This window comes from Callospermophilus lateralis, chromosome 8, assembly GCF_048772815.1.
Source record: "Callospermophilus lateralis isolate mCalLat2 chromosome 8, mCalLat2.hap1, whole genome shotgun sequence".
In the NCBI taxonomy this organism is placed as follows: Eukaryota; Metazoa; Chordata; class Mammalia; order Rodentia; family Sciuridae; genus Callospermophilus; species Callospermophilus lateralis.
In genome coordinates, this window is record NC_135312.1 from 136,749,905 (window position 1) to 137,326,620 (window position 576,716).

Sequence of the window (576,716 nt, forward strand, 5' to 3'; positions counted from 1 at the left end):
GTGGGCAGCAGAGGCAGGAGAACAGCGCAGGGTGTGGGTGGGAAAGGGGCTCTGGACAAGCAGCGGGCATTCCTCCTGCTGCACCTTCTGATCATTCAGGAGGGAGAGAAAGAGACGGGAAAATTAGTAAAATGCTCAGTAACGAGGAAATACTAAGATGACACCAGTCCTATCAAAGAGACGGCTGACAGGGTTTTAGTGGGGTCTTTGTATTTTCCTCTAAGGAGAATGTTGAAAAATACTCTCACAATTTTTAAAAACCAGACATGAGGACATGGGTTTAAATTAAATTGAGACTATTTCAACCAAACTTGAGGAAAAACAAAAACATTCTTGACCATCAGAGTTACAAAACACTAAGACAGTTGTAGTATTTCCATCCCTGGAGATTCTCAAACAGATTATTTGTTCTGGATGTTTGGAAACATTTCTTGCTAAACAAACAAATACTTTTTAAATTCTGAGATTGAGAATGTATCTACAAATTTGCTTTTCACATGCTTGTGCATATTCATGGTATATGATCTTCTAAAATGTTACTTTTAATTGTTACTAAAGCTCTAATTCCCAAAGTATGGTTTGGGGTCCTACTGTTATAACTCAAAGCATTTCTGTGTTATTTGACATTCTCTGGAAACAATGTCCCCCTCCATGGTTGCTTCAGTCTTTTCTTCACAATGAATAACTGCAGGTGTTGCCTGGAACACGGGTGCCTCACCACGCTCCGGCCTGGGCCCCCGCGTCCCCCACCCGCAGCAACCCTAAGCATGCCAGTGCTCAGCAGGGACTGGAGCATGTCCGTGATGACCCCCAGCGGAGAGCACCTCTGACCAAGTCCACCACCACACCTGGTTTGCTCTGAGGACACTCTTAGGTAACAGTCCCCATTCCACCCAGTTCTAGGAATCGAAGACTGGCAGTACTTGATATATTAAGATTCAAAGTGTCTCATAATAGCTCTCTATCAATGACACCAGGCTTTTGGGTTCTCTTTAGGAAAATTAGAGGGTTGCCGTGGGGACTGGTTTGCTAAGGGACCTAATTTCACAGTGAGTCTGCATATGTTCCCCAAACAATGGGAAAATAATTTGATTAGAGTTTCTCAGAGTCCTTGGACATGGAACCCCTGGGTCTTACCCAACACAGGCATTATGAAATGGCATGTGTGCAGTTACAGCACTTCCAGCCCCCCGGAGAATGAGCTGTCAAACAGCCTCAGACTTCAGAGTCACCGACAGCCTCCCACAGAAAGACACCCGCCAACCTCGACACACTGTTTTGTCCTCTAACAGTATTCTGTGAGATTTCCTTAGTATTGGTACATTGACATGAGCATTATTTAATCAAAGATATTTAATTACTGTTCTTTTTCAAATTGCACTTCTCAGAAAATTAATGAAGATAGCAGTAAAAATAACCCAAGAGATCATTATTTTTATTGAAATAACATGCTAACAGAATAATCATTTTGAAAAGTGCAAATCTTAAATGAAGAACAAACGATTAACAATAGAAAATTATCATTATTAATATTATCAAACTCTAGACATTAGACAAGAGCTTTAAGGAACAAATTCCTGCCACTTTATGGTCACTTGTCTTGAAATAAGAATCAAGGTGGGGAGTCTCTCTCCCACCCCCACAATGTGAAAACCAGGGGGCTTGTAGCCACGATGGAGTGGTACCCTCCTTCCCACCAAAACAGATGTAAAGTTGAACAAAATGAAAAAAAGGAAAGTATAGTCTTAATGAGTGAGTAAATAGGGAAGTTCAAAAGAGAAATAAAATAATAAAAATGTTTTAGAGATTAAAAAGTATAATAATTGATTTTTTTAAGGCACTGGATCAGCCTAATGGGAGATTCAGAACTGTACAGAACAAAAAGAGTCAGTAAACTTGGGACAGAGTAAAAGAAATTATATGATCAGAAAAAGAGAGAAAACATGAAGTGAGGAGAGGCCCTGCAATCTGTAGAACAACTTGAAGGTGTATGACTATGTACGGAACCTGGGACCCTGCAGCTAGGGCAAGGAACGGGGCAGAGAATAATTTGAAGAAATGGTGATTGAAATTCCCACGGTTCAGAGGACAACATCAGCCTATAGAGTCTAGGAATCCAACAAACCTAAGCAATGTAAACACACACATGCACACGTGCACACTCGAACACACACACACACACATCATGATCATCATCATCATCATCATCAAACTGCTCCAAATGCAAGATTAAGGGAAAACCTCAAGAGCAGCCAGAGGAGAAGGCACAGAGCCACACAGAGACAGGGCAGAATTGTCCTTAGGTCTCATCGCAGACAATGGCAGCCAGAGACAATGGACAGTGCTGAAGGGAAAAACAGAACACTCTACCCAGCAAAAATGTCTATTAAAATGAGATGAAGTGCATATGTAGAAGCTAAAAAGGAAAAGAAAGGTGTGGGGGGAAGGGGTCTCATGAAAAGCAAAGGAAGGTCAATAAAACAGAAGAAAGGCCCCAGGCAGTGGGAGGAGGGGACGTGGGGGGAATGCTGGGAGGGATGATGGCCAAGTCACAGTGTCAAACCATGTGGGTGTACTAATGGGTGACAAGCCCACCATTATGTGCCACCATAATGCACCAACTAAAACATGTGGAAGGATAGGAAACCAAGCAGAGACCATTGGAGAACAAACGGGAGGGTCCCCCTCCCCCCGTTGGGTTGTCACTGCGTGAGGGGCAAAGGGCCGGCACCTCAGGGCGAAGTGACCGTGTGGGACCAAAGAAACCAGGAAGGTCCAACAGCGTGCTCCCGAGGAGAAGCACGCGTCAGCGTCAGGCCCCTGGGCGCGCCTGGTGGAGGGTGAGACGTGGAGAGGCCCCCGCCAGGCAGACGTCCATCGAGTGGGGTCCAGCCGTGAAGCAGGCTGCTACCCAGTGAGGAAGAGGGCTGCCCCAGAGACAGCCCCCCAAATGCTCAGACCCCGGACAGACCATGAAGGGTCAGGACCGACAGACGGAAAACCACGGACCCATCCGCGGGGTCGCTGGGCACTGCAGGGAAGTGGCATTAGAAAAACAGCGTGGAGATGGCCGGCTGTCACAGCACAGACCTGAAACTGTCACTGTCACGCCCAGCCACCGCTGAACACAAGGCCCGCACACAGGACCACCCGAGGGACCCGGGGGAGCCGCGGAGGTGGTGAGTTTCAGAGAATCCAAATCTCCCGGCATGAGTTCCCCTGCTACGGCCGAAAATGAGGACAGCGGCCTTGGGTGGTCACGGGGCAGGCGAGGAAAAGAATCCAGGAGAATTCTGTCTAGGAAAAGTACAGCCCTGAGAATGTGCAACAGAGACGAGGAGAAGGAAAGAACAGGCTTCCTGGGAAAGAGGGCTGCGCGGCAGGAGGGCACCAGAGCCCCCCCAGCAGACCCTGGAGGGCGGCCTGGCCGGAGCTGAGGTGGGCAGCACCCCACCCCTGCACCCACCCCTGCACCCCCACCCCTGCCACCTCCACCCCAAACCCCACCCCAAACCCCCACCCCTACCTACACCCCCACCCCTGCTCCCGACCCCTGCCACCTCCACCCCTCCACTCCCACCCCCGCACCCCCACCCTTGCACCCACCCTTGCACCCCCACCCCTACACCCCACCCCTGCACCCCACCCCTGCCACCTCCACCCCCACCCCTGCACCCCCACCCTTGCACCCACCCTTGCACCCCCACCCCTACACCCCACCCCTGCACCCCACCCCTGCCACCTCCACCCCTCCACTCCCACCCCCGCACCCCCACCCTTGCACCCACCCTTGCACCCCCACCCCTACACCCCACCCCTGCACCCCCACCCCTGCCACCTCCACCCCTCCACTCCCACCCCTGCACCCCCACCCTTGCACCCACCCTTGCACCCCCACCCCTACACCCCACCCCTGCACCCCACCCCTGCCACCTCCACCCCTCCACTCCCACCCCCGCACCCCCACCCTTGCACCCACCCTTGCACCCCCACCCCTACACCCCACCCCTGCACCCCCACCCCTGCCACCTCCACCCCTCCACTCCCACCCCTGCACCCACCCCAAACCCCACCCCAAACCCCACCCCTCCACTCCCACCCCTGCACCCCCACCCCTACACCCCACCCCTGCACCCCCACCCCTGCCACCTCCACCCCAAACCCCACCCCAAACCCCCACCCCTACACCCCCACCCCTGCTCCCGACCCCTGCCACCTCCACCCCTCCACTCCCACCCCCGCACCCCCACCCTTGCACCCACCCTTGCACCCCCACCCCTACACCCCACCCCTGCACCCCACCCCTGCCACCTCCACCCCTCCACTCCCACCCCTGCACCCCCACCCTTGCACCCACCCTTGCACCCCACCCCTGCACCCCACCCCTGCACCCCACCTCGGCACACACCCTCTGTTGAGCATCTCGAGGCTCCTCAGCCTGTATGTGGGAGAAGACCCGGTGCTCCTCCTCTGAGGTCCTGCTGGCAGCCTGTAGGCGACTCTCACCGGGACACTGCAGAAGAGCCAGGGCCTGCTGTCCGCTGGTCCAGGTGCGAAAACCAGGACTGCGGCCGTTCCTCCTCAGGGGCTTTCCTCGTTGATTACGAGCTGGTTTTGTAGAATGGACAAGACGCACCTTTAAACATCCTTGAAACTAGGTATTTTACCACAAATGAGAAAAAGGAAAAGAGAAGGAGCAACGAGAATGGCCGAGTGCAGCTTGTGAGAGGGAGAGCCCGGGAGCTGGACTGGGGGCCTTTGTCATCTCACCAGGGGCAGCCCATCCCTGACAGGTCCAGGGGAGACAGAGAGAGAGAGAGGTGGGAAGGAGGAAAGATTCCAGTGCAACTTAAAGTGCTTGGAATCTGCTCTTGGAATCTTGGAATGTGTTGCAGGCAAACACTTTGTTAAAATGGTAAAGAAAGCAGGAAGCTGGCGCACATCTATAATCAGAGCCTCCCAGGGGGCTGAGGCAGGAGGATCCCAAGTTCAAAGTCAGCCTCTGCAAATTAACAAGGCCCTCAGCAACTTAGGGAGACTCTGTCTCTAAATAAAAAGGGCTGGGGAGGTGGCTCAGTGGCTAAGCACCTCTGGGTTCAAGGCCCAATTTTTTTTTCCAAAAAAAAGAAGATATGACATATCTCCTAAAGAGAAATTTAGGACTACTGGGCTCCTTCAAGACTGATGGCCAGCCAATTGAAAAAAATCCTTTGAAACAAACAGAACAGAATGAGGTGCACCATCACTAAAAACCTAAGTCAATGGCCGCTTATTGTTTCATATCCATTACCCCAAAGTTTGCAGAATCTAAAAACCTTCAACCTGCCACTGTCCTGGATTCATTCAACCAACGCTCACGGAGGCCCAGAGGCTGCAGGTGAGGTGTTCCTACACACCACCTACCCTGGAGGAGTTCCTGGTTCCCGGAAATCACTTTTTCCATAAAATGATTTTCTAAATAAATTAATTTGGAAATAATTTCAGATCTACAGAAGAGTCACAGCCTTAGAACAAGGGACATCCCCATGCCGTGACCCAGATCCTCCCCTTGTGAATGTTTCCTCCCGTCTTCTTTATCTCTGGGAACCACTGGGAAGCTGAGTGTCAGCCCCCCGCCCTGGGTGCTTCATGGGGTCCTCTCTCACGGCCAAGGTTACCAAGGGAAATGAACTGAACCCTGACACAGACCTTCCAACCTGCTGTGCCCCAGACATGCCTCCTGGACTGATCTTCTACCACATTTTTCCTCCAGAATTGAACTTGGCGTTGCATTTAGTTGCTGTGCGTCTTTAATGCTCTTTGATTTTTGTGGGTCTCCAGATAGGACCTCACTAAGTTGCTGAGGCTGGCCTCCAACTTGCCATCCTCCTGCCTCAGTTTCCCAAGCCACTGGGATTACAGGCCTGCACCCACCACAACCAGTTTAGGTCATTTAATGTTGAAAATTTCTTTAGCTTCTTTTGTCTTTTATGATGTTGACATTTTTGCAGAATTTATTCTCTTTTTCAAAATGGAATGACCTTCATTTGAATGCTTCTTCATAACTAAACCCAGATGGTGTGCTCCTGTGAGAATTCTATTCAGGTGTTCTCACATCCTTCCTTCTCGCATATTGAACTCAGAAGGATGACGTCTTCTAAGTTTAAAAAAAAAAAATCTGCATCTTAGACTAAATGCTCAATTTTAAACTCCTATTCACTTAATACGTCTTTTCTAAATTAAGAGAAATGTTTTTATTAAATAAAAGAGATATTCTTTTCAGGAGCTGGGGTTGTGTGAGGCCATGGGTTCGATCCTCAGCACCACATAAAAAAATAAATAAATAAATAGAAAAAAGATAATGTGTCCAACTGCCACTAAAAGGATATCTTGAGAGAGAGAGAGAGAGAGAGAGATGTTCTCTTCAGAACAGGTAAGCCGTGTGGCATCTTATGCATGTGTTTTCTGAACTTTTCTGGGGTTACTGTTTCTGTGATCTTGCATCAGATCAAGCATTTGCTCCAGGCTTGAGTAGCTGCAGGGAAATGTCCAGACCACCTGCGTCATTCATCAAAACACTTGAAATGACTTTTCAAAAAGTATTTGGATTATATATTCGCAATTAAAATCCCCAAAATGAAATACGTGGTTTTGCCCGCTATCACTTGTTTTTCTTGTGACCTTAGCAGATAAACACAGCACTATGTCTTGTTCTGGAAGACACGGATGCTCATTTTTCTGAATTGATGCTAAGACGACCATTAAAAGAAGCGGGGTTTCACAGGCTTGAGCTCTGCTTGCTGTCCTTCTGTGTTACAGATGAGAAGTGCATCCGGACAGCTGTTCTCGGTTCATTGTACTTTTTTCAAAAGAACATTTGTTTCCAATTTGTCTATAAATAATGGAAGAAAACCCAGCTGAGGGGCCCAGTGTGATTTTTACAGAAGGTTCATTTCTGGAAATCTGATAAGCTTATAACCACATACGTTTAAAATCACTCCAGTATAAAATTTGGAGGCTTGTGGTGGGGATTCTACTTGTCAGGAAATTCAATGTTTATTTTATCCGTCTATTATTTAGCACTATTTGTCAAACATTTTGTGTTTTTAGGAATTTTAGAACAAAAATGTTTAAGTGCATGTTAAATTTGACGGAGCTTCTTTGGTAACTTCAGCATGTAGCTGTTGTCTGCTGATAACACCTGAGATTGTAAGAAGTGATAACGTGTGTGCGGATGTGTGGACACAGGGAATGATGTGTGCCCTTGGTGGGCCTCCTGGAAGCACAGCGGCGTGTGTGCATGGGTGAGCGTGTCGGGCTCGTGTGCGTGTACCAGAGAGGACCTGACTTATCACTCCTCTCAGAGAGTGCAAACAGCAGCCCGAGCACACACAGGAAATTTGACAAGACCTTGAAGATCAAAGACGCCTTTCTGTCGGACAACGGATCCAACCGCCGGAATCTAGCTTGTGTGTAGGCAGCGGAACAAATCCTCATGGATGCCAGCATCATCTCTGCACATTCCAACTGGGAAAGGAGGTCATATTGTTAACCATTCTATCAGGTAGCATGAGCAATGGCAGTGAGCTCCTTTCATTAGAGTGAACTGAAAACTGGCCGTGGCATCTAAGAACATGTGACAAGGAGGTAAGCTCCGGCCTTAATCAGTCCTAGAGAATCATTCTGAGCGTAATTTTTAATACTGTAATGCCTCTTGCAGGCTAATCCACAGGGCGGACGTTCACAGACCACGATGACAAGATGCAGGTTCGTGTTAATCGGCAAAACTGACTCAAAGTCTCTCTTCATCCTCTGAATGGCCCCTTTAGGACAGGAAGAACCGCCACACCTGCTGTTCCTTGGTCTCTGCCTGTTGAAGTGAGAAGGACGCACAAGACAGGACGGCTGCTCCCAGGACTCCAGCATGTCCTCTGTCCTCTGTCCACGGGGCTTTCCTCCAGTCTGGTCAACACGCCACGCTTCTCAAGGAGCTGTTTTACAATGGGCCTCAGCTTCATTCCTTCATAAAAGATCTCACCAGCACCACGTCTAAAGCCAAGGCAGTGGAAGCTGGTCAGCTCAGGAGAACAAGGGGCTCGGCCGCTGGCCTGGCTCCGGTCTGTGGGACGAGGGGGAAGGCAGCCCCTGCCACAGTCGCCCTGTCGGCTGGAACCGTGAGGAGGAGGAGGACCTCCCCTGCTCACAGCTGCCAGGGCAGGTGCCCAATCGAAGGCACCCACAGACAAGGCCACCTAAGTGAAGTGGGCCTCCCGGGTGACTCAGGAGGACTCTGCTGCAGCCCTTGGCACAGGCTCTGGTCCACACTGTGGGCACCTGTGGACACCTGCCTCCCTAAGCGTGGACACGCGTTCCCCTGCCAGCGACATCCCTCGTGCTCCACCCTCCCGCCTCGCGCACCCGGGGCCTTCTCCTGGCTTTTGTCCTTGGCGGGACGGGGGACCCTGCCCACCTCCACCTTTCTCCTTCTGCTCAGCCCAGAGGTCGGTGAGATCTCAGGATGCAGCCTCTGCCCTCACGCGCTCTGCGCCTGCTCTTCCCGGCCACTCACCCGGCAGCTCCAGGCCCCCCGTCTGCAGGGTCAGCCATGTCCCCTGTGGGCAGCCTCAGGCTGGCCTCAGGCTTCGCCTTGTGGCCATGAGCCTCTGCAGGTGCTCCCATCTGCCTTTGCCGCCCCCCTCAGTCGCCGTCCCCTCCACTGCCACACCCCAGCGCCCACCGGCCCCCCTGCTGCTCTTCCTTGATTTCTCCCTTCTTTCCTGCCTCATGGGGTCCAGTACTAGCCAGAGGTCATGCTCGTGACCTTCAACGAGCACTCAGCTGCTACAGTTGCCACAGGAACACTTCAAGCCAGGCTTCTCTCTGAAACTCCAAAACTGCATCCCGAGCTGCGCGTGTGACATTTTCTGTGACTGAACTGCAGCCTTCAACTCCACGTCCACAACCCCACTAAGCACACACAGCCAGGTTCTCTTCCTGATGTGCGGCTCCTCCTCAGAAAACCTCAAGTCCTGGGGTCAGTTTTAATCCTCTCCCCCTTACTCATTAATCTCCAAATCCTGTGAGTCCTTCCATCCCCAGAGTCCCCTGTCCTTCTCTCCTTCTCCCCAGTGGGGGGCTCTGCCCAGGCCTGGATGACAGCCACCATCTTCCAGCCAGTCTCTCTGCCAAACCTGGGGAATGCCCACCCAAGCAGCCCTGCCCCAGCTGTCCTGGGCATTTCACTTCCCTGCCCAGACCGCTCTGCTGGCGTCCCCAACCCAAAGGACAAGACTCTGTTGCTGATCATCACAACCAGGCTCTCGCAATCCTAGCCCACTTTCCGGATTCATTTCCCAGGGTCTTGCTGCCAGGCCGGCTGCTCTGCTACCCTCTCCACCCGCTGGGAGGTCTTCAGCCTGCTCCCTGAAGAGCACATGCCAGGTCTTCAAGGCCTGGACAAGCCCCACCTGATCCCAGGGCAGTGCTGCTGGGAGCGTCCTGCTGTCTCTCAGGAAGCTGGTCCGGGTGGCAGGCAGAATGGACTGGGCAGAGGGGGAGCAGCCGGAAGGAGCCTGGTGAGGAAGCTGTGGCAGGGTCCAGAGACAAGGTGCCGGGGAGAGAGGGGAGAGCGGGACATGGACAGAAGATCTGCCCCCTAAACTGTGCACACCTGGAGTAGGCCTGACTGAGAGGTTTCATGAGAAAAAGCGGAAATTAGTGTGACTTTGGGAAAACAGTGGGAACATCAATACAGCTGGATTGGAGAGGGTCCTCAGCGATTCTGTGGTGAGGGATCCTTGTCAAATGCGGATGTGGAACTTCACAGTGTCAGCAGGCGTCACTGTGAATTCCAACTTTTTACCTTCCTTTAAGGCAAATAGAGGGACGAGTTACGTAATTCTATTTGGCCATGTTCCTACATGAAATTCTCTAATTCTCTAATAATTCCTGTGATGGGAAATTATGATCCAGCCAAAGCATGAGCACAGGGCTGATTTCATAGAACATTATTTTACGTGGAAGTGAACGTGAAGATGTGATCCTTTTACTACTCAGATGGACTGCCCTCACTGCTCACTGCAGCTCTGATGGTGCAGGATTTCCCTCCGGAAACAGGGAACCGACTCCACTCAGTGCAGTACTTTGGATTTCCCGAGTGACATTTCCTCGTGGTAATGATCTGTCTCCCTTGGGTGCAGTGTCGGTGGCACTGGCGGGAGCCCCTGTATTGGCCAGAGCTGGTCTTTCTTCAGAGCCCGCGTCTATCTCATCAGTTGAAAAGTTCAAGGGCATGTCAGCCTGACATTTGTGGCCATGAAATGTCATATTTCTGCCTGTTTTTTTCCTTTCCTCTTTTCAGGTTTGCATATTTTTGTGTTTATTTTTATTTTCTCATGGTTTCTAAACTTACGCCGCCAAATTCCCAAGTCTAGAATAATTTTCCGTCACTGCAGCCACTGAAGCATGGTATTGTTTTGTTTGCCACCCGGAACATCCTCCAGTTGTCCTGGGGGTGGGGGAGAGGAGGAGGAAGGGGAGCAGGTGCAGACACTCTGTTCAGGGGGCACTGACCCTCAGCAGGGGCGTGACAGGGCTTTAAAATAGGATTAGACACCCAGACAAGGAAAAGGTCACACTTGACATTTCCACTGGAAATACCAATGCAAATAGCGCTGATGCTAGGGACATTCTTCACACACACACACACACACACACACACACACACACACTTCTTATAGGTTTAAGAGAAAACATTCAATGAATTGTTTCCTAAAAGCTCAAAAAAGCAACTGGAAACAGGGTCCCACAGTAAACATGACTCAAAGTTCACTTGAGACATTTTTTCTGTGTGACTTGCTATTTGCAAGATTTAGTTTTTTTGTCATAGGAAGGAAAATAAGGACGGGGCGGTGGGGGAAATGCCATAGAGCCTTGGAAACTCTGATCGTGCTGTATTGAAACTCCCACTTGATTTATTTTTAAAACTCACTCGCCGGTCACCAGGATCCTACTTCCACCTGCCAATCGCCCCGTCTGTCTCCCGCATGGCTGATGATAAGCGAATGATAACATTTCCCATTTCCTACCAACAGTCTCCGACATCAAAGTGAAACCTGGAAGCACCTGTCGGAGGAAATCTGTCCACCTGCCTCAGGAGCCACCCTCCCTGTGGAAGCTTCCTGGTTGTTCACCAGAAACCAGGAGGTCATCTACGCAACGCACCCAAGGACAGACCTCCCAGGAGGCTTCTGGCTCCAGGCACCCGTGGCTTCACTGCGACCAAGACGCAAGGCACCATACACAGCATCCAGAGCAAACCAGACCAGCACAGCGTGGCTCCCACTACCAGGAACTCCAGGATGCTGGGTGCAGTGGCACACACCCGTGACCCCAGGGACCCGGAGGCTGAGGCAGGAGGATTGCAACAATAAAAAATAAAAAGGGCTGGAGATGCAGCTCAGTGGTAGAGAACCCTTGGGTTCAATCCCCAGTACGGCCAATAATATAAACAAACAAAAACAAAGAAGTAAACAATACCTAAATTAGTACACAGTCAACCCGATAGCATTTTCACGAAGAGAAGGGGCACCCACAAAGTTTGGCTCCGTTTAGCCTGGAGCGAGCTTTCCACATCCCCTGCTCCCGAGTGAAGGGTGATCATCAAAACTGCCCTCCGTCCTCAGTGAACTGCTGGACTCTGGCACAGAGAAAGACGTCTTTTATCAGAGATGGGTTTAGGGTCACAGTTGCCCTCAGTTTTTTTAACCACTTGACATTCAGAACCCATGGATACTAACTGTAAAAGAGACCATGAAAGAGTGAGAAATCGACTTTCAATAAACTGAATTTTGGGAAATGTCTTCTTTGCTGAAATTATTGAAATCTACCAGTCTGAAGAAAGAATGTGCATAAGTGATCTTTTAAAGTATTCTCATAGCAATGTCTAATTTTACCTTTGTGTGTTTGCCAAAAATAATCTACATAAGTATTTATGGAGCCGTTTTCACTGGGATCTGTTCAGTGTTTAGCTAGAGATATTATGCTAAAATGAAATGTAAAATTGGGATTTTTTTTTTTTTTTTTTTGGTGCTGGGGATTGAACCCAGGGTTTGTGCATGTGAGGCAAGCGCTCTACCAATTGAGCCCTGAATTGGGAATTCTTTGATGACCATATTATATAAAGCTGTTAAAGCAAAAATTTATAATTACAGGAATGTCATCTTTTTCTTTACTGAGGAGCTATAGACCTTATGATTAAATACAAAATGTGTCTCGAGAATAAAGTGAGAGACCAAAATGAGAGAAATCAGATCTGTACTCACAGCTCCTAGGGAGCAGAAAAGGGAAGGGTATATATTCAACTTTTTAACTATAAGGTTCAATTCACAATGATAAATACACAATCAACATGCATTCTTTGATCATTAGTGAGATTAGATTTTTTTTTGTTGGTGAAATTGTCATGATTTTTTTAATGACTTTATTTTGTTTGTTTATGTGGTGCTGAGGATCAAACCCTATTCCTCTAGCAAGCGCGTTACCACTGAGTCACAACCCCAGCCTCAGTCATGAGTACAGTATCCTTCTGTATTCGGTTTGTAACTAATGCTGTGCCAGTGATGTTTCTGCAAATGTTTGTTTCCATTTTATCATTTTATGCTCGGAAAGTTCATCTTCACCGAGGCCCTGGATTTGATCGCCAGCACTACAAAAAAAAAAGTTCATCTTCATCTCAGAATTGGTTAAATACATGATTTTCTGAGAATTCTTATAGTTTTAATTCTTCTAATACTTATCATTATGGTAAAAGAATGAAACTAGTTTTGTTTTTCTCCACCTCCTTGTCACTAGGATCCTATCCAGTCTCCCTGACCAACTTGTCCTTTATCTAGGACTCTTCTAAATGACGAGTGGTCACAGTAGACATGAGGACCGTCTTCCGGCTATCTTACTTGGCTAGTCTGTCCTGTGTCAGTCTCACATTCCTTAATTTCTGTCACTTCTCACACAAGAATTAATAACCACTCTTTTCAAAAGGGTAAGCACATATTTTCACATTTAGTCTTCTAAATGAATTTATAATAATTGGCTCATGTAAGAAAACTTTTCATTAAAGAAAACTATATTGGTTATATTGATTAGAAAAACAGGAGATCTGTATCAATTTAGAAATGACTGTCAAGTTTTTCTTGTTCAACTTTTCCATCCAGAAGCAAAGTACATCTTTCTGTTTTCATAACATGCTAGTAAAAGGTTTTTTATTACTTATTATTGATTAAACCTTTTCCCACATTTTATCTCCTTAGCAGTTATTGCTGCCAAATGGAAAGCTATTGATTTTTAGATTGATCTGTTACATGGCCACCTAATCAAACCTCTATATCAAATGTTTCAAAGTTGATTTCCTTACACTTTATTTGTCATCATAAATAACAAAAATTTGGTCTCCCTCCTTTCCTATATGTCATATTTCCCATTTCTACTTCTGAAAGAATGATATTGAATAATGAATTATAGAAGCAATCTTTCTCTAATTCCTGATTTTCCCTCTAATACTTTATTGTTAAACTTTATCTTGACTTTTGCTTTAAAATGGATAATCTTTATCATTCAGGGCTGCAGACAGAGTCAGAACTGAAACTAAGATAAGTCACCGTGTAATGTTATGTGGTATTCCTTCCATGATGCTATATAACTCACCAACTGAGTTAATCAGGCCTAGGAACCACGTTTTTAAAAATCTAAATCTCACATAATTGAGGCTAACCACATGCAATCATGCCTGAAGGACTGGATTGGTAGGAGGGAAAGTTAAGCAACATAAATTCAAATTCAAGGAGAGATGATGGGCCCCCTGAGAGTAAAGAGACTCACAAAGGGGAAGAATGGTGTCAAGTGTTACTGACAGTCTCTGAGGAAAGGGAATGGTGGTTGTCCTACCAAATTAAACCATTCTTGAATAGAATACCCAGTTCATTTCTTCTTTATAATGAAGATAAATTAAGATTATGAACACGCCTCATTATGTAGCTTTGGTCTAATGCCATAGTCCTAAAAATGTTTTTGTTTCTTTTTCTAATATTTGGTAATTTTTTCATTTTTTTTGACTCAGAAGTTAAAACATTTCATATTCTGTCAAAAAACACATTTCGCAGCTGTAAAGTTAAGATGTGTCTGACAAAGATGTCTTCGGTTCACAAAACTAAAGTATTAAATTGTCAGAAAATTAATCATTTTGTTTAATTTTTTGTATTTAGTTTTTAGTTTTATGACATTGAGGTCAGTTGATATGGCTATTCAGTTTCTCCTCGGCAAGAACTTATTGAGATTTTCTATTCTCAGTTTAATCAATTTCTGAAAATATTTCACAAACATTTGAAAAGTGTGTTCTTTGAAATTTTCAATGACTATAAGTTCCACTCAAGTGAATTCAAATTTCACATGTCTATATATTATTACTTGATCTCTCAAAAGTTCAAAAAAGTTCTGTTATCTTCTATGGTTTTGTTATGTGTCCACTGTTGTGTGTATATTTTAGATTATATAGATTTTGATTCCTATCGTGGTATGTATATTATTCAGTTTAGGTGGGTGGGTTTTTCCATAGTTTGGAGGTTGTGCTTTTTATCAATTCAAAATGACTCAAAACACCAATTTGATTCCTTATTCTGCTCCATAGGTTATAAGGTATTTATAAATTCCTCCCACAATCTGGCATTATTATTAGTCTTGTTTTTCAGATTTTATCTTTTTTTGAGCCTCTGGGTACATGTTTTTCATGGGAATTTAGAAGAAGCTAAGTCGGGTTTAATTTAAAACAGAAATCATCACAGAATGAAAGCAGCTGGGTGCCTGCAACCCGACCATCTCTGTGCTGAGCACTTCGAATTCATTAGCTTAGTTAAAGATCACGGTAATGGTTTTTTGTTGTTGTTGTTGTTTGGATGGACAGGCTGGCTTCTGATACCTGCAAGTGGGGCCACAGGTGGGAGCTGTCTTGTAGACACACCCAGCCCTGACCCAGCCACAGGCCTCCACACGTGTGAACCCGGGGCCTCCCCATCCTGGCTGCGTCTAGTCTCCAGCCCCTGTGCCGAGCTGAACTTTCTCTCATGGCGGTTACAACTCTGCCAGCTGTCCTGTGAGGGCAGCCGAGGCGGGTCCTGCGCCTGCCCTGAAAGCAGGCCTGTCGCTCCAGCCCAACCTCTAGGCCCCAGGGTCCCCGGAACATGGGGAGGCACAGGCTCCAGGAGGGTCCCCCACACTCTCAGTGCCGTAGGAGAGACCAGGACAGAGAAGGAGCACAACAGGGTCCTCTGAGGCGGGAGGGCAGAGCCCAGGGAGGGGAATGGTTGCCTGTGTCTAAAGCCATGTTGGAAGTAGCCACTGTCCCTGTTGGAGGTGGAGACTGGCCTCTGACCTACCTTGGGGGACCCTAAGCCATCCTCAGTCTTTATCACCTGCCTGGAGTAGGTGCGCATCGTAGAGGTACAGTGATTCCAAACACTGGGCAAAGGTCTTGGGGCTTCTTGAAGGTTACAAAGGGAAAAGAGAGGTGAAGGTACAGGAAACTCCTCTTCATTCTGTTGCACTATTTTGCCAAGGAAGAAAACCACACAACTGCATCCACATGTGGTAGACGTGGACTTTCCTCCGCGTGGATCTCCCCCTGCACACACAGCTGAGCGAGGGTGCCTGTCCCACACCTCTGCAGCCGGCTTCAGGGCCAAGGCCCCACAGTGGAAATATGATCTAACTGTGCCCAACACCTCCCACCAGGGCGCCTGGCACAGAGCTGGGGGGCCCCAGCAGGACCCCCAGAGCTGGAAGTTCTCCACAGCCTCCCACTGTGTGGGCATCCCCTCCTGCACTTCCCAGGGTCAGAGGATGGCTGGTCAGCATCCCTCACCCCCAGAGCTGGGGACAATGGACTCCTCCTTCTGTATGTGTTCCTCAACTTTCCCCTATTTTCTCCCATTCTCATTTGGATGGCTTTTTAAAAAGTCATGCTGTGCGTCCACCTAAAGGTGCTGCAATTTCTCTGCTCCCGTTGTTCGAGGAGCCATCGATTTGTTCCTAACAGCGATCCCCTTTCTTGCTAACCTGCGCTGAGTGATGTTGTCACTACCCCTGACCTGACCTTCTCGTTGTGCTCTGGGGTCATTTTTTCCTGCTCCAACTACCTATGACTGAGAACACTTTATAGTTCCAGTTGGAGTACACAGTTGGAGGCAACTGAAGACCAATATATAGACCAGAGTAGGTTTTCCTTACTGAGGCCCAGTGGCCATGCATGGGGAATGGGCTCTCCGTGCGGTCGTCAGTCACCCACCAGAACTGCAAGGCTCCGGCCAGCCCCAGCAGCCCAGCACCTGCCAGCAGAGGTTAAGGGACCGGAGGGGACAGAGCAGGATGCCAGTGACCTCCTGGATGTAGAAAGCCACATGCCAATGTCCCTGACTTCCTGGACCAGCCTCCAAGACCGCAGCCCCACTGCGCGCTCCCGGGAAGGGCTTGTCTGAATGGTTTCCTGTGCTCCTGGACGGTGGAATGAATCAGAGCAGCCGAGGACATCAAACCTGACCTTGGAAAAGGCTGAGAACTGCTGGCTCTAAAGCCCTTCAAACCCATCTCAGCAACTCTGAGTACACCCACTTCAGCCTCAGAACAAAGGAAGAGCAAATAGGTGAAGGGAGGTGCACAGAAACTGTCTTGAAAACCAGCCTGCTCCTGCGAGCACTTTCATCTAAATTCTGTCACCCTCTGTACATGAATTTCTTAATTCTTTTATTTTAATTTAGGAAAATTTAGTAACTATAAACCTGATGCTGCTTTTTTTTTTCTTAAAAAAGAAAGCACATTCTATAAGTAACCTCGAGAAAGGTGTATTGAAATATATGTATTAAAATATATCCTAAGAGGTCATTGCTGCTCCTCCAACACATTTAACAACTGATGACATACACACTTCAAATTCATTTATTTTAACTGTGGGTTTTAAACCTTTTAAATTTTAAAATTATTATTAAATGTTATTATTAAATTTCATATTATCATTATAGTCATTAAATAAGTATGATTCCTTTTTAAATTCCTCTTGGCCCACAGTGACCTTGTAACTACTCTCGTTTCTTCCCCAAGCCTCCTACCCTGCAGACTCCATGGGCTCAGAAAGGGTTTCTCCATTGGGGATGTCAGAACCACTTGCTCCCTGAGAGGGGGCTTGTCTTCCTCATCTTCAGTCCCCAGTGCCACCTGGCTTCATAGTGGGTGGACCCAGGGAGGGCGTGCTCTCCAGGTGGTCAACCACCCCACATGATGACTGAGGCACAATCACCCCTCTTCATATGGCTCAGTACCTCCTAGGGTTTCCGTGTATTTTACTTCATGTTTATTGCAAAAGTTGGTGAGTAAAATATTCCACAAAGAGGAAACAAAGGTTCAGAGACCTCTAAAGAGCCAGATGTCCAACCAGGTCTTGAACACCCGAAGCCCGACCCCCCGACACCCCGGGTGTTCTTTCCGGGAGTGAAGGACCAGGTGGGAGCGGCTCCTTCCCGGGGGCGTGGGGTTCTATCACCTGTTGAGTGCTGGGCCCTCCGGGGCTGCCTCATGCCTCCTTCCACCCACCTGTGGGGGCTCCTGCCTGCCTCCACCCACCAGGTTCTTGAGCCCCTTTGCAAAGTCACCAGTACATAAGGATGGTGGCAAGAACAGATTCTTGCAGGAGACACTGGGTTTCATTTTAGGGATGTTCGGTCTGGGTCATGGGTGAGACGTCGGAGCAGTGCTCTCATGCCAAGCTGGACAGGAGTGAGGAGGGGCAGGCAGAGGGCAACCCTGTCACTGGGACTCAGACGGGGCGCTGGGATGCCGCAGAGGACAGGAGCAGAGCAACAGGACAGGGAGCACGGAAGTCCAGCTCTGAAGAAAGACCTCCCGAAGGTGTGCGCCGAGTCTCAGAGACCTGGTGTCCCAGACCGGCCAGCGACTGAAGAGCCCTGGGACCCTGTAAGCCAAAGAGCTTTTAGGGACTTCAGAAGCCCTGTGTCCATGAAAGGAACGAAACTCGGATTTTTGGGTGGTATTCATTAAATACAGGCAAGCATGATCATTCAACAAAGTGCTTGTTTATTTCATGACAAAACCAGTATCTGGTTGATTGAGTAAAGATAGTTCTTCCCATGTGACATTTTGCCATGGCTTTATTTCCAATTCACTCTTTTTAAATCATTTTTTAAGGACATACTTTAATTTTTTCCCCCCAGTCAAAAGGATGTGCTAGCTGGGCCCGGTGGGTCCAGCCTGTAATCCCAGCAGCTCAGGTTTCTGAGGCAAGAGGATTGCAAGTTCAAAGCCAGCCTTAGCATTTGGCGAGGGCCTAATCAACTTAGCAAGTTGTCTGTAAATAAGATGTATTTTAAAAGGGCTGGGGATGTGGCCCAGTGTTCAAGTGCCCCTGAGTTCAATCCCTGGTACTAAAAAAAAAAAAAAGAAAAAGAAAAACATTTAATTAAAAGAAAATAATCTGCTCGGGCTGCCCTTACGCCCCTGTGTGATCCTTGGCATGATCGCCGGCCCACTGCCATGTGGGTCTCCCTACTCCGCCTCATGCCCTGCCTCAGACCAACATCGTCAACAGTTTGCTAGTACAGTACTTTTTTCACTGACATGCATTTGTCATTCCTGTGAGAACTGAAGAGCAGACATTGAACGTTAAGTGGGCAGAACATCAGTTTCTGGGCGTGGCCACAAAAGAACGTGGCCTCCATTGTCCTCATGGATTTAAACTTTTTATGGCGTTGCTAGACTCACGGATCCTAGTTAAGATGATAAATGCCGGTCAGCTTTAACGGGCAACATCACACCCGTCTCCCCCAGGCCTTGCAGCCCTAGTTGGGGCCCTGGCTAGAAAAGGCCTGCCCAGGAGTGACCCCGAGTCCCAGCCTTCCTCCTCTTTCCCAAGTTCACACAGGAGCTGAGTGCCCCTAACTGGGAGTCTGCTGTTCTTACTGCCCGTGAGAGAAACAGAGAAGACCTTCATTTCAGAGCAGGCCAGCTCGAGACAGGAGGCTTTAAAGGAAACGGAATCAGCGCTGCTTGGGCTGCTGTTGCCTGTAAGCCGCGGCGGGGATGCCCGTCAAGCAGAGCCCTGCTTCACCTGGGCCCAAAAGGGACCTCCTGTCTTCTGCCTTGGCCCTCACGGTTGGACCAGCCTCGGGACGGTGCCACGGCTGGGGACTCACTTCTTGGGGGAAGAAAGGATTCAAGACCAGAACCATTTCCCAGCCCTCCCTAAGCACTCAGAGGCCAATGCTGCTCCTCACCTCCCTCCGCACAGGGACAGACAGGACTCACCTCCCCATCTCTGCTGCCAGAAGACGGGCTGGAGCCAAAAGAAAGCAACCGGCCCCTGCAGCGTGCTCGACGCCTGAGCATTGATCCCTGGTCATTGCCAATTTCCTGGGCTCCACCAGGGAAGGCGGCCCACGGCAGCTTCGGTGCAAGCTGTGGGTCTGGTGCCCTGATAACGTCCACAGTGAGCCCACTGCTCCTTAAGACCACGGAGATATTGCCACGTTCACACACCCAGGATCACTGCATTCTCAAAACTATTTGAAACGTTTTGGTTTCAGCTGATTTTTTGTGAGAGACATATTTAACCAATAAGGTGCAAACCGCAACAAGGAGGAGGGCCAGCCACTTTGCGGCATCCACACCTGATGTTCATGGACGCCGCCCTCCTGGATGTGGAAGCCAGCAGCCAGCACCATGGTGTTGGCCCAGGTGCCTCCTGAACCCTGCCTTGCGTGACTGTGAGTCTGTCCTTGGTCCATGGCACCGACTGCTAATGCTCCCTCACCGGCTCTCGACAGGTCAGCTTCCTGCGTGGTGAAGGCGGACGTGCGGTTTCCATGGGGTGCGGCACATGTGGCCCTCCATGGGACACTGGAAAGCAGAGGGGCTGCCTGTCGGGTGTCCCCCAACACTACAAGCCCAGGCACCAGAAATGGGCCAGTCACAAAGCTGACAGGCAGCTCTGCTCGGAGCCACAGGGGCAGGTCCAGGTTGATGGCCTGGCCTCTGTCACCAAGAATCACAGCAAACATGTAGATTTGCCCTGGGCAAGACACTGAGAAGGTGGCAGGGAAATCTTCAAAGTTTAGATGCTAACGATGTTGATCGACTTTTAAGAAATCAAATCTTTGAATTCTTTTATCCTGGATAGCAAAATGCTCACCTTTACAGCGAAACTGAGTTTCAAAACAAAAATTTCAGACTCATCCACTGTACTACTACCAGCGGATATTCCTGTGAATCCGAAATCAGAAGAGCCTGAGAACTGTTAGGAAGGATACTATGTCACGGACTCTTTAGTTTTATCCAGGAAGCAAGAAAAGTTGTGGCTTTTTTCCCTCGGTCTTAAAATTTAAAAAATAAAAAAAGAGTTAGCTTTCAGTGATTAAGCACATTCCCTATTATATGGTTTATTACACGTTACTTAGAATAATTGGGACTTTCTGGAAAATTATTCTCAGAGAAATTCAATAGTTCTTTTGACTAATATTTTAATGTAAAACTATACACTCAAGTCAGTTTAATAATATAATTGTGTACTTAAATACATGCACTGAAATCCTACAGTAATCTCCTACTCCTCCAAAATGCATGGTTATTGAACAGAAGTAAGTTAAAAATAGGTACAAATGAATTCTCAAATATGCCATTTGTTTTTCAGTTTGCTAAAGAAAAGATGTTTTTCCAACAGGGATCCACCGGCTGCTATTTTTGCAAGCAGGCTCCTCTGGGCTGCTTTATATAACCCCAGCCCTGCCGCCCACCCCACACTGGCCGGGCTACCCCACAGCCCTGCACAGCCCGGCATTGTTCTCCCTGACACCGGATCAGCCAACACAAAGAAGCACTGCCAGCTCCAAAGCACCCCGGGACTGAGCCTGTGCTATCTAATCAAGGGCAAAAGGTCACTTCCGAACAACTGGGCAATAAAAGATTATTTCTAGCGACCAAACAGAGAGGTCGGGGTGGGGGTGGGAAGCGGAGGAGCTGGGGAGGAAGGAGGGCAGCAGGCCGAGGGGGAGGAAGTGCATTGACTCAAGGCAGCAGACGGGAACCAGCTGGCCCCTCCGCTCTGTGCCAAAGACAGGAGAGAAAGCCCTTCAGAGGGGCAGCCACTCTGGCTGTGCGAGTCGACTTCTGAATAATATGAAACCAGCTTTCCCAGGCCCAGAGGAAGCAGAGAGAGGGAAGGAGGGGAGAGATCCTTCCCCAAATAGCAGGATGCTGACCGGAGGACACACCGCTTCCCGACTCAGCAGATAGCAAACAAGCTCTTTCAATAAGTATCAAGCAGATGACCCGGGCACCGGTGTTTGATTATCATTCACCATTAACCTCGAGTGGAAAACATGCACACCCGGCTCACAAAATTCCTAAAGACCCTTTTTGAGTGACACTGCTATCTAACATCCCCTGTCCCCTCCCTCATGGCCCACCCTCCACAAGTCCCCTCCCTTGTTCCTATTACCCTGGAATGGTGCAAGGGGATTAAAGGGCCAGGCAGCCTTTGGCACCACTGCTTTGGTCTGAGGGAATCCAGAATCTCCCATAAGAGTCAGCACCAAATAAGCCACGTCCTCAATTCTCCACCTGTGACTTCGACACCCTGAGTAATCACCTACTGGGACAGGAAGTGCCCAGGCTGAGACTACTGCTGGCTGTATCTGGAGACCCCACTATGGTCACTCAAAGTCCCAGGACAGAACGCCTGGTCATCTTCCTCTCTGTATTCAGAGGGCACAGCACGGCTAACAGACGGGCTCACCTGAGACTGCTTGCAGTGGGTCCCCATACGATATTCATGTTTTAAAATCTGAACATCTTTTGAAAAATAGCCGGGTCCAAAAGTCAAGATTGGAATCAATGTGTGCCGGCTTATCGGCGGCACTGCTGAGAAGGAAACGGGTGTTCCAGTGTCCGCTTCTCTGAGGACAACTACATCTTTGTCCCAGCAGAACACAGGAAGAAACTGCTCCGCAGAAGCAATCGCATGTAAGTGGGAAACGGAAACAGAAAAGGAAACCAGGACGCACTTTTGACATTCACATAAGCAGTAGAAAAATGTTACAAGGAAAAATACAATAAAACAACTTTATAAATGTCATCGAGAACTTCTAGTAAAGTGTCCTGTGCAGATCCATCACAGAAAAATCGGTTCAAGGGGATTGATACAAGGAGCTACTCACAATCCTTTCCCTCAAGAGTTCCTAACCCCAAAGCAGCCGGGATTGACCCACTTGCAAAATATGCGAGAGAAGATACAGGTAAACCCAGTACTGACCCATCCTCTAGGGACATGGGTGTAAAGTGTCCTCGGGACTAGGTCGGGTGGCTTCAGGAAGCGTTCAGTGGCAAGATGAATCTGAAACAATTCTTAAGAAGCTAGACACCTTGGTGGAGAGCAGAGGAGACACCAGTCTCTCCTGGCCAAGGCACTGGAAGGAGGATCCACCAGTTCTGGGTCTTGTCAGCTGAATTTGGTGCTCGGGACCGAAGCAACTGTCAGATGAGGTTCAGGGAACAAGGGCCACCAGGGAGGGGGACACAAAAGCGTACTTCCAAGATAGCTTTGAATGCAACTCCAAACTATAAGGAAATACCCCTGCATACCCACGAGGATGCCTATTATTTAAAAAATAAAAAAGAAAAAGAAAATCAGAAAGTAACTAGTGTTGGTGAGGATGTAGAGAATCGGAGGGTGAAGCCACCACAGAAAACAGCAGGAAGTGACCTCAAAAAGTGAAACACAGACTGACCACACGACCCAACCTTCTGCCTGTAGGTGTGCTCCCAAACCAACAGAAAGCAGGGACTCGGTGGACGACTCTTCAACTAGGTGGCCAGTAGCAGTTCAGAACGGCCAAAAGCAGAAATGACCCAGTGCCACTGAACAACAAGCTTGTGTTCAGCACAGCGCAGTATTATTCAGCCTTTTAAATAAAAGGAGATTCGGGGTCAGAGTGTAGCTCCGGGTAGAGCACTTGCCCGGCATGCACGGCATGCACGAGGCCTGGGGTTCAGTCCCTCGTAAGGGGCGGGGAACAAATCCTGACACAGACTACTGCGGGCATGAACTGAGACTGCACTGGCCTAAATGAAGCAAGCCAGACACAGAAGGGCAAATACTGGAGGAATGTCAGATTCAGAGACAGGAAGTAGAACCCAGTCACCAGGAGGCGGGGAGCTATTGTTCAGCGGGCACAGAGTTTTGGTTTCAGATAATCAGAAAGTTCTGGAAGTAAATAGTGCCAGCAAAATAATATGAATGCACTTTTGAGGCCACAGGACCGTACTCTTCAACACAGTTAAAATGACTAAGTTTAGTTTATGTATATTCTGCCCCACAAAAAATAAGAATGCATGAAGAATTCTAAAAATGAAGAAGAAAAAGAAAGGTGAGTTTCCAGGTCGTTAGGCTGCGTGACCGTCTCCGCCACTCAAGCTCTCCGGAGGCTGCTCTCCCCGTCTGTGGAAGGGATGGTGACACCCACAGCGAGGGGACAAACAGGAGTCACGTACAGCCTGAAACCTGGGAAATGGGCTCACTAGGGCTTCTGGTGGCAATAGAAGGAGCCCCGTGACGGGGCGGTGGCTCGGTGGTGGGGCACTGCCTGGGGTGCAGGAGGCCTGGGTGGGACCTCAGCCTGCCAGACCTGGGCTCACCCCGTGGGGCGTGGAGAACCTGGGGACGCACTGAAGCAAACTCCGACTAGTTCCCTCTAACCCGCCTGTCACTGCTGCTGCAGCTTCTCTGACCGCCAGGGACGACGGCCTGGGAGTCCACACGGCATCTTTACAACCAGAGGGAAGGAGTCTTCCTCTGTCCTGTGGGGAAAACCCCTGAGCAAAATTCTGGTGGGACCATCCTTGGCCACCCCCTGGGCCAACCCGTGCGGCTAGGCCAGGAAAGTGGGCATGTAGAGGGAGGACAGAGTGGCAGGCAGCCACCCTGTAGGGTGACCGTCACCGCAAGCTCAGGAAACAGTGAGCCAGGTGTACCTACAGGATAAAGGGTCACCTGAGGTACCTGAGCAAGAAGTGATCATTGTTGCCTAAGAAATACGCATTTATATTATTCCACACTGATCAGTTAATTCCTTAGTTCACTTAGGAAATCTGCCATGAATCACTATGCACAGCAAATAACTCGAATTTACTCCATAAAGAATTAAAATTTTACCTTAAATTCTCTCTGGAACCTTTTTAATGACAGAATATAAAAACAAATCTCTTCGGTAAATTCAAGATTGTTATGATGAAAATAAAATACCACACTATGTCATCATACAGCGACATTCTTGGGCACAATTTTGTGCTTAAAGTGAAGGGATCCTTCACGCCACAGTGCAGAGGACATCTTTTGGATTGATACTAGTTATTTCTCAGTATTCTCATTTTGTCTGCTCAAAAAAAAAAAAAAAATCCCCTCTTTCCCATCATCCTTCCTCCTGCTTCTAATTGCTAAGCAAAGAAAATTTACATAATTAATGACTCTGGGTAACATAAGACTCTTAAGGTATATTCTATAGAAAAAAAAAAAAAAAAAGAAACATGGGTTGGCCTTAGTCCTCAGAAGGTACCATAGATGTTCAAGGGCTTGTCCTCCTTCGGGTCTGGGAACGTGGTCAAGAAGGCTGGGAGTCAATCTCTGCCCCACACCAGGCCGTGCAGAATATGGCGTCCAGACGTGTGAGACCCTGTGGTAGCATCAAAGATGGATAAGGCATTTGAAGGTTTTAATGTAGCTGTTGAAATAGTTTATGAAAATGAATCATAAAGAATATTATTAAGCTTTAACCTGTGAGGTTTGGGAACCAGGCTATAGGAATTCAGAAGAGATCTGTTAGGGTATTTGCAAGGTGAACTTGCTTGGCCTGAGAGCTATTGGTCACTGAGTTTCTCAAGGAGAGAGTCTCAGGAAGTATCAACCAGAGGAAGAACCGCTCAGGGCTGGGGAGGTAACCGGTGGCGGCAGAGTGCCCACCAGCATGCCCGGGACCTGGCTTCAACCCCCAGGACCAGAGAAAGCCGTACTGACTTCTTAATCACAGTGGCTGACCGCGTAGCTAGGGAACAGAGGGGTCTCTTGCAGTCAGCAGGTGACTCTCCCTGGACTCAGGGACTTCCTCAGTCTCTCCCCAAGGTGACTCCGATTCTGCCCTTTTCCAGGATGTTCAGGGCGACACAGAAGAAGCTGGGAGGAGTGCCGTCTAGTTATTTCACAGTCTCAAATACCAAAAAATGTCACCGGAGCTGGGTGGCACAGGAGCAGAGAGGAGGCCGGGCCTGGAGACTGTGAGAAAGGCCAGAGACCGGGAACTCGTCTTCCTCAGGTCATGAAAGAAGAAACCAGCGAGAACACCTCGCCATTAACACTCCACCCCGGGCCAAGGCTGGCGCGATGCGGGGGGTTTGATCCGCCTAAATCCACCTAGCGAGGCTCCACAGACTCGCCCGCGGAGCTGCGCCATCCAGGGGGCAGCCAAGAACTCACCGAGGCCTGATGGCTTCAGGGTGCGGCCAAGCCCCGTCCCTTCCTCCCTGGCTCCACCTCAGGAAAATGGTCTTCTGTACAGCAGCTGCACGAGGTGGGAAGAAGAAGTGGTGTCTAAAGTGTCAAGACACATCCATTTCATGAATTTTTCCCTCTGGAATTTTTGAGTTCATCTAAATTTTGCCAAATGGAACACAATTTTAGTTTCAAGTTTGTATATATTTCGCTTCAGACTATTTTTGCTGTTGTTTTGATACTGGAGGTTTCACCCAGGGGTGCTCTACCACGGAGCACATCCCCAGCCCTTTTTATTTTACTTTCTAAATCCTATTTATTCACTGTGTTTGGGTGCTGGGATGGACCCAGGGCCGTGCCCACCAGGCAAGCCCTCTTATGGAGCTGAATCCCCAGCCTGTTAGGCAAACTTGGGCACATTCCCCACTGCCAATATTTGTAAGGTAAAATAGTAAAAGCCACAACAAATTATAAGATTAAAAGAAACTTAGCGTAAGGGATTTATTGTACCCTTCTTATCCTTATTTCTTTGGATCTATTATTCAAAAGATTAAAGAATTAGCAACACTGAAGCCCTGCCCTCCTGACTGCGGGCTCGTCCTGCCTTCATCTCCGAGTCTATAATAACTGATGAAAATGTGGAAGGAATATAAGGTCCGCGCATCTCAGTCCCCGCCATGCAACAGCACGCAGCGTGGTGACCCGTGGCTAACTGGTGAGTCACGTGCGGCTGAGCGTCCACGGGAAGGAGGTTCTCGGCTGGCTGGAGGGTCGGCACTACCCAGCTCTGCAAGGCCAGAAGGCACACCCGCTCCGCCTGGGCTGGGCGTGGAGAGCAGAAGACCAAGACCTGCACCTGGCCTCCAGGGCAGCCATGCTGCGGACTAGTGTCGCAAAGCCTGGAGGGTCCTCTCACGGGCTCCTTCCAGGGCCACGCTGTGTTCCTCTGCTAAAGATGCCGCAAAAAACCGCACACCCGGAGGCTCAGCCGCAGACACCCTGTTCTCAAGTCCTGGAGGCTGAGGTCCAGGAACAGGGAGCCAGCTGTCAGGAGCCCTTCCTGGCCTGTCCCCAGGGCTCCTGCAGAGAGACAGGAGGGGCAGAGAGACAGCGAGAGACAGGACAGATGCGGGGACACCTGCTGCACTCAGGAGGATTCCAGTCCTACTGGGTTGTGGCCCCGCCCTCAGGACTCCTTGGCCTCTGTTCCCCCTGTGACACCCATTTTCGAACACAGTCACATTGAGCATTGGGACGGCAGCCATGAACACATTCAGTCCCCAACACACCCTGAGCTGGGAGCGTGGAAGGCACGACACCCAGAGGACGGGGCACCTGGCCACCCAGTGGGGCCTTTGTGCATTTCCCTGGGGACGCGTCAGCCCCACGGGCTTTGGTCCACACCTCTGGTCTCCAGAGGCTGACTCTGCGCTCCTTGAAGGCACCGCCCACTCCCGAGCTTCCACACCCTGCACCTGGGCTTCACCAGCCACCGGGATCCTCAGGACAGCGAGTTCCTTAGCCACGAACAGGGACAAGGAAACTTTTTTTAAAGCAGCCGATGGATGTATTTTTATGGAACTGTCATTCAGCCAACAAGGTTCCCTGCGACATCAAATTTTTACCTGACCACCGTCACAGAGAGGCTTGTGAAGGAAACGGCAGGTTGTCAGAGTCTTTTCATCACTGTTGGTCTGTTTGCAATTCTGGATCCAAGCTGTATGGCTTTTTTTTTCTTTTGCCAGGTTGTGGGGAGGCTGTAAGATGTTAAGTTAGTTAGAAAATCAAACTTTAAAAGTAGCAAAGCCCGTTTAAAGATAGAAGACAAATTTGTCCAGCACAGTTTTAGCCACTATGGACAAACCAGCTTTCCGACTGGCTGGTGGTGGTCAAGGTGAAGCAGCCACTGTTGCTAGGGAACGGAGCCTCACAGGGTGGGCCGTGACTAAGTGGGCAGTGCAGGCCAGGGCTGGACAGGAGAACAGGGCGGCTGGAAGCAGGGAGCCCTTCCCTCTGCACTGCTGCTGCATGTCCCTGCAAGGCCCCTCCTCAGTAAGATTCCCGCGTCGGGAAGAGCCGGGCTTCGTCAGTGCTAGGAGGGAACTGCCACTTGTGGGAGGGAGAGTCCAAGAAATCAGAAACAAATCTATTTAGGTATTTTCTTGTGGTTGAAAACATAGCGGAAGAACATGTTGCAATATGTAAAATCCCAAAGGTGCGGCCACCACGCACGGGCAGGAGGTGGTAGGATGATACCCTGGACACGGCAGTCACAAGGGACTGACCAAAAGTGGTATGCCGTCAGTCCACGGGCAGAAAGTGCCATCAACAGCCGAGTACGGCCTTCCAGAAAGTATTCACGAACACAGCAGACCTCACGTATGTGGCCCCCGTTAACCATAAAAATACATCAGTAACTTCCACCGTGACAGCGGAGGACTGGGGGTCCCTGGAGAAAGAGGGTTCACAAAGTCGGGGAGGGCGGGGCTGACCCAGGGCAGGGAGGGAAGCAGCCCACCTAGGGGAAGCCCCTTCCGAAGAACACAGAGGTGGCAAGGGACCACGTTCACATGTCAGGACATGGGGAAATTAGCAGGGCTTGCTGCCCCCTAGGATTATGCCAGTGGAAAAGGAAGGGTGGGGCCCGATGACTTCCATGAGGACACAGAGACACACTTTCCCCGTGTCCCAACGTCAAGACAGGAGGGAGATAGCACTGCCCTTCTAAGGAGGTACCTGCCTGCCCAACTTGCCTCTGCAGCACACAGAGCTGCCTAGTGCCTGCCATCATCACCTGAGGTGACATCCGTGTCCCTGGAGAACATCAGCTCTGTGTGGGAATGGACAGGACATTCGTGACTCTGCCCTTCACCACGGGGTGTCCCCTGGCTTGCTGTCCTGCAGAGCATGTCAGTGGTCCCCAGTGGCCTAGAGGGATCCAGCAGGAGGAGAACCAGGCTGTGCGGGGTTAAGGTGCATCTGTGTCTTCCCTGCAGTGCAAGCCCGGGCACCGCCCAGAGCCAGAGCTAGGTTGCAAGCCCCGGCCAGCGCCTACTGACCACCTGTGCAGGGTGGAGTCACAGAAAGCCCTCGGGTGGCCTGGGCTCCTGTCCCTGTCTCCCGTGGAGATGGATGCCCCAGGGCTGGAGTCTCCTCGGCTACCAAAAAGGACTGTGGACTCACCTCCTAGGCTGTGGCATTACTGACCCAGGCCCAGCGTCCAGGCCCCAGGCGAGGGAAGCTCGGCAGGTGGTGAGCTGCGGGGTCCGTGAAGGATGAGGAGAGGGCATGCTGTCCTCTGGAGAAAGGAGAACTGTGAGGAAAATGAGTTACCTGGGAGTGTGCAGGCGCAGCAGAGGCTGGCCGGCCTCCAGACAGAGTCAGGGATGAGAGTGCAGGAGCAACTGCAGCCATGCTCCCCGAAGACACCCCCCACAGAGCAGCAGAGGGCCAGAATACAGGGTGTGGGCAGCAAGAACTGAAATGGAGGGGCCCCAGCTGAAGGCCGTGGGACCCGGGTTCCTGTACGAAAGGGTGACCAGCCCCGAGTCTCTTAGGAAGTAAGGCCTTTGGAAGGGACAGCGACCGGGAGACAGAGGAAACCGGTGCAGAAAATATGAAGGTCAAAAAAAGAAAGGACGTTCTTTTGCCCACGCAAGGAAGGGAAGAAAAGAGGCCGATGAAGTCTGAAGTCCCCACAGCCTGGCCACTACCTGGCCTCAGAGGCCTCTGCCTGCCACGCCTGCCTCACAAGTGTGGCCATGGTGCCGAGGCTCAGCCTCCTGCCTCCTCGGTGGGCCTCGTGGAGGTTGGGCCCACGCAGCACTTTTGTTGAGCTGCTCGATTATTTAAAATTGCTACTTTCCCGTCTTTAAAAGCTATTGTAAGTCACCGTCGTAATCTACGAGGTGTCCTCTCAGAAAGCCGGTGTGACTCTTGACCCTGGTGTAGGGGACTTCCAGAAGGGCCTCCGTGGGGAATGTCCTGTTTGAGTGACGAGTCTGTGCGGGCCACGTGCGCTGGCGGGTTCTGCCTTAGTTCCTCAGGTGAAGAGGTCGAACTCAAGCCCTGGGGAAAGGAGGCTGAGGACCGGCTCTCGCGGTTTCCCTTACCTGCCAACGCCCCCTGACCACTGAAGGTAGCCTCCATCTGGCCAGCTCTGCCCACGGCCCGTCCCTGCTGAACCCTAGAAAACTCTGTAGCCAGTCGCCATTTTCCTCTTGAAAAGGTGGCCCTCCCCGCTCAATAGAGCATCGCTGGCCGCCTGTCCGTCTGTTCCTTTTCTCTTTCGTTTGCTTCCACCAGGGACTGAAGGAGGGAGTCGGGATTTTTTCTGTTTGCCACGTGGTGAACGCCCTGGTCCCTGGGCCACAGCTCTGGGCTCTGACCGCAGGTGGTCTGCAGAGCCTTGCAGCTCCACGCCGCCTTCCGTTTCCCTTTCTCAACTGAGAATACGAGACACAGTTTTGCCAGATGCCAACACCAGGCTGGTTGTGATTGGGAAGGCAAGTCCGTAAACCCTGGTGGCCCTGCTGAGGGACAGAGGAAATGGTGGTCTCCATCTTTCATCACTTGGGGGTGGTGAGCGGGGGCTCTGTGTGCTCATCAGTATTGGGTCTGACCCTTTCACAGCTCGGGCCACCAAGCTCCTGAAGCTCCGGTCAGGGGCTTCCTGTCCCTAGAGTCTCGGCCACAGGCGGACAGTCTGCCCAGGTGCTGCGTTCAAGTATGGAACAGGAAGCCATGATGTCGCGTCTGCCAGACGGTCAAAAGCACTCTGTTCAGAACAGAGGCATCTAGTGAGCTCATTGCTGCTTTAAAATACCTTAATTTGGGGCAGAACACCTACCTATCTAGGAGTAAAAGGTTAACTGAATAAAATTGAAATGGGCTCGTCACTTCTTCCTAGGCCCATCGGCTGGGCGGCGGGGGGCTCTCTGATTGGAAAAGATGAGCAACGTCATGGCTCCCACCTGAGCAGGATGACCCTGAGATGGGGCTCTGCCTACAACCACAAGGCTCCTCTCCTCTGCGGACCAAAGGCTGATGGAATCCGCACACTCCACCAGCAGCAGCGCAGCCACCAGCTTCACTTCATCTTGATGCCCACGTGGACACGGTGTAGCTGGTCCTAGCCCAGCGCAGCCCGTGGGCCACTTGGAACACAGAAGGTTCATTTCTCTGAGCCTTTACTTTTCAAGCACACAAGTTCCCCATCTAAACATGAGTCCTGTTTTAAACAGATGCTTGAGTCAGTCGTTTCCTGTACCACCGGAAATACATGCTGATGACAAAGTTGGTTACGTAATCCCACGCCAGCCGCCGTGGGTGAGATGATGGCACCGGTCTCCAAAGAACAAGTTCTCAGGGGAGTGTGAGCATGGGACTTGAAGGAGGGACGGCCACCTGCTTTCACAGCAAAACCAAGGGTCCCTTTTTTTTTTTTTTTTTTTAGTCTTTTCTCTGTGGATTTATCTTGCTGTAATCTCTTTTTAGTAGAAGGCACGATTCCTTGCCACAGAGCTTTACACTGTCCCTGAGTTGGGACCTTCTAAGTTCTCTTTACTCCCGAGTTTCCCTCCGATACCGCCCCCCGGAGAACCAGGACACTGGGAGGAAGAGCTGAGGCTCCCGGCCCGCCACCTGTGCCCAGAGCTCCTGAGGGCGGAAAGGAGGGAGGGCCCACCCTGGTCTTCGCAGAGGGCTGTCTTCTGAATGGTCACCTGGTCTGATCCACTTTGGAATGGATGGCTCTGAGTAGAGCTTCAGGGAGTCACAAAAGAGAACAAAGAGAGAAGAAAGCAGAGGTGTGCTCTACTCCTCGATTGTATTTTAGAAGGTAAAGAATCTAGGAGACAGATAAAGAATATACTCAATTAACTGTTAAAAGTCCCAAGAAATGGATAAGCAGGATACGTGTGGTTTTTATTTTCATCCTTATACTTTTCTAACATTATCCAAACCTGTTGGGGCCGGGGCACAGCAGCTCAGTGGCAGAGTGCGCACCCGGCACCGCAAGGCGCTGGGCCCCATCCCCAGGACCACACAAGGAAACAACAGAAGGAAACAGGACTGGGCTACAGTACACACGCGTGGCTTTTGTGGGCAGAAGAGGGTTGGAGGTTTTGTCCCTCCTGAGAGCCCTTAGTGGACATCAGCAGCTGCTGCTCCGGAGTCCATCTGGACAGGGCTCCTTCCCCTCCACAGGGCTCTGCACTTGAAGCCCTGTGAGCTGGACGCCCTTGGAAGGAGATGTTCTGGTTTTAAACCGTCAACTCCCCAGAAGGCAGCTGCTCTCCGTCCATCCCTCAAGAGTGGACGAGGAAGGTGACATCTCATGCTGCTGATTAGAAGTGGCCTAGAACAAAAAACCACTACCTTCTGGTTTAGACTTAGATTCGCTCTAAAAATACGTTAGTTGGGGACCTCAAACATGACCTAGCCGCTACACCATGATCAAGAGCTCTGCTTCCTAGATGCAATGGCGCAGCCTGCAGTCCCCCAGTGGCTCAGGAGGCCGGGGCAGGAGGATGGCAAGGTCGAGGCCAGCCTGGACAACTTAGGGACACTGTCTCAAAAGACAAGAAGGAGGGATGTAGCTCAATGGTGAAGCACCCCTGGTTCAGTTCTCAGGAAGTGGGTGAGAGAGAGAGAGAGAGAGAGAGAGAGAGAGAGCTGCTTACACATGTCAAGCTGCATTAAAACTGAGATGCTGTTTCCCAAAGAGAAGCCATAATCTCCCGAAGGACAAGGCCTCTGTCACTTTGGCCTCTCTGTGGGGCCGAGCAGCTAGGTAAGCTATGTAGCTATGTAATAACTGCATCCCTTAGTCCTTCTGCAGGGCCACACACCCACTTTGTCACAAAGTGGCAAAGGAAGCAAATGTGAAAGCAAATCACTTCTCAAGGTGACACTGTTGCAACAAACAGGTGACTTTCAGCACTGAATTTATAAAACAACAAAAAAAAATACCTTGTGTGAAGGTCAACAGACTGTGAAAATTGCTCCCCTCCTAAAACAGACATGACCCAGCCCCCACCCACCCCACCCCACCCCACCCCCACCCCAGTCAAGGGTGTACAGAGCTGCGTCCTCAGCCCCCTACTGGCTGCCCCTCCCGTTGCTCTTCTGTTCTTTAGGTCCCACGCAGCCTTATCTGTGAGCCTGACCCCCATGCTACCCTGCTAACCCAAAGACAGTTATTGTATCCATAAAACCACTGCACAGGGTCTAAATTGGGTGCTGAATATGTTCTTCTGCCTTTTATCAGCTGCAAAAAATGCAGAGCAAACATTATCTATTGTTAATTACCTGTAAAGTAGGGCTTTAGCCACTTCCCCCGTTTCTGAGAGCCCTGGAGTGAGACCTGAAAGAAGCCACCCATTGTCTCCAATTGTGCAAGGGCCCGGAGCAAACAGGGCTCAAATTGCAGGTCTGAAAGGCCACAGGAAATTGGCAGACCACTAATCTGCACTCAGCTATTCAAAGAAACAGGCCTGCATTCCTGCAGAGAGCAGTGCCGAGACCCAGGGCCCAGCACGCAGGGAGGGCTGCAGGAGGAATCTGCAGGAAGAGAAGTTTTTAATTAGCGTGCTGGGCCCTGGCTCCAGTTCCCGGCCCTGAGAGTGACATGCCTCCTCGAGATTTCCCTCGTCTTCCCAGGTCCCCTCTAGAATGAGACCATATAATTAGAACCTTCCTGCTTAATACTCTGAGCAGGGGTAGGGCTGAAGGGGACAATTTAATAAGAGGTCAGCTGCTCGCTACAGAGAGCTTCACTGAGTGACAAGAAACCAGAGTCATAAAATAATGAAAATCCAAGGCCACTTGATGTTTGTGTGCTGGGGTGATGCACATTCCCTGTGAACAGCGCTGCTCCTAAACCCCAGGGACGGAACACAGAAGAAATGGGCCAGTCAGTGTTCCACACACACAGCACAGTGCAAAGTGGAGCTCCTCAAGTTCAAGTAGGAAAACAAGAGCTGATTTCTCAACTGGATGCTTGTCGCTGGGTGTTTTCACCAGGGCCCAGGAGCCGAGCAGAAGGACACCCCTAGACCCCACACCAGGAGCATCGGGCAGGTAGCAGGAGGAGAGCAGAGCCAGGGTGAGACTTGGCTCCGAGTTTGCAGTCAGTGTGGAAATCCTGATTTCCTTATCTATGAAACTATGCTAATAATTTGGCCCCTCCTTAATTTACAAGAATGTTGAAATCCCCAAATCATATAAACTTAGGTACTTGGAGAAAATGTTATATTCAGTACAACCATCCATCCTGACTGTGTGTTGGGGGGGGGGGCGGGGATAGAGTCCAAGACCCCCACTGGTTGCCTAACACCAGAATAAGGAGGGACAACTGTATACTATTTGGGAGATCTCCACATTTACTAACAATAGTGCTTTGATTTGTATAACTTGAATTATATAGCATGTATCTGTTATATAATTTATAAATAAATATTATTTAATAATATTTCTGAGGCAAAGCACATTTGAAAGAAGGGATATTTGAGGGGTTTCATGCCTATGCTAAGCTCAGCAAGAAGAATACACCAAGATTTAGAATGCAGCGGAGAAGGAGGAGCATCAGCATCTGAAAGGCTGAGGCCCTCACGGGAACGGGAATGCATGTGGTCTGTGCTACAAACCACTAAGACCAGTGACATGAAGGGCAGATACTCCAGGGTCTCCCCATCCAGTCAAGATGTCGTGGAGAGTTGTGTGACCAGCAGGTAAGACCTGCGAGGTCCTCCCAGTCTGCTTCCTGCAGGGCCAGAGGCCTTCTGCTGATTCCTAAAATCATCCTCCCCTGGAAACCTTAACATGGTCAATGGTATGCCCAGAACTCTCGGCATCAGACAGTTACCCAATGTTCAAAATGACTCTATTTCATATTTGCAAGACTAAAATGCCTTTAAGCTGGATATACATCCTGTCCGAATACAAACCTAGTTGATACAGCCAATGGCACTCAGGCCAGGAAACAGGAGCCACATGCCATAAAGTTCAGGAAAGAATATTGATGGATGTCTACGAGGGCCTACTAGGAGCAGAGCACCGAGAGGCAGGTAATTCAGAAACATGATCCGTCTCAAGGCATGACAGCCTAGGAAGGGAGACAGGCAAGAGCATTAAGAAGGAAACAGGAAAAACCGCAGATTACACAAGGCTCGAAAGAATTTCTGGGAGGAATTATTTGGGCATGACCCAATCAGGGAAGTGGGCTTCAACCCAGCCACAGGTGAACAGGGTTAAAGACACAGGCCAGCTCTGGTCTGAATCTGAAGGTGTGTTCAGGGACAGGAGGGGACCAAACCCATTGGTTGGAAGGCAGGAGGTAGAAAGGGCGGGTTGGGGTCAGCCAGGGCCTGACCCTGAACTGGTTATAAAGAGCAGAGCGGCTGCAGGAAAGGAGGGCAGGCAGGGGGAGAGACCTGGGCCCTCCCAGAGACATGCAGGCTGATGCACTGGAAAAGATTAATTTTCGGTATGGGTATTTGCTCTGCAGGCCCGCTGCAGGCCCATGACATGGTGATGATAAATGACACAGTGTTTCCGCGTGTAAATCACCTCTTCCAGCTGGGCAGCCTCTGCAGACACACAGTTTCCACTGGGTCAAAAGGACCGGGTGTTTGCACACAAAAATACAGTTGTGCGTTTTTTCCCCTTGAGAATCTGCCCCCCAGGTAACATCTGAGCAGCCCCCCCCAGGAGGCCGGGGCCAGGCCTGCGGTGGGGTTAGTCATCTGCGGTGCCAGGGGAGGAGGCGGTCCCTGCTTGGGTACGTTAGTAGGGCATAACCTCAAAGGAACTCCCTCACACTCTGTGGGGAAAGGAATAAATGTTTGTTTTGAAAGATAAGCACGGCTAAGTAGGAAAGAATGCTCAAGGGCAAATACTTTTGAAAAAAAAAATGCTTTATGAAAGAATGTTGGGTCTTGTTTCTTTCAAGAAAGGCCAGTTCAAGCAGACTTTTCTTTTTCCCAAGAGTACAGCCTGCTCTCTTCTTTCCAGAATCTGCCAGATTTCAGTCCATGCCAGGCACGCTCTCCCCTGGACGCAGAGCCACTCCCAGTCAGGACAGGGACCTGGCCTCGCTGGGACGAGGCAGTGAGAGAGGTGGACTTCCACACCAGCCACTCTGTGACTGAGCTCCTGAGACCAGCAGCTTCCCGACACCTGTCACTACTCTAAGGATCACCTCCTGAAAGGAGCTTCCGCAAGTCTCCCCGCGGGCCTCAGCCACCCATAAAACCTAGAAAAGCCTGATCCCCGTAGCACCCTCTGCCGCATTTCAAACTAGATGGGGAAAGAGGACCAATTCCAAACCCAATCTTATTTTGACCTCGGTTTGTATGGTTTCTGTAAAAATCTGGATTGGGCTGCATCAGCCTGTTGCCATGGTGGACCCTGCTCAGGAAAGGTAACTGGACTGGCAGCTCTGAGGACAGCCGAGGTCCAGGTCATGGAGCACCCAGGTCATGGAGCACCCAGGTCAGGGAGCACCCAGGTCATGGAGCACTCAGGTCAGGGAGCACCCAGGTCATGGAGCACTCAGGTCAGGGAGCACCCAGGTCATGGAGCACCCAGGTCAGGGAGCACCCAGGTCATAGAGCACTCAGGTCATGGAGCACTCAGGTCATGGAGCACTCAGGTCAGGGAGCACTCAGGTCATGGAGCACCCAGGTCATGGAGCACTCAGGTCAGGGAGCACTCAGGTCATGGAGCACCCAGGTCATGGAGCAGCCCAGGTCAGGGAGCACCCAGGTCGTGGAGCACCCAGGTCATGGAGCACCAAGGTCATGGAGCACCCAGGTCATGGAGCACCAAGGTCATGGAGCACCGAGGTCATGGAGTAGCCCAGGTCATGGAGCACTCAGGTCATGGAGCACCCAGGTCATGGAGCACCCAGGTCATGGAGCACCAAGGTCATGGAGCACCCAGGTCATGGAGCACCCAGGTCATGGAGCACCAAGGTCATGGAGCACCCAGGTCATGGAGCACTCAGGTCATGGAGCACTCAGGTCATGGAGCAGCCCAGGTCAGGGAGCACTCAGGTCAGGGAGCACCCAGGTCATGGAGCACTCAGGTCAGGGAGCACTCAGGTCATGGAGCACCCAGGTCATGGAGCACTCAGGTCAGGGAGCACTCAGGTCATGGAGCACCCAGGTCATGGAGCAGCCCAGGTCATGGAGCACCCAGGTTATGGAGCACCAAGGTCATGGAGCACCCAGGTCATGGAGTAGCCCAGGTCATGGAGCACCCAGGTCATGGAGCAGCCCAGGTCATAGAGCACTCAGGTCATGGAGTAGCCCAGGTTGTGGAGTAGCCCAGGTCATGGAGCAGCCCAGGTCATGGAGCAGCCCAGGTCGTGGAGTAGCCCAGTTCATGGAGCACCCAGGTCATGGAGCAGCCCAGGTCATGGAGCACCCAGGTCATGGAGCAGCCCAGGTCATGGAGCACCCAGGTCATGGAGCAGCCCAGGTCATGGAGCACTCAGGTCATGGAGCACCCAGGTCATGGAGCAGCCCAGGTCATGGAGCACTCAGGTCATGGAGCAGCCCAGGTCATGGAGTAGCCCAGGTCGTGGAGCAGCCCAGGTCATGGAGTAGCCCAGGTCATGGAGCAGCCCAGGTCGTGGAGCAGCCCAGGTCATGGAGTAGCCCAGGTCATGGAGCAGCCCAGGTCATGGAGTAGCCCAGTTCATGGAGCACTCAGGTCATGGAGCAGCCCAGGTCATGGAGTAGCCCAGGTTGTGGAGTAGCCCAGGTCATGGAGCAGCCCAGGTCATGGAGCAGCCCAGGTCGTGGAGCAGCCCAGGTCATGGAGCAGCCCAGGTCATGGAGCAGCCCAGGTCGTGGAGCAGCCCAGGTCATGGAGTAGCCCAGGTCATGGAGCAGCCCAGGTCGTGGAGCAGCCCAGGTCATGGAGTAGCCCAGGTCATGGAGTAGCCCAGGTCGTGGAGCAGCCCAGGTCATGGAGTAGCCCAGGTCATGGAGTAGCCCAGGTCGTGGAGCAGCCCAGGTCGTGGAGCAGCCCAGGTCGTGGAGTAGCCCAGGTCGTGGAGTAGCCCAGGTCGTGGAGCAGCCCAGGTCATGGAGTAGCCCAGGTCATGGAGCACTCAGGTCATGGAGCAGCCCAGGTCATGGAGCGCCCAGATCATGGAGGACCCAGGTCATGGAGCACTCAGATCATGGAGCACTCATGTCATGGAACAGCCCAGGTCGTGGAGTAGCCCAGGTCGTGGAGCACCCAGGTCGTGGAGCACCCAGGTCGTGGAGCAGCCCAGGTCGTGGAGCAGCCCAGGTTGTGGAGTAACCCAGGTCGTGGAGTAGCCCAGCACTTTTGACATCTTCATGGTTTCTCGTTGCCTTGGTTCTGCTTTCTGCTGCTGTTTGTCCTTCAGCAAGACTTCGCCTCTCCGAGCCTCCACGTCTGTCCTAAGTGGGGGAACGGAGTCACTGAAGGCTCCCCCAGGTTTGCCTCTGAGCAGCAGCTGTTTCTTCAGGGGCCTGTTCCCTATCACCAAGCACACGTGTTCCCATCCGCCTTCCTGTCCCGCGGTCACCACCATCATTCCTGACTTTCACGAACAGGCAGAGGAAAGCACTGTGGCCAGCGCGGTTCCCACGAAGCCCCAGGGAAGCCAAATGCCGAGACCGTGCGGTTCAGAGGGCCGGGGCCGGGCCGGGGTGGGGTGTGGGGTTGCAAGGAATGTCTATAATTTAGTTTCTGTTTGATTGTCAGAGCCTCTGATTTCCTCTTGCCTCTGGGCACCCATAGCCCATTCCCTGTTCCAGGGGCCGCGGGGGTCAGGCGGCAGGAGAAAGGACAGTTCGGCACACCTCGGAGAGGCCCGTGTGAGGACGCTCTGCTCCTAGGCTTCGCTCAGTTTGTCTGAGGCTGCTCTGCTGAGGGCAGAGCCGGCGGCAGGCCATCCACATTCCTCCTTCCCCAGCCTCCTCCAGCCTCCACTGTCCACCCCCTGCCCAGCGGCTCCGCGCAGTGCTGCCTGAGGAGTCCTCCTGAAGCCCATCTGTCCTGCCGCCCTCCTGATGGTGCTGCCAGGGACTCCCTGTGGCTGGGGGACAGCTGGGCTTTCCCAGGGCAGGCTCACTCTCCATGGCGCACTCCTGTCCTCCCACAGTGACTCAGGCTCCAGCAGTTGAAATCACTAGCGATTTTCCCAGCATACCACAGTCGTCCCCACTCCTTCCCGGCGCTTCCAGAGACGCTGTGCGCTCCTGGGATGCCCGAAGCACCTTTCTGGTCTTCTCCGCAAAGCCTTCCCTGACTGGTGGCTGCCTGCTCCCAGAGTGTCTCCTGGGCCCCACTCCATGTTGCCCAAAAGTATGAACTGCCCCTCAGAGACTGGATCCTGACCACGGGACACGTGGTTGTTGGATCCATGAACCAACGGTTGACAAGTTGAGCTGTTCTAACTTTCAAAACTGCCAATATTTTTGACGTTAGAAACGATATCAAACCACTGCAAACACGGGAATTTCTTCTTTCCTTACTGTGAGGCTTTTAAGAATCAGTCGGGCAGGTCGACCCTCTCTGAGCTCTTCCCTCATGTCATACACAGTTACTGGTCCAGTTACTGGTCCAAGCTCAGGTGTCACATTTGTTTCACTTATATATATTTTTTCTTCTGTAATGGGTACTAGAGGACAATAACAAAACTGGCCGCGGGCAGGTGGGGAATTGCATGAACTCCAAGCCCAGGCTCAGTAGCCAGGTACAGCCCCCAGCGCTGTGCAGAGGTCGGACCCCAGCTGCTGTCCTTCCTTTGGAGTAGAAGGCAGATTCTGGGTGGCCCAGAAGAATAAAACAGGCTTCTGTTAGGGAATTAAAGTCATCAGAGCTCCCACGGCAGGTCTGCCATCTCCAGGCTCTGACATGGCGGGACTGGATTTTGGAGCCCTCCCTTGGCTTGCTGGAGTGCACAGAGCTTAGAGGGGACTGGAGGTCAGAGGCCCCTGGCCCTGCACAGTATTCTGAGTGAATGGACCGGTCAACCCATTTTCTTGATTCCACAGCAGATTTTGGTAACAGACCCTTTGTGCTGTAAAAGAGCACATTCCATCCGCCAGAACCTCTCCTGCCCCAGCTCGTTCCTTAGGACAGGACCCCCCTGACACATCCCCTCAGCCCTTAGGGACTTGATTTACAGGCCCCGAGCTGAACGCCCGGGAAGGCCTTTCCCGCATCAGCGCCAGCTCCCACTCTGTTCAGCCTCCTGCGTCCCCTCCCTCCCTGGCTGTCCTTCCTCCCCTTCCCCAGGCCTCTCACCTCGGCTTCCCTCAGCTCACAGAGGCCTGGTCTCCCGCTCCTGCTTCCTTTCTCTGGTGGACAAATCTCACCCTCAGGGAATACCACCCAGTTCTCATTTTGGCAAATACTCGGACCACCCCGCAAAGCTCCTGACCCCCTTGAAACTTGGCATTTCTTACTGTGCCCAGATAACACTTACCCGGCCTCACCTGGCCCTCCCAGCTTCAGGGGAAGCCAGCCACAACCTGACAAGTGTCCCGTCCCCAGCCAGCTGCCCCTCAAGGGCCTTCACTCCTCCGCCCTCCGCTCCCAGGCCCTCCCACAGCTCCAGGCCTCTGTTCTCAAACCAGCAGCGGGCACTTTAACCGCCTTCTGGATCACGCTCTACTTACCCCAGTGGGGCGCATGTCCACTAGGGGCCGCGGGTCCTCGTGGTCTTTCCTGCTGTGGTGAAGGACCTCTGCACATCAGTGCCGCCCAGGGTCTTCTCCCCGCTCCAGACGGATTCCTGCAGCGACCCTCTCTGCTGGCCCTGCCCTTGCCTCTCGAGGGCTCTGTGGCTTCCTACCTGAAACACCTGCCTCTGACCCCTTCCGTCACCTCAGGATTCTAGGGGAATAGCCACCTGCCTGTCCCCACTCCTGGCCTGGGGGTAGCTACATCTCACCCCAACTCCACCCCCCAGTTCGGCTGGGCGTCCCAGCAGCTTTTGACGGTGATGGCTGATTTCCGCCTTGAACTCCAGCCGGAGATCCCAGACACCTGCCTCTCCATGTGGACGGCCGTGGGTCCTCCTGCTGCCCTGCTCTGAGTTCCACTCCTTCCCTATGGGGCCCACTCTGCAGACCCCTGCACCTCAGCCTGGCCACAGGTCATCACTAGCCTCCCTTGAACTCCAGGATGTCCGCACACGGTGCCATGCTTCAAGGGTTCACCCCCAGAAGCCAGCCGTTTGCTGCACAAGTCACCAGAGGCCCTGGCTGAGCTGCCTGAGCTCCTGGGGGCATCCTTACCCTCAGCTGATCTTAATGTGCGTACAGCTTAGGCTGAGAACCATGGGGCCAGCTAGAACTCGGTTTTCTCAAAGTCCTCCTGCTTAGCTCTCTTTCTTTCCTTTTTCATTTTTATTTTTGGTGTGCTAGGGATTGGACTCAGGGCTCAGGAATTCCAGGCAAATGCATACCAAGTTTTTCTTTCTCTTGTGGACTGCCATCAACTCACCCTTAACAGATTTGTTCCACTGTCACACTTGTAAATTAACCTGAAAATTGTTCAACCCCGCTGGGCACGGTGGTGCACACCTGTAACCCCAGTGACTCGGGAGGCTGAGGCAGGAGGGTGGCAAGTCGGAGGCCAGCCTGAGTAACTTCGCAAGGCCCTGTTTCTGATGTTTAAAAAAGGGGAGGGGGTCTCCGTTGGTGGTGTGCTTGCTGCACATGATAAAGCCCTGGGTTCAATCCTCAGCACCACACACACAAAAAAGGGCAGGGGGTGTAGCTCAGTGGCAAAGTGCCCCTGGGTTCAAACCCCAGTACCCCCATCCCTCTGCCCCTCAAAACCCCACCAAAACCCTTCATTCACCCAAGCCAACCCCTCTTTCCTTCTGGCCATTTACCGTGTGTGTGGAGCAAGTTGTTTGTGGGTTTGTTTAATAAAGTTCACTTTATTTTGGCAACTAGATCATGACTTTAGGCAAGTAACCTCTTTGAATTTGGATTTCTCATCCCTGAAAAGGAAAGACTAGATTAGAAGACTCTAAGTTTCTTCGTATGCAAAATCATGATTCTATTACTATTTCATCACAATAAGCTCTCCGACTACTGGAGAATGGCATTTCCAGAATGGTTTGCTGAAGTGCCCAGTTCACAACAGTTCTAGGCTCCCCTTGGATGTATCCAGGGTGATATTATCTGACAGATCACATCAGTCTTTTCAATAATGAAGACTCAATAGTGATCTCTAATCACGTCCCCCTAAAGCAGTCCGAAAGATGGCGAGAACCAGTCACAAGAGGTCTTAAGTCAGAGGCCAGGCCACGGCCCCTGTCACAGAAGCTCAGATCAGTGGGCTCCCTCCCTCCCCTCCAAGCCTGCACAGAGGAAGCCTGTGGGCTCAGCCCTCAAACCAAGTGTCACTCTTCACCAGTAAAGATGATCAGCAATGAAGTCATTCAGGCTTGTTTGGGATACCTCGGTGTGAACCATGTACAGCAACACCCCATCGTCTGGATTTCGGCCAAAACATTTCCAACTATCAGAGATTCCTGCCGGAGAACAGCGTGCTGAGGCCCTGAGCAGAGGCCTGCTGGCTGCGGGGAGGAAGAAAGGCTTGAAGGGCTTGGAGGAGCCTGGCCCTGTCTTCTCGGGCAGTGCCTTTGTTTCACATTCTCCAAAGGAAGGTTTCGGACTGAATGAATCTATTCCAAAATTGCCTGATAAAATCACCCAAAAAACTTTTTGAAAGTATTGAACAGATACCAGCCCCCTCCCCTGTGATTCTCCCCCAGGCTTGTGAGTTGATGACCTATCTGCCTTCATACACAGCTGAGGAACACGAAGGCACCCTCCGAGGTGTCTCTAGCTCCAGATGGAACAACACAGAGAACAGCAGCCTAGAAGGCCCTGGGTAAGTGCAGCAAGGTGGCTCCGCAGCATTCTCAGTGACAGGGAGCAGAGCCAGCACCTGTCGGGCGAGCTCGCGGCCGTGGGATCATCTGACCAGTGGAAGAGTGAGGAAAACAGGCTTCTATCAAGTGGGCAAGAGAATTTTGAGTTTTGTTTTCAAACACCTAACTCTTCCAATTAGAAAAAACAGACAAAACCCCCCGGGATTGGGTCACATTTGTTTTCAGAGCTGGGCCTGGAGCCCGCTGGGCCAGGCACCGCCACTGACCACACCCAGCTCTCGGGAGGACGAAAGAGGACTGGCTGCCCACTCTTTTCTGTTGGATTCAACATTTCAATACTCTTCAAAAGGGGATTGTATTTGTGTATAAAGAGCTATGCATAAAATCGGCCATGAAATGTAGGCCTCTATTAAGAAAAGGAAAGATTAGGAAGAGGAAGTCATTTCAGTTCTATCAATCCTCTGGAAATCAACCCTCTTAGTTTGGTTCATTATCAATTTGAGGGTAATGTTTTCACTTTAAAGACCACCGTTTTGGGGTTTTGTCTTTAGGTAGTAACTGGAATGTTGTATGATTTGGGTTTTGAAAACCATGAGATAATCATGACAGATTCTATTTAAAGATCCATCTCAGCACGTCACAGAACAGGCACGTCCACTGTGTCACACTCCAATCTCCTGCTAGGTCACATTTCATACACTCTGTTATCTGGCAACCGCCCAACGAGAGAAACACTGTTCCGGTCTTATTCACAATTAGACTATCTACACAAGTAAGGCTTCTTCAAAATGAAAAGTCACCAGTAGTAAGGAAACGCACTGGAACAGCACCACTTCTCCAAAACACCACTGTCCTGCCAGGAGTCCACTGAGCCCTGGGGCAGCGCCCACCTCTGAACCCCATGAGCTCGCCCAGCCAGAAGCTGCAGCCTGCAGCACAGCTCCCTCTCCGAGGTCACACCACGTGCCGCTCTTAGCCTGGTTATGACGGAGACAGACAGCTCTTACACCAGCTCCTAACTACACCAATGCCTGAATAATAACCCCAAAACCACATCGCATTTTGAGGGAGGCTGTTTATACACTTCATTAGGAGCCAAATCTGAAGGAAATACTATGAGCACTGAGACCACGATGACATCACAAGATGTGCACGGAAAGCCCACATTGTGAGACAGCAGAGATGGCAAAGCAGCTCTGCCACACGAGTATTCATTTTGAAATGTTCTGCTTGCAGCACAGAGAAAATATTTGATAGATGTCACATTACCAACTCATAGGGTTGGTGGCTCGATGGAGAAGCTTGAAGGCAAGTTTCTACCAATTACACTGTCTGTACCCGCAAAGCCAAGGCCTGTCGGTGGAGCACACCTTCCTAAGCAGCAGCACATCCGTCAGCGACCGCCAGACACCACCTGGACAAGGGCTTTGGTCACGTGGGTTCAGATTGTGTCAGCATCTAATTCTCAAATGCAGACAATCATGGACGATATTGTTCAGCCACAGGGAGAGGGTGGGACTGAGAGTGGGAACTCACGTGATCAAGAATTTCATCAGACCCAGGAGGCCAGCTCTGCAGTGGTTTAATCAGACTAAAAACCAGAAGGCATCAGAATATTTACTTATCTATGTGGAGTTTTAGGCCCAGATTTCTTACTCCATGACACATAAAGTGCAATCTGAACAGGTCACATTAAAGACCTATTAAAGGAAAAAGAAAAGTTTTCAAGACATCTGACCGTGTGGATTATTCCTTTGGTGCTCTCCAACTTCTAAGTGCTTTGTAAAGTGACAGTGCCAGGATCCTAGGGTGTCCACCGAACTAGAATAACCCAAGACAGCTAAGATAAACTTTAAAAACTCACAGAAGTGCCCCGTCTCAAGAAACTATGACAACACAAAACCTCACACTTACAAAATTGCCAAAGTAGGGAGGTACTATTAATATTACAAAAAAAATTTTACTTTATAAAGTGATCCACTTGTGCACTTGCTGAAACAGAACTTGCATTACAAGATTTTGACTGATGTACTTTGCAGGAAACATCAAGCTTATAATTTAAGGTCACCTGCATCCAGATTCAATAGCTCAAGGGAAAGAAGTAAAATGAATATATGTGAAAAAGAATCAAAGCAAATAATAAAATCACCATAACAGTATAGGCTAATAAATGAAGGCATCGAGAGACAGTTATTAATTAATATATTTTCTGCTTTGTAGTTAACGTATGTACTTTCTTCATGTCACTTTATTTTTTCCATTAAGTATTGATATTTTGTTATATTCAGACAAGAGTACATTTCAACAGTCTTTTGTAATAAATATCATAAAATAATAGAGATTCGCATAATAAATATTCTTTACAATAAAAAAGTTTAACAAACTTTTGTCTTAAAAATAGTCAGAATTCAACTTTGTGATTTATACATAAAATATACAAAAAGCACCACAGTTTGTGGTTAAGGCAATGAAAACACAGAAAAGATTAGAATCACCCAGCTGCTAACTACCTGAGGGGCCAAAAGAAGCAACCACAAAGGAGTCAAGACCACTCCAGGCAACTCAGCTCTCTAACACCCAGAGATGGGCCAGCAATCAGCCCGTCACCAAAAGCCCCTGTCAGTAACAGAGATCTGGTGAAGAGCATGGGCGTGAGGGAGGCGCTGAGCCCTCCAGACAGGAGGCTGGAGCAGGAATGAGGCAGGTACAGGACGGATCTCCATGCTGTGGAGCAAACCCAAAACCACAGAAAGGAGGAAACACCTGCCACAAGACACCTCCATGAGGCAGCGCCCGACCGAGGGAGGGAACCAGGGAGCAGAGGGGCAGTGGTTAAAGGGAACTTTCACGTCATGGCAAAACTGGCTCCTCCCTTCTACTCGCGGTCCCATGCTAGGACCCAACTATGCCCCTAACTGCAGACAGACTGGAGACCCGGCCTCTTCAAGCAGCCGGACAGCTGCCTCCTCTAAAACCAATTTCCTTGCTCCCACCGGAGCCAGTCAAGACAGCCGTGGGCCACTGCAGTCTGGGGGTGTGGGGGAGCACCACTTTGGAGGGCCACTTGCAGAAGAAAAAGGCTACTCAGAAGCCCTGGGCCCTCGGCTCTTGCCATCGGTGGGAGTCCGCGCAGTCTCTGTCTCCTCTCACTGAAGACCACCCACAACAGAAACGTAAACTCCATGAGTCAGACCTTGGGACGGGGAGCAGAAGGCAGGAAGCAGGGAAACCTCAAAGAAAAGAAGCTCGGCATCCGACAGGATCTTCCTCTACAGCCACAGCTGGAGAGCCAAGGTCCAGGAGGTGCAAGCCCCTCCACAGATCAGGAGGGCTTGCCCTGGGCCCGGGAGGGGCAGCTGTCCAGCTTACAGTAGACAGTGTTGGAGTGCTTGCACCTGCACCCCGGGCGGTGCACCCAGTCGTAACAGCCCCGGCAGAGCTTCAGGCACCCCTTGGCCGGAGGGTAACAGAGCAGGCAGGGCAGGAACAGCGACATGGCTCCCATGCACAGGTACCTGGAGCAGCAGTGTGACTGTGAGCAGGAGCACGGGTGGTCTGAGCAAGAATCCCCCTCGTCGTCGTTGGAGCAGTGGTAGAAGAGGCCCTTGACCAGGCACATGCAGGTGCCGTACTCCACCATGCTCTCCGCGGAGCACAGGCACTGCCGGTTGCAGGCCAGGCAGGAGGGCAGGGTCCGGGGCGCCGTGCAGTCCCCGCACTTGCACTTCCGGCACCGCTCGCAGATGAACTTGTGCTGGGCCGGGTCCTCTTTTGAGGAACCCTTCAGGTCATCCACAGTCAGTTGTTTGGGCTGGGTCCGGACCGCCCTCTCGGACCTCTGAGCAGGGCCGGGCCTGGCTGGCGGGGAGCGTCCCAACAGCCCCTGCTCCGAGGAGGCGCTGCTGCTGCTGCTGCTGCCAGAGCTGGCTGCACTGCCAGTGCTGGTGGACCTGCTCAGAACGGGGCCCCGGGCACTGCTCGGGGGCCCCACGGGGCCCAGGTGGCTGGAGGGTCTCTGGTCGCAGCCATTATTCACGTTGACTGGTATGATTTCGTGCGTCCTCCCCTGCTTTTCTGGTCTGGGTGCTGTCCGAGGAGCGGGCCTCTTCACCACTGAAGGCCCCTCTGTGTACTCGTTGCTGCCTCTGATGGCCTTGATCTGGTCAAGGGACAAAACAGCAGCAGGCGGAATCTCTCTCTCATTGTCTGTCCTCTGACGGCCATCCCAAGAAGGCTGCTGGGTCACCACTAACGAAATTCCACTGCCATGCTGATTTGGGGGCTCCATGTGTGGGGACCGTGGATTGTAGCAGTCAGCGGAAACCTGGCATGCATCTGAAGTCCTGGAAAAGAAACGGAAAATTAAGGAAAAAGAGAAAATAAACCACAGGAAGCATTTGTTGGGGGAGGGAGGTCCTGTCAAGTCACCAAGTGCCTAAACCACCTAGTAATGGTCTCCCTATACAATAATGCTGGGGTCCTGACGGGCATCCAATTCCGAGAGGCTATGGACACAGCATAGGGGAATATAAGCAAGAGACCCCATGCCATAAAAATCAGACGTTTTCCCAGCTTTAAAAAAGCAGAATTGAGAGGAAGTAATGTCTTCCTGTTTGTGCATCCAACAAAAATTAAAATGAAATTTGCCTTGGTGAAGAAATCTGGGCACAAGCTCTGGGAGAGCTCTCGTCTAGAGAAAGCTGAGTGTCACTTCACTGGTGGTTTGCATAAAGGAAATGTCTACTACATCTTAAAAATCAAGAATGACATGGGTGCCCAGGCCTTTTGTTGGCTGAATGCTATTATATGCTTTAGATTAAAGGAAATAAAGGAAAGCATTTTCCAAAAAGCTCAAGCTATTCCAAACCAAAATGGAATATCGGAATAAGCGGTCATGTTTAGTAGAAATCAGAAGTCAAAGGCTACCTCATTACTGATCTGTGAGACGCACAATAAAGAAGCACAAGAGTTCTTGGTGTGTTAACAGTCACTAACACACACACACACCATTCTGTCACTATTGTAATAGAGTATTCACATCCGACTTCTTTAAAAGCTTGAACAAGAGCTCAGTCACATAACAAGATAACTTTTATGCAGAAGCGTCAGGCTTTCAAGCTGGGTGGGTAAATCCTGAGTAATTAAAATATTACCCGAATTTCCTTTAATTTAAAAATGTGTGTTTATATGACAGACCTTGGTCTTGAAAAGCACTGCCAACTCTGAGTCACTGCGCTTCTTGTAACAAGTGTACTGATAGCCTGATCAAACGGGCATTCGGGTTTCCAGGCTCAGAGTGCACGTTTCTAAGTTGTAATGTAATCTTCATAAAACAAACTACCAGATATAAAAACGTTCCCATTTCCAGTCAATGGCAAACTATATTTCACACATATTCTCCGCAAAGTCTACAGATGCAATCCAAATCAAGACTTAAAGGGGAAAATGCCCGTTGTCACTACTGCCCTATGCCCCAAACCCCATCTTCAGGAATGAAGCGGAACCAAGCGCCCGCACTGAGCGTCCCTGGACTCTCCTCCAGCGCCAACCACTTTTACCTTCCTGCACGCGGCGAGGAACAGTCACCACGCGGGGTTTGGTCGAGTCCTTAAGGGCTGGTAAGACCGGCTCTTACTCCGGCCCACCAGACGCGCCCAGGCCCGGCCCTCCCAAGGCCAGGGGCGCTTTAAGAACCGACTGCCCGCAAGGCCCCGCGGGCGGCCCCGCGCGGCGCGACCCGCACCCCAGCGCAGGTCCCCGGGGCTGGGGCTGGGGCCGGGGCCGGGGCCGGGGACCGCTTACCTCCTCGCACTGCCCACGGCGCTGGCTTCCCACGGCTCCGCAGCGCCGGCCGCGTCCCCCGGCCCCAGACCCGCTTCCCGGGCGCGCGCCCTCTGCGCTCCTCCGCAGGCAGCGCGAATAAATAGTCGCCGCGGAGGACGGAGAGGAAAAAGTTATGAATGAAAACAAGCTCTCCAGGGGGGCGAGGCCCCCGCCTCGCGAGGCGGCCGCGGCTTTTAAAGTGGCAGCGCCCTCTCCCGCCGCGCGCAGCACCCGGGCCGCCCAGGGCCGCGGCGCGCTCCGGGCCGCCCCGACACGCGCGGTGCCCGCTGCAGACACGGCCCTCCGCCCGCCCGGGTCCCGTCCCGCCCCACACCTGCCGCACACTCACCCAGGCCGAAGCGGCGGCGGGGGCCCTCGCCGTGCGGCCCGGCCCGGGTCCCGGTGCGGGCGGCGGGCGGCGCGGCATCAACCGCGGCGGGGAGGACGCGGGGGCATCGCCCGAGCCGCGGCGCGTCGGCCCGCCCCCGCCGCCCAGCCGAGCGCCCCGCGGCCCCCTTCCGGCCGCCGCGCGCGGCTCTCCCGCGACCTCTCCCGGCTCGCGTGCGCCCCGCGGCTCAGCAGCATCCACCTGGGGCTCCTCTCCGGCAGCCCCGTCCGGGAACCAGCTGAGGAAGTCCCTCCGCTCGCGCTCTCCGAGCCTCGGGAACGCGAGCTGGCGCGCGGCGGGGAGGCGTGCGCGCCGGGCACCGCGCGGCTCCCTCCGCTCCCCGCGGGGCAGGCAGGCAGGGGCGGCTCCGGACGGGTGGATCCACGTCGCGGGCTCGGCGGGCCGAGGCCGGTGGGGGAGGGGCTCCCACCCGCCTCCGGGGGACGAAGGGAGCGAAGTTCGGGGTCCTTCTCAGGGCGAGGTGGGCGGACGTCGTCCGGGTCCCCGCGCAGGCCGAGGCGCTCCGCCGATCCCGCACGCTGGGCAGTGGGCGCCGCGTCCCGGGAGCCGCGGTCCCGGCAGGTCAGCCTCTCCTGGGCAGCGCTCACTTCCAGTCCTCCGCCCCTCCGGTTCCACGGCGAAACGCCTGCCACAGATGATCACAGAGAAACACGTCAGTCTCCCTTCTCTCCGGGCCCTGGGACGCGCCGCGCGCCCGCCGCCGGCCAGCTCGCCCGCGCCCGCAGCCCAGCCATGTGCCCGCGCCCGGTGATTGACAGGCCGGCGCAGTCGCGTGTCAGCAGCGAGCCTGGGCAACATGCAGCCGGGCACGTTTTGCTGAAGTGCTTTTGCCCCTTGGGATGCCCAGGAGTTCCACCAACGTCCAGCAGCGCCCGTGCGCGCAGGGACTCGGCACGCAGAAAGGAACGCGGTTTGAACCCGGCTTCGCTCGGACTCGTCGCCAACAATGCCTACACAGACCCACGTTGGGTCCAGCCCCTCTTCGGCACAAACGGCCTGTTTCACACATCGACAGTCCCAGAGGTTAAACTTGTTGCTGTTCGGTTACGGGGGAAGTGAAAGGGACCCTGCTTTTTCTTTTAGCGGCAGAGTTTTAAGAGCGTTCAGTAGTGGGAACGCTGCCGGCGTTTTGAAACGCAGCCAGTAATCTCAGCTCTAGAGCAAGTTCAAAGAAATGTTCACTTCCTTGCAAAAACCGACATTTCTCACCTTATCTTTCCTAAAATGTCTACGAAGGAAAGGAAGGAAACAGTTCTTACCTAATGCAAAGATTGGAAATTGCTTTTCACGCACATTTACAACGACTGCAGCTGTTCCTTATCCGGGGCAGGGAGCTGGGTCCGCTGCTATCGTTCTGCAAACCACTATGTGCCTTACAGAGCGATCCCACTCCTGCTCCGCAGAATTTCAGCTCCTCGCGGCCACCTCCACCTCCACTCCAAGACACGCCCCCAGTGATATCATGTGTCAATCACACCAGCTGCCCGAAAACCTGGAACAGGATTTCCTCCCGTTTCCGTTGGCTCTGGGTTTGTGTGTACCAACTTGGAAACTTATAGACTCGTCTAATAAACATCCTCTAAAAATTGGGGATTGCCTCTAAAAAATCCTGCAAATAAATTTGTCGTGAAGGAACACATTCAAATTTAGCTATCAATCTCTAGTTACCCATCGCTAATTTAAAAGGATGGGTGAATTCCACCCTTGAAGTTGAATTAGTAAATAACTGTAAAATAAGAATTTTTTTAAAAAATGAAAAACGCTGTATGTCAAGCCATCCCTTTGGAACAACTAGAGGGAAAATGTGTATTGATATTTCAAAAATAATAATTTAACATCACAATTCCTGTCTAAATCAAAGTTGAGAGTAAGTGAAATCTGAAGTTTCAGAAAGTAGTGCTCCTTTTGGCAAATATACCATAACCATATGTTCACCGGGGGGAAATCTGTTGTGAGTTTTAAAATAACTGCTCTATCTTGGATTGTGATAATATTTCCCAAAAGTCAATCAAATGAAAACAAAAATCCCAAATTCTTTCTGTTTTGTAATATATTTGTATAATTTTGAGGAAAAAAAATCCTATTTTTAACTGATTTTAAAAATCAGTTAAAAGCAATTAATTAAAATAGAAACAATTCACAGATTTAATAATTCTTAACATATGATGTGTCACTAAAAAAAAATATGTAAGTAGGAAACTTGCTTTTTGCTTTTTTACAAGCTGGGATTTTGGATATTATCAAAACCATGAAATTCATGCTGCAGTAAAGATAACTGTAGATGAAATTTAAGATTTTAAATTCAAGGTTTTAAAAACTTTTAAAGATAAAAGCTTTTAAAACCCTAAAACAAAGTAAAAAAGAAATATTTTCCCAGGTAGCATGTATCAGGAATAACAAAGTCTACTTGGAAAGCAAACAAAAACAAAATTCAAGAATCTAAATCATATGTAGATTTCAGTATATTTCCAGTTCAAAGTAATTTTTTAAAATATCCTTTATAATAGCAAGTGATTCTGTTGAAACTCCACCCCCACCTAATACTGAACTTTCAAATGCTTGAACACTTTCAAAAATTAAAGTCATGTTTAGAATTGCTTCCAAGGAACCCAGGGCATTGCTGAGGATACCAGCAAAAATCACTAGAAAATAACAGAACAAGAATGAGCCCATGAGCTACATAGGCACCCTTAATGCTCTGAATGGTACTGAAATAGTCTAAAAGATAAAATTGATTTTATTGTATATATTTTGCCTTTCTCATAGATTTCATCTGATTTGGGGAATTCTTGTGAATGGATTTGAAGAGTCAAATCAGAAATAGAACATCCCATGAGTATCTTATTTGGTTCTTTGAAATTATCTTCTCACCTCTCACCATAGTGAGCAACAAGTTTAAACTCTGGGACTGTCGGATGTGTGAACAGGAGGAGAGGGTGAGTTCACCAATACGATAAAATCAGCAGAGGGAGCACCAAACGTTCTAATTCCACCAATCCTTCAAAAATATAGTTGAAAGATTTCTATTACAGTACACTTCAAACTATATCAACCCAGAGATGCATTAAAACAATTTTTGAAAAACATTTTTTAGTTGTAAATGGATCTTTTATTTATTTATTTATTTATGTATATGCGGTGCTGAAGATTGAACCCAGGCCCTCACACATGCCAGGCAAGTGCTCTACCACTGAGCCACAACCCAGCCCCAGCCCCAGCATTAAAACAATTTTCATGTGATTAAGTATTTTCAAATTATAATAATGAATAAAATCCATGAGATTTTATCTACAGAAACAGTGTTTCTGTGGGTCATGTTCTATTTAGAAATCCAATATGCTGTATTAAATTGATCAATGACCCTTTGCGTCACTTGGCTCCAAATACATCAATGTTTTTCTCTAAATATTAAATAAATATTAAATTAATAAAAAATATAAGAATAGCCTTGCCTCTTTGGATCAAGAAGACATTTAATGAAACCTGCTTCTCCTTTTGATTGCCTATGATTACATGCCTTCGTAGAAATCAACATTTTTAGTTTAAAATAGATGTTGTTCTTTATTTTTTGAGTTTAATTACAGCATACCTTGATAAAAGTGGATATCTAATATATGAGATTTTTCTGGAAAAGAAAAGCAATGTAAATACCAATAGGGAAATCTTGTCATAATTTTTAGTTCACTATGTCCAAATATGTCTAAATGGAGTGGAATGGCATCTGTAAATTGTTCTTCCTGGTCACGTGGAAACAAAGTTAGCTATCTCTTCTCACTCGACTTTTGAGTAAAAGGTGGGGGGGGGGGAAAGGCCTGGTATCTCCTTGCAACTGCTAGAAATTAAAAATAAATAAATAAATAAACAGTAGGATTCTAAAAGGCTTTCCTTATTCATTTATTCATTTTATTTTCCAAACTAGAAACAGCAGCAACTCTAATGTATCCCACACTTTTGAAAACTCATCCCTTACTAATCCAATGCTTCTGTGAAGTCATTGTCAATTGTATTATTAGTAATATAACTTACATTACTGCTGGTAAGATTCGTTGTGTTATTATTCAGCTATAACATTTTTTGTTACTGAGAAACACAAACAGTAGTCACAGAAGTTGAGGCATTAGCACCCAACAACCCAGTGAATCAATGAAGAATGAGAAATGGGGACTGAATTTCCTTTACTTTCCTTTTAGGGCAATAGTCACTATATTATTCTACTTCCCAGGAAAAGCTGGCAAGGCTGGGCCCTGTTATTTTCAGTTTCCTTTTGTAAACAATCCTTGCAGTTGACAGAAATAGAGTAACCTACTCTGTAAATTTTCCATAAACATTCCCCTGGTCTTCAGGAGCATGTCCTCGGGGCTCTCTGGGTGCTGCTCCCGAGGGCTGGTTTCAGTCTGGAAGTGGCAACTCAGCCGACTCCCTGGCTGGGTCCCACTGAAGGGTTGTGCCTTCTGTCAGCTCTGTCATTCCACAGCAAGCGGGGATTGTGTTTCCCTGCGAGCTGTCAGTCAAGCAAGCAGAGCACGCGGAGGGGCTCTGAAGGGTGCCCTTCCTCCTGATAGGCATTGTCCGTTCCAGGAGATCGAGGGCACGACAGCCTGAGCCCCACTGTGTGTCAGGCTTCCACTAAGGAGCCCCCGTGGGAAGGCAGCGTCCGGAGACCACCTCAGCAGGAACCTCTTTCCCTCCAGTGATGTTCAGATTCCCTTCTGGGCCTGGACTCGGTCTTCATGTTTGTAAGAAAAGGAGATTAGGCATCTGTCCTGCTGATCTGGCATCTGAGGTGAGGGTGGAATGGCCTTTACAAGGATCACCGCGGATCTTTGATTCTGGTCAGTTACTAATCTCTCACTTCCGAAACTGGGTCCCATCCTTAGAGAACGGCACACAAGAACCCGGGTTAATGGAAACCTGTAACTGCCCCCCAAGATAGAACAGCAAAAAAATACAGTCATGTTTTCATTAAAACATCTCCTGGGGCTTGTATTTTCATCTGTATTTCCTATTGAAATAACCTATGCCAAAAACTACAGTTTATCCTTTGTTTGTGAAAAAAGAAAAAGGATATTGATGAGACAATCTCAGCAGGCCCTTCTTTAAGAATACCTAATAGTGAAAAAAGAAAACAAGCAAATCTCACCCAAAGAGACTTTTTACACTTAAGAGTTTTCGATAATTCATGATTTTCTTGGGGCATTTAAAATAATACCATTTATAAAAGCATTCTACGGTCTATAATAATTGAGGGTACCGGTATTAAAGATCGGAGGGTTGGCAAGACCCACTGGGTATCGTGGATTGTAAGGTCAGCTCATGGGCAGTACATAGGTGGCAACAAGAGTGCCAGAACAGGGCTAGTCAATGGCACTTCCTAGCTAGGGGGCCCCCACTCGGGGTCTCTGAGCTGTTTTCTCATCAATTATCTGAAGTTGGTAATCCTAACTACTTCCCCAGTCCAGTGCTACTGAGGGACCAAACCTGCACAAGTGCCTCGTGGGCTTTAAGGATCTTCTTAATGATTAGTGACCATTGTCCTGAAGCACACTGTCCGTGAGGACAACTCTCAGTTCCCCCCCACCCACCCGGCAGCTTCCTTCCTGAATAAAGAGCCTCCTTGCCTTATCATGTTTTCAAGTTAAATTGGTTTCATTTTTGTTTTTCTAAGCCTGAGACCTCTTGGGCTTAAATGTGTGTGTGTGTGTGTGTGTGTGTGTGTGTGTGTGTGCGCGCATGCAGGCGCACATGGCACAGGAGTTGGGAGCAGCTGTCTACTGATAATTTCAGATGAAGCCACCTGATGGGTCTTGACCACCTTAACATTTACCTGCAACTTTTCACTGTGAACATTTTGATTCCAGTTAAGATAAGTCATTGTAAATATATTAAAAAAAAAAAAAAACTTTTACAAAATTTGTAAACTGTGATCATTAAAAGTAAAAAAAGCAAATATGTATTTTAAAAGTGACTGCATAACATTTAAAATGTTGAAAATAAATTTTAAAGTAGTATACAGATGTGATGCTCCTGCACATTTTCAAAAAGCATATTTATTGCTCTTTTTTTATAATCTCCAAGAATCTCAGTTTTGATCCTCTGTAAAGATGACAGTTTTGAGGTAAAACAACCAAAGTATCACATGAATCTTAAGTTTTTGTATTAATTTTTTAATTGATGGCAGAAAGATGTTATTTCCTATAGCCAATACAATTAACAAGGAAAACCCTGTGAAGCGCCACCTATTGTTGAGAATGAGTCACTTCAAATTTCAATCCAAATGGGGAGAATGAGCCTTCTAGGAATCAATGTTCACGTCCATCCTTTTCTGCACTCTTTCTTCTGATTTACAACACCGCCACTTGAGGGGTGTGGATTTTCACTAAAATGGGGGAAACGCAGTATGTACCTTGATTGCCTTTTGAAGAATCTAAGTTACATTTTTGATGGAGATGACTTTTGACTGACACACGAGAACTGGTACATCTGTAGAGGTGCTTTCCCACCCAATGTAGTTCTCAGAAAAGGTAAGACGCGTTGCACTTGAATGAATCTTTCTTTAAAGTCCTTATGTTGTAAATATTATCTAGGCTTACATCATATTCTTTTGGGAAAAAACTTAATAACTTTAATATTGTATATTCCTATGTGGGACATTGTGTGTATTGTAAATAATGCCAGTACTGGAAAGATATCTCCTTTTAGAAGATGGTCTTGGGTTTTATTGACCTGCAAGTCAATAGAAGCCGGGTGTACTGAGTGCTACGAGTGCTTAGGCTGAGTAGCAATGTGGGAACCTGTTGACATATAAATAACAAAACCGATATTTTTTATATTGGTTACTACTAATCTGACTGAAAGTCTTTGCAAACCAAGAGGTTTAAAATAATCAGCAATGGCAGAATCACTGGAGTGAACGTACAACTTCTTGAAGCCATGCTTTAAAGGACGTGGTTTAAATTGGTGTCCATTTGTTTAAGAACCTGTTTTGCATTTTCTAAGTTGCGTGTTTACTGCATGAAGTGAAGTGGCCAGCCATACAGAGGAGGACACGGAGGAGGGCAGCGAAGGACAGGGCAAAGCTTAGGTGCCCAGAACAGCAGGAGGCCGTCCACTTTGGGTTTTCCCCTTCGCTGCTCTTGCAAATCTCTTGCCCTCCTTGAATTTGAAAACGGACACACTGCAACTCACCCCTAACTCAGAGTCTTAAATTCATCTGCCAATGAGCCACTCACCTATTCCTGGTTGCTTGGGTTTTGCTCTCCAGTGCTGGACTGAGCCCAGGCCTTGTGGATGCTGAGTGTGGCCCTGGCGGCCCCCTCATGTCCACAGCCCCTGGTGAACAAACGCTTACCAAGTCTCGGTGTCCCTCCTTCGTGGAGCTGGAGAGCAGGAGGGAGACACAGACCGCACGCCCTCTGCAGCAGTCGCAGGTGTCACCAAGTACTATTGGGGAGGAGCCAATGCTTGCTGGTGGCCAGGGGCCTCCCTGAGGAGGTGAGGTTTGGACAGAGCGGCCACCTACACGTCAAGTGTACGAGAACAAGTCAGCAGAAGTGGCAAGCCAAGGCCCTGGGGAGCAGCGAGGAGCCAGCCGTGGGAAAGGGCAGAGGTCGAGGGGAGGCTGGGGCTGTTCCATTCAGACCCTGGAGCCCACGGAAGCCAGAGCGTGTTCTGAAGTCCCAGCAGATGCTGTAGCTGGCGGGTTCCTGTGTGAAACATTAAAAGATCCGCCAGGCCAAATGTTAAAAAGTACTTGTAGGGAGAATTAGCAGAGAGGGGGAATCATTGTTTGTTAGCGCAGAGTATAAATTGTATATTGCTACAAAATGTCAGGTATATTGTGGTAGGAAGAAGAATTTGGGCCCTATTCTAGAATATCTTGGCTTCACAGACTAGGAAGAGACCAAGGCAGCCCCGCTCCAGCAGACGGCAGGAGGGCCGAGGATCAGGTGGCCTCCGCCAACCAGGGTCACACTCTGCTTGAGCACCGGTGTGATGGAAAGGAAGGTCTGTCTGTGAAATCACAGTTGTCACAGCTGGATAAGTAAGCTAAGGACAGATTGCAGACAGTGTCAATGCCCATGGAGGATCTGGGCTCCATCCAAGGACAGTGAAGTTCTAGTGCAGAGGAGCTGGCCCAAGAAGGCCCTTCCCTGCAGACTCGCCTGGTCCTGCCATTGCTGCAAGAGCAGGCTGGAGCCGAGGCGCTGGCTTGGGGGTCAGAGCAGTGTCCAAGGGCGGGCAGGAGGCTCTGGTGCAGGCGGGGCAGCAGTGGAAAAGAAGGAGATGGCCAGCTACGGAACTGTGGACGGTGGTTGCCTGTCCCTTCAGCAAATGGCACAATGACAGAGGACTGAAGTGGTGCCCGCAGGCTGGCACCGAACCTTGAAGACTGGGAAAGCCCAGCTCATTTGGTGAGTTGCACCAAGGACACTGGCCTTGGGAAGAGACCAGTCACATAAGACTTCAACACAGAAGTCAGAGGATCTACTCGGTGACATGGATCTGCCGGAAAGGGGGAATCTGCTCACCAGAACAGCTAGAGACGTCCCCCTGTTCCCTTCAGTTCAGCGGTGGAGGAAACAGGAGGAAGAAGACACTTTCAGGGAGATGATGATCCTAAGAGGTCACTAATATTTACAAGGAACAGAACGTTTAATCTATTATGCTGCTATATTATATATATTTATGCTCCATTAGAGTGCCAATCAATTAGGGCATCAAAATGATTACTGAAGAATTCTCCAAGTCAGGAGAATGTGTAGACACTAGAAAATCTGAATCTATGAAAGAACTCAAATACAACATTTTTAGACAATTGAGACCAAATACTTATACGGCAAGTAAGTGGGAGATGCCATTGATTTAAAAAAAACTTAAACTTCACAATTCATTGTCAAGTTGTAGGTGGTAAATGAACCATGGACTTTATTCTCTTACGAGATCATTCTGGTCCCCATACCCATGTAACAAACAGGCATGTGCTGTGTAAGGCCCTGTGGGTGGTATTGTGCATAGGACTGCATGTGGTCGTCTGGTACTGTGCATGGTCCCGGTGGGTGATACTGTGCATGGTCCTGTGTCTGGTGCTCTGGTACTGTGCATGGTCCTGTGGGTGGTACTGTGCATGGTCCTCTGGTACTGTGCATGGTCCTATGGGTGGTACTGTGTGTGGGACTGTGTGTGGTCCTCTGGCACTGTATATGGTTCTGTGGATGGTACTGTGCATGGTCCTATGAGTGGTACTGTGCACGGTCCTGTGGGTGGTACTGTGCGTGGTCCCGTGTGTACCAGGGACACAAAGACATAAACAAACTCCCTAGCAAGCCGCGGGCAGTCATGTCTGTGTCACAGAACTCTACTCTGCACTTGGGTGGATGAAGTTGGTGGACTGGACAGAGAGAGGAACACGCTGGTCCCAGCTGGGGATTGTGGAGAGAATAAGGCTGTCATCTGTGTAATGGAAGCTGCAGAGCCATGCAGAGAAGATGGCAGACCTTTGGCTGCCCACTGGCCCTGCTCAGCTCCGCTGGTGACATGCTGCCACACCCACACTGGCCACCAGCTGGAAGAAGTCACCCTGTGGACAGCAGAGGCTTTGCTGAGGACCTAAGGAAGTGCCAGTGGGGTCAATGGCAAAGTGGTGGCAGCAGTCAAACTCGGTGTGTGGTCACCTGGATGGCCACGACCTCCCTAGAGGGAAATTCACCTTGAAGGTGGGCCACCCAGAGCGCCAGGCGCAGTGCTGAGAGTGGGGCAGGATGCTCTTGGCCACCTCAGGACCAAGCTGTGTAGAGAAGCCGAGTTCGGGCCACAGAGTCAAAGAGAAACTCAGAACCATCAGACTCTGGACGGGGAGAAGTTTCAGGAACCCTAATGACTTCATTTTCCTTTTCAGGTGTACACAAAAGTGGAAAATGATAAAAGCCACATGTAAGTCAGCATTAAAAAGCCATTTCAAGAAGTGGAACGCTGTGACGGGGAAGCACCGTTGTGAATGAGCAGAACTTTGAGCTCATCAAAAGCGTCAGTGGGTCTCCCAACAACAGCTGCAGCTCATATCCTGCCTCAAGTCGTCCTTACGTCCCACGGGGAAGCCGCAGTCGCCCATCAACAGCCAGGAAGAACCGGCACGTTTGCACCGGGTGACAGTAAGAGCCCACCACCCTGCCCGCTGGATAGCGCCTCTGCGGAAGGCCAGGCAGGCCCAGACTTCAAGACGTGCACGAGAGCGTGCATTTTGGAATCTGTGGATGACGGCAGCTAACCCTTCCTCCTTCACCTTCCCTCTCACCTTTTGTACCAAATATGCACCAAAAGGTCACATCATATGCCCAAGACTACTCAGCTGGCAGGTGACAGACTCAGGATTGAGCCCCCGGTGTGTGAGGTCGAGGAAGCTGCTTGACAGAAAGAGGTGAACAGAGAAGGGCAACTGGGTTGCAGTTTCCGAACACCCACCAGCGGACAGCTGGCGACTCTGAGGTTGCACCACTCAGCGTGGCACAGTCACAGCACCGTTTCTTTGTTGGATTCATGAGATTCCCTCCTCTTTTTACCATCTTTGTTTGAGGTGACCTGACTCAGTCTCCACTCCTTACAACCAACAGATGCTGATGAATATAAGCATCAAAGAATACACCACAATCTTAAATACCCCAGACCCAACTTCAAGAAGAAAAAGGACAGATTTCCAGGGCTCTGGCTCTCATTCTGACATCAAGATTTAGGGGCTGATCTGCACTGTCTTTCCAGGAACACCTCCCCCCATCCTGCTGGCTATACCACCTATGCTGGAAGCCGTGGTGACGTTGGGAAGGGCACGTTTCTCGTGCCAAAGGCCATGGCCTGGGCTTCGCTGCCCTGGTTCTTCATCTACCCCTCCTTCTACCTCGCCCATCTCGGGCATTTTCATGGAATTCCGCTTGTGAGGCAGAGCACAGGTACAGCCCACACCTTTGTGTGTGTCCTTCTTGGCCAGGGCTCCTGGTGCCCTGTGTGTATGTGTCTTAGTCAGCTTTTTTGCTGCTGTGACTAAAGGATCTGATCAGAACAATTTTAAAGGAGGAAAAGTTTATTTGAGGCTTACGGTTTCCGAGGTCTTAGTTAACAGAAGGCCGGCTCCACTCCCTGGGCTCCAGGTGAGGCAGACATCAGGGTGCGAGAGTGTGGCAGAGGGAAGCAGCTCACATGGCCATCAGGAATCAGAGAGCCCCCACTCACCAGATACAAATATACACCTGCAGCCACGCCCCCAGTGAGTCACCTCCTCCAGCCACACCCCGCCTGCCTCGGGTTACCACTCAGTTAATCCCACCAGGCATCTGTTCACTGATCAGGTTAAGGCATGGCCCAATCCTTTCTCTTCCAAACCATCTGGCATTGTCTCACACCTGAGCTTTTGGGGGACACCTCACATCCAAATCATAACAGTTGTTAGCAGCTGAGTCAGGTCACCTCAAGCTGGGAAACTCTGTCCCCAGCCCTTAAAACACATACACACACACACAGCCCAGTATGAGAACCAGATACAGGCAGTACAGTCCCTAGGAGACACAAAATCAGAAATCAGGAGAGCATCTGTGTGTAAGAGTCCCTCAGCTAACTAACCTGCCACCTTGCACCGTGTGACCCAGGAGCCAGAGAGCCTGATGACAACAAACCAGCAGGCTGGTATCAGGAGCTGCCTCACGTTTTTCCTATGTGGCACAAGGAGATGCGTGAGAAGCCTGCTTTTCCTGAGTAAGCTGCGCGCTACATAAGGCCCTTCCTGTGCCACACCACTGGGGGCGGAGTCTTTGAGGAGATGTGACCAAGGAACCAAAGCATTCAGCATCCCGGAATCAGAGCTCTCCTCTCCCAACTTAAACTGCCTGTGTGCTTGGCAGGCACAACTGTGTCAGGCCTTCGGAGCCACAGCGGTGGCCTGGGAACGCTGTGCACTGTAGTGAACATGTGCTTCCAGCCCCCATGGACGCTGAGGGGTCAAATACTGGCCAAGGAAAATCCTAGGAAGAACCAGGAGAAAGCAAGCACCAGGGACGTGTTCAAGTGGCTGCAGGGTCTACTTTTCAACATGCCTTTGCATCTGATTCAAACGTTAATTTTATACAGAAAACCTCACTGACGCCTTGCAGGTGAGGCCAGAGTGTCCGTGCCCAGGAACGATGGGGTTCCTGCTCTGCTGAAGGAAGTGGGGAAGGGAACAGAAAGGCAGGAAGAGGCCGGGAAGGGCACCCTGACTGGTGGGAAGCCCCTCAGTGATGTGCTGCAGAGCCAGGCACGTGCCCCCACTGTGACTCCAGCAGGAGGATTGTAAGTTCAAGGCCACGCTCAAAACAAAAGATCTGGGGGTGTACCTCAATGGTAAAGCACCCCTGGGTTCAATCCCTAGTACCAGAAAAAAAATGCAGTCTTATGCCTTGTACGCTACATTTTAAAACTAAAGACCCATAAAGAGTAAAATTGAATTCATGGCCATGAATTTTCCCCTACTTTTTAAACAGCCATTCTGGGCGATGCCTTGTGTTTTAAACTGTGAACTTAGAACTGAGTAAGAACCACACACACCAGATTGGAATTATTACAAGTTCCAAGATGGGTTCTGAATTGGGATTAATGAGATGTCAGAAGCCACACAGGGAACTCAGTGCTGGGGTAGGGCTTTTATTAATGAGTGGTGGCCTGCACCCAACAGCAGTGCCTCGGAGCCCAGTGACAGTGAGGATCGCGAACATGCCCACCCACAACCTGGCTCCTCAGAGGGAATCCACGGGACTGCCCCCTGGCAGCAGGGCCAGATGGCTGGCGCTGGTCTGGGTTCAGAGGTACTTGTCTCTCCAACATCTTGCAGATCTGCTACACTGTCTCTGGTCACTGAGCCGTTACTACAGAACACTGGGTACCAACAAAATCATTTTTCCATAAAAACAAAGTTATGCGTTTCATCTTTGCTAAGTTCTAAGAGAGATGAGGCACAATCCCCCTTTTCCATTTAGGACAGTCTAGCCTGCGATCTGTCATTTAGTTCACCATTACCTACCGTCACTGTTACGTGATGCAGCTTGATGGTGTCATTTTACATTTCAGGAAGACTAATAGGCTCACTCCAATCCTATTAAGTAAGATGTTGAAGCATCACATTTTACTATCAAAACAGGCATAAAAATCTAGTGACTCTTCATTGATATAAAAGTTTAGAAAAAACCCACAGTGACTGAGGTCTGGTCTGTTGCTGTCTGTCCAGGTAGGTGGGCGTTCTTTCTTTCAAGGTGGATAGACTATATTTTACCGCTAGAAGGGCCACACAGTGTTCATACATGACAGTCTCTTGTACAAGAGAATGGCTTACCTTTCCCCCTACGGTCATCTTCTTTCCTTAATAAGTGAGGCTCCAGTGCACTTTCTAAAAGCATATCTGACTTTGATTTTCTCAAGAGGGACTGGAGACCTCACCATAAAAGCCAAGCCTATAAAGCTTCTAGAGTAACACCCGGAACATCCACATGATCTGTGTGAAGCAACGTCTTATGGCGCTATGCTCGCGGATGACACGGGAGAAGCTGTAAGGCACGGGTGGATTTCGCTTCCTCACAGCCGCCTGGTAACGCTGTGGGGGAGTAAAGGCCAGGCACGGGTGGGGGAGTGTCGGAAATGCCCACATGTGACATGGGGCTCGGGTCCAGTACATCAACAACGCTAAGTCCACTAACGCTAAGTGAGGCTTCAGGTGGACAAGAGACTTCACACATCACGAACGAGGTCAGAGTAGCCATACGCTCATCAATGGCTGCTTGGCATCATCTGTCCATGGGAGCAAAGGAACACCACAGAGAGGCCATTCTGCAATGACCAGAATGGCTGAAACTGTAGAAGACAGAGGACCAGATGGTGCCAAGGGAGCAGAGCCACCAGAAGTTCTCGTAAAGCACCCCTCACTCTGTGGAGACCAGAGCCAGGGCCACGGAGATGCCCAAATCTGCAATGCCCAGGTCCCTGGTGAAGGGGCTCAGCATGTGCCTGTCCCCAGGCACATCCTCGCACAGACTCTGAACCATCTCTAGGTGACTTGTGAAGCCTGTGAATGAAATGTGACCTAAACAGACGGGCCGGCGACATTGTTTAGGAAATAACGACAGGAGAAAGGTCTACACGTGTGCAGTACAGACATGATTTTCTTTTAAGCCTTATCTTCTATCCATAATCGGTTGAGTTCCCAGACACAGAACCCATGGACACACAAGCCCACAGCACCTGGCTAGGAAACGGGAGGATGGGAGGCCCCACCCTCACCCAGGGGTCTTCCTGGTGGACCAAGAAGGTAAAGACACGTCCACAAAAGGATTCCACACGATCGTTTAGGATAACGTTACCCATGACAGCCCCGAACTGGGAATGTCGAACGTCCATCCACAGAGACCATAAATGAATCCTGGGGTGTCTCACCAATGCCAGAGAATGGACCCCTGATACACTTCAGGATGGAGCAAACTCACCAACAATGCTAAACAAAACAGACACAAAGGCTCTCGTACTGGGAGACTCCACTGTTCATGAAGTTCAAGATCAGGCAAAACTAGTTTCTCAGAATAAAAATCGAAATAGTGATACCCAAGATAGGGACTGGCCAGAAAGGGCACAGAGACGGCCTGGGATTAAGGAAACCCTCCACCTGCTGATTAGGTGGCAGTCAACGTGACTTTACTTTTCAAAACTCAGTGAGCTGCACATTTAAGATCCTGTATGTCCCTGTGTATAAGTCTTCCCTCAAGAAAAAGAGCAGGAGCCTAACCTCTCCTACACTTCAACTCAACATTTACCGAGTTTCTACTATGTGCAAAACCCTATGTGGTGACCTAGGACACAAAGACAAATAGTAATAAGACAATTTCCCTAACTTTAAGGAGTTTAAAGTGCAGGAAGGAGAATTTACAATCTGGTGAAGAGAGACAAGCCTTTCCCGTGAGCGGCAGGTGGTGTAGGAGAGGGGGAGAGTTCCAGCTCAGAGGAGAGCCTTGCTCCAGGAGGCTCCGGGAGAAGTGGCTCAGGACCTGGTCTTGAGAGAGGAGGAGGAAGGCAAAGTCACAGGGACGCACAATGTGTTTCACTGGGTCATAAAGAAGAGTGACATTATGGTGTTGGCTGGCCCCTGGACGGAACTGGAGCACATCGCACTAAGTGAATTAGGCCAGACCCAGAAGGTCAAGGGCTGAATGTTTTCTCTCACACTCAGAAGGTAGAGAGAGAGAGAGAGAGAGAGAGAGAGAGAGAGAGAGAGAAAGAGTGGGGTGGGGTCAGAATCTTATGAGCACAGAAGGGAGAGCAGTGGAGAGAGGAAGGGGAGAGGAGGAGGGGCTGGGCGGGAAGAGGGGCAGACCCCGCTCGCCATGTGCACACTCATTCACACAAGCCTGTGGTCTCACCTTCCACCCTTCCCAGCAGCTTCACCTTCGTGTATGGTCATTTTTTATGTATATTCATGATGCACTATTTTAAAAAATGGCTGGAGATACAGAAAATCGTGTCTGTACAGCAGAGGGAGGAGGGGAGGGAAAGGGGAGCGGAGCGCATTCCACTCCAGGTGGCAGACCACGTCACCGTGGACCCCAGCAGTGTGCACAACTACCACGCCCTGGTTGAGAGAGCCGGCAGGGCTGGAGGGAGCCGGTGCCTTTGAGAACAAGGGGTCGCGGTGGGAACCATCTGGGCGGCAGGTGCTGCCTGGACCCGGGATCCACGCTCACTCCTGGGTGGCATCTCCGCCCACGCCGCCCCTCCCCAGGGACCGCTCCGGGTCCTCCCTGTCATCTTCCTCCTGCTCATGGCCCTCCAGCTGCAGCCTGGACTTCACTTCTGGGCTCAAGACCCCGTTAAGCAGGTGCCAGGAACCCCAGGGGGTCCTCCTCTCTCTCCGGCAGTTCTTCCCTCTGCTGCTCAAGCCAAAGGCCTCTCCCTGCTCCCTCCCAGCCGTGGACTCCGCCTCTCCCACCGCCCTGGAGGCTCCGGCACCAGGCCCAGCGCTCAGCACGCGCTGCAGGAGCCCCTTCCGCTCCTCTGCTCCTTTCTGCAGCTGTGATGGCAGCCCCGACCCCTCGCTCTCCTTCCACACAGGACTCTCCGACGGCCTCCCCTGTGCACACACCCAGCCCTGACTCGGCAGCAGGCCCGTGGTCCCTCTTCCGGATCTGGTCCTCTCCAGCCACCCCAACCGCTGCACTCCACCAAGGTGGGTCCCTGGGGTCCATTCCCAGGCGGTGCCACGGTTTTCCTGACCCCAGACACTGTGCTCTCTTGCCCTGAGTCACCGACTCAGCCAGCCAGAAACAAGAACTCTTGTCCTGTGCAAACTCCCCTCTCTCCGATTTCCAAGGTGGGTTTGGATCTTCCCAAGAGAGGTGACTTCCCATCACCGCATCCTTCCACAGTAGACACAAACCACCCCAGCGAATGCCAAGGGATTTCCCAGCCCAGCGGGGCCACACCCCGCATTCGGGGCCCAGGGGAAAGCCAACACTGGGGTTCTGCGTGTTTAACAATGAGGTGGGCACGATCTCCAAGGCTGGGAATCCAGTGTCGCTGGCTTACCAAGCAGCCTTTGGGACATGAAGCAACTGAGCATCTGTTTTCCACCTGGGGTCAACATTTCTTTTAATCCAGGTGTAATGAAGCCCTACTCTGTACAGACATATCACCTGCACATGTATAATTCCCTGGTTGTAAAGCGGTGGCCATCATTTGCCCAATCTGCTCACTTACGTCATTTTGACCCCAGGTCTCCCTGTCTGGGGCTCGGGGTGGCAGTGGGGTCCATCCCACCTCACCACTTCTCCTGGCATTAAGATGGGAAGTGGTGATTTTGGTTAAATCTAGGCATACCGTGCATGTGTCTCCAGGTCTTGCCACGGCCTTGGCGGCCTGGTACCCAGAGGGCCCCCCCAGCCCCTGCCTTAGGCGGTTAGGGTCCTTCCCAGTCTAGCTCTTAGGCAACACCTGGGGAATGGAGTGTCCCCGAGGGCACCTACAGGACACAGTCCTGGGCGTGGGCTGCCGGGCTGGGCAGCTTCAGATGGGTCCCAGCCCATCTACAGTGTCGCTCATCAGCACTGTTAGAGTTGATGTCCCCAAGTCCTCAGCTGCACAGTGCCTCACGTGCCAACCTGTGCCAACCTGTGCCAACCTGTAAGTGAAAGCAGAACTTCTACGGGGTTTAATTCACACCCCCCTGTGAAGAAGTGGGCTGAGCACCTTGAGTGCAGGCTATACCTCCTTCCTCTCCTGTGACTGTTCGGCCACCTCCTTCATCTCTCAGCTGGTACATCCTGCTGCTGTTTGTGGTGCTGGGGATTTGAACTCAGAGACTCACACTCACTAGGCCATCGCTCTACAACTGAGCTACTTCCTGTGCTTTTTATCTTGAGATAGTCTGGCTAAACTGTCCTCTTACTTGTGATCCTCCTGCCTCAGCCTCCCTAGTAGCTGGGATCATAGGTGTGGCCACTGCACCTGGCATTTGGGTTTTGAATTGCTTAATTTGTATTCGTGCTTTTTTGCTGACCCATGTGAGCATTTAAAGCCATGACGGTCCCCTCCAAAAGCTGCTTAGAAACAACCACAGCCCCCTTTTGCACTCGGGCGGCCGGCATTGAACAGAGGCAGAGCCAGGGTGCCCTGTGCCGAGCAGCAGGATAGCTGGCAGGTCCCCTAGCTCTGCAGGATGGTGACTTCTTCCCACTCATGGCTCATCTCTGCTGCTGTGCATGAACCTGGCCCACGGAGCCTTAGCTGCAAGCCCAGCTCATCCATAACATTCGCTGCCCCCTGCCCCACACCTGTGTCGGTCTGCTGAGCCACTAGGCTACCCCCAGGTCTCAGTGGCTAACACCAAAGCTGGCCTCTGGATGCTTCTCTGCCCCCCTGGAGGCCCGGGGCTGGGTTGCTCTGCAGCGCAGCCTCTGTAGCAGTGCCTCTCTGGGGCACCACTGATCCCAGCAGAACAAGAGAGGCCCCAGAGTGAGGCCAAAGCCAGTGTCCACGGCCAAGCCTGAGCCAGCGGTGGGAACCACGGGCCTGGAGCTGGATGGTTCTGCTGAGGAAGGGGCAGCAGGGCCAGGGCAGGAAGGATGCAGGGAGGAAGGGCCAGAGGGTTTGGACAAGTGCAGTGCCTCTCCCACCGCGGGACAGCTTTTCACCCTCTAGACGCACGCTCTGTGCCACCAACAGGTCTTCCCCTGGACACAGCAGCCACAGTGGGATACAGGCAGCCACAGACAGTGGACACTGGGCCACTCGCCAACGGGGCCAGATGTGGGAGAAGGTCTGGAGCCTTGTATTGTGGGCTCGCCAGGCCCTCCTGTCAGTGAGCAGGCCACCAACCGTCTTGTCTTTCTTCTTTGTGCAGCAGGTGACTGGCCAGTGTGCCACGACCTGTAGAGAGAGACACTGCAGGACGCCAGGCAGGCGACCACAGCAGCAGTCCCCCTCTCCTCGTACCTTTCTGGCTGTGTCCTCCCCGCCAGCTTCTGAGGGCAACTGAGCTTCCCCGTGAGCGGAGTCCCTGGACTGTCCCATCTCCTGGGTGCACAGTCCCGGGACTGACCCACAAAATCTGTCTTCCCTGCCACCACATTCTCAGCCTCCCAACCAAAGTCCCTGGCCGCCAGCCGCCCCTGGCGGTCACCTCACCGTGTCTCCTGCCTTCAGTGAGCGAGTGCTCACCCTGAGCCCCACATCCCCGCAGCTACCTTGCCCAGCGCAACCTCGGAGAGGTCTTCAAGGAAAACAAGCTGAGTGGTGACCAGAAAGAGAAGTGACACGTTTTTATTTCCAGCTCATCCACAGAAAAACTTTGGCACCTGGTACAACGTGAATTGATCCAGCTCTGTCCTCAGATGACTGCTCGGCCACGCTGTCCTCAAGCACAGGGACCCTCAGCACATGGAACTTCTAAAACCGTGACCAGCAACCTCAGATGCAGGTCTGGTGCCCCGGGCTGGGGCAGCAAGGTGGCCTGTGTTGGCCCTCCTTCCTGCCCCTCCTCCCTCCTCCACCCCTCCTTCCCTCAAGGAACCTGGCCTCTGCGGCACCCTGCTCCCCGGCCAGGTGGCAGGTGCCAGGCTGTTAGATAACTCGGTCTGCTTCCTGCCCTGGACCTCATATTTACCAGCTGGAGGAAGAAGACGCCCCACTGGGCCTTAGATCTGTAGGACTCACGGAGCGGGGGTCTGCAGGCAGATCCATCCTGCAGTATTGCCACTCGCTGGAGCCCAGGAAGCAGGTTGAGGGCCCAGAGACAGGGGTGGGCGTCCTGAGAGAGGCAGGACGCAGTGCGGGGTGGACAGGAGCCCAGGGGGCAGGAGCTCGGTGAGTCCGAGACCTCCGCCCGCACCAGGGCCTCTGCTCCCCGGCCGCGGGTCTGCCCGAGGCTCGCGGCCTGGTGTGGCCTGCACACATTGCTAGCGCACGCAGCACATTTTCTTTAGACTGAATGAGGCCCAGGGCCACAGACTGTTAGACACTCATGGTGTGGCCACCTCCACAGAGACCCTCAAAGAACGAGAGCTGGCTGTGCCCTGCTCCACGGAGGATGGAGAGAGGGAGCCCCAGGGCGCCCCACGCACTCCCTCCTTCCGTTTCCAGTTTCCCCAGAAGGATGGGCCCCGAGGCACTGGCGCCTGACCCCCTCCTCCTCCCTTTGAGAGGGTCCTGCTGGTTGCTGGCTTTGCCTCACGTCACCCTGGTGCCTCTCCCGATGCACCCCGAGATCCCTGGGGTCCCTTCTGGGGCGCAAGTCTTCCCCTTCTGGGGGACTTCCTCAGACCCCTTTCTGGTGACAGTGCTAATAATAACACCAAGTGCCTCTGGGGTAGTGTCACAGGACACCTGGGACTGTGGGGTCCTGGCAGGCGGTGTGCGGGGGCCGCGGTGTGAGCAGAGTGCAGGGCTGTCCTCCGCGTGGCCCCCTCTCCTGAGGTGGTGTGCAGGGCCACTCTGCTCTGAGAGAAGCAGCACAAACATCCTGAGGAATGACAGCTCAAGGCCCCAGGCCGGCTCCCCGGTCAGGAGTGGGGCCTACGATGAACTGGAACGTGTGTCCCCTGTCTAGGGGGCAGCTGCCATCGACTCTGGCTGAGTGCCCCGTGAGGGAGTGCGAGCACGGCATGGGCACTGTCCCCAGTATTTTGCAGGAAAACAAATTTATAAATCAAAGTTCTGAATGTGCAGTCGCCTGGTTTTGAAATGTTGAATCACTTGATTTTTCAAAATACTGAACATGTCAAGCCCACAGCTGGACCCCTGGGCCACCCGTGTGTGCCCTCGACTTGCAGAGCAGGGTTTCGCCACTGAAGCCGCTCAGTTCAGAGACACTGGTCCCCCCGAGGCTGCTGCACACAAGTGCTCCTGGGACCTGCCCTTCGCCCAGGCAGGACATGTGCTGGCTCGGCCTCGGTGGGTGGGCGGCCTGTGAAATGACCTCCCTGGAGGTCGCGCAGCACGCACCTGGCCTCAGTGCCTGACCTGGGAGGCTGGTGTTCACAATGGCGCAATGAGAAGGAACCCTGGCGGCAATCCAAGCTGGCCTGCGCTCCCGTCCCTGGGCTCAGTCCCCAGCGGGCACCTGGGCTCAGTCCTGCTGGAGGAGCTGCTCCACTCAGAGCGGGCTGGACAGTCCCCGGGGCGGGGTGTCCAGCAGTTCTGTCCTGCCTTCTGCTGGCGGCTCTGAGGACTTCTGTTCTGGCTGCTTCCAGGTGCTTCCTTGGCTGGGCACTGGGCAGGAGCCTGGGCGTGGCCCCTGAGCTCTGCCCCTGTGTGGGCGTACACCTGTCCCGAGGCTCGAGGCTCGAGCTGGTCCTTTCCACAGAGCTCACCAGAGACCGCTTCCTCTCCATGCGCTGATGATCTGGGGCCTTCTTTCCCATCTGAGCTGCCTGCTCACTGCCATCTCCACTCGTCTTCCCTTCCCCCACCCTGGAAATCACAGCTCCCAGGAATTCTGTGCCAAAAAGCTGTACTGGTCAGGTGCCTGCCTGTTGCCAACTCCACGTTCATGCATACAATTCATCCCAGCCCTGTGTCTGTCCACCAGAGCCTTGAGTGGCCTCCATGGGAAGTACAAGCTTACTTTTCCAGAAGTAGAGCTCTCCCGCGTGTTGATTTCATGGTGTCTACAGGTTGGGCAATACTGGGTCACCTGAGGCCTGGGGCCCGCAGCCCCAGGAAGGCGGTGTTGCGAACACCCCTCGGAGCACACAGGTCTTGGAGGACTGTGCCCCACTCCACCAGGTGCGAGCAAGAGGCCAGGCTTCTCAAGGCACCCAGGCTGCGCTGACCTGGTTAAGAAGCTCACACTTTGCAGCCACCTAAGATTGACACCGGAATCTCTGCTGATGAGGAATGTGAATGCATGCATTCCTTGTGTGTATCTTGTGTCTTGTGAAGTCTTGGTTAATCTTCTATCTTTTTTTGGTGGTATTGGGAATTGAATCTGGGATGCTTTACCACTGAGCCCCATCCCCAGCCCTTTTTTGTATTTTATTTAGAGACATGGTCTCGCTGAGTTGCTTAGGGCCTCACTAAGTAGCTGAGGCTGGTTTTGAACTCGGGAACCTCCTGCCTCAGCCTCCTAACCGCTGGGATTATAGACGTGGCTACCGTGCCTGGCTGCGACCTTCTTTTTTATGAGTAGGAGTGCTCCCCAGAGTAACAAGCAGAAGTACAAGACAACAAGCGCATAGCTCAGCGACATGGCCATTCTCTGTCACCATCAGGTACGATCGAGTGCACGACTTAGGTGCCACACTTACAGGACTGGCCGCACAGGAGGTGGCTACCACCAGCATCAGCACCGTGTGGGAGCAACCGTGACACTTGAAGGCTACGTCACCACGGGAAGCCTTGGCTCGCCTCTGATCTTGAAGGGTGGCCATGAGGTGGTGGGCCCTCACAGGGAACGTCAGGCTAGGCTAGATGGAGAAGTGGTGTGACACACACTGGGTCTCTGGGTCAGTCAGTAGCATGCTCCACCCACCTACACACGTTGCTTATTATGGGAGCCGTGGGTTATGATTCTGCTTATTCAAAACACTGTTGCAGGACTGGAGACTTTCCAAAGCAGACTAAAACCAAGGTCGATCTGAAGATGCCTCAAGATTCTTAGGCCCGTATTCTGATTCTGACTCATGCGGCTGTTTGAAGTCACACAAATCTCTTTGAGAAACAAGACCTTCGCGCGTGTCTTCTGGATGCCCTCACTTGTCCTTTCTGGAGAAGGGGTGATTCTGTTCTTAGATTCACACAGCTTCCTGACTTTGCCCAGCGTGAGCAAGGTGACGGGCGTGTGTGTGGTGTTTGTTTGCCATGAGTCATGAGCTGTGACGTTCTTGTCCAATTCATTCTGTTTTTTAAAGTAGAAAATATTCAGACAGGTGAAACTTTTATGTCCTATTTTTTTCTGAGTCCAAGGAAACACAAGCTGAGGCAGTTTGGGGTGTTGTTTATATCTATTTTTTTTTTTTAACTGGGGATTGAACCCGGGGCACTTTACCACAGGGCTGTAACCCAGCCCTTGTTATGTATTTGAAGACAGGGTCTTGCAGAGCTGCCCAGGCTGGTCTTGAAGGTTTGATCCTCCTGGCGGGCACCTCCATACTGAGCTTGAGGAGTATTTAAAAACTAGCAGACATGAGCTCACGTGAAGGAAAAGCCGGTACTTCACACTCCTTGGCCAATGGCTTGGGGAACCTCGAGTGGAATTGTTCAGAAAATCTTCTAGATGAGAAATTGCACCTTTGTGGTCACAGCGTCTCGGGGGTCACCCGGTTTGCAGAAGTTGTTGCGGCCCGTCGGTCCCTTTATCCAGTCGTGAAGAGGCCCTTAAGCGCGAGACCTGTGAGTGGTCAGGGTCTGACTGGCAGCTCACTCCTGCACTCTCCCAAGTCCATTCCTGCAAAGTGGCCGGCTCTGGGGAAGGCGGGAGGTGAGCAGCTCTCAGCTCAACAGGAAGCACAGGTCAGGAAGCCCCCAGGCCACACCACATCAGAAAGGCCTCCAGCAGGGCTGGGGATGGGGCTCAAGCGGTAGCGCACTCCCCTGGCAGGCGTGGGGCACTGGGTTCGATCCTCAGCACCACATAAAATAAAATAAAGATGTTGTGTCCGCCGAAAACTAAAAAGTAAATATAAAAAAAAAAAAAAAGAAAGAAAGAAAGGGCTCCAGCACTAGGACCCACTCCAAAGGGCCGGATGTCCGAGAAACTGAGTATAGGTACAAAACCGAAGGACCGCTGGCCGCGGTCAGGAAAGGGAGATCTGGCAGGCGTGTGGTGGACCAGCTGCCTGCCCTCTGGCTCTGGGTGGAGGGCAAGGTTAGAGGACTGCGTTACAGGCAGGGTGCTGATCAGCGCGCTCAGGTGTGTCCCCTGGTCTTCTCAACTCTACCCTGGTATCCACTGGTCCTCCTGGGCCACCTTGCAGTGTCTGCTCTTCATGACACCTTATCTCAGTCACATCCGAGCTGCAGACGTTCCAGCACCATCTTAGCCAGGACCAGGCCTCAGACGCACGTGCACAACATGGGGGGGGGGGCGTCGAGCTGCTGGAATGTGGAATATGAAGAAGTCTATATTCAACCGGATCCATGGCTGCTCGCCATCTGAGGATGTAAGAAAAGAACGAGACAAAGAGCTGTTGGTGTGGCACCTTAGAAACCCGACAGACAGAGCCAGAGAGGTTTGTTTTGGAAGGGAAGCTCGTGGGATTGAAGGAGAAGCCAGAGAGCCCAGAGCGGCCAAGTGTTGGAGGCCTCCCCCTTTCCAGTGCCTGTTACTCCTTGGCCATTGTCTGTGGCCAGGGTAGGGCTTTCTAATCCCCAGCCTGCACCTGTGTCCAGCCCTGTGGGCAACAGTTGGGGAGAAGACGGTGGCCCGGTGTCTCTAGAGAAGGCAGGAACTGTGCCGGGTGTACACAGGTGTGACAGTCCCAGAGCCCAGAGACAGGATGGAGCCTAGGTGTAATCTAGGCTCAGCTGGGTGCTCAACAGACCAAATATGAAGATGTTTTCAGAAAAAAGAAAGGAAGGAAGGAAGGGAGGAAGGGAAGAAGGAAGGGAGGGAGGGGGGAAGGAAGGGAGGGAGGGAGGGAGGGAGGAGGAAAGGAAGGGAGGGAGGGAGGGAGGGAGGAAGGAAGGGAGGGAGGGAGGGAGGGAGGAAGGAAGGGAGGGAGGGAGGGAGGGAGGGAAGGAAGGGAGGAAGGAAGGGAGGGAGGGAGGGAAGGAAGGGAGGGAGGGAGGGAAGGAAGGGAGGAAGGGAGGGAGAAAGGGAGGAAGGGAGGGAGGAAGGAAGGGAGGGAGGGAGGGAAGGGAGGGAGGGAGGGAGGGAGGAAGGAAGGGAGGAAGGGAGGGAGGGAAGGGAGGGAGGGAGGGAGGGAGGAAGGGAGGGAGGGAAGGAAGGGAGGAAGGGAGGGAGAAAGGGAGGAAGGGAGGGAGGGAGGGAGGAAGGGAGGAAGGGAGGAAGGAAGGGAGGAAGGGAGGGAGGGAAGGGAGGGAGGGAGGGAGGGAGGAAGGAAGGGAGGGAGGGAAGGGAGGGAGGGAGGGAGGAAGGGAGGGAGAAAGAAGGGAAGGAAGGAAGGGAGGGAGGGAGGGAGGGAGGGAGGGAAGGAAGGAAGGGAGGGAGGGAGGGAGGAAGAAGGGAAGGAAGGAAGGGAAGGAAGGAAGGAAGGAAGGAAACATGAGGGACACTCACAGGGTGGCAATTTCGCGGAAGTCAAGTATTTGTTGAACATTGTGCCAGGTGCCACTTGAGGCCCTGGGGCGACAGCAGGCTGCCATGAGCTGAGGACCGTGGCTCTGTGGGGACTAGGAGTGTGGGAAAAGGCTGTGCTGACCGTCAGGAGTGCTGAGGGGTGTCTCAAGGACTGAGAAAGGCAGATGGGGAGCTCCGAGGAGGAGCCTGACCAGGTCTTTCCAAAAGGGCAGGTGTGGAGGCCTGGCCCCCTGGGGCCTGGGGCTGAGCACTTGTGTGCGGGCCAGGGAAGAGGGGGGCGGCTCACTGGGTGGGGGTTAAGGACAGGCAGAGCCGCGTGGGCAGGCCTTAGGGACGCGTGGAGGCAGGGCAGGGGATGGTGAGGTTGTCACGGACAGTGGGGACAGACCGTGGAAAGGATGCAGGGGCCGCCTGGGAGTCCCCGCAGCACAGAGGTGGGGAAAAGGCAGCTGAATTAGAGACAGGGCCCCAGCCCCAGCCCAGAAGGACTGCCATCCTGTGGTGGTTAAGGCGGAGCGGGTGCAGGGGCTGCTCTGTGTCACTGGGCATGACAATAGTGAGGTTGCAGGGACTTCCATCCAATATCAGCTGTGAAATGCGCAGGTGGGTGGTCTCCAAGAGGAATCTGAAGAAGTGTGTTCTCTGGCAGAAACAGGAGGGGTGAGCCGGGAAGTCAGTGTGCAGGAGGGCCGTGGGCTTGTGCTGGTGTTGACCAAGAAATCCGCCATTGGGGCTTGCGCAACGCTTCTCCAGGGCTTCTGGGTAATCTCTTCAGTGTATTGTACGGCACTCACCGGAACCGAACTGAGTTTTAAAGCTAATGGAGAGGAGTCTTCATTACAGAGGATGACGCCTTCTCACAGGGGGTTTCTCCAAAGTTTGCGTTTACTGGTTCTGACAACTCTTTGACCTTCTGTGTTGGCCACTGCTGCGAGATGAAGTTCCATCAAGCCAGCCCCTGGGAACAGCAGCATTGACCTCCTGGGTCTGACTGACTGAGAGAGCATCGATGCTCCAGGGTCCCCCGCCACAGGAAAGGAGCCACACAGGCACAGCTGGCGGTCAGCGTGGCTTCCTGCGGGCTGCACCCATGGACCCGCCCTGCTCGAGGGCCTCCAGCATGGCTGCTTGCTTTGTCAAAGCCACAAAGGCGTCCACAGGGAGACTGTCTTCATTGTTTACTGGGGACATGACCTCCCACCCCTTTTCTGTATCCCATTCATCAAAGCCAACAGGCAGCCCGCGCTCCCGGGGAGGGACTGGACCCAGTGGGCACCAGGGCTGGACACCCGGGTCACCCTTCCTGCGCTGACCTGTGTGCACAGGTGAGTCAGGACTGCCCCAGGCTGTGCCCGGCCCACTCTCACTTAGTTACCCAGCTGCCCCAGGAGGCGTGGTTATCAACAGTGAGATTTTCAAAAGCATTCTGGCTTTAAAAACAGGAATACCGTGTTTGTGTTACTTCAAGGCAGATATAGAACCGAGCACAGAGGTTAGAGCTGGGGGGTGAGCAGCAGCAACTCCAAGTCAAGGGTCTGTCCAAGAGGGAGGGCGAGGGAGGGAAGGGCCGCGGCACCCCTGAGGGGACCCAGGGCACAGGTTCAGGTCTCATAATCAGGCTACCTCTCCGTATGCCTCAGAAAGAGTCAGCTGAAGAACTCCGCCAGAATTAGTTCCTGCCAACATTTAAACACAAGTCCACATTTCAAGAGCACAGACCCATGTGTTCTTCCTGGAGTCGGGCAGGTCTTTCAGGAAGTAGGAATGGTGCAGGCGAAGAGGCTGGTCCAGACACTGAGGCGGGAGGCCTTCCTCAGCCACCTCCACGCCATGGCCCTTGGACTGCGGGTCCAGTCACCTGTGTAAGCTCCCGTCAGGAGGATGTTGGAAACACCAAGGCAGGAAACTCGAGAAAAGGTCCCTGTGCCACCCAGGGCAGTGGGTGCTGCTGGCCTCCCCTCCTCCTGGGGGTTCTGCAGAGCGGGGCTCGGCCGGTGGCTCTCCCTCTGCGTGGCAAGTCCGCAGCCTCGTTAGCTCCACGAGCACCACCGTCCAGGGGAACCCCTGTCAGATCTCCTGCTCACACGCTTCCCAACAGGAGAGAGGGCCGACCAGCAAGGGTGACCACGAGTAGTTGTGACCGGTCCCTCCTTCCCACAGGTGCCGTCACTATGGTTACACATCCACCTGGGGACAGTTTACTTAAAGGGAGCGTTTCTGAGCCCCAGGCCTCTAGGGCTGCCGGCTAACAGCGCAGCTGAGCTCCATCTGTTTCCCCAGCAGACGGCCTGGGGTCGGCTGTCCTTACTCTACAGTACTTTAACTGATTTTTCCCCAATCTCACCGCCTAGATTTGGTGGAAAAGGTCTCTTCTCATGTCCGGGCATGATCTACCTCTGTACAGTGGGCGTGAAGGGTGACAGTCCATCTGATCCCCAGGTATCATCTATTATCACACGACTTTGTAAAGGCCTCAGTATCGTAGAGGCCACGTGCGTCTCCCGAGGGCCTGATTAAATACTTCTGTCAGGTTGCTGTGACTTCCTTGGGCCCAGAGGTGGCCCAGGGGCTCCAGGGAAGCAGTTCCCCAAACCTGTTTGGGACCAGTGTCGCGATGCGTGAGGTCACCTGGGGACTCAGGGTGAGGCCAGTGGCACCGCGCAGACCTGCTGCTGTGGTGGGTGCTTCCTGAGCCAGGACCTTGCTCCCCGGTTAGTCGCCTGAATGGGCCCTCTTAGAAGGCTGACCCAGAATGATCTGACCTTTGGGGAAGAAGAACCTCCTAGACCCTGAGTCCTGGTGGACACGCTGCAGAGCGTCCCTCTCCTGCCTGTCCACAGTTGCCCTGACGTTCCAGCCTCTTCCCAGGAGAGCCGCTGACCTGGGGCTTCTCGGCAGGAGGGAAAGGGAGCTTGTGGGCTTCGTGGGTCATGAGGGAGCAGGGTCAGAAACAGCAGAAGCCTCCCGGGGGCGGGGGGGGAGGCAGAGGCTCACCCACCCAGCTCCACGTGGTGCACCCTGGAGACACCCAGCAGATACCAGAAGTGCCAGCGGTGACCCACTGTGGCCTGTGAAACAAGTGAGGAGAGGAGCAACTCCCAGTTTCTAGAAACAGAGAAGAGTCTCTTTATGGTCCATTAATCACCAAACCAATACTCCTAACAGGAGAGGGCGTAGGCTGCTCCCTGTGGGGCCCTTGGGCCTCTGGGCCTCACCTGCTGAATGAAGTAAGCAGGGCCTTCTCTTACCAGCTGCTCCACAGCCTCCTGCTCCTTCCACCAGAAGAGCAGAGCTCCTGGTGAGGCAGGTTTCCATTTCTAGAAACACACAAAGAACAGCAGGTCGCGGATCCCCGTAAACAAGGCCAGCAGTGGCCATGCCAATCCCAGAGAGACCCGAGAGGGAAATTCAGAGGAAAACTCCAAGCCGCCTCCGGGAGGGACGTTCCTTGTGTACAGTGGGAGCCGAGCGACTCCTGACCTTCTGGTACAGCTGGGGGGGACCATGCAGAACGTGGACAGAGGACCACATAGGCCAGGGCGGTTTGTTCCCATGGGTGTTGGAGGAGGCGCAACATGACGGCCAGTCTTTTCTAATTTTGAAACCGTTCAACTGCAAGTGAAAATGTCTCCAGAGCTGAGCACAACACCACTCCACTTCCTCATAGGCCAGTAATTTAGCCTCTTAATATCAGAAAAGAAATGCTTTGTTTGCTTTCTAGCGCTAGAGTTGTGAAAGTCCTGGGAAGGCAGGCCACGCAATCCGGGTGCAGCCGACAGGCACCCTCCCTCAAAGACCCCTGCCTGAGCCCGGCCTGTCCTGGTCCGAGCAGGGCTCCCTCAGCACCAGGGCTCCCTCAGCACGGCCTGCTTCCTGAGCACCTGGCTGTCTTGTGACGTCCGCTGCCGCATTCACATCTGCATGTCCTAATGGCTGTGAAAGCCACACTCTCTCTCACACACACACACACACACACACACACACGCACACCAAGACCAAGTCCAGTCCAGCCTCTCCCTTCTTCCTGGGGACTCCTCAGAGACCAGGTTCAGCAGAGTGGCCCAGACGAATGGAAGGGTCCTTTCCCTCTGGCCTCAGCATGTCCTCTGCTTTAAGTCACCCAGCCAAGCTGCAGCGGGGAGGTGGGGGGTGGGTGAGTTCCGCAGAAACAGGGGCAGTTTCTGGCTGGTGCTGCCTCCACTCACTCCAAGAACTGCTCAGGGCCCACTCTGCAGGGAGGAAAAGACCCTTTGAGAAAGCGTCCCCTGCCTGCCCGGCCCAGCCCATGCCCTGCATTTTTACTGGACACAACAGGAGAGATCTGAATTTGCTTGTGACACACAGTTGTGCACTCTCCAACCATTTCCTGAGTGATTAGGGTGCGGGAGACCCAGTCTTGGGTGTTCAGAGAACTCAGGGAAATTCAAGCCTGGCTCCTACCCTTGAGTTACCAAGAAACTCCCCACAAATAAAGCACACAGGGAGAGGGACATTATGTTCCCTCAAGGACAGGTGCCACTTAGAGAAAGACCTGCCACCAACTAACAGCTTCCGGAGGAAAAGCTCAGCTTCATTAAGAGGGCACCAATGGGGAGATGGACTCCGGCTTCCATGGGCAGTGGGGACGGGGCAGCTGGAGGGCGCAGGAGGTATGGCCCCAGTGGAGGCCTGGCTCTCCTACTTGTAACCAGGTGGCTTTAGGCAGATCATCGCTTCCAGCTTCAGGTTCCCTGAATGAGCAGATGGGCACTAGCAGTTCTTCCTGCCTGGTGTCCCCCCTTCTGTTTAATTAAACAACAGCATGTGGCTTAGGGACTGTGCCTGTCTTAGGTTATCCAATACTACATATGGTCCTTACCCGTCATCGGATGATCTGACCTCTAGGCGTCAGCCTCCTGTCTTAGGTTGGTACCACTGCAATTGGATCTTACCCGTCACTGACTACCGGTCCAGCATACAGCCATACTAGTGGATAGGCCTTTGCACCAGTGGGGGGGTGAGGTTCTTTGCCTCACCTCTGTTGGCCCCCAAATTTGGCCTTGGTGCCGGGGAGGCGGGGCGGTGAGGTTCTTTGCCTCTGTGGCTCTCAACACTGGTGGGCTGCGCTGTGGTGTGGGAAGGAATCTGGGCCCAGAGCCTGCTAGGCCAGCTTAAATCAGAAGTATCTGGAGTGCTTATCTGGGCACCTGGCGCACCCACTGAAAATTCAAGTGAACGAGAGCCGGCATGGAGGCACTGTCCACCAACGTCAGGTCTGAACAGTGCCTGGCCCCCCCAGAGGTCCAGGTTGCGCTGGGAACCCCATCCTGCCAAGGGAACATGCGGGGGGACTTGGCTGTCTTGGTGACCCTCGTCACACTGCCCAAAAGGAAACCAGGGAGCAGAAGTGGATGACACTGCGTGACTTCCAGGAACCCAGGGTGTTAGAGTCTGTAAACAAGTCAGGATGGCACCTGGCAAAATGCCAGAGGGAGTGGTTTGTGAAGTAACGCCAGCGAGCCATTAAGTGTGGAGATTCCTTATTGGTTGACTGCTGTATCTAGTTTATGCTAATTAAGATAAGCTGTGTGGAATGTATAAATACCGCTCCTGTCCTACAATAAACGGCTCCCACTCCTGCTGTATCAAGGTACACAAGTTGTTCGTCACCCACCCCCCCCGCCCCGGTTATTTTGCCCAGCCAGCCAGGCTGAGGCACCAGGGGAGAAGCAGGTGGAGGAAGGTGCTCAGGTGGGGCTGGCCTGCGCCAGGACTCTGGGGAGCAGGCTTTGGAAAGCTTCGTGCCCGCTCAGCCAGGAGCGCGACTCCAGGAAGGGACGCGTGGAACAGAGCAAAACAAAGCAGAGAAACGGTGTGGGACTGAGCTCATAAATACTCCTGTGAGGAAGAACAGGAAATGGTGGGGTCAGAAAAACCTCTCTGAACTGTTCCCATGCTGAAGAACGTATGCAGAGGGCACAGCTGTCCCTGGGCCGTGCTGGCCCAGGGAACAGGAAGGCTGGGCCAGCGCCCCCCGTGAAAGGCCAGGCACCCTGGACCTTCCTTACTGTCCCAACCTTGAGCAGAGGCCATGGGTGCCTTGTTTCTGTGGGTGGCTCCCGGGGCTCACACGCAGTGACCGGGCCAGTTTCCTCGGAGCTGTCATCTTCCTCCTGGGCACATCCTGAATGTCGGGTGGGGACCGCAGTGCTTCTGCGCCAGGAGCAGTCCGTCTCTACCTGGACAGGCTCTCTTAGGTCCCGTCCGCTCGCTGGGGCAGGGGCCAGGCCAAGAAGGGCAGCAGCCAGGGTCCTGGTGCTGCTATCCCCGGCCACAGGTGGAGGCGAGGGCCACCATGGCTCCCTTCTCTGTTCCTGTCCACATGGCCCTGGTCCCCCACGCTGGCGTCTTCACTCAGTGATTTCAGGCTCATCAGCCTCTTAAAAAAAAAAACCCCAAACAAAAGCCTACCTAATCCCAAGCCTGTACCAGGGGATTTTGAACTGCGACTGAGGGACCTGCGGCACTCGTAAACAGGTCGATGCACGAGAAGTCACTGCAGTCCCACATCCTCATCCTAGGCCTGGTTCCTCCCTCTGGCTGCTGGTCAAGCCCAGGGACTCCACCCAGGGGACTCGCCCACTGTGAGCGCCTGGATGGCAGAGAGGGTCTCTCTCCTCTGCCCGCCTTCAGGGGTCTCCTGCAGTCTCCTCCGAGGCTCAAGAGCTTGCCTGCCCCATTTGCTCGAGGGCCGACTGAGCAGGGCTCCAGTTTTCAGCTGTGCTGGCCCAGAGGCCATCAGGGGCTTCGAGAGCCAAGCTGCAGACGTGGGGCTGGTTTCTGGGCAGAGTGTCCGAGAAGAACGAGGTTCAAACTCTGGAGATGGGAGTAAGGACAGAAATGTGTTACTTGACATTTGAATAATTCTCTGCCATGGATCCCAAATTAGGAATGAACCAGGAGACGCATCCATATAAGGAAAGGGTTCATCAGGGCATAGACACCGTTAACTGAGGGCTCAAAGTGAGCCCCAAATCCAAGCCGAGGTCAAGGTGGCTCCCGTGGAAGTCCAGTTAGGCAGGAGGTGGCCTAGGGTACCTGGCAACAGGTGTAGCCCCTCTTGGCCTCAGAGAGGGGTCAGCTCAGAGGTGGGAAGGCCAGTGGTTGGGGCACTGGGTAAGAAGCAAAAAACCTGTTCCTTGGACAAAAGGAGACTCCATTGCAGAATGTCAAGGTGATGGTTGTAGGCTGTCAAGGTGACAAGCTAAAAGTGATCTGCACTACTACCCACGTCCCCTCTGTTCCCTTTTCATAAAAACTGGAGTAGGGCTGGACTTGGAGGAGGGGACCTCAGATAGGGGAGTCAGGAGCTTATGGGGCAGCAAGAAGAGAAGGCCATTATACCACATGCCCACCTCAGCCTAGCAGGATTTGCTACCTCCCTCTCTCTCTCTCTCACACACACACACACACACACACTCACAAGTAGCACCTATTTCGATTTTTGAAAGTGCGAAACACTGAGCATGATGCTGGTCTGACGTGTGAGAGGCACGTGGGTGACAACTCAACGAGTCTTTACGTGAGTGTACTTTTTGTTTCTGGGGATGGGGCCCAGGGACCCTCTACAGCAGCTGTATCCTCAGCCGTTGTTCTGGTTTATTTTGAGACAGGGCCTCACTCAGTTGCTGAGGCTGTCCTGGATCCTGCCACCCTCCTGCCTCAGCCACCAGTCACTGGTATCAGGTGTGTGCATAACTTATGTCCTGGGGACAGTGGCGTGCTTTCTACTCTACCTAGGCAAGCCGTCTCTGTGTGTGGACAGAGGGCCTCTGGACGCAGTCCACTCACTGATTAAATATGTGCTTCTCAGCACCAGGCCAGCATCGTGCTGAGTGGCTCACAGTTTCAAAAATAAGAAAGGACACACCTACAGAGAGTGGGACGCGTGACTGATGACGGGTCACAGAGGAGCTGTCCTGAGGGCTGGCCAATGAGGACGGTGTCCTGGAGGGGTCGCAGTGCGCTGAGCTGGAGCTGTCAGCACCACCGCGAAGCAACAGCCGAGGTGCAGCCTGTGAGGAGAGGGATGTGGGTGCTGGGCACGAACCAGGTGAGCTTCTGCACACAGCTGGGCACGCCAAGCCATGGGGACAATGGATCACTGGGTGACAGGCACTGGAGCCTGGGAGCTGGCCTTCTTTGGAAGGCAGGATCCTCTGGAGGCAAAGGACAGGTTCAGGGTTGTGCAGGGTGTGCAGAGGGAAAGGGGCGCCGGGAGCCGGGTGTGTACCAAGCCCAGGAGGAGCCTGGCTCCTGGGCTCCTGGGCTGGAGGGAGCAGAAAGGAGGGCAGGGACGAGCTGGAGTCGCAAGGTGGGCCTCATAACACCCAAAGGAAGCCTCTTCCCAAGCCCCTGCCGCAGCCTCACGGGCTCACACCTGGTGTTCGGAAGCTCTCTTGCTCCCGCCCTGCCTGGGGCGAGTCCAGCCCTGCTGGCTTTGCTAGGTGTGTCATCCTGAGCAGGGCACTTCACCTCTGAGTCCCTTCAGGCCTGCTGTCCTCAGCCACATGTGGGTGGATATCCCACCGCTCAGTCTGCGCAGGTGTTCCTGCACCAGGTGTGCACCAGCAGAGCCGGGACACCTGGCTGCCTGCACAGCGTACCTCTTCCGCAGCGCTGCCAGGCATGAGCTCCCGGGGCGGAGTCTCCTTCCCTCCTGCAGCACACCACTGCAGTGTGGCATGAGCAGCCTGAACCTTGACTTCAAAGACTCCTGTTACCAGGTAGATTGCAGGAAGAGAGAGGGTTGGGACATCAATCTGACACATCTTAACGTTCATAAGAAAGGACAACTAGGACTTAGTAGCTGCTTTAAGAAGAATCAAACTGGTCTCAAAGTTTATAAGCAATACTTAAAATCAATTAAAAAGTCAGAGGATGAGATCCTCCCCATCTCCTCCTCTTCCTCCTGCTCCTTTTCTTTCTTCTTCTCTCTCCCTGTCTTTCTCTCTCTAATCCTGTGAGCGTTTTTTGGCTGTCTCTCTGCGCTTTCTTCCATTCACACACTTAAGGCAGCAACGCCAGAATGAAAGACCTCTGGAAACTCTTTGTAAAGTGACAAAGGAAATAACTGCGGCCTCCGCTCCCCATGCCTGGCTCCTACTGCCAGCACCACAGGTCACTGTGGGTGAACGGTGTCTCTTAAACAGCATGCCCTGGAGCCCTTCCCCGAGGACTACAGAGTGGAGCTTTGTTTGGAGGAAAGGCCTTTGCAGAGGTGGTCAAGTGAACATGAAGGCAGGAGGTGGCCTGGTCCCATGGGGTGGTGGCTCCTGAGGGGAACGGGCCCAGGGAACTGCCGGGAAACGATGGCTGTCCTCAAGCCCAGGAGGGGGCCTGCAGCAGGCCTTCCCTCCCAGCCTCCGAAAGAACCAGCCTGTGGACAGCTTGGTTTTGGACTTCTGGCCTCCAGAACTGAGGGATGGGTTTCTGATGTCCAAGCCACTCGGCTGGAGGTGTTTGGTTCCAGCAGCCTGGAAGCCAGCAAGTCGTCCTCGTCTTTTTTAACTTGGTGTGTTAATGGGACCACTCGTGAGGGGCGGGTCATGGCGTGCTGTTGTCCCTCAGGTGTGAATGTTCAGCTTTATGTAGTGACTTGTTTTGAATAACGCACTAAGTATCTGTGAGCCCAGCTCCCCACAAAGGAAGTGGGCCCGTGAAGGCACCGCCCCGTGGCTGCCCCGTGGCACCACCGCCTGCGCTGCCCCTGGTGCTCCCAGAGCCCTGGGGGTGTGGAGTGCACCTCCTGGGACTTCCATTGCTGATTCCTGCCCCATGGCCCCGAGTCCTGTTTCTTTGCAGGTTGCTGTGGTTCATGTCGGGCCTCTTAGCCATTTTGAAATAAGATGGCCAGGACTGCTCTCTAGAAGGCTCTTCCATTCTCTTTGTCCCTCACCCCTGTTCCTACTCCCCTGGCGTCAAGGCCTGGCAGAGCCCTGTGCCCCAGGAAGGAGGTGTCTCTGCAGCCCACATGCATGAGCACTCTGGGGCTCACAGCTGCAGGGCTGCCCAGCCGCAGGGGACTCAGAACCTGTCCTAGCAACTGAGCTCTTAAAATGAAGCATTTCCCATTGGTCACCAAGCAAGAGGTGAGGACAGTTGGGTGACTCATGTTCCTTTGATTGCAATGGGTGATTGAAGGGAAATGTTCATGTGAGTCAGCATCTATCAGGGCTTTTAGGTAAATAACCCCAAAATAGTCTTCCTTTCGGGTTCCTCAACAAGAGCAGCACCATGCTTTCCGCAGGGAAGTGGCGTGGTTTGGGGGGAACAGCATGACTCTGGCAAGCAGAGGACCTGGTGGCCACAGGCCGCCCGTCTCTTACCGTGTGACCGAGGTGCAACGTCCTGGAGGTGCCCTAGTTCTACCGCTCAGCCAGGACCACATTGCCTGCCTCTCCTGCTCACACCCAGCCCTCTCTGGTTCTTCCAACCACAGGCTGAGTCTACAAGTACCAGCCAAGAGCTGGGCGAGCGAGTGCGGAGGCTAGGTAAGACATGTGTTTGGCGTGGGGTTGGGGCCTCAGCCCCAGCACTGGGCAGCAGGGCCAGACCATCGGGGCTCCCTCCACCGCGGTTTTGGGCTGTTTTGGGGCCCATGGAATGCGCTCGATCTACATTCTGCCACTCTTCCGCTTCTCTGTGAGCCTCTGATTGTCACTGGTCCCCTGATGCTTTTCTAAAGCTGTGTAAAGGATGCTCTCGAAGGCAGACAATGGAGAGAGGTGGAGGTGGGACGGGGAGTAAGAATGGAGAAAGTACAACCAGTGCAAATATCAAAATGAAATTACTTTGTGCCACGTGTAGGGGCTGGAGAAACACGGCTTGTTATCAGCCGAGTGTCTGACATGCAGAATTCGCAGGGTTGGCAGAATAATCCCACTTATGCTGGGAAAGTATGCAGGACATTGAAGGACTGACTTGCCTGCTGATCTGTTTGAGACTCCAGATACAAGATAAGGGGATGGAGGAGAGGGAACGTGATGGACCAAGGGTGGGGAAAGGCCGGGGAAGCCTTCCGAGAGCGCAGCAGACACTCCTGGCCGCAGGGTGCACCTCAGAGCTCGCTGGCTGGTCTGCTTTTGTTTCTACAAAGTCACTGCTCTTCCTCAGCCAGCACACAAGCAGCACCTATTCCTTCTGCTACTTGAGGAAGCTCGCTCCATAGCCCTGAGGTTACCGGTGCAGCCTGGGAGTTCCTTTATTGGGGGCAGTCCCCTCTCCCCATTTCAAAGCCCCTTCTCCACAAATGCAAACAAACATTTGCTCTACTCTTGCCTTTTCCCCAGTGGGGGGACTGCACGGCCCAGCCCCGAGTCCTCCTGTGCTCTTTCAAAGGCCAGCCTCTGGTGGCCAAGTGGGCATTTGGTTGGGTTCCACAGCACCTTGACAATGCCCAGAAAGCACAATCCCCCTTACAATGGAATCTCAGAGCTGCTGTTCCATCGCCCGCAGCCTGAGCGTCTGTGTGAAAAGACGCTAAGCTTCTCTCAGTGAGCATTTCCTTCCTCACCTTCCTCACAGAAAGTCCTGCTTTATTTTTAGTGATATCCTGGCTCCTGGTATTGTATTTGTGCACATAATCCCTTCACAATAATGCACAGCACTCTGGTGGCACCGTCCCCAAAGGAACTCAAAGGCTTTTACAAACGTTAATTAATTCTCCAAGCACCCCGGGAGATGGGCGAGGACTCCATTCCAATTGGTATATTATTATCCCCATTTTGTGATTTTGCCAAAATTCCCTTGCCTCCTTCCCCAGTGTGCCTCCTAGAGGAGCTCCGAGGAGTCCACAGGGGCTGGTTAAGTCTCTGGTAAAGGAACAAACCAGCCACCGAAGGAGACAAAACAGGAGGCTGAGCCCTGCTGTCCAGAAGGCTGGGCAGTCCAGGGTGGGGAGCCCGCCACTCTCTGCCCCAGGACATCAGGGAAGGGAAGGAGGGGGCCGTCCATTCACTGAACCAGAGGAGAGACCCAGTACTGTGACAATGACAGACCAGGGCCCAGAGCCTTGGGCGAGGTCCTGTGACTGGATGAGGTGCTTCCAGGGCGGAGGCTCTGGGATCAGGAACTGTGGCCCAACCCAAGAGGCCACTGGGAAAATCCTCCCGTCTGGGTTAGTACCACCCGGCTCTGCTAAAACGTCACTGTGATATTTTTTTCAGGGGCAACAGTTTTTTGTGAGAAGACCTACCAAAAAAACTCAACATTTTACAAAACTTTGGATCCTTGAGACTTAGAAAATATCTAAAAATCTGTGCTTGGGTTTCTGTGTCTATTTGAGCCATTTGCCTCGTTCCTAGCTGTCATTAGCTATTTTGTTGTGAACATGGGGGCTACATGCAAGACAATCTGGTGAGCGCCTCTCCCGACCAGTCCAGAGCTTGGCTCTGAAGTGGCCAACCACCATGCCTGGCCTCAGTCGGGCCCTTTCCAATATCTCTTTCACTTTTCCAAAGAATTCCTACCAAGAAGTTAAATAGAGGCAAAGCACAGAAAGCCACACTTTTTTAAAAAAAGAAATATACTTTTAAAATTGCTAATTATGCTAAGTTGGCACAGACTACAAACTATTGTCTTTCACTTACAATGGAAGTTGGAGATGAAACTGAGCCTGGTTTTAGGCTTTTATATATTCATTTAAAGTAAATTCAGGAAAACTACAAAAGTGATATGAATTTGAGATAAAATGTAAGAATTTGATCAACAAGAAATTCTCTGTGCTCCGATACTCTCTCTCCTACCATCATGAAAACCTGCAAAGAGATGTGACCACACATTTTAAAGGCAATATTTGAACAACTGATGAATGCAGGAAATAAAGTCCTTGCCCACAATCCGGGGGCATCCGTATTATTAACAACGCAGGTCTTCGCCAGGAACACTTACTGGAGACACACAGTGACCATGCACTTACACACAAGCCCTTTCAAATGTCCACAAAACACCAAGTAAAAAACTGTTCTCCCTGATTTTACTTGTAGCAATGGTGTTCATTTATTCCCTTAACAAATACTTATTGAGGATGAACTCAGTGGCTGGGAATTCAGCAGCAAACAAAACAGATAAAAAACCCTGGCCATGAGGAGCTGTGGGAGCACAGGAAACAAGGAATAAACAAGTAAAAGAAGAACAGAAGGAGCATCAGAAGCTGTCTGTGGCTACACCAGCCAAGACATTTCAGCTGCACCTCTGGTAAGCCCCCCACGCGGACAGATCCAGCCCACGCCTGGCTGCACTTCTCGCTAGAATTCCCACTCACCGTCTTCTGGTGCTGGTCTCTCTGGGGAAGGAGAGGCACAGCCAGGCTGTGTTTGCAAAGTCCAGACCCAACTGCTGTGATAGGTAAAAGCAGAAAACAACGCTCATGAGATGCTCGGGAAACAGGCCAGGAGAATCAGGGACCTCAGGTAACCCCGGAAGGATCAAGGCTGCTTCCTACCCTCCTGCAGCGGCCCTCCAGCACCTCCTATCGCGGGGCCTGTTAACACATCAGCTGGTCTGTCCAGGCCTGCCTTCCGCACACAAAGCAAAGTTAGGAGGTCTGGTTTGGAGGTGGGAGAAAAGAAGGTCATAACTGCAAAATGCGAGTCAGGTAATCATGTAACTTACACCGCAACTGCCCTTAACCCTACTCCCTCTCCTAGCCATGCCCAAGCCTGCTAGGACTAAATCCAATGACCGTGGCTTGCTTGTTCCTTTCACGAACCCTCCGCCATTGCTTCTTGAAAATGCCCTCCTTCTCCACTCACAAGCACCCTTTGATCTGTCCACATTCTCTCCTTTTCTGGTTCCCTTTATGGCACTGAACACTAGGGCTCACAAAGGTGATAGGTCCCTTTAAGATAGAAATACAGTATTTCTAGAAACTTGTTACTTTCAAACAGTTTAAAACTTACTGATATTGTTAGCCATTGTTCTCATCAGAGGAAAAACCTCAGCTTTAGGGCAAAGTATGGTGAAAAAAAATAATGTAAATTTTAGCTATTAAAAATAAAAACAAAAATCTCTCTTTCTCTTTAGTACTTGGGATTGAACCCAGGGGTGCTTTACCACTGGCTGAGATATGCTCCCAGCCCTTTTATTTTGATTTTGAGACAGGATCTTGCTAAATTGCTGAAGCTGGCCTTGAACTTGTGACCCTCCTGCTTCAGCCTCCTGAGTTGTTTGGGATTACAGGCATAAGACACTGTGCCTGGCTAAATAAAAAACTCTTTCTACAGTGAACATGCTTGGGACAATTGAATGAAGTAATTCTGCACCACAACATTAAAGAAAGCCTTAACAGTAAGAGGCAGAAACTACACTGTGCACTTGGTTGAGGGGACACAGCTGGCTTCCGATCCTCTTGCCACATCCCTTGTAAGGATCCTTGTGATTATATTATTAGGTCTGCCTAGAAACCCCAGGAAAATCTTAAGATCCTTAGTCACATCTCCAAGTCCCTTGTACCGCGTGACAGTAATAATCATGAACACAATCAAGACTGGGGTAATTAGGACACTGACGTATTTGGAGGGGGAGATTCACTATATCCAACACAGTAATTTGTTTTGTAATTTGCTAATTTTAGCTTTTACATTTATTCATTTCCTGAGGTCATTTTGGTGTTCCTTTCCATAATTTCTTGGTGGAATGCTTAAGTCAGTGAATCTTATTAAAGGGAGCCTGTGAACTATCCTCTGAGCGGAGGATAGTTTAATTGTATCCAGTAGACTTCCGATATGTAGTATTTTCTGGTCTTCTGTAATTTTGACTTCTTCTTTCACCAGCGAGCCTTCTAGGAAGTTCGACTCGAGTCTAGTCAGTTTCCAGTTTGACTGCAGTGGTAGTATAAAGCTTGCTGCACCCTTTCTACTCTTACAGGTATGCTGTGGTAATGTGCATGTGTGGGGGTGCCCTATTGTAAGTTCTAGATTTCTGCAATGGGAGAATGCAATCAGGCACATCCTGTGTCACAGAGTTTAAGCATTTTTTTTTTAATAAATTATAATTCCTATGTATCTTGGAGATAATTCTTTATTTTGGATACATGAACATAAAAATTGCACATTGGAGCTGGAGTGTGGGTTGGTGGTACAGCACATTTAAATCAGTCATTCAACTGATTCAAATATTTTGCTATTACAACAAATGTGGTGGAAAACTTCATATATGCCATTTTGAACCTTTGTAAATATATATGTACAATAAATGAAGTGGAATTTCTGAGTCAAAGGGTACATGAATTATTTTTCTTAACTCCTTTCCTGTCTTTTTGAATCTTAATTGATTTACCTCCTGAACCATGTTGCCCATGTTTTAACTTTTTTAAGTAGTTGTATTCTAAGCTTTTCTCTTGTCCTGTTTCTTTCCTACTCACTCCTGACACCCTCCACCAACAGATCTTTGGCATAGACCCCCTGCTGCTGCTTCCATCTGGGATTTTTCAATGTTCTCTCATGGGCCTTAAACAATGTGCTCCATATCCTTGACTGTCTCATTTACTTCTCATGATTCTCATTACAGTTTATGATTATGTTGGCACAAGTGCTAAGAGCCACAGCCATATGAGGAGTGCTCATGAATAAATGGATCCGAATTTTTTTTTATTCACGTGATTTTTATGGTTTAATTTAAATTGGGTAAACAGCTGTTGAGGATTGTTTTAATATGTGTACAAATAAGCAGGTTAACAGATCTGTTTGTTTATTATTTCACCTTTCCTTTTCATTATATTTAATAATTCTGTTCAGGATAATGTAAATTGTTCAAAAAATTGTTTTCTTAGTACCTGTTGAAATGTTACATAATTTTTTTTTAGCATCATTGTCAGAATTCCTATCTTCATCCCAGTGCCGGTGAAGACAAAGATGAAACCAAACTACAGCTTCTTCGATAGTTATCACAACAAACTGTATAAACTGATACATCAATGAATAATAACTGAACAAGCAATGCTCATTCAAGGACTCGATTTATTTTGGGAGGATATGGACATAATGATAGATTCCTCCACTTTGAACTGCTTACAGAATTTGCCTGGACTATGTATCACTTGTATGCATTATGATCTATCTGTTGATGCAGCGAATTATGGTAATGCTGGCGTATCTTTGCTGATGTGTCACCAGTGTTGCAATTTTTCCTAAAGAGCCGTCAATTGACTTGGTGTCGTGGCATTTCTGTATCCTCCTCCCTTCTAACTAGTGATGGTCTAATTTTGGGGGCCAACAGAGGTGAGGCAAAGAACCTCACCCCCCCACTGGTGCATAGGCCTATCCACAAGTATGGCTATATGCTGGACCGGTAGTCAGTGACGGGTATAATCCAATTGCAGTGGTATCAACCTAAGACAGGAGGCTAACGCCTAGAGGTCAGTTTTCCGATGACGGGTAAGAACCATATGTTGAATTGGACAAACCTAACAGGCATGGTCCCTAGCCACATTGCTTGTTGCTTAATTAAACAGAAGGGGGAAAATACTAAGAGCCACAGCCAAGTAATATGATGCATGGCATTTTTGGTTGTAAGGTGACGCCAGCTAACCATTGAGATGATATGATTATGTTAAGATTTGCATTCATATGGATATTGGACTCCTGCTGTCCACCTCGGCCTGCTGCAGGACTCCTGGAGAGTTCCCATTGGTTGGGAATTTCGGAGGAGGAACTTCCTCTTGGGGATCCGAGAGAACGCTGCGTGCATCAATCGGCAACCTTCCCGGGTGTGTACGGGGCATTGGCAGCAGTTTCAAAAAATAAAGTTTGTTCCTGCTTGAGTGGCTCGTGATTTTGTGCCCGGCCAGACTGTGGCACAGAAGTAGTATTTTAATTAGGGGTTTACGATTTTTTTTCCTTTTGTGGTCCTGGGGATTGACAAATGCTAGGTGTCTTAGTCATCTCTTTTGCTGTTGTGACCCAAAGACATGAGAGAAAAAAACTTTAAAGGAAGGCAAGTTCATGTGGCGCTCCTGGTTTCAGAGGTCTCAGCCCATAGATGGTAGACTCCATTCTGCAGGTCCCTGCGTGAAGCAGGACATCATGGTGGAGGGGTGTTGTGAAGGAAAGTTGCTCAGGACATGGCATCAGGAAGTTGCGGGATGGGGGGGGAGAGAGAGAGAGAGAGAGAGAGAGAGAGAGAGAGAGAGAGAGAGAGCGCGAGAGCGCAGAAAGTGTGCAGGCGCGCATGAGAGCACTTCCCTCACCACTGACAAAATACACCAAAAACATGCCCCCAAGGACCCACCTCCTCCAGCCACACCACTTGGCTAGAGTAACCACCCAGCTAATCCCTTATCAGGGAACTAACAGACTGATTAGGGTAAGACTCTCATAACCCCATCAGTTCCCACTGTCTCACAAGTGCTCCACCATGCTACTGAGCTACAGCCCAGCCCATATAAATGTGGGAATGGATTACATGCCATCTTCCTTCTCACTGGACTCTTTTCCTGTTTTAATATGTATGCTTTTCACATTTTAATGCTTCTGGAACCAGAATATAATATTAATATCAACATTATATTTTTTCCAAAAGAAGTTTCTAAATAGTGAGTTTTATGATTGATGGGGTGTTGAGGAGGCCAAGATAATAAGGTATTTCCTATCTTTATTTGTGCTCTAAGAGTATATTTTGAACTTTGTGGATCCTTTTTAAGTTGGTCCAAGATGTGTTGTCCCTAGCAAACAGCCTTCAAGGTTTTTCATGTGTGTTGATTTGTTCCCTAGTTTCAGGATAGATGAATGCTGCTTTCCTCCCTCCCTTCCCGTTTTCCTGGATTTTTCTGTGTGGCTGTGTAGCGTGTGACAATCTTTCCAGAAATGTGTATCACTAAGTCTGAAAGAGGAGTCCACACATTTCCTAGTGATTTTGTAAGTCATTAAAAAACCTGTAACATACCTCTTTCTGCTAAAATTAGCTAGAATAAGTTCTGTTCTTAAAAGCGAGTCTCCAGAAGCTGCAGGTTACTGGGGCATCCTTGCAGAGACACTGGGAAAGAGCCTACCTGGGCACACAGATACCCAAGTGAAAGCCTGGGAAGGGGGGCAAAAAATCTGCAGACCACATTTGGAAACTGGTGTTGATTTAATCCATACATGATTTTAAAGGGTGCTCTGGGTTGTGCTCATATCTACAGGAAGGACTCAGGGAAACATGGCAAATAACTAAGACTCTGACAAATGCACTTTCAGGAATTTAAGTAACAACAGACCAGAGAAATTCTTTCTTTTTTTTTTGGGGGGGGGGGCGGTACTGGGATTGAACTTGAGACACTCAACCACTGAGCCACATCCCCAACCCTATTTTGCATTTAGAGTCAGGGTCTCAGTGAGTTGCTAAGGCCTTAGTAAATACTGTGGCTGGCTTTGAACTCTAGGATCCTCCTGCCTCATCCTCCCCAGCCACTGGGATTACAGGCATGTGCCACTGCGCCTGGTGAGAAATAACTTAATTCTATCTTCACAGCAATTTTTCTTTACCTTCTTTTAAGATATATTAAACAGGTACTTCAGTTTTATTCTTTTATAAATTTAATCTTTTATGAAAGTACAAAACCTACGTATTATATAAAAAATCTGTTTTACACATTAGAAATAAGACAGAACTAAATTTCAAGCCAAGTTAGATTAAATTCTTGGCCACGAAGAAATAAAAGTTTTCTAAGTTCACTGTTAAAAGAAGAAGAAAAAACCCCTCAAACCTTTTCAAACTAAAATCTCTTGGAACACTGAAAAGGCATGTCAATGTAGATATAGCTGGAACAGCCAAAGAATCTGGACCAAAGGCAAAACTTCTGAGCAAATACATTGTCTTTAAGAGAGGAAGCTAGTCATTTTCTTTCCTGGAGAAACTTAAATTTTCCATGGCATTTACCATGTATCCCATCAGAAACAGCCCAAGTAAGAGGATAATGCACTCTTGGAAATCCCTAACAGGAAGCAAAGTTCTCACGGAGACGAAGCTGTCACCAGCGACTCTGCCACTGCTCTTGGGTGTGAGTCAGATTTTGCCACTGCTGCTGTAAAAAGAGTACAGACTTCAAATGAAGGAGTGGAATGCTACCTGGAGATGTAAAAAACAACTGGTTTATAATTGTAAGATGTAGTGCTCAGTCCTCTACGATCCAACGAAGCTAACAACTCCTACTCCTGTGTGTGGCCACAGTGTGACACGGACCTCGCTCCAGGTCTGAAGTCTCCCACTCTGAGGGCAGCCACCCACATACGCTAGCTTACCAACTGACTCCTGGCTCTGAAGCCTGATCTCATTCGCCTTCTTACATTTTATACCTTTGGGCCCAGTACTCCTGAGTTTCCAGACACAAGGAGTGGACAACGTGGAAGCACTGAGTCCATGGAGCTGATTGAAGGACAGGATCATGATGTTGGTATAAAAACCATCATGGAATGCTCAGGCATTCAAAAAGAGAAGACCGCCATCATCAGTGCCTCTATTCCAAGCACCCTGGTAAGATGTGAAACACTGGGAAGACAGCAGAAATACTGCAGCAGCCTTCCTTCCCAAAGGGAGTTCCTCCCCAGGATCTGGAGAGGGTCTTTTCCATTCAGACAGTACGCGCTGCAACTCCCCTGGCCCCCTCCTTGATCTTTTTTTTTTTTGAGACAGGGCCTGCTAAATTGCTGAGGCTGGCCTCCAGCCTGTGGTCCTTCTGCCTCAGCTTTCCAGAGTCGCTGGGATTACAGGTGTGCTCACTGACAAGTGTGTGATTTGGAGGCTAGTGAATTGCTTTCCAGGTTTCAAAGGGTCTTTAGGAAGCATTAAAGTGTCCAGAAATCCCGAGGACATATAAATAGACAAATAAATATAAAACATAGTTAGACTATACCATAATACAATATGAAGAGTACACTTTAAAAAAATTTATTTTTGAACAGAAAAGTTCACTTGTAACCTGAAAATACATATGAATTAAAACATTAATACTTTATATATGATGTATTTATAGCATTTTAGGAAAAAAAAATCAAGCCTACTGCTGTTCTGGGCTCAGAATGGCCTTACAATTATAAATTTTAACCCTTAAGATGGCACTGATTTACATGAAACAAGTTCTTTGGTGGTGCTAGGGGCTGAACCAATGGCTTAGGCAGGCTGGCAAGTGCTTCGCTACGGCCCAGCCTTGACCTAACAACTCTTCTCTGCCACAGATGCAGGTGTGAGTTACAATGAGGACAACCATGCATTTGCAAACAAGGCCACAGACACCTGGTGGCATCTGGATATTTCATTGGCTGGTCTTCCAAAAACAAAGCTCGGTATTTTCCATGATGCCTTCATCCACATGCATTCCCTATCTTGTTGTTTGAGAGAGATGCCCAAGGTGGACACTTAGGAGGGCACCAGAGTGAATTCCAGAGCAAGGAAATCATCTCAAGGGATGAATGGACCAGTCAAAAATGAAAAGGCTACGCATTTTAAACCTGGCATACATTTCCAGAGAAAACTAACGTAAACGCATATCCACAGATTTTTCAATGCATCCATACAATTCAAAACGTGTGTAAAGACTAAAGTCCCTCAGTTCAAGTGAAATTACTTCGAACAATTTATCTAGTAGGGATTTTTAAAAAACACTTTTATGGCAAAATTAAAAAACAAAAAATAAGACAAAACCAATGTTTCTCTAGAAAGGAGTCTGGTGTAACGGATGTGGGGATTTTCTCAGAGTGCATGCAGCCCGCTCTTCTCTTGATACTCTTCATAAAAGCGTCTCAGTGACTCAGGGATTCGCGGGGCCACGGTGCTCAAGGCTTGAGTAAAATGCCTTTTCATAATGCAGTTGGCTTTGATGTTTTCTTCCAGAGCCAGGAGAGCTGCCTCTCTGCAGACGGCTATGATCTGAAAATAAAAATACACACAAGGAGAGGAAAACAATCAACACTCTTTTTTCAGAAATGTGATATTCCAAATATTCATTCGTGGTAACTTGTACACCATAAGCACGTTGCTAAAAATTTCTGCCAGTTATTCCACTCAAATTTTTAAAAGGATACAAAGTAACCATATCCAGTTTCCTGATCCTTCCTTCATTCCAAAATAATGTAACAAGCACTTGGAATCAGGAGCACAAAGCTGTGTAAGATAAGGCACATGCGCTCTTGCATTTGCTCCTAACTGCAAAGGAAGGACTTGCGGCCCAGGCTTTTAGGGCAGGGTGGGGGTGGGGAGGAGGTGCTGCAGAGGAGGCTTGTTCACCAGCACACCTGTCACAGCCCAGACCTCCAGATCCTTTCAACTGGATGCATTCCAGCATGGAGAGGGGTTTCTTTCTGTGCATCTTTTAAAGGAGTTCCTAAATCTTGGGATATCAGAGAGGGGTGTCCACATTTACTCTGGAAAGCCACATTAGAACAGGAAGCGAATTCTATTAATTCAGGGAGGAAAGCTGGAAGAACTGGATGCAGGGGGAGGACAAAGTTGGTGGAGGAAGGCGGAAGGGAAGGTTTCCAGCTCCCTGGACCTGAGAAGGGAAGCAGGCTGACGCCAGCGTCACTCTGAAGGCTCACTGCTGTGGTGAAAGAGGCTGTGGCATGAAAGGCCATCTTGTGATTTTCAGGGCAGCAGGGAAAACAGTGATTGATATGGACTTCGCCCTCATATAGGTAAATGAAAGGCAGCTGAAACACATTTGTCCAGCCATTCAGCATCTTTCCTCTGTTTGTTCACTTACTGAAAAGAGCGCGTCTGCTTATGCTGGGCTAATGGCTGCCAAAGCAGTTTAGTGGCTTTTTAGGGGATTTAACAGCATGTTTTGGGAGCTTAAAAAAAAAAAAAAAATCACGCATAGATTTAGGTGGCTTTGTCAAATGACGACAATGTAACTATTAGTTTGGGGCTCCATTAATGAGCACTGAAGTTAACCATGGTGGCTATGCATGTCAATGCTGTTCCCAAAAGAGTGGCTCCCGACTTGTAGGAGGGAAAAACAAAACCTCCAGGGATTAGTGAAACCACTTCACCACATGTTCTGGTGCGAAAGAGTTCTTTTCAAAACAAGACTGTGAGAATTAATAAGCACAGCAAAAGCAGGGAAGTGCCCGCACGGTGAGCTGGCTGCGCAGTGTTCTGACAAGACCCTGGGAACCTCTGAAAATGGAGGTGAAGGGGCCAAGTTGGGAGAGTCCCCCCCCAACTAAGCAGCACTTCTTCACCTGGGCAATAACTTGGAGCCACGGTTGCAGGGCTGAGGTCTGAATAATTGCATCCGGCTGGCGGCAGGCCCCCAGGACAGGAGGGTGTTCACTAGGCAGCTCTCTCCAGGCTGCAGGGGTAGGGAAGCCACGGTCCTCAGGCCAATGCCACTTCCTGCATGCTCACTAGCTGAGATGTACCTCAGAGAATACAGAGCCCAGCACCTAACAATTCCCGAGTACTTTCTATATATGCTAGATGGGAACTAACTACTGCACTAACTTGCTGTGTGGTGATGCCCAGGTTTTTGCACAATGCTCAAAGGTGGTGTGAAGTGTTGAAAGTTGTCAAATGGAGCAGCCAGGCAAGCCCATGTGAAGTGCTGGTGGAGGGGTGTTGAGCAAGGAAGGAGAGAGACCCAAAGCCTGGTGAGTTCTGGGATTGGGCTTTCATGGCCAGATGGCAGGCAGCAGGCATTAAAGTGGGAGAGTGAGAGATGACTGTGAAGGCACAAGGAGGTCAGTAAATGGAGGGAGCACAAGTGGCATGTCAATGAGGGAAGCCTAAAAGCCCATGCTTCCGTCTTCTCCCTAAGTAATTCCTTTTGGAAAATCACTTTCTTTGTTTGCACCTGTATCTGCAGATTTTTCTATAAGCTCTGCATTGAGTTTCATGGTAGCTTCCTTGGTAGTAACACAGGGGGCTCTGGTGGTGAGACACACAGAGGAGTGTGGCCCCTTGAAAGGTACCTGTTTGTTATATTGGAGCCTCTAGTGCATGCAAACATTCGAGAGCAATCCCTTACTATTCCCAGTGGTGGCCTGACCTTCACCGACCATTCCATCCAAGCTGGGAGACTGAGTTTTGACTGGGAAATGCCTGGGCTACACAGGGATGAACTTTCCAGAGACAATGGAAGCCTCACTTGTGGGCTGAAGGTAAAGGCGCCTTCCTTGGCAGGGAAGGAATACAGCTGCTGGCACTCCCTAGGGTGGCAGAGGGCCACCTGAGCTCAACACTTGCTTCAAGATACGCCACACCGGTTTGCTTATTGGAAATGCCCAAAAGAACAAGTCAATTTGGCAATAATCTCTGCTATTTTTCCATCATATTTACCTAGTAGTTTACAATCAGTAACTGCCAACTGCAAATAGGACCCTGTGGACCAGTCAGCACTATGGTTGAGCTACTCTCTGCAGTGACTACACAGGCCAAGCGCAGATCCAGAGCTGTCTCGATGCACTCCTCCTGCCCTCAGGACCCAGCAGGGAAGGACATGGGTTACTTCCACATGTGCCCAGGATCAGAAGTACTGCCAGGAAGGCATAAGGGAAGTGCTTTGGTGTGGACAGAAGGAAGAAATTCCTGTTTTGTAAATGAAGTGTGAAGAACGGAATTTAGATACACACGGGTCTGCTAAGGACATCCTGACTAAAAAGAATAAAGTCAAGAAATTGCAAGGTGGGAAAAAAGAGACTAAGGATTATGCTCAACCAGCCTCAGAGCCAAAATGGAGTATTTTTTTAAAGGAGCAATGTTACAATCAAATATAACAAAAAATAACAATGACTCAAAGTCACATGAACCTCAATGGCAGTGAAAGCTAGTCAAGGACAGTCAACTCCCAGTTCTGGAGCCTGCGAAGGCAGAGCAGGTACAGCTGCAAACCAAATCCACAAGCGGCTGATGCACAAGACCTGACAGAGCGCAATGCTCAAAGGTTCCTTTTGCTTTTATTCCTTCCTCATAACAGGGCTTCTTAGTAGAAATTCCAAAAGGAAAAAAATTAAGTGTTTCCAAACGTGCATCTTTCCCACGTCTGGCCAGTACCCTGCAAGTACTTCTACTATGTTTCATACAATCGAGACTTTGTCAGCTGTACTTAAAGTTTGCTGACTGAAGATGAAGTAAGTTATAAAAACTGTTCAATACTGTGATTTACGTTTATCTCCAGCAATGTTCTTAATCTAGGCACTACTCTAGGTTCAGTTCTTTTTGCAAAAGTAATATAAATTAGAAATTCTAAGAATACAACCATGCCTGTGCTAGTTTTGAAGGAGACTTCTTTTTTTTTTTTATTGGTTATTCAAAACATTACAGAGATTGCAGAATCACATCGGTTACACATGCACATTTTTACATAATGCCATAATAGTAACTGTTGTATTCTGCAACCTTTCCTACGACTTCTTTAGGGGTCAAAAGTGTCACACAGGGACAGGATCTTCTTTGCTTCATTGTCATGGAAAACAACCGCACTGGGAGTGAGAAAGACTGTTTCTACAGAGCACACAGGGACCCCAGCTCAGCTCACCACCCTGTTAGGATCACATCCCAGACCAAGCAGGCCGGGGCCGGGCCGTTTTAGCCATGGGGGATTCAGCTGATTTTCCCAAAAGGGCACAGAAGAACGTCACTAAGATGTGGAGGTGAACACACAAATCTGAATCAGACTCCCTGGAGTATCCTCCCTGTTTCTTTCTTAGCCCTCTGAGCTCTTTGACTTCTCTGGCAGAGAGGGTTTTAGAAGCCTTCCTAGAAGCCCTTTGCCATCCTGCACGTTCCTCCACCAGCTGCAGCAGAGGTCATTTCCATGTGCTCCTCGCTAACCGTCAGCAAGGTTGCTTTTGCCATTAAGCTGCAGAAGCAGACATGGCTTGGCTGAGTGTATATCCTTTCTCAGTTTTTACTAAAAATGGGTGGTCAAGCTTTTAGAACACATACATGCCTGTGGTGAAGGTGAAAACATGACCTGTTTATGGAAAGGAGAAAATAAGACAAAAGATGGCAGCGTGGGCCTGAGAGCTTGCTGCCAGAGCTGGACTCTGACAAGCTTTTGTTCAGTGGCCATGACACCATTTCTTTGGTGCCAGCTTACCACAATCTCTCTTTCCATTCATTCCTCAGTCCAAACAGATCTGACCATCAGACATCTGACAGTAATAAAAAACAAACAGGAACTCCATATGAAAGAGTCAGACATATTTGAGATGATTCCTAAGAGGCAGGAAAAGATTTCTATGAAATGTTTAGAAATCCTCAAAACAGAGTCCCTGAAAAAAATAGCAAATAATTACTTTCAAATGCAGAAAAAAGTAACTCTGCGATGGAGACAAAGGGACATGTGAGGATGGGTTTCCAGGCTACGCCTGCCCCCTGGAAAAGGGGGGCCTCTGCAACAATACAGCAGTAACTGGATTACGCCAGACAGTCCCGCTGCGACCGTGCGGGAGGCGACCCTGGGATGGGAGGCTCTTGACCACTGAACCTTGGGAAATCTAATTACTTCATGTTTAAATGCAAGAGGGCAAGAAAGGAAATTGTACAGAATTCGGAACACCATGAAGAGTCAGAACAATGTCATACTTCAGTGTGGAAAAAAAGGAAACCTCTTCTCCATAGCTGCCGGCTCTTCCCCAGCCCACCAGATGAGAAGAGTTTGAACAGGTGGCCCAGCTTAGTGGAGGGAGAGCAGGCCCGCAGAGGAGGCTGAGACCAGCACGGCTTGGTCTAAGCAGACAGCAGTGGTTTCTAAGGTGCAGTCAAGGCGAAGGCTGCCCGCCACAATGCCATCAGCAGAAGACCCTGCGATGCGGACTCTGTCCAAGTGTCCTCTCTCCTGCACAGGACCTTCTTCTCAGTTCCACAGTAGTGCCAGCTTCTTTTTTGGTGCCTTGAGAGATTAGGAACCATTATAAAGTTTTATCACAGAACTTCCTCCTCTAGACAGGTCCTGGGGAACCTGCAGGTCCCTGCTCTTGGCTGGCTGCAAGCAGACGGTAGTAGTAACAACAGGAGAGTGTAGGCACAGTGGCACTAAGCATGGAGAGAGGGGAGGCTGCTGCCAGTGCACCTGTGTAGAGGGGGTCTAGGGGTTGCCCTCCTAACAGAGATGCTGAAGTTCTAACTTGACCTTTGCCAATAAACTACCTTGGTGATCATCATTATCCTCAAGATGGAGGGGTAACAGAGATTCTAATGCGGCTCTGTCTGTTTGGTTCTGTCACCCTCCTGCCCTCCTACCAGCACCTCCTGCCCCCCTACCAGCAGGAACAGGGAGCTCTTGGATCTGTGAAGAAAATGAGGGCACCAATTTTAAACGTGCCAGAAGTGAAGTTTCTTGAATGGATGACATTAAGCAAGAAAAAGTAGCTCGTGATTGCTGGATACATGCACCTACTTTTAACATGGCAGGCAATTTGAAAGTTATAGGAAACCACGGCTGCATACTGGAGGCTGGGATTAAGAACACAAGGATGCGACCGACCCTGGGTGCTTTCTGGCACAGCTGGGGCAAGGGTTCAGGAGGGGCGGAGCTGGAGGGGAGGGAGGCCCCGTGTCCTCTCAACTGCAGCTGCACAATGAATTCACAGACTGGCAGAGATGCTGTCTCGGTGCTGCTCCTGCTGTTTGGCATGAAGAAAGCCCGCCTTCCAGCAAGGCTAATCTCAGTTTCTTTGTATTTCAAGTGTAGTAAATAGCTTTGAAGAATCCACCAAAAGAAATAGGCTGCAGTGCTTTAAAAAGTCTGAGGTATTTTCAAGAAAGCGGTTTTGTTAACAGCGTCTTCTGTCTGAAACACCTGTGACCTGTTGAGCTTAATTGGGCTGCAGCTGGTGCTGGCTGGGATGCTGGGCCGAGGGCCTGGGGCTGGCATTGTGTTTGCCTGGCTCCCGCCCCTTGCTTTTCTTTTCACTCTCAGAGTCCTACGACCTCCCTCTCTGTGTGTCTGAGGGATTAGGAACCCAGTAGAGAGCCTATCCTGCTGCGCATGAGCAGCCAGTGCTGAAGAGGCTGTGGGGGAAGCCAGCAGAGGCCCCTCCCTTGGGGCGCGCACTGAGCCCTGCTCAAGATGGCCGAATGGCCCGGGGCATGGAGATGTGACTTGAGAGCATACAGTAGGCACCTGGCAAATGAGAGCCAGATGGTCACAGGCACAGACAGTGAGAGCTGCCCCACACTGCCAAGAAGGCCAGAAGGGGATTCAGAGGGAGGCCAGCAGTGCTTACCTAAATTGGTCCTTTAAAATGCCACTCATGGAAAACTGAGGGGTGAGGTCAGAAGTGAGAACTTTGGAGAACAGATTTCAGATCTGAGGAACGACCCAACTAGTGCTCTTGGTCTGAATCCCCTTGCAAAACAAGCTTCAGGATCATTGATACATCTGGGCTTATGTTACAGTCACATGATCTCAAATGCCACACAGTATGAGTCCCAAGAAAATAAAAAGTTCTCTGAAGACACATTCAAATCCAGTGACAGAGAAGAAAAAAAAAATGGGTTGCTTAATTTTGCTCAATAAAAGTCATTCTGAGGCCTTCAAAATACGTAGCTGCAGTGTTTAGTCTTCACTCCTGCTCATGTGCAGAAGCCTGGAATAGTTAATGCTTTTAAAAAATTTGTACACACGTAGTGATTGTTCCAGAGAGCTTTTGGGATGAAAGGATCTTGAGTTCTGACATCTTATTTAATTGTTCCAGCATGCGGTTTCTACAACCATTTGCACCTGTGGGAAATTTAGGTGTTTTTAACTTCCCTTGAACCAAAACAAGGTAAAAAAGAAGTACTTAAGCTTTGCAAAGAACACATCAACTGATGTGGAAACAGGGAGAACAGGACCCTGGTGGGGAAAGAGCCCCTTTTCATTCACTTACTCAAGAAATCTCTGTGACCAGCCTGTAGGTGTCAGACACTGGGTGGGGGCTGGGGCACAGCAGAGAGGAAGCAGAGTCGGCTTTCCGTGAACAAGTGCGAAGCTCCGGCTCTTCCACGCAGCCCTCCGAATGGGTGTGCATGCATCCGCGGAGGGCATCCTGCAAGCTACCTCGCCACCGGCCATGCCTCTGGTTCTAGGGTTGTTTGTCGTATGGCATTTTCACTGCCCACACTCTGTCACACTGCAGCTGTGGAGACCTGAGTCCTTTGTGTTCAGTGTCTGCCTCCCTCTCCAGACTAAGTTCCAAGAAGGCTCTGCAGCCTTAGTCTTGCTCTCTTTGTCAGGCACACTGTTAGCATGTTAGATAGAATGTAAACTAGTTTTTGCCTTTTAAACACACACCCCTTCTGCCAGAACAAGTTCAACCAAGATAACTGCCTACTAAAGACTAAAAGAGCTCAGATTGTAGGCCTTTGTTGGGCTGGCGACCAGCTATGGCCAGAAAGCGGGCAGACCCCTGAAGAGGCTCTGAACTCTGAGCAAAGGCACTCAGCATGGCAGAGAGGACAGGAAGACAGAAGGATGTCCTGGGGAGAGGAAAGCAAGCCAAGCTCAGCTATCGGAGAGCTCCAGGATTCCTCCCCAACTCTGAAGGGCCTGACCCTCAATGCCAGGACTTTGGGAACTCCAGAGACACAGGCTGAGGAGGGGCAGGGCTGGGTAAGGGTGTTAGAGTATTAACATACCCTACTCCCTCACCTGTCAGTCATCTTCACTGTCAGGCCCCTCACCTCGCCCCACTGACAGATGTACATAGCAGCCTGCTTTGACACCCTGGCTCAGGATGCCCTGTGCAGTCCACTTCAGGATCCTGGTTTCTGAACACTTGCTGAGTGGTGTATTCTGTGGGATTAGAGGCTTCTGAACTTTTACCTCCAGTCTTAGTCTATAATGAGCCTTTACTTCCTTCCCATTTTCCAATCAGCTGCAGGTTGACCTGGGCTGACCAGCAAGCTTCCTTGGCACCCCTAAAAACTTTTAAAAGAGTATTTAGTGTCAATGGCTATTTGTGATAAACAGAAAAAAGTGACTGGCCCATCAGTAGCTAAAGATATGTGAAGACAGGTCCTGGTGAGCACATACCAGGGAGGTTATTTATCCTACACTTATTTTATGGACGTCATTCTCAATAACAGTTGTATTATTTCTCAGAGAAAGGAAGGCTCTTTCCCTGCCTCTAGCGTATATATATATATATATATATATATATATATATATATATATATATATGATGTAAATTAAATGGCAGCACACCATCATCATCAAATAAGATACTCTGAAAAAGCCCAGAATATTCTCACATGTCTTCTTTATTTTTGCATTTCTGAGGTGTTTTCCACTGGTTGGTAATGCTTATGTTGTTTATAAGCCATTGATTGAGAAGCTGACATTACATTATTTTGTTTTAAATTCAAATAATTATAAAGTGGCATTGTCTCATCTGTTAGATGAACTGGCTGCTACTCATGTTTCACCTATTCTGTTTATTTGATTGTCCACATGGAAACAGGCTGGCACACAACTTGCCTGTAATTGCCACACTGGGGAGTCCAGGAAACACAAGGAACTGACTGCATCATGCTAGAGGTGGGAAGTTTTTACTTTCTAAAGCCCTCTTACATCCCAGAGAATTGAAAGTTGCCCCTGAGTGTAACTAAATACTTATTTACATCTTTACTGAAATGTAGAGGAACCTAAAGACTTACATCTTTGTTTTATCAAAACAAACAAAAAATGAGCTTGGCAATAAGGCACTCTGAGTGCAAATTTAGGCACACCAGTAAAGAAATGCAAAACCTGAGTTCTCAAGCTCAGATCAGAGTTCACAAGTGGCACATATTATTGTGTGTGATTTGAGTGAACCCATGAGTGGATTTTTGATGTTTGATAATAGCACTACATGCTGGGTATTTACAAACTGCAGGAGTAGATTCCTTATATGCAAAATTATATGGACTGTTGACTTTTAAGGAGTGAGACAAAAGGAGAAAAGGATACGGAAAATCTGATTTTACTGATTTGAAAGATAACAGTGAGATCCAGCTCTTGTTTTTAACAAGAAGATTATATATGCGACACAACTTAAAAGGTGGCAAATACTTGCAAAAGCTCTATAGGGTATTTCTGTGCCCAGGCTAGGGTGAGAATAAAGATGATGCAGGTTTTAAAGGCCTGAGCCCAAATATTTCTATTTTCTCTTCTGACAATTAACTCCATTATCAAACCTCAACACCTCTTTTTTAACTACTGTTATTCTCCTTTGCGAGAAGGCTAATAAGCAAATGAGTTCTGTGTCAAGTTCAGCAAAAAGAAAAGCCAGAAAATCTTCTAAAGACAGACATGAAAATATCTGCTAGCCTAAACTAAAAATTAAGATAAAGGACATATGGACAGTTCACAGATGTGGAAAGGGCTGCAGAAAAAGAATGGTGACAGAGAGTGGGGCTACCAGCTGACAATGGATGACGCATGCTCCAAAAAAATTAAAAAGTATGTGATATGTTTAGATATGTAAACATATTAAAATATATTAAATATATGCTTAAAAGATATATTTAAATTATCACTTGGTGAGGCTGTTTGGTATTGGAAATGCAGTAATTGGTATCTTTGACAAGCTAATGGTGATTTTTTTTTTTGGGGGGGGGGGGCAGAATACCAGGAATTGAACTCAGGGGCACTTGACTACTGAGCCACATCCCCAGCCCTATTTTGAATTTTCTTTAGAGTCAGGGTCTCACTGAGTTGCTTACTGCCTCACCATTGCTCAGGCTGGCTTTGAACTTGGGATTCTCCTGCCTCAGCCTCCAGAGCCATTAGGATTATAGGTGTGTGCCACAGTGCTGGTGTAATGGTAAATTTTTTTAAAGGATAGATTATCCAGTTTTAAAAATCTTGGGGCTGGAGTTGTGACTCAGCAGTAGAGCACTCACCTAGGATGTTCGAGGCCCTGGGTTCAATTCTCAGCACCACATAAAAATAAATAAAACAGAGGTACTGTATTCAACTACAACTAAAAAATACATATTAAAAAAACCCTAGAGTCATAAAACCAAGTAAATCTGAGTATATATGTATATATGCATATATGTATGCTCACCTATACATGTTTAATAAATTTTAGGACTATATCCATACATTTTACATTATTTTAAAGTAGGCAAGCTTTTCTCACATTTCTAACCATTAAAAAAATGCATAGTTGGGAAGAAACTAATAGATATTTTTATTGAGCAAAATTTTTTTACATAGAGTTGTGAGTCAGCTGGGCACGAGGGGTCACCATAGAACGGAAACAGTTCCGAGATCTCTCAGTCAATGTGTTCCTTCTTATGAAGGGTAAAGGACTCACATGAAAGTGCCCTCTGATACTGACAAGAGGAGGAGATGCAAGCAGGGTGCCCAGGTTTCCTCTCATAGAGGAACCTTCTCATCTGGAGATCAAATGGCTAACCTCGAGATAGCGAGGCTTTTGCAACACACATCTCTATTTTAGTATGCTGGCATCTAACAGGAGGCAAACCCAGGCTACCTTCAATTGGATATGCTGAAGATCTCTTCTGCACGTTTCCTAACTACAATGAATAAGGTGAGAGCCAGCAGAAGCCTGAAGCACGGATCCTGCCCCACCCCCAATTCCAGCCTCTTTGAAATAACATGTCTACATCCACACATGTACACACACACACACAAATCCATTCATAAGACACGTAACCTGAACTACTGTACTGGAGTATGACATACACATTACCACCCTCAGCTTCAAGACCCAGCACTTGTGAATTTTTACAAATCAAGTGGCCTGCTAAGATCCCATCAGTCTGGCAACAATCCAGCCTAGCTATACCTTTAACAAAACAGTTCTGTAATAAAACAGGATTTTACATGCTGAAACAAAATATTTTAAAGTATCTTTCTGATGACTGCTCATTTTAGCAGTATAGAACCTGAAACCCACAGACATACACAAATGTTACCATGAAAGATTATGTTAAGTTTTGGGTTAACCTCAGAATCATTAAATTTTTATATCAATCTTTTAATGAATACTTTTGATTTGTTTTCCTTCACGAGAAATCCAAGTCCTGAAAAGCCTTTAAGGCTCCATATCCTTTAACTGCCATGGCAAACACCAGGCTAACTCAGCAAGAGGGACTCAGGAGAGTTTTCACAGTACGTTTGTGAACGCCTCTGAGCCAGGTCGACCAGTTTCTGCCTTAGCTTTTCTTATTTCTCCAAATACATGCAGTCAGTTGGGACATCTGCTAAACAGGAGGGCTCAATTGCTAGGGATAAAAATCCAATTTGAATAAAAAAGGGGAATTTATTCTAATGATATAATTGGGTCTAACAGAACCTAAGGACAGGAGTGAGGTTGAGCATCCTCTGTGGACCAAGCAGCAGCAGAAACCAGAATGCTATGTTGCCAGCGGGGGTTTGAACTCCTGGGTTCAAACCACCTTCCTGCCTCCGCTTCCAAGCAGCTGGGATTGCTGGAGCATGTCACTGTGTTTGGGTCTTTCCATAATTCTGTTTCTCTATTTTGGTTTTACTCCTCTTTCACTATAGAGTGAGTAACTTTTTTTTTTTTTTTTTGAGGGGGGGTTACCAGGGATTGAACTCAGGGGTGCTTTACCACTGAGCCATATCCCCAGCCCTTTTTTCATATTTTATTTAGAGATAGGGTTTTACTGAGTTGCTTAGGGCCTTGCTGAATTGCTGAGGCAGGCTTTGAACTCGAGATCAACCTGCCTCAGCTTCCTGAGCCACTGGGATTTCAGGAGTGCTCCAACACACTGGGCTAGAGCGAGCACATTTCCCATGTGGTAAAAAACATGACCGTGCACGATTCCGGTGTTTTAAAGCTCACAGCTTTAGACATCAGAAAGTCCTCATTTAATCAGTCACAGTGACTAAAATCCTTTGGAGTCTGACTGTCTTGGTTCAGTCACTGGATGAGGAAAGGGTACAGGTGACAGGGTCAAACTGAATTAGGTCATTTCCTCTGTGTGTGTGTGTGATATCTCACACAGGTGCTACAACAACCATCGTTTTTGGGTGGAGAAGGCATGGCCTCAGCAGAGCTGGACAGGTGATGTGAGACAGGCCCATGTTGGTTGGAGGGGGGAGAGGATGGAACCACTGCTTTCTCTTCTTTTCCGTGTACACCTCAATGTGTGTTGCTTATAAACTACTTTGTCTCAAATATGGTTTTGGTTACACCTGCCTCAAAATGTGTGTATTACACACTGATGACAGCCTGCTGCAAAGGTGCCACTTGGGGTCCATGCCCAGCAGTGCATACTTCCAAAGACCAGGGCTGGGTCTGTTGCCAGTCGTGCACCATGCAGCTCACCTGAGGCCAAGATAACATTTCAGGCTGTCCACCTGGTTTCCAGGCCACAGGTATTACCCAAAGCCTCAAGGGCCACCAAACAACTTTGAAAATTATGGAATCTTTAGAAGAAAAAAAAATCAGATCACTCTTTTTGAATAAATAACAATAATAGGTCATGGGCAAAGTTAGAAGCATTTTGTGTTCAATTCATTCGTTTTCTTGGCACCCAGAGAAGTCTCAATGAAAGAGAGAAAAAGCAAACAAAAAACTTTTTTTTTTTTTTTTAGGGGAGAGGAGATCATGAATAGCAAATGGATTAAAAAGGTCAGATCTGGAGCTGCTCAGTTTGGAAGTTTATGGAAATTTTATTTGGAGACAGTCCCTAAATTCAATTAAAATTGTGCATGTAACTGGAAACGCATGTTGACAGGGCTTAAGAAGAGAAATGGAGTGGCCACACTGCATGCTGGGAAGACTGACTTCCTTCTGTAATTCAGAGTGGCTGAAAGGCAATTTGAAGCGTCTTTCACAACAGTTCCATCCCACTTAGAAATTGGTCCAATTCTTTCGCAAAAAGAGAAGACAGGGAAGGTGGAGAAGATGGACACTTGGGTGAACAGTAGGGGAATCCGGATGAAACGTTACTTTAACCATACAACACATATAACGTGAGGGAGCAGGAGAGGGCGAACTCGCTCACCTTCCTTCCAGCTTGAACAGTGCTGGACTCAGGACTGATCCTGCTCACCTACACTCACGCCTCAGCTCCAGCCCTGCACAGAAATTTTTTGAAGCAAATCCCATAATCATAATATTTAGTCACCCTATATTTGAGTAGATTATCTCTAAAAGAATGCTTTTTTTAAACAAAAAGGGCAGAACCATACATCTTTACTCCATATTAAAAACAGCAATAATTCTTTAATATTATCAATACTTAGCCAGGGCCAACACTTTTCAGCAGTCCTAAGTGAATGGCAGCTGGTTTGTTTGACTTAGGATTAAAACAGAAGCAACACCTTGCACTGAGCTCCTATATCTCGTATCTAGAGGATTTGTCTTCCTCTCTAATCATTTGTGTTGAAAACAGTAGATCATATCCTAAATATGGTTTCCCACATCCTTTTATTTTGCTGACTGCACCCTGAGAACCTTCTGTTCCCCTGCCTCCCCTATTTCCTAGAGGCTTGCACAGGTTCAAGTCTGACTTTCTGAATAAACCCTCACAGGTGATGCCGAGATGCAAATGCCTGGCTGACCTTGGTCTGGGTCAGTGGTCCTACATGATTGCCCAGGTCTTCTCTTTCATTATGGTCTGCAGAGTGGTGCCACCTGCTTCTGCTACCTCCTCTCTTCACTTGCAGTCACGGTATGTGAACAAAGGGGAGCCCTAGACCTTCTTAGATGAATGCTAGCACCCTGTTCACATCTCTTCTCCTTGCCTAGTCACACTTTTCTCCACCTTACTTTTTTCACCTACAATTCATCCTTGACATCACACTGCACACCGAGCTACTTCTCCCTGATTTTACAGCTTACCGTTTGTTCCACCCAGTCCCAGTAATGGGCACTACAGTTGTTCCTAGTCTTTTGTTCCCTTTTCATTTTAAGATTTATCTATTTGTCAAAGTCTCAAGTAGAACAAGGTCAAGTTCCAGTAAGGTGAAAAGAACCTGGCCTTTCCAGCCATGCTCGTTCAGAACTTTAGAAAGGTAGGTTTGAGATCATATTTCTTGATTCCGTTGACCTGATCTTTCTAGTTTTTCATCTTTTGATCCTAGCAGCTTTCCAAGGCGTCCAGTCTCTGCTGGCTCTTGGTAAACTCCACCTCTCCACAGCTTCCAGTGGTTTCCACTAGGGAACTGCCTGGTTCTGCCTAAGCCTGGCTGCTAGAGTTTACTCACACAGGGTCACTGCCTTTGGTGATCACCAGGGCTGCTACACCTGTTGCAATGGGAAAGGCCGTATCCATGCTAATAGGGCTGGTGGTGGGACTCCAGTCAGCTCAGACTCAGCTCAGAAATTTAAGAAGCAGTAATCATGTGCTTAGGAGAGTGATAATGGGAAAATCGAGTTGATCCTGATCAGCTTGGTGACCCAAACCAATGTGGTTCTGTTATAGTAACATTTCATGTGCTAGGACTTGTTTCTAATTTTCGTAAGAGCACATGCTTATATGCCACAGATACAAACAATACAGTTATATGAGGCTCTTGGTCCCTGGTTTTAAGAGTATACCTACTGTGATGGTTAATCGGGTGTTAACTTGACTGGATTAAGGAAGACTTCCAGAACTGGCATTTTTGATTTGTCTGCAAGGGTGATTCCAGAAGAGATGGGCCTGTGTGTGAGTGGAGTAAGAGGAGGACAATCTGCCCTTGATGTGCATGGGCTCCACCCATTGGCTGGGGCTGCACAGAACACAGACAGGAAAGGTGGAACCGTTATCTCCCCTGGAGCCAAAGTATGCTTCTCTTCCACCTTGGACACCAGAATGCCAGGCTTTCCGGGCTCACGGCAGCCGTCCTGGCACGCAAACCTTGGCCTTGCACTGCACCACCTCATCATCTTTCCTGGTTTTGAGGCCTCTGGATTCAGAGTGAGTCATGTCCCTGGCATCGCAGGAGCTCCAGTTTGCAGAGGGACGTCTTGGGAATTCTCAGTCTCCATAATCGTGTGTCAATGCTCCTAATAAATTGACTCTTACATATTTGTATATAACAAATATCTTTTTTTTTTAATTGGTTGTTCAAAACATTACAAAGCTCATGATATATCATCTTTCATACATTTGACTCAATTGGGTTATGAACTCCCATTTTTACCCCAAATACATATTGCAGAATCACATCAGTTACACACTCACATTTTTACATAATGGCATATTAGTGACTGTTGTATTCTGCTACCTTTCCTATCCCCTACTATCCCCCTCCCCTCCCCTCCCATCTTCCCTCTCTACCTCATCTGCTGTTGTTCAGTTCTCTCCCTTGTTTCCCCCCCCTTTCCCCTCACAACCTCTTCTATGTATTTTTGTGTAACATTGAGGGTCTCCTACCACTTCCATATGCTTTCCCTTCTCTCTCCCTTTTTCTCCCCCCACTCGTCTTTGTTTAATGTTAATCTTTTCCTCATGCTCTTCCTCCCTGTTCTGTTCTTAGTTGCTCTCTTTATATCAAAGAAGACATTTGGCATTTGTTTTTTAAGGACTGACTAGCTTCGCTTAGCATAATCTGCTCTAATGCCATCCATTTCCCTGCAAATTCCATGATTTTGACATTTTTTAGTGCTGCGTAGTACTCCATTGTGTATAGATGCCACATTTTTTTTATCCATTCATCTATTGAAGGGCATCTAGGTTGGTTCCACAGTCTAGCTATTGTGAATTGTGCCACTATGATCATTGATGTGGCAGTATCCCTATAGTATGCTCTTTTAAGATCCTCAGGGAATAGTCCGAGGAGGGCGATAGCTGGGTCAAATGGTGGATCCATTCCCAGCTTTCCCAGGTATCTCCATACTGCTTTCCAAATTGGCCTTACCAATTTGCAGTCCCACCAGCAGTGTACAAGTGTACCCTTTTCCCCACATCCTCGCCAACACTTATTGTTGTTTGTATAACAAATATCTTATTGGTTGTGTTTTTCAGGACAACCCTGACTGATATGCAGAAATATTTCAAAGAATGAATCTAACCATGTCTTCAAACAGCATCTCTATGCAAATGTCTGTGACATTCTTTAGCTTAGGTATTCCTCTGGGTGCCCCCATCCAACACGAGGTATGTCATCTTGATCTGAAAACCACTTGCTTCACCAACTCACTTCAGTGATGTACCATTTTCCCAGTCATCCAGGCTTGACTTGATGGTAATAGATGTTGATTTTCCTGGCACCATTTAAAAACTTACAAATGACAATCCTACTCAGATGGCACTGACTAGTGAGCCAACAGTAAGTTTGGAGGGGACTCTTTAATGGTTATACTTTCATTTTGGCCTCATCCTAGTGATTAAAAACTTAGATTAAAAACTTACTGGCATATGGTCAAATGTAACCATTTGCTAGAAACACTGAATAGGAAAAAACAAACATGAGAACGCAGAGGAGAAAAACGGACCCGAAGGCCAGGACACTTGGGCTCCCGTGAACAGATGAACCTGCCTGCACAGCCCAGCTCTCTTGAGAGAGAGAATAGCAATGCAGAAGGGTCGAAACCAGGCCCAGCAGCAGCTCTGCCACCTGGGTGTGAGGGCCAGGAGGAAGTGAGAAGTCTGTCAGCCCCCCAGCACCCGCAGGTACTCGTGCACAGGGTTAGAGCTGTCTGGGGAGGCAGAACTGGGCTCATGCTGAAGGAGACAGGTTTCAATCAACAAAAGGAAGAACTATATGAATAATTAATGAGCTGGCCAAATAGGAGCTATCTCTAGAAATAATGAATGAATCCTACAGATAGATGTTCTTCAAGCATGATACAGAAAATTTGTTTCTGTGGCAGCAGAGAACTTCACTCACAGCCAGCTGCCAACAACTGCTTGGCCTGCTTCTCTTCACTTGCACTTGCAAAATCGACTCTTCCCTGTTTGCACAGCTAACTGAGCTGTGCTCCTGTGAACGGTCTCTTCTTCATGCACTGCATTCTGTTACCCCTTCCCCGACTCCAACCTTGCTGCTGTAATGATTCCCTCACATATGATGTTTCCTATCAGCATAAAAACATGATGTAATATTTCATCTTAAAAACGTGATTCCTCATCTCAATATCTATTTTCATTCTCATTAACAAGACTCATTGCAATGCCTGGCACAGTGGTGCATGCCTATAATCCCGGCGACTCAGGAGGCTGAGGCAGGAGAATCACAATTCAAGGCCAGCCTCAGCAACTTATCATGCCCCTAAGCGACTCAGTGAGAAAATAAAAAGGGCTGGGGATGTAGCTCAGTGGTAAAGTGCTCCTGGGTTCAGTCTCTGCAACAATAAACCAACAAACAAAAACCTCCTCGGAAGAATCTGTATTTGCCATTCTCCATTTCCCATTCTGCCATTTCGCTCAGACCTAATCAAATGGGACTTCACATCCATTCCTCCACTGAATCCGTCTGTCAAGGTCACTGATCCACACTTCCCTTCTCAGCCGCGTTCTGCTAAATGTACTTGCAGCATGTTCTGCTGCTGTCTCCCACTCCCTTCAGGTGGGCACTGCACCCCACAGGCCCCTCCCTCCAGCATTCCGACTGTTCTTGAGCACACAGCACAAGCGCTCATTCCCTCTCCCTGGAACACATTTCCCTTGGATAAACACATGGTGCCACTTGCCTCAGGTCTTTATTATTGAGGTGTGCCCCACACCCTATCTGAATGTGCAGCCCTCTCTCCTCCCCATTTCTTTCCCTATTTTACTTTGTTCCTCCTCATTTACTGACTTTTAGTAGGTCATACTTTAACTTATTTTGTTGATGCTCTGTTGCCTCTCAGAAGAAGCTAAACTCTTATTTGTTTGCTAATGTATCCAAAAGAGCCTAGAAACTTACCTGGCACATTGTGGTGGTCAAGAAATACACCTTGCTTGTTTGAACAGTGCTGGGATCAGAACCAGGACCTTACCCATGCTAGGCAGGCCTCCACCACTGAGCTGTATCCCCAGTCCAAGCAAGGTATGTTGAATTAACAGGGACAATATGAAGGGAAGGAGACACACATGAAGAGAATCAACTCTGATACTAATTAACCTGAAGTAATGTTAACTAACCATTTGGTTTTGACCAAATGTGGAATTTATGTCTTAAAGCAGTTGCTGTATTTAATTTACATTACACATACTACTTTGGCAGATTAAGGCTTAGCACAAACTAAAATACACAACTACCCACAAACTTCAGCACCACTGGACTTGCATGCTCGTGTTCAGTCTAGGTTCAAAAGAGCTAGCTCTGAGCACTACTAATGTGGAGCTTATTCTTGGCCAGCCTTCCACAAAAACAGAGCTGCACTAAATACCTAGTAACCAAATAAAAATGACAGAAATTAAGTAGAGATTAGAGCTAAATGGAATATTGAATAAAGCTTTCATCTGGGCTACTATTTCATATTCCTGAGTGGTTGTAAATAATTCCTGAAAGTATTCAAAGTGCGGATTCAGTCTGTCCTTAGGCCACCCCCTCCCTTTCTTGACCTGTCACTACCTGGAAAACACTTTTTAGGGGCTCATCTGCAGACATGTCCTTAATTCAGATTAAGCGTTGCTGATTCAAAGGCCTAAGGACACCAAGTACTAAGTTCTGCAAAACCAGAGATCCATAAAGTCCCTCACCCCTTTTTTCTTTGGCAGTGCCAAGGATGCAGCCAGGGCCTTTAGCAAGTCAGGTCAGCACTTGACTACTGTGCTATGTCCCAGTCCTCCTTGGAGCCTGACCAGAGAGTAAGTACAGTGACTTTGGGTTGCTGGTACTTTTGACAATGAACTTCATGTGAATTTATGCTGTTGCTAAGGTCTGTCAACTCTTGCCTCATCTGTCAAGTCAAACCCAACAGGTGGGTTCTCTCCTATGACAGCAGCTCAAGCAGGCAACAGAGGCCACTCCTCCTCTATGCTAGCCCTCACCCACCACCGGCAGAACCCATCTACACTCCTGGCTTGAAGGACACCAAAGCAGTTACAGGTTGTCACACTAGGTCAGTGTGGATGGTGAAGAAGTGATGCTCCTAGGGGAAAAAAAAAAGGCAGAAAAATCTACCTTCTAGAAATATGTTCAGAGATAAAGAACAAAGGTTTTGTAAGAAAAAAAATATTTAAAAAAAAACTGCTGGCTATTTCTTTTTTCTTTCTTTCTTTTCTTTTAAAGAGAGAGAGAGAGAGAGAGAATTTTAATATTTATTTTTTAGTTTTCGGCGGACACAACATCTTTGTTTGTATGTGGTGTGAGGATTGAACCTGGACCGCACGCATGCCAGGCGAGCACGCTACTGCTTGAGCCACATCCCCAGCCCACTGCTGGCTATTTCAGTGAAAAAATTTTGCATTTGGTTTTGACTCTGCAAAGTCAAAGAACATAAAACTCCCCAAAATCAAATGCAAAATCAAAAAGTACAAAATCCAAATACTTTAATGTTTAAACACATGCTATCTTCTTTAAATATTTTACTGCTCATAGCATCTATACATAAAATAAAAGCAGTTCTTTTAAAAATAAGAATTACTTCAGACTAGCAAACCTAAATATATAGGGCATTAAGTCTTAGGAATTAAAATGCAATAACTTTAAAAAACTAGTTGGTTTCAATCTTCAGTGTCATAAAATGTCATGAAAAAATTGTTTTTAGTGTGCTGGTATTTGAATGAAGTGTGAACACCCAGGTGCAAACTTAGCAGCTCTGCATTGTCAGAACACCACAGAGCCCGCACTGCCTTTAGGGGGAGAGGAATCACTCTATGTAACTCCACTCACTTATGAAGACCAGCACATAAGTCATTGTTCTGTGCTCCCAGGAAATAGGAACACAAAGACAACCTCAAGTGTCTGAAATTCAGAAGAATAAGACAGTGGCATAAATGCCCATTTAGAAAGTGCAACGCAGTGCCAGTATGGTGGCACACACCTGTAATTACAGTGAAGGGCGGCTGAGGCAGGAGAAGCACAAGTTCGAGGTCAGTCTGGAAAACTCAGACCCTGTCCCCCAAAATAAAAAGGGCTGGGAATGTAGCTCAGTGGTAGAGCACCCCAGGTTCAACTCCCAGTTCTAGAAAACAGAAAAAGAAAAAAAAATTGTGCAACAAGTAATTGACACACGATGAATACAATGTTCGAGCAGGAAGGAGAGAATGGATGACGGATGGCACAGCAGTTAACTACTACGGCACCACCACAGCACCACAGTGGCTCACTGCGCGCTCCAGACCTTTAGTAAGTTATCCCATCTATGAGCAGTACAAGAGATAGATAGACAGCACCCCCACTTATAAATGAAAGAACTCATTTTAATGTGTAAATTCAACCAAACAAACAGGTATTTAGACCCAGATCTATCTAAATCCACATCTGTCTGACTCCACTACCTTTTCTCTATGCAGCAATACCGGATATCCCGTAGCTCAGATGAGGCAGAAAAAAACGCCTACTGGGAGCTTGGGAACTAGAGGAGCAGATTCTCTGGGAGCAAGTTTTTTTTTAAAAATATATTTTTGGGTATCGGGGATTAAACGCAGAGTCTCACTGAGTTACTTAGTGTCTTATTTTTGCTGAGAATGGTTTTGAACTTGCAATTCTCCTGCCTCCAGTTCCCAAGCTGCTGGGATTACAGGTGTGTGCCATGCTGGAGCAAGTTTTGAAAGACTTGGGATAGCAGCTGTTGGTGCTGCAGGAAGGTGCTGCTATTGCAGCATGGGAAGGGGACACAGAGGGAGCGCATGGGCTGCCTTCAAGGAACTGAGCAGTAGTCCCACAGGGCTGGAGACTGGGGTGGTTTCCAAGCTGCTCTTTACAGCCTCTCAATTCTCCTGAGGTGTCTAGGTACTGGGAAAGGACAAGGAGGAAAGAGGGCCAAGAGACAGAATCTGTGGACATTAGCCTGGCTCTATGCTCGGGAGAGGGTTTTAGGAAGGGATATGATCTGGCAGATAGGGAAGGAAAGAAAGGGAAGCTGAGAACTTAGAACTGACCCATTGGGAGAAAAGAAACAGTTGGCAAGATCAGCCTGGCAGGGTGCAGAGAAGGAGGACGCTGCACACGCACCAGGGTCTGAGGAGTGAGGAAGTGGAGGTAGCGGGTGTGCCAGGCTTTTAAAAACTCAGTGGTAAAACCAAACAGGTTACATAACCTTAGAGTAACAACTGATACAAGGAAGATTTAAAAAGGAATACACTACCCAAAAGTGATTGTAAAATACAAGATGTTATTTCCAGAGTTAATCTTTAATTTCCTGAGTTCACTGCCATAATAATCTCAAAATCACTTTTGGCATTCACATCTTGGCATGAGTTTAAACACAAATGTGGAGATAAATGCAGTAGCAACTCAGACAGAAACCAAAAATCCTCTCTAAAATGACTGAGACTTCTAAGCTCCAGCAATTACAACTCTAACACAACGGCTAGAGGTCCTTCGCACTGGGCAGGTGCCCCATCAGCAGCACACAGGCAACCTCCTAACACACAGCGGCTGCTCACACGCTTCAGATCTGCTTCACTGTCAATGATTTTCCTTTATCTTTACATTCTATTTGCTTTACCTTAAGTCACCCCCGAACCATGCTGACATCTACTACTGATGACTATGATAGACCTAAAGTGTTCTTAAACACATGAAAAATACTGACTCCCATTCCTGAAGGTCCTGCTTCCAATTTTCAGGAGGAAATTAAATAATGTATAAATCAAATACTGGGCCCAAGTCCAGACAGCTGAACATCATTTTGTCCTTTCAAGGCAAAGAGGAAGTGTCTGCCATGGCAGGAACATGCCAAGAGAAATAAAGCCTAACCTCAGCCCCATGTGAAAGTGATTTTAGATAATCGGGGGTGTCTATAAATAGGTTAAAAATGAGACCACATACTAACACGGAACTTTCCATGGAAGTAAAATAATAATAATAATAATAATGTATCAAAATCTAACCCCCATCCTTAAAACAAAATATGCTGGGAAAAGGGCATGGCCTTCAAAAATCTCCAGAAAGGCAGCAGAGGAAAGGGAGAGCAGGCCAGGAGGGAGAGCCAACAAGGCCCAGGAAGGGAAACTGCTTCCTCCGTACCACTTACTGGAGGCTCACAAGTCATTTCTTTGAAATTGTAATTGCCAAATTCAAAATGAGGTGCGTGTGTGTGACGTGAAGGGGAGGAAGGGAGAAGGGTGGAGGGAAATAGGTCTGTGGGTAGAGTGGAGAATGGTGAGAGATTATTTACATCAGGAGGACAAAGTTATTCTCTAATGTGCCACAGAGCAAATATTTTGGCCCCGTGAAGAACACAGTTCCTCCTGTACCCATGTCAACCTGCCCTAGCAGTGGGAGAGCGGCCAAGGACACATGCAGATGCACAACTGTGGCTGGGTTCCCATACAACTTGAGGGACACTGAAATTACAACCTCATGCATTTTTCACATGGCATGAAATATTATTTTCTTTAATTGATTAAAAATATACAACTCTTAAAAGAAGGGCTTTGCAAAACAGGTGGTGGGCCACATTTGATCCTGAGACTGTAGTGTGCCAATCCCTGATGTAGACATTAACTTCCTATTATATAGCAGAATGTTCCTATGAAACTGGGCTTGACCTATATTTGGGATTTGGGGTAAGAAAAACTTTTTTTTTTTTTTTTTTAAATTAGCTGATTGAAAAGACGGTAATACTAGTAGAAAATATTTATTTGGAAGATATAGCAGATTTTCTCTAGACTTTTAAAAAAGGCAAGCACATATGTACATATGCACACATGTGTATTTTTTCCATGTTTATGGCACTGGGGATTGAACACAGGGATGCTCTACCACTGAGCTATATACCCAGTTCTTTTATCATTATTTTTTTAAAATTTTGAGATAAGGTCTCGCTAAGTTGCCCAGGCTGGCCTCAAACTTGTGATCCTCCTGCACTAGCCTCTGAAGTTGCTATGATTGTAGGTGTGCACCATAGCACCCAGCATTTATATACCTTTCCCTCCAAGGACGCTTCCACTAAAGTCCAAGTTTACGCACAGACTGTGAGGTGAAATGCTCATCACCACTAGCACATGGCATTAGGCAGGCATCAGGAATGATGCAGGGGTACCACTCCCTATGGTAGAGCCGAGCACTCCGTGCTCAGCCGTAGCAGCTGCTGCCAGCCTGGGCCCATTCCTGAGTTTCCTCTGTGGAAACCAGAGGGCTGGTGACTGGCAGGACTTCCTGGTGGCGCATCTGCTCTATAACTCACAGGGCAACAGAAACTTTAGGCAGCATCTGAAGCAGACTTCCAGGAACAGGTAACCCCACAGTGCAACGTGGACGTTCACAGCCTTTGTGAAGCACAGTGATTTTATAGGTGACGTGGCCCCGTGCAGAACACTGCCCTTCCCTCTCTCTCCAAGTGGGAAACCTTGCAGGCCTTCAGAAGGAAATGGCCTCACTCCCCTTTCTTTTCCAGTCCTTCCTTCATGGTCTTTCATCCTTTTGGCCCTTTCTTTTCTTCTTCTCCTCCCTTTATTTACTTACTCAAGATAATGCCTTACTGCTTAGTTCTTTGGACAGAGGAGGCTTCTTCACTAGGACGCTGCCCCTCAGCTGCGCCAGCCCTTTGACTGGCCAGCCACAGAGCTCTGTTCTTTTTGCCACAGGGGTGGGTGCTAGATGGGGGCTTTGTTGTTGTTGAGGCCACTGTGAGTGAAACTCTTTTCCTGATTTCTTTTTAGCATATTCATTATTGGCGTATAGAGAGCTATTAATTTTTGTCTGTAGTTTTATATCCTGTTACTTTGCTAATTTGTTAGTTAGTAATATTTAATTTTCATGGGCATTGGGAGGATTGGGAATAAATGCCTCCTACTGTTACTCCACTGACCAGCTGGACCATGTTGACTTATCCATTAACCTAATAAAGGACGTCTTGGTGGTTTCCATTCTGTTTTTAGTCTTTTTTAAAATTTCTTTCTTCTGCTTTAAACTCAGAGGACATCAAGGGTAGACAGAGTCTTAATTAGCAACCCACATAATCCTCAAAATAGGAATCAGGAAACTGAGGCACAGAACTTGAATGACTGGCCCATGGTGCTGTCCCCTTCCCAGTTCTTTTGTTGGAGCCTGGCCTCCAGCATCTGAGCATAACTAAACACACTGTTCCTCTCACTGGCAGCCCACAGGTCCAAAGACTTGCTGCCTCTGATTTAGGATGTTTAGCTCAGATTTAACACCCCCCAAGTGTCATGTTTGGTCTTCTATAGCATCCAGTGTTTTCAGAGAGTATGCCTGGGGGACAGGGTGTGGCTCCACGATGAGCATTAGTGGGCATGCCCAAGGCCCTGGATTCATGCCCAGCATTGAAAGAAAAGATGAAGTAGAAGGACAAGAAGAAACTCTTTTTAAAAATTTGTAAGCTATTTACTTGCTAACAAAATTTGCTTGCTAAGACAAAATATTCCAGTACCTTCTATCTTAGAAAAAAGTCATATTTTCCCATTAGCAATTATTGCAAAAAACTATGAGAAATACTCAGTTCCCTAATCATTTTGCTTTTATCTATAGTTCAAAATTTTGCCCTCATATAATTGTATCTATAGATTTCTAAAGATAACTTGAACCAAATAAAAGTAGAATAGTAATTACTGTGGCTAAGAAAGTAAATTTCCAAAAAGACAAAACCAGAACAAAGGTGAAAAATAAAAACACCAAGACTTGAAACTAGATGGCACCAGTTTATAGTTGCTGGTTTCTCAAGATCATCAAGGCAAGCAGGGTACTATGAACAGCTACCCCTTTTGATGATTATGGTAGGAAGAATAATGCCACCCCTTCCTCAAAGACCTCCACCTCCGAATCCCCAGGCCTGCAACACGTGCCATTACATGGCAAGGAGAATCAGGTCATAGGTGGAAGGGGGTTGCTAACGGCTCCACCTTACGACAGAGATTATCCAGTGTCATCAGAAGGTTCCCTGAACTGTGCCAGAGGAAGGAATAGCCTGAAAACTGGCTTTGAAGACAGAGCGGATAATGCTGAGCCAAGGACCACAGGGTTCTTTGACAAGCTGGAAAAAAACTAAAAAATGGAATGTTTCCTAGGAGTTCCAGAGAGGAGGACAGCCTCGCCAGCATCTTCATTTTATCACAGAGGTGACCTAAATATTGGACATCCAATATCTAGAACTATAATAAGATAATAAAAATTTGAGCTGCCTGATCAACTAAAGTCTGTGGTAATTTCTTACAGCAGGAATAGCAAAAAAATATTTATTTATGAAAGAACATTATACATTAAAAATACCAGTTGTACTACTAATTAAAAAACAATAATAGTAGGACTCACAATAGGAACCATTTATTAAGCACCCTAAACATTATTTTCAATCCTTCAACGCCTATGAAAATTAAAAACTGCTACTGAATAAATTCAGCAAAGTAGCAGGATACAAAATTAACAGGCAAAAATTAATAGTTTTTTGTTACATCAGTAATGAATTTGCTGAAAAAGAAATCAGGAAAATAATTCCATTCATAATGGCCTCAAACAACAATAAAACAACAAAAACAGCCCCAAACCTAGCAATAAATCTGATGAAATGAATGAAAATTATAGAACACTGAATAAAGACATGAAGAAAATACTAGAAGATGGAAAGGCTCCCATGTTTATGGGCAGGCAGAGTTAATATTGTTAAAATGGTCATATCAACAAAAGCAATGCACAGATTCAATGCAATCCCCAGCCAAATACCAATGACTCTCCACAGAACTAGAAAAAACGGCTCCAAAATTCACATGGAAGAATAAGACTCAGAATACCCAAAACAATTGTAAGCAAAAACAGCAATGCTGGAGGTTTCAAAATATCCTATTTAAAACTGTACTACAGAGCCAAAGGCACCAAAGCTTCAGGGTCCCAGCATGAAAACAGACACATGGATTAAGGAAATAGGCTACAAGACACAGAACCAAACCAACAGAAAGACAGACATCTGATGCTTGACAATGGCTCCAAAAACATACACTGGAGAAAAGACAATCCTTTAAACAAATGGTGCTGGGAAAACTGGATAATCATACATTAGAGATTGAAACTAGATCCCTGTCTCTCATCCTGTACAGAGTCAACTCAAAATGGATCAAAGATCTAGGAATCAGACTAGAAACTTTGTAACATCTAGAAAAACACATAAGGTCAATACTCAAAACATACAGGAAGCACAGGCAACAACTTCCTCATTAGGACCTCTAAAGCTCAGAAAATAATGCCAAGAATTGGTAAATAGGATGGCACCAAACTAAAGAACCTCTGCACAGCACAGGAAGCAAGAGTGTGAAGGAGAGGCTTCAGAATGAGAGAAACTCTCTGCCAGCTACTCTTCTCACAGAAGATCAATGTTCAGAATACGTAAAGAACAACAACAACAACAACTTAACCCCCCTCATGTCAAATAGTCCAGTCAATAAATGGGCAAATAAATCCAAGTAGACAATTCACAAAAGAAGAAATACAAATGGACAAATATGAAAAAGTGTTTGACATCTTTAGAAATCAGATTTGCAAATCAAAACTCACTGAGATTTCACCTCACTCCAGTTAGCATGGCAGTCATCAAGAATAGAAATGATAATAAATGCTGTTGAGGATATGGAGAAAAAGGAACATTATACGGTGCTGGTGGACTGTGGATCAGTACAACCACTCTGGTAAGCAGTCTGGAGGTTCCTTAAAAGATCTTGGAATGGAACCACCATATGACCCAGCTATCCCACTCCATGGTTATTTATCCCAAAGAACTAAAGGCAGCATACTATGGTGATACATGCATACACATGTTTATATAGAAGCTCAATACATAAGAGCTAAATTATGAAATCAGCCTACGTTTTGTCCAGAGATGAATGAATAAAGAAAATGTGGCACATACATTGGAGTTTTACTTAGTCATAAAGAATGAAATTCTATCATTTTCAGGGAAATGGGTGAACCACAGAGCATCATGTTGAATGAAGTAAGTCAGACTCAGAAAGTCAAAGGCCTTATGTTTTCTCTCATATGTGGGAGCATGAGAAAAAAAGCGGGTGGGAGTAACCTCATGACAACGGAAGGGAGACCAAAAGGGTAGAAGAAGAGGATGGGGGCGGGAGGGAGTGGTGCTGGGGAATGAAACTGCCCACATTAGGTTACATGCATGCACAAATAAGTCACAATGAATCCCACTATTGTGTATAATTATCGTGCACCAACAAAAGAACAAAGGGGAAAATTAAAAAGAAGTTAAGTATTACTACTGCCATTTCACAGAGAGGTTAACTAACTCACTCAATGAAGTGTGGCTGGTGGACGCAGAACCAGGTCTAGAGTCCAGGTCTTCTAAACACCACTGCCTGTGCTCCCTCCACTGGACACACGTGCCTCCTAAAAACCCCGGCACACTACAGAACCCTCGCAAGATGACACGGCATGGCACTTTGTGTGGTGGTGTCCTCTGCAGCACGTATGCCACAGAACTTCACTTCCCATTCCTTTTCCTGGCCCCAGGAGATCAAAGTAATAAAAGACTTTGGTAAAGATATTTAAAAGAACAAACCAACTAGAGGAGGTCCAGAGCTTTATGGAAATGCTGCCTGAAGCTTGTCTGTGTTACCTCTATATGTCTCATTGCTTGGTTTCTGCAGGCCACCAGAAGAGTGAATGCGTGGACTCAGAGACGAAATAGACTCTTTCCAAAGTGTACCTGCTTGTGCTTGCTTCCGTTAAACTGGAACACACAGGAGGCAGAATGGTAGAAACTAAAAGGGGTTTAAAAAATAAAACAAAACAAAAAAAAAAACAATCCACAGCCACCCAAAAGTCTGGGGAAGAAAGTACTAGAGAGAAATCTATGGAGAACACAATTCAATCAACAGACAAGCTTTCCAGCACACCTGGAAAGGAAGCTCAACACATCAGTACAGATCAAAAAAACAACAGCAAACCTGCTTAGGCATGCGATGCACGATCATTGTTTTTATTCCACTATATCAGGTAACTTCCTTTGAGATTCTTTTCATTCTGAAAATTATGACCATCACTGAACCTGACTTGGACCAAAATATTTCAAATCACAGTACTGTCAGAACTCTGGTACCCAGACTGTGGCTCTTCTGGATTCTTGCCTTGTGTTTCTTCCTACAAGAACGATATCCTCACCACCACAGGCCTCTCAAAACACACGGCTCTTCTAACAGGAAGTCCAATTATCATGTCCAGATTAAATCAGTGCCTGAAGCACTTCTATCACAGAATTGGGTAACAGGATACGATAGGGTTCAAAAAATTATGCACTTATATAATTAATCTGAACCTTGCCCAAAGGAGTAACAAGCCAAACCTGCTATCATTAGACACCAAAACTCATAGCCAAGGTAAAGGAAGTGACTAGGTCTCTCTATCTCAGTCTTGGTGAGCGCTTGGGATGGTAAAAGTACATGTTCTATAGTTAAGAGTCAGCGGCGCTCAAGTCTGGCTCGTAAATGTTCCCAAAGGCCCCTGTGCTGGAGGCCTGGTCCTCAGGAAGGCACTACCTGGAGGCAGCAGAACCTTCAAGAGGTCTTTAGGACACTGGGGATGTGTCCTTCAGGGGAACAACAGGGCCCAGGACCCTTCGTCTTCCTACCACTAAGGGGACAGCTCTGCTCCGCCATATACATCCCACCACAAAATGCCACCTGACCACAGGTCCCAAAGCAACAGGACACAGATCTCCAAAACTGGGAATCAAAGGAAGCCTTTTCTCATTACAAGTCAATTATCTCAGGTATTTGTTAGAGTGTCAGAAAGAATATTAACACAAATGTTTCCAGGTGTTTTGAAGAGAACACATATTGCTGTGCAAAGGAAATCAGTGAGGGTTTAAGACTGGTAGCTTTCACAAAGCTGAGACTGTGTGCATTCAGTCTTTCACTCGTCAAATAATTATTAAGTGCAAGCCGTGGGCCAGGCTGTCAGCCTTTTTTGGTCAGTCAGTTCACTCTGAAGATTTGGAGTCATTAACACTGAGTTAAAGGGCATTATTTCTGGAAACTGGAAAAGGTTCTCAGGTCACTGCAGAAGGGCAGACATTAAAATAGTTGGGAAGACCCTTTAAGACCACACTGAGTACAAATAGCATATCAATCAGACTTATTCTTTGGGAGAGTGAACAGAAGACTAGGTTGCCAAGCAGGACTAGGCCAGAAAGCAAGAAGAACCTAGAGCAGAAGTTTAACTTCAGTAAAGACTTCCAGCTCAGTCATCCTGAGCTAACCAGGGATCACAGACAGCCCCAACTCCAGGGCTGCCTCCCCCTCGGGACAGCCCGTCCTCCTTTACAGGAGAAGAAATAGGATGGATTTATGGTAAAAAAGTCCCCTATTAGTGTTAACCATTTACACACAGAGCTTCCCCATTCTCTCTACTCAATAGGTATATACTAATTGTATATTTTTATTTTTAATTAGAAATTTATATTTTCAACAGAATGGGAAGAAATTAAGATAAAATGTCTGGATCATCATCTCCATTAAGATAATTCATAACCACCTCAAACTCTGTTTACATCTTCAGATTGGATTTCTGCATATTATTTAAAAAGAGAGATTAGACTTTCTATGTATTATACCATGTGCAACAGCAGTATGGAGTGGAACCCTATCTTATGGCAGCTCATTAACACAGATCCAGATTACTATGGGTCAAATAAAAGACGTGGGGGATAGTTTCATGTTGAGGCATGCTAAAAACCTATAAAATTATCCAGTCCACGATTATCCGTGCTTCCTTCTTGCTGTTAGGAGACGGGGCTCCCTCCTTCAGCTGCAGGCAGGCTCCTCCTCCTTGCCCAGGACCTCCTCCTCTGTGGTTTTATCAGCATTCTCTTTTCTCTCTTGGATATCTGCATTTACTTTGTGTGGACTCCCCCTCGTCCTGTAACCATGCACAGGTGTCTCCCCTCTTATCCCTGGCCCCCACCTCCTATTTATCACTCTAGAATGCTCCCCTTTTTTTCATTCAAGTCTGGAGAGATCCACAACGATATCTCACCTTTCGTCTTCACCTGGGCCCCCTCAACCCAGTTCTACCCCCACTACTCTACTAGAACACTCGATGAGGTCACTGATGGCCTGCATGTTCCTAAACCCCAAACACCTGAACCTCTCAGCTGGACTCGCTAAGTCTTTTTTTACAGACCTGCTCTTTCCATTTCTGCTTTACATCCTGGTGTTCCCAGGGTTCCTTCTTAGAATCATTAGTCTTTTTATTTTATATAGTGTAATTCCCTGAGAAAACTCATCTAATGTCGTATCTGCCCTGTTGTCACAGAGTCAAGCTGTTTTCACAGGGTAGAGAGATCGATTCTCTGTCTCTTGATGAGAAGAGCTAAAGTACTATGGCCATTAAAAAATCCACTACACATAGTAATTATTCAGCATATTGTGAATAATAATAATAATTATTATTGAGAATATTTTAGGGAAAACTGCAGTAGCACCTGGCACTTGTTACAGGCTATGCCACTGCAGGCATTTCGGTATTCTATAACACAGCAAGTAGTTAAAGACTTCCAGCTCAGTCATCCTGAGCTAACCAGGGATCACAGACAGCCCCAACTCCAGGGCTGCCTCCCCCTCGGGACAGCCCGTAAAGCAATAACATAGCCATTACATGGTATTTATGGGTAAAATTTTACAGATTTCTTTTGTCATTAATTTGTTATTCTGCTTTATTGTAGTTATTTAGAAATTACATGAAGTGGGAATTTGAGCCTAGGGAAATGTTTTGTTTTTCTCATTTAAGAAGATGAGTATTTGTAAAAATCTATACAAAATATTATTATAAATTAAGTATGGTAATTAGTTAGATACTGAGTTGTATATCTGTTTTAGAAAGTTAGCAAATGAGGGCAAAACGACATAAATCTTCTCAAAAGAAATAAAATTACTGAATAACTTTATTTGGTTAATAATCATGTTGAACATGTGCAATACGCAAGACACTGGAGACTGGGAGAGAGAATTCTGACTCTAGTGGTGCTGATATTTTCAAGCTGGGATTTCGAACAGGGATGGGGACAAGAAAGGAGGATCTCTAGACTGACCTGGGTTCCACCATAGTGAAGTGATCAGTTATTGGCATTAGAGTCTTCAATATTAGCCCTTCAGATAAACAACCAATGGCAGAGGATAATCACTCACACTGATCTCTTCCATTATGAAGAGCACAGAGCTTTTTACTGATTAGAAACATGCTTATTTTGGATATGGATTTACATTACCTCAGTAACAGCTAAGAAGTAACAGCTCTTTCAAAGCACTCTAAAATGACTCTTGAGTGTGTTTTGATAGCTGATGTACCTCAAGAGTAATGCTCATGCTAAGTAACATCAATGTTAAACTACAATAAAGCAATAGGCTAATACCAACTGTATTCACTCCTGTAACCAGAACATTAGATTTGGAGATAGATTTGAAGACCCAGTCTCAGAATTTTTGCTTCCACTCTTAATGAAAAGTTTTTTCTTATGAGTTTTAGTTTAAAAAAGGAAATGCTTCTGTCTGCTGACATAAGACTTAACTGATATGGGAGCTGAGCCAACAATAGAGCACTGACCTTCTTTTTTCATTCAGGGAATAGGCAATCAGTTAACCAACCAACCAATTGCAGTATTTGCAAGAGGGGGACAGAACTGACCATACACAGTGGAGTTTGGGGAGGGATATGAGCAGAACCACATTAACATCTGGGCTGCTCAGTACAGACCGTCTTCTACTACCTCGACCTGGGCTTAGGTCTAATGGATGACTATCACAATTCTAGACAAGCCCTTCCACCCACAGCTCAGATTCCTTAGAGGAGTAGGTTTGGGTTGTGACAACAGTGTGCACTTTACTTTGTCTTGGTGAAATACTAACCAGCAGCAAAGAGGAACATGAATTGCCAGGGGAGAAAGCAGGTCATAAATACCATGGGCTCACTGCCAGATGCAGGAACTGTCTGCAGCCTCTACCACTGTCCTTGCTCAGCGCTAGAGTATCTAAAAATTTAAAAATCCCACCCCTTTCCTTTCTTCTTGCCTCTTCTTAAATAATATTTCTTTTTTTCATTTGCTTTTCTACTCTCTTCCTTTTCCTAACCATTGTATATCGACTATTGATCATAGTTAAATTTGCAACGTAATCAAGGTTAAAGCATTTTGCAGGGCCACAGGCAACATGGGACCACAATGAGACCAGAGAAAGGAGCCACACTAGGAGATGATGGACTTGGTCTAAGAGTGGTCATGAGAAATCACTTCTGGATGTTATTCTTTAGTTGGAAAAACTCTGCTGTGGTGGTCATGTTATTATAATACTAATTCTCAAGTATACAAGGAAATTAGCATTTAAGGATGCAGGTTTTGGAATCAGACCTGGGTTTAAATTCTGGTTCCATAGTTGTTGGGACCTTGTCAGGAGACCCCACTGTTATGGGACCTTGATGGTTATTTTAAGTTGTAGTTTCTTTTTCTATAAAACGTACCAACTCAGATTGCTGTATTATGTTAGGTAAGCTATGTAAAGCATTATGTCTAGCACATGGTAAATGCTCAACAAAGTTGTAGTAAACATTAATAATAATATTATTAATATACCTGATTACTGTATGTGAAAGGCCAGTAGAGAATCCAGTGGCTATGGAGTTATGTACATTTTTTCCCAACAAAAACGGTATGTAATTAACTCAAGTGGATGTCACTGTCACTTGTCTAGGATGCTTGTATCTCATGTGTTCTTATAAGGTCTGGTGTGTGTCCCCCACACGCCATTGTTAAACTCGTCTCTGATGTCTGAGGTTCAGTGTTGCAGAAGCATTTTTCCAGAGAATGCTAAGTGGGGCTCTGAGGTGAGATCACTGAGCAAAGCAACCCCAAAATAATTTTTACAACCATATAACATCCAGTGCTGGCTGGGCACTGAAAGGGAATGATAATGGCGGATGTTGAATGAGCAGGAAGGAATGAGGAGGGGAGGTTCAGAGGCTCAAGACAGTTTGGTGTACCAAATTTTGCAAATGGAAAAAAAAACCCTAAAAGATGGACTTTTTGTGTATTTAATAAAGAGAGATTTGCTGAGCTCAGGGTGGTATTCTCATTACATCCATATACAATGGATAAGAATTGGGTTATCTGTCAACCCTCCTGCGTGCATCCGGGTTGACAGATAACCCAGTTTTTACACTTGTACATTGCTGGTGGGACTGCAAATTGGTGCAGCCAATTTGGAAAGCAGTATGGAAATTCCTTGGAAAGCTGGGAATGGAACCACCATTTGACCCAGCTATTCCCCTTCTCAGACTATACCCAAAAGACCTAAGAAGAGCATACCACAGGGACACAGCCACATCAATGTTCATAGCAGCACAATTCACAATAGCTAGACTGTGGAGCCAACCCAGATGCCCTTCAACAGATGAATGGATAAAAAAATGTGGCATTTATATACAATGGAGTATTACTAAAAAAATAACAAAATCATGGCATTTGCAGGGAAATGGATGGCATTAGAGCAGATTATGCTAAGGGAAGTTAGTCAATCCCTAAAAAACAAATGCTGAATGTCTTCTTTGATATAAGAGGGGCGACTCAAGACAGTAGGGAGGAAGAACATGAGAAGAAGATTACCATTAAACAGGGACGAGAGGTGAGAGGGAATGGGAGAGAGAAGGGGAATTGCACGGAAGATGGAAGGAGACCCTCATTGTAATACAAAATTACATATAAGATGGTGTGAGGGGGAAGAAAAAAATAGAGAGAGAAATGTGTTACAGTAGATGGGGTAGAGAGAGGTGATGGAGGGGAGGGGAGGGGAGGGGGGGATAGGAAGGGTAGCAGAATACAACAGACACCAGTATGGCTGTTTGTATAAACGTGGCTGTATAACCAATGTGATCCTGCAATCTGTACACATGGAAAAACAAGAATTCATACCCCATTTGAATCAAATGTATGATATATCAAGATCATTGTAATGTTTTGAGCAACTAATTAAAAAAATTTTAAAATAAAAAAAAAAGAATTGGGTTATCTGGCAGCATTTACCTTTGAAAAACAGAAAACAAAACATCTTACAGCAGACAGAAGCTCAAGAGTGTCACCTTGACTCCTGGTATTATCTGAGCATCAAGACTGAGTGGTGAAGTTCCACACTGCTTTTGCAGCCTGGTGGAAGCATTTCTAAGTCAATGGGAAAGAGCATTCTTCCAAGCTCCTCAAAGAAATTCACTCTGTACAACACTATGTTAATATGAGTCTTAGCATGTGAGATACTGACTATTTTACACCTTTCAAAACCAGGATCAGTAAATCTTATTCATGAAAAAACTACAATTATCAGCATTGTTTGGGGGCATGGAGAAAACCAGAGACATACTGGGAATAATGCTTGAGCACAATTTTAACTGCAGGACCAGGATAATGTTGTCGTATAAGTTGTAGACAGCAAAAACAAAAACAAAATAAAACAAAAAAACCACCTTAAGTTTATTCAAATGTATGTGTATCAACTAAAACAAGGGCCCCAAGTACCCAGTAAATTCTGCTCATATAATGAGGAAGCCAGGTAGAAACCAAGAGGCAATAAAGGGAAAGCTTAACCAGAGGGACCAGTATCCTAGAAGTATGAGCCATATGTGAAGTTATATAAAAGGAGGATGGCAGGGAGGCCACCAAAGAAGGCCATGATGACCGGACCCTCCTAAGATCTACCCTGCTGTGTCCCTGCTGGCAGGAATTATAGGAACATCAACACTTACTAAACAAAAGGCTCTTCCTTACTTAAAATGAAGAAAAATACAAAAGTGGAAGAGTTTTAACTGTTTTCACAGTTAAAACTAATTATAATATTAATTATGATTAATTATATAATTAATATTATCACAGATGATGATGATAAAAGAGACTGGGAGAACATACTCAAGACACTCTTATTATTTCTTGCCAAGCTAGGAAGTCCATTTGTCCTTGATGGTATGCATAAGGTAGGCTGAGAACTTGCAGGCAGCTCCCAAGTCTGCGAGGGCCTCTGCTGCAGTACCACAGCCCTCTCAGCTCTGTGCTGCAGGGGCCACAAAGGAAACTGCATGCAGTCTAGGCACATCCCATTAGCTCTGGGAGGTAACTCCATGGCTTTGCTTCTTCACAGCTGTCACAGAAAACATCCCTAGGGGATGAATCAAAGACAAAACTGTGGGCTACTGCAGACTTTCAGAGGTCCAACTCTCCAAAGTCTTCGAGATGAAGATGTCTTGCCCTGAAAGGCTAATCTGGCATCTGCCTCTTAGGTTGAGCATGAGAAGACAAAACATCCCTAGCTCTGATCAGTGTTCTTCTAATTGCACTCTAATCAAGCTGCAGTTCAGAGTAGTGAACCTGCCAAGATATGCACTTGCTCAAAGTTTAATTCTCAAAATTACAGGGAATATAAAAGGTGGAGTTTTAAAAATGTTATTTTACTCTTTAATTTCACCAACTACATTATCTGCATTATTTACTTCAAGAACTTAAGGAGGACGGGCAAATGGGAAAGCAATGTAAGCTTAAATTCGTTGACGCCTTACAAATGAATATTAAACATTAACCAGCTCACAAAGTGCTTGGTTAGGGACTACCCCTCCCCACAGAGGGCACACAGGCAACGAAAATGGTGTTTTTAATGCTCATTAGTGATCAATCATTTCTCAGACTGAATAGTTCTGGCCATGTTCTACTGTTGTACCTTTACTTTTTCATGGTGTGGAGGCACCTTTCAATTCTGAGGTGACAGACACCCCATAATGACAAAAACTCAACTTCTCAAGGCATTAATTTATTGCATTTAATCTCTTAACCCCATCTTTTAGTTTTATTTATTAGAAAAGATTGTATCTGGAAAGCTATTTAAAACTATAAATCTTTCAACAGTTTCTTTTATACAGGTGGCATGGAAAAAAGAAAGGATAACATTAAAAGGGACAAAGGACATATTACAAGGAGCACTTAAGGCACATTTCCCCCCAGTTCAAATACAGTGCTATCTAAATGCTCTTTGTTTCAGCTCACATTTAGAAGGAAAAGAAATGTAAGTCACTAATTTCAAACACAATACTGTCAGGAACATAAAAATTGAGAGTTCCAGTTTTTATTTAAAATGCAAGCAAAGACATTTTATTTAAAAAGAGATTATTATATTGAGATGGGTGAAATGTGTCAAGTGGATTTTTGGTGTGCATTTCACACACACATATAAGCAAAGCCACAGTAACATCTGGTGCCTGTGGGTGCAGGAAGCCAACAGCACACTCACGCTGTTGGCTGAGAGAAGTAAGAGTGGAGACCCGTGGGCTTGGCCGTGGCCTTGCTGCAGCGGTCCTCCTCAGCGCGCCGCACCTCTGTGTCCTTGCCCACTTGGCAGGGACAGCACGCAGCTGCAACATGGGCACCCACATAAAGTTGAACTGGAGGCTTGGAAAAACAATTCTGCTGCTAATGTTTTTTGGAAGCTACTTACCTGTTGTTTCAAAAATGATAAAAAAAAGATACCATGAATTCTAAAATAGAGCTTTCATGGAGAAACAGCTCTGGATTGCAATGAAGAGGGGAAGAGAGTACAAGATTATTTCCTGACACAATATTTTGCTTTCATGATTCCCAAGTGTAGCTGATTCACCTACTAGTCTTTCTTACTATTATTTGCAAATGAAAGGGAAAGTTGTCTATTAAATAGTGACAATCTGATAATAATGAGTTTCCTTGCCAGCTTTTGCAGAAAAGCTTAAAAATGTCTTTTCTAGGCTTCTTCTTGAACATCACCTTTACTGTCCTAGTGTGCTGAACTGCTTGTTTTCTGGATGCCATATTTTTAGCTCATTTCTAGAGGAATACATTGAACAGCAGCTTCCTAAAAAGGGGTGCATGTACATTTGCTTGTTTTAGATTCCACATGTGATAAATGTGTTTGTCTCATCCTCTCACGTAATTTCCTCTTTGGCTAGATATAGAACTTCAGGTTGGAAATGATTTCCAGGCTGGAGTGGTCAGGGACAGCTTTCCAGAAGGGGTGCTGGCTTGCTGAAAATAGACTCAAACAGTCCCCTGAAGCTGCAGCTGTACAACAGAATGTTTATAAGCATCCCCCAGTTTCTCATCAGGAAGATAATTTATCCCTATGTAGGTAGGGTTGGTGCTGACACATATCACTTAAAACCTCACCAAGCAGACAAGATAGGCAGTGGGGAATGAACACAATGCTTTAAAGACAAGGTCTTACACAGGAAGTGAAGCCAGTAGCAAGCCACTCTTGAGCCTTTAATAAGAGCCTTTAATAAGCTTAGGTAAATGAAGACCATCTTACTAAGGCAGCAAATGAAGTCTGTGGGTTTCCTCAGAAGTAAGGAAAACATCGCCTATAATCCCAATGACTTAGGAGGCTGAGGCATAAAGGCCTCAAGTTTGAGGCCAGCCCAGGCAACCGAGTGAGACCCTGCCATAGGGCTCAGTAGCAAAGCATACAAAAAAACAAAAACAAACAAACAAAAAACAAAACAACAAACAACAAACAAACGAACAAAAAACAGGTAAGGAAAACTCCAACGATTCTAAAATCCAGAGAAGTCAGTCTCCTGGATTAGAGGAGGTGGCTCAAAGCAAGCTCTTATTAGTCAGTGGAGAATACTTGGGAAAGTCAGGAATAAGAAGATTGTCAGTTTGTCATCATCTGTCACAGGTTCAGAGATAGCAACTTAGGGTTCCACAGGAGGTGACCATTACTTTTTTCTTCATGAATGTTATCAATCAGTAAATAATCCACTGCATACACTTGCTAAGTGAACTTCAATTCTAATTACCAAACTATTAAAAATATATCTCTATGTAGAATCAAATAAAGAACAATGATGGGGGCAGGAAAACATGAGGGAAACAGAATCCCAGTAGCTTGCTGCAGTATTTCTATGCAGCTTGGCTTCTCAGTTCTGAAGTCTGCTTTCTCCCTGTTTTCTTCATGGAGGCAAGCACAATCAGGCTCTACGACACTACAAGGTCTTCTTACGTGGGTGAAACTGCCAAAGACCTGTTGTTTTGCTGCTTTATATCTACCAGGATAGATTTCAGCAGATATGTATGCAAGAACAATGCTGTCACTAAAAAAAATCCTCAGTTCTTTTCTATAGCTCAAGAAATGGAAGAGATATGTGAAAAGGACAACTTGCTCTAAGTTTTGCCCTTATTATTTTACAATGTGGACACTTTTCTGTAAATAATCTCCTTTAATATTAACTCTAATACTGTTTAAAAATAATAAGTAGCAGAGAAAGATTGAGTCATTTATTAGATATAAAACCTCAGAATTTTAAAGATGGAAAGGCTCTTGGGTATACTTTCATCCCATATAAAGGGAATGAAATACAAGAGGTTAGTTAAGACTTCTCCAAGGTCACAAAGCTACTTACCACCAGAGACAGGGATAAGGCCTCATTCTGTTACCAGGAGGTGACATGATAAGATTCCCTTTAAAAATGTCAAAAAGTTCTTTCTGGTGCACTTCTTCATTAAAAAGTCCCTTCTGTCATCTGTCACCCACTAGTACCATTATGCAGCCTTTTAAAACATGGCTATAAGTACTGCCATTGTGTGGAGCATGATCTACACACAGAATACAGAAAGTGCACAAGTTAAAATTGCTCTTGTTGGGGAGGGAGTCCCCATTTCTGAGAATATTTTTCTTGATTCATGTAGAGAGAAGCATCTGATTCAAATATACTAGCATTTAAAAAAGGTGGGAAGGAAGGTAGGTAGATGAAGGGGGCATCACTTCATGGGTAACAGTTCTTTAAGGGATGATTCTCCCTTAGCATTAAGTTCTAAACCATCACAATTACAAATGAGGACAGAAACTATAGTGCAAATATGGTTATTTTTATCTTTAAATGCTTTTTAAAAAGTTGACTCTAATAAGATCCTTTTCTATAGAAAATAATTCACTAAATATAATTCATTAAAATTAAAAATTTCTACTTTGCAAAAGACAAGTGGACGATAAAAAAACAAACTACAGAGTGGGATAGAATCTTTACAAAACATGTTTCTGATAAAGGACTGGAATCTGAAACAAACAACTGTTAAAACTCATCAATAAGAAAACAAAAATTCCATTAAAAACAGACAAAATATCTCCAGAGACACCTCACTAAGGAAGATACCCAGATAGCAAGGAGTCAAGTGAGAAGACACTCCTGTCTCATGACATCAGGGCACTACCAATTATCAGCCACACGTCACCACACGGGACAACCAGGATCTGACACTAACAGCAGCAAATGCTGGAAAGGACTCTCACTCCTTGCTGATGGGAATGCAAAATGGTGCGTGCAGTCACTTTTGAAGACAATTTGCAAGTATCCCTCTAGCCCCCTGTACTGAGGATTGAACCCAAGGGGTGCTTCACCACTGAGCTACATCCCCAGTACTCTTCTGAGAAAGGATCTTGCTAAGTTGCTAAGACTGGCCTCAAACTTACAATCTTCTTCCTCAGCCTCTCTAGTTGCTAGGATTACAGGTGTGTGACATTGTGCCCGGCTGGAAGGTTTTTTTTTTTCTTTCTTTTTTTAAAGTGGATTTAAAGATACCTTAAACTGTGATCATAATCCTTAGTATTTAGCTAATGAGTTGGAAACATAAGTCCATATAAACACCTGCACACGAATGTTTACAGAAGCTTTACTCATTATGCCAAAACCTGGAGGCAACGAAGATGTCCTCTAACAGGCGAATAGATAAAACAGATGATGGTACCTACAGACAGTGAAACATTATCCACTAGAAAAAAAAAAAGAGCTATTCACTCATAGAAGACATGGAAGATCCTAAAGTGTATACTGTTAAGTGAAAGAAGATTCTAATGATATGACATTCTGAAAAAAGCAAAACTATGGAGACAGTAAAAAAGATTACTGGTTGCTAGGGACATGATGGAGGGATGGGATTTTTAGAGTAGTGAAGCTGTTCTGTATGATATGGCTATGACACATTTGTTAAAACCCAATGCACAACATAAAGAATAAACCCTATAGTAAACTATGGACTTGAGTCAATGCCAGTATTACAGAGTTATTATTAATGTGGGCGCAACAACTGTAACCATGCAACATACTAATACAAAAAATTTAAAAAAAGGGCAATTAGGGGATGAAGTTAGAAATATATGGGAACTTTCTGTTTCGTCAACTTATTTTTCTATAAGCTTTAAACTGCTAAAAGTCTCTATATAGGTAAAATTTAAACTTACATAAAATACAGTAATCCTAGCTGCTAAAGGTCTGCTGTGTAATAAGGTAGAATGAATACTCCTAATTTTTCTAGTGAGATAAATGTTTTGAAGAATTCCATACCTAACTTTCAAATTATAAAAATGCATCACTGAGAAAAACAATTCTGGTTCTTTGATAATAGAAAATAGTGTTTGTCAGATTTTGCAAACAAATTACTAGGAAAATATGATCTTAAGCTTGTATGTTCTAAGTTGTTATTTATTTATTTTTTAAAGAGGGAAACAATATCTTTATTTATTTATTTATTTAATTTCTAAAATCTATCTATTTATTTTTATGCAGTGTTGACGATCAAACCCAGTGCCTCACACTACATCTCAAAACCCTAGAAAAGGAAGAGCAAAACAATAGCAAAGGTAGTAGAAGGCAAGAAATAATTAAAATCAGAGTGGAAATCAATGAAATTGAAACAAACAAACAAAAAAAAACAATGAAAAGATTGAGAAAACTGAAAGTTGGTTCTTTGAAAAAATAAATAAGATTGACAGACCCTTAGCCATGCTAACGAAGAGAAGAAGAGAAAGAACTCAGTTTACTAACATACGGGATAAAAAAGGCAATATCACAACAGACACTACAGAAATACAGAAGATAATTAGGAATTAGTTTGAAACACTATATTCCAATAAAATAGAAGATAGTGAAGATATCGATAAATTTCTTAAGTCATATGATCTGCCCAGATTGAGTCAGGAGGACACACACAATTTAAACAGACCAATAACAAAGGAAGAAATAGAAGAAGCCATCAAAAAACTACCAACCAAGAAAAGCCCTGGACCGGATGGACATACAGCGGAGTTTTACAAAACCTTCAAAGAAGAATTAATACCAATACTTTTCAAGCTATTTCAAGAAATAGAAAAAGAAGGAGCTCTTCCAAATTCATTCTATGAGGCCAACATCACCCTGATCCCGAAACCAGACAAAGACACTTCAAAGAAAGAAAACTACAGACCAATATCTCTAATGATCTTAGATGCAAAAATTCTCAATAAAATCCTGGCGAATCGAATGCAAAAGCATATCAAAAAAATTGTGCACCATGATCAAGTAGGATTCATCCCTGGGATGCAAGGCTGGTTCAATATACGGAAATCAATAAATGTTATTCACTACATCAATAGACTTAAAGATAAGAACCATATGATCGTCTCGATTGATGCAGAAAAAGCATTCGACAAAGTACAGCATCCCTTTATGTTCAAAACACTAGAAAAACTAGGGATAACAGGAATTTACCTCAACATTGTAAAAGCTATATATGCTAAGCCTCAGGCTAGCATCATTCTAAATGGAGAAAAACTGAAGGCATTCCCTCTAAAAACTGGAACAAGACAGGGATGCCTTCTCTCACCACTTCTATTCAATTTAGTTCTTGAAATACTAGCCAGAGCAATTAGACAAAAGAAATTAAAGGCATAAAAATAGGAAAAAGAAGAACTTAAATTATCACTATTTGCGGCAGACATGATTCTATACCTAGAAGATCCAAAAGGGTCTACAGAAAAACTACTAGAACTAATAAATGAATTCAGCAAAGTGGCAGGATATAAAATCAACACACACAAATCAAAGGCATTCCTGTATATCAGCAACAAAACTTCTGAAATGGAAATGAGGAAAACCACCCCATTCACAATATCCTCAAAAAAAAAAAAAAAAAAAAAAACTTGGTAATCAACCTAACAAAAGAGGTGAAAGATTTATACAATGAAAACTATAGACTCCTAAAGAGAGAAATAGAAGACGATCTTAGAAGATGGAAAAATATACCCTGTTCATGGATAGGCAGAACTAACATCATCAAAATGGCGATATTACCCAAAGTTCTCTACAGGTTTAATGCAATGCCAATCAAAATCCCAACAGCATTTCTTATAAAAATAGATAAAGCAATCATGAAATTCACATGGAAAAACAAAAGACCCAGAATAGCAAAAGCAATTCTAAGCAGGAAGTGTGAATCTGGAGGTATAGCGATACCAGATTTCAAACTGTACTACAGAGCAATAGTAACAAAAACAGCATGGTACTGGTACCAAAACAGGCAGGTGGACCAATGGTACAGAATAGAGGACACAGAGACCAATCCACAAAATTACAACTTTCTTATATTTGATAAAGGGGCTAAAAACATGCAATGGAGGAAGGATAGCATCTACAACAAATGGGGCTGGGAAAACTGGAAATCCATATGCAACAAAATGAAGCTGAACCCCTTTCTCTCACCATGCACAAAAGTTATCTCAAAGTGGATCAAAGAGCTTGATATCAAATTAGAGACTCTGCGCCTGATAGAAGAAAAAGTTGGCTCCGATCTACATATTGTGGGGTCGGGCTCCAAATTCCTTAATAGGACGCCCATAGCCCAAAAGTTAATAACAAGAATCAACAAATGGGACTTACTTAAACTAAAAAGTTTTCTCTCAGCAAGAGAAACAATAAGAGAGGTAAATAGGGAACCTACATCCTGGAAACAAATTTTTACTCCTCACACTTCAGATAGAGCCCTAATATCCAGAATATACAAAGAACTCAAAAAATTAAACAATAAGATAACAAATAACCCAATCAATAAATGGGCCAAGGACCTGAACAGACACTTCTCAGAGGAGGACATACAATCAATCAATCAATAAGTACATGAAAAAATGCTCACCATCTCTAGCAGTCAGAGAAATGCAAATCAAAACCACCCTAAGATACCATCTCACTCCAGTAAGATTGGCAGCCATTAGGAAGTCAAACAACAACAAGTGCTGGCGAGGATGTGGGGAAAAGGGTACACTTGTTCATTGCTGGTGGGACTGCAAATTGGTGCGGCCAATATGGAAAGCAGTATGGAGATTCCTGGGAAAGCTGGGAATGGAACCACCATTTGACTCAGCTATCGCCCTCCTCGGACTATTCCCTGAGGACCTTAAAAGAGAGTACTATAGGGATACTGCCACATCAATGATCATATCAGCACAATTCACAATAGCTAGACTGTGGAACCAACCTAGATGCCCTTCAGTAGATGAATGGATAAAAAAAATGTGACATTTATACACAATGGAGTATTACGCAGCACTAAAAAATGTCAAAATCATGGAATTTCAGGGAAATGGATGGCATTAGAGCAGATTATGCTAAGTGAAGCTAGCCAATCCTTAAAAAACAAATGCCAAATGTCTTCTTTGATATAAGGAGAGCAACTAAGAACAGAGCAGGGAGGAAGAGCATGAGGAAAAGATTAACATTAAACAGAGACGAGTGGTGGGAGGGAAAGGGAGAGAGAAGGGAAATTGTATGGAAATGGAAGGAGATCCTCAATGTTACACAAAATTATATATAAGAGGTTGTGAGGGGAAAGGGGGGAAAAAAACAAGGGAGAGAATTGAACAACAGCAGATGAGGTAGAGAGGGAAGATGGGAGGGGAGGGGGATAGTAGGGGATAAGAAAGGTAGCAGAATACAACAGTCACTAATATGGCATTATGTAAAAATGTGAATGTGTAACCAATGTGATTCTGCAATTTGTATTTGGGGTAAAAATGGGAGTTCACAACCCACTTGAATCAAATGTATGAAAGATGATATGTCATGAGCTTTGTAATGTTTTGAACAACCAATATAAAAAAAAATAAAGAATATATATTAAAAAAAGAAAGAAATTATCTCTACCAATTACTAAACAGAAAAGCAAAATTTAACAATGACCTGAGCTACAATGACATGTGCTGTAATGGACTCTTTTGCGTGTGAATCACCATAACAAAATATAGTCACCCTTTGATATCCACAGGGGACTGGTTTCTGAGACACTGAGAGAGATGAAAATCTGCAGATCTTCAAGACCCTTATATAGAAGGGTCTACACCTTTTATAAAACGGTGTATTATTTGCACATAAACTACAACCATCCTCCTGTATGATTTAAATAGTGTCTAGATTACTTACAGCACCTAACACAACGTAAGTTACTTTTATAGTGTATTGTTTAGGGGAAAATTCCAAGACAAAGAAGTATGCCACGTTCAGCACAGCGGGGTCTAACAACACGGTCAGCACAGGCCTCAGGGCAACCGATGCCCTAAGCAGAGCGGAGAGAGCAAGGTGTGTGAAGGGGAGGAGGCTAGAGCAGGTGTGCCCACGTACACATCATTTTATCTGTGTGGACTCAGTATAATACTTGGTGGGTGGCAAATTCAAGTTTTGCTTTTAGGAAGTTTTGGAAATTTTTTGGGGGGAGTGGGGGTGGGCAGGTATTTCCCAACCTACAGATACAGAGGTGTGACTATACTGACAGAAATTTAGTTTTGCACAGTTCTGAGGCTGTAATTCTGAGGTCAAGATGCCAGCATGGTTAGTTGCTGGTGAGGATGTCCTGGCTTCCTTGATGGCTCCCTTGGCACTGTGTCCTCCTGTGGCCTTTCTTGGGTGTGGGAGCACCTGTAGAGACACTGCTCTCCCTCACTCCTGCTCCTGACAAGGCTGCCGACCCTGTGGACCGGAATGCTCTTCTCCACTCAGGCAGCCTCCTGGCCCTTTACAGATCCTATGTCCCAACAGAGTCAGAAATGACCACAGGAGCACTGCTTCTAGAGAGAAAGGGAGCTTGATTAGGAAGTCACCATATGAACTGAGGGGGACAATTCCCCCCCCAGGAGACACTTCAGGTCGAGTACCACCGGGGGAAACAGAAAGCAGTTTTCAGTTATTGCGCACTGATCTCTTTGTCTCTCTCTACTCAGCCTGTGGCTTTCTCTGTCAGGTACATAAATGGGAGCAATATTCTTTGTAACTTTATTCTGAATTTTGTTTCTAAACATGAATAATATATTGATTGTCTGGAGTACTAGCTGTCACAGAAGAAAAACACGACCTTCTGGGGTTGCTAGTTTACAAGGCAGGACTAGTTTATATACAGAATTACATTTAAGGGTAGTTTTGCTTTACAGTCATAAGCCAAGTTAAAAGACTAAGTCAACTGATTCTTTAAATATTCACAAAGTTATGTTTAGGCCTTAAGATATATTTTGGAGATCTTCAAGATTTGTCATTACTGTAGTAACAAAATAAAAGTCCAAAATAAAACAGATCATGATATATATTTGATGCCCTTGGATATATAAAAATTATTATAATAAGATCTTTTGACCATTACATTTTAAAGGATTCTAGCAATAATACAATTCTAGAGAATAATACAATTCTTGTGGCTCCTTGAGGATCCTTTCAAACAGAATTAAAATATGCAAAGTGGCTATTTTTACTACAATTGAAGAATGTCTAGTCTTAACACCAAAAGTGTGATATTCTGCAATTTGAAAAGAGAAAGAACAATTCATTGCATTGGAGCCTCACAATGTAAAGCAGCATGCAACACACCTGATGTTTCTCACAATGTAAAGCAGCATGCAACACACCTGATGTTTCTCACAATGTAAAGCAGCATGCAACACACCTGATGCTTCCCACACACAGAAATGCTACTAGTATAATATAATGTCATATTGTATTATATTACATTATTTACTAAAAATAGTCTTGCTTTTCCAGAATAAATAAAAAGAGTTAGTACAGGTTGAGCATTCCTAATTTGAAAACCCCAACTCTGAAATGCTCTGAAATCTGAGACTCAAGCTCAAAATTTTGGATTTTTGGATTAGGGAACGCTCAACCAGTAAAGTAATGCAAATATTCTAAATCTAAAAATATCTGGAATTTGAAATGCTGGTCCCAAGCATTTCAGATAAGGGACCTCCAACCTGTATTAAAGACCACCAGAAATACTACTGGAAGATAAAAACAAAGAAGACAGAAAAGAAAGTACTGTGTATCAAATAACCCTTGTCACTTCTGTTTTTCAGTTTCCTTTCTGAAAGGGCACATTTAAGAACAATTTAGCCACTGCATTTGACAGAATTTTAGTAATATTTAGGAAGTGACACCTTTCAGAACTCAGAATGACTGTCATTTGAGGATGAAAAATGGGAGCATGCCCACTGTGGCCACCATAAACCAGCAATGAGACTTGATGTCTTTGTCCTTAGCAAAGGAATTCTCTTCCTTACCTAAATGCTGGGTCCATACTGCCCTTTCTTTTAATCTAAAAGAAAGGGCACTGCAACTCAGTATGCTTATTCCCTAAACAATTATTTTAGAAGAATTAGAAACTTTCAATTTTTTAAAAATATTTATTTCTCAGTTGTGTTTGGACACAATACCTTTATTTTATTTGTTTTTATGAGTTGTTGAGGATCTAACCCAGGGCCTCACAAGTGCTAGGCAAGTGCTCTACCACTGAGCCACAACCCCAGCCTGAAACTTTCAATTTTTAAAAGTTGCTAGATTCAATAATTTTTTAAATAAATGAGATTTATGTAAAAAGAAAATAAGCTATAAAAGAAAAAGTAGGAATTACTTAAAATGCTGAAGTAGGGATAATATACAGATGGTTTGCAAATAAACACTGCCTTTACGTTAAAAGTAAAAAACTAGCATGTCCTTAACAAGGAAAAATTAAAAATAGGGACTAGATTTGCTAATCATAAAAATATAACAAAGGTGTTTACTGAGCATTTATTATGTGCATGCTGAGATAAGTACCTTACTTAACTGTTTCACCTAACTGGACAATAGCTCTATGAAGGAAAGACCTTTTCTACCACAATTATAGATGAAGAAACAGCTCACATGGCTAGGAAATGGGCAAGGTGGCTGGATTTAGATCTTTCTCATTCCATAACCATAATGCAGTTTCACAAAGTAAAAAAAATTCTTAGAAAAACAGGAAGTTTTCACATATATTGGTGCATACTCTTCATATATATAGATAGATTAAAATTCTTATTGGAAATTAGCTTTCCAGCACCTCAGATGATCAACAGAGATATCTATCTCCATCGGAATCTATACTACATTAACAGCACACTTCACAAAATCTTTTTTAAAAATCATATGTTCCTCTCAAGTTAATATTATATCATTATATCATTCTTCTTTAAGATGGAGAAACACACATTAGTTTATATAAGAATTTTGGAGGTGGGCTGGGGTTGTGGCTCAGTGGTACAGCACTTGCCTAGTATATGTGAGGCACTGGGTTTGATCCTCAGCACCACATTAAATAAATAAGTAAATATAATAAAGTTAAAAAAAAGAATTTTGGAGAACTAGTGGGAAGTAACAGACTCACAGAGATTCAGAAGAGAATAAATAAGGTGGACTATTAAATGTTGAAATCAGCATTACCACAAGCTTAAGTAATTTTCCATAGACATATTCACCTTGGCTGCCAGCCTTGGGAACTAGATTATCAGGTAGGTCCTGACTAACTTGTTGCCTAGACATAACTGCTTCTCTATAAAGGGGTTTCCATATACTTATTTGGTTATAAAATGATCTATTAAGTCTGCTGCTAGCAAATTTCATTCAGCAGCCACTTCCTTTCTGACTAATGCTTTTGTAAGCAGACAGCAGTCTTAACCCCTGCCAAGGAGTTGGCAGTACAGGTGTGGCAGCTCGGGGTGTTCTGGAGGATGGTCTGCTGTGGTGTGGACATCTATCTCACATAGTCTTAGGTAGGCTGAATTCATGTGCAGGTAGGCTGAATTCATGTGCTTTTATTGCCAATTTAAGTAGAAGCTGAAGTTTAGAATCTCTGCAGTGAAAGAATGTTTTAAAAACTCTAAGTTATAACTAAAATCACTGTAACTGTAATGATCAGTTACTTTGCCAACAAAGAGAATTCAAGAAAAACTTTGGCTTCTGTACATTTCTTTTTTTCTGAGTGCCTCTAAAACCATAAATATTGAATATGATGAGCATCCGTTCTTAAAGAAGCTGAAAAGCAGAACTGCCAAATGACTTAGGACCAAAAATGTGTGTGTGTGTGTGTAAGTGTGTGTGATATCACTAGACTTTGGAATCTCTGAGCAGGTAAAACATTTATTTCTGTGCAGTGAAAAACTGTTAAGTTTGCTAAGAAGAATTTCATTAAAAACCAAGTTGTATGCACTGCTGGTTGTCCTAAGTTCCCATTCCTTTGATGCCATGATTAGGATCTGTAGGCAACAGAAGCCAAGTTTTAGAGGCACTGAAGAAGATGCCAAGGCCCCAGGTTTCTAGAAGTACCATAAGATACGCATGACCATGTTAAATACCTTGGAGTTCCAACTTCTACGGGGTTTCCTATACAATGAATCTAATCTATGACAGGTATGTCATCACACAGATTTTTAACACTTGAAAGGACCATAGAGACCTTTTTTTCTACTGTTATTAAAAGATGAGAATGTGATCTGTAGAAATGATAAATGGTTTGGCCAAATTTGTGTTGTAGTAAATGGCCAAGATGGGTCTTGGCTTTTACTAAGTTTCTTCATTTAGCAAGTAGATGACAAGGTACTAGAGAGGAGGGAAGGGAAGGGGTGGTGGCTGATGAGTTAAGTCTTAAAAATCTACTTTTAGTAAATGTTGATCTCTGCTGTGAAGTCTTTTGTCACAGTTCATTTGCAACAGGACAGACATACTTTATCCACTGAACAAAGCTGCTGGGAAAAGATATTTGTCCTACTAGTTTCTATCCAAAATTATGTTATATAATGTGGCTCAGAAGACATGATCCACTTGACTTTTAATAATCTGGCAATTCATATAGGTGCTATGCCTCATTGGAGGTTCAAAGTGCTAATATTGCACAAACGACATCTTCAATATTCAAGGGCTCAGAAGACAAGTTATTAAACTCAAAGTGTAGTTTATCTACTTGAGATGTAAAATATACATCTGTGTATTCCATGGACATGTATCAGCTCTATGTGAGGCAGTGTGCTATTTAATGTGATATAAAGATGGATAAGACCAAAATCCAAGGGTCCTTTACAGAGGTGAAGGCTGTGCCTGCACCTTTAACCCTGGCTCTTGTGACTCCCTTCTTTATCTGGCAATACCACACATGCCTAGATCATGCCACATGAACAGAATGTGGTTGTTGATGTGTCTTTCCCTCTAAATCACAAGTCTTGTACACAATACCTGGGGAATGAAATAAATAATAATAGTAAAACCAAAACCAGAACCAAAACCAAATTTACTAAATTCAAATCGCTTATGCATTTTGGGGAAGATGGAAAGAAGGTAGGTAGAGGCAAGCATTGTAAAGAGAAGTTTTATACAAAGGAGTAAAGACTTCTGCATCTGCTGTTCAGTTTGCTAAGCCACTCCCTACAAGAACAGGCAGACCTTCACAAGAGGGTTGCAGAGGTCACAGGGAATGACACAGTGGTTTCAGAGACTCACTGTCAACTAAGACCATGCACAGGTCACCAAGAATCTTCAGGAGGAACAGAAAGATCTGGATCTTGGTGGGACTGCAGACAAATCAAGTGCTCTTGCTTACAGCCATTTCTTTTGCCTGGTCACTGTCCCCACAGAGTTAGGGCGCTCAACATAGATGGTGTGTAAGAAATGGCAATTTACACTAAAAGGTGCCATTTTAGTGAACGTTAAGGCCAAGATTTTTGGTTGGTAAAGTACATCAGAACCAACACATGTAGGAACTACCCTGTGCAGGAATATCCACTGGTATGAGACCTTGTTTCTGCAGAGAGGAGGTCTGGGAAGACAAGGCAGTTGTTCACACCACAATTACCATGAGGGGAAATGCATCAAGAACCAAAGAAGCCAAACAGAGACAAGCATAAAGTGTCAGGAAGGAAATGACACTCCTGCGTGGAGTGTTGTGATTTTACAAAGTTGTGATTTCAGAAGGTTGCTTACTTAAGTATTTTGCAATTCTGAGGTCAAATTCAGAATTTTAGGATAAAAGCTCAAGAAAGAGGAAGAAGATAACAAAGAAATCGCAAACATGAATAGAAGACCAGTTGGCTAGAGCAGGCTTCCACAGGACAGCTTGTCCTTAGATGCAAAAGGTGGTTGCAGGCAGGTTACCACACAGGGTGGAGGCTCTGCCTCACATGGGAAGGGACACTGCAACCTGCTACTCTGTACTATAGCTGGTAAGAGCCTGAGACGACACCAAAGGGTGCCGTGTCCTGCTGCTGAGTCCCAATTCCCATCTCAGCTGTGCTGTCAGACTGGTCAAATGAACAGCAGATCTGTTCCAGACCCTAACACGTGGGTTCTGATTTCTCGGCTGGGGAACATGTACGAACACAAGAGAAGCTGCGAAGGAAGAGCACAGATATTCTAAGTGGCTCTAATTGCTCCTGTTTTTATTGTGTGGGAGGAAAAAAGATGTCAGAAGGAACGTTAATCAGCAAGATAGAAAAGCAATTCAAGGCTCTCCTTGTAATAGCTCCAAGAGCTCAGGCATGGTGAAGACAGTCTTTCCTTAGTTCATGAGGCACCAGGAGGTGAGTTTTTGATGTCAAGCTGGCATGAAGATCTTAGGCTATCATGAAACCTAGGAAGGCAGAGACTACTGAGCAGAACTCAAGACAAGACAGTCATTCTAATATTAAAATAAGGATTAAAAAAACTAAGTTTAAAAAAAACAAGAATTTTTTAACATTTGGTGTGAAACGTGTTTAATAAATCTCTTTTAAAAAACTTTCTACAGCTAGATTTATAATACTAATCTAAGAACACTATATTAAGCAAATTTTTATATTTTAAAGAAAAGAATAAGAAAAACAATTATCATTTAGCTTTCAGATAAATGATTTATCTTGTTATTGTGGTAATGCAAAACATATTGCCACCCTGTAGCAACATTATCTAACATCTTGGTGAGAAATAGAAATATAAAACAGGTGAGAAGAAAAAGGGCTAAGGGGAAAAACACTAGGAGGTACTCTTCACACAGGCATTGTTGCTTGGTGATTTTACATTTGTTATCTCACTACAAGACCTTGAAACAATTTCACATAAAGACTTTACAAATTAGAAAACCAAGGTTCAAAGAAATTAAATAAAGAAAGAAAAGAGCTCAGATGCTCTGATCCCTGCCAGCTTCTCCAGCATTTGTTAAACTTGTGCTGAAGGACATGGCCTTGGCCTGGGAAGGACAGAAATTAGTCACAACAGAGTTGCAATGCATTGAGTCTACAGAGTCAGGTGCCTGAGACTCTGGCTCTAAATTCATTTCACTGTTAAAAAAAAAAAAAAAAAGAAAAGAAAACAAAGAGACACACACACACACACACACACACACACACACACACACACACACCTCAAATCTAATTAATTTTGGCTTTAAAACTTTATAGTTCTACTTTTGTTCCAATTAAAAGACAGAGGAAAAAAAGTGAGACATTTTGTCCTGAATTTCCTATTGACCAATTTTAAATCCTTTAAAAAAATAAAAGTTCTCCTCAAATACTTATGTGAACCTCCTAAATATTTAGAGTAACATCAACAACAAAAGTAAATTGAAAACCCAGGTGAAACAAACCTGTCTTTTCCAGACTAAGAACCACAGAACTACTAAGATGCAGTTCTGAGATAACATTTCTATGAAGTTGTAAATTATGAACAGGACCACAGCGCAATCTCCTCCCTTGCCTGAGCACTGTGGGATGCAGACATTTAAATCAAGGAAGGACACAATTTGTTCTGCTTCTCCTGTGACTATTTTTAGAAGATTTGATATAAAAATTAATCATAAATGCCCTTATATTTTAGACTGAATAAGACATGCACCACATAAGAACCAGCAAGCTGCTACAACAACTGCTGGCACTGAGTGAGTGTTTTCTTTTAAGCCAGACAGAATCTCATTGGCTTTACTTTCTGTTTTGTTTCAGTGTTGCTACTTGAATTACTCCAAAGTGAGAAGGTGCATCTGCAGCGTGCTAACGGCTGTCCCACGTCACTCAAGCAAAAAATGTATGGCTTCTTCTTGTTGTTTGTTTCCTATAAACTGTCATATTATATATATGAAGCCTGCCCTTAAGATTCACATCCAAACTGAATTTTATAATTGCTAAAGTAGTCAATTTTATGTTCATCTTAACTTTATAAATGGTCATGCAAAGAGATGATCATGAAGATACTGTTTCAGACAGAACTTAAATGTAGGTGCACGCCAACTGCTTTTCAAGCTACTTTCCACATGGCTCCCAAACCCAGTGTTGTTGAAAAACTTAATAAGAAGGAGAATAAAATTCCATAATTCATAACATAAAAACATGAGTAGATGCGAGACTGATTTTGGATGTTTCTATTAGCTACACTGCATGATACATGAAAGTCAACTCTACATAGAAATTTACCTATGGTACCACTTATGATCTGTGACATGTAAATCTCTTTGGTTTTTACAGAAAATGGGTAAAAACAGCAAACAAAATAGGATGTATAGTCCCAGCCTACTGGATTATTCAGAATAGAAAAAAGAATCTATAATATCTTCCTTAAAAAATACTAACTTTGCAGTATGACTCCACCAGTGGTATTCACATGCTATTTCTGTGTGAGGTATATAGTATGTCTTTTTTTTTTTTTTTTTTTTAAGAGAGAAGAGAGAGGAGAGAGGAGAGAGGGAGAGAGGGGGAGAGGGGGAGAGGGGGAGAAGGGGAGAGGGGGAGAGAGGGAGAGAGGGAGAGAGGGAGAGAGGGAGAGAGGGAGAGAGGGAGAGAGGGAGAGAGGGAGAGAGAGGGAGAGAGAGAGAGAGAGAGAGAGAATTTTTTTAATATTTATTTTTCAGTTTTCGGTGGACACGACATCTTTATTTTATTTTTATGTGGTCCTGAGGATCGAACCCAGCGCCCCGTGCATGCCAGGTGAGTGTGTTACTGCTTGCGCCACATCCCCAGCCCAACAGTATGTCCTTTTGTTAAGAATTCAGTAGAAGCTGAACATGGTGACGTATGCCTGTAATCCCAGCTACCTGAGAGGCTGAGGCAGGAGGATCACAAGTTTGAGGATGGCCTTAGTAACTCAGTAAGACACTGTCTCAAAATAAAATAAAAATGGATGGGGAAGTAGCTCAGTGGTAGAGCATTTGCCTATCACGTGCAAAACTCTGGCTTCAATCCCCAGTGTGTTGTACTATCATTCCCATTTGACAGGTTAAAATAAATAAATAATAAAAGTTCAATGAAACATGACTGGTTGGAAGTACCTGTTACTGAGAAGTTGACAGGAGAGTCGGCTTCCACTCAGGGTTCTTCCCACTATCTCACATTACTTATCTCAGGACTACACTTTGAGAAATCACAGGAGTCAGATTAAAAAAAACTTAATAGCCAAATGCGGGGGCACATGCCTGTAATCCCAGTGGCCCTGGAAGCTGAGGCAGGAGGGAGGATCATGAGTTCAAAGCCAGCCTCAGCAAAAAAGCAAGACGCTAAGCAACTCAGTGAGACCCTGTCTCTAAATAAAATACAAAAAAAGGGCAGGGGATGTGGCTCAGTGGTTAAGTGCCTCTGGGTTCAATCCCAGGTACCAAAAAAACCCCCAAAACAAAACCATAATAACTGTGCTACAATACAGGCCAGGTGAAGCACAATGTAACTTAGTTTTCCTGTTCAAAGATTCCTTAGCATAACGTCATCTAAAGCAGTCTTTAGCAAGCAACTTCATTTGCTTCATGGTCCCAAGACACTGCTTCCCTCTCGTCATTTCTTCCCCAGTGCTGGGGGACAAACTTGGCCTCTTCCATTAGAAGCACATGGTTTGTCACTGGGCTATGGTCCCAACCACAAAGGTACTTTGAAAGAAGTTATCTTACCTCTGCTCCTGAGTATGTATGGGTTTGCAGAATGAGTTCATCCAAGTCAACCTCATTACTGATTGGCATAGCGTGAAACTGCAGGTTGAATATTTCCCTTCTTGTTGCTGCATCTGGTAAAGGCACATAGATGATTCTATCAATTCGTCCAGGCCGCATTAAAGCCTAGAGAGAAGGGAGAGCAGTAAAGATTAACTAGCTCAGAACCGACATTCCACATCAAGGCATTTGGGAAAGGGTATGCCCGGCATCTCATGAATAACACATTGTTATCCAGAACCAGCAAATAACACAAGCACTAGGGATACTAATAATCTATTTCAAATTTACAAATAATGTCTGGAGCATTCCTGAAAATAGAAAAATTAGTATTTCTGGGAGGCTTTCTGTTTCTCACCAATTGTTAGTGAGTAAAAAGTCACTCTCTTAGAAAAGTAGCCTATGTTTTGCATTCATTATATCAAAAGGAATTTTTCATAACTTCCTTTAGTAACTCCCTCTTCAGTACCAGAAATTAAACACAGAGGTGCTCTACCATTGAGTTATATCCCTTTTTCATTTTTTAAAAATCTGAGACAAGAGTCTAACTAAATCACCCAAGCTGGTCTCAAAATAGCAATCCTCCTGCTTCAGCTGCCTGAGTAGTTGGGATTATAAATGTGTGGGACAATAACTGGCTCTTTCAATAACTATTTTTTTTTTGGAGGGGTGGCAGTGCTAGATATTAAACTCAGGGGTGCTTTACCACTGAGCTACATTCTCAGTCCTTTGTATTTTTTATTTTAAAGCCACTATACCAGCTGGTTCAATAACTCTTAAATATGCACAAGCTGTTAGCTAATTCAGTAATACAAACAGCACAGCTCTGATAGAAGAATGCCTAGAGTTGAATCTGCCAATTGAACTTTCCTGACATTTCACTGGAGACTAATGCCTCAATAACCTTATGAATAATGAACTGACTTATTCGGAAGAATTTTCTGAGCATGTGTTACTCACCAAACAGTTCTGATAGTAGAAAAAAGTATGAATAAGATAGATAAGATAAATTGTGGGAATGGTTACACATATCTATCAATATATTAAAAACTAATGAGGGACATATTTTAAATGAATTGATTTTGTGATATTTATTTATTTACTGGGGATTATTTTTATTTTGAGACAGGGCCTTGCTAAAGTGCTGAAGCTGGCCTTGAACTTGTGATCCTCCTGCCTCAGCCTCCTGAGCTGATGGGATTACATAGATGTGCGCTATTCTCACCAAGCTATAGTTTGTGATTTATATTTCAGTGAAGCTGGTAAAAAAGAGAAATGGGTTGGAAAGGGGTGTATGTGTGTAGTATGTGCATCCATCCCTGGAGGGAGTGGGTGGCTTTAGATGGAGAAGAGAGTCTTTCTGAGGAAGAAAGGAGTTAACCATACAAGGATCTACTGGAAAGTATTCAAGGTAGAAGGAACATCAAGTGCTAAGGCAAGAATAACATGGCATAATGAATACAAAGAAGAGAGGCAGGAATTGAGGTCAGAAAGTGTTATGAGTAGCTCTTAAGGCCCAATAGTTAGTATAAAAAGGAAGTCATGGGGCTGGGGCTGGGGCTGGGGCTGAGCGGTAGCCTGGCATGTGTGAGGCACTGGGTTCAATTCATAGCACCATGTATAAGTAAAATAAAGGTGAAGCAACAAATATCTATATTTGTAGGTGTGTATGTATGTATTTATAGTTTTATATAAAAAAGAAAGTTACCAGAAAGCTTTAGGTAGAAAAGTGAAAGGATACAACTTATGTTCAAAGGTTGTTCTGGGGAAAGAATATCAAAATTAATCTATATGTATAATTCTAGAACAGCACACCCAACAACCTCAGGACATACGTTCCTTTCAAGGGCACTTGGTAAACTCACCAAGATAACCCATATTATGACCCTTGGCACTCGATGTTCCTTCTACCTTGGACGCTTTCCAGCAGATCCTTGGGTGGTTAACTCCTTGGGGTACCTGCCTAAGTTTCTCCGCAGAAAGACTCTCTTCTCCAACTGAAGCTGTCTATTCCTCAAACGTTTTGAAAAATTGAACTGAATTCATTAAGCCACTGAACTGGCTATGCCAACTTTCCCATCAAGAACCTCTAAGTCCAGGTACTTTCACTTCTGAATTTAACATTGAAATCCTATAATCACTTCAGAACACTGAGAAGAGAATACTTCTCAGTTGTTTTATAAGGTTAGTATATTAACTCCAAAACCTGGCAAAGATATTGCAAAAGCTGAAAATTACAGATGAATGATTCTTGGGATAATATAGATTACAAAACCTTTTTAAAAAACTGGCAAAATAATCTAACAATATTTTAAAAATCCTCTTTAAAAGATTCACTCACAATGAAAAGTTCTCAGCAAATTACGGGTAGAAGGGGACTTCTTTAATACAGTAAGTGGTATCTATTAAAAAACCTATAGCTAGCACATATTTAATGTTGAAATATTCAACTTTATTTTTTTAATATCAGATCAAGAAATTCTTATAGATGTACCAGATCTGGCAATCAAAAAAAAAGAGGGAGGGATATAAAACATGGAGTGTGAAAAAGTAATATTCTTCATTTGTAGGAAAACACTGTTCATATAGAAATCCTAAGGAATCAATAAACGACTACTAGCAAGACCACATGATACAAGCATAATATTTTAAAAAAACTCAACTGTTTGTTTGTAATAAGCAAGAAAGATCAATTTTATGGAAATACATTAATAAGAGTAAAACAAACAACTTGGGAATAAAATTAACCAAAGAATTCTCTTCTAAAAAATATGAAACACTCTTCAGAGAAAGTAAAGACAACCTAAATGGAGAAATACACCATGTTCATGGAGTGGGATGCTCAACAGCAAGAGATGAAGTCTCCTCAAATCTATCTATAGATTTAAAAGAAACGTGGCAAGCTTACTACTATGACTGTCAATAGTGAGAGTAACTTGTGAAAGGACAAAGTTGAAGGACTCACACTATTTGACTTCAAAATTTCTAATGTTAGAGACAAGACTGTGTGAACAGTATCGTGAGAATAAAATCACAGGTAATTAAAAAATACAGAAATCCATACTGATTTTGATTTTTTAAGCACGCAATAACTGTTTTAGAAAACGATACTGCTACTACCAGATATCCAGAAAGAAAAAAAGTTAGCTGTGACATTACACTCATACTACATTAAAAATTAACCCAAATGGTTCATAAATCTCAATGTATTAAGCACTAAAACTATAGTTTTTATAAAGAAAAAAATCATCTTATTATTATTAAATAATTAAAATAACCTAACAGAAAGTAGGCAAAAAATCTGAATGAATACCTCAAAAAGGAAGCTATTATTGGTTGGCAAGTAAACACATGAAAAGATATTCAACATATTTAACCACTGGATCAATGCAAATTTGAATCATAGTGAAATATCACTATTACCATAAGAATAACTTAAATTAATGAGACTGGTAATACCAAAGATTAATCTAGAATATGGACCAACTAGAACTTTTATACGTGGCTAATGGGAATATAAAACAGTATAACCACTTTGAAAAACTATTTACAGTTTCTTAAAAAGGGAAGCATACCAGACCATAATGACTGAAGTATTCCATTCCTGGATATTTATCTGAGAGGGTCAAATACCTATATCCATACAAACTTGTACATGGGTGTTCATAACAGCCTTATAACAGTAGCTGAAAACTGTCAACAATTCAATGTCCAATTTATAGGTGTACACACAAAATATATAATGGAATATTATTAAAACAAGAAAAAGGAACAAAATATTGAAACAATAATATGTAAATCTTAAAAATCACTGTCTGGAATAAAAAAAACCTGACATAAACGAGCACAAACTATATAATAATTACACTTACATAAAATATTAAGAAAAACTAACACCCTCTGTACTAACAAAAAAAAACAGTAGTCACTGACTGAAGCTGGGAGAAGCACAGAGATAGCCTGCACTAGGGCAAAAGCGATCTTTTGGGGGTGATAGAAAGGGTCGTACTTTGATTGCAGAGGTAGTTTCACAGGTTTACATGTGTTTAAATTAGATGAACTGTGTTGGCACACACCTGTAACCCAGCATCTCCAGAAGCCGAGACAGGAGGATCACAAGTTCAAGGGCAACCTAAGGAAACCCTGTCCCAGAAAACAAAGTGTGGTGCGGGGGGTGGGGGGCATGGTGGAACATACCTGTAATCCCAGTGGCTTGGGAGGCTGAGACAGGAGGATCATGAATTTAAAGCCAGCCTTAGCAAAAGCGAGGCACTAAGCAACTCAGTGAGACCCTATCTCCAAATAAAATACAAAATAGGGCCAGGGATATGGCTCAGAGATCAAGTGCCCCTGAGTTCAATCCCCGACATGCACCCACCAAAAAAAAAAAAAAAAAAGTGAGGGAAATTCTGGGGGTATAGTTCAGTGGTAGAGCACCCAGGGATCAATCCTCAGTACCGAAAAAAAACCCAAACAAATTGAATCCTGCACATCAATTGATGTAATTTATTATATGCACATTATAACTAAACAACATTGATTTAAAAAAGTAAAAAGTCTTACATTTGTTAGATTCTCAATATTTACAAATCAATAAATTTAATGGCAGATTACTTATTCAACAAATTGTAACATCAATTTCTATGATTTTTCCATGAATATAGGACAGTCATTTCAATCCAATAACCAAACCTGTTTTTGTTTCACATGATAATGCCTAGAGTTCTAAACAGATTGCTAGGACTCAGGGTTTAACTACCTTCCTATATCATGTCAGTGTTTCACAAACTATTCCAATGAGTGTTAACAGGTGCAATGAGAAAAGGGTTTTCTAGTTGAACAAGTTTGGGAAACATTGCGTAGAAATAAAATTAAAGGTTTATGTAAATTTCTGTATGCAGGACTTTTTCTAGCCTATTGCATACTAAAAATCTCCAAAAAAGGCTATAGTGGCATGTAGGAATTTGACCTCAAATTCTTAATTTTTAATCATAAAACATCTCAAAAGCTGATATTTCATTTCCACTTTGGAAAATGCTATTTTCAAAACATCTGGAATACAGAATCTATAAAATACTTTCTTTTCACATGGTATCTCATTTAATATTTCTCCAAATTCTGGGATTTAGGTATTGTTATACTTCTATTATATACAAAGAAATGAAGCCCAATATCATATAAAAATTGCAGAAATTAGGCTAAAATCTGGGGTTTCTGAATGTTGAATCAGTCCTTTTTCTTTTACCATCATACTCATTATCAACGGCCAAATAAACAAACATTCTCATTCTGAAATGAGATACAGGTTAAAAAAAAAAAAGAAGAAGAAGAAGAAGAAGAAGAAAAAGAAAAAAAAGTGCCAAGTCCTGTTTTAGTTGCTGGGGATGCAAGTGTAAGTAGTGTGGCTCTTTTTCTTGAAGTTACTCTTTTGCCCTTCTGGAAAAAACTGAAATTCAATGCATTTTAGAATGTCTTTTCTAATAGCTAAAAGAACGCACAGTAAAGGACACACATCGGACATGTCTGCTAGTCAATGGGCCACTTGACACACGTCTCTGCTCTGCTCCCAGCTGGAACTGTCCCTGGGCTGTGGAGGCTGAGCACACCTAAATGACTGTCTGGGCCAACAGCCAGCTAGGCTTTTCCTGGCCTGATCTGAAAGTGAAAATTATGATTAAAACATAGTAGAAAAGAGCCTTGTTTCCGGTTGAACCCAGAATAAGTGAATACACTTCCTAGGATTTCTTAAAATTACTGTTCTGGGGCATCAGGATGAAAGAATGCATTCAGAATGATGGAGTGTTGCGTTACTTTAAAATAATTATATGAAAATGCAGTGAAAAAGCAAGTCAAGGCTTTCTAATACTCTGAACCCTCCTGGCTCTAAGGTCATACTGGATACTGCATCTTCTTCATTAAAACAATATCAAAACAAACAAACAAACAAACAAAAAACCAAAAACACCTCAGGGCAAGCTTCTTTTTAAAGACCTTGGGCAAGTCTCTGCACCTCTAATGGCTTCAGTTTCTTAAAGGCAGCACTTTATCCAGAGGCCTCTGTGCATCTGACAAAGATTCTCGCAGACATTACATACACATAAACTTTCTACATGATTCTGCAAGCAGTTCCAGGGATTTTACCTGGAATCTGCTTGTATGGTTCCAGCTGAGTAATTACTACACTGGATGACCTTTTATTTGAATCATTATTTATTCACTTTCTTTTAAAATATTTTTTAGTTGTCAATGGACCTTTATTTTTATTCATTTATATGTGGTGCTGAGAACTGAACCTAGTACCTCACTCATGCTAGGCAAGTTCTCTACCACTGAGCCACAACTCACCCCTATTTATTTGTTTTTTGTGGCAGTGGAGAAAAAGTCAGGGCCTGACCCACACTGGGCAAGTGTTCTACTATGGAGCTACAGTCAACTCTAGATCATCTTTTAAATGGGCCTTCCAGCCCCCAATTCTAGATGTCCACAGAGCATCCCCTGCTTTTCTTGCCCAATGAAATGCCCCACAGCTTACATTATGTGATCGTTACCAAAAACACATCAGTTACAAGGCCAACCTTCTTTTCTTCTTCTGACCTTGTAAGGACTTGAAACATCACTTCTTATGAAAGACACTTCCCCCTCCAGCCCTACACCATGGTCACAGGGCTGCCTTTTCGTTTTCATAAATTCTAAAATTCAATATGAACTTACAGGTTCATATTCTGTCAGATGATCAAATCTAATTTAATCAGAACAGAATGCTTACTCTGATCAAAGCATTAGGAGAGGTGCTTTTTGGGGGCCCCAGACTCCCACCGAGTGAACATCAGACATGATCCAGGGAGTGCTTCCTGCAGCAGAGAGCAGAGCAGGGAACCTCTGCCTGTCAGTGAACTCTCCAAGTGGACCATGACTCATGGGGAAAACCTTTCCAGAAACCAGGCAGAGCTGGGTCCTTGGTGACAGCTCTGATTTATTTCCAAGAAGCTCTGGGTTTACTCTAGGCACCTTTCTCTTCCTCTAAATCCAACTGATTCACAGGCGTGGTTAATGCTACCTCTTAAGTCTCTCTTGAAACCATCATTTCTCTCAATCTTCTTTATTGTCCATTGGTGTGTTTGTTAATAGTCTGTCTTTCCCAATAGACTGAAGGCTGAATGTGATGGGGCAAGAATCCCATTCATTTTGCTCAATGCTGGAAGCTCCCACAGCATCTAAGAGGTGTTCAATAAAAGTTTATTGTGGGAAGTCATGCCACTATAACCACTTGTCCAGAATGTCGTGAATCCTGCAGTAATCTCTTCATCCATACCCCTGCTAAACTTATGGCTCCAATTGCAAATGCCAAAGCTTCCTGTCTTCTAGCCATCTAATCATACTTCAAGCCTGGCATTACCCACCTCCACAGTTCAGTTCCACCTCTCCTACCTCGTCTGCAGCACCCTTTCCTTTCTCCATCTGGGGCTCCAGTCAGCCAAACACACTGCCTTCTGCCTGTCTGCCCACCCTCACACCCACGCTCCTCCCTTAGAAAGACGCTTTACCTTTGTGTCTGTCAGGCAGGCTCCACCTCTTGTTCAAGTCTCATCTAAGAAGTCTTCTCCTTTCTAGAAAATTCTGACTCTTCTGAGTATATGACTGGATTTTAACCTTCTAATTTGGCATACAAGGTTAAAAGCAAGGGCAGAAGAATCAGCCTAATTGGATTAAAATTCTAGCCCAATCACTTATTAGCTGTGTGTGTGGTCAAATCATTTAAACCTCTTTGGAAGCCTTGGTAAACCTTTCACAAGAAGTAGTCTGCCATCTTTAAATGCAGAGTATAACTGAGTGGGCAGTAATGATACATATTTGTACTATACACACATCCTTTGCCTAAGAAACTCTTTTGAGAAGTGTATACTTAAAACCCATGCACAATATAATCTATGAGGAAAGAAACGTTTTGTTTCTTGTTTTCAAAGACCAAAGGATTGATAATTTTATTTTCTTTGTATTTTTTTTAAACATAAAACCATTATTTGTGCAGTAGGTAATGGCCAAATCTTAAAATGATTACAAATGGTTCAGAAAGTGGAAATTGAGAATTTGTAAGTGTTGAGATGAATTGACTTGAGATAAGACTGATTGAAAGCAAAGAATTTTCCTGGGAGACTGAAAGGTTATATTGCAGTCACAGTATAAGGCAGACCTACACTGAGAGTGGATTTGAGTTTTTTCTCATGATTCAGCTGAGCGGGTAAGGGTGGGGAACAGAACAAGCAGCTCAGAGAAGCCAGAGGCTTCAGGCAGTCAGCAGCTTCATCTTGACATTACTGCATGTGTCAGGAAAAAGTCAGGGAAACACTGGGCAACCTCACAAACACGGAGACAGGAAGGTAGATGAAAGACCCCACAGGTATGATTATGTCATGTGTAGTGGATAATGTCACAGGGATTGTAGTGGATAATGTCACAGGGATTGGTTTTTATCTCATGGCCACAGGAAATTTGGAGAGGCTTTAAATCAGGAAAGAGACAAGCTCAGTTTTCTGTTCAGGAGAGCAAACAATTCTGGCAACAGGGTGAAGGAAGCAAAGCGCTGAAGGCCAGCATCCAGGGGGAAAGTCACCCAGCTCAGGCCCCCAGCCAGGATGTGAGCACCAACAGCAGGCAGGAGAGCCACAGGGGCAACCCAAGAGTGGCCCCAGAACCCAACTGCCCAGCCACGGCCACCGACTAACACACCTTCTCTTCTGGCAGGCCTCTCCTCGGTACAAAGGAAGACAAAGGTAAAACAGGATTTCCTTTAAATGAATTTATAATTACTTGCAAAGAAAGCACATTAAAAATCTTAATTTCACAATATGCCATGACTTCACTTTTTAACTGCTGGCAATGCTTTTTAAACACTCTTTCAGCTCACATTGTAGCTATTAAGATAATCAGTTCTACCCACAATGGAGGGAGTCAGCAGTCCTGGGTCGAGATTTCAGAACAGCTCGATTCCACACACATTTGCCGAGTATCTACTAAGGGCTAGGCACAGGATTAGGAGCTAGGGTTACAATGTTCTTTGTACTTGGAAAAATAAATTTTTTTAAAAAGAATTTCTGTATGCCAGCATCTGAACATGTATTTGTGTTAAAACAAATAAATCAATCACTCTGTAGGCTATCTGTCTAATGTTGGGCTTGCTTGGTTTTGTAAAAACCCGTAGCACTGTGCAAGAAAAGACTTGATGCATTTGACAGCAGGTGTTCAGGAAGAATGTACCCTGCTCAATGGCAGCACTTGACAGCACAAAGGAGTGAGAGCGGAACAAAGACAACTTGGTGTACACACACACACACACAGCTTGAGCTCCCTTTACAGCATTAGATATTCCCACCCACTTCTATTTAAAGGGCCTGTTTACAAAGCAAAACAGTGTTTATCTACAACTAATCCTAATTCTTCCTCTTATAAACAGTGAATCTGCTATTTGAAAATTACAGAAGAAAACTGAAAACAATCAAAATTAATCTTTCAAGTATCTTTTTAAGAAGGGGTTTCTATAGGGCAAAAGAGAAGGGGAGAATTTCCTTACATATTTGCATATTTTATGATTTTAAAAAATAAATCTATAGGTTCTGAATAGGGATAGTGGGGAAGTGGTGGGGGTAGTATCAGGCCTCTCCTTACTTCTCCACCATCTCCCATTAGGGAATCCCTCCATGCCCTTTACTTCTATCCATACTAAACTCCTTGCAGTTCCCTGAAAACAGTATGTCCCTCATGCCTCTGCGTCTTTACATAGGCTGGTCTGCCTGGACAGTCCTGCCTACCCCTAAGCTACATACTCCAGGCAAATTTTGGTTATTTCTTCAAATCACTTCTGCACACAAAAGAAATAGCTGTTTTCTGTATTTCTTCTGTTCACATATGTGTGGCACATGTTACAAAAGAATACATGTTTATGTGTTCTAATGCTCACAATGGGCTGCAGGTATCCAAGGGACCTACATCTGTCCCAATTTCAAAATGTGCATCAAACACAAGGCAATCCACCTGCAGACGATTAACACCTAGAGCAGGGAACCTACCAACAGAAAATGAGTGAAATTCCAACTACTTCCAAAAACAAGTCACTCAGAATATGAATTTCTGGATAGCTAAGGTTTTTAACTTATTACCTGCAAACCACTTGAAAAAACTTAAAATAAAAAACTTGTAACATACACTACACAGAATGGATATGCTCAACTTAAAATTCTGTTCTCCCTTCCATCACAACTACACATCATTCTGTGCTAGATGTTAAGGTGCAGGGCAAACTGACACAAGCAGTGTGATAGAAACCACAGGCTGTTGGGTGCAGGGGGTGCTATGGTGCTGGCGCCAGGCATGCCTGCTGCACTTGGCAGTTATGAGTGTCTCCAGCCACTCACTGCACAAGGGCATGTCACTGGCTGTCACCCCCAGAACGACTGCTTTTCTTTTCCATTCCTGCCACCTTCCGACTTCTTTAAGGATCAAGGTACCAAGGCACAGATAGCTATTCCTCATCAATCCCACCATCTGAGAGTACAGGATTGCATTTATTTGCTTTAAAAAACAAAACAAAAAGAACCTCACGCTGTCCCACTCACTTCTGAGCTCTGCTGCTGTGGGTCTTGCCTGCGTTTGGGCGTTCAGTGCCTTTCCTCCTCCTGTCTCTGCTGCCTTGTCCTGACTAACACACATTATAACATGTTTTTTTCTTTTTAACTACTTCATAATTCAAAGTTCTGATCCTGTTATTTTCTAATTTAATTTTAATATAGCAGTTTTCAACACTCATGTCCAACAGCCAGAAGCAAATGAAGTTTGCAACACACTCTACCTAGTGGCTCAGTGAGGCACAGGGGAAATGAGTTCCTAGGCAGGGCTAGCAAACGACAGCCCCAGGCCAAAGGGACCCTTTGAATTTCTGGGTAGCTAAGGCACCTGATTTCTAAGCTATACCAGCACATGGCCAGGCTCAGTGACTCCACTATTACCCAGCTTGCTCTTGCCCTCTGGTGGAGTGAGGAGCTGCGGTGGAAAACGGATGTGGCCTACAGAGGGTAAAGTACTCACCACCCTGCCCTTTCCAGAAAGTTTCCAAGCCCTGTAGAGTGGTGGTCCTTTACTCCACTGAGCACTGCCATTACCTGGTGAATTTAAAAAACACTAGACTGCCTCAGTCTCCTCCCTCTAGAATGTTTCTTTGATCAGTACAGGTTCAGGCAAACTGCTTTCTTCAGGTGTTGGTAAGCTGCAGTCAAAGTGAAGCCATTTCTCAGGATTTCTCATACCTCGATGTGCAACCGGAACCACCTGGCTTATCTTTTACTCTAAGATATCATGCATTAGCCCTCCCTTGTATTTATGAGGTCTGCAGGGGGAGACACTGCATGTTTAATGAGTTTGCCAGCTACAGTTCAGCCCTTGAGAGGTATGGCTTATAGAAATCGGTGTGAAAAGGCCTCACAGGAAAACTTGAATTCCTTGTCTTGCACCTCAGCAATGAATCAAAGCACTAAAATTACTCTTAGGCCTCAGTTTTCTCATCTGTAAAATGAGATTCTTTCTTTTTCTTGCTTACTTTATAAGTTTGCTATGAAAAGTGCTTCACTGTCAACTCTCGGTGGTCAAACTGAAGATCAATTCTTTTGAAGATTAGGGTTAGATTATAATTTATACAGCCTTCTAAAAATTCAGAGAATATATAATAAGTAGATATCACATAATAATTGGATAATGCATATACCATAATTTTAACATGATTGCAAAAAAAAAAAAAATCAAGTCACAACTAAGAACTGTGACAATGATTTTCTCAAGTCAAACCTGGAAAACGAAGGGTTCGTAGAAAGCTTATCTTTAAGGAAATGCTGCTCTTTTCAGCGCCTGTGCATTGCAGGGGTTACACAGCAGTCCATGTGCTGGAGCACATACACAGCTACAGCCCTTTCACTGTCCAGGGGACCTCAGTTACTTGAAGATTCTTGGGTAGGTTTAGGGAAAGTGAATATCAAGGAACCCCTGAAATCACAGGCCAAATTCTGTATGTAAAATTCTGTATTAACATTCTCTTCACAGGAGAATCTCTCAGATTCCGCAAAAGAATAGAATATATTTCCAAAAGCGGTGGAGGCCCCTGTGTTTAAGCATGTATATCCTAAGGGGCACACTATACCAACCTATATGGAAACTTTGAGGAAAAAAGCCCATTGAGAGTTATTTTCTAATGTGTCAAACATTATTTGACAGCTTTAAAATGAATTCATTTAAGATGTCTACTGATTTTTTTTAATTTCTAGTGTTTTGTAAGCATAGTAGGTAAAAAAATTAATAATACTTTTCTCATTTTATAGAGATAACAATATTTATAGCCCCAAATTTAAAGCACGGACAAGAACCAATTCACCCAGCATCTCCAGGCACCTCACTGCACAGTCACATCTAAGCGGCTGGCCTGTCCAGAGAAACCTGGACTCCTTGCTGTGGTTACGGGCAATGGAGAGGCTGCTCTGGGACAATGATGCCAATCTGCATGCGAATTCACCATGGACTGACAGGGTTTTAGGTTTCTGACACAATATAACTCATTTAACCCACCACAGCCCTAAGCAGGGTGCTGCTGTCAGTCCCACAGCACAAGTATCAAAATCAAGGTAGAGAGAGGTTGAGTAACTTGCCCAAAGTCACACAGCTGATAAATGGGGGAGCCAGGACTGGAATCCTGGCTCTCTGGCTCTACAGTCCATATTTAACCAGTGCACCAAAGGACATGTCACACTGCAAACAGAAGCTAGGGTCCCTATTTTGTAAGTCATGAAGGTTAAGAGTTTGTATCTAAATTCAAAGTAGGTGCATACCTGTAATTCTAGCAACTTGGGAGGCTGAGGCAGGAGGATCACAAGCAACTTAGCAAGACTCTGTTTCATAATAAAAAATAAAAAGGGCCGGGGATGTGGCTCATGTTTAAGCACCCCTGGGTTCAATCCCTGGTACCGAAACAGCAACAAAGTAACAACCAAAACAAAGTAAAAGTGTTTTTTCTTCATTTGACATCAAGATCATTACAGAATCACAAGGCATTAGTATCATAAAGAAGTCTTCCATTTCCGAACTCCTACAGTGACTGTGAGGAATGTGGCCCAGAGGGGTAAAATGAACATAAAATCATTCCTGATTGAGTGGCACAGCGTAAAATAAGCATCCTAAAATTTAACATCATAATGTGACTGAGCTACCACATACACTGAGCTTCATGTGATAATTATGCATTCCTTACAATAACACCAGAAGGAGACACACCAGTTTACAGAAAAGAAACTGAAGATTCAAGAGGCCAAGTTACTGCCAAAGGTCAGGTGGACATTAAACACTAAAGCAGGAATTTGAACTAAACTCTGACTCTACATTCTCAGGTCTGGATAACTAAACTATATATTCCATGATTCCATACTGCTACCCCAAGACCAAGTTCTAGGTAAGTTAAAATATTACTAAGGTTTTTATAAAAATTGAGGGGGAGAGGGTTGCTATAAACCAAGAAAAATAAGCCATTTTTAGTGTTACATTAATGTTTTCCTCTTGCTTTTCTTTTTCTTAATAATTGCTAAAGACCAGGAAAGTAAGTTATATGTACTTTCCTCATTTTAAGGTAGGAACTGAATAAAATAACATTTTAAGAAAAGACAACAATTATACATAATGGAACACAGAACCTGATTCTCCTGGCAATCAATCCCCTAGCGCAAACCTATAGGCTGTTTCTGTTGGATAGATGTGCTAGGGGTGAGGGGGTTATGAAAAGAGATTCTATGTTTAAAGCCTTTGAAAGTATTTTTAACATACATTTATACATACTGATATGTGCATGTATGCATAAACATGGAAAATGGATTTCTGCAGCATACACACAAACACAGCCCATAGATGAACAAGCAGAACTTGTTTAGTTGCTCAAAATGTTGCAAGAAATAAGACTTTCGTTTCCAGCAGCAGGGAGCTATGTATCACTGAACAGAGAGGCTTCCTGTTTTTAAGCATTGGCAAGGCATGATTTCCAAACTAAATACTTAGCTTGGCATGTTAATGCTGTGTTGATAGATGCTTTTATAACCACTTTTCTTCCACCTTAAATTTCAATATGAAAAGAGAGATGATTTGTTCTCTGTCTTCTGTTATAGGTTAGGAAGAATGGGAGAGTGGGAAGGAGGAAAAATATCATAATCAGATCAGAGAGATGCCAGAGGATAGTCTGGTTCTGACAGAAACAGCTGTATGATTTCAGACTTTTTCTGGGGGTGGGGATGGGAGTGACTGTGAAGGAAGGAAGGAAAAAGGAAAGGAAGAAAGACAATGGAACACCTGCCCCAAATTAAAAAAGCTTAAAAGAAGAGCCTGTAGGTCATGACCACGTCTGCCACATAATCTAACAAAGCAGTTTTAAAACTGTGCCCAGGGCCACAGGATAGACACTGCTTCAGCACTAACATCATCAGGGCTGTGCAGGTAAACCTTCTCACAACAGGCAGTCATGCTGTAGTGATGGGACTCTGACTCTAATTACTCAGAGCTGTTGTGGGGTCAGTGTAGTGCCATCTGCAGGATTTCCTTCAGGAACAGTGAAATGCTTGCCAGTTTTTCACAATGCCAGTGTGATGCTAATAACTGACATTTAGATTTGACAGCATTATTTTTTTTTCCTTTTCCCTTCTTTGCAGTACTGGGGAAGGAACCTGGGGTGCTCTACCATGGAGCTACACTCCCAGCCCTTTCTGAAAAGTTGCCCAGGCCTGGCCTCCAACTTGCAATACTCCTGCCTCAGCCTCCTGAGAAGCTGGGGTTACAGGGGTGAGCAACTGGGCCCAACTTTGATGGTATGTTCTCATGTATTTGATCTAAATTTCACATCAGACCAGCAATTCTTTCAGGGCTTCGATCCTGCCTCATGTGAGCGGAACTTGACTCTGCCATTGTCCATTCCCGTTCTATCTTCAAGTTCTCCATTTGTTCTTTTCCATCAGGTACCTTCTGCTCACTAAAAACCTCTTTCTTTTTGGCTCAAGGCTAAAGAACTGCTTAAGCTCTAGCAGTCTCTGGTATCTTTCCTTAGCAGTCTCCAATCTGTCTGTCACTTCACCAAAATGACAAACCCAAGGATGTCAAAATGCTAAAAGCACTGTTTTCTGTCTGTGTCTTGCCCAAGCTTTCAGCAGGACTTGATGAGCTGACTTCCGTTCCTTTGTTCTCGTGGCTTCTGGCACTCTAGTCTCGATTCCTGTCCTCCAGGTGCTCCTGGCAGGTTCCCTTGCTTGCTGCCTCCTCCTTCTCCACCTAAATGCAAGTCTGACGTGTATTAGAGCTTATACTTCACTCTATCTTTTTCTTCTTCACTTTTCCACCCATTTCTTTGACTTTATTTAGCATCTACAATTAAATGATCCCCAAATCTAGATATGAGGTCCAAGGCCATGTGTCAACTGCCCACTGGACACTAAACAGAGGTGGATTAAAAGGAGAAGCCTGGCTCACAGTGTGGAGCCTGGTCCTGGTGCTTTGGGCATGCTGCAGCCCGTGGCAGAGTGAAGCTGCCTGTCCACCTTGTGGTGGCCAGGGAGAAGGAAAGGAGGCCAAGCGGCAGAGTCTCATACAGCTTCCCTTCAAGGGCATGCCCCCAGTGACCAAAACACCTTCTACCGGGTTCACCTCTCAAAGTTCCCAACACTCCAAAATAGGGCTATCCTGGGGGATGGAGCCCTTGGGACCCTGGGGGATATGCAGGACCCAACCCCAGCACTATCCTACACAATTTCAAAGCAGTTGGTACTTACCACAGAACTGTGAATACCTATCATTATTTTCTTAAATGTGTAAATTTATTTAATATAAATATACCAGAAATGTGCGTATTCTTTTAATGAAATATTATCTTATTTCATCCTTAGAACAACCTGGAGGGGCATCTACAATTATGAGATTTCTCTTTTTTGCTAGGCTCCAGATAAGCACGTGAGGATGGGGAGAACATTCTTGTGCATCCTTTCTGATTCTGGCTGGGATTCACACTGGAATACCTTACCTGCTTACTAAACAAACACCCCCCAACAACAAGGTATCTCTTACAAAGTCAACTATTGAGTCAAAGTTGTAGGCTCTTCCACGTACGATTCTAGTCAAAGAAACCGTGGCCTGACATCACTGCCAGCACTTTCTTCCTTTTTTCCTTTCTGTTTTTTCTTTCCTTTTTTTGATAGCAAATGGAAAATTAAGGATTTGAAACCAGCTAAGTTTGTAACATTCATAAGTCATGACCTTTGGCTTCTGTAAACCTCATTTTCTTAACCTCTAAAATATGATAATTTGAACCTCCTGAGTTGTTAGAAGGATTAAGTAAGTTAATGAATTTTAAAAGAATCAGCATAATTTCTGGCACATAATATGTATTAAATACATGGAAGAGGTCATTATTCAGAACCTGGCTTTGTGCACTCTTTCACTCAGCACTTGAAATAAGACAATGTGTTCTGCTTTGTGTGGTTTCTGTGAATAACCAGAATCATTCTGAATAAGTAGAATGATTGCTTTGCTAAATCTGTACCTTGTTTCATTTTTTCCAGTTGCTTTAGTTTTTTTTCTCTTTATGTTTAATAAGTGGTGCTGGGAAAACTGTATATTCCAATGCAAAAGAATGAAATTAGACCCATCTTACACCCTACACAAAAGTCAACTCAAAGATTTAAATGTAAGACATAGAACTGTACAATTCCTTTCAGAAAATCCAGAAGAAAGGCTTTATGACACTGGTCTTGGTAATAGTTTCATGGGTAAGAAACCAAAAGCACGTGTAACAAAAGCAGAAGTGAGTGAATGGGAACATATGAACTAGGAATTCTCTGTGCAGCAAAGAAAACCATCCAGAGAGTGAAAAGGCAACACCTGGAATGAAGAAAACACTAGGCAAATCATTTTTCTGATACGGGGTAAATCTCCAAAATAGATAAGGGACCCATAGAACTCAGTAACCACAAATACATAATAAGCCCTCAAACTAGGCGAAGGACTTGAATACACGTTTCTTCAAAGACGACATACAAACAGCTACCAGGTATGTGAAAAAAATGTTCAATGTCACTATTCAGAAGGGAAATGTAAATCAAAACCACGGTGAGATACCACCTCACACCTATCAGGATGTCCGTCAGCAAAAAAACAAAAGACTAGTGTTGGTGAGGATGTAGAGAAATTGAATCCTCACATGCTGGTGGTGATCCAAAATGGCACAGAAGCAAGGAAAGCAACACCAAGGCACCTCAAAGAATGAAAAGTACAATTATCATATCACCTAAGAATCTCCCTTTTGGGCATTTATCCAAAAGATTTAAAATCAGGACCTCACAAATACCAGCGTCCCCCTGTTTGATGTAGCATTATTCATGGCAGCTAAGATGTGAAAGCAGCCTAAAGGTCCACTGAAAGGTGAGCAGATAAAAGCAGCATGTGGTGCAGGCACTGGGGATGCGGCTCAGCAGCATAGCACACACACAGCACGCAGCGCGGGTTCAGTCCCCAGAACCACCCGACACGGGAGATACTGCAATGCAATTTATTTAGTCTTAGATGGAAATTCTGCCCTAAGTGACAACATGAACAAACCCCGAGAACATTATGCTACATGAAATAAGCCAGTCACACAAATACTGAATGACCCTCACTTATTGGAGATACGTCTAACTGTCAAATTCACAGAATCAAAAAGTGAATGGTGGTTACCAGGAGCTAATAAGAAGTTCACTTGTGCAAGATCAGTCAGTCACAGAGACTTGCTGTACCCAAAGTCAACAATACAGTATATTACACTTAAAAGCTTGTTAAGAGCATAGAACCTGTGTGTTCTTCTTACGATGACATAAATTTTAAAAAGATTTTTCCATTTATTATTGGTTTTGAACCCTTTGTCATGATGCACTTTGTGCAATTCTCTTTATGTATATCCAGCTTAGATTTTGTTGAGATGCACATTTTTCATATTTGCAGACCCTGTGACCATTATTTTATCAAAAATTATCTGGTCCAGTCTTTCTCATGTCTTTTTAAGTATTCCAATCACATGATCATCACAGGTCACTGAGCTCTGCTTCCTTTTTGGACAGTTATATTGCTACTCAATGTTTAACCTGATAAATCCAACTAGTAATTTTTACTTCAGATAATATATATTCCAGTTTTAGAATTTCCATTTGATTCATTTCACAGCTTTCATCTCTCCCATTAATGATGTTCTCCTTTAAGTCCTAACACATTCATAATAGTTGTTTTAACATCTAATTAAACATTTCTATTAATTATGTTTTTTTTCTATTGACTTTTTTTTTAATCCTAATTTGTGGTCACATTTCCCTATTTCTTCACATCTAATATTTTAATTGTTTTTAGAATGAGTCACCATGAACACTACATTGTTCAGTGTTTGTATTTTGTCATCTTCTTTTAAAGAATGCTGAGTTAGCTGGGCATGGTGGAGCATGCCTATCATTCTAGAGTTCAGGAGGCTGAGGCAGGAGGTTGGAAAGTTCAAAGCCAGCCTCAGCAACTTAGCAAGGCCCTGTCTCTAGCGAAAATATAAAATAAAAAAGGCTGGTGATGTGGTTCAGTGGCTAGGCGCCCCTCTGTTCAAGCCCTGGTGAAGAAGAAGGAAGGAGGAAGGAGGAGGAGGGAAGAGGGAGGGGGAGGAGGAGGAGGGAGGGAGGAGGAGGGAGGGAAGAAGAGGAGGAGGGAGGGAGGGAGGGAGGAGGAGGAGGGAGGGAGGGAGGAGGAGGAGGAGGGAGGGAGGAGGGGAGAGGGGGGAGGAGGAGGGAGCAGGGAGGGAGGGAGGGAGGAGGAGGAGAAGAAGAATGCAGAGTTTAGCTGTGGGTCCACGTGATTCCCCTCAAAGCTCACTTTTGTGATCTTGGACAGATCTACACTGGCCTTTACTTTTGGTACAATTAGTCCTATTCCTAAGGTATGGCCCTACCAAAATCACCTAAAATGCCCATCAATGATATTTCGGTATTCTGGGTTGCTGGGCCCTGAAGCACTCCTTGGCTCTGTGTGAAGTTATTCAATGTACAGTCTCTTGGTAGTTCTTCTTTTCACATAAAAAGCAAAAAGTCTTATCTTCTGTGTGGAGTCTAAGCCTGTGTGTGAACCACCTAGCACTTGACAGACTTAAGAGGACTCTACTATGAACTATTTTCAGCATTTATTCAACATTTTCCAAATATCCATTATGTGCCAGATAAACTATTATATGTCCTTGAATTTTAGTAGGGAGACAGAAAATAAGTTTGGATATGTTAAATGATTAAGCTCCCAGTAGAAAAAATAAAAATTGGGCATGGGGTAAAGAGAGTCCAAATTTAAATAGAGTTGGATAAGGCTTTGAGAGAAAACCTGAGTAACAGCCGCAGGAGGCACCGTATTGGGATCGGGGAAGCAATCTGAACAGAGGAACGAAGGCACTACAGCACAAAGAACCTGTGGTGGGAACGGGCCTGAGGTGTCTGAAGAGCAACAGGAAGTGAGTGAAAAGCAGGGTGCTAAGAGAGGGTGTCCAAGTGCTGATGGAGGAAGAGCTTTCTGCAGCACTGTGAGGCATCACAGGGATCAACAGATGTATTCTGAATGAGGTGGCCAATCGCTGCAGTCTAGATCTGTGACATGATCTAACATACTTCACTCTTGCGCACAGAGTGTGAGCAGTAAGGGTGCAAATGGGGAAGCCAGGAATGAGTTGAAAGCAGTGTTTCAGGCAACAGGTAATTACAGCTCGGACAGGGTGGTATAATAGAGGTAGTGATGACTGTACAGTTTGAGACAAAGAGGAATAACTTGAAGGTTTGGGTCTGAGCAACCAGAAAAGGAGAGAACTATCTTTACTGATGTGGAATACTGCAGGAAAACTGTCTGAGGTTGAGGGAGCAGGAAGGGGAGACTGGGAGCTCCTTTGGCCACACTATATTTGAGATATCAATAAGATGTGAAAATGGAGATGTCAAGAAGCCAGTGGTTATTATGAGTCTGAAGTTTGGGAGAGAGGTCCATCCTGGGCGGACAGATGGACAGATACACAATATTGAATGAGATTAAGGTAATGAGTATCAATAGAAAAGAGGCTAAAGACTAGTCTTAGGTAGTCAATGCTAAAAGGTCAGGCAGAGATATTGAGAAACCAGCAAAGGAAACAGAGAAGAGAACACTGAAATGTATCCTGGAGCCAAATTAAAACAGTTTCAAGGTTGATGACCTGTGTTCTACTACTGCTAAGTTGAATGCCATTAAGAACTTAGAGCTGATCATTAGAATTAGCAACTTGGGGGTCACAGAGCAATAACAGAGGGGTACTAAAATTCAGAAGGTGGGAGAACTCTAGCCTTTTTGTGAATGCTGATCTGAATGACTCTAAAGAGAGGAAAATCGGTGATGCAGCCAAGAGTGGAGAGACCTGGTAGGGCAATGCAGTTAAGTTATCTAAGAATGGAAATGGTTAGCAGGAAGTGTGAGGACATGGCCTTAGATGAGATTAAATCTTCATAGCAGGAGATAATGATAAAACACGTAGGTACAGGTGCAGAAATGGGGTAAGACAGGGCTTACAGAACTTCTCTTCTGACTCTTTAGCTTTCTTGTTGAATGAGGATGGAAGGGGGCTGGTGGTACAGCTCAGCGTTGTGAAGCCCTGAGCTCTATCAAAGTACTACAAGACAGTAAGGGAAATCTGGTACTCTAGGATTGAGGAGAGAGGACACAGGAAATAGTTGCCTAAGAGAGTGTGGAGTAAACACTAGTAAGTAAGATATTGCTACAAGCCGGGGCAATCATAGTTTAAAAAGGTTCTAAGAGCTTCAGTGAAGTCTTGGAATACTTTTTAAGTGAGAGACAGTTTATTATTTTAAGTAATTTCATTATTATTTTAAGTAATTTCAAGAACTTGAAAAAAGCTTTGAGAGTAAAAGATTAAAAGAAATATTGTGGTCACCCAACACGAGGGGACTGCCCTTAGCTCTCTAGTATCCATCCCAGCAGACTACGGGGGCTGTCTTTTCACATTGCTTGTGATTAGATTTAGTTTGTTGGTGAATGTTGGCCCAGATGCTCAGATTAAGGACTCCAGTTTCACAAAACAGTTTAAGCCTTTTCCTGACTATTAGACCAAGATGGGAAACTTCTGTCAGACCTATGCTAACAGGACAGCGCCTCTAATCCTCTAGGCAACAAGTCATTCAAGTCATCCTGCGTGCTGGATTGGAGCTCAGGCTCAGCTGGAGTTTTCAGCAGCTTCAGAAGGATCATCTGAAGGAGTACAGCAGAAACAGTAACGACACTGTGGCCCCCTGCAACCTTATCTTGAAATAGAGTATCTCCCAGCTCAGAGTTCCTCGGTTCACATACCCATCTATTATGGTCCCAATTGCTCTTCTCCCCATGGTTCTATGGCAAAGGAATAACTGGGGAGACTTACTGAAAATTATTCTTGTTCACAAATCCTTCTCAACAATCTGCCACTGAGATGCAACAACAGATCATCTGTGAGCATACATAAGAAAGCTGTAAGGAGTAGTTTAAACACCTCTAAACTCTTTGGGCTCTAAAAAGAGATTAGCTCACTACAGATGGCCAACCTTAGTCACGGCAACAACATTCATTTGTGATCTGGGGGAATGTCTCCTGACAAACTATAAAAATAATAGTCTCTCGAAGATTAAAACCATGCATGGTGGTTGTACCAATAACTAAACACCATAAAACACACAGCAACTACATGCCAGAATATTAGTGCTTAAGAGCTTTTGATTCCTGAAAATGACACTTTTCAGCATGAAGAGAAACGTGTGCTAAATCTACTCTAATGCTTTAAAGGAGAATTTTTAAACTTAAAATAACAGACATATAAGAAAGTGCTATGTGTTAGAAAGAGCCATTCCTAACATAATGTTTTAACTTATTTTACTAGAGCTACAGGATTAAAGGAAAATCCTGCTATCCTGTTAGCCCAGGACAAAGTGTATTTCTTACAAAAAGCAGGCACAATGAAGGGTGGGGGTGGAGTGGGGAATGTAAAGGCTAGAATCCTTTTCCACCCAGAGCCCTTTAGTTCTAAAACACAAGAACTCCAGTCGAATTACGCATGCAGCATCAAAACCATCACCACCCATTTAAACCCACAATGAGAGCCCTAGATCAGAACTGGACAAAAGAAAGGGACTGGAAATCACAGATATAATTTTGAGGCTTTAAGAGCTATAATTTAAAAGATTTTTAAAAGGTAAAATATAATCTTTATATTTTATTTAACCCAATATACCCAAAATGTTTATCATTTATCCTTAAATACTTGAAAAACAAAATTATATTGCATTGTTTTTTTATACAAAGTCTAAAATGTGATATACCCTTTTACACTTGAAACATATCTCCATTTGTATAAACCACATTTCAAGTGCTCAATGGCCACATGAAGCCAAGGGCTGCCAAATTGGAGAGGCGGTTCTAGGCATGTGTTTTTTAGTGAGTTACCCTCCTGAAGGCATTCTTTACCTGAGAAAGCAGCCTTCTACTTGTCACTTCATGCTGCCCAGAGATCAGCATCCAGACCTCACCTTGAAGAGCCACATTTGGAACACAAAGCTATGTATATCAGAATAGGTAAGATGATGGATTTTGTTAAAAATTTACAAATTAGAGGCTGGGGTTATGGCTCAGTGGTAGAGTACTCGCCTACGTGCAAGGCCTTGGGTTCAAGCCTCAGCACCACATAAAAATAAATGAGTAAAATAAAGGTATTGTGTCCAACTTCAACAAAGAAATAAGTATTTTTTAAAATTTGCAAATTAAAAAATTACTAAACCATTATCAGCTGAAGAAGTATTCTGCTCATGGGTGGGAACAAGAAGCTATGCTCATTGTTAAAGTAAAGAAATCCTATAAATTATGTAGACAAAATGTCACTCGTTAAGGGAAACATGTAACAGAACTGTATTGTTTCTGTGAAATGTGGTAATAAATTTTTATTATAGAAGACAGTGTAAAAATCAAGATTTTCAAGTTGTTGGTTTTTACAGTTCAGACATATGAACAAATGTGTATTAATTACATTAACTGTGATTCATTGTATTCCTTTTAAGAAATGAGGCTAATTGTATTCATTTTAAGAAACAAGGCTAGTGTTTTCTTTGTTAGTTTCCTTTCTAGAAATACTTCACACACACACACACACACACACACACACACACACACACATATTTATACAAAACACATATAAGTAAAATTATATTTTAATTGCCAGAAATAGATTAAAAGTTCCTTAAACTCAATAACAGAAATAACACAAATGCTTATTTTTCTATGTTTACATTCATATATACTTAAATTATGGGTACAGATATTATCTATAGGACTAAATATGAAAAGAAACTACATAAAATTTATTGTTCTACATTTTGCATTGACTGGGCACATTAAGTGCTAAGATGGGGAACGGTGGTTAATTTGTCTGTCACAGATATGGACATGCTTTAGAGCGACTCTGCCACAGGTGACCATTTCCTCTTCTTTACTACAAACACACTAAAATACAGAAAGAGCCCAATATCACTTACTGCTCCTTCTGATTTCTACTCAATTCAAGGTGACATTATCCTTCAATGCTAAAACCTTGTAAACTGCTTTAGTTAAAAAAAAAAAAAAAAAAATCCTATTTCCAAGCTCTTAAAAGGTGGAAAAACAGAAGGCAGGACCAGAGTATGTGCACGTGAGTACATGTGTACATACCTATATGCTGTGTGAATGATAAAATATTTTTAAGCAAAACAATTGTATGCATTAAAAAGCAAAATCCACTAACCAACCAACTATTTGAGTCTGGCACTAGATTTATTGAAGACAAATCAAAGTACCCACACCTTTCTTGAAGGACTACATAGTCTAAGAGAGATGATAGGCAAAGAAACCAGTAACCATTCAAGATGAGACTTCTTACAGATGTTTGAAAAATTTGTTCTTAAAGATAAACCCTGTGTAACTGATCAAATCATAATAAAAAATGTTAACACTCTGAATGATACAGAGGTATGTCTTGCTTCAGCTCTGCAGATCCAAGCCGTTTCCTGGCATTGGTGCCACTTTGATTATGTCTGCTCAAAAGTCAGTACAAAGAGCAAATGGATTTCTTCACTCTTCAGCTTCATATTTTCTAGAAGATTCACTACTGTACCTGATGACCAAAATGCTAAAGATAGCTAACATTCTCCAGAGAAAGAAATCATAAAGGAAATCTTAAATGCAAATTCCCAGCCTGGAACAGTGGCACATGCTTATAATCCCAAACTACCTGACAGACTAAGGCTGGAGGATCAAACTAGCCTGGGCAATTCAGAAGACCATGTCTCAAAAAAAGAACTGGGGTTACAGCTCAGAGATAGAGTGCTTGCCCAGCCTGAGTGGAGACCTGGGTTCAATCCCCAGCACCTCAATAAATAAATACATACACACAAATACATACATGAACAAATAATTTCTAAAAGAAAGTTAACGGGAGTCACGCATAGTGGAATGCACCTGTAATTGCAGTTACCTGTGAGGCTGAAGCTGAGGCAGGAGATCACAAGTTTGAGGCCAATCTTGGAAACTTAGTGAGACCCTGTCTCAAAATAAAAATGGAAAGGGGCGGGGATATAGTTCAGAGGTAGAATACCCCTGGGTTCAATCACTGGGGTCACAGAAACAAACAACCCCTATACATCAGGAGGTCCTGGTCCTGCTTTTTTTTTTTTTTTTTTTAAATATTTTTCAGTTGTAGTTGAACATAATATCTTTATTCCATTTACTTATATGTGGTGCTGAGGATTGAACTCAGGGCCTTGCACGTGCTAGGCAAGTGCTCTATCACTGAGCCACAACCTCAGCCCTCCTGTCCTGCTTTTAGAGAAGAAAATTCTTCAAATAAATTTCCTCAAGTACTTGCACACAGTTCAGGCTTCCTGGTCCAGGGTTTCAAGGCAGCAGTCTGATCCTGAACCTCAGGGAATTGTTGAGGACCTCTGCCTCTACAGCTCCGAACATTATGCCATTTCCACCTCAGTGAACAATTCAGAAATGGGTTTGCTGACTAACATTAACTGAAATGTGAATGGAAGAAGAGAAAAACATGGTGAAAGCTGGAGTCCTATGCCGCACACCAGGACACCACAGCTCATTTAAACTCCTCAAAGTTCATTACACAGTTCTCCTTATAAAATGTGACTATATCTGAGAACAGCCAGAAAAAACACTCAATGTCTGCAGGTCCAGGTCCTGGTGCGGTGCTAGGTGCACTCTCACACTCACTGCGTCTTCCGCGGCCTCAGGGCCACTCCGCTCTGTGAGCTGGACCTCACCTTCAACCAGGACAACTCCTTCTCTGTACATATCCAAAAATAAAACTGGGGAGAAGGAAATGGAAAGACCTTCCCTCTATTCTGAAACTCAGAAAGACCATGCTTAAAATATGACCGAGTTCTAAAGGTTGAATAAAACTAAATATGGTCTTAAAATAGCCACATTAACTGTGGACTTGGCCAAGAGTCCCAAGGATCATCATGCTGCTTCCTGTAGCCCCTGTCAACATGTGGGTTTCCCTCTAACTTTTCCATGGCTCCCACAGCACTGCTGTTGCTAAGGAAGTTCCGGATGAGAAACCTGACCCCCATGCCCACTCTCCAAGAAAGCACTTGCTCCAGCTGCCAGGCAGTCAAGGACAGCTCAGTTGATCAGGACCGCCTTTTACACCTCAGGATTGCAAGCACTCCCCATGTCAGCAGCAAGGCTGTGCATGTTTGGCTTTTTTATAAAATAAAACTGACTTTATTCCTTTCTCTGACTATAAAACTGATTCATATTATAAACAATATTGACATAATGTAGGTTAACATTTACTATAAAAGTAGAAGTCACAAAAATGATGGCACCATTAACATTTTGGGAAATGGTTTTCTAGACTTTTATAACGTAAGAAGTTTTATATAAAAGAAGAATCAATGACTATTCCATGATCTACTTTAATCTCCCAGTTAATACGATGCATGGTTTCCTTGTACTGTTAGCAATAGCTATATGTATCACCATTTTAATAGTTGTTTATTCTGCTTATTCCTTCTCTAACATAAGTACCATTATTACTTTATAGATTTAATCTCAGGCGACTTGTCCTATGTCCTAGAACGAATTTCTAGAAGCAGCATTAGTAGGATGAAAAGTGACTACTTGAAGATATTATTTTTTTATTGGTTGATAGCTTTAACTGCCTTATAGAAAGACTGTGCTCATTTATCTCACCTTATCTACATTTATTTTAAAAGTATTATATGCTGATTCTGATGTTGGAGAAAACAACATGGAATGTCTTTTAGAAATATCCAGGAAAAATCAGTTGTAGGTCAAATCTCACAAGCCTATATATTCACCATATATTCTTGTGCTGTCTTGAGATATAAAATCCTGGATCCCAAATGTCTCATTATGTAAGAGCCACCGTGCCTGGCTCTTACACAAGCATTTGCATCAGACTTTATATTCTACAAAGTTTAGAAATCTTTAAAGTATCCACAATTCATCCAACAATTTCTAATCTTAAAAAATAAAAATACTGATCCATATTATGCCACATCAGATCATTAACATTTGTAACTGAGGGCCTGATTAAGGCATAAAAGTACTTCACAGATGCTGGGCGTGGCACACCTGTAATTCCAGTGCCTTGGGAGGCTGAGGCAAGAGGATTGTGAGTTCAAAGCTAGACTTAGCAACACAGTGTCTTTGTCTCTAAATAAAATACAAAATAGGGCTGGAGATGTGGCTCAGAGGTTATGTGCCCCTGAGTTCAATCCCCGGTACAAAAAAAAAAAAATTTTTTTTCACAGAAAAGTAGGCAAACCTTTTTCAACCTTGTTTAATTGGTTCAGCTCCTGACTGGATTTAACATATGACATCATTACATATATTCAACATTCAAAGTAAACATGAGAGAATGAGTATTATTTATCAATATTAGTTACAAAAGTTAACTAAAATAAAACAATGTTTGATCTACATTCCTATATCTACAAGTTATTTTAAGTCCTTAAAATATATCTTAAAAGATAAACAGTTAACATTTACCCAAAACAAAGTATTGCAGATCTTGCTCTATTGCTAGATTTTCTCTGTATGTTCTGAGATCTGTCATTCCTGTATTCTCTTTCTGTTTACTTACTAAATGTTCCATTAATAATAAAGTAATTGTGCACATTTAGATGAATATGTGTTTTACCAACGTCGATGCTTTTCCCTAAGTGCCTAATCTGCATCTTTATTCCCTGGTGACTTCTATAGATATTACTAATAAATATATTTGATCACTTCAATCACTGATCTGGCATTAAATATCCAAGGTAGTTAAATACCTGAGATAATAAGTAGGAGTAAACCCAGTGGGATTATTAATAATTCCAATTATTAAAAAAATTCATTATATGTAGGCTGTTCATACAAATCACTACCAAACTCCATCAGAAGTTAAAACAATTCACTTATTCTATGTAGCTTCTGTAAGTTGCTGACATAATTGATACAGTTATAAGATGCACAATAATGCTTTGGTCAATGACAGAATGTATTCCATAAGATTAGAATGGAGCTGAAAAACTCCTGTCACTCAATGCTTAAGTCCTCATAACATATTAACACATCATTCATGTGTTGGAGGGGATATAAATGAAACTACTGTGCTGGGAGTTATGTAAAAGTACTGCACATGTGATTTTACACAGCATATAATGCTTCATAATAAAAATAAGTGCCTGCTACTAGTGTATGTAACTTAGTATACTATACTTGTAGACTGTACTCTTCTGACTCAGAAACAAAGGGTTACCATAGAACATTACGCCCACTGCACTCATCCCTCTCATTTTTCCTGCATCTCTTCCCTGCACATTGTCAGGGAAAGTGACTGGCCTACACCATTTAGGTTTGCATAGGAACCCTCCATGGTGTCATGGCAATGAAATTACCTAACAGTGTGTTTCTCAAAAGATATACCTATCATTACAGGCTGCATGACTGAATTATTCTCCCAGACTAAAATTGGATGGAACTGGGTTAAGCTGGAACACTGATGATTTTTATCTGCTAGGAAGGCTACTTTTAAGAGAAAGTTCATGTCAATTATGTAGAATGTATTTCTGCACAAATAATCTACATATAAAAACTACTGTGTTATTATGTAGACTTGCAAAGGAGTCTCATTCCCCACCTGGAAGGTTGGCTGTCAGTAGATACAATAGCACCAAGCCTCATCAATGGAGCAGAAGCCTCCACAGCAGAGATACTCTGGCTACAACTACTGCTGCCTCCTGGCCAGCTCTTATAAAAAGCAAGAGCATGAAACTTCCTTCGTCATTTCCATGAAGCATTACAAATCCCATGTATATATGGGACTAAACAACTGATTTTAATCCAAATAAGCCTGAAATCAAGTGAGACTTTTCTTCCTGTTAGGGTACAAAGGAGGTGTGCTTGTATTTGCTTGAGTATGCATGCAAGAAGTTCTAGAAAAGGAAAGTGAAACCCAGGAAAGAATTTGTTGTATATGGGATAAGTATCCATGGAAACTCCTAACATGGTGGGTCAGTGAGTTAAAGGCTGCTGGTAGTACAGTATCAAATTATGCAAACTGGGGCTGGAAGAGCACCTCTTGACCTTTATAATATGATCATGTTGTTATCTAGTAGCTCAAAGCAACATTTAAAGGCACCATGCTAAGCTTTTTATATGTACAATTTCATTTAATCACATAACAAACCAATGAGGTATTTTAAACATCCTGAATTTACACATGATAAAATTAAGGTTCAAAGAGGCTTAAGTAGTTTGACCAAAGTCAAGCACACTGAAAGTGAAGTGGTGTGGACTTGAAGCAGGCAGCCAGGTACAGGCATCTTTCTTTTTTTTTGGGGGGGGGTGGTGGTGGGGAATAAGTGGGGTTTAAACCTGGGGCACTTTACCACCGAGCTCCATTCCCAGGTTCCCATCCTCCTCACCACCACCATTTTTCTAACATTCTGAGGCAGAGTCTCATCAAGCTGCTGAGGCAGACCTGGAACTTGCAATCCTCCTGCCTGCCTTACAGGCCCTCCAGCCTTACTGGAATCACATGAGCCACTGTACTCAGTACCAGGGGTGTTTCTCTGCAATGGCTTTCAGGTGGAAGTAACTCTGTTGTCTTCTATAAGGCAGATGATTTCTTGGAAATACACACACACACACACACACACACACACACACACACATACTTTATTTGGGACTAAAACTGTCATCTATGGTTCTGGCTCCTTCCTGATGACTCACAATTTATGCTAAAAAATATCAACCAATAATCAACTTTGATCATTTGCCAGCTAAGGTTGGAAGCCAACACTCCCCAGTTATATAACTGTAAAACTCCTTTTGATGGAATTTTGGTATGCTCATAAGCTGTTTGCCTATTATCTTCTGAGGGTATCTAAAAATAAATAAACTAAGAAAGTTTCAGTTCCTTGTAAACAATAAATCCTAAAAGGTACAAAACAATAATAATGGAACAAATGGATCAGTTAAGACAAGAATCAGATGGGTAGTATGGTGTGGAGGTTGAATAGGTAGGCTTCATGTATGATCAGAGGGTCTGGGTTGTGGGCAGGTGAACAAATAAACTGAGAGACTCTTAATAACAAGTCACCGGGAAATACAGCTAAGGTACCAAGAGATAGACCCAGAGACCAGGCAAGAATAATCCACACAGCACAGCCATGTGTGCTTGTGAACTCACGTGTTCTTGCTATGCTATTAAGTCACAGGCACTCAAGATAAAACAACAGCAACCAACAAACACTACAGAAGCAAGTTTGTGAAAAAAAATCCCATCCTTCAATGCATTAATATCTCTTTGCAGAAACCATATTCTTCCAGACATCCTCTGTGATTAGATAGGTACTTCCAACCTTAAAAACACAGCAGATTTATTTATAATCTGCTGTTCACAAACATGTCAGTCTCGGACCACAATATGTTAATGGTACTACCTAACCTGACAACACAAACTACTCTACTGGGCCTGGGGACCAGGTGGGCACAGGGCTTTCAGTGAAGCAAGGTGTTAGGATTTGCAAGATTAATCCCTATTCTATTGTTCATTAAGACTCTAGAAGCAAAATTATAAAATAAAAATATATATGAGTTTTGCTGGAAAAAAAAAAAAACAACTATCACGTGGCTAAACATTTACAGACATCTGTCCCCAATTGCAAACACTATAAAAGTGTAAAATATCTCCCCATCATTTACTCTTACCTACAGCCAATTCACATGTAATAGGGTGCTTTCCCAGCACGTGTAGTGTGACACCTCCATAAAACGCCTTCCTAATCTGTCGCACCAGGTGGTGTATATCCAAGGCAGGGAGGATCTCTGTGTTCTCAGATACTATATTTTCCTACAACTGTCCTACAAATACTTTCTGTGGATTTTCCTACCTTGCTAATAACACTAACACTTGGCACAGAACATACTTCTTCCCTGACCAAACACGCCACAGGATTTTAAAACAGTTAGATAGATATTCTTACCCTGGGGTTCCTGGATGATTGTCAAGGGTTTGGTGAACAGACTGAAAATGCAAACAGACTTTTAAATATATATGTACTTTGTGGAAAGATGGTCCTTAGCATTAGTGACAAATGTTAAAAATCACTAGTATGCTGAAGACATGGAAATGAAGATGATAATAAACTATAAAAATTAAGCTCATTTGCTAGTAAAACAATTTATCTTGAATACAATTCTGAATACTGTATACAACATTTCAAATTTGTTGGACAAACGTTGAGTCTGAGAACCAAAGGCACTTATGCCAACAGGAGAAGCTCTCTGAATCTGCCTCTACTTAACTGCAGATTTAATCTCTGTTCTACATTTCTTGGCTTCTAGTGTAGTAATATTAATCACACAATGTCTGCCATAATTTGACAGGCCAAATTTGTATTTAACAATAAGAAAACTAAGTTGGAATATTGGAAAATTTGATTCACTGTTTGGTGGGAATGTAAATTAGGACAACTATTATGGAAAATAGTATAGAGGGTCCTCAAAAAAAAAAAAAAAATTGGACTATTATAGGATCCAGCAATCCCACTCTGGGTATAGAGCCAAAGGAAATGAAATCAGTGTGTGAAAAGATCTGTATTCCATGTTTACTGCACCATTATTCACAATAGCCAAACTATGGAACCAACCTAAGTATCTATCAATAAGTGGAATAAATAAAACATGATACTTATAAAATGAAAAACCTACACAGCCTTTAAAAAATAACAAGAAAATCTTTTCTTTGGGACAACATGAAAAGGTACTGTGTTAAATGAAGAAAGCAAGGCAAAAACAAAAACAGTATATGATCTCATTTACATGTGACATCTAGAAGAGGTGAACTCAGAAAAAGTAAATTAGTGGCCATCCAAAAGCTAGAGGGTATAAAGGTGAGGGAGATGTTGCCCAAGAAAACAGTATTTCAGCAAGGAAAACTGTGTTGACTGATCTCCTGCATAGCACAGTGACTATGGCTAACAATATATTATGTATTTGAAAACTGCTAAGATCATTACTTAAGTGCTTCCTCTCAAAAGGTAAGTGAGGTAATGTATGTGTTAAAGAGCTTGATTTAGCCATTCCATGGTGTACAAATACACCAAAACATTACAAACATATATAATTTTTACTTTTCAAAAAGGTAGGGGGAAGGAGGGCTGGGTTTGTGGCTCAGTGGTATAGTGCTTACCTAGCATGTGCAAGGCCTGGGTTGGATCCTCAGCACCACATAAAAATAAATAAATAAAATAAAGGTATTGTGTCCAACCACAACTAAAAAATAAATATTTAAAAACAACAACAACAAAAAGAAAGATGGGGGAAAGAAAGAAGGAAGAAAACAAATCATTCAGGGTCTTGGCAGGGATTCTGAAGAAAAATCCATTTGGAAAATATTTCCAGGTGAGTCAAAAGGTGAGGGTGGTGAGAGGCCCATAGACTAGCAGCTGCAGGAAGCTATTAGTGCTTAGGAATCTGAGGAGAGAGTGGGAGAAGGCAGCCCTAAGAAAGCTGAAGTTGTTAGGGAGGTGGGGTAGAGGGACAAGGGACAAAGGTAATGTGAGAACCCGGAGCTCCAGGCAGGAGCCAGTGGGAAGACACATCATGACTATTTTCTCACTTTCTAATCTCCTGAGACTTCCTGGCAGGCAAATCCAACAGAGGGAAACAGCTGTGCAGACCATGGGTCATCTCTACCACCCTTCCTGTCCTTTAACAAACACTCAGAGGCAACACTGATAAAGGCAAAAGGAGATCTGGGAAGCAAGGAGAACAAATAGCATCATGAGCTTCATCCAGAACAAGGGCATGCTGCTTGGCAGGAACCGCCTAGCACCTTGGGGAGAACACTCTGACCCGCTTCACTGTCTAAATATGTCATCTCAAAGATGCTGGGACTTTTCATTCACAGCATCACTGACGTAACCCATGGAAAGTCCGACAGAATGTCCAGATGCAGTTTACTGGGTAGTTATATTAAAGCTGGTAACTGTCAGCAAATTAAAATTTGATCTCAGATTATTATCTGAATTACAGGTCAGTTATATAATCTGTTTATGTGAATTTATATAATTTATTTTTTATAATAGTTTGACGTTGTGGTCTGGGTTCATGGTTTATGAGGCAAGAACACTTAATCTGTTCCTTCCTTGTGCTTTTAGTGTCAGACCTAAGAATCCACAGCCAAATTCAAAGTCACTAAGATTCATCCTCATGTTTTCTTCTAAGAGTTTTATGATTTTAGCTGTTTCTGTTTAATCCACAGATTCACTTTGAGTTCATTCTGTGTATGGTATGAAATCAGTTTGCATGTGGAAATCCAGTTATCCTAGCACCAGTGGTCTAAGGATCTACTATTTATTTCCCCACTGAATGGTCTTCACACCCTTGTCAAAACTCAACTGACCATGTATTTGTGGGTTTACTTCTGGACTCAATTCTATTCTGTTAGTCCATAAACAGTCTATCCTTATGCCAGGATCATACTATTTTTACTAAAAACAGATTACTAAAGCTTTGTAGTAATGTAGTAATTTTGAAAATTAGGAAGTGTAAGTTCTTCCCTAGTAATGCCCTCATTCAATGGCATTCCATAGCATTTGGCACTGTACCTCATTTAATGGCATTTGAAGATAGGGATTAAAACCTTTAGGGGCAGCGGGAAGAGAGAGGGCACTAATGTAAAACAACATGACACTAAATCTGATTGAGACACCTCAGTGTATTTTCCTTTCTGCTTTTCTTATTTTCTAATAATTACTCATGAATATCACCTGTTGAAATAAATCTGAATTTCAATCCTGAAATGGAGGAACTGTAGGGCTTTGGAAAATTAAGGTCTTTGAACTTCTATTTTCTCATTGAAGATTAATATGAGAAATAATAGTGCATTTAAACCATGCAACATTAACCAGATATTCTCTTAAATTATATTCCACTTCATCAAATGAGTAAATGAGCACATAAGAAACAGACACACCTGTAGCTCTCCATGGCCCATACCTTCCTTTTTTAAAAATTTTTTTCTAATAACTTTATTCATTCATTCATTCATTCAATGTGGTGCTGAGGATCAAACCCAGGGCCTTGCACGTGCGAGGCGAGTGCTCTACTGCTGAGCCATAACCCCAGCCCCCAAGGCCTATATCTTCTTGCCTCTTGGCTCCAATAACTCAGGAATACACATTTCTTAATTCAACTTTTTCCAGCTCAGGTATATAAAGGAAGCAATTTATACTTACATTCACCAAACTTAATGTAACATTTTAAGCAAAACAAACAAACAAACAAAAAACATGAGGGAGGAAAGTCTCAAATTCCACTCCAAACACAATTGGTGGTAACATCAGATCATGTGCAGACATTTTGGGAAGCCCTCTGTTTCTTAACAGCTAAGTGGTTATTTGATGGCTGGGAAGCAGGATTTAAGTTCTTTATATTCTAAGTTCATAATCTATTACATTTGTTTGGTATTTGTTACAATTTGGATATGAAGTGTCCCCCAAAAGCTCCTGTGTTAGTACAGGAATGTTCAGAAGTGAAATGATTGGACTGTGAGGACGTTAACCCAATTAGTCCACCCTAGTTTGAATGGACTGACTGGGTGGTAACTGTGGGCAGATGGGATAAGGCTTGAGGAGGTGGATCATTGAGGGTCTGACCTGGAAGGGTACATCTTTCCTGTAGCCTCTTTTCCTCTCTCCTGATCTCTTTCTTTCTCTGCCTGCTGGCCACCATGAATGGGCAACACTCCTCCAACACAACCTTCCACAATGATGTGCTCCCTTACCTTGGGCCCAGAGCAATGGGATTGTCTGCTCACAGACTGAACCTCTGAAACCATAAACCGAGCTTCCCTCCCCAATCTCTCTTCAGCAGGTACTTTGGTCACAGTGATAAAAAGCTGACTAAACACAATATTTCATAAACCTATTTAGTTAGGTTTTAGAAAATTGGTTGGAGATTTAAGAACACAGGCTTGTGGTCCATGTTTCCAAGTTGGACATCTGATTATCTAGGATGGTGAGTGGAAGGCAAGGGATAGCTAAAGACTAAAAAGCTATTTTAATTTGCATTGACTATGAAAGATCTGCACTGTGGGGGAAAAAAAAGATTTGCACTGTGGAGATTACAGAGATGATGATTATAATGATATCACAGTTAACACTGAGTCATTATCTGTTAAATGCTTTATAAACATCGTCTTATACAAGTTTCATAATCTATGAAATATGATCACTACAACAATTTTACATATGAGATAATATTGCCAGGGTCAAGGAGCTACTAAGCTGGGGGCTGGGGTTGTAGCTCAGTTGGTAGAGTGCTTGCCTTATATTCACAAGGCCCTGGGTTCAATCCCCAGCACCACCAAAAAAAATAAAATTAAAAAAAAAAAAAAAAAAAGGAGCTACTAAGCTGAGATGGAATCTGAACCAAGCCGCTCTGATTCTAAAGCTCATGGTCTATATGCACCAGTAAACTAAATCACTTGTATACGATTGCACTGTCTGACACTCTGGGAAACTATAAGACCAAACTGAAGAAAGACAAAAATCAGAAAAATATACAAAGCGAGTATTGTAATTTGGTAAACAGAATGACTTGGCATATTTATTATGACATGTATCTCAATGGATACTGATTTAATTAAAAGAAAAATCTGAATTTCTTGACAATCCTCTATGTAGTGCCACTAGGAGAGTGTTGACAAATATTTACCTACTTTTCATGGGGTGGGGGAGGAGGGAGTAGCACTCATTTGGAGTGACTGTCAATTTCCATGGCATATGTATATATGCCAACTATGGCTACTTAGTGTTTAAAAGCTGACTTACAACATTCCTGAAAGTTTAAAAAGTGGCTCCTGCAAACTGGGAATCCAAATCATACAAAGTCTTACTTGAAAAACAGCTGTAAGTAATGATTATTGTCTCATGTTAATGTTTTCTTTAAATCTGATGAGAGGCTGGGCACCATCGCACATTCTTGGAATCCCAGTCATTTGGGAGGCTGAGGCAGGTGGATCACAGGTTTGAGGCCAGCCTCAGCAACTTAGGGAGAACCTGTCTCAAAATAAAATAAAAAGGCCTGTGGATGTAGCTCAGTAGTTAAGTGCCCCTGGTAAAGTCCCCAGTACTGCAAAAAATTCTTGAGATATTCATGATTGGAGCACATGCCATAACTCACATAAAGCAAAAAACGGGATCTTATAAAGTTTTCATAAGCAAAAGATCCTGTTAAGAGGATAAAAACACATGCTACAGATCCAGTAAAGAATGTGTATTTAGAATACATGAAGAACTCTCAAAACACAACAATAAAACAACACAATCCAAGTAGCAAATGGACAAGAGACACGGAACAGGCCTTTTACCAAAAAGGAAACAAAAAACAAAGAGGCGCCTGAAGAAAGGCCAGCATCACCAACCACTGGGGCACTGTAACCAGAAGGTCAGGAGAGACCACCATTCACCAGGGAGCACACCAGACCCTGGCAAGACGTAGAGATGCAGCTCTCACATGTTCCTGGCAAGAACATAAAATGATACAGGTGCTCTGGAAAGCAGTTCGGCAGGTTTTTGTTTTGTTTTTTATTATGGAATAAGCATGAATTGATCATGTGTGACATGCAGAATAACATCTCCTAACCCCACCGAGATGCCCACCCACATCCTAATCCACAGAAACTGGGAACATGCTACCTAACACACAAAGGGGAACTGAGCTGCTTGTCAATTGACCTGAAATAGAGAAATTATCCTGAATTATCTAAATGGGCTCAGTGTAGTCACAGGACTTACACTGCGTAATATTACTTAAGAATTAAAAGGGGAAGAGGAGACAGAGAAAGAAAAATATGTGGCTATGGAAATATCATGGTTTGAACATGAGGGTTCCCCAAAAGCTCACGTGTGAGCCAATGCAGGAATAACAGAGGTGGACTGATGAGATTGAGAGCTGTAACTTAATCAGTGAACTTACCTGTCTGATAGAGTAATAATTTGACTGGTCTAACTAGATGGTGACTCTAGGCAGGGTGGGTGTGACTGGAGCAGGTGGCTCATGAGAGATGCCTGCAGGATTCTATATTTTGTCCCTGGCATCATGCCCACTGCTTCCTGGACACACTTAAACAGTAAAAAAACAAAAACCAAAAAACCTAATAAGTATTCTAATATAATATTATCTCCAGAATATTAGCCCCAGTATTAAAGAACAGAAACAAGATACAACAAAAATAAATTTTAGAAGTGCTAAGCAGAAATGGAGTAAGACACCACCAACTCGGGCAAGGTCCACATCACATCTTCTCAGAAGAGGTGTCATCAATCATATCACACTTCTCACTTTTTAATCAGCTGAAAAAAGACCTTGTACTTTCATCAACTTTGTGCATATTGTCACTCTTATTAATGTACTATTCTGTACATTCTTATTCTTTTTTGATAATCTGAGGCTCAAATGAACTCTGCCAACAGTTTTGGAGGTCATAAGAACACATGGAAGTAAAAAATGAAACATCCAATTTTTGCTCAGCAAGGCATGTTTGCTCTGTAAAACACAGCTGAAGAGATCTGAACATAAATTGAAAAAGATCAACAAATTCAAGCTTAACACATTTGCAGATGGTTTTGTTCGTAACAAAACAGAATCAATACAATTAAGGTAGAAGACTCTGATATCCAGATTTCCCAGTTTGTGAGTTACTGTTCTACAGAATAAATTTAGTATACTTCAGGGAAATTTATAAGTGTTTAACTGAACTACAAAGTATTTGAAACATTTAAAGTCATTTTCTCAAATAGAAGAATATTCCCATTATGGCTATCATTATAGCTATACTGGTATTTCCTGGTTTGGTAAAGAAATAGAAGGTAAAATTTTAAATGTATCTTCCATTTTCTTGTTTTCCAGCTCATTTTGTTAAAGTTAACTCAATGTTCTTTCATTGTAGGGAAATAATCTTCCTCTGAGGGTACTTGGCTCTCTAAACTATACTTTTAAATGTTTTACTTTGAAGGTACAGCATTTACCACAAAAAAATATGATTCAAAATTGTGGAATGAGAAACTCAGGTGAGGATACTGGATCTTTATTATTATACTGAAACTCAAAGCCTGTGATTTATTCACTTTTTGAAAGTAACTGACACCTCGTCACAGCTACCTTGCCTTGGAAAGGTTAAAAAGTTGCTCAAGTTCCAGGCAGCGAAGGAGCAGCCTGTAACTGCCAATATACAACATGCTTGGACAAGAACTCTCCTCTTACATGAAGCAACAGGCTCAGTGCAACCAAAGTCAAACAATGAAAGGAGCCACTCCAAACCAGAGCACTGGCAAACTGAGGGCCGAGCTTGCGGCAAGCACAGGAACACTCCCAGCTGGTAACCAGGGCAAACACAAGCTTCTTCTTCAAAGAAACGCTTTAACCAATCACGCAGGCATTAGCCCCTCAGGTGCTCTCAGCTAGGCCAGCGCATTATCTGTAAAGGTGGCTTTAAAATACACACTGATAAGCAGCACAAATTGCTGTTCTGAACACAAAATTCCTTTAGGCTCTTCAAGATGATGTACTGGAAGAAAGGAGAATATAAACACAGCTTCCCTCATGATTCTGTGTACCAATGAAATGGTTAGGAGAGAATGTGGCCTTACCTTTTGGGATAGAGAAATCTGCATTTGTGTTTCATTAATTCAATCAATCTCCATACCCAGCTGAACCTCAGATAGCAAATACGAAGTCCTGTTACAGCAGGTGATGTGAAATTCTTTAAAGCTTAGAAATAATGGTCTTGTGTGGAAAACAATCAGGTGTTTTCTCTTTTTGTGTGAAAGGTTCAGGAAAACTTTGTTAACTCACTTTCTATTCAAAAAAGGCAATTACCCTGCATATGAAAGAGGCCTGCAAAGTGGTGCAGGCAGCCTGTGGCGGACAGGCCTCAGCAGCACTCCAGGCTGGGCAGGAGGTCTGCTTCTGTTCAGGGCAGACTGGCTGTCGCCACCTGTACTGTCAGAAGAGGTACCACAGCGATGCGCCACCCCATGCAGGACGGCTGCAGCAGAACAGAAGGGAAAGCTACCCCCACGCCACGGAGGTCCCCTCCACACTAACCTGCTCTCAGGGTATGTTTTGTTGTTTTTCTTCTCATCAAGGATTAAGATGTTCATCTAAGAAGATATGTTGTTAAACTTGAATTTTTTTTAGCAATTTGTAATCTAGATTTGAAATACTGACTGTATATCTGCACATAATAAACTCATAATCCCTCTCTTTACATATGCTATTTTTTTAAATATCTGCCACTGACATTCCTTTATCTAACAAGTATTAACTATGAACTGAATCTGATATTTTAATGGGAATTTTAAGTAAATTATTTTCTATAGAAAAACAAAAATTTGAAATTCAAAGTATTGACCTCATGGAACTTTATGATATATTTGGAGGTATCTCTTATCAGTAAATTAGCTTCAATAAAATTTAGATTGCTTTCTGAGAACAGCAAATAACAGAGAAAAGGAAACATTTTGGATCAAGCCTTCTCTATATAGTACAAAATGGTTTGAAACATCTATTTCTTTGTTTATATTACAACTGCTAATAAGCACTGGTCTTGCCTAAGAGAAAAAAAAAACTTTTCAGTTTTGCAATGACAAACTGAAATTTCAGGTTAAAGATCATGTGCTGATCATCCATTTAAAATCGAGTATTCAAGATAAGAAAAAATAAAAAAAACTAACAATTGGAACTATAATTAAAATGCAACCACAACTCATATATTCCTTTATTCTTTATATAGAAAATGCTTTTTAAAATAGCTCAAACTTAATGCAATACTAATTATCCCAAAGAAAAAGTACTATGAAAAACATGATTGAGGTTTTAATGACATTTTTCGACAGCTCTGCCATCCAAACTTGTTTTCTCCTTGCTACCACTGCTGCTTCCTGCAGCAGGCCAGCTGATGCCTGAAGTCAGTTTAAGTTCCTGTTGAAGCCTTGGGACTTAACAGGTTTGAGCATTACTTTCTTGCCCCAGGAAACAGTGAAAACTAACTGAGAAACTGAGGGAGAACACTAGCCTTTTTACACTGTACCTTCTTTCAGGACATAGGGGACATGGGCTCTAGTGCCCTTAGGTCTATTTTCCTCCTTTTGTGTTTTAAAGACCTTTAAGCTTCAAAATGTTGATTTGTGTGTAATCTATCTTCAGAAATGACTGAGATGGACTATGTAAGATTTTCCTTACTTTCTAAGTAATGACATTTCTATACTTCTAATTTTTGAAGTAAATTTTAAGGACGTCAAATTATCGTTCTTATGAAAATACAACTCTATTTATGTTCTATTTCACATTTTCATTAAGAAACAAAAAGTACAGTGCATATTAGATGGCAAGATCGACCTCAGTTTTTATTTTGACCTAGTAAACTTCTCTGGTATACCAGAGAACAGCTTTGCTCTTTTTTCAGTCTTATTAAAGCTTTAAAATGTGCAATCATCTGCTCATTGGCTGAACACTGTACTTTTCTCTTGTCTATAATGTGTTAATAGGTAAGTTAATAGGTAAGCTTAGAGTTATCATTTTCAGTACCTGAGAGTGTTTTAGGAATAATCTGTAATACTGATTTATCTGCAACTTAATTCCGTATATTATGTTGTAAGTAAACATTTTATGTGGATAAACACATAAAATCTTGTATATTAGAGATGTTTAAAAACAGAAACTAAGAATTTGTTTCAATTTTTTTCAGATGTTTTCTGAGTGCACTAATATCTAGAGAATTTATTTTAAAGTTGATAGCACTACAGTAATGTGTATTTTCACTGACAGCAGCTTATTGAAAAACTATACAACAGTTTAATACTTCAAGTTGGGTTGTTCTCACTCTGTTAATCTAAAGCTTTTAAATTTTCCCCACCAAATCATGTTTCAGCAGTTTTACTAGAAGGGTCAGGTTCAGGCCCTCCTATATTCACATAGAGTTTATTGGCATTCTGGCAAGAATTAAAGGCATCCACTGACTGAGCAAGAAAAACACAAAATAAACCAACACTGCATTGTTCAGAAAAAAATATGGACTTATTATTTTTTCATGAGTACCTCAGACATATAAAGCAAAGATTTTTATAATTTATATTTAAAGTTAAGGCCGAATATGAAATATTTTAAAATGTATTCACTGCATAGAGAGGCCTAATCAAAGGTAGACTATAAAATACTAGATTCGGATTTAAAAAAAAATATACTGCTTTAAAAAAAATCAAACATTCAATTCAAATTAGAGTGAATTCAAAATTAATGTTTAAGAAGAACTGAATTTTCATAGAAGTGAACTATAGTTAAAATAATGTAAGTCTGAATGCTGGATCATTATGTTTTTGATAAAGGGGTGGGGGGGTTCTAGACAGTGAGGAAACACTCCTGTGCAGGATAACTACAAAATTTAGGGGGTGGGGGGGCGGGGAGTCTAACTGAAGGAAGAGAATAAGTACTAATGGGCCTGGATCCAGCAGAAGTAGGAAGAACAGAAGTAAGTTCCTGAATCTAAGGGAGCTTTCTGCTGGGAGCAGTTCTGATCTTACAAGAAGGTCCCAAGGAGTGAGAAGTGAGCTTCCCCTTCAGCAGAGGAGCATCCTGGTAAAGACCTTTGGGAACCACAAATGGCTACTTATTGCAGGGACAGAAATGTTCTACATCTACACTGTGCTACAGAGGAGACATCAACCACAAAGGCTAGTATGGGACAGAATTTAAATTTTATTTGATTTTAATTAACTTAAATTTACATAGTGAGCTGGGGTTGTGGCTTGTCTAGCATGTGTGAGGCACTGGGTTCAATCCCCAGCACCACATAAATATTAAAAAATAAAAAAATAAACAAAATAAAGGTATATAAAAAATTATATAATTACAAATTTGTAAATCTGGAAGCCTCTGCATTGGATTGATTAAGAACCCAAATATAAAAGCTAATACTTTAAAGCAGTTACTAGAAAATAAGATTTTGGATGCACAGGATTTCTTTGAAAGACATAAAAACTACAAACCATGAAGGAAAAGGCTGCTAAATTTAATTACATCATAGTGAAGAATGCTCCTCTATTGAAAGGCCACAGGAGACCAAGCAGAGAGAGGCAACAGAACTGGGAAAAGACATTCACAGAACATGTAACTGACAAGGGATTGGTAGCCAGAAAACATGAAGAATCCCAGAATAACAGGAGAGAGACAACTCAGAGTAAACAAAAGAACTGGCAACATCAAGGGGCAAAGGTATTACAGTTGGGGGGCAGGGGCAGGAAATGACCCTCCCTATCTTCCCTACTTGAATACAACAGGGAAGGAGCAGAGGTTGAGGGAGAGGAGGCTGTGGCAACAGTGGCAGCCAGCCGGCTATGGGGAGAGGGACACGGACTGGTGAAATGATGAGAACATACAGGAAGAGGAGACATGGGAGAATGTAGAAACACAAACTTCTGACTGGAGAACACAGCTTACATATGTGGTTACAAGGTTTTCCTAATATCCTGTCTCAGAATTGGTAGTCACATGAGCTCACTGCAGGCTCCTTCCTCTTTTTAGGCCAAGGCCTTCCCTGCAACCTTGTATCACAACAGAGTAGACACATGGAAGCCCTTTGCCTCTGAGCAGTTCCTGAAAGGACAACAAGCCCAGCACAGGGGAGGCTGGCACGGCGGGTCAGGCGGGTAAGGCGGGTCAGTCAGTTCCCACACTCCTTCCAGTGAGAAGCTGCTGGCGTCTTGAGTACTAACTAAACTAGAGACAGGCTTGTATTTCTTCTGCATGGCATCACTAGTATGAATCAAAGAGCAATTTCACTTGCAGAATGACCAATGAACACAAACTACGGACACAACCTTACCTACCTGAGTCAGTGTCTGTACTACTGTCAGTGGTAAACTAAAACAGAAATCCTGAGTGGATTGCTTCAAAATAATTCTTATATTAGTACTCCTAGGCAAACGTATGAAGTACTAAAAAACTATGAAGTTTTAGCACTGCAGTCTTATCATAAATGTGACTTTAAATGTTTTACTAGATGAGCTATAAGATTCAAAGCTCAGCACAATTTATTTTTTTTGTTTTTCTTTTTAGTTATAGATGGACACAATAGCTTTATTTTATTTATTTACTTGTATAGGGTGCTGAGGATTGAACCCAGTGCCTCACATGTGTTAGGCAAGTGCTCTACCACTGAGCTACAACCTCAGCCCTTATTTTTTCTTTTTGTGGGGCTAGGGATTGAATTCAGGGCCTCGTGGGTGCTAAGTGCATGTTGTATTATTACTAACATTATTAGAACATTATCCTATTATTACCAACATTACTCTAATTCTTCAGATTTCTAGACTCAGTTCTTTTTAGAAATTCATCAACCAATCATGTTTTTTGGAAGGGGTGAACCCCAAATTAGCCTAGCCTAGACTTCATCTATTAAATACAAGGATAGACTCTGAGGGGAATTAGCATACTTGAATTTAAGCTTTACTCTGTGACAAGATAGGGCTATGTGACATGTCATTGACACAAGGGTATAACATCTTCTCAATGACTGCATTTTCTATCCCAAATTACTGGCTATGATCCTATGGCTTTTCACTGCTTATTTTCACTTAAAAAATGGTCATCCCAGACATTATTGAAAAGGATGCTCTCTGTAATAAATAACTGTGGTAGAAGTTCTGTGTCTTATAGAACACATCCAGATCACTGGGCAAATAATTGTTTTAAAAGTCAAACAGTACTCATTTTTCACAATCAGATTTAGTTTCTCAAATACTTACAAACATAAAAAAGATAATATTTTTAAAAGATCTCAGAAAATTTAGAATGTTAAAAATCATGGACTGTAGAGATAATTTAACATATAAAAAAGACTGATAGCTTTTTCTGGCATCTTGTTTGAAATCAAATTTTTAAAGAAAATTACATATTTGGTAAAATCAGTATATATAGCTCATATTCTTTTTTTGAGGGGTGGAAGGTACTGGTGATTTTAACCCAGGAGCGCTTTACCACTGAGCTACATTCCCAGCCCGTCTTCTTTATTATTAAAAAAAAATTATATAAAATTTTAGTTCTAGATGGACACAATACCTTTATTTTATTTGTTATTTTTTATGTGGTGCCAGGGATCAAACCCAGTGCCTCAACACATACTACACAAATGCTCTACCACTGAGCCAAATCCCTGGACCCCCATCCCTTTTTATTTTTTATTTGGGGACATGGTCTTACTAAGTTGCTTATGACCTCACTAAGTTGCTGAGGCTGGGTTTGCATCTGAGAGCCTCCTGTTCACTCCCAAGTGGGATTACAGGCGTGCATCAGCACACCTGCATTTCCCAAAGACCACAAACAAAATATAGAGGAGAAAGAGAACAGGGGAGAGAAGAGAACACAGGTGGCCTGCATAGCCTAAAATATCTACTATCTGGCCCTTTACAGAAGAGTGTGCTGAACCTTCTTTTAAAATAAAGCAGACACACAGACATGTAAGACAAAAAAGAAAACCACTCACCTACTACCGGTATGTCAGGTAATAAAATACAACTTTAAGGTTTAGCTAAAGCTACTTTATAAAGATCAAAGTAAATATAATATCTAATCTATTTCTCCTTCAAAACACATAAGATAAACTAATTTCAGGTTTTGAGCACCTATATTCTCAGGAAATTCTTTGATTGTAGAAACAGGATTTATTCAGGTCCTTAGCCCATTTGTTGTTTGGGTTATTTGGTTTTTTTTCTTTTTTTTTTTTTTGATGCTTATCTTTTTCAGTTCTTTATATACCCTAGAGATTAGTGCTTCAACTGATGTGCGAGGGGTAAAAATTTGCTCCGAGGATGTAAGCTCTCTGTTCACCTCACAGATTTTTTTCTTTTGCTGAGAAGAAACTTTTTAGTTTGAATATATCCCATTTGTTGATTCTTGGTTTTAGTTCTTGTGCTATAGGAGTCTGATTAAGGAAGTTGGGGCCTAGCCCCACGTGATCAAGAAATATATGAAAAAATGTTCATCATCTCTAGCAATTACAGAAATGCAATTCAAAACTACTCTAAGATATCATCTCACTCCAGTCAGAATGGCAGCTATTATAAAGACAAACAACAAATAAGTGTTGGTGAGAATGTGGGGAAAAGGCATACTCATATATTGCTGGTGGGACTGCAAATTTGTGCAAATATGGAAAGCAGTATGGAGATTCTTTGGAAATCTGAGAATGGAACCACCATTTGACCCAACTATCCCTCTCCTTGGTCTATACCCAAAGGACTTAAAAATGCATACTACAGGGACACAGCCACATCAATGTTTATAGCAGCACAATTCACAATAGCTAAACAGTGGAACCAACCTAGATGCCCTTCAGTAGATGAATGGATTAAAAAATGTGGCATATATACACAACAGAATTTTACTCAGCAATAAAAGAGAATAAAATCATGGCATTTGCAGGTAAATGGATGGCGTTGGAGAAGATAATGCTAAGTAAAATTAGCCAATCCCCAAAAAACAAATGCTGAATGTTTCCTCTGATATAAGGAGGCTGACTCACAGTGGGGTAGGGAGGGGAAGCATGGGAGGAATAGATGAATTCTAAATAGGGCAGAGGGGTGGGAGGGAAAGGGAGGGGGCAGGGGATTAACAAGGGTGGTGGAATGTGATGGACATCATTATCCAAAGCACACTGTATGAAGACACAAATTGATGTCAACATTCTTTATATACAAACAGATATGAAAAATTGTGCTGTATATATGTAATAAGAAGTGTAATGCATTCTACTGTCACTTAGTTTTTTAAAAGTCAATAAAAAAAGGAAAAAATTATTTATTAAAAGCTGCGGGAGGGAAGAAACGAGATTTATTATTTGTCTATAAATGTGCAAGACATAAGAATCAGAATACAGTATTCTAGTATAAATGCCCCAAATAGGGCTGGGGATGTGGCTTAAGCGGTAGTGTGCTCGCCTGGCATGCGTGCGGCCCGGGTTCGATCCTCAGCACCACATACAAAGATGTTGTGTCCACCAAAAAAACCTAAGAAATAAATATTAAAAAATTCTAAAAAAATAAAAAATAAAAAAATAAATAAATGCCCCAAATAAAAATTTATGTTACTTAACAGATGCATAATTAACTCCTCAAAAAACAAATCACACTCTGGTCCATGTTTTCTGGAAACATTAAGAATTACATATCGGTAGTGACGCTCGTCTTATAGGCCAATCACAATTACTTTTTAAGACAAAGGTACCACATATGTACCCATATGAATACAAAACCACCTACCACCTAGGTGGTGTCACCTACTACTATGCAGGTTAAAATGGGGAGAATCACTGTGGTTCCAGAGTGGACCTATAAGATAGCTAAATAAGAAATTATACTACCAATTCTTTGCCTTCCCATCCCTAAAACACTTCACATTCTTTTTTGACAAAATTCCTCTGCAAAGAAAACATTTAATGTTAATGATTTTAGCAGACTGTCCAATGCTGTAAGTACGAATCCTTAGAGCAGTGAAAAGAGGGTGACATTTACTATGTGTGCATGCATATTTGGAAAACTGTGTTAAGTTCTATTCCCAATGTGGAGAAGTAACAGACTCCCCTCCTCCTTCCCTTCCAGGTCCCAGCATCTGAAGGGAAAGCTACCTGTCCTTGTCTACCTTAAAAATAGTTCCTCAAAAGGTATGCATTCTTACACTAAAGAGAGAATGAATACCTGAGAAGATGAAAGACCGCCCTTGTCCTTGGATAGGCAAAATTAATATTGACAAATGGCCATACTACCAAAAGTGTTATATAGATTCAATGTATCCCCCTCAAAATACCAATGACATTCTTCACAGAACTGAAAAAAAAAAAAAAAAAAAAAAAGTCCTAAAATTTGTTTGAAAGAATGAAAGACCTGGAATAGTCAAAGCAATCCCAAGCAAGAGGAGTGATGCTAAGTCATCACAATGCCTGATCTCAAATTATACTACAGAGCTACAGCAACAAAAACAGCATGGTATTGGCATCAATATAGACATGAAGACCAATGGAATAGAATAGAAGACACAGAGACAAACCCCACATACTTACAGTCATCTGATACTTGAGAAAAGTATTAAAAACACATGTTGGAGAAAAGAGAGCCTTTTTTTAATATGCAGGAGTTTAATATATTTTTATATGTAAGAATTTAATATAGCTTAAAAAGGTCTAAAAATTAATGGTGGAGAAAAAAGGATCTTTACCCAAATGGTCTTAGTACTCTTCTTGGAGAAGAAAAAAATTAGCTTTAATCCCAAATCCATATCAATTAGCAAAATAAAATCCAAACAGTTAAAAGTTTAAATAGCGAGAATGGAAGAAACTATTCTAAAACACAAAACACTAATGACATCACATCTAAAAAGATAGCGTTTTTTAACAAATGGTGCTGGGAAAACTGGACATCCATATATAGAAGAAGGAGACTAGATGCCTATTTCTCACCCTGCACAAAAGTCAAATCAAAGTGGATCAAAAATGTAGTAATTAGACCAGAAACTCTGTGACTGCTAGAAGAAAACATGAGTAAACACTCCCTCCATTTAGGTACAGGCAATAAGACACCTAAAGCTCAAGAAATAAAACCAAGAATCAATAAATGGGATGGCATCAAATGAAAAAGCTTTACACAGCAAAGGAAACAAAGAGAGCCTACAGAATGGGAGAAAACCTTTGTCAGCTACTCTTCCAACAGAGGATTAATATCCCATATATCTCAAAAAATTTAGCACTAAAACAACCCAATCAATAAGTGGGCAAAATAACTAAACAGACATTTTTCAAAAACAGAAAAACAAATAGCCAAAAAAATTTTTTACTTGAAAAAAAAAAAAGAAAAAAAAGTTCAACATCTCGAGCAAACCGGGAAATGCAAATCCAAGCTACATTGAGATTTCATCTCACTCCAGTCAGAATGACAATCATCAAGAATACAAATAATAATAAATACTAATGAAAATGTGAGGAAAAGATACACTCATACATTGTTGGTGGAACTGCAGATTAGTACAACCACTCTGGAAAGCAGTATGGAGATTCCTCAAATGACTAGGAATGGAACCACTATACAAATCAGCTATGTCACTCCTTAGTATTTATCCAAAAGAACTAAAATCATGGGGGCTAGGGTTGTGGCTGAGTGGTAGAGCACTTGTTGCCTCATATGTGTGAGGCACTGGGTTCGATTGTTAGTACCACATATAAATAAATGAATAAAATAATAATCTGCCAACAACTAAAAAAATTTTCTTAAAAAAAACAAGAACTAAAATCATCACACTATAATGATACAGCCACATCAATGTTTACAGCAGGACAACTCACAAATAGCCAAGATATGGAATCAGTCCAGGTACCTGTCAACAGATGAATTAAGAAAATGTGGGATATGTATATACAATGGAGTTTTATTCAGTCTTAAAGAAGAATAAAACTGAAGACCTTAGAAGCTCAATGACGGATCAAGTACCTTTCACTCATCTTTCAGTATAAAGGAGTTTTGCAATCTGGAGAGAAATACGTGGAGCTGTGAGAAGCCCATGTATAACTACTAACGGGAACACAGGGGTACATGGAATTCCACACACCTGTGGAAGGATTATTTTTCTAATATTCTTTATCATAAACAACCTGTTAGACACGTTATGAATTTAAAAAGGGTTGTGAGCTATCATTCTATACTATGATTTATGGGAAAATCTGAATTTGGATAATTTACACACAACCCAATTTTGAAAACAGTTTCTTCTTAATCCTAACTACATAAGCAAAATTTGCAACCTAAATTTAAAGATGGAATATAGAAATTTTCAACAGTTTAAAACCAGGAGTCAGGATGAATAAGTTCTACAGGAAACAACATAATTTCTCTCAAGAAAGCAAAGATCTTTTATAATACAGAGATTTTATAACATGTTTTGATAAGCAAAATTCCACAGTAAGTCACCAATTAAAGATATAGTTCAAGAATGTGAATGGAGAAATATTCATTTCTTAAATAAAATTTGTGATAGTTACTAATTGAAATGGATGAAATCTGGAACTCTGCACGGATCCTTAGAGAAGGTGTAACAAGGAATAATCATCTTTTAAAAATGAACATCAGGGGTTTCAATAATTATAAGTTCTATATTTGCCCGTATAATATTAATAAAAATTCAAGTAGTTTAATAAATAATTAAATAAGATTTGATGTTATGGCTGGATATGAGGTGTCAACAAAGGCTTCTGTTAATGCAGAAATGATTGGATTGTGAGAGGTGTGACCTAATCAGTCCATCCTAGCATGGTGGGCTGAGTGGATTGTAGTTGTAGGCATTTGGGGCATAGCTGGAGGTGGGCTACAGGGGACATGCCCTGGGAGGGTGGGTCTGACCTGTGGCCCCTTACCATTTGCCCTGCTTCCTGGACACCTTAAGCAGAGCAGCTTTCCTTCACCACACCCTTCTGCCATGATGTTTTGCCTCTCTTGGGTCCAGAGCAATGCTGTCAGCCCATCATGGACTAAACATGTGAAACTGTGAGGCCCAGATTAATTTTTCCTCCTCTAAGTTGTTCTTGTCGGGAATTTTGGTCACAGCAATGCAAAGCTGATTAACACAACATAAAATTAACACAGTATACTTTCTCTTCTACCTAATAAAATGATGGAAATTGAAAGGAAGAATGTTTTAAATATAACATCAAGACATCCAATTACACTAAAACACTAGAGAGGGCAGACCTTCCTAAACACCTTAGCTTATCTTTTTTTTTCCTCTTATTTTTTGTTAATACTGGGAATTGAACCTAGGGCTTTACACGTTGCTAGGAAAGTGCTCTACCACAGAACTACCTCTCCAGCACTTTTTATTTTTGAGACAGGGTCTTCTAAGTTGCCCAGGCTGGCCTTAAACTTGTGACTCTCCTACTTCAGTATTCTGAGCTAGGATGACAGGCCTGCAGCCTGGCAGCTGATCTTGATACTTCCTCCCTGTGACCAAGGAGCCCATGTTGATATACGAGGACACTAGGAGGGGGAGAACTACATGTGCTCCAGATGAGATGAGCATAAAAATATAAAAATCAAAAGGCAGCTTGTTTTTTTTATGAAAAAAATCACGCTTCTGAATCTTTATTAAGGAAACTCAGGGAAATTCACTGCAGACACTAGGACACTAGCTTTAAAGAATCAGTGGTGAGCTCAGGGTGGAGGTAGGGCTGTCTCTCTACTCCTAAAACATCAAGTCTTTCCTAATTAAGAAGCTAAATGATGATATAATAATGTGCTCACTGCCACTAATTTCAAGGTCTATGAGGAAATCTTTTTACCTAGTCACAATAAACTAGGTTTCCTCTGAAGCTAATGCGAGGGTTTTGGGTTAGTTTTCATTTTATCTTTTTGTAGGTTTTTTTTTTTTTTTTTTTTTTTTTTAACACTTCCAAAGCTTTTGGGTCCGTTTAAAGCTAAATCAAGTTCCCACATGAAATATTAATGCTCTCATTTTACACTAGTGGGCATGTTTTATTTCAGCAAGCATCAACATGCTTACAAGCTACAGTGGCTCATTCTTGCTGGGAGAAATGAAAGATTAAGGAAGAGTTTAAAAAAGGCATTCTTCTCTACAGCCTCCCACCAGGCAGGGCGAGGAAGTGCAGACAGGTGCTGAGCCCATACTCTGGTGCTCCCTTTACCACTTTCTGAGTGTAGACCAGCTCTGGACTCAAGGTGCAGACCACTGAACCACCCTTCCCCATCTGCAGCACACGTTCCCATGTGCTCCTCTCACTTGGTACTTCCTGTCAGCCCCAACATCTGCCTCTAGACCCTTCCCTTCAACCCCACTAAAGATGGAAACCTCTGGTTTTGGTCCAGGAACCTGGTTATAAATTGAAATAGAACATACAATGTCTTACTTACATATTTAATTTACGTAAGTGATATTTTGTTATCGGTCTTGTTGTCAGATGTTTCTATAATTATGACTCTCCGTGCTGCTGTTCCTGAGGAGACCAGCAGGTCTGGGAGCTGGCCTGGTGTTGCTAGAGTAAGACCCCCATGCTGTCCGAGCTGGACTAAGATGCATAAGCTGTTTTGTTAATGTGAACAATTTAGGCAAAATATACATACTGTCTAAGCCACAAAAATAAACATATTCTCTATGCAAGCTGGTAAGAGTGACTGTTATGGCCCACCAGTCACCTCTTCAGTGTTTCCCTCCTAGGATTCAATTAAGATAACCAATTACTTAATTATTCTGGCTCCCTAAATATCCCTCCTAGAACAAAGTCCCACTTTCCTAAAATGTCCCCCAAGTCATCTCACACAAACTCAGCTCTTTCAAGCTCCTCCTGACATCCTCTTTGCTGAGATGTCCCCCAACTCCCTGAAAGGTGCACTCCCTCTTCCCACAAGGTATCATTAATAAACCCAGCTTGTTCCACCAACAGGTGTGTGCTCCCAAGAGCTTGTGGCTGGAGGGCACTGGCAGCACACTCAGGTACTGCTCTGAACCACATGAGTGTTCCATAGGAGGCATTCTTCCACCCCCAGTTACTCAACTGTCCTCTAGTGATGGCCACTTCAGCTGTCCTCAACTCTACATTCCAGAAACAACTCTGCAGTTAACATCCTGGAACACACACTATATACAACAATATAACTCACTGTGTTTCTTTGGAATATGCACACAGAAATGAGTCTCCTGGGTGTCAAGTCATCCACCTACTTACTTTTGCAAATGTTGTGAGATCACTTGCTCTACAGACCATCTACATCAGTCTGCATTTCCACAGGCAGTGCATGAACATCCTGGATGTCCCAAATCCTCACTTATGTTCTGATTTTCCAATTGACTTTCTGAAAGCTTCCTCCCAGAGAGATGGGTGAGAAGGAATAAGTTACTGTTGTTGACATTAGTTTCCTCTAATACTCAAGGTCAAACAACCCTCTCCACACACTTGAATACTCAGGAGTCCATGAATTGTCAAGTAATAAACTGCTTTTTTTATATTGGTTCCTTCTTATTCTTTTTGTTTGGCAAGCAGTTCCTGTATTATATTACATATTTAACAATTTTCAGCTTTCAATGTTGCAGAAATCTTCTTTCAATCTATCTCTATGTTAATCCACTTATCCTATAATTCACTAAACCACTGAAAAGCTAACTATTTATCCCTCAAGAGTCTGTCCTTTTGTGGTACAGTTTAAGAGGTTCTTCCTTATACCAGGAAGGGGCAGATATTCTCTTATACTTTCTTCTATTAGCTCTATGGTGTACCTGTCACTTTAAGTCTTTCTTCTCTCTGGAGTTCACATGGTATATGATTTAAGGTGATTAAAAAAGATTTGTAAACCAGTCTTTCCAAGAACATACTAAGCATGACAAATAAACCTGCTAATCCTGATGTCTTTTTTACAGATCTATCTAATCCTCCTCTTTCCCACCGTGGGTCTTCTTTTAACCAGTTTTCTGTCTCTTTAGTCTGATCCTGTTCTGTGCCAGTTCCATAATGCTTTTATTAATATAAAGTAAAATCTGGTGTGACAGGAGGATCACGAGTTCAAAGCCAGCTTCACCAAAAGTGAGGCACTAAGCAACTCAGTGTGACCCTGTCTCTAAAATACAAAACAGGGCTGGGGATGTGGCTCACAGTGGCCGAGTGTCCCTGAGTTGAATCTCCAGTACCCGCCCCCACTCCCACCAAAAAAACTTAAAATCTGGATGAAAAATTCTTCTTTCTGATTCATTTTGAAACAGACTTAGCTATCTGTGGAACTTTCTTCTTTATCAAAATCAATTTACTGGGGCTAGTGTTGTGGCTCAGTAGTAGAGTGCTTGCCTAGAATGTGTGAGGCATTGGGTTTGATTCTTAGCAGTGCATATAAATAAAATAAAGGTCCATTGACAACTAAAATTTTTTTTTAAAAAGTCAATTTACTGAGTTCTTTAAAAAAATCTTATTATAATTTTAATTAGAATAGCATTTGGTAAGAAATGACGTTGTGGGGCTGGGGTTGTGGCTCAGTGATAGAGCACTTACTTGCCTCTCACATGTGAGACCCTGTGTTCCATCACCACCACCAATACACATTATAGCTTTTCATTTATGCAAATACTCCCTTACCACCTTTAGTAAAATTTTACTAAATTTTGTTCCGTAAAGTTATGATTTTTGTTAGACTAATGTCTAAATGCATTTTAGATTTCGTAAATATCAGACATTTTGAAATGTAGTTATTGGTAAGTGTGCAGGGGGAGGATTACTGACTTTTTAAATTATATTGCTTCTCTTTGCCAACTTTGGCTATGTACACAAAATATAATCTCCAAATAAGACTATCTTGTTTGTGTATTTTGTCTTTTCCCCTTCCACCATTTCCCTCTGTTCGTTTTTATTTCATTTTTGTTTTTTCCTACTGGATTAGTCAGATCTGTATCAAAGACATCAGTATTAGCAAGTCTGTTGTGCTTTGTCTAAAAATCTTCTTAAAGTTTTAGTATTGACATTGTATATATAATTTTTTATCAAGTTTGCAAAGTTTTCTTCTATTTCGTTGAGCAAAGTGGCACACGTCTATCTTCCAGCAACTCAAGAGGCTGAGGCAGGAGAATCTCAAGTTCAAAGCTGCCTCAGCAACTTAGCAAGGCCCTAAGGAATGTAGTAAGTCCTGTCTCAAAATAAAAAATAAATAGGGCTGGGGGGGTGGCTTAGTGCTTAAGAGCTCCTTGGTTTAAGCTCCCCCTCCCCACTTCCCCCTGAAAGAAAGAAAGAAATTGGTTAAGATACAGATTAAAGAGGCAACATTTCACTAAAGATGTAAAATGTTATTAGGGATACATTTTGATGGCAAGTTTAGGATTTCTGGATAATTAAGACTAATGAAAGCCTTCAAAGCTAGACAGCTAATTTATCATGCAAAGACCATTTAAAATGACATGATGAAACTCTTTTCTCAAGGTTTCAAACTACTGCATGATTTAATATATCTGTGAATGCTGCCCCAAAGGGCCATAACAGGATATTTACAAGCTGTCAGGATGAATGCTGACGTGCATCTTAACTTTGTTTATCACTGTACCCAGGCCAAAGGCACTAATTAGAGTTGTTCTGCTACACGATGTTTATATACTAATTACCCTACTTCCTAAACCAAATATTCCAAGAAGTACTAAGAATGCATGGCAAAAAGCCACTAGTTGAAACATCAAGTATGTTGCTTTACAAATAAAAAGGACAATACACTCTGAAAAGAAGAAATAGAGAAGAAACAAGATATAAAGTGGGTGAACAACTGTCTTTTCCTAAAGATGTGGCAAGAATTATTAAATTACATACAACCTTAATTTTAATAATTACTGAGATTCTAAACACTGAGAAATTAAAAAGTTAGAAACAAATATGTTACACTCAATAAAGGCAAATTGGTTATACACAGTTAAGGGAGTTTTTCAAGGATTATTTGTGAGAAAATATTAGAAAAGTTGCATTTTCAAATCGACTTAAAGATTTGCATACTCTCCACATGCCAGATACCAGGGTTCCACAGACGAGCAAGACATCCGTGTGCTTCTTGCCCTGAAAGAGTTTGCAGTCTAGAAGGGAAGACAGATGACCAACTACGCAAACACAGCAGGGTGTGATAAATGCCATGGAGCAGGAAACAGTAGCCACAGAGCCTTCACTCCACTAGAGGATTGTAATTCTTGTGTTTCTGTGTGTAAACAAATAAATGAATTTTAGAAGCAGGGAAAGTTTTCTGGAACTTTCCTCACTTCTTCCCTATTCTCTCTCCCTGAGGGGTGCTTCCTTAGTACTTACTTTCCTACCTATTCCTCTCAGTGATCTCGCTTCTCATTTCTTGTGCTTACACATGATTTAATTTTCCTGCTTGACCACAGTATAGAACCCACATACATGTACAAAATACTCTCATGCCGCCTGATAAAGCTGATTTTGAGAACACTTACAAAAGGCTCACTATCTGTCATCTTTCTGAGCACTTCTACATGCCCTGACTTCTCTAGGTGTCACACAAGCTGGAGACGGGTATTGACATTACTTCTGCCATACAGATATAGAAACTAAGGCACTAAAAGGTTGAGTAACTTTCCTAAGGCCACACATGGCAAAAGGCAGAGCTGAAATCTTCTCTCTACTGGTGTGGCTGAAACCATACTGACTCAATTTAAAACAGTAGCTAATAATCACTGATAATTACTAAACACTATTCTAATCATTCCACAGATGTGACCTTTTTTAATCCTCACAATGAGCTTGATAAATGGTAGGTCAGTAACCCCAATGTAAAGAGAAAGATATTGAGTCAGAGTGAGTGGCCCAAGTCATAAAACAGTTTAAAAAGCAAGGAAAAAACTAGCAAAGAATCTTTACTGAATTCTGGAAAAAGAAAAAAAACTATAAGCTAAATTTTCTTTGTTTATATGGAATTGCATTCTCTTTGTCAAGGGCCCAGAGAAAGCATAAAAGTCTTCCTTCTTCCAGCTAATCAACAGTATCCATGCAAGGACACCAGCTGAAAGAGTCTGGTTGTTTAGTAAAATAAAAAAGCAATAGTCCCTGTCTTGTTCTTTTCTCTTTTTTTGCTTGTTTTTGTGGTGCTGGGGATGCAACCCAGAGCTCGTGCATGCTGGGGAAGTGCTTTGCCACCAAGCTATACCTAGGCCCTCTGCCTTGTCATTTTTTGAGATGCATTTAAGTAATTCAGTCAATCACTTTTCTTTCGGCTGATATAAACTCAAAGCTCTTTTTTTATTCCCTCTACCTACTTAGTAAAAAATGCCAGTAAAAGTATGGTAAAAAGAGATACAGAACTATATTACTGGTTAGATACAGATGGACTCTGACAATCTGGAGACAGATAAGTGCTCTTCGTCATCTCCATATTTTCTTCAAAACCCACACACACCTCACAAGTACTATAAAGCACACTTTTACACTTACCTACTTAATGCAGGCAATACTAATTGGGCAGTAAAAATAAATAAATAAAGACACACTGGTTGCTGTTATAGGCTTACAATATCAAAAACTCCTGCAAAAAAACCTTCTATTTAAAAATCTAGTTTCCTGAATTCCGAAGGAAATGTCTCCAAAGATGGGGCATTTTAGAATGCCAGAAGACTGCTAGTTCAAAAGCACATCAAAACCCAGATTAGGAAAAGGAGGTAATTAGCGCCTACAGCTTTGTTTAGGGTTATTAGTGCCAAGGCCTGTAGTCAAAGAGCACATGCAATCAGCCCTTGCACGTTATAATTAGATGACAGGAAGGCCAGAGTTCTATGCTAGAACTACAAGTATTAAAATCGCAGAACTGCCAAAATGAACCCAGTAGCTTTCCCTATCAAACGGTTTTGTTCAACTTTGTTTCTTGAGCTGGGTGACCTAAATGCTTTTCTAAATATTGACAGACATTATTTAGGGTGAATGTTTAAAATTTGTGCCTAACCACTGTTGGAACCCTGAGCATGTGCCTAGGGCCACATATGCAGACAGGGCTTATGCCCTTAAAAAGTATGGAACTGCTATGAATGTTAATTCAGATTTGAAATGTAAGTATTAAGACATAATTATTTACTCTTCACTGTACCTCATATTTCCAAGAAGAAAACAGAAAAAAAAAAAAAAAAACCCCTGTGGAATAACAAATTCCAAACTCAGTTCTCAAATTTCAGCATGGTCTGGCTGCCTGCCATAATCCACTTACCCTGGTGTCAGTGGCTGATACAAACCCTCTTCACTGCCCTCAGAGCTTCCCAGATAACCCTACCCTCAAGGTTGGCAGCAAGCACCATGTGTGAACTCCATGGACTTCTCTCGTGACCTCAACCCTCCAAATAAGAGGACAGCTACCCTGCACCCTCTCTTCCCGCCTTACCCACCTTACATTCCCCTCCCAGGACTCCTGTTCGATCCCATACTCTCATTTCTGCTGTGTCCCACTGGGAAGAAACCTAGAGTACAAACTACTTGTTGTGTCTTTGGTGATACCCAATTTTTCTTTTCCATGGAGAACAATCAGGCATAAATTAATATTTATATCATTTAGTATATAAAAAAAAGAAATCTTTGGTTTTACCTTCAGCAAACTTGGGAGAAAAGGATATACAAAATTATATAATGCCTAATGTATCTTAAGTGAATTCTGTCCTAATAAATCTGAAATAATCCATGTATAACTATGCCCCGTTTGAAGTATTACATCAATAATTCTCTATGATCATTACATTTTTATAAAGAAGACTTATAAAAAGGGGAAATGAGGACTAATTTGTCTAGAAGGTATGCTTTTATTTTACAAACATAAAAAACTATGCAAAAACAGATATACTTATATTTCTCCTTATTAAACTTGAAAGTGTTAGAAAGTCCACTTTCAGAGATAATAGTGTCAGAGGTCTTTCAGGTTCTCAGCTGTGTTTATTAAAACAAACATTCTGAAAAAGGCAACTGGTTATACATCTTAGTGAGGAGCGTCTGGAGTGCTGGGGAAGGGCACAGACAGAGGAAGGTTAAGAGAATGCAGTGGGAGTTGAGGAGAAGCAGAAGAGCTCCCAGCCAATCTACCATACCACCTCAAGCTGGCCCCAACCGGCACTATCCTGTCTCATTCACCATCTGACCCAAATCAGCTTCAGCTGCTGCCACCCACCATCAGCAGGCAGGCCTGGTGTTACTGCAGATTTCAACAGATCAAAACAAGTAAGGATACTAGAGCTTCAGATACATAGAAAATCACCAATCTGATTGAATAAGAGGTTATTCTCACTTCAGAAGCAACATTTCTTATACTAAGGTCTGCTGAATTAGTCTAAAGATGTTTTATGAATTTAAATTTTATTTTATTTTACTTCAAAGACTTAAAATGTTAAATCCACTGAATGAACAGCTTATAATAGCTAACCATATTTCAATGTGACTTGCACTTGTTTCTGATTGCATCAGAATCAAGATGTCATCAAAAGATGACAAAATTTGATAAATGCAGTTCCTTAACTGAAATTTGTAAGAATATTCTTAGAAATTTGATTACTTTCTTTATAATGTGTCCCTGTATTACTTAAGTTTTTAAGAAACACAGCTCTAGAGTTGAACTTAGGAAGAAAGGAGAAAAGGGCAGAGTAAAAGCCACTGATATGTAGCTTCCTTTTTACCCATCCCAACCAATTTATTTGGCTTATTTTAAATGCTAACTGCATTATGAATATATTATATGAAATAATGCGAACATGAGTACATGAAATAATGAGTACAACATAGTTGTAATAGTATATCAGATGTACTATATATCCAATGTACTATTACAAGTATTTCCCACGTATTCACTCATTTAATCCTTACAAGCTTATGAATCCTTTTATTCTCCCTGTAGTGAGAGGGGAACAACCTGGCCAAGGTCATGGTGTAAATGAGTGACACAGCCAACATCGAAATCCAGTAAGTCTGAATTCAAAGTATGTGCTTTTACCACTATGATATATTCCTTACAAAAAAATGCATGGATGAAGATAGATGGTCCCTATACATTGAATTTGAAATTACTTTTAGTTGGATTATGAGCAAATGGAGCTAAGCAAAGCTGATTAAGAAGATTAACATCCACAGCATCACAAATGCCATTTATAGTTGATGGATTGATGGAATTTCAGAATTCCAGGAAACAAAAACCAATCTATTGATAATCTAAGAGAGCATTAATTTCTCTCATGCTAAATTAGAAAATTTTGCTAGTTTTTGGTGGCCATTATCAAATTAAGAGAACTATAATAACCAAATAATTTTACTTATCTAAACAAGTTTCTTAATCATGCAGAGTTTCATATCAAATATATACTTTAGTAAGTGAACTGGATGATTCTAAGTTCTCTTGTAGCTTCAAATATTCCTGTTCAGATAGTATGTAGGTATGTATGTATGAAAAATCAGAACTAATGCCTCAATGGACATAACACAAATCTAGAATTAGATGCAAAAAGTATAGAACAAAAGATGGTTTAGATGGAATAGTGAATGGAGAAAGTATCACATACTCAATTTTCCACTGCTGAGTGTTTGCAAGCTACTCAATTTGATTTTTCCCTCAGTGAAAACCTCTCAAATTTAATTTTAGAACTAGACAAAAAAAAATAATAATATGATTTCCTTTGAGACTATTCACTTTATAGTTAACTCTGGTACAATATCTTATTTAAAAAGGCAACCGAGGGCTAGGGGCATGGCTCAGTGGTAGAGCACTTGCAAAATAAGGAAATAAATGCATCTGATATTTATATTATTTGCAGAGTAGAAAATAATATATACCAATGAGAAGTCATCCAAATGTATGTGGATATAATGAAGGCAGAAAAAAATAAGAACATTCTGGAACTCTTCACATACAAGTAGCATATTTTTATAAATTTTACTGAATAGTATAACATACACATTAATAGAAGTAATATACAAATAATACATGCACGCAACTATAGAGGACCAACAGTTTTTCTAATGAAAGCATTTAAATTAGTATATCTGCTTTCATAATGGAAACTATGGACAATTTATTATAAAATAAAATAACCATATAATCTCATAAATTGCTTTTAACCAAGTATTCACTGAGGAATAATTTACAAATAAAATTAATCAACTGTAAGTAGATAGTTCAAGATTTTTAGTAAATTTGCCATCTTGTGAACTTTCCCACGATCCAGCTTTAGAGCACTTTTGTGACACTTTAGAGCACTTTTTTAGACACTGCCTTATGCCTATTTATGGTTAATCCTCTAGGCAACTTCTAATCCAGCCAAAGCAACTATTCATCAAGTTCTTGGGTCTACAGATTTTCCTTATTTGGACACTTCATGTGTTATCATAAACATTCTCAGTTATTTTTATACTTAAAAATTCTCTAAAACGAATGTGTTTTTTTCTACAGAACACTCTGAATAAAATTAATTTAAAAATCAAGTGAAAATGAAACTCCCAGAGTGTTTTGGGAATTAAAACCATCTATATTTCAAAACAAAAGGGTAATTTTAAGTTTCTTTTTCAGACAGTAAAAAATTTCAAATTATTTCAAACTAAAAATTTCAAATTATTTTTTTCATTAAAAATCTATAAAATGTTCTCAGTGCTGGGAATGGTGGTGCATGGCTCTAATCCCAGTTACTCAGGAGGCAGAGGCAGGAGGATGCAAGTTCCAGGCCAGCCTGGAGCCTGCCTATTCAAAATGAAACGTAAGAAGAGATGAGTTGTAGTTCAGTGGTAGAGTGCTTGCCTTGCATATGTGAGGCGCTGGGTCAATATCCAGTATTGCCAAGAAGAGTAGGTCAATCTGTCTGTCTGTCTGTCTATCTATCTATCTATTTAGAACCAAAATCACTAATAAGTGTCATTAGTTGTATTTCAGTATTCATGTATAAAAGAATGAAAACTGAACTAAGAATGAGAATTCCTATTTTTATGGCATATGACACCTCAATGTTTTACTAATTATTAAAGTAGAAGTGTGCAGGAAATTCTCAAAGACAAATCAACCAAATAAAGTAATGAAGTGATGGCACACAGCAAAGACCCAAAACTTAATGCATTTTAATAAATATTAATCGCATATTTTTTTAATTAAGAAATACATTTTTTTGCTAAGCACAGTGGGGGGACACAGAAATCCAACAATACCGTTTCCTATCTTTCAAGTGTTTAAATTTCTATTGAGAAAATAAGTTACGCGCATGAAATAAGTACAGAAAAGTTCAAAATACAAAGTGAGGGTCAAAGTTAGAGAAGCGGGCTTCTGAGAAAACCTGGGGGAAAATCACTTTGGCTAAAAAGATCGTTAAGGTTAGAGAGGAGGCAGATTCTGAGGCGACTCTTACAGAGTGACTCACAATTATACAGCTCCCTAAATAAGAACACCATGGTAAATCTGCAGAGAGGAGTAAAGTAGTCCAGTGATCGGGAAGGAAGTCTGACCAAGGACATCAATCCACAAGACTGAGGTACTCTGATTCAAGAGAAACAACGAGGTTTAAGTGACACATTTCAAACCTTGCCTCTGACCACTGCACCCTCCTAAAACATGTAGAGCTTTATAATTATTAGATGAAGTTCAGTCAGGAGTAATTCTAATACGTGTGCCTAGACATTAGTGACTTACACTTTTTACTTTTTGTATTAAAGAAATTTGAGCCTCGGTCCTATCTTCATTTACTAAAACTTACAAGTTTTCTTTTTGAAGGCTGCATAATAGAGGGAGTCTGTGAGGCTCATGAGTCTCAAGGGGTCTGCACTGGGAAAGGGCAGCTCTTCCTTTAAAATAGCATACGAAGTAGTTTTTTTTTTTTTTTTTCTATGTAATGTACAGACATTATTATTAATCTGGACAGAGCAATTTATACCCCTGTTTTATACATGATTAAGCTGTGACCCAGAAAAGCCAAATAATACGCCAAAGGTTGAAACAGATAGAAAGTGGCAGAACTGCTTCAATTCAGTCATGCCTCATTGTCAACTAAATGTTCTTTATGCCAGGCCAGGGTAACTCCTTATATATAAAAATCTCTCATTATTTGGTACTCATTTTTAGAAAGAAACTTTATTTATACATGAGTACTTACACGTTCTGATATGTCTATATTTTCTGAGAACCACAAATTCTAAAATATTTATAAAAATATTTATAAAATAAATATTTTTACTATTACTGGGCCCATTAATTCTTTTTTTTAAATTAATTTTTATTGTTGGTTGTTCAAAACATTACATAGTTCTTGATCCATTAATTCTTTTTATTTTTTTGATGTTGCTTGGAATTAACCCAGAGCCTTCCTAAGTTCTATCACCAAGCTATACCTCAGCCAATTCTTTATTTACCATGGGGATAATAATAAATACACAGACACTAATAATCTGGGTTTTTGAAAACATTTATCACTGTCAACATTCCCTTCCAACATATACTTTCTACAATACTTCTGACATGCCCTGCTGAAATTTATACTAAATGCTTCATGTTAAAGGGAAACGTTGCCTCTCTAAGTGAAAAATGGTTCTGATGCATGGAGTGAACTGAACCTACTTCAAGTCTCCCTTCTATGTGGCAGACCCTGCATGTATCTGAAGACAAGATATCTCCTTTATCATCAATCAAATTCTCCAAATCATGGATTCTTCTTGTGTGGCCCTGTTTCCTAACCCTTCCTGACCTGCTCACACTGTTCTGGACAGCCTCTATGAAGCAGCAGCAGAACGCTCCTGTCTCTTCTAGGTGACAGCCTTCCCAATAACTGTCGCTGCTGAGCCACCCTCCTTCCGAGTCTTTTACTCCTTCCTAACAGTCAGGAATCTACAGCTGGCAGACCCTTATCTCTCCCTCCTACTTAAATCCTGACCACTTTACTCTCTGTTTACCATGCTTGCTAGAGTTTCTCTTAAAATACTGTGATGGCATGTAAATCGACCAGCATCCAGGTATGAGAGACTTCATACATCACACTGTCACTCATGTATGTCCTTTGTTTACTCTACTTAGCTTCTTACTTAAAATCCCCTCCTAAAGAATTACATATAACCTTCATCCCTAGTCAACAGTTTCTGCCTCAACTCATTCAGTTTGAGCCCTGACTGATTTTCATAAAATCTCATGATAGTATTTTGTCAATTGGGAAATTCTCTCTCTCTGCTACCTACCTAATTCTGCACTTACTTGCCAGTTTTATCAGCCACTGATGTCATAAAATCTGAGCCGGGAACTTGGACTGCACACCACTCTACCAGTGCAGGTCTTGCTCTCATGTCTGTATCCCTAGCCTAGGGCGTCACTGCCATATGGAATGTCCAGTTTCCTAAAATACCCCTTCCCCAAGACTGAGTAGTATGATTATCTCTTAATCAACCCTACTGGAATCAGTCTGTCCTTCTAGATAAATGGAATAAATCTCCATCATCTCATTAGTCAATCAGAAGTATTTAATAGTTATCTGTTGCATGCCAAGCTCTGTACTAAGCGGTTGGGATATGAATCTGAAGAGTTATGATCCAAACCCTCAGGGATGTGCAATGAGAGAATTGAAGTATTTAAAAGAAAAAGAAAAAAGAGGTAACTGCTTTATTCAGAGAAGCCCAAATGTCTGTTGGAGACATTCAGAAGACCTGATTTTTAAAAAATGAACATGAATTTAGCAAGCAGAAAAACAGGAAGGCAGTTTCTTGTTCACAGAGATTTTTTTTTTGTAGTGTGTGTATGGATTTTTATTTTTTTAAATAATTTTTATTTATTTTTTTTTACACAAATGGAGCACAACTTTCCATTTCTCTGGCAGAGTACATGGTATAGAGTTATACCATTCGTGCTTCATACACATACATGGGGGTAATCATGTCCATATCATTCCAGCTCTGCTCTCCCTTCTTTCCTCCCCTCTGCTCATTCCAAAGTTCCTCCTGACTTCCCTTGGCCCCTGCCCATTATGGATCAGCATCCACTTAACAGAGAAAACATTTGGCCTTTGGTTTGGGGGATTGGCTTACTTCGCTTAGCATGATATTCTCCACTTCTATCCATTTACCTGTAAATGCCATAATTTCATTCTTAAGGCAGAGTAGTATTCCCTTGTGTATATATACCACAGTTTCTTTACCTATTTTTCTATTGAAAGGCATCTAGGCTGTTCCCACAGTTTAGCTATTGTCAATAGAGCTGCTATAAACATAGAGGTAGCTACATCACTGTAATGTGCTGATTTTAATCCTTTGGGTATAGACCGAGGAGTGGGATAGTTGGGTCAAATGGTGGTTCCATTCCGAGTTTTCTGAAAAATCTCCACACTGCTTTCCAAAGTGGTTGCACCAATTTGCAATCCCACCAGCAATGAATCAGTGTACCTTTATTCTCACATCCTCCCCAGCACTTATTGTTGCTTGATTTTTTGATAATTGTCATTTTGACTGGAGTGAGATGAAATCTTAAGAGTAGTTTTGATTTGCATTTCCCTAATTGTTAGAGATGTTGAAAAATTTTTTTATAAATTTGTTGATCTATTGTATATCTTCTTCTGTGAAGTATTTGCTCATTTCCTTAGCCCATTTATTGACTGGGTTATTTATTTTTCATGGTGTTAAGTTTTCTGAGCTCTTTATGTTTCCTGGAGATTAGTGCTCTATCTGATACACGTATGGTAAAATTTGCTCCCATTTTGTAGGCTCTCTCTTCACCTCATTGTTTCTTTTGCTAAGAAGAAGCTTTTTTAGTTTGAATCTATCCCATTTATTGATTCTTTATTGTATTTCTTGCCCTTTAGGAGTCTTGTTAAGGAAGTCAGGTCTGAAGCTGACATGATGTAGATTTAGGCCTGTTTTTCCTATGGTCTGGCCTAATTCCTAAGTCCTTGATCCACTTTGAGTTGAGTTTTGTGCAGGGTGAGAGACACAACAATAACAACAACAACAACAAAAAAGTCAGGAATCAACCTAACAAAAGAGGTGAAAAACCTCTACAATGAAAACTACAAAACACTAAAGGAAGAAATTGAAGAGGACCTTAGAAGATGAAAAGATCTCCTATGCTCTTGGATAAGCAGAACTAATATTGTCAAAATGACCATATTTCCAAAAGCATTATTCAGATTTAATGCAATTCCAATCAAAATCACAATGACATTCCTCATAGAAATAGAAAAAGAAATCATGAAATTCATTTGGAAGAATAAGAGACCCAGATTAGCCAAAGCAATTCTGAGCAAGAAGAGTGAAGCAGGAGAAATCACAATAGGAGACCTTAAAGTAAATGCTACAGAGCTACAGTAAAAAAATATAGCATGGTACTGGTACCAAAACAGACATGTAGACCAACAGTAAAGAACAGAGGACAAAGAGACAAACGCAAGTAAACACAGTTATCTCATACTAGACAAAGGTGCCAAAAGCATGTATTGGAGAAAAGATAGCCTCTTCAAAAAATGGTGCTAGGAAAACTGGAAATCCATATGCCAAAAAAAAGAAAGTAAGTCATTCAGGGAGATTTGATGGAAGTGGAAGGAGAAACACTGCAGGGAGGCCATCCAAGACCAGCCTGGAGCTCAGAGAGGGCGCTAGGCTTTAGTAGCAGCAGGTGATTAGCAGTAGGAATGAGCAGATGCAGATGATAATGCCAGAAGCTGGCCCAGGGCTTCAGGAAGAGGTGTGTCTCTATTTTGCCTTCAGTAAAACTGATGATGGTTCTGGGCAGGTTTGCACTCCACCCAGGTGAATCACCTTTTTTTTTTTTTTTTTAAAAGGATGTAACCTAATTTAGAATGTGGTGTTTTAGCACTGAGTCTTCTGGTTAGGGTGGGTAAAAATCTCATGTAAATAACTACTGTTTTCTTTACTATCAGGTGTAAAACTTAAATTTTCTCAAAGTAGAGAAAGAAATGAAGGATTGAAAGGGAGAGAATGGAAAGGAAAAGAGATGGGAGAAGAAAAGGAAGGAAGGGCAGGGAGAGAAAATCATACACCACTACTGTCCCTGCAAACAGAATACTTGATGAGGGGGGAAAAAGAAGATATTTAGCACAATATAATTACTTAAAAATTCGTTAGCTTCATCTTCTAAAAACATTGCATACTTTGGTAATCTAATTCCGGAAGCTCACAGTTGCCTAAAAACAATAAGGTTCAGATGCTTTAGACTGGCATTCAATCATTTCATGTCTCTGCTGAACTCTAGGAGAGTCTCGAGGTACTGAAACTTGCTCTTCCACTTCAATTGCTAACTTAATTTCTGATTCATCACCCTGTTCACTATTAAACAGAACCAGGAGACAGAAGTGGAGAGCGCTGGTTTTGTCCTGGCTCTGTCCTCTCTTTTGGCACCTCCCAGCCCTTCATTTACCTCTCCTGTCCACCTGGAGGAACCTGCTTCGTCTCTTGCCTACTCTGCCTCTCCTCTGCTTCTTCTCCTTCAGAAAGGCCTTCATCCTTCTAACCAAGTAACTGCCACATTCCAGGGATCCTAAGGAGCCCATTCCCTGTCTTCTGACACAGAAGACAAAGTCCTGAGATCAGTGTATATGGTAGTTAATCAGCTGCATTTTTATTCTTGGCATCCATGAAGTGATGGCATACTTCACAATTAGCGATCTCGACCATGATATACATGATGTCCATTTGACCTGGTTCCTAGGTGTCCAAAACACCACCGCCCCCCACAGTTGCTTCTTTAACAAAACTCAATTAGAGACAGAACTTTGATCTTAAGAGTAACATACCTGGCAGCTTCCAATAACATCAGAATGTCAGATTAAAAATCTGTCAAAATTTACAAAAGAAAACTTAATAAGTCATCTGTATATCCTTCAGAACTAGTTTCTCAGAACCACTTTGCAGCTTCCATCAAATAACAGAGATCCAATACTTCCAATGGGGCATGATTTACCTGCACTTTGAAAGTATTTGGCTCACATTTTTTTCTTCCTAACAGAGAGTACTGGACAGAACACTGGACTAGGAATCAGAGTGTTAAGAATCCATGTTAACCTCATCTGAAAATAAACGGGGTGGACATGACTTCTAAGGTCTCTTTTAGCATTTGTCCTTGTGATTTTCATTATTAATATTTAGTTTAAGCTCATCTTTTTGATAGGTAAGTGGACTCTAAGGACACCCTTGTATTCTAGCAGCTGAATCTGAAGCTTGTTTTGAGTTACAGAAGCTGGCTTCCTCTTGAGCTAAGGTGATGAGACATTCTGGCACCTGCTGTCTGGCATGCTGTCCTATTCTTGCTAACTTCCTTCCTCTGACTTCTGCAGACAGGTTGCAGCAAGTAAAGCTCTCTTCAGGAGAGACTTATGTGCTCAAATGTTCCTTTTATATTTTCTTTCACTGACATGAAGCAACAATAAGCATGGTTTCATACCACCTGTGGACTCTGCCTCTTGACACAAACTTCTTTGGGAAGCCACTACATAATAGGTATTACAACACTGTGAACTTGCAGAAGAGAGATGAAAAATGGAAAAAAAGACATTGCATTTATCTCTATCATTGTTATGCCTGTAAGTAAATTAATAGATCCTTCAGGAAACTAAGATTTTTATACTAAGTTTATAGACAACTGCATCAGGATCCAAACTACGTGTCCTTTCCCTACCACATGTACCTAACCACACAGCTTTCCTCTGAAATTTCTCAGATCAACCTTTCATTGTAAATACATGGTCAAATTAATTCAAAGCGGAGCCCCAAACTTTAAAATGTCCCAAAGAAATAGAGAATAACTTGATCTGAGATGCAGGTTTATTATTTTCCCTTTCCAAAATGGTTTTGGACAAGTCAATTTATCTTCTTAGAGCTGGGACGGCCACAAGTAAAACGAGGAGTCAGATGTCAGTGACTTTGATGTGTTCTACGCTTTGGCACACCACAGTTGCCCACTACCCTGGTGACACCACAGTGAGGGGAAGGCATGAGAAGATGTGGTGGTGTGTGTGTGTGTGTGTGAAGCTTCCAGATCTACTTGTTAAGCCTATGGTGGGGCTGTGTATGTCGGGGACACAGGAGGCTGTCATGATAATCCCCCTTCACCCAACCATTCCCACTGCTATGAACTGATACCAAGGCCCTTTTCAGTATCCAGTTTCTGTGACTATACAATGGCAAGGAATCTTCCAACAACAACAAATTTCATTATTTAAGATGAATGGGCTTTGATCTTTCATAAAGGAAATCATAAATAAATACTTTTCATAAAGGATGAAATACTCACTTTCCCTTAATGATACAGAAAGTTGTGTTTTTAGGAAAGACCACATATTTTGTGATGTTTAAAGCCAAATTGTGGCCAAAGAATTGTTTTATGTTAACTAATTAAGAAGTCATTAAGTGATACTTTGCTACATAAATCAGGAATCAGAATTCTTCCTTTGAGGAAAACCTATTCTGAAAAGCAGCCTATAGGAAACAGATTTACTGATCTAAGTTACGCATCAGAAAGAGCTTTCTATTAGAAAGAAGGCCCATACTAATTTCTCTATTCTTTCTTTTAACAATTTACCTGTCCTTCATCTTTAAAAACAAAACCACCCTCTCATGACAGGTGAGGTAGCACTTGCCAGTAATCCCAGTGACTCAGGAAACTAAGGAGAATTGGAAGTTCAAGACCAGCCTCAAAAACTTAGGGAGGTCCTAAGCAATTTAGTGAGACCCTTCTCAAAATAAAACGGGCTGAAGATGCAGCTCAGTGGTAGAGCACCACTGGGTTCAACCTTCAGTACAAAACAAACAAACAAACAAAACAACCCCTCTTATAATAGTTCTTCACCTTTTGACAGGAACATATCCACTTAAAATTCAGATGGTGCTTCGTTTCATTTTATCAATACTAAAAAATACAAACAAACACTAAAATACTGTATAATTGAGGGTTTAAAGTCAAAATCCTCTGTTCTTCCTGGGGGTCTAGAAGCCAACCAACAACCTCTGCTCTATGAGCTTTGACTCTTTCATTAGTCAGGAGGCCACCAATCAGAGGACACATGCTTTATGGATTATGCAACTAGTAGGATCCCAGAATCACCTTCTAACATTGCGGCTGCCGTGGTCTACCTTTGTTCAAACTATTCTTGTATCTTTAAGATTCTGTTCCATTTTCCTGTTCAAAACAGAAATGAGGGGCTGGGGTTGGGGCTCAGTGGTAGAGTGCTTGCCTAGGATGTGTGAGGCACTGGGTTCAATTCTCAGCACTGCATATAAATAAATAAATAAATAAATAAAGGTCAATAAACAACTCAGAGGTCTAATATAAAAACTACCCACATCCTGGGTGTTAGTTCTTTGAAACTACATGAATGAGTTTAACTTACACATATGCCAAGGTTGGGACACCAGTAATACAATGGTAAATTTCTGGGTATTAAAGTATTTTTTTCTTCCTTTAAGAAGAATTATACATGAAGATAGTTTCTTTTTGGTACCCCAAATAACTTTTGCTTACAACAAAATCTCACTATAGTTTATAAGCAGCTGGGTGTAGTGGCATACTACTTATATTCCCAGCTACCTGTAGGGCTGAGGCAGAAGAGTGTAAAGTTCAAGGTTGGCCTCTGCAACTCAGCAAGACCTGACTCAAAACAAAATAGAAAGGGTGGGGTGTGGCTGTGGTAGAGTGCTTGCCTAGCATGAGAGTTCCTAGGTTCCATCCTCAATATCACCAAAGTGGCAGGAGGGGAAAGGTTATTAATGGGAAGGACAGGCAGGGACACAGGCAGGGTGAAATGGGAGAGAAAAATGTCGGCAAGGGATTCGATTTCCCTGTTAGCCAAAAGCACCTGTTGCACTTCTTGGTCACCTTTACTAAGGTCTCTGAAGTAATTTGCTTTGAACTCTTAAATTCTTTAACAATAGCAAATATAGGGTTGAGGATGTGGCTCAAGTGGTAGCATGCTCATCTGGCATGCGTGAGGCACTGGGTTCAATCCTCAGCACCACATAAAAATAAAGATATTGTGTCCACCTAAGAAAACTAAATAAGTAAATAAATAAATATTTTTAAAAATTTTTTAAAAAGCAAATATATATTTCAAGCACATGCCCTATGGGGTTTTTGTTGTTGTTTCTTTGGTTTTTTTTGCTTTATACATTTTTCTCTGGTCTGTCTTATAACCTTATGCTGTTGCTATGATTGGAATTTAAGGTCCAAAGAAACCAAGTTCTTATTTTTAATTTTTAACACTTTAATTGAGAGAGTTTTACTTGCAAAATCTTAGCATGAACAACCACCATCTGGTTTTGGCGGCCTGTGAAAGGCAGCGCCAGCTCTAGAGTAAGGGCACCTGTTCTGGGAGCCACAGGCACTGGCTGCCCGCTGCGAGGTGCTGGCTTGCCAGTGTGTTTTGCAGTGTGTTTCACAAGGGCCTCAAAGGAGAACCTCTCCATTCTCCTCTCTCTCCCACTGTGGTATATTTCATTTCACTTTGATAAATATTATAGAGCTTTAGAATTTACTATTTTCAGTTTTGCCATTAAACTATAAATCATCCTTTACCGAAATGAGAAAAAAGCTTTTTATATTTAGATAATATCTAACACTGTCCATTCCTTGCAAGCTTCCATCTAGTATCATCAACCCTCAAAAATTTCTTGTTCTGTAATCTAAATGTGCCAGTAACAAATTCTCTCTGCTTTAGTTTGCCTAAAAATGTCTCCACTGTACTTTCACATTTGAAGGATATTTTTGCTGGGGAGAGAATTCTGTATTGATAGTTTTCTCTTTCATTACTTCAAAGACAGCAGCATTTGATTGTCTGTCTTATGCTGTTTCTGCCAAGAAGTTAATGAAAAGTTCACCTTTGTTCCCCTGAATCTAACATTTTTTCCCCCTTTTCTTTCTAGTTTAGAGTGTGTCCTGGTATGGCTTTAAAATGTTTCTCTTGTTGATTTTCTTTTTTGTTTATTCTTGCAGCTACTGTTATCTATTGATACTTTCTTTCTTTTTTTTTTTTTTTAATCAAATCTGAGCAAACCTGGGTCATTATATTGTTAAATGTATTCTCTGATCTTCTTCCCACCTCACATCAGAAATCCAATTTCATCACTGTTAAGTCACCTCTATTACTGTCCCAAGGTCACTGAGGCTCTGGATTCTCTGTTTATTTATACTTTTGTGTACATGGCTTCCCATTTCTATTGGTTTTCTTTTTCCTGTTTTTCTGTGCTTCAGTGTGAAGAGGTTCATTTGCTAATAGGTCTATATGTCTACTGACCCCTCTCTGGCAGTGTCTAACCTGCTATTAAGGCTATTCGATGAATATTTCATTTCAGTTTTTGTGTTCTAGAAATCTAGATATTTATTTGGTTCTTTTTTCAAAAAGATAAGTCTATGAACACAGTATTTTAGAGATATAAAGGTCAGAAAGAAAACCCTAAAAGAGTTAAAAGTGGTTTATCTTGGAGAGTATGAACTGAGAATGAGAGGAAAGTAAAAGACTCCTATTTTCTTTCAGTCTATTGTTCCATCTGACTTAAAAAAGGGGGAAGATGACAGTTATTTCCATAATAAAACTTAACAGAAACAGATGTAAATAGAAAATAAACATGTTAAATGACTTTATAAGTAATATGACCTTGTCTCTGTCTCTAAACATAAACTTTTGCCTTCTTGGAACTATTAGGAAAAAATTCCTCAAACTTTTCTCTACCTCACCCCCTGCCCCCTGCATTTGACTTCAATGCGGAGACTGAGGAAACAGTCAGACCCGATCAGACTATGAACAAGCACATTCAATCTGCCCTCTCCTCTCCTCTTTCTATCTTCCCAGGGCCAAAACCGCACACCACTATCAGTCAACCTTTAAAAAGCTGTCACAGACAAGGTATAACGGAAACAGGCTCATGTGATCACAAGTGTGATAGAGGGATAGAACTTACAGGAAGCTGTCACACTACCTGTGGTGGGTTAAAAGGGGTAAAAAATTTGGACTTGAGTTGGTTTCTCCTTTGACACAATCTAGTCTGGCCTCATGAAATACTCTGTCTAAAACACTGAACAAAAAAATGAGGAAGGTGAAATGGTGTAACTTCAAAAGAGGGTATTCAGAGATCTGAGCTTTTGTTCTTCAGGGCTTGAACACCATCTTAGGACCTGTGAGGTCAACGCTGTAGACAGGCCGCATATGAGAGCTCCACACAAATGTTCCAGATGAGCCAGACATACGGGTGGGCCATAGTGGACATTTTAGGCCACTCAAGTTTCTACTGAATTGAGGAAGCTCAGATATGGCTCAACTGCTCAGGAATCTGAATGACAGAGCTAACAGGAATCTGAATGATAGAAGTAATAAGCAGGAGGATCAGGGCGCGGTGACACACACCTGTAATCCCAGTGGCTCAGGAGGCTGAGGCAGGAGGATCTAAAGATAAGACCAGCCTCAGCAACTGAGTGAGGCCTAGACAACTTAGAAAGACCCTGCCTCAAAATAAAAAATAAAAAGGGTTGAGGTGTGGCTCAGTGGTAAAGCACCCTGGGTTCAATCCCCAGTACCCGCCTCCAAAAAAGTATTCAAGGAGGAAGAAAATGTGGAACATTACTTTGATAGTAAGACACATGTGGTCACCATGGTGAAGATTAAACAATCAAATGTAAAAGATTTAGGAGAGTATGTGGCATAATATTCAATAACATAGTATTCAATAAACGTTAGCAATGCACATTCTGAGATCTTGTATACCAGAAAATATCCCTACTTCTCCCTTATACTTGAATTTATCTTTGTTGAATAAACTAACTTAGATTCAAAGTTATTTCCATCACCATTCTGAAGATTCCTCGTGCAACCCATGTGTTTATCCATTGGTCTGTTCACGTTCCTCTATAAGTTATCTGTTTTTCCCATCTGAAAGTTTTCATATTTTTCTCTTTGGTTTTGATGTTCCAATATATGAATATAGTAAGTATAAATGTAGACTTATTCCTATCTATACTCTTTTTCTTCCTATCTATACTCTACTTACACTTCATCTTTTCTTTTTGGGTCCTGGGGATTGAACCCAGGGGCACTTCACCACTGAGCTATAGTCAGAGTATTTCATGAGGCCAGCACTTTTTAAGATCATTCTTTATTTTGAGACAGGGTCTCACTGACTTGCTTAGGGCCTGTTCAGTTGCTGAGGCTGGCCTTGAACCTGCAACCTCCTGCCTCAGCCTTCTGGTTGCTGGGAGTACAGCCCTTTTGTTTTCCGTTTTAACAACAGGATTTTTTCAAGCTCAGTAAATCCAACTGGTCCTGTTTTTACACTTTCTTTATGAACCCCATAACTCTCCCTCTGCTCTCTTATTTTCACCTTTATTTTAAAATCACATTACACAGTACCACTGGTTCTGCTTTCTCTATGCTGCTGCAACTCTGAGGGATCTCAGCCTGGGTGGATGGGCTCAGCTGGTGCATTTAAAAGTCCATCACTGCCAGAGCTTGGATGCTACAAGAAGTCCTTCAGTGGTGAGCAGACTCGTGAACTGCAATGTATCTGGATGACAGAGTGCTGTTCAGCACTAGCAGCAACAACAACAACAACAACAACAACAATAACAAAAACGAAGTATCAAGCCTGGAGAACACATGGACCCTGCCTTTAATGCATATTCCCAAGTCTAAGAAGTAACCTGGAAAGGCCCTCTACTGTATGATTTCAACCTCGTGGCATTGTGAACACAGCAAAAAGTACTAAAAACAAAATAAGGACCAGGGGCTACCCAGAAGGAGGATGAATGGGCATAACACTGAGGATTTTAGGGCAAATCAAGGCATTTTCCATGATACTGTCATCGTGGATACACGTCATTATTCACTTGAACAAACCTATAGAAGTATAACAGCAAGAGCAAACCCTTATATAAATTATCACCATCTTAAGACTTAACATAAGATAATCACGGCCAGGTGGCAATGACCGATCAAGTAGGTTCACCAGTTCTGAGAGATGGATTTCTCTGGTGGAGGACGTTTATAGCTGGGGAGGCTGTGTTTTTGTGGGGCTAGGGGAAAGGTCTGCATCTTCTTCTCAGTTTATCTATGAACCTAAAACTGCTTTAAAATATAAGTCATTTTTTTAAAAGATATTTACTAGAATAATTTTCAAACTAATTTAACTGAGTTTCAAGTAAATTATAAATAAAGAAATATAGCAGCCATGTAGAACATATAAGCCCCATAATTTTTAAAGGGTTGGTAGCTAGACAGTGATGGGTGTGTTGCAGGTATGCTGGAAAGAAGCCAGACTTGGCCAGGTTGTCTACTAAATAGACAGCTGATGCCTGATAGAAAAATAATGAATGTAAAAGAAACTTGGGAGATTTCATTAATAGTCATTTATAATAGCTAACACAAACACTATCCCTGCAAGAACTCTCTGAGCAAGTCCCTGAGCAAGAAGAGAAGGGTATCCAGAAGGAGCTAGTGAGATACAGGAAATAACAGAAATTAAAGAATTCAAGAAATATATAGTTTAAAACTGGATAATGGAGGGCAGGGCATTGAAGGAAAGAAAAAGAGAAAAAAAGAAATAATAACTAAATATTTCATCAGTCAAAATCAAAACTCCAAGAACTTTTATATCAAAGATAACAGCAGCTGGGGGAACAAAAAGGACAAGAGGTTGCTAGAGCTCAGAGGATTCCGATTCTTGTTTTTCAGGGAACTGTATAGATATTAATGAATTTCAGATCATAACAATGCCAAGTAAGCAGAGTTACAGAATCAAACTCAAGCTCTCTATTTGATACTGTGGAAAGCTATTCAGAATTGGGGAGAGAGCTGTTACTGGCAAAGAGCAATGATTTGCAGACTCCTTGTCACCTGACTGTACTTGATGACCATGGCCTCACTTAAACCATGGTCCAGATGCTCCCACTGCCTGAGATCCCAGGGCTGGATGCCAAGGCTGATTCTTACCTCATTATTCCCTCAAGGTGAGTGCACAGGGTTGAAAGTGGATGCAGTGAGTGTGGATGTGTGCCGGATGGCTGGTGGCACAGCCTTGTGCCTCTTCCCCACGCTGAACCATTCTCTTCCTTCCTTTCAGTTGGAAATTACAAGATGTGTAACACCTTATGACGAACTTGATCCTCTTCCTTTAAAGTTGCATTTTCTGTGTTATAATTTCATTCCTCTTTTTTCTTTACAGTTAAATGTCATATGATCAATCTTGCAGAAGTCATTTAATTTCTTTAATTTCTTACCAAGCAACTTCACATGTGGGGTGTGCAACTTCACACATAGGAATTATAGTTTAAGGAAATACATTCTAGAACTTTAGTGGACAGAACTGTTTAGGCCAGATAACCCTTTGAGATGAGTGGGATGTCTCTTTGCTGAACTCTCTTTAAAGACTTCTGAGGCACCACACACAGGCACTGGGGAAGAAAGTGCAGAAGCTGGGAGCAGGCAGCCCTGGAGGGCCAGCACCACAGCTGCTACAACCCTCTTCTCAGTACTTACAACGGACAAGGGCTTGAAGCTATCATCTTCTCTGATATACAACCAAGATTTCAGAGGATTGAGGGATGTTACTGTAACTACAGTTTTCTAATCTCATTTATGTAAACACGGACATTCTGAAGTTCATTCCACATATTTAAAATATTTTTGAAATAGAATTTAAAACTAATTGAATAATAACATTGAGTTATAAGTCTCCCATGTTTACAAGAACTCATTGGGTTTTCCTCTACACAAGAAGGCTATTTCCAGATCCTGGTGGAGAGGCAGGCTAAGACAGGCCATCTCCAACGGCTCTTTCAATACTTCCTGGTTCTAAAATTGAGTAAATATTCTCCCTTTTCATTTCTCTTTTTTGGCAAAACACTGATTTGCTCTGGAATAATTTCCCGTTATGCTCTTTAGAGCTTAGACAATCAGCAATGGTATTCTTAAAGTTCATACACCAGCAGGAGGCAACCACAATTTAAGCAAGCTCACATTCCACTGTATGTCGAACTTTAAATTTCTATTTTTTGACTTTGAAAACGTAAAGCCTGTCTGTTCCAGGACCTGGGCTATGAGGGACCATGTGAATCCCCACCAAAAGTCATACTCACAAACATTGGGGTTTCTTAAAGCTGCTGGAACAATTAAGTTTATTATAAAATACATAATGCTACAACTTTTAGTAATTATGATTTTTTTTTGAAACAAAAAATCCTGGCTTTTTTCTAACTTAATATGAACACTTTTTAAAGAAACAAAATGAAAATTAAAAAGGCATCAAATTGGGCTGGGGATGTGGCTCAAGCGGCAGCGCGCTCGCCTGGCGTGAGCAGGGCGCTGGGTTTGATCCTCGGCACCACATAAAAAATAAAATAAATATGTTGTGTCCACCGAAATTTAGAAAATAAATATTAAAAAATTCTCTCTCTCTCTAAAAATAAAAGGCATCAAATCTTTTTTTGTTGACATTTATCACATGTTAATAGGATTCTAGATTAAAACTGCATTGCAAATATAATTAAGATGGGTATTTCTAGACTATGACCTTTCTATACTTCTCTAAAGTATTACTATAAATCATTAATAATCTATGGAAGGGGATAGTAATAGGAGGGACAGTGGCATGAATCTGACTTAACTTTCTTCTGTTCATATATGAATACTTCACAGTGAATCCACATCATGTACAACCACAAGACTGGGATCCTAATTAGAAAAAATATACTCCATGTTTGTATAAAAATGTCAAAATATACTCTACTTTCATGTATAACTAAAAAGAAAAACAAAGATAACGAAGAGTAATCCATAAGCAACCTCCAAAAAGAAAACTCAAAGGTTAAAAAAAATATCAAATAAAATGTTAAATTTAAAAAATCCAATAGTCCAATTATCAGTCATTAGAATTCACTTCTCAATATATTTATTTTTCTTAAACCAGTATTCCAAAGGGACCCATCTCATTGGAAATCAATTTCCTCACTTTTATAATGAGAAAACACTTGCCAGAACACTATTGGGAAGTCACGCATCAGCACACGGTGAACTCAAGAAATGAAATGTTACGACTTTTTCACCTTATTAATATTGTCTGGAAATTGTTACAAAGTCATTGGCTTAAGACTCAAACAACTGACTAATCCAGCTACTACTAAATATTAACTTGGTGGAGCTTTTTAAACATTAGATTTCTTTCTATAACAAGGAAGATTTTGTTATATAAACAGGGAGTTTTACTGGAAGTGTTCCTATGTCATTTGCAAGATTAAATGAAGAGACTGTAGTCCATCTTTTTCTTCACTCAGTATGGTCTGCTTTCCTGACTTATCCCCACTTCCGTTTTTTTTTTTTGTTGTTGTTGTTGTTTTTTTACAGAGAATTGGGCAGCTGAGAAAAAGTACTGGCACTTACACTTGAGCTCTGTCAGCATGGCTAGGTTAAGATCACTCCCCAATTATACAAAAGGCAAGAAAGGCAGTCAGAATAATAATGAATGATTTGCTAAAAATTAACTGCATGTGTGACATAGGCACAGAACAACACAAGCTCCAATTTAGGGAAAAACAAAAAGATAAACTGCAGTATAAAGCCATACTCATTCCATATTAAGTGGATCCTCTACAGAGTATACTCTACCAGAGCATGAAAGAAGGAGAAAATATTCAGAGTTAGAAAAATATCTGCTTTCATTGGTGGTCTCAAAAAGGAAACAAAACAAAACAAAGCAGGGAGGCACATTTGATGGTATTAAAAAAATAAACCTGCTTTCAGTGCAATGTCTAAGCTAGCTTAAATTTTCCATATGTCCCTCTACTGATGCAAGCAACCCAAACTGACAGATTTTTAAAAATTATATATAAAGAAGAATACAAGGACTTAAGAACTATTAATAAACGAATATGATCAATTTCATGAAATAATCAACAAATAGTGTATAGGTCCCCAGGAATTGGAAAATCCCACGTGAAAGGTACCCTGTGGACTTATTTTCATCCCAGTGGAATCTTCCTTTACTTCAAAATCATGTTTTTCCTCCTCATTAAAGGAAATGTTTCTCCTTTTAATCTGAGAAGAGGCCAGTTACAGAGAGAATAGAAAATGCACCTGTATAATTATGGAGCTCGTAATTACTGTGTGGTTAAAAGAGTACCGCTGTAAGGCATCTTCCCTTCTAGAGTAAAGGTGGGGTCTCTCCGGAGAGCAAGCTATTTACTGGCTTCTCTTCTTGCATCTGGCACCCAGTGCAGGACACACTATATAAAACTATCATCTGGGCTCAGATCCTAACAGAACAAAAGCGAAACAAGCACAGTTACCATTGCTAAATTACTCGGAGTGTGTAAACTGATAGGTCATTTATAGGTCATTTATCAGTTTATCCTAACATTAATTGAACTTTAATAGGCAAGACAAAAGCATGTATTAGAAAGAATACGAAAAGGCAAAGGAAAACTGAAGCTATAGAGAGCTGAACAATTATGAGGATGTGCTTTTCCAAAATTTCCTTCATGTCTATACTCAGCATAATAAAAACAAAATGACGACAGCAATTCCTAAAGCAACTGGAGAAACTGTCAATTTCACCAGGCTAGACTGTCCTTCAATTTACTATCTGCCTCCTAGAACAGTACCTAGCACATGCTATCCCTTAGTCTTCTCATTATTAGAAAGGATAACTACCAATTACCAAATTCATAGTATAACATGGCAAATTAATTAGAAAACTGAGCTGACCTCCCTGCTAAGAGAGGAGTTACTCAGTCATTTCCAAGGAGCGCAAACAGGACTTGGTTCAGTTCCTGAGAAGAGACTTATAAGATGCATTTGCTTGACTTGAATAAAGTACAATAAAGAAATAATAAAATTTTTTTAAAAACACTTTGATTCAACATATTAATTATTAAAATCAATACTAGCCATTATGTGTGGTTTGGTTTAGGTGTCAAAAAGAAGACACCAGATTGAATAATAAAACACTCTCAAAACCTAAATATTCATATAATGTAATTACTGTGACAAAGACTAATATCTTTGGACTAGCTCTTTCAGTTCAACATATACAAGAACTGTAGAATTAATTATAATTCTAAAAAAAATCAAACTAAAATAAACTTTGGTTTACTTACTATCACAAAATAAATGTGCTGCACATCTTCTACTGGGTGGGTGACAGATGCTTCTACGTACACAGGTGCTTATACCTTTCCCATAAGAACGACCAAAGATTCTCATAACTGGTAGGCACAGTTATAAGCTGGAGCCAGCCAAGTGCACTCTGAAAAATGATACACTTACATAAAACAGGTTATCTACTGACATTTAGATGAGATCTACACTATCCAGTGCAGGCTGAGTTTGTCTTGATTCCTTATGGAATTGAGACACAGTGCACATGTCCAGTTATGACTCTAGGGACTGGTAGAAAATTTATCTCAGGAGACTTACTTTATAACATTATCAAAATTTTAGGGAAGAAAGATTTGTATATGAACAGATATATTTGGGTATATACAGAAAACTATTTATAAACTAGTATAATCAATTATTTAAAAAGTAATTATGTCGTACATACCCCTTTAACAATAATTTCAAAAAAAGCATGCACACTGCAAAAAAAAATTGCAGAAAAAAAATATATGCTTATTTCTGCAGATCTTCAACATTTTAAAATAGTCACATCTTTTGGGGTTTTTTGGTTTTTGTTTTGGTACCAGGGATTGAGCTCAGGGACACTCAGCCACTGAGTCACATCCCCAGCCCTGTGTTTTGTATTTTATTTAGAGACAGGGTCTCACTGAGTTGCTTAGTCCTTGCTTTTGCTGAGGCTGGCTTTGAACTCGCAATTCTCCAGTCTCAGCCTGCTAGGCCGCTGGGATTACAGGTGTGCACAACCGTGCCCGGCTTTTTTTTTTTTTTTCCTATAAGCAAATTTTTATGTACAGACATATATGCATATGACAGGTTTATTTTTTAGAATTTATATTGGAAATATTTAGGGAAAATGAAGGGCTGAATAACAAATGAAAAACAGTATCCTCCTGTCTCAGTCTTCCAAGCTGCTGGGATTACAGGCATGTGCCACCATACCTGGCTGAGAGGGTTTTAAATCTGGAAATTCTAGTTTTACATTTTAAATTAGTATAAACTATTTAATTTTACCAACTGATAGTGTTATAAAGGCTAAATAAGATCAGAATTACAAGTTCCATACAAGTTAGTCATGATTTTTATAACATTTTACTGTCAGAATTGTACTCATTAATTTGCAATTGGTGTAATATCTGCATGTGGAATTTATAACGTTTATAACGTTTGTAATAAACACACATTAAATTATCTGGGATACCAATTATCTGGGAATCTTGTTAAAATACAAAATACTCTGATCATCAGTCATTTTCAGATATTTACTAGAATCACAAAAATCTAACTCTATATCAGACCCATAGTTGAGTTATATTAAGCATATTAAGGTTTGAGAAAGGGAGAAAATATTTGTAAAGCACAATATCAATAAGGGGTTAATATCCGAAATATATAAGGAACTCACACCCTAACAGCAATATAAAACAAACAAATAAATAACAAAATGGACAAAGGACCCAATAGATGTTTTTCTAAGGGAGACATATGAATGGGCAACAGATAGGTAAAGAAGTGTTCAACATCATTCGTCATCAGGAAAATGCAAATCAGAACTACCAGGAGATGCCAACTCACACCTATTAGGATGGCTAATATCAAAAAGTCATTAGTGCACAGCTGTTATGCCAGATACTTGAGAGGCTGAGGCAGGAGGATGACAAGTTTGAACTCAGCCTTTTCAACTAAGACTGACCCTATATAACAAAAAAGAAAGACTGGAGATGTAACTCAGTGGTACATCTGGGTTCCATTCCCAGTACAATAAAACAAAAAGAGACAAATTTAAATGACCGGGGGTGGGGGGGGAGGCTGTAGCTGTAGCTCAGTGGTAGAGCAATTGAGTGGGTTTGATCCTCAGTACTACATAAAAATAAATAAAGATACTGTGTCCAACTACAACTAAAAAAATGTTTTTAAAAATGATTAAAAAAAAAAAAGGAAATGTTGGCAAGATTATACTGCTGATGGGACTGTAAATTGGTATACCCAATATGAAAAACAGAATAAAAGCTCCTCAAAAAAAAAAAAAAAAAAAAAAAAAAAAAAAAAAAATATATATATATATATATATATATATATGTAATATATGATTCAGCAATTCCACTTCTGGGTACACAACCAAAGTAAAAGAAATCAGTAAGTTAAAGAGAACTCTCATTCCCTGGTTCACTAAAGAATTATTCACAATAACTTAGATATGGAACAATCTAAGTGTCCCCTGACAACTGAATGGATAAAGAAGATGAAATACACATACACATACAGGAATACTATTCAACCTTAAAAAAAAAAGAGAATTCTGCCTTTTCTGGCAACATGGATGAACCTTGAAGACATTATGCAAAGTGAAATAAGATACAGAAAGCTAAAAAAAACTATTTGATCTTACCTCACCCACTTAGCAAGGTACTGAGCAACTAAGTGAGGTCCTTCTCAAAATAAGAAACAAAAAGGGATAGGGATGTAGTTCAGTGGTAAAATGCCCCTGGGTTCAATAAGGGGTACCCAAAAAAAAAAAAAAGATTGAGATGAGAAAGTAATAATTACTACTAAATTTATTCTGACACTTACCCTGTGTCATTACTATCAAAGATTTACAGCAAAATATCAGGAAGGTGATTTTTTTCCCCCAGACATAACGGATATTTTCCCCTACCCCCCAACTAAATGCATTTCTAAACTCAATGCTTGCAAAATTTAAAAGGGGAAAAAAAGGAAGGAAGGAAAAGCAAATGTAGACCTGTCACTTTTTAAAAAATTATATTCTTAAAAGGTTTAAGGTGTCATTTGTGGAAGAGGAAAAGATTCCCTTCAACAGCATTCCAGCACATTTCCTTTGCTGCCTGCTAGCAGACAAGATTCTACCTGTCCTAACATGAAGGGAGAAGTATCCCAAGGCGGTTTTCCAGAAACTTCTCACTGTGAACAGGAAACGCAGTTGTACTATTAGAATATGTTAAACCCTGCTTAGTGTGAACTGTGTTTCTTCTTCATAAATGCTGGGTGAGCCTTCAGGAAGATGAAGTGCTGATGAGACTATCTAGATGTTTGCAGCTTGCCAGAGGAAAGTTCTAGAAGAAATGCTAGATAAAACTGTAAGCATTTGCCAAACTACATTTTAGATAGTGTTATGTTACAGAAGCCTCTAAATAAAAAACTATTTTTTCCCAAATTCACAGAATAAGAATATTCTATGAAAGTTAATTTAGAAGAAATACTGTTTAAAGTTAGAAAAAAAAAAAAAAACAAATTTCTATGTAAATTGGCCAAATACTTCTTTTAAAAAAGCATCTTATGATACTGATGGCCATTTTTTTAGCATAAAAAGGAAAAAAAAACCTATTTACCTTACACAACTAAACATATTTAACACAACTGCTTAAATCTACCAACAAGAGGAGTTTTGAAATTTGTTTACAAATGGATTTTAAAGTACAACCAGTGTCCTCAGTAGAGGAATTAACAGAAATAAAATTTCAAATATTCATAAAGATAGCATAATGAACTTTGGTTTGACTGCCCCCTGCTGATGTGAAATTTTTACAAATATAATTGCTGACTTCATAAATGTGGGGATATTATAATTTAAAAAAAAAAACGGCTTCTACTCAGATATTGGCTTTATTATTGACTCCCCAAGAAGATTAAATATCTAAATCTATGCTTTATTTTCAGTCAATGGACAGAAGTTCATGGAATATTATTCAAGAATTATCCAACATAATTTGATCTCTCTGCTCTCAAGATACTTACAAATTCCCAGATGGAGAAGAAAAGTCTACAGAGATGAACTCTTAGAGAGGCTCAGGAACCGAGCTAAGTGGTACAGAAAAGCAGTGGCCAGAGAAGAGAGAGAGCCAAATTAGTAAAAGGTGAGAAATAAGAACAAAAACTCCCAAAGGACTTCACGGGAAAGGGTCTTAAGACTGATGGCTGAGGATAGATAACTGAATGGTCTTAGATGAAGGCAGCAGAGATAAAGGAAGCCAAAGCTGGAGGAAAGAAAAAAGGGAGCACCAAGAGAGTGTGTCACTTCCAGAGGACACAGAATACCCTGCTAAGGGGATGTGGGAGGCAACTTCAGCAAATCAAAAAGCTTGAACCAAGAGTTGGACTTGTGAGGAAGTAACAGGGAGCTCTTGAGGACCTTATCAGAACAATCACAATAGACAGACACTCTTCTGGAAAGAGTGCTATGAAATGAACAGCAATAGGACTGAGGCAGAAAGAAAAAACACTTTTTTAATTGAAAAAAAAAAGACTTATCGACTGAGTGGATTCAGATTTTTTTCCACTTGTATCATATGAAGTAACTGTTAAATTCAACTAAAATTACAGAGTCAGACACTGTTAGCAGAATAAAAAGTTGTTAAGTCATTAGAGCTAAAAGATACGAAGCTTCAAGGCGTAGGGAGTCAACAATTCTGAAATTGTGGAATTCAAGACAGTAAGAAACCATTTAATTTTGTTTGACAATCCTTGATACCTTCACAATTTCACTTTTAATATTGATGAAGAGCTGAAAATGTTAAAAACTGACATGAGCTGCAGACGCTAACTAGAATGGTTCACTTAGGGAGGAAAGAGTAGAGGAGAGAAGAGGAAAAGAAGAACTAACGGGGCTGAGTTGTACTCAGTAAGATGGGGACACAGGAGGAACTTCATGGGAAATGGTCTCAATTATCTCTGTAAATAAGTGTTCAAGCTCATTTCTCAAAGAATGATAAATCAGAATTGGGGAGAAGGGCTTGGAAAATATTTGATACCACTTTTTCTACTGGGGAGTCAGGTTTCTTCTGGAGATGGACAGTCCCCAGGGATGGCTGGCTTCCTGCAGCCAAGACTTCTCATTTTATTATACCTGACTGGCAAAATCTATGTGCTATTTCACAGAAGACGCCCAAGGTGACCAGGCTGCTGCAAACACTGCCTCTGACACTGATGAGTGTCTAGTCTTCCCAACCCTGCTCACCTGCAACAACTGTTCAGACCACACCCATGTACCTCCCAGAGGTGGCAAGGAAGACTCCAGGAATGTGACAGACCTCCTGGTGATGGTTTCAAAGTCACCACACAAAACCACAGACATTTGTCACTTTTGACTTCATGGTATATTTTCTTTGCAAAAGGATTTCTGTTCAGGGGCTGGGGTTGTGGCTCAGCGGTAGAGCGCTTACCTAGCAGGGGCAAGGCCCTGGGTTTGATCCTGAGCACTACATAAGAATAAATAAGTAAAATAAAGGTATTATATCCAACTACAACTAAAAATAAATAAATGTTAAAAAAAGAATTTCTTTTCAATGAAAAACTTGAAGATGGAATTCAATTAATTCAATTACTTTACTTATAAAGTAAGTCATGTGGAATGCTTCTGGCCCAACTTGTATCATATGATATCAATTTTAAAAACTGAATCTTCTAGTAAATAAGTTTTGTCTTAAAATTCACATTCATGAAGTGAAATTAAATATTAGGATATACACAGGTCCAGTAAGGACTTACTATGCTTAACAGAGAACATACTAGCTGTTTGGGGCTAGGGCCTCATCTTCATACTAAATATTCCAAACATTACAAGGAGATCATGTGAGACATTAACAGTGATTCTTCCTGGAAAAGATGAAAGGCAGCCCGGAACCCACAGCATCTGCAGAAGAAGCAGAGGTGCTAAAGGGCTGCACTGACGGCCTGTCTGACCCGACTGACCACGCTCTCCCAGGCACACAGGCAGCAGCAGAAACATCCTTCTCCTTTTACAATGAAAAGGATTGTGTAATGTTATTGAATAAAATTTCATAAAAACGGAATTAACCACTGTATTCTTCTTTGAATCTGGTCTTCTAGTCTTACATGAATACCTTTTTATAACAATAGTTATATTTTAGATATTTTAAACATTTTTTTCAGTTAAAAAAGGCCCATTTTTCACTTTCACACTATAATAAAATAGATTTTTGAGACATTTTTTCCCCTCTAGGGAAAAAAAACCTCAAAAAAACTTCTCCTGAAAAAATAAAAGGTCAATTTTCAGAAAGCAAAATATACATAATAAAATAATATGGGTAATTTTACACTGAGGAATGAATGCAAAGCAGAATTTAATCTACACATATGTAGGACACATCTGGATAAAGAGTAAGAGCAGACTTGAAACACTATTGGCAGCCAGGCTCATGGGCTCATGCCAGGAATCCCAGAGACTATGGAGGCTAAGGCAGGAGGATTGCAAGTTTGAGGCCAGCCTTACCAACTTAGCAATGTCTTAAGCAACTTAAGATACTTCTCAAAATAAAAAACATAAAAAGAGGTTGGGATGTAGCTCAGTGGTACATCTAGGGTTGTAAGCAAACCGGGGTTCAATTCCCTGTACCAAAAGGAACAAAAAAAGGGAAGAAATAAGAGGAAAAAAGAAAAGAAAGAAAAGAAAAACACTATTCACAACCTAAAAGATATGGCCAAATTAATAGCTCTAAATGCTACCTTTAATATTAAAGAAGACTGATACAAATGGAGACAGAGAGACCTATGTATAAGAAGTACAGTTATCATTACAACATCAAAAATCTTTCTTCCTGTTATTGTCCTTCATTAGTTATGAACTGCATTAGACATCAGAAATGGCCGAGGGGCAAAGTTAAAAGGAATGAGCTATCTAGAGCCACTGTATGCTCACATCAAAACATCCTGAGGAAACGTTTTATATCTGCACTTGAGAAGCACAAGGGTGATGTGCAATCATCAATGCAGCAGCAGAAGGACAAGAAACAAAGGATAAATGGGCATCTGGGACAGTGCCATGGCCCTGGATCAGGGATGATGAAAGTCAAAACTGCCTGTAAAGTTTGGTAAACATCACCTTGAATATCACTCATCCTTTAGTAACTTAAAAGGAAAGGTTCATTGTACAAAAAAGTCTTGGGAATTTGACTCAACCAAACAACCTATTTGAATATGAAGATGACAGAACAAAATTTCTTGACCCTGATAGCAAAACAGTTCCCACGCACCAAGCCTCAGTCGTGATGCAGGCTACGTACCTAGAGGCACCACACACAAGCAAAGTAAGGTATGCTGAAAGAACAGTTCATTCGTGTCAGTTTAATTTCTACTGGTTAATAGTAAAGAATAGGGCTGGGGTTGTGGCTCAGTGGTAGAGCACTTGCCTCGCATGTGTGAGGCACTGGGTTCAATCCTCAACACCGCATATAAATAAATAAATAAATAAATAAATAAATGTCCATTGACAACTAAAAAAATTTTTAAAAAATAGTAATGAACAAAATGATGACATCAGTACACTAAAGCTTTTTTGTTAGTACATGAGTAATGCTTTTGTTAGAATTCCTCAGTATTTTTCAATAAAGGCAAGACAAAAGAGGTCAAAAAAGATAAAGGCAGATAAAAACTATAGAATTTTTTTTTTCTTTTGGTACTGGGGATTGAATTCAGGGGCACTCAACCACTGAGCCACATCCCCAGCCTTACTTTGTATTTTATTTACAGACAGGGTTTCTGTGAGTTGCTAAGCACCTTGCCATTGTTGAGGCTGGCTTTGAACTCCTTCTGCCTCAGCCTCCAGAGCCCCTGCGATTACAGGCATGCGCTACCAGTGGTTCCTGGCCAGAAAGTACGGGAACTATGCTAACAACTCACTGCAGAAATTCAAATTTTATGAATGACAACGATGATTAATTTTGCAGGGCTTCACCCACTTCCCCTTGACCAGTCCTTGCAACAGTTAAGACAAAACTGAAATGGTGGTCAAGGTTGATGACAAGTTCTATGAGTTCGGAAAAGATGAAAATTACTGGTCACTCAAAGGAACAGCCTATAATTAGAGTCTCAAAACATAATATTATATAAATTGAGCCTTCATCATTATAATTTGGTCTAAAGCTCTGTAAGCCTCAGTACATCTACCCTATCAATTCTGATAGGAAATGCTACAATTTTCAAGAATAAGCAAGGTGGAAAATGAAAGCCAAATGAGTAAAAATGGACCCACATGCATACTATTACATTTTATTTTAATTTTTGATATTTGAGTAGAGGAAGCTAGGCAGGAAGAGAGCAAAGCCATTACTTCCTAAACCCTTCAGCCATGGCATGCTAAATACCCTGGCTATCATCATCCCAGTCACGGCCTTCCCCCTTACTTCTTCTTTGCTTCCTCCTTCTGAGTGTATGCCAAGAGTCAGTTGAGTCTGTTTCTATACTACATCTTTTCTTTCTTCTCTTTCATTCAATTAGCATTTACTAAGCATTTAGTATAACAGGGTGACTCATCAGTTACAAAATATTGACAAAAATCCTCAAATCAAAAATTCTAGGTTAAAAAATACTCAATAATACTGGGCACACTTTTAATCCCAAGCAACTTGGGAGCCTAAAGCAGGAGGATCACAAGTTCAAGGCCAGCCTCAGCATCTTAGTGAGTCCTAAAGAATTTGGTGAGAACCTTCTCAAAATAGTAATGCTGAGGATGTAGTCCACTGGCAAAGGATCTCTGGGTTCAACCCTCAGTACTAAAAAACAAAGCAAAAAAAATTTGAATGTTATTTAAGTAAATAATGTATAAATCAATAAAATGACTATTAAAAGAACATTATTATTTCTAAGAAAACAAAGATAAATACTTAGGAAAGACTTAATATAGATGGATAACTAAAATAACACATGTTTGGTATGAGCCAAACAGTTTCAAAAGAATGAGAACATTCAGAGTATAAAGTATTTTAATTTCTGACTCTATAGAAGCAAAACACTGAAATCAATACAATGTGGTTTAGATAAGAGATAATATCTAACTCCAATGAACAGACTATTCTCAAAGAAAATGTATGTTTATATTTTAATTCAAAAGTAAAATATTTTAGTAATTCTTTATTTGACTATTAGAATTAACTACCAATTACTGGTTCCAACCTGGAGACCTTGACACATTCCAACTACTGATCAAAGTACAGAATGTGGGGAGGAAGTATGACCCCATCCAACAAAATGACAAGTGCATGTTCTCAACACAGAAATCTCACTACCGAAGCAACCACAGAGGACATGGGGACAAGGTTCCTCTCTGCAGCACTATCAGGGGCATTGGGAAAAGACTGACAGCAGTCCAGATGGCCATGTCACAGAGTCTAGGAATAAATGGTTTTGAGCATGTGAAGCTTATGAGAGTGTGAGGAAGATCAGAGACTGAGAAGAGGAGTCTCCAAGGCACAGAGCTAAACAGAAGAGCAAAGTGCTGAACACAGTTTCCCACATTTTGTACATTTGGGGAGGGGAGTATGTGTGTGCACACATGCATGCCACCCTTGTATTATAATAAAGCAACACTGAAAGGAGAAATAAGAGACTAATAATGAGGTGAAGGAAAGAAGGTTGATTACATAGGTGAAAGCAAGATATCACCATGCATCTTTCCATATGTAACATCGTATATATTACCTACTCAAAATATCATTTTAGCAAAATATCCCTTAAAATGAAAAAAGAAGTATGCAGAATACAGAGTTACATACTACTTTTTTCAGTGAAACTATTTTCTACACTTACAATGTCTAAGATCCTCAAATTTTGCAGGTCTCACCTCTATCTGAGATCCAATTTCTTTGATTTTTTTTCTCTGCACTAACTCTATAGCTCTGGTCGATCTCTTAATGGGAAGGGAGGGAAGACAGGGGGAGGAGGAAAAGGTGGGGCAGGATAGAGGGAGGGAAGCTAAAAAAGGTTTTGGTGAAGACAGAATGCAGACCTCCTGTCTGTCCCTCTTCACCATAGAGAAAACAAAGGTCAAGTGACTTGCTCTGATTTGACTCTCAAGTTCCATTTTTGTCACCTCTCCTCCTTTACAGAAAGCAGAACTCCTTTCCACCATGCATTCAGTTAATTAATGGAGTGTGAACAATATGACATGAAACATGGTTGTTAAAAAATAGCATCGGCTACAATTTTTCTTATACAATAAGAATAAAAAGATCACTTACATTTCCTCTCCCATCTGATTTTGTGTCAGTACAGTGGACAGAATGTTATTAAACCTGTATAGAGGCCATGCACTCTACCAGGTATACTGAATACATAAACCATAATGGGTGCTATTGGTATGTCAGGAACCTCACATCTCAGCCTAAATCTCTGGAAGGCAATAAGCATCTTTTTTCAGTCCCTAACTCTCTTACCACTAAGTTACTAGGTGTGATTTCATTTATACCTATTGGTTATATGGACACACTTCTCCTGAAAATTACGGTGACTAAGCTGAACATGCTGCAGGTGGAGGCTCAGTAAGCCTCACTGGGGAATGAGCAGGAAAATGTGGATGTCTTACACTGGGGCTCAACAGTTATGGAGCTAAAGGGTAGACAAATTAGCAAAAATACCCCTCCAACAAGTTTAAAAACAACACCTTACTTTCCAGATGTGTACATGAGGTTTAGACATTAAATAAGTAACCCACAGTCATATGTAAAAAAATGAATCCAGAGCTTCTGGCTCTTGAATACTCTGTCAAAATAATTACTTCTAGATATCGTGATTAGTTTTTAAAAATCAAATTACTTAATTCACCAATACAGAAATGATAATTCTATACAAACCCATCTCCTAAAAGTAGACACTTTCCTTTCATATCTGTGAAGTAAAACTGGTGTAAAATTCCCAAGTCCTTCTATGATAAAAGGAGGTTATTCTCCAACTCTCTGCATCATGAGATCACCAATCTGAATGGAATTTTCATGAATGTTTGTATCTATTACACCCTTAAATCCCCAAATGAGAGTCTATCCCCAATCAGTACACTCTTCTTAAAGGTTGGACTGGTGAGGATCTGGCAAGCTATTAAGAGCACCACTTTTTTTTTCAGAGTGGAGAGGAGACTACAGCGCAGTCTGCAGTCCATAGTCCCAGGTCATCCCAGTGCAGGGGGCCTCAATCCCTGTGGAGATGATCTGAGTAGGAAGCAAAGGCTCCTGTGGACAGCAGAGAACGCAGCTTGGTGCCAGGCCACAGCAATGTGTTTGTTTGGCTTTTTCTCCTATCCTATCAGCAGCCTGCCTCCATAGATTTGTCTGGGAAAATGATGAATAGTGAAGAAGGCAACTCTCTCCATCATCTAGATCTCCTTTCTAATAAAGACCCCAAGCAAAGCTTTCAGAAAGATCATCTTTCTGAATGCCTATTTATGTATAGAGCAAATCAAACACAAAACCAAATGCACACACAGAAAGATAAAGAAATTAAGGCTTTAAATACTCAAGTTAAGACACCTGAAAGAAAGTCAATGGCAGTCATCAGATATTGACAAACATGTGAAACAGTAACTGTAATACAGGAGTAGCTCAATACCCCTTATGACACTAAATGACAGTAAACTGGTTGCAAACCATCTGCATACAAACAAACGGCTATGCATGTACAAGTCTTTTAAGTCTAATGTTCAAATTATCCTTCAAATCAAAGAAATAAGCACCTATCCACTTGATACAGCTATTAATTTAATCAAAATAAAATAGCAAATTCATTCTGATAAAATGAAAATAAACAAACAAAAATAGAGCACATGCAAAAAAATTAAACAGAGCATTATGTCCTGAAGATATGTTTGGAAGGAATTTTTAAACTCTGGAAACAAGAAAAAAATTTAACGCTTGATAATCAGATAATGAGTAAGGGGAAAAAACCCACACTGTTCTGTGTCTACCCTCCCCGTTTTGTTCTTTTAGCCAACCATCCAGACAAAATATTCCACAATCTCTATTGTCTTTAAAAGGGAAATTGATATTTGAAAGATCAAAGTAATCAAGTTTTCTAAAACTTAAATGTGACACATCGACAAATGTGAAGTACAGAACAATCACTTCCCTAGGTCAAGAATCATCTTGGCAGTATTACTGTCTGACATAAAAAGCACCAATGGATAGAATGGAAGTCACAGAGGAATGCATTCTTGCCTGGACTGTAATCTCAGTCCATGGTTCACATAAAACAGAGCTTAATTTAGCTTGTTATTTATTTATTTATTTTTATTTCCTTACACATCTTTAGAGAAAGTTATAATTTCTTTTTGGCAACTATAGAAAATAATTTAACACCAATATTGAGTTTTTAATTTGGGGGGGGCACTGAGGATTGAACCCAGGGGTGTTTTACCACTGAGCTACATCACCAACCATTTTTAATTCTGAGACACAGTCTCACTAAATTGCTAAGGCTGGCCTTGAACTTGTAGTCATTCTGCCTCAGCCTCCAGAATTGCTGTGCCTCATTTATCTTACAATTTAGTGTTCCCAAAACAAAGAACTGTCCAAATGGAGGTACTAAAGGATTTGCAGGGACCACAGCTAAAGTTATTTATTCAGTCAGTCATATATCCATTCAGCAAATAATAATTTAGAGTAAGCTCTGGTATTAACAAACAGTATTTATAAAGGTCTTCTGTCTATAATTATAATGATAATAAAAACCTTCTACAATATTTTAAGTATGAACTAAACATCTTTATTTCATCACCATAGCTGATCTTTTATTCTTTCCTGGCTGTATAATCTACTATAAAAGGGGGAAGTTAAATTTGTGATAAATAAAATGCAGAAATTGAAGGTATCTGATATTGTTAAAAAATTTAAGTGTAATACTAAAATTTGAATCTCCCAACTTCTCCACCCTAGCTTTTCCATATACTACCATAAGACTTTAACTCTTTAAAGCTTAAACTTTAAATGACAAGGAAGGAGGTATGTGTCACTCTCTGGACTCAGCAAATCATTTCTTCTGAATTACATTCTTTCAGGTCATTCAGAAGCATGCCACACTGTGAAAACTTAAACTTTAAAAAATATTTAGAGGGCTGGAGTTGTAGCTCAGCGGTAGGGTGCTCGCCTAGCACGTGCAAGGCCCTGGGTTTGAACCTCAGCACCACATAAATATAAATAAATAAAATAAAGGTATTGTGTCCAACTACAACTAAAAAAAATGTATAAATATTTAAAAAATATTTAGAGTAAATTTCATAAGATATAATACGTTTAAATGAAGCGCGAACACAGTATACTCTTCTTGATATTGTATCACAGCAATGCATGAAAAATGGTTATGCTGGAAGAGAAAAAAAAAAAAAAAAAAACTGTTAGAGACAAGGAAACCTGGCCTGACAGCGCTCCTTTTGTTATTTACTAGCTCTGGATTCAGGGCAAGCAATTAAATCTCTCTGAGAAGTAATTTTCTCATATTAAAAATGTAAAAAGAAACTTTATGTGGTTGTTAGGAAAATTACAGATGATGCATATAACCTCAGTGTACAGTAGCTGGTGCACTGTAGATGCTCAAAAAAAGTTAAAAACTGTTATTATCTTAGAGAAATATTTATAGATTTTTCAGAATCTCTTCACATACTTGTTTAGTATTTTATTTTTTGTTTAAAATATAAATGCCTAAGAAAAAATGTACTGAGATACATAAAAGCATATAATTTTCATCCTCTGTAAATCTACCTACAGTACACACATTTCCCTTTTGTTTGGACTATCCATCTGCTTGTTTTCCTGAGAGAATCATTTCTGCTTAGGTGAATATTTGGCTGCTCTGTAGTCTGAAGGAATACAGGTTCAAGCTGCCAATGGAAATGTGAAATATTAACTTATAGAAATGTGGCTAGAGAACACAGTTGTTCTTACCAACTTTGCAACTACACAGGAGAGCAGTCGACTATCACCAAAGCAGTTACAAATACAACTGAAAAAGAAGTTTAATGGATCAACTATTCTTACTTAACAGTTATTTAATTCTCATCCACTTTGCTTCCTCAAGGCCATCAGAACAGTGAACATAAGCTAATCTTAATGTGCATTTCTCAGTTCAGTACACATATTTATGAATTACTCAGCACATCCTGCACTAAACATAACCTCCAAGAAAACAGTACATGCTCTACATATAACTTGTAATAAAGTAAGGAACTAAAAACAGAAAAAATACTAATTTTATCAGTGAAGAACAGATAAAACAGAAGATACACATTGTAGCTCTACAAATTTGCATTTCGATTCACCCAAATAATAGATGACATGTGAAGAAGCTGGTGCTTTCCAAAGGCAATGCTACAGCTAATAAGAAGAATGTATGTGGCAGGTCTCTTTCACTAAACACTTGGATTATCTGGGAACACATAAAAATCTTTGCCCTATGTAGCTTATACTGGGGAGTGGGGGCAGACAGTGATAAAAGTTGTAAAGAAGTACATGAGTGGAAATAAATGCAAAAATATAAATAACTGAGGGGATGGGGCTGTGGCTTAGCAGCAGAGTGCTCACCTATCACGTGCAAGGCCCCGGGTTCGATCCTCAGCACCACATAAAAATAAATAAAATATAAGTATTGTGTCCAACTACAACTAAAAAAATTTTTAAAAATATTTAAATAAATAAATGGCTGGGTAACTTAAGTGGGAGTGGGAATCAGGAGAATCAGAGAAAGACAACAAACTTGTGAGATAACTGATAAGGCCTTTTTCAAGGAGACTCAGTATTATTATTGCTTCAGACAAGTGAGATCTGACTTATGATTATTTCCTATTATAATAACTGGCTTTTCCAAGCTGCATTATAGTTGGTAGTAAAAAAGAAGTCAAACATTTTTGTAGGGTATGTTAATTTTTGTCTATTACCTAACACACTGCAAGGCACATAATAGATAAAAAACAGGTATTTAGTGAATGACTCAATGCAAGCTAATAAATACACAGTTCATCTGCACACTTAGCACCCAAACCCTTAACTTTCCTCAGTTCAGGAATAGGCAAACTTTTTCTCAAAGGGCCAGACAGTATACATTTTTAGCCTGTTAGCTATATATCTATATATTAAATATTCAAGTTTGTCATTGTACAACACAAACAGCCACAACAGCAAATGAGTGGATTTAGCTACGTTCTAACAAAACATTATTTATGAAAAGAAGCAGACTAGTTTTCTAATCTCAAATTAGTTTATTCTCTTTTCAGCCTAATGCTTTAAATCTTATGTTATATTTCCCTAGGCATATAAATAAAATTAATTATCTATCTGCTAATGCATATTTTATAAATTCTAATTATCTAATGAACAAAAAACATAAAAAACCCCACACATACTGCTTTTACCAGCCTCTATCTTCTCCCTTTTCCCCTTTTCTTTTGCCTCTCTCTTCACCTAAGCCATCTAGCAAAACAATGCAAAAATCAGATTGAATTCTGATTGACAAATGAAATACCAAAAGAAAATATTAAATACATAAATTTAAAACCTTTTTACAGAATTTAAGAATAATCCTAAGTTATTACACTCAATAAAATGTCAGTCTTCTATTAATTTCTGAAAAAGCACATATATTTCATCAACATAGGAAACAAATGGGTCATTAAGTCCCAAACCATGAGATTAACAAGAGAGAATATTTTATAAATAAAAAATATCCTAACTGTGTTTGAGGATACAATTTTGGGCTGAGCATGGTGGCAGCATGCCTATCAGCCCAGCAACTAGTGAGGCTGAGACAGGAGGCTCCCACATTCCAGGCAAGTCTCTACAAAGCAGCAAGAGCCTCTCCCAAAATAAAAAATGAAAATGACTGGGGATGTAGCATAGTGGTCAAGCACCCTGGGCTCAATCTCCAGATGCATATCCCTCGGCCCTCAAAGGAAAGAGAATATAATTCTGTTCATCTTCCTCAAACATCAGCACTTTATTTTATTCACCTTTCTACAGAGATTACATACACTACACCTTTTGTTTCAACCCTATTATATCAAATTCTCTTTTTTTGCACTTTAACACACATGCACACAATCAAAACCTCCAGAAACAAGATTTCCAAAAACATCAGTCTTATAAGTGGCTTCCTGTTGTCTTTTCCATAAAAAGCATAACTCTGAAAAAGTCTGTGTTCAAGTATCTCAGTGAATACAGAAACAACTTGCAACTTTTAGGCACAAATTTTACAGGCATAACAGATTGAAAAGCTGTGTAAAGAAAACCATTATTAAATGATACGAAACATAATGACTAATTCAAGGATCTGGTTCACCTGTACTATCCATTCCAACCTAGCATTAAAAAAGAAAGCAGTGGCTGGGGTTGTGGCTCAGTGGTAGAGAGCTTACCTAGCACATGTGAGGCACTGCTAAAAATAAATAAAAGCAAAGTACATTTCCATAATTTTAGCCATACTTTATTACAATGAAAACATATTACAAACTGTCCTTATCATATACATGCAACAACAAAAAGAAACTCATGTTGCTGAATAACTTTTCTAAAAGATTTATTCATATAGTCTCTATCTGCCTCTTTTTTTTTTTTTTTTTTTTTTTAATTAAGACACAAATTCTCTAAGAATTATTCCAGCACTAAAATTCTTCCTGCTCTACCCTGAACAAACGCCAGGGAGGGAAGTCTGAAAGCATAATGCCCTCTCTGCTGAGGTGGCCCTGAGCCCCAGGTAGCAGGGATAAGGCCCATGTTGGTGGGCTCCTAGAGCCTGGGAAGGGAGCAGTGCAGCAGAAGCCCTGTCTCCCAATGAGGAGAAGTATTTGCCCAAAAGAAGCATGCAATTTCCTTTGCCTTTTCTATGAAAAGTTTTTTTTTTTTTTTTCAATTGTCTTTTTGTAATGGCCATGTTTATTAAGGTATACTTCACATAAGGTAAAATCATTCTTTTTAATTTTTTAAGTTTCTGATTGGATACATATATACAGCCCTATAATCCCCACCACAACCAACATATAAATTCCATTACCACAAAAAGCTTCTTTATATCACTTTATGAAAAATTCTGAGGCCCACATCTCATTTCTGACCCTATAGCCCTGCTGTTCCAAAGTGTTCTATAAATGGAATCAATAAGTATACTGTCTACTAAGCCTTTTGTATCAGGCTTTTAAAATTTATCATAACATTTTTGAGATGCATTTGTATTTTGTATATATTAGTAATTTACTACTTTTATGGCTTAATAATATTTCACTGTATGCACATGACATAATTTGTTTATCCACTCATCAGGTAGTGAATATTTGGGTTGTTTAGGTGATTAAAAATAAAGCTACTATAAATACTTCTCCATAGGTCTTTGCATGGACAAATGTTTTTATTTCTCTTGGGTAAATACCTAGAAGTAGGTAATAGCCCCTTTCCAATGATGTGCACTTAAAAAAAAATCATCTAAAAACACTAATGCTTGGGAAGGGTTGTGCCTAGCACAATAAGTAAAAGGCTCAAAAAAAAAAAAAACCCCCCACAGAAATCTACAAATAATACAAGACCTCTTTTACTACTGGATATATGATAAGCATATATTTAATTATAAGAATTAATTTAAATTTTTTAAAAAAATTTGTATCTTTACTTAAAAAGTAAATAAAACTACTACATTGGCTGATGGTAAACATTACTTTCCTAAGAGAGGATACACGTACATGCAGCATTAATCCTGCACAATTCCCTGAAATCAATTTTAAAATAAACTATACACTGAGCATGAGTGTTTATTCACTATTACTTTTTAAAGCAAAGTTAGTTCCTCATCCCCTTAAGCTGCTCCTCTGAACAGAGGGGATGAGCTTTGAGGAGCGGCAGGGGCTGCACTCAGAGAATGTTTCAGGTGAGCACCACCATCTTGTGTTGAGACACAGCAACTGCAATGCTAAGGCCGTCGTCCTCAAGTAGCATGTCAAACAGCAGGAGCAACACAGGCCAAACTTCCCACGTCTGCTGGGGTGCACATCACCACAGCACCACAGACTTAGTTGAGATTGTCCACATTTTATGATTATAATGTATTAAAATTTACATGTATATTTCGAATCAGATTATATGTATTGCAAAGAAAGGAACTGAACATTCTTTCATTACATGACCCTGATACTTTCCACACCCTTTCAATAGACAGACAGACAGACACACACACACACACAAATATGCCAGACGTGAAAATGGCACTTCATTATTATTGATAATATTCTCTATGCACTTTAAAAATAGTTCCCCAAATTAGCTCTTTTACTAATGGTGTGAAAATATTGAATTCATGACTTTGGATTTGGTTTGGTCACACTGAACATTAGTTTCCATATGGGATTTTAAAAGCATTGATAACATAAAGCAAGAAGTTCTCTTCAAACTTAGAAGTGATTCAACTTTAAATAATGTATTATATACTTCTGTTCTAACTCAAAAATTATTTTCACTTTTTTGGCAGTTTTTTGAAATAGTTAAAAGCATATTAAATAGACCAAAATATTATAGGCTGATCAGACATCTGTGAACGAAGAAATATGCAGCTTAACAAGTTTTCCTTTTTCAAAGAGTAATAAATATTAAGTGAAAAACTCAAAAGTATTCTTTAACTGTCAACTAAAGTTTTTTTTACACAACACCAGCCTTAAGGCTGATTTATGGCTTGTTCCCTGTTTTTCTGAAAATTACATGGCTACAAAGAAAAGTGACTTTTTGCACACCTGGATATTTGTTTGTTTTATGATCTGTCTGAAGAAAGGAACTTTACAAGTATGTATGTATGGGAAGGTAGTTGCTGAAATAAAAACCAGAAAGCAAAAACCTGCTTGGTAAACAGCATCCTTTTATGTAGCATTTGAAATCTCTTATTGTCTGTCTGTAGAATTTGAATGATGTATCAGAGATTATTTAGAACATTTCTGATAGACACAGAAAACTAAGAGGCTAAATAATTCTAAAAACACAATTTGTTAGTAACAGAGCTAGAATCAGAAACTGTGATCTCTGCTTCTGCCTGCCTGCCTTGCTCTTCCAAGGTCTGTATCTATCTCACTGTCTCTCTTTCAGGCCTTTCTACCACTTGCTGCATCTGCCATTCCTGTCCCTATTATCTCTGTCCTCTGTTACACATGTCAATCTCATTTCCTCCAGATTCAATACCTTGATCTTGCTGTTTGTGTTATATAAAAGCCCCCTTCTAATGCTGTGCACTTTCAAAAAAAAAAAATCATCTAGAAATACTAATGTTTGGGAAGGGCTATGCCTAGAACAATGTAAGTAAAACACTCAAAGAAAACTAGACAATTCTTCAAATAATACAAATAAAAGACCTCTTTTCTCACAAATTCATGAAACTGCAGTGGTAAAATAGAGCCAAGTATCAGGAAATTACATATTTTGGCTTTTTCTTTTCTTTCTTTCTTTCTTTTTTTTTTTTTTTGGTACTGGGGATTAAACCCAGGAGTGCTTAATTGATGAACCACATCCCCTAACCCCTTTTTATCTTTTGAGGCAGGGCCTTGCTAAGTTGCTGAGGCTGGCTTTGAACTTGTGATCCTCCTTTTTGGCATCATTTTAAAGCTGAAACAAACTAAAATAGTAGGTTTTAAATATTTAGCGCATGAGCACAAGCACAGTATTCAACTTTTCACATTACTACCTTCCATGAGCCAAACACAAAAATAATTCTGAATCCTGAATTATTCAAGACTTCTACATAACTTCCAAAGTTTTCCTCATTTGGGAATCTTTTCCATAGATGCTTTAGATCAAATTTTAAAAGTTCTACAAATTACAAGAAAATCACTATTGTAAATATAATTTGTATAATAGCTATTCTTAAGAGTCTTTTAAAAACTGTCAGGCTGGGATTGTGACTCAGTGGTAGAGCGCTTGCCTAACATGCAGGAAGCACTGGGTTCAATTCTCAGCACCACATACAAAAATAATTTAAATTATTATGTTCATCTACAACTAAAAATATTTTTTTAAAAAACAGTCTATTATACTGTAGGCATAAGTTCTAAAGTACCTGAAGAGACTAAATATAAAATTATTCAACAAATTGAAACTAGTTTGAGGCCTGTTTAACACCCAACAGAGAAGACAGAATCCTTTTTTTTCCTTAAGATTCAACATCAAGGGCCAGGCGTGGTGGCGCACGCTTGTAATCCCAGTCACTTGGAAAGCTGAGGCAGAAAGATCATGAGTTCAAAGGCAGCCTCATGAGGATGTGGGGAAAAGGCAGACTCAAAAAGTGCTGGTGGGACTGCAAATTGGTGCAGCCACTATGAAAAGCAGTATGGAGATTCCTCAGAAAACTGACAATAGAACCACCATTTCACACAGCTTTCCTACATCTTCATTTTATACCCAAAGGACTTAAAACGGCACACTATAGTGATACAGCCACAACAATGTTTATAGCAGTACAATTCACAATAGCTAAACTGTGGAACCAATCTAGGTGCTCTTCAACAGATGAATGGATAAAGAAAATGTGGTGCCTAAACACAATGGAATATTAGCTTTAAATAAGAATGAAATTATGGTATTTGAGGGTAAATGGATGAAATTGGAGAATATCATGCTAAGTGAAGTAAGCCAATCCCAAAAAAAACAAAAGCTGAATGTTTTCTCTGATAAGCAGATGCTAAGCCATAGTTGGTGAGTGGATAGGAAAGAATGAAGAAACTCTGGTTTGTGTAGAGGGGAGTGAGGGGAGAGGTGGGGCGTGGGGATGGGAAGGACGGTAGAATAAGACAGACCTTATTACCCTACATACATGTTTGATTACACTACTAGAGTGACTCTGTACCATGTACAGCCACAGGAATGAGAAGCTGTACTCTATTTGAGTAAATATCTCAAAATGCACTCTACTGTAAAATAAATTAATAATAATAATTTAAAAAGCTAGCCTCAGTGAGGTGCTAAGTAACTCAATAAGACTCTGTCTCTAAATAAAATGCAAAAAGGCGGGGGGGGGGTTGGAGATATAGCTCAGTGGTTAAATGCTCCTGAGTTCAATTCTTAATATGAATTAATTAATTAATTAATTACATAAAGAAATAAAAAAATTCAACACCAATGCACAAAATGTCAAGGATTGAACCCTTATAAACTGCAATAGCCTGGATATTTAACTATGATTGAGCATTAATAATAAATTAGTTCCTTGATGTTCTAAAGTCTCCTGATGCTTAGAAAATCCATACTAATATCAATCTAATGAGTCTACATAATCTCATTAAAGTTCAACTCTCCAGTCACGTCCTGTCACTCTTATGCAAAATGGACATGCGAGGATGCATCTTCTCTGCATTCATCTATAAGCTGGAGGAAGGGCTAAAAGGCCTATGGAGACTACAACCACCAGAGACAACAAGTAATTACTTCACTCAGCCCAGTGTGCTACATCACAATTAATGAGTTTAACATGTAAACATGACATACCAGAACTAGAATAATATGATTTCTGAGCTATATGTCTTACTTCCTTAGTTATAGCACCAGAATCCCCAGGAAATTTCAGCTTCAGTTTCCCCAGGTTATATGAAACAAATATTATCCCCCAAACCACACCAAATATGTAAAACACATGGACAACATAAGGATATCAATCTTATTCTGACAGTTCAAGAATTTTCCCCATTCTAATCTACCACCCCAAGACCATCTGCATAGAGGGATATGGGTTAACAGGCAACAGGAATGTAAAATATGTTAGTTAATTAAAAGACCAAACATCTGGATGAAATGTAGCAAAAATTATTATGATATATATCTCTTTGACATTAGAATAGCCTAAAAATAAATCTCTACAACTTAACATCAGCCCTATAATTCTTTTGTCAACTATTTTATTCCCATCATAGCTACTTCTAGACTATAAAAGTGATAAAAATGATTCATTTCACTACAGGAAGATGTCATAAATGTTTATTTAAAGACTGATTTTATTCTATCAGCACTCATTGGTAGTGATTACTTGAATCTAACTAGTATGACCTAACTAGAAATTTACATTAAAGTAGATGGAAATGCTGAAAACATCTTTAAAAAATAAATAAAGTAGATGGAAAAAACAAAAAACCAGAATCTTAAAACTTCGATTCTCTATAGAGAAATACAAAGAAAATTCTATGCAAGAATGAAGGAGAAGGCACTGCAGGGTTACAAAGGAGTTTCATTAACATGGAACCATGAGCAGTTAAAAAAAGAAACTTACACACACACACACACACACACACACACACACACACACGACTTTTCTTTTTTCCTTTCCTTTAATTTAAGATCCTTTACAGGACAGCAGCCTTGGACCAGCCCAGCTGCCCCCATTTCCCATTTATGGTTACCAAGAATAAAGGAAGGCTGTGCTGGGAATGCAACACCCTGGGACAAGGACAGGCTGCAACAGCCCAGGCTTGTTTCTAGTCCTCTTATTTGGTGTCTTCTACCAGCTTCCCCAGGAACCGAACCTACAACAAGTGGCTTCTCAGGGAACAGAGACTCCATCTGCCCAGGCAGCTTCCCTGTACCCTAGGGGACTGCCTCACAATGAATCCTAGGCTTCTATTGTCCCCTGCTGCCAGTCTATAAGAAACAACAAACAAACAAAAAACTCTGCTGCATGTAGGTGAGCAGGGAACCTGTTTCACCTCCTCCAATATCCTGTAATGAAAAACTAATTACAAAGTTATCTGACCCCCTCCGCACGCTCCCCAAATCACACAAATAAAATCAATGATCTCATTCTTAACTTCAAGACATCCACAATACCTTCTTTCTTACCTTGTCTATCCTGTCAGGGCGATTAGTAGCTGCCAAAATTGTCACATCCTTTAGCTGTTCGATCCCATCCATTTCTGTTAAGAGTTGAGCTAAAACCCGGTCGGCAACATTCCCAGCACCTAAGGAACTGATTTTTTAATAATACAGTTAAAAAAAAAATCTGTTTACCTAACCCCTAACACTTGTTTTTATTTTATTTTTTTAAAGAGAGAATTTTAATGTATGTTTAGTTTTTAGTTTTCGGTGGATACAACATCTTTGTTTGTATGTGGTGCTGAGGATCGAACCCTGGTCACACGCATGCCAGGCGAGCGCGCTACCACTTGAGCCACATCCCCAACCCATAACACTTGTTTTTAAAAAGATGCTTTAATCTACAAGAAAAATTATGTCCAGGGGCTGAGGCTGTGGCTCACTGGTAGAGCGCTTGCCTAGCATGTGTGAGGCCTGGGTTCGATTCTCAGCACCACATATAAGTAAATGAATACAATAAAGGTCTATACATCTAAAAAAATTTAAAAAAAAATTATGCATACTTTAAAAAACAAAAGGCATGTTTAACAACTCATTACCTATCAAAAACAATATTCAAATAATTTCCTTTACTCCATCACTGAATGTAATTTTCTTTCCAATACTGAAATAACAGACAATAAGTGAGTATCAGCACCAGGAAGCAAGACATAAGATTATTTCAAATGATTCAGCAAATACATAGATAACTATTTAAACAAAATTTACATTCTGCATAGCAAGCATACTGATAGAAATTGAGAATTTAAAAAAGATACAACTCATTCATTCCCCAAAGCATGTGAAAACAAAAATATTACACACCCATAACGAATGTGTCATTTCTGATATTTCTTGATCTATTTAAACTTTAGGGACATGTTCAAAGCACATCAGCAGGCAGGCAGCTATCTCAATCCCCATTTCAGGCAAAACAGGCAAAGAAAGCATGTTATTTTTTTCTCTTGGTTTACATATCAGGTCAATGCATTATCCTCGCTTTAATTAAATCAAATTTCTTCTGATCATCAAAAAGTTCTGAACATTATCTTTAAAGAAAGAAACTCCTACTAATGAACAAAGCCCTGATATCAAACAATCAAGATTACCAGAATAACAATTCTCATTAGCAACAGCATGGATTTCCTAAAATCTATTCAGAGTAGTGAAATTCTGAGAGGAAGATTACAGTGGAACAGCACTGTGGTGAATTATACATGCAGGTTTGTTCAGATGCACTTGGGAGGGGATGAGAGGACACAGAAAGAGACACACCCCATGCCTGGGCCTTAGTGCCTGTGACAGACAGTAAGAGGAACTCAATATGACCACTGTGCTATATATTTAATAACAAAGTAATCAGGGTCTCTAAATGACAGTAGACTTTAAGTATAAGTCTAAAAATCTGATTTAGCAAATCCATAGGATAGTATTCTCTAACTCACAATAATCAAACAGACATGAGGTTTCTATACAAAATGTCAATTTATGAACTTACATGTTCCTTTTCAATGTTTCAATAATGTAGGACTGAAAACCAATGAACAACCTGCAAGAGGCTAATCTGCAGACAAACTGTTAATTAAACTCTACCTAAAAGCAAATCTGAACATTTTAAATAAATGGATTCTACAGAGCTTCAAACAAATCCTCCATAATAAAACTTTTCAACATGAATGTTTACCTATCAATCAGGAACAGAGAGCAAAATTCTAATAACTCCTTCATAATTACTATACACACAAATTAAAGGCAAGGAAGGCAATAGAATATTTTTGTAGCTAAAAGGAAATAAGTTATCCAGGAACAAGAGAAACTTTAAATGTTTACTACTATGTGAAAAAAGCCAACCTAAAAAGGCTGGGGCTGTGGCTCACTGGTAGCGCACTTGCCTAGCATGTGTGAGGCACTGGTTTGATCCTCAGAACCACATAAAAAATAAACAAATAAAAATATTGTGTCCATTTAAAAAACATTTTTTTAGAAAAATGATTTTTTTTAGACCAGGCACTACGGTACGCACCATAATCCCAGCAACTTGGGAGGCTGAGGCATGAGTATTGCAAGTTCAAGACCAGCCTGGACAATTTAGCAAGGCCCAAAGCAAATTAGTAAGACCCCGCTGCAAAATTTAAAAAATAAAAATAAAAGAGCTGGGAATAGGGCTTGGTGATAAAGCATTCCTGAGTTAAATCCCCAGTACCAATCAATCAGTCAAAAAATAAAAAATAAAAATCCTTCTAAAACAGAAAAAATATTTTCAGTAACACACCTTCAGAGAGTGTGTACTTGGAGGCAGAAATATTTAGTTCAGAGCCAGGGATGGTGGCCCACGCCTGTAATCCCAGGGGTTCAGGAGGCTGAGACAGGAGTATTGCAAGTTTAAAACCAGCCTTATAAAAGTGAGGTACTAAGCAAGTCAGTGAGATCCTGTCTCTAAAAAAATACAAAAATAGGGCTGGGATGTGGCTCACTGGTAGAGTGCCCCTGAGTTCAATCCCTGATACCAAAAAAATAACAATAAAAAAAGAAATGCTTAGCCCAGGGAAAAGACTAATAAGAAGAAAATCCCTGGTCTTTTGCTTTTTTGGATTTATACCAAAAGTTTTCTTCACTTGTTTTATTCTACACTTTTGTATCTGTGTGCCTTCTAAACAAACTTAGCTTTTGGGTGTGGGTGGGAGGAGAATTTCATACAGCATTTGTCTTTGATGACTCAGGATCACCATTTATATGTTCTAAGTTACTTACAGACATATAGAACTTGCAACCTAGTGACTTCAGTGCTTACTTACTTGAAAAAAGACTCGCAAATTCTCTGGATGGCCTTCTGGGCAGACAGTAAAATGAAGAAACTTCCACAAAAATTGGCAGTATCTTTTTCAAAATGTTTTCATAGGTCAAAAAGTATGATCTTCATTTTTGTTGTTATCTGTTGTTACCCTTCACTTTTAGTAACAGCTACACTATAAAATATACCTATCATTTCTGTATTGTTAGCATAACTGACAAATTTTGAGTCCAGACCTACTTTTCAATTTGTTGTATACAAATACACCTGAATTTTTTTTTAAGCACCATTTAGTACTCCATTCTCTTTAAAGCTGTCTGAAAAATGAACTGCAAAGCTTATATATGATTCTTTGCCAGAAGACAATGGTGTAGGTGATAAAATTTCATTAGACAGCCTCAGAGTTTAATTGCAAAAGAAAATCTCTTGGCCAATGACACGAAAATGTGGTGAAGTTAAATTCTGTCCAGAGTGATCAAAATCTCTACTTCCTCTGAGCCTCCATTTCCTCTTCAGACTACTGAGGTATTCATGCTATTTGAATATCTGTGTGCCCTGGTGCTAGGCACTGTACTGGACATCTGAAAGAAGAGAATAAGAACACTGTTCCCTTCATGATATCTACCAACTAGGCATATAATTTCAATCATAAACTCAAAGGTCCTTCTGGCTCTAACTATCTGTGATTCTGTGTTGTTATGTAGCACCGAAGCAAATTTGCTTAAGTCCTTATTTTTAACTAAAATCTTCACATTCAGAAACTTATTATTGATATCTCTATTCGCTTCTAAACAAAAAGAGGTAAGATTCAGACTTACTTAATTTGTCATTTGTTATAGGAGGAAACTGTGGTAATTACTGCGTACTGCCTGTGCCCTTTATTTCCACAGATCAGTGAGAGCTGGCTGGAGAATACCACAGTGACAGTGTTTGATGGATGGCAAAATAATGTTGGCCAACTGCCAAAGATTTAGTACAAAAGCAAAAACCATAAAACTAACATCCTAGGAAATAAAAATCAACTCTAAGAAAAAATTTAAATACAAATGTTTAATTACAAACATAACGAAATGAAAACCATTATTATCTGCTACAGACAGGCAATACAATAATTGGGGAGAAAAAAGGTTAGCTATGTAACGCTGAAGCTAGGCGTCACTAAATAATAATTTTTTTTCCTTTCAGAAGGCAAGACCCTTTTCTAAATTATCCCTATCCAAAAGATACATAGTGCAATGGACCAAAGGGACAGTGCTATATGTTAAAAGAAGGGCTGACAAACCACAGCCAAAACCCAAATCTGGCCTGCAAGTTGCTTTTCCTTGTAATCACATATTTTCTATGGATACTTTTATACTATGCCAGCAGAGACGAACAGTTGAAAGAAAATGTGTGGCCTCCAATGCTGACAATGTTTACTAACTAATCTGCACAGAAAAGATGTGCTGATGCCCATGTTAAACCTCACTGCCATGAAACTAATTATTATACTGATTTTATTTACCAAAACTAAATATTTCACAGAAGACATGTATTTCTCCTTTAAAATTCCTCAAATGAAATAAAATTTTATTTCACCCTTTTATAAGATTCTTATATCACAGAACAACATCGCATGTATCCATTTTTTAAATATTGTTTTTAGTTATTTGGACTGAATATCTTTATTTTTATTCATTTTTGTGTGTTGCTGAGGATCAAATCCAGGGCCTCGCATGGGAGGCAAGCATTCTACCACTGAGCTACAATCCCAGCTCCTTATGTATCCATTTTTAATTTTAAAACACTTTAGAATACATTTCTAACAGTTTCAAAAGGTAAACTCCTAAATTTGTTTCCTCTTACTTCCACAGACAATACTCAGTTTGGAAGAAAGAAACAAATAACAGTAACAACAAAATAAAAACCTAAAGAGGGCTAGCTAAACACAAACTGCTCTAAACCAAAAGCAGTACCTATTATACTTTTCACAGTCCATGTAAAGGTAGGAAAGGCAGCTACAATGGAAAACTTACACATCCTACAAGAACAGCAAACAGTAACTTGTAGTTCCTAGTGAAGTGCTGTAACTGGCCACCGCTCTAAGAAAACTCATCTTTTAGCCTATGTTAGAATTACTTAACCACGACTTACAGACAAACCCAACAAACAGAATTCAATAATAATAAATCTGTTACATGTTTTCCATTTTGCTTTGCTCTGTTTTCCTTAGTTATTCACTGTTAAAACTTTACCAATGTACAAACTTTACCATGAAGGCATAGGCCTATAATCTCAGCAGTTCAGGAGACTAAGGCAGGAGGATCATGATTTTAAAACCAGCCTCAGCAACTTAGTAAGGCCCTGAGCAACTCAATGAGAGACTGTCTCAAAATAAAATATAAAAAAGGGCTGGGGATGTGGCTTAATGGTTAAGTACCCTGGGTTCAATCTCAGGTCCCCTCCCCCACCCCAAAAGTTTATCAATGAGAAAATTCCACATGTACAGCAAGTAAGTACAAGTTGAAAAAAAAACTGCATACCAGGAAATAGCACATTTTAACATAGGCAGCCTAAGCAACACAATAAGACCCTGTCCCAAAATGAAAAATTAAAAAGGCTGGGGATGTAGTCAATGGTCAATAACAGGGGTTAAAAGTATCTAGTAAGGAGTTATTATTGGAGTTTCTTAAAAGATAAAAAGTATTCTTATTTGAAATTTTATTTATTTTGGTTCAGGGGACTAAGTCCAGGGAAACTTAACAACTGAACCACATCCTCAACACTTTTTATTTTGAGACAGTCTCCCCAAGTTGCTTAGGACCTAAGTTGCTCATGCTTGACCTTGAACTTGCTATCCTCCTGCCTCAGTTTCCCCAATTCTGGAATTACAGGCATGTGCCAATACACCCAGCATAAAAAGTATTCTTTAAATATTTACAGATTCATGCATCCTCAACCTTGAAGGCCCAAGAGGCAGTGGTAGCCATAGTCTAACACAAAAAGCAATACCTGAAGACATGGGTCAGGTTGGTCTAGCCACAAAGGAGTCAATATGCGTCTTCTCTTAAAATCTAAGGGCTCTTATTTCTTCTAAAGAATAAAATGTTATACCAGATGACTTCTAAGAACTTTCCCAGCTACAACATTTAATGATTGTATGAAATTTTAAAAACCATAATAAAAATCACATTTAAAAAATTTATATCCCAGCTCAAAAGTGTTATTTAGAGAAGTTGTGCCTTAAAGTTCCCTCTATAGTGTGCAGTGTGACATCACTGAATGATCGAGGGCCACGAGTGCTGGGAAAGGACCAGGAGTGCTGATCACTATTGTACAACCTCAGACCTCTCTGTGACTGCTGCTAAGCCTGGCATCTCCATTTTCAATGAAAGCAGGTCAGAATCTCTTACTCTTAATTCTGAACTATTAAGTGCAGAAAAAGCCACAGAAGAAAGCAGTTATTAGCATTCACAGATTATTTTGTGCTTCAAAAGAATAGCAGTTGGTCTGTCAGCTTTTAGCTGAGCACCTAACCTTTTTCATGTTTTTATACATCTAATCTTTTTTACATTCTACACATAAAACAATATCTCAACTTTTACACTTTCATATAAAGCACTGGTTAATCTACTGTAATCTCAGTGACTCAGAAGGTGAGACAGGAGGATCAAAAGTTTAAGACAGCCTAGGCAACACAGAGATACCCTGTCCCAAAATGAAAAATTAAAAAGGCTGGGGATGTAGTCAGTGGTCAAGCGCCTCCTCCTAGTGCTGGATGAGCAGGGACCAGCAAGGTGAAAGAGCAGACTGACTTCTTTTCGTCTCAAGTAACAAGTGTTTCTGTTTTCTATTACTGAGATTAAAAACTTTTCTTCACATTTTAAATTTGTAAACTCCATGTCTCTTATAGCTGGAGTTTTCTCAGGAATATCTCCTTTCCTTACTTCTTAAAGAGACAGGGTCTCCCTATGTTGCCCATGCTGGCCTGGAACTAACAATCTTCCTATTTCAGGGTACCAAGTAGCTGGGATTAGAGGCATGAGCCAGTGAACCCACCTTCATCATATAGTCTAAGGCAGCATTTTTCTTCAGTAAGGCTACATAAAATAATGACATCTGAGAACTGATGGCATTTCATACTTATGAAATACCATAAAGCCTGGAATCTGCAGAATACTTATTTCTAAGTCCCAAATTTCCTCAACTAGAATGTAAGATCTGCTGGTGTTGGTGTAGGATTCAATTCTATCTTAATTATCATATTCCTATCTATTGTAAGTTATTAAAATTTTAAAAATATTTTGTAGAAATTACTGGAAGCAGCTTTAAAGTTTCCTAAGCAGTTCCTGAATGCTAGGAATTTTGTGAATCACTCCTGATGCATATAGTTCCACTACCTATAGTTTGCATTATTATTAGAAACGAAGGCCCTGCATTCTGTTCACCATTTTGGCCCCCATACAAAGCCTGCAACAAAAACAACACCTAGTATGGATTTACTGAGCAAGTAAATGAATGAACACTCTCAAAGAGACTTACAACTGTCCAGTGAGGCACACGGTGTCATCACTTACAGAAGTCACAGAAAAAGCACAACAGATATAAGCTTGAAAGTTAATTACTTAGATATGACTATGTGGTATAACACTTGAGATAAAAAGTGCCTCAAAGTATCCATTCTGGAGTCAAAACATCTGAATTCAAATCTCAGTTCTGCTATAAGTGATGCATGTCCATAAGTGCCCAGGCCATCCCGACTTGGCTGTGGATCTCAACACATAAGTAAGGCATTTATCTATCTGCATGCCCAAGTTTCCTCACCTGAAAATGGAGATGAGAATAGAATCTACAATTCCTGGGGTTAAGACAGCACAAGATCATAATGTGGTGAACAGGAGCCAAACACAGCAAGTCACATTATTTGGAAGTTAATTAAATAAACAAGATGGGCCTCTCCAAATATCAATCCTACAGATTTATCCCTAGTTCCAAACCTTTTCTAGTCTTCCTTGAATTCTAACCACCACCAGGCAATCACTGTCAGGCTGATGAGGATGACTGGGAGTCATGTGACTGGCTAGAAGGACCTGGACAAAGGAAGCTGTTTTAGGAATCTCCAAATTCATTAGTCTCATTTCCTCAATCAGTAGGGACTGGGCCAGCTTCAACAACTCCCTAAAACCAGGTCAGCAGCCTATTTACTGCTTAGTTTGTTGTCCTCCCCACTATAACCTTGAAAAAGGTAAACAATGAAGCAAATTGCCAAATGTATAATGTCCTACACTTTGGATTAATGCAGGAACCTTATTTTTACCGTAAAATTTTACAGTACATAGTAAGCACTAAATAAATGTTACCTAGTACATTATTGGCCCAATATGATTCAGTCTTTCTCACCCCAGTGCCCATTCCCCGGCATATTACCTATTTTCAAAGAGTAAGCTACTTTAGCAGCATTTTCAATTTTCCCAAATGTGGCAGAAGTCATTTAACACTTTGCAAAGAAAATACCATGTTTCTTCCAGCTCATAATATAAAAAAGGACCAAAAAAAAAACAAAAGAACAAAAAACCAGACTTCAAAACAACATGATTTAATTGAGTATATAGAAGGAGCGAAGTAAATATCAGGCTTATTTATTCCTCAAGTCCCAAAGAAACTATTAAATATGGCAGGGAAGAGGAGAAAATAGTGGATTTAATTAGACATGTTTATAAACATGAAATATACATCTTTATGAAAATCAAAGATTTCTAATGCTTGAGCAAGAAGAATGCCTATGCATACTGTAATCCTATGCAGGCTGTAATCCACAACTTCATGATTATCTTGCCCTCTCTTCAGAAAATTCAATGATCAAAATAATTTAACTTAATATGCACAAGATTATAAAGACTAGCATACATCATAATTCTTTGCTCAATTTGTTAAATATCTTGAGTTTGAAAATTAAAAGCTTGATAAGAAGGAATGGTCTTATTTGCAATGTCACTTTGGGAACAGTCACTTGGGTTTAATATGAATGTTATCACAGAAAACAAAATAGCTATGAACGAATGAAATCAACAAGCGTTCTGTGGCCAAATATAATGTAGAAATGTCTTGTTCATGAAATTTTTCCTTTTACTACATCAAGAGTGTTCAAAAGTACATAATATTGGTACAGTAATTTGAGAATTTTTTATTTCTGTTGTGTTTTCAATATCTAGAAATTGTGCTTAATTCAAATAGCCAAAAGCAAAAAGTACATGCAGATCAAGCTTTTGTTTTAGTTTTCAAGTAATAACAGTCTAATTAGATAAAACATTTACTTCTAGCAATCATGGTGTATCACACAATTAGGAGAAACAATTGAAAATAGGAGGTCAGTTCTGAGATTCTTACAGTCATTAAAAAAAACACAACCTAATACTCAATACACATAAAGCCCAACCAGAACTCTACTTTGGACTCCCCAGCATTATATTGATTCATCAGCGCTATCTTTTTTTTTTTTTTTAAATATCAAATATTATGTGGAGGTTTTATTTGTTTTTTCTTGAGACAGCTGGCCTTTCACTCATGATCCTCCTGCCCTGTCTATTTCAGAAACGTTTTGTGAGTACACTCTGCTCCATAGTCTATCCCCTATCTGGCTTATATTTAACAACCTATCACACCCTGTTCCTTTTTAGGCTCCCAAACCAGATGGTTCTGATGTCACATAAGCGGCAGGACATACCATTTCAACAAACTTCCCTGGCTTCATTTTCCTCTCTTGTTGTTAAGATGAACTTGGGCTACTTGTGCCCTTTGTGTCATCTCAAACTTGCAAGTAATAAGAAGGTGCAAGTACTTCAACTCTCAAAGCAAAAAGACATAAACATTTATGGACATCAAACAGGAGGGGATAGGGAACAAAGGCCAGTCTACTCCCTAATGATAGTTTCCTAGTGACAATGTATACACTAATCTGATAAGGCATCATTTTAGGAAGAAAGTAGCCAAGCTTCTTATAATCAATATATATATATATATATATATATATATTAAGAAGTACAAAATACAGGAATTAATATTATCCAACATGGTATACTTGTAGTACATATTTCTTAAAGGACCTCTAAATAATTGTAAAGGAAAAAAGACAGGTACACAGTTCTGATATATACACACACACACACACACACACACACATAAATACACATCTGTTTGAAATGACATAATAATCAATACTTTTTGTTGCTGAGGCCCAGCAACAAAACTATTACAGGTGGAGCACCCCTAATGCAAAAAATGTAAAATTTATAACTTTTGCTCCAAATTGAAAGCTTTTTGAGCATCTTTTGGGGAAAGTTTAAGGAAACATACCATAATCTGAAAAATCGAAATCTCTTTAACACTTTCTGGTTCCAAGCATTTTGGATAACAATTCAAGTTGTACTCATTTATATTTTATTCTATCTAATTATGTTTTAGAAACCAGTTTCATCTAGAGAACTCAAAAAAATATATAAATAACATTGTTTATTACAACTAAGTTCTATTATATCAAACAATTATGTTTAACCCAGTTTGGTTTATAACAAACCTAATTTTGCAAGGCAGTATTAATGGGCCTCTATAGATAATAAACTGTACAATTTAACTCAAATACCCTAAATGTTTAGGGGAGGGGGGCCATGGTATAAGATTACATGAAATAATTTAGTGGATATAAAAGAAAAAATACAGGGACTGAAAATGTTTTTTTCTGGAAAAATTTACTGATAAAATTTAAGAAATGCTATTTGCTCCATATTGTAAATACTAATATTTAATAGCAATTTTTAAAAGTATTTCTTACCTGCCCCTTTCAACTGCCAAGGCATCAAGTTCATCAAAGAAAATAATGGAAGGAGCCAATGCTCTTGCTTTTCGGAAAATCTGGTGGAAAGAGTACCACATTAGCCAGTATCATAAAATTCTGTAGTTGTTTACTATTTGAAAACTACATTGAGAACAAAATCTATTATGTACTATTCATGCAGCCCAATCACTTCATATACAGTCTAAAATAAATGTCCAGGACTTTATAGTGGATGTAAAAGTGACTTCCTTAATGGTGCTTATAGACGACCAACTTTTCACACAGGTACACAGGACACAGTGCAGGTAAACAAGAAGCAACCTGCTAAAATCTCAGCTCAACCACTGAGAGAACCTGTGCAATCTTCAGCAGTTAATTACTTCTCTAAATCTCAATTTCCACATCTATAAAATGGAGATAATCTAAATGCTTACTTAGTACCTCAGAAGATGATTTTAAGAACTGGGAGGGAAAAAGACAAAAAGCATTTGGCACAATGCCTGGAATACAGTAAGAGCTCAATAACTGAAAGCTCTTGTTAACTACCACAAACACGTTCATTTAAACACACACACACACACACACACACACACACACACACACACACACAATAATATGAGAAATCACCACAGATTTGCACATAAAATACTCACATACCTAAAAGCCTTAAACCTTACTCATTTCTTTGAAGACTAGATGGGAAATGATTGATGTAAAGCCAAGACAAGAAAAATGGCCAAGTTTTAGAGGAGCACAGACTGGATGGAGGAGAAGCCAATCAAACAAACCAATCAGAGCCTAGCCAGAGAGCCACAGCAGTGCTGTGTGGAAAGACACCAGAAAGAAGGCAGTACAGGTACAAGGAAACCAAATATATGCTGCCTATAACCCGGGCCCCAATTTTTGGATCACATGTAGTATTATCATAGAAATACATATGAATAAATATCACCTTTTTCATCCTGTCATTATCAATTAAGTTTTGCCCAATTAACATCATCTCCATTTTAAAGGGAAAAAAGTGACTTTTTTTCCCCTCATGATCAAGTATTCCAATTCCTGATCTCCTGGTACCCAGGTATTTCACCAATGAGGGCCTATTCTATTGCTTTTTGTGTGTTCCTATCCTCATGTGGCTGCTGTGAGCACACAGTGTCCTGTGTGAGGCAGATCAAACACTGATTATTAGCAAAGTCAAGACTTGTGGTCAAACTGCTGATTCCAAATGCCCTGACTGTGCACAAATTTACTAAGTTGTACAGCTTCCCCAACATGAAGGAGTAGCACCTCAGTCAGGACTGGCAACAAAGGCCTGCCTTCAACACACAGGAGTGAAGAAAGAGGTGCTGTCTAAATCACCAGGAAGAGGCAAAATAAGCAGACAGTACACTGATATTTTCATATACTAAGTTTATCCAATTTAAAGGTCCACCTTGTTTAGAAGATTTAAATCTCATGAGATCTTGTGTTCTCCTTTACACAGACATGTCTTTTTTAAAAAATACAGAAATGCAGTTAGTTCTTAAAAATTATCTTTACGTGGTTAAAAATAAAGGTAATACCATGATATTAAATACATATGTATAATACTACAGCTGAAACCAAAAATTACATTTTCAAATAAGATATATTTGCCTGAAGAAAAAGATATATCACTAGAATGTGGATTTGGAAATTTCAGAGTCTGTTACCCAAAACAAAATGGAAACCATATATAACAGAAGTTGTAGACCTCCCGTGAAAAATGCCACTTATGGCCTATCTTCTTACCTCTCTAACTGCTCTTTCAGATTCACCAACATACTTATTCATTAATTCAGGCCCCTGCATGAAAAGGAAACACAACTGTTCATTATCTTCATAAATGCAACCAGATACATTCCTTTTGATGATGGAGAAATAATATACACAAGAGGAAAAAGTAAATGAAAATCTGCTTTTAATTAAATTAGCTCTATTAGCATGATTATTTTCTCTGGGTATTATTTCTAACTCAAAAATTAAAGTGGGGCTGGGGTTGTAGCTCAGTGGAGGAGCACATGCCTTCCATGCGTGAAGCCCTGGGTTCAATCCTCAGCACCATATAAAAATAAATAAATAAAGATATTGTGTCCATCTACAACTAAAAATAAATTATAAAAAAATTAAAGCCTTCGTATGTTTCTAAAGCCATGTATCAATACAAAGGAAAAACTGTGTGACTAAACATTTTTTAACGCCTCGTTCATTATCTGTCTATCCATACATACATGTTTTTACAATTCAGCTGGCAAGAAGACAGAACAGACTAGTCTGGAAGACCAACAAAAAGATAACATCCATGGATTCCCAGGCTAAACACTGGCTAATACTGAGTAGGTATTAAAATATTAGTTTATTTCTAAACCCACTACATCAATAACCCTATCTGACAAGAAGCAAAACCTCAGGTGTATACTTCTTATGGTTCTATGCTGAGCCTTGAAAAAGTAAGGAGATGGAATAGGAATCATGTAACCATGACACTACCTTATAGTCTCTGGATGTTCTCAATATAAAAGTTGCACTCACATAACCAGACCACAGGGAAAAACTTATAGGGTTCTGTAGAACCAAACATGCCCTTCTTAACACCAGTGTCCCAGCCAAAGAAGGTCTCTGGGATAGAACCAACTCTTAGGACCACCCACACTGTTAATCCTCAGAGTATCACCCTGTCCCTGTGAAAAGTCTCCAGTATCTAGTCTTTATTCACGGCCTCTGTCTGAATCGTCCTTCAAGTATGTACAACTCAGCACTCCATCCGTTTGATGGGATTTCTAGCTCCTTCTTGTGTCCAGGCATTTTAGGAGGGTATTATGGCTAAAAGGCATAGGCCTCTAATAATAAAATTCTATCCATTTTTAATAATCAGTCTTCCAACAGGAGCGTCCCATGAAGGTAGCTGGTCTCCTAGTAATACAACACATACCACTGATTCAGAGTTCACTGACTTTTACATTATGCACAGACTGACACAAGTGAATAAAACTTACGCAGGTAAGGCTCTAGTACAGGTGGAGCAAAGAGGCAGGGAGCCAGTAAAGCTACTTAAAGTTTGAGGTAGGCAATGTCAAACATGAGTGCAGATTTTACCCTGTAAGCAATCAGAAGGGTTCCAGAGGAGTGAAAGGGTTATAGGTCTACTGCCTGAAAGGTGACTCTGGCCACAATGTGAAGGAGACTCTGGACAGACACACAGGCCAGAAACTAAAACCAGTAATGAAGTGCTTAAAATATAAAGGTGTGAAACAATGAGGGGCAGGATTAAGGCAAAATGGTGAAATGGAAATGAGAAGATACCGACAAAGCCACTAAAAAGCAATTGCAGAGAGCAGAATTCAAAGATGAGAGAGAATAATGAAAAGAATAATTCAAATTCAACTTAAGAGCATTACTTTTGGTGTCCATGACAATGACTTAATCATGGAAAAGGGATCTTCAATATTTTCAGAGTAGCTAATCTCAAAAACATGTAGCTCTTTAAAAATACTTCATTTCAAAATAATTAAAACACATTATAATCACTTCATAAGTACTAATATTTACTATAAATTTACTATGTTCCATGAACTGTTCGAAGCACTCCATGTGTATTAACTAAGCTATGTAAAATGTCAAAGAAGCACTGATTTACAATGAGGACTTCAAAGTTGTAATTTAAAGATTCACACAAAACCAAATTTAGGGAAGATCACAATCAAGCACCCAGTATCTCAATCCCTTTGCTAAAAGTAACTGAAGTGACTGACATATAAAGGCACTAAATCATTCAACCAACACTCATTAAGTTCCTACAATGAGTTTATGGCTTAACTGAGGAGCTAAAGCAAGAAAAAAATCATAACAATAAAGAGAAGGGCATAAATGAAACAAAGATTCCTTTCTAGTAAAGGAATTAACCCTGAACAACAATGAGGTAATAACTGTGTTCAATCATTTAGAATAGCTGAATCAATATGCTTCTACTATTGTCTCAGGCATTAATCAACAGTAACTTTGATACTTGTGTTCAAAGATGCAGGAGTGGGAGGGGGTAGCAAACAAAAGGAAGAATAATTCCAGAGTCTGAAAGAAAGCCTGGGGTATCTTAGCACCCAGTTAGACAAGGAGAAAGCTGATACACTAGAAGAGAAAAAAATCTTGAGTATAAGGGGCTGCTTTAAAAAAAAAAACAGGCGAGTACAACAGCATGCAGGAAGGGAAATTTTGGAATCATATGAGAAGTGAAATGAGAAAAGGAATTTCAGGTTCCAAGATTTCACAGAAAAAATTCCAAAGTCCAAACTGCCAATCAAAAGACTAATCAGAATTTTGACAAGTAGAGAAGTCATAATTCTTATTTGTCCAAGACAATTCATCCTTCACAAACACATTAAGATTCTAAATACTTAATATCAAATCCCTATGCTCAGATGAAATGGAATCCTCCAGTGTTCACAACTTTTAACAAGCTGTCATTCTGCCTGTGGAAATACACCATTTTTCCTTATAGAATCTTTTATGATTTCAACCAAGCTCAAAAGAACAAATCTGTTAAATCTTTTGAATGGCAATTTTACCAATTTTTTTCAATTAGAAATATAAAGTACTATGGACTAATTTGTTTTAAACCAAACTTATGACCCAGCACTGTTATAAAAGGTCGTGGAGAAAGGCACCAAGGCTCTGGGAAGGTCCCAAGGTAACTAGGACGGAAAGGACAAGAGGGCACCAAAGAAGTGAGCAAGAGAAGCCCAACACATGGCACCACTTTCCCACCCAGGTGTTTCAAAATACACCTTTTGAAAGAAAATACAGAGAACCTGGCACTTACAGAGTAGAGGAGCACCACAGTCTAGAGTTCAGGGGCATCCAGGAGGAGGACTCTCAGTAAACATACTTTACTTTTCCAACTAGAATAGAGGAGAAACACGTCATCCCTCAACCCTGGTTTGACTAAGGTGATGGGTCCCTACCCTAACTGCCTGTATAAACAAAAAAATTGTATCAGGAAGATTACAACATAATAGTTAATTAGTTCAGGAACAAAAGGAAATTATGAAGAAGCTTAACATCATACAAATACTCAGCCAACAACTTTTTATATACAATTATATTTTATACAAACTCCATCCAAATAATCAGTTATGCAATCCAAAAGTTATTTGGTGAAGCTAAAGAAACAGGAGACAGAGGTGGGTGTGAAAGGGCACTGTGGTTGGCAAAAGAAGGGAGTAAGAATCTGCTATGGTCTAAATGTTTGTGTTCTCTCAAAACCCAGGCTAGAATTTAATCCCCGATGAGAAATTATGTGGAAGGGTGGGTTCTGGGAAATGATCCAGTCATGAGGGCACAGCCCTTATGAATGAGATCCGTACCTTTGTAAGAGAGGCCCCAGAGAGGGCTCTCCTTTCTTCCACCACATAAAGATACAGTGAAAAAGATGACCATCTATGAATTAGGAAGAACCCTTATCAATGAATAAACCAGCACCTTTACCTTGGACTTCCTGAACTGCAGGAATCTCGGTAAACATACTTTTACAGAATTGTAAGAAATAAACTTGTTGCTCATAAGTCATCCCCAGCCTATGGTATTCCCCCCTAGCAGCCTAAAGAGACTGCAACAGACTCCAAGCCAGATGGCTAAGGAGTCCATGAACATTGCAGCACACTGCAGCTCCACCTGATAAAACATCAGGGAGTGGCGGTGGCCAGGGGTAGGGTGAGAAGGATGTCAAGGAAGGGCCACAAGGATGAGTAGAACAGGATGAACACGCTTGTGAAAGGATGGCCTCCTGATGGGCCAAGAATCACATCCTGGGGAGAAGCAGCCCAGCACAGGCTGCAAAGTCAGTGGGGTGAAGAGCAGTAAGAAAGGTGTCGGTGACAGCACCCTGACACCAGCAGAACCTACAGGGGAAGGAGCACGTCCACAGAGAGAGAACAGGGACAGGCAGCAAATGTGATCTTATCCAGAAGGACTCACAGATAACAGCTGCCAAGTTTTCACTACTAAAGAGGTGAGCTGTAAATAGAAAAAGGAAATCAGAAAGAATTTCATTGTAATGAAATGAAGTTGGAGACGGTACAAATTCAAGTTTATAAAATTCAAATAAATGAAAGGAAAAAATCTTGACCCACAGGCATAGAAATACTGGAGATGGGAAAAAAGGTTCAAATACAAACATACCCAGAAATAACAGAGTGACAAAACAGCATACATGTCTTAAAACCACATATTATAAATTTTTCAAAAATAAAATATTAAAATCATTAAGAATTAAAAGTCATAATACATGAAATGAAAAATGCACCAAATGAGCTCACAGCAAACATTACTGAAGAAGAGAAATACCAACAAATCTTAAGGCAGAACAACCACTCAAGCCAAAGCGCACACACACAAAATGAAAGCACATGGCCTCCGGGGTCTGTAACAGCACCACAACATCTAAGATACCATAATTCGACATCCAGACAACAGTGAAAGGAGATAGGTTAAAAATATTCATTTGGTTTATACATACACACACACACACACATAAAAAATATTATATTTGGATTTTTAAAAACTGGACACAGTGGCACACACCTGTAATCCCAGTGGATTGGGAGGCTGAGGCAGGAAGATCATGAGTTCAAAGCCAGCTTCTGCAATGTAAGCAAGGCCCTAAGCAACTCAATGAGACCCTGTTTCTAAATAAAGCATTAAAAAGGGCTGGGAATGTGGCTCAGTGGTTAAGCACCCTTGGGTTCAAACCCTGGTACCAAAAAACAAAACAAACACAGATCCAAAACACCTCAATGAACCCCACTAAGTAAACCACAGCAAGTATGTAATGATTGCTAAAATCCAGTAATAAAGAGAACATCATAAATCAAAGGACATACATTATATGCAAATAAAGACTCTACTAACAAGGGAAGCCAATGACAATGGAATGAAAATGCAAAAGTGCTGTAAGAACAAAGAAAGCTGTCAAGCTAAAATGGTATATCCTGAAAAACTGAAGGTAAAGGAAAGACACCATCGGATAACCCAGGTTGGGAACCTGGGGCCAGAGCACCTCCACTACAAGGGGCTTCAGAGAAAGTTCCAAAGCCCAATGCGCATTTGTGACAAATGGAAATCCAAATCTATATAAAGAAATAAAGTGTCTTGGAAATAATCAACATGTGGGGAAATAAAGAGAAACCACCTTTTTTATTAATTTCTTTAAAAAATAATTGACTAAAATGAAAGTAATAACAACACATTGTAGACTAGAAGTTATGTGCAGAGGTAAAACAGATGCATATAGCAAAGGAAAGAAACATATATTGATGTGTGAGAAACAGAAAGTCTGGTGGTCCATTTTCAGAATATACTATTTAGCACTAAATGCAAAATTGGGATATGAGTCAATCATAGCCATTTTAACTATAGCCCTTCCCTCTGCCTGCCCCAATGTTAAAATTAGCTAATCACGTAAATTTTAACCCCAAACTACTCCTATCAGAGCACAGGGCAGTGCTATATTAGGGACAAACCCCTCATTCTTTAACTGTCTGGACTGACTCCAGCATGATCCACAGTGCCTCTGGCCTGACGCAGATGTTCCATGTTCTCGTTTACTAGAGCAATGACATCTATGTCGCCGTTTTCAGAGCTCTGTCTTGTTTGAGCTCATGGTTTTTGTGATGAATTCACATTGGATCCTGTGTACCTAAATTAATATTTTGTTCCAATCAGTTTTTCTCTAACTAGTTTTTAGCCCTCTATTCTGCTCTGCCTGCTGTCTTTATTCAGAGCTCAAGTATTCAAGGAAAAGCTAAAAATCTTTTATCCTGTTGGTTTTTATATGTAATCGTACACACCAGTGTACTGTATGTTGTGTCTACATATGTGTTTTTGTCTATATATTGTTTACATGTTATCAAATTTGGCATATAGATAAATAAGAGCTCATAAAAAGGATCCAAAAGCTTTTTTGTTCACATGACTTAAACCTTTCAGAAAGAGTTCAATTTAAATTGGTTCAATAGATAAAAAGATGTCTTTTAAATTACTAACCCACACGTTTTTCTAGGTGGCCAATCAAGAAAACATTGGTTTTACAAAATATTTGAAGTGCAATGTCTACTGCTTTTAAGGATTTTTCTTGGGCAGGAAAACTGACTTAAACTGTTAATTACACTTGTCTGATACCCTGGTTTCCATGGATAACCTAAGTTTAAAAATGTGTAAATAAGTTTTAATATAAATAGAATTAATCTTCATAAATGTGTTAGAAAATACATCTAATTAATTTGCAAAGTTAAAATACTAAAACAGCCACTGCTAGATATGAATGCAAGTATTCTTGGTTTCTTGAATGCTGTAAGACAATACACTCGGGTCTATTAAATGTGTTTAAGTTTTTGGTAAATGAGAAAACAGACTCCTGTTTCTGGGTCTTCACTGAAAGCAAGGTTATTAAGACTTAAAAATCTAACAGGTATAATTCCATATACAAACAGTACAAAAGTTTCAGCTATTTTAAAGTTCTCTGAAAAAGAAAAACAACTCTACCTTATTAAAAAGGATTTGCTTAAATTCAGAAATTTAATTAGGATTGTTTCAGAATATAAATTTAAGAAAGGGTCTAAAACTAGAATAGAGATATTAAAAAGTTATAAATATAAAAATATATTTTAATATGAAGATTTAGAAGGAATGGCAAAGTATATTCTTATGTTAAAGATGAAAGGCGACAAAACCAAGGATGTAAACAATTTGTAGAATGTTTAGGTAAGCTGCAAAAGGATTGTAGAAGGTAAATTAAAAATAATTCATGTATATGATTAAGTTGGATATAATCAGCACGAAGTTATTCACAAGATTTTTTTTCTAAGGAAAACCTTTAATATGCTAATTCTCTAGGTTTAAAAACAAGAGGGGCTCCTTAAAACATTGATCTGCTCTTATCCATCAAAATATGTCTATTTCTGATCATCATCAACACTATTTTCTAAACTTATATAAGAGATTTAAAGTTACACTTTTGACTTTTGTCAGTGTTGCTAACATATGCAGACCTGGGATTATAGTTACCCTACACTATGGATTTAAATTTTTCTTTTAAAAGTTAAACTTAGTTAATATAAAGACATCAGTGTAATTTTAATACTAATAATTATGGTCTTTTTTCTTTTTTTTTTTTTGCTATATTAGATGTATTCATGTTCTCCAAGTATACAAGTCTTTTAAAATGTAAAGCTTAGGAGAACACTTTACCAAGCTGGTGTTCTCCAAACTAAACTTATCTGCAGAGTTAGTCTCTTTCAGACTTATATAAAAATAACAAATTTAGCTGGGTATTTATTTATGTCATCTAATGTTTTATAATTGGACAAAAACAACCTGTCATCAATAAGTGATATATAAAAATTTTGTGTTACTCATACATTGGGATGGTAATTTAAATATATGTTTGAAAGGTAATCAGGAGAGCCTGATTTACTTAAAGGCTGACAATATGACATGGAAACATTGTGCTCCCTTTTCCACAGAAAGAAACTTAAAAGCTCTGTTAGCTTTTGTTTGATTTGTGGTTTCAGATGTAATACTGTATTATGTTAACTGATAGTCATACAGACTTGGGAACCAATATATGAAAATTTTGTAAAATGATATTTAAGAGAAAAAGATCAACTTCAGAAATAAAACACTTTACTAAAATTAGTCAAGAGTCCCACTTCACCTGAGAACTTCATTTTGTATTTTCCTTGTAAAATGTTATAACTGGTACCTGGTAGTGTTTGCAGCAGCACTTCCTCTAACAGAACAAAGTGAGTTAACTTGAGATAATAAGCCATGGATATAATGCTTGGAACAGTGAGTGGTCTACTTTTCTTTGAAAATAGCCCTTACTGCTTTGCCATTGCAACTTATTTCTTTCTCTTCCTCTCTCCCTTCTCCCTAATCTTGAGGGAAATAAAATTACTTTTTGTTCCCCATCCTAGGCAGAATGATCTATCCTTGAGCACACACGCACCACAGCAAGAAAGTAATTCAGCCTTGTAAATGGCACCAGAAGATCTCAGAAATGACCATCTCCCTAAATTAACAAGTGAATTACAACTTCAGACAGAGAACATGCTGAATGTAGCCTTTGATTCTCCCCATTGACAGAATCAGCCTCTGGGACAGGTGTTCCCTGCGTTTCTCCTTTGCTAGCAAAGCAAAATGAAACTTCTTTTCTCAAAACCATATCCTTGATAGTGGATTGGCATGAGGGGCAAGAATCAAGCTTTCAGTAACAAGCTAACTTCCAGTAGTGATACTCCAATTAAATGGAAGGAGTAACACACTTAATAGACACTGAAGTTAAATTATAGACATTGAATTATAGACACTGAAGTTAAAACCCAGGCAAGAGAGTAAAAGGGTTACGGAAAAAGCAGTCAATATTTTGGCCTTGTGCTCTAAGTGTGATAGTAGGAGCAAATGTGACTCCATTTTGTTTTATGACTTCATCCTGTAAAACAACCATGCCAAGTAGAAGGGTCAGGACTGGGGCAGGATGTTCTTTTCCTTTTGCTATAAAAACCTTTAAGAACACGGAACTACCTAATGGGGTATTGTTTCTGTAACTAGGGTAATGGGGCTGTTTCTGTAACTGGGGTGACTGGGCTGTGATTGGTTAGGCTTCCCTCCACTTGACTGCACTCTCCGGCTTCTGTAACCTGGCTTGCTTGCATTGGCTGGACCCCTGAACATCCCTTTTATGGTTTTCAGGCTTATAAGAAGCGCCCTTGAAATTGTTCAAGGCTGATCAGGGGAACAGCTTTATGTTCTGATCAGCCGCCACCTGAGTGCTTAAATAAAGGCTTGATTCGATTATACGTGAGTGGTCTGGAAGTCAGTTTATGAAACCCCGGACAAAGCTTTAACTATAACATAAGGTCAGCCAGGATTCATCAAAGGATGGGACCTCTCAAAGGGCCCTGCAACTCTAGTGAGTCACCTGACCTCCCAATCAGGAGAACAAGAAGACCCCAGGGAACAGGAAGCCAACAGTGCACATTCTGCAAACAGGAGGGTCACTGGACAGGGAAATGTCCCTGATGCTTCTAAAGGAAGCCACATGTAGTCAGCAAGACCCTCACCCATCCTGGCAGATGGCACAATTGGTAGAGGAAAAGCTAAAGGAGCCAAGAAGCTTCTCAAAATTTCCTGACAAATCTCAGCTGACTTTTAACAACAGAGAGGAAAAGGGTCAATTTTGACCAACTTGTTCTTAAATACCTGGCAGGAGAGTATAACCAAAAGTATTTTTGGCTATATATGTTGTATATGTGACTATATATTTAAAAGATAAGACAATAATTCTTTTAATATAACTTAAGATGTACATTTGTGTCAGTCCTCCTAAAAGTAAGTAAAACTAGGAAGTTATAAAAGAAGGGTTTTTGTACAGAAGTGCCTTATAAAAACCTCAAAGAGCTCTCTCAGAGTGACAAGTTTGTGCTGAGCCAAGTTGAGGCCTATTTGTGTGTGTGCATGCATGTGGGTGGGTTCCTGATATGGTTATTATGAGCTGCTGCTCAGACTCCTCTGGAGTTTGCAATTCATGGATTCCAGCCTGGCGACTTGATTTAATCGAGACCTGGGAAGAAGACAAGCTTCGGCAGAGCTGATCAGCGCTCCTGATCAGCGGGACGGCTATCCAAACTCCTTAAAAGGGGGGAACTCATTACTGTGAGTGGTTTCCACCTCAGAAAGTTAACAGGTGCAGGAAGACGGATGGCAATACCAAGGGCACAAGGACAAAACGAAAATGAGACCAAAAGATATAAGGAGAAAAAGTGCGCACTTGTGAGAAATGGAAAGCCTGGTGGTCCATTATCAGAGAATAGTATTTAACCTTAAATGCAAAATTGGGATGTAAGATCCAATCGCAGCCATTTTTACTACAGCCCTTCCCTTTGTCCTCCCCAATTTTAAAGTCGTCCAATTGTGCAGACTATGACCCCGGGCGTCTCCTCTTAGAGCAGGATTGGTGTTATATTAGAGATAAAAACAGGTGGAGTGTGTCCCAAGTGGGCTTGCCTTCCAGACTTTGTTCAGTAGCACACCCTTCTGCAAAAATAAAGTTTGCCTTCCCAAGTAATTTTTGAACACATGCCTGATTTCTTACGGCATCCGAATATTTCTAACAGATGTGAGAATCTTACACTATAAAGTGATAAGAGTATTGTTTGAAAATGCCTATGTATAAGTCCTTGAGCAGGAAATTTTTTAAAAAGTAAAACTAAGAGGGTTAGTTACTAAAATAACAAGGAAAATAAAACAAGAGTACCAAAATTAACCCAAAAGAAGAGAAGGAAAAAAAAAAAAAAACCAGAAGCCAGACCAAAATGACAGGCATAAGAAAGCCTTTTAAAAATTGTAAACATGCCCAGTGAAGCAAAATGGTCTTCTTTTTAAGTATGCAAAGATGATTTATTATGAGGTTTACAATCACAAAAAATTGGGAACAACTTGAAAGTTCCTCATGGAAGGTAAACTAAATTCAGTTCATCCTTACAATGGAATACTATGCAGCCATCAAGATTAACGAGGTAAGAGAGACGGAATGGTGTTACAGAAATATTAGCTTTAAAAAGTAGGTAATAAAGTAGGATATATGGTCTCATTTTCATTTAAAAAATATATAAATCTATATAAAGGCATAGAAAAAGATAAGAAATACAGTTACCAAGGCATTAAAAGTGATAATTTTGAAATATTAGAGTCTTAGTGATTTAAATTTCTTTTGTGCTAATTTTCTATTTTAACATGACATAAAGAATGTCAGTGTGTGCAATATCTGTTCCTCAAAAGAGAGCAGTATAGTTGCAGAGAGTAACCAGGGCTAGGTAGACAAGATGTCTCCTTCAACACTGGAAGACCTGGAACGTATTGGTAAGGAGGTGACAAGACTATTCCAGCATGTTCCTGCTGTGACAGGTAGAGACTCTCTACTTCCAGGGTTCCTTGAATGCACTCAGAATCTTCTTCCTAGAGTGTATGACCACATTCTTAGCTTGGGCTAAGAATGGCAGATGTCCAGCAGCAGCAGGAGCCCCAAGCAGATGATGGCTGGGATGGAGATCTCAGTGACTCTTTCAGAGATGCCAAAGTGAAGACAGCCACCATCGTGGGGAGGGTCAAGAGCCAGTCACTGACATCTTGTAGAACTGGTGGGCCCACGACCAACAGCCACCCAGCCAGCAGCTCCAGCCAGCCCACAGCTGTTTGGTAGCTCACAGGATCTGACTGGTAGCTGAACAACTTCCACGCGAACACCTTAGCAAACTGCAGCAACAGAGCTTTCCTCTGCTGCGACACAAGAGCCGAGATCTGCGAGAGACTGGCCAACCCATGAGCGCAAAGAAGCCCACCCAGCAGGACGCACAGGGCTCAGAGCTCTGGACCCTCGCAGAATGATCTTTAAAATGGCTTCTGCACACTGTTTTTATTTTATTTTTTATTTTTTTTTTAAATTAATTTTTATTGTAGGTAGTTCAAAACATTACATAGTTCTTGATATATCATATTTCACACTTTGATTCAAGTGGGATATGCGCTCCCATTTTTACCCCATATACAGATTGCAGAATCACATCATTTGCACAACAATTGATTTACATATTGCCATTCTGGTGTCTGTTGTATTCTGCTGCCTTTCCTATCCTCTACTATCCCCCCTCCCCCCTCCCCTCCCCTCTTCTCTCTCTACCCCCTCTACTGTAATTCATTTCTCCCCCTTATATTTTTCCTCCTTTCCCCTCACTTCCTCTTGTATGTAATTTTGTATACCCCTGAGGGTCTCCTTCCATTTACATGCAATTTCCCTTCTCTCTCCCTTTCCCTCCCACCTCTCATCCCTGTTTAATGTTAATCTTCTTCTCATGCTCTTTGTCCCTACTCTGTTCTTAGCTACTCTCCTTATATCAAAGAAGACATTTGGCATTTGTTTTTAAGGGATTGGCTGGCTTCACTTAGCATAATCTGCTCTAATGCCATCCATTTCCCTCCAAATTCTATGATTTTGTCATTTCTTAATGCAGAGTAATACTCCATTGTGTATAAATGCCACATTTTTTTTATCCATTCGTCTATTGAAGGGCATCTAGGTTGGTTCCACAGTCTTGCTATTGTGAATTGTGCTGCTATGAACATGGATGTAGCAGTGTCCCTATAGTGTGCTCTTTTTAGGTCTTTAGGGAATAGACCGAGTAGGGGAATAGCTGGATCAAATGGTGTTTCCATTCCGAGCTTTCCAAGAAATCTCCATACTGCTTTCCAAATTGGCCGCACCAATTTGCAGTCCCACCAGCAATGTACAAGAGTACCCTTTTCCCCACATCCTCGCCAGCACTTGTTGCTGTTTGACTTCCTAATGGCTGCCAATCTTACTGGAGTGAGATGGTATCTTAGGGTGGTTTTGATTTGCATTTCTCTGACTGCTAGAGATGGTGAGCATTTTTTCATATACTTGTTGATTGATTGTATGTCCTCCTCTGAGAAATTTCTGTTCAGGTCCTTGGCCCATTTGTTGATTGGGTTATTCGTTATCTCATTGTCTAATTTTTTTAGTTCTTTGTATATTCTGGATATTAGGGCTCTGTCTGAAGTGTGAGGAGTAAAGATTTGTTCCCAGGACGTAGGCTCCCTATTTACCTCTCTTATTGTTTCTTTTGCTGAGAAAAAACTTTTTAGTTTGAGTAAGTCCCATTTGTTGATTCTAGTTATTAACTGTTGTGCTATGGGTGTCCTATTGAGGAATTTGGAGCCCGACCCCACAGTATGTAGATCATAGCCAACTTTTTCTTCTATCAGACGCCATGTCTCTGATTTGATATCAAGTTCCTTGATCCACTTTGAGTTGACTTTTGTGCATGGCGAGAGAAAGGGATTCAGTTTCATTTTGTTGCAAATGGATTTCCAGTTTTCCCAACACCATTTGTTGAAGATGCTATCCTTCTTCCATTGCATGCTTTTAGCCCCTTTATCGAATATAAGATAGTTGTAGTTTTGTGGATTGGTTTCTGTGTCCTCTATTCTGTACCATTGGTCCACCCGCCTGTTTTGGTACCAGTACCATGCTGTTTTTGTTACTATTGCTCTGTAGTATAGTTTGAAGTCTGGTATAGCTATACTGCCTGATTCACACTTCCTGCTTAGCATTGTTTTTGCTATTCTGGGTCTTTTATTTTTCCATATGAATTTCATGATTGCTTTCTCTATTTCTACAAGAAATGCCGTTGGGATTTTGATTGGCATTGCATTAAACCTATAGAGAACTTTTGGTAATATCGCCATTTTGATGATGTTACTTCTACCTATCCATGAACAGGGTATATTTTTCCATCTTCTAAGATCTTCTTCTATTTCTCTCTTTAGGGTTCTGTAGTTTTCATTGTATAAGTCTTTCACCTCTTTTGTTAGGTTGATTCCCAAGTATTTTATTTTTTTTTTGAGGATATTGTGAATGGGGTGGTTGTCCTCATTTCCATTTCAGAGGATTTGTCGCTGATATACAGGAATGCCTTTGATTTATGCGTGTTGATTTTATAGCCTGCCACTTTGCTGAATTCATTTATTAGCTCTAATAGTTTCTTTGTAGACCCTTTTGGGTCTGCTAGGTATAGAATCATGTCATCTGCAAATAGTGATAATTTGAGTTCTTCTTTTCCTATTTTTATGCCTTTAATTTCTTTCGTCTGTCTAATTCCTCTGGCCAGGGATTCGAGAACTATGTTGAACAGAAGTGGTGAGAGAGGGCATCCCTGTCTTGTTCCAGATTTTAGAGGGAATGCCTTCAGTTTTTCTCCATTCAGAATGATGCTAGCCTGAGGCTTGGCATAGATTGCTTTTACAATATTGAGGTATGTTCCTGTTATCCCTATTTTTTCTAGAGTTTTGAACATAAAGGGATGCTGTACTTTGTCGAATGCTTTTTCCGCATCTATCGAGATGATCATATGGTTCTTATTTTTAAGCCTATTGATGTGGTGCATAACATTTATTGATTTCCGTATATTGAACCAGCCTTGCATCCCAGGGATAAATCCTACCTGATCATGGTGCACAATTTTTTTGATATGTTTTTGTATCCGGTTCGCCAGAAGTTTATTGAGGATTTTTGCATCTAGGTTCATTAGAGATATTGGTCTGTAGTTTTCTTTCTTTGTAGTGTCTTTGTCTGGTTTAGGAATCAGGGTGATGTTGGCCTCATAGAATGAATTTGGTAGTTCTCCCTCTTTTTCTATTTCCTGAAATAGCTTGAAAAGTATTGGTATTAGTTCCTCTTTAAAGGTTTTGTAAAACTCTGCTGTATACCCATCCGGTCCTGGGCTTTTCTTAGTTGGTAGTCTTTTGATGGTATCTTCTATTTCCTCAATTGATATTGGTCTGTTTAGGTTGTCAATATCCTCCTGACTCAATCTGGGCAAATCATATGACTTAAGAAATTTATCGATGCCTTCACTATCTTCTATTTTATTGGAGTATAAGGATTCAAAATAGTTTCTGATAATCTTCTGTATTTCTGAAGTGTCTGTTGTGATATTGCCTTTTTCATCCCGTATGCTGGTAATTTGAGTTCTCTCTCTTCTTCTCTTCGTTAGCGTGGCTAAGGGTCTGTCGATTTTATTTATTTTTTCAAAGAACCAACTTTTAGTTTTGTCAATTTTTTCAATTGTTTCTTTCGTTTCGATTTCATTAATTTCAGCTCTGATTTTAATTATTTCTTGTCTTCTACTTCTTTTGCTGTTGTTTTGCTCTTCTTTTTCTAGGATTCTGAGTTGATGTATTAGATCATTTATTTGTTGGTTTTTTCTTTTTCTAAGGAATGAACTCCAAGCAATAAATTTTCCCCTTAGAACTGCTTTCAATGTGTCCCATAGATTCCGATATGTTGTGTCTGTGTTTTCATTTATCTCTAAGAATTTTTTAATTAACTCCTTGATGTCTTCTATAACCCATTGATCATTCAGTAACCTATTGTTCATTCTCCAGGTGATGCATGATTTTTCCTTACTTCTTTTATCGTTAATTTTCAATTTCATTCCATTATGGTCAGATAAGATGCATGGTATTATCTCTACTCCTTTATATTGTCTAAGAGTTGCCCTGTGACATAATATATGATCTATTTTTGAGAAGGATCCATGTGCTGCTGAGAAAAAAGTGTAACTGCTTGATGTTGGGTGGTATATTCTATATATGTCAATTAAGTCTAGGTTATTAATTGTGTTATTGAGCTCTACAGTTTCCTTATTCAACTTTTGTTTGGAAGATCTGTCCAGTGGTGACAGAGGTGTGTTGAAGTCTCCCATGATTATTGTATGGTGGTCTATTAGACTCTTGAACTTGAGAAGAGTTTGTTTGATGAACATAGCTGCACCATTGTTTGGGGCATATATATTTATGATTGTTATGTCTTGTTGGTGTATGGTTCCCTTAAGAAGTATGTAGTGTCCCTCTTCATCCCTTTTGATTAACTTTGGCTTGAAATCTATTTTATTTGATATGAGTATGGACACTCCTGCTTGTTTCCGTAGTCCATATGAGTGATATGATTTTTCCCAACCTTTCACCTTCAGTCTATGTATGTCTTTTCCTATCAAATGCGTCTCCTGAAGGCAGCATATTGTTGGGTCTTGTTTTGTGATCCATTCTACTAGCCTGTGTCTCTTAATTGGTGAGTTTAAGCCATTAACATTTAGGGTTATTATTGAGATATGGGTTGTTCTTCCAGCCATATTTGTTTATTTATGTTACTAAACATGGTTTGTTTTCCTCTTTGATTATTCCCCCCCCTTTACTGTACTACCTCCCGCTGTTGGTTTTCATTGATATTTTCAATTTCCTCTTCCTGTAATATTTTGCCAAGGATGTTTTGAAGAGATGGTTTTCTGCAAATTCTTTTAACTTTTGTTTATCATGGAAGGTTTTAATTTCATCTTCCATCCTGAAGCTTAATTTCGCGGGATACACAATTCTTGGTTGGAACCCCTTTTCTTTCAGTGTTTGAAATATGTTATTCCAGGATCTTCTAGCTTTGAGAGTCTGTGTTGAAAGATCAGCTGTTATCCTGATTGGTTTACCCCTAAATGTAATCTGCTTCCTTTCTCTTGTAGCTTTTAAAATTCTCTCCTTATTCTGTATGTTGGGCATCTTCATTATAATGTGTCTAGGTGTGGATCTCTTATGATTTTGCACATTCGGCGTCCTGTAGGCTTCTAGGATTTGGGATTCTGTCTCATTCTTCAAGTCTGGGAAGTTTTCTCATATTATTTCGTTGAATAGATTGCTCATTCCTTTGGTATGGACCTCAGTACCTTCCTGTATCCCAATGACTCTTAAGTTTGGTCTCTTTATGTTATCCCATATTTCTTGAATGTTCTGCTCATGGTTTCTTAACAGCTTTGCTGAGCTGTCTATGTTCTTCTCCAGTTGAAATACTTTGTCTTCATTGTCTGATGTTCTATCTTCTAAGTGTTCTACTCTGCTGGTAGTATTCTCAATTGAGTTTTTAAGTTGGTTTATTGTTTCCTGCATTTGCAGGATTTCTGTTTGTTTGTTTTTTATAACCTCTATCTCCCTGTATAATTGATCTTTTACTTCTTGGATTTGTTTATGTAATTGATTGTCAAAGTGGTCGAAGTGGTCTTTCATTGACTGATTTTGCTGTCTAATGTCTTCCTTGAGACTCCAGATCATCTGAAGCATGTATATCCTGAATTCTTTATCTGACATTCCATCTGCTGCAGAAATTACCTCTTCTAAAGTTGAGTTGACCTGCATTGCTTGTGGTCCTTTCTTTCCTTGTCTTTTCATATTGATCGCGTTTCTTTCTGCTTGGTGAAACTGTTGTGTTATTGATTTTTCCCCCTATATATTTATATTGCTCTTGTATAGCTGCAAAGTCTCCCTCGCAGGCTTTGGCGGTGGTTCTTCCCCTCCTCCAATTGAGGCAATGTGCCTACCACGCCGGGAGGCCGCTGTGCCTGTACTTTCGATGGGCCTGTTCTTTCGGTGGTCACAGGTCCGTCTACCTTGCAGGCGTGAGCAGTGGCTTTTCCCCTCCGTTGGCCACTAGGCCTGTTCTGTCTGTTGGTTGCAGGTCTGTCTACCTAAAAGGCGCTGGTGGCGGCTCTGCCCCTCCCCCAACTGGGGCGATGTATCTGGCGGGCCACTGGGCCTGTTTTGTCAGTGATCACGGTTCCGCCTACCTTGCACGTGCGTGGAGCAGCTGTGTCCCTCCGAGAGTTGCTGGGCCTAACCTGCCAATGGGTGTCAAGTGCACCTACCTTGCAGGCCCGGGGGTAGCTCTGCCGCTCCGCGGGTTGCTGGGCCTGATATGCTGGTGAGACGCAGGTTTGCCTACCTTGCAGGCGCCTGGCGGCTCTGCCCCTCCCCCAACTGGGGCGGGGCGATGTGTCTGGCCGGCCTCTGGGCCTGTTCTGTTGGTAGTCAGGGTTCTGCCTACCTAGCAGGCTCGTGGGGCAGCTGTGCCCCTCCGCAATTTGTTGGGCCTGACCTGCCAGTGGGTGGCAAGTGCCCCTACCTTGCAGGCCCGGGGTGGCTCTGCCGCTCCGCGGTTGCTGGGTCTGATCAACTGGTGATTCGCAGGTCTGCTTAACTTGCAGGCGCCCGGCGGCTCTGCCCCTCCCCCAATCTGAGCGATGTGTCTGGCAGTCCACTGGACCTGTTTTGTCGGTGGTCACAGTTCTGCCTACCTTGCACACACGTGGAGCAGCTGTTTCATTAGTGCCTGGGCACACTCTCCTTGTTTGCCTCCCTCAGGCCCTTAGTTTGTAGAGCTTGGGGCTGAGCACCCCCAGCAAACTTGCTTACCTTCTGGTAGCCACGCCCCCGTATCTGATGCAAGAGACCTCAGTTGTCAGCACCGGTGGGAGCTGTAGCCGTGAGTCCCATGCCAAGGCGAGTCGGTGCAAGAGACCTCAGTTGTCAGCACTGGTGGGAGCGGTAGCTGGGAGTCCCGCGCCGCGCGGTTCCCGCCGGCTCCTGTGCCAGCACCACCGCGGCTCCCACCGGCTCCCGCGCCGCTGCTGCGGCTCCCGCCGGTTCCGGCCGGCTCCCGTGCCGCTGCCCCGGCTGCCACCGGCTCCCTCTCCGCAGCCCCAGCTCCCGCCGTCTCCCTCGCCGCAGCCGCCGCTGCCGCCGGCTCCCTCGCTGAAGCCGCGGCTACCGCCGGCTCCGTGCCGCCCTCGGTCTGGCTATTGCGCTCACAGGAGAGCTGGGAGGGGCCCTTAAGTTTTCCCCGCTGATCTACAGCTGAAAGAGCTGTGATCAGTCAAAAAAAAAAAAAAAAAAAAACAGAGATGATGACGTCAGCTCTCCAAGATGGTGGCCGCTGGCTTCCTCTGTGGTCTGACCGATGTGGAGAACCGAATTGGATGGCTTCCTTCCCCGTCTCAAGCCCAGAATTCAGCTCTGAGTACAGTATTTGCACAGCTGGTGGGAGCCTGCAGAATCCGTAGCACTGTATCTTTGCATTGTTATCTTACCGTCGTTTCCCAGCGAGCGCCGCAGACTCTGGCCGCAGGGCGATTTGCTGCATACGCAGCGTGACCCTCCGTGCGGACAAATCTCTCGCGTTTGAGCTCCAGTAGCAGGTCCTTATGCAATGGAAATCCTTCCTCTAGGTTTCGGAGCACCCCAATTTTGCTGGAAATTCCTAACAAGCTAGCTTTTATCCATTCTACCTTGTCTTTTTCCTGCTCAGTGACGCAGTACACGGGAGTGCTGCACTCCTTTCGCAGCCATCTTCTCTATTAGGTACATTCTTGATCTGCACACTGTTTTTATGAATTGAATGTTCCCACAGTTCACCTACTGAAATCCTAACAATGCTATCAGGAGAGAGGGGCTGTGGGGAGGAGTGATCAAGTCACCAGGGTGGACTCTCCTAAATGCAGGTATCTTTGTAAGGGGACATGCAGAGCCGGAGCTTTCTCTGACTCCACCACCGAAGAAACTCCAAGTCAGCCACTTGAAAACCAAGTGCCAGCCCTGGTCTCAGACTTTCCAGTCTCCAGAGTTGTGAGAAACAAGTGGATTTGTTAGAAAGGCCTGAATCAAAACAATGAGCACTTCAAAAAGCTTAAAATATGAAAAAATGTAACAAACGCACAGGTTAGAACACAGAGGATCAGGGTTTAAGAAAAATCAACAAAAACCAGTAAAGGATGAGAAGAGCACCTCAAAGTTCAAGTTGACAAAACCCTGCTGCCCCAAGGGCACTGTCACTCATCATGTTTGATTAAGATAAGGCATCAGATGGCATCAACACAGGAATCCTAAGTAATGACAGAGGCCATTTTATCCTTCTGCCTGACATTTTTATTAACCGAAGACAACTAATAATTTTTAGAAGCTCTTTCAGACAATAGATTAGACATTGTCTAAAAATTGATAATTGAGGTTAAGTGGGGCCAGATGTATGAAATGGGCTATTATAAAAATCTAAAATGACGTTACCTATCATTTAAGGTACTTCCACCTCTCAGGCTGAAATCTAGCAATAATAACTAGGCTAGGGAATACATGAACAAAGCTGCTAAGTAGTTGCAAGGAAACTACTCAGAACAGTGTTTTTGAAGATGAAATGTATTCATAATTAGTTTATCAACCATCTGTACATTGGTATTTAAATTGTCTCTAAGCAATTATGCTTACATAATAAAATTCATTAAACTTATTTCTCTCCAAATATACTATAGACTTCATGAATCCAACTTCATCACTATGATTTAATTATCTCAACTTCTTAAATAATCCAACCCTCAAGTAGATTTAATGTGAATAAAGACAGGCAGGCATGGCAGCACACATCTATGATCCCATCCAAGCAAATCAGGGGGCTAAGGTGGGAGGATCACAAGTTCAAGGCCAGTCTCAGAACTTAGAGAGATCCTGTCTCAAAATAAAAGTGGGTAGGGGGATAGAGGTATAATTCAGTGGTAAAGTGGTCCTTGTTTCAATCTCCAATACAAACAACAACAAACAATAAAATCTTAGCTATGCTGAGGCACAATGTTCTTGTTTTTTTTAAAGGATCTTGAAAATAGTAGTAAAATTTAATACCAACTCAATTTATAAGCTTATTTTCAGAAACAGGATAAACTGTGTACAGGGATGGGCAATGTAAATCAACCTAGGCATTTCCCACAAAATGCAGACCATGGGGGATGAAGTGTTAAGAATCACACAGTACACTTCGGGCTCTGGGGGCCTATAATTTCTGGGGTACATGTAACTACTTCTAGGTACATGTACACTAGGTAAACTCTTGTATATATACATGAGGAAACATGCACAAAAATACTGAAGCAAGGTTCATGATTAAAAATAATCCTGGAAATCTCTTTTAAAATGCATTAATATAAAATAAACATATAAATTGTAATGTCCTCACAGATGGAGTATTAGGACACAAGACTCTGAATGGAAGACTACACAACAAAGGAAGAGGCTCCGAGCAAGGAGACCAGCAAGGAAGCTATCATATAGACTCAAACACAGCATAAAACAGCTCTAGCCAAGACTGAGTGTTCTCAAAATCCAGACAAATGTTTTAAAGTTAATGCAACAGTTGCAATTTTTCCCACTGATTACTAAGATCATTCTGCATAGTTTCACCTTGCAAAATCATTTTTACAGCCCTGCACTATAGTGGGAAGCAAGGACTGCCCCCATTCCTAATGCAAGTGTGGAATTACACATCTACCTAAAAGGACCATTGGCATAGAATTAAGGAAATGAGTAAAACAAGGATCAGTCATAGACAATAAAATATCTTTTAGATAATTAGATAAAATAATCTTTAGATAATTAATTTTATTGGAGGTGGGATATGGTAAGAAATTTTTATGCTGATTTTATTTAGTTTAGAGCAACTAATTAGGCAAGTTATGGCCTGACAAAGATCTGAAGGGACACTGCTGGTGTCATTGTTTTGATTATACTTGCATGCTAACTCCGTATTGTTTTTGTTCTTGTAACTAATCTCTACAAAGTTACACAGTGAAGACATTTCTTTAAGCAGGCAATATAATTCAAAGGAAATACACTGCTTTGTAATCATGCAGTCTTAACTGAAGGGAAAAGGCCGAGAACATGAGAAATGGTCATCACTCTCTACAGACTGGTTCTATAGAAGAGGAATGACTTAATGTCAATGTTGGAAAGTAAAAGATTACAGTTACTTCATGATTTCTTCTTTGCTAAGTATAATGTAACTGATCTTGGCATTTTTAGTAAAAAAAATAATATGGTTTAAAAATACAGTGTACAGACTTCATATTCTGTTGAAAATATGAAAATAGAGCAAACAGCCTGAACCAATTAAAGAACGACTGCTCCACTCCCACAGCAGTGGACTACAGGACGCTTAGTGGCAACGCTTTGTTTCTCCAAAACAAAGACCAAAAACCAAAAAAAAAAAAGAGAGAGAGAGAGAGAGAAGAAAATCAAAAAGATCTGAAAATTTAACCTGAGAATTTAGCACTGTGAAAAAAAATCTGGGCTGAAATAATTTGAGTTCAGAGTTACCAACAAGTGATGGCAGTGATAAAAGACCATGGTGGAGCCCCTTGAAAAGATTTTTTTCTGCACTCTTGCTGATGAACCTTAAAGCAATCCAGGTAGCTGAACTGTTATGTGGCACTGGTCTAGAATCTAACAAGTCAGAGCAATTTATCAATAAGGAAGGTTATTTTTAGTTAAAAGTTCAAGTTGCTACAAATCACTGTATTCTGAAACAGATTTGCAGAAATTTACATTCAGTGTCAAGATATACACGATATTTTACTCTGCCACTAAGAGAACACTTAACAGAGCATAGATGTGCTAACACATTTTTTGTTCCCTCTGAGGTTTTTATTTCGTAAAACCAGAAGGGAGCAACGATTAGCATAAGCCAATTTTATGAAATCTTGCTAAATGTTTAATATATATTATCCCTGGTCCTGTTTGGCTATGGTCTAAGTGTGTCCCCAGGGTTCATGTGGAAGCGTTTAGTGTGGCGATGCTGAGAGACGGTGGGCCCTTTAAGAGGTAGGGCCTGCTGGGAGGCACACAGGTGTCTGAGAGAGCTGGCCTCAGAAGGGATTAAGTAGCCAGCTCTCCTGGCATCACTGAGCTCTTTGGGAGTGAGCTCTTGTAAGAATGAGCCCAGTCTCTAAATCACTCTCTGGACTTCCTTTCCATAATGTAATCTTACTCTCATTCTGATGCCACCCACCATTAGATCCTTACCAGAATCCAAACCAAAAGGCCACCCAATCTTGAACTTTCAGTTTCCAAAACTGAGCTAAGTAATTTTCTCATCTTTTAAGTTAGCCTGCTCTGGGTATTTTGTTATAGAAACAAAAAAGGAAATAATACAATCTCTTTTATTGCTTGTAATAGCCCTCTGAGTGGTATATTATCATAATTTTATTTTTAAAAAATTAAATGAAAAGAGTGAATTAATGTATCCAAAGTCACACATTTTAATTTTAATAAATGATGGAACTGAAATTCAAATTTCTTAATTTTAAATTTGGCAGTTAGAGGAACTGCCCCAAATGCTTAGCGACCATCAGGGTAAAAAGCAAAAGATTAAAAATTAATAAGCCTTGTGACACTACTCAAAAAATGTATTAGTAAAAGGGCTTTAGGAGTCAGTCTAACCTACCTCATTTAAAATCTGATGCAAACAAAAGGGTAAAAAAGCAGAATAATAACCTGCCAAAAAGTCCTAGAACAAATTCAACTGCATAAAAGATGATAAAAATGCAGGATTTGGGCCTCCAGATCAGTACTCTTTCTATAAATCATGCTGTCCTGTTTGTTCCAAGTCCTTAAAAGAAAAGGTAAATGCCTTATTACAATTGTAAAAGTACCAGCAATTCAAATTCAAAGGTACTAATGGTGAGCAATGAAATTTTTTCAAAACAGATGCCTGTATGGGTTAATTTGAAGATAAAAATTTTACTAATATTTTTTACCACCAAGGGACCCATTTATGTGTAACTTTAAGGTTCAGATGAATATAGCCTGGCCCATGAGTCCCACATTTGTTCTTAAGTTGTTTACCTCCTAAAATTAATTATAAATGCCTACAATAAAGTTGGTAAATCTAGATAAAATATTTACTTTCCAATTTTGCTTTCCTAAATCCACAGTAAGTTAGTTGTGCCACGAGGTGCCTCCAAGCTTACATTCACTTCACTGACATGAGTGAGCAAGAGAAACTGCCAGGACCAAACTCTACAAACTGGCTCATTTGGGAACAGTGTTACTTTCAGCATCCCAAAGCCAAGATTTCCACTGTTCAAGTTTACAAAACAATAAAAATATCATAAATATACGTGAAAATATTTGCCCAGCTGCTCCATTAACCTAATGAGAAATAAACCTGACTCACCTTCTGTGAGAACCAGACCTGACTCACCTTTTACTATGTTTCATTCTAAGACACCCCATCAGTCACAAATTCAAGGACAATATTTACACCTCATGCTCTTGCAATCTTACCCCTTTAATCACCACTGGGTTCTTTCCAGGCTTCCCAAGGGCTTTTTAAAAGTGTCTGACACCTGCCTAGTACTTTTGGCTATTATAATTCAAATCAAGTTTTTATAAGTTCTGAAATGTCTGGGGAGGGCAAGTTAACCTGAGTGTTAACTATGGTTAAACGTTAGGGAATACACTCATAAAAACCCAAACTCACTTGAGATACAATTACTTATACAGTAACATGAGTAAAGGATCTTGAAAATTAATAAGAAAAAAAAAAGTACACCCTCAGCACATGGAGAAGGCCATTCTGGGAAAACACTTCAAAGAATTTGAAAACAGGAATCAAATCCGAGTCAAGAAATGCAGCATAAAAGCAAAATCCCTAAAAAGTGAGAGGGCTTGGCAGAGAAGGAAACAGAATTCAAGCTGTTCTCAAAAAACAGTATAATAAAACCTTCCCCACAATTCATTCATTTAGAGGGGGAAAAAGTGACATGTTTCTTCAGAACTCCACTGTAGGCGCCACTATGGCTCTCACAGAGCATGCCATCAAGTGTGAGTGTGCTTGGGCGCGCGCGCGCACACACACACACACACACACACACACTGACCACTCCCACACTCTCACTCTTCCTTATCAACTTCTCTGCAGAACCTCAAAGCCTGGTTTTTAATGTCAAGCTTTCTCCTGAGCGACAAGCCTATATACACCAACTCCTTTTAGCTACATCTACCCTCTGCCCAGAGGCATTCTCAAACCCAACTTGTCTAAATCCCAATTCAGCATCTGTTCTCATGTCTAAATCCCAATTCACCTTCAACCTGCTTCTCTTCCTCTCCAGAGTAGGTTACTTTCATTTGTCAATTACTGAAAGTAAAATTTTAATCACCTTTGACTCTCTCCCTTTCTCGTTTCTCACATACAATCAATAATCAAGAACTGTAGATTCTGAAGGTTACCATTTCATGACATTAATTGTTTAGGTAAATGTCTCTCTCACTAAATTATGAACTGACAGCAAGAAGCCCACCCAATATGTGTTTATTTACCACATATGGAACTCAGCACACAGGAAGTCCTTAATTCTTAATTCTCTTGTCACAATTTTAAAACAATTATAAATATTGTCAAAGTGTTACAAGCATGAAATTATAATATTTATTCCAGCTATAATTAATTTTCAAAGAGAAGTTAAAACACAAAAAGTCACTAGTTTCTGTTAGCTAATTTTTCCATGAACAAGAAATTAAACAATAAAACTTTCTTCCTAATAAATTTCTTATAAGTCTAAAAGCATTCTTCTCTTTCTAAATCTAAGTCTTGAAAGATTCCAATGCCAAATATCATTACGATAATTCTTACCCTTTTATCTAAATGGAATATTCTGAAGTCAAGACACCCTCTTTTACATATTAGTTTTATCAACTGATATAAGCCAAACTCAAAAAATAATAATTTATTAACATACACAGTGTAAACATACACTACCCCAACTCTAAACTGGCAGCTTGCACACATAAATATCAATGCCAAATTAAGTAACTCTTTAGTAACTATGCAAAACTAACAATGGCATATTAACTATTCCATTTGTCTCAAGAACCACCAGTTAACCATTAGTCAGTTTGTAATAGCCATTCAAAGTGATAAAGTTAAGTATCCCTCTTTATTTAACACTGATGCCAATAACAATCAATTAATGCCAATGAGACACATAAGACAACACTAGTTGGAGAAAATAAGGGAATTTTCAAAGTTAAATCAAAAAACTTAAGGAAATTAAAGAGACACTAAAAAAGTTTCCGACTCTAGATGGGTCCAAATGGCAATAGCCCTACAGGAAGAGGATGCAGAGCTGGGATGCACAAAAGCCTAAAAGAGGACCCCATTCCTGGTTAGATCCAATGAGAAACTGCACAAGGTGAAAGAAAAAGTGGCCCAACCACCAAGGAAAGAGTGTCTAGTGCTGGGGTCTAGGTTTGAGGACAGAACTGCTGTTAGAGGTTTCAACCAAAAACAAGCAGCTCAGGGCAGCCCCCACCCTCATCCCCCCAAGTCCTCCCCAGGCTTTTCTCAGAAAGGCACCTAGAAGACCAAGGAAGGAGGATGGGTGGGAGAGTTCTGTGCCACAGCTCTCATTCGGGAGTCCCCGCCCTCCCCAGGACTCTTCTCCTGCAGCCCAGGCATTTGCTTGCTGCTGCACACCACTCAAGAGCTGGCCTCTCAGCTTCCTCATCTCCCTGAATGTCCACATCACTGGATCTGTGATAATGACCTCAAAACATTTTTTCTCTAATTAGTAGACTTTATTTCGTAATAAAGTACAAGCTTTACAGAAGAATTGAGCAAACAGCACAAAGAGCTCCAATGCCCCTGTGCATGCTGTTTCCTCTATTATCAGTCACTTACATTATATCTGTTCGAATTAATGAACCAAGACTGATACATTCTGATTAAAGTCCACAGCTTTTTCAGTTTTCCTTAGTTTTGACCTAATATCCTTCCTGTTGTTGTCCAGGACCCTATCCAGGAGACCCTAACTTTGCATGTTACCTACCATATCTTTACAGCTACTGTGTCTCCTTGGACTCCTCTTGGCTATGACTGTTCCTCAGACTTTCCCTTTTTGATAAACCTTGACAGCTTAGAGGAACACTGGTTAGGTATTTTATAGCATATCCTTCAACAGGGATTTGCTTAAGTTTTTCTGATGGTCAGACAGGCTTTTGTTTTGTTTTGTTTATAAAATGAGTTTAGTTTAATAGCACTTGTGTTTCATAAATATGATTGCAAATGCTTTAGAGAAGAGGCAAAACTGTGAATTACAAGACTTGAGAATAGCCCTCATTAAAATTGATGAAAGTTCAGCAATTGACACAAGTTTTTTTTACAGCGTACAGCATTTTAATTTTTTTGTTGTTGTTGTTGGGGGATGTCACAGAAGTGCCATCCTCACACGCCTCAGGGCGTGTACTGTTGGGCTGGGGAGGTGCGCGTCAGTTCTCCATGCTGTGAAGCAGTTCTTCCCTCCCTGTCCACGCTGGATTCTTTGCTAGACCATTAAGTACAACTAACACTGAAGAAATGGTGAGTTATGCCCACCAAAAGTTGCCCAACTGTCTTTTTTTAACATAATCCTCTCTAAAACCCATAACATACCAATATCACACACTGTCATACACATTATAGAAAACAGACACAGAGAACTTAGTTTAAGGTTAAAAAGCTAGAAAGTACTAGGCTTAGGAAGCAAATGAAAGCTACCTGAACCCTGGCCTAGTGCTCTTTTCACTGTGATACACGGAAGCTCAAGGACATCAATTACATACTCACAGGACTTTTCCAGCACCACTTATTCAGCTACCTATTCTTCCCCAGGAACTTCTATTTCATCCAGTTTCTTTAGCAGTGATAACTCTTTCTTGTGAACTCAATCAACTTACTTCTCTTACTTCTAGACCAAAGTCATGCTATTTTTTTCAGTCTTCTCTGTCCTAGAGAAACAAAATTATTTTTCAAACTGGTCCTCAGAAGCATCTTTCTACTCTGTCCTATAGAAACAACCTAAACTACAATCCTCAATAAGGTGGTATAATTAATGAAATAGCACTAGATTCTAGTTACAGGTTAAAAATTAAAAAAAAAAAATTAAAAGAGAATATAAATACAATGGATCTTGACATCCTGAGTTTGAGTTCTGAGAACAATTTTCAGTTCCATCCACCACTTCAACCTTGGAAAAGTTGCTTAATCTCAAGATCTTCTGTGTAACCCCATAACTAACCTTAAAGCATTCCGAATATAAAACAGGTGTCTGCAGAGCTTTTCATTCAGTATCTGCAATTTGGAAGCTCTATAGTCTATATAACCGAAAAGCAAGCCTATCAATGAACTTGGACTTCATCTGAATTTTCCAAGTTCAGATTATCCTGTAGCTCTGATAACAGAAGGGTAGGAGACCAAGTTAAATGAATAATGGTAATTACTTTGAACTGTGCACTACTCGGAATGCACTACTCTAAATAAACTACTGAAAACATCATGTACTTTGCAGAGTTCCTCTCTGAGACAAGTATAGAGAAGAGGATTTCTCAAAAAGTCACCGATATCCTAAGCTCATTACATTTCTTCCTCACTAATGCTACCAAGAAAGAACTGGATGGAAACCCCTGCCAGAGACCAAACAACTCTTCCAGAAGCAATGATGGCTCTTCACAAAGGAGAACAGCCCAGCTATCCAAAAGCAATCAGGCTATAGGAATACTCCAGACAAAAGCAAGAGAAGAGCAGAAGAAAAATTTCAACTGGAAAATATTCTGATGTAATGACCCATATGACAAAATAAACTTAAGCTTATGTTAAGTGCTGAAATCTACACAAACATATCTATATATGCCAAGAATATGAGCCCACACAAGCCAAAGTGAAGTCTCCACGCAGAGTACAAATATTTTTTATCTCTACTTATAAAAGATGTACAGGGAAAGTTCAAAAGTTCTTTCAGAGACTTAAAGAAAGTAATGTTTAAAATCAATCAAAATGCTTTATCTTGGCTGAAAGGTGATCACCACTGGGGAAAGGACCAGTTTTTCCTTTCAATATGTCTAGAGTACTTTTGTTTCCCAACTGGACAGGAAATTCTACTGTACATACGTTTTGTTTTGTGTCTGATCACCTTCAAAATGTAACATTTTATTATTTTAAAGAGCTCAAAATAAATTATAACACTTGAGTCACCTTAGAAAACATCATGTATGTAATTAGACCAATTTCTTTCATGTTCTCAACTTTTCATTTTGAAAATTTTAAAATATGAAGTAGAAAGCATAGTAAAATGAATATCATTGCTGATTAAAATATCCGATACTTAGATTCAAAGCTTAAAAATACTGTTAAACTACATTAAATTCTATACTGAATAAACATTCATTCAGTCAGGCGTGGTGGCAAATGCCTGTAATAACAGCTACTCAGGAAGCTGAGGCAAAAAGACTGCCAAGTTTGAGGTCAAGCTTCAGCAATTTAGCAAGACCCTGTCTTAAATTTTTAAAAAAGACCTGAGAATGTATCTCAGTGGTACAGCACCCCTGAGTTCCATTCCCAGTACTACCTAGAAAAAAAACAAACAAACCACATTAAATAAAAAATTAATAATTAGGATAGGCCTTGATTTCTTTTTTCTTTTGGTTGTAGTTGGACAGAATACCCTTATTGTTTATTCTTATGTGGTGCTAAGAATCGAACCCAGTGCCTCATACATGCTAAACAAGCACTCTGCCACTGAATTACAGCCCCAGCCCAAGATACACCCTGACTTCTGAGTTATGTATAAACCCAAACAATTAAGATAATTTCTTGGGTTCGGGTGTAGCTTGGTGGTAGCACTTGTGTAGAATATACAAGGCCTTGGATTTTCACTCCCAGCACAGTAAAAAAATAATAATAATACTTAATAACAACAACTTCTTAACATAATTTTTCTGTGTGTAGCCTTTTTAAAAGAATTAAAATTTTAATGAATCACTCGTTTTAAGAACAGTGAGCAAGAAAATGCTACTTATAAGAAAATAGAAGTGCTCCTCCTTGAGATACAAGTCTAAAACCTTCAAATTAGGTCCTCATCAAATGTCTCATGTTCTACTAGACAGAAAACATTCCAATAATCTCAATATAGAATTGTGGCCTACACAAAACAGGAACGGAGAAATGGAAATGACTGGATAAAGCATAGAAATGCCAGTAGAATAGCTGTGTCCATATGGTAACAGACCAGAGACAATCAAGGTATTTTGGGGATTCAAAATATCTCATCCCTGCACCCTTTAAACCCATGGCTGCTTAGCTATCCCTGATCAGTGTAAAAAGGATTACCTTTCATTGTAGTCACTCTCCAAGATCTTTCAGAATAAGAGATAAAAGAAACTATGTTGAAGACATTCAGAAGGAGCAAATACATCTGAATATCATTCCACATAAATTTTAAGTCAGGCCAAAACCTGAAATCAGGTTTCATGCATTCCATCTGCCAATGATTTCAATATTCTATGATAGAAAACACATTTTGTAATATGAAAAATTCCCTGGTGATATCCAAATACTTTATTCATCATGTGGCTTTTCTGAAATAAACTGATACTTAACAAATTTTGGTGGTATAATCCATAAAAATGGATTTAAGATTTTATTTATATGTATTTACTAACTGAATATATAATAATGTTACATAAAAAGAAAGATTAACATCTGGTCTGAAAGTGAAACTACATATCAAGTAAAATTATATGTCTCAGCTGACACAGGGCAATGAACAAATAAAATGTACATGTATGGGTGTAGTTCAGAATAAAACCATACTATGGGGCCTGGGGTTGTGGCTCAGTGGTAGAGCGCTCACCTAGCACATGCAAGGCGTTGGGTTCAATCCTCAACACCACATAAAAATGAAGAAATAAAATAAATGTATTGTATAGAACTACAAATTTTTTTTAAAAAGTACTATTCTCTGACTAGAAAGGCATTTCTAAAGAATATAGCATTGTGGGGCTGAGACAGTAGCTCAGTGCTAGAGCACCTGCCTTGCATGTATGAGGTACTGGGTTCGATCCTCAGCACCACATAAAAATAAATAAATAAATAAAGATATTGTACCAACTACAACTAAAAAATTTAAAAAAAAAAAAAGAATATAGCATTGTACTGGGCACGGTGGCGCACACCTGTAATCCCAAAGATTCGAGAGGCTGAGGCAGGAGGAGCATAAGTTCAAGAGCATCCTCAGCAACTTAATGAGACCATAACCAACTTAGCAAGACCCTGCCTTAAAATAAAAAATAAAATGGTGCTGGGAATGTGGCTCAGTAGTTAAGCACCCCTGGGTTCAATCCTCAGTACTGCTCCCAAAAAAGAATCTAACATCTTACCATTAAAAAAAAAAGTATCTTTTGGATTTGGAAATTCTATGTATGTAAATGCTGAATTCATTATCTTATTTACAATTGACTCTTAAACAAAAAGTCTTTAGTATAATTACAGCAATCAAAAACAAAAGAGTAGTTTTTGGTACGAATGGGTCTAAGAAATACTGAAAATCAAGATACTGTCCACCATGATTTGCTACAGTCATATGCACCAATTTATTTCTTGTCTCTGTTCCCCTCATATTGTCATCTATCTCAAATAAAAAATAAACTACTTCTTAAGCAGCAACTTTACACACTCTCTTGAGGGTAGAAGTCAGTGGAGGAGGGTGGGAAGACGATGGAAGAGAACACAGCCACCAGAAAGCTGAACACCCTACCTTTATAGCTAGAAAGTTCAGTCCACTTTCATTAGCCAAAGCCTTTGCTATCATGGTCTTAGAACATCCCGGGGGCCCGTATAGGAGAACTCCTTTAGGTGGCTGAATACCCATTCGGGTGAAAGACTCTGGATGTTTCAAGGGCCATTCCACAGCCTGTTTCAATTTTAATTTGATATTTTCCAGTCCTCCGATATCTGCCCAGGACACCTGCAAAACAGAATGTTTTTCAAATGTAAATTTTGCCATGACAGAGAAACTAAGAAAAATAAAACTCATCATCAGCAAAAGAAGTGTTAGAAGGAAAAGATCCATTTAAGAATCAAGAGGCTAAACACCAAAAAAATTCGAAGAATATCAAGAGCTAAACTAGGAATACATAAAATATGAGTTAGATATTGTAGAAATATTGAAGACAGCATTTTTACTTGTAAATCTTGTATAAATATTGCTTGAATGATTAAATGTACAATTAAGTCTATGTTCCTGATAGCTTTAAAAGGTAGGTTTCATCTGTCTGAAAATGATTTTGAGTCAGTGATCCAAGATCTCATCTACATATCTAACTTCATACTTCTTTTTTAGCAAAATTACTTTCAAAAAAATCCTTGTAAAACATTTGATTGTTTTGTCTCTGGCATGTAAGTAGAATATCTTCAGAACTCTGTTCCTTCTCTCAACTAAGAAATAACCTCCAATCTACTGCCATAACACCCTGAATGTGCCCGATCTTGTCTAATCTTAGAAGCTAAGCAGAGTCGGGCCTGGTTAGTACTTGGATGGGAGAAATAATCTCCAAAAGAAAGTAGCTCTTCAGGCTTTATTTACTTAAAAATATGCCTTACGAATAATCTACGTGCCAAATAATGTACAAAGAAAACTGAAGAATAGAACATAAATCCAGATTTTAAAAACCTTGAGAACTTAGAAACAACCAGTAACACATACCTAAGAGCCACAGTATAATGAAGAGTATACTAAGTACAACAAAAACACAGAAAAGCCTTTTCAAATTCCCAGTAAGAAAATATGACTTCCCACTGGGAGGCAACTTGAAAGCCAACTCCTGAGTGATAAATGAGATGTAAAAACAAGGAAATGGTCAGACAGAGGCCACAAAATGACAACATGCTCAGGAGGAGGAAAGGATGAGAGAAATAGAAAGAGGATGAGACAAAGAGGATGAAAAGAAAACAAGATTTGAAGGAAGGAAATAAAGTTGAAGCTGTAAGGTGTAGGGTCCTGAAGACTCCATGAAGTAGTTCAAGATATTCTTTGTACAAACTAAGAATCTTTGAAAGTTTTTAATCCAGAGAGCGGTATATGTGGTCTAATCTGTGCTTCATGAAGGCTTCTCTGACAGAAGATTCATCAGAGAGAAGATAGTGCTTAGGACAGGGAAGGAAGATCGAGTAAGGCCCCACTGCAAATAACCTTTAAAAACATCTTGGATTGGGGTATAGCTCAGTGGCTGAGTGGTACAGTGATGTACAGCATGCTCTGGGTCCTGGGTTCAATTACCAAAACCACAAGAGTATAAATAAATTTTTTAAAAAAAAATACACTGAACTAGGGCAACTACATGTAGATGATGGAAACACATTGGAAAGTACTGCAGAGCAATACTTTAAAAGGTTTTAGAAGTAAAATAAGAAAGAAAATGTATGCTAAACATTTCCAGAAGGACTGGCAAAGAAATTATGAACCACAGAAAATATTTAGGAGGGAAAATAATTAAGATAGATTTTTTAAGGGGGGCTGGGGATATAGCACAGTGGGTAGAGTGCTTGCCTCACATGCACAAGCCCTGGGATCAATCCCCAGCCCCACCGGGGGGGGGGGGGGGGAAGATAAATTATACATATAAAGTTTGAACATGGAACAAGATATTCAAAAGATCAAAAAATGAGCAGATGGAATACAGATGGCACAAATGGAGCTCTGGAAAAAGAATAAGACTATAATTTTAGATCTCAGAGAGATTCACATACAAACAGTACTAGAAGCCACGAGATCAATTAAAATTACCAATCAAGGGAAGAGAGATGCAGGTCAAAGGCAGAGAGGTGGGCATCACCTATATTTTATAGATAAGAGGAAAACAAAAAGAATGAGAAGTCAGTGAACAGGCAATTGACAAATTTAAAGGAGAAGAGAGGGATTTTGTTAATATTAGGAAACAATTCCTAATGAATCAATTACAAATGAACCTCCATAGTTTTATAGAATTTGGATGTTTCTGTTTTTCTGTTTCTGTTTTCTGCACAGAAAGCCAGAAGAGTACCACATGATAAACATGAGATCACATTTAATTATTTCTTTTAAGCTGTCGTCTCAGGATTTATTTTAAAAAGTAAGAATTATTAAATGAAAAGGCATGAATTATAGGTCTCTTAATGCATAATGGAAGTTATTATCCCAAACATTTTCTCTATTTTAAGGTTACCAGCAGTAAGTCTCTCTGCAACATCATCAGAACTGAATTTTATTTTGCCTATTTGTTCTTTCTTCTTTTTTTTTCTAATTTTACCAATAAAATTAAAATTGAACTTGAGAGCAGTGCACGTGAGTTTAAAGTCCTAAAATGTCCAGCAATCACTGGCAGGATCATAGTTAGGTTTACCACAGAGGACAACTGTGTTACTCAGCTGTGCAGTGCTGAGAAAAAACAACTTGGAGAAAGATCTCTTGGTTACAGTTTCAGAAGTTTCTGTCCATGGTCAACCTACTCCACTGCTTGAGCCTGTGGTGAGGCAGAAGGGAGAGGCAGAACAAAGCTGCTTACTCATGGCAGCCAGAGCAGGCAGAAAGAGGGGAGAAGAGGCCAGCAGGGACAAGACACGTCCTTCCAGGACATACCCGCTGTGCCCACTTCCTCCACATCAGCCTCACTATCACACTCTCATGCCATCAGCTACAACTCCCTCAGGGGATTCACCCATCACTGAGGTCAGAGAGCCCATGACTGAATCATTTCCTAAAAGCTCCATCTCTGATTACTGATGCACTGAAATCAAGCCTTCACACACCCGCCTTTGAGAGAGATCCCAAGTCCACACCACTGCAGCAGCTACTATTGGTACAACCAGGCTGGCTTACTCTGGTGTTCTGACCTTTTCAAACATAGACAAAAGTTGAGTCAGTATAATAAATCTCTGCATATTTTTTACTAAAATTCACCGGTTTTTAATCTTTGCCCCATTTGTTTTATGAGTAATCTCACATTCTCTCTGGACACACAAGTAATCAGTGTGTACACTGACATACCTACTTAGTTTTATGAAATTCTTTAATTTTCTGTAGAACCTTTATAAAGTGAGCTTCAGATACAATGTCACTTCTCTCTAAATATTTTAACATCTCCCTCATGAAAAAAAATAAATATTTGGGGGCTGAGGTAATGGCCTCATAGTACAGTAATTGCCTAGCATGTAGGAGGCCTGTGTTCAGTCCCCAGCAGCAAAACAAAACCACACACACACACACACACACACACACACACACACATACAAATGAAAATAACATCTGGGAAGAGAATTTTAAAGGTCATCAAAACACTAGACAACAGAAAATACAGAGGACTAAGCAGAAATGGTCAGCAGATCTGGCAATAGGATTACTGTAGAGAGTGGTTTAAGTAGATCAGTACTTCTCAGTTTATTGTCTTTTACAGTGGACTATATAAACATACACACACATGCATATACATGAAGTACACATATACTATATTTATCCAATAAAAGCAGTGTTTGTAATAACTATCACAAATATAAAACCCCTTAAACTTAGTAATACTATATTATTATGATATTCATGATATCACTACTGGTTACTATGCAGTTATCATAGAGCAAGAAGTAGACACGATTTGCACAAGCTCTGTAAGCAGCAAATGCCCCTTCCTTGGAGCACAGGAGTTAAGTACTGCAGCAGGATGGACAATTTCTCATGCTAATAGGTAAGTACACAATAGAAGTGGGTACATCCTTCCTAATCAATGATTCTTAAAAATACAATTACATGCATATAAATGGCTAGGAAGGATTTTTTCCTTTTTTTTCTTTTGCACTTCTGGAAGATCACGATTACAAGGTAGCATGAAGACTAGAATAGGGGCAGAGGCAAGAGTGTAAAGAGTCGGACCAGTTCAGAAGATTGCTACAGTAACTCAGGTAAGGTAACTCTGAAATTAAATTAGCCAGCACTATAATCTGGTAATCTTCAATGTGCTGAAATTCTGTACTTAATACATATCAGACGTCTGATTTTTAAGTAGTCAGCAGTCTTTTTTTTTTTCAATAAGAGGAAGTTATAAACAGATACCCCGAGACACTTTCATGAAACACACATTTTGAAAAATCACTAAAATAAGAAAATCTATGTCATGAGAGATGATTTTTTTTTCTTTTGTTCATTTAAACCCAGGAGTTTGGTGCATGCTATGCAAGTGCTCTACCACTGAGCGATATCCCCAGACCTTTTTAATTTTTATTTTACTTTGAAACAGGGTCTTACTAAATTGCCCAGGGGGATTTGGAATTGCAATCCTCTGGACTCAGCCTCCAGAGGAGTTAGTTGAAATTACAGGTGTGCATCACCAGAAGCAGCAAAAAGTAGTAAAGAAAAAAAAAAAAAGTATCACTTTGATCAAGAGATGGGAAGGGCTTTTCCTCAAGAAAAATTAAGACAATCTAACCAGAAAACTGAACATTCACTTAAAAAAAAAAACAAAAAAAACAAAGAAAAAAAGTCCTCTTCATGACCTGGCAGTCCCATGCTAAGGAACTGGTCCACTTCCTGAACAATGAAGGGATCTACAGAACTGAGAGAGAATTCTGTCTCTTTCCTAACATTCTAGGCCTTGCTTTATCAGTGATCCCTTCTCTATTCCTGTCTTAACTGTAGTCTTCACTAATCCATTAAACCCCAAGTTTCCAATTCTGCAACTGTGTCAATAAAACTGATATAGGTACATTAAAATAGGCTGGAAATCATAATCTAGAGCTTTATAACTTATATTCTTATGCTTATTTATTAATTATATTGTTCTTCCCATCCTTCAAAACATACACTTTGATATTCTTCCTACCTAAATTTTATTACTTTTTCTTTCACCACTAAACTTCCTAAAAGATATTTAATATTCCTCTAGTCTACTGCACATATATTTTCACTTCGTACTTAGTTAATCTAACGTTTCCCAAATAGAATCTTCCCCAGCAATGACAGAAAAGGATAGTATAGATGAGCCAGGTGCAGTGGCACAAGCCTGTAATCCCAAAGACTCAGGAGGCTGAGGCAGGAGGATCAGGAGTTCAAAACTAGCCTCAGCAACTTAGCGAGGACCTAAAAAACTCAGTGAGACCCCATCTCTAAATAAAATATAAAGGGCTGGGGATGTGGCTCAATGGTTAAACACCAGAGTTCAATCCCCAGTACAAAAAAAAAAAAAAAAACTATACAGATGAAAAGCTTAAGGTTGTAGGGAGTTAGTAAGAAAGTCTCTATATCTATAGTCTTTCAGGAAAAAACTGAGGCAAGGTCATCTGCAGAAAGAAGCATCAATCAAACAAATACTGAATAAATTACCATTTCATATCATGCTGCTTCCCGAAAATACAATTCCAGGCAATAACTATATTGCATGGAATTTACTAAAAGGGCAGTCACTGACTTTAAATAGATGGTCAAAAAAAAACTCTTTAGAATTGACCTATGTCATAGATTTGATGAACACAGGAATTACCTAGATGAAAGTAACAATAAAATGCCTTAGGGGAGAACTTTATACATACATTAGGAAAACTAACTGATATCGGGATGGCTAAAATTTAGCCTCTATCCTACAACAAGGGAGAAATCAAGCTATTTAATTAGGGAAATGGCAGGATGGGATCTTTACTTCTGGAAGATCACTGTGATTACAAGTTAGCATGAAGACTAGAATAGGAGCAGGGGCAAGAGTGTAAAGAGTAGGACTAGTTCAGAAAGCTGCTACAGTAACTCAGGTAAGAGTTGGCAATAGTCTGAATAAAGTAAGAGCAGGGAGGCTGTAGAGGAAAAAATTAGGCAGATCAATTTATCTTGAAAACTAATTATATCTGGAGGGGGTGGGTTGAAAAGCAAAAGGGAATTGGGGGAACACTAAGGATAAAGACTTCGGCAACTAGATATCTGAAAACTTGCATTAAAAGAGAAGCCAGGAGCCTGGCATTGGTAGTGGTGGCAGTGCATGCCTACAATCTCAGTGACTCTGGTGGCAGAGGTAAAAGGATGGCAAGTTCCAGGGCAGCCTCAGAAACTCAGGGACACCCTGTCTCAAAATTTAAAAATCAAAAGGGCTGGCAGATGTGGCTCAGTGGTAGAACACCCCTGTGTTAGAAAGGAAGGAAGGAAGGATGGGAGGGGAGGTAAGGAGAGGGGAGAGGAGAGGAGAGAGAAAGAGGGCTGAGGCTGTAGCTCAGTGGTAAAGTGCTTGTCTGACACATGTGAGGCAATGGGTCCCATCTCAGCACCACATAAAAATACATACATATGGGGGGGGGGGGTTGGGATTGTGGCTCAGAGGTAGAGCACTCGCCTAGCATGGGCAAGGCCCTGGGTTTAATCCTCAGCACCACGTAAAGATAAATAAGTAAAATAAAGGTATTGTGTCCAACTACAACTAAAAAATAAAAATATTTAAAAATAAATAAATACATAAAGATATTGTGTCCATTTACATTTAAAAATAATTTTAAAAAAGAAAGAAAGGAGGGGGAAGAGGGAGGAAGGAGGTATCTGGAAACTAAGAAACAGATTCATGAGATGATAACTGGGATTTGAGTATAGCAGGAAAAAGTGGGAATACTGATGAACAATCAATCCAAAACTGAATGAAAAGATGATCTGGGGCCGGAGTGACCCATTCTCCATTCCTAATTTCTTTTTAACTACAAGAGACTCCATGTTGTAATAAATACTCCCCTATTTGATGAATGATGCTTTCTTAAAGTATTGAAGGTTGCCTGTGTGGAGTACGCATCTCTTGTAACTTCTTAATGTAGTTCAGCACAAAATTTAAAAAAGAAGCACCTACACACTCTTCAAAATACAGCAGCAATCAACACAATGCTATTGGATATGGCTATCAACAGCTACACAGGATCCTGTAGAGTTCACATAAATGTCAAGCTCCATATCAATAACTGGGCAATCTAAAGTAACACTGAAGCTAGAACATAATACCAAATCTCAAAACTGCATCTGAGGATTTAGAACTTGATCTATAAGTTTAACATTTACAATGTGAAGCCACCCAACTATCTTTTTACATGCATTTTATCTATTCCTTGAACCGATCTGCTCGGGGATACAGTGAGAGCCACACAACCCCTCAATTTTTCCTACTGGCCCAACACTTTCTCCACATATGAAGCTGACTTCCACACAAGGACTGTGTGGAAAAGGTAAATTAGTTAAAAACATGCAACTCCCAAGATTTTGCTTTCTTAGTTACACTGGTTAAGATGAAGGGCTACCAAATAAGCATTGTAAGTATATGATCCTCAGTTTCACTTCCCACTTTACTATGAAAAGTGGTGGAATGAGTTCCTTTTGTAAATTTAGAAACCACTCCTGTAAAGTTGCAAGAATTCGTGGAGAATCTACATGCTTTTCACTATCATAGAAGCCCCTCTTCCTGATCTCTTCTAGAATGCTACCCATATCAAGATTCTATTGCTGGCATGTAACAGAAGAGACTATTAAAATAAGTTAAATGATCTGATTTATTTTAAAGAGGAAATATTGTGAGAAAACGCAAGGGGGAAAACTTCTAGGACAATCTGTGAAACACACACATTGAGAAGGCTATTTTCTATTAAGTTAGTTCTTTAGTTCTCTAGAATGTAAATAAACAAAGTGAATAAAGGGATGCTTATCGTCTATGAAGATCCATGTGTTGGCGAAAGGAATTATTCAGGGCAGATGGCTCTGAGAGAATGCGGAGGTAGATTTAATGAGCACCAAAACAGAGTAACTGTAGATAAATTCCAGGTGAAGATGGCAACATAAGATTCTGCTTCTACATGAAGAGAGAATCTACAGAAAGAGAGAAAATCTTTAATCTTTCTATAGATATATAGAATGTATAGGGAACTCAAAAAAACTTAATACCAAAGAAACAAACAATACCAAACAAACAAAGAAACAAATAATCCCATCACTAAATGGGTAAATGAACTAAATAGACACTATTCAAAAGAAATACAAGTGGCCAAATAGATATATGAAAAACTGTTCAACATCTTTAGCAGTCAGAAAAGTGTAAACCAAAACTCACTGGGATTTCATTTCACTCCAGTCAGAATGGCAGTCATCAAAAAATGCAAATAATAATAAATGCCGGAGAGGATGTATAACAAAAGGAACACTTATACACTTATATTGGTGGGATTGTAAATCAGTACAACCACTGTGGAAATCAGTATGGAGGTTCCTCAAAAGATCTAGGAATGAAACACCATTTGATCCAGGTAACCCACTCCACGGTATTTATCTAAAAGAATTAGTCAGCTTACTACAGCCATACATGCACAACCGTGTTTACAGCAGAAAAACTCATGACAGCTAAATTATGAAACCAGTCTAGGTGTCCATGAATGAATGAAGAAATAAAGAAAATGTACACGATGAAGTTTTACTCAGCCAAAAAGAAACAGAATGAAACTGGAGACTATCCATTGTTAAGCAAAATAAGTCAGTCTCAGAAAGTCAAGGGCCATATGTTTTCTCTTACATGTGTAAGCTAGTATAATAAAGGGAAAAATGGGGAGGATCTCATGAAAATAAAAGTAGAGGAAGGAGATCAGGACATGGAAGTGAGGAAGGAAAGGGAAGGTGCTAAGGAAAAAACTGATCAAATTATGTTATGTGTGTGTATGAATATAAAACAATGAAATCCAACTATTATGCATAGCACCAATGAAAACCATGCTAAATTCAAAATATCACTTTGTATTCCGTAAATGTATATAACTGTGACTTTTTTAAATAAAAATAATAAAAAATTAGAAGGGAAAAATAACATAAAAATTATAGTGACAAGGTCTGGGGCTGTGGCTCAGTGGTGGAGCGCTTGCCTAGCATGTGTGAGACACTGGCTTCAATCCTCAGCACCTCATAAAAATAAAGTTATTTATGTCCATCTACAACTAAAAATGATTTTTTAAAATAATACTGACAACTTCTACCTTAATGATTATGATGGCTGACATTTAATAAATACAACCTATAAAATATCACGAAGGAGAAAATAATTATCTGTATTTCCAAAAGCCTAAAATTAACCATCACCAGCAGTGTGGTGTATTTCCTTCTAGCCTTTCAAAATGCAAGCCCCCATGCGACATGTTGTGTGGTTCAGGTGACATTTTAATGTTTTCACAATTTTATATTCTGCTTCTTTTTATTTTCTAAATTTTAAAACTTTGTGAGAAATTATCTTGGGTTTAAATCTCAAATCCACTACTTATTGCATACTTTGGATAATTTACTTCAATCTCTATACTTCTTCCTTATTATGACTTAAAAATAATAAAACCAAATATCCCAGGGCCATTATATGAATTAAACAGTATAGTGTATACTAAATTAACTGCATTTTACATAGCACATGGTAGACATTTAATAAGTGCTAGATATTATTCTATTTAAATGTCTGAGAAATGGTTATAAAGTTATATTTTGAAGGACTAGTGATAAAAGGTAAAACACAAGTTATTTCATTTGTAATTTCATGAGCAAAATTTAATTCTTCATTTTTTTATTATTTTTTGTTCTTGAGGTTGAGTCTGGTCACTATATTTCTTTTTTTTTTAATTGGTTGTTCAAAACATTACAAAGCTCATGATATATCATCTTTCATACATTTGACTCAATTGGGCTATGAACTCCCATTTTTACCCCAAATACATATTGCAGAATCACATTGGTTACACACTCACCTTTTTACATAATGGCATATTAGTGACTGTTGTATTCTGCTACCTTTCCTATCCCCTACTATCCCCCCTCCCCTCCCCTCCCATCTTCCCTCTCTACCTCATGCGCTGTTGTTCAATTCTCTCCCTTGTTTTCCCCCCTTTCCCCTCACAACCTCTTCTATGTAATTTTGTGTAACATTGAGGGTCTCCTACCATTTCCATATGTTTTCCCTTCTCTCTCCCTTTCTCTCCCCCAAATCGTCTTTGTTTAATGGTCACTATATTTCTTAAAGGCAAACCAGTTTTACATTTTGATGTTCGCACCTGAAAGTTAAATACATGATTAGTCTGACTATGGCAAAAGGAATAATTCCAAAATAAACATGTTATCAACTTAAAGAGTAACTACCGCACAGAGGAGTCCTGAGGTGCTGCTAGAAAGGCCTAGGGAAAGCTGGTTGTGTGAGAAACAGCAGCACCACAACCATCCCAGGCTGCAGAATCCGGGAACCACAGGCAATTCCAAAGCCAGCTGGTGCACTGTCCTACTTTCAGACGGTGTTTTATCTTTCAACAAATACTATTTTATGCTTTTTAATTTTATTTAATTCTACAACTTAGCTTTTAACAAATTATATCATAACTGTCAGAAAACTATTCCTACAATCTAACCTAAACATTTCTGATACTAGTTGGATCCTTTCTTATTTTGCCCTTATAAAAACAGTAGGCAGCTGCTAACAGCTTGACAGCTTTTTGAATTAATAACATAGTTAGATGTGAAGAAACAGCTGTCAAGCAAGCAGACACAGGAGTAAGCTAAAATTTCCCAAGGAAAATGTCCCCATAAACATTTTACTGTATTTCCAAGACAAGCATTCCAAACATACAAACTGCAAAACCCAAAATAAAACAAAAAAATGCTAATTAACATCCACAGAAATCAAAGCACCTGATGATCATATTAAAAAACAAAAATGAAACAATAAAACTTTTAAGGACAAGTTCCAAGGTGTTGAAACAAGGGACTGACAATGTTTTCATGTACCTATGAAGCCAAGATCCTCTTATTTGCTAGGTGTCGAGTTTTACACTGCCAGAGACAAAAGCCCTTTAGAAAGCATTATTTAAAAAAAATAGTATGTCAAAAATTACTTTTCATTTTGCAATTTCATATTAAGAAATCACAATATATGAAGGAGAAGCCAGGCAGTAGCAATTAAGTTGACACCAGTTCTGAATTCTCTGCTGGGCCAATTAAAGTGTTTAAAATGCACATATTTTGTTTAAAAAGTTACAAGATAAAATTAAACAGAAATCTCAACTCCAAGCTTTAAAAGGATTTACAGTACATTCCCAATGCTTCTTCAGTGGAGATGTAGCAGAAACCGGAAGCAGTGTTGGAAATGTATGCTTAGATCTAAGTGAAAAATCCATGAAAATACATGAAAGGCATGAGCTTCACAAGCACCGCACTGTTCCCTTACCATAGCGTAGAGACTCACGCCAAGGTTTAAAAGCCCAGATAGATTCCAGCTCCACTGCAGTGCCATGAGCCATCGATAGGTTTGTTTGCCCACTTATTTTTTTTCCCCCAGATAAAACACAAAAACATCAACACAAGTACTCGGAAAAGCATAGAAAAACAGGGGAACTTGGAGGCAGGAAGAAAGTGAGGCAAGCTACACAGGGTGAGTGGAGGACGAGTACTCAGGTCCCCCTCACTTTCAACCTCGCCTTTCCCTGTTTGCTTTTCTACTCTTCTGCATAAGCAAGCTGAGGTTGAAAATATCTAACAATTTCAAAGGTGAGAGCACAGGGAGCTGAGAAAGTAGACAAGAAAGAACATAACCAGCACTTAGCCAGAAACTGTATCTAACTCTGGGAGACTGACATTAGGAACTCCACGGAAACATGGGGAAAGCTACAAAAGCCACAAGCTCTCATAACTCATAATTAAAATGTTAAGACATTAATGGAAAGAGGAAGGAAAATATTCAAATGGAAAAAAAAAGCAGGCACTCAGACTGAGGGTGAATCTCCACGGCAGAACACTTGCCTAGCACTGTGCAAAGCCCCGCTTGGATCCCTAGCATGGAAGTGGCAGGGAAGGGCAGGGGATGTGTCTAAAAATCATGGAAAATAAATATAATCAAATTAAAGGCAAATATTTTATATTTGAAACAATATAGGTTTCATACTCAGTTTAATGTTTACATTAAGATCTGAATCCAATTTCTAAAATATAATGAAAAATTATAATCACATCTTAATTGAAGTTTACTACAAGCTATGCTCAAAGCTGATTATAGATGAAATTAAATCTAATAAAGAGCACCCCTAATCCAAAATGTTCCCAAATCTAAAACTTTTTGAACATGGACATGATACCAAAAGTGAAAAATTCCACACCTGACCTCAGGTAATGGACTGTAGCCAAAATCCAGGTGTAATTACCTTCAGACCCTGGAATAACATGTAGGTTAAACACAAATTCATCTCTGTTTAGATATAAGTCCAATCCCTAAGATATCCCATTACATATATGGAAATATTAAAAATATTTAAAAAATTCATAATCCTACACACTTTCAATTCCAAACGTTTCAGATAAGGGACACTCAACCTGAAATAAGTTATTATCCAAATGAGTCTCCCTTACATCACAAAGCTTTGTGCGTTAACTTAAAAACAGCAAACCAAGCCGGCACAGTCAGGAAGCTGAGGCAGGACCATCACAAGTTTGATGTCGGTATGGGGCAACTTAGTAAGACCCTGTTTCAAAATTTTGAAAAAAAAAAAACAAGGGGGGCTGGGATTGTGGCTCAGTGGTAGAGTGCTCGTCTAGCACATGAGAGGCCCTGAGTTCAATCCTCAGCACCACATAAAAATAACAAAATAAAGATATTGTGTCCAACCACTTCTAAAAATAAATATTAAAAAAATAAATAAATAAAACAAAGGATAGAGATGTAGCTCAGTGGTAGAGTCCTGAAGCTCAAGTGCTCATATCAGGGAAAAAGCAAACAGCTACTCATTTGCAAAATGAACTTTTAACTTTTAAAAACCCACCTACTTGGAGCAGGGGTTGTAGCTCAGTAGTAGAGCACTTAACTCGCATGCGTGAGGCCTGGATTTGGTCCCCAGCACCACATAAAAATAAATAAAATAAAGGTATTCATTCCATCTACAACTAAAAAAAAAAATTTAAAAAGGAAACAAAGGGCTGGGGATGTGGCTCAAGCGGTAGTGCGCTTGCCTGGCATGCGCGGGGTGCTGGGTTCGATCCTCAGCACCACATAAAAATAAAATAAAGATGTTGTGTCCACAGAAAGCTAAAAAAAAAAAAAAAAATTAAAAAATTCTCTCTCTCTCTCTCTCTCTCTCTCTCACACACACACACACACACACATACTCTCTCTCTCTCTTTTAAAAAAAATGAAACAAAAGTAAAAACCTATCTATTTTTGCCAGATGAACAGCCTAGAAAAGATCTCATAAAACATGGAAACTTCATTTGAGGGGGGAAAAAAGGTGATAATAAAAGAGAAAGACACGCATCATGAAAATGTAAAGCTTTGCCTAAAAGTTTGTTCATCTTATTAAAATTTTGCTTTGTCTAATTCACTAAATTCTTTGAATAACTTCACTATGATCACCAGAAAATGCTTTGAATAGGAAACTGCTTAGTAACCATTGCAGTTCTTATTACGACAAAGAACTGGGAAATGATGAATATAAACGATAAAGAAATGAAAACTCCAAGAACAGAGAAGAAAGAGAGGGATGCAGACTAACTGGCTCCTACAGCAGGTCTACGAACAAACTTTATTCCCAAACTTTTTTTTTTGGTACTGGGAATTGTGAAACTCAGGGGCACTGGACCACTAAGCCCTATCCCCAGCCCTATTTTTTTATTTTATTTAGAGACAGAGTCTCACTGAGTTGCTTAGCGCCTTGCCATTGCTGAGGCTGGCTTTGAACTTGCAATCCTCCTGCCTTGGCCTCCCAAGCTGCTGGGATTATAGGCATGCGCCACTGCACTCAGCTCTCAAGCTTCTTAAAGTGAATCTGTAGTCAACTGTACAGAGTAGTGGATAACCAAATACCCCCAAAGTGAAAGAAATGATTACAAAAGACATCAAATTTCTCATAGTAAAAAGTTTTTAAATAATTTTGCTTTCATTGTTTTTCTTAGGAAATCTGTGATATGGGTGAATAATAATAAAATGAACAGGCTCTGTGGTTGTGTGTGTGTGTGTGTGTGTGTGTGTGTGTTACCAGGACCATTCTAACAGAGTGTCTTGTATATTATATAAGTACACTGTTGAGTAAAGAAATAAATACATGGGATAATAATATTTTGAAAATTACAGAAGGGGACAAAGCAGCAAACAGCAGAGGCACAGGCTGGTAGCAAGTGGAATGGAAGCCAAGAAAGAGCCAGGTAGCAGTGGAGGACAGGGCCACAACCCATGCAGGTTGTGCAGGAACCTCACGTGAAGGCTCAAACCAGATCTGCCTAGCAGATCATAAACTCAAACCATTTCCTTTGGTCTCCTTTAATGGTTAGTTGACAATAAAAGGTTTTGTGTATACAGAAAGAAAAACAACACTCCCCTGCCTCGATTAGCTAAAGGGATGTTCCAAATTTTTGTATAGAGCAAATTCCCTCCATCCCAAAGCACATCAAATTCACGTAAGCAAATAAAGCTGCTCAGATTCAGCGTCCTCAGATCAGAGGACCAGAAAGGCAGTGTCCACCTGAGGAGAAGCGACCAGTGATGACCAGAGTACGGAATGTCCTGGTTCTGATGTTCTGATGTAAAGGCAAGAGATGTGAGGAGAAAACTCTGACAAAGAATAAGAGAGACATCAAAACAATCTTCAAGACAGAGGGAAATATCTTTTAATCAAAGCTTATCCCCAGATGGCGAATGTGCTACACATAAAGATATTGGGCTGGAAATATGCCACAAGAAATCTATGGAGAAAGACAACGCCCAGAGAAATTAGACCTATATGCTAAGCACAGAATGAGATCGCTGAGATACAGCACACAAGTCTCCCCCTCTCAGATACTTCTGGTAAGTATGGGGTCAGTGTGTTGCAACTATATATTTATGCTCAACAAGTCTGTCACTCAAATGGGCAGAGATGCTGACAGAGGTTTCAGTATCTAACAACCATTCATTCACACAATCATTTACTCAATCATTCATGCACAAAGATACATTCATTTACTACAGATATTATGTCTTAGTGCTTGGCCAGACTCCAAGAATACAACAAAAACAACACTGACTTGGCCTTTACACCATGGAGCTTAGACTCTAGGTAAAAGAGACATTAAACAAATATTAGCAGATACTTAAGGACTAGGTAAAGCAATTGTACAGAATGATACAAGAATCTAAACAGGCTCTTGAGAACCCCAAAGGTTCAGACTGGTTTCCAGTCTGACCTGGCATTTCAGCAGGAGGAGGAGGAGTCAGGCAGCCAAAGGAGACCAATGAGGCTGCATCATCTGGAGCCACCAGTGCTGACCTCCAGCTCATCTTGGGAAAGAGACACAAGAAAACAGTGACAGTCTTCCTGGTGTCGCTCCAGATTCTGATCTGGCAAGAAAAGAGCACATCTAGCTTGTCTGCCCTGTGCTCTGATCAATGTTCACCTCCTGGCTTCCTTTCCCTGCGCCCTCTAGAAAAATATGAATCATGCACAGAAATCTTGACACCCCTGAAAAGAAGGCTGCAGGCCAGAAGAGCCTGTCACTGAAAAGGACTGCTGCCGGGAGCAGCACGAGCCTTTGCTCCAGGCACAGGTGCTCCTGCAAAGCCCGCATTGCTACCTCATTTTTTATTGCAAATAAATCAACTGCTTCCCTCCTAGTTCAATGATTTTATATATCTGTGTAATAAAGCAAGAGAAAAAAATATACTTTACAATAAAATTGAGCTGAGTTTGAATTGTTTTATAATAAATAAACTGAGTGAATACTGAACAAATATTTAGCCTTCTAGAATTTTCTCTGATTATTTTTACTTAGAAGTGCATGTTTACTTTTTAATTTGCTCTTTTTTGTTACACATGACAGTAAAATGTATGTTGGTAAATTATACATACATAGAGTATAACTTATTCTATTTAGGATCCCACTCTTGTGGTTGTGCATGATGTAGAGTTGCCCTGGTCATGTATTCAAGTACAAGGCTAGGAAAGTTCTACTCTTTCCTAATCCCCTCCCGGCTCCCTTCCTTTCTGTTTCCCTTTGTCTAATCCAATGGATATCTATTATTCCCCTCCCCAACCTCCCGTGTTTTGGGTTAGTATCCACAAATCAAAGAAAACAATCAGCCATTGCTTTGTTAGGATTGGCTTATTTCATTTAGCACGATATTCTCCAGTTCCATCCATTTATGGGCAAATGCCATAACTTCATTCTTCTTCATGACTGAGTATTATTCCATTGTGTATACATACCACATTTTCTTTATCCATTCATCCATTGAAGGACACCTAGGTTATTTCCATAGCTTGGCTATTTTGAGATGAGCTGATATGAACATTGCTGTGGCTGTATCACTGTAGAATTTTTAATTCCTCTGGGTATAGAACAAGGAGTGGAATAACTCAAATAGTGGTTCCATTCCAAGTATTCTAAGGAAGCTCCATAGTGCTCTTCATATTGGTTCCACCAATTTGCAGTCCTACCAATAATGTATGAAAAAGTACCTTTCTCCCCACATCTGCATCGACATTTATTGTTACTTATATACTTTATAATTACCATTCTACACTGAGGTAGAATCTCGGTGTAGTTTTAATTTGTACTTCTCTAATTGCTAAAGATGTTGAACTTTTTTTTTTTGGAGAGGGGTACCAGGGATTGTATTTTATTTAGAAACAGGGTCTTATTGAGTTGTTTAACGCTTCGCTTTTTGGTGAGGATGGATTTGGACTCGCAATCCTTTTGTCACAGCCTCTTGAGCCACTGGGATTTCAGGAGTGTGCCACTGCACACAGCTTTGTATGCTTTTTTGACCGTTTGTGTTTCTTCTTCTTAGAAGTGTTTATTCACTTCCTTTGCCCATTTACTGATTGGGTTATTTACTTTTCTGGTATTAAGTGTTTTGAGTTCTTTGTATATCCTGGAAACTAATGCCTTATCTCAGCAGGTGCTCTGAAGCTTTTCAGTTTGATACCGTCCCATTTACTGTTTCTTAATTTTACTTCTGGCACATTAGGACTCTGCTTGAGAAATTCAGTTCCCAAGATGACATGTTGGAGTCGGGCCTATTTTTCATCTAATAAATGCAAGGTCTCTGGTCCAATGCCTCAATCCTTGATCCACCACGTAAAAGCTGTTCTGTGCAGGGTGAATTACAGTTTTCCCAGCACCATTTGCTGAAGAGCCTCTCTTTTCTCCAATGTAATTTATGGAGCCTTTGTCACTGAATTTATGTGAGTCTGTGTATCTTCTACTCTGCTCGATTGGACTTCATGTCTGTTTGGGTGCCAATACCATGCTGTTTTGTTACTACAGCTCTGTGGTATAGTTTAATGTCTGGTATTGTGATGCCTCCTCTATCACTGTGCACTAAGGATTGCTTTGTCTATTCTGGGGCTCTTGTTTTACCAAATGGACTTCTTTTTTCTTTAAATATATGTATTAGTTGTAGTTGGACACAATACCTTTATTTTATTTATTTTTATGTGGTGTTGAGGATCTAACCCAGCACCTCACACATGGTAGGTGAGCACTCTACAGCTGAGCCACAACCAGCCCCTCTAAATGAATTTCATGATTGCTTTTTCTATTTCTGTGAAGAACATCACTGGAATTTTAATAGAAATTGCATTAAATTTGTATAGCACTTTTGGTAGTTTGGCCTTTTTGATAATTTTAATTCTGATTATCCAGGAACTGGGAGATCTTACCATATTCTAAGGTCTTCTTCAATTTCTTTAGTATTCTGTAGTTTTCATTCTAGAGGTCTGTCACTGCTTTTCTTAGTCTCATTCCCAAACTAGTTTTTTTTTAAGGTTACTGTAAAGATAGTTTTCCTGATTTCTTTTTCAGCAGATGTGTCCTTGGTATATAGAAATGCAATTAATTTACTAGTATATAATTTTATAAGCTGCTACTTTGAAGAATTCATTTATGAGTTCTAGAAGCTTTCTAGCAGGTTTTTGCATTCATGCTGTCAACAAACAGGGATAGTTTGAGCTCTCCTTTTCCTATCTGTATGCCTTTAATTTCTGTCTTTTGTCTAATTGCTCTGGATAGGGTTTCCAGGACTACGCTGAACAAGAATGCTGAAAGAGGGCATCCCTGTCTTCTTCCAGTTTTTAGAGAGAATGCTTTCAATTTTTCTGCATTTATAATAATGTTGGCCTTGGATTTAGCACATATAGCTTTTACAATATTGACGTATGTTCTTACTATCCCTAGTTTTTCTAGTGTTTTAAGCACAAATGGATGCTGAATTTTGTCAAACTTTTCTGCATCTATTGAGATAATCATGTGATTCTTGTCTTTAAGTGTACTGACATAAATTACATTTATTGATTTCCATATGTTGAAACAATCTTGCATCCCTGGAATTAATCATGGATCATGGTACACTATCTTTTTAATGTTTTTGTATGTGACTTGCCAGTATTTTATTGAAAATTTTTACATTAATGTTCACCGGGGTATTGTTCTGAAGTTTTCTTTCCTTGATGTGTCTTTGTCTGGTTCTGGTATCAGGGTGATACTAGCTTCATAGAATAAGTGTAGAAAGATTCCTTCCTTTTCTATTTCATGGAATAATCTGAGAAGTATTGGTGTTAAGTTCTTCTTTGAAGGTCGAATAGAATTCAACTGAGAATCTGTCTGGTTCTGAACTTTTCTTTGTTGTTAGGCTGCCAATAGCATCTTCAATTTCTCTGCTTGAAACTAATCTATTTAAATTTTCAATGTCCTTTTGATTCAATTTGGGTAAGTCATGTATCTCTAGAAATCTGTCAATGTCCTCAAGATTTTCTATCTGACTGGAGTATACATTTTCAAAGTAGCTTCTGATTATTGTTTGTACTTCAGTAGTGTCCTTGGTGATATTTCCTTTTTCATCATGAATTTCAATAATTTGGGTTTTCTCTCTTTGTTAGCTTACTTAAGGTTCTTTTTTTTTTTTTTCAAAGAACCAACTTTCTGTTTCATTGACTTTTTTTTAATTTCTTTGGTTTCAATCTCATTAATTTCAGCTCTGATTTTTATTATTTCCTGTCTTCTACTGCTTTTGGTGCTGGTTTGTTCTTCTTTTCCTAGGGACTTTGCAATTTAAAATGAGGTTATTTATCTGGTGATTTTGTTGTTGTTGTTGTTGTTGTTTTAATGAATGAGCTCAAATGCAATAAACTTTCCTCTTAGAACTACCTTTATAGTGTCAGAGATTTTGATATGTTGTTTTGCTACTCTCATTTACCTCTAAAATTTTTTTTTCAGCCCTGATTTCTTCACCTATCTATTGGTCATTGAATAGCATATTATTTAGTTTCCACGTGTTAGCTTCTTTTTTTTTTTTTTATTGTTAATTTCTAAGTTCATTCCGTTGAGATGTGACAGAATGCAAGGCATTATCTTTTTGTATTTCCTAAGAGTTGCTTTGTGGATAAAGATGTAGTCTATTTTAGTGACTGTTCCATGTGCTGCTAAAAAGAAAGTGTGTTCATTCATTGATGGGTGAAATATTCTCTATATGTCTATTAAATATAAAATATTAAATTATTAATTGTATTAAATTATTAATTGTATTCTTTAATTTTTGATTTGATAATCTAGCTACTGGTGAGAGAGATGTACTGAAGTCACCCAGTATGATTGTGTTGTGATCTATCTGATTCTTGAGATTGTGAAGGATTTGTTTTATGTATGTAGATGCTCCATCGTTTCAGGCATAAATATTTAAGATTTTCATGTCTTGTTGATATATAATTCCCTTAAGCAGTATAAAATGGCCTTCTTTGTCTTCTGAGTAATTTTGACTTGAAGTCCCACTTATCAGATATGAGGATAGAAATCCCTGCTTGATTGCAAGATTAATGTGAATAGGAGGTTTTTCCCCATTCTTTTACCTTCAGTCTGTGGATGTCTTTAAGGCTGGAGATTTTTAAATTAGATATTAAAAGACCAAAATTAACAGATACCTTTATCAGGCTATGGTTAAGAATGGCACTTTACTTCTGTGGTTTTCTTCCTTAAAACCCATAATCCCAGTTTAATCCTAAGAAAAATATCAACCAAACTCAAATTAAAAGGCATTCTACAGAAGACATGACTAGTGAGTGTACCTTCAAATTGACAAGCCAGCAAAAATAAGAAAAGGAATTGAAACTTTCACAGTCCAGAACAACCTAAGGAGACAGGATGACTAAATGTAACATGCAAGCCCAGAAGGGACCCTGGCACAGACAAAAGACTTTAGAGAAACACTAAAGAAATCTAATAAAGCGTTGAGTTTAATAGTAAGCACAGACAATGTTCAAGAAAGATTTAATTAAAAGCCTGCACGTGGCAAAAGCCTGCTTTGAGAACCAGCCCTAAGAAGTCTTCTGGGGCTGGGGATGTGGTTCAAGCGGTAGCGCACTTGCCTGGCATGTGTGCGGCCCGGGTTCAATCCTCAGCACCACATACAAACAAAGATGTTGTGTCCGCCGAAAACTAAAAAATAAATATTAAAAAAATTCTCTCTCTCTCTCTCAAAAAAAAAGAAGTCTTCTGGGAGATAACTCTGGGAATTTGGATTGTGATGCTTAACAGATTTTCTAAGGCCTTCTGCCAAACTCCACTAGTTTGTCCAGTTAAGTTTATACTGACATGCGATTCATGGTGACCATTTGGTTTTACTCTGGGAGGTCTGGAATCTTGAGTAGCTGAGGTCAATCAGGCTAGCACTGCAGGATACCTACAGGATTGGCCCCCTTTAAAATTCTGGGTATTAAGGCTCCCATGAACTTTCATGGTTGACAACACTGCACACAAGTCATCACACAACACTGCTAGGAAAATTAAGTATGTTCCCAGGTCACTGCACCAGGAGACACACCTAGAAGTTTGTGCTTGGTTCCTCCTGGACTTCACCCCAAGCACCTTTTCCCTTTGTTCATGCTGATCTGTATCTTTCATTACATGAGTGTCACAGCTGCTAAATCCAACGAATCCTTCTAACACATCACTACGCTGAGAAAGACAGATGGGTGGGCAGACAAGTAGGTAAGTAGGTAGGGAGGTGGGCAGACAGTAAGTAGGTAGGAAGTTAAAATTAGTCCTAGATATATACCCAAAAGAACTGAAAACAGATGTTCAAACAAAAATTTGTATGTAGCGGGGCATGATGGTGCATGCCTGTATTTCCAGCAACACTGGGAGATAGGAAGAGCACAAGTTCAAGGTCAGCCTCAGCAACCTTGCAAGACAGAAGCTCAAAAAAGGGGGGGGGGGGGCGGGGGTGGAGGCACAGGACAGTGTGTCCTGAAGATGTAGCTCAGTGCTAAAGCATCCCTGGGTTCAAGCTAGCTCCAGCTTTTTATTATTTAATATTGTAAATAAATATTCATAATAACATTATTCATGAGTGCCAAAAAGTATACAAACAACCCAACTGTCTACCAATCAATGAATGGATATTTTAAATGTGATATATCCATATAAATGAATGTTATTTGGCAATTAAAAGAATGAAGTACTAACAAATAACACAATATGGATGAACTGTGAAAACCTTATGCTAAGGAAAACATGACAGTCCAAAAAAGTCACATACTTTATTGTTCCATTTATATGAAATGTCCAGAATAGGCAAATATTATAAAGCAGATAAGTGGCTGACTAAGAACAGGGGGAGAGGCCAGTTGGAAGGTGATGGGTGAAGGGTAATGGATGTCTTTTTAGGAAGAGGAATGTTCTAAAGCTGATGTTAGTGATTGTTACTCAAATTTGTAAATATTCTAAAGATGGATGAATTGGACCCTTTCAATGGATAAACTCCTTGGTACATTAATTATATCTCATTAAAGGTATTATGGGGAAAAAAGCACCAACCTGACTGGACTAAGTGATATCTACACAGCTGGGAAAACATTATTTCTCAATGAGAATGATATGAGGGGAAGACCACCCTCAATGTGGTGGGGGCACCATCCAATCCACTGGGATCGCAGGTAGAACAAAAGGCAGAGAAAAGAAAAACTGTTCTCTCCTGGAACTAAACCCCTTCTTTTCCGGCCCTTGAGCATGGTGACTCCAGGTTCTCCCACTTTCACACTCTGGGACTGGTACCAGTGGACACTCTAGATTCTCAGGCTTTTAGCTTCAGATAGAATTATACCATCATATTCTCTGACTAGGGGCCTCTTAGACTTGGATTGAGCCCTATGAGGTGTTTCCCAGAGTCACCAGTTTCAGCCTCCATAATAAATCCCCTCACAGATATACGTGAAATAACGGTGTGTGTGTGTGTGTGTGTGTGTGTGTGTGTGTGTGTCCGTCTGTGTGTGTATAAATAAACAAAATCCCCCAACAGTTCTGACTCTGAAAAGCAAAAGAACTCTATCTGAAAAATTGGCAACATGTTTCATGAAATTTCATTCAAACACCCAATAAACATTCACTTAGTTATTACTATCTGCCAAGCACCAAGAGGACAAAGAGGAACAACAACAAAAACTTAGGTCAAAATGACACATTCTTCCAGGTGCAGTGGCTCATGCCTATAATCACAGGGGCTGGAGAGGCTGAGGCAGGAGGATCATAAGTTCAAAGCCAGCCTCAGCAAAAGAGCAAGGTGTTAAGCAACTCAGTGAGACCCTGTCTCTAAATAAAATACAAAATAGGGCTGAGGATGTGGCTTAGTGGTTGAGTGCCCCTGAGTTCAATCCCCAGTACCAAAAAAAAAAAAAAAAAAAAAACCACAGCACATTTTGTGTACTTTTGTGTGCAAATGCACTGTACACATTACAGCATCTTTGGTAACTTAACGATGTTAGAAAATAATTTTTCAGCATATGCATAAATATGAGGTGGTTCAACAAAGCTAGACATAATGTGAGAGTCACTGTATCAGTAATTCTTTGGAAAGTAGTGAGACCAATGGATTCAAGGTCAAGATCAGCTGAATGCACAATTATTCCATGTCTGCATTAAGTGAAATGTGAATGAAATGTAAAACCACAAAAGAATCACATTAGCCCTACCCATTGATATCAGTCTTTATGCAAAGTATCTCCTTTATCCTAAGTGTGTACTGTCAGCAGTCTCCAAATGTTTAGAAAAGCAACAAAAGGGTCATACAAGTGCAATAACTGCTTTTATTGAAACCTCAACATTATTTACAAACATAAAACAAGACAACCAATATAAAATGTAAATTAAATTGCATTTAGAACCTGAGAGGAGGATTGATTTCACCAAAGTTAATAAGGACTGAAGTTGATAACAGAAATTGTGAATCCTTTCACTAACTTTTGCTCTCTCATTTCTCCTAAAGGAGGCCTAAGTAAGGTTAAAAAAAATAATAAGTAGAATGAAAGAGTTAAGCTCTAAAATATTTAATAAGGTTAAAACTACAGTCCTGATTTTGGCACTGAATATTTCCTGATTAAAAGTAATCTACTTTTCCAAATGTGCTTTCCTGTTGAATTGTTATTAGAGAAAAACTATAAATATGCATGAGAACTTGGCAAGGAAGACTAGGATCTTGGGAGTGATAGAAGACACTTTTCTGTCTAGCCAACAAGAAATAGAATCAAAAGAAACCAAAATTTGCCAAGAACCAATATGGAATTAACAGAATTTCCACAGGTTGCGGTATTTATTCCAAAAAAAGCAAGATTTTATTTAATAATGCATAAGAGAAATCCTCAATCCCTTGAGTTTGTGAAAAATTTAAAAATAAAGAATGTGTACTATATTTAAAGAATAGAAACTCAAATAGATTCCTTCAAAATATCCTAAGGGTATATAAAGAATGGAATATAATTATGGTCAATTAAACCACTTCATTCAAATCTCTGCACCAGAAACATTCCACTAATGAGCTCATCCTATGAGATTCAACTGACAGTCACATTCTGATGTTGTAGGCTCATCTGAAAAGATGCCAGGTAATAATACAGCAGTAAATTTTGAATACATAATTAGTGAAAGACAGCCTTTTGATTATTCATATAAATAAGAAGTTTACCATTTGTAAAAATGAAAGTGAATGAGGAATGTTTATGTGAGTGATGATATTTGGTTTGATATCTAAAGATACCCCAGCTGGGGCTGGGGATTCCAGTTAGTCTAAGGCTCTGGCCACGGTTCACTTTACAAAATTCAGTTAACCTTTTTGATGGTTTTTAAATTACTGTGAACCCAATATCTAAATTCTGAAAACAGATCAAAAGGCAAGGGTAAAAGTATAAAGATATATAAATTGTCCCCCCCAAAATAAAGGACAATTTAAAACTCCTCTACATAAAATAGAAAATGCCTGGGCTGGGACACTTAGATACAAAATGGAATTAAATTTGATGGTCACCAATTTGTATTTATTTCGTTAAGAATGCTATTTATCACAGCTAATTGTTAATAATGCACATAAAGTGACTCACTGCCAAGATAATATGTAAATACAGGACTAGGGTTGTAGCTCAGTGGTACAGCACTTGCCTCACACGTGTGGGGCACTGGATTCAGGTTCAATACTCAGCACCATATAAAACAAACAAATAAATAAATAAAGATATTGAGTTAATCTACAACTAAAAAATATTTTTTAAAAAAGATAATATGTAAACACAAATATTAAAAGCACCATATTTCTTTCATTGAACATCCCTATGTTCATCTTTCCAGAGTAGGGCAGGCTTAGGGCAGGCTTTTACAGGCATCGTCACACTGCAAATGTTAAATTCATTGAACTAATTTTTAAACTTGCTAAAGATATCAGCTGTTTTTTAAAATATAAAAAAATTTACATGAATGTTAAATGAATGTTAGAAAGGAATGTTACATGAAAATAATAATACACTTTATTGTACTGTGGTATAGCCGAAGGATGCTGTGTTCATTTTTACATTTTTTCTGAAATTCATCATTTAATGTAAGGGCTTTTCTCAAGAAAATTAAATATTCATTCAACAAATTTGGGTATTGCTACATGCTAGTCATATGGTAAGTATCAAGGATAAAATAAAAGCTAAGAACTTATGCTGTTACAGAACATGAAATCCCAAGTAATAGTCCAGCTACACCTTTTATCTAAAAATTTACCATTTTTATATAGAGAGAAGACACGTAATTGATAATTATTTTTTCATTCTTTTTAAAATCTGTATTTATCTAAACTAATCAGTATAACTTCTCATAATAAAGATCCTTCCAGTCAAGAAAATAAATTAAAGAAAAAGTCTAATATGAAAATAAAATGAGTTTTGCTTTAAGCTTTTTGTATTTTTAAATTTTTGTTACATCAACTATAAATTAAAACAACTTTTCTATAAAACGAAAACAAGAACTAAATGACATTTGTCACAATCTTTATAAATCACATATTTTTAGTCTGATAATTCCACTTCTAGCAATAATAAATGCAATATCTGTACACAAATATTTTCATGACAATAGTGTAGAAAAACAGAAAAAAGCTAAGCCAGGTGTGATGGTGCATGCTTGCAATCCCAGGAACTGGGGTGGCTCAGGCAGCAGGATCACCAGTTCAAGGTCAGCCTGGACAACTTAGGAAGGCCCTAAGCAACTTAGCAAGACTCTGTCTCAAAATAAAAAGTAAAAAGGGCTAAAGATGTGGCTTAGTGGTTAAATACCACTGGGTTCAATCCTTACAACCAAAAGAAAACCCAAACAAGAAAGAAAGAGAGAGAGAAAGAGAGAGAGAGAGAGAGAGAGAGAGAGAGAGAGGAAGGAAGGAAGGAAGGAAGGAAGGAAGGAAGGAAGGAAGGAAGGAAGGAAGGAAGGAAAGTTAAATATTTTATTTTAGAAGAAGGATAAAATAATCCTCTCCATATAAAAATGTAAGGGCTAGGGCTATGGCTCAGTGGTAGAGCACTCACCTAGCATGCATGAGGCACTAGGTTCAAGTCTCAGCATCACATAAAAATAAAATAAAGGTATTGTGTAAAAGACAAAAAACCGAGCTATATCCATATAAAAATGTATCCATATAACAGCCATTAGATAGTTTTTTAAAATAAGTTGGCCAATAAATTTTAAAGTTAAATGTTTAACTTTAAGAGAAAAAAAATATAAAACTTTTTATGTCCTAAGATCAACTATATTAAAATATATATAGGAGCAGGAAAAAAAATCTTAGAAGTATACAAAATGTTAACAGTTATTATCTCTAGGTAAGGAAACTGGAATTTCACAATTCCAGCATATTCATAAGGGTTCCTACAGTATTAAAAAACTGCATTTGATTTTAATGTCATAGTAGTGACCAATTCAGAAAGTCCAAAACCTGGAAACATTATATTTTAAGTAAGTGGTAACACTTACAGTTTCCTAAAATTAACACTGCATTACATTATATTATAATTGGCAACATTTCTGTCTTAGGATTTTTCTTGCAAATTTAAGTGTAACCAGACATGTGTGATTTAGAAGTTTTCATTTTACACACTAACATCTTTTCTCAAAAGGTGCTGCATATCACTTTACTACAGTATTTGTTCAATGTTCACAACTAGCCAGCCTCTTGCAACAGATTTTCTATAGCAAATATTAAACCTTCTGTAAAATAATTCAGAGCTGTTTGTAGATATAATAGCCATAAATCAGAAAAATAAAATGTAGAAATCTAATTATACAAATGTTGAAATCTCAGGAAAGCTTTTACAATCTGAAGGAAGCACAAAACTGTGTGAAAGAAAGTACTTTTACCACTGCTGATCATTCCAAAGCTCATGAGTTGTTACAACACAGCCTTAGGCCAAATAACAAAGTGCCAAATGGAAAATGGCACAAGTCCATGGATTGTAAATACCGTATCAAAATAAAAGAAGTCTTCCATTATAGCAATTAAAAATGTAGTTGTAGCACCAGGTCCTATGATGTAGCACCAGACAAGCACTTTATCAACTGAGCTATATCCCTAGCTCCCTACGATGCCTTTGAAAATTACTTTAGCAATTCCAAGAGTAGACACTGTTTAACAAACACATTCTCCATTGCAGTAACTTTAAAACCTTACTGTATATTCTGAGAGTCCCTAAACATTTAAAACTATAGTGGGGTTGAATGGAGGAAGTGATTCGTAACTATCACCTGAAATTTTCATGTGGTACTTGATGACAAGGAATCTCTCTGATCCATTACATTGCACAAAATAGTCAATAAAATGCAGATAAACATTGCAAGTAAAAATATTTATATTAATGTGCCCAAACACACATTTAGACCATAAATTCCTGAGCAATGAAAAATTTATATTAAACAAGCATCAATTATTCATTATTCCATAATTGCATTTGTCAAATAATTTACACTAAATGAGTATGTTCTGCTACAGTGCTTATGTATGTATTTGTTTGTTTGTTTGTTTTTATGGTGTAGGGATAGAATCCCATAGCCTTGTGCATGCGGGATAAGCACTCTATCAACTGAGCTATATCCCCAGCTCCCTACAAGGCCTTTGAAAACTCCCAAATTAAGTTTGAATTCAAAACCTCATTAAGTAATTCATCTGTAAAAATAAAAAGAGGTGTCTGCTCAGGAATATCACAAGTTCAAGGCAAGCCTCCACAACCTGGAGAGACCCTGTCTAAAAATAAAATAAAACAGGCTGGGAATGTATCTTACTAGTGAAGTGCCCTCCCTGAGTTTAATTCCCACTACTACAGAAAACAAAAACAAAATAACAAAACAGACAAAAGTGTTGGCAAGGATACAGAGAAAAGGGAAGTCCTGTACACTGTTGGTGGGAATGTAAATTGGTATAGCCACTATGGAAAACAGTAGAGGTTCTTCAGAAATGAAGCCAATCTACTATTCAATCTAACAAACTCACTTCCGAGTATATATTCAAGGAAAATAAAGATACTTCTCAAAGAAGTCTCTATGCTCCAATGTTCACTGCAGCATTATTCACAATAGCCAAGATTTGGAATCAATCTAAGTGTCTATGAATGGGTGAATGCACAATGAAAATGTGGCATATATACACAATGGAATATTGTTTGGCCTTAAACAAGAAGGAAATCCTCTCATTTACAATACCATGAATATGAGAGATATTATTCCAAGTGAAATAAGCATGGCACAGAAAGACAAATACTGTACAATCTCACTCATATGTGGAAAACTCACAGTAGCAGAGTACAATGGTGGCTGCCAGGACTAGGAGGATGGGGAAAAGAAGGACATTTTGGCCAAAGGATACAAAGTTATGGTGGTACACACCTATAATCCCACTGGCTTGGGAGGTGGAGGCAGGAGGATCGCCAAGTTCAAAGTCAACCTCAGCAACAGTGAGACACTGTCTCTAAATAAAATATAAAATAGAGCTGGGGTGTGAGGTTGAGTGCCCCTGATTTCAATCCCATGTACCCACCCCTTAAAAAAAAAAAAGTTATGGATGATAACTTCTAAAGATCTAATGTAATTCATGAGAAAGATTGCATGGCGCATGTGAAATTAGTTAATAATTCATACCTTAAATGTTCTCATTAAACACAAAAACAGTAACTGCGTGGGGTGATGGAAATGTCAATCACTAGACTGTGATCAACACTTCACAATGCATACACACACCGTTCATACTGCTCACCATAAATACACATAACATATAGGACAGGGAAAGAAAAGTCACAAACCTTCACTCATCCATCAAAGCTCTCCTAACAGCTTTCAGAAAGCAATCTAAAATTCCCCAAGTTACACTAAGAGCTAGAGATGCTACTCTTGTGTGAGACAACCATGGTGGCCTACCTTCAGTACCATCAGGGCACATTGCCAGTGCTGGGTTTCAATGTTCTTTTTGCAGAAATATTAATGTACTCGAAGCAACCTAAAGGACCCTTTTTTTCCCCTGAATATCAGGCCCACGTGAGTAATGAAAGATATATAACAAAATGACCTACATGTGAAAAGTGACTTCTTTGTGGAACTGTATGTTAAAAAAAAGAAAGAAAGGAAGAAAGGAAGGAAGAAAAAAACAAACGAACAGAATATTAGGCATCCTAAGTTGACCTCTTCCTATAAAACTAAATTTACTGCAAAAATCTGTATATATCCCAGCAATCTCACTCTTGGTCATTTATTCCAGTGAAATGAAAACTCTTGTGTATATAATACCTGGTCATAATAGCTTCACTGATAGTAGCCAAACACGGGAAACACCCAGATGTCTATCAACAAGTGGTGTACACAGCTATCATGGAATGCTACTGCTATAGTTTGGCTCTTCATTGTCCCCAAAAGTCCCATGTTTTAAAGGTTCAGTCCTCTGCTTGGCACTCTTGGGAAAGGGAGGTTTTAGGTCACTGGTGGAGAGCCCTTGAAGAAAAATGTGGAACCCTGGTTCCTTCCTTTTTGTTTCCATTTTCCAACAGGTCTGAAATAAGCAGTCTCCTCTGCCACAGGCTCCTGCCTTACCATAGGCCCATAGACAATGGACTTAAAGCTCCAAAACTGGACAAAAATAAATCTTTTTAAAAAGTTGATTGATTACCTTACTATTAGGTTATAGGAACCCAGAACTAGCTGACACAACTACTCAGGATTAGAAAGGAACAAACTTTGATAGAATTTGTTTGAATCTTTAGGGAATTAGCTTAGAGAAAAAAGCTAACTCCACCAAAGTGAACATTGTATGATTCCATTTATATCTTTCTGAAAAAACAATATTTTACAAATGGGAACAGGAATGAGGTAGGTGTGCCTATGAAAGGACAACACGAGGGGTCTTTATATGATAGAAATGTTCAGTATCTTGACTGTGGTGATCTATACACAAAGCTTTATGTGACAGAACTGTACAGAACTAAACAGAAACACAAAAATGGGTACGAGTAAAAGTGGGGAACTCTGAATGGGCCTGGATTATAACATGAACATTCTGTTTGTGATACTTGTCGTAGTTTCGCAAGGTGTTGCCGCTGAAGGAAAATATGTAAAGGAAACAGGATCTATCTTCCTTCTTACAACTGCATTAAACCTATAGTTTTCTCAATAATATTTTGAATTACAAATTTACTTTCTTAAAAGTTTCAGCTAAAAACTCAGTCTCTCTGGAGTCTCTGTTTCTTTCAGAATTTAATTTAGCACAGTTAGAAGGCAGAATAAATTACTTACATTTGGGACATCAATCGCTACTTCCCTCATGGCACTGGGCCTGATGTCATTCATTCCCTGTAAGAAATCATTCAGAGTAATCTTCACTAACCCAGCCACCTTACTATCAGGGAGAACAGGCTGCTTCCTCAGGACTCTTCGCAAGGCACAGAGACCTACAAAAAGGAAAGTAATACAAAATTTACCTTTTACCCCTAAGTACAGATTGAATAAAAATAATAATAGCCAGGTATGGTGGCGCACACCTGTAAGCCTAGCAGCTCAGGAGGCTGAGGCAGAAGGATCCCAAGTTCAAAGCCAGCCTCAGCAATTTAGTGAGGCCCTAAGCAACTTAGTAAGACGCATCTTGAAGTAAAAAAATAAAAAGGACTGGGGATGTGGCTCAGTAGTTAAGTGCCTCTGGGTTCAATCCCCAGTACCCAAAAACCATAAAATAAAAATAATAATAAAAACCCAAATTCCATGAATAATTTAATATTAAAAATACTTTGTGCTTACAAGTAACTTACAAAACAACACCCATAAATAAGATCATAAAGGCTTATGAAAATAATTGGCTTGAGAATGTCTTTTAAAAGAGTAAAATATTTACATGCTTTTGCCACTGCCCTTTGCATGAATACATTCAAACCCAAATAAAAAGGTTTGTAGGGCATGGGTAGAACAACTTGAAAGGAAATATTCTATTGGGTTTACAGTCTAAACTGTGGTTTGGAAACACAAGAAGAAAGACTTCAGAGTCATGTGCACACATGAGGTCTGATATTAAAGGAGGAGGAGGCATGAGGCAGAAGGCTCAACCCAGAAAAGCTCAACATGTGAAGAGCATATAAAGAAACGACTGCTGTGCAAGAGAGAACCAACAGGAAAAGATAAAAGAAGAATCAGAATGTTAACATACTAAAGGAACCAAAAAGATGATCAAAAAGCCGGGCACAGTTGCACATGCCTATAACCCCAGGGGCTCAGGAGATTGAGGCAGGAGGATCGCAAGTTCAATTCTAGCTTCTGCAATTTAGCAAGGGTCTGAGGAACTTAGCAAGACCCTGTCTCAAAATAAAAAATAAAAAGGGCTGGGATGTATGTGCTCAGTCCCCTGGGTTCAATACCTGATACAAAAAAAAAAAAAAAAAAAATCAACAATGTCAATTTTAGGGAGTCCAAAATAACTTAAAGGATATGGTGCTGACCTCAAAAGCTAAGTCTTTTGTCTTTTGTTTGTATTTTCTGCTTGTACTTCAAACACTGACAAGACTGAATGTTCCAACTCCTGTGATCAGACTACCTCAGACCTGTGGCACCAGCACTAAAGCCCCTATGTGCTCTTTGACCTTGGTGACTTTAGTGAGGTGCTGTATATTTTGGTTCCAATGCACACCTCTCAAGATTCAGTCTCTGCTCAAGACCCTCCTTTGAAGGATGTACACGTGCAAGAAAACAGAGAGTCTCCCTTCAAAGCCAAGTTCTAAGGCTTACCGCCCACCAGAGACACAAGGTCCTCTACCCTCAACGTTCCCCTCCTATGATGCAACCTTGTATGGACTCAAAAGTCACTAAACCATTTCCATGAAACCCGAGGCTCTGGGAAGTGATGCCAAAGCTGCTATTCTGGCCACTTAGCATTCTGTCTTCTGACTCCAGCCAGGAATATCGTGTCTTCTTCATGAAATGAGTCGGCCTACCAAGAGGTAAAATCTCAGACTCTTCCCAGCTCTTGACACAAAAATACATGTTTATCTTTACTGTGGTTTCAATGTTTTTGTTGCTTCCAAAACTAATGCTGAAACTTAATCTTCAACATGACAGTGTTGGGAGGTGGGTTCAATGGGAAGTGTTAAGGTCATGAGGGGGAAGAGCCCTATGAATGGGTCAATACTGGTATAAAAAAGGATTTATGGAAGTCTGGGAATGTGGATCAAAGGCCAAACGTCTGCCCAGTCTGCCAGAGACACTGGGTTTGAGCCCTAGCACTGAATTATACACATAAATAGATGGGTGGATGGCTCTGCAGGAGTGGGCTCACTGTCCCTTCTTCTGCTGCTGAATTAGAATCTTCCCCACAGAGGATGGGGCATTCAAGTCACCATCTTGGAAGCAAAGACACCAGCACCAAATTTCTGTTCTTTACAAATTACCCAGTCTGTAGTGTTTTGTTACAGGTACACAAAATAAACCAAGACAATGTTAAATTACATTGTTTCTCTGCTCTAGTAAAAACAACTACCATAAATAAAAGTAATCAAAAGACCAGAATAATCTAACCTTTCTTCATGTCCTAAATGACTGTTTGGCAGTACTTATCAATATTTCTAATTTAGACCAGATATATACATTACTTTTAGCAGTACTGACATACTAAAACCTGAAACAGGGCAAGTGCTCTAATAATCCTCCTACCATATTTGTTTTACAATTCAAGCATAAAATTTGACAACAAAGGGACCATTTACTTACATTTGAGGAAGGACATGAAAAAAGAACATAACATGATTTTAGAAATAATATCCAGTATTATAATATCAATGTTTATTTACAGAACATCATAATCTCTCTATGATTCCAGTACAAACTACAAAATTTAGAGTCTGATAAAATCTCCACACATATGATAGCAAAAAAAACAAAACAAAAATAATACTTATTCACAAGAGGAAAAAATAAAGAAGCATGAAATTTTTCAAAAGTTAAGAAAAAATAAAACACAAAGACTGGTTCTGTAATAAACTCACTACAACTTAATATATCCAATTAATAACTAAACATCTATTTACCAATGATGTAATAATTTCTAAAAATACTTTCAGAACTTCTTTTTAAGCTAGATTATAAATCTTGCTTATCACTGTAGACAGAAATACAAAATTCTTTTGGCCATTTCCCAAGGAAACTTATAATTAAAGAATGAAAATGGGTCATACCAAACATATTCAATCAAAAGTTAAAAATACAGGGTGTAAGTAAAGTCATTATGGCCAAGTAAATATACTATATGAAATTCAAAGCTTGCTTTGGCTCTCATAATGAAACACAGCTGTGAGTACTAGTGTATACTGAATCTGATAACACAACCTAGCGAAGCATTAAGCCTGGGGTAAAATATGAGCACAAACAGCAGTAAAAACTTAGGCCCATAAAAAAGGCTGTCTGTACTCCAGGAACTGTCACTAAATATTTGAAATCAATCAACATCATTCTCTACATTGACAGAATAAAAGAGATAATTGGCTCAAGAGGTGCAGAAGAAATGTGATAAAAATCAATTTAGAATTATTTTTAAAAAATTAAGACTAAATGGTAAACCTCCTTAATACATTATCTAGAAATACACAGTAAATATCAATCTTAACAGCAAGATATTAGAAACTTTATCCCGTAAGTTAAGAATAAGTAAAGATGATTATTGTTAACACTTCTATTAAACATGTTAGAGCCAGGCATTGTGGCTCACTCCTGTAATCCCAGCAGCTCAGGAAGCTGAGGCAGGAGGACTGCAAGTTTGAAGGCAGCCTCAGCAATTTAGTAAGGCCCTAGGCAATTTATGTAAACCCTGTCTCTAAATAAAAATATAAAAAAATGGCTGGGGATATGGCTTAGTGGTTAAGTGCCCCTGGGTTCAATCCCCAGTACCAAAAAAAAAAAAAAAAATAACATAAAATAATAAATATTATATTAAAGGGCCTATCTACAACAATAAGAGAATGAAATACTGAAGTGAATGAAATAAAACTGCCATTATTCATCAATTATATAAATGTAAAAGTATAATATTAAGATACATAAAAAAACAAAATTTGCATGCCATTAAAATGAATATACATTCAGCAAGATAGATAAGCAAAGTCAATGAAAAAATCCACTTTTTCTAGATACTAACAAAAAATAATTATAAGTAAAATTTTTAAAAATCCACTTGTAATTGCATTCAAAAAACAAAGCATATCAAAGAATCTAATGAATATTATACAAAGACTCCACAGAAAACTATATTGAGATAAATGAAAGAAGACCAAAAAAAAAAAAAAAAAGATATACTGGTGTTTATGGATGGCAAGATGTTAACTTTCCCATTCTCTCCCAATTAATCAAAAGACTTTATAATTTCAATCAAAAGTCAAGACATTTTATGGATGTGGGGAGAAGGCTGACAAAATGGTTTTACAAGTTCTGTGGACAATCCCCAGCACTGCAAAAGACACACACAAACTCACACACGCAAGTGTGCAAGCACACACATGCAAGGGCCAAGAAAAGTGAAAATAATCTTGATAAAGGAAAAAAACGGAGTGATTATCCTCCAGAAATTAAGACTTCTAATAGGCTAAAAAGGATTAAATACATTTCAGTAATCTGCACAAAAATAAACAGAGAATCCAGAACAATGCCAAACTTTTGATTTATGACAAAGGAACCAGAGCAAGAAGGAATGCTCACTCCCTAACTGGTGCTAGTTAAGAGAGCACCTGAATGGACAGTATGAGACTCAACAATAGGCAGTACCATGAAAGCAGAGCATGAAGTACCTAAAAGACAACCTAAGACAAAATGCTCAAGACAGTAGATTTGACAAAGATTTCCTCAACAATATATAAGTCTCTAGCCACAAAAAAAGGAGTGATACATTAGACCCTAAACATATATACTAACAACTTCTATTCCTCAAAAGACAGTATGAAAAGGGACTGGGTTTGTGGCTCAGTGGTAGAGCACTCACCTAGCACGTGCGAGGTCCTGGGTTCAATCCTCAGCAACTCATAAAAAGACAGCATGAAGAGAGTAAAAAGTCAAGCCATGGAACAGAAATTATATAACACCTGTACCCAACAAAAGTCTCACAATCAAACTATATTAAGAACTCCTACAAATCAACAAATTTTTTAAAGCAACACTACAAAAAAAAGAATAAATAATTAAACACAAAATAAAGGAGAATATCTAAATGGAGGATTCATATATGAAAAGATACTCAACCTCAGTCATCATGGAGTTAAAACCACAATGAAATATTGTTATAAACTCATCAAATGTTAGAAAAGATGAGAAGGTGGAATTTTTACACACTACCACTGGTAAAAGAGAAAATTGGAAAAATCACTACAGAAAGCTTTTGACAATTACTAAAAAGAATCCTACAACCAAATAATTCCACTCCTAAATATACAGCAAACAAATACATAACACTGTGCACCAAAAGTTAAGCACAAGAATGTCCATAACATCATTATTCATATATTTATGTAATAGAATACTGTAATAAAAAAGAACTACTGCAATACAAAACAAAGTGATGAAGCTCTTGAACTACGGTGGGAATGAAAGGAGAGAGCACGGAAGAGGCAGAGCTGGCCTACCATGTCAGGCCAGAGAAGCTGTCTTTGGGGTTGAGGCAGGAGTCGGAGCTGGAAGAGAGTGGTGTGGGGAGCTAGTTCTCTATCCTGGTCTCAACAGTGGTGAGGTCACTGTGAAAAATTCATGCATCTTACACATTATGTACTTTTATGTACGTATGTAATACTTCAAAAAGGAAGTTTACTTAAAAATATATATGTAAGGGGCTGGGGATGTGGCTCAAGCGGTAGCGCGCTCGCCTGGCATGCGTGCGGCCCGGGTTCGATTCTCAGCACCACGTACAGACAGAGATGTTGTGTCCGCCAAATATATATATATATGTAAAAGTGAGGAGAGGGGAAAAAAATTTAAAGATACCATATGGAAGCTAGTTTAAATATCAATCATAGTTTCAGAAACTATAAACTCAAATTTAAAATGAAATATTATTTTAACTCTAAGCATCCAACATGCATATAGTAAAGTTTATTCCTTGATATTTTATTACTAAAGCATGGAAGTATGATTCTTATTTAGGGTGATTTCTAAAAATGATAATTAAAACCATGATAATCTGGGAAAAGAAGTCCATTTAAAAAAAAGTTCTGGGAATTGTCTACAGAGAAACTCTATCCAGGTTTGGAATCACTGCAGGGCATATTTACTAGGCTATCTAGTGTGCAAACTATACTAGTATACACAATATGGACTGTACAATTCCCAGAATAATTTATACAAATGATGTTTCACATAGGAAGTGGGATGAGTAAAGGAGAAAAATCCAGAAGATGAGATAAGAGCACTCTATGCATGTATTATTTTGAAAATATTTTTAAAGAACAATTGTCAATAAGGGAACCACTATTCTGTATCTGTATTACTTGCCAATTCAGTTACAATTCATATTAAAGTAAAATGATTATTAAAGCATTATTATATCATGAAACTACTGAGAAGATTATTCATCAACCACGTTTCACAGGCACTCTTCTTCAATATTAACTCGTCTCTACATTCATTAAAAATATTCACAGAACCACCTAGACATAATTAATTAAACAAATTACTGAGCTCTTATGTTTCAGGTTACACAGGAAGGCAGAAAAATCTCACAGCACTAACTGTCAAACAGGGGCAACAAATCCTAACAGTTAATTACTATAAACTGTGCCAAGTACTGTGGCATGGAAAGAACAAAGTGGCACAAAAACACATCAGAAACAGCCAACTCAGTTTAGGGAAGGATCAGTGACAATACAGACCTAGGCAACTCTTGTAGAAACCAATTGGTACAATTTTTTATTTCACTAATGAAGAGAAGACTAAAACGTGTCTAATTTAAGTAGTGAGACCTGAAAAATGAGTTGATGTTAATCTAATAAAATGGGAACTGGGCCTAAAGTGGAATCAGAGTATTCCGAGCAGAGTAAAAAGCATTCAGAGGCCTAGAAACAGAGCATGTTACAGATTTTGAAGCCCCCATAAAATAGTAAAAAGAGTTCAATCTTATACATTGGAAAGATCATATTTTAAATAGTCCTAAATCCAACTCTATCAATTTGTAGAAATGTAGGAAAATAAAAGTATGCTTGATTGGAAGAAAGGAGAAAATAATAATATGAAAGTCTACTGATGTGCAAAAGCTACAAAAACCTAACAAGGAATCCAGAGATTCCTGCTATTGGTCTTCAGTCATTCCCACACTGAAGTCCTATGATTCTACACTTTCTATATATGAACCCTATATTACATAACCAATACTATTCTTAAAAATAATGTTAAGTTGAACAACAAACTTTATATGAATGTTAAAAATATATTACCAGAGAATACAAAAATTAAATATCACTAGAGCCAGTTGTGGTGGTACACACCTGTTATTCCAACTACATAGGAGACTCAGGCAGAAGGATGGCAAGTTAGAAGCACCCTCGGCAAATCATCAAGACCCTATCACTAAATAAAATAGAAAGGATTCAGGGTATAGCTCAGTGGTACAGTGCCTCTGGGTTCAGACCTCATTACATCAAAAAATAAAAATTAAAAAAATAATAATACGGGCCAAGGTTGTGGCTCAGTGGTAGAGTGCTTGCCTAGCATGTGTGAGGCACTGGGTTCCATTCTCAGCACCACATAAAAATAAATAAAAAAAAGATTGCAATTACTTAAAATATTAATAATAATAATAAAAGATCATTGGAATTATCATATGTCCAATCACCTGTGGGTCTAGATCTCTTCAGGCATGACTTTAAATAAAATTTAGCTCCTGTGACCATAATTTATGTCATTTACTAAATAAAAAGATTAAAATATGTTTTGTCTAATTATTTAAATAATTTACAATTCTCTGATGTTAAATTTAAACTACTGCCATGAAACATTTCTAATGAGGCCATACTGAGATTTACACCAAGTGATTTATTTATTTATTTATTTTTTAATTTTTATTGTTGGTTGTTCAAAACATTACATAATTCTTGATATATCATATTTCACACTTTGATTCAAGTGGGATATGAACTCCCATTTTTACCCCGTATACAGACTGCAGAATCACATCAGTTACACATCCATTGATTATTTTTTTTAAGTACACCTATTTTTAGAAACAGAAGACAATTAACCAAAAGAAGCATATGGACACATATACATTAACAATGAAATTAGCTTAGAGCAAGCCATCTATATTTCCTATTCTTACTAAGTTTAAAGTTTTTTAAAATGTAAACAAATACAGAAGCAAAATTTTGTGTTCCTAAGAAACATAACTTTGAAATAAAAATAGGTGTGGCTAATGAAACAATAGATGGGTCACTTTGTTTTCATTATTTTATTTTCCAATGCTCTCTAAAGAAAAATAAGACTCAATAAAGGTTAAAAAGACAAAGTGCCTCAGGTAAGCTTGATGTCAACACATTCTTTCCACTGAATGACTGTTCCCCCTCATCTCTACATCAATATCCAGATATCTACTTCTGAACAAGAGTGATTATTCTGAATTTATACTCTTCGAAATCATCTGTTCTAGATGTAATCCACACACATAATGCCACACCTATATGGAATCCTATAATTTTAATTCAATATTTAAAATTATTAAGTTCCTTCATTAGAAACTAATAAACAATAACTTATACTGATCAGGAGTAAATGATATGAAGAAATAATATTAAAAAAATCTGGATGTCAGATTTGAATTGAAAAGTTGAACATAAGATTTCCTTATATTCGTTTATATGAAACTGAAAGTGTAACAAAAATCTGTCTCCCCTTTTCAAATGTATTTAAAATGTACTTTCCTCAAAATACCAGAATTCCAGAAGGTTTGTTTTATCTAGAGTTTTCTACTCTACCCACTGTTTTATATATATATATATACACATACACACACACACACCACGATTCTAGTGTTTTAACATTAATTGTTTTGGTACCTTTGTTTTCATCTGGAAACCCATGTCCTCCAGTTATGGAAAAAAAATTCTATTTTTTCTTTTTTTTGTTTTGTTTTTAATAGTTTTAATTCCTTGATTTTTTGGTTCTCTTTTTCTGGTAGTTTATTAGTTAACTGATGAACTTCTTAAATAGATACCTTATTTTCTTACATTTTATTTACTATTTTCCATTTACCATTTTTGTTCTACTTTCTGAACTATTTCCCTCTACTGACTATTTTGATAGTTCTACTTTTAATCTCCTGTAGTGATTTAATTTATGGGTGATATGTATTACTTGACAGATCACAGGTAAGCTTCCATTCCTCAGTGATTATTAACAGAATACCCTCAAAGAGTACATGTGGTTCTCACTTATAAAGTAAAAGTGATTGCTATAACTTACACTAATCACAGGAACAGGTCTATTATGAACACCCTATTACTTCCAAAAACGACTTAAAAGTAATGGCATTGTGGAAGGCCCACAGATCTCCAGACCTGAACCTTTAGTTTCACATTTTAAACATCAAATTATGAACCTACATGACTTAGTAACCTTATTAAAATGATGAGTTTAACCAAAAAAAAAAGGTTGATTAGAGCCCACTTCTTATGCCAAAAAAGACTGAATATCCACAGCAAGCTGGGTTAAAGCAGGTAAGAGGAAAGGAACATAGCAAAGCAATATAATCTGATCTGGATTTTACTTGAGGGGGAGTGAGTGGTAAAGAAGGAAAGAAGACCAAATACACATGCACACACATATTATTTAACAGAAAGCACAGGAACTAATACACATTAACAGTGAAGAAGTAGCTGGCATCACCATCTGCTCCTTCAACACTCAATCATCCCTCCATTTACTGCATTCTAGAAGCCAGTCACAAGACCCCCTATGAACCAGCTTCTCTCTTCCAAGGCCCCATGACCTTCAGTGTAAGGAACTCATGACTTTGTCACAGGGGTACCAAACACTGTTGATCCTGGCTCCACTATTTTGTCCCTCTGTGGTCTTAGTAAAGTTTCTTCTCCTCAACTTTAAAATAAAGACACCTCACAGAGTTATCTGTGAGGAAGAAATGCACTGACACATGTAAGGTGCTTTCACAGTGACTTGAGACTAAACAAGTGCTCAATTAGTGCTTTTTTCCTTCCAAAAAGCTTCCCTCACATCACATGGGGTGCCACTTGCTTTGGGTTCTCATCTCTGCAGCCACTCTTCAACCTCCTACGCCAGGTCTTATTAGCAAAACCTGTGAAGGGTGGTGTTCCTCAGCACTGCTGTCCACCCCGTTAGCACTCTGAAACTCCCTAACCCCACACAGTACTAAGGACCCTCAACTGCCACACCTGCCTTGACATCCCAACGCCACAATAGTCTGAGCCTGGCCTAAGGTCCCTGAGGTCATCTCAGCACCAGTGCAGTGCCTGCTCCTGAATGAATGAATGCCACTCACTCTTTCCTAGTGACTTCATTCATTCCTATGCCTGGTAATTATGACAACTTCCAACCCACACCTTTCCTCACTTCAGAAACTTCTAAGTAAGACAAGGGAACCCATAAGAGAGAGGGGTGTAGCAGGAGGGTAATCAGGAAGTATGTCAATGTCCCCCAGAGCTGTGGATGGCTTGAACAGCAGGGGTGGCAATGAAAGTAGTTTAAAAAAATTTTTCTCAAAGGCCAAATTCTGAACAATTTTGACAACAGCTGACAAGATTTGATAAAGGAAGAGTGAAGGAAAGCGAATCAAGAATATCTCATAGAAAGAACTTTTATTTGAATAGACTGGTTTTATTTTTGTCATAATTAAATAAGAAAGAAAACTTTTCCTCGAGTTTTACACTTTTATAGTCTTGACAAAGCAAACCAGAAAATTTTCCACTAACAAAGTAAACGGTATATGTCAGAGCTTAAACAGAATCAAAACTGCCACCTCTTTTTCTGAAACAAACCATTCGGTGCCAGTAACCGAAGTTAATATTAAAATTCCCACTTCACTGACAAAAAACTCTACCTCTTATATCACTAATGTTTATGCAAGGAAAATCTCACTATCACAACTGTAACCTATCACTACATTTCAGAATTACAAAGTGGGGAAAATCCATTGTCTTATGTTATGCTGCATAAATACTATTAGATTTTCCACTACAATAATGCACTGAGAGTGACAATCACGACACACACCTCAACTTAACTTGCATTCCTGCTGCTGTTGCTCTGCTGCAGCTACAGTGAACCCACATGGGTGGCAGGAAGGAGAAAACAGGTTTGCCTAGGAAGCATGAGGGTACCTACATTCAGCAAATCCCTCTGTCAAGGAGGCTACCCCAAAGCAGATTGTATCTGTGCTTAGTCTGCATACTTTTTAAATTTTTTTTAAGTTATAATTGGACACAATACCTTTATTTATTTATTTATTTTTATGTGGTGCTGAGAATCAAACCCAGGGCCTCGCACGTGCTAGCCAAGTGCTACCACTGAGCTACAACTCTAGCCCCCCCCCCTTTCTTTAATATTTATTTATTTATTTATTTATTTATTAGTCGTACTGCATATTCTTATATAAAGATGGGCAAAAAACTCCTAATGATCCAGAGTCAGTAAAAATCACTATGCTAGCAAGGTGGAGGATTCTATCATATTTCTCTGATTTGCCTTCCATTAGGATAACCAAGAATACTTCATATCAGAAACATTGCCAAGATTGCCATATTATACATTAGATATAATTTTTCAAACTATGTTTAAACAGTACTCCAGAAGCAATAGAAAAATGAAGTGACACCTATCAGAGTATGGCCTCTGCTCCCAGGCTCTATTTCTAAACCTCTTAAAGAGGTTCTTAGATAGAATGTAACCCACTAAGCCAAAGAAATGAATTTAACAAGTGTTTGAATGACTTGCCCAATGTCTCTCAACAAAGTAAAACTAGCATCTGAATCAAGCATTCATCATAAGCTTTATAGTAAACCCCATTACTTCCATGGACTTGATTTTAAAATATTAAATTTTTACGCAGGAGGCTGAGGCACAAGAATCAGCAGTATGAGATTAGCCTAGACAACATAGCAAGACTCAAAATAAAATTAAAAGGGCTAAGGATGTAGCTCAGTGGTAGAGTGCAGGCCTAGAATGAGCAAGCCCCAGGGTTTGATCTCCAGGACTGCTAAAATATAACAATAAGAAATAAATAAAATACTGACTTTTTACAGAATATTTTAATTCTAGTAAACAAGGTTGGCAGAATTTCTTTAATTTTAAAATGGGGGAAAATGTTAGAAACTAAGAAACTTTTATAAGAGATAGACTGCTAGGTAAATAGTAGATGCTCCAAAAATTCTTGTTAAAATAAGCTCATAGGGGTGTAAGGAAGGACTAAGAAGCTATGAATATCTCAGAAATCTAGATAAGATATAAAATTTTCCATCTCAAGAAAAGTTATAGTAATTAGGTTCAGTATTGTTACTAAACCCATTTACGTGCCATAATGACAAAAATCATTGCTTAAATAAGAGTTTTAATTCTTCCTGTTCTGTAATGCTATCTTATCAAGGTCCAAGCATTTGATATGAACATGCTGAAATGATGTGTAATCAGCAAGGATGCTAAAGATAAATTCTTAGAGATGTCAAGCAAATACTTCCTTTCACTATAAACAAAATGACTGAGTCCACTCTTGAAGAAATCAAGCTCTATTTATATTCACTCTTCTGAAATGGCACAGACAGCCTTAGAAGGATAAGTTTATAATAAATCTCTATATTTGGAAAACACTGTTGCTAAGCATCTTCTAACATTCAACAGAGTTTATATAAGTCATGTCACTGCTACATAATTAACATTTCATGTTTTTCCAAAAAAAAAAATGCAGTATGCTTATCTATGCTGTTAATTTAAAACATTTTAAATTTCAAGGGAATTAATAAAAGGCTATCCAACTAATTAATTAGAAAGGCAGGAGGAATACACACACAGACATTAAATGTCAGGATGTGTGAGAGTATCACTTGTAAACAGCCTGTCCCCTTGAGATAAAACATGTTAAAATGAAGCTGCTCTTTGCTTAAAAGATGAGCAAGAAAACACTAGGTTTTTGGACAAGTCACAACATATTAAACCACATTCTAGTTCAAAAATTAATTATGAAGAAAACATAACATTTGAAAACAAATCTAATACCCAACCATCAACATTGAACATTATATCTGGTCAACCAACAGGAGAACCATGTTGACAGCATGTTCACATTTATTATGGGGGAAAAAGTCAAAAGGTACAGAAAATACAATTATATTTGAAGAAGAGATTTTAAAAGTTGAGAATATGCACAATGTAAAAGATGCAGTTTCACAATGGAATATTACTCAGCATTAAAAGAAAATAAAATCATGGCACTTGCAGGTAAATGGAGTTGGTGAATATCATGCTAAGTGAAGTTAGCCAATCCCAAAAAATCAAAGGCCAAATTTCTGACATGGATGCTGATCCATAATGTGTGTGGGGGCGGGGAGGGCGGGGTGGTGGGTTGGAGGAACTTTGGCTAGGACAAAGTGGATAGGGGATCTGGAGTAGAAAAGATGGTGGAATGGGACAAACATTACCCCAGGTACACGTATGATGACACAAAGGGTGTGAATCTAATTCACATACAACCAGAAAAATAAAAAATTGTGCTCCATTTGTGTATTATGAATCAAAAAGCATTCTGCTATCATGTATAACTAATTAGAACAAATGAATATTTTTTTTAAAAGATGCAGTGTCATTCTTACAAACTTCAAGAGTCTGAAAATCATCTATCCTCTAGAAAAGCATGCTCAATCTACATATATACCACTTGGATTTTATATTATTACCCCACCAACAATGACCTTTAGATTACAGAAATTGTCAGGAAACAGTTCTGCATGTTTTAGAATTCTGAATCTCTTTAGTTTCTATTAGTAGGTATCAGTGCACAACTTTGGTTTAAAAGGCAGGACTTCCACAGTAGTCCAGGAAAAGGGAAAACCATCAGAGACTACACAAAAAGCACAAAGAACACACAGGTCCACAAATCATAGGCAAGTAGATGTTCTAGGAAAAAACACATGTCCACATTTTAATCTGTATTCTGAATTGTTAATTCTTGTTTCCTTACTTGTGGCTTTCCTTTCTTTCAGAATTATTTGCCATTTTAAAATTTTATTCAGAATCATTATACATAACTGCAAGGCAAATTTGAACACTCATTTTCTCCTGGAATGGGAAAGATCCACAATATAGTTTGAAACAGTACATTTCTATCACAGAAAGACTCTGTAGTCAGAGGACTATATTCCCTATATTTAATCCCGTTACTGAAGTCAGTTTCAGAGACTCTTCAAATACCAAGTAGCTGATTGATCTAGATGGACCAGCAGCAGGGATGTCACCAGCAAGCTTCTTAAAAATGCAAATTATTGGGCCCCACCTGGATCTACTGAATCATTGAGCTAGAACCTAGAACTATAATTTTTTCAGTTTTTTCTTTTTCTTTTGGTATTGGGGAATGAGCCCACTGAGCCATATCCCCAGTCCTTTTTATTTTTTATTTGGAGACAGTATCTCACTAAGTTGCTTAGGGCCTCACTAAGTTGCTGAGGCTGGCTATGAACTAATAATCCTCTTGATTTAGCCTTCCGAGCTGCTGGGATTACAGGTGTGCGCCTCTGCACCCAGCCAGAACTATGATTTAATAACCTTCCAAGTGATTCTGATAGGTGTTTCAGTTGGATAACCATTCACCTAAATTAATGACTCAAATGCCTGATCACATCAAGGGTAAGAGTGGCTGCTTCAAAATCATTCAGGAAACATAAATCCTGATTCCATTTTCCTACCTCCCTTACCTAAGTAAGTCTGCAATGGGAATGTGATGTAAATTCTCAGATAACAGCCCAGATCCACTGAATCAGAAACTCTGGGGGTGCTCAGCAATCTGTTTCAGTACAGCTGATTCTGGTATGCTCCAAGTGATCCATCCTGAATGAAGGACATGTCAAATAACCCTTCCCTGTGAGGAAGAATAAATAACAGAGACAGAATGCACTTACGACAGCCAGAGACAGATTTCCTGGAGATGGAGTCTTACTGTCCCAACTCATGAACTTGGTGATGGTGCCTTAACCACCCAGACATGCCAGTGGGCATGCTCCAGCATTCCACCAACGCACAGTACACCAGGAAGCAAAGGAAATGTCTCCTGAAAAGCCCTTACTTCAAACAGAATGTGGTTAAGTCTAGAGGCAGAGCCAAAGCTAAGAAATCTATTAGTGAGAACACAAAATCAGACTGGAAATGTTCAGGAAAATCACAGACATTTTCAAAGGTGCCTCACTGTCCCACCTTTCTGTGATTACCAAGCACTCAGAACCTATTCTACAAAAGTCCAGTCCAGGGACAGAGGAAAGGTCACAGGTAGGAAAGTAGCCAATTTAGACAGGACAAACTCAGCAAGTAACTTGGGTATTTCTATTATCTTTTCCCTTCCTCTTGACTTATTATTTCTATCCTCTTCCCCCTTTTTATTTTGTTCATTTCTTTGTTTTTCCTTAAGTCCAGGGAATGCCATAGCCATAAGGGCACTAAAATGTCATGTGCCCCAACCCTTCTATTTACAAGTAGAGAAAACTAAAGCTCAGATAAGGCACAGAACTTGCCTAAGATCACAAGCCTCATTTTAAAAGCAAATTTGTCCAACCCTACCTCAAAACTACTTCTCCACTGTATCATCCTGCCCTTGGGAAAAATTCCTTGAAAATCATCCCGACACACTATTCTCAAATTTTTTCTGCTATAAAATTAAGTGAATAATATTAATAACTCTACACACACTAGTATTCAAGATAGCACACACAAAAATCACATATATTTTCCCTTATGGACACTATACCGCCAATCTTTCTAAAGACTACTTTTTCACAGTCTGAATCATTGCTAGACTGTGGGAAATGATTAGTTTACAGAAAGGAAGACAGAAAATAAGAAAATATCTCGATATCATCTCCTTCATAAACTGAGTCTATGCTTAGTTTTGCAGGCTAATATTAAATCTTAAAGCCCTACACCACTTTGAAAAAATGCTTTATTTTTTAATTTGGATAAAGAACACAGGTTTGAAGATGATTTGGGATTAAATTCCAACGATGCCACACACTAGCTGTGAGATCTCTGAGTCTGAATGTTTTCCCTTTATACCTCTCACTCACCTGCCCATAAACTACCTTTTTTTAACTTCTTCTCAGAAGTCATTTTTTCTATTAACCCCAGCAATTCCTTTTCCACTGAAAATGTCAATACGTTTTCCATACTTTTATGAGTATTCATTACTGTATCAGTAGATGATCACGGATCTCTTTTCTTCATCGAACTGTTTTCTGGAAAGCAAGAATCCCAGAGTTTTCTATAGTGTATAAAATCTACTAGAAAGTCAAAACTTATCTGATAAAGATTTTGAAGATTGAATCCCTGCCTAGATGCCATGGGAAGGTCCAAAGCAACAGTAATTCAGACTCTTCGGGATCACCTAACAGAATTTAAAAAGCAAAGTAGCTGGGCTAGGGCTGTGGCTCAGTGGTTGAGTGCTTGCCTAGCACATATGAGGCACTGGGTTCGATCCCCAGCACCACATTAAAAAAAAAAAAAACAAAAACCTAAATAAAGGTATTATGTCCATCTACAATTAAAAAAAAAAAAAAAAGAGCAAAGCAGCCTACTGACACATCTGTGACTTAGTCCCTGAGAAGTTAATTCTAACCCAGGCCCACCCCTCCCCAGGAAGCTAGCAGCACAGAAGCTGGACAGATGGGGTCTAGTCCTATACCATAATGTGCTGAAGAAAATGTTAACATTCACCTAGGTAATCTATACTGCCTATAGTTTCCACAGCTATTAATCCTCTAGCCTGGAATTGTGGTAATAATCAAGAAGAGTGAAATACAATTGATTTTCTCCATTTTAAGAGTAAGAATTCAAAAGTTCCTAAATATCTCTCCCAAGTTTTCTTTTCCTACCTGTCTTCTTTAACCACTTTTCATAAATCCATCAGTCCAAATTAAAAGACTGAAAGGACTAATGGACAGGTCTTCAAAGCCACTAACATATAGACAACTATGAATCAAAAAAAAAAGTTACTAAATTTCTGAAACAACAGCTCTAAAATAAACAGGTCTCCAATTCAAGAATTTAATGTCTTCCATCACTGTAAGAATTAGATATTCTTTAAAACACCTTATGGGAAAAACAGAATACTACAACTGGGAAAAAATGCGTAACTTTGTGAGGCCCTCAGCAACTTGGCGAGACCTTGTCTCAAAATAAAAAATAAAAAGGGTTGTGGTTATGGCTCAGTGGTTAAGTGTTCCTGGGTTCAATCCCCAATACAAAAAAAAAAAAAAAAAAAATTCCTTCAAAGTATAAAAGGACTTAAAAATATATGCCAACACAGAGAAAAGAACATATTTAAGGAGTATAGATTACTGGCTCAGTATGTGCCCTGCCTTTAAAAGTCGGCAGAAAATAAACACAGCCTTTCCAAACCAACAAAAACTATTATTTTTTTTCAATAAATTCTTACTTACTGGATCAAATACTGAATATTTCAACAACTTATTAAAACTGTCACAATTTTGGTAAAGGACTCTTAGGTTCAATCCTCAGTACCATGCCAAAGAAATAAATAAATAAACTGTCCTGAATTTTCCATAATTAAAATTACTCTGAAAAACTGCAAACACAGGGGTGCTGACCCAGGAGTTGCCACCCACCTCTTAGGGTTCTGCCCCCACTGAAGTAGAAGTACTGATGGGGCAGCTTTTGGGTCTCCACACCAGGGAGAGCTGCAGGGTGCAGGGGAACTGTCTATGGAAGGGCTAGAGAACCCAATCTGTGCCATTCTCCACTCTCCACCCAAGTAGCCTGTCAGCTGTTGGCTGCCCTCAGCTGGACAGAACTCCCCCCAGGACTGTCTCCGCCCCTTCCTGTTCTACAGGCTGCCCACCCCTAGTCCCAGACCCCTCAGGGCAGCCCCACACTCTGGTCTCCTGGAGTCCCAGGGTAGAGTGAGCCAACAAGGGAGTCCATGTCTGAGGAGGGAAGAGCCTGGGCCCTACCTGTCTCTAAGCTTTGGGGAAGTCCAGGGTGCTAGCTGTGACCAGCCCTGCAAAGGCAGCTTTGGCCACCTAAGGGTCCCTGGACTAAGAATAAGCTAGAATCAAGTGGATGAATAGCCACCTCATATACCAGTGCTATTCATGGGAAGAAGGGAGCAGGAATCCCCTGATTCCAAGCCCAAGCCACATCAATTGAGGCCTGGCCTTTCCCCTGCTCATTGCTTGTGAGGACCCCAGCTGTCTGCAAGGTCTTCCTGCCCCATGGACCCTATAGCCTGATGCCCGCCTCACCCTAGCCAGGACCCCTTTCTAGTGCTCACCTAGGACATCTATCCTAGAAATTCTGGGTTTACTTTTCTGATTTAAGAAAACAAAATGTCATGGCATTAAGTTAAAAAAAAAAACTGTGCAAACATTAAAAGGTCTTAAAACTTCCAAAAGTAACTACAGTTATTCCATGGTCAAGTTCTTAAGTACGCAACTAATAACAACCCTTAAACACTGTTAAAGGTAAATACACTCTATAGCATAGACTTTTTGAGTACTTTTTCAAAACATATACTAAGCTGCTCAAGGAAAACTGTAATCTTCCTGTAGACATATTTACCTAATTTCCACAGCACAATATCAATGAATACTGTCATCATCCATACTACCACCTGTGCAGCTGGTGATATATGTGTGTACACACATGTATGTGCACGCATACTCAGAAAAAAATCTTGAAGGATATATACCATAAAAGTAGTGACCTTTAGGAGGAATAAAAGTAATTTCCATTCATTTTATAGTCTTCTGAATCATTATGTTTTTCCAATAAACACACTTTATGATTAGAAAAAAATTATTTCCATTAAGCAATGAGTGAGATGTGCTGAGGAAAGTGGCACACACCCATAATTCCAGCAACTCAGAAGGCTAAGGCAGGAGGATAACTAGTTCAAGACCAGTCTCAGCAATATCATGAACCCCTCAGCAATTCAGCAAGGCCCTGTCTCAAAGTAAATAAGATAAATAAAAAGGGCTAGGGATATATAGTTCAGTGGTAAAGCACCCTTGGGTTTAATTCCCAGTACCAAGAAAATAAAAAGTGAAAGGTAAATGATCAGCAAGTGAACCAGAGGAAAGCCCACAGGCTCAGACGCCTCACTGCCAAACACTCTCACCTGCCTCATTGCACAAGGCTTTCAGGTCAGCTCCAACATAGCCATGAGCACTATTTGCCAGCTGGAGCAGTTCAGCTTCAGTGAGCAAATGGGGAACCCTTTGAAGCAGCTTCTGGAGAATATCCAGCCGGTCCTGAGCATTAGGAACTCCAATCTCAATCTCTTTATCAAATCGTCCAGGTCTTCGGAGTGCAGCATCTAATGCTTGAGGGCGATTTGTGGCCCCAAGTACTAACACCTGTCCTTCACTTCCTTCCTAACAAAATAAAATGAAAATAAGTTGCATAATTTTCTAAAACTTGAAAAATATATATATATGGAGGTAGACACTGGCTACGTAGATAAGAATGAATAGAACCATCCAGGCTATTAAGTCTTAACTTTAGGTCCTGTTACTATTTATTATTTGTAATAGATTTGTTATACTTTTATTCCACATTTTTCAAAGTTCAGTCTAAATCCTTCTTCCCCTAGAAAGCTTTCCAACACTTACCTCTCCATCAATTAAAGGATGTTTCTCTGACTTCTACCATCTTAACCATATCATTATCATAAATAATTGCATTAAATTACATGTTTCATTTAATTGTTTTAATTCAATAATTTTCTCTACTTGGAAAAAAAAGATGATGAACTGATGTTATTCAAAGAGAACAAGGCTCCATTAGGAAGTCTTCCTTATATACAAACTGTTTTCTTTTTTATAATAATAAATTCTTAACTTTCTGAAAATACAGACAATAATACAACTAATAACAGACACCCTTGAATACATAAGGATTTTTACTCTGAAATTGAAATTAAGAACAACTTATAAAGAACTATAATCACGATCAGGCACCGTATGTATTACCCAGCATTTTACTTAGATGGTCATTTCACAAAGACCAGCGTAAGTGGAATGTGATTTACATAAAACTCAAACCTCATCAATTATTCTAAATGTGCCAACAGAAAATAAACCAGTGTGAATTCATGAATCATGAATTTAGGAGTACAAATATTTTCATAATATAACATCAGTGTGGTACTTCCAGTAGTGTCCAAAAGCAAGAACATCAGTGCAGTCGGCTTATTCCACAGCAGAGAAGAGGGGGCAGCAGAAAGACCCTGCAACTGAGATCCTTCCACATGGGGCCTGCCAGTGGATTCACTCCTCCCCTGGGTCCCTCTAATTATAATTCAGCTCTCTACATTTGTCATGAGGGTGAAATTACAGTCAACCATAAACAAAGAGAGTTGGTGTACTTAACAGTGATATCCAACTGACCAAATACCAAGCATTCACATTATTACCACATGTTCAGTTTCTACCAGTAAGCAGTAAAAACCTTTTAATTATCCACTTATTTAATATGCACCAAGAAGAGCAGAATCTACATAATTTCTAAAATTTATTTTGGCTTTAACATATCATGATTCTAAAAACTTTAGTTATTTATACTCTGGCCCAAGAAGTACATTTTTCTGAGCTGAGCATGGTGGTGCACACCTTTAATCCCAGAGACTCAGGGAAGCTAAGGCAGAAGGATTGCAAGTTCAAGGCCTGCCTCAGCAACTTAGGAAGAACCTGTTGCAAAATAAAAAATTTAAAAATGTAACTCAGTGGTAGAGCATCCCTGGGTTCAATCCTTGGTAGCAAAAACAAAAGCCCAAAGATATACATTTTTCTGGTTAACAGATATCAGAACTCAGAGAATTTTTCTTCATTCCTGTTCTGAATTAGTCCTTCCTTGTTTTCATTAATACAAGAGTATATACCCCATCACGGAATCCAGTGATCAGAGTAAATGCTTTCTGTCCATTATTTTCTCATCCCTTTTACTTGTCTGAGTTTTTACATAAATAAGATGACTTACACATGAAATTTCTAAATAAAATCCCCTAAAATTTACTGCTGAATCTTCCTTATTAATTTTTGCCTCAGGTTAATACCACCTATCACAAAAAAAAAAAAAAAAAAAAAAACTATCACAGTATGTTATTTTATATGTTAGAAAACATGTCAAGTTACATTGTCCTAGAAATTTCCAAGTAATCTACTGAAGCTAGCTAGATACAATTCCCTTATCCTGGAATACCCAAAGACCCAGAACATGCACTTTTGCTTCCCACACAGGATCAGTACTAGTACTGTACTCACTGAGCCAATGCCATCCATCAATGTTAAGAGTGAAGCCACAACTCTTTTTTCCACCTCATTCTGAGCTCCTTCTCTTTTAGGGCAAAGTGCATCTAGTTCATCAATAAAAATAATTGAAGGGTGCCTAAAAACAAACACATAATATGAAATCTCTAATTCACATTTAATTTTTAATTCTAGTTTCAATTTTTTAACTAAAATTCAACATGTCAAATTTAGAATTTAATAATACTATAGATAAAAACATTAGAAAGTGAAGATGCTTAACTTCAGCTGATTTAACTTATCAACTCACATTCTAGTCTACTGCCCTGGTTACAAGGCAGAGTACTGGGAAGAGCCTACTGCTCCTGACGTGAGCATCTATGCCCAGGCAGAACTCTCCCACAAATACCTACTAAATTGTTATATGACTAGATCAATTCAGAAGCTGAGGACAGAGATGCTGTCCCTTGGGAGTAGGTCTAAAGCCCAAAGGACATAAACTATAATGCCCTCTTGTTTTTGTTAAACGACGTAAACAATACTTTCAAGATGACCAATTCTGCCATAAAAAGACATGAATTCTCTTACAAAAGGAAACGCCAACTACCATTAACCTAACAACAAATACATAATAAAAATAAGGTAAACCATCTTCTCAAATTTTCAGTAGTAGGACGATAAAATTCTTATTTTATCTCTAACACTGGAAGAAAGCACTTTAAAATAGCAGTTCTTTAAATAAAAAGCAGTAATATGATGTTAACTCTCCAAACAATGGCAGAAATACAGCCATGTTAAGAACAATATTACATCAGATCAAGTCACAGACAATATTCTAATACTCATTGCAATCTAACAATGTAACCTACACTCAAGAATAATATGGTAATTTTTTAAAGAGCACAAGGTTTGTCCCTCGGAAGGAATTTATAAGAGAACTAAGCTCTAAGCATACTTTGAAAATAAGAGTCTATTAAGAGAATTAAAAGTAGGTACACTCTAAAGGAATTCAGAGATTTATTTGCTTACTGACTCAGCAATAAATGTTGTTTTAATTCTTCTACTTTCTATAGTTTAATTACCAATTTATCAAACTTCCAAAACAATATTAGAAATAGACTAAACAGAATTTCATTAAGTCTACAATCTATTCCTAGAACTATCACTATTTTTTGTATTACTCTCATGCTTTGTGTAAGATACTACTATTTCACTTTAATGGAGCTTTGACTATTAATTCCAAAACCTCAAAACTACTGTCATGTATATCTAAAAAGAACAAAAGCAAAACATCAAACAAACAAAAAAATGTGCTTCCCCCACAAAATAAAAAAACAATACCGTAGAGTGGCTTCAGCAAATATATGACGTAACTTTGCTTCGGTCTCACCATAGAATCTGTAACAAATAAATATTTTTTAAGGACCATTTATTTATTTTTTAATCTTGGTATATAAAAGCTAATCTGACTTTTTAAATATTTCTAGAATAAGCACTTTCAACATTTATTTTCCAAATTTAATTTTTATACATTAGTGTTAAAAAGCAAACCAGGTATGGTGACACACACCTATAATCCCAGCAACTCAGGAGACTGAGGCAGGAGGATCAGGAATTTGAAGTCAGCCTAGCAATTTAGCAAGACCCTGTCTCAAAATAAAAAATAAATGGACTGGGTATGTAGCTCAGTTGTAAAGCACCCTAGGTTCAATCCTCATTACATATGTGTGTGCATGCATGTGTATGGATCTAATATATGAATATATTTATATTCTATATACCTATATATGTGTGTGTGTGTGTGTGTGTGTGTATATATATATATATATAAAACAAATTTAAAATATTCCAAGGTATGTATTATCCAGAGAGAATATCATGCTGTCACTTTTTTTTGGTACCAGAATTTGAACCCAGAGCACTTACAACTAAGCCACATCTCCAGTCCTTTTTATTTTTTATTTCAACAGGTCTTGCGTAGTTGCTTAGGGCCTCTCACCAAAGTTTCTGAAACTGGCTTTGAACTTGCCATCCTCCTGCTTCAGCCTCCAGAACCAGTAAGATTATAAGTACGTCCACTGCGCCCCGTCCATACTGCCATTTTTTTTAATATTTATTTTTTAGTTGTGGTAGACACAGTACTTTATTAATTAATTAATTTATTTATTTATTTTTACGTGGTGCTGAGGATCGAACCCAGGGCCTCTCATGTGCTAGACGAGCGCTCTACAACTGAGCCACAACCCCAGCCCCAGGCTGCCACTTTTAAAGGCTACCTTGAAGAAGTATATTTAGTAATATTAAATTTACTTTATCAAGTCATACACCTACTTGCTTATTATTTCAGGACCATTAATTACAGAAACATAGGCTCCAACTTCATTAGCAATAGCCCTGGCAATCATTGTCTTCCCAGTACCTGGAGGGCCATAGAGTAACACTCCTCTAGGAGCTGGAATTCCTACGAGAAAAAAATGAACACTGAATTCAGCTTCACTAAGACTCTCAGGAAGACTGTCATACTACTTCAAAAACAAGTTACAAATGCAAATTTATCATGCATCACAAAATTAAAATAAGAGTCAGGCCTCCTCCCACTCCCTCAGAAAGATGTATTAACTATACCAAATACCTATCACCATAATGATAGGTCTTTTCTCTCTAGACCACAAAGCAAAGGAAGTATGCTGGTAGAAAACTGCACACACATTGCCAAGCCTTATCTCGCACAGCACAGTTCAATGACCAAAAATAAAATCACATGCACACACAAAAGCAAGCCACCAATACCGATTTCCTTCCTATTACCTTGGAGAGGCTAAACATTACTTGCAAAATATAAAACCAAAAGTTTGGTTGTGGTTTTTGGTTTTTTGTTTTTGTACTAGGGACTGAATCCAAGAGTGCTTCATCACTGACCTACATCCCCAGTCTTCTTTTTTTTTTTTTTTTGCAGGAGTGGGGTACCAGGGATTGAACTCAGGGGCACTCGACCACTGAGCCACATCCCCAGTCCTATTTTGTATTTTATTTAGAGACAGGGTCTTACTGAGTTGCTCAGGGCCTCGCTTTTGCTGAAGCTGGCTTTGAACTCTGGATCTTCCTGCCTCAGCCTCCTGAGCTGCTGGGATTACAGGCATGTGTCACCACATCCAACTCTATTTTTTTTACTTTGAGACAGTTTCACTAAATTACTGAGACAGGTCTCAAATTTGTGATCCTCCTGCCTCAGCCACACCAGTAGCAGCATGTGCCTCCACACTGGGGTCCACGGGTCAATTTTAAACATAAAAATTCATAAAAAGGAATAAACAGAGATAGCATGCATAAATACATACAAAGGAGCCGTTAGAAACCAGAAAGAGGCACCTGAGTTTGCCAGGAGTCAAGTCACTAGCTTAATTTGCTACAACCTTTAACTAATTGTCTCAATGCAATGAGATCAGCACACAGTTACATTTCCTAACAAAGAAATTTTATCCCACCTATATGAATATAGTTTATTTCTTTCACCTTTACAGCTGGTCTAGCACGACAAGATACTTAAGATCCAACACAAGCAACTGTTATATGCTATTAGAAGAGACAAGGCTGTCACTAACATATATCACAGCGCAGGGACCAAAGTAGAGAGACTGGCTCAGTGCATGGTATCTCCTAAGCCACCTCTTATCAGAATGAACTAAGACAGGCAGAGAGAGAGAACATTCAGTAGATAACTGGAATCAGCCAACTGCTTTTCAGTTTGAATTTAACACTTCTAGGTACGATAAACTGAAGATATCATACCGTAACTCTTGAAAAGTTCAGGCTGTTTGAGAGGCAGTTCAATTATTTCTCTAATTGCTTTCAGCTGACTGCTTAAACCTCCTATCATGTCGTACGTTACTTTAAATGGGTTATCTTGCTCCTTTGAATTTGTACAACTCTTTGTAAGACTGATTCTTGTTGTAGAAGAAATAAAATAAAAAGTATCAGTATTGCACTTCCCTCCAGTGCTAGATGATTTTAGCAGTCTCTCTTCATTGATAACCTGCTTATTTCCTTCTCTGGAAGACTCAAAACTACATTTAAGAGCTGTGCTTTCCTCTAGCTCAAGTCCACTGCCATCCCCAAAGTTCTGTGTAATATCCAGCGAAATGTCATTGGTTTTATTTATAAATCTGTCATCAACAGGTTTACAAGGAGTACTTCTCGATGCTGGGCTCTGGGGCTCATCCAGATGTAACCGACTTAGCTGGAAGGACATATCCAAGTTACTGTTATCCATGCTGGATTGTTCAAAAGTCATTCCCTGTGCACTAGTGTCAGAGTCACTCTGAGGCCTTCCCAACACCATGCCATCTGCCCCTTTCACTTGCAAAACTTGTAACTTGCAAAGTCGTCCATAGAAGGTACAATACAGAAAGTTGCCTGGTAAAACAATCTTGCCATCTGGAAAACAATTCAACAAATACACCACATTAACAAAATTTTTCACCCATTCAATGCTTTAATAGCAACTTATTGGCTATTAACAAAACTATCTGACCAAAAAGACTCAATCAAAACTGGAGTATCAATAAAGTCACTTTTGTCATGAAAAAGAAAAGACCTAGGGGCTGGGGTTGTAGCTCAGTGGTAAAGTGCTTCCCTAGCATGAGTGAGGTACTGAGTTTAATTCTCAGCTCCACATATAAATAAACAGAAATAAAGGTCCATCTGCAAATTTTAAAAAAATACATATTTTTTTTAAAAAGTTACACATTTAAAAAGAGAGAGAGAGGACCTAGTCAGGTGTGGTGGTACACACCTGTAATCCCAGCTACTGTGAAAGCTGAGGCAGAAATATCACAAGAATGAGATCAGCCTGGGCAACTTAATGCTGACCCTGTTGCCAAAAAAAAAAAAACCTGGAGAGGTAAGATCAGTGGTAGAACACCTGCCTACCCTGTATGAGAAAAGTTAGACATCCCCTGAGAAAAGTTAGACATCCCCTGCTTCAAAAGGATGTTACTTCATTAAGGGAATATTCTCTAAGCTATTTGGAAGGAAACTACTATATCTGTAAGACCTCAAAAAACACTATTTGCTGCAGCATTGCACTTAAAACTTAAGAAAACAATTTAAAATATTAGTCTCACCCAGTTTTCTCAGAATACAAGAAGTCAGTTCCTCTTCATTAATTTCCCTATCTTTGTCACTATAAAGAGGGGAGAGGGACAAAAATCAGCATTAGGTATACCAGAAACTAAATTGGAATAAAATGACATTTACACAGTTGTATTATAAACCTCATCAAAATAATTTATTTGCAACCTGAAAAATGAATGATTCATACAATTTTGGAATAACTTAAAATTTTCAGACACTTCCTACAGCAGAAAAATATTTGCAATTTGGTACCTTAGTGAAAAACCACTGTTCTTCAAAATATAATATTCTATCCATTAGGGCATCATGAGAACATTTTAGTCAATCCCATCAAGCACTTTTTTTATTAGAATAAATGTCAGAGAATACTGCACACAGGGTAAATGCTTTGTAAAACATTAATTTATTACATACACATATATGCACATACATACAAACATATCTACACACACACACATATATATATAAATTCACGTGTGCATAACTTCTTGGAGGGTGTATGATAATCCATAATAACATCTGTGTGTGCGTGCACAGTCACACCACAAACATGAAAAACACCAGCCTAAACTACCTACTCCTTTCTTGCACTTGCCTACCTTGGAAAAAAGCTTTTATTCACAGCCAATTTCATCCCTATTTATAAATTACATGTTCAAGAAAATTAAATCCTGTAAGTACATTACCTGAAGAGAGAAAAGTGAGTAATGACTACAATGAAAATTTATTCTGGAGGAAGGACATGCCTGAGGAAAAAATGAGACCTCCTTCTTTCTATTGATAAAGGTGTCCTACAGGTGTCTTCCTACTTGTTCAAATGCAAGAAGTAGGCACACCTGAATAGTGCTGCACTTGCAAAGAAGCCTTCTCTTGGAGAGTTTTCAAAACATTAGCATTTTCTTCCTCCTCCATGCATAAGCACTACAAGAGACCAACAGCTGTCCAGCTCTGTTGGACAATCTTCCCCTCCTCTTTTGTAACATAAGGAAAATAGACTCTTACCAGAATGAGTTTTTTTTTTTTTTTAAAGGATTTAAGATGGCAATCTATGTAAATATGCACATACTTGTACATACTTACCCCCAGGAACAGTGTACAAGGAGACTTCAACAGAACATAACTACTACAAAAATAATGAGAACTGACGACATAATTACAAGGAAAAGGGAACACGGGGAAGTGTTCATGAATTAAATAGTGTGCAAACTAATAAGAAAATTATATCCTTAAATTCTTAAATTTATTTGTTTATAAAACTTTGAACCAAGTTATTTTACTTATTAAACTCTGAATAGAATGTCTTCACAAAATATATATATATTTGTGTGTGTGTGTGTGTGTATAAAAACAGTAAAAGTACCTAAATAACCAGTTTTGCTTTTATAATAGAATGGGTGCAGATAAAATTATTTCCACCAGAAGGAGCTCCAACATTACTAATGTGATTTTTCAGTTGCAACTAAAAATATAAGTAGATTCAAATTACTGATTTTCCTAACTGGAAACTAACTTTCTTTTCTATAAGAAGCCTCATTTGAAATGTAAGATTTTCTAAAATAAAATTTTATAGACCAACATTCCATTTAAAATATGTACAGTCCTCTATAATAGGCTCACATTATTCACCTAAGACTGCTGCCCTCAAGAGATCAGACAAGGTAGTAGATCACAATCAAGGCTAATTCCAGTCAACTGATCACTTCTGCATGGAGCACCTTTTTAAGACATGATCTGATGATTAATCTGCTTTAAGCTGAGCAGCAACAACTATCCTACGAAGTATCAGGCAAGTTAATTCCCCTCATGGAGCCCATTTCCTAATCTAATAAAATGGGATGAATAAGGATACTTTTCAAGGTGTTAAGTGAGGGAAGCGTGAGCATGTATGCTTGCAATATACACGAAGCATCTAGTATAAAGCTGGTGCTCAACATATACTGTTTTTTCTCTCTGATTTTTTAATGTTCACTAAACTTATTATAGGCTTTGAGAATGTTTTATTTTTAAAGGAAAAAAATGTGCCAAAACGCAAACTCAGAAGTTAATAGAAGCCTGTAATCCTAGCAGCTTGGGAGACTGAGGCAAGACAATTAACAAATTCAAAATCAGCCTCAGCACTTAGCAAGGCTTTAAGCAACTTATCAACACCCTGTGTTAAAATTTAAAAATAAACCAGGGTGGGGATGTAGCTCAGTGGTTAAGTGGCCAAGGTTCAATTCCCAGTATCAAAAAATTTAAAAAAAAAAAATTTAAAACTCAAGCTGATGACTACAAAATGTTTTGTGATTCATGTAAACACATTCCCAAAATTATTACTAAGGTGATAAAATGTCAAAAGCTGCTTTTAAAAAATGAATTCTAATCAAACCTGTACATACAAACTAAGTCAAAATCCTATTAGTTGCAGAATATTCAAAAGGATAGATAATATACTTTAAAGTTAGGTTGAATTGAACAATTAGCCTTTGGTGAATGACCATTTAAAACTCAATAGTAATGATCCTCTGTTTACTAAAATGACTACAATGAGTTAAAATATATGATCAGGTCTTTTTCTCAAGCAGTCTTCAAACTTAATTTTCACAGTAAGCTACTCCTTTCTTTACAACCATTAGAAAAATCAGAAGCCCCCACTATGCTCCAAGCCAACATGAATACCACTGCAAAAAATTCAGCAATAATACTTCCTTTGATCTAAAATGTCAGGGTATGTTCTAATCATGGAACATAAGCCCTTAGTCCCTAAATTACATAGTACTCATTTAACTTGTGCTGTCTCACACATTGGGCCAATAGCCAGTCCCTACATGTGGCCACTGTAGTACTTAAAATGTGGCTAATCCAATAAGGACCTAGGAATTAGCCCAGAAACCCTACATCTAATAGAAGAAAATGCCCAAATCACACTGGATTAGGCCCCAACTTCCTTAACAAGACTCCGAAAGCACCAAGAAATAAAATCAAGAATCAATAAATGGAAGGAACTCAAATTAAAAAGCTTTTTCTCAGCAAAAGAAACAATCAATGAGGTGAAGAGAGCGCTTACATTCTGGAAGCAAATTTTTGCCACTCGCACATCAGATAGAGTACTAATCTCCAGGATATATAAAGAACTCGAAAAATTTAACACACACACACAAAAAAAACCCAAACAACCCGATCGATAAATGGGCTAAGGAGCTGAACAGATGCTTCTCAGAAGAAGACATACAATCAATCAACAAATCTATGAAAAAAGGTTCAACAACTCTAGTAATTAGAGAAATGCAAATCAAAACTACTCTAAGATTTCATCTCACTCCAGTCAGAATGGCAGTTATCAAGAACACAAACAACAATAAGTGTTGGTGAGGATGTGGGAGAAAGGTACATTCAACTCATTGCTGGTGGAACTGCAATTGGTGCAACCACTCTGGAAAGCAGTATGGAGATTCCTCAGAAAACTTGGAATGGGACTACTTGTGCTGTCTCACTCATTGGGCCAATAGCCACCCAGCTATCCCACTCCTTGGTCTGTACCCAAAGGATTTAAAAATAGTATATTACAGTGGCACAGCAACTTTAATGTTTATAACAGCTCAATTCACAATAGCTAAACTGTGAAACCAACCTAGATGCCCTTCAATAGATAGATGGATAAAGAAACTATGGTACATACATACCATGGAATATTACACAGCTTAAAAGAGAATAAAATTATGGCATCTGCAGGTAAATGGATGGAGTTGGACAATATCGTGCTAAGTGAATACGCCAATCCCAAAAAATCAGGGGCTGAATGTTCTCTCTGATAAGTGGATGCCAATCTATAATGGGGGGTGGGGGGCATGGGTTGAGTGGAGAAACTCTGGATGGGGCAAAGGGGAGAGGAAGGAGGGGGTGAGGGGATAAGGGGGTAGGAAAGATGGTGGAATAAGGCGGAAATCATTACCCTAGGAACAAGATTGCACAAATGGTGTGACTCTACTTCACATACAACCAAAGAAGTGAAAAATTCTGCTCCATTTGTGTATAATGAATTGAAGGGCTTTCTACTGTCACATATAACTGAATAGAACTAATAAAAAAAAAAAAAAAATGTGACTAACCCAAATTGAGATAAGTTATAGGTTTATCCTACAGCACACTGAATTTTGAAGTCTTATTTTGATAAAAAGGACATAAAACATCTTATTAGTAGTTATTATAATTATTACACATTAAAATAAGATTCTACATATAATGGCTAAACAAAATATACTGTTATGATTCATTTCACCTCTTTCTCTTTACTCTTTGTGGCTACTAGAAAATGCAAAATTAGTTATGTGGCTTATGTTTGTGACTCTCATATTTCTACTGAGCAGCACCAACCATACAGTCATGAAAGGGAGGAAAAGAAATCAAACCTCAGTGCCAAGTCCATTTCCTGAGCCTGCAGCACAGCGCCCATAAGAGGCTGCACCCAGATGGCATCGCCAGCCCTCACGCCCACATTCTTCTGTGCTACTTCACTCAGGCCAACCTTGCCTCCAGGAAATCCTGCCACTGGCCAGGCTGTATAGACCTGCCCATAGAGAGAGGAAGCAAGAAAATAAATTTTCTTGAAAATATTTTCCAAATTTATTTTATAAAATATTGTTGTATTCTAGAATACAACTTATAAAGCAGAATGCTAAGCACAGCTAAGGACATGAATCTGCAAAACACAGTCCTTACACCAGAGTCTTTACAATCTGGTACAAACTGCAATAGAATAAATTCCACTTACAAAAATATAATAATACTACATAGGATCACAAAAATGAAGTTATTTGGATAAATAATATTGTATCTCTGTGAAAATCAGGAGTGAACTCTCATTGAAATGTTGGAAAATTCAAAAGGTAAGTTTAGGAAATAAGAAAAAAACATTAACAGGTAATAAAAATAAAATGAGAAAAATATTAAAAGCAAGAGAATTTTTTAAAGTAACCCAGGTTTGAACTTAAACTACACTGAGGAAGTATCCAGACACGGGATATAAGTTTTATCAGAATGTGGATCTCATCAATTTAAATGTTTGAGGAGCGAAGATTCCTGGCTTGAGTTCATACATCTATAGTCCTCTCTTCCACAGGACACAGCAAAGGATTTGAAAGTACAACATGAGCCCAGAACAATGAGAAGGATGCCATCAGTAAACAAATGATTTTTAAATATTTCCAGAATATCCCCTGTAGATGAAACAAGTAAGCAAAGGAGCCACAGCAGAGGCAGGGGCTGGCAGGCAGGAGACAAAGCCTAGCTCCTGAAAAATCCATGGTTCTGGGCTCAGAGTCTCAGCAAGGAGAAACAAAGGTTTCCTTCTTAGCCCAAAATGACACTTCTACAGGGAAATATAACAGGTCGGGAGAAACAAAGGGTATGTCCCTGCATCCCTGAGGAAAAGGACATGGCATTTTAGGGCCTACTATTCCCAAGATAGCTGTAGACATCAAAGAAAGGAGTAGTCTATATACATGTGAACGTTTTTCAAATGTGCTTTTAATTTTCTTCTGCCTGTGTTGAAGTCAAAATCAGAAACACCTCGAATATTTTAAGAAAATGAAAAGGACTCTTACCTCCTGCTTTCCCTCCAAACTGGTAAGCAATACTGGTCGACCTATACATATGTTTGCAGACTTCATAGTGCTGAGTCCAAGATGAACGAGGGAGTTCTGGAACGTTTTAGGAACTTTGCCATCCACTGTAAAGAAAGAGAAAATTAATTTTGTACTAGTTTTTAACTGAAGCTAAGGCATGCTTTCCTCTGGAGTACACAAGAATTCTATATCCACACAGCCACATGAATGTACTCCCACACTCCAGAGAAAACACTGCCCCAACTCTTCTTGTAACCAATGTAAAACCAAATCCTTCTAAGTATATGTCTACTGGCAATGTGTAAGTGTTAACTAAAAAGTGTTAATTTTTAAAAAGATAATTTTTTTCTTAAGCATTTTGGTTTCTATTTCTGAATGGCAAATATGCTGCATTCAAAATTCCCTCCAGTCAAAAGTTCTTTGAGACAATGTTAATTTCATTTAAAAAAATAAACATATATTGGGCTGGGGATGTGGCTCAAGTGGTCGTGCACTTGCCTGGCATGCGCAGGGCACTGGGTTCGATCCTCAGCACCACATAAAATAAAATAAAGATGTTGTATCCACCAAAAACTGAAAAATAAAATATTAAAAAAATTCTCTCTCTTAAAAAATAAATCAATAAACAAACATATATCACTGGTCCTGGGAGCACACACTTTCCTTTCAGTTAAGCATCTGGTTGCCCCAAGCCCAACACCACAAGGACCTTGGCAGTAGGTGGGAAGGCTCAATGGTCCCCACCTTTCAAATAAAGCTGTCTGAGGTGTTGGAGATGTAGTTCCGTGGTAGAGAGCTTGCCTAGCATGCCTGAGCCCTGGGTTCAATCCCCAGCATCACAAAAATAAAAACAATCAAATAAAGCTGTTTTGAAAAAAAAAATTAAACATAATTGAAATAGTCTCTATTTTTTGGAGATCAGATTCTAAGCTGAGTTAGCCTTGGCCTCAATAAGAACAGGTACATCTACCTGGCTCCTGAGCATTAGGTTATGCTTCTATTTCCTACCCACGTGCCCCAGGATGGAAAAATCACAGGCTTCCTTTAACATCTCCATGTTAACATCTCCTCCCTATCCATGTAGATCATGTTCAAATTCCCATCCCTGGCCTCCTTTCCCAAAAACTTGCCTTTGTACTCTCTGCTTACATCATTCAATTCTCACCTGTCCACAAAACTCCCTTCACCAATCCTTACTACTTTAGTACTTTTAACATCCACTTTCCCCATTCACAATATTCCCCTTATTGAGCACCTTAAAAGTTTGGTCAACTTTGTTCACTAAACCTTTGCACCTTTTGGCATTGTCGACCAAGTCTCTTCCTTCAGTCAAATAATCTCAAACAACCATGCAGTCATTCAACAAATATGTACTACTGCCTACTACATAACTGACACTATAATTGGCTTTTTTTTTTTCTTTTGATGGTGCTGGGGAGAAACCCACGACCATGTGCAAGTAAGCAAATGATCTACCACTCAGCCTCAGCCTCATAATAGGCACTCCTGGTTCACAAATTCTGCCCTCAGAGTTCATTATCTAGCAGGATGAAGAAGTTATATAACAATCATTAAATAACGATATCACACACTAAGGTTCATACAACAAAATGATAAAAAGTGCTAGCAGGGCCTATAACATGAGAGCTGACCTTATTTGAAAAAACCAAAGAATGCTTCTCAAAGTAATGTTGAATTCAGATCTGTAGGAAAAGTAGAAAACAACTAAATGAAGAAAAAAAAAATCATTCCCAGCAAAGAGTATAGCACATAGATGTCCTGGGCACAGAAGAGTAAGGGGCATCCTCCAGAGTACAGACAGAGTGGCAGAGCACGTGAGGAAGGTCAAACCATCCAGAGCAGTGGAGGTGTCAACATGTTGGTCATCACTCTGACAATATGGGAGCCCTGTGAATGAAAAGCAGGGTCATGACAGAATCTTCATTTCAAAAGATAATTTTGTGGGGTGGGCCCCGGGTCAGCGAGAGAGGAAAGGGGTGGGTATAGCTCAGTGGTAGAGAGCTTGCCTAGTACATGTGAGGCACAGGTTCAATCCTCAGCACTGCATAAAAATAAATAAAATAAAGGTATTGTGTCTATCTACAACTAAAGAAAAATTTTTTAAAGATTATTCTGGCTAAAAGTAGAAAAGAAGAAAGGGAGATTGACTAAAAGGCTGTGACATCAGTCCAGGTGAGAAATGGTAAAGTCTAAGTGGAAGTAGAAACGAAAAGGAAAACATCAAGGACTGCATGTATGCAGGAGATGTGAGAAGGGGGTCAGGGACCACTGGAAGCTTCCAGATTCTATAATGGTAAAAAGTGAATAGGGCTAAAGTTTGTTCTGCTGGAGGAAACGGGATGATGAGGTCAGTTCTGAGGTACCTTGAGAAATCCATGAAAAAAATTTTGGACAGTGCTATTCAAAATGTGGTCTATGAAATATATTTATTACTGGTTCAATTATGAGATACATGCATACGCACCCAGAAAAAGAACGAGGATAAGCAATAAGAAGCTTTTATTGCAATTTAACACAACAATTTTACATCTGGTAGATCTAATAAAAACTTTTCCTTTATTTTTTTAACTTATTTTTCTAGTTCATTTTTATTATGTTCTACAAAAGTGCCAAAGTGTGACCTTTTGTACATTTTAAAACCTTCAGCACAGAGAGTTTAAGCAGCACAGTACAAAAGACAAGGGAATCAAAACTCTGGAACAACATGCATTACAAAAACCAATTTGAAAACATAGAGGTATGGATGGGGAATTGTGGGCCTTGGAAGATTTAGGACTAAGAATTAAGAGACCTCCACGTTTAATGGAAGAGGAGAAGCCTGCCGAGGAAACAAATACCCACAAGCGTGCAGAAAATAAGCGACTGAAGGAAGAGACTTGATCTACACTGCCAAAAGCTGCAAAGCTTTGGTGAAGAAAGTAATGTAAAATCATCCACTGGATGGAGATAATCAGTGACCACGGCAGGGCGGCTTCCACTCAAAGACAGGGTGGAAGTCAAGCAGGAAGAGGCCAAGGAGGGCGCGAGACATGAGAAGGCAGAGTCCAGGCCACTTAGTTTGGCAATGAAGAAATCAGAGCGGCGGTCCCAAGAAAATGCAGAGGTTTGGAGATGTCAGCGGGAAGGGCCCAGCTGGGTCAGCAAGGGAGAAGGGGCGGGCTACGGGTCAGCGAGGGAGGACAGGGGTGGGCCGCGGGTCAGTGAGGAGGGGCAAAGGGTGGGCCGCGAGTCAGCGAGGGAGGACAGGGGTGGCCGTGGGTCAGCGAGGGCGTACTCTGACCCCTACCGAAGTGGGCAACCGCGAAGCCGGCCCCAGGACCGCCTTAGGGTCTGGACACACAAGAAGCCCACTTTAGTCCGGTGCGTCGTTCAAAGCCACGGCGTCGGGCACGCTGGACACTGGACGCCGGCCGTGGGCTGGCACCCCGCCCCGGGGCTTCGCGCCGCGCCACACCTGAGGGCCACCCCGGCTCTGAGGCCTGCGGGGTCGCGCAGGGCTGCGACCGGCGTCAGAGCGCCGCCCCGGCGCGCCGAGCGGACCCCGGCGCGGAGCGGCCCCGACCCCGCGTGGCCGACCGGCCCCCGCTCCCTCGGCGCCCTCACCCTTCTCTAGGAAGCTGGTCACCAGCAGGGTCCCGGCCGCCGCTGAGCCGCAGGCGGCCGCGGGAGGCGCGGGCGACCCGCTCTCCGAGGTCTGGCTCAGCCGCTTTCGGTGCTTCTTGGACGACATGGCCAGCAGGCGGAGAGCGGGCGGCTGGCGAGCCGCAGAGCCGGCTGGGCGTGCGCGCAGCCGAGCGAAGACTTCCGGGGCAGAGGTCGGCGCGCGCGACCCGCGCCGTAAAGCCCGGAGTGGAACGCGGCCCGACTGCGAGGTTCCGCTGCTGCCCAGGAGGGGGCGGTTCGGCGGCTGGAGCCGGCGCGTCGGTGGTGCATCCCTAAAGGAGCGGGCGCAGGGGAGCTTCGTCCCCCGCTTCACCTGGAACGTCGGTCGGTGTGAACGAGCGAACGCCACCAACGTGGGGAAGCGTCTCCCGCCCTCAGGAACTGGGGAGCCCGGGACTCGCGGCCTACGCGGGCGGCTTTGCGCGGCGGGGACCCCGCCCACTCGGCGGCGGCGGCGCCCTTCTGAGGCTAACGGCGGCGACCGCGACCCGCCGCGGGGGCTGACGGGACGGGTCGCGACGGGACGGGACGCGATGCGGCCGGTCAGGCGCTGCTGGCGCGCGGCGTTGGTGTGGGCGCGGGCGCGAGGCGCGGCCCTCGGGACGACGGCGGAGCGCCGCAGGGCCTCTGGGCTCTCGGGCGAGCTGCGCGGCGAGCCCGACAAGTTCGGGGGCGTGTCGGTGCGCTTGGCGCGGGGCGGCGCGCTGGACCGCCTGGACGACGCCGCCTTCCGCAGCGCCCTGCGAGGCAAGTGTCCGCGCGGGCCGCGGCAGCGGGGCGGCCCGGGGCGGTGGCGCAGCGCCAGCCCCGCGCTCGCCGGGTACCCTGGGCACACTGCAGGTCCCGTCGACCCCTCGGAGGTCCAGGCGAGGAAGGCACTCCCGACCGCGGCTCTGCCAGCCTCGCCCGCTGCCCGGCCGGCGCCCAGCTGACCCCCGCAGGACCTCCGTGCGTACGCTGGGGCGCTCGGCAGGGGGCGCTCGGCTGGCACCGCAAGGCAGGCACCTGGGTCTGCAGGTGACGTCCTACGCTTGGTCCCGGGTCCTGCCAGGAGCCCTGCCGCTGAGAATGCGTCCCCTAGGGTGCTTCAGCGCGGAGTGCCCGCCCGGTGACTGACGGTGTGATCAGGCAGGCCACCGTGCAGGACACTCGGGAGTTCTGAAGGGACAACCTTGGTATCTTGATAATACGAATTATGTGCCATTCAGGAATCATTAAATGATAGTCAAATTATTAAATGTTGATATTAAATAACTTATTGAATGATAAATAATTGGGTTTTTTTTAAGATTTTTTCTAAATGATGGGACCGAGGAATGGAGAGAATAGGGTAACTTCCCCTGGCTCTACATCTGTTCTTCCTGTACCCTGCTGCCCGCTGGCCTACTGCTACAACTCCATTCTGTTGTCATTCAGTCAAACAAAACTGACAGTGCCTGCAGAGAGAACCTAAAATAATCTGAGAAGAAAGCCTGATTGGAAGTCTTTGTTCTTTTCAAATAAGTTGAACTCATTGTGAATAACATCAGCAAAAGTTGCTAAGCTGTTTACACATAGAAGTCCACCATTCTTTTTGTGTTCCTGTTTTATTGACAACTCAAAAGTTAGATGGTAATTATAACACAGATAATAAACTGCAAGGGTGTTTCTGATCTTTCTATGCCACCGAGTAGCTGTGCCACCTTAGGCAACCAGTTATTTAATAAATAGAGATTGAGCACTGGTGCATAATATGGCACTAACCTGGATTGCAACTGTATAGAATATTAAATAGGGTGAGAAAGAAATGTCATCAGGTAATTCGGGATGAGTTCTAATCATCCTCACATGGTTAGTACTCTTTAAGTTCACATAATAGCATTTGTACATGGTTTAGGAAAGATTTTTGTTCAAGAGATACTTTTTTTCTTAAATATTTTTATTAGTTATTGATGGACCTTTTTTATTTATTTAATTACTTATATGTGGTGCTGAGAAGCGCTCTACCACTGAGCCACAACTCCAGCCCTCAAGAGGTGGACTTTTATGAGCTGGACTTTGAGGGGCAGATATAAGCCATGGGGATGGAAGGTGGTGGTGGGAGAAAAAATCACTGAAGTTTGAGAAAAGGAAAGAATTCAAAAGTGAGTCTGAGACTTCAAGTATTGGTGCCAGAAACAAACAAGCTGGTATATAAAGCTAGTTTGGGACTGTAGTATTCCCTTTTGAAAGTACTTTGAGAAGTTTTGAAGTGGCAGTCTTCAGGAAATGTCTGAAAGCAGCTAGAGAGCTGACAGTTAAGTGAAGTCAGGACTAGGCACTAGCCTTTTGCCAAAGAGTATAAGATGCAAAACAGCAGCAAATAGCAGTGCTTTTGCAAAACCTTTTCTGAAATATTGGGAAGAAATACATGAGAATTCCTGACTGCAATCTTCAAGTGTCGGTTATGGGTGTACATACATGTCAAAACTCATCAACTTGAGGTTGTGTCTCAGCAGCAGAGCGCGTGCCTAATGTGAGCCCTGGGTTCAATCCTCAGCACCATATAAAATAAAGGTATTGTGTCCAACTACGACTAAAAAATGAATATTTTTTTTAAAAAAACCTAATCAACTCTAAGATTTCTGCACATTGCTTTAATTAGACCTCTGTTTTTTAAAGATTTAATCAGAGAAAAGTTCAGAAGGATCTGATCCCATGGCCTCACAGCATGCTAAGGCCAAATCTGTTAAAGGCACTGTTCTGGGCACACCAACTTTCGAGAGAGGCATACAGCATGGTCCTTGGCTTGGAGGAGCTTGCTGCAGAGCTGAGGAAGAGAAGAGGGAAAAGTTCCCTCAACAGGTGCTCAAGCCTCCCAAGACCCACGCTTCAGGGTTGGGGCCAAAAGCAAGTGATATGACGCATAGGGAAAGTGACCGGAAAGGGTTCTCAAATCTCTAAAATTGTGAAGTATTCCTTTCTTCACCCCTGCCTTTGTCTTTCATGGTTGTGAGTACTTAAATAATGTTGTAAAGCATCTGGAACTTAGCAAGGTTAAATGAATTGGCATCTTTATCCCCTGGCTTAATCTTATGTAATGAAGTAAGAAACTTTAAAAAATTCAAAGACAAAACCTATCATGTTTATTGGGGAATTTTTCATAATAAAATTAGAAATAAATGTCTATGAGTAGAAGGTTGGTTAAGAAGCTTATGAATACCTACATATGGAAAACTTGGAGTTATTAGAAATTTATATTCATTCAAAGAATTTTGGTGACTTACTCCAGAATGTTTAAGATATGTTGTGAAAGACATGATATAAGCTGTATGTAATATGATGTTACTTAAAAAATTCATGAAAACAAAAAAATTTTAGACATTTTCAAACTAGTAAAACATTAAGGTTAATTCATCATCTTTATTTTTAAGATTTTCTAGAACCAGCATAATTATTTTAAAATAATTATATACTTTTGACCATCTTGAAATTTATAAACCAAAAATAATTATGGCACAACTCTTTAAGTGCAAGTAAAAGTCCTTAATAAAGATCAAAACTAAGGGTGTTAAAAGAAACCATTGGCTGGTGATGTAGCTTGGTAGTGGAACACTTATCCCGCATGAAGCCCAGGGCTGGATCTCCAGCATCACAAAACAGAGAAAGAAACAGCATTAAAATTGTATTCCATTTTGTTTAAATCAGTTTATTTGTCTATTCTGCAATTAACAACACCTGTTATGTGCCAAATATTGTCTTCAGCTGGTATGGATGTGAAGATCAGCACAATCCTTGTGTTCTCAAGGATTTTGATCTGGTAGAAAATCACATAAATAATGTGGTAATTATGAAAAACATGGTAGTAGCCATGCTGGCGATGTGAACAGGACATTTTGGGATCTCTCTAGAAAGCTAATCATGAGGAAGTACATCCCTAAAGATGGCTTTCTGGAGGAAGTGACACGCTGAGCCCAGTTTTAGTTTATCCCATTTGTCTCACTGTAAAATGTTTACGGATTCTTATCTTCTACATTTTAGCTGCAATACATGAGTGGCAATCAGAAGGTAAAATAGCCGTGTGGCTGCATATTCCCATCCTCCAAAGCCGATTTATTGCCCCTGCTGCTTCCCTGGGCTTCCGCTTTCACCATGCAGAATCGGACTCATCAACACTGACCCTGTGGCTGGGAGAAGGGCCCAGCAGATTACCAGCGTATGCCACACATCAAGTAGGAGTCGCAGGTCAGTTTCGAACTCATGGCCCCTAGAGTTCACTTTTTAAAGTTCCTTAAGGTTAACCCAGTTTCTTTCTTTGATGAATGATTTTGTTCAGTGATTATCTTCCTGAAACTGTTGCAGAGCTTTTAAATAAAGGAAAGTTGCTTTACAGATCAGCAGAGGGCATCACAAAGAACTGGCACATTGAGAGCTGAATTCCAAACCTGTTCTCAAACAGTGGCATGACTTGGAATCAGGAAATAAATTCATTCAACCTAAATAAACAAAACAATCAGAGTCTCTAAAGGATGAAATTTATTTAGAAATAGCCGAGTATTGCAATGGGAATACAGGTACCATGGTAAACCATGAGTGTGTTCAAAGAATTTGAGGCCAGGACAAAATTTGAGAGACAGATGTGAGTAGAATTTCAGCAGATATTTGGAAATGGTTATCCCTGGGCCACAGTGATTAATAATAAAAGTACAGCAGTCTGAAGTTGAGCAAACAGTTTCAGGGCAGATGTCCTCATAGAGGTATTTTTTTATGTTATCACGGTGGCCTCTGAAAGCTGTGGTTATGGCAGAATGTTGTGATGATTACCATCAGGCCTCCTGTACGACCAGCCCTTCATAACCTCCCAGCCTTATTCACTTTTTCTTTTTTTGGTTAGGTTTACCACAGTGAATCTATTTTGATTCTGACAATTTTCATGTTCTTATCACACATATTAGTACTAAACATACGAATCTGTACAGTAAAATATAGCTTAGGTTGAGTATAAGGTAAAGAGAACCAAATTGAATATTACTTCTTAAAGACATTTAGGTTAAGTTATTGTGCCAAACCATTATTTAAAATAGCATGATTTAATGACAGTGTAGAACTTCATAGTCTGATTAGCTTCATAGATATAAATTGAGAGAATACTATCTTCCAATAAAGACAGGGACTCACATAGTAGAAGGCATCAAAATCAGAGGGCTTATTAAGACAGACTGATGATTCAGTAGGTCTGGAGTGGGACCTAAGAATTGGCATTTCTAATAATTTTCCTGTGGCTATTTCTGCTATTGCAGCTTTTGGTCTTAAAATTACCCTTTGAGAACCAGGATTAAGGAGATTCTTAAATGAAAGCAATAATATGTATTAAATAGTAATTTATTAATAATTTTAATTAGCAATTTTATATAATTTACAAGAGTTTTAAAGCTATTTTGCACATAAGAAGTGTTTTAAAGGAGTTATTCAAGAAGTCTAGTAATGTCTTCTCTATCTGAAGTCTTAAGCTTTTCATTCAGCTTCATTACAAACGATTGTACTTGATAATTGGGTGACAGCCTCACACTTCATTGGAAAGTCAGAAATAACTCTTATTCATTGTCATGGATTTCTGATTGAGTTTGCAATCATTACCATAGAATTGGTGATATATACACGAAGAGTATTCCATGAGAGTTTATAAGTAAGTATTGTATTGTCTCGTATAGTTTAGGAGTTCTAGAGGACTTCAAGAATGGGAGATGTGGAACTTGACCAGTAGTGAAGGATAACTAAGATCAGAGGGGGCTCTTAGGGATAGGAACAATCTAATGCAGAGATTTTTAGGTGGAGAGAAAATAGTCGATGTTATTATGAGCAACAGAAGGACAGAAGGTTGCTCATAGTATGGCTGGACCAGAGTGAGCTGTGGCTTCTTCCCTGGTTAATTACCCTCACAAGCCAGCACCTACTAGCCTGGCATCTACTGGCTTCTTCCCCTGCAATGTGCTTCCTCAGAGCTTTGTCCAGTTCTTGACAGTTGACGGTTCTGCACAAGTGTCTCCTCGTCAGAAAAGCTCCTGACCCTCCTGTCTAAAACGGGGTTCTCCTGCACACCAATCCTATCAGCCTTTATCCCTTTATCTAGAGCCACCTGTCTTTATTGCACATAACACAATTGACAATCCTATCCCTACAATAATATCAACTCCATGAAGGTGGGTATTTTAAGTCTCCTTCACCACTGTATCCTCAAGCAAAGACAGTCTGGCCTAAAGCAGACACCCAGGATTTCTTGAGTGAATGTCAAGCCTTCAAGTGGAAATGAGCCCTTGGAGTGCCATATCGTACTGTAAAGAGTGCCTACTTGGGGGGCTTGGTTTGTGGTTCAGCGGTAGAGTGCCCACCTAGCACATGGGAGGCCTTGGGTTTGATCCTCAGCATCACATAAAAATAAACAAATAAAGTAAAGGTATTGTGTCCAACTTAAAAAATAAATGAAGCCAATTTAAAAAAAAAAAAAAAAGAGTGTCTACTTGGAGCCCAGACTGGCTGCCAGGCTCCACTCTCCCTCTAGGCTGCATGAACTCAGGTACTCAGGATGTTCAGCGGATTCTTTTGATGAGCACCCTAGACAATAATGCACACAAAGCAGTAAGCACAGTCTCTGGCCATAAGCTGGGAATTTCCACTTGATCTCTGACCTAGGATTGATTTAGCTCTTGTTCTGTGGCCAGCAGGGGTCACTCAAGTTGTGTGTACTGGTTCTGTGCTCCTGTTACTAGTGAATTCATTAGGGGAAAGTTCAAGGTGGCTAATCACAAATTTTTATACTTTAAGAGTAGGTTTCCTTGCATGCTATCCCTTGGAAAGTCCAATTTCATCATAGTCTAAATTTTATAATAGAATCCATCATCGTTAATTACACCTCATTTGGTTTTACTCTTGTTTTAAAACACTAAGTGGTGTTTCATTTCAGTTTTCCTTGTGTTACAAATACCTATTCCCTTTACATATTTTATCTCTACATAGTATTTATTACCATATGTTGTGTATAAGGACTCAATATTGAAAGAATGACTGAATATGTGGAAAATATCTTCCCACATAAACAAATGTTTACGTTATCCCATTTAAAGGAACCTAATAAAGATCATTAGACTGTTATTTATATTTTTGACCCAGGATTGCTCAAAGATAAATGCTAGCAAAATCTATAGTGCACTCAGTAATGTGTATAATTAATGAGTAAATGAAATAAATGGATTAGAACTTTAAACTACAAAAAGAAATATTTGTGTTATATGTTAAAATGTTGTGTACAATTAGCTTCAGAAAGGTTCTGAACTGAATACTAAAATACTAGGATTTGGATTGTTAGGGGTCAGAGGCCTGTGTTCTATGCAGTGATTCAAGAAAGAATGAAAAAGCAAATGCATTTATTCAGTGAACACTTTTAACTGCATGCTCTGAATATCTCTCTTCCCAAATCCACACACTGAAGCCTAATCAACAGTGTGAGGCTGTGAAGAGGGGAGGCCTTTGGGCAGTGGGATCCAATCCCTCATGAAGGAGGCCTGAGGGACTTTGTTTGCCCTTCCACTGTGTGAGGACATAGCTAGAAGACACTAAGGAGTAGGCCTTCTCCAGACACTGAGCCTGCCAGGACCTCAGTGTTGAACTTCTCAACTTACAGAATTATAAGAAAATTGTGTTATGATAAGCCACCAGTTTGTGGTAGTTTATTATAGATGCCAAATGAACTGCAACAGGCCCTTAAAATTATCTGAGCACTATAAATAAAATGCTGTGAAAGGATAGAAAGATTGTGTACCAAGAGAAATAGACAATCTAGAGAAGCTTAAGCAGATGATTATGCTACAACTTAGTATATACTAGAACTAAAAATAACTACTGAACAATCAATTCCTTGCTCAGGAGATTTACAAGTCTTCATGAATGAGATGATATCTGAACTAGGCCTTCAAGCATGGTAGGATTTTGATAACCACAGATAAGTATGGGAGGAGTCTAAGAGAATGAAATTAATATTTCTTGATTATCGTTTATTGTTTCTCCTAACAGGAGCTGTATTTGATGAGAGTACTAGAAAAATATTGGTCGTACAAGATCGAAATAAAGTAAGTTGCTCCTGCATTATAAATGCTTTCCAAATGTTTGGAAAATGTAGAAATTTTGACATGCCTAAGAAATTGTAGAAACTTAAGGGAATTTATAATTTAAGGAATTATAGAATCCAGAAGTTATTTCTAAGCAATTATGGATCATTTTCATTTTTTTTTCCAATCAAAAAGTACTAGAACTCAGAAGGCTGAGGCAGGGAAACCATAAATTCGAGGTCAATCTCAACAACTTGGTGAGATCCTCAGCAATTTAGTGAAAACTTTTCTCAAAAAATTTTTTAAAGGGCTGGAGATAAAGCTCAGTGGCAGAGTGCCCTTGGATTCAATTCCCAGTTAAAACTTCACCAAAAAAAAAAAAAAAAAAAAAATATTTTTAACTAGTTATGGATTATTTAAATATTTATAAATATTTAAATATAAGATCAAGAAGTACTTATCTAAGCCAGGCACAGTTATGCACGCCTGTAATCCCAGCAGCTCCAGAGCTGAGGCAAGAGGATCTTGAATTCAAAACCAGCCTCAGCAATTTAGCAAGACCTTAAGCAACTCAGTGAGACCCTGTCTCTAAATAAAATACAAAATGTGGCTGGGGATGTGGCTCAGTGGTAAAGTGCCCCTGGGTCATCCCCAGTACCAAAAAAAAAAAAAAAAAAAAAGATATAGTTCGGTGGTAGAGGCCCTGGGTTAGACATTCTTCCATGCATTCGGGTGTGTTCCACTCTGCCAGGTGCTGAGAGTACAGTGATTTGTAAGACGCTCTCCCTGATGCCCTTCCCTGTTTATTTGGACAGACAGTCATAGAGCAGATAATTATAGTTAACTTTGACTGTAAGGAGCCCCTGAAGACTTTTCAGAAGGGGTGACACTTAAAACAAGTCTAGGAGAATGAGTAGAGGTGATGAACTGGTTTTAAAAGGGGGTAGAAAAGCAAGCTGAGAATGTTAGAATTGAATGTGTAAAGGCACAGAGTTCACAAAGGGACTGGCATGGTGTGGGAATAATAGTAAGAGTTCACAGAGGTCGGGAATGTAGGAGTGTTAAGATTTTTGACCTGAGAACCAGGCTGGGAACAAATATGAAGTACCTCATACCAAAATAGGTCTAGGCAGCTAGACACTAAGGAGAGCAGTGTCATGAGTAAAAATTGGATTTTTCTCCCAGAAGTTATAACTCAGAGTGAGAAAGAATAGTTACTTAATACTTTCTGAGACTTAAGTAAATATCAATAAACAGAATCAAAATATTTCCCTATATGTTTTTAAAATTTAAATTATTTGTAACAATGGCTGAAATCAGTATCATCTTCTCAGAAATGGTATCTTAAAGTCATTCTTAAATAAGGAACTTTTGAGGTTTAAATTAAGGCAGAATCTGTGACTCAATTAAAGCATCTTATCATCAACAAAAATTTATAGAGACCTAACGTCATTATCTAGCTCTCAATAGATTTTGTATTTAAATTGGGGGAAAAACACATATATTTGGTGAGAACGACTAAATGGGACCAGGAGGGCCTAGTTTTAAGGGTGCCTGGGGTTTAGATTTAAGTGTAAACAGTTAATCATGTACAGATTGCGGTCATGGTAATAAAGTGGTGGTGATTAAATAGGGGGAGGGTAATGTAACAATAACCTTCAAATCAGCCCAGCAGTAGCATGCCAGGTGAGGGGAGGGGATGTAAACAGCAGACTTGGTGTAAGGATGACAACCTGCCCCTGGGCAAGTCTCCATGCCCATTTTCTCATCTTTCAAATCTAGTCCTCATACCTTCCTGGGGAAGGGATTTGTTAACTATCTGCTCTGTTCTTTCCACTGAATCCCTTCCTAGTACTTGAGCGAATGAAGAAGGAAATGCACAGCAATGGAAAACCATGCTGGGCAGAGTGACCTTATGCACAGTTTAATGATTTGTTCTCTCATTTGTATCAGTTTATATTTATAGCAATACACAATAGAATGCTGAGCACAGTATTTGTTTTCTTTTTTTATTTGTATGACAAGAAAGAGCTATTTTTTTGGCAAGAATGTTATTAATAAGTAAAGATGTCTATTCACAGAAATAGCTGATGACTGAAATAGATGCAAGTCCTGTATACACTTGAGAGAGTCTTCCTTTATTAAGGATTGTACTTCACCAGTAACCATTGGGTATCCAACCATTGGAGGTCAAGATTTTTCTGTTGTTGAATTTTTCAAAATTAAGTTGCATATATTTAAGGAGTTATTTGTATCATTTACTTTAAATGTATAACTATCTTAATAATTCCAAATACAGTTAGAAATACTTCCAAATCAGGAAAAATTACTAGAGTGTGAAGTATCTTGCCTCCTTGGAGCACAGCATCCAGGGGCAGTGGGAGGGCCCAGCAGCTGACACAGTGTGGTGGGCTCTCCTCCTTCCCTCCCAACAGCCACTGTGGAACTAGCATCAGCAGGGCCTGTAGTGGCTCCTTGTGTGCTGAATGTGTCTGGCAGGAGCAGGTACGCTTTCCGCTTTCCATACGGAACCGGAAATGGCTGCCAAAGTATTGAAGGCACAAGAATGGAGTCAGAAAGGTGCACTAGAAAAGGAAGCTTCTTTGAGTAACAAAAGGCCAAAAAAAAGAGTTTAAAGTGTTTTGTAGTTCTTTTACATTTCACATTGAATAAATGATAGCCACCTCTGAGATATGGTAGAAATGACAAATACATAATAGATTATTCTCAGAAATTGGTTTATAAAATGTACCTTAGAACAAGGTCAAGATTTTAAATGATCTAAAATTATTTGTGATCCATGTATAAATTATACATACCTGACATAAGCAGACCACTGAATTACTAAGCTATTGATGAACTTTTAAAATTTCCATGGGTTTTCTTTGCTTAAATCTTTTGTCTTTACCTCTTGTCACCATAATATGATTATTTAATTAATGGATGATACACATTTAAGTTTTTTTCTATGTAATCAAAACAAAAAACAGAACCATTATCTTATATTTCCTTTAAAAATATTATTTTTAAATTATTATTTTAAAGTTCACTTCCAGTAAACTAAAGTTTCAACTGCTTAGCACGAATGAAACAAGATGTGAAAAAATACTTCATCTATACTAAATAAAAAGGAAAATTGTATTGTTTGAGCATTTTGGAACCCCTTTCACCTAGCAGATCTGCCTGCCATATGATGAGCAGACAAGTTCCTTGTCCTAAGGCAGTCTGATGTTCCAGCTTCTTTTTTTTAATATTTTATTTTAGTTGTACATGGACACAATACCTTTATTTTATTTATCTTTATGTGGTGCTGAGGATGGAACCCAGGGCCTCACATCTGCAAGGCAAGCGCTCCCCACTGAGGCCCAGCCCAGCCCATGTTCCAGCTTCTTGCAGGCACTTGTTGAATTTTGCTAGATGGCCTATCCTATGCTTAGGCTTCAGTTCACTCATCACTCATCAGTTCACTCTCACGGGCCAGAGAGATTAGGAGATTCAGCGTGGAGATGACAGCTATTGAACTATGCAATCAGGATTTTATTTCTTCAAAATTTTATCAAATTTTAAATTATAGTTGGCTGTTTTGTATTCAACCATGTGGGCACATGTAACTTCCAGCTAAAAATAAGGAAAACAGACCTAAAATAATGTTACATGAAAGAAGTCCAGAAATGATGCCCTTGGTTTTAATCCTATCAAGAGAGCCTGAATTCATGTATAACATCTACAGTAGTCTTATGGTATTCCTCTTCTGTTCCTACCCCATTTAGATGTATTTCAAGTCCAGTCTACCTTATGATCACCTTAGACATGAAAATATAAAGATAATAGCTACATATGGACTCAGGCTCATGTTACCAAAGATACTTTTCTTTTCCTAAGATCTATCACGTATTGTATCAGTATACTCTAACAGAATCTGGGGTTTTTTTAATAGTAGATCTGATAGCTCCCTGAAAGACAACTTAAGCTGAGCTGGGCACAGTGCACATGCCTATAATCCCAGCATCTAGGAAGGCTGAGGCAGGAGGATCTTGAGTTCAAAGCCAGCCTCAGCAACTTAACAAGGCCCTAAGCAACTCAATAAGACCCCATCTCTAAATAAAATACAAAAGAGGGCCAGAGATATGGCTCAGTGGTTCAGTGCCACTGGGTTCAATCCCCAGTACCAAAAAAAAAAAAATTAATAAGCTTAGTATTGTTAGTTAACAATAAGGTGGTCCCATTGCACAGACTTTAGGCATGAAACAGTATGCTGTGTTACAAACATATTACTGAAAATGATATTTATATGCTTATTTTTAAAAACATTTTCATAGGCACTTTATTTGCTCAGGAGCTTTGATCAATCCCTGGTGATTATGAGTATAGTTTGTAGGTTTCTTTTGTTTTCAGTAAGGACAAATATGTTAATAAAATGTGATTTGATGCTTATTAATCCACAGGATGTGTGAGGATGCAAACAGAGATACAGCCAGAGAGGCCAGTGAAGCCACTGCTTCAGTAATTAAGATGAGCAGAAGGAAGGCTTACACCAAGATAGTGATATGAAAAAGGAGGAAAGATGTTTCTTTAGGAACTGGTGACCGTGACTGTGTTAAGAAAAGGAATAAGTTTTAAATCATTCAGTATTTTGAGCTGGGAGAAGATGCTGGAATAACGGTATCATCAGCAGATTCAGGGGATATTGGGAAGAAAAATGATGAATTCACTAAAGGGCATATTTGGTTGAATTTTAAAAGATATTTAAATTGAAGTACCCACACATTTCTTCTCATTCCTCCTGATGAATTACTGAGGACAGAACAGATGTTGGGTGTCAATTCTCTAGGTTCTTATGTTACCAAAAAGAGGTATTCCTTATTCTTTACAACTTCCACTGTCATAACCCATAAGTACTTTGAAACTCCAGGCAGTGGCCCTCACCCACGGGACTGGATACAGGGAAATATTGGTGTACGGGGCTGGGGTTGCACTGCCTGTCCTTAAATAAGCTTGTAGGGAATTTATTATGACTTCCTGTGGCTGCAGTTCCAGCTCTTATACCCTATGTAATAGTGCCCTGAGGAGTCATGCCATGATGTAGCTTGAATGTGGCCCACAAGAAGCACTGCACAAAAAGCTGAACAGAGATCTCTGTTCTAAACGCAGGTGAAGGGTTGATTCTAGGGATTGTCTGGTAAGAATAGTTGTCAGTGCAGGATGAAGTGGTTGAAAAGTATGAACAACAATACATCAGTTCACTCTCATGGGCCAGAGAGATTAGGAGAGTTCAACGTGGAGATGGCAGTGAATTCAACTGTCTGGATCTAAGTTGGCTCACCATTTTTTGAAATAAATTATTTGGAAGTAAGGATTTGTTAGACATCATATTAGGAAAGGAAGGTTAAATATCAAAAGACCTTTTTTGACTGGTATAATTCTGGAGTGTGTCTTTTAACAGGGAAGTTTTTACTTGGTTATTTTAGAAGATGTTAAACTTTAGTTATGTGCAAAGTGCCTCACTTAGTAACTAAAATTAACATTTATGGCACATACATAGGGAGAGAAATGAGTTGTTTTATTCCCAGTGTCTTTAATTATTGTTTTGGAATGAAATTTACTAATTAATTATATAAACATACACTATTTAAGCTCATGAATGTATCATTTAAAGAAAAATGTAGTTCTCCATACAGGTGAATATATGATTCTTATTGCTCTGATTTTTCTTTGTGTGTAGCTGCATTTGAACAGCCGAGGAATGTCCCATTGAATCATTTTATGTTTGCCGCATCTTTAGTTGAAGACTTGAGTATTTCACAACAACCCATGAGGGGTTTTATTCCCATCTTACAGATGAAGAAACCAAGTCACAGAGACTAAGTATTTTGCCAAAAAATACATAGATAATGTAGTGGAACCAAGATTCTAATCTAACTTGGAATTATGTTATCTTTGGAAAAAAACTAAACAAAGAAAGGTTAGGCAAAGTCTAAAATTAATCATTCATGTAAGAGTGATAAACCTCTCTCCTTCCATACCCAGTTACTAGTCTGGAATACTCAAGGTTGTCCAGCATGACAGCACATAGAAGGGTAATAAATGATGTGACCATGTGTGTGTATGAGAGATGTATAAACACGCATATACATATGACAGTTATCCTTATTTCCTTTCAGATAACAAAAATTGATCCAAATGTAAAATGAACTTAGAATTAAATATTATAATCTAAGAGCCATGAAGAGACAACTTCTGAGAAAATTTAATGCATTAAGAAACTGGATTTTGTTTTTAGGAAGAGCATTTAGCATTCAGTGAATGCTTTCTAGTTTTACGCCAGCCTGTATACTCCTTACTAATCAAAGTAACCATCATAACAACCTATTATCATCACCATCTGCAACCTTGAAAACTCCATGAGAGAGGTGAAGTCATAGAGTTGAATTGGGAACTCTGTTTGCCAGTGGTGGTACTGACGCAAGTTAACTGACAACTAGATTAACAGAGCAGAGTTCCACAGGGTAAGGATTTATATGTCAACATAATAAGAGAAAGGGATAGCACTCCTGGGGACACATGCAAGGTATGGCAGCCAGCTTCTGATATTTTTTTACTGCAGTTCCTCCTCTAGGTGCTAATTAATGATCAGCCTAATGCCTAGCTGAAAGCTCCCACCTCTCCCCCAAGTTCCCTCTACTCTATACACCCTGGATTAATAGCAGCTTCATTCTCAGAAATCTCTGCCTTTAATAGGATAAAGGAAGGTCAGAAAATGTCTCATTTGCCATCTGCTGTATCTCAGATGTCTTCAATGTAACTTATGCCATTCTGGTGGGTTGTGGGTCCCTCCAGTTGGGAAGACACATCACCCAAACTCAAAATCCCTCACAGGAAGTGCTACTTACCCAGTCCTGGTGTCTGCCAGATGTGAGGAAAACTGCAAACTGGATTTTGCTGATAATAGGAAAGAACTGCTGGCAGCAAAGCAGACTGCAGGAATGGTGTGCCCAGGAACCACAGCACAGGAGAGTACAGGAAATAACCGTCACCCTTCTCCAGGCTTGGAGTTTGTTGGTGGAGCCTGAAAGGGAGTCAGCTGGCAGTGCAGAGACTGGTTAACAGAGGCCCTGTGCCAGCATCACAAAACAGGTGTGGAAGGGCAGGCTGGGTACTGACAGAAGACCCCACCTGTGAACTCTGCTGCTCTCGGGGGGGAGCCCAGCAGTCAGCCTCCAGGTATTGTGCTATGAAGTCTGAGAGCAGCTGAGCTAGCAACTTGGGCTTCCAAATTCTGCTGGTGTTCAGACCTGCCAATCATGCGTTTGAGAAAGTGCTGCTTCAGATTTAGTCAGGTTTTCACGTTCCCCCCAGGACATTGGCACTGGTAGAAGCTAGACAGATTGAAATTATGTTATAATAGTGGTTTCTTTGCAGAGTAAGTAGGAATGATAATTTTAAATAGAGTTCTGATTTTTTTTAAATTATAAGCAGTGATTCATTTAAGAACAAAATATGCAAATCAAGTATGGATGTCTATTTTAGCAACAAAAATAGTGAGAAAAGGAATCAGTTACTATATTTTGGCATTAGATGGAATTTAAACATAATTGAACAAGTACTTATTAATAAATTTTATATATTATAAATAATTAGAATTATTTTCAGACATTCAAGCCAGTTTTCTGCTTTACAGTTTTTTGTTTTGTTTTTAAAAGCATGTGTGGGTGGTACTAGGGTTTGAGTCTGGGCTTTGCACATGCTAGGCAAGTGCTGTACCACTAATCTATATCCTAGGCCTGTGAAGTGTTTTTTATAGAAAAAATGTAACCCTCAGAATGATTATATGCACACACTCAAAACACAGACCTAAAGGGACATTTAAAGTGTGTCCTTTCTCCTTCCCAACCCCATGGCTTTGAGTAATAAAAAGATCTACCAGTGGCTTGACCTTACAAATTGAGTGCTAACAAACTGTGTTCAGGTTAGGGGCCTATTCATTGATTTATTAAATACTACTGGGTTCCTTTTCATACCTTTTAAGCACTGGCATAAATTAGTAAACAATGCAGAGTTTCTACATCTGGAGCTAACAGTCAAATACATTGATACAAATAATAAAATGAATACATAAGATGGAGATGTGTTACTCAAAAAATAAACAGAGCAGTGATAAAGAGAACGACTGGTTTGCAATATTATACATTAGTTTCTGTATACCTAGCAGCTAGCACTCAAAATTTTTGTTGAATGAATCAGCCAAACTATGAGAGATTTTATGGTAGCTTCCAAGTCATTGGTGATTATAATATTGTAGATAATGAGATTAATCTCAATATACCAGGTTCAAATCCTAGAAAGTGAGTATGGTAGTGTCAAGATTAGACAGTGGTGATAAAAGATAACCAGATTTCTGGTATCTAGCCAGATAGGAATAAAGGCAGAACAAGAAGTTAAAATAATACAAGAGAACCAAAGGGAAGAGGCAAGCAAGTCTGTGCCCTTGTTCCAGGTTCTTGAGATATGACTGAAAGAAATTAGTAAACCAGGCACGGCGGTGCATAGCTGTAATTCTAGCTACCGGGACTTGGGGCAGGAGGATCTCAAGTTCAAGACCAGCCTGTACAACACTGCAACACCCTGTCTCAAAAGAAATTTTTTTTATTAAAGGGTTGGGGTTATAGCTCAGTGGTAGAGGCTTGTGTGCAAGGCCCTGGGTCTGATTCCCCTCTACCAAGAAAAAAGAAACAAAGAAATTAGTAGTCTTTTGGGGTTGTTGTTACAGAAACTCCTGGTTAGGATTTCAGGAACCATATCCAGGGAACAATGTCCTAAAGCTAAGCCTCTGCTCAGGAAAACAGAAAATGTCTATGGAATTAAGAAACTACTGAGAAAAAGGGATCAGAAAATGAATCATGCTCTTTCACCTATCCTAAAAACCTTAAAATAGATTTGAGTTTATCTTCAGGACAAATGTAAAAGAAACAGCACTCTTAAATTTGAAATTGCAGAGAAAGTATCTAACCTTCTGTTAGTATCAGTGAAAAATGTATTAGCAGAGTGCCTTTTGTCAACACCTGAAATGCCTAGTTCCTGAACTTGCAATTACTGACTCTAGGAAGGGGAGGATTGCAAAGGAATCCAGGAGACCATCCTTACCTCTCCTACAGTCTTCTGTTTTCCACACACACATCAAATTTTTATATATTGTTGATGGACCTTTATTTTACTCACTTACATGTGGTGCTGAAAATCGAACCTAGTGCCTCACACATGCTAGGCAAGTGCGCTACCACTGAGCCACAATCCCAGCCTGACACATCAGATTTGTAACTAGCAAATGCATAAGAAAATTTGTCCTCCTACCACCATTCCAAATTATGACAGAACTACTCTAGTATTGTTTGAAATCATACATTTTAATAAGTTTTAAAAGGTAATTTACCTTTTCTGGTATGCTTAAGGACCTAGATGACCTCACCAACCTAAAGCAGGGAGGGTCACAGTTGTGAAGATTGAGTAGTTCAAACAGAGCTTCTAGGCACAAGAACATTTGAGAAAAACATTTCTTTTAAAAGAGAGTAAAAAGTTCCTTTATGACAATCGGGGAATTAAGTACAGTAGAATTTTATACTTGGAATCCTAGAGATGTTTTGTATAGGAAAAGAGAACAAAGATTTAAAATGTAGCTAATTCAAGGAGACTAAATCTTCCAAACTTATCCTCAGTAGTTTTTTTCCCTCATGAAAGAAGTTAGAAAGATAGAATAATAATAAATCACTGCTAGGTAATATCACAGGCAACAGGTAACACATTCAACACTGCCCTCAGTTTTAATCTAAATTCACATATACTAGGGGAGTGCAGGTCTAAGATACAGATTTTGATTGAATGTACACAAAATATTCCAGTTAGTATGAGGAGAAGACCAGAGGTATATGAAAAACCACATAGCTAAGTATTAGTGAGAAGTCTCAAATCAGCTTTTCAAATTTCTTAAAAGAAATGGTTAAAATCAAATTGCCTGGACTTGAACCCACACTAGCTGTGACTCCAGACCAGTGACTAATTCTATCACCTCTAAATTGGGAATAACAGACTCTTGTTGGATTTCTGTGCAGTTTAAATGTGTTAATTCTTACAAGAACATTTAGCAGAGTGTCTAGAACGTGGTAAGCATTCAGTACACACTAGCTAATATTTTAGCATTATTTTAACATTACTAACCCTGTTGAGTGTTTTAATATAAAGAGAATGGGAAGATCTGCCTGCCTTGCTATTGCTCAATCATTTTCAAATCACATGACTCAGGCCTCTCCACCCACCACTTAGACCCCAGGCTCAAAAACCCAGACTTTGGGAGAAGGAAACTTTTTAAAATAAGCTCTTTAAACCTAAGTGATATCAGGAAATGTCACACCTATTTACCAGCATAAAATATACCTGATCTTTCCATACTGAAGCCTTATTAAAAAATCAGATTTGTGTGAACTGTTTTCAATCCTTCTGTTCAGCATTTTCCCCCTTTTGACAAGTTTCTGTCTCCAAATATGATAGAGTCTTCAATCATTTATAGTCAAGTCTAGGCAAAGATTTTGAAAGTTGACTTTTATTGTTCTTTTAAACATTTGTCGACCCAGTTATAACATGTTTTGCTGCTGCAGATAGAATTTATGTTGGTGGTCAGACAAAAGCCTGTGAAGTTTCTACAAAAGCAAAGCTGCTGAAACTATTCTGAAGTGGAATCCAGGACAGTGTACTGAGGTAGAGACTCAGAGATGGATTCTCTGTACTAATAAAGTGAAACATAATTTACTTTGTAAACCAACACTGAGCCTGCCTGAGCCAGATGCGGAAAGGTGGGCGGCCTGAACGCTGCACCCACTTAACCAGCAGTCTGGGAAGCCCCGGGAACCTTGCCACTGGTCTCCAAGCTCGCATGATTAAGAAGTGACACATCCTGGGGAAGCTCTCCTCAGGAAATGCGTGGGCCACCAAGCTCCCCAGCAAGAGGGCCACGGCTCCTTCTGTGCATGAAGAGTATGCAGAGTGCTGGCCATTCTTCAGCTTCCTTGTGGGGATGGATACATAGAACAAAGCTCTGAAAGGAAACAGCAATCCTGACAGCCACAGGAACACTGTCATGCCATCTCATAATCACCTGTGGTCTATTTCTAAGTTACTCTATGCTATCCCAATGATCAGAGCTTCCTACCTGCCCTTCCCCACCAGAAAAAGCAGTGTTCTGGGAAAACACAAAGAAATCATAGACAGAAAACACAATCTGATCAATTTTATTCATACTACCCATGGAAAGCAATTACATTTTTACATAAAATTGTTGATGTAGACAACAGAATCTTAAGAGTAGTATGTCTGATTAGAAATACAATACAGTAAATAGATATGAAAATTAATAGCATCCTTTAGTGATTATATTTATTCTGTGCTTTCTACTTAATTATAGCAGCATCTGTAAGATTCTCCTATTTGTTCATAGTTAACTAGCAGCGAAATTTAAGTTACACAAATGCAGTAGATATTTCCCTCCAAAGTTTCATTAATACAAATTTTATCACATTAACCAAATAAAATTACTTCTATTTCCTGAAGAAAAAGGTGGAGAAAGATTTCATAAGTTATTAGCTCCTCAGCAAAGGAGGGAAGGAGAAGAACAGGAAACTGGAAAAAGTGAGTTCTCATTGCCTGGACCAGCGCTGGGTGTTTTGGCACCTGCAGGTGTGCGCGTCTGTGTGTTACTGAACAAATGCTACATAAACATTTTTTTCTGCTTGATGTTGCAGATGAAAAATATGTGGAAGTTTCCAGGAGGCCTGTCAGAGCCTGGAGAAGATATTGGTATGTATCTTACATATTATAAGTAGCTTGAAAATACTGAGGAAATCACGTGCTTACTTTATCTTGCTCTGTATCGAAGAATAAGAATGTAAATTTTCTAATTTCTTCAGACCAAGTCAGAAAGTTTCAGAGAGATTACTAATTCAATAAAATTAGCAGCAACATTTCTAGCATTTCAATTTATTTCATTAGTTTGAGGAATACCATTAGGAACTCAACACCTATTCTGTTTAGGACTGTCTCTAGATTAATTTGTATGAAAGCTTTAGGTATCCATGAGTAAAGCTTAGCATTAAGGGTTATTCTGAATATGACTAAAATTGATGTTGGAGTTAAACTACAAGAAAACACAAATTTTGGACCATTATATCACAGAAAGGTGAATGATAACTTAAATTTAACATTGAATCAATATAATAAAGTCAGTTATAGAGCTAAAATGATGTAATTCTTCTCTTTATAAGAATTTTATCTACTATTTATTTTGAGTACGTAGGAAGCCAGAACAGTAAAATATCATGAGAAAGTCTCAAATGAGGAATAGCTCCCTAAAATAACTTACTGAGCCCAACATTTAACACAGAGAAATAGGAACTAATCTGAGAATTCTCTATGCCACTAATTTATAGGAAACAAAAGAATAAAAATAATTTTCTTGTCTATTCTTCAGCCATTGGATCAAATTCATTGTCATCCTAATCACTAAAAATTTCATTTGATACTAACATTATTTCTCCAAGACCTCTTCCTTAACATGCACGTCCCCTACTCTCTTTAGTCAAGAATACATTATGGCAATTTACTGAACTTACTTTTATTTAAAGTCAAGGCATAGTGATGTACACCTATAATCCCAGCAACTCTGGAAGCTGAGACAGGAAGTTCTCAAGTTTGAGGTCAGCTTTAGCATTTTAGCAAGGCCCTAAGCAACTGTCTCGAAATAAAAAGGTCTGGGGATGTGGCTCAGTGGTAGAGCACCCCAGGTTAAATCCCCGTTACTATAAAAATTAAAATGTGTGTGTTCTTGAAACTTGATTTTTAAATGTTATTACAGATCAGAATGCCCTCTATGCCTTGTATAGCCAACTCCTAACCATCTTCCAGTAAACTGATCACACTCAGGTGTGTCTACAGCAGATCTTGGGTTGGAGAATTTACTGACCTTTTGCTTAGGTTCTGCTAGGTGTGCTGGTGTGCTGGTGGCATGGGAGTGTTTAGCACTACAAGAGAAGGCCATTTACTGTGCCAGGCTACCCTATTCTAATTACCGTCTGCTTGAGGCCTGAGCACTGTGGGAACTAGGGAAGCCACGCCCTGCATTCTTATCCTGGCCACTGGGGGACGTCTGGGGAGCCTCTGTGGCTTCCCCTTCTGAGGCTTGCCTTCACAAATGAATCCATTTTTTTTCCTTTGAACTTTCATGGATCCTTTGAATGTCAGGCTTACATATAAATATAAGTGAAGAAATACACATTTCTAAGCTAAATACATTAAGTTTAGGTTTAAGTATAATCCAGAACCTTTAAGTCAAGATAATTAAAAATGCACTTTTCAAAAGTATTTGTGGTTATCACACTCCACCATCCAGAGATTATACACATACCTCAGTCATGTGGAATAAGAAAAAAAGCAGCAACTGTCATTCACCTCCCTACCTGGGTGTAGTATAAATTAAGCTATGTGATAAAACCCAAGAGCAGCTAGAAATGACCCCTGACACTAGAGGTCTGAAAGATGTCTGTGTGAGGGTATTTCTGTTTTCTAACAGTACAAGAGAATATTCTTGATAATGAAGCCAAATCATCCAAACAATTTGTAGATTATTTTCTTTAAACCCTACATTCAGGAAAGTAACATACTGTAGGAATACTTCCATCACACACACACAAACACTTCTATTGGCTCCAGACTGGACTCTTTGTTGAGTCCCAGTAAATATACTGATTAACTGGGAAATGTGTTTGTTTGGAATCCTTCATTCTTTGATGATACTACGTGAGGCAAACAGAGTTCTCTGTAGTGTTTCAGAAAGTAAGAGGGCCATATACAAAGTAGAATACAGTCCTCCAGGCTGTGGTATAAAGGCATCTGTGAGGTTAAAATAGACACACTGCCATCCTGGAAATGCCATCTCCTCTGTCGATCTGTAGTCACAAAGATTATCAGTGCACCAGAGCCATGAAAGCCCACATTCCACAGAATTCTTCCTATTATTTATTTCATTTCAACCTCGCCCTATTATTAAATATTACAATTTAGAAATAACAAGTATAAACTCCATTTCATCACTGTCCTGTAATTAAACAACAAAATATTACGATGACATATTCAAACACGTCTCTCTTTTTTTTTTTTTTTTGGTACCAAGGATTGAACTCAGGGGCACTTAACCACTGAGCCACATCCCCAGACCTTTTTTATTTTTAATTTTGAACAGGGTCTCACTAAATTGCTGAGGCTGGCTTTGAACTTGTGATCCTCCTGCCTCAGCCTCCCAAGTTGCTGGGATTACAGGCATGCACCACAACACCCAGCTACGCACATCTCTTAATCAGCAAAAATAAAAACAAAAGCTTATTAGTTTTTCCTATGTTCTTTACACTTGTCAAATAGTATATCTTACTTCAGTTGAGGTTACAGTATATTAAAATAACTTTAAAGGCACAACAGAACAAGTCACTTGATCTTGATAAAAAAAAAAAAATTTTAAATTCATGTTGAAAATCCTTGAGGAAGAGATTTTCATCTTGAGGTGGAAGGGATCTCCAAAAGTCCAGAGGTGGAAGCACTTGTTTGCCCTTCCATTTTCAGGAGTGGTCAGTGATGGTACTACTGTGAGACTGGTCAGAACTCTCCAGGCAGTGCTGACTGACTTCAAGCAGGACAGCCTGCTCAGCAGCCTGCCCTGTTCTTCCTGGGCCTGCAGACAGCCTGAACTCATGAGCTCAGTACCCAGCTTCTTATTAGTGCTACTAGGAGCTAGACAGAGTCCCCAGGATATTTTTCAGAGCATTTAAAGAATAAAAGTACAGATATGAACAAGAGTTAGGGGCAGTATCTAAAATTTTAAGACCAGTGCCACCAACTTTAATAATCACTTTAATAACAAATATATACTGTATACAGATTAAAGTTTCATACTAAGGAATTTTTTTAACCTAGATTATTCTTCTATGCCTTCAGTTGTAACCCCACCACCTCCACATTCTTCTCCCTGCAGTGCTGGGAACTGAACCCGGGGCCTTGCACATGCCAGCCAAGCACTCTACCAGTGAGCCACAACTCCCGCCTCAGTGGTTTCAGTTTTAAAATGTAAAACTAGTCATGCTGAGACTATGGGCAGATCTCAATATGGGAAGTCATAGGTTAACTTGAGAAGGCCGTACTCTTCCTGCTCATGGGGAGCACATCCAGGGCACTGAAGAGGAGCAGAGGACCAGAGCAGCAGGTGGGCCTGCTCTTCGCAGCTTCCTCTTCCTTGCTGTTTTTTAACCAAAAGAGTTACTTAGAAGGCAAAGTCACTGACAACATAGTGAAGGCACTTCAAGGTGTCTGAACAACAGCCTGTCTGTGGCAAGTGAGCCTCCCAGAGAAGCCGTCAAGGAAGGCAGCTCTTTAAGGGTTTCTCATAGATGCTTCCAGAGACAATGACAGAACATCACAAAGCTGGGTGAAACCCATTTAGGTGGTCTTTCAGGATATTCAGGAAACACACCACAAAAATATGGCAATAGTAATAAAAATCCTGCCACAGAAATTTTGCATTTAATTGAAAAATTAACCTTCCAGAATATGAAGGCCCTTATTATGTTATAAATTTTTAACGTAGTTTATTTATATATTTAGTACTGGGGATCAAACACACACTGAGCCACATTCCCCAGTTCTTTTTATTTTATTTTTGTTTAAATATTTTTTTTAGTTGTAGTTGGATATAATATCTTTATTTATTTTTATGTGGTGCTGAGGATCGAACCCAGAGCCTCACCCGTGCTAGATGAGTGCTCTACCGCTGAGCCACAACCCCAGCCCCACAGTTCTTTTTTATTTTGAGAAAGGGACTTGCTAAGTTGCTGAGGCTGGCCTCAAACTTGGGATCCTCCTGCCTTAGCCTCCCCAGTTGCTGGGATCACAGGCGTGCACCACCACATCTGGCTATATGATACATTTTATGTATCCCTAGCCTTTTGAAAACTGATGAACATCTATTGCCTTTTGGTATTAAAGGACTGAGACCAAGCTCTTTGAAGTCTTATCTCAGGAAACAAAGGCAATGCCAAAACTTCCTGCAGTGGGATCTCACTGCCACATTACTAGAGAAGCATAACAAAATGGTCACAAGGCATTTGCTCGGTGACCAGAGGCTTGACAGTCCCACCTGGGATCACCAGGAGAAATCAGAATCATTTCTTAGTTCACTTGACCCATTTTTCAGCTCTGTGGACTTTTATGGAAGAACAGACCACTTCTGCTCAGTTCTGCAACATGTAAGTTTAGGCAGCTTTCATGGACCATCAGGAACAGGATAATAATGAAGAAATATGTGCAAGTATTATCTGCACCTTTGCAACATGTTTTTTTTGCAACCTATGCTTTTACCTTTTGGGAAACAGAGCAGGAAGAGGTTGAAAAGATGTAACCCTAAAAAAAAAAAAAAAGTGAATAAGCCTCCAGTTAGCAACCAGCCAAAGAAATAGTCAGTATATCAAAAGCATCTCAGGTGTAAAGTAGTGAAATAATTTTGGTATTTCAGGACATCCAGAAGTTAGAGTTAGTACTGAAAACAGCCAACCAAAGGTTTTGCTTCTGGACTTTGAGATTTTAACTACAAATCTTCATAGATGATGTGTCTAAAATTGTGATCCTTACAGTCCGCACATCTGTACTATGTAGGAGATACAGCAGTTCGAGAAGTTTTTGAAGAGACTGGTATAAAGTCAGAATTCAGGTCCCTCCTGAGTATTCGACAGCAGCACAGCCTTCCCACAGCCTTCGGGAAGTCAGATATGTACATCATCTGTCGCCTCCAGCCACATTCCTTCACCATCAACTGCTGCCCGCAGGAGTGTCTCAGGTGCGAGTGGGTGGACCTGGTGGACCTGGTCAGGGCTGGAAACACAACTCCCATCACCAGCAGAGTGGCCAGGCTGCTGCTCTACGGGCACAGAGAAGGGTTTGACAAGGTAGACCTCACCGTGGAGGAGCTTCCGGCAGCGTCCACAGGCCTGCTCTATAAGCTCTATCACAGGGAACTGCCAGAGAAGTGTGCACTGTGACAGGAGCGCACTGAATCCACACCGATGTGTGTTGAAAATTTTAAGAAACTGTCAATGTTGATTAATATATGCCAGATAATAAAATGTCATGAACACTTGGGATTATTAAATATTTGATGGTAATTTTCTAATGCCTATGATTTCCTTGTTGAAAATTCACATGTAAAGACACTTCAAAATCTTTTCAAATAATATAAATGTAAGAAAAACATAATCTAGGTAATCTTCATTTAGTAACAGCAGATGTTATATAAAAGGAGAAAGTTTACACATTTTTTATAATTGTTGTGTTTCTTTACTGAGGCAATGGTTAAATATTAGATAAAAAGCTGTCTGACGCGTTATCTATTATATACCGTGCTGTATATAATTTCCTTTTTCTCTTAACAGATTTTAAAATATGCTTCCTTCTTTCTTGTGAAATGAGATTAGATTATGCCATTAAAATCAGCTCTTAGCAGACATTGGAAGAAAAAGTATAGCTTTCTGCCCAGGTCCTGTTTTGGATCCAAGTTTATACTGCCCTGTTCGTTTCAGGGCCACATACCAACTGGAGTATTTCCTTGACCGGTAAGTATTGTAGTTATTTGATTCCAGTCGTTCAAAAAAGAAACACTCGTCCGTAACACATTTCTGAAAAATAAAGGAAGAATTACTTGTTATTATTTTTTCATGTTGAATATTCATGATAGGATAGTGTCTTGTCTGTCCAGCCAGCAGCAGTGGACTTGGTTGGGTTCAGAAGGACAGTCAAGGGAGCAAGACTTAGTAGGCCAAACTGTGTCAGAGCCAGCTCTGCAGGGCACACAGGTCAGGACGCAGACTGTCAGCAAGGCGCAGCCAGCACATTTCTGCAAGGGGATGAGTTCAAGGACCTGTCCTTTCCTCCCGAAATAAAAGGTGAGGGCTAGCTGCAAGACCACTTGGATGGAACAGGAACCACACTGTTCAGGCCTGAACTCCCACACACAAAACAGACAGGATGCCCAAGGAGGGACACGCCCAGTGGCAAGAAGCACATTAAGGAGCCCAGGACTCTAGCCCCAGGTATTTCACATAGCAACAGGAAACAGACGAATATATGCATTTTGTGTAAACTGAAGTCAATTTGTTAGTTTGTCGTTTTCTGTGTCATGGATTAAATGTCTTCCCCTTTGTTTACTCCAGGTTTAAGATCATGAATAAAAGTGAAATAAAAAAAGAAAGCAAAAGTCATAGAAGTTATAAAATAATGGGACAGGTCAGCACTGAGCCTCGAAGGCATTCCCCAGAGGGGACTTAACAGCATCTCCCAGTCACATCTCACTCTGCTGTCCACTTCCTGGAGGTCCCCCTTGCTGGAGAGCACTCCCTACAATTTTTGGCCGAAGTTTTCACCCTGCCAGTCACGTCTGCCTTTTGAGCCACTTTCTAGTATTTCAGAGAAAAGAAACAATACTAGGAACTAAGTAAATACATCAGAGAACCAACAAACTGTTTTTAGTTTACAAAAGCTAGTTGTACCTCTGAAAAAATCAGTGGAGGGAAGGGAAATTTGCATCTGTACTTTGTCCACAATGTAAACTTACTCAGTAAATTCACTAAACAAGTATTTCATACTTAATAACAAACTGCATTATTTTTTAATGTGTAATAGAGCCAACATCTCAAGAAAAGTGGTCCAGTGAAAAGTTTTCAGCCTTTGCCTTCTAAGTCTCCACAGTCCTGAGTGGCTGTCACCTCAGTGTCCCTGTGAGCTGACTATGTGATGTGATTCTCTGACCCTCTAACACATGCCCAGAGCTCTTTTCCTCGTCACAGGATTCGCTCACCATTTCAAACTTAAGAAAATGGAGGTCTCGGAGGAGCATCGAAGAGAGGTGGGTGAGTGGCCTCTGAGGGCCTGCCACAGCATGTGCCTTGCTTTCAAGACCTGGTTTTATGTGGGCCTGAGAACTGGGGACCCCTTAATTCACAGCTGCTGACCACTTCGTACACTCCACACCTGAAGTGCCTGTGGGCAGCACGTTGGACCAGAGGAAGCAGAGGGCTGGAAGATGGGAACAGCAGCCAATGAGTTTAGAAGATCCGTGGGAAAAGGAAAAGCTGCTGGGCTTTGGAGAAGAAAAGTGCCATGAACTGACATTTTTCCAGGATTACCCTCACCACCAAAACCACAGGGGGCCAAAATAGAGGCCAGGGGCAATCCAACACAGGCAGAGAGCAGGGAGGCTTAGGTGGAGGTGGTGGCCACAGAGGTGTAAGAAACTTCTGGATCTGGAAGATAGAGTGAGAGGGTCTCCTGACAGAGGGAAAGTGCAGTGTGAGAGAAACACAAGTCATGAGTGGCACTGAAGTCCCTGTGCCTAAACATTAGACTGGCCATTGGCTGAGAAGGGCATGGCCACGGGTAGAAAAGATCTTATAGAAGGAGCAGGAATCCATTCTGCACATGTTTAGATGAATATTACATGTCCAAAGCAGATGAGCACTTATTGAGCACCTACTGTCAACAGACACATCCGTAGCCTTCTTCCCCTCTCACTAATGCTAACTGAATGTTGACAAGTACTCGTGAATTGGGCATGCTAGAAAATGTGTTATGAACTGTAATCCCAATGCACCATTATTCTTAAGCCTAAAAGGGAAGGAACCCCAAAAGGAATGTGGAGATCCTTGTTTTTGTTTTTCCTTAATATTTATTTTTTAGTTGTAGCTGGACACAATACCTTTATTTCACTTATTTATTTTTATGTGGTACTGAGAATTGAACCCAGGGTCTCGCACATGTGAGGTAAGCACTCTACTGCTGAGCCACAACCCCAGCCCCAAGGTCCTTGTTTTAGTTGTAGGCAACACCTCAAGGTTTCCCCAGATTCTGTCCACACGACCAGCTCAGCTCAGAGCCCTAGAAGGGGCCCAATAATACTTTGTTAACACTGAAAATGATTTTAAGATGGTACTGGGAGTTCAACCCCTTGGTATTGGGTATCTGAATAGAGAAGAACCTAATATGAGAAAGTATACCTAACACTTAAAATAGTTTGATCTGGTTTTTCTAGTAAGTGTATACTTTGAAATTTCCATTTTTAAAATATTTTTTAGTTGTTATGTACCTTTATTTTATTTATTTTTATGTGGTGCTGAAGATCGAACCCAGTGCCTCACACATGGTAGGCAAGCGCTCTACCACTGAGCCACAACCCCAGCCCACTATACTTGAAATTTCAACAAGAAAATTAAGTGATGTGACATATTTATACATAAGAAAACCTGATCCAAAGAGCTGGTGGCAACCGCCAAAATCCTAACAGGCACTAATGGACTGGGGTTGAAGACGTGAGGAAGAGCCAACTGGTGTTCAGTTCACACAGATCCAGAAGTGGGACGCAGGAGCCTCTGAGGATAGGTGCACAGCTGTGCATATGCTTCCCGCTCGGCCAGCTGACAGGGCTTGAGCAAAGACCTCGGTGCCAACAAGCACAAAAAAGAGCCGGTCTGCTGGGAGAAAGGGCTTGTTCTAGGCTGGAGTAGGAAGTATAATGGGACTGCAGCATCACACGGGCCGCACCATGAAGGCCTTGAAGGAAACACCTGGACAGGGTTCTGTCAGAGGGCTCAGGAGCCAACCAGACCTCCAACGGCCACACTACAGCCACCAGAGCAGCAAGGGCAGAACACGACACTAGATCATAATGTAAAGAGTCCCTGAATACACACCAACAAGTGATTAGATTAAAAAACAGTAAGTGGAGAGCCGGTGCAGTGGCACACACCTGTAATCCCAGTGACTCAGAAGGCTGAGGCAGGAGGAACACAAGTTCAAGGCCAGGCTGGGCAACCTAGCAAGACCCTGCCTCAAAATAAGAAAAGGCGATGTCAGTGGTAAAGCACCCCTGGGTTCTATCCCTAGTAACATAAAAATGAAATGGACAATAAACCAATTTCTCATAAAAAAAAAAAACAAGTAATTTACACAGACATGACTCCCTCCAGGAGATGGTGGAAACCCTAAGGCCCTGTCCTGAGGCATGAACTGTTACATGGCGACTTCCTTCCCCAGAGTTCAGGGAGGGAAGAGCAACTCTACTGTGAAGGCAAAGAGCAAGGCCTGAGGACAGAAGGACCCTACTCCCAAGCCTTCTTCCCACACACACTCAACCTCCCACCCCAAGAAGGAGGTCAGGCAAACTGGAGGCCATCCTGATCAAAACTAAGGGAATGCTAAGAAACTGTCACCATCCACAAGGAACAAAGGAGACACCATGACTAAATCTGGTGTCTGGATGGGATCACTAAGTAAGAGCTAAGAAAAAAAATGCGTAAAATATGGAATTTAGGCAAAACTCTGTATCAACATTGATTTGTTAGTCCTAACAAGTGGACCCCTGAAATAGGAGAAATGGCAGGGAATATGGAGAAATTTTCTATACTCTCTTTACCCACTTTTTATAAACTCAACACTATTCTAAAACTAAATTTTATTTTTTTAAGAAACTTTATCTCAATTTGATCATTACATATTGTACACATGTACTGAATTATCACATTGTACCCCATAAATACATGAAATTACAATGTGTCAATTGAAATAAAAATAAGAATTTAAAAAAACTGACCCCAGGAATTCAAATACTACTGCAAAAAAAGAACCTCTCAAGTAATTGGGTACAGTAACTCTAGCTTAATATGAAAAAGCACTGCATTTATTTTTGTGCTCTACCATGTCCAAATGCATATCTGTGTTCACCAGAGTGTAAAGGCCACATGACCATAGTCCCATTTTGAGCCTATGGCTGTGTCTACAGCTGGTATGTCATAAGTGATCAATAAACATCTGCTAAGCTGTGGCGCAAATGAAACTCTTATAGTGAGTGTACAATGAAAATGTACAATTCAGTGTCATTGCAAAAGCTAAATGAGATATAGGGAAATAGGACCCGAGGAAACCCAGTCCAGGAGCCAAAATAACAGAACATGGGTCGACTTTATCCACAACTGGGTCCTAGGAAACCAGAGCAGGTGGCTGTTCCAAGTTAGAGATCCTTGCTTCCTGTCACGGAGGCTACTGCTGGCCAGGAAACCTGGACCCAATTTTGCCTTGATCCCTCACCAACTTGTATTTTGGATCAAGTTCTTTAACTCCTCTTGGCCTTAAGAAGCCTGGATTAGATGATGGTTAAGATCCTTCCAGTTTCTAGGAGACTCTGCATACAGTAAGGAAAGAAGTAAGAAGTGAAGGCACTCTCCTCTGCTCCTGTGCCCCGCCCCCAGCACTCTGCCCCTCAGGACCCTGGTCCCTGCTGGATTGTAGATTGGAACCTTATGGCCGCTGCTGTCTCCCCAGGGCCTGTTCTCTGGTTGTTTATCCTTTACAGTACTTTGATTCTGCAGTTTTGGCTCATGAAGGAGTTTGCTCAATAGGAATCAGAAAATGCTGCTGCTTACACCACTTCTGAGAATTAAAAACAGAGGTGATGTAAGAATCAAAGTTGAGGATTTCAGAACAAAATGAAAAATACAAATGGTGAAAAGTTAAAAGTAGCTTTGGTCTTAGTCATATAAATTTGCTAAGATTGGTTTCTGAAAGCAGCAGTCATTCTCATTTGGCAGCACCCTTTCATTTCATTTGGTGTTTTCTCTTAAAAATGACACATGTTCCTCTGCAATTACTGTATATTTCTGACAAATTTGATCAGTATAGATTGTGAATCTGCATAATTGAACCCTCAAAAACCTATTATTTTGCCAGGTGTGGTGGTGCATTCCTTTAATCCCAGTAACTCAGGGGACTGAGGCAAGAGAATCAAAAGTTCAAAGCCAGCCTCAGCAACTTAGCAAGGCCCTCAGCAACTTAATGAAACTCTCTCAAAACAAAAAATAGAAAGGGCTGGGGATGTGGCTAAGTGATTAAGTACTCCTAGCTTTAATCTCCAGTACCCCCCCCCCAAAAAAAAAAGGGGAAAAAAACTATTATATTTACTGTATTTATAGAATTCATTTCCTTGTTAAGACCCCTCAAATAGGAAGTTATTGTATATTCAAAACTAATTTTACAGTATTAAATGCATAGTCTCAGAGATTTTATATATCCTCTATTTCACTACTGTGTATCCATGCAAGTTAATGTTGAGATATCTCGCTCAGGGTACCATGATCTGTAGCACTATGTAGAAAACAATGTACAACTTTCTAGTAGACAGATTAGCCACATTGTTTCATAAAAATGCTAACATCAAGGTTGTTTGGTGACTGAAAGGTAAAACTACAATCAACCTCAGTATAAGTATTTTTTCTTAAATAAGGAATTTTGTAAACACTTAAGAAATCACAGACCCTAATATTTATTCTGGGCTTCTGTTACTCATAGCAACAAAATTGATCCTACTATGAAATGGTAAGTAAGCAGTCTGCTGTATATTGAAGAACCACTCAACTCCAACCTACAAATACAGGCCCGGGCAGTTAAATATAGTTACCGTTTGAACTTTCACATTTCCTAGCTTTTAAAGGCAAGAAGAGAGCCACAAGACGCATTTTCACAATGCTGTTCTTAACCTGATTGCATTGGGTCCATAAACACGTGAAGCTGTGTGGACAAAGGGTACAGCTGTCCTCCTGTCCTTAGCTGGCAGGGTTCCACCTCGCCCTCTGAGAAGGAACTAAAATGTCTTAAAATCCCTGCAGGAGGCCCACTGGGGTAAAATGTAGAGCCCCAGGGATGTGCTGGGCACAGCTGACTGGAAAGGGTTCGAGAGTGGGACAGATGACACCTTGGGCACGGCAACCCCAGCTTCTCCAGATCATGAGCCCGCCTGCATCCACCAGGCACCATCAGAAAGCACCTCTCAGCCTGAGGACTGCCAGCCCACCCAGACTCAGGTGAATGGGACAGAACCCAAACTGCCGCTGAGAAGGCAAGGTGGCCAGCCACCAGGCTGACGGAAGACTAGATGTGCACTTGTGACCTTGGCAGGAACAGGTCCCCTGACGGGACCCCAAATGTACCTCAGAGTCAGCAACAGTCCTGGATCCTGCCCTTCCTTACAGGAGACTCACAAATCCTGAATTTTCAATTGTGCACAGAGTTTGTGATAAAACTTGTCAGCATTGCTAAACTGACGCTCACCGCATCAGCTTGGCAGAAGCCACCGCCTCAGGAAGAGTCAGCAACCCAAGGAGAGAGGCACGTGGGGACCACAGAAACACCAAGGCCTCTGACAGTTCTTAGCCAAGGAAGAAACCAGAAAGCCCTGCACTTCTAGGGGCAGGGTCAGCTCTTCAGAAAGTTCAGTTTCTGTTTACCAAGAAAAAGGTCAGAAGTCTCAGAATTCTAACCTGTCACAAATTCTGTAAGAATAAGACAATAAATTGGCAAATTATATCGTTATACACAATCATGTAACAACAAACCCCACTGCTGTGTACAACCTTACTGCACCAACTAAAAAAAAGCGAGGGAAAGAAAAAAAGAGAACGAAACAACAGTTCAGCTTTCAGGCCTACTGTCCTTCAAGTCTGTCTCTCAGAAGTAACTCATTTTAAAGATGCACTAAAAGAGAGCAGCTTGTTTGTATCACTTTTGACAACTTGGGGGCTTTTCATGACTATAGATGTACCAGAATTCCTGCTGTGTGGAGATGAGCAGTGCCCCCAATGACATCTTACAGGGCCACTAAGATCACAGGTCACCAGGTCTTCTAACCTCTACACCTTTGTTAGGGTTTGGATCTTTGATGTCCCCACAAAAACTCATGATTTAAAAGCAGTGTTCAAAGGTGGCACTTTCAGGCCACAATTAGATTGTGGGGGTTGTAATCTCAGTGGATTAATCCATTTGGTGGATTAATCCATTTGATGGATTAATAATTTGGACAACTGGTGGCAACTGTAAACAAGTGGGGTGTGGCCTTGGACTATATCTGTCCCTGACCCCCACCTCTTCCTCTCCCTCCCTCTCTCTCTCTCTCTCTCTCTCTCTCCTTCCCCACCCGCCCCCACCCCATGCTCCCTGGCTATGATGAACTGAGGATCTGGCCTCCACCATGCTTCACCTCGGGTCCAGAGCAATGGAGTTGGACAACCATGGACTGAGACTCTGAAACTGTGTCCAAAATAAATGTTTCCTCCTTAAAGTTGCTCTTGCCTGGTATTTTGGTCACAGCAATGGAAACCTGACTAACACAATCTGTAAGACTACAGAGTAGTAACGAATCTCAAGGCCATCCCTGTGCTGATTAGACAGACACAGAGAAGGCTGAAGGTCTAAGACCCCTCGACTAGCACGTCCATGGTTGGTTACTCATTGCCTTTCTGTCCTCTTACCCTCGACTGTCTGAAAGCAGCCACACCATACTGCTGCAGATGCCATGGCCATCTGTCACATCCTGAGGCCAGGCAGGCGAGAGCTGTAAACCCCTGTTCCTGACTCTACTGCAACATCAATGTCACCCCAAATTATCCCTGGTTCACTGTTCTGGAAATATTTAGAATGCTAGTTTGGTAGATTACCAAGCTGACAACAGTTTGGTAGGAAAAAAGCCCCAGAGTGGCAGAAGTGAAAGTTCCAAGAAGCCAGTATTTTAGAGCTGTATTTGGACCTCTCCCAAGACGAACTAGCAGTGACCCCCAGTCTAACATCAGCAAGGCCTCCCCGGCAGCCCCAAGCCTAACCCAATCTTAATTTCCACGTGCTGTATTTCTGGGTTACTTCACTCACTTAGAACTTCAGGCTTTCCATCTGTGAAATAAAGAGGACACAAATCCTCTATTTAGTAGGGTAAGTGTGAAGATGAAATGATAGAATGCATGTAGGACTCCTAACAGATCTGGTAAATGCCAAGGCCAGTGGATGAGCAGCCGCATGCGCCCCAGGCGCCACCTGCAAAGCCAGGCATTACTCACAGAAGCCAGGAGCCTCCCGTCCTCCTTCATGGCCAGGTATCGGTTTGCACACACTCCCTTGATGGACACAACCCCTCGGTCTTCGGCTTGAAGCTGGAGCTTGACTGTAAATAAAGGGGAAATTACTCGTGGCACCAGAGAGAAGAGCCCTAGCACAACACAAACAGGACCATGGTGCCTGCCACCCACCAGCCTCCTGAAGGGCAGCACCACTGGATCAGGGTGGGTGGGGGCCACTGTGCTAGAGCAGGAGCTTCAGAGCCCCGCACATTGCTCACAGCTCCCTGCCCACTTGGTACCACCAGTGAGCAGAGGGGGACAGATTGGGGACTTATTCTTTTACTACAGATCAGTTCCATCTGGCCTGTTAGCCCCTTCACATTTTGTAAGTGAACATATTTTAAGAGTGCATGGAAATGTCGGTGTACCATTTGTGCCAACGTCTGTGCTGCTGCCTTCGCTGATACCCTGTAAGAGTCATTTCTAAGCAATTTTTCACAAGTAGAGACTGTCCAGCTGCTCACTGCAGGCTTCAGGCGCACCTCCTTGACATCTGTACATCTCATCTCCAGCCTCCCCTCAAAAAAATACTAATGCATTTATCTTTCCTTATAGAAGGAATGGATAAATACCTTTTTAAAGTAGAAAAATACGTGAATACTTCATTGGATTATACAGTGTGATGAAAGATTTCCAGAGTAAAAGCCCCTAAGGAGGATAACCTGTTACACTATATTATTAATATTAAGTGGGTTATGTGGAAAAAACAAATGTTATTTGATTACAATGATAATGCAAAATGAACCAATAATTATCTAATTGAAATTAAACAATGTTAAACATTTCTAGTTTGATATTCAAAGGCAGCATTTGCCTGCCTATAACAAAATTCCCCAGAATGTATTATGGCTAATAGATTTTACACAAAAAACAGGTTTTCAGGTCAAATAAATTTAGGACCTGGTGAAGCCAGTCAAGTCTTTATTGCCAAACTTTCCAGAATTCTGCTTAGCATAACCTGCTTTGTAAATCATCATGAGGATCAAGTATAGAATGTTTATCAAATTTATTTATTAAAAAAACAAGTTTTATCTTAAGTCGTCCTATGACCTATGAAGGAATTATTGAGCAATAAAAAAGTCAAAATTTTAGAAATCAATAAAATATAATCTGGATAACATTAGGAATGTGAAGTTAACTTTTCTTAGTGTTTATAAGTAGCTAGAGGAACTGACCAGGACATCGCAACTTTTGAAAGATGCTGAAATAATTATTAAATGTATTAGATGTATCACAATAATCATGTTAAATTATTTTCCTATAGAAAACAATATAGGACCTGGGCTGTGGCTCAGTGGTAGAGCCCTTGCCTAGCATGTTCGAGGCCCTGGGTTTGATCCTCAGCACCACATAAATAAATAAAGGCATTGTGTCCATCTACGGAAGGAAGGAAGGAAGGAAGGAGGGAGGGAGGGAGGGAGGGAGAAAGGAAGGAAGGAAGGAAGGAAGGAAGGAAGGAAGGACAATACACAGATAAAATGAGACATGATACCTGCAATTAGCTTTTCTCTGGTGATAAAAAATATTTTTTTTTAGTAAAGCGGGTAGGGCCAAGCATGGTGGCACACACCTATAATCCAAGCAACTTGGGAGACTGAGGCAGGAGGATCAAAAGTTCAAAGCCAGCCTCAGCAACTTAGCAAGGCCCTAAGCAACTTAGTGAGACCTTGTCTCAAAACGAAAAATAAAAAGGGCTGGGGATGTGGTTCAGTGGTTAAGCACCTTTGGGTTCAATGCCTATTACCCAAAAAATAAAAAAATAAAGTGAATAGGAAAAATAAGACTGGATTGTTTCAATAGGTATTGGAAGCATGGATTCATTATTCTATTCCTATATATTTTTATGAATGTTAGAGAAATTACAACAAAAAAGAAATCAAGCCCTGTGGTTCCGTTGGTGACTCCGTGTCTGCTTCTCCTCTGCTCAGTCCTCCTGGACTCCAGAGCGCACAGCATCTTACTCAGGCAAAATTCTTCCACCAAATCTTTATTCCCCCCTAGGCTGGCCTCCAACTTGCATTCTCCTGCCTCAGCTTCTGAGTCCCTGGGATTACAGACAGGCATCAAGCACACCCAGCATTGTTCTGCTGAATCTTAAAAGACAGTACAAAGCCAGGCACAGTGGTGCACACCTGTAATCCCGAAACACAGGAGGTTGAGGCAGGAGGATACAAGTTGGAGGCCAGGCTGGGCAATTTGGCCAGACCCTATCTCAAGGTCAGGATGTGGCTCCAGGGAAGAGCACCTCTAGGTTAATCACCAGACACAAAAATAAAGGAAAGAAGAGGGAAGGGAGGGAGAGAAGGAAGGGGGGAGGGAGGGAGGGATGAAGGAAGGAAGGAGGGAGGGAGAGGAGGGAGAAAGGGAGGGAGAGAAGGAAGGAAGGAAGGAGGAGGAGGGGAGGGAGGAAGGGTGGGAGGGAGGAAAGGGAGGAAGGGAGACAAGAAAGGAAGGGAGGGAGGGAGAGAAGGAAAGAAAGGGACAGAAGGAAAGAAGAGGGAGGGAAGGAAGAAGAAAAAACACAAAGTAAAAAGAATGTAAAAGCTAAATCATCTGAAGGACTCTGAGTAAGGGTGGCACCCAGGTCCACGGGACCGGGGCCTGCTGGATTGACTCCAGGAACTCCGAGCCCACTGGCTCACCCCTGAACTCCACTGCACGGTGCTCACTGCGCAGGCTGCACACCTGACCACTGTGCTTTCTCTCTGTTCCTTGTCGGTGAACTGCCTGTGCTCCAGCCTGCCACGCCTACTTGTGAGCCACTGTGGGTCCCATGCATGACAAGGGCATTCGCGTGCCCACATCGGCCCTGGCCCCACGGCCCTCTGCAGGCTTCTCGGGCCCTCCTCACTAGGAGCCTGGCAGTCACAAAGCAACACACTAACCACAGATGTCTGAAAGCGTTTTCTTTGGCATGATTTGGGGATGGGGAGGTAGGGATCAAACCCAGAGACGCTTACCACTGAGTCACATCTCCAGCCAGCCCTTTTTATTTCTTTATTTTTTTTATTTTGAGAAAGGGTCTCACTAAGTTGCTGAGGCTGGGGTTGAACTTGCAGCCCTCCTGCCTCAGCCTCCCGAGCTGCTGGGTTACAGGTGTGCACCATCACATCCAGCTGACATATAATTTTTAAAATATAAGATTTAAAGATAACCAGAGTCTCTAACAAGAAGTTGAATAAGTCACAAAACCATAGATTTTTCTTTTAAAACATACTAAATTCCACATACAAATGACATCTTTCCATAAAACAGGTGCACAGCCACCTTCATCTCTGACAGGAGGGGAGCAGGAGAGACCAGCAGGACTTCAGCAAACTGAGCAGCTGCTGAGGGGAGGGGTCCTAACCTGAGGAGCCCTGATCCAAGGGCAGATCCGTGCTCACCGGTCAGGTGCAGGTGCCACACAGCAAAGGTGGCCCAGAACACGAGGTCCTGCAGGACCCCAGCTTGGCTGATGAAAGCAGCACGGAACAGGACAAGAGCAGAAAGACCGCCGAGAACCTGGGTCTTCACCAAGCACAGAGTCACAGAGCAGCAGGACAGAGACCTTCCGAGAGGCGGATGGAGTTCAGCAAGGTCAACTCCCCATCGGCCCCACCCGCTGGCAGCTGGGCTACCGGCAAACTAGGATGCTTGGGAACTCCTGACCAGCCCAGAAAGGCAGGAGGGGAGAAACAGAAACACAAATAGCAGGTGGGATCACTAAAAAACAGCCCCAAGACAGCGGATTTGAGCCAAGCCATGTGATTACACTGAGTATGACACTCCACACACCGCTAACAAGCAAGAACTATCAGTAAGATTTTTTTAAAACTCAACTATGTTGTTTATAAGAAAAGCACTTCAAGTTCAAAGATACAGGAAAGCTCCATGTACCCACGAGAGGCAGAGATATGAAGTGTACCCCTGAGTACCAGAGAGCGAAGAGGGCCATGCTGACATCTGACCTCCGGAATAAACATGGCAGCTCTGTGACAAGAGGTTCAGACGCACTAGGAGAAGCAGTCACCTTGAATGCACAGCACCTAATACAGAACTCCAAACCACCTGCAGCAAAAACTGACCAAAGAGAAGAAATAAACGAATAGAGAGAGGAAAAGCATAGGGGCTGGGATGTGGCTCAAGCGGTAGCGCACTCACCTGGCATGCGTGCGGCCCGGGTTCTATCCTCAGCACCACATACAAACAGAGATGTTGTGTCCACCAATAACTAGAAAATAAATATTTAAAAAATTCTCTCTCTCTCTCTCTCTCTCTCTCTCTCTCTCTTTAAAAAAAAAAAAAAAAAAAGAGAGGAAAAGCATGGTCCAACAACTGGACCCAGTGACCTTTCTTTTACATGCCTAAAACTTCACCTAAGACATCATTCTCCTGTTAACATCATACTCCTTTGCAAACTGGTAAACAATGAACCACTCCATGCCCACCTGCCCCCTGGGCTTGACCGGTTCAAGTCCGTTGACTCCATCTGAGAAGGTCTTTCCCTCAAGTCAACAGTTGCTAAATAATGCTGAGGACCCTCGCCCTCAGCTGTCGGTCTTCCTGGTTTAATCTGTAACATCCTACCTGAGATATGGTGTGCACACCACACTACTTGCCCTCTGAAGCATGCACACGAGTCTATGGCTTTGAGTACATTCACAGAGCTGTGCAACCATCAATTACAAAACATTTTCATCACTCACACCCTTTAGCAGTGACCCTCCATGTCCCCAACACCACCACTGCCAATCTTAGGCAACCACTAATCTACTTTCTGTCTTTGCAGATTTGCCTGTTCTGGGTATCCCATATAAGTGGAATTTTCAAAGCATAGTCTTGTGACTGGCTTCTTTTACACAGAAGGCTTTCAAGGGTCCTGTGTGCTGTCCCACACACCTGTACTTCATTCCTTTATATTGCCAGCTAACAGCCTATTACATAGACAAACCACATTGGGTTTCTCCATTCATCAGCTTATGCATATATGGACTTTGGGTCCACTTTTTGGTTACATAATGCTGCCGTGAACATTTGTGTAGGAGATTCTGGGTAGAATATTGTCACTTCTTCAGGTACATATGGAGGAGGAGAATCACAAGGATGTATGATGATTCATGACGCAACGAAGAGGAAGGAGACCAGGTGGGCCCCAGGCCCCCCTGCGGGCTGGCCACTGGGGAGGCCAGGGTTCTGTCCCTCTGAGACTGGTTCAAGTCTGCAGCGCCTCTGGCAAATCCAGACAGTAAGGTCCCAAGGAATGAATGTGCAGACTGAAAAGGAACCTGCTGGAAGTCGGACGGGGGTCACAGCCACACTAACAGGGCGATAGGAAGTGCCTGCGGTCTCCAGGAGAGTGTGAGCGCCAGAGTGCAGTGAAGGCCAAGGCCAAGGAAGCCCGGCACTGAGGAGGGGAGGCCCAGAGCCAGCAGAGCCAGTCAGGAGTGGTCAGGGCCAGCGGGTGCAGGAAGGTGCATATACACACCTACTGTGCGCACACAGACAGGGAAAGTAAGAGACAGAGCTGGCACTATTTGCAGGAGATACCATTTTCTACATTAAAATTAGAAGAGCAATTGCAACGTGATAGTCTGGATTGGATCCTGAAACAGAAATAAAGACATTAGTGGGAAAAGTCGTGAAATCCAAACAAAGTCTGGGATTCGCAGCACTGTGTCAGGGGCTTCCTCTCAGTTTTCAAAGGTGCCTGTTTCAGGCAGCTTTGCACCACTCTGACCAAAATACCCTCTAAGAATAACTTAGAGGAGGACACGCTTATTTGGGACTCATGGTTTCTGGGGTCTCAGTCCACAGACAACTCCACCTCTCTGGGCCTCAGGTGAGGCAGCACACCATGGGGAAAGGGCCCAGGAGAGAAAGCTGCCCAGCTCATGGTGGGGTCAGGAGGAAGGGGAGGAGTGGGGGAAGGAGGTCCAGGGCAGATGCACCCTAGAGGGCACCCCCTTGACCCACCTGCCTACAGCTTCCACCCACTCAGTCCATTTAAACTAGGCTGAATGTTTAGGTTACAGCTCTCAGTCCAATCATCTCACCTCTGACTATTCCTGCATTAGCAGGAGTTTTGGGGACACCTCACCTCAAACCATAACAGTGCCATGTCACATGTGAAGCTGACCTTCAGGAGAGCACAGTGAAGGGCTTGGAGACACTGAGATCTCTGTAATTCTAAAATCACTTTAAAATTTAAAAAAAAATTAAGTCAAGATAAAACACAGATCAACTATTGGAAATGATTCACGAATGTGCTTAAGAATATGTAAAAACTAACTGAACTGGGCGCTGTGGTGCACACTGTAATCCTAGCAATTTGGGAGGCTGAGGCAGGAGGGTTGTAGTAACTTCAAAGCCAGCCTCTGCAACTGAGTAAGACTCTGTCTCAAAATAAAATAGACAGGTAGGGGAATGTAGCTCAGGTTAAAGCACCCCTGGGTTTAATCTCCAATACCAGAAAGAATAAAGAAATAAAAACACTGGATTTCTTTATAGCTACAACAAACTATTGGAAATGTTATTTTTAAATGATTATAGAAATAATATTGTATATGATAACAAAATGTATCTAGGACTTTTATGAAAAAAATTGTAACACTTTTTGAACTCACTTTAAAATAACTCACAGGGGACCTACACGTTTACAAATGGGAAGATCCATTACAGTGAAGAGTCACGTCTCTCCCCAAATGAAAGAATCAGTACTTTTAATGACAGCATGAATTTGGGGCTCAGAACCATATTCAAAATCCAGCTTCACCAGGTAATAGCTGAGCTAAACATCTCTCCTACAAGATGTAAAATAATTGCTATTACCCATGGCTACAATGCAGATTATGTCTGTACGTGTGCGAGTAGATATGTATCCATGTAAAAATCTTCTAGTAAGCATTCAAATTCTCTGGCTTCTACTGTACTTGCTTTGCTTTGAGGTTTAGGAAATTATGTATGTATCAGGAAATCTCATATTTGATCAAGGATGTGAGATTATCTAAGAAAAAGCAAGATGTCCTCCAAAATGTGGCTGGGACATCTTCTCAAGATGTGATTACATCTTACTGTAGTGAGGCCAGTTCTTTGCCTATAGAATCAATTTATAATTTTGCTATTCTCAAGGGAAATACTGCACAAAAGACTCAGACTGACACAGTTTCTCATTTATCAAGCTCCATCTGGGCTTGTTATTCATTCATCCATCCCATATGTTGGCCTCAGGTGCCTCTTGTGTGCTGGGAGCTACTCCAGGAGCTGGGAATCCGCAAGAGCAGGGGACCCACAGCCTCTCCCAGGGGGACCTTGCACTCCAGCGACAACTGGGCAGCAAATAATGCTATTTCTCATGTAAGTAATTCACAGCTCAAACAGACAACAATTCTCAGCTTACTGCAGTCAGGGAGCCAGAGAGCCGCTGTCTGAAACCACTCTGGGGTGGTGTGCTGGCCCAGAGAGAGCCAGGCCTCTCTGCCAGGCATCCCCACCACAGAACACGGCGCAGGGCTTTCAGTTTCTTACGGATCCAAAATGACTTATTTTATGAAAAGCAGAGAAAAGGCTATGTTTGCTGCCCAACAGGATCATGTTTCCAGGCCAAAAAATAACTAATCCAGTGCTACTATCTGTATCTTAATCCCATGTGTTGGCTCCGTCCCCAGTGCACAACATCCAGAGGGGGACCCTCGGGAGGTGACGGGCCATGGGGGCTCTAAGTCACTCACGGATCAGAGCTTAATGGGCTCTGGGGCGACGGCCACTGCAGGAGGTGGGGCCTAGTTAGAGGAAGTGGGCCCTGGCTGGGCTTTCTCACCACACACACTGTCCACCAGGATGTCAGCCCTGGCCCAAAGCACACGGCCAAGCAAGCGCCGTCTGAAACCACGAGCCAAAATAAACCTGTGCTCCGTTGAATTGATTGTCTAGCTGTGACCGGCTCACTGCCACAGGAAGTACACCAGGCTTACTGGTCACCCGTCACTGAGACTCCAGTGTGCGAATCCTGCCATCCAATGCCGTACTGAGAATCAGGCACTGAAAACCCACTGCGGGGATGAACCCAGGAACAAGAGAAATGCATCTGCTGAAAAACTTTAAAGTCTCCCTATGTTTATGTGGAGTACACATAGGAATAATCAGATAAATAGCATAGCTGTGACCCAACCAACAGAGTAGGCTCACACAGCCACTCTCGGGAAAAGACTGGCTCACTGTTTTATTCCACATGTCAACCCAGAACCACAGAGCCACACATGCTGTTCCCTTCCCAGCTCGACTGGCCAAGTTCAGACTGACATCAGAGGTGTGTCAGGCAGCTGTCCAGCACTGTGACAAAACGCCTGAGAAAACCAACTTAGAGTTAGGAGGAAATTGTTTTTATTTACAATGAAATGAGGGTTCAGTCCATGGTCACTTGACCCCATGATGTTGCATCTGTGATGGGGCCAGACATCATAGCAGAGGTGTGTACTACAAAGCTGCTCATATCACAGTGGCACAGAAGCAAAAAGAGACAGGAAGGGGTGGTATCCCAACATCCTTTTCAAGGACACACCCCCACTGACCTGCCTCCTCCTGCTAGGCCCACCTCCTGCAGCTCCCACTGCTTCCTCGGGATAGGGAGCCGGCCTCCAGCACACGGGCTCCTGGGGACAGTAAGAGCCGAGACATCACAAGACTCCAGGCAGGTCACTACACTCTGTGCAACTTTCAGTTTGCAAACAAGGTTAAAACTGGGCATAACAGATGAGGGAGGGAGGGAGGGAGGGAAATCCATGGACTGAGGCAGGAGAGATGGCAGGTGGCAGAACCCAGCTACTGAGGAAGGGAAGGCAGGAGGAGTCCAAGCTGGAGGCCAGCCTGGGCAACCTAGCAGAACCCTGTCTAAGACAGACATAAATAATTAAAATAAAAGGGTCTGTGGATGTAGCCCAGTGGTCAAGCACTCTTATGTTCAATCCACACACACCCCAGTTCCACACAGACACACAAAAAAACATTCTTCATTACTACCTGGTTAGGACATGGGTTTATGAGTCCATTAAATCTCTCTGTGTACCCTAAAGTAGAAGTCAGTTTATTATGGGACTTAAGAACATCCATACCAAGATATTTTAAATAGTTCAATTAAAAACAAGTGCAAGGGCTGGGGCTGGGGCTCAAAGGTAGAGCACTCACCCAGCATGCGTGAGGCACTGGGTTCGATCCTCAGCACCACAAATAATAAAATAAAAAAATATATTGTGTCCACCTATAACTAGAAAATAAATATTTAAAAAGTGCAATATAATATCTCAAACAGCTAATCTCATCCCATAATTACTTTATTTCTAAGACATGCCACTTGTTTTATGCAATAAAGATTCCAAGACATACAGCTGATTTACACCAGAACAGGGCTGCTGCGGGCCACCGGGGGTCATAAAACCCACAAATACCAATTCCCTCCAATATCTCCTCTGGCCCTTCTCACCTCACGCCCTAAAATGCAGGTCAGAGCAGCTGTGGACTGAGATGACCTGACCCTGCCAACTGCAGGCTGCCTGGGTGAAATGACAATGGCCCAGCGGAGGCTGAGCATTCCAGAGGCGCCAGGTGCCCTGCAAGGTCACAGCAGAACAGCACACAGGAATGAACGGGCCTTCAAGGCTTCGGAGAGAGAAAGGCGCTTACTGTCCCAGTGGCATCTGCTCAACTCCTCACGGCTCCCAGGGGCCACAAACCGACTACCCCAGTGTTGGGAGAGCCAGAAACGCTCTTCACGGGGCCCTTCCTGGCCTGCTGTGTGGAGGTACCAGATGCAGGCAGGAAAATCCCATCAGCCTGGGCAGGGGCCCCTCTGGCAAGAACAGCTGCAGTACTGATGTCTGGGTGCCCTGGATTCCAGGACCCTCGAGAGTCCTGGTGCCAGCAACGCTGAGTACTCCTAAGTGCACAGCTGGCCCCCGCCTCTCAGACTCACCAACCCTGTCGGCTAAATGCTCTTTTGTCCCCCAGAAACTAACAGTTGGATAAATGTTTGTAAATGGCTTCTAAAGACAAGTTGTCCATGAAATTACCAATGGAGAACAGACTGGTGGTGGCCAGAGGAGGGCTGGGGCAGTGAGTGCAGCTATGCAAGGACCTGGGGACTCCCCGTGATGATGGGGCGGCCGTGTCCCCATCTTGGCTGTGGCTGCACTCCAGATGTGCCAGGAGTTGCAGTGGGGGGGTGGGTGCAGGGTGAGTGGAGTCTGTATTTCTCACAATGGCATCGGGGTGAATCTACATCTGGCCAGGTTTATCAATTTAATTTTTTAAAAATCAGTCAACCTGCTCAACATCTTTACTTCTAGTTTAATAATCATTCTTTTAAATTGTGGATTAAGAGCTACCAAAAAAAATGGGTGTGTGGGGACACAGGACACAAGGGAAGTCCCCACATCTTTCTTTTAATTTTGCTATAACCTAAAACTTCTCTTAAAAAAAAAATCTTTTAAAATGAATTGAAAAGTGGGGAGGTAATATATATGAGTAAAGCAGCTTGTGGTTGAAATTAAGAACCATAAGGAAGAGAGGCGATGGTGTCAAGCTATAGAACACACACCCCAAACTAATGGGGCATTCACTACTCGCTGCCAACCAGGATCTGTGAACTTTATAATACACGCACACACACATGCACATGTCTATGACTGGTGTTTAGCTTGTGGGTCGCCAGTCAGAAATCCCTGGGTCAAAGGTCATTAACCTGGCCAGAGTACCCTGAAATCATAAGCCACTCAGAAGATCAACCAAAAATACAAGCCACCTCAAGCAAGCACTTTTGCCACAGATCCAACATGCCCAAGAGAAAGAGAACCTCCTGATCCCAGCCTTTTCCTGGCAAATCTTTCTTCCTTTTTGAAATGTTTTTGGAGACTTGAGAGAGCCTGCGGTCTTACTCAAAGCTCAGTAAGTACCCTGTGCAGATAATGCAACCCGCTTGGCTGGCCGCGCACCTCCCTGGGGGTGAGTGCCAATTAGCTGAGCTGTTTGTGTTCCTGGCACTTCTTTCTGGATTGAAGGGCTCACATTCATCCACAGAAATCGCACAATTCAGGCAGCTCCAGAACAGAAAACAGAGCCGCGTGTGTGTGCCCAGGAAGGGGGAGCTGGGCGGGCACGGGGCGGGGAAGGAGGCTGCGAGTGTGCCAGTTATTCCGCAGTCTGTCCCCCAGTCATTCTGTCTGACTGGTAAAATCATTAGGGAAACACCTTTCAAAGCAGGCTGAAGACAAGAGAGTTTTATTTGACCCTCATGAAAATAGCCCCGGCAGCACGTCTCTCCGTGGGTGACGAGCCTTCCTGCAGCCTCCCTGTGGAAAACCACGCCGCCCGCCAAGAGCTCAGCCCTCCGCCAGAGCTTCTGAGGCCCTTGAAGGGAAAGTTCCTCCACACCCGCTGCATGACATATGCTGGCCCGACGGGAGGAAGCTGGAAACAGCGGCTTCCCAGCAAGAAACAGGCCCCACGGCTGCGCCCAGAATCAAAGGAATGAGCAGGAGGAGAGCAGAGGCGGCCTCCCCCAGAGGTGCGGCTGCCGGGAAGGGGGAGCTAATGACCTGGCCACTCAGACCATGCTCAGCAGGAGAGTGCTTGTCTACACGGGCAAGGCCGGGTCCCATCCCCAGTAGGGATGACAAACCCAGTATGACAAGGACTTACCAAGTGCGGGGTGCACCAAATCCCGCCTGTGTCACAGGCCCCACGCATAGCAGGGCCTGTGACAGTCGCTGCTGCCAGCCAGCCTTCCCACTGGTAAGTGGGGGAACTAGTGTCCAAACAAACAAAGGCATTGACCTGAGACCACAGAAGTAGCCAGACACAGCTGAGACACCACCCGGCTCTTCTGGGAACCTGCACAGATGGGAGAGGGCACTGTAAGAAAGAGCGCGCTGGGGACGCACATGACGAAAGGAGGGCCCGAGGCTGGGGTCACAAAGAACAGCCCCTTCAGTATGATTCTGCATCTTCTCTAATTTCCAGAATGGCTGTTCAGACAGGTGTGGCGCATGCCTATAATTCCAGTTTACTCAGGAGGCTAAGGCAGGAGGATTGTGAATTCAAGGCCAGCCTAGGCAGCTTAGTGAGACCCTGTCTCAAAATAAGAAATAAAGGACACTGGGGATGTGGCTCAGGGATGGAGCAGCTGCCTCTCCTGCACGAGGTTCCAGTTTCATCTCCAGTACTGAGGTGGGACGTGTGTGTCCAGCGCATCCCTAAGGGATCAGCTCCAGCCCTGTCTAGACGCCAGCTCCTGCGTGCCGTCCGACCTCGGTCCTTCAGTTCTGCGGCAGCCTACTTCCGAGAGCCACTCGTGGCTGACCGTCTAGCCTCCTCCGGTGTTTTTCCACTGCAGGGTGAGAGGGCTGCTGAACACGCTCAGATCAACTCCAGTGGCAGCTCTGACACAAAGCCCCCTTGGCTGGATCACACTCTACTCATTAGCCACGTCTGCTTCTGAGGACATTATCAGCCCTTCCCCAAAACTGATTTTGTGACTTACTGGCAGAATTTGAATCAAGAATCTTTAGAGCTTGGCCCTGAGAAATCCTCTAGCCTCGAGTTTTCCGCTAACATCCAGGAAGCTGGAATCCGATCAGCAGTCCTGACCCTTGTTCTGGCTGGGAGCGGAGCCTCGCTGCCTCTCTGCAGCACGTGGCTCCAGCCACCTCAATGGCCGTGCCTCAGCAGGTTGAAACTAGGCTGAACCCTGTGTCCTGACCTCACTAGCTGTGGGGGCAGAGCCACAGTATGGAGGCTCCTCGAATCCACCGAAGTAGAACCCCAGGTGCTCAGCAATCACATTACTGGGTATGTGTCCCCAGGAAATCAGGTGAGCACGTCAGAGAGATCCCCGCATTCCTGCATCCACCACACATCATTCACAACAGCCAAGGGTGGAGTCAACTTAGGTGGCTGATGGAGGGATGGAAAGAAAGTCCAGCAGGATGCGGAGGGGCACGCCTGGGGAGGCTGAGGCAGGAGTATTGCTAGTTCAAAGCCAACCTCAGCAGGTGCTAAGCAACTCAGTGAGACCCTGTCTCTAAATAACATACAAAACAGGGCTGGGGGTGTGGTTCAGTGTCGAGTGCCCTTGAGTTTAATCACCAGTACCAAAAAAAAAAAAAAAAAAAAAAAGAAAGTCTACTGTATTCAGAGAAAGGAAATTTAAAAATTTTTAAAAAACAATAAAAAAGGAAAAAAATACTATCTCTGCAAAATGGATGAAATGGAGGACACTGTGTCAGGGAAGTCAGACAGGCACAGAAAGACAATAGTGCATGTTCTCACACGTGAAAGCTAAGAAGCTGGTCTCACAGAAGCAGGGAGCAGGACAATGAGTCCCAGAGCCTGGGGAGTCACTGGGTGGAGCCCAGCGGGGTGGGAGGAAGAGCCCTCTTATTCTACAGCACAGGAGATGACCACAACAATCAATCAATTCCAAAATCTGAATGTTCCTACTACAGAGAAATGATCGGCATTTGAGGGGATAGATATGCCAACCCAGATCTGATTGATCAGCACGCATTGTCTACTTGCACTGAAATGTCACGATGTGCTCCGTGAATATGTGCCACTGTCTGTCAATTAAAAATTGTTAAATGTGTTTTAAAAAAGAACCATCAGGACTGGGGATGTAGCTGGGTGGAGAAGAGCGCTCACCCAACATGCACTAGGCCCTTGATTCAGTTCCCAGCGCTACAAAAGTTGACAATTTTCAAGCAAAGAAAGCGTGTCCCAAAGAAAAGTAAAAGTTATGCTATGACCCAAGAATTGGCTGTGGACCAGGGGTGGGGGCTGGAGGAGGGCACCCAGGACAAGAGGCTCCCCTTCCCAAAGGCAGCCCTCTTACACTGCCCTCTCATTCTTCATGATAAAAAGACCGAGTCAAGGGCTACAAAGCTTTTCTTAGTGTCACAAACGGGTAACAGTAGTAAAGCAAAGAGCATCTGGCCCAGAACTTACACTTCCATCCCAAAAGAGGAGCCTAAAAACCACAGCTACCCCCTGTGTTTCCTGCCCTGGTCCATGAAAACCAGTCCTGCTGCTCCTCACCCCTCCTCCTCAGACTTGGAGCAGGCATGACCACGGTGGCCAGTTCCCGCCCACGGTGGCCAGTCCCCGCGGTCTGAACAGGAGCTGCTGCAGCAGTTGAAGCCACTGCCTGTTCTTGGTTTGGTTTGGGGTTTTTTCTCTCTTCTTTCTGTCTTCTGCTTCCTACTTCCTTTCCCTGCCTGCTCCCCAACTTGATTTTTGTCTTCTGCTTCTTTCAAAAGGTGCCCCAGGCTACATAAGAGGAAAACAAACGGTCACCTCAACGGCTTGTGCCAGGCAGGCGTTATTTTGGAGGAGTCTGGAGAGCACTTACACCAAGTCCTTGTACTTGGGCTGACACCCAACCCAACGGGGAGAGAGCCGCCCAGCTAGACTGCTCTAGGACCCGAAACGCCCCACGACCCAGGAGTGTCCTGTGACCTCTTCTGCCTCCTGCCTCTGGGGTACTGGTGACGTGCACAGAAGGGAAGCTGCCTGAGGACCCAGCTCGTCTTCCACCTGGACAGCTGGGCCTCCGCCCCTGGAATTGGATCGACCACCGGTTCCAGCACCAACATCCCTCCCCTCCCTGCAGCACCCACCCCCAAGGCTGCTGATGCCACCAGCCACACAAGGCCAGCGCGAGCCCCGCACAGGGGTCCAGCCGACTCCTACGTGTAGCCACCTGTGCCCTGGGGACAGGAAGCCCTGGGCTGGCCTTTCTCCAACCGCTCCTTTCTACTACCTGTGACACTCTGCCTCCCTCAGGCTGAGCATGGCGTCCTCTTCCTCCTCCTTGTTGGCACCCCACCAGTTGGTCACCGTCACGCACCGTTGGCACCCCCACCTCTCACTGTCAGCCTGAAAACCTTCAAGGTTCCTGTCAAAGACCTGCTGACAACCCAGCCTCCAAGACCCGGCTTCCTCCAGCCCTGCAACCTGGCCTGCCACCTCCGTCGAGCGGCCACCCCTCCAGCCTCGCCGACTTGGCCGGTCCTGACCCGCTCACTCATCCACAGGTCCTGGGCTCACGCTCTCATCCGTCTAAACTGCGGGTTCCACTCAGGTCTCCTGCTTCCCCGCAGGCCTTCCGATGCCACGATTCTGGGTCCACGCTCCGTCTGGCTTCTTGGTGCTGCTCAGGGCCCCCGCACGTGACCAGCAGCCCTGGGCACAGGCTCACGGCTTCCTCCCCTCCTCTCTGAAGGCCGGCCACCCCACAGCCACACAGCTCAAAGCTTCCCCTCCCATCCCACGAAGCACCCGCGGCTGGGGTCGCTCGGTGGCAGAGCACTTGCCTAGCAGGCACAGGGTCCTGGTTCCATCCCCAGAGCCACAGAAAAGAGAAAGGAAGGAAAAAGAGGAGCACAAACATGAAGTCCCTCCAATTCCTACCCCTAAAGTTGAATAGGGATGTAACTAAGGATAAATGAGAGTAGACTGAATCTTACCCCTCGCCCTGTCTAACCACGCCAAGCTCATCTCCTAGCGGACCAGGTCTGTCCTTCTGTAGCACTGAGCCAGCAATGCGAGCACGTCACTTTATGTCATGTTGCTACAACGCTGACTCGCTGAAATCTGTGCACTTGGTGGGGTTCTGGCACGGCCCTCAGCTTCCAAACAGGGATGCCCCTACGGACATTTTAAAAAAGCCACTTGCCCCCTTCAGGGTGATGAGACTGCCCAGGGTACAGGTAAGGGAGACCACAATGCGCTGAGCTGCCTGCTCCTGCTGCCCCACAACCCACCACTCTCCTGCAGCCCAGCCACCCTGCAAAACCAGCACCCAAAATCCCTCTGGCTCTTCTGTTTTACTGGATTTCCCGTGAGGCCAGATGCCCTCAGGCAAAAGTGCCTCTTCCTCTGCTGCGAGCCCTGCTGGCCATGTTCTGCGCAGAGCAGGAGGTTGCTGTGCCAAAAGCAGACACCTCCAGGCACAGACTTCTAGAAGCCCCGGCAACTGTGCTAACTCGCTGACCACAGTGCCCGGATCTTCAGAAATGGGCATCTGCAGCAGGCCACTCTGTAATGTGGGCAGGCCAGGGCCGACAGAGACCAGGGGCTGCATGACATTCCCGGCTGTGACCACAGATCTCCAGAACACGGACACCAGCAGCCTGAGACACGGCCCCGGGCTAAGCATCGCCGTGATTTTCTTGGGAATTCTCTGGAAAAGGATGGCAGTTTTGTTCTCAGAAATCTGAAGAAGTAAGGCTAATGCACACACAATGAGGGAAAGAGAAGCCAGAGGCAGGAAGTTGGACTCCAGGTCTCCAAGCCCCAGCCAGGAAGGCGGAGCAGCTCGAGGGCCTCCGCAGAGCAGAGCAAACCTACCCTGAGTGCTGGGCACCAGAGGGGCTCAGTCGGTGAAGCTGGGCCCCAAGCCTCTGGTGCTACTAGAGGAGGAGCCTGCAGGAGTTGGGGCGTGGGAGTCCTAGGTCACGGGTTGCGCTCCTGAAGGGGGAGGGAACCCCAGTGGCTCCCCACCAGGATGTGCTGCTGCCCAGACCCGAGAGCAATGGGATCACCCATCACCAATCACACCTGAACCCTCAAAACTGGGTAACATCCATCATTCTCCTGAGAAGTCGATGACCTCAGGGATGGGTCACAGTCGCGGGAGGCGGCCAGCACACCACGCCAGGGCTCACTTTCCCTGGGACACTCAGGCCAGTCCCCATGTCCTGCTGACAGGGCCTTGTGATGCTTAACACTGTGTATCACTGTGCGGCCACGGTGCCAGACACCTGTTTAGAAGTTCCTCTGGATGTCTGTCTAGGGGTGCAGTTGTGGTTTGTTTTTGTTGTTGTTGTTGATAGACCTTTATTTTATTTATTTATAGACGGTGCTGAGAATTGAACCCAGTGCCTCACACGTGCCAGGCAAGAGCCCCAGCCCCTAGGGGTGTTTGTAATGACATTTACATTTTCATTCACTAACTTGAGAGTTAATCAGATTGGCCTCCATAATAAATATCATTTCTTCAACAAAAGGGAACAAAAGGCTGGCCCTCTGCACAAGGGGGTGAGGGGGTCTGACCTCAGGAGCCTCTGGCCTTGACCCACAACAGCAGCGCTTCCCTAGGTCTCAGGTAGCCAGACAGCCAGTTTCTTACCCGAGGCTCCCTTCAGCCCTCGGCTGACTGAGCGCCTCTGCGGGTCCTGCTTCTCTGGAAAGCCGAGATGAAGCAGCTGTGCTGAGCCCAGCAGCTGCTGCGGCATCAGGCCATCCGCCCCGGGAGACAGCTTCCCACACTGCAGGACCGTCCCTGCGACAGGACTCCAGAGCCAGGCTGACCTGCAGGGGGCACTGTGCCGGGTGGACCCCGGTCCCCAGGGACACTTGAATGCTCCTACAGCCTGGTTCCCTCTGGGCTCCTGCCTTTGGAGAGGCTTGAGCCACCCTCATGTTCTGGTCCCGTCCCCTCCTGCCTCTCCCCGTCATTGTCCCAACAGCACAGGAGGGAACACGGCTGTGATTCCCTAACCTCAGAACCCGATATGCTTGGGTTTAGATTTTGGGGTGCCTGCCTTGGAATGCACAGTGCAGAGCTGTGCCTCCGAGCCCTGACGGCCATCCCCAGGGCTGTACTGGGCAGCTGGGCCGAGTCCACCCAGGCCTGTTCCTCTGAGGGGGACATAAGAGGAAGTCAGCCCAGGCAGGTGAAGGTGGGCTCCTGGCACTGGGAGCCTGGGCTGCCACTGCCACAGCAGGCTCCAAGTCCACAGGTGGACACTCAGCCGGGGCCAGAGCAGAGGGCCCCCCACAGCTCTGCCCTCCCAAGACAGGACCTCTGACTGCCCCATCTCCTTTCCCAGAGCCTAGTCTCCAACCTCTGCTCCCTCCTGCCCTGCTCCGGTGAGAGCCAACTGCACCCCTCCCCACAGTCACACACGGGGGAGCAGCACAGGGTGCCTCCCTCTCCCCCAGGCCCTGCCCTCGGGTTACAGCCTGGCACAAGTGCTCTTCCCATGCGGTCTAGGGGTACTTCTCCAGTACCATCCGACAATTTCCTTTTTTCCCTTGACAAAGTAGACCCTCTTTGGCTCTCCTGCAGGGACACCCTCAGTCTGCACTGGGCAGTGGTCTCACGACACATCTCTCAGCTGGGCAGCTGCAGGATTCCCTCACTCCACTGCCTGCCCCCCACCCTGCACTCTATCCCTCATACCTGCCCGAGTGACTGCACGAAGGCCCGGTCTGACTCCCTCCTTCCCTGATTAAGACCTCCCTGCCAGTCCCTGGATAAACACCAAGCCATCCAGCACAGGAGCCACCGTCACTGAGACCCGCCTGACGGGCTGGCCTTGCCCCGCTCACCACAACCCCCCACTCGAGCTACTTGGACTTCTTGCGGTTCCCAGCACAGGCGTGACACAGCCCTGTCTCCGGGCCTTCCTGCCCTCTCCCGCCCTGCCTGGCACACACCTGGCCTCCAGGGCTGTTTGGTGGTGCCCCAGCTTGAAGCCTGCCTGCTGTGCTCTGTCAGAGTCCCCAGGACACACTGCGAGCAGTCGGGCCTCGACTCTGTGGCCTGGCCGACTTATGTCCTGCAGACCACGGCCCCTGAGGGGCAGGGCCTTATCGTCCTGGCTTTTCATCCCCAGCACCTAGCACGGTGCATAACACAGTGCGGGCACCTCCTGGGTGAAGTAACAGGTCCATTAGCACATCATTGTTATTGAGGCATAGCCGATTGGGTCCCAAATAATATGTAAGGTGAGTTACAGATATCGACAATACACCAAGGCAAGACTTTAAAAATGGCTTCTAAGAAAGGCAAACAGAAATGCTGGTTGAATACTGTGAGCCAGGAGGGTGGTGAGGGTGACGGTCTGGAGCAGGCCACAGGAGCAATACCCACTTTCCCAGAGACCAAAGGTGGACATGTGCTGACCTCTGAGGAACACAGGCGGGTCCTGGCTTGGTTCCTGAGCCACTTCTCCAAGGAGCCCCCGTGTGACACTGTCCAAGACACACAGCTGCCTTAACCGTCTCGTCTCATTAGTCACATATTTTTAATGACTTACAGTGATGGTGCAGACTCCTGGGCGCAGGGACATTTCAGCACTCGGTGAACGGTATGATGGACTGCCCTCGGCCACAGCTGCCCCAGGCTGGGGAACATCTGCAGCGCCTCCTCCCACCCTGCCCCACAGACAACTCTTGTAATTAACAGCGGCCAGTCCCCTGTAGATGTCTCTCAGGAAGTCACCATCAGCCCCAGGCTCAGGTGAACACAGTCTGCTAAGTGCACTCACAGGTGTATCTGGTGATATTATCCTTGACATGCTCTGTACCACGACTGGGAATCTGCTAAAACGCTCTGTATCTCCTCTTTGGAAAAACACCCTGATACCCACCACTTGGCCTCTGTGTCTGGGGGAACATGGAAGCCTGAGGCATGTCTGTGTCTCCTGGCGGGAGCTCCCCACACAGGGCCTGAGGCAGGCTTCTGTGGGATCACCTCACGCTCCTGCCATGGAAGGAGTCACCTCGAGAGCAGGACGGGGTGCTCAGCTCCCTTCAGAACAGGAGGCACCTGACGGGAAGCCTCACCCGCCTTTGGAAGCAATGCCCCGCGTACAGCACGGCTCTGCAGAGCCCACCACAGAAGAGCTCCGTGGCCCTGCACCCCCTGTCATGGCCAAAAACAATTTCGGTCTGGGAAATATGCGAAGTAGGTGCAACCAGACAGACATCCCCTTTATTATTTTTTTTTTAGTTTCATGAAAACACTCAGAGAATATCTAACCTCGAGAAATGTAACCTTCTGCAGTGTCTTCCAAGAAAAACCAGTCGAGGTGCAAAACGGAATGTAATTAGTTAAGGAAACTCTCCCACCACACAGGGATGTTAGCTGCTTTGCTGTTAGAATTGGGTGGCGGTTGGTCTGCAGAAACCGATTCACAATGAACCTGGGCACAGCTTTTTGACGCTAATTAGATGGCTGGGTCAACTGCTTGTTAAAAATGCTATTAGACCATGATGACCACTGGACACCACCGTTTTCTCTTCATTTCTTATCTTTTAGATGGAAAGCACACTTCCAATTATTAAGAGACACTAGATAGCACTTACATTTTTAAGTGCTGGACATAGGAACTCAGGCTGAGCCACACCTAGAGAAGCCAGAGGCCACATCACGTGGCTTCTGACCTTGGTGGGAATGTAATAGTCGGGTGTAGCAGACAACACCCACCTCCCACCTTTGACCTCAGCCACGGCCACCCACCTGCTGGTCGGCCTCCTGCTCTGTGACCTTGCAGGGCCTCCCCTGTAAGCCGTGGGGAACAGGCGCACAGGGCTCGGAGGCTTTCAGCTCAGCAGCACTTTCGAGGAGACGCGCGACATGATCAACAGGATCTTGGGGAAGAACCATGTGGGACAAGGTACCTGAATGATTACTCTGGTGAAGAACAATGTCCAGTTGACTGATGATGTTGGGCTGAGTTGTCCCTGAAACACTCCATCAAAACCCTAAGCCCACTACCTCAGCGGGGCGTCTCTGTACCTCATTACATTTTAATCCCATCTCTGCTGAATGTGGCTTCTCTGTCTCAATGCACTTATCACTCCCCGACAGCAAGACTCTCCTGCTGGTCTCACATGAATTATATCCTCTCCACAAAGTTACGGAGTTGAGAGAAAGGCAAAAACAAGTAAAGAACTTCCAAAACTTAGAAACATGCTCCAAACAGAATATTTCTCTTTCACTTAACTTTTATATGCTTTACTCCCCCAGAGAAGTCAAGAAAATAAAGGTGTAAGTCCTAGGTTCAGAGACTAAAGGTTAAATATGACTCAGACGAAAGCTCTGCAAACTTGTTTCTAAGATGAAAAGTAGCACAAGAGTGGGATATAGTGGGAAGGAGAGAGCCACCACCCAGAGCCAGGACTCCAAGGTCAAAGGGACCTCTCCGCTGGAGTCCCCATCCAATCCAAGAAGTCATTCACCCAGTGAGCAAATGACACTTCCCAGCATACACACACGTGCACGCGCGCACGCACACACACACACACACACACACACACACACACACGCCGAGTCCAGAAAAATCATGAGAAGCCCATGAGATGATGTTTGGCAGAATCAAAATGAAACTAGGCAAGAAGAGGGAAAATTAATAGGAAAAGAAGAATACATAAAGAAGGGATGTAGCAAGTGACGGGTTCCAAGGATTACACGCAGCATATATGGGATTTATATGGTAGTGGCAAGATTGATTCTACCTCTAATTCAAAACACATCTGCTTGTCAAGTGATAGGCTTCCCAAAGTAACTTGTAAGGTGGGTACCTGACTCTCTCACTCCTCTGTTCCTCATTTACGTAAGGACCACTAACACCTATGAATTGTTTTCTATTTGCAAAATGATTCAGCATAGAACAGACATCCAGCCTCGGCTCCCACCCAGCCCTGCAGACATCACATCACAAAGCCTGACTCACTGGGCCCTACACTCTCCACCGGATGGGTCCTGCAGATTGTCCCGGTGACTTCGGCTCTGGAGGGGGGTGAGTGTTAACTGGTCTGTGCCCCTGCCCACGTGGAGAAGGGTGCTAACAAGGAAGCCAGACAGCTCTCTGTTAATTTGTGGATGATTCACGGGTGCGAGACCTGAGGCAGAATGACCTAGGATGAGGTGTCCGTCCCCAGGCCTGCCTTCCTCACCTAGGGGACAGTAATCAGCCTGGAACCGCTCATCAGTACTGGCTACAGACACTGACAGACTGTTCAACAGCTTCATAACAGTGGCCACAACACAGCAACCCTAACCAAGGAGCGTGTTCACCTCTGCTGCTTCCCTGGAGTACCACGAAGGTGTCTGCAACACACCCCAGGGCCACCACGCGGCTGCCACACGGTACTCCATGTCACCAGGACCCGCGCCAACTTACGTCAAGTCCGGCTCACTCAGCAAATGTGGACTGAACCTCCCCACGGGCCTCCTGTGTTCAGCACTGAGCCAAGGGCACCTGGGAGCATCCTCAGCCCCAGACCCTCAGAGCAGAAAAGGGAGCAAAGAGCTTCTGCTGATCGTGTCTGAACCTTCTGTAAAAAATTCCAGCCAGGAATTTCCCAAAACAACCAGGGACATGAAACTGATCACCCAGTAGGTGTCAGAAGCTTAGACAGCACATGGAAAGGAACCGGCCCAGGATGAGGGGAAAGCAGGGGACACAGGGCCCTGGCTCGGGGGTCAGTCTGGTGAAAGGCCAAGAGGGGGCAAGGCCACGAAGGGAAGGCCAGAGAGGAGAGCCTGGCTCAGTGCCTGGTGCACGTGGACACAACAGCTTCTGCGGCCACTGGGTGCACGTGGACACGGGACTCTGAGCGGGCCTCGCCTACCGAGCGCTCACCCCGTGGTCCAGCTTCAGAGACACTCGGTGGCAGAGGTTCAGGCTCTGTGGGGAAGCAAAGAGAACCTCGCTTCTCCCTGGGAAGGTAGCAGAAGCTCCAAGAAGAAAGCCCAGGAGAGAAAGGAAGGAGGGGAGAGAGGGAGGGGTGAGGAAAAGGGTTTCCCAAAAGCAGGGTCACCAGGAGAGGCCCGTGAATCGGTGGAGAGCACAGGAAAGCACAGCTGGCTCTGGGGTGTGGACAGGGAACAGCGGAAGCCGGGCTGAGAAGGTGGCCCTGGAGAAGGAAGGCCAGCTAGGTGCGGTCAGGGCCTAGGCCGGAGAGTGAGGCCAGGGACAGTCACGAGGGCCAGGAGCCCTGGACGGGGAGACGGCACCCACGAAGAGGAAACCAGCCTCCAACCACTCTGGGCGCCCAGAAGAATGACTTCCTGGCCCGTGGAAGGCCGCCAGGACGGGGCTCCAGCTGAGGAACGGCGCGAGGTAGTGCTTTACCCAGTCACACTGCAGCCGTGGCGGTGAGCCTGTCCTTGGGGCAGCAGGAGGCAGAGAGGGACCAGGACAGACAGACAAGCAATGTTCTGCTGCAGAACTGTGAGAATGTTACAGAAGCAAGAGCAGCTCTCCCTGGGGGCTGGAGAGCACAGACCAGAAGAAAGAGGAGACGCAGGAGAACCCACCCGGCGAGGGGCAGCGGACACAGGGAGTCACCAGGCAGCTGAGCAGAGCCGGCACGGCCAGGAAGGGACAAATGGGAAGCCATGGAGCTGCACCAGCAGACCACAGCTCTCCGAGAAGGCCTCAACCGGAGTGGGGAAAGAGAGAGAGAGCTGAAGAAGGAGGGAAGGAAGGAAGGAAGGGAGGGAGGGAAGTAGGGAGAGAGGGAGGGAGGGAAGAAGGGAGGGAGGGAGGGAAGTAGGGAGGGAGGGGAGGGAGGGAGGGAAGAAGGGAGAGAGGGAGGGAGGGAAGAAGGGAGAGAGGGAGGGAGGGAAGAAGGGAGGGAGGGAGGGAGGGAAGGAGGGAGGGAAGGAGGGAGGGAGGGAGGGAGAGAGGGAGGAAGGGAAGGAGGGAGGGAGAGAGGGAGGAAGGGAAGGAGGAAGAAGGGAGGGAAGGAGGGAAGAAGGGAGAGAGGGAGGGAGGGAAGAAGGGAGGGAGGGAGGGAGGGAGGGAGGGAAGGAGGAAGGAAGGGAGGGAGGGAAGGGAGGAAGGGAGGGAGGGAGGGAGAGAATGAGAGAGAAGCGGAAACACAGGATTCCAGAATCAAATCCACAAAAGAATGGAGCGTGTGCGGCATACCTGAGGCCGTCACTCGGCAGGACGACAACCCTGAGCACTTCTCAGAGAAACCAGAAATCCTGACAGAGTTCTAAGCAATCTTTCCTGAAAAATGACATTCTTCCTACAGGTCATCCTAAGTAACGCCAACAGCCAGCTCTAGGGTTCCCAAAGGCTCTGAGAATATAACTTTGTTATACCCAACTCTTCAGTAAGAGACTGTCCCAGGGTCTGAGTGGACACGTCCCTGTGTGGAGAGATGGAGCAGCCTCACCGCAGTCCACACAGCGTGGCCCAGGGGCAGCTGGAAGGTCCACAGGGCAGTTTCCATCACGGGTTCCCGCGGCGAGCCCAGAGCCCTCTACGGTACCTGTTCACAAGGAGGAGCGGCAGCTCCTACCCTAAGGTACCAGAATCTTCTCACAGTGCCAATCATGACAGAGAACAGTCCACTCACAGGACCAGCCTGGGTAGCACTGTTCCCACAATCCTTCAAAAAAGAAACACTTCTTTCTGGGCTGATTTGTTATTCTTTAATTGTAAATTTTCATTATAAATTAACATGTAGCTTAATTATAAATTAAAATGGGATCATTACTTTCAACAGTTCAGCTATACCTGGAATATAACATTTAATATTCATATAACCTCGTTTTATTTTACCTCTAAAGTATCTTGAACACCTGTGAACCTTTCATTTCAAAATTCTATCAGCAAATTCAACTTAGAAGTTAACTTGGAGACATCAAAAACCCTTTGGAAATTGTTTAGACAGCTTTTTCACTGCTATGACTAAAAGACCTGACCAGAACAACTGTAGGGGAGGAAGAGTTTATTTGAGGCTCACAGTTTCAGAGGTCTCAGTCGACGGAAGGCCGGCTCCACTCCCTGGGGCTTGGGGTGAGGCAGAGCATGTGGTGGAGGGAAGCGGCTCACATGAGATCAGAAGCAAGAGAGAGAAATTCCACTCTCCAGATACAAACTACATCCCCCAAAGCCACACCCCCAATGCCACCTCCTCCAGGTACCACGCAGTTCATCCCACCAGGGTCAGTTCACTGACTGGGTTGAGGCTCCTGTAACTCAGTCATTTCTCCTCCAAACCTTCTTGCATTGTCTCACACGTGAGCTTTTGGAGGACACCACATCTAAACCATAAAGAAATACACCTACCACGCACACAGCCATTCCAGAGGTCTATAAATGGTAAGTGTGAAGGTGACACTGGTCACGAAGGGTGACAGAGGATTACACACAAGTTGAATGCTGAGTACCAGCTGCCTGTTGCCACCAGGCTCTCCAAGTCTCTCCAACTAAACCCATCCAACAGGGGTTCAGGATAGGGCCAGGCTGGCCCCGAGAACCACAGTCAAGGGCTCCCTGGAGGGCGTTTCTGGGAGTCACCACTGTGAGTTCATCTCCTCAAGTTCCTGTGCCTGCAAGTGGCCTAGCTGACAGGGTCTCCCTGGCCTAAGTTATTACAGAGAAAGTTTAACAGGAAAGGATTCAAAAAAGCTGGCCTAACAGGGGTTATTCCAGGGAAGCCCAAAGGTCCCGGCACACAATGGCCTTTCCTAGCAACACTCTGCTGACAAGTATCAGTCCCACTATTTTGCCAAAACCCAAGCGGTGATGACGTACTACTGCTGACAATAATAGAAGAGCAGACCCCTGACCTTGGAATGCAGAAAACGGCAAGCTCAAAAATAACTCACAGGACACTTTTAGGAATGGCAAATGCCAAGGAGGTGAGAGGGTGCCCAACTGCTGGCTTTCCCTACCCCCTCCATCTCCTCCAGCCCCGCCCCCTCACAGACATGTGCTACACACCAAGGGGCTCAGGAGGGGTGTCTGGAAAATCCAGAATGCTGGTCAGGAAAGACACACAAACACTAGGGCACACATGCTGCCACACTGTGGACGAGCCTCCTGCACTTGGGAACAGCGGTGGCAACAAGTGATACCTTAAATGGCCTTTGTTAGCATCGCTGACTGTAGTTTCTCAGAATGATAAGTACACACAGGCAGTTTTTGCTTATAATGCATAAAGAATGGTTGTTTTGTTTCTTACAGCTGAAACATTTTATTTTCAAATTAAAACTTTAAAAGTATGGCCATCAGAGTAAAACAGCATCATAAATCAAAACGGGGATCTCAGACGACAGCCCAGCACTGTGGAGGTCTCTTACATAATGGCTATTTTATAACCACCAGCAAGAGCCCTCAGGGCATGTCATGAGGGCCGCTGCCTTCCCTGGGCTGAAGTCACTTGGCACAGAACCGTCTTAAAGACTCCAAGGTGTGGTAACATCTGTGACTCATGAATTGTCCTTTAGTTGCTGGACCGATTACGTGATTTCCAGCATTAAATACGCTATTAGACTCTGACTTCATTTGTTGACTACCTACAAACAGTATTCAGTAAACATCATCTTCATTAAGGCAAACTAAGGGGATCACCTAGAGATCACCAAGGAAGGTGAGGGCGAGTGTCCTTAAACCAAGGGTCCCGCCGACACAGGGGCCATATGAGAAGGTAAGGTGGCTTTGCCCAAAGTCCCGACAGAACTGGAAGAACCTTGAGCTAGCAGAAACTCCCAAGGGCTGGGCAGTGCAGCACCCAGAAAGGGCGGAAGCCCCACCAACGGCGCAGGGATGCTCTGACTGAAGGAGGGGAGCAGGAGGGTAGGGAGGCAGGACCAGAGGTCCAGGACCAGGTGGGCAAGAAGTGGGCAGGAGGTGAATCCATAGGGGGTCTCAGACAAGGGACCCCTCCTGAACTCAATCTCCAGGTGAGCTGGGGGTCTGGAGCTCCCTTTGAGTTTCACGTCCTGTGATGTTATGAACTGTGTTTCCTGGAGCACGTACAGTGTCAAAGAGAAGGGACTGGCCACCCAGGACCCCACCCCTTCCCCAGGCAGGAGGGGTAGGCCCTGGGTCTCTCCAAGCCTTGATGTCCTCCGGTGCCAGGAAGCAGAGAAGTGTGAACAGCAGGCAGTCACCTCCTGGGAGAAGCCCAGGGCAGATGTAGCCCTTCTGACTGCCTCGGTTTTGGCCTCTAGGAGAACATCTGGAATAAATCGTACGCTAACATGTGCATAGGCAGCATACATTCACCCACTGCTGCAGCACAGGATGGACGTGCTACTTGGGATCAAATGTTCTCTCCCGTGTTTGCCGCCAGCTTCGCAGCTTCAGAGCACACCCAGTACACTACACACCCATGGCTAGAGCGGGGACCTACTGAGATCCAGCAGCCACCAGGACAGCCAAGGGCAGCACACATGCTGGACTCTGCAGCCCTTTGACCTCTGCTTCTATCAAGGCTCAGTCAAATGAAGAGCGCTGCAGGGCGATGGGACCAGCCAGGAAATGGAAATACCCAGAGTGACTCCAACTGATTTCAGCAACACGGAGCAGGAGGACATGTGTGTATTGGGTCCTCTCCTCCTATCTCTGCTTTCAGTTTCCCTGCCCCACACCCGCTCCCACCAGGCACCCACCATTTACACCACAGTCTTCGAAGAAACCCTGTCCAAACTCCACTCCTGCTCTGCCCTGGGGTAAGAACTGCACTCATACTTCAAGTTCAAAAATGGTTGAACTCGGCCATTTGCATTTTAGAAGATCTGGGCAGAAAGTGTCATGTCAAAGGAATAAATCTCCGAATGACAGGTTTTCAGATCAATGAGACAAAACACTCTTGAAGAATGGGCCATGATATTTGGGTGAGGCCATTTTTTTTTTTTTTTGCTGGAACTATCCTGTGCATGCAGGAGGGTCAACAGTACTCCAGGGGCACCCCTTCCAGGTTACAGCAACTACAGACTTCTCCAAGCATTGCTGAATGTACCCTGGGGGGCAAAATCATCACCCCACGATCCCCACACCCCATTCAGGAACCACAGTTAAAGTGCAAATGAAAAGCCAAGCCACAGTTGGGAAGAAAACCTGGATGGCTGTTTTCCCAAGGGTGATAATGTGGTATGCAGTTCAGACTGCCCCTACTCACAGTATGTATGTCGTTTTACTGTAAAGAAAAGAGCTTCAGGGGCTGGGGATGTGGCTCAAGTGGTAGCGCACTCGCCTGGCATGCGTACGGCCCGGGTTAGATCCTCAGCACCACATACAAACAAAGATGTTGTGTCTGCCGAAAACTAAAAAAAAAATAAATATTAAAAAATTCTCTCTCTCTCTCTCTCTCTTAAAAAAAGAAAGAAAGAAAAGAGCTTCAAAGAAAAAACAATGCAGCAGAGTATCCAAAGTACTCTAGATAATAACAGAGTATTAAAAAGAGTATCGGGCTGGGGATGTGGCTCAAGCGGTAGCACGCTTGCCTGACATGCGCGGGGCACTAGGTTCGATCCTCAGCACCACATAAAAATAAAATAAAGATATTGTGTTCGCCGAGAACTAAAAAATAAATATTGAAAAATTCTCTCTCTCAAAGAAAAAAAAAGAGTATCAAGTGAATCCCCAATAATGAGGAATTCTGCTGTTCTTTAATCATGAAACATGCTTCTTAAGCAACAGATACTAGAAAAGAATAAAACTGAGACAACTTTGCCCATCAGCTGAGCCAGTCCAACAATTTCAGAGAAAGCTTAAAACAAAGGTAACTGGTTGCTCAAGTACGGAACGGAGCAGTGCTAACCTCTATATGAAGTGACAAGCAGCTTCAGTTTTACTGAATAGTGATTCAGCTGTTTAAATTATGTCAGGAAAAAAAATTGATGACCTTCATCTTCTACTGGTTGCTATTTTGGAAGCAATAAATACCCAACTAATACTAATTTATAGTTTCATAGAAGCAAGAGATTCTGGTGTGCTGTTGCACAGTAGCGATACAGTAGTAATGAGAGAAGACAGCAATGTGTTGCACATTTCACAAAGCTATAAGAGAGGATTTTGGAAATTTTTACCATAAAGAAATGGCAGGGGTTTGAGAGGTAGAAATGTTTGACTTGATTTAAACATTACACAATTTTTATTGCACATATACTGAAACATCATGCCACCACGATTTTGGTTTCTTATGAGTTTAAAAACTTAATTATAAAGAAAAGACAGCAAATCTTCAAGTGCTTTTCCCATTCCTGTTTGATGGTCATCTTTCTCTTCTTCCTTCCCCTCCTTCCTGAGTCAGTGGAATGCCCTGAGCATCCCAAGATAAAGGCAGGGCTGCTGGGCGAGGGGGCTGGGGACCTTGCTGCTCTTCTCTGGAACCCATAAAGGAAGGAATGCCAGGACGCAGCGCCTGGAAACAGATCTTTTACCTATTTGCAGAGGGCTGTTTAAAACAGATTCCAGTCTCTTCTCTCTCACTTCAGATCCCGAGGGTTGTAAACTATGCCCTTTTCTTTCTACTTTCTCTTAGACCAGAGGCCCTCCAAGTTCCAGGCAGTGCCCAGATCAGCACTGCCTGGAACTTGGTAATGAAGGTGTTCGACCCTGGCTCCAAAGTGGAATTCCCGGGGGTGGGGTCCAGCAATGGCCTTATAGCAAACCCTCCTGGTGATTCCCCATGCACCCGAGAGTTCGACGACCACTGATCAGGCCAATGTTATTACTATACGCACAAAAAGATCCTTTTCCCAGAAAGCAGAAGTGTAATTCTCATTTCATCCTCGAACCTAGGCAAGGGTAGATGAGCAGCACTCCAAGGAGAAGGACCTGCTCAGCGGTTAAGTGCTGACGCTAGGGCTGTGCACGTCTGTTCGTTATTGAATAAAAGGTCTGTCGCACTCCATGAACAAAGTCCGGAATCATTTTTCTCTCTTTTCGCTCGGGCTCTTCCAACGTTCATCAGAGGGGAAAGGAACCTGCGCGGGGCGGGGGGTACTGTGCCAGACGCCTCGCGTCTCCCTGAGTCGGAAGGTAACCGCAGGATGTGGGAAAGGTATTTTCCCAATGAAGAGCACTTAATCCTGCCCCAGTCCCTCGGGCCTCGGACCCTGGGACCCCCGCAGGCACCCGAAAGGAGGCAGTCCCTCCATGGGGACGCGGCCGGCTCCCCCAGCGCGGATCTCCTCTCCGCCTGCCTCCGGCATCGCGACGCCACCAGGGCCCGCGAGGGGAGGGGCGCCCGCGGCTCGGCGCAGGGGGACCGTCCACTCGGGGAACTTGCAGCCCGGCAGCTCGGAAAGAAGCCACGCGTCCCAGGAGGTGGGAGAGGGGAGGGCGCGGGGCGCGGGCAGGGAGGGCGCCCTGGACGGGGACGGGGACAGGGGCCGGGACGGGACGGCACTCACTGTGGGGGTCGCTCTTCTCCCGGACCCCGTCCACTCTGCCGTCGGGGTGGATGCGCAGGAAGAAGCCTCCGTTTTTGCAGTAGAGCCGCTTGGGGTCCTTGAAGTGGCCGGGCGGGAAGGCGCCGCCGCCGCCGTCCTCGGGCCGTGCGGGCAGCGTGGTGATGCTGCCGGCTGCCATGGCCCCGCCGGGGTCCCTCCGGGCCGCCCGGGCCGCCGGAGCCGCCGCGCCCCGGCCCCGGCCCCGGCCCCGGCCCCCGACCCGCTCGGCGCCCCGGCCGCGGCCCCCCAGCCTCCCGTCCGGCGGCGCGCGGCCGCGAGTCCCCAGCCTCGGGCCGCCGCGCTGTCCCGCTCGGGTGGCCGCCGCGAACGCCGCCCAGCAGCCGCAGTGGGCTCGGCTCGGGGCGGCTCCGGGCGCGCGCGGACACGCAGGCGCGCGACCCGCCCGGCCCCCGCCCGGCGCAGAGGGGCCCCCGCCGCGACTCCGCACCGCCCAGCGCGCGGGCTGGACGCCGGACACTCCGAGCGCCCGGCCCCTCTGCGCTTGTTGCCCGCTGGGTTTCAAAGCAAAGCAGCCTCTTCCACCCAAGAGGGAGAAGGGTGGGCAGCGGGGAGCCGCCTCCAACAGCGGGATGAAATGCTCCACCAACGCGGGAGACAGAAAGGCCAGATGAGGGGGCCGCCGAGCTGCCCAGAGGAAAGGTGCCTTTCTGTTTTGTTTTGTTTTGTTTTAATTAGTTACACTAATTAATGACCTTGGTACAATGACCTTGACATATCATACATTTGAATCAGATGGGGTATAATATCTCATTTTTCTGAGTGCACAGGCTGCAGAATCACATTGGTCATGCAGTCACATGCACAGTAATAATAATGTCTGTTTCATTCGACCGACTTCCTATCTCCCCATCCCCTCCCCTCCCATCACTCTCTTTATGGACCATTAGCTTCAGTAGAAGCGGAAACTTGAGGATGGACCCTGTCTCCATAGCAGAGTGTCAGTGTCTTAACCGGGGCTGCCATTTGCCCTGGCTATAGTGTTAGGCATTTCTTGGAGACAGCATATTTCCTGAAGATCCCAAACTACAAAACTGAAGTCCGTGCATGTGGTGGTTTTCAGTAGCATATAGCCAGTCGACACACAAGTCACAAAATGCTCGTGCAGAACATTTACAGGTATGGAGTGCCCACCATGTGCAAAGCATTGGCAGTGGCTTTGGGCAGAGGCAAATCAGATGGAATCTTCCCCAGGCACACCCAAGGGGGTAAGACAGGGCATCAGGAAGCCAGCAGGAAGCACCAAGGCCGCCATGCAAGACCCAGCACTGTGGCTGCCACACTGTGGGTACCCCAGCTTTCCCAGAGGTGGGGGATTTGGTGAAACCTCTAGAAGAAGGTGCCAATATTTGTTCCTGTGGAGGAACAAGTGTCAGGGACTATGCACAACCACCCCTCTATAATGCAGATGATGAGTTTGGGTTTTTAAAAAACTTTTTTTGTGGTTGTAGATGGAAAGAATGCCTTTGTTTTATTTGTTTATTTTTATGTGGTGCTGAGGATGGAACCCATGCAAGCTAGGCAAGCATTCTCCCACTGAGCTACAGCCCCAGCCCAATGAGTTGGATTTTAAGTAGATCTTTTTACAATGAAAACAATGTTTTCACTCAGTGATACAAACAAGTCTATTGAGGGTCTGCGTACTGCCCCTAAGTCCTCAGGACACAGCAGGGTGTAGATCAGAAAGATCCATGGTCCAAAGGCACTTGGGTCTCAGGGTAGGACAGAGACTGAGAACCACTATAAAGAAAGAAAGAAGTTACAATTGTAGATAACGATAGTGATAGGGAATTGCTGGTTGTTTCCATAAATATAAATGATTCTCCCATCCCCAAATAATCACTATTAACATTTTAATATTTTCATTCTAATATGCATGTGGGAGTCTACAAAGTAAATGAGATCCTATTATATAGTTTTGCAACCTACTTCTTTCAATTAACAGAATATTGCAACCGCTTTCCAGTTATTATCCTAACATTATGCATGTTAGCTCATCATTAGTCATTTAGCTTATCTCACATTGTCTCATTTTAATCAAGGATATAATGAACACCCAGATTACTAAATCTTTCTGTACATCCATGATTATTTCTTTAGAATAAAATTCTGGCACTAAAACTTGACTCAACTGATATTAAAATGTTAAAACTTACCCTGAGACTTGAGAGCCTGAAGCAGGAGGATGGGAATTTCGAGGCCAGCCTGGGCAACTTAATGAGACCGTCTCAAAATAACAATACAGAACTGGGGCTGTGGCTCCGTGGTAGAGGGCTTGCCTGGCGTTCATGAAACCCTGGTTTTCATCCCCAGCACCGCAAACAAACAAACAAATAGAAAACAAGTCACAACCCTTTTAGGCCTTGATGCAGCTTTTTAAAGTACCTCTCCAGTGCTATGAATATTTAACCTCTCTCGGGCAGTTCTTGAGGTCTCTGGTTCACCTCATCCTTTACAGCAGAAAAATTTGATTTTTGTTTTAATATGAATTTCTTTCTTCTTAAAGATAAAGTTCACATACCATCAATTCACCATTTTGACAGGTAGCAGTCCGTGGTTTTCAGTATGTGCCCTCACCTCTGTCTCCCTCCAGGATCCTGTCACCCCACACAGCAATCCCACATCCGTTAGCAGTCGCCCATTGCCCTTTCTGCACCCTGGCAGCCTCTCCTCTGCTGTCTCTGGATTTGCCTGTACTGGAGAGCTTGCCTCCTGGGAGTCCTACCCGGTGCCCGTCTGTCAGCTTCCGTCCCTTAGCATAACATTCCAGAGTCACCCCTCCTGGCAGGTATCCACACTGCACTTTTGTCTCTCAGTCCTAGTGTTCGGAGTCGGCCCCAGCCTGCCGGTAAGCCTCTGCCACAGGCTACAGCGCAGCCCTTGTTCTCCATTGGTTTTTATTGCCTAATACTTGACTATGCCAAATTCTGTTTATCTGTCAGTTGATGGGTACTTGGGTCGTTCCCACTTTTTTGGTTATTAAGAATAATACTGCTGTGATCTTCCCTCTTCTGACTTTCGTGACATCTGATTTTGTTGTTGATGTTGTTTGCCTCTGTTTTCCACTTATGAAGACAGGTGCAGGCCTGTGATCCCAGTGACTTGAGAGGTGGAGGCAGGAGATCACAAGCTCAAGGCCAGCCTCAGCAGCTTAGTGAGATCCTATCTCAAAATAAAAAATAAAGAGGACTTAAAAACTATAAAATAGAGGTCAATCAACATCTTTAGAAAATATAAAATTGGCTGAGGATGTGGCTCAGTGGTAAAGTGCCCCTGGATTCAATCCCCAATACAACAACAACAACAAGAAAAAAAAAAAAAAAACTCAGCTCACAAACTTGAAACAGAAAGGAACTTCCTCAGTTGTTACAAAGGGCACCTGAAACAACCTGCAGTGAAAATCATCCTTAAAATGGAGAGAAACCAAAAGCTTTCCTTCTAAGACAGGGAATGAATCAGAGTTTCTTGTCACCATTCCTGTTTAACACTGAAGTGTCACCTCTCTGAGAACAATTAGGCAAGAAATGAAATCAGTCATCCAGAGAGCAGGGGGAAGAGTAAACCTCTATTTGAATATACCTTGATCTTATATAGAGAAAGAATCTGTTAGGACTTACAGTAAATTCAACAAAGTTGCAGAATATAATAACAACATAACAACAGCTGCATTTGTATTCACTAGCAGAGAACAATCAAAACATGAGATCACAAATCAGAGCTATACTGAGACTCCCTCTTACCCAGTCAGAATGGCAGTCATCAAGAATACAAATAACAGCAGGGCATGTGGCTCATGCCTGTAATCTCAGCAGCTCAGGAGGCTGAGGCAGGAGAATCACAGCTTCTAAGCCAGCCTCAGCAAGTTATCGAGGCTGTGAGTAACTTAGTGAGGCCCTGTCTCAAAATAAAAAATAAATAAAAAGGGATGAGGATATGGCTCAGTGGTTAAGCATCCTTAAATTCCATCCCTGGCACCAAAATAAATAAATAAAATGAAATAGAAAGAATATAAATAACAATAAATGCTGGCAAGGATATAGGGGAAAGGGACTCTGATACACTGTTGGCAGGGATGTAAATTGGTACAGCTACTCTGGAAATAAGTGTAGAGGTTCCTCAAAAGACTGCAAATTTTTGTGCTGGGATTGAACCCAGGGGCACTCTACCACTGAGCCACATCCTCAGTCAATTTTATATTTTCTAAAGATGTTGATGGACCTCTATTTTACTCATTCATTTATATACAGTGCTGAGAATCAAACCCAGTGCCTCACACACGCTAGGCAAGCCCTCTACCACTGAGCCACAATCCCAGGTCCTTAGCTTTTATTTAAAGACAAACTTGGGTTATCCCTAAGTTGTTGAGTCTGTCCCCAAACTGGTACTCCTCCTGGCTCAGCCTCCTGAATCACTGGGATTATAGGCAAGCGTCACTGTGCCCAGGTGGCTGTTTATTTTACTTTTTAAATCACAGGAGTATGGGGGATCTTCTCAAATGCTTTTTGAAATTTATATTGAAATGATCATATAGTTTTCTCCACTTAATTCTGTTAATATGGTGTTTGGACAGTGATTTTCCTGTGTCCAACCAATGTTGCATTCCTGGGACTGATATATAGTCTTCTTCATGTGTTGCTGGATACTGTTTGATAGTATTTTATTGAAGCATTTTGAATCTATATTCATAGGGAATATTGGTCTGGCTTCTAGTTTTTTCATGTCTTTGGTTTTGGTGTGACGGCATTTCTAGCCTCAATGAATGAATTAGGAAATATTCCCTCCTTTTCCATTTTTTTCAGTTGAATTTGTAAAGGAATTTTATTAATTCCTCTTTAATACTTCACAGAATTTTCCAGTAAAGCTATTTTTTCCTGGGCTCTTCTTTGGCACATTTTTTTTTTTACATACACACACACACACACACACACACACATAAATATATTTACCAGTGATACTAAGATTTAAAAAAAGAATTATTTTGTTACCAATTTATTGTAACTAATTTGGGTACAGCTTGGATTTTAATCATTGCATTGATCTTTCAATCATTGTATGTGTTCATTCCACTGTGTTTTATTTTTTTTTATTATTTTTTTTAATATTTATTTTATTTTAGTTATCGGCGGATATAACATCTTTGTATGTGGTGCTGAGGATCGAACCCGGGCCATACGCATGCCAGGCGAGCACGCTACCACTTGAGCCACATCCCCAGCCCCATTCCACTGTGTTTTATATCTAATCAGTTCATAATACTTTTTATCTGGGAGGGTAAGTTTCTTCAAGTTACTTTTATCATTTTAAAACATAGTTCTTTTCAACAGTAAAATCATGACTTTAATAAAGTGAAAGGATGTTTATATCTCATATAGATAATCAAGGTTTTGTATGACTCTAATTGAGGGAATCTGTAGGTATTACAACAGACTTGAAAGGCAATTCAGAGACTTCATGTTTGTGAATATGAAAGGAGAAAGAATGCTGGAGTGGATTTACAGATAGGTACAAAGCTGGCTTGTCCCATCGGCAGGGCAGAGAGATACTGCTGCAGTCTGGCTGGGCACAAATAACCCAGCCGCCACAAAACCTTGTAGGTTCAAACAGCAACTCTTTAATCACCAACTCTCACCGGCACTGCACACACTACTCAGGAACACACACCCTCCACCTGGCTCCTCCCGCCCAATCTCCCCGAACCCCCCCACCCCCAGAACTGCTCGGGAACTCCAAAGTAGCGGCACCCGAGGCAGATTCATTATATACAGCTTAATTCAAATCATCATCTCAATGGTTCGCTGGCATCACCTTTCAACCATTCCCTCTGGCAACATGCCAGGCGTCATTCTGACTCGGCTGTGGCTCTCAACAAGATAGTTGTCCTTCTACTAGACATAATTGTTATGGGACAGATCGCTCTGAAAATATACCAAGTCCATTTTGTCCAAATTGAAGAGTCTTTATTTAGCCAGCCAGCCTGTGACTACTCCTTGCAGGACCCATAACTGTCTCTGTAAGGAATTGCCCTGAGTCTGTTTCAGGATCATTAAAGGCAAAACCCACAAAAACCATACCCCAGTTGGCATAGCAGCAAGCAAGCAAGCAAGCAGGGGTACAGAAGCTGAACTGAGCCGTTAGCAAAACAATGCATTTGACAAAATACAGCACACCTCTGTGTTAGAAGCACTAGAAAAACTAGGGAGAGTAGGAACATACCTTAGCCTTTTAAGCTATATATGTCAAACCCAAGGCCAGCATCATTCTAAATGGAGAAAAATTGAAAGCATTCCCTCTAAAAACTGGAACAAAACAGGGATGTCCTCTTTCACCACTTTATCCAACATCATCCTTGGAATTCTAGCCAGAACAATTAGACAAAAGAAAGAAATTAAAGGGACACAAATAGGTAAAAAGAACTCAAACCATCACTATTTGCTGATGACATCATTCTATATCTAGAAGATCCAAAAATTCCACTGGAAAACTTCTAGAACTAATAAATGAATTTAGCAAAGTAGCAAGATATAAAATCAACACCCATAAATCAAATGCATTCCTATATATCAGTAATAAATCCACTGAAAAAGAAATTAGGAAAACTACCCCATTCACAATAGCCTCAAAAACAAAAACAAAAATAAAAACCCTGGGAATCAATCTAACAAAAGAGGTGAAAGACCTCTACAATGAAAACTACAGATCACTAAAGAAAGAAATTGAAGAAACCTCAGTAGATGGAAAGGTATCTTATGCTCCTGGATAAGGCAGAATTAATATTGTCAAAATGGCCATAAAACCAAAAGCATTATACAGATTTAATGCAATTCCTATGAAAACCCCAATAACATTCTTCATAGAAATAGAAAAAGCAATCATTAGATTTATTTGGAAAAATAAGAGACCCAGAATAGCTAAAGCAATCCTTAGTAAGAAGAGTGAAGCAGGAGGCATCACAATACCTGACCTTCAACTGTACTACAGAGCAACAGTAACAAAAACAGCATGTTATTGGCACCAAAATAGACTTGTAGACCCATGATACAGAACAGAGGACACAGAGAGAAACCCACATAAATACGGTTATGTCATACTAGACAAAAGAGCCAAAAACATTCACTGGAGAACAGATAGCCTATTCAACAAATGGTGCTGGCAAAACTGGAAATCCATATGTAGCAAAGTGAAATTAAACCTCTATTTCTCATCCTGCACAAAAATCAACTCAAAGTGGATCAAACACTTAGGCACTAGAACAGAGACCCTGCGCCTAACAGAAGAAAAAATAGGCCCAAATCTTTGCCATGCCAACCTAGGATCTGACTTCCTTAACAAGACTCCTAAAGAGCAATTAAAATCAAGAATCAATAAATGGGATGGATTCAAATTAAAAAGCTTCTTCTCAGCAAAGGAAACAATCAATAACGTGAAGAAAGAGCCTACAGATTGGGAGAAAGTCTTTACCACACGCACCTCTGATAAAGCGTTAATCTCTAGGATACATAAAGAACTCTAAAAACTCAATACCAAACAAACAAACAAACAAATAACCCAATCTATAAATGGGCTAAGGAACTGAACAGATATTTCACAGAAGAAGAAATACAATCAATCAACAATTATATGAAAAAGTGTTCAACACCTCTAGCAATTAGAGAAATCAAATCAAAACTAAGATTTCATCTCACTCCTGTCAGAATGGCAATCATCAAGAACACAGGCAACAATAAGTGTTGGCGAGGATGTGGGGACAAAGGCACACTCATACATTGCTGGTGGGACTGCAAATTGGTGCAACCACTATGTGTGGAGATTCCTCAGAAAACTGGGAATGGAACCACCATTTGATCCAGCTATCCCTCTCCTCGGTTTATACCCAAAGGACTTAAAATCAATGTTTATAGCAGCTCAATTCACAATAGCTAAACTGTGGAACCAACCTAGGTTAGTCCCTCAATAGATGAATGGATAAAGAAAATGTGGTATATATACTCAATGGAATATTACTCAGCTTTAAAAAGAGTAAAACTATGGCATTCACCAGTAAATGGATGGAGTTAGACAATATCATGCTAAGCGAAATAAGTCAATCCCACAAAACCAAAGGCCGAATGTTTTCTCTAATATGCAGATGCTAATTCACAATAAGGCCGTGGGGGGGGGGACTCGAGAAGAATAGTGTTACCTTTGATTAGGTAGAGGGAAGTGATGGGAGGGGATGTGGGGATAGGAAAGAGAGTAGAGTGAAACAGACATGATTACTGTATGTATATATGTGACTACATGACCAGTATGATTCTGCAACATGTACACTCAGAAAAAAATGAGAAATTATATCCCATCTATGTATGATATATCAAAGTGCAAAAATGCATTCCACTGTCATGTATAACTAATTAAAACAAATTAAAAATTAATTTAAAAAACCAATGCAATGAGTACACTGGCATTTCCCATGGGACTTTCCATAATGATAAGCAGAGGGGAAGTGGGTCAAAATGACCCTGGTTTGAGTACAAGTTAAAGAATGGTTACTAGCGTCTACACAATCAATCTCTTCGAGGGACATTGTATAAGAATTACCATTTTGTGTTGCCAAACATGCTATGCTAAGCAACTACTGATAGGTACAGAGGTGGGGCTTTCCCTGGGAGAAGCATTTGGTATATGATATGGAGTCTCAGGGTACAATGGAGTCTGTTTGGTCATTGCCATATAGCCTGGCCCGTAACACAATTTACTTATACATTGTCAGTGATCCACGATTTACAAGAGTTGTAAGGTTTTCAAGGACACTGAAAAGCAGAGAAGCCATAAACTCAGATCTTTGACATAGTGCCTTGTTTTACATTTAAAAGGCCCAATAATCTTTTTGATCCATTTAAAACTCTTTCATTTTCCTCTATAGATAAAAGGAAAGGATTTGCTATCCTCATGTTTATTTTTCAAATGCATTTTATTTTTTTATTTTTATTTTTGTATGAGGGATTGAACTCAGAGGCACTTAACCACTGAGCCACATCCCTTGCCCTTTTTATTTTTTTTATTTTAAGACAGGGTCTAAGTTGCTTGGGGCCTTGGTAAGTTACTTGGGGCCTCGATAAGTTGCTGAGGAAGGCTTTGAACTTGTGATCAGAACTGCTGGGATTACAGGCATGCACCAAATTTTAAATATTGTTTTATATATATTGTTCTAGAACTTAAATCAGTACTATTTTAGATTCCTAAATATGTTTGGGGGAATTTTGCATAGTTATTTTATTATGTTTCCATTCAGAAATATTAAAGAGTTTTTCTTAAAGCTTTTCATAAACTGTTGTACTTTTTCATCATTAATATTCTGATTACTCCTTTTTTTGATGATGCTGGGGATTGAACCCAGGGCCTTGTGCATGTAAGGCAAGCACTCTACCAACTGAGCTATACCACCAACCCCTCTGATTACTACTACTACTACTACTACTACTAAATACTACTACTACTACTAAATACTACTACTACTACTAAATACTACTACTACTACTAAATACTACTACTACTACTACTACTACTACTACTACTACTACTTCCTCCTCCTCCTCCTCCTCCTCCTCTTCTTCTTCTTCTTCTTCTTCTTCTCCCCTCCCCCCTCCTCCTCCTCCTCCTTCTTCTTCTTCTTTTAAAATATTTTAGTTGTCAATGGACCTTTATTTTATTTATTGATATGTGGTGCTGAGAATCAAACCCAATGCTTCACACATACCAGGCAAGTGCTCTGCACTGAGCCACAACCCCAGCCCTGATTACTTCTTAAGAATTCCAAACTAATTCATTTTGGTAATGTGAGAGAATATTTTCTCCTTTTAAATATTGAAATAGTTATCACTGGAACCTAGTGACTTTTTCATAATAATGAGTTTTGTATCCATCATCTTATCAGATTTTATTAGTTCTAATTATTTTTACCTAAATATTATCCTTATGGTCCGGTAATTATTTGAGAATGTAAGTAGCATGACTACCCGTGGTTCTGCTGAGAGCTAACCCCTTGCACTTAAGGATGGAGTGAGGGGAGAGGACAGGAACTTGAGACAACCATTTCAATGATTTCTTCTTGAAATCGACACCATCTTGGAGATGTGGACCTTCTCAGAGCTATATCAAACTTTCCTGTGCTACCCCCTGGCCAGGTTTTTGAAGGAACTAAGTAACAATAACATGGAATGAAGTTCCTTCCACAAGTCCTGGTCCATGTAAATATTTAACTCTTGTAGCTGCTGCCCAAACTTCTGGGTAGTTGCTGAGCCACGTTTCAGGTTAGATTTTATCCCCGCGCAAGTGGAACACTCGGGTTTCATGGCAGTTGTCTGAGTCCTTCTATGATGAAACTCATATTATTGTATTTATTTTGTTGGTACCAGGGATTGAACTCAGGGGCATTTGACCACCGAGCCACATCCCCAGCCCTATTTTGTATTTTATTTAGAGACAGGGTCTCACTGAGTTGTTTAGTGCCTCGAGTTGATAAGACTGACTTTGAACTCAGGATTCTCCTGCCTCAGCCTCCTGAGCAGCTGGAATTACAGGCGTGCACCACTGCACCCAGCAAATGTTCAATTTTTAATCACACCTATGCTGCAGCATTTCTGCAGGGATTAAAATGTCATATTTTGGGCTGGGGATGTGGCTCAAGCGGTAGCGCGCTCGCCTGGCATGCGTGCGGCCTGGGTTCGGTCCTCAGCACCACATACAAACAAAGATGTTGTGTCTGCCGAAAACTAAAAAATAAATATTAAAAAATTCTCAAAAAAAAAGTCATATTTCAAAGATATTGTGGTGTGTTAATCTAACAAGAGGATAGATAATTTAGGAGTTGGGTTGATTAATACACCCTGAGATCCTGTCTTTCAAATATCAGTTATATTGAATCCAATTATATATTTTTGTTTCTGTAACTTTGGGAATATTCATGAAGGCAATCTCAAAGAAGAAAAGATTGCTGTACTATCTGTGGCCAAAATTATTGTGGGAACCATTTGCTGGTATACCCTTCCAAGTCAGAGGAACAGATGAGGGTAGAGAGACACAGTTTTTGTTTTGCTTTATTTTGTTTTTACATAATTGGGTCATGCCAAACACACTCTTTCATTACTTTATTTTCCATATATTCATATATCCTGAACATTTCCATGTGTCATTAATTGGTTTTCCATGACTTTATTATGACCCTATCTCATTGTGTGGATATACTGTAGTTTATTTAACTTGTTGACTGTGGACTTTTGATTAATCCCGGTTTCCTTACGGTCTGCTCTCTGCATGATTCTGATTACTCTCTCAGAAGTAACTCCTGGCTGCTCCGCGTCCCTTGGTCTTCCCTCCACGGGTCTCACTGCACTTGATCATTGGTGCAGCCGCGGCAGTGGGCAGAAGGCAATAGCCTGCCCTCCATACAGAAGACCTCTGTGAGGCCTTCATTGGATGACGAAGGTTTCCCGACTGGAGCAGCTTGGTCAGGTGGGTCTCAACACACAAAAGTGGCCTGAGGGCTTCCTTCCCCACACTCCCTTCCTGATGGGTGCCCAGAAGCAGCCTTCAGACAGCCAGAGGCCAACGCTGCCCGCTCCTCACTGGTTTAATCTGGACTTCAACCTCACTGTGGAACCGGGATCTTTTCCTGAGTCTGTTAGACACTGCTGGACAGTGACTGCCAGGTGACCTGAGGTGTTAGAACACCAGTATTCAAAGCAGTCCTCCGGCTCCAGCTGGCCGGTGACAGGCATGACCAGAGGCCCAAGGCTCGCAGAGATACAGCTCGCCATCTGCAAGGGAAGAGGCTGTCCCTGTCCCGGTGGACCACAGGGGTCGCCGTGGGCTAGCCTCTGGGGTCAGGCAGGAAACCCCTGTCCAGCACACTGACCTTGTTCTTTTCTGCTGAACTTACTCCACAGATAACTTTGTGTGTGTGTGTGTGTGTGTGTGTGTGTGTGTGCGCGCTGGAGATTGAACCCAGGCATGCTGCCATTGAGCTACGTCCCTTTTCATTTTTTATTTTGCAGCAGATCTCACTAAATGGCTGAGGCTGGCCTCAAACTTGTGGCCTCCTCCTGCCTCAGCCTCCAGAGCCACTGGTATTCAGCTGTGCCCAGATATAATACGTTTTGCTTTTTTGGTTTGGTTTTGTTTTTTGGTTACCAGGGATTGAACCCACCACTTAATCACTGAGCCACATCCCCAACCCTTTTTATTTTTTATTTTGAGACAGCATCCTGCTAAGCTGCTTAGGGTCTCATTAAGTTGCTGAGGCTGGCTTTGAACTCATGATTCTCCTGCCTCAGCCTCCAGCCTGTGGGATTCTGGCCTAGAACATGTATTCTTAAAGGAACAAGAACAAAATGCTGTTGTCTTCTCAGTCGTCTCCCTCTCTTTCCCCTCTCACTGTGTTTGCTTCCCCTCGGGGTTTCTTGTGCATTCCCTGGTCATCTCCTGATCCCCTAGAACAAACCCGCCGTGCCCTCCCGTTCACCTCACCACTATGAAGTAGTGCCCATGACATCAGTGTTCAAACTGCAAAGGCTACAAAGGAGTATGCTGCTTTGAGCAGAGTTAGTCATGCAATTTGTGTGGCCCTGTCATCACTTAAAGTCACCCAATAAAAAAAGAAAAGAAAAAAGATCGCATCACGGCTCAGAGCACAATGATTGATTCCTTGATTTTTCTGCACAGCGGCCAAGGAGCGTCCTGCCTCTGGGGTCGGCCTCGTGCATTCACACCAACCGGCCAGAGGAGCAGAGCCTGGCACCAGGGTACCCATGTCTGCGGACATGCTCGTGTGAGGACAGAGTGCCCAGAGTGAACAGGAGCTGACACTGGCCCACGGCCGCCGGCCGCTCGCCATCTCCCTGTGCTCAGGTGAGGTGAGAAGGGTGACAGCACCCACCAGCTCCTCTCAGAGGGACCACCTGAGATGCCAATGGAGCCAGGGGAGGTGGCCGAGAAGGTGGCACGGGCGGGGTCTCCCCAGGACGTGGCAGTGAGACCATCCTGCCAAGCCTCCAGTGGACCTCGGCTCCCAGGAAGCCTGGTCCTTGAAGTCTGCACCAGGAAGTCCTTCTCCACCTCCTTCGTCTTAGACTCCACACTTTCAGTCGACCCTTGCTTTGCTCATTCCCTGGGATCGCGGGGTCCATCAGAACAGAATCCCCATGAGGTTCACCATCAGGTACCAGCCCCACTGCGTCCACTCCGCCCACTCTCCTCCTCCTGGCCTGCCCTGGCTCAGGCCTCCACTGCTGTGCAGGCCCCACCCCTCTCCTGGCGGAGGCCCGGCTCCTGCACCTGCTTTCTGCAGCACCGGAGTCCCCACCAGCTGTCAGCCCATCATTCTGAAGATGTCTGAGCTCCCAGCGGCACACAGACCCTTTCCCCACCCAGCACCCTTCCCGGGTCCACCCCGTCCTCTGCTTCCTCCACAGTGAAACTCCTGAGTGTTGTCTAATGGCTGCCTGTCGTCCTTCCACCCATTTGTCCCTGTTTCTCAGGCCTCTGATTTCATTTGTTGCTTAAGCAACTTGAGGACAACAGAAGTCTGACTGCAGTGGCGACTCCACCCACGCGACTCCAGCCCGAGCACCATCGTCCTCGCTGTGTCTGTCCCCTGGCTGCAGCCCTTTTGGGGACTGCTGCAATCAGTCTAAAAATACATTTATGTTGATATTTCTAAATACATTTAAAGGTTTATCTATATAAATGTTTCATCTATAAAATGAATTTACTCTCTCCTCACTCAACCTTATAGTTTCTTATCTTGCTACATAAGTGATAGAAATCAGTATTCTCAGAATTAAATTTCAGGAAGCTGCTCTGTTTGCCAACCTGCTGCTCTGGGCGTTTAGGTGGTCCTTGGCCACGTTTAGGTGGCTCCTTCTGCCACGCTGTGGAGAAGCACTTCCCATACATAATTTACCAAACGACCTCTGAGGGGACTCTCCACCCACTGCACAGAGTCTTTGAAGAGCTGGGTGACACCTGTGCGCCAGGCGGGAGCTGTACCCAGTACTGAAGGACTGAGACCCACAGAGCAGCGCCCGCTGGTGCGGGAGTGGGGAGAAGAGCTGCCTCGGCCTCCGGTCGCCCACCTGCCCTTCAGCCTTGCCATCACCTGGCCCCGCCCTCAAGGCTCTCCGGATCTCCCTTCCCGGCCTCCACATTCTCTGGGAGCTCTCTGGCTGGGCTGCTCTGGCATGCAACCTGACTGGAGTGGTGTCCTGGGACCCCGCGGCCCCCAGTCCAGAAGCCGCACCCCTCCCCTGGAACATTGTGTTCCCAGGGCCCTCATACTGCCTTCCTGTCCCATTCCTTCCTTTACATAGATGGTGGGGACAGGGACGTTGGCCGCTGTGCCCATGTAAGTCCCAGAGCGATATTCTGGTGGCCTGGCACCCAGGTGAGCGGTTCAGTGACACCCCCTCACACACACGTCCCAGATTTGGGTGTAGCATAAATTCCGTGTGTCCTGGCTGGTAGGACAAGTGCTGCTGCAGTTAGGTGCCTGATCAGAGCAGGACTCCCCAACGCTCCATCCCGTCAGAGGGCCGGCAGCTGGACACCTGTCCCACCCCTTACCCAGGCTCTGATTCTGTGAATAGCACCTGCACCGCTGGACGCCCTGGGCCCTGCCTGCTCTCTGCCCTGCAGGCTGCTCTGCACGTCCAGGCCAGCTGCTGCTGTGCTCTCTAGCCCTCCCTGTGACGCCCCTGGGGCTGCGAGGCTCCGGCTGCAGTCACCGCCCTTCCCTGGTGGCTCCTCCGGTGTCTCCCCTCCAGGCCTAGCACTGTGCCCTGCCTCCGGGCCAGGAAGGTGGCCGCTCTGCTGGACTTAGCCCAGGGCTCAGGGGCTGCAGGCTGTTCTCCCACCCCCACCGTCCCCAGCCACCCTTCCTCAGATCATCCTGCTTCACATCTGTCACTTGCTGCCACTCTCACCCTTGTCGTCCGTGACTGGATCTGATTTTCAAATGTTTGCCTTCGGGTAGGAGCACTTTGCGTTCATAGTCAACATTCATGTGACTTTATTCCCTCCAATTTCATTTCTAGATGTCACTTCCCTGTCTGACTTTGGTGATTGGGCGGACCCCTTTCTTTCCCTTTCTTTCCTCCTGGGCTCACGCTGGGAATTCGCAGCTGGGGACCGCCCTCAGCACAGCAGTGCGTTCACTGGAGAGTAAGTGATCAGGACTGTATCTGCCTGTCCCTGGCAGACCGCTCAGCTGTCCTAACAGCCGTCCTGTTCCTCCTCGTCTTATTAAATCTGTATTTCTACTCACACACCACAACTGTGCACAGCCTTGACTTTTAAACGTTTTTTTTGAGTTGTAGATGGACACACACCTTTACTTCCCTTATTTTTACGTGGTGCTGAGGATGCAGCCCGGTGCCCCGCCCGTGCCAGGCAAGTGCCCTCCCACCGAGCCACAGCCCAGCTCTGCTCTTCTCCCGGGGAAGTGAGAGACTTCTCAGAGAACCACGTCATCTTCCCTGCCACCCAGGTCTTGCGTTGGACAAGATAATGACAGCGTTGCAACCCTGGACATGGCCTGAGGATTGAGAAACGAGTCTCTCCTGTTTCGAAATCCCTAACAGAGTAATTCCCAGTTAGCCACCGTCATCTTCGACCTCCCTGTGAATATTATCTGATTCATCGTCCAGTGTTTCTTGCACTTTCATCTTCCTTACCATGAATTTGATTTTCACTTGGTTAGAGAATTTTCCCAGAAAGGTCTTTCCACTTTGCACACATGTGGGAATGGGGACGTTCCTGGAGATTGGGATGTGTCAACGCACTGGGAACGTAAGTGCCAATTACCTGGCCCACTGAGGCTGCAGAGGAGCCGTCCTTCGTCCGTCTTGTGTCAGTCGGGACCTTCCCTTTGGTTCCCACCCTGGCAAGCTGTCTGTGCTTTGCCTTGGAGGCACACAACAGCGTCTATGTGACACGGAATGGCATTGGCAATGTCACCACTCCTTCCACTTTTATAGGTGACACTGCGCTGTAAGGAAACGCTTTCTCTTCCTTCGTAGATTTGGTATCTTCACATTAGTAGGACTCACATGTTGGCTTGGTTTCCCGGGAATGATGTGTCTGCCACGTTGCTGTGGGGGCTGTTTCTGGGTGTGGGTGCTGGGGACGGGACCAGGCCTCAAGCACGGTCGGCAGCATCACCGCTGAGCCACTTCCCCGGTCCCTTTGCAAAGACTGTATTTTGAGAGAGGGCCCCACTCAGTCACCTGGCTGGCCTAGAGCTCACCCTGCTCCTGCCTCGTCCACCCGATTCACTGCCGTTCACTGATGGTCCTCTTACCCCAGGCTGGCCAGGCAGTCGGGTGCCATCATGTCCAAGATCTGTCATGTCCAGATTCCTGTCATTCTTTGAACCCGTTTTTACTTTCTGACAGACACAAACAAGTGTCACTGACTATTCTCCTAAATCCCCTTCCCCAGACCCGAGATCAGGTATTTCTTCAAAAGTTGGTTGCAGCTGCTGCTGCTAGTGGTGGTGTATGTGTGTTCACCGAGTGGAATTAGGAATGTTCTGGGCTAGGTATGCTCTCTGTTAGAGCAACAACATTGTCTCAGGCAGGTCTGGAAACCTCTATATACGTGTATATGGACACATGCTCACACACTGATATTACTGGAAACACAAGTGATACACCCAGTTCTAATCTTACACACCACAACACCATAGTATCAATTACATTTTTCTCCTTTTTATATTTGTAACTCTTTTTTCTTTTTTTGGTAGAACCCAGGGGTGCTCCACTACTGAGCTACACCCCGAGCACATTTCATCTTTTATATGGAGACAGGGTCTTGCTAAGTTGCTGAGGCTGGCCTTAAACTTTGATCCTCCTGCCTTGGCCTCCCACGTCACTGAGACTACAGACATGTGCCATGGAACTCTTTTCTAACAGTGAGAAATCTGGTTCCCTTTACCCAGTGGATGGGTTTATTAGATTCCCCTCCAATCTTCAGTCTCTCCTCCTCACCCTGTTCCTGAAGGGGCCTCTTCCTCACCTCATTCTGCCTCCAACATCCCCTGCTGGAGGACGGACCCTCATGGGTCCTTTCCTTATCTTGCCTGGGCTCCATGTGACATCCCCCACTGCCACCCCGACTCCATGCAGATGCCCTTCCATCCCCTGGGGCTCCGGCTCCTTATTCAGGGTCACCAACCCCATTCCCCAATATGAAGGCTTATTTTTGTTCCACCCTCTTACTGGCTTGGGGATCAAATTATTCAGGCAATGTCTTTGTCCATTTGTGTTACTATAACCAACCTAAGGCTGGATGATTCATAAAGAAAAGAGGCTTATTTAGCTCACAGTCTGGCACTGGCTTCTGGTGAAGGCCTTGTGGCAGATGGCGTCATGTGGCAGGATCACACGTGAGAGACAGAGGTCACACAGCAAGGGAGGAGGCAAGAGAATAAACGAGAAAACCCAACTCACTCTTAACCACTTGGTCTTACAACTGGGTACTGTCTAAGCCCCTCTTGAGATGGCATGGCCCCTTCCAGGGCAGTGCCCTGTGCCTACTCTCCGCGAGGGTCCAGCACCTCTCAGCAGCATCACACAGGGACCAAGTCCCCAGCTCATGAGCCCTTGGGAGACAACTGCACCCAAGTACAGCAAGCGGGAAGCAGAGCAGGAGGCCAGCGGCAGGGAAATGGCTCTGCCCGGCACGTTTGGGTTTACATCTGCAGAGCCCGAGCCCCAAGCTACGGGCTGCCCTGGACTCCAGGCCATTCCCTGAGTATGTCCTTCCTATTACAAGGGCAAGACCCAGGTCACTGTAGGGAGGACACCCGGAGCACGGTCATGGTGCCGCTGCCCAGGCGCTGGCTTGGCGCAGCCCGGGGTCTGTGTTGGAGGTCCGAGCCTTGCCGACCCCATCGTGAAATGCTTGATCATTTTTAGACAAGGGTTCCTATAGTTTCAATTTGCTTCTATTTCTTTATAGGACGGTAGGCATACATTTATAATTTTATATATATATTTTATAATTTTATATATTTTAAATAAAGTCATATAATACACATTTTTTACCTTCTCTTTCAGTTTAAAATAATTTGTGCATCAATATATTTTCAGCATCATTTGAATGGCTGCATAATAGTCCATGATATGGGTGTAACATTAACTATCTAACTAATTACTTCTTATTGGACAGACTATTCTCTGACTTGGATAACAGGCTCAGTTTAAAATTCTTCCATCGTTACTTACTGTCATTACTTACTGGGTGTATCTCTCTGAAACAAATTCTCTTGAGTCTCAACGTCACGTATAAAGTAGGAGAAATGATAGATCCTCAGAGGGTTTTTTGGGCTTTGTTTTTAAATGATGCTTGGGCCAGGCTAATCAGGCCTTCAGGCCACTCTGAAATCATAACAACTGTATTTTTTGAGGAGCTGGGAATGGCGCCCAGAGCCTAGTGGACGCGGGCAAGCCCTCTGCCACTGAGCCACTGCAGCCCACTTGCAGGTACTTTCAAATCTTTATTGCTTCTTTATCTTTGGTCCTGGGGATGGAACCCAGGGCGCGTTCCCACCGAGCTGCATCCAGCCCTTCTTATTTTTTATTTGCTCAGTGCTGTTTCTTCTGCCTGTGATGCTGACACTGAGGCTGCAGTCCGGCCCCTAGCCTAGAGGGAGCCTGAAGGAGTGTTTCAGAGTGTGGTCTGAAGCTAGCCCCAGTCTCATCTGCCCACTGCCTCTGCCTTTGCCCTCAGCTCAGCCTCCTGAACCCATGGGGCCGCCTGACCCTTTCCTCACCTTTCTCTAACACAGTAGGATGGACATGGGAGGCGCATCACGGGGATCAGTAATTAGGACTGGAATCCAAGCCGGTGACTGCCCGGCTCCGACCCTTGAGCAAGAGTGAACTGCAGTCCATGAAGCTCATGGCTGTGGCTCTACTGTCACTCAGTGTCACAGTGGAAAGGCAGGCATGCTCGGGCTGTGTTAGTGGCACAGCTTGCTCAGAACCCCCATGAAAAGCTTGTGAAAAAAGTCTGTCAAATTCCTTTGATCCAAATATCTGGCCCTGAGAGTGACCGTGTGGCTGTTTGCTCTGGTGAGTTTCTGGAACACGCCGCATAGCTGGACTTCTCACTTAGGTGGCTAAACCTGTCTTTGATCATCACTTCTATTTATTAAACCAGACTAAGATCCTCCCCTTCATGTGTCCTTCCTAGAATGAAGAAACATGCTTTCTCTTGACCTGTTTCTTGTTACTATTTTTATTTAGCTGTCAGATACTTTGAATTACTTTCTCATGACTTTTGAATTCTCCTCTGGCGGTGGGTATTCACACCTTCACGGCCACACAGGTGAGCAACTGGAAACCTCGTTGTGGTACTGGTGATGGAACCCAGGGGCACTCTGCCACTGACCACATCCCCAGCCCTTTTTATTTTTTGAGACCGGGTCTCAGTAAGCTGCTGAGGCTGGCCTGGAATTCACGATCCTCCTGGGATCCCAGGCGTGGCCACAGTGCCGGGTGAAGGCCTCTGCCGTGGTCTGGTCTTCACCTTCTTCTGGGCCCGACCGCCCTCCGTGTGGGGTGAAGTGAGCCGGGCATTTCCCGGGACTCACTTTCCACATTTGTGCTCCACGTGCCTTCCCGGCACTTTCCTAGCACACACCCTCCTCTTCAGAGAACTCAGTCCCTCAGTGTCCCCAGGACGCCTCTCTGTCCACTCCCGGCCCAGCCGCCTCCCCCATCTGCGCAGAAGCAGCACTCCCCCAACCTCCGGTTCCGAGGCTCTGGGGAGGCCGGCCCTGGGGAGGATGAGTTACTCCAGCAGAACAGGGAAAGAAAGGACCGATTACGCCTCAGCTTTTGTTTTGAGTAGTTTCGAAATCCACAGCTGAGAAGAGAGTAATAAAAGGAAAAAAAACAGGCCATCCAGAGAGAAAGGTATTTTTAGCTCCAAGAGTTTAAAGTGGTAACAGAACAGTCCCCAGGCAGAGGTTGGACATTAGCACGCTGTGGAGGGCAGAGGAGGGACCACCGCAGGCCCGCAGAAGCCCTGCCCGGGAAGGGGAGGGGCCCTCCAGCTGCTCCACGGGCTGCTGAACCCCAGAGCACTGAAGAGGCGCCCGGGGGTGCTGGGGAGCCCTGTGGGTGGGTGGGAATGCAGCACCCTCCTTCCCCCACGAGAATCCGAGCTCCCCAGGCTGCCACAGCATTGGCCACATCCCTAAGATGGCTCCCAGCTAGGCCTCAGCAGATGGGGCCACCTGAGGGCCAGGCAAGCCACACCTCTGTGTCACATCCGTGTGGGCAGCTGCGGGTAAATGCAGACCACCAGTGGGGCAGAGTGGCAGAACACTACCCCAGGACAAGCACCAGGACTCTGGCCTCATGGCTGGGCACCTGGGAGGGCCTCCTGGGAGGCACGGCTGGCCCACCCTGTACCCCTTGTCCAGCACACCCAGCCTGAGCGGCTGCGATTGCATGATGGCTGGCCAGCAACGGTGTGCAGAGCCAACTTTCCACTGCACACAGCCCTACCACCCATTTAGAGGTCGCCTCACTGTCCTGTTCTGTGGGACAACTGAGGTTTTGAGATGGAAGGTGGGGTCCGCAGAGGGGCAGGCCTCTGCAGCTCTTAGCACCGGGCCATGCCCACCATGCTGCAGCAGACCCCCGCAAGTCCCCACCAACTTCTTCTTTCTGGATTCTTGCTTCCTGAATTGCAAGAATGAAGTCCAGAGACAAGATGAGTAAGTGTAAGAGTAGGATTTGCTCGATGAGCACAGAAATGCAGCCCCCAAAGAGCAAAAAGACCTACCCAGCGTTGCCACTGAAGGTGCAGCAGCTCCGGGTTTTCACAGCACTTGGGTCAACACCATTGGCCCAAACTATGCTAATTAGGTTTTGGAAAAGTACGGTTGTCATTGGTCCAAACTATGCTAATTCGGGTGTGGGAAAGCACTCACACTGTTGGCTAAGCCCATGCTCACGGGGGCTGGGCTGACGCTGTTGGTCCGCCCTGAATCCCAGTCAGGTTTGCTCCACTTCAGCTCCCGCTTGGCTGAAGTCAGGGCAAAGCGCGTGCTAGGTGAGGTGTCAGGACCGTAGCCTGCACGGAGCACGCTTCTGCACCGAGCCCAGGCTGGGCAGCCGCAGGGTGACATGTTGGCTCGCCCAGCTCACCTGGGGCTGGCTTGCACCCTCAGGCCAGCCTGGCGTGGTGGGCTCTGAACGGCAGCCCAGCCGCCACCTGCGGCTTCACTGCTGCCCTGCCACTTCTCAGGGGACCAGTGTGCCAGCTGCACAGGAGCCATGTCCCCAAGCACCAGCATGACTGACGGGGAGCACAAAAGCCAGTTCCCATCTCTGGTGGGCCAACCCGGTGTGGCCCATCACGCCAGCTGAGGCAGGTCCCAGTGGAGGCTCCGCTAACTTCTTCATTTCTCAGTTTCTCTGTCAATCACTGGACAAGAACCCCTGCCTCAGGCTCCTGGCAAGGCAGCCTGCCCAGGACCGGCTCACACACCAGAGCTGGCACTGGAGGACCAGGGGCTGTGGAGAGTCTGAGGACTTCAGTGTACCCAGAGCCAACTGGAGTTTGGACATCACAAGGAAGATACAGCCTACGTGCGACAGAGAATGTTGAATGTTCCATTCCCGCACCAGAGTTGGGGCCTGGGGGACACTAGACTCGCTGTCCCCAGACAGCCCTTCCTCCCCAGTGTCACCTTCAGAACCTTCTCATGCCCCAAAGCCCAGATCAACTGCTAGGTCTGCACAGCATCCATCTCACTGGCTCGACTTCTCCTGTCACTTCAAAACACAAAGCCCAGGAGAGCTACTGAAACCCAAGGCAAACCATGTCACCAACAAGTGACCCCAGCCTGTCTCTGACCTGTGAGCAAGGCGGGGAAACCCCCTGGGAGGCCAGAGGCCGAGCCCACGTCTCCGTCTCTGTCCCTGGTTGTTGCCCAGGCAAGCCAAGCCCTGCTCTGAGCAGATCCTCCACGGCCTCCAGGGAGGCAGTCCCAGCTCAGGCACAGGGCGGTGGGCACAGGGGTCAGTGCGCAAGGTGGCTGGGAGCCTGCCTGCTTTGGTGGGTGCGCTCTTTCATGGGCAGTGCTCACGCATGTCTCCCAAAGCTCCTCAGGACCAGCCCAGCCCAATCAGCCCCCTAGGACGGCCCCCTAGGACGGGCCCCCTAGGACGGGCCCCCTAGGATGAGCCCCCTAGTGTGGGCCCCCTAGGACGGGCCCCCTAGTGTGGGCCCCCTAGGACGGACCCCCTAGGATGAGCCCCCTAGTATGGACCCCTAGTATGGACCCCCTAGTGTGGGCCCCCTAGTGCGGCCCCTAGGAGGCGCTCAGAGGCTGTGCAGTGATGGTGGCTCCGCAGTGTAGCTCCAGAAGGTCGCTGTGAAGCCCGGCCTCTATCCTCCTGGGTCAGAGGAGGCCTCCTGCTCTCCCCCTGGCTCAGCAACCCCTGAGGAACCCTCGGAATGCTGCCCTGCCTGGTCGGAGTGTGCCCAGGATTGCATTTCCTCGGTGGGACAGGGACACAGTCACTCTGTCAGGAACAGAGGCAGGAGGCCTGACTAGGGCGAGGAACAGGCAGCTCCAGCTGGTGTGTCACTAGTGTGGCATCCTAGGCTCTGGTCCCTGGGGCCAGACATCAGTTGCCATTGCCTAGTAGGATGGACAGGAATTTTAGGAATTTTAGCAATGGTAGGGAATGAGTAATTGACCTTTCATGAAATCTCTCTAGATTCTGAAGGACTGACCAATATGGAAAAACTGGTGAGCAAGCTCAAGCACAGCTCTTCGGATAACGTAACTATCTCAAACTCCTTGGTTTTCTAGGAGGCACAACACACTTACTTCCTGCATTTTTCAGAGAAAGTGCTAGACAAGTCTGGGCAGACTGAAATGCCCACCTTGCACTGACGGGCCTGCACTCTGTTGGCAAGTGTGGGTTCTTGCTGGTTTACCTTTTAAGCATTGAACTCCATCAGTTATCCTTTGACTCCCTGCAGAGCCTCCTTCTACAACATCGTTTCCTGTAATGTGTGAGTGGTTCTGGGATTGAACCCAGGGGCGCTGCACCACTGAGCCTCATCCCCAGCTTTGTGACAGGATCTCACTAAGTTTCTGAGGTTGCATCACACTTGCGATCCTCCTGCTTCAGCCTCCCAGATGCTAGAATTTTACAGACTTCTTTTGTTTGGTTTAAAAACTTCTGAGGATTCGAGCATGAGATTATCAAGACTGTTAAGATGCAGAACAAGGATCACTAACACCTTCCAGGGCTGCACCCAGTCATTACCGGCTGCTCACTAAAACCGGACGTGTAGGCATCTGCCACAAAGATGGCTCTGAGGGGAGCCCTGGCCCACTGACTGGAGCTGCGATAGGACTGAAGCCCTTCGGCCATGGGTGTGGGAGCAGTTCTGTCCTCCAGGAGATAAAGAGCTCTTTGAACTGGGCAAGTGCAGGAGTTTGTAGATCCTGCTCACAGAAGTCTGCACAGGGCGTGAGGAGTCAGCTTTCTGTCACGGTGACAAGAGGCCTAGGATGAACAAAAGAGGAAAGTGTGCGGGCCAGTTTCAGGGGTTTCCATTCACATTCCCGGGAAGGTGGGAGCAGGTGCTGCAGCCAAGTAAGCAGCCGGCCGAGGGAGCAGAGTCCCAGCACCCTCAAGGCACCCCCCACCTAACTTCCTTCCAGGACACCCGCCTCCCAGAGCCTGGCCACCTCCCAGCATGGCCACAGCTGCCCAGAGCTTTAGCATAAGGCCTGCAGGGAACTTCAGATTCAGACCACAGCAGGCACCCTGCAGTGGGAACAGCAGAGGCGTCACCACTTCTTCCCCTGAGGCACAGATCTGCGCTGAAGGGGCCGGGCTCTGAGGATCCCTGCCCTGTGCCATCCCAGCTGGAATCCACCCTCGGTGCAGTCCACCCAGAGCAGCACCCAGGCACAGCAGGAGGCGGGCAGAGAGAGGACTGGCCGCAGGGGCTGTGGGCAAGGCTGTCAGTACCAGCTCCGGGTAGCGAGGCGGCCAGAGCCTCCTGTCGGGTTCCCTGTGCCCTTTCCCCTTCTTGGGGCTCTCTTCCTGGCCCAGAGCAGACTGGGGCTCCCAGGCTGTAAACATTTTTCTCCCTCTTCTCTCCCTCCACTCACCCTCCTGCAAGACTTGCCTACACCTGTAACCTGCTGTCACCAAGTTGATGTTCACAGGTCCTAAAGATTCTGCTTCTGAGACGTCGCCGGCCTCAAGTTCCCTGTCCATTTCCACAGTGTCCTCTTTGCTGAGTGATATGTGCACCTGCTGATCAGTCCAGCAGCTAGTCTAGCCTGTAGTCGCATTTCAAGTGGTTCTCAGAACTTGAGGTCCACACACAGAGCCTCTGCGTGGCTGCCAGGTGTCGTGGCTCACACCACAGGGGTCCTGCATTTCTGTCACTCAGCATCCTTCGAAGCCCACACTAAATGCTCCTAATGGAACTCTTCTGTTTTCCCCAAACAAAAAGACACTCCTTGAACTCCTTTACCATCAAGGGTCTCATTTATGGTTTTTATTCTACTCTATTTTTACTACCATTTATTCTCCGTGCAATTAATTTGTTCTGCTACATTCCAAGTTTCCGAAAAAGCAGAGTCTTGGTTAACTTTATACCATCTTCTCTGCCTGTGACTAACTACTCACAGAGGCCATTTAAAGCACATCCGTTGAAGATAATGGAATCAGGAAACATCAGCTGGTAGGTTGGGCACAAAAAAAGCTGTGTGTGTGTGTGTGTGTGTGTGTGCACGCATGTGTGCGCACGTGTTTCTAGCAGATGGATTCACACTCTCATATACATATTTTATGCATATTTAAAGAACTGAATTAACTTCCACATCACAAATTAATTCAAGACGCAATTTGAAACTGGCCGAAGTATCACATGCCTGTAATCCCAGCAACACAAGAGCCAGGAGGATCACAAGTTTGAGGTCAGCCTCAGCAATTTAGCAAGGCCCTAAGCAGCTTAGTGAGACCCTGTCTCAAAATCAAAAAGGACTGGGGATGTGGCTCGTCGAGTGGTTAAGCACCCCTGGGTTCAATCCCTAGTACCAGAAAATAAAAATAGAAAACATTTTTTAAAAGATGCCATTTCACCAGTGATGCTGATTTAGCCTTGAGTTGCTCCATTTTTTGGTCACTATGACAAAACTGATTTAAAAACTTTTTTACTTTATTTCGTATCCCATTTACTTTTCTTCCAAGTTTTTAAGTGTTTTAATTTTATTGTTATCTTTATAATTCAATTTCTAACCTTTTAAAATAATTTCTAGAGCATACTTTCTGGCGTATTATATGTGGTTCTTAATAATAGAAGTGAAATAGAGACAAGTTGTGCTTTTAACCAAGTCAATGAAAAGCCTCAAATCTAGCACGGCCTCCTAGCTGATTCTCCTCGTCCATCCAGGAATGAGGGGTTTGTATTGCACTTGAAGTATTCATCTTTTCACAGAGTCTTTCCATTTCTCCTTTGAGGCATATTTCAGGATAAACTGATCTTTTACCTGAGAATCAAAAAGATGAAGAAGGCACTGGTACTGTGGCAAAACCTTGATACTAAGAATAGTGATGTAATGGCGGGGAGAGCAGCTGGGGAGGGGGCCAGATCTCCAGTCTGACAGGACGCCTTTTGGGATGACCAGAAAACAATCAAAAGCATGCCGCCTACTGGGCGCACACTGCCTTTCAGCTCTCCCTGGCCCTCGAACAGACTGCTCCCAACCCCCAGGCGGGAGACGCCACCAAGGCAGGCCACCGTCCCTGGCCTGCAGTCCTCTTGCTACTTTGTGAAGAACACAACTAATGCTGAGAACACAACTTAGTGTCGCCACAGGGTTCTTTACCTGCAGGGACCTTTGTGATGAGCTGGGTTGAGTGAGGTGTGTACAAGATGGTTTCAGAGGGTGCACATCCTCCTCTGTAATTTCACTTCCACTGCAATTTATATATTTATTTTATGGTATTGGGGAAGAATGCCGCGCCCAGCACAGTAGGCAAGCGCTCTGCCACTGAGCTGCATGCCAGCCCTCCCTGACAGGAGCGTGGGGAGCAGCTGGTCAGTCGTTGAAGATGAGGGAGAAAAACAACTTTTTAGAAAGCGGAATCTTTCCATTGTGGGGTTTTGTTTTTGTTTGGTACCAGGGATTGAACTCAGGAGCACTAGATCGCTGAACCACACATCCCCAGCCCCTTTTTGAATTTTATTTAGAGACAGGATCTCAAGCCGTTTAGAGCCTCGCTTCAGCCTCCTGAGCCGCTGGGATTACAGGTGTGTAACACTTCATCTGGCTTTTTTTTTTTTTTTTTTTTGTCATTTTAAACACATGAGTCTAGAGTAAAAGTTGGCGGTGTAGAGTACTTTTGTTAGTTTTACTGAGAGCCAAAACCAAAAATATTTTAAATACTTTCAGCCTAACTGAATAACATTATGATCTAACATAGCAGTTTTGTTATCAAGAAAATAATGATGGATTAAGAGAAGAATAAAAGCAAAAGGGAAGAAGTCTACATATTCAAAGTAAAGGCTTTGGCAATGGCCAGGCCTTTACTTTGTGAGAGCTGGGGGGCCTTTCATATGCAGTGTCTCCATAACAAGCCTCTGTGCTAGAAAGGGATTCAGACGGGGTTCCAGAGAACAGTTATGAAGAAGAGATCAAGGCTGGCTGGGACAGGCGGCCAGGCAGTCACTGGTGGGGTTCTGTTGATTTGTTTCCTGCCTGGAGAACAGACCCACTGTGAGCTGGAGCTGGAAGAGCCCGGGGCCTAGGGGTTCAGGGGAAGGAAGCCTTTCCACTTGGTTGAAAGGCATGTGCTCCCACAGTGGGCTCTGGAAATGCACTTGGAGCTGCTTTTAAATCCCGTGTTCCCTTAAGTTGTTGACATTGCAACTTCATCAGAGTCAATGACCTTCTGAGTCTGAATGCTATTCTAGTTTTTTTTTTTTTTTACTTTAAATTTTTCTTTTCTTTAAGGAACTTCTTGCTGCATTTGTTATAGATGTGGGGGGAAAGAAAATGTAGATTTTGGGACAGGGCTGTGGCTCAGTGGTAGAGTGCTTTCCTAGCATGTGTGAGGCACTGGGTTTGATCTTCCACACCACCTAAAAATAAACAAATAAAATAAAGGTATTGGGTCCATCTACAACTAAAAAAATTTTGGAAAATGTAGATTTTTCCTTTTTCTCTTGATGACAAACTAAATACTAATCTTGTTTGAACTCTCTTTGAATCGGATCAAAACCATCACATGTTAATTCTTGGGGAAAACAGATTCATTTGCGCTTTGGAGAAAACAGCCCAAAGCTTTGGGGTCTCAGGCCGTGTTACTCACGCCAGGGGGCCAGGAGCCCGCTGCATAGCTGCACACTCGGGAGAGGGTGGGGAACAGTGCTGCTTATGTAGGTGATGTTCTTGTACGTTTGATTTTTAAAATAATGGGAAAACAGAGCCGAGACTGGAAGTTGAAGTTGCAAGAAAGAGAAACGGGGCCGCGGCGCTGGACCACTGCAGGGCGCCTCCTGGTACTCCTTGGTGCACACGGATGACTGCTCGCCTTTCGCAGTCCCTGTGCATGCAAACCCTGGGGCCAGCTCCTCCACCGCGCTGCCCAGGGTTCACAGGCGCTGCACAGGCTCCGACCCCTCAGTTAACCAGGCTCCCACCCCTGGGTTCACCAAGCTCCCTCCCCTGGGTTCACCAGGCTCCCACCCCTGGGTTCACCAGGCTCCCTCCCCTGGGTTAACCAGGCTCCCACCCCTGGGTTCACCAAGCTCCCTCCCCTGGGTTCACCAGGCTCCCACCCCTGGGTTCACCAGGCTCCCTCCCCTGGGTTCACCAGGCTTCCATCCCTGGGTTCACCAGGCTCCCTCCCCTGGGTTCACCAGGCTCCCATCCCTGGGTTCATCAGTCTCCCACCCCTAGGTTCACCAGGCTCCCCAGCTGCACATTTGCCAACAGGCCCCCAGGTGTGTGATGCATTGCTTGGTCTGTATCTCCTTTTGTCATACTTCAATGTACTTCCTTGCTGCAGTCTGGCTGGGCACAAAATCACGAGCCACTCATAGCTTTGTAGATTCAATCAGCATTTTTTTATTCCCGAACTCATACCGGCCCTCTACAAACACGTTCTGGGGGAATCTCAAAAACTCTCTGACTCCCGGGAGAACTCAACGGGAACTCCAGGAGTGGGCACGCCTGAGGCAGCAGGATACGCCCTACTCCCAGCAGGGTACACCTTAAACCTGGAACCGCCCTAAACCCAAGGAGAGCCCTAAACCCTGATCCGCCCTAAACCCGGATCTGCCCTAGTCCTTGAGCAAGGTCACCTTACATGCAATGTCACTGCAAAATGTCCAAGGCAAGTCCATTTCCACGAGTCCTTCCTCTAAGCAACATGGGGTACGCTGGCAAGGAAATTGTCATACCTACTTGGCTAATGGCTCTCAGCATCTCCCCCCTTCTGATTAATTAAACAACAAGCAATGTGGCTTAAGGACCATGCCTGGTAGGTTGTCCAATTCAACACATGGTTCTTATCTGTCATGGGATGGACTGACCTCTAGGCGTCAGCCTTCTGTCTTAGGTTGATACCACTGCAATTGGATCATACCCTTCACTGACTACCGGTCCAGCATACAGCCATACTTGTGGATAGGCCTATGCACCAGTGGGGGGGTGAGGTTCTTGCCTCACCTCGGCCCCCAAATTTGGCCTTGGTGCCAGTGGGGGAGGGTGAGGTTCTTTTTCTCACCTCTGTTGGCCCCCAAATTTTAGACCATCACTAGCAGAAGGGAGGAGGATACAGAAATGCCACGACACCAAGCCAACTGATGGCTCCTTTGGAAAAATTGCATCACTGGTGACACCATCAGCAAAGATATGCCAGCACTACCACAATTCACTGCACCAAAGGATAGTTCACAATGCATACAAGTGATATATAGTCCAGGCAAGTTCTGCAAGCAGTTCAAAGTGGAGGAATCTATCAATATGTCCGTTTCCTCCCAAAGTAAGTTGACTCCTTGATTGAGCATTACTTGTTGAGTTATATTCATTGATGCATCAGTTTATACAGTTTACTGTGATAGCTATCATAGAAGCTGTAGTTTGGTTTTATCTTTGTCTTTACTGGCACTGGGATGAAGATAGGAATTCTGGCAATGATGCTAAAGAGACATTATCCTGAAAAGAATTGAATATAATGAAAAGAAAAGGTGAAAGTAAACAAACAGATCTGTTAACCTCCTTTAAAAACAATCCTTAACAGCTGTTTACCTAATTTAAATTAAGCCATTTAAATCACGTGAATAAAAAAAAAATTCGGATCCATTTTTTCATGAGTGCTCCTCATATATGATATATGAACATACGCACACACATACAACACAAAACACAAATATGCACACAAACGTACAAACATAAGACAATAGTAAAGGCCTTGTAGCTTTACCTAGGTGAAATCTCCATTGCAATGTTTAAAAACTACACAGTCAAAAAATAAAACTGATCAGGAAAACATTAACCTAGGTTTGTATGAGCTCAAAAATAAAAATAGAACCTTATGATGTGGAAAAATGCAATAATAAAATAGATATTGAAAAAAGCACCCTGGTTAATCACTGTCACAGATGTAAGAATAGCCAAGCTGGAGCTCTGGATAACAGCTGTTGTGGATTTGAGTCAAATCATCTTCTTTTTGGTCTGTAGAAATTGCTTTAGTTAATCTCTCTGGAATCCAAATCGGCTGCTATTCTCCCTGTGGAAAAACACAAACAGAACCTCGACTCCAGACAATCACTGGGTCAGGACCTTTCCATTGTCCTGTTAGAATATCTTTCCAAAGTACCTTAGGCTTATGTACATTTTTTGGACACATATGCCTTTCCGCAGCACTAAGTCCTGATGAATCCAAATTTAAAAAGTTTAGAGAAAAAGCATTATTTTAAGTTTATCTTTGGGGGATATATACCCTTTTCCAATTCCCTCTTTTTGCTTTAATAAGTACATTTTAATAGTTTGATGAGCTCTTTCAACTATGCCTTGTCCCTGTGGATTGTATGGGATTCCTGTTATATGAGTAATACCAAATGATGAGCAAAATTGTGTAAAAGAGGTAGAAGTATAACCAGGACCATTATCTGTTTTTAACTGTTTAGGAACGCCCACAGTGGCAAAATTTTGTAAGCAATGAGCTATAACATCTTTAGTTTTTTCTCCGGCATGAAGGGAGCCCATCAAAAATCCAGAAGAAGTATCAACTGTAACATGTAAATATTTTAATTTTCCAAATTCTGGCAAGTGTGTGATGTCCATCTGCCAAATATGGTTAGGTATCAATTCTCTAGGATTGATTCCAAGATTAACTTGTGGTAAAAAGGTCACACAATTTTGACATTGTTTTATTATTTGTCTAGCTTGTTCCTTAGTTATTTTAAGATGCTTTTATAAAGTATTAGCATTAACATGGAATCTTTTATGAAAATTTGTAGCTTCTTCTAGTGTAGAGAAAAATATGTATGTCATGTGTAGTTTTATTTGCTAAATCATTGCCCAAACTAAGGGCTCCAGGCAATCCTGTATGTGCCCTGATATGTCCTATAAAGAATGGATCTTTTCTGTCCCAGATTAGACTTTGCATAGTGGAAAACAAAGAGAAAACAGTAGAAGAAGGGGAAATCCTACCAGCATCTTCAAGGGATACTATAGCATTAACTACATACTGACTATCAGAAAATAAATTAAATACAGAATCTTTAAACATCATAAAAGCTTGTAAAACTGCATTAAGCTCTACCTTTTGAGCTGATTGTTTGGGTACTAAAAATGTAAAAGTTTGATCAGGGGTAACTACTGCTGCTGTACCATTATTTGACCCATCAGTTAATATATTTGGAGCATTCATGATAGGGGTTTTTCTTGTCATTTTTGGAAAAACTACAGGATGCTTAGACCAAAAAGACAACAAAGGATTAGATGGTAAGTGATTATCAAATGAAACATTAGATTTACACATGATTATTGCCCAAGTATTTAACTCATTAGCTAACTCATCAATTTGATCCATAGTATATGGAGTAATAATTTTATTGGGAGAAATTCCAAACACTCCCTTTGCTGCTTTTATTCCTTTGAGTATTAATTGTCCTACAGCCTCAGGATACCTAGTAAGAATAGTGTTAGGAGAATAAGATAAATGTATCCACAATAATGGACCTTCTTGCCAAAATACTCCTGTAGGAATATATTTTGTTGGTAGTACAATAAATAATAAAGGCAAACTTATATCAATTCTATCCAAATGCATATTTTCCATATATATTTCAATGATTTTTAATGCCTTTCTTGCTTCAGGCGTTAACATGCAGGGTGAATTTGGATCTGATGGACCTTTTAGGATATCAAATAAAGGTCCCAACTCTCCTGTTGGTATGCCTAGATAAGGCCTTATCCAATTTATGTCTCCAAATAGGTTTTGAAAGTCATTAAGTGATTTGAGTTGATCTACTTGTATTTGAATTTTTGGTGGACGGACCATGGTTGAGAATAATAGAACTCCTAAATAATTAATTGGAAAATTTAATTGTACTTTATCTATTGCTATCTCTAGATTATATTTTTTAATAAGTTTGTAAGTGTGGCATAACATTCCAGCAATATGTTTTTATCTTTATGTGCTAATAATACATCTTTCATATAGTGAAATATTTGTAGTTCAGGATTTTGATTTCTAAGTATGTTTTTAACATAAATTTGACACATAGTTGAGCTGCCATCCCTTGAGGGAGTACTTTCCATTCATATCTCTGATCAGGACCTTCATGATTCAGTGCAGGGATAGTAAATGCAAAACGTGGAACTATCCTCAGGATGAATTGGAATTGAAAAAAAAAACATTCTTTACTATCTATAGCTAAAACATGCCAGGTTTTTGGCAAAGCAGACAATTGAGGAATCCCTGATTGAGCAGGTCCCATAATAATCATCTCATTATTAATGGCTCTTAAATCTTGCAATAATCTCCATTTACCAGATTTCTTTTTGATGACAAAAATGGGAGTATTATGGGGAGATACGGAAGGTTGTATATGTCCTTCCGCTAATTGTTGTTTGACCAGATCATGGGCTACTTATATCTTTTCTTTAGTCAGGGGCCACTGAGGAACCCACACTGGTCTTTCTGATTTCCAAGTAATTTTTATTGTCTCAGTGGCCCTTTCTGAAAATCCAACCCATGTCTGTCTGTCCCTTGATCTATTTGTATTGATGCTGCTATACCTTGTCCTTGTTCTCCTAATCTTTTTTCTTTCCTAAAACCTTGTCTAGCCCTAGTAGTGGGAGCATTAGGATTGATGTTATTTGTTAACGTCAAACCTAATTGATCCAGGACATCTCATCCCCATAAATTTATAGGAAGATGATCTAATACATATGGCTGTATAGTTCCTTCACATCCTTCAGGATCCTTCCAATCTAACACCATTGCACTTCTATGGGGATTAGTTGCCACTCCTAGGCCTTGAAGTGTTTGAGTGGCTTGTTGTAATGGCCAATGTTTTGGCCATTCTTGATGAGATATGATGCTAAGGTCAGCACCTGTGTCCAGTAGCCCATTAAACTCATGTCCTTGAATATTTAGTTTTAGCATGGGGCGAGAATCTAAATTTAAAGACAGCATAGCCCAATCTACACCTGTGGAGCCTAATCCCCTGGAACCTCTTTCTACACTACGACTAGAGAATTTATTATGTAGGCTGGGTATTATTAACAACTGTGCTATTCTATCTCCTGGTGAAATTACTGATATACCTCTTGGAGAACTAGCTATAATTTTTATTTCACCTACATAATCAGGATCAATTACCCCAGGACTTATCATAAGTCCTTTTCATGTAGATGAACTACGTCCCAATAATAAGCCTACTGTCCCTTGGGGAAGAGGTCCTTTTATTCCTGTGGGAATGATTTGAACTCCCATCTCTGGAGTTAGTACTGCTCTGGCAGAGGCGCAGATGTCCAACCCGGCACTCCCTCGGGTTTGTCTGATGAGGGATTTAATGGACAATGTGTCCTGTGCACTACCCTGATGGTGTTGCTGGGTTCCTCCACTGCCCTGTATATTTGTGGTTGTGGGCCCCAGAGCATTGGGCCCCCCAGTCCGTTTTTTGGCAATGGAGCCTGATGCCTTTCTCCACGATATCGTGGGTAAATACCTGGTCCTTGTCTGTTTTTTGATAAGGGAGTACCCTCTATGGTGGTTTGAGAACGGCATTCATTAGCCCAATGTCTCCCTCTACGGCATCATGGGCAAATACCGGTATTCTATTTCTTTGATACCTAGTTTTGTTAAACCCTCCTTCTATGGGGTAACTCCTTTTAAACATGTCCTGTTTGTTCACAATTATAGCATGTTTTTGGCCTGGCATCTAAAGCCTGTCGTACTGCAGCTGCCAAGACTTGCCCTTGTTCATTAATGTCTCTACATAATTTAATATATGTGTTTAAATCTTCATGTCTCCATGGTCTAATAACCTCTCTGCAGCAACGATTTGCTTGGTCATAAGCCAGTAGTTTTATTAATGGCATTGCCTGTTCTGTATCCCCAAAAATTCTGGAAGCTGTTTGAATAAGCCTATCTACAAATTCAGCATAAGGTTCATTAGTTCTCTGTACTACCTTAGAGAGCTGACCTTGTAAATCTCCATGTCCTTGTAAAGTCTTCCAAGCCCTAACTGCGTCTGCAGCAATTTGTGCATATATAGCAGGATCATATTCAATTTGTTGCCGCTGACCCTCATAAGGTCCTTTCCCTAACAACATTTCTAGATTTCTTTGAGGGTAACCGGCTGCTGCATTTCACCTAGCTGTCTCCGTGCAAAGTTCCTCATTGGCAACCTTCCATAACAAATATTGTCCTCCATTTAGCACAGATTTACACATGCTAGCCCAATCTGCTGGCGTCATGTCCAAGTTAGTAATGGACTTGACCATGCTTACCGTGAAGGGAGCTTGGGGACCATAAGTTGTTACAGCCTCCTTTAACTGCTTCACTATTTTAAAATCTAAAGCATGGTGAATTCGCTGCCCTCCTGCCTGCTCAAGTATAGGGCATGCTAATCTTTGAGGTCCTGTCTCAGGATCCCATTTATCAACTACGGGGTTGAGGGCCACTCAGCTGTCTCTATAGGTGGGGCTGTTGGTTGAATTATGCCCTCTGGTGATAAAACGGAGTTAGTAACAGCCTCCTGTTGTGGCCTTTTTCCTAATAACCCCTTTTCCTTTAAATTTTTTTCCTCTGTCTGACTAGCTCGAGAGACCTTCTCTTTTGCTTGATCTAAAATGTCTTTCTCCATGGTCTGAACCTCTAACAATTTACTTAACACCTTTTTGGTTTGTTTTTTACTAATTTCTAATCTACTATAAAGATAACGCAACCCAATAAGATAACACAAAACAAAACCGAAACTGAATGAAGCAAAAACGGAATAAAAAATCGTTGTATCAATTTTCTCTTCCTCAGGGCCGACAAATTTCAAACCTTTAGTCAACCATTTTTTCCAGTTTGCCTGAGGAATTTCTAGGGATAGGCAGCTTGAAACAAAAACAAAATAAATCAAAACAAGAACGCACTGTTTTTTGAAATGGTCACCCATTCTTTCGCTCTTCCTCAGGGGCGAACAATTTCACTTACCTTCTCTTCAGATGTTCCGCATACAGGCCACCAAATGCCGCAGTCTGGCTGGGCACAAAATCATGAGCCACTCACAGCTTTGTAGATTCAAATAGCAATTCTTTATTCCCGAACTCACACCGACACTCTACAAATACGTTCTGGGGGAATCTCAAATACTCTCTGAATCCCGGGAGAACTCAAGGGAGCTACAGGAGCAGGCACGCCTGAGGCAGCAGGATACGCCCTACTCCCAGCAGGGTACACCTTAAACCTGGAACCGCCCTAAACCCAAGGAGAGCCCTAAACCCTGATCCGCCCTAAACCCGGATCTGCCCTGGTCCTTGAGCAAGGTCACCTTACATGCAATGTCACTGCAAAATGTCCAAGGCAAGTCCATTTCCACGAGTCCTTCCTCTAAGCAACATGGGGTATGCTGGCAAGGAAATTGTCATACCTACTTGGCTAATGGCTCTCAGCCCTTCCTAGTTATTAGATGGCTAAATTAGCACCAGATTGAGCAAATTAAATGGGTGGCACATGAGATTAAATCATTGAGTAAAATGCTAAGGTGACTGGCCACCGTGGGACTTACTTTCTTAGGAATTCCTCATCTCATGGCAACAGAGACACTAGCAGATAAAGCCTTGCAGAGACCCACCATGCCCTGTGCTGGAGGACAAGTGGACGGTGTGTCCCAAGCTCCCCTGGGCTTCTGAGGCTTGAGCCCAGGAGCACCCTACCACTGGGCTGCGTCTCCAACCCCTTTATTTTATTTTTAGCTTTTCAGACGGGGTCCTCCTCCTGAACCTCCTGAGTGGCTGCACACATGTCCCCACAAGTTCTGGCAGTTGATGGCAGGAAAGGGCGGGAACCATCAATAAAACTATCACCTTCCAGACCAAGCTGGGAGCCGCAGCACATGCACAAACACAGGAGCCGCTGTGACACCAGCATTTATGACAGCTACATCTTATGGTCTCACTGTACCCACAGAGAGAAGTGATTATGGTGCTGGGCCCCGGGCAAGTGTGTGCTCAGCAGGCTAGGCCTGGTCCAGTCCTCAGCACCAAACAACAGCAAAACCACACACCTGCATCAACCTGACTGGGACGTGGTGGCAGCGTGCATTGGTGTCCCCGGCATCTTCCTTATGAAGGTGAGCTAGGCTCTTGACAGACCTGGCTTCTTGAGAGCAAAAGATGCTCTCAGGATGTTGAAATCTGAGTGTTCTTTGTGGTTTCAAATGCTGCATTTCTGCATTGCTGTCTCACCAAGGGACACCTCCTTGACAGTGCATGCCATTATCTTCAGCAGTCCTAACACAGTCAGCAGGACACAGTCAGCATCCTTGCAAAGCTGAAGTTTAACAAAGATTTAGTAAGTGCCCCTTGTGTTAGGAGGCAAATATCTAGTGTGATTGTGCAGAGCAGATTTGTATGATTCTATGTTGTCTTGGCATCCATTTTGAATATAAATTGGACTTTTTCTTTTTGTGGTGCTAGGGGTGGCACCCAGGGCCTGACACATGAATAGGCAAGCGATTTGCCACTGAGCTTCACCCTAGGCCCTTAAAAAAAAAATCTTTTGAGACAGTGTTGAGAGCCACAGCGGAGTCGGAATGGCCCCTGGCATTTTGCCAGAAGTAACGGTTGAGCGGCGAGCCATTAAGATGGCGATCGGGAGAGTTCCCGGGGAGTGTTCGTGGAGTGCTGTTGGAGTTCAGGCAATAAAGCGCCCTGTTTGAAGATACCAGTGCTGTGTGGCGGCTTGGTGATTTGTGCCCAGCCAGACTGTGGCAAGACAGGGTCTCACTAAGTTGCTGAGGCTGGCCTCGAACTTTCAATCCTCCTGCCTCGGCCTCTGGAGTCCTGGGATTACAGGTGTGCACAACTGCACCAGGTTATAAAGTGGTCTTTGTCCAACCAGAAGCAGGACCTAGTCACGCTGGCACAGTGTCTGCTTTCTGCCGTTTCTCAAGGAAGTCCACCCAGGCATCTTCCTTATATGGCCACCTCCCGGTGGCCACCCCCTCATGGGATAGCTATATGCAGTGGACCTGACTTGTCCCGGGACCCCCACCCCACAAGGATCGCTCTTGAGCACTGCATGTCTATGGACCGGGGGTCTACTTCTCCAAACCCTGCCACAGCCCGCCTGGCCGGGCAAAACAGCCAGGGGGTGACGAGGACCTCGTGAAGGTCGGTACAGCAGGAGTGGGAGCCGTTTATTGTAGGGCTGCAGGGGTATATATACATTTCACACAGCTTATCTTAATTAACATAAACTAGATACAGCAGTCAACCAATAAGGAATCCTCATCATCTTAATGACTAGACACAGCTTAACTTAATTGACATCATCTAGACACAGCAGTCAGTCATTAAGGAATCTCTATCATCTCAATGGCTCGCTGGCATTACTTCACAAACCACTCCTCTTGGCAAAGTGCCAGGCGCCATGTTGACTTGTTTACAGTCCCTAACAAAACCCACCCTGGGTTTCCGAGCTCCAGGTCTCCCACGCCCCCACCCAGAATTGAGTACACATGTCCCGGTGTACCCACCTCCTGTGGCCCTGCAACCCTGCTTGTTATCTCGTGAGTTTTGTGTGCTGTCCTCTGTCTCACTTGGCCCACACATTAAAATGCATTTGACACACTCACCCCACTGAACATCGTGCCTACAACAGTGCACTGTAGAGCCCCAGCTGGCTGGCTGCGAGCTAGGGCTCTCTGCCTCTGCCCAGCACCAAGAGAATCATGTAGCATATGGTAGTCCAGGAAAAGATCAAAACACAAAAAGGCCAATAAGCATCCAAATTCAAAATCTGAAGCACAATCTCTGTTGAAGGCACATGGCTTTTGCACTCTCATGAAGCCCGACCCTGGTAAGGGAAGACCACGTTATGTGTTAAGCAGAGCTAGTCAAGCTATCTCTAGACTTGCAGCACTAAGCAAAGTCAGCCGGGTGCCAGGGGCCAGGCAGAACCACCTCGCCACCTCAAAGACCCAGGAGCCAAGTGCTCTTGATGCCACTGGTGCTTGAGGGGTTGTTTGTTACCCAGCAGTATCTGGCTGCTGTGATTGTATGAAGTCAGTCGCCATCATCTGGACAAACAATGGATATTTCAAATATGGCAGAATTATATGTAGAATATGGCAATGATAATTCTAGTTTGGAAAAGTTTCCAAGCCCAATGATCCAGTACTCTATTTAAAGTGAGTTATTGAAGCACTCTTCTGACCACGCAGACATATTTGGAGACTGCCTAAGAGAACTTTCATCACTGAACAATGTAAATTTAATGGAAGCAAGTATAATGCTTTTAGAGGCAAGGTTTAGCCAAGTATTACACTATTCACAGAACATTAATAATCTCATTTAGTTTTCATCAATTATGCAAGGTAGAAGGTAATAAAAATGCAAATTCCTGTCAGAAGATGTTAACCTACTGATGGTTACTCAAGGGAGCTAATTTGCAGATTCTCTTTAAGTAACAAGGTCCTTGGTTGGGGTCCCTGCTCTGTGACTAACTACAGAGGCCTGGAGTCTAACTGGTGCACCTGAAGTTTGGAGAAGCAGGCCTGGGTGCCCCACATCTCTTATGAATTCTGTCTGGGACAGTCTTGTGGTTTCCTAGTTCTCTGCTCCTGTGGCTGTTGGTGTAATAGTGATGGGAACAGAAGGGCTTCCGCCCAGGCGTTCTTACTGATGCTGACGCGTAAGGCAGCCAGCCAGCTTCTGGAGACAAGTGGCCACGGAGAGCCAATGCACCCCATGGCAGTCCTTCTGGCCACGGCCATCCTGGGCCTCCTGAGAGCCAGGCAGAGAGCAGGGAGCTCCTGCCACACAGGTCGTGACACTCTGGTGTTAGGGTCCATAAACAAGTCAAGATGGCGCCTGGCACTTTGCCAAGAGGAGTGGTTTGTGAAGCCATTAAGATGATAGAGATTCCTTAATGACTGACTGCTGTGTCTAGATGATGTCAATTAAGTTAAGCTGTGTGTAATCATTAAGATGATGATCCCTTATTGGTTGACTGCTATATCTAGTTTATGTTAACTAAGATAAGCTGTGTGGAATGTATATATACCCCTCCTGTCCTACAATGAAGGGCTCCCACTCCTGCTGTATGAACCTTCACAAGTTGCTCCTCACCGCCCCCCCCCCCGCCCCCGTTAGTTAGTGCAGCCAGACTGTGGCACTCTGGGCAGGGCTGCTGCTTCCAGGGGCCACGTCCTGGTTATTGCATAGTAATGGTCAGTGCACACTTGTCACTCCTGGTGGCAGGGTGGGAACAGGGAGGAGGCATCAGGCGTTCTGCACAGATGGAGCTCACAGGCTGCCTTCAGAAGCCGGAAAGTGCCACTGCACATTAGCAGGCACCACGGCCTCTGCAGACCATGAAGGGGTTTGGGACGTGTTGTCCAAGTTCCTGATGGCCTTGTGCCCTGGAGAGGCCAGTGACCACATGGGACAGGCTGAGGCTGCAGTCTGGCCTGACAGGGTGGCCCCTCCGTAAGGAGGTGAGCATTCGAGCTGGTGACAGCCAACAGCTCTGCTGCTCCCTGTCCGTCAAGGAGACTAACGGGGGGTTTCTCCCCTCGCTGCGCCACCCCTCGCTCCTCACAGCAGGGCACGGCGCTGGCCTCATCACAGGGTGATTGTTTCCTCCTGGTCCTTCCCAGTGCCCATGGTCACTAGCGCCTTTGGTTGCTCCTTTTTGTAGTCTACGTAAGCAACAAACTGCCCAACGCTAAAGGGCACCTGTCTCCACTGACCAGACCGGCAGCCACTGGGCTGAGCGTCACCTTGGCTGCTGAATGGACACAGGTGAGAGGTGAAGTCAAAAGAACTCGCCATAAAGAGTTCAACAACCAGCCACGACTCTTCAGTTAGGGCAGGAAGAAGACTCATGCTCATTCCTGAAGTAAGAGTAAATCACACTTTCAGTCAATTTTCTTCAAACTGTAGAGAACACAATGTGGCAGTTATGCCAGTCATTGTTTTTTTGTGTGTGATTTTTTTAGTTGTATATGGACTCGATGCCTTTATTTGTTTTTATGTGGTGCTAGGATCGAACCCAGTGCCTCACACTTTCGAGGCAAGTGCTCAAGCACTGAGCTACAACTCCAGCCCCCAGTTATTGCTTCTAATTATTTCTATTGCAAAGATAAATGGGAATATAATATACATTTATTAATCAAATAAGACAAATGGTCTCTTTATTGATTTGTGTGAGCTCTCCCCATAGTAAAGATACTTTCGTTACATATTTGTTGAAAATATTTTATTTCTGATTTTTTTTAACTGGGGCCTTCTGACACCCAGATTCCCACAGTTTTACATGGCTGACCCTTGGATCTTCCCCTCGGCAGCTCCTCCGTCTTCATCACCACTCTAGTCTTGACCTCCTTTTTATCACTGAGGTTTCTTTCCTCCCTCCCTTTCTCAGTCGCCCCCTGGGGATGGAGTCCAGGGCTGTGCACTTGCTGGGCAGTGCTGCCCCCAAGCTGCGCCCGTCCTGACAGGAGCAAGACCGCACTCTGCACTCCACAGTTTCACAATGGCTTCCTTGAGATACAGTCCACGTGCCCTGCACGCCGCTCACTTCAGTGATTCTCACACATTCAGACAGCACACTCAGCCACCACCATGATCAGCCTAGGACGCTCCATCAATCCAGAGGAAGCCCCACCAGCCACCGCCCACTTGACCCCAGACTCTCCAGTCCAAGGCAACCGCTGACCGTTCAGCCTCTGCGGATACGCCTGTTTGGACGTTTTATATAGAAGGAGTCCTGTGTCCTTTGTGACTGGCTTCTTTCACTCAGCACATTATTTTCAAGGTTCATCCACATTGCAGCACGTATCAGTACTTCGTTTCTTTTTATTACCAGTAGAATTTTATGGTATTAGATATTCTATATTTTATGAACCCACTTGCCAGTTGATGGGCACCTGGCTATCATAATGCTGCTGTAAATACCATGCCCAGGTTTCTGCCTGGACGTAGGTTTTCAACATCCAGGAGTGGGCTGCTGGGCTGCGTGGCAACCCTGCAGACTGCGCAGGAATGGCCAGGTTGTTTTCTAAGCAGGGCACATCCTCACGCCCACCTGTGGGTGTGAGTCCTTCCTGATCCCTGGGCTGCCACTGACCTGTGCTTCCCTGGAGCTTTGCCTTTGCCGGGATGGCCTGGGAGTAGAACCACCCGGTGAGGAGCCATGTGTTGAGCCTCACCTATGTGCATCCCATGCCCCTTCCTACGGGTATACCAGTTTCCCCAGCTGGGGACATATGGATTGTTCCAGTTTTGCAAGATTCTAAATAAAGCTGCTGTAAACATTGGCATACAAATGTGTATGTGAGCACAGGTTTCATCTCACTTGGGTAAAAATGTAGGAGAAGAATCTCTGAGTCAGACTGTAAGTGTATGGTCAACTTTATCTTTTCTACAATGGCTATGCTCATTTGCACCCCACCAGTTTGCATGAGAGATCCAGTTCTTCAATATCCTTGTAATTTGCATTATCCACCCAACAACTTTAGCTATTGTAATAGGCATGTAGTGGTATCTCACTACGGTTTTAACTTGCATTTTTCTTGTATTAGTCTACTGACAAATGATGCTGGATCTTTCTGCTGGCCAGCCAACTCGAAGAATCTACTAATGACTGATTGCACAACTCTCTGAATATACTAAAAAAAAATGAATTTTAGTTTGAGGCATTTTGGTAACATATCTTTTCAAAAACCTTTATCCATTTTTTAGTTCATTGGTTGTTCTCTTAATTGTTGACTTTGAGGAATTATTTGCATTTCTGTACACAAACATGACTTGTAAATATTCCTCCCAGTCTGTGACTTATTTTTCATTTTTATAACAGGGATTTTCAGAACACAAACTTTTAATTTTGAAGTCCAATTTATTAATTTTTTAAAAAAGAGTCATACTCTTGGTGTAAGGGTCCGGCAAAGCGTCGGAGGAAGAGACCACCAAGAGACTGACTTTATGCAATAAGCAAGAGGGAGTTTATTGAGGATCCGATTTTAGCGTGCTGAGGCTCCAGGCAGGCTCGCTCAAAAAGGGAGAGCAGCCCAGAGCCTCAGCGCACTGAAATTGGATCCTCAATAAACTCCCTCTTGCTTATTGCATAAAGTCAGTCTCTTGGTGGTCTCTTCCTCCGACGCTTCGCCGGACCCTTACATTTGGTGCGTTGGCCGGGAACTGTGCATCGGGGACAGGGAGACCCCAACGGACTGCTTTAGGGGGTAAGTAAGTAAGGCGCCTCTTTTCCTTCTTCTTCTCCTTGTTCCTTCTTTGCGATGGCTCAGGTTTGGTTTTTGGCTCAATGGCGGGCGTAAGCTCTCAGGGCCTTTTCTGGTTGTTTGGATTGGCAGCGTGGCTGCCGGTGGAGAGCGTAAGTTCTCCCTGGCCGTGGCGGACAGACGTGCCCAGAAGCCACAGGCCACCCCGCAGGGGACGCCTTGGGGGACGCGGGGGACAGAAGTGCCCCCATCCGGTAGAGGGAGGAGCCCTCCTCAGGTGTGTCCTGCTGCCCATCCACCTGGCTTGGCCCGCAGTTCCTTTTCTCAGGATTGAATTCACTGCCGTCTTTACTCTCTGCTTCTGAACTTGTGTTAAACGTTCACTGTGTGTCCGTGTTTGTGTCCCGTTTGTATTGTCTTGTCCCCGTCTCTGTTTGAGTAGCTCCCAGTATGGGACAAGGCCATTCCACGCCTCTGTCCCTGACCCTTGATCATTGGACGGATGTCCGCTCAAGGGCCCAGAATCTCTCTCTTTTTCAGTGAAAGCCGGGCCTGGCAGACACCCTGCGCTTCAAAACGGCCCACCCTCGAGTTGAATGGCCCCCAGGAGGGTCCTCCCGCCTCCCTCTAATCCGCAGTCAGCGACGCTGCCTTCCAGCCAGGGCTGCAGGGCCATCCAGATCAGCAGCCATGTGCTTTAACCTGGCAGGACCCTGCGAATCTGCTCCTGCATGGGCGGTCCGCGCAGTCCGCGGGAGGACTCAGCTCGGCCGTGTGGCGGGCCAGTCCTGCTCCCGCTCCTCCCGGCCCCTCCAGCCATCTGTCCTCTGCGCCCCTTCGCCCTCTCCCCTCTGGGTGGGGGGTGCTCCCCCGGGCGCAAGGCACGGGCGGGCGGGGTGGGGGTAAGGTCGGCGGGGACCGCCTCTCCCCCTCCTCCCGGCCGGCAACCGGCTGCCACCGGGCGCATTTCCACCACGGGGGCGGGCGGGCGGGCGGAGGTGGAGTGGGCAGGGGACTGCCCCGCCCCAGTCGCCGGGCCAACGGGAAAGGCGGCTCCGGTACCCGGCCCTCTCCCTCCCTCGTGGGGGAAGGAAAACCAAGTCCCGAGCCCCCGAGTGTTGCAGCCCTCCCCGGCGCAGTGACCACCAAATCCCAGGCCGAAGCAGCCAACAGGCCTTCCCGGAGTCGGGTTGCTTGGAATGCAGCCCAAAGCGGATGGTAGACTTACTCCTTTTTGTTAAGTGAGATTAGAAAAGCAATGTTTTCCTTCCCTCCCTTAGTCGGCTTGAGTGCAAATGGAGACGCCTGCTGGGGATTTAACAACTTTGACATCTCGCTTTGACTTTTCTCAAGACCTGTCCTCATTATTAAATTGGCATTAATTGGCTTTGGGAGATGGGAACTAAATTTTCAGTCATAAATTTTGATACTCTGCTTTTTTGGGGAAGCCTAGCACTCGAAACAACTGCAAGCAGAGGATAAACTTTTTGGGAGCTGACTGCTAAAAGGTTAAAAAATGAGACAAATGCCTGGTGCCTGGGGTCAGACCGAGCCAGAGGAACTAATCCTATAAGTAAAAGGTGGGAAGGAATTCCCAGCAGCTGCCAAAGCCATTTTGCTTTGGGGAACTCCTTATTCCTTACCTGCACTTTAAGGATTACTCCATCTCTGTTTACTTAATAAAAGGGACAATAAATACAGTAATGTGTTAATATTATAGATTGTTTCTTGGGGATGATCTTGGCTGAATAAGTATCTAAAAGATGATTTTTTTTATTGTAACAATCTGGTATCTAAATGGGTTTCTAAAACACTACACTATCTTGCAGTTAAAGGTTGGGTTTAAGCAATTGTTTAGTTTGATTTCAGATAAGTTCATGCTAGAAAACTTAAATACTTAGGATTAAAAAATTAAAGAGTTTCAATTTTGAACTGGGTAGTCTAAAAAGATTTCACTAGGTATTCCAGTGCATTAACTTGGGCAAAGATAATAAATTATGATATGGTATCTGTTCCCCTCAGCGTGTAAGAGCACTCAGCAGGGGACAAATCTCAGGCCCAAGAGAAAGAAAAAAAAAAAGAGTAAAAGTGTCTTTTTACCTGAACTCAAACTAGACTAAACCAAGGAGTAAATTGTATGATATTTACTAATTACTGGCCAGTCATCTTTTTAAGCTCATGATTTTAATCCTACAGGCAAGTTAATGTTTTCTGATCAGTTCTATTTTTGGTCAACTGTGAAATTTTTAGACAACTTGTGTTATGTGTTGTATGTCGGTATGGCTGTATGTGTGTATGTCCATATATCCTGCAGTGATATGACAACTGACAGATGAGGAGCGCTCATTAAAAAAAAAATGTAAAAAAATAGATCCAAATGTCTTCGATTCCTGTGATTCAAACGGTTCAATTTAAATTGGGTAATCAGATAAAATGTTAATGTCTATAAAATAATCTGCTTAAATTCAAAAATTCACAAGTATTTTTTCAAAATGTGAACAGAAGGAGGTTAACAGATGGAAAAGAAAAACTAGAAGGTTCTAGATATGGATTTAATAGAGGGAAAATGTGTTTCTAGATAAGAAAGTCTATGTGATTAGGTAATTAAGAGGGTTTAAGTAAGTGATAAAGGTTTGTGTAAGTTGGTTATGTGTGTAAGTTTTTGAGCAAGTAATCTTAAAAAAAAATTGAACAGCTGGAACAGCTGGTTAAACAAGTGCTGTTATTTTAAAAAATTGTGCTAGGTCATTTCTTTAAAAGCCAAATTTAGTTAATATAAAATCATCAATGTAATTATGGTAATTTTAATATGTTCATATCTTCCAGGTATACAAGTCTGTAAGGTAGAAGCTTCAAAAGAGCATTATATCAAGCTGGTGTTCTAAAGTTGTATGGTATTTTTAGGCTTAAAAGAAAGACATGTTGGAGATTTATTTATATCATTTGTGTTCTATAACTGGGCTTGTTATCAATAAGATATGTACAGTTCTATGTTACCTTTTTACACTGAGATACAATTTAAGTGTATTTTTAAGTTAATGAGGGCCTAATCTGTGTAAAGGTTTTATTGCAAAACACAAAAGTACTTTGCTACTTTTCTACAAAAGGTTAGAAGCTTTCGGCCTTTCCTTAATTCATGTTTTAGGTGTGATATTATGTTGTGTTAGCTAATATTCATGTAAACTTGAGCAACAATTTATGCAGGCTTTATAAAATGATGTCTAAAAAGCAAAGATCAGCTTTAGAACTATAGTATTTAAGATTTATAAAGAGCCCTGCCTTACTTGAGATAAGGCTCTATGTCCCATCTCGCTGCATGTGAAAGTGAGTATGGAAGAAGTAGGCCAGATTTCAGTACATTTAAAGTTGTGTTCAGAAGTTGGTTTTTGTCACGATTGCCAGGATCTCAAACAGGGGATGTACTCTGCCAAAATTCTAGGTAGCTATTACATAAACTAAATATGTTTCTGCCCTAGTTAGTTTTGTTTTGTAGTTTGCTTATAGATGGTCTAAAGATTGCCTGTTAATGTTTTAAAGAGGTACTGCTTTAAGAACTCACAACCTGGGTCAATTTAAGATAATGAGTTACCACCTACAGGATAGAGAAATAGACATTAAAGCTCAGTACTTTTAATATAAGGCTGTTAAAATTTATTTGCTGGATGTTTAAGATTAAGTTTTAAAATTAAAGATGTGGCTCTTACCCTCTGAGTCAGTCTGAATCAGGGAATAAGGGGACTTCTCCAAAGGGCTCTGCTCTGGGCCACATAACCTCCTGAACAGGGAGATTAATGAGACCAGTGGAGGTCGGATAGCCAATCAGTGCATTTGCTTGAAGAGGAGGGTCATTAAAAAAGGGAGACATCCCTGATGCTTCCGAGGGAAGCCATATGGTGAAGCAAGGCCTGGACCCATCCTAGCACAAATGGCACTAGCAGAACTGAGAAGCTGCTGTAAGTTCCCGGAGGACTCTCAGGGAAACTCAGCTGACTGTTAACAATAGATGGAAACAAAGGTCAGTTTGACTTGCTTCATCTTAAACACTTAGCAAAGACAGTCAAAGCCAAAGAATAGCTGTTCCTGGGCATTTTAAATAATAATAATAGTTAAATATAACTTCCATAAATAAGTAAACTGGAGGCTACAAAAGAGATTCTTAGGTAAAAATGCCTGATAACCATCAAAAGGAACTGCCAGAATAGTTTTAGCTTAAGGTTAAGGCCTTTATTTCTAACCAACGCAGGTAGGCTTAATGTTTGCTAGTATGGTTATCCAGCCCTAAGTAACAGAATTAAGGTCTCTCTATTAGACATAGAGGTCATACTATCAAAAGGATTTTGCAAGATCAGATGGCATTAAATTATTAAACTGTATCTTAAGGAAAAGGACATCTGCGTAAACCTAAATGTTAGTTGTTGTATTTACATCCCTGACATTTCTGGCAATGTGACAAATATCCTTAAAGATTTACATGCTCAGACAGAAGCCATGTCCTCAGTAACTTTGTCATGGAAACCATATCTTAACTCCTGGTTCTTGGTACTTCCTGGTAGAAAACATTGTTAGTCTCTGTCTTTGTCATCATACTCAATAATTCTGTGCTATGGCATTTATTGCTGCATCAGTCTGGTTCCAGTACTAATGAATTCTTGTTTCTATTATAGACCACCCATCACTCAAATGGCCTTCCAGTCTGTTACTTCTCAATTGGACTTTTTATCAGGGACCACTCGATAGACCCGATTTTTAAGGGGGGACTCCAAACTGCTTGCCCCACACCGTCCCTTTTCAGCCTGAAGAAGCCAGAAAGATCATCTTCGCCCCACTTCCTTACAGCAGTAAGGAGTTCCCAAATTAGAGGGGAGAAATAAAGCCAGATTTAAAGTTAGGTAGTCAGTGTAGTTAGATAAATCAGGGTCTAATATTGAGTGGGATCTAAAATGGAGGCCATGCTGAAAATGATTCCAGGGAACGCGAAACAACTCATGTAATATGAGACCCTTCAATAATTATGATTCATTACTTTTTTTAATATTTATTTTTTAGTTATCGACGGACACAATATCTTTGTTTGTACGTGGTGCTGAGAATCGAACCCAGGCTGCACGCATGCCAGGCGAGCGCGCAACCACTTGAGCCACATCCCCAGTCCCCATGATTCATTACTTTTAAGATTAAAAGTAGTCAGAAAAAGGAGTGGGGAATATAAAGATAAAATTTCTAAACTGATTCTAAGCTGCAAAGCCTGAGTTAAAGTGTAAAAGACCGGGCATTGTAAAGTTTCTAAGCTTCGAGGCTTGGGTTAAAGAGTAAAAGACCAAGTATTGTTAAAATTCCTCTGCTACCCCCAAAACCTGTAATCCCTGTAGCTGTTAGGACAATACCCGAACTGCCCAGTAAATATTTCCATTGACTCCCTGGTTGTGTAGTAACTCGGGACTCTGTGTAGTATGGCACGTAGGCATTTAGGCCCTAAAACCAATCAGTTTGAATGTGTACCCCGCTTAGAAGTGACCAATCACCCCTGTCCAATCTGTTCCCGCCAATGAATGTACTAATCATGTCTCAGACATGATTTTCCTGCGCCTCATGATGATTTGTTCTGATGTATGCAAAGCCCCCCGCCCTCCCCTGAAAGTGTACTTAAGCTCTGCCTGACCTCTGCTCGGGGCTCTGGGCTGCTCTCACTTTTTGAGCGAGCCTGCCTGGAGCCTCAGCGCGCTGAATCGGATCCTCAATAAACTCCCTCCTGCTTATTGCATAACATCAGTCTCTTGGTGGTCTCTTCCTCCGACGCTTCGCCAGACCCTTACATTGGTATCATATCTCAGAATTCTTCGTATAACCCAAGGGCAAGGTTTCTCCTGTCCCCAAAGCTGTTGTGCTTCACATCTAGGCTGTGACATATCACGTTTACACTCCTGCAGTCACTGACACTCCGTGTTTGTCTAAGGCCCGAGGCTCGCTGTTGGGCCTGGGGAGAGCTACTTTCCATCAGACTCTACTGCCTCACAAGTTAGGTTTCTGTGATGTGATAGGGCCTACTGTGAAGCCATTTTCCTGCATCATTGATCTGTTTGATGATGCCATGCTGGTAACACACTCTTCTTAATTACTATAACTTCATAAACATAAAAATATGTACAGTATAAGGTAAACACTTATATACAGTATAAGGCTCCCGTTAGTGATGAATACATGGAATCAGCACATTAGCTACATGTCATCCATGCTCCTAATCAACCTCGACAAGTTCAGCCATACCATCAATAAATATGTCTCAATTAGAACAGCAATGCTTTGTAAGGACAACCTGTATTGGCACAGAGGCCAACATACAGCAAATATTTGGAATTTTAGCTCATGTGTTAGTAAAAGTATAGATTATTTGGCAAAACTTGTTTCAAGTTATTAAAATATATAAGACAAAATTCATGATTTTTTTTTCTTTCTAGTCACTTAACTGTCAACGAATTAAACAATCACCATCACCACTGGGAAAATAAATTAATACTATTTCAAATTTTGTTTCAATCTTCCATACACATTTTATTAATAAGCAAAATTGGAATGAAGTAGAGAATACTACATTTTCCCTATGACTCTGACTCTCTGAAGGGCATAAATATACCTCTGTACCAAGGCCCTCAAGAAAGCACCTGGCATCTAGGGACTCCCTGTGACAATGCTATTCTAAAATGTTCATGAAATCAACCACTTTTTTCATTCTTGACCCCATTTGTGAATGTGGTAGAATGCTTTAAAGGTAAAAAGTGGGATTTCAGAAGGAATAAGAAAAGGGCCCAGGACCAGACCATCACCAGGATGAGGAGAGGCTCTGAGGGGTGCCACGGCACCCTCGGGGACTGCTGTATTCACACCCAGGACGCTGCCCACTCCGATCAGCTGCAGCAGGCTCTGCTCATGGTAAGAATAAGTTTGGGCCCTCGTTTTTATTAAGGCCTTTTGAGCCACTGCGACGTAAAGAGAACCTTGTAAAACTAGTCTCTATCTTACGCAGAAGGCATTTTATTCTCCCTCCATTAAAGATGCTTGGATTTGCAGAGGGCCTCTATGGAGGTGGGGCCTCGCATGTGAATAAGATCAAGTCACCACGAGCAGATTAACTAGAGAAGATCTGTAGCTAGGGAAAATCTGCTTCTCTGCTTAGAGCCTTTCCTAGGCTTCCCAGTGCTTCCAGAATGAGTACAAACACCTGAGTCTGGGGAGACGGTCCCTGCCAGTCTCCTTTTCTGTTTACGCCCGGCACAGACAGACCTGCGCTGCGCTGCGCTGCCATGCCCAGGCCTTTGAATGCGAGCACCCTTTCTGTCCCGCCCTCCTCCAGGGAGTGGGTGCTCCTCCTCAGGGATTCCTAGCAGGCTCTGTGTGTGGCACCCTGGCACCCATTCCCCTGTGTACTTATTCTCTCCCTTATCTTTGTGATTCTAGTGGTTAGCACTGAAGAGCAGCGCCCCCCCAAAAGTTGACTGAATGAATAAGGAACATCAGGATACATTCTAGAACAGTGTGAACTGAGAATCTGGAAATACCAACACAGTGGAAATGAGAATAATTCTTTAAAAAAATGCATCTACCTGAAACACTACAAAACAGCATAATTTCTCAAAAGCCAGTTACTTTGATGGCACTCAGGGAAAGCTCTTGCCCTTGGTTTTCAGGAGTCAGTTCGTTTTCGTGGACTCATGAGTAAAGGTGACAAGACTCACGTCTTTACTGCCACCTAAGAGAGGTAAAAGTTGGGGGCTCAGTAAACGCTGGCCTCCGATAGATCATTCACGCCCTCACTGCTTTCATGTCCCTTGATACTGGGCGTGGAATAAAAGATGCTTAAAGCAACTCCTGAAAAATTACTCTGGTAGAGCCAGGCACGGTGGTACACACCTGTAGTCCCAGCAACTTAGGGGGCTAAGACAGGAGGATCATAAGTTCAAGGCCAGCCTCAACGAGGTGCTAACAACTTAGTAAGACCCTGCTCAAAATAAACAATGAAAAGCGCTGATGATGTGGCTCAGTGGTAAAGTGTCCTGGGGTCAACTACCCAGTATCTAAACAAAAGAAGAAGGAAGAAAGAGGGAGGAAGAGAAGGAGGAGGGGGAGGAGGGGGAGGACTGGGGCTGTGGGTCAGTGGTACGGTGCTTTCCTCTCGCGTGTGAGGCACTGGGTTCAAGCCTCAGCACCATATAAAAATGAATAAGTAAAATAAAGGTATTGTATCCATCTACAACTAAAAACATTAAAGAAAAGAGAAGCTATGCTGTAGAAACGAGGTGACGCTCTGGGACGCAGGGAGTCCACAGAACTTTCCTCAGAAGGCAGAACTTGACTAATGTGCTGTGAATCAAACAGGAGCCTAGAAATGACTTCAAGAAATGACTGAGGGGGAAAGGGTCCCAGGTAAGAGAAATCATGGTAGATTTTAAGTCAGAAAATGTGAAGTAAAATTTCTCTTTTATCTTTTCCAGCGATGGTCTGGATCAGCCTTCACAGCTCTACGCGGACCGGGATGATGTGTAAGAAACCCGTGAGACTTGCAGTCAACACGGTAGCCTGGACCAACACTGGAGACCCAGACATGTCTAAAACAGAGGAGACAAAGTCAGATTGTGGAGGTGGAGAGGAATCCAAAAGAAACAAGCCTCCCAGGAGCACTAAGGAAAACGGCAGTGACAGGACCAGATCATCTGCAGCTTCAGAAGAGAAGCAGTCCAGGCTACTGCCCCTCGCGGCCGGGGCAAGGATGTGTCTGCCTCGACCCAGCATGTGAAAGGAGAGACTGGCCCAGGTCCAGGAGGGACAGCTGTCTGCTGAGGATGTCTGAGAGGACGGCCATAAGCTGATTAATGCTGGGAACCTAAATATGCATGTTAAAACCGAGTGATCACTCGAGAATACAAACTGAACGTATGACCTTCCTCTAGCTAGCGGATCAATGACAGATAGTAGCGAAGAAAACAGAAAGGAAAGAGACATATGGTGTATAAAAAGTAAGAAATAAGGTTGTGAATGCTTCAGTTCAAATACATTAGTAATTGCAATACAAATATATCAAACACACAAGTGTAGACTAGTAGAAATAGTCATATATCTATTAATATACTACTCATAAAGTATTCAGCATTTTATGCCATGGAAATACTCATTGTTGGACACAGCACAGAGTAGTGCTCATACTCGATCCTGGTTCAGTGTTTCCAAAGACCTTTAAGAGGACTTGTTGAAGTCTGTTCTGGAAGCCCTCTAAGCCTGGCCCTGGGTTCTGCTTTACTATATCATGTTCACCGAGTTCTTTTTCTCCTAGCAGACTCAGGAGGGCAGCCCCCGGCAGGACAAAGCACCCAGAGCTGGTGCGGCCACGCCTCGATCCCAGAACTCAGAAGCTGAGCGAGAGGTCCTGAGTTCCTGAGTGCCAGGGCAGCCGGGCAGCTGTCTCAGATCGAAAATAAAAACCACTGGGGATGTAGCTCAGTGTTAGAGTGCCCTGAGTTTAATCCTCAATGTCGTCAAAAATAAATAAGATAATAAGTAAGACGAGCGCCCAGGTCACGGAGCTTTCTGGGCTTGTTATGTCTCACCACCTATTTAGCATTAACAGGACTGAAGTTGGAAAAGGAGGAGAAGAATGATGGCTTCGTCTTCCAATTTACTTTGTCCTTTGTTCTGTCTCTTCAGAAGTTGAACTGAACTCCACTGTACACTGCAGATGCCGTGTTAAAAATGCAAAGCAAAACTGTGAATCCAACAAGATCTGTCTCCCCATCAGACAGTGTCTGGGTCATCCTGTGTGAAACACATCTTGCTGTGGCTTCAAGAAGACAGTACTGTGAGGCCCCACAGGTCTGTGGCAGCTGACTAGTGCAGCGGGTGCCCAGCGGTGCTGGGACAAGGAGAGCGGGCAGGGCGGTCAGCAGGAGGTGGTAGTCCAGCGCCCTGTGCCCTCCCCTCCGACATCAGCTTGCTGGGGCTTCTGCACAAGGCTTCCCTTGAGGAGAGCATCATTCCCATGAATGAAGGCAGCTGGGAGAGGCTGAACGACCAGGTCTAGACCCTGTGCCACAGTGAAGCAGAGGTTCAGAAAGACCAGAGAGCAAGAGCACAGGAGGGCAGGGCCGCTCAGCCTCTTTCTCCAGCATTCTCTGCTGACAATCTGCCTCGGCTCCTTCTCCTTCAGAGGAATCCAGCACCATGCTGGGTGTCAGGGCTCAAGACACCTGTGGACTGTGGCCTCAGCTCTTGGGCCTTCGACTTCATGGAAACTAGCCAGGAGAAAGTTTTAAGGGGTGCTAAAGCCACCAACAATTTTTAAAAAATATTTTGTTTATTTAGTTGTAGTAGGACACAATACCTTTATTTTATGTTATGTAGTGCTGAGGATTGAACCCAGGGCTGCACACGTGCTAGGCAAGCGTGCTACCACTGAGCCACAACTCCACCCACCCCCCAACACCCCTACCTCACCCCCTCCTGCCCCCCGCTGCCGCACCCCCTGCAACAATTTTTGATGTGGCCAATAAGCGAGGAAGGCATGGACAATATAACCCAAGGGAAGAAAACAGAAACAGAACTCGCAGTCAGAGTAGATGAAATCTGGCCACCATTTATTTTTGACATAAATAGCCTTACTATTTACTTTGAATGTGTCCCCCTAAAATTTACATTGAAACTTAATCACTAATGGGATAGTATTAAGAGGTGGGCTGAGGAGACCTGGTCATGAGAGGAGAGCCCTCATGAATGGATCCCAAAAAAACTAGAGGAAACTAGCTAGGTCCTTTTTTGTCCTCTAGTCCTTCTGCAACACGAGGCTACAGCAACAGGGTTCCTAGCAGAATCTCAGAAGACCCTCCCCAGATGCTGAATCTGCTGCCTTGATCTTGGGCTTCTAGCCTCCAGAATTGTGAGAAATAAATTTCTATTGCTATGAATTTCTCATCTGTAAGTATTTTGTTATAGCAGCACAAATCAACTAAGATGTACACCATTAAAAATATTACCTCTGGGCTAGGGGATGTGGCTCAAGCGGTAGCGTGCTCGCCTGGCATGCATGCGGCCCAGGTTCGATCCTCAGCACCACATACAAACAAAAATGTTGTATCCGCTGAAAACTAAAAAAAATAAATAAATATTTTAAAAAATTCTCTCTCTCTCTTAAAAAAATAAAATAAAAAAATAAAAATATTACCTTTTCCTAGAGCTTTGGGAAGCAAATAGATAGTCAATTTGCTAACATAACCTAGATTAACTTGATAAAGGTGCCAACCTTTTCTTTCATACCCGAACAGAGTTTGGTAGTGCCCAAGGCCATTTTGTTGTCTCCAAGACCACCTTCGGGTTCAATGATTCACTAAAAGGTCTCATGACTCAATGAGAGTGCCATGTTCACACTGTGGTTTATTACAGTACAGGAGACAGATCAGCTCAGCCCCAGGAGTGCAGGCTGCAGGGCAGCTCACCCACACCTCCAGGGCCGCTCCCCACTGGTGTGCTCATGCCCTTATTCTCCAGCCCTCGCACTGCTAGGTGATGAAGGTGGCCCCCGTCCCTGGAGAGACAAAGGCACTCTGACCAGAAAGCACATTCCAAGGGCTCCAAGCCCACCCCCAGGAGCTGAGGCAAAGACCAGGCCTCTTTGCCTTTGCAAATGTGTAGATCATGAATAATATTACTGTCTTAGGTCTGTTCTCTACAGCTGCAGCCGGAACCCCAAGTGGGGCCGTTTCCCCAGCTCGAGCTCTAGAGGCTGGGAATTCTAAAGCAGGACAGTGGCATCTGGGGAGGGTCTTGGCACTGCTGGCCCATAGCAGAGAGCCCGCCCCGGAGCTAAGAGAACTCAGTGCTCTCACTGGGCCCTACCTCCCCGCACCCTAGCTTTAGGGTTTCAAGAGTCTAACCCATGAACTTTGGGGGCACATTTAAATAATAGGTGAGGACAGAATGCACATTAAGAAACACAGAGTAACAGAACTTATTATAGGAATATGTAAAATTCTCCACGCATTATTCATTCCCTCTATGAAGTGGGTGCCCCCCACTTGGACACATCCAGGCATGAATGTCTGAAGCTTGACACTAGAACAATTACTTCCGGATCCTTTCTATAGTTAGAGCATTGGTGATTCCCCCAAATGAACTCTGCTGTGTTCACTCATTAACCAAACTGCTGCAAAGGAAGTGGAAAGCATACTAGAAACAGGAGGCCCAGGGCTCCTTGCTGTGTCACAAGCACCCTGTGCTCCTGTCATCTCAGCAGTAGAATGGGAGGTACAGTGAACCCGGGCGGTCAACAGCTGTTACCAACCTGTGGCTAAAAAAGGAAACAGCATGAGGATGGGGGGATGGGTATTCTCTTGGAGTATTACCATTTTAGAAAACTCAGTATAAGGTAGAAGAAAGAAAATAATACCAATACTAAAATACAACAAATTAGAGAAATACAAATCAAAACTACTCTAAGATTTCATCTCACTCCAGTCAGAATGGCAGTTATCAAGAACATAGACAACAATAAAGTGTTGGCAAGGATGTGGGGAAAAGAACACTCATACACTGCTGGTAGGACTGCAAATTGGTGCAGACAACATGGAAAGCAGTATGGAGATTCCTTGGAAAACTGGGAATGGAACCACAGTTTGATCCAGCTATCCCACTCCTCAGTTTATACCCAAAGGATTTAAAAACAGCATACTACAGGGACACAGCCACATCAATGTTTATAGCAGCACAATTCTCAATAGCTAAACTGTGGAACCAACCTAGATGCCCTTCAGTAGATGAATGCATAAAGAAACTGTGGTATATATACACAATGGAATATTACTGAGCATTAAAAGAGAGAAAAAAATTATGGCATTTGCAGGTAAATGGGTGGAGTTGAAGAATATCATGCTAAGTGAAGTAAGTCAATCCCAAAAAACCACATGTCAAATATTTTCTCTATAAGTGAATGCTGATCCATAATGGGGGGGAGCATGGGAAAAATGGAGGAACTTTGGGCAAAGAGAAGGAAGGGGTGGTGAGGGGGCATGGGGGCAGGAAAGATGGTGGAATGAAATGGACGTCATTACCCTAGGTACATGTATGACTGCACATGTGGTGTGACGCTACATGGTGTACAACCAGAGAAACGAAAAGTTGTGCTGCAATTGTGTACAATGAGTCAAAATGCATTCTGCTATCACATATACCTAACTGAAATAAATAAATTAATGTAAAACAACAACAAAAACAAAGAAAGGTACTTTGCCCTGAGAAGGTTTTTTTTCACATTTTTTGGGTGCATTACAGCTGTTAATAACGTGGGATATAATACAACACAACAATGTAACTTAGCCAATATTCACTCCCCAGCACCCCCCTTCTCTCCACCTTGCACACCTTGGGCCCTTTCTTCTACTGATCTCCCTTTTTCATGAGACCCACCCTCACCTTTCTTTTCCTTTTTCATCTTTAGCTTCCACATATGAGAGAAAACATACGACCCTTGACTTGTGAGTTTGGTTTATTTTCACTTAACATTATGTTCTCCATCTATTTTCCTGCAAACGACATAATTTCATTCTTCGTTGCAGCCTAATAAAACTCCATTGTGGTATACACCACATTTTCTTTATTCATTCATCTCTGGATGGACACCTAGGCTGGTTCCAGAGTTTGACAATTGCTGCTGTCAACACGGTGTGCACAGACCACAGTGGTATGATGATGTTGACTCTCTGGGGTCAGTACCAGGAGAGGGGAAGCTGGGCCAGGGGGTGGTTCCATGCCTGGTCTTTGAGGAACCTCCGTGCTGATTTCCATAGTGGTGGTTGTAATTGACAGTCCCACCAACAGTGTAAAAGTGTTTCTTTTTCTCCACATTCTCTCCGTATTTATTATTTGTATTCTTGATGGCTGCCATTCTGACTGGGATGAGATGAAATCTCAGTGTAGTTTTTAATTTGCATTTCCCTAATGGCTAATGATGTTGAACATTTTTTTTTTCATATATCTGGCCATTTGTTTTTCTTCTTTTGAGAAGTGTCTGTATAATTCATTTGCCAAATTTATTGGAGTTTTTTTTGTGTAAAGTTTTTTGAGGTCTTTATATATTCTAGCTATTAATCTTCTGTCAGAAGAGAAGTTAGCAAAGATTTTCTCCCATTCTGTAGGTTCTCTCTTCACAATCTTGTTTCCTTTGCTGTGCAGAAGCTTTTTAATTTGATGTCATATCATTTAACAACTCTGGGCCTTATTTCCTGAGCTTTAGGTGTCCTAAAGAGAAGGTTGTTGCCTGGGCGTATATGCTGGAGTGTTGCCCTGTTTTCTTCTAGGAGTTGCATGGTTTCTGGCTTAAATCCACGGTCTTTGATTCATTTTGAGTTGATCTTTGTGCAGGCAAGAGATAAAGAATCTAGTTTCATTCTTTGACATATGAATGACAGTGCTCCCGGCACCGTTTGTTAAAGAGGTCGTTCTTTCTCCAGTGCATGTTTTTGGCACCTTTATCAAGGATCAGATGACTGTAGATGTGTGGGTCTGTCTTTGTTTCTTCTATTCTGAACCACTGGTCTATGTGTACTTTTTTTTGTTGTTGTTGTTAGCAGGAATTGAACTCAGGGGCACTCGATCACTGAGCCACATCCCCAGCCCCATTTTGTATTTTATTTAGAGACAGGGTCTCACTGAGTTGCTTAATGCCTTGCCATTGCTGAGGCTGGCTCTGAACTGGTGATCCTTCTGTCTCTGTGCCAGTACCAATCAGTTCTTGTTAGGATAACTCTGTGGTATAATTTGAAGTCAGGTATTGTGATGCCCCCAGCAATGCTTTCTTGGCTTAGAATTGATTTGACTATTCTGGGTCTTTAATTCTTCCAAATAAATTTTAAGGCTGTTTTTTTCTAGTTTTGTGAAGAATGTTATTGGTATTTTGATGGGGATTACATCAAACCTGTATATTGCTTTTGGTAGTATGGCCATTTTAACGACATTACTTCTGGCTATCCGTGAACATGGGAGGTCTTTTCATCTTCTGAGGTCTTCTTCAATTTTTTTTCTTTAGTGTTGTATAGTTTAATTGTAGAGGTCTTTCACCTTCTTAGTTAGATTTATTCCTAGGTATATTTTTTTTTGAGGCTATTGTGAATGGAACTGTTGTCCTGATTTTTTCTCAGCAGATTCATTGTTGGTATATAAGCAAGCTATTGGTTTTATAGGAAAGTATGTTTATTTTGTAACCTGCTACTTTGCCAAATTTGTATATTAGCTCTAACAGAATTTTGGAGGAGTTTTTGGATCTTGAGGAAGTTCCTAAATTTGTGTTAATAATGTATTAAAGGATGCTTAGTTAAACAGTGGAATCTAAAAATACTGAGTTATTTACCATAAAGCATATATATATATATATATATATATATATATATATATATATATTAGTTGTTGATGGTTCCTTATTTTATTTGCTTATTTATATGTGATGCTGGGAATCAAACGTAGTGCCTCATGTGTACAAGACAAGTGCTCTACCACTGAGCTACAACTCTAGCACCTACCGTAAAGTTTTTTTTTAATATTTATTTTTTAGTTGTAGTTGGACACAATACCTTTATTTATTTATTTTTATGTGGTGCTGAGGATCGAACTCAGGGCCTCACGCGTGCTAGGTAAGCGCTGTACCGCTGAGCCACAACCCCAGCCCCGCTACCATAAAGTTTTAAAGAAAATAAATACAAGCTAAAATGCCTCAGTATACCTATGAAAAATGTATTAACATGTTAAAATATTTAGAAAAGAAGATATAACTTAAATACAATGAAATGGTGGGGAAAGAAATGTGAGGATGGCCTTTACCAGTAGTTAACTTATAGATCCCATAAGCCGTTTCCTCATCTGTAAAATTAGGACATTAAAGGAGGAAATGAGTCTGGTGTGGTGGCATTCTTCTGTAATTCCAACAACAAATCCTGTCACAATTGAAAACACACGAATTGCCCAAGTTTCTATGGTGAGGCCATGGGAATTCAAAGCTCTTGACATCTTGATTTCCAGAATAAAAAGTAGAACAAATTAAAGGCAGACTGAATTAGATCCCAAATATCATCTGTCCATTACCACAAGATAATATTCCAAGACAGAACTGATTTTACAGCAAGAGTTCAAAGACAATTCTACACCCTTCTTTGGTAATAAACACTCCAATATCACGACCTCTACTCTCAAAAATCATCTCCGTGTTCTGGAAACTTGCTTTGGTTGCTGGTTAAAGCAGAGTTCCAGCCAGCCTTTCTGACTCTCAGTGTAGACATCTTCTAATCTTCTCTTGATGCCTGAGTCTCCCCAAAGCATGAGTCAGGAACACAGGGCTCAAAAAATGGTCACAAAGCGACCTCTGTACACTGCCAGGTACACCCCAGGTCAGGAGTAAGTGCAGCGCCAGCCCCCAGCCCTCCTGCACTCCCTCTTCCTCCCCAGAGAGAACCACTACCCTGCATCCAACACTGTGGCTTAGCTTCACCTGTTTCCGAAATTACAAAGATGGAGTATTTAAGGCTATTTGTCTATATCGACGTGAAATTCACCACTCTAAAATGTACACTCTAAATGTTTTTAGTATATTCACTATGTTGTGTAATCAACACTAATTCCAGGATGTTTCTATTGCCAAAATAAACCCCACACCTGTCAGCAGTTAGTCCTAATTACTATTTCTCTTCTGTACCTGGCTTCTTTCACTCAGCCTTATGCTGGTGAGATCCCTTGCCACGTTCAAGAGTCCATGTGTCTAAAAAGGACCTAAAGAGGTACATACAGGTTTTTCTAGTTAATTTTGGTTCCATGTACAAAACTAGTGGTTTTGGACCCTGACTGCACACTAGCCTTAGCCAGGGAGTTAGACAAAACAAAACAAAACCTGGTGTGTAGGCGCCACCCCGCAATCAGAAATTAAAACCTAAGGAGTGATGGGGGTATGTTGATGCATTGGTAATTTTCTTATCTCTAAAACTATTTGCATTAAGCCCTCTCTTTTGGTGCATTATAGTCATGTATAAAAGTGAGATTCATTTTGTAATATTCACAAATGCATATATTCTGCTCCATTCAATCCCTCTTACTTCCTCTTTCCTGCCTTCCTCTCTTCCCTTGATACCTTTCTTTCTTTGGTAACAGAGATTGAAGCCAGGGATTCTTAACCACTGAGCCACATCCCCAGTCCTCATTTATATTTTATTCAGACACAGTCTCACTGAGTTGCTTAGGGCCTGGCTAAGTTGCTGAGGCTGGCTTTGAACTTGCAATCCTCCTGCCTCAGCCTCCTGAGCCGCTAGGATTACAGGTGTGTGCCACAGTGCCCAGCTTTGATCCCTTCCTCTCTTAGTCTTTCTTGTATTTATTTTTAACTGGTGCATTATAGTTATATATAAAATTGGGATGCAAGGTGACATATTCATATGTGCACACAGCATGATTTGGTCAACTTCACTCCCCGGCCTTTCCCTTCCCTCCTCTCCTGCTCCGTCCCTGGCTTCTGCTCTGGGGCACCCGGTAGTTTTAAAAGCTCCTTAGGGGGTCTCTTTGTGTAGCTAGGTTTAAGAAACTTATCTGATCAGGCTTCAATTAAAAGATAGCTTCTGGCTCTGGGAATCTGCATTTGACAACTGGCCCATGAGATTCTCAAAGTTTCAGAATCTAGAAACAAATGATTATTTGAAGGAAATAAATGACTGCATGAATAGAAGCCTATTACTTTTAGACAAGAAATACTAATGCTATTTAAAACGTTTAAACTATGTTAACAAGAACCCATTTTAGCCTCCGGTTCAGCTAAGTGGTGAGGGAGGGGCTGCTGCCTGCTCCAGTGCTATTCACTGTTTACCCCAGGGGAAGCCTGCTGGGGAGCCAGCTCTGAGGTCAACACAGGAAACACATCTACTGTTTTTGGACACCAAACCAGTCCTCAATACTGTCAACAGACTATGAGTGTCCCAATTCACTTGCATAGCAGACTGCGTACAGAGAATTTTCTTCACATCACCAGATAAACATACTGGGAAAATTTCTAATGTGACTGCCAAGAAAAATGGCAAAAGAAATGGGGGAAAAAATCTCAGGAAAAAAAACTTAAAAAGGGGGGGGCTGGGGATGTGGCTCAAGTGGTAGCACGCTCGCCTAGTGTGCATGAGGCACTGGGTTCGATTCTTGGCACCACATAAAAATAAACAAAGATATTAAAAAAAAAAAAACCCTTAAAATCACCTGAAAAAAGACTTTGTTACATATTGTGGTATATAATAGTACCAACTTTACATTTTGTAGAAGCTAGAGTTGGCATTCTGCCCTTGGAAAGGGTCCGGTCATTTGCTCCAGATGGAGGTGACTATGTACACTTGGGGGTGAGGCTAGTTCTTTTTATACTCCAGAGTCCTCAACTTACAGGGCTTACATCCTGACGAGCCCATTGTAAATGGAAAGTGCATTAACACACCTAGCCTAGCCTAGCCCACCTTGAACACGCTTGAAACACAAGCATTTGCCTACAGTGGGGCAAAATAATCTAACAAAATATTTCATTTTATTGTTCTGGGTACTAGAGAATGCACCCAGGTGTACTTTACCACTGAGCCACATCCTACAGCCTTTTATTTTTTGAGATAGGATCTCATCAAGTTGCTGAGGCTCTTCTTCACCTTATGATCTCCTGCCTCAGCCTCTGAGGAGCTGCAGGTGTGTGTCCTGCTCGAAGCTCATGTTGTGATGAAGTGTTGAACACCCGATGTGGCCCATCAAATACCTGCACGCACACATGCTGGCAACACAGCGTGTTGTGACAAAGTTCCCTATCTTGGCATTTTCAGCTTGCCGTTCCCTGCAGAGCATGGCTTCCACCCACATGACCGCTGGCTGCAGAAAGCCACAGCACCCTGATGGTACCCTAGCAGCCACTGAAGAAGTCTCCACTGAAACAGCATTGATTTTGCACAAGGACAAGTGGAGCGGCAGCAAGGGGGCCTGTCTGCATACTGGGCATTTTCAGCCCCGAGAATGCACCGCACTCCTCAGCAAGGCAGTGGCTCCGAGGCGCTCTTGGCAGCAGCACCGCAGTCTGAACCCACAGGCTTCCCCTCCTCAGCTGGGCACTCTTGGAAAACCAGTTTCTATTACTTGGTATATTAGCCTCTGTGCATTGAGTGGTATTAGTTGTTTGAACACACCAACATTTTTAAAATAAATGATGATTTTACACTTGCAGAAAAAGTGTGAAAATATCCCCCAAATACCATGTGCCCCACATCTTGGTCCATTTCCTGCAGCTGTAACAGAATACGACACACCAGTGATTCAAAGAGCAGAATTTACTTCTCACAGCTCTGTAGGCTGGGAAGTCCAGGATCAGGAGCGGCCTTGGAGGACGGGGTCTCACGCAGCAGAAGAGCAGAAGGGAGGATCCTGCTTAGGACCTTCAGGAGGCAGGGGCTATGAGGACCTGAATCCCCCCACCAGCCGCATTCCCACACTGCTGCCCCGGAGATGAGTTCCAGCACTTGATTCGGGGGGACACAATCACACCACGTCTATCTTCCCTTACTATTAACATCTTACATTAGCATGGCACATTTATCACGATTAGTGAGCCAGTATTGATACGTAAGTATAGGTAAGTATTAGCTCAAGTCCATATTGACTCCAAATTTCTCTAGTGTTCCTTAACATCTTTTCCTTCTCTGCTCTGTGACCCACCCAGGACATGTTATTTATTCAGTTGTCCTGTCTCCTGTGTGCTCTGCTTGGCATGAACAATTTTTTTTTCTTGGTACTGGGCATTGAACCCAGGGATGCTTTACCACTGGGCCACATCCACAGCCCTTTTAAAATGTTCTTTATTTTGAGACAGGATTTCACTAAGCTGCTGAGGCCGGCTTTGAACTTGTGATCCCCCTGCTTCAGCCTCCCAGGTCGCTGGGATGACAGGTGTAGCCACCATGTACAGCACTGTTTTCTTTTTATGATCTTGACAGTTTTGAGCAGTGTCAGATATTTTTCAGGAAGCCACACACTAATAAACTTTTAAAGATATCTGTTTTGTTCCTAGATTCCATTATTACATGGGGAAAAAAATCTGACAAAGCAATTCTGGAAGGAAAATAAATGTTGTGAAGATGGTTCAAACTATTAAAATCAGTCACACCAACTTGAACAACCGGTCTTAGCCTTCGCAGAGATGCAACACCAGATGCAACCACCATGATGAGCAGTGGCAACTGTCATTTCTGAACATTAGAACTTCACAATTAAACAGCAATTCCTTCACATTCCAATCTTTGTCACTGTTTAGAAACCTTTGTTTTTTAGTTGTAGATAGAAACAATAATTTTTACTGATTGACTGACTGACTGATCGTGTGGTGCTGAGGACGGAACCCAGAACCCAGGGCCTCCCACCAGCTAGGCAAGCCTCTGCCACTGAGCCCTGCCCCACCCAGGGAGGGACTTAGTAATAGGGCCGCACTGTCAAGACAGACAGGGTCATCTGTGCCCTGTCATTCAGGAAGTTATCTCACTCATCAATGCGTTGCTTCTGGGTGATAGTCACACCATCATAATGGTCTGAATCTATAATTGGCCAACTTTTGAAACTGTAATATTATAAAAATGGTATAACTTTTTGGTAATTAATTTTTACTTAAAAACTTAAAAATTGTGGTGAAATGTGACAAAGTTCCCTAAGTTGGCATTTTCAGCTTGCTGTTCCCTGTGCTGGCAGGTCTGGCCTTACACTGCCTCAGGAAGCGCCCATCCGACCAGCTGCGCCCCTTCACGTGCCTTTCCCTACCACTCAGAACCTCCCAGGGCTGAAACTGGCAATGAGAATTCAGAGCGGGCAGGTGAGCAGGAGAGGCTTCCCTCAACCTTGTATGTAAGGGGAGATGCCAGCCCAGAGAACCCCCTCCTGCAGAGCCAGCTTCTGTGGACTCACACACACAGCAACAAAAGGATCTGCCCAAGGGCCTCTGCCCTAAATCCCTGCTGGCAGACTTCTGCCAACCTCTTTCCTCCAGGACTGTAAACCTGCAGCTAAGCCCTGAGAGCCACGGCGGACGTCTGCCACCTGCAGGTCAAAGGAAAGTGGCATCTTTGGGTTTTCAGAGCGAGCTTTGATGGAATGAAGGGTTTTAGAAGAGAAACTGGACACAGGGAGACTTCTACCAGCGGGGTATTGCCTAATTTCCAGCATTTTTAGGGCGATGAGTTTCTACTAAATTCTTTTCTTCATTAGTGTACAGCACTATGGTGTCAGAAAAATTATGATAGAATGCTGAGCAGTAGGACCTCATGATCAGAAAGGCATGGAATGCTTCTAGCAAGGAGAACGAACATGGACCTCTTTCTGCTCACACTTGCTCATCACAGCAAGAGTTATCTGAATGATGACGTTGGGACAACTGAATAACCACTGGAAAAGTTTAGAGTCTTTAAATAGTCTACTAAAATAAATTCCAGATGGCTTAAAAATGTATTTAGAACAATGTAAAAATGTAATTAGAAAATATAATCAGAACAAGTAATTTCTAAAAAGAAAAAAAAAAAACCACTGTTTTCTCCCTCATTAATAGTCAAAGAATGTTTAAGTAAAAGGAAATAGCATTCTCACCCACACTGGTCAAACAGAATCAAAATGATAACATCCAGGTTGACAAGGGTCGGTGAAGCGATATACATGTGTACGCACACACATTGTAGAGCCTTTTGGAGAACAATTTGACAAGAATATTCAGAGTTCCTTAAAGATATCCATGATACCTGTTGGTCCATTTCTAAGAATTTTTCTAAAGGAAATAATGATGACTAACAGGAAAAATTCAGCTATAAATACACTTATGATGGCCTTGTTCATGATAACTGCCAGACTGGGTCTGACCTCAATGTCTGACAGGTCACAGGCTAAGTAAATCACAGCAGTTTACTGTGCTGGAACAAGTGATGCTGGATGATTTTACAGGACTCTGGGGAAAGGATACTGGGGAAAGTACTTGAGAGACTAATGGACAGAAGTAGATTACACACAGCATGCGTGGCAATCCCATTTTTGGACTGTAAACTCCATCTCCATATCTAGACACACAGAAGCCCCTTGGGAAACTGTACCCCAAATATTGACAATTATTACATTGGTATGTGGGAAGAAAACAAAAGGACCAAGAAATTTTTTTAAAATGGAGTACAGAGCAGATACACACACACAGTTGTTGTTGTTGTAGAAGTAGTAGATGGACACAATACCTTTATTTCTATTTATGCATTTTTATGGGGGCCTGCAAAGCCATGATCATGGAAACCATGGCACTTCCCCTGGGACCGGGACTCCTGGAGCCCACCACAGCCTTCCTTCTCACTGAACTGCGCCTTCTAGAGGAGAACACGGTATGAACAAGTGAGCCACAAACTGCCCTCAGCTTGATGGCCTGGCCTTCCAGGGGGGACCTAGGGTGACAGCCCTGTCTCACTCTTTGCAGTTCGGCCATTTAAGCAATCGTTTAGAAAGAAAAATGGCACAAGACACGTCTGTCTTGGGCCTTTGGCCGTCTGAGAACGGGGAGCTCCTTCACTGAGGCTGGGGGACTTACTGCCTCACTGCACTGCTCCCGTCACCTGACGCCTAGTGCAAAGCTGTTGCCAACTGCTCCCCCCAGTTCTGTTCTGTGTTCCCATTTATGACCTGCTCGTCATCTGATATTTGATATCGTTTTGAGACTGTACTGTTTTTCAGAAACTCTGTTCTACATGACTTAACCCATTTAAACACACTCTTCACCTGCTCTAGCTTTTTGTTATTCTGGTGAGTTTCCGTTACCTGTAGGAATATCTTTGGTTTGTGCTACTTCCTGAATGTTTTTATCCTCCTCCAAATACCTGGTATTGGAAACTGAGTCCCCAGTGTGACCAGCTGGGAGGCGGAGCCTCTGGGAGTGCACAGGATGACCCTGTGGCCCTACAGAGAGGGCTAGGGAGTGGCTCTCACCCTCCCGCCTCTCCAGCCTTCAAGTCCCAAGGACACAGCGCTGGCACCTTGACCTGGACCCCTGGCCCCCAGAACCGTGTGGGTTACCAGGCAGCCTGTGGCACTGTCACAGCAGCACAGAAGACACCGCAGTCGGTTTAGCATGTTTCTTATACTGTGGTCATTTGATGTCGAATGGCTTTGGCTTCTCATTGTTCCCCATGTTCAAGGCACCTGCAGGGAATCTTTGTGAATCTAATTAGAGAAGGGGACTCCTCTGAGGAGAGGGGTATGGGCCTGTGCCAATTCTCTGTTTTATGACCCTGGGGCTCGCTCCTATTCTTGAGGAGGAACTGCTTACCAGCCACATCAGACTGTCCACCTCCAGCTGCTTCCTAGAGGCCAGTGGACCTTGTCTTCAAGGTTACATTGTTTTGGGGGGTGGGGATGATAGTGGGGATTGAACTTAGGGATGCTTTACCAGGGACCTACACCCCAGTTCTTTTGGACTTTTTAATTTTGGGACAGGGCATTGCTAAGTTGCTGAGGCTGACCTCAAACTTGCCATTCTCCTGCCTCAGTCTCCAGAGTTGCTGGGATTATGGCCGTGGGCCACCACACCTGGCTCACGCTCACACTAGTTCTCAGTGCTCTTCTGCCCCTGTGTTACTCCATTTGGCTCCCACCAGCAACGTGGCTGGGACTGCTGGTAACGGCGACACACCGTGAGTGACACCACCCTGCACATTTGCTGGGGATGCGAAGGACACAAGGACGTGACCGACCTTCAGCCAGCCCACGGCCATGGCTGTGCTTACACTGAGCACCCTGAAATACGTGGCAACAGCTCCCGCTGGCCAAGGGTGCAGGACGGGTTCTGCTGCGACTGGGCCAAGCTCAGCACTCATGAAAGCCAAGGCAAAGCTCTAGACACCACTTCTGCTTTGACTAGCCGAGTCCTCTGCTGCTGATCCCAGTGTCTTGTGTACTCTGGCACTCCATGAAACAGGAGCAGGTTATCTGCTGGCTACCCAGCAGGGTAAAATCTCAGCCCCTGCATAGTATGACTGTCCTCAATTATTTTCTTCTTGGTAATACCTAGCATTTCAGGCACTATAACTTGATTATTAACAAATTTATTATTTGCATGGTATATTACAAAAGATTATTTTCCAAAGACTTATCCAATAATGCTATAAGAACAAAAGCCCCCCTATTTCCTGTGAGTTCATCTGTGCATGTCCAAGTCCAGTGATAATTTCACTGTCTGTCTTAAGTACCAACAATACCAAATCCAGGGCTCGGCGCCACGCCTCCATCTTTGGTGTGACAATGTCATAAACTCTTGGAACCTGCTCCAGTTTATCTGAAAAACCTGCATTAAAAATTCCACTATTTAGCTTACTATATTCATTTAAAATGTAAGCCGACGGTGAGCCAGAGGCTGTAGCATTTTGTACATGATGCTCGATGAACGTGTGGGCTGCAAGCTCTGATGGGCAAGTGGCTGAGTTACACATGAGTGCCGAGAGGTATCTATGCCACCCGCCTGCCAGGCATTTAAGCACAGCTGGCCTGTATGCTGGCAGGGAGGAGGTCAGCCAGCAGGAAGTGTTAGGAAGCCACCCCAGACTGGGGTGGTCGCCTTTGTTCAGAGGCTGCTCAGCAAGAATTTGAAGATGACTCAGACACAAAAATTCAACTGCTCCACCTCCAAGGAAGACCTTTTCCTCTTCTAGAGCATAATGCAAACGATATGCACAGGTCCAGAACCTGTCTTCTTTGGCTTGCATCTGTGCAGGGACTGAGTGAGTGAGCACCGCTGTGATCAGATTAATTCCTTCTGTTTTTAACAAGATGGGCATTCCGCTGCTCCTGCTTACAACCTCCAAGGGAGTTCTCCAGAAGCTCACGGAGACGCCACTGCCCACACAGTCTGCATTCACTTGGGAAACGTAGGTCACTGGCACTGCTCCCACAGCCTCAGCGAAAGCCTGCATCACGCTGCTGCCCACAGATCCCACCACTAGCCGCTTACTGTGCCTGCACTTTTCAGTCAAGGATTCAGATACATTTCCCTGCACCAGGATGAGGTTCACGTTGAACTGGGTCAACACCTGTAATACATAATTTGTCCACAGTTCTTCTGAGCTGTCTCCTTGAAGTTCCACGCTATCTAGTAGTGTTTTAATATTGGTGGACTCATTAAATCCCAGGTGGTGGTAACTCTCTACAAGGTCACCCTCAATGAGAACTACCCGGAGAGGCTGATTCTCTAATCCCTTGATCAGGGTTATACTAGCTATTGGTACAACAGTGACATACCCTGAACAAACATAAGACAAAGTTTCAGGCAAGCCTGGGAGACAGCAAGTGAAGACTCTAGAAACATCAAATATAAATGGCACTGTACAGTTGCCTTGTTGCACACATGCCTTCTGATACTGCAGTTGTACTGCTGCTTCTACCAACTTCATGGTGCCAAGATCTCCATGGCTCAAACCCACTGCCAACTCTACCAAATCACAACATCTGTAGGTTTTGGGAGTCGTTGCGCTATACTGTTCTAGAAACCCATCTGGTTTGCTTATCCAGAGACTGTTATCGGTCCTGTTAAAATGCCTACTGTGGGTCAGTACTGACTTTCTAGAGCAGGTGTCAGTGTGCACACTGCTCTTCAGACCTTGTGATGTCTCTTTACCTGCTTCGACCTTTACTGGAAGGTTGAAGAATTCTGGCAGTTTAACAGGTCTCCCAGAAAGACTGTAAACGGTCAATAGTTGAGAGGCAGCATGTTTGAAATCATGCTCTTTGGATATCCCACCAGCACCTGAAGGGGCTTGTAGGAAAGGACAGGAACCAACATGAGGTGTTTCAAGTCCAGAAATGGTCCTTGAGTTGTGCACATGGTCAAATACGTTGTGGACTGGGACTTGAAGGAAAGCTACCTCTTCCCTGCAAGAGTCCAAGCCTTCTGACATCACTGCAGCGATTATGGAAACAGGAACACCCAGATGGAGGCACTCTTCAGCAGCCCTGCTCCATGCACCGACGAGAAATAAGAGCGTGCTGGTGCCAGTCCTATAGGTGTTGTTTTGTGCTTGAACTGCCTCATGGAGAAGCTGCCCCACTGTGCTGGTCAAATCCAAACTTTCAAGGAGTCTTACTGTTGAGCTGATCAACACACTTTCATGACAGTCCCCACCTGTAACAAATTTGGATGATTTCACTGGGCCCAGGAACGTTCTTCCTGTTTCTGCAAATGAGGACAGTTGTTGAAGTCCCACATGTCGTCTTTTGTTTATTACTCTGCAGGCCATCACAAGTCAACATCTGCAAATAAAATAAAAACTTGGAAACTTATTCAGTGTGATTCATCATTATGAATGAATACAGAAAAGAAAAATAAGATATGGTCCCTGCCTTTGAAGTACACATGGTTTCCATTAAATATGGTCAGTGCAATGTGCAGTAAAATACTAATGACAAAGGTACAAAGACATGGTGGTGGCCACACCATTTAAGACGCAATACACGCTGTGTGCAGAAGGCAGCAATCCCCAGAGCGAGCCTTGAAGGACAACCTGAGCGAGTCAGCTAGGTGGAGGAGGAAGGAGGTGGGAGGTGGCAGTAAAGTACACACACAGACCAACCTGTGGTGCTGGGTAAGACTGGTTATTGTGAGCCATGGTGCTGTGGGCGCATACCGAGTACAGGGGGACCACAGGAGACCAGCCTCCCGCAGAGGACAGAACCTGCATCAAGAAGGGCATAACATACTATGTCGAGAAGCCTAGCCTTGCTCCTGCGGTGGAGGCCACTGAAGAGAGCTCCCAGCTCAGTGTGGCTCAGCAGTAGAGGTTGATAACAAGCATGAACCCCTGGGTTTAATCCCCAGTATCCCAACAGAAAGAGAAACAACTAGACATAGTGTTTGAAAGTTTGTACTACTACTTATTTTACTTTCCCGAGTCAGGGTCTGGCTAAGTTGCCCAGGCTGGCCTTAAACTTGTGATCCTGCTTCAGTCTCCGAGTCCCTGGGATTACAGGTGTGTACCACTGGCCGTCTCCTGAAAGCTTGTATATGTGTGACTAGGTCTCTGGGCTTGAACTCAGCTCACTGCTTACTACTCTGGCCCTCAGTCTGCATATCTGAAAATGGAGCTAATCACAGCATTCACTTTGTGGGGTCATTAAGACAGTACAATGCTCCAGAGATCTGGAGTCCTATTCAAGGAGCCTTGACGGGGATGTTCCGGACATGTTAGCACTGTGGTAACAGATTCAGAGGATTGACTGGCTGAGGCAGGAGGACTGCAAGTTCAAAGCCAGCCTCAGCAATTTAATTAGGTTCTAAGCAACATAGCAAGATCATCTCTATTTAAAATATTAAAAAGAGCTGGGGATGTGGCTCAGTGATTAGGTGTCCCTGGGTTTAATCCATAGCAATGCATGCAAGTGCGCGCGCGCACACACGCACAAAAGCAAGCAACTAACTCCACATAATACTTTGGAATCTGCACCCAAAATTAATAGGAAGTTACAAGGGAAGGACTTTAGTCCTATAAATAGAACTCCTGGAGTGACCCCTAACTGAAAAGCCATCTATAAAACTGCTGCCTTGGGAGGCATGATCCCTGGCGACTCAGCAGGGAAGCCAAGATCACAGAAAATACAAACTTGCCCTTTGCTCTAAGAATCCATGATTTTTTTGAATAATACTTCTTAATCACAATCTTTTAAATCTCAAACACTGAAAAGCAAACAACTCAGACTTTTGCTTTTCCTCCCACGCTGTCTCTGCACCCCACCTGGCCCCCGCACTGCACCACCCCTGGAGAGTGACCTGAGAGGGGTTCCAGGGCAGCAGGCGCTGAGCCCAGAAGCAGCTGGCGGTGTCCCAGGACTTGGAGGGAAGCTGGAACAGCCTGACAGACTCTCTGCGTTCAGTTTCAAGGCCTCTTTTGTGAATTTTCAATTCTATATAACAAAAATTTATGATATGGTCAGCAATATTCCTAGATAGCACCATAGTACGTCAGAACAGCCCCAGGTTGAGGTTGATGGCTCCAACCTCAATCCTCCCGAGACTGTCATGTTCTCCGACCCACAGTGTGGTGAGGTTCTGCCGCACCACATCCGCCTTTTACCTCCTACTCTGTAACATCAACTCTCTACTTGCCTGTTTTGAATTCTACTTGTCAATTATCACAGTTGCTCCCTTGTACAAATATCCTTAAGTTCAGCTCAGCTGGATGAAGTCCAGCCCCAGCCACTCCGTGCTTGCCCCAGTGCAGCTGAAGCACACACACAACCACGCTCACTCGTGTCATTTGAGTGAGCATGGCCCCAGACTTCAAGTGGCCTTAAAACGGCCTCACAATATATTTCCCTAGTCCATTTATCTTTTCTTCTTTTAATAATTATTACTTTCTCTTATCTATTTAAGAAAGGTTTTTTTCTCTCAGAAGAAAACTTATTTTTCTGTATTTCTTCTGAAAGCTTTATTGTTTTAAATTGATCTAAAATTCATTTAACATAAACTGAACCACTTTAAAGTGTACCACTGGCATTTAAAGTGGCCTTCAGTACATTTGCAATGCTGTATAACTATCAGTTTCATCATCCCTAAAGAAGCCCTAGAGCTATGAAGCAGTCTCTGTCCCATCCCCTCCCAGACCTGGCAGTCACCACTCTGCTTTCAGTCCTTCAGCACTATCATTCTTGATACCTTACATAAATGGCATCATAAAACACCAATTCTCACTTGGCCTGTTTCTGAGGCTCATCCACACTGCAATATGGACCAGGGCTTCATTCCTCTTTCATGGCTGAGTGACCTTCCTTCGGACAATCGCACTTAGCATATCCTCTTTTCCATGGATGCCCATTTGAGTTCCTTCCATCTGCTGGCCATTGTGAATTGTGCTGCTATGGACTTCCATGTACAGTGTGGACCTGAACAACTGTTTCCAATTCTTTATTCTAGGAGGAAACCTGGAGGTACTTTCTTTAAGGAACCACCACAGTGTTTTCCACAGCAGAACACTCACACCAGCCACGCACAGGGTATTGGTTTCCTGGGCTGCCCTACCAGATATCACAGAGCACCGGAGGCTCAAAACTACACACCCATGTTCTTACGGTTCTGGAGACTAGAATCCAAAATCCAGGCACTGGCAGGGCAGTGAGTCTCTCACCCCCCAGGGAAGATTCTTTCCTTGCTCTTCCAGCTTCTAGTTACTCCTGGTAACTTGATCACTGTTTCAAATGGCCTTTCGCCCACCCTAATCCAGTATAACCTCAGCTTCAGTGATCTCTCTCATTTCAAAAAACACCACATTCTGAAATTCTGGAAGGACATGAAGTGTGTGTGTGTGTACTGTTCAATCAACAGGACACTCAACAATACTTTTTTTTTTTTTTTTTTTTGTAAAATTAAAGACATCCCAGTGATGTGGAGTGATCTCACTGTGCTTCTGATCTGCACTTTCCTAATGACGACGGGCATCTTTTCATGTGCTTGTTGGCATTCGTACTGAAGATTGAATACAGGGGCACTCTACCATGGAGCATTTCTCCCAGTTCTTTTTAGTCTTTACCTTGAGACAGGATCTCATTAAGTTGCCCACACTGGCCTTGAACTTGCCATCCTCCAGCCTCAGCCTCCTGAGAGCAGTGGGATTTCCAGGAGCCCAGCACTGCATCCAGCTTCCACTTGTAAATCTTAATGGAGAAATGTTTTTTCAAGTATTTCACCCATTTAAGAAGCGCTGCTGATTTTCTTGTGTTGAGCTGCAAGTGCACGCTAGGTACTAGACCCTTATCAAACAACAGCAAGTGCCAATCAGGGTTCTGCATGCAGGGATCCAACTGTGGACACAAAAACGTGGGAAAAAAACCTGCACCTGCAGCTGACAAGTTCTTGTCACTTTCCTTCAAAATGCCTCATAACAACTGTTCATGTGGCATTTACATTTTATTAGTAAATAATAAGTAATCCCAGAGGAGAATTAAAGTATATGGGAAGATGTAAAAGTAACTGGCACACCTGTGGACTTGGGTATTCACAGGGGAGTCCTGGAACCAGTCAACCAGGGACGTGAAACACCACTGTATACAATTTGCAAACACACTCCCATCTGCGGAAAATAAATGCAGTGATTTCTACATTGTTGAGGACATGCACAAGTTTTTAGTTTTGATGCAGTCCACTTTTTTTTTTGTTTCTGTTGCTCATTGGTGCCATATCTATCCACTGCCACATCCAAGATCATTCATATTTAACCAAACATCATGTTTAAAGAGTTTTATAAATGCATCCCTTAACAGTATTGATCAATTTTGGGTTAATTTTTGTATATGGTATAAGCAGAGGTCCAATTTCATTTTTTGTGTGGTACTGGGGATTGAGCTCAGGGGCACTTGACCACTGAGCCACCTCCCCACCCCTAGTCTGTATTTTATTTAGAGACAGGGTCTCACTGAGTTGCTTAGTGCCTTGCTTTTGCTGAAGGTGCCTTTGAATTCGTGATCCCCCCGTCCCAAGCTGCCAGGATTACAAGCGTGCACCACCAAGCCCAGCCCAACTTCATGTTTTGCGTGTAGATATCCAACTGTTCAGCACATTGGTTGAAGAGAGTCTACTCTCAACTGAGTGGCCTTTGCATCTTTGTCAAATACCAACTGGCCTTAGGTACATGGGTTTATTTTTGGTTTCTCAATCAATTCCACTGCCCCTGTGTTCGCTTGGTGCCAGCACCATACTGTTGTGACAACACAGCTTTGCAGTACATTTTGATGTCAGGAACCCGGGCTGCAAACTTTTTCTTTACATTTATGTTTATAATTCATCTTAAACTGATTTTTGTAAATTACTGGAAACATTGGCTCCTTTTTCCTCATGAATATCCAGGTGCTTCAAAATAATCTGTTGAAAGGAATAGCTTAAAAAGACTGTTTTTGTTTGTTTTGCTTTTCATTTCTAACACATGTTGAGAGTTCACCGGTGTGAGGCACTTACCAGGCCTATGTCACGTGGCCCTCACAGCAGCAGTGTGAGGTGGTACTGCCATCAGCCTCCTGGTGATGCGGAAAGGAGGCGTGACAATCAACACACACGACCTCATGGACTAGAACCCAGGTTTGTTCAAGCTACCAACTGCCTCATGATGCTGCCCTCGGGCTGCATTCTCTACCGACGGTCTCCATTCCTCAGGCCTCTGCCTTCTTCCGAGCCTTGTTAACACTCTTATCAGGCACAGGCCCATGTCTTTTTAAGATGTCTGCTTACGGTCTCCTTTCTGTACTGTCTGAACCACAAAGGTATCAATGCACAAATGGAAAAATTCATGAGCTATTCCAAACTTAGCTGGTATGGAATTTATATGAAAAAAACCTTCCCAAAGAAGGCATACAATTAAAAAAACTAGTCTACATGCAAAATATCACATACAACTGCTATGAAAATAAATATTTACAAAAGACCTGTTTCAGCATCTTGAAGAACCTACTCCAACTTTGAGTAGTAATCTAAAAACAAAAATAAAAACAAATCAGTCTAAGGTTTCTAACTTTGGATGACCTTCTTAATTATTACTTTAAAGAAGCTGCAAGGGCCTACCATAAACACAAAAAAAGAGATTGAAAACAAGAATTCCTCACCTTCTAAGAGGCTGGGCATACAAAGGCAAAGACAGTGAAGGTGATGGGGGACAGCACCTCTGGCACCTTCCTTCCTCCTCCCTGAGTGACAGACCAGCAGAGTCGCCTCTGATTATCCAGGATTTTGAAATCAGAAGGCATTTTCTTTTCACAAGGTCATGTCTAGTTTTGTCCAAGGTACTCAGCTCAACACTAAGATGCATTTCTCAGGAGCGGCCTGGGGACAATCAGCCTTTCATCATCAAAATCAACAGTTTCCTCATCTCCAGTCTATTCCCAACACAGAGTCTAATCCTATCAACCCACTGTTTAAAAGCCTCTCAGAAAGTCCTTGACCTTTGTCTGACATAGGACTCCCTTCACTGATGGTGGGAATCTTGCAAAGCCTCCCCAGCTCACTGATGCGAGAATCCCAGTGCTCACAAGCCCCAGGAACATGCACTTCTTCCCTTTCCCTTCTGACTCCACCTCACTCTGCTCTGGCCTCCATCCTGTTCCTGGAACATGCAAAGCCTGCTCTCGACCTTAGGGTTTCTATTCTAGTTGTTCTCCCTTTCTGGAATACTCCTTCTCCAAGAACTCTACTGTTTCACCACCTTTAAATATTTTCTCAAATTTCCTTTTCAGTACAGCCCACCCTGAGCATCCTATTAATAACAAAAACTCTTCTCCCTCTACACCCTGGATACTCTTAGTAGCATACAGTTTACTTATCATTTATGAACCCTGTTAGAATATAATTTCCAGGAGAGCAATTTAGTCATGGAAGTATCTCAAGTACCTACAGCATTGTTGTATACTTTACTGCAGGCACTCAAAAATTATTTGGTAAATGATTTTCACATTTGTTATCCCAAATTTGAGTATACACCTGAAACAAGAGAAAACAGATACCACTGTTTAGTATTCCTCCAACATGAATATAACTTTCAACTACCTTTGGAGTTGACTGATTCCTATTTGGCACTGCCTTAGTTGGAACCCTTTAATGTCTTTTAAAGAGGCTTCAGAATCATCCTGAAAAACTAAAAAGAGAATTGGGTATTCCACTGCCAAGAACTATCTATCTTGGAAAATAAAGTCTTCTTAACATTGTGCTGTAAAGTCTACACTCAGACTTTTTAAGACCCATCTCCCACCCTTCCTTGAAAGCCACATGATTGTGCCACACAGCACACCCCGTACCTTACTTTGTACATACTACACTTTGATTTCAACAGTCTATCCTCTTTATACCTCCTTGAATGCTCTATGGCTTTCGTGACCCAAGGCAAATGCCACATTTTGGATACAGCTTTCTCCAGTGCAGGAGTCCCTCCTTTCCGTGCTCCCAAGCACAGCCCCAGTGTTTATGTCTTGTCTATCTCAACCACTAATCTGGGGACCCTTGGTTTTATTCATCTTTTACACTCTACATGCAATTCCTTTCAAACTCAGTAGCTGACAGGTTGACATGTAAAGCAATAAATCTGGTAGATGTATAAGATATAATAAATCTGGTAGATATAGGAAATCTAGTTATCACTATGAATGTCTGTAGTGCAGCCGGATTAGTGGCAGCCCTTTTTCAAGACTGAGTACATTCTAATCAAGACCTAGAACTGCAATCTGAGCCCTATCATTAAAAAAAACAAAACAAAACATTTTAACTCCACGGTCCCAAACAGAAGCGTAAATCGCAGAGTGATGCAAAAACAGGTCACCCACTGTTCAACCTTCCCGTTACCGTTAGATCAAACCCGATGCAGCCGAGCCTGAAGCCGGGGTCAGGCTGAGGCCGCGGGACCACGTTCCTTCCAGGTCTAGAAGCCCCGCTAACGCAGTGCTCCAAGAAGCACTCGGCTCCAGCTGGGCGACCTGCGGTGGCTAAGCCGCAGCCTCGCCCCGGCCTCAGCTGGTTCTCCGCCGGGGCCGCAGAGGCCCTGCTGGGCGCGGGCCACCGTCGTCCTCTCACCCGGCCCTCGCGGCCAGCGGCCTCGGAAGGTGCAGCTTCTCCCCGTGCCCTCCCTGGAGAGCCCCACAGACCTGGGGTTCACGCCCGCAGCCAACGTCGGGAACGCCCCCGCCCCGTTCGCGCTCGGGAATTTCCGTTTCACGGCGGAGAAGGCGGGGCACGCCACGTTATTGGTGGAGAACCAGGAGGGGGGGGGACTTGAGGGTTCCCTTTCCGACCATTGGATGGAGTGTCCGTCCATCAGTGCGCAGCCTGGTGGGCGGGGCTCGCGGGGCGAAGGCGGCCCTGGCAACGCGGGCGTGGAGCGGGCGGGGCGTCGGGCGTGGAGCGGGCGGGGCGTCGGGCGTGGAGCGGGCGGGGCGTCGGGCGTGGAGCGGGCGGGGCGTCGGGCGTGGAGCGGGCGGGGCGTCGGGCGTGGAGCGGGCGGGGCGGCATGGTGAGTGGGTCCCGGGAAGGAGGGGAGCTTGGGCCTGTGAGGTGGAGCCTCTGCTTCCCTCGGTGCTCCTCCGGAGTCGCCGAGGCGTCCTTCCTGTGGCTCGCTCTGGGCGGCCCGCAATCCCTCCCTGCGGCCGCCGCCGCTGGAGGCGAGGGCGTGAGCTGCCGCGGGAGCCGTGAGGCCCGCTAGGCGGCTGCAGCTACGTGAGGCCCGAGGCTTCCGAACAGTGCGGGCCCAGGGCTCCTGGGTTCAGAGCTGGAGGCTGGCCCGAGGCCCCGCTGGCCGGCAGGAAACCGCACCTCGCCGGGAGAGGACGCCGCCCACGCGGCGCGGACCCTGCCAGTTGGCCCGCCGTCGCAGTCCGGCCTCTGCAGTAGTATTTCGCCTGGACCGCGTGGCCGTTCGCCCCTCCGCCGCTGTACACGGCAGCACCGGGAGGAGACGGGAGCGGCTCTGGTTCCGTGCTAGGAAACGGGCCTACGGGAAGGTCACTCCTCCTCGGCGAGTGCCCCTCGGATACCCCGCGGGGGGACAGTCGCACCACCGCCACTGCCCGTTCCACCATCTCCTTTGCTCCTTCCCCTCTCAAAAGGCACTAATTTTAAGGAAAAAAATCTAAGTGATAAAAAAGAACCAGGCTTTCCACCAAGTTCTTAATAACCCAAAGCACAAATTTAGTGAAGGGGAAACTTTATAATAGCAGGAAATAGGGTCCTTCAATAAGTTCATTTATCAGATTCAACTATGCGTCCATTATTCTAGGCATGTAGTTTGTCTTTCACCCACGTGTGTATTTATTACAGGCGTCTGACCAACACACAAGTTCAGAGAAAAGAGCAGCAAAAATTGAATTGAATGAAATGCAAAAGCAAGAAATTAAAGAGGCCTTTGACTTATTCGATGCTGATGGCTCTGGGACCATAGATGTGAAAGAATTGAAGGTCCTGAAATAATTTCCAATTCTAACACATTTCAAATGCCATGTTTGTGGGAATACTCAGACTTTTAAGGGTAGTCTTCCGGAAGCTTGAGAGTGTTAACAATATCTTGTTAACATTTAAATCATGTTCTATACATGAGCAAGCCAAGCCCAGGGTGTATAGTACACTCTAGCACAGCTGGGTTGGAACCTGGGACTGCTGACCTCATTTCTAGGTTAATGCTCAGTCCCTGTTAAAAAAGAGAAGCCTGGGCTGGAGTTGTGGCTCAGTGGTAGAGGGCTTGTCTAGCCTGTGAGTGGCACTGGGTTTGAGACTCAGCACAGCATACAAATAAATGAATAAAGGTCCATCGACATCTAAAAAAATTTTTAAAAAGAGAAGCTGTTGATTAATGAATATTTAATCAGAATGATATCTTGGCATATTAAAATTTTTTTCTTCCTAATCTAGATTGCATTGCGGGCCTTAGGATTTGAACCAAAGAAAGAAGTTAAACAAATGATAGCTGAAATGGACAAAGAAGGAATTGGCACCATTAGTTTTGAAAATTTTTTTGCCATTATAAGTGTAAAAATGGTATAGTCATGATTTTGTTTTTTTCAGAGAAACACACGCAGTAGCTTTCCAAATTTCAGGGAAGGCTGAAACAGGTTTCATAGAAGAATTTGGGTCTAGATGTTTCAGATTGGGTGGGACGCAGATAGACAGAAATTGCAAGATTAAAACATTCTCAGATTGGTAATGGAGACTGTTGTGGAGAATGGGGTTTGTCAGGAAATAATGAGGACATATGTCAGGATGGACAGAATGGAGCTAGAATTTAAAAACTTGCACTTGGCAAGCATGTTGAGGGCCTGTATTTGCAGGCCTTGTTCTGCAGAGCCTTGAAGGAGCTCTGCAGAGCCTATGTCTTTGGAATGGACCTGAGTGATGAGGGCCAGTATAGGGTGCATTTTCCTGCCTCACTGTGTTCTGCACCTCAGTTCCTTGAGGGCAAGTGTGAGGGGGCATTGGGTGGTTAACAGTGCAGCAGTCAGCTCAGCTGAGCTGCCTGATACACTGGAGCGCTAGTGCTCAGAGACCTGAGAAGATCTGTTTTTAGAATACTTATTTATTCTAGCAATGTAATCAAAGACAAGTGACAGTTATTTCATATTTTTAAAGGGTGAGAAAGATGAAAAAGAAGAAATATTGAAGGCTTTCAAATTATTTGATGATGATGATACTGGGAGGATAACACTAAGTAATATCAGGAGAGCCGCCAAGGAGCTCGGGGAGAATTTAACAGATGATGAACTGCAGGTAAATCTTGCTTGTTTTTATAATTTATGTGTAATTACAACTTTCGTATAAAATGGTATATTCTAACTTTAGTTGTACATTAAAAGTAAAATTTGATTTCGAACATGTAATTGAACAATCATTTCTGTCGTTCATTTTAGTAGATTTTATATATCATTTTTTGTTTTGTTTTATAGGAAATGCTTGATGAAGCTGATTATGATGGGGATGGAGAAATAAATGAGGAAGAATTTTTGAAAATGATGAAGAAGACCGCTTTTTAATACTGTTCTGTCTTCTGGGAAGTTGTCAACAAATTCACATTTGTTATATGATTCAATAATGTAAGATTTGAATGGATTCATTTTCAATTTTTAGTTTGTCTACACAGATTGGTCTCTTGGTGTCTGTGTGAAAAGTTGTGTTTCTACCAATATTGTTATATCTGCCATACAAAGAAACAAAACATGAGAGCTTCCTTGAGCTGGGAATGTAAGAGCAGTGTTAATTCCAACTGCTTTTTTTAAAGTCCAGGTTCCACAGACTTAGAATCTTATTGAAGTTTATTGCAGTTGGCCCCACATCCAAATGAATCTGGCAAACAAACCATTATTATTGCGTGACTAAAAAAGCAGATTAGCATTGTCTTTTTAATCACTTCTTCAAATATGTAAAAAATAAAACTGGTTGGCAACTGCGTTTTTGCTAAATTTTCTTCTTAATAGTTATTGCTATGGCATGAATGTGGCCCATCGGAAACCTCAGGTGTTGTCACTGTGGTGCTTTTAAGGGGTGGGGCCTGGGAGAGCTGAGCAGGCCCTGAGGGCCTGCCTTCCTGAAGGGGGTTAAGGGCTGTCCTGGGTGCACACAGCTAGGGCTCTCACCAAGCCAAATACAGGTGCCTCCATGCGGGACCTCCCAGTTCCAAAACCCTGAGCAAGAAACGTCTGTTCCCCTTTGGGCTCCTTGCTCAACCAGGGCAGTAACATGGCCAGCAGCAGCAGCAGCAGCCCCGTCAGGGCGTCACACCGACACAGGGCCCTAGGGGTGTGTGAGAAGCCCATGCAGGTGTCCTGTGGACACTTGTTTCTCTGCATGCCTACAGGAATGTCTGAAGCCCAAGAAACCTGTCTTGGGGGTGTGCTGCAGTGCTCTGGTACCTGGGGCCCCAAGCTGTGCAGCGCCAGAGGCAGACTGAGAGCACAGAGCCTTCTTGCCAAGGCTGCCTAAGAATGTCTGCCTTCCTGTTTGTAGTGGCGCTATCAATCATTATTGGGAGGCAGGTTGTCTTTAAATGCAAGCGAATATTCAATCACACCAATCAAGTGAGGAACTCGAGATACTCAGGTGCTGCAGCTCCATCACCATCCGTGAGCGGAGTCGCTGCCTCTGCCTTGTTCTTCCATCTGTGGAGCATGAGACCTCTGCCTCCCACACCAGCACCGTGCAACAGACCTGGAAGCGAGCCAGGGCGTTGGGACAGGTCAATTCTGATGGGAAATGGGTCCCCAAGTCAGTGCCCTCTGTTCTGCTGGGCTCTCACCAAAGCTATCTTCCCCACTGTTAACCTTGTTTTGTCACCTGGTCTAGTCACATTGGTCCTCAGTTACTTCCTGGAGCTTCCAGCGCCTCTCCTGGAGGAAAACCCACCTTCCTCATCTGCACGTGTTCTTGTTTCACACTGTTCCTCCCATCCAGTTTTCATCTCAGATCCTCCCCAGGACCTTTTCTGGGTCACACATAACAATGAAACGAGTGTTTCTTTTCCTTGTCCCGAGGTGTATGAACTCCGGTGACGGTGCAGCCGACCAGAGCTGAAACTCCTCTGCAGTGGAGCTGCTTGTCCATGCGGTGGGCAGTGGCTGCTGGAAGCTGCAGTGTGCACCCGGGAAACATTTCAGGAACCCGTTTGGGGTGAACATTCTGGGTTTTGCATGATTTGATGCTGGAAGTTTTATTGGTGATACTTTGCTATACTCTTGCAACCCTTAGAATTGGCTGGTTCAGTTTTAAATGCCTGCATGGTATTTAAGTATTTTTCTGTAAGTGGGGGAGAGGATCAGCTAAAATAGTGGGAGGGCCATAGCTTTTTGGTTCCAGTTTTCAAGCTAACAATGTATTTTCAGATGACTGGGTCACATTTACCTTTCTCTCTGGGAGCTTGCATACATTCTTGTCCTGAAGCATGAAAAGGAGTCCTCAAATAATTGAAAAGAAGAAGGTGTGGGGGCTCTGAAGGCTACTGGTTCTTTTATCTTTTATTTGGTAACTTAAATTAACCAGCATTATTTTACTGTGACCAATATTTTCTTTATGACACTTGTTTCAACATCCAAACTGCTGTTTTAAAACCCTGGATTTCAGCTCCTAGAGAGGCTGTGGTGTGCCCTGTTGTCTCTTCCAACAAGCACACTGTCTGCAAGGCACAGCACGCCCTCTGATGAGCTGTGTACTGGGAACGACATTCAGGAGCAGTTCAAGAATCAATGAACATATTTCATGAATATTAGTTCCAAGGCTAAGAGCTGCCAGCCTAATGTATAGGAGCAGAATCTCTGATGGACCAAGGGCTTATAGATTTGGTTCATTCTTTCATGTCACACATCTTTAGTTTGAATATGGCAGTTTTTTCCTGGTCGGTGGCCAAAGCAGCAAGTGGCTTTGGACCTGTACCCTACTTTTGTGAGCTCCTCCCACCCACCATGGAAGAGCTATCTGCAGGTGCCTATAACCACCAAAGACAGGGTCTATTTGGGGCAATGTAGTTTTTTCCTAATGTGTTGTTTCTTGGGAGGACATGTCTGTTAAAATCAGCTTCTTCACTGTAATTTCTGAGAAAAGTTCACTCAGAACTCCCTGAATTGAGAGGAGAAGCCTGGAGGGAAGTTTGAGAAAACCTTCCTTGGAGAGGATTGGAAGAGCATGTACATCTCACTGGAGGAACCAAGAAACTAATTTCCTTATGTTAAGTGCACTTTATGTATTTCTAATAAGAAGACTTTCCAGAAAGTGAAATTTTAAAAGGTGAAATATAAATAAATTTCATAATTATATAAAAAAGTCTGTTCCTCATAAGTTACCCCCATCTGTGTGGCACAGTGGCACATGCCTATCATCCCAGCTACTCAAGAGGCTGAGGCAAGTTCAAGGCTATCTGGGGCAATTTAGTAAAATCCTGCCTCAAAATTAAAACTAACAGGGGCTGGGGTTGGGTGGGGCTGTGGCTCAGTGGCAGAGTGCTGGCCTAGCATGTGTGGGGCACTGGGTTCAGTTTTCAGCACTGTATATAAATGAATAAAACAAAGGTCCATCAACAACTAAAAAGGGGGGGGGGGTGGTGCTGGGATGTACTGGTAGAGTGCACCTGGGTTTAACCTCCAATATTAAGAATAAATAAATAACCCCGTCTGTTGCTGTTGTATTTTGTTATAGAGCAAAAATAGTCCAAAATAGGCACAGATACCATGAAAACAAGGTCAAGGGGAGCCATTTTGGAAACTGCTTAGCACATGAACTAAATCTTTGGCTTAGCTTTTACCAGCCAACTGATTAAAAGTTCTATGGGGCTGGGGTTGTGGCTCAGTGGTAGAATGACACCTAGCACATGTGAGGTGCTGGGTATGGTCCTCAGCACCACATTGAAAAAAAAAAGTTAAAAAAATAAAGGTATTGAAAAAAAAAAAACAACTCTTATCTAAACCATACAGGATAAGATAAGAGATAAGATCCTGTATGGTTTAGGTAAGAGTTGTTTCCCAAAAGCTCATGTGTGAAACAATGCAAGAAAACTTAAGAGGTGCCAGGCATAGTGGCACACACCTGTGATCCCAGCAGCTCAGAAGGCCAAGGCAGGAGGAGCACATAGTCAAAGCCAGTGTCACCTACTTAGCAAGACCCAGTCTCAAAAAATGAAAAGGGCTGGGGATGTGGCACAGTGGTTAAGCACCCCTAGGCTCAATATCTGGTACCAAAAGGAAAAAAAGAAAAAGAAAAGAAAGAAAGAAAAAGTCCATGAGACGACTTGGGACTTGGACAAGAAGGAGTCTTTAAATTAGAACTCTTTGAACTTGCCCTTGCCCATGTGTATTTCTATGCATCATTGTTAATAATTGAGGGCTAAATTTTTCACATATAAAGCATTAGGTACATTTTTGGTCTAGAAGGAAAATGCAATACAATTAGGACTTAAAGATAACATGAAAACACTTAATGTTTATGTGCATAAGCAATGAGAGCTTTCATAAAGGAAACACGTTGACAAAAGAGAAACCTTCAGTTTCCATTTCAGTTGATTTAAAAGTGATCCAGGTGGTGTCGCTAATGTTACATTTTCCACAGGCTTAACTTGTTCCAAAGACGAATGCATTGTTTCAGGAACAGTTTGTGTGGACAAGTGGCATTGCTGGCCTGTTGCAGAAGCAGGAGCCTGAGCCCTTCCGCCCAGGGCATCTGGGTTTCAGGCACCATGGAGAGCACAGTGCATCCAGCCCTTCCCCTTCACTCAGGGGGGGAAGAAACAGAGCAGCCACCGGAGGTGCCAGTGCCCCTGACTGGCAGGTTTCTCCAGGCAGCCACTGGGTGACTGGCTTGCACACACCCCTCTTGTGCTATAGAGGGAGGGCCTTGTCCCCTGCACACCAGGACCAGATGGAGCGGTGGGGCTGGTCATATGCCAGTTCTGCAAGTGGCTGAACAGAACAAGGAAAATCCCTCCTGTCTGTCCTAGCACAAAGGTGACAGACAGGTGCCCACACAAGGGACCAAACTCAGAGGGAAACCCGGGTGACAGCACATACTCTTTTTGTGCCACCTTTCATGCCACATTGTGACCCAAGTTCTCTGATCCTCTGGCAACAAGTAAATTTTTTTTAAAAAAACTTTTTTGTTGCTTAAATAAACTCAGATAAATTAAACTTGTCTAAGGGTTTTTCTTTTAACCAGTAATTATGGGATAGAAACTAAAAGTTTATTAAATGTCATGTAATTACAAATCTATGATATTTATTTTTAGGACCTATTCACATCTTAAAGAAATCTATATGATTTAAAATAAAATGGATCTCTAATTTTGTGAAGCATATTATACTTTTTGAGATTTTGCCTTTAAAACAGATAACAAAAAATTGAATAAAAAATGAAAATAAACATGTAATGTTTGGCATACATACATATATAAAAAGCTTAAGGAGGGCTGGAGTTGTGGCTCAGCGGTAGAGTGCTCGTCTAGCATGTGCGAGGCCCTGGGTTTGATCCTCAACACCACATAAAAATAAAATAAAGGTATTGTGTCCATCTACAACTAAAATAAAATATTTAAAAAAAAAAACGCTTCAGGAAATAACACATTTGTGTGATGATCTAATCCAAATTATTCCTAAGATAGAAATCATACTATTTGTTCTTACAAAATTTGAGGGAAAAAATGCCATTAAATTATAAAGTGCTTGAAAAAAAGTGTTGACAACGGTTTTGTGGTTTCAAGTCCCTCTTCCTTATTTGGGCCCAGAGAGTGCAGCATTTCTGCCTGGGAGGTGGCCCTGCTGGAAGTGAAGCAGAGAGCTCTGTGCCTGGAGGTCGCAGAGAGCAGCAGGTGCCTGCGCCCTCGTCTTTGTCCTGGCCCCCAATCCACAAAGGAATCAGGTCAGCAAACCCAATCCAGTCCCCTCACCCTAGAAAGGGGGTCAAGAGGGTCAGGGTCGATCCCCTTCCATTAACGTGTTATTGGATCGGGGCAGATGTGCTGCTGGGCACCCCTGGGATGGCATCCCAGGAAGGGACCTGTGTGGCAGCTCCCTGGGCCAGGCACTGGAGGGAGCTAGACGGTCCATTTTGGTTTCGTGGGCCTGGACCCCCAGCTCTCTGGATGGCAGGTGCTTGGCCAGACTAGACAACTCGGGTGCTTTAAGACAGAGGTGCAGATTGGTCATTGGACACGGAGGGGTGGGAATGAGGGTGGGGTGGGGGAGCTCTCCCAGGGTGAGGTCCAGAGAGACTCCAGCCTCTGGAAGCACAGGCTGCTCCCAGAGGGCAGGTGGGCTCTGCACATAGAGTTGGGAGGGGTGGAGGCCCAGCCAGGCCCTGAGGTGCTTTTGTGACTCCTTGCCCTAAGAGGCAGCCAAAAGCTTGGTGGGGCAGAAGCACTGGAGCAAGTTCTCATCCTCTCCTTGTCTGGCTCCCACAGTTCCCTGACGTCCCTGGGCTTGCCTGCCACGGGACAAGATCCCCTGCCTTCTCAAGGTAGGCACAGAAGCCACCTGTCATGGTGGTGGGGACTCAGACAACCCAGGGTCTGCAGGACAGTACCTACAGCTGCTGGCCCCATCCAGTGGCCGGTTCCTCCTGGGAACAGAATTGCCAGCCTCCACCCTGGGCAGGTGGAATACTCAGCTCCCAGATCCCCACATCCTCCTTTCTCCCACACCGGGAAGCCCAGCTTGGGCTCTCCACCCCGGGGAGTGGCCAGCACCCTACCCGCTGGGCAGCGAGACCCCCGCAGCAGGACCCCGCAGCCTCTGGCCTGCTGAGCGAGTGCAGCCCCGCGTCCTCAGCTTCGGGTCTCACAGTTCAGCAGGGGTCAGAAGGCCGCACCGCCCTCCACCCCTGGTTCTTTTTGCACACGGGCCTCCGCTGAGACCTCCTGTCCTGCACACGAGGAACTCCCGCTCAGACCGCGGGATTCAGCAAGGCCTCCTCCCTGGGGTGGCCCTGACACCACCCCTGTGGCCGCGGCCGCCTCTGGGCGGGGTCGCGAGCTTTGAGGGTCCCGCCCCGCCTCCTGGCCCTGGGGCCCCGCCCCTCGAAGGCCTCGCCCATAGAGGCCACGCCCCACGGTCCCCGCCCGTTACAGGCCCCGCCCCTCCGGGCCGGCTGCAGCACACGCGCGGGGACAGTTGGTACCCAGGCCAACCGCCCGGGGCGGCGTCCACCTGGCGGGGAGCGCGGGCATCATGCACCTGCAGGCGTCTGGGCATCGATCGCCCCGACTAAGAAGCGGCCCCTTCCTCCTCGCGTCCAGGGGTCAGCCTGAGGACCCCAGTCCGCGGCCGTCCACTCTGGTGTCTCCTCAGAGCCCTGTATGGGATAGCAGGTAGCGAAGGCCCGGAGGTGGGCCAGGCGTGGGGGACAGAGAGGGCGCTGGGCGGGGGGCGTCCGGCGGCCAGGTGGGTCCTGCTGCCCCCGCCCATCGCGCCACCACAGCGGCCAAGGGCGCCTAGCCGAGCCGCGGACCATCCCGCTGGGCGAGGCCACCCGGGGGCAACCAAGCACAGGTCGGGACAGGTGAGCCATTTCCACTGCTGTTCCTCCCGCTGTGAGTCCCTCGGGCTCCAGTCTTTGATCAGCTTTGTCCCGAGAGCCTGGACTTGGGAAGGGGGATTTGGGTTTCAGCTGAGGCCCTTTCGACAAGTTGACCCCTTCCAGAGCCACCCCATCCGCTAGGTGACCCCTGGTTTAAAGGGGTGTGCCCTGGGAGTGTGCACCCAGTGCGAGGCAGGACTTGGGAGTTTGCTGGGAGGTGAGGGGAAGGACGTCCCACTGCACATCTGCAGTGGTGGTCAGGGTCTTGGAGGGACACCGGCTTCTGAAGGAGGACTCGAGGGGCAAGCTCAGGGGAGGGGCGCCGGGGCCCTCCTCTCACCCTCTGCTGCTGCCATGGCCAGGCAGAAAGGGTTGGCCTGGCTGGTGGCTGTGGGGAGCCGGCTTCCTGGGGACAGCCAGCTCCAGGGCACAAGCAAGGGGGGCAAGTGCACCCCCAGCCATGCAACCCCCAGGGGATGCTAGTTTACCAGAGGACAGGCAGCCAGCCTGAGTGACCGACAGGTGAATGAGCTGTGGGCTGAGCCACTTCTGGCCTGGAGTCACCTGGACCTCCAGGCTCACTCTCCTTATCTGTCCCCCAGGATCCACAAGGCAGGGCTGGACAACCATAAACCCTCATTTGCCCACATGGACTGGATCCCTTTGTCATTTTTCCAACTTGGGAAGCTTTGTACACTAACGCAGTGGTTTCCCCTTAGTGGGTGGAAGCCAGCGAAGGGTCAGCAGGTAGGAGAGCACCGAGAACTGCCCAGAGCCAGGGGTGTTCCTGGGGAGACCTGGGAAGGTTCCTACTGCAGAGACCTGGCATGGCCCTTGGACCTGCAGTTCAAGGTCGCTGGCTTCCACCCGCTAAGGGCAAACGGACCAGTCCAGGGCCTGTGCATGCTGTGCACACCCAGCTCCTTCTCTGACTAGAGGGCAGTCTTCCTAAGTTCAGGGGGAGCTAAGATGAAGCACAGGAAATCAGTCTGTGGGATCATGGGAGAACATCTAGCGTAGGAGTAAGGTGTGTGCAGTTCTGGGAAGAAGATCCCAGGTTCAACGCCTGCCTCAGCAATTTAGAGACACTGTCTGGAAAACATAAAAGGGGCTGGGGATGTAGCTCAGTGCTAATGCACCCCTGGGATTAGTTCATTTTCCTCTGCTCTGCCACAGATACTGGGATCTTTCTCGACTCTGAGTGTGAGGCCCTTGGGGGCTCCTGGAGATGACCCATGAGGGTGTGCCTCCCCTGAGTGAGCAGCCCGGAGACTTTTGCTCTTGGACTCATCACCTTGGAGACTACACCAATTTGAAAATTAGAGTTTGAGATTTCCTACCCTTGGAGGAGCCCCCTGAGGTTTCTACTTCGGGATTGCTGCTCTAATGAGTCGTCATTCTCACAGCTTCCCAGGGCCTCACGCATGCCAAGCACAGTCTACCACTGAACTACAGCCCCAGCCCTTGGCTCTACCATTTTGAGACCAGCAGTTTGCCCTGTGACCTCGAGTCTCTAACGGATGTGAGGAAAGTGGCTGATTTTCAGTGAGTTCATTTTTGTATTACACTTGTTACGGTGGAACAACAACTTCTGTCTCCCTATAGACACAACAAAGTTAGAAGTCATCCTGTGTTCTTTTTATTCCTCTATTTTACTGTCAAAGTTTTGCTCTTTGATAGTTTGTAATTGCTTGTTTCTTCATTTCATTTCTCATCCCTCGTATTTCCTTGGACATTCATTAACATCTTTATTTGCTTTGAACCTTTATTCCACCTGAGCTGTTTCTCTCTTCCCCTGGATCCAGTGTTGAACCACGAATCCACTTACCTTCACACCCATTTCCTCTACTAAATGTTAAGGCCCGCTGCTTGGTCACATCTCGTACTTTCTTCACGTCTGTGCCTCCCAGTACTGATGACTGCATGTTCACTGTGCTTACTCTGTGCTCACCTAGTTAATTCAGAGTGTGTTTAATCATACTCCAAATAATTCAGCCATCACTTTATGGCTTTGTCTTAATTTAACTCGGTTTATTAATTTAGTTGTTTATATACTGAGAACCTGCGGCCTATTTGGTAGAGCATTTTGATGGCTAGCTGAGATTTTTTTTGTGACCAGAACAATAAGGTCATGTATGAAGGAAGTCCTACAGGTGTCCTGAATTGGGCCAACAGGCTTTGCTGTAGGAACTTTGCTGTAGGAACTGGCTGTGGCATGATGTGGGGAAGCTATACAAGCGTTGTGTGTCTGAACACAGAACAAAATCTCTGAGGCTTAATTCATCAGGCTTATTATTTCCCCTCAAGAGCTCCACTTGGGAGTGGCTGACCCTCTAAGAGGGCTGACTGCCCCTTGTGACCCAGGCTGCAGGTGCTTCCGTCTCATAACTGCTGCTCTGTGACCATGAAGCCAGAGCAAGAGAGGAAACATGGGCTCGTAGGTTGCCCTGCAAGTGCGGCATGGATTCTGCTCATGTCCTCTTTGTCAACATCAGTTCTGCAAGGGGACTGGGAAGCCAGGGAAATCCCGATGATACACGCTGTTAAGCTGTGCAGTGACTGGGAAGATGCCTCCTGACTCGGGGTGCACTCCGAAGGCGGTGGAAGAGCAAGGTGCAGAGCAGGATGTAGCCTGCTGTGAGGTGTGGAGACAGCGCAGGACTGAGGCCATACGGGTAGTTACTTAGTGAATGAAGGGGAAAGGAAAAGGAGATCAGAGTAGGGACTGAGAGTGTGTATTAACAACAGATTTTACTATTAAACAAACATTTTAAATGTTCATAGTCATTGAACAGAGAAATGAAATGAAAATAACAAACTGAAAAACTGGACTAATGACCTTGTTTATTAAAACTACAATATTGGTGGCCGGGGTGTGGCTCAGCGGTAAAGCGCTTGCCTCCCACGTGTGAGGCAGCGGGTCAATCCTCAACACCACATAAAAAAGTAAACAAAATAAAGATACGTCTATGTACAAATAAAATATATATATTTTTAAAACCCTACAATAGAAAAGGACAATTGTTCCAAGTAGCTTACAACAATATGACATTAAAAATAATTTCAGATTCTTAGGATCCATCTCTAAATTCTCACTAGAATTTTTGAGGCGGCCCAGTTTGCTCTGATTGCAGGAGCTGGAAGATCTATGAGGAGAACAAGGGGCACCTGAAAGACAGGAAATGGACTTAAAACAAATTTATACCTGAATTAGAGGAATTGTGATGAGCCATATGAACAAGTTTTTGTTCTTCCTAATGTTGAATAGTATGTGTCTTTGCTCTGAAATGATTGTGGAAAATAGAGTTCAGTGGTTTCTCTTAAAGTGGTGTTGATGCTGGGAACAGCAGAGGACATTCATTACATAAAAGTATCAGTGCATGGATCTTGACCAGCCCAGGGCTCCTAAGAGAGAAAAGCTTACTACATTGCCCCTTGCTTAAAAGAAGAGGCAATAGTCAACCCATCAGATAAGTAGACATACAAGTATAGAATAACCAAGGGAACAGACCACCCCAGTCAGCCCACTTCACAGTGACTCCATGAGACCACCAGGAGGAAACGTCAGAGAAAGAGTTCAGCAGATTCATCGTTAAATCTTCAAGGAGCCAAAAGAAGACAGGAAATTAACTTAAGATGGAAAATACAGGAAGGGAAAGATTTCAATAAGGACTGATTCTGAAAAAAGAACCAAACAGAAATTTTGGAAATGAAAGAATAAATAAAACTAAGAGATCAATGTAAAGCAACACCAATAGATGAGAACACTTTGAAGACAGATTTTCAGTACTTAACAACAAAGTATATAATCTTGAAATAATGTCAACAATAAAAAAAGATGTTAAGAGCCTATGGCCAGAATATTCAAGAAATATGGGAAAACATTGAAACTAAATTTAACAATCATTGGGGTAAAGGGCTACAAAATATAATCTAAAAGGATGAACATCTCTTCAATGAGATAATATTAGAAAAGTTTCCCAACCTTAGGGATAAGATGGAAATAAAAATACAGGAAGCATATAGAACCCCACATAGGCGTGATGAAAAAATGTCCTCTCCAAGAGACACATAATGAGATTGTCTAACCCAGAGAGTAAGGGCAGAATTTTAAAACCTGCAAGGGGAAGATGGCTGGTTACATTTAGAGATAAAGCAGTTGGATTTCAACTGCTATTGCAGTGCAGATACTAAAAGTCAGGAGGGCTAAAACTCTCCAATCAAAAGACATAGCTTTGAAGATTGTATTATAAAACAAGACCCAACCATCTGTTGTATTAACAAGATATTCACAAAGACATCCACAGACCGAAGGGGAAAGGATGGGAAAAGACATATTATGCAAATGTAAAGCAAAAGCAAGGGGACTACTACTCTGATATCTAAGTGGACTTCAAGCCTAATTTAATCAGAAGAGAAAAAGAAGGTCACTTCATTCTTGTTAAGGGAATCACTCAACAATGACATATGATGATCATAAATATTTATGGTCCAAATTTATGCATCTACACAATAAAACAAACTGTTCTCAATATACATAATCAAACAGACCACACCATAGTAATACTGGGTGCTTTCAGCACACCTCTGCCACCGTTAGGTAGATCATTCAAACATGAACCAAGACTCTTCAGACCTAAAAAATACCATTGATCAAATGAACCTTACAGACATGTATGGAATATTTTATCCAATGACAGCTGAATTCACTATCTTCTTAGTGGAACATGATACATTCTCTAAAATATATCATCTATTGAGGCACAAAACAAATCTTAGCAAATATAATCACAAAAACATTCCACTCTTATTCAACACAGTCATTGAAACTCTAGCCAGTGCCATGGGGCAAAAGAAGGAAATTAAAAACAGGCAAATAGGAAAAGAAGCCAAATTATCTGTTTGCTGATGACATGATCCTGTGTTGTGAAGACCCAAGAAACTCCACCAGGAGACTTCTACAGCTGATAAGTGCATTCCCAAAGTAGCAGCCTACTATATCAAAACACATGAATCAATTGCTTTCCTATACTCCAATAATAAATCTGTTGAAAAAGAATTGGGAAAACTATGCCATTCACAATACCCTGCCCCCATCAATAAAACATTTAGGAATAAATCTAAGCAAGGAGATGGAAGACCTCTACAGGGAAAAGTATAGAACACTGAAGAAAGATTGCTTTAGAAGATGAAAAGACCACCCATGTTCTTGTATAGGTAGTTAATAATAGTATAATAATAATTGTCAAAATGGCCACACTAGCAAAAGCGTTATACAGTTTCAATGCAATCCCCCTCAAAATACCAATGACATTCTTCTCAGAACTAGAAAAAAACAGTTCCAGAATTCTTTGGGAAGAATAAAGAGACCCAGAATCCTGAACAAGAAAGGCGGTGCTGGAGACATTGTAATACCAGACCTCGTGTAGTGTCAGAGAGTATGGTCATAAAAACAGCACAGCTCTGCCGCAAAGACAGACCTGAAGACCAGGGGAATGGAACAGAAGACACAGAGACACACCCACATGACCACAGTCATCTGGTCCTTGACAGTGGTGTCCAAACATACTTTGGAGAAGAGATAGCTTTTTAAACAAAAAGTGCTAGGGAAACTGGAAATCCATATATAGAAGAATGAAACTTCATCTACGTCTCTCAACCTGCACAGAAGTCAAAACGTAACGTGGATCAAAGACCTAGGAATCAGACCAGAAACGTTACAAACGCTAGATGAGAATATAGGTTCAACACTCCAACTTCGACACAGGGATTGACTTCCTTAACAAGACTCCCAAAGTATAAGAAATAAAACCAACAATAAGTGGGATGAATCAATTTAAAAGCTCTGCACAGCAAAGGAAAAATTGACAACTTCAAGAGAGAACCTACTGAATGGAAGATCATTGTTACCTGCTCCTCAGATAGGGCATTAATACCCAAAATACATAAAGAATGGAAAAATAAGACACACACACGCACACACACACAAATACAGAAACAAGAATAAACGAAAGAACCCAATTAATAAATTGGCAAAAGAATTAAAAAGATAACTTCTCAAAAGAGGAGATTCAAATGGCAAATTAATATATAAAAACTATACAACATCTCTAACGACCTGAAGTCTGCAGACTACAGACTGAAACTGCACTGAGATTCCATCACACTCCAAACACAATGCCAATCATCAAGAACAGAAATAATAATGTTTGCTGGCTAAGATTTGGTGAAAAGTTACATTTATACATTGTTGGTAAGACTGCAGGTTACAACAAGAACTCTGGAAAGCAGTATGGAGGTTCCTCAAAAGACTAGGAATGGAATCACCATATAACCCAGGTATGACACACCTTGGTACTTATCTAAAATCAGTAAAATCAGCATACTACGGTGATATTGCCACCTCATGTTTGTAGCAGCACAATTCACAATAGCCAAGGTCAACCTAGGCGTCTATCAAGATATGAATGGTTAAAGAAAATTTATGCATGTGCACATGTACACGCGTGTGCGTGCACACACACACACAATGGAGTATTAGCCATGAAGAAGAATGACATTATTGCATTTTCTGGTTAAAAGATGAAAGTGAAGAGCATCATGCTAAGTTAAGATAGCAATGCTTGGTCTGTTTTTGACTCATCATATAAGATTCACAGCACAGAACTGAGAAGTCGCACTGGAAAGCCTTTGCCAGGTAGAGAGGACTGTGATGCTTGTTGGAACTGCAGGTCCCCAGGGAAGCCCTTCCATAAGTGTGGGCTGACGGAGGTGCGGCTTTGAACGTGTGAAGGAGGCATTTCCGCTCTGCTCATGGCCAGAGTCTGGGGCCCTGGTTCCATTTTTCGAAGGAACCAACCAACATCTTGGGGTGGGAAGCTGGGTTTAGGGTAAGAGTTGTGGTGGTGTAGGGTGAGGGGGCTGTCCCTAGAGAAAGGGACCCTGGTTGCACAGACCTGGCCCACTTCCTATGAACATCCTCCTCCATCCACTGAGGCAACAGACTTTCTCATTATTTCTGCCTTTCCCCCCCAAACCCAAATGAAAAGATTGACTTTGTTGATTTGCAAGAAGATATTGTTAAGGTTTGGATGCGAGGTGTCCCCCAAAAGCTCATGTGTGAGACAATGCAGGAAGGTTTAGAGGTGAAATGACTGGGTTGTGACAGCCTTGACCCACTGAATGGATCCCCTAATGGGATGAAGTGAGTGGTAATGGAAGGTGGCTAGGGTGGCTGGAGGAGGTGGGCGTTGAGGGTGCAGCTGAAGGAGGTGGGTGTTGCAGGCATGGCTGGAGGTGGTGGGCATTGGGGGTGTGGCTGGAGGTAGTGGGCGTTGGGGGCGTGGCTGGAGGAGGCAGACGTTGGGGGTGTGGCTGAAGGAGGTGGGCATTGGGGGCGTGGCTGGAGGTGGTGGGCGTTGAGGGTGCAGCTGAAGGAGGTGGGTGTTGCAGGCATGGCTGGAGGTGGTGGGCATTGGGGGTGTGGCTGGAGGTAGTGGGTGTTGCAGGTGTGGCTGGAGGAGGTGGGCGTTGGGGGCGTGGCTGGAGGAGGTGGGCGTTGAGGGTGCAGCTGAAGGAGGTGGGTGTTGCAGGCATGGCTGGAGGTGGTGGGCATTGGGGGTGTGGCTGGAGGTAGTGGGTGTTGCAGGTGTGGCTGGAGGAGGTGGGCGTTGGGGGCGTGGCTGGAGGAGGTGGGCGTTGGGGGCGCGGCTGGAGGTGGTGGGCATTGGGGGTGTGGCAGGAGAGATGGGCGTTGGGGGTGCAGCTGAAAGGTGGGTTTTGGAGGCGTGGCTGGAGGTGGTGGGCATTGGGGGCGTGGCTGGAGGAGGCGGGCGTTGGGGGCGTGGCTGAAGGAGGTGGGCGTTGGGGGCGTGGCTGGAGGAGGTGGGCGTTGGGGGCGTGGCTGAAGGAGGTGGGCGTTGGGGGCGCGGCTGGAGGTGGTGGGCGTTGAGGGTGCGGCTGAAGGAGGTGGGTGTTGGGGGCCTGGCTGGAGGAGGTGGGCGTTGGGGGAGTGGCTGGAGGAGGTGGGCGTTGGGGGCGTGGCTGGAGGTGGTGGGCGTTGGGGGCGTGGCTGGAGGAGGTGGGCGTTGGGGACGTGGCAGGGGAGATGGGCGTTGGGGGCGCGGCTGGAGGTGGTGGGCGTTGGGGGCCTGGCTGGAGGTGGTGGGCGTTGGGGGCGTGGCTGGAGGAGGTGGGCCTTGGGGGCGTGGCTGGAGGTGGTGGGCCTTGGGGGCGTGGCTGGAGGAGGTGGGCGTTGGGGACGTGGCTGGAGGAGGTGGGCGTTGGGGGCGTGGCTGGAGGAGGTGGGCGTTGGGGGCGTGGCTGGAGGAGGTGGGCGTTGGGAACGTGGCAGGGGAGATGGGCGTTGGGGGCGTGGCTGGAGGAGGTGGGCGTTGGGGGCGTGGCTGGAGGAGGTGGGCGTTGGGGACGTGGCAGGGGAGATGGGTGTTGGGGGCGTGGCTGGAGGAGGCGGGAGTTGGGGTGTGGCTGGAGGAGGTGGGCGTTGGGGGCCTGGCTGGAGGTGGTGGGCGTTGGGGGCGTGGCTGGAGGAGGTGGGCGTTGGGGGCGTGGCTGGAGGTGGTGGGCATTGGGGGCGTGGCTGGAGGAGGTGGGCGTTGGGGACGTGGCAGGGGAGATGGGCGTTGGGGGAGTGGCTGGAGAAGGTGGGTGTTGGGGGCGTGGCTGGAGGAGGTGGGCATTGGGGGCGTGGCTGGAGGTGGTGGGCGTTGGGGGCGTGGCTGGAGGAGGTGAGCGTTGGGGGCGTGGCTGGAGGAGGTGGGTTTTGGAGGCGTGGCTGGAGGTGGTGGGCGTTGGGGGCGTGGCTGGAGGAGGTGAGCGTTGGGGGCGTGGCTGGAGGAGGTGGGTTTTGGAGGCGTGGCTGGAGGAGGTGGGCGTTGGGGGCGTGGCTGGAGGAGGTGGGCGTTGGGAACGTGGCAGGGGAGATGGGCGTTGGGGGCGTGGCTGGAGGAGGTGGGCGTTGGGGGCGTGGCTGGAGGAGGTGGGCGTTGGGGACGTGGCAGGGGAGATGGGTGTTGGGGGCGTGGCTGGAGGAGGCGGGAGTTGGGGTGTGGCTGGAGGAGGTGGGCGTTGGGGGCCTGGCTGGAGGTGGTGGGCGTTGGGGGCGTGGCTGGAGGAGGTGGGCGTTGGGGGCGTGGCTGGAGGTGGTGGGCATTGGGGGCGTGGCTGGAGGAGGTGGGCGTTGGGGACGTGGCAGGGGAGATGGGCGTTGGGGGAGTGGCTGGAGAAGGTGGGTGTTGGGGGCGTGGCTGGAGGAGGTGGGCATTGGGGGCGTGGCTGGAGGTGGTGGGCGTTGGGGGCGTGGCTGGAGGAGGTGAGCGTTGGGGGCGTGGCTGGAGGAGGTGGGTTTTGGAGGCGTGGCTGGAGGTGGTGGGCGTTGGGGGCGTGGCTGGAGGAGGTGAGCGTTGGGGGCGTGGCTGGAGGAGGTGGGTTTTGGAGGCGTGGCTGGAGGAGGTGGGCGTTGGGGGCGTGGCTGGAGGTGGTGGGCGTTGGGGGCGTGGCTGGAGGAGGTGGGTTTTGGAGGCGTGGCTGGAGGTGGTGGGCGTTGGGGGCGTGGCTGGAGGAGGTGGGCATTGGGGGCGTGGCTGGAGGAGGTGGGCGTTGGGGGCGTGGTCTTGGGGTTTATATTTTGCATCTGGCTAATAGAGTGTATCTTTGCTTCCTGATCATCATGTGAGCCGCTTCCCTCGCCACACTCCTCCAAGATGACCTTCTGCCTCACCTGAGGAATAGAGCCGGCTCTCTACGGACTGAGATCTCCAAACCGTGAGCCTCTAAATAAAACTTCTCCTCCTCTGCAGCTGTTCTAGTTAGGTATTTATTCACAGCAGTGAAAAAGCTGACTAAGACAGATCTGAAAACTGCCCAATGTTTCAGGTGAAGCAGGGAATATTTGCCACGGTGCGTAAACAGAGCTGGACCAACAGGGTGGACTCTCAGGGTTCAGAGTCGGCGAGAGGGTGTGGGGCTTTCTCCTGGAGTCCTGTCCCCTCATGTCTGACAGACCGCTGCCCTAGCAGCCTTGGGAGGTGTGATAATTAGCTTTTCATCACTGCAACAAAATACCTGAGCAAAATGACTTAGAAGGAAGAAAGAGCCAGGCATGGTGATGCACACCTGTCATCCTAGCGGCTTGGGAGGCTGAAGCAGGAGGATCACAACTTTGAGGCCAGTCTCAGCAATTTAGGGAGGCACTAATTAACTTAATTTTATTTATCTCAAAAAATAAAAAGAGGGCTGTAGATGTGACTTAGTGGTAAATTGCCCCTGGGTTCAATCCCTAGTACTCACCTGCCCCCATAAAAAAATAAATAAATGGAAGAAAGTTTTATTTTGGCTCACTTTTTCAGAAGTGAAAGTGTGTGGTTGCTTGGCCCTGTTGTCCTGGGCCCCTGTCGAGGCAGAACATCAGGACAACAGGTTTGTGGTGGGGCATCTGCTTACCTCGTGGTGACCTGAAAGCAGGCAGCCCTCAAGGCCACGTCTCCAACTACCTATTTCCCCCACTAGGCCCCGTCCCCCTAAGATCCCACAACTTCCTAAGAGTCCCACAAGAAGTGGATCCTTTGTGAACCCTCATAATGCATTTTGAGGTCAGGGACGTTATGTCCAGTCACCTGCCCATGGCCCAGCTCTTAACACGGCTGCATTGGGTTGCAAGCCTTCAAGCTTTGGGGTGTTTGTGATGGAAACCATGACCTCCTGTCCCCAGCCCCCATCACCTGGTGTCCATCTCACGGCTCCCACAGCCAACAGGCTCCACGTGGCTCTAACAGCAAGTCCAAGTGTCCCCTCTGACCCCAGGCGGCTCTTTGATGTGAGCCACTGGAGAAATCAGAAAGTGAATCGGACACTCCCAGATACAGTGCAGGAGACCAGGAAAACAGTGAGGAGGAACTGGGCCAAGAGAGACCAGAACCCACCCTAGTGGGCGCCAGTTCCCTGCTGGGTTCTGGTTCTGGTCACGCCTGGCCTCCGGGACACAGTGGGTGACGTGAGCCCCACCCTGAACACTGCTGCGCTGGGACCAAACCTTCAGCACCTGAGCTATCGGGGCCCTTTAGGGTCCGAACCACCATGGGGGCAGGTGGACATTGCTGGAATGTGGGTTCAGTGCAGGCCTGGGGTCAGAGGGTCCTCAATTCAGAGCATTCTCCTCCTCCTCCCCTCTATGCCACAGTGGACGTGAACCTGAACTCTGCCAGCCGCAGGTCCATGCTCATTCAAGGGTCTTTACTGAGCACCTACTGTGTGTGTCTTTGTGCCAACCACCAAGCACCCAGAAGCCAGTGAGATGCAGTGAACCTCCCATGCCAAAAAGGGAGTGGTGGTCTCAGCCTCAAGGCCAGGGACTGGCTCACTGAGACACATGGGCAGCGTGTGCCACGTGGTGGCACTCAGTTAGCACCCACGTCCTGCTTTCCTTTCTCCGGCCACACCACAGTCAACTGGGAGGTGCCGAGGAGGGTCCGAGGAAGCCCATGTTGGCTCCATCAGGAAATGCTGGTCCTGGCTGGCAGAGTGCCCCTCGGGCTCTCCTGTGCGCTTTCTTCTCTTCCCTCGAGTTCGGATGAGGTTCTGGGCGTCTGTGACGTTCACGGCCGTCTTCTCCTTCAGCTTCTTGATTTTCTGTGGTGCATCCTGACGTCCCTCAGGGCTGCCTTCCAGTTCACGAGTGCTCTCCCCAGCCGTGTCCCGTCTGCTCTGTGTCAGGCCTTCCAGGTCCCTGCCACTCTTGGGGGCTCTGTGTGTGTTCCTCCCGATTCTGGAGGACAACTGGCGCTTTCCTTACCCAGGAAGTAGAGAGACCTCACGGGACTCAGAGCCGTCAAATCAAGACGAGCAAAACCGTCTGAGCAGTCCTCTGGAGAGCGCTGAGAAGACGGGCCAAGTTATTTGGGGGCAGGGAGCCTGCTGAGGACTCAGCGGGGAAGGGGCTGAGTGACCCGACATATTGGGTCAGCTGTCTGGACGGCTGTCGGCTGCAGCCCCACTTTAGTAGTCACCTGGGAGGTGGGGAGCCCAGCACGTGTGAGTCTGGTCCAGGGCAGTGCTCTGGGGGTGAGGACCGTGCATCCAGGGAGGGAGGCAGGCACTCACAGGTCTCCACCTCCCTGAGCCTCAGTTTCCTTATCTGCAGAGTGGACACCGAGCTGCCGGCTCCCAGTGTGACCTTGGTCAGACCCACACCTGGCTCTCCTTTGCTCCTGCTCCAGGACGGGGTCACCCAGGCCTGCCTGTCCCTCCATCCCTCTGAGCTCACTCATCATGCCCACGACCTTGGGCCTGGCCCTGTTCCCCCAGATCCGGCCAGGGCTGGGTGGTCTCCCTCAGGGAGCTCCTGCAGCCTGTCCTCCTGGTCCTGGTCTCCTGTGTTTCCAGGGAGTGTTTCATGGGCTTTCCTGACAGGACGTCCTGACAAGGGGGGCACCGGCGCCATCTCCTGTGTGTTCCTGTGGGTCTCATGGATGCTTGGCCTCATTCCTGCCATTTCCTCCTTTGCTATTTGTTGGTTTTCCCTTTCATTTGGGTTATGCCACAGCTATTCCTTGGGGTTCCCTGGGGTTCCAATTAGCATGACCAAGTGATGTGAGCCAGAGCAGCGTCACGTCCATGGGGTCCTAGCATGCCCCCTGCAGCTCCAGGGCATCCCCTTAGTCACCTGAGTCACAGAGCTGCAGAGCATGCGTCCTGGGTTCAATACCTGTACTGAGCACTGGACAGATTTTTTTCATACATTATTCTCTTCAAACACAGGGAAGACAAAAGCAGCACAGTGTTGACAATTGTCATGAATTTGTGTTCACCAGAGCTCGTTCTGTCCTCCGCCAGCTCTGAGTACCCATATAATGTCCTTTGGATGAACCAGCAGGATCCCCTGATGCAGGGCACATCTAGTGACCAAGTCCTGCACCTGGGGCTTGAGGGCTTTCGCTCCAACAGTCCTGTTGGAAGTTCAGCCACAATGCAGCGCTACGGAGAAGAGGGCCTTCAGGAGGGGGTTGGGCCAAAAGGTTGTACATCACAAATGGGACTTGTCTGTTTAGAAAACAGCTCCTACGCATCCTGCACAAGGCCTACATTGTGTTGACAACAAATGTAATTAAGGCTTTTATTATTGCTATGAATTTGCATGTGCAGAGACCTTAGTGTCTTTCCCCGTCTCTGAATGTCCAACGTCATTCGGTTCAGCATGCAGAGACTCCTCTCATGAGGGCAGGTCCGGGGGGGGGGGGGGTCACTTCCCTTTTGTTTCCCTGTGCTGTGATTTGAAGAGGGTGTCCTTCCAAATGTGCAGTTGAAACTTTCAATGCCAGTGTTGAGTGGAAGGCCTTCAGGAGGTGGTGAGAACAATGCTCTGCCTTCCTGGGTGGGATATGCACCTTACAGCGAGACCCTGTCTAGCCGGCAAGGAGGTCCGGGTTCCACCCTCAGCACCAAACATGCATGCACAATCACAGGCACAAACATACACAAACACTTACACTGCTTAACATGCTTATCTCTACTTCTTGTTGGTTGGGAGGCTGAGGCAGGGGGATTGCAATTTCAAGATTAGCATAGGCAAATTATTGAGACCCTTTTTCAGAAGAAAGTAGAAAGAGCTGGGAAAGTAGATCAGGAGTAGAGCTTTTGCTAACATATATGACATTCTGTTTCCATAACTATTACCACGGAAGAAAGAACAAAAGACAATGAAAAGGGTTTGAAGGAGTGAGTTCAATCCTCTGCCCTTTCAGCAGTGTGGGACCTGGAAACAAGGTACCATGCTAGTACCCCTAGACAACTCAGAGGGGCTCAAGGGCACAGGCCTGCAACAGAACTGTCAAAGGCAGAGACCTGTGCCGCTGTTAAAGGATAAAGCATCACCACTGCAAGATTTAACTCCTTGAGAATTCGATCAAACAACAGAGCAAGCAGCAGCCCCTAAGCCGCTCTGGGGAAGGGCAGCCGCTCCACCTCTGCTGCCCTCGTGGCCTGCGACATGGGGCATCTTTGTGCTATCTGGGTGTCTCCGCAGGATGAACTCGGGCTCATGGCTCCTCCTGTTCATGATTCCCTATGAAAGTGGCGACCGGGCACCATCAGTGTCAGGTCACGCATAAGGTCCGCCTTTCTGCCCTGGGCAGCTCAGGGTCTTGTCCCCTTGGAACAGTTTGGGTCACATGTTGCTGTTGGGGGACCTCAGTAGGTCTCTGAAGTCAGCAGTCCCTTACACATTTATGCTAGGACATTACTACCTGCTCTTCCAAGGCTGCAAGGAGGAGGCCAGAGAATGCAGTATCTGATCACTGATGGAGCACAAGTTCATCATGAGATTTTTGAGAAGTGGAAACGGAATAAGAAGTTATTGAAAAGCATCTCTCCCCCTAGAGTCATTGGAGAAAGAGCACGGAAGAGCAGGGAAGGGGCTGATGTCCTAGGAGAGCCCCTAATGTTGTTCCAGGTGGGGCGCAGGGGCCCATTGATGTCCACGTGTCTTCAGGTGGTCTCCTGCCTGAGGACAGTGGCCAGAGCACGTCGCACTTCTTCCTCCAACAGCTGGCCCTGTGCCATCCATCTTGGGACACAGAGAAGGGAAGGAGCCAGGTGGACCTAACCCTCGCAGCACCCTGCAAATGTGGAAGTGCTAATTTGTCCTTTTGAAATGACACCAATCAAAGCACATGTGAAATCCCAGGTGGCACTGTCCCCCTTGGCTCCACAGATGTCCTGGCTGTTGCCATCTATTGCCATCCACTGAGTGAAGTCACGTGTCCGTAGAGTGGTGGTGTGTGCCCTCCTCAAGTGGGAGGAAATCAGTTCTGGCATCCGGGACTTGTCAATACAGCCAGGGTACACAGGTGGTCATCCTCCTGGCCACTCCTCTCCAGCCCCTGGCGGTGTCACGGGTAGAGCCAGGGGACTGGTACCAGCGAAGCTTGCTCAGTGGAACAGGAGCTTGGTTCCAATGTCAAGCGCTGGGAGAACAGGCTCTCCAGCCTTCACCCACTGCCACTTGGCCAGCAGCTGGGCGGAGGGGCCACAGGCTGGGAATTGGCTGCTGGCAAGCAGGCTGCACAGGAAAATGGCAGACAGGTTGGGTCTCCCACTGGCCCTCTGCCGTGATGTCTGTGCTCCTTCAGTGGCTTCCTGTGTAGGACAAAAGGGGCCAGGAGCAAAGAGCAGATTGCTGGCACCCCTCCTCGGGCCCAGAGTCCAGTTGGAGGGGTTGGAGGGCTACGGGTAAGGCCCTGCCTCCAGCTACCCAAGCTTCAGCTGGACCTTGCAGCCCACCCCCACGGGTTTTCTGGCAGTGCAGCAGGAAGTAGGTGGCCATGGCCTCATCGAATTGGCCCGTTGCCACCGACACCCAGGTCTCCTGCAGCCCGTAGCCCAGGTCCAGCATGGCCAGCAGGATGGAGGTGTCCAGGCGCTTGGGGAGCAGCTCAGCGGGAGGACTCGGGCAGCGTTCCCCATCCTGGCTCAGCCACGGGTGCCCCAGGATCTGCTGGAGCGTGGGCCTGTGCACGGGCTCCAGGGTCAGCATCCAGGACACCAGGCTTTGCGCCTCGTCAGACAGGTGGAACGGGAGGTGGTACCTGGCCTGCAGCACCTGCTCCTTGGTCTGCGCATAGCTGGCCCCGGTGAACGGGATGCAGCCCGTGAGCATGAGGAACAGGAGGACACCCAGGCTCCAGACGTCCACTGCGGGGCCATCGTAGGGCTCTTGCCGGTGCAGCTCCGGGGCCCAGTAGGCCACGGTGCCGCAGAGCAGGCCCAGCTTCTCTCCGGCCCTGAACCTGCAGGCCAGGCTGAAGTCGCACAGCTTGGTGTGGCCCGCGGCATCCAGCAGCACGTTGTCTGCCTTCACGTCCCGGTGCGCGATGCCCTGCGCGTGGCAGTAGCCCACGGCGCTGGCCACCTGCCCGAACAGCATGCGGGCCTCGTCCTCCCACAGGCCCACCACCTCCGGGATGTGCTGGCCCAGCTGGCCCCCAGCCATGTGCTCCATCACCACGTAGGCAGTGCCGGGGGTCTCCACGATCTCCAGCAGCTGCACCACGTGCGGGTGCTCTAAGCCCTTCATGATGTCCAGCTCCGACAAGACCCAGGACAAGGTGGCCCCCGCCCCCTTCCGCAGGACTTTCACGGCCACCTTCGTCCCCGTCAGGATGTGTCGGGCCAGGAAGACCTTGGCAAAGCTGCCCTGCCCGACGACCCCCAGGGGCTCATAGCGGCCCGTGAGGACTTCCTCCAAGGAGGAGCTGGCCGCGAGGTCCCGCCACACCCTCCGCACCGCACTACGCTCACTGCTCTCTCTAGGCATCCCACGCCCACTAAGGCCGCTAGCTAAAAACACAACAAACAAAGCAAAGAACACAAGCAAAACTAACACAACAAAGCCCAACAGAAAGCCCCAAATCAAAGAACCAACCCGAATCTGCAAGCAAACCACCAAAAAAAAAAAAAAAAAAAAACACACAACAAAGCAAAGAACACAAGCAAAACTAACACAACAAAGCCCAACAGAAAGCCCCAAATCAAAGAACCAACCCAAATCTGCAAGCAAACCACGAAATCACCAAACCATCAAACGCGCTAACTATGGGAGTCCCACAGGTCACTGCCTAGAGCTCCCTGTGCTTGTGGACAAGCTCCCGGCCTCGGACAGGCCTTATATCCCCGCTGGCTCAAGTGCCTCAGATTTGCTCTTGGTGAGATCACAGCAAGGAGTGGTCCACTCATGCCCAGGCGGTGCCCACAGTGGTGTCTCCCCGTCAGGCCTCCAGGACTTTTGCCACATTCCTAATTCAGAGAAGTAGGCTCTGCAGAACCTGGTGCTTCAGTGCCGTATGGACACTTGGAATTTCAGCCTATATGAGGCTCTGGCAGCTTTTGTTTTGCGAGTTCAAAAATGTATCACCTTTGCCTTGGAGAGACCCCATCCTTGTCCTCCAAGCTCTTCAACGCCTGTCCTTCCAACCTGGATTGATCTGTGTCACAAGCATGGTAGCACTTCACTCACATCACGACACTGGAACAAAATGCTCTGCCGCCCGGGAGTCTTGGCCACATCCCACATCTGTGGGGTGAGAGGTCGGGCCTCCCTCATCGTTGCCCACAAGGTCCTGTGACATAGCTCATAAGAACAAGGGCCTGGAGCCCAGAAGGCAGTGTATCTTCCAGGTGATGAAGGCTGAGCCTGCCAGCCAAGTGCCCTATGGCCAGTGACTGTCCTTCCCAGAGCACTCGCGTGGCAGGGCTGAGAGGCCCCACACACCCTCCGCACCGCACTACGCTCACTGCTCTCTAGACATCCTCTGCCCCCACGCCCACTAAGGCCGCTAGCTAAAAACAAACACAACAAAGCAAAGAACACAAGCAAAACTAACACAACAACGCCCAACAAAAGAGCCCCAAATCAAAGAACCAACGCGAATCCGCAAGCAAACCAGCAAACCACCAAACGCGCTAACTGTGGAGTCCCAGAGGTCACGCCTAGAGCTGCCTGTGCTTGTGGACAAGCTGCGACCTCGGCCGGGCCTTACATTCCTGCTGGCTCAAGTCCCTCACATTTGCTATGGAGACATCCCAGACGCCTGAATCCCTTCCTGCTGCTCTATCCAAAGGGCCTGGGCGGTATCATTTGGAACCCCAGAAACAGACTTCTCCCAACTCGGAGATCTGAGGGGGCCACCGTTGAGGCCCTAGGAGACGAGAGTCTAGAGAGGTCTCGCTTCGCCCTCAGCGGGGTGCAGTGGTGCTGTGTCCCCACTCCACACCATGAAAGGCCGGACTCATCCCTTCATGTCCTTTTCAGTCTCCCTTTTGTTCTTTCTGTGGTAAGAGTCACGGAGACAGGACGTCACACAGGTTTGGCAAGTGCTCTACTTTTGAGTTACTTTTCTAGCACTTTGTCTTTATTTTGGCAAAGGGTCTCCCTAAGTTGCCTAGACTGGTCTTGAACTTGTAATCCTCCTGCCTCATCCTCCCACAAACAATTAGTGGAGGCAGATACCTCTATGCCCATGGAAATATGTGTGTTGGTGTGTGCACGCATGCGTGCCCTATTTACACATGTGTGGCGTGGGAAGTGGGACCGGGCCTGTGCCCTGCTAGACAAGGTCTGGCAGGACGATGCACGTCCCCTTCAGAAGGCACCCCTCCTGAAGGCCCTCCTGTCCACACTGCTGCTTTAGCATGGAAGCTTCAGTAGCACTTTTGGAGGGACAGACTCTTAACAAGAGGCAAGGGACGAGGTCATCCTTGTGCCACGAGATGAGTCCCTCATCATGAACTGAAGACCTCAGGCAGGGACTGAGAGATGGCTGAACACACAGAAGGCTGACATGCCCGTTCCTGGCAATTCTGAAAGCAGGCATTACTTGTCTACCTGGAGGGACTAATTTTGAAAAAAGAGCTCAATGAAGAGAATGTGGTACTGAACACTGCCATCAGGGCACAGGTGACATCAAAGACGGCACCGCCGCACCTGCTTGGCCCTGCGGCCTCTCAGCTGGGTGCTGGCCTGGGAGTCCTCCTCACATGGGAGCCACTCTGCTTTGGTTACCGTGCCTGTTTGGGGCCTGCATGCAGCAACAGAGCCTTCTGAAACAGTTGGCCATCTTCTTGACTATGCCTCACCAGCCGCTGGGGAGCTCACGCATTCAGCCATGGGTCTCAGTCCCAGCAGGGTGTTGCTCAGAGGGATGGGGCCTGGGAGGAGTCACTCTCTGCCTCTTGTCCACTGCTGCTTGGCCAGCAGCTGGGCAGTGGTCTGTATGGATGTGATTGAGGGCGCTGGCCAGCAGGCTGCATAGGGAAATGGCAGGCAGGCTGGCTCTTCTGCTGACCCCAGCCCCAGTGGCTTTGGGTCCTCATGTGGCTGCTTCTCTTGCCCACTGAGAGGCCAGTGTGAAGGGCAGACCTGGTGGTGCTGCTCCTTGGGCCCTGAATAAAGGCATGAGGGATTGAGGGGTGCAGAAGGCCTCCGCCTCCAGCCACCCAGGCTTCCTTGGACCTTGAGCCCACCCCTGCCCCTGGGGTTTTCTGGTAGCACAGCATGAGGTAGGTTGACATGGCTTTGTCAAATTGTCTGGTTGATACTGACACCCAGTTCCCCTGTAGCCGTAACCCAGGTCCAGCATGGCCAGGATGATGGAAGTGCCTAGGATTTGGGGGAGTAGCTCAGCGGGAGGACTCAGCAAGCATTCCCCACGCTGCTTCATGCACTGGTGCCTCAGGATCTGCTCTAGCGTGGGCCTGTGTGAGGGCTCCACGGTCAGCATCTGCGAGATGAGGCTTCTCACCTAGGCTGACAGGTGGCTGGGAACTCCTGCCTTCCTGTAGGACCTGCTTTTGACCTGTGCAAAGGTAATCCCAGTAACTGGGAGTCACCTGTGAGCATGAGATATAAGAGGATACCCAGGCTCCAGATGTCCACTGTGGTGCCATAGTACACCCTACACGGATACAGCTCTGGGGCCCAGTAGGCAGCAATGCTGCAGAACATGTCCAGCATCTGTCCAGCCATGAACCTTCAGGCTAGGCCAAAGTCACAGTGCTTGATGCTTCCTTCAGCTCCCGAAGGACCGTGTCTGCCTTTAAGTCCCAGTGCATGGTGCCCTGCACTTGGCAGTAGCTCATGGCACTGGCCACCTGCCTGAACACCCTGATGACCTCATTCTCCTGAAGTCCCGCAGCCTCTGGGATGTACCACTGCAGCTGACCCCCAGCCTCATGCTCCCTCTCCATGTGGGCTGAGCCAGGGGTGTTGATGATTTCCAAATCTTGGACCCCATGGGGTGCTCCATACTCTTCATGATGTCTACTCAGACATGGTGAAGGGCACGCCATCCTGTCCACCTTCCTCAGGGCTTTCATGGCAACACTGTCCCTGTCAGTATGTGTTGGGCCATGGCCAAGCTGCGCTGCCCCATGACCCACAAGATCTCATAGCAGCCTATGAGTGCATCTTCCAGGGAGGAGCTGGCCGAGAGGCTCTGCCACACCCTTGAACTCTTGCCTTCATTCTTCCTTCTGTGGTAATAGTTATGGAGACCAGGACGTCGCACATGTTAGGCAAGTGAGTGCTCTACTTCTGAGTTACTTTCCTAGCACTTTCTATTTTATTTTGGCAAAGGATCTTGCTAAGGTTGCCTAGGCAGGTCTTGAACTGGCAATCCCCCTGTCTCATCCTCCCAACCAATAAGAAGTGAAGGCAGATAGCACCATGCCCATTGTTATACAAGTGTCTGTGTGTGTGTGCACACTCGTGCACATATTCACACAAGCATGGGGTGGAGAGTGGAGACTGTGCCTTGTTACCTGCTAGACCGTGACCGGCCCTGGGGAGCACAAATGGTCCAGGAAGGCAGAGCCTCAGGACCTCACCCACTCCGGGTGGCCCTCCTCTTAATACTGCTGAGTTGGCATTGATGTTTCAAAAGCACTTTTGAAAGGACATACTCTTCAAACCACAGCACAGGGAAACAGAAGATAAAGGCCTTGGTCACCCCCGTACCTGCCCTTCACAAGAGGAGTCCCTCATGATGAACTGAATGACCTTAGGCATGGACTCAGATATGGGTGAAGACATAAAGAACTCTGCACATGCAAATTCATGACAATTGTAAAAGTTGGAGTTACTTTTGTTGTATGCCTGTAAGATATTAATTAAAAGAATCTATAATACTGAATACACTGTGCATACACAGGTGGCTTTGTGACCTCAGCAATCATGGGGATGGGGCTGGGCTGCAGAGGACCAGCTCCGGTATATTTTTGAAGTGAGGATTTACATCAGACTCATATCTCTTTCACACGTTAAATGGAAACCCTGTGGGAATCACAAAGAAAGGGCCAGAGTTCACACCCCAAGGTAAAAGGATGGGAATTCAAAGGTTTTACTCCAAAACTTGCTAGGGACAACAGCTCCTCCCAGTCACCCCTCCACTCCTCCAGGCTGGGATCTCTGGCTATAAATTCTCCCCTGGTGCCTCCTGCCCGGCCACCTAGTGTGTCTGCCTCAGTGCTGGCACCACTTGGAAACTCAGGTTGGCTGAAAGGCCATCCCTGGGTCAGGACTCTCACAGGGATGACCCGTGTTGCTGTTCAAGAGAAGAGAACGCATCACCTTTGCAAGACTGAGCCCCATGCACGGTGCATTCAGATGATGGAGCAAGTAGCAGCCCCTAAGCCGCTCTGGGAGGGGGCACCCACTGCTCCACCCTGACTGCCCTTGTGGCCTGTGACACAGGGCTTCTTTGTGCCATCTGGGTGTCTCCACAGGATGAACTTGGGCTTATGGCTCCTCCTGTCCATGGTTCCTTTCTGAAAGTGGCGACCGGGCACCATCAGTGTCAGGTCATGCACAAGGTCCGCCTTTCTGCCCTGGACAGCTTAGGGTCTTGTCCCATTGGAACACTCTGAGTCTCATGTTGCTGTTGGGGGACCTCAGTAGTGTCTGAATCAGTACTCCCTTATGAATTCCTACTACAACATTAGAATTACCCTCTCTTCCAAGGCTGCAAGGAGGAGGCCAAAGTATGCAATATGATCATCGATGGAGCACAAATTCATGATAAGATCTGCGAGTAACGGAAATGGAACAAGAACTTTTTGAAAGCATCTTTACCTCTAGAAATGAGGAGAGAAGAGCAGGACAAGGGCAGGTGTCCCAGGAGAGTCCCCGAGGTCTCTTCTGGGTGGGGCAAAGGTGCCCCCGGGTGTCTAGGAGGCTTTGGGTGTCCCTCCTGGAATCTGGGAGGAGGAGGTGGCCACAGCAGGTTGCACTTCTCCCTCCAGTAGCTTGTTCTCGTGGGTGAGACCCTGTGTGATCTGAATGAGGACACAGATAAGTGAGGGAGCCAGTCCACCGCATGGTGCCCAAACGGACCTAAATCCCTTGGCACCTCACAAATGAGTTCGGTGCTGATTTGTCCTTGGAAATGATACCAATCAAAGCACGTGTGAAATCAAAGGTGGCACTGCCCTGCCTACTTGGCTTTGCTGGCATCTCAACCGTGTGCTATTGAGGGAGCCACTCTGGGAGGAGTCAGTGCAGTGGTGCGTGCCCTGCTTCCCTAGGATCTACTCTGGCATCTTGGGCCTGCACACAGCAGCATATCCATGTAGGACAGTCGGCTCTCTTTCTGGCCACTTCCCTCCAGCTCCTGGTGACCACTGGTACAGACAGGGGTCTTAGTCGTACAGGGGGCTTCTCAGTGGAGTGGGAGCTTCGTTCCAATGCCTGGGCCTGGGAGATTCACTCTCTGCCTTCTGCCCACTTCTGCTTGGCCTGCAGGTGGGCAGAGGGACCACAAGATTGGGATTGGGGTCACTGTCTGGCAGGCCACACAGAGGGAATGGCAGGCAGGCTGGCTCTTCTGCCGCTCCTCTGCCCTGACTGCTCCTCATGTGGCCTCTGCTTGTGGGGTGAGAGGGACCAGAAGGAAAGGGTAGGCCTTCTGACACTCTGCCTGGGCCCCCAGTGAAGCTGGGAGTGGTGGAGGGGTAGGCAGTGCTCCACATCTGGCCGCCCAGGCTTCAGCTAGACCTTGCAGCTCACTTTCTGGGTTTTTTGGTAGCACAGCTTCAGGTAGGTCACCATAGCCTCGGTGAATTTTCACACTGTCACATTTCCCCACAAAGCCCCCTCACAGTGCTCACGAGAACCAAGTGCACCTTTGAGATGGGTGGGTGTCACCAACAGGAGCATGGCTCCTTACCTGCTTACTGCCCTATAAGCTGGTGTGTATTTGGGGGTTTGAGGGGCTTATGTGTTTCTGTGGTCTAATTCCATAGAAGCCAGAGTGAGGCTTCTGTGGTTCCTGAGTACCCTCCATCATTGAGGTTGCACAGGGAGACACCCTCTCACTCTCCAGTAGCACTCTGCCTGGTGACAGGAGGCCACAAGGGAAGCCTTGATCTCAACTGCCACCCCATTCAAACCTCTCCAACGGGGGGGGGGCTAACCAGTCTGTCCCACAATACTCCACCCCTAGGTTCTCTCATTAAAAATCTCAGCACCTCTAATCTGACCTCAAAAGCAAATGCCTCATTAGGCTGAGTACCCAGATCTGGCCACAGTACCAATTAGAGAGTCTGCATTGATGGCCCAAGTTTGGAACCTTTGATTAAAAAAGCCGCCAAGATTTGGAAAATTTCCTCCAACAAAATGGCAAACAGTTCCCTACCTGCAAACTTTCTTTTACCTTTGTTCAAAGCCCTCATTATTCCAGTCCTTCTCTGTTCTACAACTTATTCTTGCTGACTCAAAACTCTCTTTCTCATTCAACATCCCCCCAAATAGCAGGTGAACACGCTCCTTACGGACCTCAGGGTCCCTCTGCTCACTCATCCCATCCCCTCTTCAAGTCCCACACCCTCCTCTTTGCACCTCCTCTTGCACAGTGTAAAACCCTTCCCATGTCACACACATTCCTTCTCTGGGAGATGGCTGAGGGACAGTCCAGGTTCACTTTCTCTTTTCTATGACAAATATATCCCAAATTGAGGATAGATTAGGACTATTTTCTGAAAATCCTACTACTGAAGCTATTACCAAATATACCACCCTAGACCTCAGTACTCCCACTGGTACTCTCTTTCTCCATGTCCTTTTATCAGCGGATCTGCACCTGATATCTGTAAAAAACTTACACCATTAGAAAAGTGTCCCAAGACTCCTTAGCAGCAACTTCTAGATGCTGCTTTCAAAGTCTTTAACAATTGGGAAAATGAGACCAAAAAGTGAGAAAAAAAGCATCTTAAAGCTAAATATTAACTTCTGGTCTCAGCCATCTGTAACCCTAAAAAAATCCCTGGTGCTCGAGGCCCTACAGACCCTTTAATACATCTCCCAGAGCCTGTTTCTGGTGTGGGAAGACAAGACACTGGGCAAAAGCCTACCCTAACCCAAGACCCCCCAACAAGCCCTGTCCCAACTGTGGACAATGGGGACACCCCTTCCCTAAGAACAACCGACTTCCCAAGCCCCATACACTGACTTTCTGGAATGACAGGGCCAAAGAGCTCTGAGCTATTGGGATGATGAATGGCGAGGTAACTTCTTTGTGGTCAAACACTATAGGGCAAGTCTTCTAACACAATGGCCTGGACCTACTTATAAAGCAAATACCCCTATTAAGAAAGTCTCCAAATTAAAAGTCTTCATCATCATTCCTCCTTTAAGATCTACTACCATTTTATTTCTTGATAATTCCAGCCCAGACCTGGTCTCTTTCACCCCTCAAACCTTCTGATTATTCCTTACTCACTGGGATTGATCCCACAGTCTGGAACACTGCTGCACCCCTCCCCTGACTCAGGCAATGGCAAGGCCCTACTAAAGTGGATGGTGCAAGGCGTCCATCCTCTGTAGGAGCGCAGTATATTTCTGGGAATGGGCTGGTTTGTTTTTGTATTCCTTTAATAAGTATAGTTGCGACTTCTCATATGACCATTAAGTATGAAGGAAAAAACATGAATTTCCCAATTAGTGCAACTAGTTCTAAAGAATAAATCTGTTTGCTCTAAATGCAATGATTCAGATGTGGAACGTAAATTGTTAATGTTTAATGAAAACCCCCCTGTAGGAAAAACAGTCAAGGAAGTTTTTGAGAAATTAAATTAAAATCTAGAGAAGAATAATTAATGTTAAGAAGACAGATTAGTGCTTAGTACTGAGCAACTTGTTCTTGTTCCTGTGCACAATGGTTTGTGTTCTTGCTCTTGATTACAATTAGTAGCCTCTCTTTTCAAGTTAACCACTTGCCATAACTGTGGCACCAATTCTAGTCAGTAAGTCAAGAAAGAATAGTCAAGGTATAGGCCAATAGTCTGGGACATTTCTAACTATTATTAAAAGCTAACTAAGCAGAAACAGCTCAAAGCAAAACGTGAACTGAAAGTAAAATGCTTGCTTATGCCTAAGCCAAGAGACATTCTTCTTATCTAATTGTAGCTACATAATATTTTGTTTCTTTGAATAATGATTCCTGTTTTGTAACCACAAAGTACTGTGAGCCTGCCAAAATGAAAAGTATATATGATGAACTTCACAAGTAAAGATTGGGATTCAGCACCTTAACTTTGGTGTCTGTGTTGTTTGTCCACCCCCCTTTTGCCGACTCCTCACCATTCGTTCGTCTCCTGAGACCCCCGTTGGAGCTGGACTCTGACAGAATACCTCTCAACCCACCATTGCTAAACACCATCCCTGCTATTCAAATCCAACTAAAAGACCCCACTGACACCTGGCCTGATCACCATCGGGAGAGTGAAACTGCTATCTAGAGGAAACATAAATCACAGTCCCACACCTTAAGAGACTTATCTTACAAAGGAAAAATGGTTAAAATTCTCTAGGTATGAGGTGTAGCTCAACATCAGATTCCCCTGGCTTCTGCCAGATCTCTACCTTGCCAAAGTTTGCATTGAAATGTAAATTGTGGAGACCTGCCAAGCTTATAGGACTTGGGTCCAGAGGTAAAAAAAAAAAATGTGCCCCTTTTAAATACAAGCCACTTTTGGCTAGTTATCTGACTAACTTGAAAGGGGGTGGGGAATGAAATGTTCAAGTCTTCTTTACCTTGAGAATCTTTACCTAAGTATTTCAGAGTGCTCTCTAATTCTTTCACTCTCTGAACTCATTCTAATCTGAGCCAAAAGTAAACCTTGACCTGGCAAAGATGTTCTGCATGATCCTTTACTAATTATAGCCATGTTATTTTTTTCTAGGAATCTTATTCTTTTAAATTCTATATTTTTGAGCTCATGGTTTTATGGTGAATTCACATTTTGATTCTATGTGCTTAAGTTAATGTATTTTTATGATAAGTCTTATTTTTTCTAAATATACAGTTTTTTTTTCACACTGTTTTTCAAGGCTTAGCTCTCAGTCTAATAGAGCCTTTAATAAACATCTGTAGCATTGAAGTAGAGAGTTTCCTACAAAAAGCTATAAATCTTTGTTTCTTGTCTGTTTTGTGTATGTGTGCACATCTGTGTATTGTCATGTCTACATGTGCTTGTGTTCACATATCATTTACATGATACAAAAATTGGCATATAGATAAATGAGCGCTTATAAATTAAAATATAAATGAGAATTGAATCCAAATTCCTTCAGTTCACATGATTAAATAAGGGGTTCAGGACTGGGGTTGTGGCTCAGTGGTAGAGCACTTGCCTCACATGTGTGAGGCACTGGGTTCAATTCTCAGTACCTCATATAAATAAGTGAATAAAATAAAGGTCCATCAACAACTAAAAAAAAGTGGGGGAGGTTCAATTTTTAAAAAGATGAGAGTAAAGATGTCTTTAAAATTTCTGACAAGTTTTTCTAGGTGATCAGACAATAGAGTGGCGGTTTCTATAAAATGTCTAAAATGTAATATCCATTGTTTCTAGGAATTTTCTTTAATAAGCAAGAGATGGCTAGTACTGTTAACTATGCTTGTCTGATATTTTGGTTTTTACTGTTAAAAAGAGTTAATGGAATTAATAATAAATGTATTTGTTAGAAACATCTGATTAATTGACAAAGTGCTAACTGCTAAATATAAAATCAAGTATTCTTCATTTCTTCAATTCCATAGGGTAACAGTTAAACATATGGGTTTTCATAAATTGGTAAATGGAAAAACATTTTGTCTGTGTCTTCACTAAAACAAGGTTACTAAGAGTCAAGATTCTATCAAGTGTAATTTACATGCAGAGAGAATATGAGGTTTCCATTGTGCTTCAATTAAAGTAACATATAAACAAAGTATTTCAATTAAAGTGGAGTAATTTGTCTAAATTCAGAAGTTTGTAAGGTTTGTTTCAAAGTATAAATTAAGAAAAGGGTAAACAGCTAGGAAAGAGAAATAAGAAGGTTCTAGGTATGGAAATATATTTTATTACGGAAAGAAGAAGAAAAAGGAAATGTTTCTGGATGAGAAAGTCTTTTTGTGGTAAAGTCGTAAAATGTGTAAACAAGTTGCAAAAGTTTTGTGGAAGGAAAATTTCATATATTGTATTCAGTTAAGACAATTCAAAGTTTTTCCCCTAAGATTGAATATTGATGTACTGGTATAAAACAAAGTTTAATCCTCTATGAGTTAAAATAACAAAGGTTTCTTAAGACATTAATCTGCTCTTATCTATCAAGATAATTTCTTGTGTCTGTTCAGTTTCATTCTTTTTTTAAAAGTTTTTTTTAAGTATTCTTAGCTGTATATGGACACAATACCTTTCCTTCCTTCCTACCTTCCTTCCTTCTTTCCTTCCTTCCTTCCTTCCTTCTCTCTTTCTTTCTTTTTATGTGATGCTGAGGATTAAACCCAGTACCCCACACGTGCTAGGCAAGTGCTCTACCACTGACCCCAGCCCCAGCCCCTCAGTTTTACTCTTTAGAGCAACTAGTATTGAAAGACTTATGGTTTGTATAACTCTGGTTAAACGATAACTGTTGAGTATTTTATTACATTACAGATTGATTTTTTTTCTTTAAAAACTAAACTTGAATAATATAAGAACGTCAGTATAATTGCGATACTGTTTCTGGCCTCTTTGTATTCTAAATGTATTCTTCCAGATATACAAGTCTTTATAAGGTTTAAAAGTGCATTTTACCAACTGGTATTCTTCAAATGAAAGTGTAAAGGTTTGGGATTATAAAATTATTTAAAAAAATTGTGTTTCTTGGTTTGTAGTTATTATACAAATTCTATACATTTTTACACTTGTTAATTTAATTTTGCATTTTCCCTGTGAACTTTAACTGTTGTACTTCTGTAAGGCACTAAAAGACAACTTTCAATCCAACAACTTGAACTACTTTGCGATAGTAGGCCATCATCTATAGACAGACAGGATGTAAGGCTGACTTCCAGTACTAATACTGACCCCAATTAAAGAAAAGGGATAAGTAACTGTAAAGTTATAGAGATTAAAGTTAAAACCCATAACTCTTTAAGAGTGATGAAACTGTCTTGCTGAGTGTTTAAGACCAAGTCTTGGAGATTAAAGTTAAAGAAGTTAAAGAGTCAAGAAAAAAATAGCCAATATTTGGCTCTTGCCCTCTGAATCAGCTCAAATCCAGGGAACAAGGGAATCTCTCTAAGTGTTTTGCAACTCTGGGCCATGTGACCTCCCAATTGGGGATCCATGAGACCCTGGAGGACAGAAAGCTGACCAGTGCACATGCTACAGAGAGGGAGGGTCATTGGAGAAGGAGACATTCCTGATGCTTCCAAGGGAAGCCACATTGTCAAGGAGACCCTAACCCATCCTGGCAGATGACACTAAAAGAGCTAAGAGGCTGCTCTCAAGTTTCCAAGAGTGTCCCCTTGAGGGAACTCAGCTGACAATAGATAGGAACAAGGTCAATTTAACCAGCTTGATCTTGAATACCTAGTAAAAATAGTTATAACTAAAGTACAGCCATACCTGGGAATTTGAAAGAAAAGATAATAGCTCTTTTAATAGAATTTAAGACGTACACCACAGCCCCAGGGGCCCTCCAAATTCTGAGGCATGTTTTTCCTTGGAGAGGCTCATAATTACCCTGCCTGGCAAAAATTGGACTGGCCCTTGTACCTTGGTCAAAGTTTACCTTTCCCCATAATGGTGCCCGCCAGTGCAAGATAGCACTTCAGCATATTTCCTTACTCAAAGGGCTAGAGATATACATTGGGATTGGCACAGGAGCAGTATTGAGTTTACAAAATCAACTGGATTCCCTGGCATCTGTCATCCTGCCAAATCGTCAGGACCCAGATTTCCTTACTGCCTAACAAGGTGGCCTCTCTCTTTCTTGGTAAGAATGTTGCTTCTATATCAATCAGAACTGCTAAGGGATGATGGGAACATTGGAGGCTGATTCCTGGCGGACCTCATTGGGGGATCTAAAATGTTGGATTTCCCGGTTACTCTCCCTTATATCCCCTTCATATTTCTTCCCTGTACAGAGACAACTTCTAATAAAGTGACCCGTTTGGTTCAAACTGCCACCCAGGGACCTGTAAAAGCCATTCTCATCCTGCATTCACGATTGGACTCCTAGAAACCACCACACGAACTGACTGCCTGTGGTGACCCTGAAGCTGCTTCCATATACACCCCCCTTCAACCCCAACTTGCTGAGTCTCTGAATCCTCTTCCAATAACTGAAAGGGATTCCCTCAGAAACTTCTCCCTGTTCATCAGGAAGTAGCCAGATGTGATGAACTTGCCCCAACTCATTGTACCCCTTTCAAGGGTCTGGAATGAAGGAATGGAGAATGCCCCAGGGCATTTCCACTATCTGCAGCCATTCCCCCACCGCAGTCCTGCAATGTGTGTCCAGGGAGCTTTTTGTAATTTAGAGGCCCACACCTCAGCCAGAAGGAAGGCAGGAAGAGAAAATGGGGAGCACACAAAAGAAACTCGCACCTGACCCCCACCTGACTAAACCGGCTGACTTCCAGTACTGTAGGCCCCAGAGAACATCCCTGATGTCCTTCTGTCCCACCGTAAATGAGCCCACCAAAAGTAACTCATCCCATGACCTGGCTATGCTAAACCCTAAAAAACTCAGACCCTTGTTGTAGCTCACCACCTTTTCTCCCTGAAAATGTGCCCCTCTGTGGCTTGATAAAAGCATTGCTGATTCATTAAGTTCTGTTACATTTTGGTTGTTTTCACTTTCAGTGTCTTTTGAAGTTTTTTATTTTAATAAAGCTCAATTTACCATTTGTTTGCTCATGATTTTGGAGCTGTCTAAAATTGACAGCCAAACTCCACGTCACCTTGATTTCTCCCTACCTATAGGACCCACCATCTGTTGTTGCACCTGGAGACTCAGTGAAGCCAATGGTGTCATTCAATCCAAGGGCAGAGGCCTGAGCTCCAGGGAGGGATGGTACAAATCGTGGTCCAAGGCAGGCGAATACAAGATGAGAGGTCCCAGTGCCAAGGGTGGGCAGAAGTAAAAGGGGGCAGATTCCACCTTCTTCCTGAAAGAACAAACAAGGCTTGTCATCAGAGAAAATGCCCATTTATTGAGGAACAGCTCTGCATATTTATAGAGCCAGGGGTGGTTTGACAGTTGGCACCCGAGGTAAGGATCAGGTGAGCCAGCAGGGCTAGTCTGATTGGTGGGTAAGGATCAGGTGAGCCAGCAGGACTAGTCTGATTGGTGGGTAAGGATCATGTGAGCCAGCAGGGCTAGTCTGATTGGTGGGTAAGGATCAGGTGAGCCAGCAGGGCTAGTCTGATTGGTGGGTAAGGATCATGTGAGCCAGCAGGACTCACCATTGGATGACTCTTCTTGGGGGATGGGGAAGTTAGTCTTTGGAGCCGGGGTGACTCCCAACATTCCCCCCTCTTTGTTATTAAATGAGAATGGGTGTCGACTCATTCTGGGTGCTTCCTGCTGAAATGGGGCAGTGTGGGAGAAAGAGGAGGGATGTAAGAGCCCCCACAGGAGGGCAGAGAAGACCGGTATCAACAAAGGTTCCTTGGCACCACAGATCCATGATGACGAAGGTCCATTTGGCATAAGCCTTGACTAGAGGTATCATCAGTAGCCAGGAGCTGGTAATTCCTGAGGAGAAGCTGGTTAAAAGCTTGATTAGAAATTTTACCCACCTAAGTCTGAATGAACTTTATGATAAAGGGAAGGAACAGGCACAGGGAGTTTTTATAGCCCAAATCTAATGGGGTCTCTGGGTCTGCAAGCTGCCTTATTGGCCCAAGGGGGGTTAAGTTTTCAACCCTGAGCCGGGGGGGAGGGGGCGGGTTGGGCATTTGGGTTTGAAGCAAACAGGTGATAAAGAACCAGACAGAGGGTTTGAGAAGCCAGGTCATCCTGCAGCTAACTTTGGCATGACCTGCAGACCAGCCTGTCCTGCACCTAACACCCTCAATTCCACTCTTCATTCCTAGTCCAATCTAGCACCCTCCCCTCTTTATTAAGGCTGCCCTTCAAACTCTCTCCTACCTGGGTGTACCAGCTGGCTGGTACTCTTTGCCTTTCTTGAAATATCCCAGTTTTCCAAACCAGCTTGCTTTTCTCACTTATCACTGTTCCCAGCTTTCCCTAGTCACACCAAGAATGCATGGACTTTGTAATAAAGAAGGCAACTTCTCCCACGCTCTGAACCAAGGCAGCCAAGGGAGGACGGTGGCCCATTGTTACCAGATTTCCCTTTGAGAGCAGCAGCTCTCTCCAGGTTTTATGTAAAACACCTCAACTTTCAATTCTTGATACTTGAAATTCTTACGAAACTGGGAAGGTAAACAAAACACACATTTTCCTCCTTAGGCCCAGAAGGCAACTGAAGTGCTCTCTTATGATAAAGGTAGTTCCCACTTATTCAGGGGTCACCATGCTCCTGACACCTAAGTGGTTTGTCAGAAGGACAACACACAACGGTCCCACTACTGGCCAGATCCAAGCAAGTGGGGGGTCTGTAAGGAGGAGAAGGGGGTCTGGCTGGAGGGGCCCTTAGGGTCACTTGCCTTGAATATAGGGCAGAGAGAGGACCCAAGAGGGGCCAGAAATGAGGGGGGGCATTGACAAGAGTACTAATGACAGGTGACGATCGTTGGCTCTTCTGATGAAGGTATAGGAGCGCCAGGCTTAAGCCTGGAAATATGAGTCTGCTGGTAGCAGGCCCGCCCTGGCCCCCGGGGCCCAGCCCCCAGTTCCTTGTTCTGCATGTCAAAGTGGCCAGCTCACAGGGTCGTGACGCAGGTTTGTGGTTTCCCGTTTATCTGCCTCAGACATATGTGCCTCTTTGGGAACATCTTGACCTGTTCGGAGCCTCCTGATAGGGGACGATGACGGTAACCCCAGGACGCAGTTATTACTCTTCCCTCCTCGCTTTTGAGTCATTTCCCCAGCTGTTTCATAGATATATAAGGGGAACAAATTAGACAATAAAAAAAAGCGCACGCCTCCTCCTGGATGAAGAACCTTGGTGTCCTGTGTATTTCTTAACCTCGCTGTCCCTCGCCAGGACTCGGCTCCCGTAGCCGGACGTGGCATGAATCCATGGGGTAAGTTGGTTATTAGGTAGCTATAATTTTATTCTTCTTTATACATTAGTAATATATCATTGTGTGTGTGTGTGTGTGTGTGTGTGTGTGTGTGTGTGTATCACATTTTCTTTATCCATTCATGTATTGAAGGACACATAGGTCAGATCCATAGCTTGGTACTGTGAATTGATGTGATACAAACTTTGATGTAGTTGGGTCACTGTACTATGCTGACTTTAAGAGTGGGATAACTGGGTCAAATGGAGGTTCCATTCAAGTTTTCTGAGGAATATCCTTACTGCTTTCCACAGTGGTTGAACTAATTTGCAGTCCCACCAGCAATGAATGAGAGTACCTTTCTCCCCACATCCTTGCAACAGTTATTGCTACTTGTGTTCTTGATGGTGGCCATTCTGACTGGAATGAGAAGTGAGCTCATTGTAGTTTTAACTTGCATCTCTGTGATGGCTAGAGATGTTGAAGGTTTTTTCATATATTCTTGACCCTTCATATTTCCTTATTGGTGAAGGGCCAGTTCAGTTCCTGTGCCAATTTAGTGATTGGGTCATTTGTGGGTTCTATTTTGTTGTTGTTAAAAGTTTCTTAACTTCTTTGGACAACCTGGAGATTGATGCTCTATCTGAGGAGCAGGTGGTAAAGATCTCTCCCATTTTGTAGGCTTTCTCTTCAGGTTCTTGTTTCCTTTGCAATGAAGAAGGCTTTTAGTTTGAGACCATTCCGTTGATTGATTCTTGATTTTACTTCTTGAGCTTTATGAGTCTTATTGAGGAACTCAGTTCCTAAGCTGACGTGATGGAGAGGTGGACCTACTTTGTCATCTAGTAAGTGCAGAGTCTCTGGTCTAATGCCTAGATCCTTGATGCACTTTGACCTGAGTCTTCTGCAGGGTGACAAACAGGGTTCAGTTTTGTTCTACTACATATGGATTTCCACTTTTCCCTGGACCATTTGTTGAAGAGAATATCTTTTCCCTTATATATGTTGATGGCACCTTTGTCTTGTATGAGGTAATTGTATATTTGTGGGTTTCTCTTTGGGTCTTCTGTTCCATTGGTGGTCTTGTCTGTTTTGGTGCCAATAACATGCCATTTTGGTTTCTGAAGATCTGTGATATAATTTGAGGTCTGATATTGTGAGGCCTTCTGCATTTTTTCTTGCAAATGAATCGCTTTGTCTATTCTGGAAGTCTCATTTGTCCAAACAAATTTCATGATTACCTTTCATATTCCTAGAGAAAACATCATTAGAATTCTGTAGGAATGGCATGAAATCTATATAGAACTGTGGGTAATAAGGCCATATGGTTAATATCAATTCTGCCTATTCAAAACATGGGAGATGTTTCCATTTTCTAGGATCTCCTGCAATAACTCTCTTTAGTATTCTTTAGTTTTCATTATAGAGATCAATTGACACTTTTGTTAAGATTGATTCCCAGGTATTTTATTTTATACTAATTTTCATGGCTATTGTGAAAAGCTTAGATTTCAGGAATACCCATAGAGCTAATTCATCATTGATGTACAGGAAAAAAATTTATTTATTCTGTTTATTTTATACCCTGAAACTTTGCTGAATTAGTTTATAAGTTCTATCTAAGTCCACACAGGAGCAAAAGGGTGGGCGACTCTGACTCCTAGCCCCTCTCATTGTCCACAGACAGGTGGCCCGGGGTCTCCCTCCGAGGGCCAGCTGCTGGAGCCAGAAGTGGAACCTGCCCTGGCCGCCGCCTCCAGGACCCCTCAGGCAGGAGGACACCTGAAGACACCCGGACACCAGTGGGCCCTGCGCCCCACCCAAGTCCCACGTCAGGGACTTCTCCTTGGACACGTGCCCCGCCCTGCTCTCCTCTGCTCTCCCTCCCACCCTCTGGGGCAGAGATGCTTCCCAATAAGCTCTTCATCCTTTCCCGCGTCCCATGGATCTTGGAATAAATTGGGTGCTCCGTGGGGATCAGCTGTTGGGTTCCTTGGCCGCCTCCTGGCAGCAGTGGGAGAGTGGGTGGTGGTGTCATAGTGGGGAAGGTGTAAGGGAGCAGTGACAGGGAGCCCTCCGGAGGTCCCCAAGGGCAACACGTGACCCAGAGTGGTCCCAGGGGAGGAGACTCTGACTGCAGGGGAGGAGGCTGGGGGGGGCACAAAGGCAGACCTTGTGCCTGACCTGACACTGATGGTGCCTGGTCACCACTTTCAGAAGGGAACCCTGGACAGGAGGAGCCACAAGCCCAAGCCCATCCTGGGGGGACACCCAGAGTGGCACGAGGAGGCACCGTGTCGCAGGCCCTGGGGGCAGTCAGGGTAGAGCCCTGGGTGCCTCCTCCCGAGCGGCTTGGTGGGGCTGGCTCTTGCCCTGGTGAAGCTTTATCCTCTCTAGGTCTTCGGCTGCGCGGGACCGTCCCTGTGAGCGTCCTGACCCAGGGACGGGCCCTTCAGCCTGCCACCCTGAGCTCCCCAGGGCTGCTGAGCAGGGAGCAGGACCACCTATGGGTGGGGGAGCTGGGGCGCAGGTGTGGGCAGGGGAGGGTGTGTGGCCCGAGCCCCCAGCCCCCAGGAGTGGAGGGCTGGCTGGGAGGAGCCGTTTTCCGGGTCTAGTGTTTGGAGTGAACCTTTCAATTCCCATCCCTTCGACCTGGGGTGTGGGCTCTGCCCCCCTTTCTTTGCGATCTCCGTGGGGTTTCCATTTGCCGTGGGTCAGAGATCCCAGTGTGCTGTGAATGGAGGGCAGCCTCACTTCCATCCTGTACTAGATGCGGACCCCACCCCTCCCCCTGGGTCTCTGATGTCACAGAGCCACCCGTGTGTTCCTGGTGGGTTGGTACCGCAGACCCTCCACTGAGTCTTCTGAATTGGTCCCTTCCCCGTGGACAAGAAAAGTGAGGCCAGCTTTTGTACTTGCCAGGGACTGGCCTTTCCAGAGACCCCTGTGTCTTCACCCATCTCTGAGTCCTAAGGTCGTTCAGTCCACCACCAGGGACTCCTCTGGTGAAGGGCAGGTGCAGGGGAGACCGAGTCCCTAGGTTTCCCAGGGCCGTGGTTGGAGGAGTGTGTTTCTCCAAAAGTGCTGCTGGAACTCCCCTCCCTTTGAGGGTGTGGTGTTGTGTCCTTCAGGAGGGTGAGGCCCTGGGGCCCTGGCTCCCCGAGGGGATGTGCGCCTCAGGGCTGGACCTCCTCTGGCCAGCAACTAGGCCCTGGTTCTACCCTCTGCACCACACATGGTCGTGCTTGGTCTCAGGTGTGCTCATGCACACACCCACCAACACACACCCACCCACCCCCACCCCACACACACAGACACACAGAGACAGACACAGACATGTCACGGTGGGCAAGGTGGTGACTGCCTTTCTACTTGTGGGTTGGGGAGGCCGAGGCAGGGGCAAGACCTGCCTAGGCAAGTGTGTGAGATCCTTCCTAAAAGACACTAGAAAGGGCTGGGAAAGTGGCTCAGGAGTCAAGCGCTGGCCCCCGGGGGTTGGGCTGCCAGGTGGGGCCGCAGATGCGTGGGCAGCCACAGGTGGGGCCTTGTCCGTCCCTGTCCGTCCCGTCCAGCTTGGCTCTGGGCCCAAGGTGGGCGTCAACACACCCGCCATTCACTCCTGGCCCCTCTCAGCCTGTGAGCAGCAGCAGCAGCATCAGCCTGAGTAGCACAAGCCTTCAGGGCAGGCCTCCATGACTATGACCAAGGAGGAAAGAAGGGAGGGGAGCGGGGAAAGGGACTGAAGGAGCCCCGTCCTCGGCCTTTCAGCCATGTGGTGTGGGACACGGCTACAAGGTCCCTCCCTAGAAGGAGAGAGCGAGACCTCCCTAGACACCCGGCCTCCTGGTGCCTGACACGTGGACGCCTCAGGTCCCAGAGGGGGAGCGGTCAGTCTGTGGGTTCCAAAGGAGCCAGCCCAGGATCTATGGACAGAGCAGCGGAAGGGACCTGGGCATTAGGGACGCCTCTGTCTCTCTGAACCTCAGGAAGGGCACCTGCTGGCCCTAGGGGTTCTTGGCTGGCAGGTTAGGCCTTCATCCCTGGAAGGAGACCCACCGTCTCTCTCTCCTGTGGGCTGCAGGAAGGGTTCTGGCGAGTGACCTGATAGGACCTTGTGGGGCAGTGATGAGGCAGGCGCCTGCCATGGCTCCCACACCCCACAGAGGTCGGGAATGTGGCCCTGGGGCTCAGGGGGCAGAGCGACCCGCACCAGCGTCCTGGCGTGAGGGGACTGCTACCACGCTCTGGACACCAGTCTGAGTTGGAGGAGAGGGACGCTGAATGGCTCCAGAGGACCTGGGCTGGGGTCTTCACGGGGCGAAAGCCACGACAGAGTTGTGTACTGGCGAGGCACGGGCCCCGGGGCCTGGTCCAGCTCCTCCTTTCTCAGGAAGGAGAGGTCGGATTCCCGAACACGGGAGCACGAGGTTCCACAGACCCTCCTGGTTCTGACCAGGAAGGTGGCCAAGGTCCCGGAGGCCCGAGTGGGAGATGCCACCGTGGGCCACCCCCGGGTGTGAGTGGGCCACTCCTGGCTGTGACCTCACAGGGGCCAGCATTGTGAGGCACTTGAGCCAGCGGGGATATAAGGCCCGACCGAGGCCAGGAGCTTGTCCACAAGCACAGGAAGCTCTAGGCAGTGACCTGTGGGACTCCCATAGTTAGCGCGTTTGGTGGTTGGTGGTTTGGTGGTTCTGGTTGCGGTCTCGGGTTGGTTCTTTGATTTGGGGCTTTCTGTTGGGCGTTGTTGTGTTAGTTTTGCTTGAGTTCTTTGCTTTGTTTGTTGTGTTTGTTTTTAGCTAGCGGCCTTAGTGGGCGTGGGGTCGAGGATGTCTAGAGAGAGCAGAGAGCGTAGTGCGGTGCGGAGGGTGTGGCGGGACCTCGCGGCCAGCTCCTCCTTGGAGGAAGCCCTCACGGGCCGCTATGAGCCCCTGGGGGTCGTCGGGCAGGGCAGCTTTGCCAAGGTCTTCCTGGCCCGACACATCCTGACGGGGACGAAGGTGGCCGTGAAAGTCCTGCGGAAGGGGGCGGGGGCCACCTTGTCCTGGGTCTTGTCGGAGCTGGACATCATGAAGGGCTTGGAGCACCCGCACGTGGTGCAGCTGCTGGAGATCGTGGAGACCCCCGGCACTGCCTACGTGGTGATGGAGCACATGGCTGGGGGCCAGCTGGGCCAGCACATCCCGGAGGTGGTGGGCCTGTGGGAGGACGAGGCCCGCATGCTGTTCGGGCAGGTGGCCAGCGCCGTGGGCTACTGCCACGCGCAGGGCATCGCGCACCGGGACGTGAAGGCGGACAACGTGCTGCTGGATGCCGCGGGCCGCGCCAAGCTGTGCGACTTCGGCCTGGCCTGCAGGTTCAGGGCCGGAGAGAAGCTGGGCCTGCTCTGCGGCACCGTGGCCTACTGGGCCCCGGAGCTGCACCGGCAAGAGCCCTACGACGGCCCCGCGGTGGACGTCTGGAGCCTGGGTGTCCTCCTGTTCCTCATGCTCACGGGCTGCATCCCGTTCACCGGGGCCAGCTATGCGCAGACCAAGGAGCAGGTGCTGCAGGCCAGGTACCACCTCCCGTTCCACCTGTCCGACGAGGCGCAAAGCCTGGTGTCCTGGATGCTGACCCTGGAGCCCGCGCACAGGCCCACGCTCCAGCAGATCCTGGGGCACCCGTGGCTGAGCCAGGATGGGGAACGCTGCCCGAGTCCTCCCGCTGAGCTGCTCCCCAAGCGCCCAGACACCTCCATCTTGCTGGCCATGCTGGACCTGGGCTACGGGCTGCAGGAGACGTGGGTGTCGGTGGCGACGCGCCAGTTCAACGAGGCCATGGCCACCTACCTCCTGCTGGGCCACCAGAGAACCCTGGGGGCGGGCTGCCAGGTGCGGCTGCAGGTACCTGGGCGGCCACGGGTGGGGCCTTGCCCGTCCCTGTCCATCCCCTCCAGCTTGACTCTGGGCCCCAGGTGGGGCGTCAGCAGGCCGGCCATTCGCTCCTGGCCCCTCTCGGCCTGTGAGCAGCAGCAGCAGCAGCAGCAGCCTGAGGAGCTCAAGCCTTCAGGGCAGGTGGGCAGCAGGAGAGCCAGCCTGCCCGCCATCATGCTGTGCAGCCTGTCGGCCAGTGTCCCTGCTCCAGGCCCCACGGCCCCTCTGCCAGGGTCCTCCCAGGCCCTGGCACCGGATCCAAGCTCCTGCTCCACCGAGCAACCCCACGCTGGCGCCAGGACCCCTGGCCTGACCCGTAACACCGCCAGGGGATGGAGGGGAGTGGTCCGGAGGATGGCCACCTGTCTGGCGAGGCTGTGCTGCTGCCTGCAGGCCCCCAGGACCGGCTCCGGACGCTCCAACAGGGTGGCTCCCGCAGATGGAGGGCCCGCGCCACCACCAGCACCCAGGGACCCCCCGGGACCTGCCCCCACCAGAGGTCAGGCCCTCAGAAGATTCTTCAAAAACAGAGTGGCTCCCTAGCCAGCGCCCAGCTGAGACGCCCACGGAGCTGGGTAGGTGGAGTGGTGCCGCCTTTGGTCTCCCGTGTGCCTTGATGAGTGTCATTTCCAAAGGATGAATGGACACCCTCTGCCCTTGGGGGGTGCCACCAGGGTTAGGTCCACCTGGGCACCACAGGGTGGGCGACTCTGACTCCTAGCCCCTCTCTGTGTCCACAGACAGGTGGCCCGGGGTCTCCCTCACGAGGGCCAGCTGCTGGAGCGAGAAGTGCAACCTGCCCTGGCCGCCGCCTCCCGGACCCCTCAGGCAGGAGGACACCTGAAGACACCCGGACACCAGTGGGCCCTGCGCCCCACCTGGATCCCACGTCAGGGACTTCTCCTTGGACACGTGCCCCGCCCTGCTCTCCTCTGCTCTCTCTCCCACCCTCTGGGGCAGAGATGCTTCCCAATAAGCTCTTCATCCATTCCCACGTCCCACGGATCTTGGAATAAATTGGGTGCTCCGTGGGGCTCAGCTGTTGTGTTCCTTGGCCGCCTCCTGGCAGCAGTGGGAGAGTGGGTGGTGGTGTCACAGTGGGGAAGGTGTAAGGGAGCAGTGACAGGGAACCCTCCGGAGGTCCCCAAGGGCAACACGTGACCCAGAGTGGTCCCAGGGACGGAGACTCTAACTGCAGGGGAGGAGGCTGGGTGTGTGGGGGGGTTGAGAAAGGCAGACCTTGTGCCAGACCTGACACTGATGTTACTTGGTTGCCACTTTGGAAGTGAACCATGGACAGGAGGAGCCACGAGCCGAAGCCCATCCTGGGGGGACACCCAGAGTGGCACGAGGAGGCACCCTGTCGCAGGCCCTGGGGGCAGTCAGGGTAGAGCTGTGGGTGCCTCCTCCAGAGTGACTTGGGGGCTGCTGCTTGCTCCCTCCTCTGAATGTACCTGCCAGGGGCTGGCTCTTGCCCTGGTGAAGCTTTATCCTCTCTAGGTCTTCTGCTGCGCAGGACCGTCCATGTGAGTGTCCTGACCCAGGGACGGGCCCTTCAGCCTGCCACCCTGAGCTCCCCAGGGCTGCTGAGCAGGGAGCAGGACCACCTATGGGTGGGGGAGCTGGGGCGCAGGTGTGGGCAGGGGAGGGTGTGTGGCCAGAGCCCCAGCCTGCAGGAGTGGAGGGCTGGCTGGAGGAGCCGTTTTCTGGGTCGAGTGTTTGGAGTGAAGCATTTCAATCCTGTATTAGATGTGGCTGTTATGTGGTCTCCACCCCTTATCCGTGGGTGGCTGATGTCACAGAGCTACCTTGTATTTGAGGTGTGATGGGTACACAGATGGTTCATGAGTATTTCTTTCTGAATTAGTCTCTTACATGTGGAGATGGTAAGTCAATCTATGTTTTAAACTTTGCAGGGACAGTAGCTGTTGGTCCTTTGAAGACAGGCCTTTGAATACCCCTCTGGGCTCTTAACCTTCTTCCACCCTAGAACAAGAATATCCTTTGAAATAGGAGAGGTGTAGATCCTATATATTCAGGAGGAGAAAACCAAAATTTTTGTTCTCAAGTAAGAAAAATAATCTTAAAAGTCATAAACCAGGGCCATTAACCCAAGGAAAATACAGTTTTTCTTTTAAAGTGAGGATTGACATACTTGTGAGTTTAGTGGTGGGTATCTCCATCTTGGCCAAGAACCCCCACCCAGGACAAAAGGGCGCTCTGGGATCCCCACAGTTACTCCCTGGAAATCACTCTCACCACGTCCACTTGGTGCTGGATCCCTGTGTGTGAACGTCTTCTTCAGATAATGTGTCATGGTCTCCTGGTGGAGGATTCACTTTGACCTTTTTTCTTTGGTCAGTGTTCTCTGGGCACTGAGAGAGGAGCTCAGCTCTCCAGGAGGGCATTGCCTGGAGTGGCTGCAGCGTGAGGCTTCCCCACTAGAGGGCGCAGGCAGCTGCCCTGAGCGGGGGTGACTGTCTTCAAGAAAGGCGGGGGCTGCAATTGGCCTGACCCACTGGGGGAAAATGAGAAGAAATGCGACTTTTCTGCAGCCTGGTTCCTTGACTAAGTTGCAACCCAAACCTTACGAGTAGTATTCAAAACGTACCCATCGAATTATCATGCAAAAATAGATCCTTTGATAGTTTTTAAAAATAAGATTTTCCCACTTTTAATCCAATTTGATGTTTTCCTATGATTATAAGAAGTAGGAGCTGAATTATTTCCTATAAAAGTGACTTAAGGGGGCTGGGGTTGTGGCTCAGCGGTAGAGTGCTTGCCTAGCACGTGCGAGGCCCTGGATTCGATCCTCAGCACCACATATAAATAATAAAATAAAGGTATTGTGTCAACTACAACTAAAAAATACTAAAAATGAAAAGTGACTTAAGAGATTCACCCACGTGTTTAACGGTGGCTACTTCTGAGGCAGTGACTTGAGAGAGGGTGAGCTGCTCACTCTTGTTCAGCACACCTCTGTGTTACTAGAATCTATTAGAACACCCAGTTAATTTAAGGAAAAAGAAGTTAAAGAATCAGTTACAAGCTGTGTGCATGTGCACACCCGTGACCCCAGCAGCTCAGGAGGCTGAGGCAGGAGGACCCAGGAACTTTATGAGACCCAGTCTCAAAATATAAAAAAACAGGTTGGCAATGTGGTTCATTGGTAGAGCACCCTGTGTTAAATCCTCAAAAAAAAAAAAAAAAGAAAAAAAAGAAAAAAAAAAGTTTGTTTTAGCTTATACAAATATAAACCCCAAAGTTACAAACTGTTGTTTCACATTTTGCAGAAGGTATGTGAAAGCCTCCTTTTAATGCTTAAGTTTTTTTCTTGATGTTGCATTTTGAGGTTGATTTACAGTGATACATGTCTTCCAGTTCCTTCATTTCAACTGTGGAACAGAATTCTATGTGAATAATGGGAATAAAACACTTTTTTCTACTAGAAGTGGGGACTGAACCCACCAGGTGTATCCCAGCCCGTCTGTTGGTGTTTTGCGACTCTGTCGCACTGCGTTACCCAGGCAGGCCTAGGACTCGCCTCCTCTGGCCCAGCTGGGGTGCCTACAGCTTTATGGACCCCGGATCCCCCTCGTCCTCCCCGTCCCCGACCCCGGGTATCATTTTATTGTTTCCTATCTTCAAGGTTCAAGAACCTCATCTTCCTTTTGCCCAGTTCCTCTTCATGCCAACCTCGGGGGTCGAGGCCCCTGATGCACTTGCATGTAAATGAGACAGAGATGATGCCTTCTGTTCAGTCATGTGGACAGATGGGCTGTCTGAGGGGGCTGGACATGTGTTTGTACTCCAGACATGCGCTGTCCCCTGGAAAGTCTTATTTGTCAGGTGACTTTCATTCGGGGGGCTCCCTGCAGCTCACTCACACTGCCCTGGAGTGCCCAGCACAGCCAGCAGCCAAGCCTGTCGCTGGTTTCCTTGGCAACCATCTGAGGGCCAAATCCTTGAATCACTGCAGGACCCACAGTGAATTCGGAGCTGGTGGGAGGAAAACCCCTCTTAGAAACTTTTCTGGAGGAGGTCAAAATGGGTGGAAAAGTAACAAAGGACACCTTTCAGTTGCTTGTAGAGGACACATGCTGCCCCCAACTGAGGGAGGAGTCTTGCTTCTCTGTCCTCCGGACCCACCTCCTCACTCCTTCCCCTGGTCTGTCCTTGCTGCTGTTTTTGGCTAAAACTGAGTCCTGTAAGTGGTTAGGCAAATTCTTCCCCAGGTTGATCTTCAATGAAGCCATTAACATAGATCCATCTTTCTTAAGCACTCAAACACTGAAAAGGAGTGTGTTTCTGGATATCAAACCCATAGTCCATTTTTTAAAATGTACACGCTGACATTTATGTATTCATGATGGCACTGAAATCCAACTGAGTGTGCTCGACACTGGGCTACATCCCCAGGTCTTTTTCTTTTGAGACAGGGACTTGCTAAGTTGCTTTAGGGTCTCACCAACTTGTGATCATCCTGCCTCAGCCTCTGGAGTCACTGAGATTACCGGGATGTACCAATGCACTCAGGGACAGTTTCTTGGTGATACTATATCCCAAGTTCTTAAAGTGATGAACAAACTACTTCTAACTCTACTAGTGGTAAATTTCCAGAAGTGCTCCAATCCTGTTGGGCAGTGTTGGGGCCAGGACATCACTCACCTCTTCTGAGCTCAGGAGGATGGGCATCTCAGAGGAACACATGCCAGTGTCCAGGGCTCAGGGACATGACCTGGCCCTCCACCCACCCTCCTTCTTGCCCCTGACAGCTGGTAGCTCTCTGATTGGAGAAATTTTAGAGTGGCCAACAGTCGAGCTCAGATTCAGATGCACCCTGGATTCTGGAATTCAAAAAAGGAGGGTTTTGATTTGTTTTCAGGGATTGATTCACCATGTGACTGGGTGTTAGGGTCTGTAAACAAGTCAGGATGGCGCCTGGCATTTTGCCAGAGGGAGTGGTTTGTGAAGCAATGCCAGCGAGCCATTAAGTGTGGAGATTCCTTATTGGTTGACTGCTGTATCTAGTTTATGTTAATTAAGATAAGCTGTGTGGAATGTATATATACCCCTCCTGTCCTGCAATAAACGGCTCCCACTCCTGCTGTATCAATCTACACAAGTTGCTCGTCACCCCCCGGTTATTTTGCTGCAGCCAGACTGCGGCAACCGGGATGGGCTGGGCCATTTCTGGTACACAGGGCCAGGAGGAAACTCTGCGGCTTTTTCTTGTCCTGCCCAGCTCCTCCTGAGCCTTCTCACTTTCTGGGCAGAGGAGAACAGAGTCCAGCCAGCCTGTCACTCCACTGAGCCTCCCTCCCGGACCTCCCCTAAGAGCAAGGACTGCCAACTGCATGACAAAGGGTGGGGGCGTCCCATTGGCCCAGTGCATGGGAGGGTCACCCCCGAGCCAGGAAACAGGTGGAAGAGTATGGCAGTCCTGAGACGGTTTCCAAAGCGCATTCAGTTAGAGCTCAGAATTGACCCACAAGATGGCCGCAGTCTGTGGCCCTGGCTCTGTCCCCTGGTATCTTGCGATGACCTCAGCAAGTACTTGAACTAGATATGAGATACACTATGTAGATTCAAGGTCATTTAACAATATCAGCTGAACTAAAGGAAGTCTGGAACATCTCCAAGTTTTTCAAGATATTCTTAAACGTTTATAGTTAAAATTTATATAGTTATCAATAGTGTGCTTTGCTGGTTACAAAATTTGTTGGGAAACCAGTTAGATGATAATTTATATTATCTGTTTTAGGATGTGATGCAGGCTATAGAAAGAAATATTTAAGAGCAAATTTAAGAAGAAATTTCTTGTTATAAATAGAGATTGCATGTCTATACCAGTTTGATTTTTGAAATATGAGCCAAAATTACTAAAGTAAGAGAATAACAGAGTAACAGTTTTAATATAAGAGATTTTGTTAAAATAATTACTGTTACTGAAGAATATCAGACTGCTTTGAGAAAGGTCATGTTAGGAGTTTATATCAGAGTAAGTTTGTATCCATGAGGGCTACAAATAGGAAAAGTGTAGACTTCTGAGCTCTGAATTGAGAAGAATAAATTGATACATTTTTATAAAATTTTAAAATAAATGGAATATAAATATAGTTTCTACTTCCTTTTGTAGTTTCTCCAGAATTGGCTTTTCTTCTAACAAAACATAGCCATTATTCCTCCCTGAAAGAAGCAGAGACTTCTGGAAGGCCAGTAGTGGGGAAATGGGGTCTCGCCTTCAGGACCGGAAGGGGGCTGCAGGGCAGCGGGTCTTCCTCAGTTCCCAGTAGGAGCTGGGAAGGAGCAGCTCCCTGGGGCCCGGCCAAGGACGTCCGTCAGTGGGGGAGATCATCGACCTGACTGTCTGCCAGGCATTTGTCAACCCCCTTTACTTACATGAAGCCTCTTCAGCATTCTGTCCTGGAGAACTGGGGATCAAGCCTGCGGGGGGATGTCCTGCTGCCTTGGCAAGCAGCCAGGGCCTCCGCCTATCAATACAGCCCCCGTGCCCACTTCAGGAAGGAGGGAGGGGTGCCCCGGAGAGAGAAGGGCGCCGTGGGCAGAGGAGCGCTCGGGCGTTATTGGTGTCATTCTGTTGACTCGCAGGGCTGGAAGGCTTTGGGCCATCTGCCTGGGAACACTGTCCTGCCTATTCTATGGGGAAGGGTGTTCTGGGTTCTAATAAGCAACTTGTGAATGAGGTCGCAACACTTCAAACAGATCCAGCTGCCTTTCTGGTCAACTTGCATGCACATGGTGGGGGTGGGGGTCCTGTGGCGAGACATGGGGGCTAGCTTCCTCAGCAGTGGCTGGCTGGTCCTCCCAGGGTGCCCCAGAATGAAAGTGGAGAGGCCTCTTGTTCTTAGCCTCTGCCAGGAAATCTGTACTTGTGAGCAAACAATGCAACTCTGAATCTAAACCCTTGTTCAGCTAGCAAATGCAAGAGAAGAGGAAATCATTCTAGAAATGACCACATTTTCATCTGGTTTAAACTAGACCACAGTTACGTGCTGTCCTGGAGAAACCCTGTGTTGGCTGGCTTTCAGTGTCACGTCCCCTCCCCAGAACCCAGGCGCCCAGAGCAGGACTGATGGAGCTTCTTGGTGCCTGTGCAGTGACCACGCAGGCCGGTCCCTTAGGCAGCACCCTCCTGGTTCGCTCTTCCCGTGTGTACCTTCGGAGGCCCAGGCCAGCGGGCAGCCACGTGGGGGAAGCTCATCTTGGCAACAGCAGAGGGGCGCGAGGGCACATTTGAGGCCCGAGTTCATCATGATGCACAGCCATTTCCCTTCATTCTGTTCCCCTGAGCAAGCCGCATGGCCGGACCCAAAGTCCAGGGGTGGAGAAATCCACTGCTCGGTCAGTGGGTGGCAAGAACAGGAAGGCCCTTGGCAAAGGGCACGGACTCAGGGAGGGACCAGCGAGGGGAAGCTTGGTGGTGGGGACTGGTGGTCTTTGGCCTGAGGAACTTGATGGACCTGGCCGTTGCGTGCTGCAGGGTCTGTGTGACTGTGCAGGGCTGGGAACAGGGAAAGAAGCAGGACATGCCATTTAAGATCCGAGACTCCGGACCAGAGAGGATTTGGGAAGCTTACTCCACTGGTCCTGCAGAGGTTGCTCCAGCCAACAGAAGCATGCGGGAACCTGCCGTCGGTCAGGTTGATGAGAAGCGGGTGCCCGGCAGGCAGGAGCACACAGGGAGGTGACTTCGGGGTTTGGTGCCCCTTCTGACAGTTTTGAGGAGCCCCAGTTATCTGGCGAAGTCTTAAGAAGGACCGTGACGTGCAGGGGATAAGCCTGGCTGGCCACCTAACTGGGACACACAGAAGAGATCAGGTGTGACTGGGCCTGCAACCGTGCAGCTCTGGGTGGAGGGAGACAGAGGCAGGTATTGTGCTGTTGGCACCTCCCAGACGGGCTGGCTCTGTCCATCTTTCCCTCCACACTGGCTCCCCAGCCCTGCCTTGGCTGCTGTGCGTGAGTCTTCAGCTCTTTGGTTGCTGAAATGAGCTCACGCAGTGAGACAGTGGAGTTTGAGAGTCAGTCCCTCTCTGCATCCTGCTGGTGCGTCTTCTCCTTCCTCTACCTCAGGCTAGATCTGTCTGATGGACTGAGGAGGCTCCAGCTGCATCTTCTCTCTTCTGACCCACCTGGGGTGGGACACTCCTGGTCAGTGTCCACACAGGCCGTGTGGAAGCTCAGTATATTTTGCCAACAAGGGGCTTCTTCAGGTGAAGCTCCCTTAGGCACTGGCCAGCTTGGCCATCGATTCTAAGTGACCTTCAGTGAGTGGCATTCAACGCTCAGTGCATCTGCCTCTTCACCAGAACACACACATATGCACACGTGCAAACATGTGCACACAGGCACACACATGTGCACGCACACACACGTGCACACACACATACATGCACATTGCCAAGACCCAGCCCAGTCCTCATCCTTTAGCACATGGTTAGGCCAGCAGGCCTCTCCATGCCCTCTCTCCACTCCCCCATTCAGGACCATGGGCCTAGGCAACGCGCCCTCTCTTGAAGCAGGTTCCTATCGTGGGGATATAAATATCGGTCTCCTCTTGCAGGCACCCCAATCTTTCAAAGAAATCCTAAATCTGCCCTTTTCCTTTCCATCAGCTTTGGGGAAGGGAAGTTGAACCCCATGCTCCCCAGTGCTGCTCAGTGCTCCCCAGTGCTCCCAGCCGAGGGTTAGCCGCCATGGGGAAAGCCCAGGATTCAGGGGAGGAGCAACAGTGTGGCTGAAACTCTGGAAGACGCGTGTGGCTCTGGGTCCTGGCAGCTCTCCGGTTGTCAGTGTGGGCCTCCTTGCTGGTGTGGGGCTTATCCAGCTGTCGTTCAAGGATCTTTCCTGTTAGCTTTGGGGTAGGGCCTAACTTGGCTCAAAGCTGGGCTCTGCTACTTGCTACGGAGCCTGGCTTTCTTCACCGGTGAGTGCCACTGGGCCTGCTGCTCAGGGTCATTTGATGATCAGATGAATGACATGTTCCTGGCCTCCACCTTGGGGGCACTGTCTTCTCACTTGCTGCCTGTTCACTCACACAGGTTCAAGTGTGTATGTGGCTGTAAACGCCAGGCCTCTGACAGCTGCCCTGGAATCCACAGCTCTGTCCCTGGAGGGATATGCGGGGACTTGGGACGTGAGCAACCCTGCAACACTCAGGAGCAACAGCCTCCACTCTCGTGTGACTCCTCAAGTCCTTAGCTACCAAGGCTCCAGGTGGGGACTGCTTCCTGCAGCAGGGTGTAGGTGTAGCCTTACCAGAACTCTCCAGAAGGCTCCCCGTCATTTCAGTCTCTGTTTCTATAGAAATGACTAGGATGAAAGAAAAGGAGGATTGAAACAAAGAAATGCGATTGTTTTTATGTCTTACCATCAAGAACACCCTTTGAGTTAAAATGAAATCATTCAAACGAGAATAAACAAATTTAAATAAAATCTTAGTTTTGATGTTGATTTCTAAGTGGAACTGGGTTTTACCTGATAAAATCTACAAAGACAAATCTTTGCCCTCAAAAATTATCAGCTGCACATAACCGGCTCATGCTGTGACAGTTTCCAATATGGGAGATTCTCTAAGTCCTTCACAGACGGAGAGCTTTCTAGGTGGCATGAACTCTGTGTTTAGAGAGGGGAAGAGGCGGCTCAGTTATTCATTCAACAAGTTTGTAGAGTTACGTAAAGAGTCTCTGACCTTTTTTCCATTGCTTTAGAGTCAAGAGGTTGAAGTCTAAAAGAGAAGTGAAGTAAAAACAAAATCACACTCAGTTCTCCCCGCTGCTGGTGCCCAGCTTGGCAGTGCAGCTCCAGCATCAGCCTTTGAATCCACAGCCGTGGGCAGGCTCCTGTGCGAGCCCCAGGAGCCCAGCTCCCCACGCTGCGTGTGTGGCCCACAGTGGGTTTCTTACACACAGACCAGCAGCAGGGGACAGCGAAAAGCCTGGGATTCATTTGAGTTGGTCTCCAAAGAGCCAGGAGAGCGCCCATTTGTGCCATGGGTTAGGGGCTCCAGGAGAGGCCCAGGACTCCGGGGTGGAAGCACTGAGGACATCCTGTCCTGGGTGGAGGACGGCCACAGAGCCTGCCTTTCCCGCCAGCCTGCCCCTGAGCTCAGCATGCTGCATTCCCAAAGCACATTCCACAGCCGTCCTTGAGAACTGCTGCAGCCCGAGAAGAAACTGGGTCACCAAGACATCAGGGACCGTTCCACATCCATGCCACTGACCCACTGTCCCCAACAACTTGGAAAGATCTGCCGTGTGTGCTCTGCAGGGAAAGTCTACAACAATTCGGGAAAGCTTGGTTTATTGCTTCCCTGAATTTCACCATCTCAAAATCTCCATGGTACTTTCCTGATTAACCAAGTCACCAGTTATTTGTCAGACTAACCAACTTACCAGTGTCTGCAGGTAGCTTTGGTAAACAAATCTGCTCAGGCTCTGCTTGCACTCACTGTGTGCTCATGGGCTCATGGTGTGTGTGCACAGAGCTGAGAAGCTGCTGGGAGGCCGGACCTGGGGTGCTCTCTTAGCTGTGACTAATGTCTACCAACACACATAGGCCCAGCAAGGTCCCGTGGGATTTTCTCACACACATAAATAGATAATGACCAAGGAACTGGACTAACAATAGCATGTTGGGACTCAAGGTATCTCAGAAGTCACTAGTACAAAGCCTCATTTTATTAGTAATGAAATTCAGTTCGTGGTATCAGAAAAAGTTGTGAAAGAATGTAAATGGAGGAAAAAAGGAAAATGGATCATGGGGTGTCCTGTGTAGCACATCCTTCCAGGTTCTTAAGACTTCAGTAAGTTGTAGAAAACTTATAATAATGCAAGTGATTCTTCTCCATAGAAAAACAAACAAATATTTTCACGTGGAATAAATGGGTTATGGCCTTGTGGTTACGCCCCAGCTTTCAATCTGCTTAACATTTCAGCACTTTTGAAAGGTTTGTGTCATCTTACTGACTCCCTCCTTAATTAATAAATTCAATAAGACCTTGGCCACATGCTTTGAATGAGACTCATGGTTTTATCTTTCAAAAGCATCCTTCATCAACTCCCTGTGACATCCGACTGGAGTGCTGGCTGAGGGTGTTGACTGCAGTTGCGGTGGTAAGACCAGCCATTGAGCGTCCACCCTTCTGAACCCCGACTGTCTGGCTGGGAGCCCAGAGCAGAGCTAGGGGAGCCTGTGGTGTGTGCAGAGAGCTCCAAAGCCTGCACAGTGGACACCAGGGCAAAGGAGAACGTGTCTTTCTGACATGAAAGAGGCAATTTTGAGCTAAAGACAATTAGGAAGCAGAAAATGAGGGAAATCTCTCTATCTTCCACTTTTATGCCAAGAGACATATGTCCATTCTTTCCAGGAAAGACTCCACTCAGAGAATCCACCAAATGAGGCTGCAAACAGACCTCACCCCACTTGTTCGTGGTCCACGGAGCCGCTTCCCCAGTACTTTTCTTTATTTTGAGACAGGGTCTGGCTAAGTTGCTTAGGGCCTTGCTAAGGTGCTGAGGCTGGCCTCCAACTTGCCATCCTCCTGCCTCAGCCCCCCTAGCTGCAGGGACTGCAGGTGGGCACCACTGCACCTGCTCAGTTGTTTCTTCATACATTCACTTCCCACAGTGTCTTGGCTTTGGAGCCTAAAGCTGTTTCCCTCCCTCCTGTGGTTCCTCAACACAAGGGTTGCTCTGGGTTGAAGGTGCTGTGTGAGCCAGAGTTCCAGGTCACTGAGGTTCCCCTGCGTGGTGGGCATGTGTGTGTTAATTAACTTGCTGGCTTTTCTCTTGTGAATCTGCCTTGTCCCATGGGTTTTCCCCAACCTTGAATTTATGAAGATTTGGGAAGAATGATATTTCGTCACCACAACAGCCACCCTCCTGGTAACGTATTAAGAAAAAGGAAGACGCTGGGAGAGCAGAGGGCTAAACCACCTCAAAAAAGGCTGTTTGCTGTGGATACCTCTGGAGTCTTCATAGGCCAATGTCCCCTGGTCGTACTGGAGAGGAGATGTGCAGAATGTCCCAAAGACATTGGACCGTCAGGTCAGTGAAGCTCGTGACCAGGAGCGACAGGAAATTCTAAAATATCACTATCTTCATGTCTTAAGCCAGATGAGAGTAACATTCCAGAGAGAGAGAGAGTGCAGGGCTACTTTGGCTCTTCAGGGTGTCAGGAATCTGGGGCTTCCACTGTCGAGACCACTCAGTCTGGGTGGCCCGTCCAGAAGGAAGAGGGATGCATGACCTGGTCCCCCAAGGACACGTCGCTGAAGTAGCTTGTGTCCTGGTGATCAGAACTCAGTCCCATGTCCGTCCATGCCTCACTGAAGAAGAGGGCTGGATTGTGTAGCCCACAGTGCCATTTCTGTGAGAGGAGAGGCCAGGACCACAGACCGTCCCTGGACGCTCTTTAATATTCATGGAGCACTTTACAAAATAAATGGGTAGAAATGCTGCTGTCGATCCAGACGTGGCCATTAGGGAACAGAGTCCAGGGAAATCCACTGGAGAAGCTCAGGAAGAGGGTCTTGATCTGCCAAGACGTCCTGGCAGGAATCTGAGGCCTGAAAGTGAGAATGGCTGTGCTGTCACTGGAACCTAGCCACGGCACTGATTCTCACGGAAGCCTAAAAAGAGGAAAAAATTCCAAGAAAATGACTTAAAATCAGACATTTTGTTCACTATAAGAGTGACTACAAATCAAAAATAGAAATTTAGTTTTCCCCTCTGCAAGAAGGGAAGAAGACTGCCCCCCCAGCCCCTTTCCAAGAGTCTTTAGGGGAAGTCGCACTTGTGAATTCTTCTCTGCCCACTAGAACTCCAGTATAGACGTCTTGAAAGCTAATTAGGCGTCCCGCCCGGTTCACATCCTGGGAGCATTTCCTCGAGTACCAGGGCACCTTCTCTTGGAATAATGCAGAATGATCTTGTTCAGCTGGTGCTTGGGGTCAAATTCCTCTTCTCACCCAGGGGCTGAGCAGTGTCCCGTGTGGTGTCCTAATTGATCAGAGCCACGCAGAGAGGCTCTGTAGCCTCTTCTCAGTCAGGAAGGGCTCCGTTCAGGACCGGCCTGCGGACTGGCCTCCTGTGGAAGTGGTAGAAAGGGCTCCCTTCCTCGCCTGGCTTCCCATCAACAGCAGACAGGAGAGCGGAAGTCTCTGTGCTGAGCTGTGCAGGATCAGAGTCCCCCCAAGTCACGCTGGGGGGTGAAATCAGATCCCGGCCCTGTCTACAAGGACAGGAGAAGGCAGTCAGCTGCTCCATGGTTCTACTGTGATTTAAGTCAAAGGGGTTTGTTACGGAATCAGAATCGAAGAGTAAGACCGTGTGAAGACACCAGGTGTAGAGGAGTTGTGGCCAGCCTGGGAGCCCAGCTACTCAGGAGGCCAGGGCAGGAGGACCACAGACTCGGGGCCAGCCTCAGCCATGTAGCAGCGCCCTGAGCAAGTCTGCAAGACCCTGTCTCAGTCTGAAAATATTTTTAGAAAAGGATGGGGATGTATCTCAGTGTACAGTGCGTGCCCAGCATGTGCCAGGTCCTGGGTCTGATCCCTAGCACAGGAAAAACAAGAACCAAAACAGAATACACAAGCCATCAGAGACCTGAGGACGCGGAGGCAGCAGCACCCTTGGCCCTTTTGTGAGGGTGCTGCGGGGAAATGTTCTCTGTGAAGCGTCACCATCACTGAGCACTTGTCCCTATCTGGCCCCTGAAGCTGCCACGGTCACAAGCACATGCTTTTCTCTCGAAGGACACTGATGTCAATCAAGTCCTTCAGTTCAGACTGCTCTTCTGCCTGTGTCCTCCAGTGCACGGTGGAAATCACGTCCTTAGCTTTCAGAAGCACCAGGGTCAGTTGATGACCAATGAGAGCCAGGAGAAAGGCGGGAAACAAACATGGCGGCTTTTCCTGGGACTGAACTCAGAGGCGCTTAACCACCGAGCCGCATGTCCAGCCCTTTTTATGTTTTTTTTTTTTTTTTTTTTTTTTTTTGAGACAGGGTCTTGCTAAGTTTCTAAGACCGACTTTGAACTTTTAGACGCAGTTTCTAACCTGACTTTCACTGGGACGGTAGGACGGCTGCAGGCAGAGAGGGCCCCTCCACTGTGCCATCAGTGCTGCGAGACTGGCACCCGAGGGATGGGGGTACTAGGGGTGCTGAGAGGGCACTGTGCGCAGGGCACGGTTCTGAGTGTTGGGGACACGGCACGTCAACGGAGGAGGCAGATGCTCTAGCAATGGGCGTGCTGCGAGCATGTGCAGGAGCCCCCTGGCCTGCTGGAGTGCGTCCTGCTGGGAGGTGCTAACCTCACCTGTCCCTTCTCCGGCTGAGACTGATTTCAACTCCAGCTCAGCGTGGGGAAGGGGTGTGTGTGCTGGACTTTCTGCCCCTGGTGTGACTTGTCGGTCACAGTGTTGCGGACAGCAATGGGTGCAGGGAAAACGGGCAGGTCCCTCAACCTGGTAACATTTGGTGACATCAGAGCAGGCATGAGGAAGCCCAAGAACATCAGGAGGCATGACCCGTCTTCTCAGGTGACCCTGGGTGATGGTGCAGGGACGATGCGGGCATGGGACCCGCGACCCTGGGGAGAGAGCTTGGAGTCCTGGGCTCCAGCGTGTGGACCAGCCCTTCTTCACCTTAGCCACCGGTGCGGGAAGCACAAAATCTAGCTGCTCCCCTAGAGACTAGGGGGCATTGGGGTGGGGTGGACATTGCTGGCAACTCCATATCTCTCCCCAAATCTCCAGGAGCAGGAGAGGAAACGTGAAACCTGCTTCACTTCAAAAGAAATGGAGCAGACCACTAGCAGGGACCGCCGAGCTCTTCCCAGGGCCAGCTTCGTGGGCACGCAGAGTGCCCTGGCCGCTCCCGTAGTCCTGTCAACATCTCAAAACCCTTCAAGTTTGAACAAGGGACCCTGTCTTTTAATGTTGCACCAAGTCCTGCAAATGATGTAACTCGTTCTCATTACAGTGTGCTGGGTTTACTCAGAGACTGAACTAAAGTTTAGACATTTTCCCACTTGCAAGGGTGGGATCATGAAGACACTGAGAGGGTTGACCGTTTCCTGCCCAGCCTGAGTGTCCAGGAGCCATCTCAGCCTGGCTCATGCCCCTGTGCTGTGGCCTCTGGCGACTCCCGGCTCTTGGGTCTCTGCACCTGCGCTTGCTCTTGGCCTCCACCCGCCCCACAGCAGGGCTACGGCACATCGTCTGCCTTTCCCTCCGGAACCTCCTATGACACCTCAGGGTTTACACTCAACCTTGAGCCACAAGCTTTGTGCACACCCATCTCAAAGCCCCCGAATGCCAGGGGCTGCTCTCCCCGCTCCGTCCCCCAGCCTCGGTCACTAGCCCACTCTTAACCTCAGGACCGTCCTCGCCACCTGGCCTCCCACGGGCTGCCTTGGCTTCATACACAGGACTGGCCTGATGTGTGCACTGGCTCAAGGCTCTGGTTGCTGGGTTTTTACGAAGCCCCTTAGTCATCTGGAAGTCTGGGAGCTTCCTGAGAAGACAGCCACAGCTTATTGATCTCTGTATCCCTGACACTGAGCACTGTGGCCAGTCCAGAGAAGTCCAAAAATGCTCGTGGGGTTGCAGTGAACACCCTGCGTCCTCGGACTCCAGGGAGGAAGTGGACCAGGGTGAGATACACCTGCACTCCACCCCCTGGGAGCTCGTGTTTCCCAGAGTCCCCTCCACGGGCCCCCATGCATTCCCTGGCGTTCCGGCCCTCGCCACCACATCTCGGCCTGGTTGGACTCCAGGTGCCCCTCCAGGCTCCTGTGTTCATGCAGGAAGGTTCAGAGGTGCCGCCACCCAATCAGTCCACCCCGTTTGAATGGTGGATCTGCGGGCCGTGCCCTGGAAGGTTCCTCTTCCTTCCTTCCCCTTTCTCTGGCCGCCAGGAGTGGAGCAGCCCGTCTCCGCCATGCCCCGCCATGCTACTCTGCCTCACCTTGGGCCAAGAGCAGTGGAGCTGCCCCCGTGGACTGAACCTCTGACACTGAGCCCAGTTCATCTCCTCTCTGTGAGTTGCTCTTGTCACAGGCTTTGGTCACAGATGAAAAGCTGACTAGCACGTATCCCCTGTCTCCACACTGAAGTGACACGTCTCCCAGACACGGGACGTCCAGCACCCTCCAGGATGTGGCCCGGCTCGTCTCCAGCCTCACTCTTGCCGCTGTGCACTCTGGCCAGGCTGCCCCCCACGGTGCTCAGCACTGGGCACCCTCTCCAGCCCCGTCCACCCCGTCTTCCTGGCACCAGCACAGTGGCAGTCTTGATGGGCAAAGTTTAGCTGAGAGCAAGCATCACCACACCTCTGAGCTCCGTTTTTTCATGCATTTAGGGACCAAGTATTTTAAAGAAAAAGAAAAAAGAAATTTGAGTCTTCCTTTTATGCCTTCTACACCCTTAATTCCTGCTCTCCTTCTCCCCGCCCCCAACACACACACACAGACCCACACTCACATACACACTCTCACACTCACACACACACTCTCTCTCACACACACACTCACCCACACTCACACGCTCACACTCTCACACACACACAGTCACCCACACTCATACACATATACTCACACACACACCCATACTCACATACACACACTCTCACACACACACACACTCATACTCACATACACACACTCTCACACACACACACACACTCACACTCACACACACACACACACAGTCACCCACACTCATACACATATACTCACACACACACTCACACTCTCACACACACACACACACACACACACACAGAAAGCGACTTCCGTAAGTGGACGCCCTGGGAGGATGGAGTGACCTAGGACGGGGTAAGTCAGGGCCCAGAGACTCTCGGCTTCCCACTCTGCTCCGCGGCTGGTGGGCTCTTCTCCCATCTCTAGCTCAGCCGTGGGAGCAGGGGAGAGGTGGAGCCAATACTGGAACTTAAAGTAACCGACCTGGAACCCGAAGACCTGCTGGGAAAGCAGTCCTCGTGATCCCATAGATTCAGCCCATTGTCCATGATGGTCAGTTGGGAAGCAGCTTTCAGAACCTCAGAGGTTGGAGAAAAGGAGTTTGGGGTGTGGCTAGCAAAGAAGACTGCGACTGAACTAGTCGAGGCAACACTTCCCTCCCAAATTCCCATCAGTGCAGGGAACCAGATTTTAAAATACACAGTGGTTTTCTGGCTAATCCAGTGGGAGAAGAGGAGTGAGTCTGAGAGTTGATTATGGGACTGTCTATTCTGACGAGGTTGATGATGAGACAGAAGATAATGACCTGTCCACAGGAAGTCCCTGGCCATCTGAGGTGGTTTCCGTATCACCTTGGCTAGACCAGGTACCCACATAATATGTCAAACATCATTCTAGATGTTACTGGAAAGAAGCACTTTTCAGATGAGATGAACAGTGACAGACTTGGAGTGAGGAAGGCCACCTCCTGTGATGTGTGCCTCACCCGGTTAGTAAGCCTTTCGTAGAGCAGCATCGATGTCCCCCAAAGCTGAGGGACTTCTGCTGGAAGCCCGCTTTATACACCAGGCAGGTTCCCTGGGCGTCCAGCCTGATAGCCTGCCCTACAGTTTTGAACTTGTCAGACTTTTCCATTGTGAATGAGCCAATCCCTTTAACCACCCATTGTCTGTCTGTCTCTATCTACCTCCTTCCTGTCCCTCCTGTCCATCTATCCACCCTCCTTCCTGCCCACCTACCCATCTCCTTTTGCTTCTGTCTCTGTGGAACCCTGACTCTAGTGCATCCTACGTTAGTGATCTGTGACCTCTCCACACTGACCCATTCCAGTCGCCCTCAGAGGCAAACCATGCCGACACCTTAGTCTCCCCTGGAGCAGAACACCAGGCGTTGTCAGTAGACAAGAAAGGGCAGGTTAAGCTGAACTTGAACTCCATCTGATAGATGTGAATTTTGAAGTGGAGTGTGTGATTTCTTAGTATGAGCTGATTTTAATGCCAGTCCCCCAGAGGAAGAGGGAAGGAACGAGAAGGAGCAGTGGAGGAGAAATGAAATTATTAGAATGAACAATAGGTCTTTTAAAAAAAATCTAAAACAGAAAACGGCATCCGTCCATGATGAATCAGTAGGTCAGCCAAGCCCTTTTCTAGTAAAATGACATTCAGTTGTAAGAAAAGCAACCACAAAGGGTTTTTTTCCCCTTTACACTCTCTCTCTCTCTCTCTCTCTCTCTCTCTCTCTCTCTGTTATGATTCGTACACAGAGTATTTCAAAGTCTTATTTAAACTTTCTATAGTGAATCATTCTCATGGAATGATTTCTTGTAATAATAGTAAGTGCTTAATGTTTCTTAGCATTCAGTACTAACGTTGCTCACTGCTATTATTAATAAATGCAGTTAAATATCACGATAAGGTAGACTTTCCATGGGTTTGAGCATTTGAATGAGAGAAGGAAGGATACTGATGGCTGATATTCGTGGAAACATGTTAAGAGTGATAACATCAGGGTGCTGAAGAGCATGGTACAAAAGGCCCTGAACTGGGCGCCCAGAGACCTGGTCCCAGTCCAAGCCATAACTACCCAGGGCATCTTAGCAAATCTTGTTACCTCCAAAGCCGGGCACCATTTTCTCCATAATGTCCAACGTCGCTATGAGCATGAGGGGTTCCCTTCTGGGGGTGTGCGTTGTGTGGTCTAGGAGGGTGCACTCAAGGAGGTGTGTGGTGGGATGTGTGGTGGAGCGGGTGAGAGTCAGGAGGACCTCGCCCTGTGGCCCAGGAGCCTGGCAAGGAAGAAGCAGGGGACCTCTGGCTGACAGGGAGGCCCTCTGGGGAGGATATTGAAAGGATGGCCCCGCAGTGTGCCGGGTACGCAATGAGAGCTCACCCCCGCCCCAAGGCCACGCTGGCTCTGATGGCGGCGGGGAGGTGGGGGTGGCCGACCTGCAGACCCCGACGTTTTCCAAGGGCGTCCCAGCTCTCTCAGGAACACTGCCTGGAAGGGACGGGTCTTGCTATCAAGAAACCCGGGGATCAAGGTATGTCTCTCTGAGTCCTAGCTCAGCGCTTGGCGCACGGCCAGTCTTCCCTAAATGACTGCTGTCTTGTGTTTGCTGTTATCTTTATGATTATTAAATGAGAGAAGGGGGTGAAGGAAATTGCAGCCCTGGACTAGGACTCCGTGGATTTTTTCTGAATTACTCTAGGAAGGACTTTATGAGCAGAGCGTGACCACAGGCCAGTGCAGCTCGGCAGACTCGTCTGGATCATCTGAACTGCGGTAGTGGGGCCAGGAAACCTGAGAGGCTTGAAGAGCGGTGTGGTGTGGTGGGCTCGGTTCCGCTGGCTCCAGATCACCAGCCCAGGAGTGGGGCAGGCTGTGGGCACCGTGAGTGAGGCGGTCAAGCCTTGAAGCAGCATGGCCGCACTCAGGCACGTGTGTCACCAGACATATAGGAAAGGAAGCTAAGAGTCCCCCTAGAGACAGGCTGAGCTTAGTGTTCTTGTCACTTATCTAAGACTTGTAGCCATCTCTTAAGTCACAGTCCCTACCCTCGAGAAGGTAGAGGCGCAGAGATCCTAAATGGGGGTTCCCAGCAGGGCTGAGGCCAGACCATCAGAGTTCCGGATCTCTGGCCTCCCCTCCACTGCGTAACTGGGACTTGTCCCCAGGGATCCCCTGTGGAAGCGGTATTTATTCTGTGTGTCGCGCTGTGTTCAGGCTGTCGTCTTGGGAATGTGACTGGGGTTTTTGAAGTGCTCTGCTTTGTGGCCTGATGCACCCCAGCACCTGTGTAAAATGATGCAGGCTGCCTGTTTTCCCCCCTAGTACAGGGGATTGAACCCACGGGTGCTTAACCACTGAGCCACATCCCCAGCCCTTTTTATTTTTTATTTTGAGACAAGGTCTTGCTAAGTTACTGAGAGTCTCGCTGTTGCCCAGGCTGGCCTCCAACTTGCCATCCTCCTGCCTCAGCCTCCTGAGCTGCTAGGCCCACAGAGTGCCGAAGCACCTGGCACAGGCCCACAAACCACTCATGCCACCAGTAGAAGCAAGAAAGGGACATCAAGTACACACTCATAGCACACAGGGGTCCAACGCCAAGAAGGCAAGTGTCCTGACTTACTGGGTGGTGGCAGTCTTGTAAAACGTTGGGTGCAGGGGCCCCCCAGCACACACTGCCCCTGCTTGTCTAGACAGACTCACCCACTGTCACTCAAGCCAGTTGTGTCAAAACTTGATCTGATGTTACAATGTCTACTATGGTGCCGGTGATTTCTGGTTCTGTGTGTTACCAAAATGTAACTTAGCAGAAAAACGTTTTAGCTACATTGGTAAGACTTACATCCTTTTAAAAACAGAATTGAGCTTGGATCTCCCTGTGTTTTTCATTTATTCTTGCTCAAACATTACAAGAATTCATTGGAAAGAAAGTGTCCTTTAGCATTCTGTCATTTCAAACATACTCATCATTGATTACAAACATTCTCAGTTTCTAAAATCAGGTGATGCCAAACTTTCCAAAATATTACACTTGAAATTTTGGTCAACTCTGGACATCTCCATGATGTCTACGTATAAAATAAAGAAAAATCCTTGTCAAAAGTTTCAGTCACTTTTATTCAGGAAAAAACCCTCATCTGTGGTGGCTCCCGGTGTCTTGACATGTCCAGAGTGACAGCCTCTGAGAGGAAGGCCAGGTGTGCGTGTCCCAGCTGCCACCCTCCTTCCTGGGACAGTGAGAGTTTTAACATCTCATAAGTAAAAACAGCACTTTTTCTTATTGTGCAAAACCTGGATTTTGACATCAAGGTTCAGAGCAGCAGAGCTGCTGGTGAAGGATCCGGAGACCCTCCTGCCCTACCTCTCAGGGACTTCCCGCCACCTGTGCCACTTGGGTGGCACGAGTCACAGAGGTCACCTGAGCCACTTACCATAGTTTGGAATTCTACATTGAATCAAATTGAAATGTAAGGTAGCGCCAAGGTCCTGGTACCTTGCCAGAGTTCCTTCCTGGTGCATTATCTAGTCAATCCATTGCATCATTCAGAAGAATAAAGACCCGGCTTAGCACACAGGAAGCTTAACAGCAGCAAAAAGGAAATAGAAAACATCAAGACATATGCATGTGTGAGTCACATAAAATGTACATACCTAAAATGTACACTATGTGCTATAGAAAACCCAATGACTTATTAAATATACACAATGATACCTACCTGATATATTTGAAATTATAAACCGTGTCAATTCAGATTTGGATTTTTTCTGATTTTTCAAAGTTATACATATGATATAATCTTGAATTTGTGGTAGAATTATGTAATAGGAAATACAAAAAATAGGTTTCCAGATTCACTGACAGCACGCTCACACGCCCAAAGAAAATAGAGCTGCTTTGGGTCCCCCAGCTGATTTCCTCCTCCTGCAGCCCCGTCCTGCTGGGCACACCAGGGAGCATTCCTGGCTTAAAGGGTACCTTCCTTTGGATTGAATCCAGTCGGGTTCAATGGGCTAGGCGACATGGTCCAGAGGCGGTCCCGAGGTTTCCTGGGGGTGAGTCAGTCCCTGGCGAAGGCTCAGACCTTCAGAATCTCTCTCCTCTTCCCTTAGGGGTTCCCGCGCTCTGGGGCCTCATGACGTGACGGGAGGCAGGGCACCCCTGGCCACTCTCCGACTGGTGTCCTCTGAGATCTGCTGCCTTCTTCTGCCCTGGTCACCTTGCCTGGGCTGCGGCCTGGGGCTGGTGTGGCTGGCCCTGCTCTCAGCCTGTGTGACCTCATGGCTTCTCCTGGTGGCGTGCTCCATAAGGTAGGCTCAGCCTGGCCTTGGTGCCACTCCCCTCCTGCCTAGGGACTGTGCCCAGGGGGACAGCCGACACCATCAGCCTCCTGTGCGGCCTGCCTCCTGTCTGCAGGAGCTTCTCAGGGCTCTGTGGAGCTTGGGGCCCGCAGCAGGCAGCTCAAGAGTGATGCGAGCTCGGTCTCCGGGCCTGACTGCTCAGGGGCCACCAGGCACCGTGAGCCAGTCCCTCCCTGTGGCACAGGGGAGTGGGTTGCAGCCCTAATTTCTGGAATTTGGGCCGGACTGGGGCTCTCCTCCCCTGCTCCCTTCGTCCACCCACACCCGCTCCCGACATCCTCCTGGATTCCCGCAGGTTTCTAATCACCCTCCCCTGCACCAACCCCAGAGCAGCTCACAGGGCAGGGCTTCCCACTGAACAGGACAAGGTGCTCACAAAACTGTCTCAACTTTCAAAAGAAGCAGATTTTATTGCCTCAACCAAGAAAGTACTACTTTGATTTTGGTTTTTAGAAGCAGAGCAGGCAACTTTTAATTGGCTTTCCTGCACGAATGAGACCCAACCACCCCACCCCAGTGCTGAGAAGCACAGGAACATGTTTTCAGAAGATGTGGCCCTGTGGCTGGTGTGAATGGGTCAGACCAGGGGTCTCCTGGGCCAACAGAGGCGTGGCTGTTATTCTGAAAGTTAGGAAGCCCTAAACCAGGGCCTTTCTGTTATGTCATGTACTCCATCCAGCACTTACGTGGCTACATTGGGAGGAAATTCTGAAAATTCGACTTCTGTTTTTTTTTACCTTATTTTATAGGATTATTTCCCTCTTTCATTTCCTGTTTTGGGTACCCTAAAATAGCCTGTGACCTAGATTAAACACCACCCACTCTATTTTGCCATAGATTTCTTGTAATTAAGAAAACTATAGAAAATTCAACATTACTACGCTGCATTTGGGAGATGATCTCAGACGGATGCTGAAATGAGATTGTAATTTTTTTCTTTTGACCTCAATATGAGATTTACAGTCAGACTCTGTACATGATTTTCTTATTCAAAATCCTCCAAAACTGTCTAAACAGAACGAACCTGTCAATTGATTACCCATACAACCTTTAAACTCAGGAACTTTTTAAAGAGTTTCACAAACTCCCTGAAATTATATATAATATTATACATATATGTTTTTACAGGAGAAAAATCCATAGATTTCATTAACTTTGGTTTCCAAACATATTTGTTTACTTCTACGCTCCACGCCTAAAAATAAAGTAACCAGTCAATTATTTGAGAACATTAAAAAGATTCCTACTTTGCAATGAAATAAGGTAAAGAGGGATCTGATTGTGGGTTACTTTTTTAACCTGCTGAAGGTGTGAAGCTGTAACTAAGAAGCACCTCTCACTACGGATGTGAAGGCAGATGGAACCCCCGCCCTCCGCCGTCCCTTCCTGGCACAGCCCCTTGGATCTGCCTGGCACTGTGCTCGGCCCAGCCCAGCTCGGCCCACCCCCCAGCTCTGCAGGTCGAGCCTTCCTGTCTTTGCACACGCTGCTTTCCCTTCAGCACCCTGACGGCACCTCCTCCCTCCGGCAGGCCCTTCCTCTTCCTTGGCTGTGGTCCCCGCCAGGCACGCTGTCCTGCAGTTATTTCCTTCCAGGTCCTCATCCCTGTTAACAGTGAATACCTTTCTACTCATCAGTATCCCCAGGACTGAGCACAGAGCCCCCAGATGATGGTGAACTAGGAAATCAAACAAGAGGGTTCCAGAGAGTCGCTAAGAGACAAAGCAGAGAGGGAGCTTGCCCACTTTGAACAAAGAGGCCTGGATTCACCATTATCGCCACAGAACTACCTGGACTGATAGTCCAGCTCCGCAGAGGTCCTCACCATGCACTGAGAGGAGGGGTGGGCTGGCAGCTCCGCCTGAGCCTGGCGCCCCTCCATGGGAGTCCTGGGGCACACCAGCGTCCTGAGCCGCCCCTGCCTTAGCCTGTGCCACAAGGGCACCTCCTTTATTTTAAGAAACAGGCTGGTGAAGACCAGGACCTGGATGGCTTGGCCAAGTGGGGGCTCCGGTGGTCCCCAACGGGCCAGGGCTGCAGCCTCCATGCAGAGCCCGTGTGCAGAGCACGTCACAGCCTTGTCATCACGTTTGATCTCGGCTGGCCAGAGTTGTCACGGACATGAAGAGAACAGTTCATCAACTTACATAGCCCAAGGTGAGGCCCGTGGACAAGCCCAGCCTGGAGAGCGGCCTTGGGAAGGCCAAGGCGACGGGGAGACCACAGGTGAGCAAGAGCTGATGCTGCTCTGAGGGCAAGGAAGGTGTGGGACTGGACATAGGAAAGGCAACGTGTCCTTCCCTCCTGTGGCCCCCCACCCCATTCCTGTTCTCCAAGGCAGCCAGCACGCAGAGTTCCTGTGTGCTCTTCCAGAAGTGTTTGCGCGCACACACACGCACACACACACACAGGTCATATTAAAATATCACACACACGTCTACACAACTAGAAGCATGCATTATGTAAATACACATGTAGACATGAATTCTAAGACAGTATATATGAAGTCCGTGACAGCCTACCTATAAGTGTGTATACACATAACACACCCGTATAAACGTAGTCTACGTGTGCTGTGTGTATGGGGTAGATACACCAGGCAGCTGTCCTTTGTCATCCAAGAAGGAATGATGGTGGGGCTCCCTGAAGGTGCAAAGTCAGCCGATGCTCAAGTCCCTTATATAAAATGGTGCGGTATTTACATCCTGTATACTCCAGAGGGTCTCTAGGTCACTCTAATGCCTGATGCTTGTAAAAGGCTGTCACATGATACTGTGTAAAGAACGATGTCAGAAGAAGATGTCTGTACATGTTCAGCCAGATGCAGATTTCTTTCCAAACATTTTTGGTCCATGGTTTTAGTTCACAGTCACAGTGCCCACAGGCACAGCGGGCCAACTGTGTGTAAGGCCAACCAAGCACCGAGCACTGTGCTTAACCAGGCCTTAGGGGAGGGGTTGGTAGCTGAGGCTGGTGACTGAAGGGAACAGCTGGTTCTGCAGTGAATTTCAGGGCTCAGGAGCCAGGGGTTTTGCTGGTGAAGAGGAGGACTGGCTGCTTTTATGGGCAGGACCCCTGGTGGCTTGGTCCTTGCTGCCAGCTTGGTGGTGGCTCTCCCTGTGCAGCCACTCTCAGGAGCTGCTCTGCGATGGCAGCAGAGCTTGTGACGCTGGCCTCCAACGCTGACCAGCTGGAGCCTGTTGAGCAGGAGTGCCTCGGGGAGCCTGCCTGGCCTCCTGCCTGGGACTGGAGGCCCCAGAGTTGGTGGCACATGCTGTGCAGATCTGAAGCTTGTGACCAGCACCTAACCCACTGTCTCCCCTGCAGATGGCAGAGGGCCCAGTGGCTGCCCCTCTCCCTCGACACGATGCCAAGAGCGTCTTCTGGGTGCCATGTGGAAGTGCACCTGGCTCTTCAGTATCTGTTTCCTCCTCGACTCTCAAGGTACTTTTGAACTGTGCAGGGGAAGCCTGCCATTGGTGATTTTCATGTGCAGCACCTGGGGTCCCTGGGGTCCCTGGGGTCCCTGGGGTCCCTGGGGTGACTGGTGTTCACTCTCTGTTCATCGTGAACTATTTGATGCTCCCCACATCCTCGTCTTTTCTCCATTACCACATAAAACTCTTCTTCCTTGAAATGGGCGTAGCATTCAGATAACTAACATATTTGGAAGACTCTTTTTTTTTTTTTTAATGGAGCATTTAGACTTTTGAAGTTTAGTTAGTCAAGCGCCAGGACCTAATCAAATTTCTTATAATGACACCTAGAGTTTTGTGATATAACTTGCCCACCCCAAACCCAGAACTGGTTTCCCACTGGGTCCCTGTGCATGGGGACCACATGACTTCCTGAGCCCTCCTGGCTTTCCTTGGCCTCTGCCTGTCCAGGGACGCCCTGGCTTCCTCCCTGCTCACCCGACGCGGTTCCCACCTGCGCCTGGCTTTCCTCTACGCCTGGCTGGGCCCCTGTCCCTCGGGGCTGCCTTCCTCCCTCCTCGCCTCTTTCCCACCCTCGGGGCCATCACCTCCTGGCTCTCAGCCCCCCTCTTTTGGAGTCTCCTCTACCTGAGCCCACCCAGGACGGTGCTCTGAGTGTTGTTTCTGTCCTACCTCTGAGCCAAAGCTGGGGGTTGGGCTGTGTGGGCGGGGGGCTCTGCAGACACCCCGGTACTCTCCAGATGGGCTGGGTGGCTGGGTGCAAAAAGAGATTAAAAAGGGGGAGACGGACCTGGGGAAGGCAGGGCATGGGGACCTTCAGCTCTCAAGTGCCCACGCATGCATCTATTTTCTGTCATTGTTTGTTTTTCTGTGGTGCAGTCAGGGTTACGCTGGGCCTCACCCTCTGCCTGGGACAAGCGTTCTTTAACGAGTCCGTTGCTGGAGGTGAACCCAGGAAGTCGGCACTGGAACCTCTCAGCAGGAGAGCCCGGTTCAGAGTTGGTGATGCCAGAGTCTCGGGCAGGACTGAACTCCTCCAGGCCTTGGCCCTCAGCTGTGCCTGCGGAAGGGGGTGCTGAGACGCACTGGGTGCCCCTGACCCCTGGAGTCCCCGGGGAAAGGAGCTCTGCCTGTCCTAGGTGTCTCCAGAGAGCGCAAGCTGCAGGACCTGGCCCCACTGCAGGAGGGACTTCCTGACATGGAGTAGAGGAGGCCACTCGGCAAGTGATGCGCCCAGCACCCTGAATGGAGGCAGGTGCTGGGTAGTCCCCAGGTCCTTGACATCTCAGGAGCAAGGTGCTGGGCCAGTGCGGCCCCACCAGGGTGGCTCTGTCCTGTGGAGCTCTCTGCCCAGCCAGCCAGGGAGGCCACGCTCCTGAGTGAGGAGCTGACTTTGAAGGTGACTTAACTCTGATTGATTTCTACTTAAATAGCCACACGTGGCTCCGTCTGGTCTGAAATTGCGGTCTTGTGCAGCTTGCATCGCCTCTCACTGACCTGACGCTGGCTGTGGAATTGCAGGGTGTTCTCCTGGATCAGAGGAAGCCACCTCTTGAGAGAAGCAGAAGTCATGTAACAGTACTGACGAGGAATGAGGGATAGAGGGACACGAGTATTGTCCAACTGGAAAAGGCAACGCCAGAGAATCCTGCTCGGCTTTTCCAGGGGCCCAGGGGACCCCCGCCCAGGCCGGCCCTGTCGGGGCTGGGTGCTACTGGAGGGTGCTCCCCTGAGCCCGTTCAGGGCCTGCAGCTTTGGCCTGTATGGTTTCAAGAGTGGTTGAGATGTAGACTGAGGTGATAAGCAACCTCAAGTTCATGTCATTTAACCAGAAAGAGGAAGTTGTCAGGAAGAGGCCTCAGGGATCCATATGATCCAGTCCCCACATTTTACGGAGAAGAAAGCTGACGTGTGCAGCCCAGGAAAATCTCGACTTGCCAAGGTCATGTGGTGCTTCAGAGTTGAACAGCTTGTTTGTGTAAATAAACACGTAGTAAGCATCGAACAGTTATCCATCTAAAATGTGCCCTTTTCTTGAAATAAAGGCAGAAGTGGTGCCCCCCAGGGGCTCGGGAGCTGGAGAGGCCAGGATGTCCCCAGTAGCCCTGCGGTGGGCTGGAAGGGCTCAGGGGTTTGGGGCTCTTTGGTGCAAGCCTGATCCGGGAGGGGGGCTGGCTTCTGTCTGTGCTCAGCCAGATCAGTCCCTAGAACAACCTAAGGCACTCACTGTCCCCGCTGGCCCACATTCGCTCCTAGAGAGCCCAGCAGCAGCAGTCCCCAGAGTCTGCCCCCGCCCCCAGGGCCCCGTGGCACTCTGCAAGCCTCCTCAGCAGCAAGACCTAAACAAACAGGTCCTGTTCTCAGTTTGCCTTCCTGAAAACCAAATTCACCCACGTGAAACCAGCTAGCAGGCTTCCAGGTACTTTCTGAGGCTGCTCTGACTCACGTCTTACCTACATTATTTACCCCAATTTAAAAAATGAATAAAATAAAGCCAAGAAATGAGGACTCTCTGTTCAACGTGAACTATTTGATGCTCCCCACATCCTCGTCTTTTCTCCATTACCACATAAAACTCTTCTTCCTTGAAATGGGCGTAACATTCAGATAACCAACATATTTGGAAGACTCTTTTTTTTTTTTTTAATGTAGCATTTAGACTTTTGAAGTTTAGTTAGTCAAGCGCCAGGACCTAATCAAATTTCTTATAATGACACCTAGAGTTTTGTGATATAACTTGCCCACCCCAAACCCAGAACTGGTTTCCCACTGGGTCCCTGTGCATGGGGACCACATGACTTCCTGAGCCCCCTGGCTTTCCTCGGCCTCTGCCTGTCCAGGGACGCCCTGGCTTCCTCCCTGCCACCCGACGCGGTTCCCACCTGCACCTGGCTTTCCTCTACGCCTGGCTGGGCCCCTGTCCCTCGGGGCTGCCTTCCTCCCTCCTCGCCTCTTTCCCACCCTTGGGGCCATCACCTCCTGGCTCTCAGCCCCCCTCTTTTGGAGTCTCCTCTACCTGAGCCCACCCAGGACTGTGCTCTGAGTGTTGTTTCTGTCCTACCTCTGAGCCAAAGCTGGGGGTTGGGCTGTGTGGGCGGGGGGCTCTGTAGACACCCCGGTACTCTCCAGATGGGCTGGGAGATGTGTTCAGGTCACATGGGATGGACGCCGTGTCTTCAGGGCCAGGCTAAGACACCACACTACCTGGCCTTTTAGTTTCATATGTAGCAGACTGACACCTAAGAAAGAAAGAAATGGAACTTCAAAATACATAAATAGAAGTCCATCACTGCCTTAGAATGCTACTTATGTTTTTACTTCTAAAAATTGTCTCTTAACATTTGATCACTTACTGTGAAGAGGTAGTGAACTAATTGTGTTACAACCTTTCTTTAACCAGCATGCAGAGCCTGTGCCTGCTGACAGGGTGCCCAGCCCCCCCTCAGCCCTCCCTGCAGCCCGAGGCAGCCTGACACCTAGTACTGCCAATGCGGTGGGTGTAGGGGTCTTGCAAGCGGCTTCCATGCCTGCCTTCGACAGCCTCCTTTGCTGGTCTTTACGTCTTCTCCTCCTGCTCCGCTGGCTCCAGGGGCCACCTGGAATGTTCAAGCAGAAGATGGTGGAGTCGCAAGGCAGAGTGACATTTGTCTCAAGCCACCACTTGGAGGAGAGCTGCTTGGTGATTAGGGGACACACTTTGAACTGTGAGTGAGCAAGACATAGCTACCACTATGAGGCCCCTGAGATGCCTGCTAGCAGTGATGCATGCATCAATTGGTGAGTTGCATAAAGTCCCTGTGAAATGTCATCTCCATTTTACATACAGATGGAAGACCAAGAATGAAAGTGATCACATTTCTTGCAAGAGGCAGAGCTAAGATTTGAACCTGGGCCTGTCTGACTCCATGTGCCTTACCTTCCCCCTCTCTCTCTCCCTCCCCCTCCCTTCCTCCCTCCCTCCCTTCCTTCCTTCCTCCTCCCTCCCTCCTCCTCTTCCTTCCTCCCTTTCCTCCTTCCTCCTTCCCTTCCTCCCTCCTCCCTCCCTCCCTCCCTCCCTTCCTGCCCTCCCTGTTGTCCATCTCTCTGCCTTTCTTCTTTCCTCTTCCTTCCATCTGCTCTCCTTCCTGCAGAGAACTTCACCTAAGGGCTGGATGGAAATGGACCATGGGGTCAACGCTGCAGAGGCACATCAACCAACAGATGGCAGTGACAGCCCCTTGTTGGCTGTCACTCAATCTAGGAACAAAGGGGCTTAAGGACAGCTTAAAATGACCGGCCTGCTCACTGCATGGAGGAGTTTTCTGGGTGCCATGCTGCCTCGTCTCTGGGAAGGGATGGTCTCACCTTCTTGAGCGTTACTGCTGCCGACGCACCCCGACCTCTGGGACTTCTAATTTGATTCTCTGAAAACGAGGAAATCGGCTTAGAACCCTTTGATCACCAGTTTTCCCTTCAAGCTCCGACATTCCGGTGTGCAGGTGGCACACACTGTAAGGAGCTGGTCGGCCTGCCCGGGCGTCCTCTTCCCTAGGGGGCAGCGTGGCGCACGGGCAGCGTCAGCTACAGGCCAGTGCTCTGAGGCCAACTTTAAGGGCTTCTAATTTTTTTTAGTTAGCCTCTCCATATTTTTAGATTTCCCACCATTGAACACACGTATAATTAAAATAATGTGGAGAAATCAAGCGACGTGGATGCCGGGTTGTAAGGAGTGACAGAGTGGCGGAGTAGGAGGGTCCAGAGCCCCCTCTGCCTCATGCACAGTGTGGCGCCAGGTGAGCACCCTACCTGCTGAGGTCAGATCCCCCACCCATCAAAAGGAGCAAGGTGGTCTGTATCTCGGGCTCACGGCTCTGTGGGTGAGGCCCACCCGTACGCCGGCCTGGAGAGCTTGGTGCGAGGGGTGGTTCAGGGCTGCGGCTGACAGAGCCACCCTGGGGGCCGTCGAGTGCTGTTATCCCCTCACTTTCCTGGTGTGCCTGCAGACCCCCCCTTCCCCAGGACAGAAGGCTCTCTCCCGCTCCTCCCCCGCAGCAGGGCTGGCAGGCGCAGGAGCCTCGGCCTCTGAGTCAGGAGCTCCAGCTCCTCTCGCTCTGGCTGTGTCCCTTAGCTTCA

The 576,716-nt window shown here is 43.9% G+C and overlaps 6 protein-coding genes and 4 non-coding genes across 31 annotated transcripts; 5 read left to right on the forward strand and 5 right to left on the reverse strand.

Annotated features, from left to right (window-relative positions):
- Nucleotides 1-44,655: 44,655 nt before the first annotated feature.
- Spry1 (sprouty RTK signaling antagonist 1) lies at nucleotides 44,656-50,112 on the reverse strand. 3 transcript variants are annotated; one of them, XM_076864549.2, is made up of 2 exons: nucleotides 49,962-50,112; nucleotides 44,656-46,813 (listed from the first exon to the last, which is right to left on the reverse strand). In XM_076864549.2, exon 2 carries the CDS (start codon nucleotides 46,756-46,758, stop codon nucleotides 45,793-45,795), a length of 966 nt encoding a protein of 321 aa, XP_076720664.2. In that variant the 5' UTR covers nucleotides 46,759-46,813; nucleotides 49,962-50,112; the 3' UTR covers nucleotides 44,656-45,792. The 3 variants fall into 3 exon arrangements, 2 of the variants coding, with proteins under 2 accessions (XP_076720664.2, XP_076720663.2); XM_076864548.2 differs by lacking the exon at nucleotides 49,962-50,112 and adding an exon at nucleotides 48,643-48,689; XR_013092155.2 differs by lacking the exon at nucleotides 44,656-46,813 and adding an exon at nucleotides 48,842-49,327.
- A 43,230-nt stretch (nucleotides 50,113-93,342) lies between these two features.
- Afg2a (AAA ATPase AFG2A) lies at nucleotides 93,343-358,785 on the reverse strand. 4 transcript variants are annotated; one of them, XM_076863929.2, is made up of 17 exons: nucleotides 358,628-358,662; nucleotides 356,656-356,706; nucleotides 354,983-355,107; nucleotides 353,789-353,946; nucleotides 349,391-349,449; nucleotides 348,057-348,701; nucleotides 346,599-346,728; nucleotides 345,609-345,665; nucleotides 344,283-344,406; nucleotides 342,140-342,395; nucleotides 323,074-323,228; nucleotides 292,771-292,980; nucleotides 261,695-261,748; nucleotides 259,922-260,001; nucleotides 249,312-249,438; nucleotides 148,381-148,545; nucleotides 93,343-94,336 (listed from the first exon to the last, which is right to left on the reverse strand). In XM_076863929.2, the coding sequence occupies exons 3-17, from the start codon at nucleotides 355,046-355,048 to the stop codon at nucleotides 94,160-94,162; spliced, it is 2,463 nt and encodes an 820-aa protein (XP_076720044.2). In that variant the 5' UTR covers nucleotides 355,049-355,107; nucleotides 356,656-356,706; nucleotides 358,628-358,662; the 3' UTR covers nucleotides 93,343-94,159. The 4 variants fall into 4 exon arrangements, with proteins under 4 accessions (XP_076720044.2, XP_076720042.2, XP_076720043.2 ...); XM_076863927.2 differs by lacking the exon at nucleotides 356,656-356,706 and having other exon boundaries at nucleotides 358,628-358,785; XM_076863928.2 differs by lacking the exons at nucleotides 261,695-261,748; nucleotides 356,656-356,706 and having other exon boundaries at nucleotides 358,628-358,785.
- Trnai-uau (transfer RNA isoleucine (anticodon UAU)) lies at nucleotides 183,393-183,465 on the forward strand. The gene has a single exon. It is a non-coding gene; the product is annotated as a tRNA-Ile (tRNA).
- Nucleotides 305,549-305,621, forward strand: Trnaa-agc (transfer RNA alanine (anticodon AGC)). The gene has a single exon. It is a non-coding gene; the product is annotated as a tRNA-Ala (tRNA).
- Trnaa-agc (transfer RNA alanine (anticodon AGC)) lies at nucleotides 327,754-327,826 on the forward strand. The gene has a single exon. It is a non-coding gene; the product is annotated as a tRNA-Ala (tRNA).
- An 85-nt stretch (nucleotides 358,786-358,870) lies between the features above and the next one.
- Nudt6 (nudix hydrolase 6) lies at nucleotides 358,871-384,139 on the forward strand. Of its 4 annotated transcripts, none has more exons than XM_076864378.1 (5): nucleotides 358,871-359,434; nucleotides 362,687-362,890; nucleotides 366,713-366,768; nucleotides 378,534-378,588; nucleotides 383,482-384,139. In XM_076864378.1, the coding sequence occupies exons 1-5, from the start codon at nucleotides 359,221-359,223 to the stop codon at nucleotides 383,862-383,864; spliced, it is 912 nt and encodes a 303-aa protein (XP_076720493.1). In that variant the 5' UTR covers nucleotides 358,871-359,220; the 3' UTR covers nucleotides 383,865-384,139. The 4 variants fall into 4 exon arrangements, with proteins under 4 accessions (XP_076720493.1, XP_076720496.1, XP_076720494.1 ...); XM_076864381.1 differs by having other exon boundaries at nucleotides 358,871-359,011; XM_076864379.1 differs by lacking the exons at nucleotides 358,871-359,434; nucleotides 366,713-366,768 and having other exon boundaries at nucleotides 362,806-362,890.
- Fgf2 (fibroblast growth factor 2) lies at nucleotides 378,009-422,961 on the reverse strand. The gene is made up of 3 exons (XM_076864382.2): nucleotides 422,737-422,961; nucleotides 392,748-392,851; nucleotides 378,009-384,497 (listed from the first exon to the last, which is right to left on the reverse strand). The coding sequence occupies exons 1-3, from the start codon at nucleotides 422,912-422,914 to the stop codon at nucleotides 384,312-384,314; spliced, it is 468 nt and encodes a 155-aa protein (XP_076720497.1). The 5' UTR covers nucleotides 422,915-422,961; the 3' UTR covers nucleotides 378,009-384,311.
- Nucleotides 422,962-432,144: 9,183 nt separating this feature from the next.
- Trnav-uac (transfer RNA valine (anticodon UAC)) lies at nucleotides 432,145-432,217 on the reverse strand. Its single transcript has one exon. It is a non-coding gene; the product is annotated as a tRNA-Val (tRNA).
- Nucleotides 432,218-488,917: 56,700 nt separating this feature from the next.
- On the reverse strand, nucleotides 488,918-498,548 carry Bbs12 (Bardet-Biedl syndrome 12). Of its 14 annotated transcripts, none has more exons than XM_076864393.1 (3): nucleotides 498,487-498,527; nucleotides 492,644-492,777; nucleotides 488,918-491,130 (listed from the first exon to the last, which is right to left on the reverse strand). In XM_076864393.1, exon 3 carries the CDS (start codon nucleotides 491,115-491,117, stop codon nucleotides 488,991-488,993), a length of 2,127 nt encoding a protein of 708 aa, XP_076720508.1. In that variant the 5' UTR covers nucleotides 491,118-491,130; nucleotides 492,644-492,777; nucleotides 498,487-498,527; the 3' UTR covers nucleotides 488,918-488,990. The 14 variants fall into 14 exon arrangements, with proteins under 14 accessions (XP_076720508.1, XP_076720498.1, XP_076720509.1 ...); XM_076864383.2 differs by having other exon boundaries at nucleotides 492,644-497,332; nucleotides 498,487-498,526; XM_076864394.2 differs by lacking the exon at nucleotides 498,487-498,527 and adding an exon at nucleotides 498,188-498,477.
- Nucleotides 498,204-501,770, forward strand: LOC143405804 (uncharacterized). The gene is made up of 7 exons (XM_077110159.1): nucleotides 498,204-498,226; nucleotides 498,285-498,851; nucleotides 499,032-499,338; nucleotides 499,655-499,792; nucleotides 500,243-500,368; nucleotides 500,957-501,094; nucleotides 501,271-501,770. The coding sequence occupies exons 1-7, from the start codon at nucleotides 498,204-498,206 to the stop codon at nucleotides 501,355-501,357; spliced, it is 1,386 nt and encodes a 461-aa protein (XP_076966274.1). The 3' UTR covers nucleotides 501,358-501,770.
- Nucleotides 501,771-576,716: the final 74,946 nt, after the last annotated feature.

Bases quoted from the DNA above. Each gene is read 5' to 3' on its own strand.
- Bbs12 (XM_076864395.2), bottom strand. From the start codon at position 491,117: ATGGCCTGCAGAGTAATAAACAAAAGACGACATGTGGGACTTCAACAA.
- Spry1 (XM_076864549.2), bottom strand. From the start codon at position 46,758: ATGGAGCCCCCAAATCAGCATGGCAGTGGAATTTCGTTAGTGGTGACC.
- Afg2a (XM_076863927.2), bottom strand. From the start codon at position 358,754: ATGTCGTCCAAGAAGCACCGAAAGCGGCTGAGCCAGACCTCGGAGAGC. The intron at 353,947-354,982 runs GTAAGAGTCCTT...CTCTATGGGCAG, and splicing joins GTTTGGAGGGAAAGCAGGAG to GTCTATACAGCCTGGCCAGT. The intron at 94,337-148,380 runs GTAAGATAACTT...TTTTATTTTCAG, and splicing joins ATACATACTCAGGAGCAGAG to ATCATAGCCGTCTGCAGAGA.
- LOC143405804 (XM_077110159.1), top strand. From the start codon at position 498,204: ATGCAGCCGAGCCTGAAGCCGGG. The intron at 498,852-499,031 runs GTGAGTGGGTCC...GGGAGCCGTGAG, and splicing joins GGAGCGGGCGGGGCGGCATG to GCCCGCTAGGCGGCTGCAGC. The intron at 499,339-499,654 runs GTCACTCCTCCT...TATTTATTACAG, and splicing joins GGAAACGGGCCTACGGGAAG to GCGTCTGACCAACACACAAG.
- Nudt6 (XM_076864378.1), top strand. From the start codon at position 359,221: ATGCGGCCGGTCAGGCGCTGCTGGCGCGCGGCGTTGGTGTGGGCGCGG. The intron at 359,435-362,686 runs GCAAGTGTCCGC...TCTACATTTTAG, and splicing joins CTTCCGCAGCGCCCTGCGAG to CTGCAATACATGAGTGGCAA. The intron at 378,589-383,481 runs GTATGTATCTTA...TGTACTATGTAG, and splicing joins AGAGCCTGGAGAAGATATTG to GAGATACAGCAGTTCGAGAA.
- Fgf2 (XM_076864382.2), bottom strand. From the start codon at position 422,914: ATGGCAGCCGGCAGCATCACCACGCTGCCCGCACGGCCCGAGGACGGC. The intron at 392,852-422,736 runs GTGAGTGCCGTC...CTTTATTTACAG, and splicing joins GGAGAAGAGCGACCCCCACA to TCAAGCTCCAGCTTCAAGCC. The intron at 384,498-392,747 runs GTGAGTAATGCC...TTTATTTTTCAG, and splicing joins ACGGGAGGCTCCTGGCTTCT to AAATGTGTTACGGACGAGTG.